General features: G+C 42.2%; 9 protein-coding genes and 4 long non-coding RNA genes across 32 annotated transcripts; 6 read left to right on the top strand and 7 right to left on the bottom strand.

Moving 5' to 3' along the window:
- The first annotated feature begins 20,217 nt into the window (after positions 1-20,217).
- LOC308636415 lies at positions 20,218-26,223 on the top strand. 3 transcript variants are annotated; one of them, XR_014019399.1, is made up of 5 exons: positions 20,218-20,351; positions 22,775-22,885; positions 23,200-23,395; positions 23,791-23,920; positions 25,735-26,223. It is a non-coding gene; the product is annotated as an uncharacterized lncRNA (long non-coding RNA). The 3 variants fall into 3 exon arrangements; XR_014019401.1 differs by having other exon boundaries at positions 22,775-23,395; XR_014019400.1 differs by lacking the exon at positions 23,791-23,920 and having other exon boundaries at positions 22,775-23,395.
- Positions 26,224-40,979: 14,756 nt separating this feature from the next.
- Positions 40,980-69,592, top strand: SP2 (Sp2 transcription factor). Of its 4 annotated transcripts, none has more exons than XM_081272327.1 (7): positions 40,980-41,079; positions 58,290-58,366; positions 59,072-60,046; positions 64,432-64,744; positions 66,715-66,889; positions 67,158-67,351; positions 68,648-69,592. In XM_081272327.1, the coding sequence occupies exons 1-7, from the start codon at positions 41,073-41,075 to the stop codon at positions 68,746-68,748; spliced, it is 1,842 nt and encodes a 613-aa protein (XP_081128453.1). In that variant the 5' UTR covers positions 40,980-41,072; the 3' UTR covers positions 68,749-69,592. The 4 variants fall into 4 exon arrangements, with proteins under 4 accessions (XP_081128453.1, XP_081128452.1, XP_081128454.1 ...); XM_081272326.1 differs by having other exon boundaries at positions 40,998-41,079; positions 58,287-58,366; XM_081272328.1 differs by lacking the exon at positions 40,980-41,079 and adding an exon at positions 50,989-51,092.
- Positions 44,912-62,395, bottom strand: LOC308636694. The gene is made up of 3 exons (XR_014019466.1): positions 62,307-62,395; positions 51,779-51,819; positions 44,912-45,317 (listed from the first exon to the last, which is right to left on the bottom strand). It is a non-coding gene; the product is annotated as an uncharacterized lncRNA (long non-coding RNA).
- Positions 69,593-70,659: 1,067 nt separating the features above from the next.
- Positions 70,660-79,485, bottom strand: LOC308636396. The gene is made up of 4 exons (XR_014019396.1): positions 79,439-79,485; positions 71,352-71,511; positions 71,059-71,106; positions 70,660-70,837 (listed from the first exon to the last, which is right to left on the bottom strand). It is a non-coding gene; the product is annotated as an uncharacterized lncRNA (long non-coding RNA).
- Positions 79,486-79,650: 165 nt separating this feature from the next.
- Positions 79,651-87,048, top strand: PNPO (pyridoxamine 5'-phosphate oxidase). 2 transcript variants are annotated; one of them, XM_081270307.1, is made up of 7 exons: positions 79,651-79,912; positions 80,966-81,090; positions 82,212-82,311; positions 83,584-83,637; positions 83,900-84,028; positions 84,305-84,375; positions 84,527-87,045. In XM_081270307.1, exons 1-7 carry the CDS (start codon positions 79,775-79,777, stop codon positions 84,693-84,695), a joined length of 786 nt encoding a protein of 261 aa, XP_081126433.1. In that variant the 5' UTR covers positions 79,651-79,774; the 3' UTR covers positions 84,696-87,045. The 2 variants fall into 2 exon arrangements, with proteins under 2 accessions (XP_081126433.1, XP_081126434.1); XM_081270308.1 differs by lacking the exon at positions 83,900-84,028 and having other exon boundaries at positions 84,527-87,048.
- Positions 87,049-87,987: 939 nt separating this feature from the next.
- On the bottom strand, positions 87,988-90,432 carry PRR15L (proline rich 15 like). Its single transcript, XM_081271961.1, has one exon. The coding sequence runs from the start codon at positions 90,068-90,070 to the stop codon at positions 89,768-89,770; it is 303 nt and encodes a 100-aa protein (XP_081128087.1). The 5' UTR covers positions 90,071-90,432; the 3' UTR covers positions 87,988-89,767.
- Positions 90,433-106,377: 15,945 nt separating this feature from the next.
- Positions 106,378-116,503, top strand: CDK5RAP3 (CDK5 regulatory subunit associated protein 3). 2 transcript variants are annotated; one of them, XM_081272090.1, is made up of 14 exons: positions 106,378-106,436; positions 106,636-106,681; positions 109,375-109,506; positions 109,673-109,773; positions 110,336-110,384; positions 111,042-111,220; positions 111,435-111,571; positions 111,792-111,936; positions 112,529-112,630; positions 113,041-113,119; positions 113,686-113,774; positions 115,326-115,531; positions 115,896-116,067; positions 116,179-116,503. In XM_081272090.1, exons 1-14 carry the CDS (start codon positions 106,431-106,433, stop codon positions 116,242-116,244), a joined length of 1,509 nt encoding a protein of 502 aa, XP_081128216.1. In that variant the 5' UTR covers positions 106,378-106,430; the 3' UTR covers positions 116,245-116,503. The 2 variants fall into 2 exon arrangements, with proteins under 2 accessions (XP_081128216.1, XP_081128217.1); XM_081272091.1 differs by lacking the exon at positions 106,636-106,681 and having other exon boundaries at positions 106,405-106,436.
- A 39,558-nt stretch (positions 116,504-156,061) lies between these two features.
- COPZ2 (COPI coat complex subunit zeta 2) lies at positions 156,062-168,042 on the bottom strand. Of its 3 annotated transcripts, XM_081271107.1 has the most exons (9): positions 167,885-168,042; positions 167,125-167,199; positions 164,194-164,275; positions 163,563-163,654; positions 163,081-163,136; positions 162,129-162,206; positions 159,800-159,851; positions 159,142-159,180; positions 156,062-156,397 (listed from the first exon to the last, which is right to left on the bottom strand). In XM_081271107.1, exons 1-9 carry the CDS (start codon positions 167,993-167,995, stop codon positions 156,350-156,352), a joined length of 633 nt encoding a protein of 210 aa, XP_081127233.1. In that variant the 5' UTR covers positions 167,996-168,042; the 3' UTR covers positions 156,062-156,349. The 3 variants fall into 3 exon arrangements, with proteins under 3 accessions (XP_081127233.1, XP_081127235.1, XP_081127234.1); XM_081271109.1 differs by lacking the exon at positions 159,142-159,180; XM_081271108.1 differs by lacking the exons at positions 156,062-156,397; positions 159,142-159,180; positions 159,800-159,851 and adding an exon at positions 160,780-160,919.
- Positions 168,043-179,689: 11,647 nt separating this feature from the next.
- Positions 179,690-192,785, top strand: NFE2L1 (NFE2 like bZIP transcription factor 1). 8 transcript variants are annotated; one of them, XM_081270474.1, is made up of 6 exons: positions 179,690-179,849; positions 181,901-182,915; positions 187,679-187,894; positions 188,317-188,406; positions 188,630-188,788; positions 189,664-192,785. In XM_081270474.1, exons 2-6 carry the CDS (start codon positions 182,406-182,408, stop codon positions 191,005-191,007), a joined length of 2,319 nt encoding a protein of 772 aa, XP_081126600.1. In that variant the 5' UTR covers positions 179,690-179,849; positions 181,901-182,405; the 3' UTR covers positions 191,008-192,785. The 8 variants fall into 8 exon arrangements, with proteins under 8 accessions (XP_081126600.1, XP_081126601.1, XP_081126599.1 ...); XM_081270475.1 differs by lacking the exon at positions 179,690-179,849 and adding an exon at positions 180,138-180,256 and having other exon boundaries at positions 187,712-187,894; XM_081270473.1 differs by lacking the exon at positions 179,690-179,849 and adding an exon at positions 180,138-180,256.
- Positions 192,786-198,219: 5,434 nt separating this feature from the next.
- Positions 198,220-218,633, bottom strand: CBX1 (chromobox 1). 2 transcript variants are annotated; one of them, XM_081270472.1, is made up of 5 exons: positions 218,504-218,627; positions 205,302-205,475; positions 204,549-204,726; positions 203,672-203,766; positions 198,220-199,740 (listed from the first exon to the last, which is right to left on the bottom strand). In XM_081270472.1, exons 2-5 carry the CDS (start codon positions 205,439-205,441, stop codon positions 199,596-199,598), a joined length of 558 nt encoding a protein of 185 aa, XP_081126598.1. In that variant the 5' UTR covers positions 205,442-205,475; positions 218,504-218,627; the 3' UTR covers positions 198,220-199,595. The 2 variants fall into 2 exon arrangements, with proteins under 2 accessions (XP_081126598.1, XP_081126597.1); XM_081270471.1 differs by having other exon boundaries at positions 198,221-199,740; positions 205,302-205,478; positions 218,504-218,633.
- Positions 218,634-230,132: 11,499 nt separating this feature from the next.
- Positions 230,133-242,415, top strand: SNX11 (sorting nexin 11). Of its 3 annotated transcripts, XM_081270654.1 has the most exons (8): positions 230,187-230,234; positions 232,745-232,804; positions 233,690-233,744; positions 234,201-234,287; positions 234,578-234,678; positions 238,751-238,846; positions 239,088-239,300; positions 240,583-242,415. In XM_081270654.1, exons 3-8 carry the CDS (start codon positions 233,703-233,705, stop codon positions 240,854-240,856), a joined length of 813 nt encoding a protein of 270 aa, XP_081126780.1. In that variant the 5' UTR covers positions 230,187-230,234; positions 232,745-232,804; positions 233,690-233,702; the 3' UTR covers positions 240,857-242,415. The 3 variants fall into 3 exon arrangements, with proteins under 3 accessions (XP_081126779.1, XP_081126780.1, XP_081126781.1); XM_081270653.1 differs by lacking the exon at positions 232,745-232,804 and having other exon boundaries at positions 230,133-230,234; positions 240,583-242,414; XM_081270655.1 differs by lacking the exons at positions 230,187-230,234; positions 232,745-232,804 and adding an exon at positions 233,120-233,249 and having other exon boundaries at positions 233,693-233,744.
- Positions 230,508-231,891, bottom strand: LOC308635854. Its single transcript, XR_014019284.1, has 2 exons — positions 230,914-231,891; positions 230,508-230,728 (listed from the first exon to the last, which is right to left on the bottom strand). It is a non-coding gene; the product is annotated as an uncharacterized lncRNA (long non-coding RNA).
- A 12,088-nt stretch (positions 242,416-254,503) lies between the features above and the next one.
- On the bottom strand, positions 254,504-537,865 carry SKAP1 (src kinase associated phosphoprotein 1). The gene is made up of 13 exons (XM_081272824.1): positions 537,736-537,865; positions 504,728-504,833; positions 470,747-470,772; positions 454,118-454,216; positions 304,357-304,434; positions 303,341-303,424; positions 300,401-300,525; positions 297,358-297,421; positions 295,024-295,218; positions 285,979-286,029; positions 277,348-277,448; positions 256,943-257,051; positions 254,504-254,811 (listed from the first exon to the last, which is right to left on the bottom strand). Exons 1-12 carry the CDS (start codon positions 537,779-537,781, stop codon positions 256,950-256,952), a joined length of 1,077 nt encoding a protein of 358 aa, XP_081128950.1. The 5' UTR covers positions 537,782-537,865; the 3' UTR covers positions 254,504-254,811; positions 256,943-256,949.
- Between the last annotated feature and the right edge of the window lie 25,337 nt (positions 537,866-563,202).

Below are 563,202 nucleotides of genomic sequence, written 5' to 3'. Positions count from 1 at the left end.
CCCGCCCGAACGAGTGGAAAATTGCCCTCGAGCAGGCTTGGTCTGAAGGAGGACGGCTCAGACCCTGCGGGAGTGGAGGGGAGCAGGTCCTGGGAGTTTTACAGAACTATCCTTAGGGCGCCGGTTGCTTTGGGTGCCCTTGACCCACTCGCTGGGGCCAGGCAGCGCTGTCCCATAACTGAGAAGAGAAGGAAACAGGATTGAGCGCCAAGTATGTGTCCGGTCCACAATCATGCCTAGGCCGTGGGAAATTTGTCTTGACTGCGCTTCTTCTCCACTTCCCCACATCCTCCCCGGTCCTTTTCCCTCTCGCTTTCTAGTTCTTCCTTTCAGGTCACTCATCTTTCTGGATGACCGCTTACCCCCACCACCACCTCCACCAACTTCTTCTTAGCTCCAAAGTTTCTACCTGCTCCCACTTGCCTCCCAGGCCCCCTCTGCGCTCACCCTCCACCTCCCTTAGGCGACAGCCCCAGAGCTTCCTAACCCCACTCCCTAACACGCCTCCCCCTCCTCTCCATCCGGGAGGTACTGTGCCTCCGCCCGTCACACTCGCGCTGAAGCACTGGGCTCTGAAGCCTGGATAGAGGCGTCTGAATGGCGCTGGGAAGGGCCATTTCTGGGAAGAATTGGGCGAGCCCATGTCATCCATCAGATCTTCCCGATTCAAACCTAGATGTTTAACTTTGGGGAAGGGTCTTGGATTCTTTTTGAGAAAAACAAAAGCACACACACAATACATTTTCGTAAAATATCAGGGCGTTCTCAGCATACACCTAAGAGATCCAGATCGGTCAAGATCCTGAGACCCATGAGGTGGGGTCCCCCCCATCACTCCCCGCCCTGCTTGTTTGTGCTGGGAGGTAGCTTGGTGCTCCTTGCCTGATTGCTCGGTGCTCTGTTGCCTCCCAAACCCAGTGGCATTGATCTTCTGAGGTGACCTTCCCCCCAGCAGGGGATATATGATCAATTTCCCTATTTCTTTCGTTGCTGGATTGACTTGCCCTATGCTCTTTGCCGTCACCTTTTCACATTTTCGTTTTTTTACAGCCAAATCCTCCTTTAGGCTGATTTAATCTCATCTCTGTCTCCTCCATTCCACGCTCATTGGTTTACCCTTCATCATTCTTGTTTAGAACACACTAAAGTGTGACCATAGTTTCATGTTTAAATCCACAAGCTATTTAAAAATCAATCAATCTGTGTGCCTATATGCGTGCATGGTTCTCCCCTAAACACGCACACGTTCTTATCTAGAGACATGTCTGATTCTTTTGTGCATCTCCTTCTTTTCTAAAGCTCAGTTCCCTTATCTGGACAACCTGGGTACAACAAGTTGGAAGGGTTTCCCCGGGGCTTAAAGGAATTGTACCTAAAAATACTAAGCCCAGGTGCCCCCTGACCAGCACCGGGAAAGGGAAAGATATCCTTGTTCTCATCATTAAATAAGTCTGTTCCCAGAAATGTTTGTTGATTTCATATATATTCATAAGGATCTTTGGATTAGAAGCTCATGAACCTAAATTCTACCCTCAGCTCTGCACTCCTGTACTTGCTAAACTGACCTTGGTGGATCAGGTTACTCTAAGCCTCAGCTTCCCCAGTTGCCCTGCTGTGTGAAGGAAAGGCATTTGGAAGCCAGCAAGCACTTCCTCGGCATCAGGAATTGAGATTTCTGATCAACCGGGATGTTCTTCTTCCCCGTACTTGGGACCTGCAATATAGATTCACAAGAATCTTGGTGGCTGTGGCTAAATTAACCCTTTTTCAAGACAGTTATATCTCCATCCACTCAGCCTGCAAATCCTGGCTGGTTGGGTTTGCATCCTATTTCAGAGCCACCTTTGAAGCACAGTTAGGGATTCATCATGTCCAGACCAGAGTCCCTGACCTGACTTCCGGTGACTCTGATTCCTAATTTAAGACTGATTAGACCCCTTGGAACTTCCGTTCTTCCCCTCCCAACTGCCTACTGTTGCCTCATTTACTGCTTTTTGTGGAGCTAAAGTTGGCCTTCGGGGTCTGATGTGGATGAAAGGACCGAATCTCTCCCATCTATAGGCACCAGATGTCTTCCCAGTGCTATCCACCTTTCCCGGAAAGCGACAGGGAAAAGGATGGCAGACACCCTACCCCACTTTCACCCTAGCCCCCCTTTAACTCTACTTCCCCACACCACAGCTCCTTGGGGTTCCCCAGAGCAATGACCTTGCATCTGCCTGTGACTCACATGAAATTCAACAGTAACAGTGTTGTCCCTGGAGACTTTCAGTCATTGTGATTTCCTACCCTGTTACCGCCTTTCTTCCAGATTCCCCTAGATCTCATTCCTTTGTTTCCAGCCCTTTTTTCCCCCACTTACTAGGTGTTTTCCTACCAAGAGATAGCCACGGTCTGGTATTGACATGACTACTAAGGTCACAGCCCATAGTTTTATTTTATTTTATTTATTTTTTGTATTGGAGATTGAACTCAGGGGTGCTTTACCACTGAGCTACATCCCCAGTCCCCCGCCCTTTTTAAATTTCTTTATTTTGAACAGGTTGCTTAGAGCCTCTGCTAAGCTTCTGAGGCTAGCCTTGAACTTGTAATTCTCCTGCCTCAGCTCCTGAGCCACTGGGATTGCAGATCTGTGCAACTACATCCAGCTACCACAGCCCATATTCTTTTGTTTTGTTTTGTTTTAATATTTTTATTTGTAGATGGACACATTACCTTTGCTTATTTATCTTTATGTGGTGCTGAGGATCAAACCCAGGTATCAAGCACTCCACCACTGAGCCACAACCCCAGTCCTGTGTTTTGTTTTGTTTTAATATTTTTTATTAAAAATTTTATTATAGTTGTCAAAGGACATTTTTAAAATTTATTTATATTCAGTGATGAGAATTGAACCCAGTGCCTCACACATACTAGGCAAGCCCTCTACTGCTGAGCAAAACCAAAGCCCCACAGCCCATATTCTTGAGTCAAAATTGAACAACACTGCCCACCACACAAACTGAGATCTGCCCAGGACTTCAACCATTTCTACTCCTCTCTCTTATCCCCTCAGAAGTCTAGTTAGATTTCCCCTCAAAAGTATTCATCTCCCATTCCTTCTACCCCATCCTTCTCAAGCTCTATTTATAGAAAGTGATCCATTTTGTATCTGGAACAGTCTCCTTAGTCTGTGTGTTCATCATAAGCATCATTTGTTTATTGAACACCTACTATGTGCACTCTAGGTGCTTTACAGAAATACCTCTAATTCTCATGAGCATGCAACAAAGTAATTATTATTATTAGTCCCATTGTACAGATGAGGAAGCCAAGGATCAAAGAAGCTAAATGACCTACCCAAGATTACAGAGCTGTTAAGAGACAGAGGAGGAAACCAAGTCAAGATCTGTCAGGCTGCAAAGCACACATTCTGCCTGGTATCCAAGCTGGCTTCACTATTGTAGAAATAATGGCTCTGGAAGTCCAGATCCTCTAAATCCTCAGGGTGGAGAGGACAGCATTCTTAAACTGATCCAAGCCATTCACCATCCTGCATCTAATAGGATAAACTGATCCCATCTTGAATTGCTGGAACAAGTCACACTTTATACCAGTGGTGCCTTCCAAACTTCAACTCTCTGGGAGACACTGCACTATGACAATATAAAAATGGGTCTACTTGTAAAATTTGTCTAATCCAATACATCATTTTACTGGTAGGGAAACTAAACCCCAGAACAGGGAGGCAAGTAGCTCAAAGTCACACAGCAAAAGCAGAAGAGGAACAAGAACTCCACTTTGCCAACTCCTGAATTCCTAGTTATTCACACTCCCACTTCAAGACTGTATTCCTCTCCCACCCCCGGAGCTCAAAGATGCATGCTTGTAATCCCAGCAATTTGGGAGACTGAGGCAGGAAGATTGCTAGTTCTAGGCCTGTCTCAAAATAAAAAATAAAAAGAACTAGGGATGTAAATCAGTAAAGTTCAATCCCCTAGTACAAAAAAAAAAAAAAAAAAGACTGATACTTCCAACACTGTCAGCTGATGACTGACCCTGGACACCAACATATTCCTACTTTCCCTCACTCTTCCATATTCCTGGAAAACCAGGCAGAGTCTAGAGTTGGGTCAAATAATTTTATTTTGTTCATCCTTTATTTATTCAACAAATAATTACTGAGGGTCTACACAGGGCCAAGCACTATGCTAGTTACTACTTTTTTTTTTTTCTCTTTCTCTTGCCTTTGTTGTTGTTTTGTTTTGTTTTTTGGTACTGGGGATTGAACCCAGGGGTTCTCTATCATGAGCTGCATCCCCAGCCCTTTTGATTTTTTTATTTTGAGACAGGGTCTTGCTAAATTGCCCAGGCTGGCCTCAAACTTAAGATCCTCCTGCCTCAGCCTCCTGAGTAGCTGAGATTACAGGTGTGCACCACTGTGCCTGGCTAACACTGATTATTTTATAAATCCAAGTATTACCAGCATCCAACATCCCTTTTAAGTCTGGAAGGTGAACCCCCCTAAAGGTAGTGCACACGTATGTCCGTGTGCATGTGTCCACAAACATGTATGTGCATCGTGCCTCTGCTCATCCTCTCCCTCCATTGTAAAGGGAGCCCCCCAGTGGTCCTCCCTCGCTCCTTCTGCAGGGGTTCCATCATTCATGAACGCCCACGTGGTGTGTGAGCTCCACATGTCCATTAATATTTACATTTCTTTCTCTCAGAATGAAGTCCCCAGTCATAAATCCTTACTCACTTCCCCCCCAGATCTCATCCAAAGACCTCCAAGGGCTTTTCTTTGGTTTTCTCTGCAAACCCCACCAAGACCTCCCTCTTATCCCCCTCTCTGATCCCTCCCAGTTGGGGAATTGAGAGAGAATCAAGCATTCCAGATTCTTCTCCATGACCCCCCACCATAGAGTGGAGTCCTGGTCCTCTTTGTGGAGGTCCCCCGCACTGAACAGGGAGCAGCCTCTCTTACCAGTCCATGGAGCCCAGAGCTGGCAGCGGCATCGAGGGGCAGGTGGGGGTGATAAGAGAGCCAGGCTTTATAAAGGAGACGACAGCCAGAGCCAAAGGGGGAGGTAAGAGACGCGGGCAGAGATGCTGCCAAGTCCTCACGGCCTCGGAAGCTTTTAGGATAATCCAGGAAACAGTGGCCCCAGCTCTCCTGGGGGAGTGTAGGGGGTGAGATCTGAGTCTCTGAGGCTGCCAGAAAAGGAGGGTTTCAGCTGGAAAAGGCAGCTGGGGGTGGGGACGGGCACTGGGAGAGAAGGACTTCCTTCCCTGGGGTTGGATGGGCAGTGGGAGAGGGACTAAGTGGTTCTTGTGGGATGGAAGAAATGAGAGCATTGCTGGGGGAGAGCACTGGGGAGGCTGGAACTCTCCAAATTCCATCCCCTCCTTTTGAGGTTTTTCTCCATGGACTTGGTGGGAAAGAAAAAGCTTCCACTTTTAAGACCCGAAACACACACAGGGTTGTGATTACTCCAAGGGTCTCTCCTGCCTCTGCCCAGGGATCTTTCACAGTCAAATGAGGAAAGAGGACCTTTTCTCCCTCACAGCCTGGGTTGGGCAGCTTGGAATGAAGAAGGGCTCACTTAAGACCAGTTGCAGAGCCCAGCCAAACAGTGTTATAGTCAGCGGGGTACCTGGAACTACAGGAAGATGAAGAGGTGGGGGGTGAGGGGGGCATAGGGGAGTAGGGGAAGGTGGCCTGGAAAGGGGGAAAAGGCTTGGAGGTGAATACAGGTGGAGCCCCCACATCCCCAATTATTTACACGACCTGAACTTTAGGGTGGCATTTGGCTGACGGGAACTTGTTCTGGAGCAGAAAGGGACCAAAAAACTTAGAAGGAGAAGAGTTGAAACAGAATAAGACCATTTCCCCCAAAGGTCTCTGAAGCTGAGGATTCAGATCCCCACAGGAGAATGGCCTGGGGACTTTCCGCAGGATGCATCCTTTCTCAGCCAAGGCCAGAAGCCTGTGGCCCTCAGTGCAGTGCAGGCACAGCTGTTCACTGCCCCACTCAGAACCCAGCACCCCAAGGCTGGTGTGCTACCTCCCTCCCACAGGGTGAGCCAGGGAACCTTCATCCCAAACTGTTCTCGGGCTCCTCCCCTCCCCCCAGCCACCTCTAGACTGGGGATTCCCAGTGTCTTCATTAGCTTTTCAGTAATTATCCTGTAAAGGCCCTGACAGGTTCTTCCTCTCCCCATTTCAGAGGTGAGAACATTGAGGCCGTAAGAGGCAAAAGCTCCACAGGAAGCCACCCATCAAGCAGGAGAGAGAGAGTACAGTGGTGGGGGCTTAACGGGTAGCACTTCATCTCCTCCTTGCATCCTAAGCAGAATTGGGAGGACAGAGCCAGCACAACCCCCTTGGGGAACCCAGGCGTCAGGACCAAGGCTGGCTCCAGGGAGGGGCTTCCCTGTATCTCCCCACCTTCCAGCTCAGAAAATCAGAGTGTGTGTGTAGGGGGGGGGGAAGCTAAGGAGACCACACAGGTGGAGTAAATAATGTTAATACGGGAGCATTATCACTAGGGCATTTCCTCATGGATAAATGTCTCAAATACCAAAGGATGCCTCCAAATTATAGTTAATTACAGAGTTGATTTGCATAAATTATAAGGTGAGCATACAAATTCTTTCAATCGGTTCCATATGCTTAGGTAGCAGGTCCAGTTGAGAAGATGGGGAGAATCTTGGGGTGGGGGGAGTTCAAGAGAGGAAAAAGACCCAGCCCTGGGCCTGGACCCGTGGGTCCACACAGTGACCCAGCCCCGGGCCTGGACCTGCGGGCCCACACACCTTCCCTGGCTTTGGATCAGTAAAGAGTGCGTGGAGACTCTGCCTGGGTTGTGGGGTGGAGAACAATGAACACAATCAGGACCCTGCTTGGCAGGAGAACCCCTTTCCTCCTTTATCTGCACCTCCCAACAATGTGATTCCCCATTACAAAGGCGGGCACGAGGTAGGAGAGCCAGAGGGTAGGCACCGAGGAGCCCAGAGCTGCAGAGTGCGGGTGGAACTCTGGAGTCTTGGTGCCGGTCTTCAGAAGAAGGGGTGGGGGCCAGAGGAGGGTGAAACCCCAGCAGGATTCATGGTAGATTCCAGGCCCTGTAGCTGGCTGGCCCTCAGCTCCTGGCTGGAGCCACCGCCCCCACCTCCCAACTCCAGTTCCCTCCCAGAGCCAACCCTGGGATCTCAAGTTTGATGTTGCCACTGCCTGTACCTTCCAGGTGGCTCCTCAGCGGCTCAGACTCCCAGACTCTGTCTCCAGTGCCTGGGCCCATTTCCTCTGCCCTCACCTCCCAGTCCCCCCCCTCCACCCCTAACTGCTAAGACTCTACTTCCTTCTCTCACTCTCTAATTTGTCCCTCCTTCCCTCCCTCCTTCGGCCCCCATCCTCAGCCCCAGAGGCCTCTCTCCCACCAGTCTTCCCTCATCTTTACCTTCCTTACCCAACCTCTCTCCCCCAAAGATTCCAGCGCCCCCCATCGAGCTGTCAACTTTCCTTTTCCACCTTCCAATTGCTTTCTGATACCCAAGTTTGACCCCCCAACATTCCTAGCATGTTATTCCCCAAATCTGTGCTGCTTGCAGATCTCTGATGTTTCTCCATATTCCTGCCCCAAAGGTAGAAGCTCCAGATTAGCTGGGGCATGGGGGGCGGGTGGACTGAGGTGCCCCAGGTATGTGGGGGGTGAGCATTCGCCTTTGTCTTCTCGTCAGTCCCAGAATCAGACAGGTGGGGATGAAGGAAGAGCAGAAACGATGCCTAGTACTTAGTATTTCCTAAATATTTGTTGAATGAATGAAGGAAGTGAAATGGGCAGCGATCTAGGACAGCTCTGGGGATGTGCCAACTTGCTGACAGGAGTCACTTCTTATATAGAGTAGTTTTCAGGCTTCCTTTGGGCTCTCTGTCAGCCTGTGCTCACCCACCTAAGCTGTCCCAGGTCACAGATGGATCATCCTACAATTGCCACTACAATGCGCTTCCCATCTCTAACGCTTCCTGTGGCTCTCTCAGACCTTCCATCTTCGCCTGGTCCTTAGCCTCACCGTGGCCCAGCCAGATGTGATGTTCACTCAGCTCAGCTGGCCTTCCCACTTTTGCTCAGACTAAGTCCACCCCTGCCACCCCATGCCTGCCTCGGGAAAGCAGATCCTTCCAGCTCCAGGCTCAAAGCTTCTTTCTCTAGGAATCTTCTCTTATCAGCACATCACGGGCTTGCTCCTAGGAATTTCCTTAGCAATTAGTGCCTCATGCTCTGTTTCCATGGGGCTGTTTTATCTTCTCTGCTGGTTGCAGCTCCTTGGGGGCAAGGACTGTCTCTTCTTCATCCCACACAGTCCTCATCCCAGCATCTTTGTGAAGGAGGTGGATAAGCCATGGCCAAGTGAATTAGAGGAATGTGTCCCTGGAATCCAGGTTTCTGGAAACTCCTCAATGAAAGGGGCAGCAGTGGAAAATGAAGCCTGGGGAGGGGGGACACAACAGGGGATTTGAAGCACAAAAATCTATGAAGAGATGTGTGTCCCTCAGCTGCCCTTTGGGATAGGGTATTCGGGACATGCAGGATTGGGTTGAGGTGAGAGGAAGGGTGAAGTTTCCCACCTCCTTAACCTGAAGGTTTGGGACAAAAGGAACAAGGGTAGTGAGTGGGAGCTAGGAAAAAGGGCTGGTTGGGTGGCAGCCATAGAGAAAGGCAGAGGCAGAAAAAGCAGAATCCCTTTAGCTCTTTGTGGGAAGTTAATTTTTTTCTTCTAGGGGTGGAAGGATCCTGATCATGCCGTGCCTCAGCTGAAAAACATTCAATAAAGCCAGATGCGGTGGCACATGCCTATAATTCCAGCTATTGGGAGGCTGAGGCATGAGGGTCATAAGTTTGAGCCCAACCTTGGCAACTTAGTAAGACCTTGTCTCAAAATAGAAAGGACTGCGAATATAGCTCAGTGGTAAAATGCAGTTTTTCAGTGTGGAGAAAAATCCACACTTTGGCTGGAAATCTAAGTCCCATTCCCCACTGGATCTCAGTCCACCTTTCCAGCCATGTCCCTCCCTGGGTTCATGGTAGATTCCAGGGACTTCTCCATCCTCTGATGCCTACCTATTTCCACGCCCTAGATTTTTTTTCCCTCCTGTCAAATACTCCTCTCTATTTCTCTGCCTGATGAGTTCTAATTGTTCCTTTGAAACCCAATTCATACGTCTCCCTCCTCTGTGATGCTTCTGTTCTCCAAGTAACCCTCTTCTGTGCTCCCAGGGTCCTAAAATATGGAAGAATTAATGTTGTTGTTGGGTGGTAGGATTTGCTATGTGTGTCTCAGATCCTGAACTCCTTGAACAACTGGGATTTTTTTTCTGCTCATCTTTTTTTTTTAATTTTTTTTTAATATTTATTTTTTAGTTCTCGGCGGACACAACATCTTTGTTTGTATGTGATGCTGAGGATCGAACCCGGGCCACACGCATGCCAGGTGAGCGCGCTACCACTTGAGCCACATCCCCAGCCCTCTGCTCATCTTTTAATGTCCCCAGCACCTCAGTGACTGGAGCAGAATGTGCAATAACTACCCATTGCACTGGATTGAATGAATGGTGCCCTTTGCAGAGGAGAAGGGACCACCAGTTCAGAGGTTGGTGAGTTCTCCATAAAACCCTTTGTCACAACTACCCAGAGTTTGCCTCATGGGCTTCAAGATGTTGCACCAAAAACATGCTCTGAGCCTTCCTCTTTCACCTTGACCTATGCCCAGTGCCCTGCAGGAATCCAATGTCAGGGTTGGAAGAAGAGGTTTGATAAGAGGCCCAGCATCCTATGCCCTGGCCAGCTGGGCACTGCCCCCCAACCTGCCAGCAGGGTCACCCCAAAAACCTCCAGCTGAATCCCACGAGAGGGGGATTAGAGAGGAAGGCTGGGTATCAGGACCTGGCAGGCAGACTTGACCGGGTAGGGGGAGGGCGGGCAGTGCCCTGAAAAGGGGGCCGGCTTCATTGTTGTGGTCTGTCTGGGAGATTCCTCCCCTTTTTAATTTGCTTCCTGATTGAGGGGTTGGCTCTGCCTGCCCTGCTCCCCCGTCATTATCTGTTGCCGGTGGCTCAGGTGCTGGCGAGCCTGGCGTGGCCCCTGGGTTATTACCTGGAGCTCTGGGGGTGGCAGAGGCTGCCCCTCTGGCCAGGGTGGGGGCCTGTCTGGAGTCTGCCCTGATCCTACCACCCACAGGGCAGCCATCTTGATGCCTAGCATGGTGGACACACTCACACAGTGGGTGGGTAACGTTTATGGGAGACCCTTGGTCCCAGGGAACTTCAAAGTCTAGAAGAAGCTTCATCTGTCAAGCACTTACAGAATTGGTTCAAGAATCTGAAACTGATAAGACTTGGGTGATAAAGACTGATAAGACTTGGCCCAGTTTTGTGGATTTACTAGCCAATCCACAAAAGCTAGTAAAATTACCCAAGGTTAGGCATCAAAAAGGACTTTCCAGCTAGGTTGGGGCTGAGAGAGAACAATGAGGCTTGAAGGTTTCCATCCTGAGTCCTCTCTATTATACAGTGTTCAGAAAACCAAGAGTCAGAAAAGAAGGGGTGACAATGGTCTGTGAACCTGGGATAACTAGAACCTAATGTGTAGGAACTCCCTGTAGTGCCCAGGGCAGGGGGTCCTTAGGGTGTCCTGGAGCATTAGGCTTGAGATCTGTTCCCAGTGCCCTTGGGCTCAGCTAGAAACCTATGGGGAGAATACCCTTGCTTTTCCCCTCTCTGAGTCCCCAAAGCTCCAGACCTTTGCCTCATCCCTGACTGGGCCCATGGGCTTCAAGGACAGGCGATAATATCAAGACAAACAGGAAGTGCCAAATTAGAGACACGAAGTTTGTTGTTTTAGAGGGTGCCCGGAGCCAAGCAGCGGTGCCAGGTTGGCAGCCCTGGAGCCCAGAGTCTGCCTGCTCTCCTGCATCCATCTGCCCCTTCCCACCCTCTCACAAGGCCATGGCTGGAGGGCTCACGGGAGAGGAAGGGGTCAACCAGTTGACTCCTGCAGTGTTACCTCTGACTTAGATCTCTCATTCCACAACTATTTCTAAGGGTTTCTTCTGTGGCGACACAGCCCCTTCCCCCTGTAGCCAACACTCTCCTCCCTGGATGGTAGGCTCCGTGGAGGTGGGGGTCGGTCGTTGCTCTTTTCCTAGTGCTTGGGATGGTGCCAGGCACTCTGTAGTTTGTTGAATGGTTGAATGGAAGGACGGACAGGTGGAATGAAAGAAAGAAGGAAGGCAGGAGGAGGGAGTGTGGGCAGGAAAGGGTCCCCTGATTTTCCTCCTGATTTTCTGGGCCACTGGGCTTCTTGTGGTTTTTTTTTTTTTAATATTTATTTTTTAGTTGTAGTTGGACACAATACCTTTATTTTACTTATTTATTTTTATGTGGTGTTGAGGATCGAACCCAGAGCCTCACCTGTGCTAGGCGAGGGCTCTACCGCTGAGCCACAACCCCAGCCCTTCTTATGGTGTGTTGTTGTTGTTCTTTGGTGCTGGGGATCAAACCTAGGGCCTTGCACATGCTGAGCAAACACTCTATCACTGAGTTGCCTCCCCAGCCTCCTTGGATTTCTTACTTTTTTTTTTTAATTACAATGCAATAAAGCTGGTTTTATTTTTTAAATATTTTTAGTTGTAGATGAACACAACACCTTTTTTTCTATTTATTTATTTTTATGTGGTGCTGAGGATCAAACCCAGTGCCTCACAAGCACTAGGCAAGCACTCTACCCCTGAGCCACAACCCCAGCCCAAGAGTTCTTAATGAGAACATGGGTGATCCGCAAATGCTCTCCTCTCCATCCGAACCACCTGGTAATGAATCTTTGAATTTTGACACCATGGTCCAGGCCCTTGCCCAGATGTCCCCAGGGACTTCAGCCTCCAGACTGCAATTGCAGAGGATGAGGAAGGAAGGCTGACCAGGAAGCATGGGCAGTCCACACAGGCAGCCCACCAGGCCACAGCGGGCCCCTCCCTGGCATCAAGGGGCTCGTGGTCTCCCAAGGCCCACAGCTGACTGCTCTCCTGGACCCAGTCCTCCTCCCCCCTACCTGAAGGTGCCAGGTAAGGCTTGGGGCATGGCAGAGGCTGAACCAACAGCCACCCCACCTTGTTCCTGTGGCTCTGTTCCCCCATCCACACCCAAGAGGTGAGATCCTGGGGCAGTTGGCATCTGACAGCCTGGCATCGACTCATGCCAACAGCTTGGAAGCTGCAGTAATTAGAAGGAGAGAGGGGGAGAGAAGGAGAGCGAAGGCAAGCTCCAGAGAGAAACCTTCTCCGGCCTGCCGCAGGGCAAACTACTTCAAACGAATTCGTTTCGCTCTTGTGAAACTGAAGACAATTTCCTTTTCTGTCATAAAACAAATTATTGCTCATCAGGAGTGCTGGGCTAGTCTCTCTCCCTCTGAGAGTTTGTGCCTACCACTGTGCTTGGCCTCCAATGGAGGCCACCAGGGCATGGGAGGGGATTCTCGGGGAGGCCCCCTGAGGAGGGGTAGGAAGAGGTGTGGGAGGTTATCATTCCTCTCAGGACAACCTCCCCACTGACCAGGGAAAGGGTGCAAGATGTACCAGCGGCCCTGACCACCAGTGCCAAAGGGGACTGCAGGGTCATCTCATCCATCTTCCTGCCTCAGAGCCATCCTGGAGGGGACTCCACCTCTGCCCTCGGGTACCTGTTCATGATGTGAAGAGGTAGGGACAGAAACAGAAGGTCCAGAGAAGTGGAGAGACATGCCAGAGATCACTCAGCAAATTAATTAATGGCGGGATTAGAGCCCAATGGTTCTCTCCCAGGCCAAGACTGGAAGATGCCTGGGGACTTCTGTTCACACTGTTATGACGCTGGCTTGCTTCCGTGAGCCCGCAGCATCTAAACGCTACTGCAGGCAAGTAGGGGTCCAGAAAGAGCAGCTGGGGAGAGGCTGCTTCCCTCCATCCCCAACCATCCAGCCCGCATCCTGGCCTCCAGCATGTCCTCATACAGGGGACTGACACCTCTACTGGCTTTGGCCTCCCCCGGGAATTGCCTTCATTCTCCACTCACATCTCCCAAGCCCGGTCCCATGGGCTTTTCTGGCCATTGGGGAAAATATAAAGGTTCTTGTCCTTGGGGAGTTTCTGATCATGGTTGGGGGGAGATTCAGGCCCTGTCCCTGGGAATCTCCTGGCTTCCAGAAGCAAGATCTGACACACACCCAGAAGTGCACAGCAGGCTCTGGCTGGGAGGAACTGAGGGCATCAGGACGAGGGAGCAGGAGCAGAAAGACGGGAGGAGGTATCGGAAGTACCCACGCCACAGAATTCGTTGAGGCAGGAGGAAAATGGGCCCTTATTGTGAAAGCTGGTCATGTGTGGGGAGACGCTGAGATCTGGGGTCCCAATCCCTGTCAGGTGGAAGGCAGGCAGCAAGGAGTCTTAAAAACAGCAGCCTATCAACCCAGTGATGTGGGAACCAGTTTCAAGCCAGGGTGAATGGAGAAATGTGTGGAGATAGGCTGCTGGACCAGAACAGCTAGCCACGTACCCTCACCAAAGGCTCAGGGATGGCATGGAGGGTGATTGGGAGGTGGGAGAAGTCACTTTGCCCATCCTTTGGTCCCCAGCATTCTGTCCCCTTTCCATCTCAATTTGAACTGGGAAGTGAGGCCAACTACCTGCCCAAGTTCCCTACTTGGCTACACCCCCAAAAGTCCTTCCTTGTGTTCAACCACAATTCCCTGGGTGGCCATCCGAGGCTCAGCAGGACTAGGGCAAGAGAAAGACTGAAAAGCGTTTGCCCCACTGAAAGTGTCTGGGAGAGAGTCAGGGAGGAGGAGGTGAGCAGAGGGCAGGGCCGGGAGATGATCGTGTCCGGGCGAAGACTCCTGCTCATCGGACACGCCACACTGGGAACCAGAGAATCCGCGGTGGGAATGGGCCAGGCTGTCAGGAACAAAGGATGAAAGGGAGGATGTGTGGCCGGCTGGGACAGACACACCTACCACTGACGTACTTCAGTGGCCGGTGACCTCAATCTGGGCCGTCAGACCCCGTCGCCCTGCACTGCCCCAGCGGAGTCCCTCCGCACCCTGTCTGAGAACATTCGAGAAGTCGGTTAGGCTCCCAGAAAGGCTTGCTTGTCAGGAAAAGCCTAGAGAATGACCTTTCCCAGAGATGGACAGGATCCAAGGAGTGGACCTTGGGAGGGAAGAGTGAAGAAAAGTGAGAAAACCATGGTATTTGTGATCCCTAACTTGATCAGGGGGACCCCAGATCCATTTTTTTGTTATTATTATATTTTAGTTGTCAATAGACCTTTATTTTATTTATTTTTATGTGGTGCTGAGGATGGAACCCAGTTCCTCACACATGCTAGGCAAGCACTCTACCACTGAGCTACAGCCCCAGCCCCCCAGATCCATCTTTAGTCTGTGTAAGGACCTGACCATGGAAAGGCAGGATCACAGTAGGCCTGGAACATAGGGGGTTGGGGTGGGACCCCCAAAAGAACTTTGTTTTTGTGTAGTCGGATTATAAATGAGCTAAATGAAGGACCCCACAACTAATCCAGAAGGCCTAGAATCCTTCCTCCTCTGCAAAGGGGGCTGCCACTTTGTGTCTACACAGCCAGTGGGGAGTTCTGATCCTCCTATCCCCAGCCCCCACAAAAAACACCCCTTATATATCTCCTACTCCCTTGGATCAGGAGGGGAGTGGAGGTTGGTGGTGTCAGAGAGACGGCTGCCTCCCACTTACTCTACTCTAGGGAACAAGGTGGGTTTTGGGGTTTTATTTTTATTTGTTTGCTACCAAGGATGGAACCCAGGGGTGCTTAACCATGGAGCCACATCTCCAGCCCTTTTTTGTGTTTTATTTAGAGACAGAGTATTACTGAATTGCTTAGGGCCTCACTAAGTTGCTGAGGCTGGCCTTGAACTGGCAATCCTCTGGAGCCGCTGGGAGGTGGGTTTTTACTGTATGGCCTTTCTCGGGCTCTCTGGGGAAGGGAGGATTCCCCATTTAGGGACCATATCTATATTTCTGATCTCCCTTCCACTGGAAGTCCTAGGCAGTTCCACAGGCACAGCCACAACTTGCCTGTGTCTCCCCAGCAGCCCCTCATATGCCAGAAGCAGATGATGGATGTGATTTGTCCCCAATAGAGCATCACACACCATCAGAGACACGGGTAGGTCCTTTGCCATCAGACACACGTGTGCACACATCACTCAGCCATGCATAAGTCATCACTCGCCAGATGGCCCATCCAGACCCCAATGCAGAAGGACACCATGAACACGCTGGGCTCCTCCCAGACTCCCAGAGACAGACACACACACCGTCCATTCCCACACAAGCAGGTGGTGTACGGAGCACACACAACGTCCTGGACACTGGACTCATCTTGACGCACAAAGACCAATCAATATGGAGCCGTGGCAAGGTGATGGGAGACTCGGCCCTACAAGCAGCTTGTTACAAAGCAGTGCATTAAGAGCTGGGAAAAGAGGAAGGCTGGGAGCTCCCAGGACTAACTCGGCCTAGGGGTTCCCAGGTATATCCATGGTAGCCCGCCTGAATCAGGGTCACCCCTAAGCTGCCTCTGTCATGGATTTGAACTTCCACACTCCGAGGCGCTCACCTCCTTGCTGGTGCATCTCAGCAGCCCTCCTGGTCTTATCAGGTCCCCCAGCCCTGACTCACATACACACAGGCCCACCTTCCAGCCCTCTGCTCTCCCTCACACACCCTCCTTCAGAGATGACGAGGAGGCCACTTGTCAGTAGAGGAGCCATAATTGGCAGGTGCTGAGGCTGCCGCCAGGGTTTTGGAACAGGCAGAGGGGAGGGAGGGGATGGGTTCCTGAGGCAGGGGGCTTGGGAGCTGGGACAGGGGAAGAGGGAGCCGGGAGGGAGGGGGCTGGCTCCAGTGCCCTCTCCTCCTCTCTGCAGGTGTAATTAGCCCTGGCAGATGAAAGGGCGTCTTTGAAAGCGGGCGAGATCCTTGTCTGTCAGCAGGGCGCTCTGGGTGGCATCGGCAGCTTATCCTGAAACCACACACGGCACCAGAGCCGGGCTGTCTGGGCGCTGCCCGGGAGACGGGGAGGCAGACCCCAAGGGCGTGAGTCTTTGACACCCAACTCCCCACTCCTCAATATCTCAGCCCTTGGCTCCCTGCGTCTTTGGGCAGGAGCTTCTCAGAACTGAGAATCCTCCAGAACCTGGCAGTGCCACTCCCAATAGGCTAATACCCCATGCCTGGGCCTGAAGGGACAGGGTACTCTCCCCCCTCCCCCGCAAAGCTGGACAGGAGGCCAAGGACAATGGCCCTAGGCAGGCCTTTCATCCTGAGATCTCAAAGCGCCATCTAATTAACCCCGCCCAGGTCGGGGACTTCCTCTGGAGTCCCTTTGGAGGGGTGTGGTCTGGGACCAACAGTTCCCAGATCCCAGCTTGGATAGGAGCCTCGGGAGGACAAGGTCTCCCAGTGTTCATCCTAACTGGGATATGGCGTCTAGAAGACTAGCAAAGTGGAGGGGCTGACACCAAACTCTAAAAGGAGAACCCCAGGGAAGCCGGAGTTTGAGGCCTGAAGAAGGGTTCCCCTGAGGCTCCCATCCCTCCAGTCACATCCCTCCAGAACATGGGTTCTGACTCAAGCACAGGGCGAACCTCACAGCGCGCAGAGTGCCGGTGGCCAGATAGGAGTGAGCACAGTGCAGAATTCCATTGATATAAAGATCAAAAATGGACAAAAAGCAAAAAAGCAAAGAAACATTCTATACTCGTTTAAGTGAGAAATAAATAAATAAATAATGGTATTGTGTTCATCTACAACTAATATATATATGTATATGTGTGGGTGTGGTATATGTGTGAGAAAGGAGAGTCATTAGCCTTCGAGAGTTTAGTAATCTGAGGGGGCACCATGGGTGCTTTGGGGAGGTGGGTGATGCTCAGTTCCTTGAGCTGAGTGGTGATTACTTGGGTGTGTTCATTTTGTGAAAATTCATCCAGGTTTTGTTTGTTTTGTTTTGGTGGTGAAGATCCAACCCAGGATCTTGTGCATACTAAGCATACACTCTACAGGAGCTACTTCTCTAGCCCCTCAGTTTTATATTCAACAACTTACTTATTTCATAGACTTTTTTTTGGTACTGGGGATATAATCCAGGGATACTTAACTACTGAGCTACATCTCCAGCCCTTTTTATTTTTTCATTTAGAGACAGGGTCTTGCTAAGCTGCTGAGGCTTTCTTTTTACACCCACCCCACACATATACATATATATAGTTGTAGATGAACACAATACCATTATTTTATTTATTTATTTTTTTTAAAAGAGAGAGTGAGAGAGGGGAGAGAGAGAGAGAATTTTTTTAAGAGAGAGTGAGAGAGGAGAGAGAGAGAATTTTTTTTAATATTTATTTTTTAGTTCTCGGTGGACACAACATCTTTGTTGGTATGTGGTTCTGAGGATCGAACCCGGGCCGCACGCATGCCAGGCGAGCGCGCTACCGCTTGAGCCACATCCCCAGCCCATTATTTATTTATTTTTATGTGGTGCTAAGGACCGAAACCAGTGCCTCACAAGCGCTAGGAAAGTATTCTACTACTGAGCTTTAACCCCAGCCCTGAGTTTGTCTTTGAACTTGCAATCCTCCTGCCTCAGCCTCCTGAGCTATTGGGATTAAAGGCATGCACCACCGCACCTGGCTTGCTTATTTCATATACTTATGACACTTTTCTGCACACATGTCATAGTCAATAAACATTTGCATTAATATTTTTTACAGGTAATGCTAAGACTTTGTTATGATTCCCTTAAGGAGTCTTGCGTTTGTCTCTTTCCTAAACTGGAGGATCACAAGCCTCACTGCAAAATAAAGACCTGGTGAGTCCAGAGGCTTGGAGACTGTGTGTGTGTGTGTGTGTGTGTGTGTGTGTGTGTGTTGCTAGGGATTGAACTCAGAGCCTTACAAACTCTACCCATGTACTGTTCATTAAACTACATCCTCAGCCTGAGAATTTCGTGACTGTACGTGTGTGGGGCCAGAAGGAGGGTATGAAGCTGGGCAGAGTCAACATTGTATAGGACCTTGAACCCTATCTACCTTCACCCCAATAGTCACACAGACACACTAATCTATCCTAGTTTACTAAAAGCCAGTGGATGCTTTGATACCAAGGGAACCAATGAGATCACCAGGGTCCCTGCTCTCCTCTGCCCCATTCCTACTATCTGGCCCCAAAATCCAAAAGTTGTGCCCAATTGGGGGCCCACCCTCTCCTCCTCCTTCCCCTATTAGCTCTGTCCCTTTCATCTCCCTTCTGTGCTCCAGGGCCTAAAAGAGGTAGATGGGGAGAGGTGGATAGAGTGTTTGTGAAGGAGCGAGCCACTGGTCCCCGCCTCATCTAATGACATCCCTGCTTCTTTGTCCTTCCTCCGCCCAGGAAAAGGACCAGGGCATTGCTTTCCTCTGCTGCCAGTGAAGGCCATGGCTTTGAGCTAGACTTCCTGGTAACTGGGGTGATGAGAAGTCCTTGGAAGGCTGAGGAAAAGTTCAGGATCCTCTGAAGATTTCTTGCCTGGAGACAGGGAAGATGAGATCACCACCTTCAGGGGTCCTAAACTTACTGGGTTTCCACTGCAGAGATTCCCACCTCCCAAGTATGAATGCAGTGAAGGTACTTCCTCCTGATATCCAATATATCCAACGTCCTAAAAGTCTGTTTTACTTTTCCCTCCCCCACTCCTCCCTCTCTCTCTCTCTCTCTCTCTCTCTCTCTCTCTCTCTCTCTCTCTCTTTCTTTCCGAGGACTGAACCCAGAGATGCTTCCCCACTGAGCCATATCTCCAGCCTTTTTATTTTTTATTTTGAGACAGGGCCCTAATTTGCTAAGGCTGGTCTTGAACTTGTGATCCTCTTGCCTCATCCTCTAGAGTTGCTAGGATTACAGGGATGCTAAATTGCTTTTCTTAGTTGCCATCTCAGAATATTGATGTTCTAATCTCCCTGTTACATAGACCTCAGGAAGGATCTGCCCCTCTTGCCTTGAGCTCAGTGGATGTTCCAATGATGACTTGGTCTCCATTGGTTTGATGGCCATCAGACCCTGGAATATAGAGCTCACCTTCTCTAGTTTCCTGGAACCCCTCCCCAACTTATAGCGCCCAGGTAGCTCCCCTAAAACACAAGAGAAGAGGAATTTGTTCTATTCTGACCTTCCTTCCAGAAGGGGGGTCTGCAACCCTCTAAGTATTCCCAGAGACCTTTGTTTTGTTCACTAATTGTATCTTTTGCACCAGAACAGTGTCTGACACATAGTAGGTGCTAATTGAATGAATGAATGGTTCTTACATTTCGAAGTCCCTCAAGAGGTCTATCCTACATTCCATCTTTACCACCATTTAACTTTTCAATTGTTCTGGTTCCAAAAGAAAAAAGCTATCAGCCCCCATCAATCAGTGTCATTGAGTACCTAATGTGTGCAATCCATTGTGATTTGGGATCATCTCTTCATAATTTAAGAATCTTGGCTTTGGGTTGGATCCCCACAATCAGAGAGGGGTGGCACAGGGGTCTCCATTTACCCCAGTGCCTCTAGTTGTCCCCTCGCCCCTCCAAATCCAGGTGTCGTTCAATTTTAATGGTCCAGTTCTGCAAGAGGCACCCAAGGTTTAATAAAATGTAACAAGAACAAAAAGTTTACTTTCTCTGATTAGAATTCCATTTGACAACTCTACTTCTTCTTTTGCTTCCATTTAAGAGAAGGGGAAAATCTCCCCATTTCTCTGTCCACTTGTCTCCGTGCCTCTGGCTCTACCTAGCCTGTGTCCCCTTCCGTGTCTTTGGCTTTACAGGAGGAGTCCCTGTCTTTTGGAAGCCCTCGTGTTTCTTCCCTGCGGGATGGGTGTGTCCCGGACACTATCTATCTCTCCCTCCCTCTCCTTCCTTTCCTTTCCAGCAAATAGACAAACTGGTGGTTGAGAAATAGGAAAAGGTGGAGAAAAAAAAGAGCCCGGAATTGGGTGTTTTCCCCCAACTCTCAGGGTCGCAGTAGCTCCAACTCTAACTGGGAACGAGTCCCGACAGGTGCAGCTGCTGTCCAGAAATTGCGCAAGGCGAGGCGCGTGCCCGGAGCCCAATCTGAACCCCGGCCGCGGGCGGAGGGCCGAGGAGGGGGTGCATCGAGACCATAGAAGCCGGCCTGCGCGGGGCGTGGGTGGAGGGAGGCAGAAAGGTTGTTTGCCGGGAAAGCGCGGCCTGGACCTGGGAGGGAGTTCCCTGCGTCTGGGCCGTGGGGGAGCTGCAGGCCGGGCGGGGGTGAGTAAGGCCCAGCGGACGCAGGAGGCTCAGTGGCGGCGGCGGCGGCGATGGGGAGGAGGGTAATTACGCAGGGAGGCTCTCGCCACAGCACGTCCCCACAAATGAGAGGCCCCGGGCCCCAGACACCACACAACAAAGCAGGAGGCAATTATTTGGCTCCAGTGGGAGGGGACAGCCCTTCGCCGGCCCACTGCAGCCAAACACCCCGGCCTCCATCAGGGCGCGGTGGGTGGGGTGCAGGACCACTCTCACCAGCCCCCGGGGCAGGAGCAAGGTCAGGGGCAGGGCCCAGGGACTCCCACCGGTTACCCTTAGAGGGGGGTCCGGTTTGGAGGGGAAAGCACTAGGAGGCCTCAGCATGATTAGAGCCACCCCCCAGCCAGCTCGGAGCCTTCCGCAGGGCCTTGGGGAGGCCTCCTGGGCTCCAGGCTGGGGAGGGCAGAAGGGCTTTGTTGGTCCTGGGGAAGGCAGTGGCTAACTTCTGAACCCCGCTTCTCCAGCTGTGGCCACACAACTGGCAACTAGGAGTCTTTCAGGCAGGTGGGGAAACCGCAGAGGAGAGAGCTGGAGCCAGGGAGATTCCAGAGCACGTGGCCTGGGCCTGGAATTCACTCACTTGATATGCAAAATGCATGCAAATTTACCCCCCCCCCCATCAAAAATCCTCAGATTCTGTTCTTTTGGAAGAAGCTTAGGTCTAATCATCTGAAGGCCCCCAGCCTCTGCTTGCCCTCTTCCCCTCCTCCATCCACCCATTCCTAAAGGAAAACTGAGCAAACACTGCCAATGCTTGGATTCACTTGGGACCTTCCTGAAAAGGACTTTCCCCTCTTTAGATGAAAGAGCCCAAAATACAGATGGGGAAAAAGAGGCCTTAAGAGATTAAGGTACTTTCCCCTGCTCTAACAGCCCACCTGGAGGATGACAGACTTCTGGGACCTTCTGACAATAGCCCTAGGTTATCAAAGCTTGCCAGCCCAGGGAGGGAAAAGAGTTCAGAAATAGGGGCTTTAAGTCTGGTTGCTGGTCTCAGCTTCCCTTTAACCTTCTAGGTGAACCTGAGCACGTCACTTTTTTTTCACCCCCTCTAGCCTCAGTTTCTCTGAATATCAAGTGACTATCTTTGGAAAAGGTTCTTCCAGGTATGGGTCATCTGGCATGGCTGCCAAGAAGCCTTTGAGCCAGCTGGCCTCTCTTGAACATCAGCAACTCTCACCCCTCCCTCCTGCTCCAGGCAACAGAGAATGAGCCCCTAACCCCTGGGTTCATCTTTCTTCATCTTCAAAATCTCACTCAAAATTCACTCCAGGAAGCCTCCTTTGACTATCCTTGCTGAACTCTGATTGCTCCTTGGTGTCAGGGTCCCCTCCATCTGGGAAAGGCCACTTGTCCTCTGCCTTTGTGGATATGCTGCTGGAAGAATTCCTGGATATTTCTGAGAATGTGCACAGCCATCCCTTTACACCCCCGCTCCTTGGGCTGGAGGCAGGATCCGTCTCCCTGTTAGACCAGGAGCTCCCAAAGACATGGACTATGTCCTTTCCAACATACTGGGGCTTTTTGAGGGCAGAGAGTTTCCATGAGGGTAGAACTGTATCTTCACTCTCAGATTAGGGCTTTTCCCTAGGGTTGAAGACTTTGCCTCCTCTACCTGTCCCAAGCCTGGGTTCTGCAGGGACCATCTCACAGAGGACAGGGACATGGATAGCCTGCCTCTCTCAGGTCTCCATTGATCTCTTTCTCAGCTTTCCCCTAAAGCCCCTTTTCTGGCCCTTTGCCACTGTCACAAGGACAGCTTTTGCCATCTCCCTCTCCTGCCCAGAGAGTTTCCTCTTCCTTACTCAGGAAACTCTGACCTGGCATCTGATTCTTCCTCCTCCTCCTCCTCCTCCTCCTCCTCCTCCTCCTCCTCCTCCTCCTTTCCCAGCCTCCTGCCTCCCTTATCCCTCTCTAGGGCCTCAGGGCAAGTATTTGCCATCTGCCCTGTCAGTGCATTCCTGGGGTTGGCTCCCAGGCTCCCTGCTGCCCCACAGGGCCTGAGAACCCTGTTCATCTGCCTGCAACACCCCCAGAATGCCTGGGTCCTTTGCTCCTGGGGAGTCCTCTCCCCCAGGCCTTCTGGGACCTGCATCATCAGGGCTCCTAAAGTCCTAGACACTCTTCACTCTGGAGCCTAGGGGCCCACTTCAACCTCAGGCATCTCCCAGTTTCCTCCTCCACATCTTCTCTGTCTTTGCCTCAGGGAGTCTCCCTACTCCAACCCTACTACTTTATGTTTATTTGCATACTACATTTGTTGGTTCAGCCCAAGCAAATTAATGTAAATGTAATGCAAACAAAATTCAAAGAGGCAGTGATACTTAATGGTCCTGACACTAGAAGACTTGCATTTCTGAAAAAGCCTTTTTTTATACCTCCAGAGATGTCTATCTGCGCAGTGCAAGGCATGGTGGCCCACACGCCTGTAATCCCAGTGACCCTGGAGGCTGAGGCAGGAGGATCACAAGTTCCAGGCCAGCTTCAGCAATTTTGTGAGACCCTCAGCAACTTAGGGAGGACCTGTGGAAAATAAAAAATAAAAAGGGCTGGGGATGTGGTTCAGTGAGAATGTTCCTCTGGGTTCAATTTCTAAAAATACCAAGAAAACAAAAAATGTATAACAGAAGTGTCCATCTGACATTTGGAGACCCTAGGCTTTGAGAGGAAAATGACTGGCTTCTGTTTTGCTCCCTGGGATACCTAGTCCATTGGAAAATTTCAGGGTCCACTAATCTGAGTTATGAAACAGTGCTGCATTCTCTTCTTGACCTACAATCTTGTCCAACCATGGCTCTTTTCATTGTAGATTTTTTCCTTTGTGATTTTTCCTTCCCTGGCTCCTGCCACTCCTTGGGCTCTGTACCCCACCATTGCTTCCTCAGGGTGATCAAAGAAGATGGCTCCTCATGGGATTCAAGAAAAGCTGAGGGAGCCTCACCTTGCATCAAAGAGCTCCCCAATAATGGCTGTAGTGCCTGAACTACCATCATTAGGCTGTTTCTGTAAGTACCAAAATCTGTTTAAAGATACTGGGGGGTCTGGCTGACATATTCTGGCATGAACACCCTAGCATGAAGCAAGAACTTGGGATCCTCCGATAGATTTGGGGTTGTTAGGGCTCAGAGGAAGGCCTGGACAAAAGGAAGAATAGACACTGAAATGCATTCAAATAATGGATGCGACTGTGTGCTTACTACATGCCAAGCCCTGAGCTGGGCTCTAGGCATGTGGTGAAGAACAAGACTGGCTGATTTCATGCAGCATAACTGAGATTCCTTACCAGCATCCACCTGGGATGCTCATGAAAATACAAATTCCCAAGCCCCTCCTGATTCAGTAAGTCTGTGGGGTTCCCCAGCATCGGCATTTAAATAAGCATTTCCCTTTCTTTTCCCAGGGGTATAGATGCAAGTAGTCTAGTGATCATACTTTGAAAAGCCCTGGTGGTATGTTCTGGGATCTAAGAAGAGTTGGAGTCGCAAGGCCCAGGGAGGCAAAAAGCAGCGGCGGGATGCTGGGAAGAGGGGGTAAGAAGCAGCAAGCAGGGTCTTCTCCCAGGTGCTGGTCTTTCACCATTGCTCAGGAGCTTCCTGGTTCCTCTCTCTTTGATCCTTGCAGAGGAGGATCTTGTACTCAGCCCTGTTGATTCCCACCCTTCATCTCCCTTAGAGATCCAGAGCATCTTCTAAGTCCAAGAAGACTGAGCCTCAGTGGGAAGAGAGGGCAGAGACCACACTCCCCACATTTGCCCTCCACCCCCAGGACTCAGAAGCCTCCTGAGCCTCTGTCTAGGTTAAAAGAAAGAGGGCCCAGAGGAAGGGATTTGAGGAAGCAGAAATGGAGGTGGGGAGCTGGAGGAGAAGGGAGGGAGGCTGGCCCTCCTCCCCTTCAGCGCCTGGCGTTTGATGCTGGGGCTGCTGAGACATCTCCTCTCCCGGAAGCTCAAGGCCAGACAGATAAACACAGATGGAGGAGAGTCTCTGCTGCTTTTATTTATGGGCCTGGTGACAGGCCCTCTCCTGTCTCAGAGTCACTAATCTACCAGGCGGAAGAGACATCCCACTCCCTCACCACCCTCTTCCCTCCCGCCTGAGACTGGGGCTCAGCCAGGCTCCAGGCCCCCCCCCCCCAAGCCAGTCGGGCACAGGCCTGTGGAGTCAGCTTCTGTGGACTGGGGGAGAGTGTCCAGGAACTCAGAAGACACCCTTTCCTCCAACAAGAGAGGGAGTTATGTCTACCCTGTCTTACATGGGCCATCAGGAGACTTTGGTTCTGCCAAAGAGACTCATCCCCATATTACATGTGCCTGGCGACAGGAGGATGGCTCGGGTGTCACCTCCAGGGGTCCTTAAACTGGACAGTTTTAAGTTTTTTGACTTGAGAAGCCCCTGAGCGGACCCTTTGAGCTGGCCTGACCTGGGTCTATCTGGGGCAGGGTCTGATGGGGACTCTGTGATATTCGGAGTTCATTTGCATAGTACATTTACACCCCACTTAGTGCCCAATGAGCTGGTCTCTGGGAAGCCATGTTAATTCCACATTCTCTTCACCTCCACCTTCTCTCCACATACTCAGCCTTTCACAAACCTGCCCCTGGCATACCTCTGACTATGGGCTGCAGGAGAGGTCTCAGGGGTAGCCAGGCCTCTGTCAGCTGGGATATGGATTTTTCCACTTCCCAGAGTTTTGTAGTCCGTTCTCTTCTACCCTGTACCCATCTATTGAGGCCCTCTGTTCTGCCATCTTTATCAAATTCTTACGCAAATCTTGGGGTGGGGGAATTAACTCAGCCTGACATAAAAAATGGGTCCCTGAGACTCCAGGGTTGGAGGTCAAAGGGCACTAAAAGGGCAGGAAGAGGAGGAGGTCAGGGAAGGAACAGATCAGTACCTGTCAGTAGCTTTGAGGCTGGACACTTGGAGCCTTTAAGAGATTCCCCAGAGATTCAGGGATTTGGCTCATGGGATCAGACGGCCTGGCTCCCTGACTCACTGTGGCCAGACCCAGACTGGGACCTGCTCAACTTGCCTTTCTCTCTTTTCCATTTAAGTGACTTTGGGTCATCCACAGGCCAGGGAGGAACTTCCCCTCCCTACCCCTTTGTCCCTCCCTGCCTCCTCTATTGTGGGCACCTCATCCTAGCTTAAACAGCCCAAGCCTGGGGAACGGGCTGATTTGGAATCTTGGTTCAGAAGTTCCAAGAAGTTTCTTCTTTAGGTAGTAGATATAGTTTCAGGATAAATGACATCCATGAGTCTCTTTCTAAATCTACTTCAGATCCTCCTCCTGGAGGCTCTTCTCCGGTAACTCATCCGTCCTCCTCCCTGTATTTTCTTCCCAGTCTTCCAGCGCGACCTCAAGCATGCCATTCATCTGCTGTCTGCCCCTGTTTCTGGTCTCTGCTGATGAATCAGGAATGTGTTCTGTCTTCCCCCCAGACGGAGAAATCCCTGTGGTCAAGAGCCACACCTCCCCTAGCCGACTAGCTGCTGGTGCAAGGGTCTCTGTGGGAAGCCATTCTGACACGTGATTGGGTGACTCCCGTTAAGGGTCTGAGGCGCTTTGGCTGTGTCGAAGCTTTCCCAGCCCTTTCCTGATGAGAGAGCCCATCCGTGTGGGGGTGTGCCTGACCACTGACCCCGGGGACCCAATCACTGACCCTGACCTTGGAGTGCGGTCCCCCCTCAACCTTCATTGGATGGAATTCTCCCCTGAATCTCTTGTTCCCCAATAAAAGGCTACTCCCCGGCGGCGTGTTCACTCTCTCTCTCCTGCTAGCCCTGAGTAATCCTTGCTGCCCTGCTGGGCGGTTAGAGGAGGGAACCAGAGAGGGGAGCCGTCTCGGACCTAGCAATAGAAATAAGGTAACTGAGTCTGTGTGTTTTATTTCCATCTCTTCTAACTAACTTTATGCCTAGAACCTCATTAATGAAACCACTGCGCAGGCCGCGTGGTAGAGGTCTCCTCTGGACCACTCCCAGTGCTGATTAGGGACTTTGTCCCCTGGCTGGCAGGAGCTAGCAGCAAGGGATGAGAGGAGGCTCAGAGGGGAGGTACATTCTTTTATCCAGCCAGGCAAGGTTTTTACAAGCAAATGTATCACTCTAAAGGTAAGGCTGGGAAGGGAACCTCCGGGAGCTTTGGTGAATCTTCTGGGTAGAAGTGATTTATTTTTTCAGTTATTTTTTTCTGGTACAGGGGGTGGGGGTTGGGGGTTGAACCCAGGGGTGCTCTACCACTGAGCTACATCCCCAGCTCACTTGCGCTCGCTCTCTCTCTCTCTCTCTCTCTCTCTCTCTCTCTCTCACTCTCTCTCTCTCTCTCTCTCAGACAGGGTCTTGCTAACTTGCTGAAGCTGACTTCAGTCTTGAGATCCTCCTGCCTCAGTCATCCGAGTTGTTGGGATTATAGGCATGTGCCACCATGTTTGTCTGTCTGGCTTTGTTTCTTTCTTTTGAAAGTGCCTTTTTAAAAAGTTATTTCAAGCTGGGTGCGGTGGCACACACCTGTAATCCCAGCAGCTCCAGAGGCTGAGGCAGGAGGATCGCTAGTTCAAAGCCAGCCTCAGCAACTTAAGAGAGGGCCTAAGTAACTCAGTGAGACCCTATCTCAAAATAAAAAAATAAAAAGTACTAGGGATGTAGCTCAGAGGTTCAGCACTCCTGAGTTCAATCCCTGGTACCAATTTTTTTAAAAAATATTTAATTGGCAAATTATTGTTGTATGTGTGTAGCAGTAGAGGTGACTTCTAAATTAAAGTTGGGAAGAAGAAAGGAGAGCAGTTTCCCCCTGCATTTTTGAGACCTTCAGGAGTCCTGGCTCCGGCCCCACCACCCCATTCTTCTCCCTTCCTATGGGGGTGTCTGTTCCATCTTTTAAAAGAATTCATGGCGCACCCTCCTCCTCTTACTTGTCTGCCCAGCCTGTCTGAGGTCCATGCCAAGTGTCAACCTGCTCAGCCCCACCCAGGGTCCTTACTCAGGGCAGAACCGGCTGGAGAGGCAGTGCCTCTTCTTCATGGCAGCCACCAATATCCATCACGTCCCCAACCCCCCATGGCCCTGAGGCAGTATCAATATTTGAAGCAACTTGTGGAGCACTGTGAACCTGGGGGTGTGTCTCCACCTGTGATAAGGAAAGTGGATGTATTTTCTACCCCCTCTGTCTCCTCTCCTCCTCCAGATGATTTGGGAATCCACCTTCTGGGAGAAGTCATGGTATCCATCTGCCTGCCCCGCCCCAACCCACCAACAAGTTGGAGGAGCACCTCTGTAGGTTTTGAGAACACCCCCGCCACCCTGGGGAAGGAACCACCAAACCCCTCCCTGGTCTTCGGAAGCAGTGAACCTTATTATCCTGTCTGTTCTTTTTGGCCTCAGCAATTGGGTCAGAACTTGAAATGAATCTTCACTGTAGAGTTCTGAGGTTGCCCAAGCTAATCACAGCTCTCCTTGACACTTCCTGGAGATAATGGACTTGACCTATCCACAGGGGTCTCAGCCAGAGACCTGCATAGAGCAACCAAGCTGGTGGACTTCTGCCCCTCCAGCTCTGAGGCTACTAAGGGTGCTGTTGGAGTCCTCCATCCTGTTCTCTCTCTCTTTCTCTCAGTGCTGGGGACAGAACCTAGGGCCTCATACGCCAGGTAAACACTCCACCACTGAGCCACATCCTCAGCCAGTCCATCCTGGTTCTCTGTTTTTTTTGTTTTTTGTTTTTAACCAGGGATTGAACCCAGGGTGCTTAACCACTATACCATATCCCCAGCCCTTTTTATTTTTTATTTTGAGACAGGGTCTCACTAAGTCTTAGGGTCTTGCTAACTTGCTGAGGTTGGTCTTGAACTTGTGATCCTCTTGCCTCAGCCTCCCAAATTGCTGGGATTACAGACATGCATCACGATGCCCAGCTCTCCATCCTGCTTTCTGAGGTGCAGAGAGTGGCTTTCTATGGTGGGGTCTCCTTCCTATGGCCAGCTGCTCCAAAAGGTAATCACAGCTCTCATTAACGGAGCCCTTCCTCTGCACCAGGCTTGCACATTTTCACATTCGATTTTCACAAGCCCTGAGGTAGGTCAGCATTTTACAGAGGATGGATGGAAACAGTTTCAGGCTAATGTTTCCAACCAGAATGCAACCTGTTGGGACCAGAGCCATAGCCATCATTCATGCACGGGAGGAATGACACATGTGGACAAAGCTCTGCCCTGGGCAGCTGAGGAGAGGGCAGGGGACAAATGAGGCATGGCCCTGTCTTAGGAATATATATTCCTTCTCAAGGAACTTTGGATCTGATAGAGATAAGACCACTGTCCTCTGGGAGTTGCTGGTCTGAGTGAGGATTTAAACTGCACTTGAAAATCCATCATTCCCTGATTCCTGATACCAACATCCTGGTGGCACCAGAGGTTTCCTTAATGGTATGATCCTAGCTGCTACAACCTGGTCCCGAATTATGGAGCAAAGGACAAGCAGAACACCCATGAAGCTAAAGGATTCTTTTTATTTATTTATTTTTTTGGTGATGCTGGGGATTCCACCCAGGGCCTGGCGCATGCTAGGCAAGTACCCTACCACTGAGCTACCTCCCCAGCCCTTTTTGTTTTTTTGTTTTGAGACAGGGTCCTGTGAAGTTACTGAGCTTATCTTTGAACTTCCAGACTTCCTGCCTCAGCCTCCTGAGTCTCTGGAACTCTAGGTGTGTGCCACGATGCCCAACAGAAGCAAAGACCTGTGGACTTCCAGGGCTGGGCTCCCGTGGAGGGCCATTCTCGTGGATGTTATCAGTGCTGTCTGGCCTGGCAGCAGGCTGGGGCGAACTCGGAAGGCATCCTGGAATTCCATTCTATCCCATTTCCTCTTCGTCCCAGCCAAGCTCTGAGGATTATGATAGCGTGGGCAATAAAAAGTGCCTAATTGGTTGTTGTCCAGCTGAGGCTGCTCCCCGTTTCCCTGGGCGGGGGTGGGAAACCGGCTAAGTCGGTTTCACTTTTGCTATTGCCTGAGTTCCCAGTGGTGGCTGGGTGCTAGCGGAAGCACAGCACCCCTGGGGAGAGAGTCAGGACCTAGCCCTTATGTGGCATGCCCTACGAGGCACAGGGCCCCAGAGAGGGCCAGGATGTGAGGCCCAACTTCCCCTTCCCTGAGGACAATGGGTAATTGGCAGGCTTCTCACCAAATGCCCAGGGCCACCCCTATTGGCATCTGCAAGAGGTGCAGAGGGTTCCCTTTCCCAAGTATCCATGGTGGAGCCTCTGTTTTTGCAGTAGAGAGAGGACAAGGGAAACGAAGGTAAGCTCTGGAGCCAGACTGCCTACTAGGAATCCTGACTCCTGCGCCATCACCCGGCTGTGTGATCTGAGCTGGTTAAGCTTGCCAGGCTTCAGACTTCTCTGTGAAGTGAGGCTGATTATAGGATCTACTTTGGAGGGCTAGTAGGATTAAATGAGTAAATACATGGGAAGTCCTTAGAGCAGTGCCTAGCATGCAGTAGGTGCTCAATAAATGGTAGTCACTGGCAGTGGGAGCAGGGTGATGAGATGTCGGTCTGCTGAATCAGTACGTGGCAGGTATGTGAGATGACTTCCGGCTCAGACACCCTGGGTTTCTCAGTGTCCTCTCTTCTGACAGGCTGATCCCAGGAAGCCAGGAGGGTCTGTGAGCCCTTGGCATGAAGTTCTCTGCCCCCAGAGTCTGCCTCCCTCTCAAACTCTCACCCGCACAGCCCTCCTTCCTGCTGCCTGCCTCACCCCTCCCAGCATTCAGCATGCAGCCTGCTCTTGCTTCCCACTTCTGGTTTCAGGAAGGGCAAAGCCAGGCACAGGCTCCTCGCCTCCCTCCTGCCTCCCCCACCCAGGCTCATCCTCTTCCTTTGAACACATTGTTCCCTGGACTGGAGGCACCCTCACCTCTTCCTCTGTCCCCAGCCCTCTTCTAGCAGCACATCCCCAGCATGATCCCAACTCTTCCATGCCTGCCCTGAGACCCACCTTGGCACCTGCCATCTGACCCCTTCTCAATCAATGCCCACATCCTGGGTGAATGTCCCGTCTTCTCCATCAACTGGGAAATTAAGAACTGGGTTTCATCACTGAATCTGCTGGACCACATCAGCCATCCCTGCATGACCTCGGTCTCAGCCACTGTTACCCCTTTTCTCAATCCTTGGGTTCCCCATTTGGATCCAGGAAAACAGCACAGTCACTGGGCTGCCTGCCACTTCTGCCTCCACCTGGGGGCTTGGCAGGCAGACAGCCACCTGTCTTGGGAGACTCAGGTGGCTGCTGGCAGGTCGTGGTCGACAAGGGCCTCCCCACCAGAAGCCCCTCCAGTGCTGGACCATTTAGTTTGAGGGTCCAGACCCAGCAAGACAATGAAAGATGCCAGAGGAGCCAGGCAGAAGCGGCCCCAGGAAGCCCCTGACCCCACTGCTGTCCTTCCCAGGAGGCCTTTGGCCTCTTTTCCCTGACATGGCTCTGCCATCTCTTGGGGAGAGATGCTTGTGGATGGGGGGTAGAGTGGGAGGAACTCTGCTTGGCCCCTAGGGGGGCAGCGCAGATTTATGGGGTTGGATTTTTACAGGCTGGGGAGAGGCCCCAGGTAGGAGCCATGGAGCCTGACTGAGGAGCAAACACGTAAAACCTCCCTGACATGAAAGTCGCAGCAGCAGGCCCCCCCAGACTGTGGGTGGTGAGAGATTTACTGCTCTTGCACAAGGCCTGGAGGGGCCCGGGAGCTGCACGGACACTTCAGAGCCAGAATTGCTCCCCACCAAGGCCTTCACCTTTCTCCTCTAGGAAAAAAATATTACTCACCAATAGAACAGGTTGGAGCTGCCAGGATGATGGTTATCGCAGCCCGGACCCCGCCCCACCTGGAGACTTCCTCTCCTCCTCTCCCTGAACTCTCCTTTCTGGCCCCAGGTCAAGGAGAGATCCCTGGGGCAAGGTGGGGGGTAACTTCCAAAGAGACTTCCCTCTACAGCCAGGGAGTGGGGCACAAGCCGCAGGAGCCTAGCCCTCCAAACCCAGGGGCCTGAAGCAAAGGAGGGTAGCGGGTGTGTGAGTGGGTCTGGCCAAGTATCCCAACATTTAGGACTTTCAGGGTGTGCGAGTGGGATAAGTGTTCTACCTGAAGGGAGACAGAGGTGGCAAACTAAGGACGCAGAAACCCAGAAAGTACCTTGTGCTTGGCTGCCTAGTCACAGCCCCTCATCCTCAGCTCTTGTCTAGTCAAACCCAGTTGCCACTTTTCTCCTAAGGTGGACCCCTGACTCTTTCCCCACCTGTTGATGGCCAGTGGCTCTTGTATCTATGGGGGCAGCTTGAAGAGTGGGGTTTTACTGTCTCCCAGATTTTGCACCCCATCCCACTGGTCCCTCACCTGCACCTCAGTGAGATGGGGGTGAGCTGCACTGCTAACCACTTACAAGGGCCAGGTAAGCATCCTGAGAACAGGTAAGGACCCACAGCCTTTGAAATGGAAGGGGTAGGTTGCCACCAGAAGATGGCCAGGATTTGCAGTGCCCCATGGGAAAGGGTTGAGGGAAGCACCATAAAAGGCTGACCCTTCCTCTCTCCAGCAGGCCTTCCCTCCCCACCCTTCAGCTCAGCCTACCAAGAGAGCCCTGCTGGCATGGAGACAGCCACCTGAGTCATCTCAGGTGCCTAGCCAGGTGGACAGACTTGCCCATCGTTAGGCCCCACCCTGAGTGGTGGTCAGTGATCACTCCCCAGGAACAGGCCAGGAGAAGAGTGAGGAGGTCAAAGGCACCCCTCTGTCACTGAGGAAGCGGAAGCCCAGCTGAAATCCAGGCTAGCATGACAGAGGCTGAGTGGGGAAACCCCAGCTTGGGGAGAAGGTGCCAGAAGCAACAGCATGGCCCTTTCTCCTGACTGTCAGGGAAGGAAGACTGAGGAGGTTCATGCTGTAGAAGGGAAGGGGAGGAAGTCAAGAGAATAGATGGCTTTGCTCCCTTGGCCCCCACTGGCTGCCACCAGCTTCTGACTGCAGGCTCAGAGTGGGCCGGGCTGGTCAGGACCTGCCTCTAGCCTGCCTTCCTCCCCAGCAGGTCAGGGGAAAATTACTCTCCTGCTACTGCTTTTTATTTTTTGAAGCCAGATCAAAGGTGGGACCCAGATGGGAGCCCTAGTAAACTCTCAGCAATGCAGAGCCTGGAGTTTCAGAGGTGAAACCAAGAGCTGGGGGAGGGCCCATCCTAGGCCCTGGCTCCAGGGGTCAGAGGCCAGAGGGAGAGTGGGAACCAAGAGGCAGGGGTGGAGCCAGTGGGCGGGGGCCTGGTGAGAATAACCAGAGGCCTGAAGACTCCAGACAAGCCTATGGCCAGCTTGGTTGGCACGGCTGTTCCAATGCAAGTTCCCTCTCGTGAAGAGCTCCCCCAACCCCAGTGTCCAAACCAACTGGAAACTTCTCTCTAGGCTGGTGTTATCAGCCAAATGCCATTCCACTTTTACTTCACTGCCCATTTTGGTCACCTCCTCTAGTTCTTAGTTGAGGTAACCTTGCCCCACCCCCCTCCAACTTCCATATCCTTAGAATGTCCTTGGATAGGCCAAATGGCAGCCATTCTCATCCAAGAAGCCTTCCCAGTACCCCTACCTTCTGCATCCCCCCTAGGGCCACCACATAGCTTCTCTTGCTAGGAACTGGCTTGCCACCTCCAGTACGGTGGCATGGAGGAGGGATTTTCAGGGGCACAGTATAGCCTGGCACCATAAGGGTACATCCTTCTGCTGAGGTAGGGCATGCTGAGTGGGCCCCTGAGTCTCCACCTTTCTTTCCTCAGGAGCCCTGAAGTCTGGATAAGCTCAGTCCTGACCAGACCTGAAGCGTGTCTATCAGAACTAAATCCCTAAAATCTTGGTTGGCTCCAGCCAAGACCCTGGGGAACCCTCCTTAAGGATAACTGGGACCTCCCTCCCTGTTGCTCCAGACAACCAACCACTCTTTGCCCCAGCTCTTCCCAGGTGATGAAGTCCTGGCAAGACAGCTGGGGCGGACTGCGCCGTGTGCCTGTGTGTGTGCCTGTAGGTACCTGAGCACACCTAAGTGGATCTAGATGTAAAGGAGGGAGAGAGTGCCACTCTACAAAATCTTGTCACTGATGCACTGTGTGACCTTAGCCACCTCCATTACCTTCTCAGAGCCTTGATTTCCTCTGGCCGTAAAATATGAGGCTAATTGGCCCTCCTAGGGAAGCTGGGAGGGTTAATTGGGCAATGGCTCTGAAGAGAAGGAGATCTATAAATACAAGGGATCATTTGAGGGTATTTCACAGCCGTTTTGTGGGCCCCAGTGTTATTATTAATATGATTATTGTTATTGTTATCGCCCACTTCCCGAGTCTCTGCCAGCTGGGTCCTGCTTCCAGGGACCGCATTGCATTCCTGAGCTGGCATCCCCAGGCAAGGGCCTCCAGGAACCCCACTCTCCACAGCCAGGGTCTCAAGAAAACAGTGATAGGACCAAGGTTTGCCTTTGGCAGAGGGAGTCAGGGGCCCAGAAGGAGAGGAATGGAAGGAGAGGGGACTGTGCCCGCCTGGGGAAGGCTGCAGTGTGCCTTTGTTCCTAGGGCGCTTCCAGTCTGCTGTGGCAATCCTGGACTCAGGGAAGCAGATTGGGCAGCTGTATGGATCTCTGGTCTGGGTCAGGAGAGGGGCCAGGGGCCGTGTGTAGGGGTCTGAGTTGGACAGAGGATACTGGCTGCTGCAAAGACACAAGGAGGGATCTGCCTCTTCCTTTAGATAGGACAACCGCTCTTTTCGTGGAGTCTCTGTAGAGGTTTAAACACATCCCAGTCTCCAGATGCAGTAGTGCCCTGGCCTGGCCAACAGCAGGCCCCAGATACCTTCCTGTTGAAGTAAATTTCCCTGCTTCCTCCCTGTTCCTATCGGGTTGAACTCTGGGCAACAGCTTTGGGTGCCCCCTGGTGGCAACATACAAAGACCAGGAGGACTCTGCCTTCTGTCCCTTATGAAGGGCTTGTTTTCCTTGGGGCCCTGGCCTTTCTTCCAGAGGCGCCCCAGACCCCACACCAGAAGGCTTGTGGATAGGAAGAACCAAGGAAGAAGGAAGAACCCTATGGAAAGGGATAGGTAGAATGTCCATGCTGGAAGATTCCATCGAAGTTGGTGGGCAGCCGTCGGCCCAGGCAGGGGAGCCAAGGGCAGAGAGAGCTGAGGAGTCAGGGACCCTCAAGGGAGTTGAGGAGTCAAGGGTCAGGAGCCACAGAGGAGTGGCTGGGTGTGTGCCCGTGGGGTGCAGAGTCAAGGCAACTGGCAGAGTGTAACTGAGAGAGATATTTTTACAGCCTCTGTCCATTTTTTATGCTGATAGAAGATGGAAGCAACCTGTATCACTGAAGTCATGGATGGACCCCGGGAGGGAAAGAATAGCTGTGACTCATTCAAACTGGGTATCCGTCCCATCAAATCCTTTTCAGAGCCTGCACATACGAGCATCAGGGATGGCTTAAAAAATTTTCCCCATCTATGGGAAAAGGAGAGGCTACTTGGAAATCCTTAATATAAAATCAGCAATTTTAAATTTTTATTACTTATTTTTTGTGTGTGTGTGCTGGGGATTGAACCCAGGGGTGCTTTACCAATGAACTATATTTCCAGCACTTTTTTTTTTTTTATGTTGAGACAGGGTCTCACTAGGTTACTGAGGCTGACCTTGAACTTGAGATCCTCCAGCAACACTAAACCTTGGGCCTCAGCTGTGGGTGCAGACCAGCAGGAGTGTGGGCCAGCGGACCATCAGAGGCTGTCCTGAGTTATAGTCTTTTAGTTTCTGGACTAACAGCCCCTACTATGCTGAGTGGATCCTTTCATAGAAGGCTCCAGAAGGAATCTGTGGCTTCTTAAGGACACAGACTGTGCGGTTCCATGCCCTCTCTCCAGGGCCTTTAGCCACCTGGGAGTGGGGGTGGAAACACTCACTCTCCCGACTTTGGATGAGATGGTGACTTCAGCCTGCAGAAGAGAAGGACAGGAAGTGTCAGGAAGCAGGAAAAGCAGAGGAGTGAAGAGGCAGGAGGCTTAAGAGGTAGACAGGGAAGGAGAAGTGAAGTGGAGATGAAAGAGACTGGGCTCAAAAAAGAAGAGCGCCACTGGCACAGTGGCGCATGCCTTTAATTCCAGCAGTTTGGGACAAGGAGGAGGAGGATCGCAAGTTCAAAGCCAGCCTCAGCAACTTAGGAAGGCCCTAAGAAACTCAGCAAGACTCTCTAAATAAAATACAAAAATGGCTGGGGATCTGGCTCAGTGGTTAAGCACCCCTGGGTTCAATCCTTGGTACCAAAAAGAGAGAGAGAAAAAAAAGAGGGTAAGTTGTGAAGGGGTTAAAAGGATAGTCATTCATTCAGTCAAAAACATTTACTGTGCACCTGCTACCATCAGTGTTCTGGGGGTTGAAGGTGGCCAGTAAGACAAACATGAAGGTTTCCATTGTGGAGAACAAGCGGCTTTGCAAATTAGAAATGGGGAAAATGTGACACCTTGGAGTAGGAAGAGGCTGAAAGTACATGGAAGCAAGAAGGGACAAAGCACTGAGAAAAAAACCTGCCTCCAGATCCCCCAGGGAAGAGACACCATCCCTGCTCAACCCCAGGAGATGCAGCTGGAACCACCGGAAGGCCCTGCATCTTCGAAGACCACAGCAGGTAGGTGGGGAAGAGGAGAAATTTAGGAAGAAGAGGGACAGGAGTGAGTGGGGTGGAGGTGCCAGACTTTTCCTAGTTTTCCATTTGGGCACCCCCGGTGGAAGATCTCATAGGGAGAACACACCTGAGAATGTTCTTAATACTGATACCTGGGTTCCATCCCCAGGCACTTACTTCCCTGAATGGGACCAGGACTTCAGAATTTGTTAAAAAGCTCTTTAGAGAGTCTAAAGTGTGGCCAGGGAGACAAAAGGCACTTAGAAGCCATCTGCCTGGCCTCCCTCTGTGTGGGGGACTAGGATGGGGGCTATCTTGAAGGAAGAGATCTGACAGAAGACAGTTCATATGGTGTTTGAGGGGTTGTGAACAAGGCTCAAAGACTCCAGTGGTAGGGGCTGGGGATGTGGCTCGGTGACAGAGTGCTTGCCTAGCATGCTTCAGGTTCTGGGCTTGATCCTTAGCACCACGAAAGGGGGAACAATGCTGTGCCTCTAGTAAGAGGCGAAAGATAGCCTAACAACAAGGAAAATGGCCGCCTTTAAAAGGCAAAACCATTCAAATAATTCAAAACTACTGGTGGATTATTCTATGTATTCACACCCTGTACCCAACCCACACGCGTCCTCCCCCCACCCACACACACTTCTACTGTCTTCTTGATGGGGCCTCTGGGGTAGGAGAAGCATAGCTTCCTCCAGCTTTTGTCCCAGAAGAGGTATGGCAGTGGCCCAGCAGGATATTCAACCCCACCTCCCCACCAAAACCCCTGCACCCTAATGTAGCTGAGTCATTGAACCCGGGTGGAGTACTTGGCTTGGCAGTGAAGCAATCAGCTTGAAAACTCCCCTGGGAACAGAATGTATGGTCTATATAAACAAGTCCTTTGTATATGTAACATATGCAAATATTCATTTTTTAAGTTGGCATACATATTCTGACCCTTCTGACGAATGGCCTCAATCCTACTGTAGCTCAGTCTCTCAGGGGAGTCAGAAGTGAGAAAAAAGTGTGTAAAATAGTCTGGTGTGGTGGCACACGCCTGTAATCCCATAATTTGGGAGGCTAAGGGAGGAGGATTTCAAGTTCCAGTCCAGCCTTTTCCACTTAAGAGGACTCTGTCTCAAAATTAAAAATAAAAAGGACTGGAGATGTGGCTCAATGGCTAAGCACCCCTGGATTCAATCCCAGGTACCAAAAAAAAAAAAAAAAAGCTGTATTAGACCATGAGAAGCAGGCCTTTTGCATGTGCTGAGTCCAGGGCAGCACAGAGGAGGACAAAGGTTTGGGCAGGAGGGAAATGTGTGGATTTCAAGCAGGGTTTTTGCTTTGTTTTAAATTTTATTTATTTAATTTTAATTTTTTTTTGTACCAGGGATTGAACCTAGGGAGGGGCATTTAACCACTGAGCCACATTCTGAGTCCCTTTTTTGGGGGGGGAGGGTGTACCAGTTATTGAACTCAGGGGCTCTCAACCACTGAGCCACATCCCCAGCCCTATTTTGTATTTTTTTTTTTTTTTTAAGAGACTGAATTGCTCTAGTGCCTTACCGTTGCTGAGGCTGGCTTTGAACTCACAATCCTCCTACCTCAGCCTCCCAAACTGATAGGATTACAGGCATGTGCCACCATGCCTGGCTCTGAGTCCTTTATTTTATTTTGATACAGGTTCTTGTTAAGTTGCTTAGGGCTTAACTAAATTGCAGATGCTGGCTTTGAACTTGAGATCCACCTGCCTTAGCCTCCCCTGCCACTGGTATTCCAGGCATATACCACTGTGCCAGGCTAAATGTTTATTTTATCTTTTTGTAGTTGTACATGGATAGAATGCTTTTACTTTCTATTTGTTTATTTATTTATTTATTTTTGTGCTGCTGGGGGTTGAACCCAGGGCCTTGTACATGCTAGGCAAGCACTCTACCAACTAAGCTATATCCCAACTAAGCTATATATTGTTTATTTTTATGTGGTGCCTCACATGTGCTAGGCAAGTGCTCTGCCACTGAGCTACAGCCCCAGTCCCTTAAGTTTTTTATTTGATTTTTTTGTAGTAATAGGGATCCACCCCCGACCTCTGCCAGGCCCTGTTCATTGTGTGTGTCTGTGTATATGAATATATACATACATATGTATGTATGTATATATAGACAAGAACTCTATTGATGAGCTGCAACCCCAGCTGAATAGGATCTTAAGGGACACATAGGTGTTTACCAGGAGAAAAAAAAGGGTAAGGTAGGAAGGGAACTAGTAGAAAGATTCATAGGTCTTTAGGGACTACAGAATCTTTCCTTGAGGAACAAAGCTACGATTTGTAGAGAAGAAATGGGTAGAGGAAGATAAAAGATGGAAAATATATACAAGTGGGAGTGTGGAGGACTTTATTTGCCTAGAAAGGAGTTTGGGTTATATCTAAAAGGGCATAGGAGACCCAGTGAAATTGTTGTTGTTGTTGGTACTAGGGGTTGGACTCAGGTGTGCTTATACCCACGGAGTTTCATCCTCAGCCCCCTCTTTTTTTTTTTTTTCCTTTTTTGAGACAGGGTCTTGCTAAATTGCTTAGGGCCTCGCTAAATCGCTGAGGCTGGCTTTGACCTTACAATCCTCCTGCCTCAGCTTCCCAAATTGCTGGGATTACAGGCCCAGTGAAGGATCTTAAGTAGGGAAGTGATGATACCATCTAATGTCTTACTTTTAAAATGTTAACATTGAGAGGAGTAGACTGGTAAATCAGAATTACTGTTTACTAAGCATTCTGTGATATAATTTTATCACATCAACCTTTCTGGCAATGTTTTTTTAAACTGCCAGTCATGACCAACAAGAAAGAAGATGGAAGGAAGTAAGGAAAGAGGACAGAAGAGAAAATTCTTGGGGATAGGGGTGCAGCTCAGTGGTTGAGTGCATACTTAGTATGCAGAAGGCTGGGGTTTAATCCCCAGCATTTAAAAAGTTCCTGGGTTCAATAGATCAATATATATATATATATATATATATATATATATATATATATATATATATATATAAACATACACACACACATACATACATATGTATGTATATATTCAGTGTACCATAAATTATGTATGTATGATATATATATATATATATATATATATATATTTTTTTTTTTTTCTCCCAGTGCATCATAAGTAGTAAGGGTATTGTTTTTGGAAACTTTGTTATACACTCTTATTCAACTTTAAGTGTGTTGGTTCACTTTAAATGTATCAGGTTAAGATGCAAAATTTATTCCTCTCTATGGTTTATGATTTTTTTTTTACCTTTATTTTATTCATATATTTTTATGTGGTGCTGAGGATTGAACCCAGGGTCTCGCATGTGCGAGGGGAGCGCTCTTCCACTGAGCCCCGACCCCAGCCCCCCTCCATGTGGCTTATGATTTTTAAAAAAATGTTTTTAGTTGTAGATTGGGCACAATAACTTCCGTTCACTTTTTTTTTTTTTTTAATGTTTGTTGAGGATCAAATCTAGTGCCTCACACGTGCTAGGCAAGCACTCTAATGCTGAACCACAACCCCAGCCCTGGCTTATGATTTTTTTTTTTAATAAATTTGGTTCATAGAACTACTGTTTTTCTTTTTCTTTTCTTTTTTTAAAGAGAGAGAGAGAGAATTTTTTAAATATTTATTTTTAGTTCTCGGCGGACACAACATCTTTGTTGGTATGTGGTGCTGAGGATCAAACGCGGGCCGCACGCATGCCAGGCGAGCGCGCTACCGCTTGAGCCATATCCCCAGCCCCTGGCTTATGATTTTTAAAAAAGGAAAGCTACTACTCTGAAGTGTAGGTGTGATCAGCCTGGCTTATACACACGAGGCCACAGGACTCAGGGAATTTTGTTTACCTGCCTAAGGTCTCTCTGTAAATGGAATACGTCGAGGTTACCAAACTGGGCTGGTCTGAAGCTGGAGTGGACGGATGCTAGGCAGCCTTCCTAAATTAATCGTGCACAGGAGAGAGGCTTGGAAAAGAAAAATAATCCTACCTAGATGATGCCTACCAAGTGCTTCACTTCATCCTCGAGGAAAGGGGGTTGAGACCAAGCAGGAGTTCTTAAACTTCTGTTTGCAACTGTGTCCACCTGAGGCGCTTCTAAACACGTCCCTAAAGTATCACATCTTATTAAGGGTGGCGTCTCAAGGAGTCTGCTTTAGGAAGAGCTTAGATGATTCTGACGCGCCCGTTTTGGGGGGCCATGGATTAGCGGGAGTCCCTGAGACAACCTGCTGAGGATTAAGAGGGACTTGTGATAAAATAAAAATCCCATCTCAGAAGTGTCACCCAAACTCCGGTCACGGTGTCAGGCTCCAGTGCTTCACTGTACAAAGTCGCCTCTTCCAAGGCGATAGCAAAGAAGGCACTTAGAAAGGTGGCTTTCCACTCACCAGGCAAGGGGTAGAGTGGTAGCCGACTCCAGCGGAAAGAAGAGGAGAAGGAAACCACTACCTTACCTGGGCCAGACAGCATGTAAGGCCCAATGTATACGCTTTTTATACAGGCATTTCTTGGCCTTACCCTAAGGACTTCTGATTGGCTTTAGGGCAGATCTATCACTCATCTTCTGGGTTAGAGGTGGGTGGAAAGTCAATCACGACCAATAACGAAACATTCCTCAGTTAAGCCCCTCCCCATCCAGCTTCCTGTTGCTGTCCATCAACCATCTAGTAGGCGGGACTTTGCCTCCAGCTAGTTGGCTGATGAATATGTCGTTCATTCTTCAGTAGGCTTCCGGTTGGTACTCTCTACCGTCCATCAGTGACACTTCGTAACCTTATTGGCCAAACCAACGTCGCTCTAGATGACGCTCACTTATTGGTTAGCAGTGCTGTCGGTCCCCAATGTGCCGAACGCTTATTGGTGAATGTTGCCGTCGCTCGGGTGGTGGCGGGCTCCGGGATTGGCGGGCGCTAGGCGGGCGGTGTCAGGCTCTCGGTGGCGGCGGAGGCGGCGGAGGCCAGGGAGGAAGATGTCGTAATGAGCGGTGGGTCCTGGCCTCTGCCGGCGGGGTCTTCCCGGCCCTCAAGGGTCGGAAAGACGGGCAGAGGCCGCGGGGAGGGGAAGCCGGGGCCGGGGGTTCCCCCCTGGGGCTGGGCCTGGCACCGGGGCCCGGCTACGGGAGGGGCGGGGGAGGGAGGATTCCCGCCCGGAGGAGGAGCGCGGCTGGCCAGCCGGGCGGAGGCACCCGGAAGGGGGCGTTCGACTCCCCGCCCCCTCGGAGCCCGCTGGGCGGGAGGGCGGCGCTTCCGGGGGCTGGCGAGAGAAGCTGGCACCCCGGGCATGCCTGGCTCGCCCTTAGCAGAGTCGCTGGCTGACCACTGCATCGCCTGCCTAATGGAAATGTCTGGGTCTGCTCCGAGAAGGCGCCTGGCTCGCCCTGGGTGGGGGAGATCTTCCACACTACAACTCTAAATGCCCGCAGGCGATTCAGGGCCTGCGGGACTGAGAGGAGTGGGAATGCTTGAAATTTAGACGGTGCCAACCAGATGGGCACTGCTGGGCATAGACTTCAGTCTGTTTACTGACGTATCCCAATCAGGAAATGGTGTCAGACCACAGGGCACTTCCTGGGCAGATGGCCGTGGGCCAGGGACTGAACAAAATCGTCTTTTAAATGCTTGCACTTGGATCCTTGAACTTCCACCTAAATATCTGCAAGCTCTTGGAATTATGAGAAGTTTGAGAACTTGTTGACACAGCTCCCAATCTGTTTGTTACACCCCCGTTGGGGAGACTACTGAAATCCCAAAGCCCAGATACAGTCAGTCTTGAGGGATGATTTAAAGAATAAAACAAAATAGATGCCAGCTTCCTTCCTTCACTGCACTCCATCCCCATTGCTGACTTAATGGTTCTCAGCTGCCTATCCTTGCTTCTTGGCTTATGTTTCTTTCCTAGTGGCTTTCTAATTTTAGTTCAAAAGGAAGTGTGTCTTCTCAGCAACTGAGAAACCTCTCCTCACTGCATTCCTTGGTTTTGATTCCAGTATCTTGTCATGTTTGTTAGTTAACTTGACCCATGGAGACTTAGTGTGGCTTTCCTTGTCCTTCTGAGGTTATTCACTCACTATTGCTTCCTGGAAAAAGGAATGGACCAGGACTCCACTGTGAGCAATGAATTGGCCCAAGGTCACACTTATACAGATCATTGCAGGTAGAAGGCTACTGACTGCTTAAGGATGCACAGGCATACACCGTCTAAAACTTGTTTTATGCTGTATCTTAGGAGGCAGTCAGTATCATAGAGGAGGGCTAAGTGTTGAGTTGGTATTTTGGAAAAGATTTTTAGGACTAGAAAGTTTATACAGTGTTGGCCAGCTCACAGAGGCCACAGAAAGAATCATGGTGGAACCCAGACCACAGCAGTAATTTAGATTACTAACACAAAGAAATCCATTGTTTGCAATAATGAATATAACTCAGTGTCTTACTTTATTTTAAATTCCTGTGTATGATGAAGAGGGCAAATCTGTCAGACAACCTATCTATTGGGCTGATGGTATCAGTGTTCAGTGGCTTTAATACCAGTTGGAAATGGATCCTCATTGGCTAGGGACATTGGTGAGTTTTCTAATTCTAGTGCCACTTGATTGTACAGAGGCTTAAACTCTTTGGTTAAAAGCATCCACAATAAGGAAAGAAAGCTGGTCCTAGATAATGATGAGCCTCCTGAACTAGGCTCCTAAAGACACAGACTCCGACAAGGAGACCCACAAAGAGTACATTGATAATTGGATATTCCCTGGCTGCCCAGCAGAGAACTGGCTCCTGGATGAAAAGTTTGGCATCTTTGTGGACAGCACATAGACTGGCCACTTTCCCTCTCAGAATTCACCCTCTGGAGGCCTGTCAAAGAGGAGGAAAGAAGCTATGAGCGTATTTTGGCAAATATCTGGGTAAAGGCATTCCAGTAGGTAGGCTTGTTCATTTCGATATCTTGACTTTAAATTTCTTAATTTTTCTGTTGTCTTTTGGAGAAGTTGCAGGGTTCCTTGAGCCAGGCAACGAACAGTCCTTTGTTAATGGTATGTGGCAATTCCCAAGCTTACTTTAAGCAATTATTGCCCAACTAGTGCCCTTATGATGACATGTTAAACTTATTGTAGTCAGCCAGTAGACCTTCATATTGGCTTTCGTTTGATAAGTAGTCCTTGCCCACTCCCATTTTTATGATTGAAGTGTGGCATGTACTGAGAGTTATTTTTTCCCTTCTCTTTTCTCTGTATACACACAAATTGGAAGCCCTGCTTGCAAACATTGAAAAATTAAGGAATTATTTTGGATCAAGTGAGCAGTAGCCACACATTGAAGGAGGCAGAGAGACATTGCTTTAAAGGTTGTGTGGAGGCCAGGCATGGTGGCATATGTGGATAATCCCAGCAAAGGAGGAGCGCAAAGTTCAAAGCCAGCCTCAGCAATTTAGCAAGGCCCTAAGGAACTTAGGGAGGCCCTGTGTCAAAATGAAAAATAGAAAGTGCTGGGGTTGTAGCTTATTGGTAAAGCACCCCTGGATTCAATCCCCAGTACCAATAAGTCAATAAAGATTGTGTGGAGTATTAGGAAGTTTAGGGATGAAGTAGTATGAACAGTTCTAGTTTATATGGGATTACATGGTCCAATTTTAAACCTTGTGGGTGGCAGAAGGTTAAATGCTTCTTGAGATTTGGGGTAGTATGTCTGGAGTATCCCTTTGGGCAGTTTAACAAATCTATGAATTTCTCCCCAGTATGTTCTAAACCAGGAATGCTTACCTTATGGGTCATTTCCAGTATTTTCCCTCCCTTTCTTTTCTCCTTCCTTCCTTCCCTCCTTCCTTTATTTCTCTCTCAGGTATTGGGGATTGAATCCAGTGGTGTTCCACTTAGCTAGATCTCCAGCCTTTTTTTTTTTTTTTTTTTTTTTTTTTTTTTGAGACAGGTTTCTCTTTGTTGCTGAGGCTGGCCTCGAACTTGTGATCCTTCCACCTCAGCTTTCCAAGTTGCTGAGATTACAGGCATGTGCATTGGTTCCAGACCAGTAATTTCTAGGCTGAGAAATGGACATCATTATGAAATGTACTTGTTTTACTTTGCCCCCTTTGAATGCTTAATCATGACCTGTGGTGGTGGTGGTGGTGGGGAGCTTTCTTTTTATTTCTCCTTCATAAATCCAGCACTTTAATTTTGTTTTTGAAATGTATTTGAAAGTCTGTCTCTTTGGATGCTCTTTCTCCATTGCCAGTAGATCTTTTTGGCGGGAAGCTTTCTTTTAGGACTTTAGGGTGGAAGGGGTCTCACTTTTCCATCAGTAATCTTTTGAACCAGGTGGAAAGAAGAGCAAAGAGGCAAAACCATGGGACATTTCTGACTCAAGGGCATTGTCAGATTAAATAGGAAAGGAATTGGAGATTGCTTAAGAGGAGATGCTCCCAGGTGTTGTGGGTGGATTTGTTCCAGTTGACAGACTCTGAAATGGAAAACTGAGTTTTCTACTGCCTCCTGGGACGAGGCTAAAAGAGCCCTGGAGCAAGCTCAGAGTCAGCACTAGCAGCTTGGGGGAAGTCTGGCTTCCACTACCTGTCTTCTGGATTCCCTGAGGCTGCCAATGGCATGGAGATCACTGTGCTTTTCATTAGAATGGACTTCTGGCAGGTGTGCTTTTGGGAGATGAGCTGTGTTCCAGAGCAAGGGGATATGAACAGGCAGAGCGCTTGGTTTGGGAGTTGCTCAGTGTGCCCGAGAGAGCTCCAAGCAGTGCTGGGATGTCAAGGCTGTGTGCATCACAGGACAAGCATGCTTGGAGGCCCAGCCACTGGAATCCTTCATTGGGTAACTCTTTCCCTTAGCTACATTTTGTTTCAGAATTGCTTGCTGTATCTAGCCAGAAGCTTCCACATTGCAATGCAGAGGTTTAGCTTGGGTGGCTGTTATTTGATGCTAAGTGCTCTGAGATGCTGATTTGCCCCTAGTTGGTAAATTAGACTGTTAGGTGGTCTTTCATTGTAGCCACAGGGTGAATGTTGCTCTGGAAGAGCCAGCAGTTACTGGTTTGCACATTTCCAAAAGTGATCTTTCTAGGGCCTTTTCTTTGGGCTTGTTACCTTTCCTGTGGGATTTGGTAGAATCACAAAGTGACCTCCGAGAGAGTGAATAAGGAATAAGAGACAGCAAGCAGGGCCATGTGATTGAAAGTGAAATATTTCTTTCTTCAGTCAATGTCTAACTGGAAATCTTCTCAGATGAACCTAGGAAAAAAAACAGACCAAGACATTTCCCAGCCTTCAAAAAAGAAAACGCTAAGCCCGCCCTCTCTTCTCAGGGGAAATGAAGTCACTACTCATTTCTGAAGCAGATTGTAGCCTGGGGTGAATGTAGGGAGTGACTCACAAATAATATATTTGCCAGAGTAGAGGAAGCAGTGTTTGTGCATAATGAGATTCTTCAAAGGGAAAAAAAAATGTATCTTGCTTTCTTTTTTCCTCCTGTTCTCTAAGACAAAATGCTTTTCTTTGACAGAAAAGCCCTGCACTATTTCTCGGTGCGGCTTTGGTCTGGGTGAGGAGTTTCCATCCGTTGCTGTCTGTGTCCCTCATTTCTCCCTAGTTTCTTCAAGCAGGGTGGGAATGCAAATAAGTCTCCTGTGGGGAAGAGGAATTTAGGGTGGACCTAGGTGAGGTATTCATATTTCAGATGCCCTCATTATCTTAACTACCCCTCCATTCCTTTAAACTTGTTAGTTGAAAGAAACCCTGAAATGTAGTACCTAGTATGTGATGAGGTGTGTTCATTGAAGCATTTGTTCAGGAACAAGACTGGACCACTGGCTCACATCAGGCTGGCACCCGCATGTGAAGAAACTGGTGGGCTTGAGAGTTGCATCTGGAGCTAGGGTGTTGGTACATGCCTAAAATACCTGCAGCTGGGGAGGCTAAACCAGGAGGATTGGAAGTTTGAGGCCAGCCTTATCAATTTAGCAAGACCCTATCTCAAAAGGGCATGAGGATTTGGCTCAGTAATTGAGCGCCCCTGGGTTCAATCCCCAACACCACAGAGTTCTATCTGGAACTGGATCAGCTGAGCAGACTTGGGAGTGGATCCTCACCTGCTACCAGGATATGCAGATCTGCAGGGTTTCTGCTTTGGTTCTTAAAGCTCCTACACTCTTATTTAGATTCTTCCTTCCACATCCCTCCAGAATTTATTGAACAAATATTTGGTAAGTACTGAAGGGCCAGGTACTAGGGGTGGTACATCAGTGAATAAGAGAATCTTTAGGAAACTTCCAATTCTTACTGGGAGACAATAAATAAGTAACTGACTTGTTTGAAAGTAAGAAGTGCTAGCCAGGCTGGGTGGTGTACACCTGTAATCCCAGCCATTCCTGAGGCTGAGACAGGAGGATCACAAGTACCTCAGCAATTTAGCAAGACCCTATCTCAAAATAAATAAAAAGGACTGGGGATGTAGCTCAATGATAAAGTGCCCCAGGGCTCAATCCCTAATACCAGAACCACTAATACCAGAAGAACGAGGGGAAAAAAAAGTAAGAACACCAGGCCTGGTGACTGACTCAGGCTAAGGCAGGAGGATCCAGAGTTTGAAGCCAGCCTCAGCAATTTAGCAAGGAACTAAGCAACTCGATGAGATCCTGACTCTAAATAAAAAAAATAAAATAGGGTTGGGGATGTGGTTCAGTGGTTGAGTGCCCCTGACTTTAATCCCCAGTACCCCACCCCAAACAAAAAGTAAGTGCTAAATATAGAAGAGAGGGTAGGAAAAATGTGTGTGGGGGTGGGGGGGATTTACATATGGTAATCAGGGATGATCTCAATGACATCTGAGTGGTTCCCTGAAAGAGGGGAGGAGAATGACCTATGCCCAATCTGGAGTGAGGGGAGAAGGTTGAGACTTCCAGCAACCATAAGAGCAAGTAAGAGGACCCTGACAAGGGACCACACCTGGTATGTTCTAAAGTAACAGGGAAGCCAGCAGCTGGAGCTGGAGGGAGGGAGAGTGACAGCAGGATAGGTCAGAGAGGGAGCCAGGTCACATAAGGACACAGTGGGAACTTTGGCTCTTTGGGAAATGGGACACTATTGGGGGAATCTGAACAAAAGAATAAAAAGATTTTTGTGTAAATTTGATGCTTGTTGAGAACAGATTGACAAGGTCAAGGTCAGAAGGCCAGCTATGAGCCTTTCGCAGTTATCCAGGTGAAAGACAATGTGGATCTAGGTGATAAATATTCAAATATATTCTGAAGGTAGAGCTGAAAGTGTCTGCTGTCAAATGTGGAGGGTGGGACAAATAAATCAAAGATAACACCCAAGGTTTTAGGGTTTAGCAGCTAAAATAATGGAGTTAGCATTCACCATATATTATTGTTTTTGTTTTGCTTTTTGGGGGCACTGGGAGTTTAACTCAGAGTCAATTTACCACTCAGCTACATTCCCCAGCCCTTTTTATTTTTTATTTTGAGACAGGGTCTCAAGTTGTATCAGGCTTCACTAAATTGACGAGGCTGGCCTCAAACTTGAGTTCCTTTTGTTTCAGCCTCCTGAGCCACTGGGATTACAGGTGTGCACCACCACTCATGGCTAGAATGGCAAGTTTTGAAGGAGGCTCAGAATTAGGGAGTTATCAGGAACATTGTTTAGGGCCAGGAATATTTGAGATACTTATTACTACATTCAAGTGAAGATGTCAGTAGACATTTTGATAACAAATCTGCAGATAGAATTTGGGAATCATCATTATATAGTAATATGTATATTACTGGTTTTTAAAGCAATAAGACTAGGTAAAATCACCCAGGAAACGGGTGTAGGCAGAAGAAAGATGGGTCCTGGGGCTGATCCCTGGGATAGCCCAACCACTTAATGAAAATCAGTGAAATTCGTCTTACTGTTACTGGGCTCTTAGAATTTTAGAGAAGAACTAGCAAAGGAGATTTAGAAGTAGCCCAAGTGGTAAAAGGGCAAATTGGTATGGATGTCCTGGTAGCCAAGTGAAGAGTGGGTCATGGAGGAAGAACAGCCAGCTGTCAGATCAACACAAAAGATGAAGTCTGAGGTCTAATAACAATTAGCCATTAGATTCAGCAGCATCGAGATTCTGGTGGTTTGAGCAGTTTGGGCAGCATGAATAGGGAGGGTACAGCCTGGTTGGAATAAGTTCAAGAAAGAGTGGCAGGAGACTAATTAGAAACAAAACAGCAAGTATAGATGTTCCTCTACTTGTGATGGAGTTATGTAAATCCACAGTAAGTTAAAATATTGTAAGTTGAAAATACATTTAATACCTAAAGAGCATCATGGCTTTGCCTCACCTGCTTTAAACTGGCTTATAACACTTACATTAGCCTGAAGTTGGACAAAAAATCATTTACTGCAAAGCCTACTTTATAATAAAGTGTTGAATGTCTCATGTGATTTATTGAATACTGTCCTGAAAGTGAGTCACTGATTGTTTGGGTGCACTTCATAGCATTATCAGGTCAAAAGATCATTAGCCAGGGCTGGGGTTGTGCTCAGCAGTAGAGCGCTCACCTAGGCACGTGTGAGGCCCTGGGTTTGATCGTCAGCGCCACATAAAAAAAAATAAATAAATAAAATAAAGAGATTGAGTCCAACTACAACTAAAAAATAAATATATTTAAAAAAAAATCATTAGCCAAACCATTGGAAGTCAGGAACTGCCCATTGTAGGTAACTAGCAAGGAATTTTGTTTGAAGAGGAGAGAATTAATGGCTATTAACTGAAGAAGGAAATTTTAACTTCTTGTTGAAATAAATCATGGATGCACCTACGGCCACAGACTGAGTTGTGGGGTCAGAGTTCAGGACGGGGAAGACGGGCATAATTAAGTATCTAGGCAGAAAAGAGATCTGTTCCCTACTCTCCTTCCTCTTTTGGTCAGTGGCACTAGTCAGCCAGTGCCCAGAGTTGTTCTCATTTAATTAAAATCAGTGAAATTTGTCTGTTACTGGGCTCTTTTATAATCGCTATTGTGAGGTTGGAGATTTGCTTTTCAAAAATGTTCAGTGTAGTTTGGAGTCTCTCATGACCTAGGTTGCTGCTCCCTCCATCCAAGCTAATTCTCTTGTCAGCTTCCCTTGAGGCCCAGCTTTGTTCTCTAAAACCAGCCATGGCTTGCTTTTCCCTCACCAGCTCTGAATTCTTCCAAGCAACAGGGAAAGCATGGGCTTAGAAACTGCTTTGTTGGCTCCCAGCCCAGCCAAGCTGACCAAAATAGCCAACAGAAGGACTGTTTGCGCAAAGTGAGATTCCTCCAGGGGAAATACCAGAGCGGAAGGCCAAGGAAGCCAGTGGTCAGGGTGGTAGGAGCCCAGAAGGCAAAAAGGCTGAGCATTCCTAAGGCCTAGGTGTGGAGTTGGGAGTTCTCTCCCAGAGGGAAGCTTCCTAAAGTCTGCTGTTGTGGAATTTTTATGGGCCTCTTTTCTCTTATCCTGTGTATTAAAGGACAGTGTTTTTGCTGGGGTGTAGTTCAGAGCTAGAGCATTTGCTTAGCATGGGCTAGGATTCGGACCACACGCACACATGCACAAAGACAGTTCTTGGTGAAAGGACCAGTAGGCCAGCCCGTTACACTGGGTTCCCCCTGCCCTCCAGTTAGCTGTAGAAAGACCCCATAGGTCAGAGACATACTCTGTGCCCTGTGGCTGTGGTGGGGTCAGTGCTATATAGGGTGTCCTGGGGAGTACATTCAGGCACATGGCAAGGTCACCTGTCTCAGACATGGGGAAGGTCAGGAAAGGCTTTTTTTTGGGGGGGGGTAATGGGGAGCTACTAGAGATCAAACCCAGGGGTACTTTTCCACTCCAGCCCATTTTATTTTTTATTTTGAGACAGGCCCTCACTAAATTTCCCAGGCTGACCTCAAATTTGCAATCCTCCTCCCTCAGCCTCCAGAGTTGCTGGGATTACAGGCTTTCTCAGAATGAGTTACAAAGGAACTCTGAAGAAATTAAAATGGCCAGACAAATGGGAGAGAGCCAGCTTTATGTTCCAAATCAGAGAGTGTGTGGTGTTTTTTAATTCTAGGAGTGAAAAATTCTCAAATATATGCTGGGAAAGATGGAAGGGCCAGAGATAAAGTGGGAGAGGGAGGAGGGGGAAGGGCCAAGAGGAGACACTATGGACTTTCTAAGCTTATCATAAGAGCATCTGGAATTTATTGAGGGGCTTGATAAGGGGAGTGGCAGGGTGGGATTTGCATTTTACAGATTTTTCTGACCAGATTGTGGAGGCTGGGTAAAAGGGATCTAGGCCAGGGGCTGGAAACCATTCTGGAGGCTGGGAATGGTATTTCAGTCTGAGCTGAGGATAGTTAATACTATGATCCATGGCCATGGCCATGGGAACAAGAGTGGTGAGAAGACTAGAGACAAATGTCTAATTTGGAGGTAGAATCATCAGAACTTGATGATCTACTATGAAGAGGATACTCAGATTTTGTTGTGATTGAAAATACCAGAAGAGAGGCTGGTTTAGCCAGAAGTACTTTTTCACCCTTCGGACATGGAATGTGTCCCTGTGCTGGGTACTGAGGGACTTGGTGTCACCAGTTCAGTGAAGACAACATGGCCACCTGGGGAACTCATCCATACTCCCATACATTAGGGCACATGATTATTTATTTAATGGGTGGCTAGCAAACTAAAGGAGTAAACCTGAAAGGCCTCTGAGGATCTGGCATACTTGTTTACAATGTCTGTTAATAAATCTTGCTGGGGAAAAAATAGCCTGAGACCTGAAAGATGAAGGCATTAGGCATTGAAAAGACAGAAGAGGCTGTAAGCAAGGGAAGGCAGCAACAAAAATATAGGCTCTTCAGGGGTCTAGAAAGAGGCCTGTGGGGACTGAGGGTGGGAAGGCCAGGAAGGATGCCCCATGCTGGCAGTATCTGTGGCCAGCTGAAGTAGAAGTCTACAAAGGACTGGCTGAACACACGGGACCTGGGAGTTGCCAGCCTGCACATGGAAGGTTCTGGAAGCCAAGTGAGTGGGCTTGGTTACTTGGGAAATGATATTGGGTGAGGAGAAGGATATATGTTGAGGTTTTTCAGTATTTAAAGGATGGTAAAGGAAGAGGTGCCCACAGGAGAAGAGGTGGGAGAAAATTCATGGGAATTTCAAGGAGGAGGGAATGATCAGAGAGTCTGTTGGATTTATTAGCAAGGACATCAGTGGTGACTTGGGCATGACCAGCAAGCAGAGTGCAGGGGCCAAAGTCCTGATGCCTCTGCTTACATAGGATGTGAGTGAGTCGAGGAGAGAGGGAACAGCAAAGCACTGACAGGTGTCCCACCAAGTCTGGACAAGGAGGAAGAAAGAAATGGCTGTGCTGGAAGGAATAGGAGATGGCAGTGGGTGATCCGTACAAGAGCCTGGAGATTTTGGATGTGTTTCTGTCAGTCTTTTTTGTCCACATGACACATTTTAAATATAAGGTTCCAAATTAATGAGGTTCCAAGGTACCATTGACCAAAGTGCTGCAGGTATGTGTGCTGCCTCTCTATTACCACTTTTCATTTCCAAACACCGGCAGGAAATGCTGCTTTTCCCTTTCATGGTGAATCCCAGGACATAATTTTGCAATAACAGAGATTCTTCATTTGTTTAGTGGCCCAGGTCTGCAGCCCAGGGGCCATAAAGCTCTGAGTGACATCAGGAGACATACTTACAGACATTGTTTTGAGATGTAGAAGAGTGTTTCAAGAGCCAGCTGGGGAGAAAAATGAAACCAAACTGAAATGGTGCAACGTGGAGCGCCAGCAGTCTGCAGCTTGCTTCTGTTTTAACTGAAGATGCCCTCAGAGCACAGCCAGGTCCCTAACCAGTTTGAGTTCAGGGTAATAATGACTGTGGTAGAGAGAGGGAAATGATTGGGAAGCACTAGGCCAATTTTTATTTTATTTCATTTGCACTCTCCTATTCCAGTGTCTTGTCTTTTCATAACAGAGTATCTGAGGGAGAGTCATTTACCAATTTTAGCCAAGTAAACTTGAGCCCCAGGAAGTCTCCTGGGAGATCCCCTGCCTGCCTTCCCAGCCTGCTAGGAACTAACTCATCTTGCATTTTTATCAGCAACATGATCTAAAAGGTATAAAAATCTTTTTTGGGGGGCAGTGCTTGGTATTGAACCCAGGGCCTTGCACATGGTAGGCAAGCATTCTTCCACTGAGCTGTACCCGCATCCCCCAAAAATCATTTGGTCCAACTCTCCTCCCTATCTCAAGAGCCCATCTCCAACAGAAGTACACATCCTGCCTCTTGTTAAACGATTCCAGAGAAAGGAGAACATTATCCCCAAGGGCAACTGGTTCCATCTTTGAAAGTTCTTATATTAAACTGAAATCTGCCTTCTTGAAATATCTACACCAAAGTCTTGGTTCTGCCCTTTGAACTCATATATGGAATGAGTACTCTGGTAAATGACATTTAGGATCAGGCACCCTGCCACAACCACTGCTACTTTCCTCTGAACAACCCCCAGTTGTAAATTCTCTTTTTGAAATGTCCCTCAGAATGGAACTTGACCAGGCACAGTGGCTCACACCTGTATTCCCAGTGGCTCAAGAGGCTGAGGCAGGAGGAGTCCAAGTTCAAAGCCAGACTCAATAAAAGGAAGGCGCTAAGTAACTCAGACCCTGTCTCTAAATAAAAATATACAATAGGGCTGAGGATGTGGCTCAGTGGTTGAGTGTTCATGAGTTCAATCCTCAGTACCCGCCACCCACCCCCCAAAAAAAAGAATGTAACATGACATTCCAGATGTCGTCCAAGTATGCAGAATACAGTAAGACTATTATTTTTCTTGCTCTATGGTTGAATTATTAGAAATGCAATCCAAAGCCAGGTGTAGTGATGCATGCCTGTAATCTCAGCAGTTCCAGAGTTGGAGGCAGAAGGATTACAATTTTGAGGCCAGCCTCAGCAATTTAGTAAGAACTTGACATAAAGTAAAAATGAGTAGGGATGTAGGTAAAGTGCTCCCGGGCTCAATCTCCAGTTACCCTCGCCCCTGCCCCCCAATAAGGAATGCAACCCAAGCCAAGCATGGTTGCAAACACCTGTACTCCCAGAAATTTGGGAGGCTGAGGCAGGAGGATGGCAAGTATGAGGATAGCCTAAGGACTGGGGGTATAGCTCAGTGGTAGAGTGCCCCTGGGTTCAATCCCTAGTATTGGGGCAGAGAAGGCAAAAGAAAGAAATGCAGTTGAAGACTGTAGTGATTGTCTTTTGTTTTATTTTTGCAATCATCAAGCTTTGTCTTCCTGACCTATATATATGTGATTTGTTTTTTAACTTAACAGTAGGATTTACTACATATCACCATGTGTGTGTACATTTTATTTTTTGGTACCGGGGTTGAACCCATGGACATTTAACCACTGAGCCACATCCCTATCCCTATTTACTTATTTTATTTTTTGTGGTGCTGGAGATTGAACGCAGCTCCTTGTGCATGCAAGACAAGCACTCTACCAACTGAGTTATTGCCCCAGGTTCCCTTTTTACTTTTTTTTTTTTTAATATTTTTTTTAGTTGTATATGGACACAATACTTTTATTTATTTAATTTGTTTATATGGTGCTGGGGATCAAACCCAGTGCCTCACACATGTTAAGCAAGTGCTCTACCACTGGACCACAACCCCAGCTGCCCCTTTTTACTTTTGAGCAAGAGTCTCACTAAGTTGCTGGGCCTGGAACTTGCAGTCTATTGTCTCAGCCTCCCTAGTCAGTGGGATTATAGGCATGTACCACTCTGGCTTCAGAAGACTTTTTATTCTTGTGTTTTCATTATGCTGATTGTCTTTAAAAATGAGCATCTACCACTCATCACGGGGGACTGTTGCTTAGCCACATCCTACACACTTCAGGGCCTGTGTGTTTACAAGTGCTCCACTATAACTGCGTGGCCTAGTTAGGACAGCTTCATTTTGCACGTTCAACTCGTGGTACATCTGTGCAAAGTGAAGGACAAGACTTTTTCATCCAGAAACAGTGGGAAGACTGTGTCACTTGGCACTGGCCAATGCAGGGTGGGTGAGCAGAGCTCAAGGGGCACAGAGGGTTGACTCTGCTATGCGTGGGCTGAAAGCGGTTATTAGGGTTCCATCAAACATCGTCCTCCCAGAATGATGGTGCTGATTTGAATTTTGCTGGCTTTTTTGTAGTTATTAACTTTATAGCAATTAAGCTGACTAACTGAGACACAGATTTATGTTCATATAAAATTAAGTCAAGTTTAACATTGTAATGAAAATAATCAAAGACAACACCCCAAAACATTTTTTTTCCCTTAGAGCAGTCGTGTTCAAACTATTAGACTATGAACCACAATTATAAAAACAATTTATTTTGGGGCTGGGGGTTTAGCTGGGGGTTTAGTTCCGTGATAAGACATTTGCCTAGCATGTATAAGGCCTTGGTTTCATACCCAGAACCACACACACACACACACACAAAAAAAAAAAAAAAAATTCAAGACTTAGTGCAAACATACTCATACATGAGTGACACATCCCTGTCCTAAACCATGCAGTAAAAAAAAAAAAAAAAATACATGAGTGACACATCCTTGTCCTAAACTCATGCGGTAACAACAACAACAACAACAACAACAAAACAGCTTTAGAGTAGTCTACCTGCCACCCAAGTTTGTGAACCAGTGCCAAGATCTAGAAAGCAAGTTAAACTTACAGGTGTCACAAAATTGAGAAGGGCTGTAAACACAATGAATGTTGGTTTTAAGGTTCAAAGAGATCTTTAAAAACTGGTAGATGCAATGCTTAAAAGCAGAAGGCTCTAAACCTAAATAAAAATTATGTGTGGTCCACTAATAGGGAATGGGATGGCTGAGCATTCTCTCTCAGGTTCACTGTATTGTCTATAAAACAGACAATGCCATCCTCATAGGATTTCTGTGATGCTCTGATAATTTACATGACAGCATTTGGCATAAGGCATGACATATAGTGGATCAATATACCAGGCATGGTTGTGGAAGCCACTTGGGAGGCTGAGGAAGGAGTATACAAGTTTAAGGCCAATCTCAGCAATTTATTTTTTTTTAAATTTATTTCTATTTATTTATTTATTTTAGTTTTGATAGACCTTTATTTTATTTATTTATATGTGGTGTTAAGAATTGAACCCAGTGCTTCATACATGCCAGGCAAGTGTGCTACTGCTGAGCCCCAGCCCCAGCCCCAGTCTCAGCAATTTAGCAAGGGCTTAGCAATTAAGTGAGACCCTGTCTCCAAATAAAATATAAAATGGGCTGAGGATGTGGTTCAGTGGTAAAGCACCTCTGAGTTCAATCCCCAGTACCAAAAAATAAAGAGAGTCCTTTGAGGAGAGGCCCATGGAGCCTGGTCCTGGGACCCACCCCAGTTTGAGATACCCCTAGCATGTATAAGGCCTTGGTTCCATACCCAGTCAACATGTAGCAGCAAACCTTCAGCACTTAGGTAGAAGCATGCTCATTTTAGCCCCCAGACTAGATTATCATCCTGCCTGAATTATTCCCCTGGTTGGTTTTTGTTTGTTTTTGTACTGGATGTTGAACCCAAGGGCACTTTACTACTTGAGCTACATCCCCAGCATTTAAAAAAAATTTTTTTTTTGTAGTTGTAGATGGACAGAATGCCTTTATTTTATTTGCTTATTTTTATGTGGTGCTGAGGATAAAACCCAGTGCCTCACACATGCTAGGCAAGCGCTCTGCTGCTGAGTTACAGCCCATCCCCAGCCCTTTTTAAAATTTTTTTGAGACAAGGTGTTGCTAAATTTCTGAGGCTGGCTTCAAACTTGGAATCCTCTTGCCTCAGCCTCTGGAGTAGCTGTGATTATAGGAGTAGGGCACTGTACCTAGTACATTTTTTCCCTGTTCTTTTTTAAGTTGCTTAGGGCCCTGCTAAGTTGCTGAGGCTGGCTTTTGAACTCATGATCCTCCTGCCTCTACCTCCCGAGCTGCTGGGATTAGAGGCATGTCAGTTTTCCCCTTCTTGATCACAAGAATATTATGAAGATTTCCGTTGATGCCTGTTGAATTCAGATGCGAGATGTTTGTGTTTTCCTGATGTGACTGTCCAAAACCCTATGAAAAGAAACTGAGATGTGTTCAGCATGTCTTGTTTTTTGCAACTCCATGCCTGTACCTGTGGTCATTCCTCCTTCCTTCAGTAACTACAGTGCTATTTAATCATTCAATAATTCAACTCTAGAATTCAGTAATTCTAGAAATATGTCAAGGATCTGTCTGGGATGTTTCAGGATCTACATGTGCATTCTTATGTACATTCTCACCAGGAGGGCTCCTGGTACAGTGAGCAGGACCTGCAGAACCACCCTGCCCTGCAGTGGCTTGGGACCTGGCGACCATTAAAGTCACTGGGGAGCCTCCTACCAGCCTATCACCCATCCTGGGCTCACCCTTCCTTTACCTTTCTCTAAGAATCCTTTCCCCATCGGGGAACGGTGGCATACACCTGTAATCCCAGTGGCTCAGGAGGCTGAGGCAGGAGGATCACTAGTTCAAAGCCATCCTCAGCAAAACCAAGGCATTAAGCAACTTAGTGAGACCCGTCTCTAAATAAAATACAAAAAAAGGGCTGGGGATGTAGCTCAGTGATCGAGTGCCCCTGAGTTCAATCCCTGGTATCAAAGAAAAGAAAAGAAAAGAAAAAGAATCCCCAAAGAGAGAAGCCAGAGAGGCCCGCCCAGAGGGAATGGCTCTGCTCTCTCCAGCCTTTGTCCTTTTATTGCTAGATGCCCACTACGGGCTCAAGCTCTGAGCCTTTTTGTCTTTTCAACTCTCCCAAGTAATATTCCTCGTCTGTTTTTCCTGGCATCAGCTTTCCAAAGTTCTAGGATAGAAGCCTGACTTCCTGCCCAGTGTTCTTTTCCTTAGTGATTTATGAACTCAAGATGAACTAGATTCTTTCCCCCAAACTCCTCATGTCTTAAATTTTTTTAATCTTGTTTTCCTTTTAAATTAGACTAAGTGCAGGGTAGAATCTCCTTTCATAATTTCCTCAACCTTCTTTATTTTCTTTTATTTTAAAAAAAGAACAATAGGGTATAGTTGTCCCTGAGTATCCACAGGGCATCTGGCTCCAGGACCTTCTGCAGATACCAAAATCCACAGATATTCGAGTCCCTTACATAAAATGGCAGAGTGTTTTCATGTAGCATACACACATCCTCCTGAATACTTTAAATCATCTCTTGATTACTTGTAATACCTAAAACCACATAATTGTTACACTGTATTATTTGGGGAATAATGACAAGAAAATGTCTACACATATTCAGTATAGATACAGTTTTTTTTCCCTAACATTTTGATCTGTGGTTGATTGAATCTGTGGATACAGAAGGCCAGTTGTCTAATCACTGTGAGAAATAGGGAAATACAGAACAAGGAGAAAAATTCTTTGTTAAGTAAAATTCTACCAAGCAATAACAACTTACAACATTTTATTTATATGCATATAAAAACACACATTTAGACAAAAATAGAATTTACTCTATTTACATTCTTCTCTGTATATTGTTATTAGCTTTACCTGTTCTTAGAGCCAATACCTACTGTCCAGTGTAAAAATATAAATTTATTTAAAGAAATTAACCATATGTGATATTCCTAGAACCCTCATGCCTTTGTGGTAAAGGCCGAGAATACAGCACCCATGAATTTGGAATGAAATAGGTGTGTCCTTCTTGTCAGGAACCCTGATCCAGCCTTGTACCCTGATCCATCCACCCGTGGGGCTGGTTTGGCATCTGCCTATAGCAGGAGTGAGAAGGAAGCCTGAGTTAGGGCCAGAAGATTGATTGGCTGGGGCTCCTCTGCCCACTATAGAGGGTTCCTGTGTAGCTTGGCAGAGCCAGTTGGGGATGGGGTGTGCCCAGACTAGTTACCATCTAGAGTCTTCATGTTAAGGGGCCAGTGCACTGGAGGCAGGCCTGGCTCCTCACAGGCTTGCATAGTTGAGCCTGAGCAGAGATCATCTGCTAAAAGGTGTGGGGCTGTCATCCTATGGCAGGGACATGTGGAGAGAGGCTGTTAACTCCTCTTGGAGAAGCAAGAATGAATAGAAGCAAAAAGAAAATCTGAGGCAGGCGGGCTTGGGTCCTTTTCCTAAGATGTCTTGTGTCTTACTTTGTCTCTTTCTTCCAGCAGATCCACAGATGAGCATGGCTGCCACTGCTGCCGTCAGTCCCAGTGACTACCTGCAGCCTGCTGCCGCCACCACCCAGGCAAGTGGGCTCTGAGGGCGGGGTTCTCAGCTGCTCGTGTGGGCTCATTGAAGCCAATGTTAACCACACTCAAAACCCTTTTCATTGTCACTTTCAACACTCTAATAAGACATGAGACCTAGGAAGGTTCACTTATCTACACTTTCTAAACTAAAAAGTCATGCCACTTACCTAAGGTGCCACAGTTGGATTAGGGGGAAAGGCCAGGATTAAACTCAGTATTCTTTCCCTAGACACCACTGCCATAGATGAAACAGAGGCCCTTTTATTGCAGTTTCAAGAGAGCAGCCTTCCCTAGTCCATGACGTTGCATGTAGGAAGACTAGAAAACACCAGTGGGTTTGTCCCTTTGCTGCCTGTCCTTTTCCCCTTCCTTCCTTTGTCAGTGGAACAGTCAGGGATTTCTCCTTCCCTATGATGGTGTGGTAGAACTCCTTCTGGGACTAAAGAGCATCATTATCCCTGGTAAATGTGAGGCCAGCCCACACTGCTAGTTCACCGAACCCAGGGGCTGCTTCTAGGGAATTCCTGAGAAAGGACTGTCCTGCTTTTCCTTATTTGGTTGGCAGAAAAACCAGAGGGATGCTGGTGACACAGGCGGGGAAGAGCACACAGAGGGCTGCCACCTAGGAGGATCATGAAGGGCTGATGGGCAGCCAGCCCCAGGTTTCTTGTCTCACTCCTTTCCTCTGCTGGTTTTTGCAGGACTCCCAGCCATCTCCTTTGGCCCTGCTTGCTGCAACATGTAGCAAAATTGGCCCTCCAGCTGTTGAAGCTGCTGTGACTCCTCCTGCTCCCCCCCAGCCAACGCCACGGAAACTGGTCCCTATCAAACCTGCCCCACTTCCTCTGAGTCCTGGCAAAAATAGCTTTGGCATCTTATCCTCCAAAGGAAATATACTTCAGATTCAGGGGTCACAACTGAGCACCTCCTATCCTGGAGGGCAGCTGGTATTCGCTATTCAGAACCCCACCATGATCAACAAAGGGAACCGGTCAAATGCCAATATCCAGTACCAGGCGGTCCCTCAGATTCAGGCAAGCAGTTCCCAGACCATCCAGGTGCAGCCCAATCTCACCAACCAGATCCAGATCATCCCAGGCACCAACCAGGCCATCATCACCCCTTCGCCGTCCAGTCACAAGCCTGTCCCCATCAAGCCAGCCCCTGTCCAGAAGTCAAGTGCAACCACCACCCCTGTGCAGAGCGGGGCCAATGTGGTAAAGCTGACAGGTGGAGGTGGCAACGTGACACTCACCCTGCCCGTCAACAACCTTATGAACGCCAGTGACACTGGGGCAGCCACTCAGCTCCTCACTGAAAGCCCTCCCACCCCTCTGTGTAAGACTAACAAGAAAGCCAGGAAGAAGAGCCTTCCTGCCTCCCAGCCATCTGTGGCTATGGCTGAGCAGGTGGAGACGGTACTGATTGAGACCACGGCAGACAACATCATCCAGGCAGGAAACAACCTGCTGATTGTTCAGAGCCCTGGGGGTGGCCAGCCAGCTGTGGTCCAGCAGGTCCAGGTGGTGCCCCCCAAGGCGGAGCAACAGCAGGTGGTGCAGATCCCCCAGCAGGCTCTGCGGGTAGTGCAGGCTGCATCTGCCACCCTCCCCACCGTCCCCCAGAAGCCCTCCCAGAACTTTCAGATCCAGACGGCTGAGTCAACACCTACTCAGGTACCATACACCCTCTGCCCTGCCTCCCTTTTCTGCTCTGGTTACCCCTCAGCTTGCTTTTGAAGGAGAGGTGGGTCATCTCCCGATTTGATCTGGGTGTTGGAGTCAATAGCATTTGGGGTGGGCAGGAAGTGGCCATTTCTGTCTGACAAACTTTTCTTCAGATCTCGGACCAAGTACTGCTTATCTGTAGAAAGTAGATGAAATGTAGTTTTATTTTGATCCTTTTTCTTTTTTCTAATATCTTTATTTTATTTGTTTGTGGTGCTGAGGATTGAACCCAGTGCCTCACAGGTGCTAGGCGAGCACTCTACCACTTGAGCCACAACCCCAGCCCCCTGATCCTTTTTCTTTATGGGGAATATTTTTGGGGATGGATAGGAGACAAATGTATATCTTTTAATAATAAAGCTGACTTCTTATTATAGAATTACATAGGACAGCAAAAATGAAAATTTCTAGTCAGAACCATAGAATTTGATATAAAGTAACAATGAGAAATGTGCTAATCACTGTTAATTATAAAAAATAATAAATAATAATAATAGGAGCAGTCTAGTTACAGCAGGAACATTTAGGTTAAATTCATCTAGGATTTTGAATTCAACAAGCATGTTTTCTTCTTTTGCATTTATTATGGTTGTCTAAGTTGGGCGTGGAGGCATACTCCTACAATTCTAGCTACTTGGGGGCTGAGGCAGGAGAATCCAAAGGTGGAGGCCAGCCTCAACAACTGAATGAGATTTTGTCTCAAAATAAAAAAGGGCTGGGCATATCAGTGCACATGCCAGCCTCAGCAACTTATTGAGGCCCTAAGCAACTTAGGCCCCAAAAAGCTTAGCAAGACCCTCTCTCAGTGGCTCAGTGGTCAAGGACCCCTGGGTTTAAACCCCAGGACTACCAAGAAAAAAAAAAAAAAAGTGCTCAATTATTCCAAATCTCTTTGGCTCTGTGAGGCAAATTTTACTCTTTGTGCATGCTTCCAAAGATTGTGCCCAGGTTGCAGATGGAGAACTGGGAACTCAGAGATGTTAGAAAGTACCCAAAATTTCTTGAGGTGTGACAAGCACCAGGATTCAATTCAGAGTTTTCTGATCTTTTCTGTTGTTCTTTCTCCTTTTCATTTTTGAAGTACTGGGGATTGAAAGTAGGAGTGCTCTATCACTGAGCTACATCCCTAGACCTTTTTTATATTTTATTTAGAAAAAGGGTCTCACTGAGTTGCTTAGGGCCTCACTAAGTTGCTGAAGTTGGCTTTGAACTTTCGATACTTCTGCCTCAGCCTCCTGAGGTGCTGGGATTACAGGCAAGCGCCACGCACCTGGGTCTAGATATTTTTATTTTTTATTTTGAGACAGGATCTCACTCAGTTGGTGAAGCTGACTTTGAACTTGGCAGTCTTCCTGTCTCAGCCTCCCAAATAGCTGAGTATGGGCGTGCATCACCATGCCTGTCCTCATCTCAGATTTCTAACTTTTAACCCCACAATTTTCCACTCTCCACCTTGACTCTGTGTGGTAGATGCTACCATTAAAATTGATGATGGATTGTTGTTGTTTTTTTTATAATAGAAAATTAGTTCCTGCCATTGAGGAATTTGTAATCCAGATACCTGTAGAGCTGGTCGCAGTGGCACACACCTGTAATCTCAGCAGCTTGGGAGGCTGAGACAGGAGGATTGCAAATTCAAAGCCAGCCTCAGCAACTTAATGAGGCTCTAAGTGACTTAGCGAGACCCTGTCTCAAAAAAAAGGGTGGTGGTGCTGAGGATATGACTCAGTAGTTAAGCACCCCTAGACTCAATCCCTGGTACCAGAAAAATAAAAAATAAAATAAAGATGGCTGTAGAGAGAGGACCACATTAGTGACAGTGTGATCTCCTGGGTAGAGAAGAAATGCCTTTGAATTTGAGCTGGGGACATGGAAGTCATACAAGAGGAAATCTGAGGCCTTCCTTAGAATTTCTATTTCCTTCTGGTGTATTATATATTGCCAGGTGATTTTTTAACACATTGTTTATTTCACAATATCTAAGATCCCATTATCAGAACTACTTTAAAGGTAAAGAACTGCTGGATGCACACCTGTAATCACAGATACTTGGGAGGCTGAGACAGGAGGATCATAAGTTTGAGGCCAGCGTAGGCAATCTCAAAAGATAAAAAGGACTCATGATATAGCTCAGTGACAGAGCACTCCTGGGTTTAATTCCTAATACTGCAAAAAATAAATAAATAAAAGCAAAAAGCTGAAGCAATACCTGCTCAGGTATGGTATGCACATCCTCGGCAGTCTCAGTCATCTTTTCTTCATCTTCAGACTGTTGGAGGCAGGACTTAAATCAGATTTCCTGAGGAAATAATCATACACATGGAGAAAGATTTAGCTATAACAACATCTTTGTCATCATTATTACTTTTGGCACGAGGTCCTGAACCCAGGGGCACTGTCTACTGAGCTACATCCCCAGCCCTTTATGTTATTTTCATTTTGAGACAGGGTCTCACCAAGTTTCCCAGGCTGGCCTCCAACGCCCCAGGCCCTCTGTCAGTGATTGTTTCTGTCTTTGTTTTTCATGATCTTGACAGGGGCACTGGCCAAGTACCCTGTAGAAAGTCCCCTGTCTAAATTTGTCTGATGTTTTTATGATTATTAGACTGAAGTTTTGGGGTTTTGTAATGAATACCAGAGGCAAAATACCCATTTTATCACATTACAACAGGGGTACAGGACACCCCCTGTGATGTTAGCCCTTGTCCCTTGGTGAAGCTGCCAAAGGTGGTGTTCGCCAGCTGTCTTTGCAAGTTGTTACTTTTCCCTTTGTTCTTTGGAAATCAGTTGCTAAGTCTGAATTTGTCTTTTTTCCCCATTTATTTACTTATTCAATCATTTATTTATATCAATATGGACTCATATATATTTTATACTTTGGGTTATAAGCCAATACTACTTTTTTTGCTTAAATTGTTCCAGTTTTGGTCATTGGGAACTCTTTCATGCTGAATCCTGTATCCTTTGGACATGTTCTCATCCTTTTTTTAAAATTCAGCTTTTTTTTAGGTATTCACACACCATAAAATCACCCTCTCAAAGTGTCCAGTTCCATGGTCTTTAGTATATTTACAGAGTTGTGCAGCCTTCATCACTAACTTCCCCATCACTTATCATTTCCCCTCCCCTCAGCCTCTGACATCCACTAGTCTATTTCCTGCCTGAGCATTGCCTATTCTGGACATTTCACATGAATGGACTCTACAACAGAAGGTCTTTTGTGACTGGTTTCTTTCACTTAACATAATCTCCAGGCTCATCCACACTGGAGCATCAGGACTTCATTCCTTGATCTTCCCAGCTCCAGCCTAAGAATCAACATTTCTCTTAGGAGTCCAGGTTCCTCTTCTGGAGGATGTGATAACAGTTTTTTAATTCTCTCATTCTCCATCCCATTTATATGTTTTTCAGTATGGACTCATGGATTCCTGTTTTATTCAATGGGTTATAATACATTAATATAACTATTTCAATGTTTAAATTGTCCCAGATTTGGTCAGTGGGGCCCCTCATGCTGGCTTTTCACCCATCCTCACCATGCTGTGGGCATTTCCCTAACTTCCCAGCACAAGTGTCCTGATTTCTTCTTGTACCTTCCCTGCCCCAACCTGGAATTAACTCTTTCTCTGGGGAGTTCTCATTCCCTTTATTTATTTATTAAATTTAAAAAAATTTTTTTTGGTTGTGGATGAACACAATACCTTTATTTTTTATGTGGTACTGAGGATCAAACCTAGTGCCTCACACATGCTAGGCAGGCGCTCTACCACTGAGCTACAATGGCAGCTTCTCCCATTCCCTTTAGTGGAGCATTGATTTAGAAGCTAGGGCTTGGGTGCTGGCATGAGCTTATTGCTACAAAGGTGTTGCTTAGTGGACACAACTAGGAAGTACACATCAATAGACATGTCTACAGACATAGATAATGTCTAAATATACACACACACACACACACTTTTTTAAATCTTTGCCAGTCTGGATTGGAGAAAGATTATTTCTTATTTTCATGTCTCTTAAAGACTAACATGAATCTGTTTTTCTTTGTCTGGTGGTCACTGTCTTCTAATTTCTCCAACTCTGAGATTTGGCATTGACATTTTTCTGTGTTAACACAGTAAATTAAAAGTTTGGTTTCAAATCATTAGCCAGCCTTGCTAGCTTAATACAAGGAGCCCCTTGTTGAACATCAACAGTGTATAAATGTAGATTTGGGCTGTTGGAAGAGAGACTTAGGCTGACAGAGAGGCACTGCCTGTTCTTACTTGGGCAAGGAGATATGAAGGTGCAGGAGCCCTCTCTCCCAGAGCACTTACTTTTTCTCTCTGGCCCCCCAGGTCTATATCCGCACACCTTCCGGTGAAGTACAGACAGTCCTTGTCCAGGACAGCCCCCCAGTTACAGCTGCAACCACCTCAACCACCACGTGTAGCAGCCCTGCACCCCGGGCTCCCCATCTGAGTGGGACCAGCAAAAAGCACTCAGCTGCAATTCTCCGAAAAGAGCGCCCTCTGCCAAAGATTGCACCTGCCGGGAGCATCATCAGCCTGAATGCTGCACAGCTGGCTGCGGCTGCCCAGGCCATGCAGACCATCAACATCAATGGAGTCCAGGTCCAGGGCGTACCTGTCACCATCACCAACACTGGCGGTGAGGAAACAGCCTGCAGCCAGGTGGTTGGCAACAAGGCCTGTGTGCTCAGCATGTGGGAAGGAGGCCAGCCAGGGATTCCCAGTAGCAGCAGTGGGATACTGCCCATTCTTTGCCTGGTCCTCTGCAGCCTAAGAGCACACCCATGTGTATCTTCCCAGTTGGTTCTTAGACTAGAGCTATGAGATAGAGTAAATCACAGAGTCTCCATCTGACAGCTGCAGACCTTGAATCTGATGAAAAATTTCCTAGGGTACCCAGATTAATTTGATACAAACTGAGGACATATGTTCAGGGGAGATTCTGAGTAAAGGAAGTCAAAGGCTTCTTAGAAAGGCTGGCATTGAAGTTGAGGGCGAGAAAGGAACCCTGGATGGTGAGAAAGCTTGTGCTATACTTTAGGTCACTGGTGGTATGCTGAGAAAGTGGCCTCAGAAATAATCACAGGAAGAATTGAAGCTACCTAGCAAAAGTGCTTCTTTGCATCCTATATCTGGTTGAAGGGAAAACTTGAAGGTGCAGGAGCTCTGAATCTCCTCTCTTCATCATCTTCTTGTGGGGGGTGCTAAGTATTGAACCCAGGGGCACTCTACCACTGAGCTACATTCCCAGCTTTTTATTATTCTTTTAAATGTTTGAGACAGGGTCTAAATTAAATTAGGCCAGCTGTCCTCAACCTTGTGATCCTCCTGCCTCAGCCTCCCAAATAGCTGGGATTACAGATGTGCACCACTATTCCTGGCTCACCTCTTCATCCTTATTGAATTTACAGCACTTTATGCATTTGGTTTTCCCATTTGAGGGAACCCCAAAAGAGAAGACAAGGCATCTTAGAGGACTTGATTTTTCCCAGAGCCCATAGAACTATCTTCTCTTACTAACAAAAGTCCCTAGAGACTTTTATCCTAAAAGTAGAGTGGATAATCAACAAGGGCCTAAGGTAGAGGAAATTCAGGAAGAATGCTCCAAGACAATGCCAGGTAAGACCCTTTGTAACTGGAATCATGTAGGTGATGTCTTTTAACTTTTTTTTTTTGGTTGCACATGGGATTGAACCCAGTGGAGCTTTATCACTTTATTTTAAATTTTGAGACAGGGTCTCACTAAGTTGCTGAGGCTGGCCTCAAACTTGGCAACCTCCTGCCTCAGTCTCCCAAGTAGCCGGGATTATGCACCTGCTCCACCCACCTGGTTCATGTAGGCAACATCTTAAAGTGCATTTGTACAGTGGCATATGCCTGCAGTTCTAGCTACTCTAAGGCTGAGGTAGAAAGATCTCAAGTTTGAGACCAGCCTGGGCAACTTAGATCTTGTCTCAAAATTTAAAAGGGCTGGAATGCTCGGTGTGGTGGCACAAACCAGTAATCCCAGCAGCTCAGGAGATTGAGGCAGGAGGATCACAAGTTCAAAAACAGCCTCAACAACTTAGTGAGGCACTGTCTCAAAAAAATAAATACACACACACACACACACACAAATAAAGGGCTTGGATGTGGCTAGTGGTTAAGCACCTCTGGGTTTAACCCTGGTACCAAAAAAACTTTTTAAATTTTTTTAGGCGGAGCTGGGGTGTAGCTCAGTGGTAAAACTCTTGCTCAGCATATGTGACATACAGGGTTTAATCCACAGTAATGCAAAAAATAAATACACATAAAAATAAAATAATAAGAATAAAAAGATGAGGGGAGATAAAATAAAATGAATGAAATATGATGGTTCAGGGCATTGACTCTGAACCTGGGTTCACATCCGGTTCTACCATCTATTAGCCATGTGACCTTGATATGTTATTTAATTTGGTCTCCTCTGAATTGAGGATAATAGTATCTGCTATAAGTTTATCTGAGGTCTCTAACAGGTTCTCAAAAATAGCAGCTGCAGTGATTATCCTTTTTGGGCAGAAAGGAAGAACTTTTGACTCAAGGTTTCAGGCTTCGTCTCTGTGAACTGTGGCCTTCTCTTTACCACAGGGCAGCAGCAGCTGACGGTGCAGAATGTTTCTGGAAACAACCTGACCATCAGTGGGCTAAGCCCCACCCAGATACAGCTGCAGATGGAGCAGGCCCTGGCCGGAGAGGCCCAGCCTGGGGAGAAGCGGCGCCGCATGGCCTGCACATGTCCCAACTGCAAGGATGGGGAGAAGAGGTAATCCAAGGGTTAGGCCACACCAGCATCCTGGCATGTGCCCTGTTCCCCAAGCCCCTCCAGGGGTGCCCAGGGCTTACACTTAGTTTGTCTTTTTTTTCCCCAGTACTGAGTATTGAACCAAGGGGATTTTACGACTGAGCTACACCTTTAGCATTATTTGTTTGTTTTTGTCTTTTCTGTGCCTACAACCTTGCTCTATCTTATTTCTGTCCACCTCCTTCCCTTCTTCCCATTCCCTCCACCCCACCCTTAATCCAATTCTCAGGTCTGGAGAGCAAGGCAAGAAGAAGCACGTGTGCCACATCCCAGACTGCGGCAAGACTTTCCGGAAGACGTCCTTGCTGCGGGCCCATGTGCGCCTGCACACCGGGGAGCGGCCGTTCGTCTGTAACTGGTTCTTCTGTGGAAAGAGGTTCACGAGGAGTGACGAGCTCCAGCGGCACGCTCGCACCCACACAGGTCAGCTCCCGCCTCCCTTTAGCCCTGCTCTGCTGCCCTCAGTGCACCAGCACCCTGGCCTGTCAGGAGCTGCCACATTGAACAAGAGCTACTCACTGTCCAGAGATTACCCCAGAAATTCTTTCCGGCCATTCCTTAATCGCAGTGTTCCTCCAGAGTGGTATCATTGCATTACATGACCCCAGTGACCTCTGCCACATCTGCATAAAAGCACTTAGTATGCCACACTCTCAGAAGACATTACAGATTACCTGAGTTAATCCCGGTAAGGACACTCTGGGAGGTATTTTGATAATGTCCATCTTACTGAGGCATGGAGAGGTGGCCAGGTCACCTAGCTAATGACAGGCAGAGCCAGGTTCAAACCCAGGCTCTCTGGCTCCTAAGTCCATTTCTTTCTCTCTTTCTTTCTTTTTTTTTTTTAATTTTTTTTTATAGTTGTAGATGGACAGAATGCCTTTATTTTATTTGTTTCTTTTTATGTGGTGCTGAGATTGAGCCCATGCCTGAAGATTGAAAAAATGCTAGGCAAGCTCTGCCTCTGAGCTACAGCCCCAGCCCCCAGGTCCATTTCTTAATCACTATTCCATGCTGTCCTTCTGTTGTTATTTACATAATGATTTTCCTTAAATTGTTTATCTGTTTTACTAATTTATTTCCCAAGCAATATTGTTTTTTCTATTGTAGGTTTGATATCACATATTTGAATGTACTGGCAAATAATGCAAAACTATTAGAAAAATGCTATAGTGAATGCCCCAGTGAGCAGACAGACCCCTTGTACTGGGACTGGGGTAGGGGACTTGTGACCCAAAGCTCCTGGCCAGGGTGGTGGGACAGACGCAGAAGAGTAAACACTTCACTGAACAGTGGCTGACCTGGCCGGGGTCAGTGTGCTTCAGGTCAGTAAGTGCTCAGGGCTGGTGAGGTCAGAGTGGAGTGGGGCCTTCCTGTGAGGGAAGGTGTTGGTGCCAGTGTAAAGCCCAAGGAACACAGATCAGAACAAAGCAGGCAGGCAGTCCCACAAGAGAAGACTGCAGGGGCTCAGGGTGAATGTCTTGAGCAAAGGAGGAGAACATAGCAGACTGGAGAGGTCAGACGGGGCAGGGAAATGAGGACGGATCAGAGTGTAGAGCAGCAGATGGCAGGGAGGAAATGTCTGAGCAAGAGGTGGACAGAACATGGCAAAGAGGCCATGACAGCTTTACCAGGGGCCCCTCACGTACTCCCTTCTTTTTGGGGCACCACAGTGTTTGCACATGGGCTCCACATGTGATGGACATCTCCTCTTCCCAGGGGACAAACGCTTCGAGTGTGCCCAGTGTCAGAAGCGCTTCATGAGAAGTGACCACCTCACCAAGCATTACAAGACCCACCTGGTCACGAAGAACTTATAAGGCCAACTGAGACAGGACCTGAAGACGCAACTCCCCCATCTGTCCTGCCTGGGCCCCTAGTGAACAGGTGCCCACAGCTGCCCTCAGCCCCGCTGCTGTTCTGTGGCTGTGTCCCCACAGGAAGGGGCTCTGCTCCCTGTGCTCTCCTTCTGAAGCCCCTTGGCTCCGCCCTGGCCCTTCCTTCCCACCACGAGCTCCCGTCCTGCCCAGACCATGGACACTGGCCATGCCCAATGAGACGTTCTAAACCAGGACGCGTGGGAACCTTTATTTCCAAAGGAAAAACGCATTTCACTCCTTCGAGGAGCAAAGTGAGCCCGCCCCTGCCCTGTTCCCTGCCTCCAACACTCCCAACACTGCCGGAGTCCCACCATGCCATGCCCCCCAATTTCTGTGCCTCCTTGCCCCACCCACCCACTAGGGATGCCCTGGTGCCTGGCACCCAGCCTCCCACTGGCACCCACCTCTGCAGAGGCTCAGGAGCCACCTCCACTCCACTGCCCAGCCCTGCCACAGCTCTCCTCCAGACATTCCAACTTCCCATTCAAACTTCAGACACCCGTGGACTCCTCCCTGCACCCCTTTTTCTATGGAGAACGTTGCCTTATATTCTCTACTTCAGATGATGAACACTGTGTATTGTGTGTGCTTTAAGGACGTTTTATTTAATTGCTCCCTTCTTCCTTTCCTTTGTAACCACCTCCCCCATGCCTGCTTTCAGTTTAGGGTTTTGGGGGGCAATGATGAGCATATGAATTTTTTTCTCACTCTAGCAATTCTGTTTTCTAAGTGACACAGCATTTCAACTCAAAAACACCTCCATCCTGAACCTCCTCCCTCCCCCTCATCTCACCTGCCCCACCCAAGCTCAACTGTGTACAGTGTATATTGTATAATAGACGATTGTGTCTACTACATGTTTTAAAAAACATATTGCTTGTTATTTTTGAGGCTTTTAAATTAAACAAAAATCCAACTTTATTTTTAGTTGTAACTGCTTGAGGTATGTTTTATGAATTAAGTGACAGATTTGTTATCCTTTATTAACAATGTACTTTGTTGGTCAGTGCTGGGCTGACTAAAATTTTTTCTTGCTAATAAATTTAGTTGCCTGAGGCAAAATCTGCACCTTGGCAGTTTGGCTTCCTTTCTGTTTTACCTTGGAGGGCTCAGAGAAGGACTCCAGAGGAGGGAGCCTTTGTCTCTCAGAGCGATCCACACCAGGACCAAGATAGGACCCTGCCCAGGGGCTGCAGCCATATGTGCTTCACAGTGAAGTCCCCAGAGCATCTCCAGGGACCTTCAGAGGCCAGGGCCCACCTAGTGTTTGTTTGTTTTTCCCACAGGCCAGTATTGCTTCTGCCACAGAGCAGGTGCCACAGGGACAAGTTACAGCAGGCACTCCCTCAGCCAGCAAGCTGACTCCCCCTCAACTCCCAGGTCCTGGAGGGGAGGGCTTTGGCCTCATAGCCCATAATAAGTTTAGGGAGAAGAGCCAAGGGACTTTGGCTCAGCCACTTCCAAAAGGCTCAGAGTCTGGAAAAAACAGTTTCCCAAGGACTCAGGGCCCTTCCTAAGGCACAGGACCAGACAGATTCCTCAGAGGGCCCAGCAGCTAGAGGCCTGTGAGCCCAGCTTTTCCTAAAAGGACCCTGGCTGGCCAGGTTCTGTTTTTCTTCTGTCCCCTTGTCCAGCATCCCAGGGAGGGCAGTCAGTTGATGGACACCTTTTGGTTTTAGCAAGGTTTTACAGATCTGAAATTTTGGTGGGGATTTTTTTTTTTTTTTTTTTTGAGGGGGAGGCAGGAAGTCCAGGGTTGTTGTATTATGCAGGTAAAGGTCAGAGCTGATATTTAAATCTCTTTGGGGCCTGAAGAGCAGAGCATCTGGGGCTGAAGGGAAAGGCGAATCATCTCAAGCACGCAGAGAACAGAATGTGCTTTTTACTCACCCTCAGGACAGCCAGGGTGGCGGTCCTGTTCAGGAGTGGTGAGGCTCATTCTCACTGCCCTGTCCTCTTGCCTTTGTTGCCAGCTACCTGCATTGCTACAAAACAGCTTTTCTTTTAGTGCCAGTTGACCTGCACAGGGCTAAAAAAATAAAAAGGACAAGGATCTTAGATGGATCCAGGTTCTCTGCCTTTGCTCACTTGTCAGCAGGCAGGGAGACCCTTCCCGTTACATTCAATTCTCTGGGCAAAATACTAGACCAGTAGCTGAATGGACCCTGGCAGAGAACATCTTCCTCAGCCCATCAGCCCTGCATCTCATTGCTGCTCTGACAGCTGGGGGAAGGCGTGAGGTACACTTACCTATTCCCTATGTGTGGGTGGCACAGCTGGAAAACTGCCTTGCATGCTCTGAATGAGGGGTTGGTGGAGAGAAGGGATGTATTAATCAACTGGCTCCTTTCTGCCACACGTTCTTGATTTCGCTCTTAGGCACAAAGAATTACTGTTCCTGGGAGTGGATTCCAAGGCTGGTGCCTTATGCTTTCAGGGAAGAAACTGACCTGACACCTTGGCATCCTTTAGAGATGAGCTGTGATCTAGGAGCTCTCCCCACCTCCCTCCCTCCCTTGAAGGCTGATTCCTTCCTACCCTACCTCATTCCAGTCTCTTCTAGTCAGACCTTCCTCCTGGGGCATTCTTCAGGCCCCCGAGGCCATTGGGGTGGGGGGCTTCTTCTCTAGCTGTCACGTGTTTCAATTAAACACTAGCCCATTGCACTCAGTGGCTTCGGGACCAAAAGGAAACCATTTTCAACTGTAAGGAAAACAGAGCAAGCACCATGGCAAATGAAATATTGGGGAGTACATGACTATGACACTGGGACACACAGGGCTGGGGATGTAGCTCAGTAGCAGAGTGCCTGCCTAGCACATCCAGGGCCCTGGGTTTGATTCCCAGCACTGAAACAAAAACCCAAAACTGGGACACACACTCCACCAACTGGGTGTCCCTACTTGGCTTTGGCCAGTTGGTGCTGTGCAAGAATGCCACGTCTGTTGACTTTTGTAAGAGAAGCTAGAAATGTGGAGTGCTATGGTTTGGATCCTGCACATCTCAAAAGGTCCATGTGTTTAAAGCCTGGTCCAAAAAAAAAAAAATAAAAAAATAAAGCCTGGTCCAGCCTGTGGTGCCATTGGGAGGTGTGGACCTGGAGGAGGTCAGCTCATTGGTGCATGGCCTTGAAGGGAATATTGGCACTCTAGCCCCTCCTCTTCCTGCCTTTCCTTCCTAGCCACATGAAGTAAGCAGCTTCATCATGCATTTCCACCATGATCTACTGCCTCCCCACAGGCCAAAAAGCCAACCAACCATGGACTGAAACCTCCAAAACTAAGCTGAAATATAAACCTCTCCTTTTTCTTTCTTTCTTCCCAACCCCCAGTACTGGGGACCGAACCCAAAGGCACTCTACACCACTGAGTTGAAATCCTAGCCCCCACACTTTTTTTTTTTTTTTTTTTGGGTGCTGGGGATTGAACTCAGGAGTGCTTTATCACTAAGTTACATTCCCAGTCCTTTTTATTTTATTTTATTTTTTTTTTTTGACACAGGGTCTTACTAAGTTGCTAAAGCTAGCCTCAAACCTGCAATCCTCCTGCCTCAGCCTCCCATCCGCAACAACCTTCCTCTTATCTCGGGCATTCTGTTAGGTGCAATATTGGAAAGCTGACTTAAAACACAGTGTTTTGTGTCAAGTCTCCAAATCTTTAAATGTTGGCTCAATTGTTTAAAAATACAGCAGGAGGGCTGGAGTTGTGGCTTGGTGGTAGAGAACTTGCCTAGCATGTGTGAGGTATGGGTTCAATCCTCAGCACCACATATAAATAAAGGTCCATCAAAGTCTTTAAAAAAATATTTAAAAAAGAATACGGCAGGAGCTAGGCACAGTAGTAATGCCTATAATCCCAGGACTCAGAAGGCTGAAACAGGAGGATGGCAAATTTGAGGCCAATCTTAGTAATATAGTAAGAAATACAATTAAAAGAACTCAAAATAAAAAGACTGAGTAGGGATGGAGCTCAGGAGTACAGTACTCCTGGGTTCAATCCCCAGTACGGCAAAAAAAAAAAAAAATCATGGACTGGTGAGGTCATAGCAAGGGGACACCCTGGCCTCCCCAGGGATGGACAAGATTTGAGTTCAGGAAACAGTCCTATTTCAGATCCTAATAGAAACACACACACACATACACACACAGAGTCAGGCTAGTAGCATCTTCCTTAACCACAGGCAAAAGGGAATATGGCAGAGGCTTTGCAGTCTACACAGTCCTGCAAACTACCCCCACCCAAGTCCAACCCGACCTTCAGTTCTGTCTCCAACCAGATTTGCTGTATCATTCCCAGAGTGATGTGGACCCCTCTCTCTCCACACTCCATACCCATTCTTTTTTCTTTTTGGTACCAGGAATTGAACGCAGGGCGCTCAGCCACTGAGCCACATCCCAAAAAGGGATTAGAAACAGGTCTCACTGAGTTGCTTAGGGCCTTGCTAAGTTGCTGAGGCTGAGCCTTGAACTCACGATCCTCCTACCTCAACCTCTGGGATTAGAGTTGTGAGCCACCTTGCCAGCTCCATACCCATTCTTAAGTGTGTGTGTCAGGGGATGTAGACAACAGAGCTCAAAGACTGACTGAGACCTAGAGACTAAGAGGACAAGACCACCAAATGCAATGTGAGGACAGACTGGATCTCAGAACAGGAAAAGGACTTTAGTTAGGGGTAGGGGCAAAATTCAAATAAAGCCTATGAATCACTGTTAATCTCTTGTTTTTGGTAACTGTGCTATGGTTAGTAAGCTCTTTACTTTAGAAGAAGCTGGGTGAAGGGTATATGGAAAATCTTTGTACTATATGTGTAACTTTTCAGTAAATCTAAAACTGCCTCAAACATTTTAAAAATTAAAAAAAAAAAATTTTTACTTAAGTCAAGAAATGGAGTACAGCCAGGTACAGTGGTGCGTCCTGTAATCTCAATGACTTGGAAAGCTGAGGCAAGAGGATTATGAGTTTGAGGCCTGCCTCAACAAGGCCCTAAGCAACTTAGAGAGACCCTATCTCAAAATAAAAAATAAAAAGGGCCAGGTGTGGTTCACCTAAAACTAAAATATGTTTAAAAAAAAAAAAAAAGGTCACACACCTGTAATCCCAGCAACTCAGGAGGCTGAGGCAGGAGGATCACAAGTTCAAAGCCAGCCTCAGCAACTTAGAGAGGCCCTAAGCGACTTAGTGAGCCTGACTCAATATAAAAAAAAAAAAAACTTTAAAAGGGCTGGAGATGTGGCTCAGTGGTTAGGTGCCCCTGGGTTAAATCCCTAGCACCAAAAGTAACTAAACAAATGAATAAATAAATAAATAAAAATAAAAAATAAAAAGGGCTGGGGATGCGGCCCAAGGGTTAAGTACCCTGAGTTCAATCCCTGACAGCACTACCCCCCCCCCCAAAAAAAAAAAAAAAAGAAAGAAAGAAATGGAATGCAACATACAAGTGAAAATCAAAGCAGATGGAACATGCAACCAGTTTCACAGTCAGAGTGGTCAACACTCCCTATGGAGAGTGGGCTAATGTAATGGGCGACTGGGATCCAGAGATTCTGGAAACTGAGGTATGGGCACCTGCTATGGGCAGCCCACCTTCATGCTGCCCCTTGCCCCAGCCCTCACGAGGAGCCACCAGTAGCATCTCAGGCCCCCCTGGATCCATCAGGGGGCTTATAACTAATGTAACATAGACTCTAGGGACCCTAATTTGGGGTGAGATCTTACTTAGTTCAGAGACAATATATGATTTGACCGAAGTCTTTGGGGCTGGGGTGAAGCCACACATGTCTGGCATGTGTGAAGCTCTGGGTTTGATCCTCAGCATCACATACAAATAAATAAAATAAAGGTATTGTATCCATCTGTCCATCTACGACTAAAAAAACTAAATTAATTAATTGAAAATAAAAAAGAAAGAGCCAGGTGCAGTGGCCCACATCTGTAATCCTAATGGCTCGGGAGGCTGAGGCAGGAGGATCACGAGTTCAAAGCCAGCCTCAGCAAAGGTGTGGTGCAAAAGCAACTCAGTGAGACCCTGTCTCTAAATAAAATACAAAATAGGGCTGGGGACGAGGCTCAGTGGTCAAGAACTCCTGAATTCAATCACTAGTATCTTCCTGCCCACCCCTCCCGGAAAATGCAAATCATAACAACTTGGAAAACCCTTTTAGTCCTGGATATGTCTACTGTGACAATTAAGACACTGTCTTGAATGCTCAAAAAAAAAAATACAGGATAAATATATGTGGTTTTCTAAGAAACAAATTAAAAAAGGAAGGAAGGAAGGAAGCAGAGTAATCTCAGGACAGGTGACAGTTGGGTTTCCTAGGTGAACAGGCACTCGGGAAGTAGAAGAGATAAGAGGTGCTGGGAAGAGGAATCAATGAATAGAGCCATGGATGAGAAAAAAGCAAACCACGGTGGGCTACCACAGGCACTCAGGGCTTGGAGAGGGGGATTAGAAACCTGCTCACAGAGATCTTGGGCCAAGAGGAAATGAGAACTGACACAGGGCAGGCCAAGTGCCAAGAGAGACCAGAATTTCCCAAAGGAAAAGCCGCCAGGTCCCATCTTCTGGGCCTGCCTGAAAACCCACCTCGTGGCCTCCATCTACTGCCTGTGGCCCCCACTAATTACCAAAGCAGCTGGTCCAGGGACTGAGACTGACATAATTCACTAGGCCTTTGAAAGCTTAACATCCCTCCCATCAACGAACACGTTCTCCTGTTTGTTGCTGCCTAGCCCCCAACTGTACAGAGAGGCTTAACAAGAGCAATTTATGCATAATCGTTACAGATCAGCATTTCCTGAGCACACCCTATTGGCTGGGATTTTGAGAAAGAGCCAGAGAAAGTAAGAGATGTGATCTCCCCCGTGAAGCAGCTCCCACTCTGATCCCTAGTATCAGTCACACAAATGAACACTACAGAATGGATGTGGGAGGCAATCTGGGAGCACGTGGAAGGTTAACCACCAAGTACCACAGGCAGGGCCTGGATAAGGCTCAGCCTCCTCTCATCCCACAGCGGGCTTCAGAGGACCCAGCCCCCTCTGAGCTCTTGATAACCTACCCAGAGCTCAGGCACCGGCTGGCAAGGAACCAAGCACCCACCATTCTGTGTGTCCTGGTGTCCCTACCTCGAGGCTCCAAGGTAAGTTCACCGCAAGGGTAAGAAATATCCTGAGCCCCGGGCCTCCAACCCTGTGCTGGTCATAGGGCTCCTGCTGGCAAGTTGAGTCTCTATTTCATCATTACAGTCTGGACCTCTCCCCTTCCCCACAGTGTTTAACATTCCCACGTCCTCTCCCTTCTTCTCAGACATTCTCATCTTCCCTATAGCTTCAAGTGTCACCTCAGAGGCTCATGATGCCTAAATCGGTCCAGTTTCATGAAGTGATGGCTTCTTCATGAACAAAAACTTTTGCTCTGTTAGACATGAAGTAGCTACTCATTTAAAGATTTACCTCTTGCCTCCTGGTTCCTGACTGTAACTTCTCACCTCTGCCCTTCACAAGGCTATATTTCTTCAGCAAACATCTCATTAGTCCCTGTACCTCCACTTGTGACATAGTGCCTGACATCTCCCCTAAGCTCCGGACTCTACTATCTAACCTAATCAAACATGGGTGACTCTCAACAGATATGATAAGGAATTCATCTTTCCCCACAAACTCCCTTCTCCAACATGCCCCAATGAATTAGCAGCACCACCCATGTTGCCAAAAACCAGTGAGTGATCTCTCCTCTCCGCACTCCCTCCCAACATTCATGCATCAGCCATGCCAGTCCCAGTGTCCACCTCAACAACACTGGGCAGCATCTCCCTGTCACCAGTCTTACCCTGCCTTGTCAATTATCCACTTGGTCACCAGAGGCAGGTTCCAAAACATAAATCCAATCAATAAAATAAAACAGAAACCCAGTAATCCCATCAGATAAGTAGAGAAAAACATGGTTTAAGAAAATAAATGCAAAAGCATTAGGAAAAAAACAGGCAAGGCATAGTTCCCAACACACAGACTTTTTTGTTTCATATTGAGAAACCAGTATTACTCTCTATATAATGAAATTTTATTTTCTATTCACTTCAGCCTTTCACAAGAAAAGATTAATAATACTACAAAGTGTGGGGATATGGCAAAGTGTTAAAGAAAATGCAGTACCAGCCTGGCATGTGTGCATGTCCATAACCCCAGCAACTCAAGGGGCTGAGAGGTAGGAGGATTAAAAGCTCAAGGCCAGCCTGGGCAATTTGATGAGACCCCAGCTCAAAATAAAAAGAGCTGGGGATGTAGCTCGGTGGTAGAACAAGTGCCCTTGGGTTCAATAACTAGTACCAAAAAAAAAAAAAAAAAAGAAGAGAAAAAGCAGCACCAATAAAAAATTCATTTCTCCCACTCAGAAAACCCTTGCCAGGGGTTGCATAAGTAGCAGTCACAGCCAGCAGCCAGGCTGCTGAGTGATCCAGACACCAAATCCAACTAAACAGAAAAGCACAACACAAGCCTACTTATTATCTTCAAGACAAAGGGGGAAAATTTTTAAAAAAAGGAATGAGCCGTGAATTTCCTCGATAACTGTCAAGGAAGAGAGAGGCTGTCAGAATCTAGCCCTTTTTTCTCTCCATCTGGTCTTAAATAATAAATAATCCGAATTAGACTCTAGTTCAATATAGAATCATTGTGTATTAAAAGCATGGCTCATGATGGGCGTGGTGGCACATGCCTATAATTCAAGGCCTGCTTCGGCAATTTAGCCAAACTTTTATCAAAAAATAAAAAGGGCTGGGAATGTACCTCAGTGGTAGAGCACCCCTAGGTTTCATTTCCAGTACAGGAAAAAAAAAAAGCCTGGCCCTCACCACTTTCGTGGGGAGTCTTCCAGCACCCAACACAGGGCTCTGCCGGCTCATTTGGCTTGTTTCTGACTGCCAGGCTCCAGCAACAGTCCTCCCTTTCCCCAGGTGTCATGCCTTTACTCACCATCTTCCCTCTTCCTGAATGCCTGTCTCATTGTCCATCTGGCAAACACTTGTTAAGACAAATCCAACATCTGCTCGCTTTATGAGGCTTCTGGACTGTCTGTCCCCTCGTTTTGCTTCCCTTTATCTTATGGAAACATCTGTTAAATACCTGCAACTATTCTGCTGTTCAGGGAATTAAACCCTGAGCTTCGTCTCCCGGCCCCTCCTATTTTTTATTTTGAGACAGGGTCTTGCTCAACTGCCCAGACTGGCCTTGAACTTGCAATCCTCCTGCTTCAACCTGCAGAGTAGCTGGAATTACAGGCATGTGCCACCATCCGTGCCCTGCAGTTCTTGACTTTTAAGCAAACTACACAAATGATCTTAATCTCGGTGCCCATTAGAATGCAGATCCAGGGTAGCAATAGCCCAGGAGTGCAAAAAGAGCATGGCCCCATGAAGGATACTAATTATTGCTTACACAGGTTCACATGCAGGGGCTTGGGGGTTGGGGAAGACATTTGGAAAGGCAACTTCAACAAGAAAGTAAGTCTAGTCAACAATCTAGCCATCTAGATTGATCAAAAATCAAAAATCAACAATCATGATGGAATCAAAAAATCTAACCAGTGGAGAATCCAAAGATTAAATCAAGTCTTGAGACGGTCTAATTTCTTTGCAGCAAATGTGTCTTCCAGATTCTATATGGCTCAAGCCATGAATACATAATAAAGGTTGACAGGTATCCAATGCAGACACCCAGGCAGACCGGGAGTCCCTCTTACCTGGCACAGTCCTAGGGGCCTGCCTAGATGGCTCTTGCAGCAACCTTCCAGATGATGGTGGCCTCAACCCCAGGCTGCCCCAGCCAGGTCAAAGCTGGGATGAGCATTGGCAGGTTTCCCATTTCTCAGTCTTATGTACGAGCCTGGAAGTGGCTTTGCACAGTCACCTGCTCCCCTATATCCTTGGATATTGCTGGCATTGACCTAAGGACTATCCTTACTACCTAGGAAAGGCAAAATGTGAAAAACGGGAAACAGCCAAGATGGGAGAGGCCTGAGAGAGGTGGGAAAGTGATAACCTCTCATCTAACAGAACTCTGGCTGGTATAAACTTTGGTGCAATTGGACAGGGTATCATGATACCATTGTTTATGGTATCATGGAAAAAAGACAGCAGAATTGAGATATGAGGCAGGAGGGAGGGAGATCAAATCTAGAAGAGGTAGAGGGGTCTGATCTTGGATGGTTTGACCCCAAATTTCCCTCTTTTTCTTTCCCATTAAGTGGTCTCCCTTCTCATCCCAGTCTCTTCCAGACCCCAGTGCACCTCCCCAGACCTCAGAGTTCCAGCCCCCATCCCCACTGCATAGCAAGTGTATGATCCAGAAAAGTTATTTCAACCTCTCCCACTCTCAAGCCACAATTTTCCTCCAATCAGACTGCCCCTTTCTCTGTGTGTCCCAATTCACCTTGCCTTGGAGTCAGACCCCCTAATTCCATTTTCCATTTTTTTCTTTGCCAGTCCACCAACCTCCCCTCCTAGGTGGAACTTCCTGCCCAAAACTGGCTTCCAGTTACCTACGATGGGGCTCCCACTTATTACTGGCCACTCTCCTCAAGCCCCCAGGGACTCCTCCCCGGATCCCCACCTGAGCTACTGCAGCACCTATACCTTTAACAAACCTCCACGTGCGTGTTAACGGCGGTGACAGCATTTCCTTGTCTCTCTGCTCCCGCCCCCGGAGGCGCTGCCCATTGGGCCCTGGGTTCCTCTCTTCGCTCTCTAATTGGCCATGCTCCTGGAAAACTCCAACCAATGACCTCTCCGTGTCTGTCTCCCTCCTCCGATCCTGGACACCCATTGGCTCCGAGGACTTAGTACCTGTTAGCTTATCTGGGTCGCTAGCAAATCCTTCCTTCCCGAGTTAGACGCCCAGGCTGAGAAATTGGTTCCGAACCCAACGGAACCAGGGTTAGGCGACGCCAGATCACATGACCAGCGGTCCCCATGACGTGCGGGCTGCGGGGCGTCACTGTGACGTTTGGACGACCTGCTAAGTGGCCGGGCTACCTCCGCCACCTGTGTAGCCGCGGCGCTGCCATGGACCTGGGACCAATGCGGAAGAGTTACCGCGGGGACCGAGAGGTGCCGCCGCTCGGGCAGGGCCTCCCGCAGGGGCGGGAGAAGGGGGCCGCAGAGTCATCCACGGAGGGGAGGGGTTTGCAGGGGCCACCTGATGGGAGAAGCGGGATTCAGAGACGACCATCGGGGAGGGACTTAGGGGAGACGTGAATGAAGGTGGGTCAAGAGGAAGCTCATCCTAGTTAAAGCTCAAACTCTGAAGCCCATCAGGGATGGAATTCATCCATCTACTGGATGTGCCTGTCACCTTGGGCAATGCACTTATCCTCTCTGGGACTCAATTTCCTCACCTATAAAGTACTTACTTAACAGTGATAAGTGTTATAACAGTGATAAAACAGCTTATAAGGAGGAGGGAGTTAAATAAGTGATCTTAGCACTTACCTTCAGCACCTCCTTTCTGCTTACCTCTTTCCCTTCTCAGGATTGGGAACAAGAGAATTATCTTGGAACCGGGAATCCAGACTTATGGTTACCACATCTGGTTGCATGCGAGCATTTCCAGATATGCTTGTTAAAAAATGTAGTATCTCATTAAACCTCAGACTTATTTGCATGAAAATTTATCACGTGTTTGTGGGGTGGATAACACAGGAATCCTTTTTTAGGCTCCCCAGGTGATTCCGATACACAGAGTTTTGACATCCTGAGACCCTGATTCATTCCTTTCTAGTTGTGGGATCCAGCAAGTCTTTTAGACTGTGTATGTGTTTCTTCACCTGTAAAATAGGGCATGGAACTTATTTCCTGGGTACTGTTTTTTTGTTGTGAAGTCATTGTTATGAGGACAGAAAGAGCTGCAAGTAGTGTCATTCTACAATCTTAGCAACTCAGGAGGCTAAGGCAAGAGAATTGCAAGTTTAAGGCCAGACTGGGCATCTTAGTGAGACCCTGTCTTAAAATAAGAAATAAAAACAAGAGGATTGGGGATGTGCCTCAGTGGTAGAGCACCACTGGGTTCAATCCCCAGTATTACAGAAAATGTTCTTTGATCAGTGCCAGGTAAATAATAAGCACTATATGTGTCTATTAAATGAAATAAAACTTCCTTCCCAGGCATTTGAAGAAACTCATCTGACCTCTCTGGACCCCATTAAGCAGTTTGCTTCCTGGTTTGAAGAGGCTGTTCAATGCCCTGACATCGGGGAAGCCAACGCCATGTGTCTGGCCACCTGCACCAGGTGGGCATATCTCTGAGCTTCATGTGGTTGGGTACAGATGAATTTGGAAAATTAGAAAGCCAAATGTATTGTTCCACCTCAGTTATTAAAATATTGTGTGACATAGACAAGTCACTTATCCTCTTTGGGCCTCTATAAACCGAACCTTACTGGTAAACCAAAAATGAGGCCACTAAATTCCCTTTCAGTGATTAAAGGGATCTCAGCCCTTGATGTACCCATACACAACCCCTTGCCTCTCTCCCCATCTGCCCAAGCCCCATCTGCCCTTCAAGATGGGGTCACCCCAGGAGCTCTGTCCCTGTCATGAATCCTAGCTCAGTGCTTGGCTCTTATCATTCACTTTTGACAATCAATCATATACCCTTTGGCACATCTCAAAACTTCTTATTTAATTCATCTTTTATCCCCTCACTAAAGTGCAGGGCTTAAAGGCAGGGCTCTTATACTATTCTGGGTATCCCTCAGAGCTCCATGCAGAGGACCTGATATTATAGCTCCTTCTATGACCCCTAGGCACAGGGTGGTGGCATTATTGTTGGTCCCTGTTCTTAGGGCCTTATTTTGCTAGGGCTGCCATAACGAAGTACTAGAACTATGTGGCTAAAGCAACAGAAGTTTTTTTTTCACAATTCTTGGTGCGAAAAGTCCAAAATCAAGGTGCTGTCAGGCTTGCTTTCTAGTAAGACCTGTCTGTGTCTCACCTGCTTATAGAGAGCTGCCTTTTCACTGTGTTCTTGCTTTCCTTTGTATATGCATGGGAGAGCGCTGTTGTCTTTCTCTCCTCTTGCAAGGATGCCAGTCCTATTGGATCAGGGCCCCTTCCCTACAACCTTATTTAACATTAATGACCTCCCTAAAGGCTTTGTTTCCAAATATAGTCACATTGGAAGTTAGAGCCTCAACATATGGATTTATAGACAGTCTATGACAGGGCACCAGGCAGTGGTGTCATATTTGTACCACCAGGACAAGTCCCTAGGGGCACATGGGAGTGGGTTGCCTGAGAGCCAAATAAGGGGGCATAACAGAGTGGATGCTCAGACATCTTATGGGAAGGAGGATCAAGGCAAGAACAGTGAACTGGGTTCTCACTACAGCGCTCTGCTGTGTGCCCCTAGAGACGGAAAACCCTCTGCCCGCATGTTGCTGCTGAAGGGCTTTGGCAAGGATGGCTTCCGCTTCTTCACTAACTACGAGAGTCGAAAAGGAAAAGAGCTGGTGAGGGTTCAGGGTCAATCCTCGAAGGACCTGTGGGCCCAGCCTCCACCCTTGCCTGCATGGCTTTCTCATGCCTTGCACCCCTGTCCACAGCTCCCGAGCTCAGGGTCCCTTCCACCTGAAGCCTTGCAATTGCAATTCTCTTTCTCCACCCCTACCTCTATCATCTGATAGACGCCTAATTAACTCCTGTTCCTTTAGGTCTCAGCCCAAGTGTTGCCTCCTCAGGAAAGTCAGCCGAGTCAGCTCTGAAGCTGTTGGCTGTCATTTTAACTTGCAACTTTCCTTTCTGCCAGTTTTTTCCAGTTTGACTATGTGCTTATTTATGTGATTGTTTGACTAATATGTGTCTCCTCTGCTAAACAGTAACTATGGGTATAGAGGCTGCATCCTTTTTAAAAAAAACTTTTTTAATAGATGCATTGTAGTTATACTTAATAATGAGGAAGCTGCATCTTTTTTATCTGTTTTACCTGCAGTCCCTCTCATGGTGTCGGACACAAAATTGGCATTCTGTATGCACTCAGTGAATAAGTCCAAAATGAGAAATCCTACCTAAGTCCATGCCAGCCAAACATGCATTTCTCACAAATCTATGACTGACAGAAATAGCCAAAACTCGTTTTTTGTTGTTATTTTGGTTTTTGTTTTGTTTTGACTTTGGTACGGGCGATTGAACCCAGGGGTGCTTAACCATTGAACTACAGTCCCCACCCTTTTAGAATTTTTTTTTAGACTTTTTTTTTTTAGTTGCCAGTGAACCTTTATTTTCTAATTTTATTATTTTTACATATGATACATGAGAATCGAACCTAGTGCCTCACATGTGCTAGGCAAGCACTTTACCACTGAGCCACAACCCCAGACCCCCTTTTAGAATTTTTTTTTTTTCTGAGACAGGGTCTCACTGAGTGGCTTAGGACCCTACTAAGCTGCTAAGGCTGGTCTTGAATTTTGCAATCTTCCTGTCTCAGCCTCCCCAAGTTCCTTAGATTACAGGCATGCACTACTGATGCCAGCCCAAATCTCATTCTGGAGTCAGACTGGCTTAAACCCAGCTGTTCCACTTAGTATGTGAACTCTGACACGCTCTCTGAGCCTGTCTCCACATCTGTGATGGGCGGTAGGCCTATCTTTGAGGGTTTAAATGATATAACCATGAATGCATCTGCTGGGGGCCTGCATGCTGCATATTTCCTGCCTTCACCCTGCATGTCAGAAGTATCTTCTCGCTGTCCTTATGGTTATCCATGAATTCTCTTTCATTTCCAGGACTCTAATCCCTTTGCTTCCCTTGTCTTCTACTGGGAGCCCCTTAACCGCCAGGTAAGTGAGTGTTCCCAGGACAGCCTGGGGTGAACTGAGTTCGTGTGAACACGTTTATGGATTAGCCTAAAGAAGGCTCCCCAACTGGACACATATCTTGCCTATGTTTGGGCACCCTGCCTCTCACACAACGCTGAGTCAGCTGGTCTATCTGGGGCAGGGGAGGAGAGGCAGCCAAGAGAACACATAGAATCAGGTCCTGTGCTGGTAGGAAGGGCCATCGGCATCGAAAGCCACCCAGCCAGGGTCCATTCCTGAGCAGGTGCGTGTGGAGGGTTCCGTGAAGAAGCTGCCTGAGGAGGAGGCTGAGTGCTACTTCCACTCCCGCCCCAAGAGCAGCCAGATTGGTGCTGTGGTTAGCCACCAGAGTTCTGTGATCCCTGATCGGGAGGTGAGTGGGGTTCCCCTGTAGTCCTCCAAGTGGTGAGGGTTTCCCCAGGGAATTCCAGAGCCCTCTGACTCTGGCAAAGAGAAAAGGATGATCTCCCTAGGGAAGAGAGGGGTGGCGGGAATGGACTGCCTTTGTTTGGCCTTTCTGTTGACTGTGCTCCAGTCTGCCTAGCTTACCTGGGTGTCCTCAGCCCCTAGCCCAAAGCACAAAATCAGTAAGTCCTTAAATGAATCATCGCTGGGCCTGGATCTTCCTCCATATTCTTCTCCTGAACAGTATTTGAGAAAGAAAAATGAGGAACTGGAGCAGCTTTATCAGGAACAAGAGGTGCCCAAGCCCAAATACTGGTGAGTGATGCCAGGTTGTCCTCCAGAAGTGGACATCAGAACCCCTGTGTGTGGAATTCTAGATCTGCTCCTCCCAGCTATGCTCATCTGATGCCAGAGAGCCTGGGGTGAGGGGTGAGAGTGGAGAGTGAACTTCTGCTTCTTCTCCTAGGGGCGGCTATGTCCTGTGCCCGCAGGTGATAGAGTTCTGGCAAGGCCAAACCAACCGGCTACATGACCGGATTGTCTTTCGTCGGGACCTCTCTATAGGAGACTCCCCTTTGGGGCCCATGACTCATCGCGGGGAGGAAGGCTGGCTCTATGAGAGACTTGCACCTTGACTGGAGGCTGGCTAGAGTGCAACAGGGATGAGGTGCTGAGAGGGTATGGGACTGGGAGCCTGGCCCTTTTTTAAAATTCGGTCCATTTCCCTTCCCACCCTTTATGTCTGTGGCTCTCCAGATCTCCTTCTATGAGTTCTGTGTACTCAGTTGGGCATCAGTTAGCTGCTGGAATGGATTGTACTGAATCTAGAGAACCACACATGCGGGAGAATCCTGTAATCATCCCTTTTTTTTTTTTTTAACTTTGCCTGTGATTTTTTAAATAGCTCCCCCTAGGGGTGGTGGCTGGTGTGACTCCCTTTCTGGCCCACTCCCAGTCTGTTATGTAAACCTTATTGCCCCAAACTGATTGGTCCCAGTGCAGGCACCTGAGCCAATCTAGTCAATCAGATATTCTTGTTAATAATTTGAAGTTTGAAACGGAGAGACCCAGAGCCTTGGAAGTCATTGTAGCTAAGAAGTCATTAATAGCAACCAAGAAACAGCCTCTGGCTGCTACTGTTGCAATTCCTGCAGTGCCCTGCACCCCTCCTTGTCTTGTCTCTGCTGTGTGGTTCCTCCTCCTGTCTCAGAACACCCTACTATCTATATAAATTCTCTTCCTCCTTCTCCTCCCTCTTCCTCTTCTTCTTCTTTTCTCAGATTAAACTAGAATTAATTTACAAATAAAAGAACATGAACTAATTTATGAAAGATTATTTTTGTAACATTCACCCCCACTGATTGCTGCCTTCTATTATTTGAAACATAGCAATATGCATAAGATTAAATTTATTCTTTATAGTTCCTAGGGACCCATAGGTAAAATTTATAGATAAGTAGGTTTCATCTCAATATGGAGAGAAATTGGAATGAGCCATCTATTGTGTGTGAGTGTTCTATCACTAGATGTATTGGATCCTAGCCCATCAGAAATTTTGTAGAAGGTTTCATGTGCTGTTACTTATAAGCCAGAAAGATTTTTATAAAACTTAACTGACCATGTTCATTTATGGAAATTTAGTGTACGCAGGCATGCACATGTGTAGGTACACATATACTTATTTTCCAAATATAAAACTATTATATAGAGAGATTTTCTGTTTGGACTATCCACGCACTCCCTTCCCCTACTCCTCACCTCTGCTGAAGATAATTCCTAGGTCACTGGTTTTCACCTACATTGAATTTACCCAGGGAAGTTTAAAACTCTAGATGCCCTAGATCCCATCCTTGGAGAGGATTTAACTGATCTCGGTGCAGCCGGGGCATTGGAGAACTTAAATGCCCCTCAGGGAAATCTGTGCAGCCAAAATTGAGACCTTATAGTCTGAAATTCTTGACACTTGCCATATGGTCTGTGGACCAGAAGCATTAGCATCACTTGGGAGTCCATTAGAGGTGCAGGCCGTCAGTTCCACCCAGACCTAATGAATCCAGTTCTGCATTTTTACAAGACTCCCAGTGACCAGATGCACTGGCCTCAACCTCTAAAGCAAGGTCTCCCACTCACAAAGTTGGTGAGCCTTTCATAGCCCTTGTCTGTCTTCTGTGCTACACTGCATTTGCTTCTCTTGAGCACAGGCCTGCTGACTAGGGACATGGCCAAATGGCCTATTGGCCATGGAGAGGAACCAGGCTGGTAAATATTTGCTGTGACAGAGCCAAAATTATTTGCACTGGTTGACCTTGAACTTGCTACTCTGTAAACTGTACTTCCTTTAACTATATGGGTGTGGGCTTCAGTCTGTTATTGGCCGGGGTCCTCCAAGGGCAGCCCTCTCCTGTGTTGATCCCTGCTTAAGCCTGAATGGAGGAAGGCACATTGACCCTGTGGTCACTTTACTGGGCAGCCTTACCTACTTGGTCCCTTTTGTTGTGCCATGGCTGCAACTTTTATGAGCACACATTTGTATGTGTGTGTGTGTGTGTATGTGTGAAAAGTACTACACCCCATCTGTGTTATTCGGGCTGTGTCACCTCTCAGCTTCGAGCCTGGTCTCAGCTGTTCCTTTTCAGTTCTCTATCAATTGCTGTGCCAAGTGTGTAATAAAAGCCTGTCAACCAAGTGTGGTATTAATGTTTAACCTGGCTTGATTTCCCCCACCTCCCAAGAAAGGAGGAGCTGGGAATTTACCAGCTTCTTGCCTTGCAGGTTGGACGTCCAGCAGGGGGAGCTCGACACCCAGAGTGGGCCCCTTTGGGGTAGTAGCGGGCAGTTCCAGCCAGCCTTGCCTGCTTACCTCTTCCTCCACTTGGGTGGTGTCCCAGTGAAACTGTGGTCGATAACCCATAGCCTCTCCCCGCTCCTGCACATATTTGCACTCTCAATTCCTCCTCCTCCTCCTCCTCCTCCTCCTCCTCCTCCTCCTCCTTCTCCTCTGCCTTCTCCTCCTCCTGTCTCCTGAAAACTTTCAGCTGCCTTGCTCAGACTCCTGGGTGGCCACATCTTATCCCAGCTAGCTCTGCAACTTCTTTGTATATGTGTGGAGTTTTCCTGGAAGATTCCTGTGACGATCACTTCAGGGTTGTGAGCAAGGTCAGCATGCAAGGGACAGGGAGCTCCAGACCCTTTTACTTAAGAGGGGTGATGGTGGGGCTGGGGATGTGGCTCAAGCGGTAGCGCGCTCGCCTGGCATGCGTGCGGCCCGGGTTCGATCCTCAGCACCACATACAAACAAAGATGTTGTGTCTGCCGAGAACTAAAAAAAAATATAAAAAAAAGAGGGGTGATGGTGATATTGGAGTGGGTGGCAATGCAGTCCCAGTGCCCATCCTCATCTCCCACTTCAGGGACCCCCAGTTGGGCTGTGATGGAGGTCCTACAATATGGGGTCTACAGTACAGCCAGCCTGGAGGTTGTTGGCTCTTTCCCTACTGTTCCAGGGTCTATCTGGAACCCTTAAGTGGCCCTCACCTCCCAGGATTCTAAGGCCCAGACATTGCCCTCTCTCTTCCCCCACTCCCCTTCTGAAGAAGGTGACTAACAATGCTTCTTTCTTTGTTCTGAACCTCATTTTCTAGTGGAAGGCGCCATAGAGGCAGTGGTTATAGGCACAGACCAAGTTGACTTTAACCCAGCTCTGCCTCTGAGCGCCTGAACCAGGGGCAAGTGATTTAACCCAAGCCTCAGTTAACTCATCTGGAAAATGGGGTTAATAGTACCCATTTCCTGCAATGAACTGATTAAATGAGGAAGCCTGTGGAATGCTTGTGTCCCTGCTACCTGTTATAAGTGCTCTGTAAATGGTAGTTATTAACAGTAGGCAGGACTACATGTTTAGGGAAGGTCTGAGCTCTTCCATAAGAGGCTGTATGGATTGAGAAATTGGTGAGAACATAGAAAGTTTAGTGGGGAGGTGGAGGAGAGGAGTCCTTGAGGAAGGCAGCACCCTTGAACCCACCTTCCATTCCTCCAACTCCTGGTCTCCCTCACTCATCCTCTGAGTTCCCCCTGTTCTGGGTTAGGCACCTAACAAAGGCCCCCTTGTATAGGTCTGTTTGTTTTGGCAATAAATTTCTCCAGGCAGTTCCCTGGGGTGGGGTGGCCCAGCAGCCTGCAAGAAGCTATCTGGAAGCTGCAGGGCCACATAGTTCAGTGGCCACCTTGGACTCTCCCTGTTCCCACCATAAGTTCCAGAGATTTGTCCAATATTTTCCAGTTCCCAGGTCTCCTGCCTTTAAAAAGAGCCTGCCCTAAACATTATAGGAAGACAGTTCTTGTTTCATTCTTAAACTGAAGCTGTGGGCATGATGTAATTTCTTTATTATTCTGTAATAAAGAAAAGAAGAGGGAAACCAACATTTAACTGAGCACCTAGTATGGGACCCCTTATGGGCCATTTCATACAGACCACTCCCTATGAATAGGTGCTACTACAACCCCTTTCACAGAAGAGGACACTGAAGCTCAGAGTAGTCTTTGAGAAAATGTTCCCAAGGTCACCCAACTACTAAGTAGGGGAGCCAGCATTTGAATCCTGATCCCAAACCACACAGAGACTTTAGGATCAGTCACGAAAGTACTGGCCCACTTTTATGGCCTCTCTGTTGCCCAGAAGGAACCAACCATTGAAGTGTGTATAACTAGCTCCTTCCTGTCTCCCTCCATACTAAGCCTAGTTTGATGGTGGAATTATCAACAAGGTCCCGTATGCTCACACACCTGAGGACACTTCCTGAAGCTCTAAGAAACAGTTTGAGCACATAAAAAACACACATCTCCATAAATGCAAGATAAGAGCATAAATAGACTCTCTGCTTTTACAGAATTGTTTATCACAAAGAGAAACCTTCAATTACTTTTTAAACAAAATTCAAAGCTCCATGATTCATGTCTTAAATACTATCGAAGGAGGAGAGGAGAAAACTGGCTGCTTTTAGTTCCTACCAGAGCTTTCCCACCCACACCACCAGTTTGGCTCCTTGGCTGGTGAGGCTTCCCTTTGAGGGTCTCTGCACAAGTGGCAACACAGAAACCTGGGGGGTCACTGGTCGGGCCTTCTGCAGCTCTCCCAGGGAGTGACTGGGTCCTCTGCTACTCCACACCTGGGGGCAAAGTTCCAGGAAGTTTACCACTTGTGTTAAGAGGTGAGCTCAAGTTCAACATCTCCGCCTCTGGCACCAAGGAAACCATCCCCTCCCCCAATCACGTGGCTGTGGCTTCTGGAAAATGTGCTCTCCTAGGATTGGTCCAGGGAACAGTTACAAGTAGAGAAAGTAGAGGGAGCAACAATTCAAACTCACCCTTGACCCTGTGTTCACAGGGGAGGTGGAGTCTGCCACTCCTCCTCTCTACTCCCCTCGCTCACCTCCAAGGAGGGCTGTGCTTCCAGGGTAGTAGTTTTCCTCCTCATTCAAGAGTGCCATTGTATGTGGTCAGGGGAGGAGGAGGGGAGCCTGGGGTCTCCCAGGCCTTACACAAAGCTGGAGCACAGAAACACAAACTTAAAACCCAGACGTTTCCTGCCAGCAGGCAACAACTGCCCCTAAGGCTTCAGCTATGACCAGAGGCCAGCGTGGCAAGCTCCTGTCTCAGATCCAGCTGATGGCAAGGAGCAGGGAGATGCTAGCATCCTCCTCGGCCCCTCTCACTGTCCTTTGTTCTCCTGGTCATCAAAGAGGCTGGGGTTCTCCGCCAGCATGGCCCGGACTTTTTTCTTCTCCTTGAAGCGACCCGAATTGGAGACTTTGACGTGCTTGCCCTTTGTGTTCTTATCCACAATCTTCTCCAGACGAGTGTTAAAGTCGCTGTTGGGGCCTCCAGTGTCGGGCCTCGGAGTCTCTGTGCCTTCCTCCATTTGGGCATAGGTGTCAGGGATCTCGTACAGCACCTTGGGACTGGATTTCTTTTTCCGGAGGAAGGTCAACTTCCACCAACCAACTTCAGTCATGACGCTCCCTGAGTCGAGGGGAGACTTTCTGCTGGAGCAGGGGAAGGGGACAAAGGTCAGTGGGCAAATCCTGTGGGCAACTTGGATCAGCCCTCTCCAGCCTCTTTAGTAATCACATTATTTTTCTGGAGGCGGGGTCCTGGGAATTGAACTCAGGGCACTGGACCACTGAGCCACATCCCCAGCCCTGTTTTGTATTTTATTTAGAGACAGGGTCTCACTGAGTTGCTTAGCGCCTCACTTTTGCTGAGGCTGGCTTTGAACTCGCAATCCTCCTGCCTCAGCCTCCTAAGCTACTGGAATTACAGGCATGAGGCACCGAGCCTGGCAATCACCAACTATTTGAAGAGTTGAAGGAAGAATTGAAGATAGGGCCAAAGAAACCCAGGGTTTGAATAGGTGGTGTGATGTAATGCTTTGGGAGAGTGTGAAAGAAAGAAGAGTCTAGGATAAGAGCCACCAAAGCAAACAAGAGGGACTCCCTGGGCCAGACAGAAGGACAATGGAACAACTACACCCTGTTGTCCCACAGAGACACTCTATAGGAAGCTTTGAGGTCATTCCTTCCAGGCCATCAGGACTGTGGGCCCTGGAACAACTTGCCTGGTCACAGGGCATGCAGGATCTGGACACCAGAACCAAGCCCTTCCCAATCCACCATTGGGCCCTGCTGCCCAGAGTGGGCAGACCATGACTGGTCACGCAGACAGAAACATCCTGTGCATTTTGCTTAGAATGCAGTGCTAAGAATCGAACCCAGTGTCTCACACATGTGAGACAAGTGCTCTACCACTGAGCCACGACCCCAGCCCCCACCACACACATTTTTGCCATGATGTTCAACTAGCCCCTATGACTAAAGCCACAGGGACTGAACCCCGTGAAACTATAAGCCAAATACATCTTTCCTGCTTTACAAAATAAAAGGATCATGGGAGAATGGGGAGCTTCCAGCTGGGAGTGGGAAGTCCTGGGCACTGTCTAGCTTTGTGACCTCTGGTAAATCACTTCTCTGGGCCTCAGTTTCCTTATCTGTCCTCACCAGCCCTAACATTTAGCTCTCCTGTTAATCCTGGCCCACAGAGGTAGACATGCTTTACAAAGTAAAAATTAGGATAAGGGTGGCAATTACTAAGGGATGGTTTCCTTTCCCCACCACCCCGCCGTAAGGACAGATCTTTGAGAGGTGTGAGGATAAAAAAAATGCAGGGTTCTCCACTCCAAAACCGTGTGCCCCGACATGGAGCTGCCAATCCAGAGACGCATCTTTGGCTAAGTTCCACCAAGGTGCTGCATGAGCTAGCAGAAGTTCTGAGTACCATCGATGTCTGGGGGACAGGTAAGGCAGGAGTGGGGGACGGCAGACCAGAGGAATGAAGGTAGAGGAGCAGAGTGAGGATAAATAAAGGCATCTCTGGGTCTGGGAGGGTTGTGATCTGGTTCTCAGGACACCTAGGAGTGGGCTGTGATGACAGCTCCCAGGAGGAGAGAACAGAAGCCAGGAGATACCAGAAATCTACATGGCCAGGTGGCCCGGGTTCAAGGAAATATATTACCTCCTTATAAAAGCTGACAGTCTTTACTATGGGGTGTGTGTGTTGGGGGGGGGGTACTGGGGATCAAACCCAGGGGTGCTCTACCATACTTCCCTAGGCCTTTTTATTTTTTCTTTTGAGACAGGGTTTTTCTAAGTTGTTCAGGATGGCCTGGAACTTGTGAACCTCCTGCAAAGCTGGGATTATAAGTTTTAAATATAGATTTTACAATGTTTTGTAAAAAGATCACAAAGAAATATGCCAAGGGCTGGGGTTGTGGCTCAGTGGTACAGTGCTTGCCTAGCATGCAGGAGGCACTGGGTTTAAACCACAGCACCACATAAAAATAAACGAATAAAAATAAAGATGTGTGTCCATCTACAACTAAAAAACAAAATTTTAAAAAAAGAAATATTACAAATGATTGTTAGTGGTTTTCTTTATATAAAAGGAATAGAGACTGCTTTCTCCCCTCTGGTTTTCTCATTTCCAGAATTTCCATGGAGTACAGATATTTTTAGAGGGAGAAACATATCAAATTTAGGAAAAATGAAAGCAGGACCTGGCCTGGGCATGAGCGGATTGCCCTTGTTTCTGCCACTCCTCCACAGCCATACTCCCTTCCCCTGGTACCTGCTGGTGGGAACTCCTTCCCAACTCTTTGTCCAAAAAGCACACCCCACTTCTCCCATTCTGCCCGTTCAGCTGGGCTCAAATAGCAAGAGACGCCAAGGAGAGACCTTGGGCAGCTCCTCTTAGGGCACAATACTTCCAGGGTGCCCTGGAGAGGTGAGTACACCAAGGGACGGCCTGAGAGGTTTGCTTTGGCAGCTTGCCCCGCCTGGGCTTAGCACAGCCTTGCACAGAACTTGGTGTTCCAGAATGGGCCTCTGGAAGGAGCTGTGGGGAGGGGAGGGAAGGAGGAACAGGGTGCTCGCTTGCTCTGTGGGTACCCCGGCCCCACCATCACTCATGTGGAGCTGCCAGAGAATTGAGAATGCAGGGAAAGGGGATCCAGTGCCCAAAACTCCTCTAACACCGATTTCCTAAACCTATGCAAGGGGCCTCTGCCTGTGCCAGCTAAAATATACCTATTTCAACAAATTTAAAAATACCTATTTAAATAGGGACCATATTTCAAGTTGGCATCCATAGAGCCTGACTCCTTGGAGTAAAGGATGCCACAATTCACAAAAAAAAAACGAATCAAAAAGCGATAGAAACAGGGATGGCCTATATCCTGCCTTAGGGCCTGCACCAAGACACCAAGTCATCGGTGCCCTTGTCTCCTGGACTTGTATCCTAGTCTTCCTAGGATGCTCTTTGCCAGGCCCTCCTGTCCCTCCTGTTCAGGAGGACATCTGAGCACAAGTAAACAGGTGTTTGTCCCTTTAGGCAAGCCTAACATACGGAAATCTGAATTTGCAAAACGAGAAATAAGAGAACTATTTGCTTTATACAATAACCCAGTGAGCTTTAAGTAGTGGCCCTTAAAAGACAGTAAAATCTGATGGTTTTCAAAGGTGGTATGATAGCCAAACTTCCCAAATACTCAAAATCGCAAAGAGCAAGATATCTCCAGCCATATGTCCATGCCCGATCTTGCTGGCCTTCTGGGTTTGGGAAGGTTGTGATCCGGTTCTCAGCACACCTAGGAGTGGGCTGTGACAGCTTCCAGGTGGAGGGTACAGAACCCAGGTGACACCAGAAGGCCAGCAGGAATTTTCTGAGGCTGAGGGACAGGGTACAGGAACTCCCATAAATGCAGCATTTGGTAACACGAGCCCTGCAGTCTGCTTGTTCAGGGCCCTGAGCTGGCCATGCTGAGGGCTGGGCCCTTGCCCTGGGGCACTGCAATCCGTGGATGATGGAAATCAGCCCCTGAGGATGCCAATTCCACCTCTGCTATTTGCACAACTTTGGGCCCACAAAACTCCTCATGGGTCAGTCTTCCTTTGGTGGCCAGCACCCTGCACATGGGTGCCACAGGACAGTCCCCACCACCCTAGGTATGCTCAATGAACTACTCAGAAGGGCTTTGCATGGCCTCTTCTGAGTTGAGACAAGTTAACCATTGACTGGGGAAAGGGCATGGGGGGGGGGGGGGGTCAGTCAAATTTCTGCATTGAGAAAACCCAGAACCTTTCCCCCACCCTCAGCAGGGTCCCTCATGGCCCTTGTCCACTCTGGATAATTAGAGTACCCTGGATAGGAAAAGTGAGGTGCTCCTACCAGACAACCAGACACGTCGTCCTGGCTGGGGGAGGAACAGGAGTGGGCTTGGGTTTAGAGTTAATAGAGAACTAACTGCTTGGGAGCAAGACTTTCTCAGCAGGACCTCTGTTGGAGGCCTGGATTGACTCCAAGGGGCCAGTGGGATGAGATTGGAAGGAGGCAGCCCCTGTTTTCCCCCTCCCTACTGGGCTTGTCAGCCATGGAGGCAGCACTGGGAGTCCCAAATAGGGACTGTGCCTTGATTTCCCCACCCACTGGCCCTCTGCTTGTACCTGTAATTCTGACTGCTCCGGAATGGAGGCGAGACCTTCCCTAGAGAAGGAGCTGAGTGGAGGAGCTGCCCTGGGAGGGTGAGGCTGGGGGAGGAGAGGATGCCTCCAGGGTGCCGCGCAGGCCAGGCTCAGCCAGGAGAGGTGGGTAGGAGCAGCTGCACGCAGGTGCAAAAGAAACAGGTGCAGGAGCGGGTACCTGCTCCGCTGCAGCTCCCAGAGTCAAGGTGAACCTGAAACCCGGCCCCTCCCAGCTAAGTAAACAGAAGCAGAGGCTGGCTCAGGCTGATGAATATTCATCACCTCCAGAAACCCAATCCCTGAGACCCTGCATCTACCCAGAAGCCAGGGTCCTCCTGGGACCGCCAGCCTGGAGGAGGGAATCCCAAGGGAAGTCCAGGGTAAGGAAGCATGGGAGTCTCTCTCCTCAGTTTCCCCATTCTCGGGTATCTGGTTGTACTGGCCAGCTGTGGCCAAGGTCACCCTCAACCATTTCATGGTCCAAAGAGACTCTGACCCCTCTTTAGCATGGACCACCACCTCTCCATTGCCCAGGGCACTACTGGGAAAGGGTTAAAGGCCGCTGCTCACTTTGAACTCCCCGAGTCGAAACCAGTCCCTGGTTAAACTGGTTGGCAGACCGGTTCTCAGGTTGTCTCTCCCCACCCAAAGCCAAAGCTCCTCGTGGGCGCTGGGTTGGGGGCTGTGCTTCCATATGACCTGAAGGGCCCCTTGTTAAGATCTCCCTAGGAGGGAAAAGAGGGCACAGGCCCCTGGGGCAAGGCTCTCCAGGATACCACAACCTCAAACATGGTCACCCCCCTCCTCTTGGGTTTCAGGCCCTTGGAATCATATGCAAAATTCCAGGTGTGGGCAGAGAGGCACCGGCTTTTCTGCATTGGATTATACTTTTCTCAGACTCTCAAGGAGAACTGTGGTGGCCTCCCACCCCAAACTCGGGTACTTGGCTCAACTCCCCCTAAGCTTCCTGCAGTCTGTTGGAAAGGCTTTCCCAGGGATTGTAAAGTTGGCAAACCCGAGGGCAATCTTTCAGGAAAGGGGAGAGATGAGGTCCTGGCGAGGCGGAGAAAGCTAAAGAAAGGAGACAGATGCCAGCACACAGTGGGGGCGAGGCAGAGTGTGCACACAGCGGTGCTCTTCTCACTGATTCGCTGCCCCACAGCATCCTACAAACCCGCCTCAGTCAGACAACTGGCCTTGGAAAATGTTTTGCACCCACCCTGTGATGGCCTGTTGGCATTCGCACTCTCTTTCTGCTGGGAAACATCTGGGGCATAGCCAACAACACTGCAGCTTCCTGTGCCCAGGGCTGCCCAGCTTAGCTGCCCAGTCTACCCCAAGTCTACTCCCTCTTGCACTGGCTGTGTGTTCCAGGCACAGAGTGAGGCACTGAGAAGATAAAAGACATAAAACTCCCCCTATCCCTGGCTCCCCCCCAAAGTACATTTTACATCTTAACTAGGCAAATCTCAAACCTGTCTCACTATCTCCAACTCTGCTTTTACTTGGTTCAACTTCTTATGACCTGGAGTTTCTATTCCTGTCCATCCCAAATAGTTCCCTGACCCTAGTCTTTGGATGGGCAGGGCTTCAGAGGCTCTCCGTGGCCCATAGCAGAACCCCCTTGACTTGACTTATTCTGATGGGGGCCTCAATAGCTTTCCAGCCCTCCTGCCCAATCCACCCTTCCTAAATCTCCCTCAACACTGGGTTAAGGAGTGTGAGATTAAGTTGCTTAGGAGGGTGAGATTAAGAGTACTTGCTGTGAGCTGGGTGCAGTGGCACATGCCTGTAATCCCAGCAGTTTGGGAGGCTGAGGTAGGAGGATCATGAGTTCAAAGCCAGCCTCAGCAATGGTGAGATGCTAAGCAACTCAGTGAGACCCTGTCTCTAAATAAAATACAAAAAAAGGCTGAGGATGTGGCTCAGTGGTCAAGTGCCCCTGAGTTCAATCCCTGGTACCCCCAGAAAAAAAGAGTGCTTGCTTTGTTTTGGGTTAGGAATTGCCTCCCCACTCACCTGTGCAACCCAAAACCTGAATTAATTATTACACCTCCTACACTACCAGGAATTTTCTAGTGCCCCCTAGAGCTTGTTCATATACTTTTGGGTTTTTGTTTTGTTTTGGGGGAGTACCAGGGATTGAACTCAGGGGCTCTCAACCACTGAGCCACATCCCTAGCCCTATTTTGTATTTTATTTAGAGACAGGGTCTCATTGAGTTGCTTAGCACCTCGCTTTTGCTGAGGCTGGCTTTGAACTTGCAAACCTCCTGCTTCAGCCTCATGGAGCCACTGGAATTACAGGCGTGCTCCACACGCCTGGCTTTGTTCATATACTTTTACTTGACATGTTATATACCATGATTGATTATACACACACAAAAAAAAAAAAAAAAAAAAAAAAACAATGATCTATTCATGTGTTGGCCTCACTTATAGAATTTTAGCTCCCAGGCCAAGTGTAGTAGCATACACTTGTAATCCCAGCAAACTGGGAGGCTGAGAGAGGAGGATCTCAAATCCAAGACTAGCCTCAGCAACTTAGCAAGAACCTAAAAACTTGTCTGGAAAAAGAAAAACAGAACTGAGGATGTGGTAAAGCTCCCCTTGGTTCAATCCCCAGTACAAAAAAAAAAAAAAAAAAAAAAAATAGCTCCTTAAGCCCAGAATGATCTATTACTGATACAGACCTGACATATAGTAGGTATTTAAGGCCAACTTTAAACACCAATGTAGCATTGTCTGTACCAAAAAACGAATGAACAAAACAAAACTCTTTATATAGCCACTTGCTTTATCTTATACTCCCTAGGAAAAATAAATGAGAGAGAAAGCCCATTTAAAGACTTCTTCTGGTTCCAGATACAGCTGGCTTCTCTTATGTTATAGTCTCCTGGAGGGGATGTAAATTAGGGGATATTATTTTCCAAGGTCCCCCTGCCTCTAGTGCAAAGAACACACAGTTGTCCAGGAACGTGCCCAAGACCCCTCATTCTCTAAAAGCCCAAAGAGAGTGGATGTCTGGTTTAAAAGACACTGGAAGAAGCCAAAAACTCATCCCAGCTCAGGTGTCTGGAGAGGCCAGGAGGAGGGTGGAATGCACTTCAATTTGGGGGCAGTAACGGGGGGGGGGGTATCCATTTCCTATTGATACAGAAAAGGGCTTGTCCTGGAGGTGCTTCTGAAATCTAGGCCTTTCTGGTGCCTGAGACCCAGGGGAACAAAACCTTGTTCTCTCATTCTACAGTGGAGAAGGATCCAAGTGAGAGCTGCGGTGTCAGGCCCATCATATGGCCTGCCCTCCTTGAGTGCCACAGGGACCAGGTGCAGACTGAGGAGCCTCCAGCCCATCCTCCTGGGAGGGACCAGCCTGGCCCAACCCCTGGTCTTCAGGGGGTTTATTCTAGGAGGAGCAGGGTAGAGAGAGGACTTTGAGATTAGGGCTTGGGCTCTATGAATCCAACTCCCTCTTTTCAGCCTACTTTACTGTTGTCTAAAGTACTGTACCTTTAAGCACACCTTCTAAAATTAAGTTCAAGGGTTACACAGCATATACAAATGTACAGTATACATGTTTCCACAAGTGTGTTCTTGCTGAATAAAGCAAGTTAAATTCACATAAGAGTACCAGGGACCTTTGTGCCCTGTTGAGCACACAGCTGCAGGGTCCCATCAGATCATATATATTCTTCCCATTTTACTGATTTTTGCAAAGGGAGTAGTTGTAGGTTCCAGGGATATTTCTTTCCCAAATCAGAGAGAAGGGGGGAGCTGTCATTGTGTTCCCCTTCTCTGGCCAATAGACTGGAGATCCTGCAGGGGCCAGCCTGGTCATGGTCAGGGTGACAAGTAGATCAAGGACAAAGATGAGTCTCGGGTGGGCTACCCCAAGAGCTTTGAGAGGTGGGGCAGGGCGGGGGTAGGCAGAGCTGCATTCTGTTCTGTTCTGGGAAGCAGGGTTGCCACTGGGGAAGGCCTTCTTGCTTTGGGGGAAGGAATGGGGGTCTAAGCAGCTAATGTGCCTGTGTGAGAAAACTGTGATCCTTGAAGCCGCCCCCAAAGTGAATCCTCTAACTAGGCACACTATTTGCCTATTACTCTGTATTAGTATCCTGTGGCTGCCATAACAGATCACCCCAAACTCAGTGGTGTAAAACCTCAGAAACTGATTTTTTAAAGGAAGTCAGAAGTCTAATATTAGTTTCCCTGGGCCAAGACCAATTTGTTCCCAGAGCCTTGGACCCTGTGGAGACTCCAAAGAGATCTGCTGGTTGTCTGCTCTAGCTGCTGGTGACAGTAGCAAGCTTGGCATATGTCCACACTGCTTGGGTCTTTGCCACCTCTGTTTTTCACATCACCTTGTCCACTTTCATTCCAGCACAACTCCCTCTGCTGCTCTCTTATGAGGATACTTGGGATGGCATTTAGGGCCCACCCAGAGGATCCAGGATCATCTCATTGCATGATTCTATTCTTCATATAATCACATCTGTTCCAGGGATTTGATGTGGATCTTTTTTTTTTTTTTTTTAAAGAGAGAGTGAGAGAGGAGAGAGAGGGGGAGAGAGAGAGAGAGAGAGAGAGAGAGAGAGAGAGAGGAGAGAGAGAGAATTTTTAATATTTATTTTTTAGTTCTCGGAGGACACAACATCTTTGTTGGTATGTGGTGCTGAGCATCGAACCCGGGCCGCACGCATGCAAGGCGAGCGCGCTACCGCTTGATCCACATCCCCAGCCCCTTGATGTGGATCTTTAGTGGGGCTTTTTTTTTTTTTTTTTTTTTTTGTATAAGGCTTAAACCACTGAGTCCTTTTTATTTTTTATTTTGAGACAGGGTCTCTCCAAGTTGCTTAGGGCCTCGCTACATTGCTGAGGCTGGTTTGAACTTAAGATCCTCCTGCTTTAGCCTCCCCAACCCCTGGAATTACAGGCATGTGCCACTTTACCCGGCCGGGGGGAGCATTTTCAGCCTGCCATACTCTTCGTTCTAATTCTCTGCATTGTCAGACTGTGGCAGATGAGGATGAACAGCAGTTAGCCACCAGCCAGGGGCTCCTTCAAGGTCTGCCTCAGCTATTGGAAGCACATCACCAGAAGGCATGTCCTTCTGGGGCAGCCCACTTCTAGAGAAATAGAAATCCAGCCATTTCAACCATGAAATTCACCCCAGAGCCCCACCCGATCCATCCAAGATTAGTCCGGCTTGCAGAGCCATTGGATTTCTTCCTCTGCCCAGTCCTACTTCCATTTGTTTCCTCTCACAGAAAAATGATCCCTAAAAATCATGTTGCCCCTAAGGCTGGGAACAGCTCAGTTGGTAAAGTGTTTACCTCGTATGCACAAGGCCCTGGGTTCAATCCCCATCACCACCACCACCCCCAAAAAAAAATCATGTTACCTCTTAAAATGCCACCTGGTTCTGGAGAACATGACCTGTGACACAGATATTTCCACTTTTGCCAGTACAATGGAAACGAAGGAGCAGCGTTGTGTCTTTTATATTTGTTTTTCTGGGCCTGATGCACTGGATTGAAAAGTGTCCCCCAAATTCATGTCCACTCAGAACCTCAGAACTTGACCCTATTTGGAAATGGGGTCTTTGCAGATGCACTTAGTTAAGTCATACTGGATTAGGGTGGGCCCTAAACCCAAGGACTAGTGTCCTTGTGTGAGAGGAGACATACAGGAAGAACACCATGTGGCAGTGGAGGCAGAGATTTAGGTGACCCAGCTACAAGCCCAGGGATACCAAGGACTTCCAATCACTTCCAGAAGCCAGGAGAGGCAGAGAATAGATTGTCCCTCAGAGCTTCTGGAAGCAACCAACCGTGCTGACACCTTGATTTCGGATTTCTGGTCTCTAGAACAGTGAGAGAATCAATTTCATTTGTTGTAAGCCACTCCGTTTGTGGTGATTTTTTTCCAGCAGCTCTTAAAAATTATATACCCAGTTTCAAGTAAAGTTGAACATTTTCTCATTTATCTATTGGCCTTTTGGATTTCACGTTCTCTGAAATGACCCCTTTTCTTCATATAGTGGTTGTCTTTCTAGTATCCACTGACTAAAAAAAAAAATGGAAACTACATATTTACAGGTTCCTAAACCTTTTTCACAGTCCACAGTCTTCCAGGAATCTGCTGCCCACTGGTTGGGAACCTTGTTCTACAGGACTAAATTTCAACACTTGTCCAGGGATTGGTGGTGCACATCTGTCATCCCAGTGACTTGGGAGGCTGAAGCAGGAAGATTTCAAGTTCAAGGCCAGCTTTGGAAACATAGTGACCCTGTCTAAAAAAAGGGAGGAGGAGGCTTTGAATGTAGCTCAGTAGAAGAGCACCCAGGGGTGCCCTTCCCTGAATACACCCATGGTTTCCCTCTTCCCTGAATACACCTATCACCTCCCCTCCTCCACCTTTATTCTCCCTTCCACCGCAATACGTATCCACCCTGCAAGGCTCAGTTTAAATGTGCTATTTCTAGAAAACTGTCTGATAGTTTTCTGTCCTCACCCCATACTTTAGCCCTAGGTTGAGCTGAATACTCCTTCCTGTTCCTTGGTTCTCTAAGCATACCTCTTTGTTCATAGGACCTTTTTTTTTTTTTTTTTTTTTTTTTTTTTGCCTACTGGGGATTGACCCTAGGAGCATTCTACCAATGAGCTACATACCTAGCCCTTTTTATTGTTTATTTTGAAACAAGGTCTCACTGAGTTACTAAAGCTGGCCTCAAACTTGTAGTCTTCCTGCCTCAGCTTCCCAAGTTGCCGGGATTCTAGGTGTGCATGCCTGGGTCATAGGGAGATATAATATATATATATATGGAGGTGTGCATGCCTATATATATAGGCATGCATGTGCGTGCGCGCACGCGCGCGCGCGCGCGCGCGCACACATATATATATATATATATATATATATATATATATATATATATATATATTTTTTTTTTTTTTAACAAATTAGCTTGGTTGGGCTGGGGATATAGTTCACTTAGTAGAATGCTTGCCTTGCATGCACAAGGCCCTGGGTTCAATCCCCAGCACACACACACAAAAAAAACAGCTTGGTCTTTCCCTCTCTCCCCTTTCTTTCTGTGGTACTCAAACCTAGGGCTTCTTGCATGTAACCACTGAGCTACATTCAGTGGTAAAGTCCTTTTTTTGGTAGCAGGAATTGAACCCAGGTGTGCTTAACTACTGAGCCACATCCTTAGCCCTTTCTATTTTTAATTTTTTTAAATATTTTTTTTAGTTGTAGATGGATACAACACCTTTATTTTATTTATTTATTTTTATGTGGTGCTGAGGATCAAACCCAGTGCCTCACACGTGCTAGGTGAGCCCTCTACCACTGAGCCACAACTCTGTTTTTTAATTTTGAGAAAGGGTCTTGCGAAGTTGTTTAGGGCTTCACTAAGTTGCTGAGGCTGGCCTTGAACTTGCCATCCTCCTGCCTCAGCCTCTGGAACCACTGGGATTACAGATGTGTACCATCACATCTGGATTTTTTTTTTTTTTTTTAAGTTTTGAGACAGGATCTTACTAAATGGTTGATGCTGGTTTCAAACTTGGGTTCCTCCTGCCGCAGCCTCCTGGAATGCACTACCATGCCCAGCTACACACGGATTTTTTTTAAGCACTTGCTCTTCATGAGCCAAGTGCTGGACTCTGGGAGGCTCCCATGGGATGCAGAATGCAGTGGGTCCTTCACACAGCATACTGCACCTTTCACGAAGTCTGTAATTGTGTCTTCATGTGAAGGTCCCCAGCACCTTGACAATAGTGTTGGGCCAACATGGGACTGCACAGCAAGGGAGGCTGATAGATGGTGGTTTGGCAATATACCTGCTTTTCCTTTTCTTGACAAATTAGATCTCCTCCCCCTGCTCTGATGGGGATACTGAAATAAAGAAACACAGTAGCCAGGTATGGAGGCACAGGCCTGTAAACCCAGCCACTTGGGAGGCTGAAACAGGAGGATCTCAAGTTTAAGGCCAACCTTGGCAACTTAGAGAGATCCTGTCTCAAAATAAAGTAAGACAGCTGGGGAATGTAGGTCAGTGGTAGAATATTTGGCTAGCTTGCAGGAGGCCCTAAGTTCAACCCCCAGCACTAGGAAGAAATAAAAAGGAAGAAAGAAAGAAACAAACAGTGGTATCCTTAGGAGATGACACACATCATGAGATCACCCAGTGAGTTTGTTTTTTCCTAAGTGACTAACAAAAGTGAAAGGATGGAAGGGTGTGGCTGGCCATGTTAAGGGTGCAATTAGTGGCCCCAGAGCATGAGCCAAGGGACACTGGCCCTACATGGGCTTGCAACGGATTGTACTTGTATGTGGTGCTGAGGATCGAACCCGGGCCGCACGCATGCCAGGCGAGCATGAGCCACATCCCCAGCCCCTGTCCTGAGATCTAAAGAGAAGGATAAGGAAGGGAACTGGGGACCTCATACCCCTTCCCCCAAGACCAAGCAATGATGGTCCCCACTCATCATGACCACTACCATCATTAAACACCTTCCTGCACATGGCTGTCCCTTCTATCATTTTTCTTTAAAAGAGAGTGAGAGAGGAGATAGAGAGAGAATTTTTAATATTTATTTTTTAGTTCTCGGAGGACACAACATCTTTGTTGGTATGTGGTGCTGAGGATCGAACCCGGGCCGCACGCATGCCAGGCGAGCGTGCTACCGCTTGAGCCACATCCCCAGCCCCATCCTTCTATCATTTCTTCCTAGTACAAGCATCCATTAAACATTTGACACCTGCCAGATGCTGGTTTACAGATATCAACTCCATACTCTTTGCCCACCACATACTTATAGACCGCTGGGGAGACAAACTGAAAAAAAAAATACAGAGATACACCCCAAACAGCAAAAGATCCAGAAAAAGGCTGCTACGTTTCCAGGGCTTCCAGCCTAACAAGCAGATACACAACACCACCCCACCTCCAAACACACAGTCACTGTGACTGGGAGCAAACATACAGACCATAAAGCAATACACATAGGGCGAATAAAAGAAACAGATTGTTTGGATGTCAAGGGTAAGTCTTCTTTTTATGGATATTGTGGAAGAATATGTCATGGGTACTCTTGCCCAGAACTGGGTGTGGTAAGAAAGAACTTTGGAAAAGGGCAGGGACAGCAGGAGTGAGAGACCTGTGTGTCTGGCAGAACAACTGGGAGAAAGTTGGCATTAGGCTGAAGATAAGATAGAAATAGATGGGGTGGGGTGGTGGGGGGTAAGGACTTGTCACTAAGCAAGTGAGGCAGGCTGGGGTATAAGAGACGCAGAAACACATCACTGAGAACAGGAATGCAGGCTGGGGTGCCTGATAGCCCTAGGTTTGAATCCCAGTCCCACCAACACCAGCTGTGTCTTCTTGGACAAGTTACTTCACCAAGTTTTTGCTAATAATAGTACCCACATCACAAGGTGTTAAAAGGATCAAATTAGATAAGGCTTGTAAAACATGTAGATCTCCACTGGCATGTGGCACATGGTTATCACTTAATAAGCAAGCTGACAATAACAGAAGACAGCAAAGCAGCTCTGTGTTTCCCTGTTGCAAAACTGGCCCAGCCTGGTTATGTCACCTCCCTGTGTGTGCTGTCCCTCCCTCAGTGTCTCACCTGCTCAATTAGCAGAGACTTGAGATATTCATGGTCAGAAGCCTCCTATATCCTCTCCCTGCTGGGGACAACAATGACCAAAGTCATCCCAAGTAGGCAGAGTCAATGTCCTGGAGGCCATATCACATATCTGCCCACAGTCCCTCAAGTCCCCTGAGGCCTTAGAGCAGTTCAGAAGGCTGTTGAAGGCCCAGGAACCTATGCTCTCTGGAGCAGTTCTCCTGAGTCAGCAGCTGAGAAGAACTGTTCTCAAACATCTTTCTGCTCCACGCCAGCCACCGCGGAAGCTGCAGGTGGGGACAAAGCGCAGGTGGTCTCTGCTTCCACCAACTCACCAAGCTGGGTCTTCTAGACCCACCCTCCCCTGCTCTTCCCCACTGGTTGGTTGAAGGAAGAGAGATGGCACCTTGAGGGTGAGGCAGTACCATGCTTCTGGGGTGTCCCAGAGAGCCTGAAGCACATAGTTGAAGCCCAGTGAGTGTTTGTTTAATCACAGGGGAGTGTGAGGAATTCCTACTGCCTGAGTCAGGACTCTGAGATAGGAGCCAAATTCCCATGACAGCCCTGAAGAGGCAGACCTTTAGTTCCTCCCTGTGAACTGTTCAGGGGAAGTCTTTCAACTTATTCTATACTAATAATGATTATATGTAATATCTGATATCGTTTATAAAGCATGCTAACACATATCTAAAGCTTATTATAAACTGTAAAGAGTTATGCACATCTAGTGTGTTTATTTAGTTAAGTCTCTAAACAGAAATATCCTGAGATAGGAGAGGTGTTATCTCCACGATGAGGCAACTGTGGTTATTGGAGAGGTGTGGAAATTGTCAAGATTTCACTGGGTAGGAATCAAGGTCTTCCCACTGATCTACTGAGTTCAGTCCAAAATCTACTGAGCCCCAGGTGCTGCGCAGCAATGGTCAGAGGGCAGGAGGAGGGCAGTATTCACAAATGGCACACCCAGTTCTATGAGATCTTGGGGAATCTGTCATTATCTCACCCTTTCCCCTCACTCTACCCATTTCTTGGAGGATCTTGAGCCCTCCCTTGGCTTTGGCCACCATATGACCAAAGATCAGTCAGCTTCTGACTCATCAAGCTGTCTCTCCAGCCTGACTGACTTCTCTGTACTTCAAAGTACAGGAGGTCCCCAGCAGTGCTAAGTCCACAAATTCAAAGCTAAAGGTCCCCTCTTACCTGCTCAGCATCCTGCATCCCTATCTCAGGTAGCAGAACTCCCACCCAACACCGATGTGTCATCCTGGTGTCCCATGCCCCCAAAACTCAGCCAACCTATTGCCAAGTCCTGTCCATTTTCCTCCTAAACATGTCTCAAATCCTGTACTTCTCCTCTTCCCTACATCTTCTGTCCCAGATCAGGCCCTAACCTCTGCAACCTCCTTTCAGTCTCTCTGTCTCCAGTTTTATTTCCCACTAATCCATCCTCCTTGCAACCAGTATGTGTATCCCCACCCCCAACCCTAAAACCCTTTAGTGGTTCCCCTCTGTCTGCAGGGGTGCAGTCTAAGTTCCTGAATGAGGCTCCCTTTGGTACAGCCCTTCCACTTTTATGGCCTCCTCTCTATCCATTCCCTGCCTCAAACCTTTTACTGCACAGAGATTGGCCTGAGACCAGCCTTCTCTGTGAGACCTATGCAGTGCCATCTTGAAATTCTTCATAAAATTTTAACAAGGGCCTCTACATTTCTACTTTGTGTTGGACCCCACAAATTATGTTGCCATTCTTGCTTCCAGGATATCCCTCTTGCAGTTTGTGGCCTGTGAAGCTTGTGAACACCCTTCCCCACATAACCCCTCGTTCTACAGTTCTTCCTTTAAGACTCAATGTAGGTGTTCTCCACCCCCCCCCTCGTACTGGCGATTGAACCAAGAGGCACTGAACCCAGAGGCACCCTACCACTGAGCTACATCCCCAGTCCTTTCTATATTTTATTTTGAGACTGGGTCTTATTAAATTGCCCAGGCTGGCCCCGAATGCGCCACCACTCCTACCCTAGGTGTTATCTTTAGGATGTCTCCCTGATCTTCCCTCTTCTCCTTTCCCTTCCTTAAAAGTCCAATAGAAGCAGGTGCTCAGCCCAAGTTTACTATCAGAAGGCAAAGAATGATAAGTGTCAGAAGAGATCTACAAATTGCTGTAAACGGTAAAGTGAGGCAAGGAGGCAAGAAGGCATTTTCAACTGTCTCGGAAAATGTCGTCAGGAGGGCGCAGGTACCCCTTCTGTACGTCCCTGTCTGAGGACGCGTAGGTCAGTACTGAAGGGGTATCTGCGCCCTCCTTGGGAGGAAGGAACGGGGAACAGCTCTTGGGCGCCACCTGCTGTGGCCGCGCCGCCACTGCAGCACTTTCCCTGCACCCCTTCCCTTGCGCTCTGCATCACTGAGCCCGCCTCACGCCTCCCATTGGCTGTCCCCTATTCTCCCGCCCTTTCTAGACTCAGCCATTCGGAGCCTCGGGGTGGACGGGGCTTGCCGCTGGGGATGACGCGTGCGCCCCGATTGGCTACGCGGAAGGCATCTACGTGGCCGAAGTAGGCCCGTTTGCGCCTAAACTGAGAATTAGTTACACCAGCACTGGATTGGTGGTGGGGCGGGGCGGGGCGGGGTCTCCGGCCGGAAGCGGAAGTGGAGGAAGGATGCAGGTGTGGAGAACAGGGTTGCGGTAACTGGGAACTGGCCTGGGACCCTTTTCCTGACTCTCTGATCTGTCTCCGGTGCTCAGCCTTTGCGGGCCCGTCGCTCTGGCCCTTCGGGGAGGCGGTTGGGACACTGAAATGAGTGCGCGCGGGGCGCGTCCCCTCCACGCGCTCAGGAGCCCCTCCCCGCCGTGTTTCCCACCAGGATCATCAGCACTTACCCATCGACATCCAGACCAGCAAACTGCTCGGTAGGAGGGGGCGACCCCGCGTAGTCGGCTGTCGGGGGAGGCCTGCTACTTGCCCCCTGCCGCCAACAGCCAAGAGCTCTGAAAGTGTGGGCTGAGGTGCTGACCGCCTACCTTATTCAATGACCAGACTAAGAGCAGCGGGGAAGAACCGCAGAGTGTCTGTACTTAACCAAGGTTTTCTTCTTAAACGTGTTATCAAATCATATTTTTGAGTGACAGATGATCAATTGTCAGTGGCAGATCTGAACTGAAACAAGTCTGTCTGGCTCAACAATGCCCTTTGCATTGTCGGGAAAAAACTTTACCATCTTTTAAAAACTTCCGTTTAGGTGTACACCACCAGCTACTCAGGAGGCCCGGGGAGGGGGGGGGGGAGAAGGATCACAAGTTAAAGGCCAGCCTGGGCAATTTAGCTATAACCTATTTCAAAATGAAAACTGAGAAGAGTCTAACTAGAGCACCCTAGGTTCAATTTTGGATTCCAATTAAAAAAAAAAAAAAAAAAAAAAAAAAAAGCTTTCCCCAGGCGCAGTGGTGCATGCTTATAATCCCAGCGGCTCCGGAGGCTGAAGCAGGAGGATCCTGAATTTAAAGCCAGCCTCAAGGGGCTAGGGTTGTGGCAGTAGGCGAGGCCCTGGGTTCAATCCTCAGCACCACATAAAAATAAATAACTAAAATCAAGGTATTGTGTCCAACTACAACTAAAAATGAATATTAAATAAAATTTTTTTTAAAAAGCCAGCCTCAGCAAAAGCAAGGCACTAAGTAACTCTGGGAGATCCTGTCTCTAAAATATAAAATAGGGCTGGGTATGTGGCTCAGTGGTTGAGCACCCCTGAGTTCAAACCATGATATTCTCCCCCCCCCCAAAAAAAAAAGCTTCCATCTCCCCTTGATTTTAGGGGGAAGAGGGACTTCAAATTCGGTTGGAAATAGAAATCTTATCTCCCCACCCTCCCCTTTTATGAGGATTGAACTTAGGGCCCAGCAGGTGTTAGGCAGGCACTGTACTACTGACCTACATCCCTAGTACTTTTTGTTTTGTTGTGAGACTGGGTCTCCCTAAGTTGCACAGGCTAGCCTCCAGCTTCTGCCTCAGCCTCCCAAGTAACTGGGATTACAGACACAGTACAACCAAGACCAGTGAAAGTAAATAGAGATCTTTTAGTGGCCAGACCACCTCTATCTGTTCAAAACCAAGGAAAGACCTCTTCATTCTGACCATCTCAGGGCATATGTACAGTCCTGGCATTTAAAAATGTTCATTGGACTCATCAATTTAATGCCAACTTGCCATGAAGATAATCAAACACAGCCCTTTGCTCCTCATTTTATGACATCTATGAATTTAATTTATGTTTTTTTTTTTTTTTTTTTTTAGAGACAGAGTCTTGCTGAGTTGCTCAGTGCCTCACTAAGTTGTTGAGGCTGACTTTGAACTTGAGATCCTCCTGCCCCAGCCTCCCAAGCCTCTGGGATTGCAGGCATGTGCCACCATGCCCAGTGATGAGATTTTTCTTTATAAAAATTTTAGAGGAACATAGGAGAGGGAATATTACTGATACTGGAATGGAATCATAGTTTTTGACCAGTTGACAGATTTGTTAGCAAAAGGCCATGGTTCTAAATTCGCCACTACGTGGAGCCATTTAGGGGGCTAGGAATGTAACTCAGTGGTAAAGCACTGTATGGAGCCATTTAGTCCTGTGTGATAGGCCACCAGTGGACCTTCTTTGGCCTTACTTCACACTTGTCCAGTTCTTCAGGCCCTGTGTGCTCAATGTGTGAATTTGTATTTGGAAATGAAAGAACCAGTAAATGAGCATTCACTGAGTTAGTTCTCTACCAGGTACTGTTTTATGTACTGGACATTAAAAAATGAAGGTCACATGGCTGGTTCTGGTGGTATGTAGTCCCAGCTACTTGGGAGGTTGAAGCAGGAGAATCACAAGTTAAGAGGCCAATCTGGGCAACTTATGAGACCCTGTCTCAAAAAGGACTGGAATGTAGGTCAGTGGTCAAGCACCCCTGAGTTCAACCTCCATCACCAAGAAAATAACCAGGACCATCTAATCACAAAACCTAGCTCTTAGAGTTCTCTTCTATTGAGGAAATGTGGAAATGTGCTTGGCTCTGAAACCACAAAACAGCCCAGACTCCTTGAGGTCAGTCACATTTGTAGTCACGTGTGCAGGGTGGCACTTCATTGTGAAGAATAGAATAGTGTTATCTAGTCCTTGGGGCGCTGAAGGTATTAGGAGCTTTGTAGTTCATTCATCCGGTATTTGGCATAACTGGCTGTGCTTTCCATTGTCATGGTTAATCCCAGCCCTGAGGACATGGAAGTTGAGCAGCATCCTCTGTCAACAAGAAAGATATAATTACCCTCAGAAGCAAAATATGGAGAATTTAGTGTGGTAAAAGTTGCACTTTCCTGTCAGGACCAATTTAAAGGTTTGCTTTATTTCTATGTTGAGGCAGTTGCTCTATAAAAATCACTGAGGATAAAGACAGGCCACCAGAGTCTGTCTAGCCCCAAACCTTTCTTTGGATCTTTCTTCTCTTCTCATCTTCCCATGCCTTAAACAATACAAAGACAACTTTTAGTTAGTTTCTCAGTGTGTTAAGCTTGAAATAGTGATGGCATTTAGGTGGTATGAAGGTATGCTGTGATTTGGGTGTTTCTCGTGCAGACTGGCTGGTGGACAGAAGGCACTGCAACCTGAAATGGCAGAGTCTGGTGTTGACGATTCGAGAGAAGATCAATGCTGCCATCCAGGACATGCCAGAGAGCGAAGAGATCGCCCAGCTGCTCTCTGGGTCCTGTGAGTGCGCTGCGGCTATGTTGCCTGAGTTCACCGAATGATGAAGGGGGAGAGCTACATGGTGAAATTATTGGCAGTGTAGGACCCATGGGTCAGCCACCTGCAAAGTCCAGAGGAGGTGGGAAGATGTTGTAATCCTGTGTCCTCACTCCTCCTTGTCTTCCAGACATTCACTATTTCCACTGCCTGAGAATTGTGGACCTTCTCAAAGGCACTGAAGCTTCCACAAAAAACATTTTTGGCCGGTACTCTTCACAGCGGATGAAGGCAAGTGTGGCCAAGGGCTGGTAATGTGTGGCCCCAGTCCATGGGGCTAGTGCCTCTCTGGTCTTTTTAAAGATTTATAGACATGTCTACATAGATTATGTCCTGAACTTTCCCTCTGTCCCTGTAGTTTATGCTAAAAGTATATCCTTCCCCTGGGCTTACATTTTCTGACCTTCCCCTTTGGGGATCACTTGTTAGCACCATTCTCTTAAAAGTATGTGGCTGGGTGTGGGGGCACACACCTATAATCCCAGCAAATCAGGAGGCTGAGGCAGGAGGATCATAAGTCCCAGGCCAGCCTTGGCAATTTAACAAGACTCCATCTCAAAATAAAAAGACCTGGTGATATAGCTCAGTAGTAGAGTTCCCTGGGTTCAATCCCCAGTACCCCCCCCCAACACACATACACACAAAACACCCATATCGTCTAGCCAGCATTAGTTTCTGAAGAAGGCAAGGATGTTGTGTCTAATGAAAAGGCTGGAAGAGCCTCCCCTGTCCAGGAAGTGAACTGTGAGGTGACTGCTGAGTCTGGCTGACTTACTCTTTCTGTTCTACTCAGGATTGGCAAGAAATCGTAGCCCTGTATGAGAAGGACAATACCTACTTAGGTAAAGTGGCCCTAAAGTAGCCCTGGCATCCACAGGGAGGCCCCCTCCCAGAGTTCTGAGGACACCAGGCTTACAGAAGACACAGTTTATGGCGGGGAGAGACTGGAGTGTAGATGTTGCCTATTTGTAGGTGGGAAAATCAATTCCACAAAGTGCTAGGTCAGGAGGAGGATTGGGCAAGTAATGGGCATTTGTAGCCTGACTGAGCAAGTGCCTGACCTGCTTTCCCTTCCTTGGTAAGATGGGGTGTGCTTCCCCCCACCCTCTTTGAACCCCTATTCAATGCTAGGCTGAAGAGGCATGGGTCATATTGGGTGCCTGAGAGAACAACTAAAGGGTCAGATGTACTTTAGGTTGTGTTTTTGAATAGTATAAATAATCATAACAGCTACTTTTTACTAAGTGTCTACTAAACGCAGGGAATTGTGCTTGGGGTTTCATATGGATTTGCATGGTAAATATTGTCCCTGTTTCACAATTGAGAGTTGGAGTAGAGAGGCTACTTAACTCATCTCAGGTTCCATAATAGGGAAGGGGGTGCTAGGGAGTCAATCCCTGCTCCTAACCCATCATGCTAGGGCATCTTTGTGTGCATCCTTGGGCATACTTGCCTTAGGGTGTGGGTGTCCTGGGGTGAATTTCCTGGATCCTCCTCAGTGGAACTTTCTAGCCTCCTGGTTCGGAATGTCAACTATGAGATCCCCTCGCTGAAGAAGCAGATTGCTAAGTGCCAGCAGTTGCAACAAGAATACAGCCGCAAAGAGGAGGAGGGCCAGGCGGGGGCTGCTGAGATGCGTGAGCAGTTCTATCATTCCTGCAAACAGTATGGCATCACGGTGAGCAAGCATTGTGGTTGAATGGGCATCTGGGTCCCTTGTCACAGTAGGAGGGTGCCTGAGCCCTGCTCCTCTGCTGCCAGTAAAGACTTCCTTCTTGGCTGGGTTGTGCCCCAGTGTCTTACCTGTCTCTAGTCTTTGGATATTTTCTTTAGCCTGTTAGACTCTCCCTTCTGCCACATCTGTCTTGGCTCCCCTTCTCTCCCCTCTCTAGGGAGACAATGTCCGAAGAGAATTGCTGGCCCTGGTGAAGGACCTGCCAAGTCAGCTGACTGAGATTGGGGCAGGGGCTCAGTCCCTGGGGGAAGCCATCGACCTGTACCAGGCCTGTGTAGAGTTTGTGTGTGAAAGGTAAAAAGGACTTCGAGCTTCTCTGTAGCAGGGATGGTTTGCCTGTTCTCCTGTCTCTTTTCCCTTCTCCATGCATGTTTTTCCCACATGATATGTAAGCAACATTGTACATACTTGAATCAGTGGGAGTCTTGCCCATTTGACCATGTGACCCAGGCTAGAGCCCAGTGTTGGCTTCCCAAGTGGTTAGTAGGAGGGTCAGTTGTGTGCTTTATTGAAGCCCCACAGAGCAGGTGTTGCCAATGCTACGGTACGTGCAGAAACGGGGAAACTCAACTGTGTATGAATGGAGGACGGGAACAGAGCCATCTGTGGTAGAGCGGCCACGCCTGGAGGAGCCTCCTGAGCAATTGGAAGAAGATGCGGTAAGATAGGCCTCATTAGGAGCTGAGTGAGTGCTCCTTGCCCCATCAGCACACACTCTAAACTCTGACCTGAATTCAGAGTTCTAAAGTGAATGGGGGTATTGTTTTGATGCTAGGGATTGAACCCAGACATCCCCAGCCCTTTTCAATTTTTTATTTTGAGACTGAGGCTCATGAGTTTCCTAGGATCTTGCTAAGTTGTAGAGGCTGACCTCAAACTTAAAATCCTCCTGCCTCAGCATCCTGAGTTGCTGGAATTACAGGTGTGCACCACCACACCTAGCATAAAGGAGGTTCTTGTGAGCAAAACTATTGGCAGGAAGATCTAGAAGACTCTGTTCCTTTACTTTTCTGGCCTTCTTACGACCAGAGTACAGAAAAGTGCTAAAGAACATCAGTAGGCTGGCTTTTGTTGAACGAGGAGCCCTTCAATCACTTGAGCTCTCTGAAGATGACTTTCTTCTGGGAACTTGGAGCCTATTGCATTTGAATGTGTCCTCCCTATAGAAGCAGCTAAGGCCCGTGGGAAAGCAAGCCCCCTTCCTTTTCGTTTTACACGTCTTATTTGAGCTAACACGTTTTTGTCTTCTAGATTGACTGGGGCGACTTTGGGATGGAGACAGTTTCCAATGCAGGCATCTCTGCTGAAGCCTCTGGAATTGACTGGGGCATCTCCCTGGAATCTGAGTCAAAGGTTAGGACATCCTCCCAGTCCTTCTCTTTGAGGACTTTATGTGGTCCGGCTTCGGCCATAGAAAAGTGTTGTCTTTGTCCGTAAAGGCTTCAATCCAAGTTCACAACCCCAAGGCCAGGTGCAGTCCAAGGAAGGTAGTTTCAGAAGTGACATGTCAGAGTTTGGACCTCCTTTCTCTTGTGGTTTGGAGCAAGAGGTGGGGGTAAAGGCAGGTGGGAACCTGAAAAATGGGGATAAGGGTGACAACATAACTGGACCCATACTTGCCATCTTTGTCACCTACCTCAGGGTTGTAGACTTTAATGCAATTGGAGTTTTCAGTCATTGAACTTTTCAAAGCCTTTTGTCTCTTCCGGCCCCTTGGGCTTGGGGAAATTCTCCCAACATTGGGTTCTTTGCTCTCCATCCAGGATGCTGGAGTTGAGGGGATAGACTGGGGAGACAATGCTACTGCTTTGCAGATCACAGTGCTTGAAGCAGGAACCCAGGGTAAGTGCTCCATCCCTGCAGCCCTGGCAAGAGTGGGGTGCTCAAGGACCCCCAAGTCTAGGCACAAAGAAAAATAATACTGTTGAAATTTGGCTTCTTGCACATTTAACTGTTTCTCAAAATCTTGAGGATGTCAGTGGAGGGAAACACAGGAAATTTGTTGAACTATTTAGAAACTCTCAAACTTTCTAGAGACTGAATGTGGGTCACCTGTACTGATAGCGGGGACTCAAGGGGACCAGCTTGGTCCTGAAGTATGATCACCAGCAGGGAGACTGTAGCAGTGACCAGAGCCACTAGAGGGCAGTGCAGGACGACACTTTACCTCCCACTGCCCGGCTTAGTGCTCCTTGAAATCCAGTTCTGTGGTTCTGCCGGCAGGATGAGGGTTAGCGCAGGAAGGCCTGAGACACCTGGGGAAAGTTAACCTTTCCCCTTGGGGAAGTGCCTTTAGTGCAGTGAGTCTGTCCATGGTAATCTGTCAGGGCTTCTCAAACTTTAAGGTGTATCTTTTTCTTCCCCAGTCCTGTGATCCTTCCTTACTTCTCTCCCTCTCTTCCTGGCAGCTCCAGAAGGTGTTGCTAGAGGCCCAGATGCTCTGACACTTCTTGAATACCCTGAGACCCGGAATCAGTTCATTGATGAGCTCATGGAGGTACTGTCACCTGGGGGATGTGGGGAGGCCTTGCTTCAGCACAGGTGGCATCATTCCTGACCCCTGGCCTGACCTGACCCTATTCACGTGAGGGATGCTGAGTGCCTTCCATGTCCTGGAATAGGAGCCTAACGTATTAGGATGCCCCCATTCATTCAGCTCCATGTTTCTCATAAACCTCCAGAGTGTCTGGCACTGTCTTAAACATCCAGAGCTTGAGCAATGAACAAGACAAAGTCCTTGCTCTCATGGAACTTATGTTCTAGCAGGAAAGCAGATAAGAAACAGATAAGTATGCAGTTTATGTTAGATACTACTAAGTAACACAAAGAAAGCAGGGGAGGGAGACAAACTCGTATTGTTGGGCAGGACTGTGGTTTATATCTGGGGATCAAGGAAGTGTCATTGAGAAGGTGACTATAAGTCAAGACTGTAGGCAATTTTGACATGCAGGTATCTGACAGAAGGGCTTTCTAGGCAGAGAGAACCACTATAAAGGCCCAGAAGTGGAAGCGTGCTTTGTACATTTGAGCAACAACAGGGAGGCCATGTGGCTGAGCAGAGGGCCCTGGGTTCGGGGAATGAAAGAACAGCTCAGAGATGTAGAGTCAGAACTGTGGTTTGACTTCATGAGCTGGGAAGCTGTCAGAGGTTTTGAGCAGGTTGGGAACCACATAATATCTTGTGCTGGGTGGTGGCTCACAACCATAATCCCAATAGCTTGGGAGACTGAGACAGGGGGATCTCAAATTCAAGGCCAGCCTGGGCAACTTAGCAAGATCCTGTCTCAAAATAAAAGAAAATAAGAAAGGACTGGGGATGTAGAGCTCAGTGGCAGAGTGCTCCTGGGTGCAATCCTGAGTACCACAAAAACAACTCCATCTCATTTAAGTTGAAATACAATTCCTGTGGCTGAGGTTTTGGCAGCCCCAATAAGAAGCTGGTGTTCTCGGCTGCCCTTTTGTTATAGGATTGGAAAGATGGGGTCTATCCTTCTGAGTGGACTGCAGGTTGGGGAGACCCTCCTGAAAGATCTCAGCCCTCACTGGGTTCTGTCTTTCTCCCCAGAGAGGCTTTTCTTAGCCTCAAGGGATAAGCAGGACAAAAGGTATCAAGATTTTATGGCAGAATAAGACTGACTAGATATGGCCCTCATATTCTTTCTGGCCTTGTGTTAATCCAGGGTTTCTCAAACATGGATTCCTATTCCCTGAATCTCATTCCCCTCATGAAGAGAAAATAAATACCTTCCCTAGGGTGGAGAAAACCTTTGAATCTCTTCATTCTCATTATCTGAGCCATAGGCTAGGGAGAAAAGATGGAGGTCTAGAGCTGGACTGGCCTGAGGTCAGAATGGGGGACCACAGAATGACGGTGGAGGCTGCTGCACACTCTAACATTGCAGTTGTTGAGTTTCTAGCCATGAACATGTTCAGTGATAACTGCCTCACCCAAAGTCCAGCCCTCACTGCTCCTTCTCCCAGGATGAGCAGCCTGAGGACTTAGCTTCTGAGTTCTTTTCTTAGTTTGAATCAACTCTTCTGTCCTCAGCTCGAGATCTTCTTGTCCCAGAGAGCAGTGGAGATGAGTGAGGAGGCTGACATCCTTTCCGTGAGCCAGTTTCAGTTGGCTCCCGCCATTCTACAGGGCCAGACCAAAGAAAAGATGGTCACCATGGTGTCCACACTGCAGGATCTGATTGGTCGGCTCACCAGTCTTCAAATGCAACATCTGTTTATGATTCTGGCCTCACCAAGGTCTGGCTAACCTGATGCTAGGCTCCATTATCTTGAGCTCTTCCCCTTGTATTCCTCCTCTTCTTCCATGACCCCTTAAATCTAATCCCTGCATCCCATGACATCACCTCCTGAGGATAGAGGGGTTTGCGGGGGGGGGGGGGGGGGGGCAAGATAGGAGTGGTTTGTGTATACAGGCAGGAAGGATCTACTTTCCAAGTAGGAAGGGGGACCTAGAATGGGTATTCCTTACAAAACAAGGACTTAAGTATATGAGGGTGAGAGGCAATTAGGGAATTGGTTTGTGAGCCTCACCTGTCCAGCAGTTGGATGGAGATGCTCAAGGTGCACAGCTCTACCAATCCTTACTGAGTGCTCTGCACAGGTATGTGGACCGAGTGACAGAATTCCTCCAGCAAAAACTAAAACAGTCCCAGCTGCTGGCTTTGAAGAAAGAGCTGATGGTGCAGAAGCAGCAGGAGGCACTTCAGGAGCAGGCAGCGCTGGAGCCCAAGCTGGACCTGCTGTTGGAGAAGACCAAGGAGCTGCAGAAGCTGGTAAGACAGGATAGGCAGACCCCTCACATGGGAACCCCCCACCCTGTTTCTACAGAAGGAGGCATTGCACCTGCCTCTGCTTCCTGCCCACTTGGTACTGCTATCTTTTAGATTGAAGCTGACATCTCCAAGAGGTACAGCGGGCGCCCTGTGAACCTGATGGGAACCTCTGTCTGACGTTCTCCCTCTGTGTTCTTGCCTGTCCATCTCCCCAGCCTCAGGTGGAGGTAGGACTGCCAGGGCTGATGTTGTGAAGCCCTTCCCCTCAAGAAGCCAGGCAGGCTGGAGGACAGAGAGCCAGAGGAAGGAACCATCCCCTGGATGGGGACCTGGCACTCTGCAAGAAACTGTTTGGCTTGGCCCTGTGGCCTATCAGCCTGAACCACAGCTGCTGATTGTAGTTAGTTGAATTGGACTTAATAAAAGAGCAAAAGACTCTTGGTTTACTGCTGACGGTTACTTATGTGTTCGTGATCCAGGTGGCCTCCCTGGGCCATCAGCTATCACTATCGAGCCCCAGGCTAAGGGTTTTTCTCTTTTGCTTCTGGTAATAAAGGGGACCCCATTAATACTACAGATGGTTCAGCAAGGGGTTCTGAGAAGGCTTGGGCAGCTGGATTTCTGTCTCCATAACAGTGGGCCTGGGCTGTCCCACTCCGGCCAGCAGCCCGAAGGGAGCACTCAAGTGGCAGCCCTGTTGGAGCCAGAAAAGCTGTATTTTCCTCTTAATCACAGCTTACCTCCAGGCAGAGGGGAAATGCGGTTGGGGAGGAAAGGTCTGGTAAACAAGGTGGAGACAGAAGTTGTCACCTTCACTAGCTGCCTGTTCACTTCCTGCCCATAACTGCCATCTCTGGGATTGGATAGAGCCCACCCCAGGATAGCACCCTTCTCCCAAGCCACCTACCCATCCCCATTTCCCAGGAAGGGTAGGGGCTGGGGGTGGCCAGCAATTCGATTTTAATTTCATAGCAGAGCAGTTGATTCATGACTCTTTGTCGCTGGCGTTGACTCCCGTAATGACTTTCCATCAAAATGAAAAGTGGAGTGACACCACTCATTATTCCTGCTGCTTGTTATCTCAGTTCTGGGGAGGGCCGCCCCCTCCCTGCTGCCTTTCAGCCGTCCGGGACAGTGAGTGATGGCCCCTATTAATCACCGACCCCGCGGACTCTGGCGGACACACGCTATCCAAAGGAGAGAGAGATAAGGCCGCATGAACTGCTCGAAGCCGCTCCTATCGATTAATGTCAGCCCACTGCTTCCCCCCAATCTTTGCCTGGTCACCTCCTTTTGGGGGAATTGGGGGTTGAAATAAGAAATCAGGAATTGAGAAAGGGAAGATACTAGTGTTGGAAAACTGTCCAGAATAGAAGGACATAAAGGAGCATGAGTGGTCTGTGTTTTGCTTGTGGCCATTCTGGAGACTCAACCTGGGGCACAGTCTGCTGTCCATGGTGGTCCCTTTCCCTCTGAGAGCATGCCCGCCACCTCCAGGCCTACCTGGTCAGCTGCCCACTCTCAGCCTCTCACAGCCATCAGCTCACTGAGGCATGCTACCCTTGCCAGCTCTAATGTCCCTGCCCAGTCACCAACTGTCACACAGACTCCATTGCTTACAGGGCCAGACGGAGCTGTAGGGAGAAACCCTAAGGATCATGTGACCCTGGAAGGCCAGGTTCAGACCTCAAAGCTCTTGCTTCTTCCCCACAGATGAGCACAGGGCCTGCCTTCCCTGCCCCACATCCGGCTAGCAGGGAATTGTACTGAGGTTCGGCCACATCTGCAGGAGGGGAAATGGGATTAGATAGAAGGGTTTCTCAGATTTTGGGCACTTTGGTAAGCAGTGTAGTTAGTGGACTGTTCTCAGAAGGGTTAGGCCCTTTTTTTTTTTTTTTTTTTTTTTTTTTGCTTATCTATTGAAATGAAGCCTCCCCCACTCCTAGGCTGAGGTAAGTTGTTTCCTTAAATCCTTTAACCTGATAATGCTGGGTTTATTCTCCAGAACCTTTAGTCCTCTTTGCCTTCTGGATCCCCACAACCCCCTGGCCAGGCCAGAAACACAGAAGTGGCCCACCTGGCTGGCTCACCCCATGTAAAGGCAGTTAACATGACTTTGGGAATAAATCCAAATCCCCTCAGCTTTACTCTGGTGCATTTAGGTTCCTACTCATTTTTTTCTCAGAATTGCCACAGGATCACCGTAAGGGTTAATAAGCTGAGCTTTGACAGTTCTTGGAAGAGTGCCTGCTCGGGGGTACCCTCACAACGTGAACACTTTGTTTTGGATGATGGGACAAGCTGGGCATGGTAGCATACACCTGTAATCCCAGTGGCTTGGGAGGCTGAGGCAGGAGTATTGCAAGTTCAAAGCCAGCTTCAGCAACTGAAACTTGGCTGGTGGGACAGTGACAAGGCCTATCCTTCCTGGCATGATTTGCCCCCTTAGAAGGAAGAAGTGAGGCACTCTTGGATGAGCTTGAAGACCAGCTTCCTGGCAGTCAAGTTTCCAGTTGTAAGAAAAAATTTGGAGAAAGAGGTAGTTCACAAGCCAAGATTATACCTTCCAGATTCTTAGTTTGAGGTGAATTCATTGCCAAGAGAACCCTATAGTTTCATGTTGACTCTTTCCCTACCTCTTTTTAGGGAGGATTTAGGGCAACGCCTCTCATGGCTTAGCTAGGATTCATCTCCCTACTCAGGCAAGAAGCAGAGCCAACCTTTCCAAAATCCTCTCACCCTGCTAACTCCAGCCCACTAACTGCCTCTGCCCAAAGGAAACCTTTCTTCCTGTATAGTGTACCCTGTCCTCTCAGAGTGTGGTTCTCTGTACAGACAACGAAAAGGATCCCTTTGCACTGCACCCTGCAGTGGATGATCATGAAAATGGATTGGTGTAGTGCTAAAGATTGTGCTGGGTTCTGGCCCGCTGAAGACTTGCCAAGAACACACAGACCCTGACACATCTAGAACTTGCGGCTGTGGCCAGTGCAGGGCCAGGGAATGATCTGCTCATTCAGACCAAACATCACCCATCCAAAGAATCCCCTGCTCCAGAGAACTGACCTGGAACCAAGGACAAAAGAAAAGCACGCCCAGGCCTTCAGGAGCAGGCACTAGCCGCCTGGGCTGTGGTCCTGCTCCCTCATGTGCATCCCCCATTACAGCGACTCCCCCCATGTTGCTTATGTTTCTCCCCTAGAAACCCAGATCCTATGGCTCTTCTCTGCCATTTTCTACACTCCTATCTGTCCTTCTACTAATGTGTATTTCATCTTTTAATTGCCACTTGCATATTCTTCTCCTCTCTCCTCTGCCTTACTTGCATGTACAAAAGCTAATAAAATAGGGAGCCCGGTTGTAGCTCAGTGGCAGAGCACTTGCCAAGTACCAGTGAGGTACTGGGTTCAATCCTCAGCACTGCATGAAAATAAATAAAGTGAAGGTATTGTGTCCATCTACAACTAACAAAACATTTTTTTTTAAGTAATAGGAAGACAGGCAGTGCAAAATAGTGGTTATTAGCATATTCTAAGATCTGAGCTGCCTGGGTCAAATTCTGGCTCTTCTTTCTCCCTGTGTGGTCTGGCATTAGTCACTGGACCTCTCTGTGCCTCATGTCCTTCACCTATAAAGTAAGGACAAAGATACTACAGACTTCAGAGTGGGCAGCTATGGCGAGTGTGTGCAGGGGCTTCCTGGAAGGGCTGGGGTATGGTTTAGTGGTAGAGCGCTTGGCTGGCAATTGTGAGGCCCTGGGTTCCATCCCCAATACTGAAGGGGTGGGGGACACAGGGGTAGTGCTGGCATAGTAAGACACAAATAGTTATTGTGAGAGGGTGGCAGATTGGAAAGATCCTGAACTTCGGCTGTCCCCCGTATCCCAACATCTCCCAAATAAAACCATTATGATCCCCATGTACACTGTAGTTCTGGCATTTCCTATCTCCACCGGTTCCGTTAATAGCTTTCCGGTTTCTTTTGGCTCCCCTCCAACCCACCCTTCCCATTTGCTATGGGCCCTTTTGCCCTACTCATTTCCCTGCTTAGAAACTAATGCCCTCTTTGCTCCCCTAATTCCTTGTGTAGCAGGTCAACACTTGATACTGGATTTCTCTCTCTTCTCTGTAGCTTCCTTCCCACCCAAGAGACCAGTCGCTCATGCAGCCCACGTCCCCAACCCTTTTCCTGGCTCCCTGGAAGCCTTTCCCACTCAGCTCAGATGAGGCCCAAATAGTTAGTGGACATTTCCAGAATTAATCCCTCTATCGTCATCAGCATTCCCAGACCCCCCAAGGGTGGGATACATGTCCTTAGGAGAGCTTTGTTGGTTGCATGATAAGAGCTATTGTATCCCCTTTGCAATCTCAAAGTTGACTTCTCTGAATTTCAGTTGTCTTAATGATCTCTCTTCAAGTGACTGTGACCCCTGAAATATTATATCAGGTGATTCACAGATTAGCAAAAAGGAAGAGTCCCACAAAATGCTAGAAGTTTTGGGAGAACATTGGGGTTAAGTAGGCTTTTAAAATGGACTGATGGACCAAAATCCCTCCACCCTTCACCGACATCCAGGGAGAGCACCTTGCCTGAGGATCTTCTGGGCCCATCTCTCCTCTTTCCCTGTTTGTGGAGAACATTTCTAGGAAGGAAGGCAGAGGCCTAGGGTCACATCCTCTTGGCAAAGCAATGACGTCATTGCCTCACAGACACAGGGTTGCTACCAAAGCAGGGCCGGAGCCCTGGTGTACCAAAAGCTGCTCACGCTCACTCGCTGGGCTTTGAACAAGTTGCTGTGGCCCAGAAGTCTGGCCTGAGAGCTGCCTCCAGGCTGCCATCCTGCATGGCAAGCTGGGCCCAGCAAGAGGGTGTCAAGGCTGCTGCAGGGCTGTGGCACCCCGGGGCACCAGCTGACCTGGATCCCCCTGTGTCCTCCAGATGCCCTTCCTCTCCAATGACTGGGACAATCGGGGCCTCTGAGTAAATTGGCCCTGAGTAAACTCTCCTTAGCCAGCCTGCTACCCTCCTCTCATTCCCCAGGCTTCAAAGAAAACCAGTTTGAATATTTAAACTTCTCCTGTGTGTCTAATAAAAAGTTCTGCACTATTTAACGCCCCAGCTATCCATTACTGTCGGGAGCTGCCCTCTCCCTCCCAGTGTCCCCCTCCCTCCCTGTCGCCCAAACCGTGGCGCAAGGCAAAGCCATTTGTCAAACTGCTCCTGCCACCGGCTGCGCTTGGCTGTGTCTGAAAGGACAAGCCGCCCCACAGGGGAAGGTGGGAATGAATAAAGGGGCTATGCAAATTGCTGCTTAATCTGCAGAGAAACACCCACGCTTTGGGGAGACGCTCATTACTTCTTTTAACTGTGATTAACGGGCAAATTAAACCCAAGCCCTTAACTCTCTCCTGGCATAGGACTTGAACGCAGAGCCCTGGGCTGGGGGGAGATGGAGGGGCGCCTCATCTGTAGTGGAATCTAAGCCCCTGGGACTATGGCCCTGGAAGTATCAGGGTTGTCTTGTCGGCAGGGTAGGGAAGGAGGAATAGGAGCCACAGGAGGGAGAGCTGACCCATCACAATCCACCTTAATCCACAGGGAGGAGGAATTTAACTAGTTCTTTCTCTGGGGTTTCTTTCAGCCACTCAAGAATCAAGGTGGGTAGTCCCCCCTCCCTGGGTTTATTGCTCTCCTTCCTCCTCCAAAAAAAGAAAAAGAAAAGAAAAGGAAAGAAAGAAAAGAAAAGAAAGAAAGAAAGGCCAGGAACATGCCTGTAATCCCAGCTGTTCAGGAGGCTGAGGCAGGAAGATGGCAAATTCCATCCAGCTTGGGTAACTAAGCAAGACCTCTCTCAAAATGCAAAATAAAAAATGTTGGGGATGTAACTCAGTGGTAGAGCACGTACCTAGCACATATGAGGTCCTGGGTTCAATCTCTAGTACCATAAAAGAAAAAAAGAGAGAGAGAGAGAAACAGAAAGAGAGACACAGAGAGAGAATCCTTTATACCTCACCTTCCTGAACATTCCCTAGATGGGGCCAAAGTGGCTTTAGCCGCACAGAGTTGATGGTCAGACCAGCCCTAAACTTGTGACTGGAAAAGTGTGTAGAAGGTGCCTCCAGATGTTGACTCCAATAGTGACCATAAGGCCTACCAACTAGGGTATTTTTATGGAAGCAGAGGCAGGGGGTACATAGGCTGTGGACACACGTGGCCGAACTGAGAAGATGAAAAGGGATCAAAGGCCCAAAGTACCTCTCTTTGCTACTTACTCCATTGGTGGGGTTTGGGTTTGGTGATAAGTTATAGATAACATAAAATTTATCCCTTTAACCCTTTGGGACGTACAGTTAGTTCAGTGGCATTCACACTCTTGTGCAACCGAACACCGAGTTGTCCTGTGTGACCTATAACCACCCTCCCACAAATAGCGGCAACTGAGGCAGTCCTCTGCAGATAGACGTGTCCTGTTTGAAATGCAGGAAATCAGAGCCTGTCGACTGGAGCCCAGGAGGTTGACAGGGAGGCTTGATGCTCAGAAGGCAGGTTTGGGTGGAAATCCTGTAGGGACTCCCTGTTAAACACAGGTTTCCCCTAAGCCTGAGTGATTAGGAGGTGAAACATGACATGCAATGGTGACAGACTGTCTGTCAACCTGATGGGGCCGAGGAGAGACACAGGCCCGTATTTTATTTTGTCGTGGAGTCGATCAGTAGGTCTGTCATAGAAACCAGGCCTGACAGCTCCCTCAGCCACTCTGCTCTCTTTTCTTAACTCCCGAAGCCCAGCTCCACCATCTATTAAAACATCCTAGGCTGTCAGGGATATTAAAAGGCTCTGTCACTCCTTCTTAAAACAGTCATAAATACAATCTGGACGCTAGCATTTGGGCAGGAGCCCCGGTGTTGAATGGGAAGAGGCAATAGCAGATCTGCCTGCCTCTCTTGACAGCTCGGGCTTTGGCACTGTTCAAATAGGGAGCCTTGGTCTTGCCTCCTTTTCTTCTCCAGCTTCAAGAAGCAGGGCCCTCTCCGACATCTGCTGATGCCTGTGTTTTTTAAGCAACTGTCCTGAGCATACTGAGTAGCCTTTGTTAGTGCAGCCACAACAAGAAGCTCATCTTGGTGCCTCTATCACCTATACCATACCTACCCTGAATGTCTGCACAAGGAATCTGCTTCCCAGGCCTCTCCAGGTGGTGAGAGTTGGGGAGATGGTGATGAGGGCCCCAATTTTTTTTCCTCCACAATGAAATTTGCCTCTTTTCTCTTTTCTACACTCCCTGCTTCATGTGGCCTCACCCATCTTGCTACAAAGAGTCTTATGGGGGGGCCAGAGACTGACCTGAGGCTGCCCAGGTGGGCTCCCAAGAGTGAAGGTTGGACTCATAAATCTTACCAGTGGGAGACCCCAATCAACCCAAATCTTTATATGCCTTCAGGCTACAGCATCACAAATCTGTCAGTGGGACCCTGGTAGCTCCCAGGAAGAGGTTTCTTCCTTGTAAAATCTCTGGTAAGAAAGGCCCCTGGCTTCTTGCCAGGGTCTGGCTCCTCTTCCCAAAAGCATCCTAGTTAGGATGGAGGGTGCTTCTCCAGCTTGCAGCAGGGACAGAGAGACATGAAACGACAGATCAGCCACAATTCCCTGGCAAATTCTAATTCTGGGTTCCCTCGCTGTTCCTTAGGCAGGGTACTTACCTAATATCTAGTTTGCTGAAACAAACACCAAATGCCCTGCCCATGACCTTCTGAGTTGACATCAGGGTAGCACTCAGGATCCTGGCATCATGAGATATCCTATCCAGCGTTTATGCCCAGAATCACTTCCCATTTGAGAACTTTCACTTTACCTTTGATTATATTTGAACTATGGACTATATTTGTTTTCCAACAAACTTATCTTTTCAGTTGGTTTTTCAAATTTTTCACGTCAAGAAGTGTCAGACTGGGGCTGGGGTTTTAGCTCAGGGGTAGAGCACTTGCCTAGTCTGTGTGAGGCACTGGGTTCCATCCTCAGCACCACATAAAAATAAATAAATAAAATAAAGATATTGTGTACATCTACAACTAAAAAAAATTAAGTGTCAGACTTTTATCTTTCTATCTATAATATTAAATGAATAACTTATTCCCCTGTGTGCAATCCCAGTGGGTAGGACGAGGGCCTATGTGTGGATGTACACAGGAAATCTGTCAGAGGGAAGCAGATTTCCACCTAACTTAGGATGCCCTTTCTGACAACCAAAGGGACCCCCACAAGGGCACAGGTAAGAAGTCACATCACTGACTGTATCAATATGTGATGGGGACACAGAAGAGGATGGAGGGCTGGGTCAGATAGATGTCTCTGAGAGTCAATGATTTGGTGTGTTCAGAAGCAGGACAAGGCCTAGCAGCTGTTCACCAGCTGCCTTCCATGTGGCCATCTTGCAATTTAATCCCAGATGGTTGGACCCCTCACCCTCAAAGGTCACCAGGCCAGCTGCAGGGTAGTGGGCAAACCCTTCTTCCCGCCAGTAGCCCCTAGGCAGTGTCTGACCTGGCAGGCAGGATGTGGAGGGGAAATGAGAGGAGAAACAGCTGGGAAATCCCACCCGTCACCGGGTGGAGAAAGGCAGGCCTGTCTCCCTCTTCCTCTCTCCCCTCTTCTCTCTCCCTTCCTCTTTCCTCCTCTTGGCTTGCACTGCCCCCTCCCCTGCTTCACCTGCCTTTCCTTCTCCCCCTTCTGCCCTCTGCAGCCCGCCCAGAGCCCTCTCCTCATCTCCATGGCAATAAAAGGGGGAGTGGGGGTGGGCTGTGCCCTGTATTTTTAGCTGCTCCATAATAGCCCCTTTCTCTGGGGATACAGGGGCTGCCTGTGGAACTAATCTTTCCCTGCCCATCAGCTCACAAAGGGCCAAGGAAGCCCCTCCCTCCGCCTGGGCCGCCCTCTGTGACCCCGGCCCTGCTTCCGGGTGTGCTTCCAGCCCTCCAGGGCCTGCAGCTGGGCCTCTCTCACGGGATCCTGAACACAGGCAGGGTCACCCCGGCTGACCTCCCCCAAGGACAGAGGTCAAGCCCCCTCTGGGGTCTCTGATGTGATTGGAAGGGAGCTGGGGTGGGAGGGCTGTGGGGGAGGGGTCCTTCTCTTTTAATGTACAATTAAATGACTCCCTGTGTGTCCCTGTCTCTGCCTCTCTCAGGCTGGGTCACCTGGTCTAGGACCCCACCCTTTGGCATCCCAGCTCAATTCTGGTACTTTGGGGCTTGGTCAAGCCTGAGTCTGAAGTATCAGAATCATAAAATCCTAGCAGGACAAGTGGGGGACATGGTAGAGGGGCAGCGGGGCCTGCAGAGTGGAGTCCCTCTGCCTTTAAAGCTGGGACTTGCTTGCTCCAACCTGGCAGCCGTGGAGCAGGAAGGAGTCTCGGGCTCCAGGTATCATCACTCAGCTCAGGCCAGGGCACCCTCTTGTCAGTCAGTTAAAGAGAGAGACGGGCCCATCCCCAGAGAAGTATCTTGCAGGCCATGGGAGAGTGGCACCTCTGGCTGGGAAGCCAGACAGCTGAGCCCAGAACCAGCTACACCACCTCTAGTCACAGTGCTGCTCTCCTCAGGTGTAGACCAGGAGTAGCAAAAACAGTACCGACCCCCTATGGTTACTGTGAGAAAGAATCTGTGCGTTAGCCCAGGAAGAGCGCTCACAGGAGAACTGGCCACTGTCCATGCCACGTAAGTGTTAGCTATTATTAATATTGATTTGTTATCATTGGGTCTCAGCGGACCTGATTTTCCAGAATAGCACTCATTTCAAATATTCATAGCTATTGTCCCTAAACGTTCCCTCTCTTTTCCATGTCACATGTGTGTTCTGATTTCTGATGAGAAATAATTTATGATCATTCTTACTTACTTGGCTGATGAAAAAATGCACATTTTGCCCATGTGAACAGAGGTTTCAAAAAAGGAACACAGCCAAACCAAAAGGGAGCCATCGGCCCTTATAAAATAAAGCCAAGCCGAAGACAGGAGTTGAGAAAGGTGGAAGGAGGTTTGGTGGGAGCTGCCGACAGTTAACCTGCCCAACTTATCACCATCATCATTTCAAGAGAGAATTTAATGTTCTCCCTCTGTGGCCCCGTTTGCTCCTGAAGAGAAAAAAAGCTATCTCAACCCATACATGCTTTATGAGAACATCACTTGCTTATTTTTAATATGACTGTCCTGGCACCTCCGCTACAGCTGACCACCAGTGAACTGTGGGCCTTGAATTCTGATCACTGTCCCCATTTCTGCAAATGTTTCCACACCGTCCTACAGGAGGTAAGAATCAGCCTTTGGCCTACAGTGAAGAGGCACGGGCTGCAGCAGGAACCTGCTTCCCCATCTGGGCATGCAGAATTTGCGGGGCAAGGCTGAGGCAGAGAGCAGCAGAGGAAAAAGGGATCCATGTGGTGTGGCCACAGGAAGCACCTTAGACTGTGCATCTGGAAACTTCCCTTGGGCAGTCTCCAGCTCCAGGATCTAGCCTGGACTTTTGTCTTCACCTATAGAATAGGAAAAAGGCATTTATGTATGTATGTATGTATGTATGTATGTATGCATGTATGTACCGGGGATTGAATCCAGGGATGCTTTACCACTGAGCCACATCCCTAGTCCGTTTTGTTTTTTATTTTAAGACAGGGTCTCACTAAATTGCTTTGGGCCTTGCTAATTTCTAAGGCTAACCTCGAACTTGCCCTCGCCTCCCAAGTAACTAGAATTACAGGTATGCGCCATCATGCCTGGCTAATATAAGATTTTTTAAAACTTCTTTTTCTCTTGACTATTTTTAATCACTTATTATGTGTCAGGCTCTGCATTACCCCTAAGCTACATCCCCAGCATTTTTTTGTTTTTTATTTTGAGATGATGTTGATAAGTGGCCAAGGCTGGCCTGCAACTTGTGATTCTCTTGCCTCAGCCTTCCAAGTAGCTAGGATTACAGGGTGCACCACCAAGCCTAACCTCATTTAACAAATTCTTGTGCTATTGTATATGATGCTAATTTAATTCCTTTTTAGGAAATTTAGGCCCCAAGAAATTAAGAAACTTGCCCAAGATCACACAGCTGATAAGAAGGGAAACTGGTTTACAACATGGATGTGACTGACTCTGGGGTCCAGTTCCCTAACTATTAGGCTACACTGCCTTCCAGGGAAATAACCACTGTCCTACTACCTGGCAGGATGGAGTTGGATGAGCCTGCAGGAGTGAGAGGGCTCTGTCAACTGCATAGCAGCATAACATCAGGTGGTGTAAAAAGCTCTCCCAAGGCACAGGCGCCTGGGGTCTGATGTCTGCCATCAGTCGAGACCACTGACCTGAGTAAGCTAGCAAAGGACAGCAATGCCCAGAAAAGGACTGAATTTGAATTTAGCAATGAATAGACCATACCATTGCAATACTCACTAAATTGAAGACTTGGTGAGTATTTAGCTCTACTGGGGATTGAATTCAGAGCCTTGTTCTAAATACCAGGTAGGTGCTCTACCACTGAGCTACGTCCCCAGCCCTCTTTATTTTATTTTGCTGAAGGGTCTCACTAAGTTGCCCAGGATGACCATGGATTTATGATCCTCCTGCCTCAGCTTCCCAAGCCACTGGGATTACAGGTGTGTCCCACCATGCCCAGCTGGCAACACTCACTTTGTTTGGAAGGATGTTTTATTTATTTGGCAACTGTGACTAGACAATCCTGGGTTAGCTGTGTCTCGTGTTCGGTGTCTTCCCACCGCCAATAAGGGTGTTGTTCTTTCTGATCTCCCTGGATCACCCTCCAAGGCTCTAAGACAAATGGGGTTATGGTGCAGTTGAGGGGGGCCACTGCTTCTCAAGCTCCCCAGATCCCTGGCACCACACAGAGCTGATGGCATTGGGAAGGTGAGACCAGAGAGAAGCCGCCTGAGGCTCTGAAGGTCAGGAATTGGCGGGGCTGACATGAGGGCACAGAAGTGGCCGGGGATGGGTGGGTGGAAGGCAGGAACAGATGCCCCTGCATGTGTCTCCCAGCCCAGTCCAGGCTGAGGGTGACCAGCAGGCTGCTTGGTATTCTGCTCAGGAGCTGCTGCCTGTCCTGCCTCCTGGCTTCTCTGCCAGCAGGGCCTCCTCCCCCAGCCCAGCCTGGGCCATGCATTATCCTCGCAAGATTGAGGACCTAATGGAGGTGATCAGCACCCTGGGGGGGAGCTACTCCACCCAAGCTCAAGAAGGAGGGCAGAGTAGTGCTAGTTGGTTCCTCTGCCCACCCTGAAATCAGGATGTGCTTGAGGGGGTCCCTGGAACTAAGGAGGGGCTCCTGGCACCCCCTCTGGGAGGACTCTATACAACTTCAGTTCAGGAGGCCTCATTGCAACCTTCTTTCTCCTCCTCTCCACGGGATACCCGCGACGTTCAGGGTCCTTCTAGGGAGACCCCAGCCATGGCCGGTTCCCTTGGAGGAGCTTTCTGCTTGCTTGGGAAGGGGTGTTCCTGCCCCTCCCCACCCCCTTGCCTGCCTGCCAGCTGGCCAGCACTGGAGCCGGCCCTCTGCTGCCCATTGTTCCTGAGCCCTCCTCCCATGGCTGGTGGGGGAGTCTCACCCCCCCAGGTCAGGAGCACAGGGCAGCCCCTCCCCTCCCCTCCCTGGGCTTCAAAGGCCCAGAGGGAATAACCCTTGCCATGGTGGGCCTCCCCTCTGAGAACTGTGAGGGGGCAGCCACCCCCAAAGCAGCATTCAGTGGCTCCCTGGGAGTGAGTGGAGCAGGCCAGGAGGTGATCCTGGGAATGCAGGAGGTCAAAGAAGGGGAGCCCCGAAGCAGAAAGCCTGGGAAAGACTTGGGGCCAGGAGAGAGGCGGCAAAGGTGATAGTGACAATGGAAAAATAATATTGCAACTCCCAACAGCAGCTCCAACTTAATACAGCACTCACTGCATCTCATCCCAGTGAGCCATATCATTTTGTTTGCCCTGGAACTGGGAACTACCAGATCAACATTGCACAGATGGAGAAAATCTGGCTCAGAGGGATTAAATAACTTACCTGGTGTCACACAGGATCTGAACTAGATTTGGACCCACACTGTTGGCTCTGGAAACTTTTCCTGACCACAGTGTGGGGCAGTAGGCACCTGGGAGGGAAAACAGAGGGGGTCAAGAGCACCCAGCTCCAAAACACTCAGCTGACTTCATAGGTATCTTCAAAATGTCTCCTGCCAAAGAACATTCAGGGGTTCAAGAGGCAGTTTTCTAACTGAGCCCACAAATCTAGGAATTCTCCTCTTCTTTCTAGCCCCTCTTCTTTTCTAAGCTCCTTCACGCCTCTTCTTCCCAAGCTAACACACTCCCCTCCCACCATCTGCTGCCAAGATGGCCGACACTGCCCACCTTGCTTCCCTGGGGATGGAGGGTCCAGGACTCAGCCCTCCCCCAGGTGCTGTAATTTGAGGGGCTGCCCAACTGGAATGGTCCCAGGCCCTCCCCAGATTGCCCTCCCACCACTGTGAGTTGGCTGGCCTCTGGCCTCTGGCCTCTTCTGCCATTAACCCTGTCACCTGCCGGACATCAGCCCCCGGGTCCAGGCTGTCATCCGTGGCCAAAGATGGATGGGGGGCGACTGGGAGGCATAAGCAGCGACCCTTTAATGAGATCTGGCGGGGGAGGGCTGGGCTCTATCAGGCTGTAGCAGGGCCAGGTTGGTGATAACAGGCCCTTGTTGAGCGTGACCCCGTTTCCTTGGGTGGAGGGGAAGATGGTGGAGTGAGACGCTAGAGAACAGGCTTAAGAGGCACGGGATTCTTTTGCCACCCACCCCCACCCTCCCTTCCCTCTATCAGCAAACCAAACTCCAGGGGAGATGGGCAGAGGCTGGGGATGATCCCTCCCCACCTCTCATTCCTTCTCCTTGGCACTGTGACCCCAGCTGCTAGGGAAGAATTGCAGGCACAAAGAATCACTAGGAAACAGAGACCAGCTGCCTGGCTGGGGCAGCCACAAGTCAGTCCTATGAGATGTCCTGTCTCCTGACCACACAGAGAGACATTGGTGGGAGGGAGCCCCTGTGGGGTACTGTCTGTAGAGAGGGGGGTGGAAGGTTGGGGGCTGTCTTTAGAGGTACAAGGAAGAGGTCCTTGTTGAAGCAGATTAAAGTATGGGAGAAAGGGGGAGAAAAGTTATTGGATGTCTCCCCACCCTTTTTTCCAAGACGATTCCTGAATTTTATTCATTCATTCATTCATTCATTCATTCATTCATTTATATTTTTGGCACTGGGGGTTGAACCCATGGGTTGCTCTACTACTGAGCTTCCTCTCCAGCCCCTTTTGTTTTCTTTTAAGACAGGGTCTTGTTAAGTTGCCCAGGCTGGCCTTGAGCTTGTGATGCCCCTTCCTCAGCCTCCCCAGTAGCTGGGAATACAGGCACGAGCCATTGCACCCAACTTGGGCAATTTTAAAATAAGGAGATGTCAGAAAGCATGGGTTTTAGCCTTTCTTTGTGCAGATGGGGAAACAGATGCCCAGGAGAGGGGAAGAGATCCACCCAGGTAAGTAGCAGGACCAGCACCAGAATCCAGGGCTCTAGAAGACCCAGGCCTGCCCTTTATTGCTATGCTGCCATTTTTTCTTACCCAGGAAGAAAACGTTATCAGGAAGAAAACATTATAGCTGCTAGGATAACCACTCCTGAATTGTCTAAAAGGGTTTGCTGTTTCCCAACCTCTCCCTTCCCCACCTCAACACACATAGTGCGTTACCCAAGGACCTCAGTCTTGGGGGGAGAGAGGTGAGGCTGCTTGTTTCAGCCCAGCTTGGAATGGGGAATAATTCATTCCCTGAGTACATGAATGAGGCTGTTTGAAAATAGGGCTTTTAAAGTATATATTTTAGTTGTGGATGAACCTTTACTTTTATTTAATTTTTTTTTATGGAGTGCTGAGAATCAAACCCAGGGCCTCACACAAGCTAGGCAAGCACTCTACCACTGAGCCCCAGCCCCAGCCCAGGCTTTTTAAGTTTGAGGAGCTTCCCCCACCCCCTATGAAGAGTAAGAAAACACATCCACTGGGTATCCAGCAAAGATTGGCTAGGAGACCCTTAAGCCACTTTCTTCATTTTGTGTGTGTGTGTGTGTGTGTGTGCGTGGTTTTTTTTGGTACTGGGGATTGACCCAGGGGCACTTTACCTTTGAACCATATCCCCAGCACTTTTTATTTTCATACAGGGCCTTACCAAGTTGCTAAGGCTGGCTTTGAACTCGCAATCCTCCTGCCTCAGCCTCCAGAGCCACTGCGATTACAGGTATGCACCAGCATACCTGATTAGCCTGCTTACTTTGGCATTAATCACTGCCTGGCCATTCCTAGAGCTTTGCTTTGGTGTCACCTGCAATGATGTCTCTCTTCCCTCCATATGACAGTGGAGTATGTGTGGCATTGGGAAATTGGGGAGTCAGGAGCCTTGGGATTTGGTCCGACTGATTTATTATCATTATTTTTAAAAAAAATATTTAGAGGCAGGGTCTAGCTAAGTTGCTTAACAGTTCACCAAGTTACTGAGGCTGGTTTTGAACTTTTTATCCTCCTGTCTCAACCTCCTGCTGGGATTAGAGGTGTGCACCACCACACCAGGTTTGAACTGAGTTTTTTGTTTTGTTTTGTTTTTTGGTGCTAGTCAAACCCAGAGCCTCGCACATGCTAGGCAAGCATTCTACCACTTAGCTATATCCTCAGCCCTGGTCCTGGTGAGATACACAGTCCTTGATAACCTTTCCCATCTTCCTGGACCTCAGCTGCTTCTCCTTTAAAAGGTAGTTTTAGGCCATAGTCTTCTCTTAAAAGGACTAGAACCAAGCTGGACACGATGGTGCATACCTTTAATCCCAGAGACTCGGGAGGCGAGGCAGGAGGTTTACAAGTTCAAAGACAGCCTCAGCAACTTAGCAAGGCCCTAAGCAACTCAGTGAGACCCTGTCTCTAAATAAAATATAAAAAGGGCTTGGGGCACTGGGGTTGTGGCTCAGTGGTAGAGCACTTGCCTAGCATGAGTGAAGCCCTGGGTTTGACCCTCAGCATCACATAAAGATAAATGAAGATATTGTGTCCATCTACAAATTAAAAAAAAATCAAGAAAAAGAAAGAAGAAGAAAAAAAAAAAAAGGACTGGGGATGGCCCCGTGGTTAAGAACCCCTGAGTTCAATCCTTGGTACCAAAAAAAAAAAAAAAGATCAGAAGTAGTGCTGCACTATGACTGATTTATATGGGCTCCCAGAGAGCCTTCAAAGATTAATTATGTGAACTTTCCAATTAAAATTTTTTTTTTGTAGTTGTAGATGGACACCATGCCTTATTATTTTTATTTATTTATTTATTTTGTTTATTTTTATGTGGTGCTAAGGATCAAACCCAGTGCCTCACATGTGCTGGGCAAGCGCTTTGCCACTGAGCCACAACCCCAGCCCCTGAAGTTTCCAATTTTGCATTGGCACTTCTGGCTGAAACGGGCCAATGCTACAAACTGAGTCTTCTCACTGTTTGACTTTTGTCAGCACACCACGACCAGAAGTCTTAATATGTAAAAACAGAGAGAGGCAGGACTGCTTGGGCTGAAGTCAGGGTGACCTTGCTTCTACACCAAGCTTTGCCCAAATCCAGGACTTGAAAACGGTTAATAGCTGAAGCTTCAAATCCATCCTAGCTCTGAATTCTGTGTGTCTAAGTAACAGGCCACAGAGACAGTGCAGGAGGGTGAAGGAAGAACAACAAAGAGGCTTAGTTTCCACAACTGTATTTGGCTAATCAAGCCCTGGCCCTGCAGGCAAGTTGGCAATGAGCCCGGAAGCAGTTCAGGCAGAGGGGCCACAGGGGCTGTCCTGCCCCAGATCTCTCAGTGGGAGGCAGATGGATGGTTTCAGGGGAGGGAATGTCACCCATCTACTCTTCCCAGCCTCACTTCCCCAGCAACTGTTTCCTTGCCTCCTTGGTGATGCGACACTTCAGGTACAGGGAGAGCTGGAGCCATAGAGGACACCCTGAATGGGCTTCTCGGTGTTATGTGACAGGGACAAGGCTAACCACAAGTGGAGGCTGAGATTCCAATGCAGGGCTCAACCTGCAGCTCCCATAATTCCCGACCTTGACAACTTTTGTTTTCCCATACCAGTTTGTGGGATGGGGCTGCTAAACCAAGGTTAAAATCTATTTTAAATTTATTCTCTTTGATCAGGAAGGCAGAGACTACAACCTCATTCATCATGTAAAGGGGCCCACCCAACAAGCATGTTTCGCCCCTACATTTGCCAAGGTTCTGTGAAGAATTCCATATTTCCAAGCTTGCCTGCTTTCCGGCCTATTAGAATTAGCCTGGCTGATTTGTTTTAGCTGGGGGTAAATACCAGCAAATAAAACTAGCAGTCTTCATTCTGCCTTAGCAAATACAGAAAAATTAAATAAGTTCTTCCCTACGGCTAACCTCAATCTCTGCGGCATACAGTCCCCCCTATGTATGATAACTGCTGATGACTACAAAATTTACTTTTACTTTCTTTCTTGAAATGCTGGGTATCAAACCCAGGGCCACATGGTACATGCTAGGCAATCGCTCTACCAGTGAGCTACCGTCCCAGCCCCTAGAATTTATCTTCTCTACTCTGAATGTTCTGGGTTTTATTTCTTCATTCAACAAAAATTGATGCAGCATCTACTACTAATTGCGGAATCCTTTTCTAGGCTTGGAGAGACAGCAGTATACAAATGGACATGAGCCTTGGCCTTTTGAGCTTAGAGAACTGTCGGGAAATCAGACAGTTCAACTAGCCACAGGGAGATGTGGGATCTGGGGTAAGGGTAGCATCCTGAAGAAGTGGAGCCTTGACCATGGCCTTGGGATAAGTAGCAGGGAGTCCAGGGAAGGACCTGGAGGGTGGGGAACATAGCTGCTGGCAGAGATACCAGCCTGCGTGGGGCTAAAGGTGAAGGAGCCTGGCAAGTTCAACAAACCCAGTGCAACTCCCTATAGCTGGGCACTGTGCCCCAGGAACCTTTCTGGCATTTTTAGTGTCTTTTCCAGAAACCCTTAAAACCCCCCTCCTGGCTCCACAGAGCCCAGAGCAAGACAAAGAACTTCTGTCTGATCAGCTGAGCTGGCGTGAGAATGGCCTTATTTATGCATCTAACACGGAGCTGGGTTGTGCGGGACCAGCTCCGCCGCTGACTCACAGTCGGCTGTGTGCTTTCCACTGATGCCACAATGTCTATCCGGGATTTTATTGCTGTCTAATTTCCCTTTCGGCTTCTTCTTAAAAGCCTTGTCTCTCTGCTCTCTTTTTCTTATCTCTTTCTTTGAAGGGGAATATGTCGAGAATATGTGGGTTTCAGGGAAACCTGCACCCCAAGGGTGATTCTCCAGCAAAAGGCAGGTCCAGCTGAGATTTGCAGGAGAAAGCTAATTAGTTGAGGCGAGTGATCTATCTGCCCATCAAGGAAACCGGCCCCATCCCTGTCTTATTTGTGCTATAGGGGGGGCGGGGGGAAGGGTGGAAGCAGAGTCAGCCCCACAGTGACAGGGCCAGGCACAATGGAATCTCTGCGCAGAGTCTCCTGGAGGGGAGGGCGAGGGAGGGGGCGGATGCTGGGTGGCTTGGGAGCCATGCCAACAGATGGGTCTGCCTGGGTCCCTGACTAAACCAACCAACCCTTCCCAAGCCCAGCAGCCAGTGCCCCAATATTTCCCCCTGGGATCCCAGTGAAACAATAGGGGCCTTGTAGGAATTCACTGGTCAGTGATAGTTGGGTGGGTGGGATTGGGGAGGTTGGGCAGGGCAGGCATGTGGCGGGTATGCCTGGGGTACCCCATGGGAGCTGAGCCAGCCCCGGCAAGGAAGATGGGTTGTTTTGGTATTCATCCTCCTGCAGTTACCAGGCCTCCACGCCTGCCAGGCTGCTGGTGTGGGAGCCCAGCCCCCTCCCCAAAGGGCCCCTGAGAGGGGCTGGGAGTGGGGGAAGGCCACCCGTGGCCTTGTGAGGCTGAAGCACAAGCTCCTTCCTCAGCTGCCAGGGAAGAATTTAATTACCAATTAAAGCCCCCTCCATCTGTTTCGGGCCTGCCAGAGAGCTCTCTCTACCCTTTAATTACATCTCTGACAACAATTTAACTCAATTAGCTGGTAAACACAGCAGAATGCAGGCAACCCAGGGCACCCTCTTGTCCCTGCCATCTGTCTGTCCGTCTTTTGCCTTCCCTCTGCCTCTCAGTCTGTCTGTCCTGCCCCTGCCTCCCCATCTTGACGGCTCCCCGAAAGACCAAGTTTTCTCTTCTCCTCCATCACCTCTTGTCTGCCCTGCACCAGCTGGACTTTCCCCCTGGCTTTTGTCACTCTGTCTTCCTCTCCCATCTGCTGTCTGTCCATCCCTTTGCTCGGCTGTCTTGGTTTGTTCATACCAACTTCTTCACTTTCCCCGGCCAGGCCAGGACTGTCTCCAGGTATCCCTTCTTTCCTTTTCTCTTTTCCTCTCCTTATCAGTCTTCTTTCTTCTTCTCTGCCTCCCATCCTGCATTTAACCAAACCACCCCCTTTTCATGGTTTTCCCAAGTCTCTTTCTGGGTTCTCTCCCTGCCCCTTGATGGCTCCCTTCACTTTTCCACTCCACACGGACAAATGTGAGTCCTACCTTCTGAGCTCTCTTTGTCAATCACTGGCTAATAGCTTTGTGTATACTGCTGCCTTGAATTTTTACAGAAATACCTTGACATAGGCGTCATGATTCCCATTTTACAAGTGTAATAACTGATGCTCAAGATATTTTGCAATGCCCCAAGGTCCGGGAGTTTGCATCTGATAGAAGTATGATTCCCACCTAGTTCTGTTGACTCCAGTACTGAACAGAGATGTCATACTTGTGAAGGGGAGCAACTCTGTAGTTGCAGGAAGGCCCCAACATTTGAGGGGAAGGTTCTGTCCTGCTAAATGGAAGGCGAAACGACAGGTCCTGTGAACTTCGGAGGGAGGTGGGTAGAGAGGGGCATAAAGGAGGGATGATTTCTGAGAATTTAACCGTACTATTTCTCCTGGAGGGAACCTTCCAGATTCTAGTTCCCTACGGGTTGATGAAGTTTCTCACTCCCTTGAGAAAGGAAAAAAATTCTAGAACTCAAAGGAGTAGGGGAGAGAGAGAGAGAGAGAGAGAGAGAGAGAGAGAGAGAGAGAGGAACAAGTAGGCTGTAATTATCCTAGCAACCCTCCCTGGAATGAAGAGGGGGAGGGCTGGAGAGAAGGGCAGCCTGATCTGTCTTGTGGACAGGCAGGGACATGATGGAGACCCCAGGTCAGCCAGGTAGTCACATGGCTGCAGCTCAGGCAGACCCCAGTCAGATAAAAACTCATCTGCTTTCTCCAATGTCCTTCCTCCGCTCTCTAATCATTCTTCCTGTGGTTAAAACAGGAAAGAATTGGGGGAAGACTGCAGGAGAGAAGGGAGCCTGTTTCTTATCTCTTGTTTCCTACTTTCCTTGGCTTTGGAAATTGGTAGTTCATCAGTAGGTGCTGGCTTCACTTGGGATTTGTCTTCACTATCCTGCTAACACACATCATTCTGCTTTTTGCCATCCTAAGTGTCCTGGGATCCCAGCTAAACTCCACAAAGGCAGGAATTGTGCTCTGCAAGCAAATGCCAAATGTGGTTACAGTCAGCCTTGAGAGGGAGACTGGTGGGTTGCCTAGAATTTTCCACATTACAAATGTCCAGGAAAGTCACATCCTGCAATCAGACCTTGAAAGTTTGGGGAAGAGGCAACCAAAGGGCAGATGAGAGTCTGAAAAAGAAACTGGGTAGGACAGGAGGAACTCCAAAATGAGGAGGCTCCCTGATCGGCTTCCCCAGCTCCATACAATCAGTGGGTTTGTGGGCAGTTTTTGTAAACGTTACATAATATAGCCTCAGGATAACCAGGCTGGTGGGTGTTTTTTGTTTTTTCTAAACAGACACATGATTACATAGAATTTCAGAGTTCAAAAGATCAGAGGTCTATCTAACCTAGGATCTTTCTTGCTGTAAGAATTCTTATTATAGTAGCCCTGATAATATCCTTTGAATACTTTGATTGACATGGTACTTACTACCTGAATAGAGAATCCCTTTCCATCTTCAGACTGATTTAATGTTTAGAAATTCATTCTTATATTGAACCAGAGATTATCTCCCTGCAATTCTTATTCTTTCCTATTTTCACCTTGTGAATCGATGGGAAATATATAAACCTCCCGCCCCAGCTCAGACAGACACCAATCAAATGTCTAGAAGATAGCCAGCAGGAACCCCTGCAAGTTTAAACATCTCTAATTTTCCTCAGCTATTCAAACCCTTCCTATTCTCTTCCTCCATACCTTTTTATCAGTAGCAATGCCTTTCTTTGTAAGTACTGTCCCAGACCTAAACTGCATGCTCTATATTCAGTCCAGAGGGCACAAGATAAACACTATCACTTTCTTTGTTCTGGAGGCTGTATTTTTATTAATGCTGCTCAGTATTTGCAATTGTGTATGGCAGCCACAGAGCATAGCAGCTTCTGCATCATATTGGCATATGGAGGTAGAAGTCAAACAACTAAACTTAGTATTTTGGTAGAAGTCAGCCATGAGTTGTGTCTTCCTTATCTATATTAATTCTTTTGCTTAAAAGTGTATATCTTAACCTTTTTGTTTTGGGTGCTGGGGATTGAACCCAGGGGTACTTTATGACTTAGCTACATTCCCTGTCCTTTTTATTTTGAGACAAGATCTTACTTGGTTGCTCAGGCTGGCCTTGAAATGAAATCCTCCTGCTTCAGCATATGCCACCAGGTCCAGCTACATCTTAACATTTAATTCGTTTAAGTTTCATATCACTCAATTAAATTTAACTAATGCTGATGGAGCAGCAGCCTGTTCCACTGTGTTTGATTTGGGCCAGTGTTCCCATCCTGCTGAGATCTTCCTGAAACTGTCACCCAAAATGTTAACTCTCTCTTCCAGCTCTTAGTCATCCACAGGTGGGATGAGCTTCTTCTCTTCCATGTCTTCAATCCTGATGAATGTTGAAGAGAATAGATGCTCCTAAGAACTTTGTTTAGAAGAATCAACATCTAAATGTCTCTCTTTCAAATGGAAGTTATATTTGTTTTTTTAGTTGTGGCTAAAAAGTTTGTTAGCTTGGTAACTTTTTATTTTGATATTTTCAGACTTATACAAAAAAACAAAAAACTTATACAATAACCAGCCAGAATCCACTTTTAAAGATTGTACTAAGTCAGGCCCAGTGGCACATGCCTATAATCCTAGTGACTCCAGAGGCTGAGGCAGAAGGATCACAAGTTTAAGGCCAGCTTCAGCAATTTAGCAAGACCCTGCCTCAAAGTAAAAAAAAATAAAAATAAAAATGGGTTGGGATGTAACTCAATGATAGAGGACCCCTGGGTTTAATCCCAAGAGACTGTGTGTGTGTGTGTGTGTGTGTGTGTGTGTGTGTGTGTGTGAGAGAGAGAGAGAGAGAGAGAGAGAGAGAGACAAAGAACTCCCATATACTGCCCATATACTGTTTATCCAAGTTCATCTATCTTCAGTTCCATTTACTTTTTCCCTCTCTGTCTACATTTCATATCACTCACTTTTTTTTTAGTTGTAGGTAAACACAATATCTTTATTTCATTTTTATGCTGAGGTTCGAACCCAGTGCCTCATATGTGCTAGGTGAGCACTCTACCACTGAGCCCCAGCCCCAGCCCCTTTTCTGAATTTTTTGAGAGTAAGTTGGAGACATCCTGTCCCCCTAAATACTTTAGTACACATTTTTTTCCAAAAAAGGCATCTCTTACATAATAACCAAAAATCAAGAAATTTGACATTGCTACAAAACTGTTACCTAATTTACAGTCCATGTTCAAATTCCATCCATTTTCCTAGTAGTGCCTTTTATGGCTATTCCCACTCTTGGACTCCCTCTGTCTTACCCAGCCAGAATCCATAGTAGGATCATGGAATTCAGTCAGCATGGCTCTTTAGAGAAGACTATGATATATATATATATATATATATATTTTTTTTTTTTCAATACTGAGCCACATCTCCAGTCCTTTTTATTTTCATTTTGAGACAGGGTCTTGCTAGGTTGATGAGGCTGGCCTCAAACTTTCAATTTTCCTGCCTCAGTCTCCTCAGTTGCTGGGATTACAGGTGTGAGCCACCATGCCTGATTCTTTTTTCTTTCTCTCTCTGTTAGCAAGGTTTGCCACATTGCCCCAGCTCTAACTCCTGGGCTCAAATGGTCCTCCTGCCTCGGCCTCCCGAGAAGCTGAGATTACAAGTACACAGCCCTGCACTGCACTCAGCTGAAGGCTATCCTTCTATTTCAACACTAATTGCTAAAAGCAGTTTAAAAACTTTTTTGAAAAATGTCAATAGTTAAATCATCCCACCTTCCTAAGGATAAAGTTCTGGGACCTCTGAAGAATGCAGACTTCAGTGCATTCCCACAGAATCTTCCCAAATGTTTTAAGCAATGAAACCATTTGGAACAAATGCAGCCTCCTGGTGAGATGCTTTGAAGGGAATATCCTCAAAGAGAAGAATGACTCCTAGGGCATTTGCCTATAAATTTGCCTCATTACTTGATAGTTGAACTGCATATCATCTTAGAGTTTCAGGTCCCAGAGGATGGGGCCTAAGTGATGGGCACATTCTTTTTGGCTCATTTATTAAAGTGTTGGGTGAGTGAAGCTGAGCCCCAAGTCCCCCAAAAGGGCTATTTATACTCACCATGTGATGAACCCTTAACCTCTAAGATCAGTTATGGAGGAGGTAGGAGGACAAACAAAGATGCACAGGGTTCTCAATTCCCAACAACTCTAAATACAGACGGGCTGATAGAGAATGAATACCATTGACTTTCTACTACACCCACTCCATAATGGACGCCCAGAAATATGAAACCACAACAAACTGTTGGCATAGGTTTTATCATGATCCACTAAACTAAGGCAACTTGGGCTCCAGCCACAGCTCAGAGTCATGTTGGCCAAACAATGTTGCCATGTGTTTCCTCTCCAACATCCAGGTTCAAGTCTTAGAGCTTAGTGCTTCTCCTCCTACCATCCACTCTGTCACCAAACTTTTGTGTGTTTCTCACATTATCCTTTGAGGAATATCCTCTCCATTCTGGTCTAGTTCTTTGCTGATTCCCTCAGTAGATCAACCTTCTCAAAAAAAAAAAAAAAAAGAATAGACATGACAGTATATACCACAGTTCCATCTAATCCCAGCTTTTTGGGAGGTTTAAGGTAGGAGAATTGCAAGTTCAAGATCAGCCTCTGTAATTTAGTGAGATGCTGTCTCAAGATAAATAATAAAATCGGTCTGGGGATATAGCTCAGCATCCGTGGGTCAATTACTAATACTGAAAACAAAACAAAACAAAAAAACACAAGAGTTCAAGCCAGGTGTGGTGGACACACACTTGTAATCCCAGTGGCTTGGGGAACTGAGGCAGGAGGATCACAAGTTCAAAGCCAGCCTCAGTCATTTAGCGAAGCCCTAAGCAACTTAACAAGAACCTGTCACAAAATAAAAAACAGGGCTGGATTGTGGCTCAGTGGTAGAGTACTTGCCTGATGCATGTGAGGCACTGGATTTGAACCTTAGCACCACATAAAAATAAATAAATAAAATAAAGGTATTGTGTCCATCTACAACTAAAATTTAAAAAAAAAAATAAAAACTGGCTGGAGATGTGACTTAGTGGTTCAGCACCTCCAAAAAAGAGCCCAGTATGGTAGCCTGGACAACATAGTAGAAAAAAATATATATACATGCATACATATATGTATATACATAAAATTACCTTAAATATAAGTATATATATTTATATATGCTTATTTATATATACACATATATAAACACATAAGTATATATACTTTCTTTAAGTATGGTTTCATATATATATAGTTACATGTAATATATAAGTATCTATCTATATTATTTATATAATGTACTCTTCTATGAGGAGCCATTGTCTTGGTCTTCCACTCATGTCACAGGATGCCCTTCTTCACCCTGTTCCATCTCTCACTTTCTTAAAGACCTGGCTCTGTGGCTCCTTTTAGAGGGGGTCCCAACTCCAAGTCCTGTAATCCTTCCCTTGAGCTGAGTATTGAGCATGTGGCATCTATACCACCTAATTGGTACTTGGCACATGACTCCTTAGACACTTTGTAATTCTTAGTGCATCTCCTTTTTCTCATCAGACACAGTATAAACCCTTCAAGAGCAGAGGTTATGTTTATGTCTTTTTCCATCTTATATTTAAGGTAATGCCATGTATATAGTTGGAGCACGATGCATGTTCAGTGTGTTGATCATAGAACTTATTCAAAAACAGTCTACAACTAAATATTAATAATAACAGCCAATTGAGCTGATAATGGAGCTGATAATAACCATTGAACACACTGCAATATACTTAATCTAGACTATTTCATTTACCACTTCCACTGTCCAGTGATCTAGTGGTAATTTTAGTCTCCATTTTACTGGTGAGGAAACAGAGGCTTAGAGTGGCTAAATAATTTACCTGTGGTCATCCAGCCAAGTGAGAGGAGAGGCCAGGGTTCAACACAGATGATCTGATTGCAAAGTCACTGCTCTTATACACACTGATTTGGCCACATTTGGGCCAGGGTAATCCATTCACCCCAAGACTTTAAATAATAATAATAATAATAATAATAATAATAATAATGTGATGCTGATGATAATAAATTAACATCTTCCAAAGGTGTGGGCCAATGATCTCCTTACACTGGTTTTTTAGTGTTTAATAACTCTTGCAAAACTCTTCTTATATATGAGTTCAATCTTTTCATGAACAAGCAGATAAAATGAACTGCAGAGTCACCTTAGCATTCTACTTGAGCTTTAAAGGCTAATTCCTTCTTTTTATTTATTTTTTTTGGACAAAGGATAGCAAAGCAGAAGACTCTAACCTCAGAGCAGCCAGACCCAGACAGAAATCTGTAATTTTCAGCTTCATCCCATATGCCTCGTGGGGCTGGGGCTGAGAAGGATTTGGTGGGAACAGCCGAAAAGAGCAGAGTTGTGTTTTCTCACAAGCTGGGTGAGTGGCCAGTGGAGAACCTCAGTTTCCCCATGACTCCAGAAAGGTGGCAGAAAATGGGAATCATTGTATGTGTTCAGACTGTTCACAGAGGGACATCTCAGCAAGGCAGTTCCTATCGCAGCCAGCTGATGTCACCAAGGTGGGGGAGGAGGGGAGATGAAGGAAAGAAACAATAGAAGAAGAAACAAAGAAAAAGGAGGAAAGGTGGAGCAAAAAGTGAAGATGGGAAGTGTGGCAGAGGAGCTAAGTAGGGGAGAAAACAGAAAGAAGGTAGAGGAAAGAGAGAGGAAGGGAGGTGGTCTTTTGGTCTCCTCCCTTCTTCCATTCCTAACCCAAGGTGAAAGGTTCTCGCCCCTGCCTGTAATCCAAAGGTACATACATGTACCCACACCCTCGACCTCCGGCGCATCTGGGGAGGGGAGCAAACGGAGGTGAGGGGAGAGCTGGAAGCAGTGCCGTTTTCCTCTGGTTTCCCCAGGATTTGCCCATTTCCTGGGGGCCATTCCTCCCCTCGAAGCCCTCCGGGAGTTCCCTCCCCACAGATCCCAGCCGGGCCCTGGCAGCCCCCTCTCCTCTATTCCCGCATCGCTCCGAAGGGGCTCGCGTCTCCCTGATGCGCTCCGGTGTCTGTCTGAGCCATCCATCAAGGGTGGCAGGCTGAGGGAAACATGAAAAAGAGCCTATTTGGCTATTAACATCCCCTCCCGCTTTGTTGTCTCTCTCCTCCCCACTCCCCTACCAGCCCCCCCACCCGGCCCCTCCCTTCCCCTCCCTTCCCCCCTTTTGCAGGAGACAAAACCAGACTGACAAGCTGAAGACTCAAACATTAATCAAACTGCGCTCCGGAACAACCTTTCCCTCGCATTAATAAATACATTTGCGGCCCCTCATTGGACAGTTGGCCTAATTTGTTTCTTTTTCGCGAGGTGGGGAGAGCCACCGCGCCCGCGCCCCCCAGCTCCCAGCAGCCCCGCGCAAAGCAGATGTTCCGCCGCGGACGCGGAGCTGTGCCGAGACGCGCGCCCCGGAGGCCGCGGTTGCCATGGCGACGGCCGGGCCGCCTGCTGTCGCCGAGTAAGCTGTCTCGCCCGCTCAGTGATTACCTCCATCTCCGCAGCATTCGCCATACGGCCGGGATTCTAATCAGATCCCCTCCCCCCTCCGCCCAGCCCGCTACCCCTTCAGCCCCCACATCCTTGGGACTTATTAAGAATTGCCCATGCATCCTTGGAGGTGCCAAGGCGAGCAGAGTGCGAGAGATGCCCTGCACTCACTCCCCTGTTTAGGAATGATGGGTCCCGGTGTGGAAGAGGTTCCGTGCCCCCACAGTCTGTCTTTGGTGGCACTGGATCCCTAGGGCCCAGTTTCCAGCATTGTTCCTTGAGGACTCCTCCTCCTCCCCCTTTTCTTGTTTACATTGAGGCAGGTCACTTGAACCCCTGGGAGCTGGGAGCTGTAAGGCAGGCAAACAGAGTTCCCCTTCCCTTGGAGCAGGACTTTGCCATTCTTTTTTTTATTTTATTTTATTTTATTTTTTTTTTTATTGTTGGTCTTTGCCATTCTTATTCTGAAAGTGCTGGGAACGAGGTGGGCAGGGTTTCTGGACCCATCAGAACATCAGCCCCAACTCTGCCCTGTGGTTTCTCAGACTAAGGGAAAGAATGGAGAAGGAAGCACAGTTTGGGCACTTAACACATTCAGGCCTGGCCTGAGTCATGCCAGTGGTTACTGGGATCTCCTTCCAGGGGCTCCACACACACTATGTCCATGCTTCTAGGCTGAGCATAGTTTGTTTATAGGTGGCCTCAGATGCACCCCCTTGCAGCCATGCAACTGATGCCCTGCTAACCCACTCTGGCTTGGTAGTGGGCAGGGAGTAGTGATAACTCCAGGACTTGGGGTGCAAGTCCCAGAAGCATCACAGGGGAGGACAGTATTTTCCCTGAGACTCTGAGGCTTCCTTACAACATTCCAAGCATAAGCCCCATTTCCAGACATCCCTGGGCTCCAGAAGAAACAGTAATAATAAAGGTTGCAAGCAAGACAGCAAAGAGAGGATTGGTAGGTGAGGCCAGCCTGGGAGCAATGCAGAACATGCAGGGAGATGAGATTCTGGGTGCAGATTCCACATCCCAGCCTAACTCATAAACTAGGAAGCCCAAGGTGGTTGAAGTACAAATAATTTTGCTTAGAGGGAGGGACTCCTTGAAGTGATGAAAAGTAGAAGCACATATGTTCCAGAAGAGTTATTGATGCAGGGAAAGCTTGCTTAACTACTCCCACAATATCCCAAATGCCTCCCGACTGTTTGCCTTCAGTTCTGAGGAGCATCAGCGAATGAGAAGAAATACTGCCCTGAGTTCTCTCTCCCAAGTCTATGAGGAATCCTCATGTCAGAGTTACAAGGGCCTGCCAGGAATGGTGGCGCATGCCTGTAATCTCAGCGGCTCCAGAGGCTGAGGCAGGAGGATTGTGAGTTCAAAGCCAGTTTCAGCAATTTAGTAAGGCCCTAAGCAACTCAGCTTCTAAATAAAATTTTAAAGGGGGGGGGGCGGCTGGGGATGCCGCTCAGTGGTTAAGCACCCCTGGATTCAATCCCCAGTACCAAAAAAAAGTTACAAGGGCCTTTTGAGACCTAGACCATTCCTTCATTTTATGGATGAAAAAAAAAAATGCCACCCAGTGAGGGATCTTAGCTGGCCCCAAACCACATGGTTAGCAAACAGTAGGACCCCTCTGGCTTTCTGCTGTACTGGGCCCTGGGGCTTCTCCCTTTCCTCTCTTAGAGGCAACCAGCTGGGAAACTCTGGTTTCCAAGAGGCACAAACAGAATCCCAAAAATCTCAGGCCTTTCCAAGCCCCTAGTCACTCTGTCCCCTGGGGGCCTGTCACCTGAAGGCAGTGCCACTGGAGTGACAGCTCCCTTTGGCCCCGGCTGGCCCAGGGCCTCTCCCAGGGGTGGTGGGTGGGGAGGGAGCTTTTGTGGGGCTTCCTTCAGTCGATTGTCTGCAGCTCTGTCTTTGTCTGTTTGTCACTCAGAAGGGAACCGCTGAGGGGAGAGGTCAGGCTGGTCAGTGGAAAGGAGAAAGAAGCTGTCCCTGTTGAGAAGGGACTGGGAAGAAGACTCCTTCCAACTCCTCATCCCTGCCCCCCCCCCTCCAGCTCCTCAGCTGGTTCCCCTAGGGAATTCCAGGCTCTGCTCATTTCACAATCAAAGTGGCAACTGCCCACAAAGGCTCCTGGCTTTTTGCCAAGCAAAATGTTGGGTCTTCATTGGAGAGCTACTCCCTTCCCCTGCCTTGTCTGCAAGAAGAGGCTGGGAAACCTGCTGGGGTTTGAGTGTGGATTGTGCTCCCCACTTCCTGACTCTGCTCCTGCACCTTCCTGTCTCCCCAGCCCCACCTGCGTCATCAGATTCCCCAGGCTCCCCAGCTGCTCCCCACTGTGATTCTACCCAGTACCATCCCTGGAGAGCCCCCCGTTTTCAGGTGTCCCCAGCTTCTGCTGTACACTGATGTATCTCCCCAGATCATGCTGTTTCCAGTCTCCCCTTGTTCTCCCTGCACACGAATCTACCTCCCCAGATCCAACTGTTTTCAGGCTTCTCACTCTCTCTGCCCCCCTGTACACGAACTGTCTCCCCAGATCCTGCTGTTTCCAGGTTCCCCCATATTTCCCCAGTACACAAATTGGCCTCCCTGGGTTCGGCAGTTTCCAGACCCCCCCCCTTGCTCTCTCACTAGGCAGTTCCATCTCCCCAGATTCAGCTGTTTTCAGGCTCCCCTCATTTGCCCTGTACACGGGTACCTCTCCCAGGTTCTGCTGTTTCCAGGCTCCCCTATTTCCCTTGTACACGCATCAGTCTCCAGCTTATGTTGATCCCAGCTGCCTGAGGGATTCAATAGGTTTATGGAGAGTGGAAGAAAGAAGAGAGTCAGAAAGAGAAGGAGAAGAAAGATCCTCATTTAGGAGACTTCTTGTTTCTCGTGGGACCCCGAGTACTAAGCAGTTTGTACAAGGGCAGCCTCTGGGCCTCTGCTTCTACAAATAGGTCCCTTAAGTCTCTGCCCTGGGACATCCCAATTCCCTCTACCCTGCTGCTGCCTGAGATCTGAGCTTCCAGAAGCAACCTCTGGAGGCCTTGTCCTGGGGCTGGTGCTTATATCTTGCGGGTGTAGCCTGCAAGAGCTGAGCTGCAGGCTCTCTGTCTCTGCTCTCACTAATCCCTCCTCATCTTCTCAGCTCCTCTTTCTCTTTCCCACCTGCTGCACCTGAGCTTCCCTCCATTCATTTACATAAAACTTAAGGAAGACCCCAAATGCACCCCCAGAAAAATGGGGAGCAGAGTCAGAGATTTGTATTTTTGCTGTTGTTTTGTTTTTGCTTTCAGGATAGTGCAGCGTCATTCTCAGGCCCTGAAACTGTCATCCTGGACTGTGGCCCTGGCAGGCTCTCCAGCCCGTGTTAACAGTTGTTCCATTTTTGCTGCATCAAAGCAGATGCCCTGCATACTGATCCTTCTAGAGGTGAGACGGGGATGTTTTGCGAGGCTTTCTAAGATTTCTACTTTCTCTGATTCACTTTAGCACATGCCCCAAAGTTTCTGCTGGAATCTGGGAAAGTTGCATCTGATCCCCCCCCCCACTCCTCTCCACTCACCCACCCATTCATCTGCCTAATTCCCGCCGTTTTGGTAGTCTAATGCTCCATCTGTCTGGCACTAGCAAACATTCTGGGTTCACCAGGAAACAAATAGGAAAGGCAAACCACTGAGACCAGACAGTGTCCCAACAGAAGGCAGAGCAGCCTCAGTTTCCCCATCAGTCAAGCAGGGATGACAACACCCCCCTACCTCACTGACGTAGAACATGCAAATAAAATTACATATGTGGAGAAAACAGAATACTTTTACAGACTTTGACAAGTGTGAGTTGACATAAATCCTGTTAAAAGAAACTTGTGTGAGAATCTGTTTGTTTTTTGTTTTTTATTATTTTGTATACAAATTCTCCTTCCATTGTTTGAAAAGAAAGGCAGATTAGGCTTGGTGGCACACACCTATAATCCCAGGGATTCAGGAGGCTGAGGCAGGAGGATCACAAGTTCAAGACCAGTCTCAGTAACTTGGAAGCCCTGTCTCAAAATTAAAAAAAAAAAAAAAAAGAAAGAAAGAAAGAAAGAAAGAAAAAGCTGGAGACCTGGCTCAGTGGTTAAGCACCCCTGTGTTCAAACCCTGGTACGAGAGAGAGAGAGAGAGAGAGAGAGAGAGAGAGAGAGAAATTTTAAAAAGGCAGCTGAAGGCATTTGTTTATTAATTTCATAATTTAAAAATTCTATTAAGGGTTAAGGTATAGCTCAGTGGTAGAGCACTTGCCTAGCATGTCAGAAGCCCTGAGTCCAATCCCCAGCACTGCAAATAAAATAAAATAAAATACTATCGAAATTGATGTGCCTAGAAACTGTACAAAATATCAATACAGAATAGCCAATAGCCATTGAGGATTAGATGTGAGAAATTTAATGTATGTAAATTATACCTCAATAAAGCTGAAGATATGCAAAGAAAAATGTGATTTTTTTGTGTGTGTGTGTGTGGTATTAGGTATTAGGTTTTGAAACCAGTGCCCTCATACATGCTAGGCAAATGCTCTGCCACTGACCTACATCCCCAAACCTTTTTTTTTTTTTAATGTATATGGCCACAATACCTTTATTTTATTTAGTTTCTTTTTCTTTTCTTTTTTTTTTTTTTTAATGTGGTTCTGGGAATCGAACCCAGTGCCTTATGCACACCAGGCAAGCACTCTACCACTGAGCCACAACCCCAGCTCCTACTTTTTGAGACAGGGTCTTAGTAAATTGCCTAGGCTGACCTGGAACCTTCCATCCTCTTGCCTTAGCTTCCCGAGGAGCTGGGATTACAGGCAAGTGCCACCACATCCAGCTGAATTGGGGTTTTGAGTTGAGTCACACTATTTTTTTTTTGATTGCCCAGGAAATCACTCCTTGTCAAGGGAATTCCATTTATAAATGTTAGATTCTGATGCTCTGCAGAAAACCTGGGGCAGAGAGAGGTGAGAAGGGTACCAATTCTCCCATTGCTGTCCCAGTTCTGTCACTGGTTAGCTGTGTGACATGGGGTGACTCACCCTTTGAGCTTCACTGGTCTCATCTAAGGGTCTCTTGCTTGCTCTCCTAGAACCACCCAGCTTCTACCCCCCACCCACCCCCCTGCCCAGAATATAAGCTTCATTCAGTGCCTTCCCCAACCTCTCACTGCGGTGGGGAATGGGCTCAAGCCTCCAGAGCTGGAAGGGAAAGTCTGGTTTTCTTAATAGACTTTCTTCATCCTGGACCACATTTTCTCTGGACAATTGCTGTCCCAGATTCCTGGTTTATTGCCTTCTCCTCCTGGCCAGGGTGGTCATATCTATGATGTGGGACACTCCCAAAGCTCTTCCCTGTTGTCTAGGGGGCCTCTAAGAATGAGTTCCAGTGCTTGGCACTATGGGATACTCCTGCCCGATAGGTAGTAGAGATGCCCTTTAGATCTGATTAGGCTTTTCTCCAACTCCAATTTGATCCTGGCTGAAAAGGATGCAAGCGGCGCTTGTCTTACAGCGCCATCTTCTGGACAAACCTGTGAGAGCACATTCTTCTTGCGGCCAGCCCAAGAAAATTAGGTTTCTTTCTTAGAAGTTTTTTGTTTTGTTTTTTGTTTGTTTTGGTTCCAGGGATTGAACTCATGGGCACTCAACCACTGAGCCACATCCCCAGCCCCCTGTTTTGTATTTTATTTAGAGACAGGGTCTCACTGAGTTGCTTAGTGCCACGTTGTTGCTTAGCCTGACTCTGACCTTGCCATCCTCCTGCCTCAGCCTCCTGAGGTGCTGGGATTACAGGAGTGTGCACACGCGCAACAGAAGTTTTGATCTAATCTGCTTCCTCATAATAAAGTTCTGAATTCTGAACTTCCCCAGCCGTCTCTCAGGAGGGGATGTTCCAGGAACGTTCCAATCTGAATATGGGGCTGATCCCCTGGACTGGTAGGGATGGGTGGTCCTTAACTCTCTGAGTCACAAAAGCAACTAAGAAGAATCTCACTCCTTCCATCTAGAAACCTGAGTCTTCACATGTTTACTGCATGTGACCCCCACATACCCACCCCAGGTATCACTCACTAAGAAGACTTTTGTCTGGAAGCTGGGACATAGCCTTTGTGACTTTCAAATTTTTCTGCTATCTTCAAAAGTGTTTTGTTTTTTAACCTGAGGGCTCATTGGCAGCCATGAGAAAAAGATACACATTATCAACATCTTCACAATCAGGTGTTGCTCAGTGACAGAATGCTTGCCTAGCATGCACCAGGCTGTGGGTTCAATCCCCAGCACCAAAGCCAAAATAAAACCCAGATGTTGCTGGGTGTGTTGGTGCACACCTGTAATCCCAGCAATTCAGCCGAGGCAGGAGGATTGCAAGTTCAAGGTCAGCCTCAACAACTTGGTGAGGCATTCAGCAAGTTAGCAAGACCCTGTCTCAAAATAAAAACTAAAAAGGCTGGGGATGTGGCTCAGTGTTTAAGCAACCCCGGGTTAAATATAAGTTGTTTTTTTTTTCTTAAGGACCAAGGGTGTAGCTCTGAGATAGAGGTTTGTCTAGCATGTTTTAGGTCTTGGGTTCAATCCTTAGCACTGGAAAAAAAAATCAAGGGAAATCTTGGGGAGCTGAGAGAGTAGCTCAGTGGTAGAGCATTTGTCCAGCAAACTTAAGAGCCAGAGTTTGATCCTAGGCATAGGAAAAGAAAGAGAGTCAGGGGAGAAATAATGGGTCTGGTCAAACAGAATAAGATCTCTCTTCCTATTTCTTTCATTGTGTGTGTGTGTGTGTGTGTGTGTGTGTGTGTGTGTGTGTGTTTTCAGAGAGGGGGGTATTTGAGAATAAGAGGATACCCAATATACAAGATATGAGGTATATTCTTTTTTTATATTTTTTAGCTGTGGTGGGGGTCAAATCCAAGACCTTGAGATGCTAGGCAAGTGCTCTACTGGTAAACTATATCCCGAGCCCCCAAAGTGGATTTATTATTATTATTTTCAGTACTAAACCCAGAGGTCCTCTACCACTGAGCTACATCCCTTTTTATTTTTAATTTTGAGACAGGGTCTTACTAAGTTGCTCAGGCCCTCACTAAGGTGCTAGGAGCCACAAGCATATATACGATGTATGGCACCTTTGGTTGTAAAGTGACGCCAGCTAGCCACTGAGATGATTATGTTAAAATTTACATTCATATGCAAACTGGACTCCCGCTGTTCACCTTGGCCTGCTACCGGACTCAAGTTACGGGACTTTACGGGACTGCTGGAGAGTTCCCATTGGTTGGGGAAGGATAGTAGGAGGGAATTCCGGAGGAGGTGGGAGGAGACGGGGGGGTTCCGGTCGGCGCGCGGTTCCGGTCGGACACCCTCGTGGGAGGACCGGTTTTTGACTTGCTGGCGCTGAGAGTGTTAGCGGCTTTTTCAAAATAAAGTTTTGTTCCTGCTTGATTGACTCGTGATTCTGTGCCCAGCCAAGACTGCGGCACTAAGGTACTGAGGCTAGTCTCAAACTTGCAATCCTTCTGCCTCCGCCTGCCTCCTGAGCATGTGCCCAACTTGGCTATTCTTTTTAAATATGCTTTCCAGAACCTAAAATGTCCAAATCATTGTCCCTGACAAAGTTATCCCTTTGGAAGTTCTTTTATAGTGATTGCCTATAATTATCTGAATTAATTAAATGACACCAACTCTTCAAATTCTGAGAGTAGACTTGAGTTTCGCAAATTGCTTGGTGGCAAAAGTCATCAATCAGGCTGGAGGATGTTGTTTTTGATAAAAAATGAGAAGTAGGCTGGGCACAGTGGCCCACACCTATAACCCCAGTGACTCAGGAGGCTGATACAGGAGTTCAAAGCCAGCCTCAGCAATTAGAGGCGCTAAGCAACTCAGTGAGACTCTGTCTCTAAATAAAATACAAAATAGGGCTGGGGGTGTGGCTCAGTGGTCGAGTGCCCCTGAATTTAATCCACAGTAACCCCCCCCCCAAAAAAAGAATGAGAAGTAGCAATAAAAAGATTTTCTTCTGTGGGTCATAAACTGACCCCAAATTCCTGTTCAATCCATGTTCCATGTCGCTGGCAGAGTTCCTTCTTCAAAACAGATTTTATATTACTTAACAGTTTGAAAATATTCGGTGGCTTCCTATTACCTTCAGAATACAAGCCAAGATCCTTAATCTGGGATTGGGGCGAAGAGCTATGGGCAACATGGTAGGTAGGACCCACGTAGGTTTCAATCTCACCTTTGTGCCCTGAGACAGATTATCCAAACTCTCAGACCTCTGTTCCTTCATTGGTAAAAAGAAGACTAACAATGTCTACTTCATTTGGTTGTTTTGAGGACAGTAGCATTGTTAGGCTGTGAACAGTAGTCAACTCAGTAAGTAGCATTGTTCTGTGTTCATTGACCACTGTGATCCATTTACAGCCTGTCTAGGGAGAATCCTCCTGTTAAGTCCGACCTGGTGGACACACATTCTCCAAGCAGACATACATCATTGAAGTACATTCTCCAACCTGCAATGCCCTAAACAAAATTGGGATCCCACACTTCTTTGTTTTGCATATGCTGTGCTCCTTTTCTAGTGGCTCCATTGCTTTCTGTTAGTACTCTGTAATACTCCATCTCCTCTGTGAATGTTTATATTTTTCCTTATATACATACACAACTCTTTTTCCAGAATTTGCACTCCCTTTGGGCTGGGGATGTGGCTCAAGCGGTAGCGCGCTCGCCTGGCATGCATGCGGCCCGGGGTTCGATCCTCAGCACCACATACAAACAAAGATGTTGTGTCTGCCGAAAACCAAAAAATAAATAAATATTAAAAATTCTCTCTCTCTCTTAAAAAAAAAAGAAAAAAGAAATTGCACTCCCAATTAATCTCAGAAGCTTCCAACAACCCTCAGTAAGGTTCCTGGCTCAGATCAGCCAGTTAGTTAGTGAATGTCTGTTAAAAGGTTTCATTCCAAGAGAGAAGTTGATTTTATTATTATCATCAATATTGCTTTTCTTACCAAAGAGTCCCTTCAGAGGGATGGCATTTGTCCATGTGTACAGACACATTCTACATGTGTTTCATAATGACTCTCATTTCTTTGGATCCTCACATTAGTTGAGGAAGAGATTCAGAAACAGACTCAGCAGGATGGTGCACCCCTGTAATCCCAGAAGGAGGAATCCAGGGCCTTGGGGACCTTATAGTGGCACACACTCTATCATTTTTTTAAAAAGAAAAATATTTTCCTACAGGAAACAGCACACATCCTGCATAAGCTCTGTGCATTAAAGATATAGAACACTTTTTTTTTTGAAGCAGGAATTGAATCCAGGAGCACTTAACCACCAAAGTACATTCACAGCCCCCTTTTATATTTTATTAGAGACAGGGTCTTCGCTGAGTTGCTTAGGGCCTAGCTAAATTGCTGAAACTGGGTTTGAACTCTCCATCCTTCTGCCTCAGCCTCCTGAGCCGCTGGGATTACAGGCATGTGCCACTGAGCCTGGCAGAACACTTTTATTTTTAAAGATTTCTACATTGAGGGACTGGAAGTGTAGGTCTGTGGTACAGCACCTGCCCAGCATGTGTGAGGCCCTAGATCTGATCCCTAGCACTGTGAGTGGGGGACACATTTGTCTTGAAACCTCTCTCAAATGCCATTCCTCCTTTCAATTTCCCACCCCCATCCCACTGTGATACCTAATCAGTCTCTCACTTTCCCCCCAGTACCTGCAACAATATTTGTTGTTGATTCGTGAGACCCAGATTGGAAGGAAAAGGAAGAGTTGTGCCCAATCTGCTTTGGGTAAACTATCCCCCCATTGTCTACATCAGGTTCCAGAGTTAAAGGGTATCTACTAGGAATTTAGAGATGAGTACTTTTGTTTTTCGTTCTTCTTTTCCCATACATAGTAGTATTTCAAAGAGGCTTCCAGACTTTAAGAAAGTCGGAGCCTCAGGTGTGCTCCTCTGAACCCCCACGCTACAGGCCTCACCTCCACCAATCCCAGCTGCGCTTTCCTGCAATGACCCCATCGCACCCTTGGTCCAGTCGTCAGGGAGCCATCCATCACTGTCTGGACGCAAGCCAATCGGACAAGCCCTGCCTTCCTGCCAGCCAATTGGCGGAAGGCAGTGGGCCCCACAAGTCGCTTTGGAGTGTGTGTGTGTGTGTGTGTGTGTGTGTGTGTGTGTGTGTGTGTGTGTTGGCAGGCGGTCAGCCGTCTCCGGGTAGTATAAAAAGGGTTCGAGGGGCAGGCTGCCCCTGGTGTGTCCACAGCTGGGTCTGAGTGTGGCTAGCAACATGTCCAGCGCCAGATCTCTGGGCCAGTGTTTCTGGGAGCCTAACCCCCTGGGGTCTCAGTTCCTACTGTGTCCTGGTGCCAGTTCAGCTGGAGAAAGGGGAGGCTCCCATCCCCGCAAACACTCGGGACCCATTGGGAGTCTACGAGGGCACAGAGGGAAAAAAAGAATGGGGCCAGGGGAAGGGGTGGAGACGGTAAGGCGGGCCCGGGAGGCCGCCCCCGCCCGGAACCGCCGATCGCCCTTCCCGAAACCGGGTCTTCGGCGCTCGCCTCCGCGCCCGCCGGCTCCGGCCTGTGGCAGCACTAATGAGGCTTTCTGTGGGAAGCTGGTGCCAGCGGGCAGAGCTCTGGGCGACTGGCCAGGCGCGCCGTCCTGGCGGCCCGGTTGCGGGAGCTAAGAAGGGGCCAGGGACGCAACCGCCCACGACCCCCACCCGCCCCAACTGGGTCTCGGTCTCCGCCCTCTGAAGGCCAGGATTGCAAACTTGGGATCCTCCCACCCTCCTGTTCTTCCAGTTCCTCCGACCGCTCTATGCAGTCCTCTCTGCGCTGACCCCTCCCCTCCATCGCCTTGCACCACCACGCCCTTTAGCCGTAGCAAGCGAGGACAACTTTCTGTTCGCCTTTCCATCCTACCATGCCCCCTCGGCTCCCTCCTCTTAACCCAGAGCAGTCCCTGGATGGGCAAGGGGTTCCCATAGCCCGAAGGCAAGGCGCGCGGGAAAACCACCTGTCCCTAGCAGTGCCCCACCGGCCTGGTTCTGCAGAATCTGCCACAAACCCTTGAGGTTTTCAGAACCTCAATGGCCCCCTGAGTAAAACGGTGAAGACACTGTGTTGTTCACAGGATTCGGCTAGACAGTTTGCGTGAAGTGCCAGTCTTTTGACTGTCCTTTTCCATTCCCGTTTCTGTACAATTGAAATTGCAGGGCCCGGGACGGGTTGCCAGGAAGCGACTTGCCCTTCCCGTCTTTGTGGTCGCTTAGGGGTGGTGGATGGAGCCAAACACTGGGTGTGGCCTCATATTTGCCAAAGTATTTCTGGAGAATTTCTTCTTTCCTGTCGCCGCTCTGGTCCCTGAGCTCCAGTTTAATTGCATACTCCTCCAGTCCCCGCCTTTAGAGTTGACTTTTTACATTATTTACTGGAAAGGGTTGGTGCACAGTTTTACAATGCATATGTTTGCACTGCTGTATCTTTGCCATTTTTCTCAAATTACAGAAATCATCGAATCCAATATAAATAGTGTAGGACGTGACAACCACAGGGACCGCTTCTATCGACACCCGAGTCTAGTCTCTTTCTTTAGCAGCTGGCGGAAATTCTTGTACCCACGCTGGTGCAAAACTCACAGGGTGGGTCACGCGTGCTGGTTGCTAGGGCAACGCCCTGTTGCTTGTGTTTGAGACCAACCCAGAGCAAGGGTCTGTCAAGACCTAGGGGAGGAGTTAGGGCAAAAGACCAGCAGGAGCACGTTTCGCGTTTTTCCCTCTAGGTGCCGCTGTAGGATTGCGGATGCTGTCCTGGGGCGGGGCTTCCCACCAAGCCAGGCTCCTCCAAGGGCGGGGCGTGGGACTAAACCGCTGCAGCCTGCAAAGGCTGGAGGGAAACTAGCTGCCTTGGGATACAGCCGGAGGCGGCCTCGGTATGATAGTACAGGAACGCAGGAAGTGCACGCATCGAAGAAAGACCAGGAGAAACCACAGGTTCTGGGACCGGGACAGAGAAGGAAAGTTGCCCAGAAAGGTTGTCCATCACCATCCTTCCAGTTTGGCCCTGGAAATCCCTTTTCGTCCTCTCCCCTCTGGATCCCCAATTCTTCACAGGCTTAGAGAGCACCAGGTGCTCTGGACACGGAAAACACACACACACACACACACACACACACACACACACCGGGTTCTTGCCGATGCGTCCTCGCCCCCGGCATTCGGTCGGAGCCAGCAAGCTTGCCCGGCTCTAGTGCCCAGGCTGTTTGCCACAGTAGGAATTCCGCGGTCCCCGGCATGCCAAGAAAAACAGCCATGCTGTTTCTCAGTTTGTCAGAGGAAGCCCTATTCCCTTTTTGGAAGCCAGGAATGGAAAAAATGACTTGGAATCTCCAGCGGAGCTGCGCGGTGTGCACCGCACACAAAAAGTGGGGGTACCATCTTTTGCTCTTTCTCAGAGTATGCGTCATTCCTGCCGCTGTCACTCTCACCGTGTTACACAGTCAGACCCAGCCCCGCCCGCTGCGTATGATACCCCGGGGTATCAGTGATGCATCCCCTTACTATACTAAATAGTCCCTTTCCGGTGACCCGTTCTCTTCCCAAACAAGCAAGTACAGGATACATCCGCCCCGGGTCTGGATATCTTGAAGATGTGCCTCATGTACCCAAGAGGAGCCGCAGAAAGCCCAGAAGCGCTTGTCTGAACACACACACCCCTCCCAGGCCAAGAAAGGAGGAGACCCTTGGCAGGAGACAAAGCAGATTTATTAGGGCCCTGACTCCAAAAGTCTAGGAGAAGTTCTGAGCAAAGCAGCTCAGCTGGTTCCCATGGCCCAGGGCAGGCCAGGGCGCTGAGAAGGGGTAACCGAGCAGGGGCCAACCCTTTGCTTCTCAGAATCCCTCGCCCAATTCCTCAAGGGTCAGTTCTGAGGGAGGCCTGGGAAGGCAGAAGGGTTTCTTCTGCCCCTTGGGCTTTTGCTAGGAATGGGGAAATGGTTCTCTTGGGGAAGGAAGCCTTGAATCCAGAGCCTTCATTTCAGTAACGACCATTTAATTTGTTCCTTGGCAGACTGGAGAACCTGGGATGGGGTGTAGGAGGTTGAGAGAAAGAAGTGGGGAGAATGTCAAATACCTTTAAACTGGCAGTGAAAAGTTCTACAGGGTCCCCAGCCGCCCCCTGCAACCTTGGTCACTAGGTGGCAGCAGCTCTTCTCTGTCTGGGGCCAGACATCAAGGCAGAAAGGATAGGGCAGGTCCAACTGGCAGCAGTCAGCTCCCACCTCAGGCCCAACCCTGCCCAGCTCTCTGGTTCCTGCATCTGTAACCCTGAATGTGGCAGTGGCCCCTACCTCCCCCATGCCATGCCATGAGAATTCCTGTCCCCAGATACTGGGCTTAGTCACCTGACACCTCAGCAACCCACTAGCTCTGGTCTGGGCTAGCAGTGTGTTCTCAACTCCACCCAGTCCACGGCTGATGTGGCACAGCTGGAAAAGGGTGGGCCAGACCCTGCCTTGGCCACCTTCTGAGGAAGCATTCTGGGTCCAGTATGTACACAAATCTGTAGCACTGTGAATACCCAATGCCAATACAGCAGGGTCCCCAGGTGTCCTTCAGATTGTCTCTCAAGTCATTAAGCCTCTTTTCCTTAAAAGAAGGTAGATTCTACTCTGTGTATCTCTCTTCCTCCTGCAACTCTCTGGGGCATGTTGGGGTTCCTCTTATTCTCCTAGGGGAATCTAAATTTCTCTTCATTTGTATTCCCTATTTCACTACCTGCACTTTCCTTTTCACTCAAGAATTTCATTAAAAGTGCTTTGTCTTTGGGCTGGGGTTGTGGCTCAATGATAGAGCACTTGCCTAGCATGTGTGAGGCACTGGGTTTGATTCTCTTTTTTTTAATATTTTTATTTTTTAGTTATTGGCAGACACAACATCTTTGTATGTGATGCTGAGGATCGAACCCGGGCCACATGCATGCCAGGCGAGCGCGCTACTGCTTGAGCTACATCCCCAGCCCCTGGGTTTGATTCTTAGCACTACATATAAATAAAGGAATAAAATAAAGGCCCATCAACATCTAAAAAAAAGTGCTTTGTCTTCATTCTTTGGCCCTCTGGAAAAGTGGTAATGGTTATTTGCTGAGCATGTATGGCTCACTAGAAGCTATGGGAGCTTTCCTTGTAGTACCCTGTTTGATTAACTCTCTGAATAACTCTCTGAAGAGGTCCTTTTATTATGTTATACAGAGAGGTTGAGTAACTTGCCCTAGGTCACCCAACATTAGGTGTTAAGGTAGGACAACCTGAGATGCCTCATAGGAGCACTTATTTTCTCATCTGCTCTGCTTATTGCCTCCAACCTCTTCTGCCCAGAAAATTGCCATGCAACTGCATTAATTCCAGCAGGCCATGAGGATACATGGGGAACCAGAGGGCAGAGGAAGTGCTGAGAGTAGTGCAGAAAAATGGGCACCACACCTGGGGCTCCCCATTGGTGGGCACAGGCCTTTCTCAGTAGGGCCACCAGAGTAGGAGTGGTTAGTGCCAGGGCATGAAGCTCCACAGAAGCAGGATTAGTCTGAGCAGAGGGACCTGTGAGCAGACAGAACAGAGGTCAAGGAAGTCAGCCAGTAGGATCATGTAGGTGTATGGTGGGAGTGGGCTTTTCCCTAGCCAGGTCCTTCAGAGGCAAGGTGACAAGTGATGAGCGGGGAGAGTTAGATCTTATGAGTTTAAGAGTCCTTTAACAAACAACTAATTAAAAAAAAAAAAGAGTCCTTTAACAGCTAGGTATGGTGGTGCATGCCTATAATCCCAGCAATTTGGGAAGCTAAGACAAGAGGATCATAGGTTCAAGGCTAGCCTCAGCCACTTATCGAGGCGAGGCCCTAAGCAGCTTAGCACTTATTCTCAAAATAAAAAAAGAGCTGGGATGTGACTCAGTGATTAAGCATCCTTGGGTTTAATCCCTGCTACCAAAAAAAAAAAAAAAGAGTCCTTCAACAAAGCTGGGTGCAGTAGCACATGACTATAGCCCATGTGCTCCAGGAGACTGAGGAAGAAGAATTGCTTGAACCCAAGAGTTTAAGACCAGCCTGTGACAACATAGGGAGAGCCCATCTCAAAAAAAGAAAAAAAGAAAAAAAAAAGGAGCTGGACAGATATAGTGGTCCACTCCTGTAATCCCAGCTACTCAGAAGGCTGAGGCAAGAGGATCAAAAGTTCAAGGACAGCCTTAATAATATAGCAAAATCCTGTCCAAAACAAATAAAATTTTAAAAAGAACTGGGAGGGGTGGGAAGGGTGGCGATGTAACTGAGTGTTAGAGCACTTACCTAGCATGTGCAAGACCCTGGGTTCAGTTCTCAACATGACAAATAAAAAACAAAACCCCCAAACAAATAAATGGCCCTTAACAATCCCAGTGAGGAGCCTAAATGGTGAGGGTGGGGTTTAGAGGCAAACTCCTAGTTGGTATCCTTTCCAAGTTGGGGGAGCATTGGGGTTTGAGCTCTCACATTGCTCTGAGGGACAAGTGACCCAGCCATCACCAAGGTAGGCAGTTCATTTCAAGTTTGATCCAATTGAACCAGGCCAACAGACAAGTGAGCAGATGACAAAGTGTCCCTTCATCCCTTTTATGCAACTCTCCTACCCCAGAGACCTGGCAGCCTCCACTGACTCTAAGAGATGGCCCATCATGGCTTAATCCCTTCCTTTCTGCACCCCTGGTCTCTTGGCCTTGATAGCATCCCCTGGGTTCCTCAGTTCTCCTTCTCTTTTTTAGCACATTTCTATTAAAGGCAGATGCAGGGGCCTACCTGGGTCACACTCTGTTCAGTTAGGCTGCTGTCTTCTGCCTGCAGGGAAGCAGAATCAAAGGGAGGGGTTAGGCCATGGTGAGGTTGTTGGGACAGAGAGGTGAAGGAGAGGGACTTGGGGGTTGAGAGAGCAGTGGTGAGTGTGGTCCAGAACTGCACCTGTATCTCTAGTTAGCAGAAGTCCTGCAGCCTGTCATTTGGAAGTCAAGACCCCTGGGATCTTTCTATGGTACATGGAAGGTGAGGGAGTGAAGGGGAATGAAGATGGAAGGCAAGGTTTCTTCAAGATACAAGAAAGTCAGAATAGGCAAGGAGATTCTGTCCACTTTGCCAAGTCAATCTCAAGGCCAAGGTAGCCACCAGGTATCCTTTTGAGGATTCACATATTTCCCTGCCTATACTTCCCAGGAGAGAGGGTGGGGAGGTGATTGTGATCCTGTTTAGGAGAGGACAAGAAGATCTGTCTTAGCAACAAGCTGCCACCCACCCACCCTGACCCTAGCAAATGCAATGGCTCAGGGGATGGCCTCTGCCAGAGGAACTCTGGCTTCCACTACCTGGGGCCTGGCAGACCCATGCCCAGGGAAGATGGGAAGTGGGCGGACAGGAAGGGCAACCTGGAAGAGATGGTAGTGAGGAGGGGTGAGGGAAGACTTACCCTAAAATTCACTTTCTGGATCACTTGCTGAGGGTCACTTTCCAGAATCACACTGCAAGATGAGAGAAAAACCGGGGGTGCGGGGGATTGGAGATGTGATTCTTTCCTCTGCCTCCTCTCCCAGACAAGCAGCTTCCCTCTCTTCCACCTGTAGAATCTCCCCTCCAGGGCTCCTTCCCATGGATGACCCTCAAGTCACACCTCTCCCTCGACACAGAAGACCCTCAGCTCTGCCTCAACTACTGTGGTTCATACCCTTGGTCATCACTGGGCAATAACTGTGAAGTGGGGCATACCAATTTAGAATGATCAGGTGTTATCAGGCATGGTGGCACACACTTGTCATCCCAGCTGCTTTGGAGGATGAGGCAGGAGGAAATTGCAAGTTCTAAGCCAGTCTCAGCAACTTAGCCAGGCCCTAAGCAACTTAGCAATACTTTGTCTCTAAATAAAAAACAAAAAGGGCTGGAGATGTGGTGGCTCATTGGTAAAGTGCTCCTGGGTTCAATCGCTAGTACAAAAAAAAAAAAAAAAAAAAAGGCAAGGACTCACAAACTCAGAGCTCTTCAGAGTTCACTTCACTACCTGGGTCTAGGGATGAATTCCCTGTAGAAAGACTAAGCTACAGTGAAAAAAAGGGAGGCCCTTGGGGGAGATTCCTCTCTTATCTCACTATTATTTCATGCCATGGGTCATGCTGAACATGAGAGAAATGGAATCTAAAAATCAGAATCTACCATTTCTTCTGATAGACCTAAATATTAAGGCTTTTCTCAGCCAAGGGACGGACACTCATGAGGCACTGGAGGTGCTAAGGAACTGTTTGTGGTAGTGTGCAGGGTGCATGGGGTAGGAGGGCTCGCCACTGTGGTGGTACAGAGATGCAGCCACTGAGTGTTCCTTCTTACCTGGTAAAGCTCCTCCAGGGCAGAAGTTTGGTTTTCTTTTTTACCAAACCAATGGAAATAAACATTTCCCAGAAGCTTCTTCCCAGGATCTCTAGCCAGAGGTGTTGGAATCCATAAAGGCAGAGCATTCGCTCAGGGGCCACCTCCCTGGTAGGTGCTTCCTGGTTTTCCCTGACAGGAAGGTGAGCTCGGCAGTGGCAGATCCTGGGGAACTTAAGGAGCTTATACTCAGGCCACAATCTATACACTTTCAGCTCCACAAAACCTAGTCTACCTCCAGTCACATTTAGGTCCCAGCAATCAGCACAAGGTGGAGCAGTATAGCAGGCAGGCAATAGTCACAGGGGGAGGGAGGCATTTCCAGGAACTATAGCCCCGACCCCCAGGAAGGGTGGGACTGTGCCTTGGGAAGAACATAATCTCTGGGACTGTTTGTTTTAAGAATTTTCTGTTATCCTTTGCCCTAGAGTCAGAACTTCTTTTTCTCCCTGATTATGGTCCCCTCTTCCCATTAGGGGAAAGCCACTAACTAACTCTTCTCATAAGGGTTCCTGGGCTCATTGGCACAGCAACAGGAGACAACACTCACCAAATGAGCTTCATGTGCATCATCTTCTTTGGTCCCTATAAACCTATGACCTTAGTTTCCTCACCATCCCATTTTAAAGACAGGGAAAGTAAGGCTCAGTAGAATGAGTAACTGGCCCAGGTCATGCGTCTAGCTGTGTCGAATGGAGCTCTGAAAGGGGAATGGATGGGGTCTAGTAGACCATCTGAAATCCTTCCAGAGAAACAAATGTCTATGCTTCTTCTGGACCCTGGAGATCAAAATGGATTTCCCTAAACCCTGCCTATTAACCATCTGCCATAGGTTGATATCAGGATACTCTCTCTCTCTCTCTCTTTTTTTAGTTAGACCCCCAGACCTTTTTATTTATTTTGAGATAGGGCCTTAGTAAGTTGCCTAGGACCTCACTAATTTGCTGAGGCTGGTCTTGAACCTGTGACCCTCCTGCCTCAACCTCCCAAATTCCTGGGATTTCTGGCAAGCATCACCTTTTTTTTTTTTTTTTTTTTTTTTTTTTTTTTTTTTTTGGTGTTCAGTGCTGGGGATGGAATCCAGAGCCATGCACATGCTAGGCGGCAAGTACTCTACCATTGAGCTACAGCCTCAGCTAGGTAACTTTCTTATTTGGCTTGACTTTGGCTAACACTGACATCAACCTCCATCCTTAGGAGTGAGGTGGGATTAAGGGGAAAGGTTGGGTGCGTGGGATCACTGGGCATATGTTGGGGGAAGCGAGTGAGAGTTGGCCAGAGAGCCTGACAATGTACTGGGAGCAATCTTGATGATGGCCCACAAAGACCCTCTTGCTGTGAGTATCCCCAGCCCTTCCCTCTTCTCTCCAGCCTTTCCTCACCCGCCATCCACAATCTCATCCAGCACCAAGAAGGCTCCATCCATGTTCTCCAGCAACCAGCGCTTCTCCACATTCTTCCTGAGGGTAGACACAAGCTCTTGAGCTTCCCCAAGGCCAGCAGAAACCAAACTGAGTCTCTATCTAGGCGAGGCAGACCCTCTCTCTCTAAAGACTGCCTCGATGACCACCCCTCTCCCCAATAAGGACAAGAAGGAGAATGTTAAGGGCTCTGAGGGCAGAGCCTGTGCAAAGGATTCTTTTTTTTTTTTTTAATATACTTTTTAGTTGTAGATAGACACAATACCTTTATTTATTTAATTTATGTGGTGCTGAGGATTGAACCTAGGGCCTCACACATGCCAGTCAAGTGCTCTCTCTATTACTGGGCCACAACCCCAGCCCCTGTGTGAAGGACTCTTGAGCACAGAGTAGGTCTGCTTCCCGAAGCCCCACCTTGCCCAGCCTCCCTCACTTTGGGCACTGAAATCCACATGCCCACCATGGGAGCTCCAGTGCACTTCATAGCTGGTTTAGGTGCTCCCACACTGCTGTGGTTAATTTGTGTCACCTGTGCCTGTTTATTTTTCAATTATCCTAGTTTGGTTTACCCAGGTCACAGAGATCAGATAACAGAATAGAGGTGCTGGGAAAACCACCTGGAGCTTCAAGACAAAAACCCTGAGTTTGGATCTCTGTTATGATATTAACACTCATGACCTCAGGCACTCACATAGCATGTGGAGACTCAATTGTGGACTATACCCTGCATGTGGCTCTGCTCTGGGTGGCACCACAGTGGTCAGGTAAAAGTCAGGGGCCTTGGTGAAAGATGCTCTGGTTCTAGTCCTGGGCTTGCAGGGATTTCAGGAGGAAAGCAGAGAGGAAGGACCCTGCCTCTGGGACAACCAAGGCCTAGGGGCTGGGGTCCTGGAGGGCAGAGAATCTCACTCACCTTAACATGTGGCTCAGAGACTCAAACAGGCAGGTGAGAACAGACATGAGCATCAGCTGAGGGAAGGCAGATGTGGGAGGAGGAAAAGAAGACAGCTGAGCCCAGAGTCTCAAAGGAGACCTCCGAGCCCACCATGTAGGCCGCAGTGGGCAGCCCTCCCTTGTCTGCCAGTACTCGGCTAGAGGCTGACTGTAGTTTGACCTAACAGGCAACTTCCCTGGGTCTGAACTGGGGGACACTGAATGTCTGCTTCTCTAGTTAAGAAAGAATCAATGGCTCCCTGCAGAGGGTTTGATGACTTCATTTCTGGTTCCAAAGGAACTCAAGGGGCATTATAGATACATATCATCTCAGAAAGAACCATTTTGGCTGCCCCTCCCTACCTCAAGACCTAGAGGAGGGATACCAAGGGTGAGCCTCCAGAACCCACCTCCACCCAAGACTCCAAGCCAGACCTTGTCACCCCAACTTCCTGAACTCACCTCGTTCTCATGGGATGAGCCCACCACATACAGGAAGAGGTCAATGCTGCTCTTGTAGACGATGGTCATGCCCCCGAAAAATGCGATCTCACCTAGAGGTGGAAGGGCTTTTAGCTCTGGTCACCTTGGCCTGGTAACAACGTGGCCCCTCCTCCCAGTTCCTACTCTGTGTCTCTTCCTCTATTTTCCTCTTCCCCTCCCAAAGAGCCCATGAAAGACCAGAATCAGTGACACTACCCTTAGGCTGCTCTGTGTCCTTGGTCCCACCAATGCTATATTTCTAGGGACAGCCTCATGCTAAGGAGTCAGCAAACTCTGTTCAAGGTTGACTTCCCATCCACCCTCTACCATATGCCATTCCCTGAGAACAGGTCCAAGTTCGGGGTGCCACAACACAGTTGGCCTCCTCAGTGGAGAGATCTGGCTGTGCTGGGAGGTGGGTGTGGAGAGTGAGGGTTCCTGGATGAAGGGAGTGAGAACAGCGGACAAGGGGACAATGGACAGCTTTAGGAGAGAAGGTAATGGCCTGTGGGTACGGAAGGCTGGGACAGGGACAGATGTGTGTGGAGACGCAGAAGGCGATGAACAGCAGTGTTCTTGAGTTCTGGAGAAGGAAGAGGTGGACACTTACTCTCAGTCCTACTGGTCTTGTTGAAGACATTTTTCTCAAAAACCATCTGCTCCTTCATGGATGGGAATGTGTCATCATAATACTGTGAGAACAAGAACAAGGGGCAAAAAAACATTCCACAAAGCCTCGTTCCTTCCTGGGTGGGGAGCAGGAGATGTGGACAGACCCTGTGGGACCCTGCTGCCATGCCATGTTTCCCTTTCATGATCCTCCATGCCTGAATGCACCCTAGTTCCCATAAGCAAATTCTAAATAAAGAAAGACAAAATAGCAGGGCACAGTGGTGCACACCTGTCATCCCAGCAGCTTGGGAGGCTGAGGCAGGAGGATCATGAGTTCAAAGCCAGCCTCAGAAACAGCAAGGCGCTAAGCAACTCAGTGAGACCCTGTCTCTAAATAAAATACAAAATAGGGCTGGGGATGCAGCTCAGTGGTCAAGTACCCCTGAATTCAATTCCTGGTAACCCCTCCCCCCCCAAAAAAAAGAAAAAATAGAGACTATTGAGGGTTCTTTGGACTCCCCTTCCTGGTTTCTTTCTTTCTTTTCTTTTTTTTTTTTTTTAAAGAGAGAGTGAGAGAGGGGAGAGAGAGAGAGAGAGAGAGAGAGAGAGAGAGAGAGAGAGAGAGAGAGAGAGAGGAGAGAGAATTTTTAATATTTATTTTCTAGTTCTCGGCGGACACAACATCTTTGTTTGTATGTGGTGCTGAGGGTCGAACCTGGGCCGCACGCATGCCAAGCAAGCGCACTACCGCTTGAGCCACATCCCCAGCCCCCTGGTTTCTTTCTTTCTTTGCTGTGCTGGGGATTGAAGCCAGGGCTTTATACATGCTAGGCAAGTGCTTTACCTACTACATCCCCAGCCTAAATATTGTCACTAAAGTCACACTGTTTTGACACTAACCTGAGCCTACAGAAGTAGGCAAAGTCAGGAGTCTTCCCTAAACAATAACCAGCATAGATACAGCTAAGTTATAGATAAGGAAACTGGGGCATGAGAAAGTCAGAAACCAGGCGCAGTGGTACAAGCCCATCATCTCAGCTACTGGGGAGGCTGAGGCAGGAGAATTGCAAGTTTGAGGTCAGCCTGGGCAACTTAGGGAGATCCTGTCTCAAAATAAAAAAGTATTGGAGGGCTGTGGTTGTAGCTCAGTGGTAGAGCACTTGCCTGGCATAGGTAAGGCACTGGGTTCCATTCTCAGTTCCATATATAAATATAATATATATAAATAAATCATAAGGCCCATCAACAACTAAAAAATATATTTTAAAAATGTACTAAAATGTAGTTCAGTGGTAAAATCACCCCTGGGTTCAATCCCCAGTACCACCATAAAGGGGGGGGGGGCTTTCCAATATCTCAAGGTGGTAAGGGTTATAGCTGATATTCAATACCAATGATCATCTGGCTTCAGACAAGATTCAATACCTAGTGAGAAGTTCCTAGCACATGTTCCATAACTAAATCAATGTGTTTTTTTTTTTAATTTTGTTTTGTTTAAGTTTGGTAAGCCTCTCCCCCTGACTCAATTTCTTAGTCTGTAACATGGATGGGTCTACTGGGCAGGCAGCCCTGGAGGCTTTAGCATTGCTGATCCACTTTGGCCATCTGCCAGGGCAAGGTGTGGTTAGCTCAGCTTTCAATTTTCTGGATGTAAATTTTGCCACTTTGTACTCTGCAGGCAAGTTAGCAGTCTCCCTGCTGGCTCCTGCTATCATGAACAAATTCATTTGAATGCTATGAAAACAAAAAAAATTCAGCCTCAAACAAATGAAAAATTTGTAATGCATTTCATAGCTAATTTAGATGCTATAGTTCTATTCCAGCTAATTGTGTCAATAGTAGAAATTTCTTTTTGGATTATCCTAGTTTGATTTACCCAGGCCATGTTCATAGGATGAATACCAAATAACTGAATAGGTGTCCAGAGAAAAGCCACCCTGAGCTTTAAATCAACATTGAGTCTGAGGTGGGAACAGTGGTGAATGTCTATAATCCCAGTGCCTCAGGAGGCTAAGGCAGGAAGATCAAGAGTTCAAAGCCAGCCTCAGCAATGGCAAGGTGCTAAGCAACTCAGTGAGACCCTGTCTCTAAATAAAATACAGAATAAGGCTAGAGATGAGGCTCAGTGGTCAAGTGCCCCTGAGTTCAATCCCTAGTAAAAATAAATAAATAAATAAATAAAACAAAAATCAAGTTTGAACTTGGGAGGATGAGGAAGGAGGATCATAAGTTCAAAGCCTCCCTCAACTCAGCAACTTGGCTAGGCTAGGCCCTAGGCAACTTAGTGAGATCCTGTCTCAAAATAAAAAATAAAAAAGACTGGGGAAAAATAAAAACTCAATGGTAAAGTGCTCTTAGGTAGGTTCAATTCCCAATACTGGGAAAAAAAAAAAAACCTGAGTTTGGATCTCTGTTACAATATTAATAATAAGACCTCAGGCAACTCATTTAGCATCTGTACATCTCATTTTCCGCATCTGTGAAATTAAAAGATTTGGATTATATGATTTCTAAAATCCCACCTGGTTCTAAATCCTTATACTAATTCCTTCATACTTGCAGAACAAAAGTGGAAGTCCCTTATTTAGTTTAGGGACTAGGACTCCTTGGCCCCAGGCTGAATACTCCACTGACCTCTTGGGAGGAAACTTCCCATGCCCAGGGTCCAGCTGGTCAGTGGAAGGATGATAAGACAAGGCAGGCAGCATAAGTAGAAACAGAGATGCCCCCTATAGTCAAGGTCAGCAGCTTGACAAGGCAGGAGGGTGGACAGAATGACCTCTGGAAGGGTCTAAACGAAGCTGCTGTGCACCACAGGGACCACAGTAGAGTCTCTCCAGATATAGGGAGTCAACTGGGTGTTGGGTGGAGACCTCTGTTCTCGGGGCTGTATTACTGTGTGTTCAGAGTCCCAACGAGTGAGGGTTACCTTGGCCAGCAGCCGTCGCCCATCATTATCTAGGATGAAAACAGCCTTGATGGTGTAGAGGGAAGGTTCCTGTAACTGACACCGGGGAGGAAAGCTCCGTTTGTCCCCTGTCTCAAGGTGGACACCCGGGTATGGGCTATAGGATTTGCGGGCCCTAGGAATACATCCTCAGGCTCCAGCGACCCCAGCCTCCAGTCCATAGCTGGTTCCAGCCCAACCCTGTGCCACATGGGCCCACTCCACTCCCAGACAGATGTTCCACTACAGGCCCTGGGTGGGCGCTGTGCCTGCTGGGTGCAGAAAGTCCTACCTGGCCCAAGTTCTGTCATGCACTGACTGCTCCAGAGCCCGAGTCGGAGTGTATCACAGAACCTAGGCCAGGGGGACAGCGGCGCCGAGCCTCCTCCGTCCAGCTGGCCCAAGCTCCAGAAGCACAGCCATCACCCACGGGCGACGGAAACTCAGTCCCGGCCCACTCGTCCCCCACCCCTCACCCCTCCCAACGGAATCCCTACACCGTCCCCGCCCCCAGTCAATCCCCATCACTGCTCCGAGTTCCCCTACAACTTCCACTCCGCGCCGGCCGGCCGACTGGGGACAGGCCTCCGGGCCAGAACGAAAATTTCCTCCCCTCCCTGGGCCCGGGTCCCTTCCCCAGGGCTGGTCATTGGTGGCACAAAGTTCCCGCCGCCAGTCGTGAGTTGGCTGTCTCCCTCCTCGCTCCCCCGCCGCCCGCGCCCCGCGCCCGCCTGCTCCGTACCCGCAGCCCCGAGGGCTCCCCGGCTCCAGCGGGCGACGTCGGGCCCCCGGCCTGGGCAGCCGCGGCCCCCTCCCCCGGGTGCGGACGTGGCCAGGCCTCGGGCCGCTGCATTCCTCTCGCCGCCTCGCACTGACAGCGCCGCCCGCCGCCCCGCCCCGCGCCCGCCCGCGGGCCGCCCCCCGGGGCGCCGCCTGCGCCTCCCCTCCGCCAGCTCTAGTGCGTGGCGCTGCCTCCCTCGCTGCCCCTTCCTCCTCTTACCCTCCTTGCCCTCCCTTCGAGCCCTCGCAGCCTTGCGCCCACAACCCAGTCTCTACTGAGCTGCGGTCCACCAACTTTTCTCTCTCCGGCTCTCCTGTTTTCTGCTCCTTGAAGCCCCCAGACAGAGCTCGGCGCCCTCAGGTGGGCCAGGGACCAGTCTCTCTTCCTGCTTCCTGCCTCCTGCACGGGTACCGCAGACTGTCCTGGGGCCAGCAGTAAGCAGGTGGATCCCACTTTGGTCTCTAGACCCCTGGTTGGTATCATCGGGACAACGATGCAGGTCTCCCTTTGGATCTCAGGACAGGTTCAGTGAGAGCTGATGGCAACAGCTCAGTAGAGACTCATCTACTGAAAAGAGGCTTTCCCTTTCTCCTCACACTATTTGGGGATCCATGGTCCCAGGCACCTTCCCAGAAATCTCTCAAGACACAAATGAAGCACAGATGAGACCCTAGCAGGACAGATGCAGAAATGCTCCTTCTGCTGTGGCACCAGGCTTTGCAATATGTTTGGTTTTCTGGAAGTCTACCAGAGGACAAATGCTTATTTCATGATACTCTGGCCAGTGGGCGGTTCACACCCAGTGAAGCAAAATGAATTGTACTTAGGCACTCACCTGGAGCAACACCAGGAGTGCCTTTTACACCAACCGCTTTCAAAACTTATCTAACACAAGCAATGTTGAGGAAAGAGGGACCCAGGCTGTGTGACTTTTTTTTGGGTGGGGAGGGAACCCACACTTTAGACTAAAAGTTTCTTCCTGTTCTTTCCTTCAAGGACTCTTTTTTTTTTTTTAAGAGAGAGTGAGAGAGGGAAAGAGAATTTTAATATTTATTTTTTAGTTCTCGGTGGACACAACATCTTTGTTGGTATGTGGTGCTGAGAATTGAACCTGGGCCGCACGCATGCCAGGCGAGCGCGCTACAGCTTGAGCCACATCCCCAGCCCCCCTTCAAGGACTCTTATATTAGGTATCACATTCACTCATCCCAAAGAGCTGTTCAATGGGGTTTTCTCTTCTTTAAATTTGGGCTTAAGGGCTGGGGATGTGGCTCAAGCGGTAGCACGCTCGCCTGGCAGGCGTGCGGCCCGGGTTCGATCCTCAGCACCACATACAAAGATGTTATGTCCACCAATAACTAAAAAATAAATATTTTAAAATTCTCTCTCTCTCTCTCTCTCTCTCTCTCTCTCTCTCTCTCTCTCTCTCTCTCTCCCCCCCCTCCGGGTTTAATTTCCAGTGCCACCAAAAAAAAAAAAAAAAAAAAAAAAAGTCACAGAAAGGACCCCTTTGACAGTGACTGTATCTAACTTGATAGTCCATCCTGTCTCATTCTCTCAGTACCCTACATTTTTCTTTCATGTACTTCTCTCAATCTCAATATAATCTTTTTCTTTTTTTGGTACCAAGAATTAAATTCAGGGGCATTCAACCACAGAGTCACATCTCCAGCCCTATTTTGTATTTTATATTTAGAGACAGGTCTCACTGAGTTGCTTAGTACCTCACTAAATTGCTGAGGCTGGCTTTGAACTCGTGATCCTCCTGTCTCGGCCTCCCAATCCACTGAGATTACAGGTGTGTGCCACTGTGCATGGTTCCATATAAGTTTTCCTAATTTCTTTATAAGTACATATGTCCTTCTCCCCTCCAGACTTTGAGGCCTGGGAGCACAAAGATAATGTGCCTGTCTTTTTCTCTACGGAATCCCTGGTGCCTCTCACAGGCTTGGCATTAACAGGTCCTTTTTTTTTTTTTTTTTTTTTTTTTTTTTTTTTGTACTGGGGATTGAATTTAGGATGTTCTACTACTGAGTTACATTCCCAACCCTTTTTATTTTTAAATTTAGAGACAGAGTCTTGCTAAGTTACCAAGGCTGACCTTGAACTTATGATCCTCCTGACTCAGCTTCCAGAGTTTCTGGGATTACCAGTGTGCAAGAACTGTGGATGTAGCTCAGTGGTACAATGCTTGTAGACTTAGACCCCAGAAAATCAAGGCTGTATAAGGCTGTAGGTTTGATTCCCTAGAACTGCAATCAATCAATAGATATTTTTTAAAAGGAAAATAGAGCAAGAATGGGAATCAGGAATGTGAGTGGATGAGAAGAGAGGCAGAATGCCATTTTTATTATGCATCTGAGAGAGCCTTCAAGAAAGATACTTGATATCACCAGGCATGGTGGCACACACCTGTATTCCCCGGGGACTTGGGAGGCTGAGGCAGAAGGATTGTAAGTTTGAGGCCAGCCTCAGCAACTGTGATACCCTAAGCAACTTAGTGAGACCCTGATCCCTCACCCCTGCAAAAGAAAGAAAGATACTTGAATAAAGGATGGAAGCAGGCAAGGGAGTGAGCCATGCTGACATCTGAGGAGATCTGAGGAGACAGCTACTGAACCTCTTTCTATAAGGATATAGAAGTTGCATCTGAACCTTTCTTGCAGGCTATCAGAGTTGAATTGTAATAGTGAAGACAGTCAACACTATTTGGAACAGTGGGTGGGGGCAGTATCTTTCTTTCCTTTCTCTCTCTCTCTCTCTCTCTCTTTCTCTGTCTCTCTCTCTTTCTTGTTTTTTTTTTTTTGGGGGGGGCAGTACTGGAGATTGAACCCAGTGGCTCACACATGTTAGGCAAACACTCTACTAATCTATGTCCCCAGCATATCTGGGCATTTTGTTTGGCCTCTAGATCATTGGAAGTATGTCAGTGGTCAAGCTGGCTGGGTATGTTATAGAAAATATTGATTTGATTATTTGGATGCTTTAATACCCTCTGTGAGCTAGTCCTTATTTAGCTCATATACAAAGACAGCACCAAAAAGCCCCCTGGGGCATTTATCAGCCTCTGTTGGGCTCATGGTGCCCACCAGGGGAAAACGTCAGCCTCTGGAAGAAGGGAGAGGGGAAGACATGGAAAGATAGGGACCTGAGGAGGTGGGGGTAGAACCATGGGGATGGCAAGGGAGAAATTAATTGCAGGGATAGATGAAAAGGCACTGGAGGGGGCCTATGGCTTGGGCTAAGAGAAGTCTAGCTGGGAAGGAAGCTTAGGAACCGCGAAACCCTCATCACCTCGACCTGTTCCACCACTGTTGTTACTATTCTTATAATCACCAAGATCTCTTTACATCTTAAGTACAGAGATGAATAAATAAATTCAGAGTCTTCACATTGAACCTTTCAAGGAGATGTTTCCCAATGATGGCCCTTCCCAGACTCCCTCAGTGGAGTCCTAGGGAACTCCCCTGTTACTTCCCCAGCCTAAGCTACACCTCTGATGGGGTTCTATGTACAGAGGCAGACAAAGAGTGTACTTGAGACAGTGTCATCCTCTGTGTTGCCCCACGAGGACTCCAGTTCATGGCCTGCAGCACTGAAAAGGTGTGCAGATTCAACAAGAGAGAGTCAACTCAACAGTCTGCCTGGGGCGGGGAAGCCATGGCTGTGGAAGCATGCAGCCTTCATGTTTCTTTGCTTTCTGCTCCCAGGTGGTGTGGTTGCCTGGGAATGAGGGCAGGGGCAGTGCATATTTCTAACTGCTAGAGATTCTACAGTCACTGCACTCAGGATTTGTCCCTGTCCTTTGGAGCCCTAGAAAACAGGCGATTCAAATGAGTGTGGATCATGGTATATTTTGGAGTGGAGACCATTCCATTTCCTTTGATTCATTCTTCTACTGCTGCATGTCTGTGCTGTATGCCCTGGGATTTTTAGCATCTATTCCTGTGTGACAAGAAGAAACAGCTCCCTTGGGTACCAGCCCCTAGATCCTTCCTGCTATAATGTCAAGTTGGGGAGGTGTGGGAATAAGAGGTGTGGATGTATGTTGTGCTTGAAAGAAAACTAAAGCTTCAATGCTCCATCTGCAGAATGGGCTTTCAGTAGACCATTCTAAAGACAGCTCTCATTTCTTCAACATCTTTGGCTTTCTCTGGCACAAAGTTTCAGGGTGGATAGAGAGACAATTGACCAACAAAGGGCCTCACACTCAACTCTACCCCCATGTGCAAGTGTCTTTACACACATGATCTGATTTTTCTTTTTCTTTCTTTCTTTTCTTTTCCTTCCTTCCTTTCTTCCTTCCTCTCTCTCTCTCTCTCTCTCTCTCTCTCTCTCTCTCTCTCTCTTTCTTGGGATTGAACCCAAGGGTGCTTAACCACTGAGCCATATCTCCAAGTCTTTTTTTTAAAATATTTTTTATATTGTTGATGGACTTTCATTTTCACTTATTTGTATGTGGTGCTGAGAATTGAACCCAGTGCCTCAGGCATGCTAGGCAAGCACGCTACCACTGAGCCACAACCCCAGCCCCCCCCCCAAATCTTTTTATTTTTTATTTTGAGACAAGATCTCACTAAGTTGCTGAGGCTGGCCTTGAACTTGTGATCCTCCTGCCTTAGCCCCCCAAGCTGCTGGGATAACAGGTGTTTGCTACTGAGCCTGGCACATGATCTGATTTTTTTTTTTTTAGAATTTTTTTTTTATATTTATTTTTTAGTTCTCGGCGGACACAACATCTTTGTTGGTATGTGGTGCTGAGGATCGAACCCGGGCCGCACGCATGCCAGGCGAGCACGCTACCGCTTGAGCCACATCCCCAGCCCCATGATCTGATTTTTAAGACTTGTGAATATCTATATTGTCTTCATTTAGCTTAGGCTAGTCTAGCTAGTAACAGCCAGATATGTGAAGCCATCTATGAGTACCTTCCCACTTCACAAGGGCACCTGCCTAATCATAACATATTGCACTGAGAGCTATGCAAAGAAAATTTGTTTGGGGCAACTCAGACATATTAGGAGAGTTGAACTAAGTTTCAAAAATTTACACCAAGGTATGAATGAACAATAAGGCATTTTCATTGTATTGGTCAAGGAAGAGAATGTTTTAGGACTAAGAAAGAGAACATCCTAAAACTAGATGATGATTCTAGTCTGCGTTAGCACTGCAATTCTTTTTTCACCCAATTTGGATTTTTGCTCCAAGCTAGTGATTCTCTGCTCCAACTGCACATAAGAATCACCTAAGGAACTTCTGCAAAATATTGATGCCCAATTCTTCTCTAAGAGGCTCTGATTTAATTAGTTTAGGATGGGACCTAAGCGTTGATATTTTTTTGCAATTTCCCCAGGTTATTCTCACGTGCAGCCAGGGTTGAGAAGCAATCTTCTAAGATAGTGTGGTGGTGTGTATAGGGAAGAGGTGGGCTGGCAAAAGAGCTTTACCTCTGTTGATAGTTTAATGGTAACAATTTTGCTAATAATGTTTACCATGTAAGAAAGGGAGCCAGATGTCTGGATTAGCCGAGAAACATTCTTGATTTCATTGCAAGACACACTAATAGTATTGATAGGATGTAATCCTAGAATCTCTCAGAAGGGATGTAAGAAGGAAACCTCAGACAGCCAGCTAATTCATTCTCCTGGATTAGATGGGGTTGGAAAATGAGAAATGCTTATACAGATTAGCAACATTTATTTATTTATTTATTTTTTGTACCAGGGATTGAACTCAGGGGTACTCAACCACTGAGCCACATTCCCAGCCCTATTTTGTATTTTATTTAGAGACAAGGTCTCACTGAGTTGCTTGGCACCTCGCCGTTGCTGAGACTAGCTTTGAACTTGTGATTCTCCTGTCTCAGCCTCACAAGTCTCTGGGGTTTCAGGCATGTGCCACCACGCCCAGCCTAAAAACATTTTTAAAGAAGGAAAAATAATGGGAAATCAGAATGGCTGAGAGACTGGGTTTCCCTTAGAGGAAAAAACAATTCCCACTGTTCCTGGAGAAATTCACGCTCCAGCCAGTCTACTCTCCCACAGATCCTTTCTTTTTTTTTTTTCCCCCTTAGGGTTTCCTGGCAGGTGTCACCCTCCAGGGATAACTGGAGGATGGATGTGCCTGCTGGTAGCAGCAGTAGCAGCAGCAGGGGCAGCTTTTCCTACAGAGAAGCCTGGATCAATACATACTCTCTGGAGGAGGAGTGGGAATTTCATTGTATGCTTTATAGTTCGCTGGCTCTTTTATTACCCTAAATCCCTGTGCATTAAAGCCAACCCCCTTCCTGGCTTCCCACTGCCTTTTCCTGTTCTGTGCAGCCTGGATTCAAAAGGGCAAGTCTGGTTTTACTGATGGCTGTCAACCTCTCCCTTAGGGAGCAAGCGCATGCGCTCCCTTTTTCCAGCGGTCTTCTCAGTCTGATTTAATGGATATACTGGGACTGATGACACATCAGCATGGGATCTTTCTTTTGCTTCTTGGGTAATTGTCCTATTAACAGTTGTCCCAGGCAAAGGGAAGGGGGAGGGTGGCTTGCTGGGTAAAAAAGGACACACCCTGGATTTTACAAGGTTAATCAGCAGGTTCTGGGAAGGAGGTTTGCACCTGCTCAGACTTGATCTGGAACTCTAGACAAAGTGCAAGGCAGTCTTTCTGTCTGTACTCCCTACCATGGAGTATCAAATATCCCTGGCGCACATCTTGCGCCAGGCTTAACCGACTGCTGTTACAACTGAGATTTTCTATACCTACAGTCTCCTCAGCCCTTGCGATTCTTGGCAGTTTCCCTTTACTTTCCATCTTTCTGAAACTGCTGAGCAGGAAACTTTCTCTTATTACTCCCCATTCTTCATCTTCCTCTTCCTCCTCCTCTTCCTTCTCTCTCTCTTCCTCCTTCTTCTTCATTATTTTTATTTCTTTATTTACTTATTGTGGTGCTGGAAATTGAATCCAGAGAATACACTTTACCACTAAATTCTGCATCCCCAGCCTGCCCCCCCCCCAATTCTTTAACCCAATAATACTGTTCCTGATCCATCTCTTTGTAAATTATTTTACACTCAAATAATTATTATGCACATTTATATAGGGTACTTGAAGTTAGGAAGCAAAAGAAATGAACCACATAATGTGGGCAAAAACAAAATGTCTTTCCATTGCTCTCTTAGCCCTTTTCTAACATGGGCTTCTCTTCTCAGTGCCTGCCATCCCTTCCACACCCAAGACCCAGAGGGGTCTTGTAACTGCTATTCAAATATACATATGAGGGACTGGAGCAGTGGCTCAGTGGCAGAGTGCCTGCCTATCATGTGCTAGGCACTCGGTTCGATTCTCAGCCCCATATATAAATAAATAAAATAAAAGTCCATTGACAACTAAAAATTACTTAAAAAAAGATACATATGAGTTATTAAAAAGAGACCATATAGAACCAAGTGTGATGGCCCACTTCTGTAATCCCAGCTACTTAAGTAGCTGAGGCAGGAGGATTCCCTGAGCCCAAGAGCTCCATCCCAGTAACACAGTAAAACCGGTGTCTTTTTTGTGTGTATGGTACTGGGGATAGAACTCAGGGGTGCTCTAATACTTGGCTACTCCCCCAGTCCTATTATTATTATTATTATATTTTATTATTTTGAGACAGGAACTTGCTATGCTGCCCAGGCTGGTCTCTAACTTGCATTAAAGCCAACCCCCTTCCTGGCTTCCCACTGCCTTTTCCTGCCTCAACCTCTTGCATCTGTTTTGTTTTTAATAATAAAATAGGCCTTTTAATTCAGTACTCAGGGACTGAATCCAGGGCCTCACATGTTAGTACTCTACCACTGAGCTACATCCCCAGTCTATTTTCATTTTGTGACAGGGTCTCACTAAATTGCCTAGGCTGGTCTCGAACTTGTGGTCCTCAGCTTCCCTACTAGCTGGGATTACAGGGTACCCTGATTTAGATAGCCTTTCTTTTTTTCATTTTTTTTTTAGTTGTCGATAGACCTTTATTTATTTATACGTGGTGCTGAGAATTGAACCCAGTGCCTCACACATGCCAGGCAAGTGCATTACCGCTGAGCCCCAGCCCCAGCCCCCAGATAGCCTTTCTTTTTTTTTTTTTTAAAGAGAGAGAGAATTTTTAATATTTTTATTTTTTAGTTCTCAGTGGACACAACATCTTTGTTGGTATGTGGTGCTGAGGATCGAACCTAGGCCGCACGCATGCCAGGCGAGCGCGCTACCGCTTGAGCCACATCCCCAGCCCTAGATAGCCTTTCTTAAAAAAAAAAAAAAAAATTATCCCATTATCTCTCCAGTGTGGCTTCCCTTCACTATTTTGTCTTGGTGAATACTTATCTTACCAAATTTCATGTTATTTTTTTTTAATGTGTGTGATTTTATTTCTTTTCTTAGGCACCTGATATCCAGTTAGGCAGCTCAAAAGACATTTGGAGGCTTTGGGTTCTGTCCTTAGTACTTGGAAAACACAAATGGAGGGCTAGGATTGTAGCTCAGTGGTAGAGCACTTGCCTAGCACATGTGAGTTTGACCCTCAGCACCACATAAAAATAAATCAATCAAATAAAGGTATCCATCTACAACTTAAAATTTTTTAAAATACACAAATGGATTTGTCTAAAATAGTTTTGCTGGCATTAAGATTTCCTTACTTGCTAGGTGTGGTGGCGCACACCTGTAATCCCAGCAGCTTGGGAGGCTGAGACAGGAGGATCATGGGTTCAAAGCCAGCCTCAGCAATGGTGAGGCTCTAAGCAACTCAGTGAGACCTGTCTCTTAATAAAATACAAAATAGGGCTGGGGATGTGGCTCAGTGGTTAAGTGCCCCTGAGTTCAATACCTAGTACCAAAAAAAAAAAAAAAATCCCTTACTCCCCAAATTGTCCATTTTTTGTTTAACTGTGTCAAGATTTTAAATTGTCAAAAACAATCACTTGGGCTGGGGTTGTGGCTCAGTGGCAGAGTGCTTGCCTCGCACATGTGAGGCACTGGGTTCAATCCTCAGCACCACATTAAATAAAATAAAGGTATTGTGTCCATCTACAACTAAAAAATTTTTTTTTTTTAAAAATCAATCACTTGGGGCTGGGGCTACAGCTCAGCGGTAGAGCACTTGCCTCACACAAGAGAGGCACCAGGTTCGATCCTCAGTACCACATAAAAATAAATAAAAATATATGTCCATCTACAACTAAAAAATAAATTTAAAAAAATCATTTGCTGGCACATGCCTGTAATCCTAGCAACTGAGGAAGAATTGCAAGTTTGAGGTTAGCCTGTCTCAAAATTAAAAAAAAAAGAAAGAAAGAAAGAAAGAAAGAAAGAAAGAAAGAAAAGTTGGGCACCATGGTGCATGTTCATGATCCTAGTGACGCCAGAGGCTGAAGGAAGAGGATCAGAAGTTTGAGGCTAGGGGGCTGGGGATGTGGCTCAAGCGGTAGCACGCTCGCCTGGCATGCGTGCGGCCCGGGTTCGATCCTCAGCACCACATACAAACAAAGACGTTGTGTCCGCAGCAAATTAAAAATAAAATTCATTCTCTCTCTCTCTCTCTCTCTCTCTCTCTTTAAAAAAAAAAAAAGAAAAAAAAGGACTGGGAATATACCTCCATGATACAGTGCCCCAGGTTTCAATCCCCAGTACCAAAAAATAAAAATATATATGCATGCATGTATATATCTATCTCTATTTATATACATACATATAGATAGATATAGATATATAAAATAAAAAATAAATAAAAAGGGCTGGAGACGAATGTAGCTCAGTGGTAGACCACCCAGGTTTCTAGTACCACACACACAAAAAAAAAAAAAAAAAAAAAGAAAAAAAGAAAACTACTAGTCAATATACTCTCCTTTAAAACTATTGCTTTTGTTCCTTCTTTATTAAACCAAAACTCTTGAGACCAATGGATCTCTGAAATAAAAGTGTTTTTAAGCTGTTACAAATGGTGGTCAGATAAAGCACCATCCTAAGACAAGTTTTTGAAAACTACCTGCAGCAAGGCTAAGTAGTAGTTGGAAAAATGTGTGCCTAAGCAGAGCTATGAGATGATGATGATGATGATGATGATGATTAGTGCTGGGGATTGAATCTAAGGGTTCAGTAGAGCTAGATTCCCAGCCTTATTTGTTTATTTAGAGACAAGATCTTGCTAAATTGCTCAGGTTGGCCTGGAACTAGTGATCCTCCTGCCTCAGCCTCCCAGGTAACTAGGGTTACAGAAGTGATTTGCCACTGCTCAGCTTAAAAACACTTTTAAATTTTAAAGAAGGTAAGTGTTTGTAACCTGTACACTGGCTATAGATAAGAGGGTAGGATAAGGAGAAGCAGGGAAAATTTTAGAGTAGGAGGGCAGTCCATAAGGAGAAGTAATTGTTGCTTCTGAATTCAGTGGGGTTAACAGTCCTGAACATTTTATAAATAAGCAAGGAGTGAGAGGAGGGAAATGGTCCTAGTGATTGTCTCAGATGGGATTTAAGTCAAGGTTTCTACATAAATAACATTTTTGGTTGTTTCACCAGCACCTGTTAATTTATTAACCTTCCTTATCTCTTTCTTCATTCACCTTTCAGCCTTTATAATTAAATTTAGAACATACCAGAATTTTTATGATCTCTTTTCATCTTCTCAAAATAGTCTTATTTAATCCTGTAACTTTAGTTGGGTCTTGATATCTTCTAGTTCTATGGTTTTAAACATTTCTTTCCCAACAGTCTTGACTATTTTTATTATATTTTTGGTACTGGGGATTGAACACAGGGGAGCTTAACGAGTAAGCCACATCCTAGCCCTTTATTATTATTGCTCCTCATTTTGAGACAGGGTCTCACCAAGTTGCTGAGGCTGTCCTTGAACTTGGGAGGGGGAGGGGGAGGGGGAGGGGAGGGGGAAGGGGGAAGGGGGAGGGGGAAGGGGGAAGGGGGAAGGGGGAGGGGGAAGGGGGAGGGGGGAGAGAGGTGTGTGTATGTCGGGATATGGTTCAGCGGTTACGCGCTCTGGGTTCAAACCCTGGTCCCCCCCAAAAAAAAAAAAAAAAAAGCCAAGTCTAAGTTCTGTGGGGGGAAGTTAGGACTCTTTGTGTGTTCCATTGATGGCAAAATAATTGCTATTATTCCCAATCTCTCACATCGCTAACATTCAGATTGTTGTAACAAACTGCCTGCAGGACTGTTCCCATAAACTGACCCTTGCCTGGGCCACGAGGCCCTACCGTCCTTGCCTACAAGTGCAGCGCGCGGCGTGGGGGAAGGAAGCCAGGACATGAGTTTCCGTTGCCAGCAACCAAGATGGCGGCAAGAGCGTCGCCACCACAAAAACCACATGCCCTGAGCCCCGCCTCAACTCCCCCACCCCGTTCTCACCTGACTTTTGCAAGTCATTATGGGAACCATCAGAGGTGCAATTCCGCGCTCCTGGGCGATACCCCTCCTATCCTCTGTCCTGAGCCCTTTTCCCTAGCTACAAAATGTGCTAAAAAGGATCAACCTGTAACACCGCCCGCCTCAAACGCACGATGCCAGACCCTGGGGCCTTCTCCCCACTCATTGGTGGGCCCACGCCATGGGGCGGGCATGGACATCCATTGGACTGTGGGTCATGTCAGTTTTGGGGATACGGGCCAGGGGAGACGGAGGTATATTCAACTATTGGGCTTTCTTTGCTGTCAATCAGAGCAACATCCGGCAAAGGCCGTAGTTTCGGCTCACTGATTGGAGGAAGAGTTGTGGTGCCGCGGCGGGCGGGTTTCCGAGTGCAGTGGAAGGAGGGGGCGGGGAGGGAAGCGGAGGCAGGGAGCGCTAGGCCGGCGGTGGCGGCGGCGGCGACGGCGGCGGCGGCGACGGCGGCGACGAGGCCGGGACTTGGGCTGAAAGCCTGCTGTGGCAGTAGAGGTGGACGCCAAGCTCAGCAGCGGGTACCGGCACTTTTCTTTTCCTGAGGGGCGGGGCGCGCGCTGCGGGGTTGTGAGGCTTATAGGGTGAGGGGCGGCGGGATGTGGTTGAGGGGCTGGAGACCGGAGCCCGGCGACCAAGCGGATTTCAATCCGGGTCGGACCCTGGGCCTGGTAGGGAAGAGCCGCGGGGCCGAGGAGAAAGCTAGCTCCTGGGTGGGATGGACTGGGGAGGGCTGAGGGCAAGAGAAGGCGTGGTGTGAGGCCGGCTTGCGAGTGGGGTGGGGCCACGGGATCGGAGGGCGGGGTGAGGTTTGCCTTTAAGGGTGAGTCAAGGCCAGGAAGGTAGCACTTGTTCGCTTGCTGCCCCAGAAGGCTAGAAGCCGAGGCGCCAAGAGTAGGCATGGCGACTTGGTCCCAGCCGGACTCGGGTATTCGGGGCAGGGTGGGACCGGACTCAAGCCACGGCCTTTTGGCCTTAACTTGGTCTTTAAGGAGAGAACTTTGTCTGGTTTCTCGAACTTAATTAGTTCTTTAGGTTTTGTAACAAGTTGCATGGGAACGGGAGGGTAGCGTAAGCAGGAATTCAGGGTTGCATTTGTGTTTACTCGGACCAAATGAGGGTGTGTGATTGCGTGGGCGTATGTGTATGTGTAGATCTTGTTTCCAGTTTAGAATGAGGTTGGTGGAGGAGAGGAGAAGGATATGTCTTGGTTTATGTGATTAATGGAAGCTCAAAAGTAGAAGCCAGAAACTGAAAGGCACATTTGCCCTCTCACAGTTGGCAGTGTGGCTTGAGAACTTGGCCTTATCCTTCTGCTTTGGCTCAGAAGGTCATATGAATGAAGATAAGACCTGCCTTTTCAAATTGTAGATGGAACAATCCTATGAATGCCCCCATCGTCGTCGTTCCCCCACACACACTTTGTGTCTCTCTCTCTCTCTTTTATTTTATTTTTATTATTTATTTTTATTTGTAGATGGACACAATGCTTTATTTTGTTTATTCAGTTTTATGTGGTGCTGGGAACCCAGGGCCTCACACATTCTAGGCAAGTGCTCTACCACTGAGCTACAACTCCAGCCCTCGCCCTCTCCTTCCTCTCCTTCCTCTCCTTCCTCTCCTTCCTCTCTTCCTCTCCTTCCTCTCCTTCCTCTCCTTCCTCTCCTTCCTCTCCTTCCTCTCCTTCCTCTCCTTCCTCTCCTTCCTCTCCTTCCTCTCCTTCCTCTCCTTCCTCTCCTTCCTCTCCTTCCTCTCCTTCCTCTCCTTCCTCTCCTTCCTCTCCTTCCTCTCCTTCCTCTCCTTCCTCTCCTTCCTCTCCTTCCTCTCCTTCCTCTCCCCCTCTCTCCCTCTCTCCCTCTCTCCCTCTTCTTCTCCTTCTTCTCCTTCTTCTCCTTCTCCTTCTTCTCCTTCTCCTCCTCCTCCTCCTCCTCCTCCTCCTCCTCCTCCTCCTCCTCCTTCTTCTCTCTCTCTCTCTCTCTCTCAATGTGAAGATGCTAGGAAATAGAAATCATATTTCAAAGTTGGGAAAACAAAAGGCATTATTCTATTGTGTGGAATGGTGAACTGAACATTGTCCTCGTGTTTTTACACACTCTCACCCATTAATAATCTCTCCCTCCCCTTCAGAACTGGAAGGGAGGATCCTAAGCAGTTTTCTCCTGAGAGATGGGAAACCAACTTTCCTTTAAGATAGGAAATGGTCTTCACATGCTAAAAATAGAAGCCGGGTAATGTTGTGCCTGTATGAGGGGGGAAGGGTTGGTAAATCAGACAAAGTTTAAGGTAGTTTGGATGCTCTGGGCATTGTCTGCTTATCCAAAGCAAGCTACTTTTAAATTATAAATTTAATGTGCAGTAAGAGATCTTTTCTCATCAGGACTTTCCTCTTAAAATTATTCTGTCTATAACAGGTTGCTTTGTTTTTTTCCCTGAGAGTTTAAGTGGTTGGGTGTTTTGTGTTTTTTTTTAACCCTGTAAAATTGGCCTTTTAATATGTTTCCTGTCTTCTGTCATGAACATCATGTGAGAAGTATGGAATCTTATCTTGTTGCTCTTGTGATTCCTATTTCAGGTTTCTCTGGAAACCCCCCTGGTAAGTGTGGAGGAGGCGGGACACTCTGACCCAAGACAAAAGGCCTCTAGCTCCAGCCAAAGAAAATAAACCTTAGGAGGGAGAAGGAAAAAAAAAATCCATCAGCTGTTCCTGAGAACAGCCTGCAGTGGAATCTACAGAGAGGACAACTAATGTGAGTGAGGAAGTGACTGTATGTGGACTGTGGAGACAGTAAGTCACGTGGGCCCTCAGGGCCTGGACTGGGTTAGGAACAGTTGTACTTTCAGAGGTGAGGTGTCAAGAAGGGAAAAGTGAATGTGGTCTGGAGTGTGGCCTTGGCTCCACAGGGTGTGCTTTCCTCTGGGGCCATCAGGGAGCTCAACCCCTGTGTTCTGCCAGGGTGGGGTACAGGGTTTGGCACTGAGGAGGGTAACCTGCTGGCTGGAGCGGCAGAGCAGTGGCCTTGATTTGTCTTTTGGAAGATTTAAAAACCAAAAAGCATAAACATTCTGGTCCTTCAGCAATGCTTTCTCTGAAGAAATACTTAACGGAAGGACTTCTCCAGTTCACCATTCTTCTGAGTCTGATTGGGGTGCGGGTGGACGTGGATACTTACCTGACCTCACAGCTCCCCCCGCTCCGGGAGATCATCCTGGGGCCCAGTTCTGCCTATACTCAGACCCAGTTCCACAACCTGAGGAATACCTTGGATGGCTATGGTATCCACCCCAAGAGCATAGACCTGGACAATTACTTCACTGCCCGGCGGCTCCTCAGTCAGGTGAGGGCCCTGGACAGGTTCCAGGTGCCAACCACTGAGGTAAATGCCTGGCTGGTTCACCGGGACCCGGAGGGGTCTGTCTCTGGCACCCAGCCCAGCTCAGGCCTCGCCCTCGAGAGTTCCAGTGGCCTCCAAGATGTGACAGGCCCAGACAACGGGGTGCGAGAAAGCGAAACGGAGCAGGGATTCAGTGAAGATTTGGAGGATTTGGGGGCTGTAGCCCCTCCAGTCAGTGGAGACTTAACCAAAGAGGTTAGTGGCCCTGTGGTGGGTGGGTGGGACCTGGGGGTTTGGGAGGAGTGGGTTGGTCCTGAAGGACTGTGGTCACAGCATTAAGACCTATAAAGAACCAGACAGATTCTAGGGGGTCTCAGGCACTGTACTTGGCTAGAAATGGGATGAATTGTCTGACTTTAGGATTAGGGGCTGGGAGCATTTCCCTGTGTGGAACCATTGACCCACCTCTAAATGTACTGTCAGGTCAGTGGGAGGTTCCTAGAACATGCCAGTGTGTTTACTGCTTGGATTTCAACATGACTACTGAAAGTACGAGGTGGGGGAGGGTCATGTTGTGATGGGCTGTGATGAAGTGTGTATCTGTTGCTAAGACACATATTGTGGCCTCTTGCCTTGTACCTCCCCCAACATCAAAATACATGTACCCTAAAGTTTTCCTTTGTGGTCAGGCCTCTTGTTGTACAGTCCTGATAACTCAGCTCTCTTGGGCCTGAGCCAAAGGGTAGGCTTGGTAGTTATTCTTGGCCAGGAAAGGCCAAGGCTCCAATTCTTTGCTAAAAACCCATTGCAGGGAGTAGAGCAGAAAAGGCTGGAACCTAGAAGAGAAACTATTCTGCCCAAGTCAACTGTCTCCAGCTGTTAGAGGCGAGAGGCGATCTTCAGCTCCTGTCACATGTCTAACACACTGTTCTGAACAGAAAGGGATGCATTTCTGGGCCTTTAATGATGCAGGTGGCTACTGTTGCCACTGCCTTACCTAAATGATAAAAATGAATTGACTTGCCCCTCGACCTTAAGGAGCTTGAGAAAAGGCCCACTGCATTTTCCATTAGGCTCTTCCCCCCCCCCCCTGGGGTGGGACATGGAAGGATGTGAAAAGGTGTACAGGTGCTGCAGAGCTGGACTCCTTCTGCTTACCAGGTCAGGCCATGTTTTGCCTCCCTCGCATTGGAGCCTGTTCCTGACCTCAGTTCTCTGTTAGTGACTGGCAAAAAATGTGACTTGTTTTAGGCCTATGATCTTCATCTGGGGGTGATTTTTGCCTCTCTTCCTGCCCTTAGGGGACAGATGACAATATCTGGAGACAGTTTCAGTCCTTACAGCTTGGGATGGGTGCTACTGGCCTCTAGTGGGTAGAGGTCAAGGATGTTGCCGAACATCCTGAACAGTACAGACCAGCCCCTAAACCACAGTTTTATCTACCTTCCAACTATTATTGGTGCTGACTGGGAAGCTTTGCCTTTTGCTCATCTGGCTTTTATTGGATCTGCTGTGAGACAGGCAAGGATTACCCATCTGATCATAGGAGCTAGGAGCATTTCTTGTCTTTCTGGACCTCTTGATTTTAGATCCTTGCGGTGACGGTTGGAACCTTACCTCTTTTCTGCTTCCCTTTCACTGTCCTTCAAGTGGACTCTAGTCTTGGCCCAGTGTTCTGAGGAAGCATATTCCCAGCTTCTGATCTGTGGAATGGGCTGCTTTTGGGAATCGTACAGGAGTAGTTCCATTCTGGTTGTGGGGAGCTCTTCTGGAATGAGATGTGGGATATCTGGGATGTCATTGGGCTGTTCAGTACTGGAGGGAATGGGATGGAACTTTGATTCCCCCCTTTCTTGTTTTCTTGGCCCTCAGTAAAGGTCATGCTTTCCCTGACCCTAGGCCTTCACCCTTCCTTTCTGGAGGAGGAGTGGGTCAGCCTTAGGAGCCCAATCTGGGAGGGGGGGAGGGAGGATTATGATGTGTCTAGAACAATATTTCCTCAGCAACTCAGGGATAAAAATACCCAGGTCCTGAGCATGTGACAGGCACTGCTGGAGCCAGTATTATCCCTGGGGTGGTAGCGCTCCCCTGCTGCCAGGTCTATTCGATGGACAGCTATAGCCTAGGCCCTTGTCAGGGATAGGATTCCCCTTAAGGTTGGCACTCTGCCCAGAGCAGGGGGTGGCCTGTTTACGGCTCTTTCCAGGCTAGGAGCAGGCTGTGACCAGGGAGAACACAGTGTCTCTCCGATATGACCTTAGCCTCCAGGGGAGCAGCAGCAGTGAGGAGGAAGCTAAATTTCTCCCTGAGAAACCAATCCATGGAATCTAAGTGTGATCCTGATTTAGCCAGGGGCCTTTCCCCCTCCTTGTTTGGAGAGACAAGGTCAGGGTACAGGCAGAAAATGCAGTTTTTAAAAGTTAGGATGAAAGGGGGGGTGGGAGGCATATTTGTGGCTGGGGCATTGCCCAGCACCTGTCTCCCTAAGTGATGTGTTTTCAGGGTTGTGTCTCCCCTCCTCCTGCTTAGGGCTAGGCCCATCCAGCACTGTGACATCGTTGCACGTGTGTGAAAATGGCTTTCCCTTTCCTCCAGTCTGGCCTGTTTTAGGGTGACAAAGCTGCTGGCCTTTTTTTTTTTTTTTTTAATTGGCTTGGGTGTCCTGGGTTCCTGCCCAGCTTAGTTTGTGATCCCTGGCCTTAAGGGCCGGCCCCAGCCTTCCTAAGAAAGGGAAAAACTCTTGACTTCCCAGCAAAGAATTTAGATTCCCGGCGAAGCTGCAGGAGGAGTGTCTGCCCAGTCCACAGTGGGCTGGAGGAGCAAAATGCGACAGGAGGGAGGAGAGTGGCACCCCTTCCCCCAGGGCGCTCTCACTGCGCCACCCCAGCTGACTGACTGGGTTGGGTGGGGCTGCCCGCCCCTGGGTGCATCTCCTCAAGGAGACGGAGGCGGCCCAGGGATGGGCTGGTTCCTTGCGGCAGCTTCTCCAGCTGCCCTGGTGCAGAGATTGGCTCCCGTCTGCAGCTAGGTAACAGGCGGTGGGAGGGGATTGGCTCCTTCTGCATCTCCAGCGGAGACTTGGGGGAGGAGATTGGCTCCTGGCGCAGCCTAGGTAACGACAGTGGGAGGGGATTGGCTCTTTCCGCAGCCCAGCTGCTGACCTGGGGGAGGGGATTGGTTCTCTGCAGCCTCAGCAGTGACCTGCGGGGTGGGAGGGGGAGGGGATTGGTTCCTTGCTGCAGCCTAGGTAACAAGTTTGGGGGGCGTGGGAGGGGGAGAGAGGGAGGAGCGGGAGGTTAGGCCCAGGAGGGAGCTCGCTTTCCTCTGCAGCGTGAGCACGGAGCATGGGGTGGGAGTCCCGACTCACTGCAGCCTCTGCGGTGAGCTCAGGGTGGGGGCTGCCGGGCTCCTGAGTGGAACTGGGGTTGTGAGGTGGGAGGGGGCTGCTCCAGGATGGAGGAAGGGGGCTGGGCTGGGCCGCCCAGGCAGCAGCACGGGCGGGGCGCCCTCCTCAGGCCCCTCGGAGCTAGCAAGGGGCCACCCTTCCAGCCTGGTGTGCTCCCTGCAAGCCAAGAGCTCCTTGCAGCCCCCTGTCCGGCTTCCCGGCACCGGCTGCCCTGGGGCTCCTCTCGCAGACCATGACCCGCCTGGACCGCAGCTCTCACGGTGGTGGGGGCCATGCCAAAGGCAGCCAGCCCCTTAACTCTTTGCTGGCTGGTCACCGGGTGGCCCAGCCCCCCTCTGCTCCTGGGTCCAGGGCTTCTGTTCAGGTTGGTGTATGGTGGGAGACTGAAGGGGAGAGGTCCACGTGGGAGGTCTTAGGATCGGGAAGATTGTGGTGGGAAAGGGTACTGTGCCCTGCTTAGGGCTAGGGAGGTGTCTACTCTAAGGATATTGTTCTCTGGAAAGTGTGCTTTTTAATCCTGAATGGAAGGCAGCACTTGAGGGTTTCTTCCCTTGTGGGGAAGACTTTTGCCAGAGGGAGCAGCATGTATAGGAAGTGCAAATAGCTCTACTTATCAGGGTTCTGTGTTGGTAGCAGTGCGGATGGCAGTTGATGCAGGAACTCTTCAGGAGCCACAGGGCAGAGGGGAAGGGAGGCATTTTGATGCCCAAGGTGGCAATGGGAACTGAGCAGTGATGGGAATTATGTCCTTGAATGGGTTGACTGATGGGGAGCCAGTGAGACCTAGGGTGTGGTATGAAAGGGAATCAGTGAGAGCACTGGTGTGAGGGGACACCACGCTGGCCTAGGCCGGGGTGGAGTGCCCAGTAGGAATCATCTGACTGCCTGGGGCTCCCCTGGGATGGAGGCAGTTTGCTTGGATCAGCTGAGATGGGGATTCTGGCAGGGATGGATCCTGAGGTGAGCCTGGGCTTTTAAGAGTTGTGGGTGTTCAAGCTTTACTCCTGCTGTCAGCCAGGGAAGGGGGAGAGACTGGAGGAAGGGCTGGAGACAGCTTGTCGTTGTCATTGGTTGCATCAGGTGGTTGGAAATGCAGGGATTTTCCTCTCTAAGCCACCCCACCCCTTTATGCAAATGCAGTGGCACCACAGGCTGATGCAAGCCTGGCCCCTGCTAAGCAATTCTGCACAAGTATGCCCTTGCTTGCCATGGCCAGCCTTCTACAAGCCATGTTTTCAGGGTTCCCATTCTCAAAAGGAGAGGTGTTTCCTGATTCCTCCTTCTTTTAAAGTCGGGGTGAGGTAGCCTTGCCCTTCAGCCTGGGTGTGTCTCTGATCCATATCTTTAAGCCTGCAGACCTGTGATGGTCATACTAGCACTAGCGGCTTTTGCTTTGACTCTTTTTTGGGGTGGGTGGGTGCCCTAGTGCCTGGAGTAGATGAATGAAGTCTTGTTGGTGCAGAGGAACCAGGGGGTAAAGACAGCAGGCATAGGGCTAGGAGGGCCCTCACCCAGGACTAACTAGAGTGATGCTAGGAGGGACCTCTGAGGGACAGGACAGGGAGGGGCCCCTGGAATGTGAGAGCTAAAGTCATGGTGGTCTGTCTTTCAGGACATAGATCTGATTGACATCCTTTGGCGGCAGGATATTGATCTGGGGGCTGGGCGTGAGGTTTTTGACTACAGTCATCGCCAGAAGGAGCAGGATGTGGATAAGGAGCTGCGAGATGGAGGCGAGCAGGCGGACACCTGGGCAGGCGAGGGTGCGGAAGCTCTGGCCCGAGACCTGCTAGTGGATGGAGAGACGGGGGAGAGCTTCCCTGCACAGGTACCACTGCCTCGGCTCACTGGCCTCACTTCTCCCTACATTCCCAAGATTCACCAGGCTGAAGTTCTTCCAGAAACTTCCCCTTAAAGAAGGCAGGTTGTGCCTTGGGGTGGACGTGAATGTCTATTTTGGGTTGTGGTCTATAAGTCACAGTGGCTGGGCTGCAGAAGGGGGCGGGGATGGCAGCAGAGCCAGAGTACCAGGCTGTGGCAGCAGTGCAAAGGAGCCAGAGCATCATGAACCTTTCTGCTTGTACCAGGACTTTTCCACCCTACTGTTGTCCCTAGGAGTTTGGGACTTGGGGCGTGCCATTAACTGGAAATGGGAAGGAGACTACAGGCCTGCAGCTGTGCTGGGGAACAGTGTCAGGCCCAGGCAGCCAGGGCCCAGGTCAGCCAGACTTACAGTTGCTGTTGCCACAGGTGCCTGGTGGGGAGGACCAGACGGCCCTGTCCCTGGAAGAGTGCCTTAGGCTGCTGGAGGCCACCTGCCCCTTTGGGGAGAATGCTGAGGTGAGCAGGACCAGGGAAAGCCCACCGAGTAAGCAGGGCAGGCTGCACATGGCATGTTGCTCCATGGCTGGCTGCAGTGCCAGCTCTCGGTTCTGGCCTTGTCCTGGCTGCTGTGGGTGAATTCAAAGGAAGGAAGAAAACAGGAAGCCAGGTTGTAGTGGCTGGGAGGAAAGCAGAAGGTGGTCTTTCCTTCTCCAGTTGAAGCCTCTGTGTTCTGCCCTAGTTCCCAGCAAACGTCGCCAGCATAACAGAAGCAGTGCCTAGTGAGAGCGAGCCCCCCGCTCTTCAAAACAGCCTCTTGTCTCCTCTCCTGACGGGGACAGAGTCACCATTTGATTTGGAACAGCAGTGGCAAGATCTCATGTCCATCATGGAAATGCAGGTAGGGCTGTCCGAACAGCACAGACCTACAGGGTTTTGTGTAGGGTGTCCTAGTACGCAGTCACCTGCATCTCTCGGGAGAGAGGAACAATTTTTCTGGCTGATACTTAAGAGAGTGGGGACACTGAGAGGAAACCTGTCTAGGTGTGTCCTTGGGACTGTGAGGGATAAAGTCAAGGTGGGTTTTAGATTAAAACCCAGGACTGGGCCTTCCAAAGCAGATCCTGCCTCCTAGGTGTACCTTCTTTCTTTTTCTTCAGGCAGACAGTCCCTTGACTCTGTGCTTCTATAGTTAAGCATTAAGGATGACTGATGTTTGAAATGGAGCCTATTATAAGCATTTATGAATATGTCAAAATTAGCCCCAACTATCACATATAACTATAATGCATTGATAAGAAAAATTTAAAAAAGTAATAGCTGACGTTCACATAGTGCTTTACATCCATCATCATCTCACTTGCTCTTAAAATCATCCAGTCAGCCTTTTTTTATTTTAAATGTGAGGAAATTAAAGCTCAGAGAGGTTAGGTGATAAGCCCGTGGTCATACAGCACCATGGTGTGGCTAGGCTTTCTGATTCCTGTCTGGGTGTTCTTTTCAATGTGCTAGTGTTATTCTTTGTCTCCAAGGTGGGGGGGGTCTGGTTACACATGACCGGGAACAGGTCAGTCCTGCACTGGGGTGGAGTCCACACAGAGGAACCCACTCCTGCCAGGCCTAGTGGTCCAAGTATGTCCAGGAGCGGATACTGGGCTTTGGTTTCCAGCCTCTTGTCCTTGCGCCTAGGTAGCTCTGCTTCTGGTGGGTCCTGCAGGGTGTGGACCTCAGGGAGGAGTCTGCTCCTAGTGAACAGTATGTTCTTCTCCCTCCCAGGCCATGGAAGTGAACACATCAGCAAGTGAAATCCTGTACAATGCCCCTCCTGGGGACCCACTGAGCACCAACTACAGCCTTGCCCCCAACACTCCCATCAATCAGAATGTCAGCCTGCATCAGGCGTCCCTGGGGGGCTGCAGCCAGGACTTCTCCCTCTTCAGCCCTGAGGTGGAGAACCTGCCTGTAGCCAACAGCTCCACACTGCTCCCGCTGGTCCCCAGCAACTCCACCAGCCTCAACTCCACTTTCAGCTCCACCAACCTGGCAGGGCTCTTCTTTCCACCCCAGCTCAATGGCACAGCCAATGACACAGCAGGCCCAGAACTGCCTGACCCACTGGGGGGTCTGTTAGACGAAGCCATGCTGGATGAGATCAGCCTGATGGACTTAGCCATCGAGGAGGGCTTCAATCCTGTGCAGGCCTCCCAGCTTGAAGAGGAGTTTGATTCTGACTCAGGCCTTTCCTTGGATTCCAGCCACAGCCCTTCCTCCCTGAGCAGCTCTGAAGGCAGCTCTTCTTCCTCCTCTTCCTCCTCTTCCTCTTCTTCTGCCTCTTCCTCTGCCTCTTCTTCCTTTTCTGAGGAAGGTGCTGTTGGCTACAGCTCTGACTCTGAGACCTTGGATCTGGAAGAGGCTGAGGGCGCGGTTGGCTACCAGCCTGAGTATTCCAAGTTCTGCCGCATGAGCTACCAGGATCCGTCCCAGCTCTCCTGCCTGCCCTACTTGGAGCATGTGGGCCATAACCACACTTACAACATGGCTCCCAGTGCCCTTGACTCTGCTGACCTGCCACCACCCAGCACCCTAAAGAAAGGCAGCAAGGAGAAGCAGGCCGATTTCCTGGACAAACAGATGAGCCGGGACGAGCACAGAGCCCATGCCATGAAGATTCCTTTTACCAACGACAAGATAATCAACCTTCCTGTAGAGGAGTTCAATGAGCTACTGTCCAAGTACCAGCTGAGTGAGGCCCAGCTGAGCCTCATCCGGGACATCCGTCGTCGGGGCAAGAACAAGATGGCAGCGCAGAACTGCCGCAAGCGCAAGCTGGATACCATCCTGAACCTGGAACGGGACGTGGAGGACCTGCAGCGTGATAAGGCCCGACTGCTGCGGGAGAAGGTGGAGTTCCTCCGGTCGCTGCGGCAGATGAAGCAGAAGGTTCAGAGCTTATACCAGGAAGTGTTTGGGCGGCTGCGGGATGAGAACGGGCGGCCCTATTCGCCCAGTCAGTATGCCCTGCAGTATGCCGGGGATGGCAGTGTTCTCCTCATTCCCCGCACAATGGCTGACCAGCAGGCCCGGCGGCAGGAGAGGAAGCCAAAGGACCGGAGAAAGTGAGCCTGGGGAGGCAGGGGGTGATGCTCACCAAGACTGAAATTTGAGAAGGGCTGGGCCTGGACCTGGACCTAGACCTACTGCGGGGACTTCAATGCCTTCTTATCCAATATATCTTCTCAGATGGGATGACTGCGGGTCAGTGTACAGGAAGAGGCGGGCGCAGGCGCTGTCTGGCTCTGCTTCCCCTCAGTGGGGTGGGTGAAAGTGGCCAAACCACCTGGGTGGTCGAGGTCCACCCTTACCCCTTTGTGGTGAGGAATGTGTGGTGCCAGCATTGCTGGAGGTAGAGGAGCAGCTAGTGTGAAGGCCAACAAAGGGAAGGGACTAGTGACAGGAGAGGAAAGGAGTAGAAAGTTTTATTCCTAGAATGGAAGGAAGGAAACCCAAAAAATCAAAGTGGTCAGAAAAATCACAGGGAAAGTTAAGGTGGGCTTTGGCCAGGATTCCAGGCAACAGGTTTGAGCAACTCTGGTGGGCCTAGGTTACTGGTGTGATAAACCCTATTTCACCCCAGAGGGGTACACAGACACAGGGTGGGATCGGGGAGGGGCTCTGTTAAACTCTTTCTGTTCCTTGTTCTTTGGTATCCCTGAAGGGGGACTCTTGGTCTGTAATGTTTTGGTCAAATGGGAGCCTTGGGGAACCAACACTGGCTTGTTGGTTTAGGGCCAGAGGGCAGAGGGAACAGAAGAGGGTCATGTGTTGCAGTAGCCCCAACACCAAGCATGTCACCCACTGCCCTGCCACTGCCATCTCCCTCTGTGCTCCAGTTGCCCTGAGCTGAGGCTCCTAGTGTCTCCATCAGAGCCTGCATGGAAACGCTGTACTCTACCCACTGCTGCCCTGCTGCCGCCTATGTGTTCCTGCCCCTCACTGGCTCCCTGCAGGGCACTGTGCTGGCTGGCAGTGCTTGGGACTGGGCCTACAGCTTCCTCTCTTGGGAGCTGCTCTGGAGGCAGGGGGATGATGTGGAGGGAGAAGCCAGCACTTCAGGCAGTGTTCAGCACAACTGGGGAGTGATTCTTCCCTCAGGCCTTGGCCTATCAACAACTGGTCTTGTCACTGGGGAAAAACAAAACCCAGCAACAAGAAACTAGTCCTCTTAGAATTTCTTGCGCTTTGTTTTTTAGGGCTTGTGCCCTGTTCCACTTATAGGGTCTAGGATGCTTGTGTTGAGTAAGAAGGAGATGACCCACTATTCAAAGCTGCTAAATGTTCTCTTTGCCATAAAAACTCCGTGTAACTGTGTGAATACTTGGGATTTTTTTTTCTCCTCTGTCCCGAGGTCTTGTCTGCTTTCTTTTTTGGGTTTCTTTCTAGGAGAATGAGAAGTGCATGTAATGGGGGGCTGAGAGCACCTTCCCCCAGGCTCTCGGCCACAGGCAGCTTCTCCATAGCTCCAGCTTAGCCTGGGCTCCTGGAACACTGCCTGGGGGAGGCAGCAAGGGGAGCACCAAGTGGCCAGATGGTTCCAGGACCACAATGTCTATTTGTAACTGTTTGCCACTGCTGCCCCCACCCCTGCTTGGCTCTGGAGTTCTGTCTGCCCCAGATTAGCAGGAGTGAGTTCTGGGGGAAAGCACTGATTCCTCTCCCTGTGGGGAGGGGGGGTAGTTTCTAACTGAGCAGTAGGGATAGAAGGCGAGAGCCTGGGAGTGCTTTTTATAAATTATTTTCCTTGTAGATTTTATTTTTAATTTATCTCTGTGACCTGCCAGGGAGAGGAGAGAAAAAGAGATGCTGTGAGCACATGACAAAATAAAATAAAATAAAATGGATGATTCATTCTCAAGTGCAGTTTCTCCCCACTTGGAATTCAAACAGAGTAAAGGAAATGGGCCCCATGGGGGGAGGATTGGTCATTATGTGGCTAAGGCAGAACTCCAGTGGGAAGTGGGTGGAGAGCTGTGGAGGCTTGACAGATATTTTAAAAGGAAAAAAGGAAGTGTCACCTGGCCTAGTTCCTTACCTGTCCACAAGTTAGTGACTGCTTTCCCTACCCACCCCCCTGTACTGGGGATTGAACCCAGGGGTGCTTTACACTGAATTACATCGCAAGCCCTTATCATCTTTTGAGACATGGTCTTGCTAAGTTGCACCGGCTGATCTTGAACTTCTGATCCTCTTCCCTCAAGTCTATATAGTTGCTGGGATTATAGGCATGTGCCAGCCTACAATAAGGTGACTAGAATCTGTTATCCCTCCAAAACACCTACTCTAGTCAGGCATGGTGGCACACACCTATAATGCAGCAATTCAGGCTGAGGCAAGAGGATCGCAGGTGTGAGGACAACCTGAACAACTTTGCAAGACCCCATCTCAGAAAAAAAAAAAATAAGGTAAAGCCTATGATCTTGAACTCCCTTGTATGATGTATGACCTGGCTCAGCTCACTCCTTTAATAATGCTACTAGAACAGAATTCTAAAACTTAAAATGGGCAAGGGAACTAAAAAAATTTGAAATAAAACCTCAATTCATGGTGATAGTTTAAAAAAATACAAATCATAACCTAGAAGGGTAAACAGAATGCAGTTGTTTTGTATCCTTTTTACCTTTGCCCCTTTGTCTTGTCCTTACATGAGTGTATTTTTGTTGTAACAGATGGACAGTTTTGTGCAGGATCATGCTCACCTCTTTTTGCTGCTGGCAGTGGGTATTAGAACCTCCAGACTTTCTCTGGTAGAAGACAGGACTTAGGTTAGGGGAAGTAAGAGGTCCTGGTGTGAGGCAGGGAGATAAGCTGTTCTTGGGCTGACTTCAGTCAGCAAAATGATTTTTCCATGTCTTACTCTACAAGAAATGGATGTGGACCCACTGTTTCAAACTACTCCTTCCTAGATCTCACCATTGAAGCTGGGGCTACTTAGTATCTATGAAAACAATTATAGAACTGAGGGGCAAAGTAGTGACCTAGGGTTATGCCTCCATGGCAGACTCACCCATTCTTCCTGGGAAAAACTGAACAGTAATAGTAAGACACCTTGGTTACATTTAAGCTCTGCTTTCCTCAGGCTGATCTTGTCCATGATTTTATTATCCTCAGGTAAACCAGACCTTGCTTGCTGTGTTCAGGCTTGTGGTAAACTGCTGAAATAAGTGCCCTACCAAAAAAAAAAAAGTACCACCTTCAAGACTCCTATCTTATCCTATGGGCTTTGACCAAGGACAACCTTAGACTGAATAAGAATTTAGGCACTAACTAGTGAACAGATGAAGAGCAAGAATTCTATTCCCATTATTGATGCTACCTATACACAAATACAAGTACTGCCTGCCTTTCCAGAACCCACTTTCCCAGTCAGGTAGAAACAATGTGGCAGAACCCATGTACATGATTAAATCATCAGGAGTGGATGAGCCTTGTTTTCCTATCACTAATCCATCTGGTAATGAATTGAAAACTATGACTTGTCATTTGCCAGTGTACCGAAAATCACTACCTTTTCACCTTTTCTTCTTATTCAGAAGTCAGTCATCCTTGCCTCTGATTCCAACTTTGTAGTAGAGGACGAACATTGTAAAGAGGATTATTTTCAAAGTCAGCTGGATAGAAGCCCTCATTTTCCTTGCTGAGTACACAAAAATACCAACACAGGTCTTTTTTTTTTTTTTAAAGAGAGAGGAGAGAGAGAGAATTTTTAATATTTATTTTTTAGTTCTCGGCGGACACAACATCTTCCTTGGTATGTGGTGCTGAGGATCAAACCCGGGCCGCACGCATGCCAGGCGAGCGCGCTACCGCTTGAGCCACATCCCCAGCCCCAACACAGGTCTTAAAGCTGCTTCTTTTTCAACCTAACTTAAATTGCAAAATTGAGACAGGCTGCACATCACTCTTTACTCAATCCCTTTTTAATATTTCAACTAAGAAAGGAGTTAAACATTCTGACTTTTGTTTTAAACACAAGTTTGAACAGTTGATTAAATCTCCCAATCCTCATTAGGGGCTGAAGCAGTAACTGAAAAAAAAAGGGGGGGCTAATGTCCCAGAGCCAGGCCTCCTGAGTTGCTCAGCTTGACCTTAGGCTATGTAAACAGCAAACAGGGCAGGTTTGGTCAAAGTCAACTAAGATTTAAAAATGTATCTGGGGGCCAAGCATGGTGGTACACACCTGTAATCCCAGAGACTTAGGAGGCTGAGGCTGCAGGATTGTACGTTTGAGGCCAGCCTCAGCAATTTAGTGAGACCCTCAGCAACTTGGACCTTGTCTCAACAATTAAGGAGGACTGGGAATGCAGCTCAATGGTCAAGTGCCTCTAGGATCAATCTCCAGCACAAAAAAAGAAAAAAAAATACTGCCTTAATTACCACTCTGCTTGCCCCCACAGTGTAGGGCCTACAGTGCTTTTCATCCCAGCAAGATAGTTATCAGATTTTACTTGCTTTTAACAGTTACCAGTTTATTCAGTGGGAAGCTTACAAGACCAAGACCAATTAAGTTATCCATGAAAGAGATGATAGGTAAACAGGAACTTCTGGAGAAAACTTTCATGTTGCACAGAGCCAATCCAAGGTAATCCAGAGAGACTGGTAGCTGTCAATCTTGACATAATTGCCAAATCTCTTTAATCCCACACCAAAACACTAGAATGCCTGTTTGATTATTGCTTCCTATGCCAAAAGCCAAGACTCTTGTACCAGATTGAATACTGGCTCAATAGTGATACTTGTACAGCCATGCATCACATAGATGACAGCCTGCATATCTAACAGTCTATACCACATAGACTACATCTAGGTTGGGTAAGTATGCTCTACGATGTCCACACAACTATGAAATCACCTAATGATATATTTTTCAGCACACAGCCCATTATTAAGTGAGGAAAACCCTGAGCCTACCCTTTGTTTAGTCCCATCAGTTGTTAAGTTTCAAGTGAGAGTATCCTCATAAGATCCTATTTGCATATCAGATTAATCCTACTCCCTAGTTCAGGATCTGGAACTACCACAGAAAGAGCTAGATGTGGATTTCAGAGTTCCAGTTTTGAAATATTCTGGAGTAGCAAATTAATCTTATTTCCCATTTTACTATAAGAGAAATAACTGCTTTATAATACAGATTCCCAATGCCATAGACCATAAAGACGTACAGAGCTCAAAATTAAGTTCTGGAATATAAGATATTTTCTAAAAATAAAAATTCAGCTACTTCTAAAATTGGTGATCAAAACTTTCAAACTGGGTGTGGTAATGCATGCCCATAGTAACTCCAGCAATTTGGGAGGCTGAGGTAAATTCAAGACCTGTCTGGGTTAGACCCTGCCTCAAAGGGTTAGGGATGTGGGTCAATGGTAGTACACCCGAGTTCAGTCCCCTATGTCACAAAAGCAAACAAACAAAACCTTTCAAACGACATTAAATGAAGAAACTGAAACCATCATTTCTCAGTCCTGTAAGTTTTAAAAAGGTGTTTCTGTGGTTGTATTGTCCACTTAAAATACTAAATAGAAGCTCAATTGAAGACACTACAGGAGCAAGATTTTTACTAGTAAGCTTTTGTAGTAGCAACTAAGGTAATAATATACCTCCTCAACACCTGGACAAGAGTGGTCTATGATGGTGCAATATCATGAAAGCCAGCCAATGCACATTTCTACACTGCCCCAAGAAATGTTTTCTGGTGAACATTTCCTAGAGCAGACAAGATCTCTTGTAGCTGAGCAAGGTGATACACCACCTGTGATCCCAGCTACTCAGTAGGCTGAGGCAGGAGTATTGTAAATTCAAGCCCAGCCTTAGCAATTTAGCTAGGCCCCGTTTCAAAATAAAATTCTTTTAAATTGTCTTTTTATATTGATTTCTAACATTTCTGCGTTTTGGCCACAACTATCACTTAATAAGAATTATTCATCTTTACCTCAGCATTCACTGCATGCACATCAATTTTAATGTTTTTCCTGAAGAATGATATGGTTTTAAAAACAAGTCAGAAATGCCAGAAATGATGGTGAAGTTGAGTCCAAATGGCTAAAATTGAATAGCAGTCCATTGGATATATATCAAGGCTGCAGTCTCTCTTCAGTACATCTGATGGTACAGAACAGATCCAGAGGCTGGGAGTGGTGGCACTATAATCACAACTACCAAGGAGGCAAAGGCTGGAGGATCATAAGTTTGAAGGACAACTCAGTGCAACCTTGTCTCAAAAAAGTGATGGGATATAGCTCAGTGGCAGAATACCCCTGGGTTCAGTTGCCTAGCACAGCAAAACACTCATACATCCATACCCAGAATGCCTCTACCCATCTTACCAAAACTCTCAGCAGCCACTGATTACTGTGCTGTCACCTACAAGGACACACTCAGGCCTCTAACAGAAAGGCTCTCCAGTTTCAAAAACTTAACTTACATCTCCCCCAAAACTTCCCTTAGGAGGCCATTTGAAAAAAAAGTACCTACACATCAGTTTATTTGAAACCAATGCTTAGTACCGGTGAGCAAAGCTCAACTGTTGCATTGATCTGATCTCAATGAAAACCCTACTCTCCCCAACCCAGTGCTGGGGATCCAACCCAGGACCTCACACATGCTAGGTATGGTATTCTACCACTGAGAAATTTCCTTTTTTAAAAATGACAAGAGTCCACTCCCTTTTTGGCTGTAAAATTATAGGCAGAAAATAACAGTAAGAAACAAATGATAGGGCTGGGGATGTGGCTCAAGCGGTAGCGCGCTCGCCTGGCATGCGTGCGGCCCGGGTTCGATCCTCAGCACCACATACCAACAAAGATGTTGTGTCCGCCGAGAACTAAAAAATAAATATTAAAAATTCTCTCTCTCTTCTCTCTCTCACTCTCTCTTTAAAAAAAAAAAAAAAGCGAAAAAAAAAAAAAAAAAGAAACAAATGATAATTCAATTCAATGCTCAAACACAGTGCTGGTTCCTGAAAATTTTGGAGGTGATTTTTAGAAAACGTCACATAATCTATTACATACCAGAGCCAGACCTAAACCTACCTCATAAAATCTATGTTTCCAAATATATCATAGTTTTTAAATGTTATCTGGTCAGAATGCTTAATAAATAAACTTTCAATAATGATAAAAAATGACAATTTTTACAATCTCTGCAGCTCAATAAGTAGTTACTAAATTAAAGCCCAGACATCAGATTTTCAGTATAGTGTTCAAGAAATAAAACCATCCAAGTGTGGAAGCCATCTCCAACAGGTTGATAAAAAGGCAAGAAAGGGTTGTGGTAAGACTTAATCAAGACAGAAATCAGGGATTATAAATCTATAGTTTTATTAAGACAAAAACTGACAGTGTGTATGAAGTTTACATTTAAAGAAAAATCTCACATAAACCTAATACATGCCCAAAAAGATTTTACAATGTAGCTCTAAATGCAGGTCTAGATGATATCAAGAACTTTGATTTCATGATTCAAGACAGCATTTTGGGTATCAGTTAATTCATAATATTTTTTTTCTTCAAAAAAAAAATTTAAAAAATGTGTTTAAAGTGAACCACTGCCCCAATATGAAAGCTAATCTCCTGAGACCAGGGCTTTTGAAACCACTCAACCTTTGAATTGACTAATGAAACTTGTGCTGTCAGTGACTGAACTCTGCCACTTATGGTTTCAGAGTTCAAAGTTTAAAAAGCAGAGGCTCCAACAGTTACCAACCCAAGTGTGGGCCCTCCTCTTTCCCTACTCTTCCATTTCCTGTACCCCTTTGGCCCCTCCCCTAGTACTTTAGCCAGTGGCTTAGATGGACAAGCTAATTTTATTTATAAGTTCATAATTGGAAAAGAAAGGGTCTTTTTGTCTGATTGCAAGAATTAGCACCTCTAAGACAGAATAATCTGCCTGTGTATACTCTCCAATAAAAGACCTTCCCACTTCAGTTTCTATCTCCAGAATGGCAGCTTTGGTAACTTAGGAACTGGCTTAGTCCTTTGTGGGGACAACATTAACTCAGGCAGGGAACACCTTGGCTTATAGGTTTCAGGCTTTCACAGCTTTTAAACAGTCTCTCACAGTCCTCATTTATGGTGCCAATGAATTTTTTTTTTTTTTTGAATAAGGTAAAATATTCTGGACATAGAACCAAATCATTAGTTACTTATTCTTTCCATTGTTTCACCCAGTCAGGCCCCAAATTTTAAAGAAAATGATCCTATGCATCTCCCTTCTTCCCTGCCCAATCCCTCCCACCCCAAATAATACACCAGTAACTACACACATGCTACGCTGTAAAAATGCAGAATTAACACTATTGGGAAGAAAGGCTGTGGGTTGTGGAGATGCTCTTTGAAGATCAACAGTATTTTTTGCCTTCCCACACACCCAATTCTGCAAATTTTGTCCTTCATAGAAGGCCCTTTGCTTTTCTCAATAAAGTGCAGAATGGGTTGCCTTGAAACACTTACCCCTTTCCCCTCCACTGGGATGGGTGTGCAAACTATACAGCTTAGAACGGCTTTAAAGCACTTGGGCTGCTGCAGGGCACAGAAACTAGACTGTTTCTTCAAAGGACATCTTCTCAAGCCACCTTTATGGTGTCAAGACAAGTAGAACTCCTTCCCTCCCCACTTAAACCCACAGTCACAGGCGACAGGGGCTGGTACTCAGAAGAGTTAATTCTTGTCATCTTTTTTATCATCATCCTCCGAGGGGTAGGAATGCCACGTCAGCCTTTCCTCATAGAAGGATATGACAACCTGTGGGCACTTGACATTGGCTTCCTTGGCAGGGACCAGGTCAGCCTCATCAGAGTTTTTCCTGCAGAACAAAGCACAGAGAGACTATGAGACCAACTGCTGGTAGCCACTTAACTTGGAGATAGGGCTTTAAAAACATAAATTCCAGAAACAGGTTAAAGAAGGGTGAAAATGTGGTTCAAGCAGCATTTATTGGCAGCTGTCAGTCAAGTGACATCAGAAATCCTCCCTTATTGAAAACCCTCCCTGGGGATTTGTCAAAAGCAAGGTCAACTGACTGAATCCATCACACTGAACTTCTATGAAAGGCCAAAAAAGGTATGACTCTAGAATTTCTAAAGAAAGATGCTACTAAATGTTCCAAAAGTCACATCTCATCAAATATGAGGCCACAGAGAGATCTTGGCTTTGAAACAGGATTTAATACCAATCTGGCATTTTCTTGCTTACTCATAATTATACTGTTTGACATTACCAAATGCCATCCATATACAACCTGCATGTGTTTTTGTTTTTGTTTTGTTTTTTAATTTTTTACTTGTAAATACCTTTATATTTATTTATTTATATATGTGCTGGGGATCGAACCCAGTGTGTTGCACGGGCCAGGCAAGCGCTCTACCACTGAGCCACAACCCCAGCCCTGCAGGTGTCTTTAAACAGTGCTTCAACATGGGAGTTTAAAGAGGGGGCTGTTGTGTAATTTTCTAATTTTTCCAAATTTTAGAGTGTTTTAAAATTTGAAAATCACAAACATTATATGGGAATTAGAAGTAAACTCTTATATATATTTAAGTCACTAGAAATATCCCAGGTAAGGAAGTAGCACAGGGCATGCAGCATATATATGATGGCATCTCTGACAAAGTACTACCCCAAACCTCCAGAAACCTGACAGGAAACTGGAGCCCACAGTCCCATGGAACCAGAGAAGAATAAGCTGATAAGGTAGTTTTTTTGAGCAACAGAACCAAAAGAATGGGAGGGGAATGGACTGTTACAGTATGGGTAATATGAAGCAAGCCCTCTGCTGACAATGCCTTCTAAGGTAAAGTAAGTCACTTCACAGGCATATACATATTTGCAATTTTCATAGCTGGGCATGGTGGTGTACACCTGTAATCTCAACAACTAGGGACCTTGAGGCAGGAGGATCACAAGTTCGAGGCCAGCCTGGGCAAATTAGCAAGACTGTTTCTCAAAAATAAAAAGGTGCTAGGGATGTACCTCAGTGGTAGAATTCCCTTGGATTAAATCCCCAGCAGCATCCCTGCCATTTTCTGTTTTCAGAAATGAACAACTATCTCCACTGTCCAGGAAAATCATATATACATATATATATATATATAATTTTTTTTTTTTTTTTAGTACTAGGGATTGATCTTAGGGGCATTCAACCACTGAGCCACATTGCATGTACCAACTGTTACTGGCATGAAAATCACTTTTTATGCCCCCCCCCCCCCTTTGGGAACCAAGGGTTGAACCCAGAGGTGATTCATCAGAGTTACAACCTTTTTTATTTTGTTTTCTGCAATTTTGCTAAATTGCTTAGGGCCTTGTTAAATTTCTGAGGCTAGTCTTGAATTTGTGATCCTCCCGCCTCAGACTCCCCAATTGCTGGAATTACCACTGTTCCCAGATTGGAAAATCACTTTTTAAATATCAGCTCCCCCTTTTGTGGTGTTGGGGATAAAACCCAGGGCCTTTCCCATGCTAGGTAAGCAATTTCTCACTAAGTTATACCTCCAGTCCCAGAAAAATCACTTTTTAAATTAAATTTGGTTTTATAATCATCATCCAATTTTAACTGATGGACACAGTAGTATATCAACCAAAGAAAAAAATTCAGTCTTAAGCAATATAGTGATACTACCAAAACTCATGTAGAGAAAGTATATTCTAGCTGGACTTAACTCCTAATATCAAGTCTTTTTCCCCATAAACAACACCTGAGAACTGAACTTTTCCATTCCAGGTATGGTGTTGCACACCTGTAATCCCAGGAGCTTGGGGGACTGAGGCCTGACTTGGAAGAATAGACAGTTCAAAGCCAGCCTCAGCGATTCAGCAGGCCCTAAGCAACTTAGCAAACCCTATCTCAAAAGAAAAAAAAAATAAAAAGGGCTGGGAATATAGCTCAGTGGTAGAGCACCCCTGGGGGTTCAATCCCTAGTACCAACAGGCTAGCAATAAAATCAGATAAAAACAGGGTCAGATTAATAAGCAACTAGGGGATGCACAAAAAGAAAATAGAGGATTAGTTAGTTGTGACATAGGCCTTTCTTTGGTGGTGTTAAAGGTAGGCCTCTCTAACCATCTTCTAAGGGAGAAGAACTGGTATAGATTGAATTTCAGAGGTGATAGGCACAAGGACAAAACCCTGAGAATGCTGCTTTTATTGACAAGGGTTTAGAATTATTCCCCAACAATTTTTTTCCCCTTTGGTGGTAAAGAATGAACCCAGAGTCTTACCAAGTCATACTTTCAGCCCTAACTTTTGTTTATTTATACACATACACACCCGTTGAAACTTCCACTGTAAACCTACATTGCTGAAATTACAGGCATGTGCCACTGCACCCAGACTATTTTTGTATTTTAATGACAATGAATGAGATCCACTCTGGAGAAAAAAGTAGACATAAGCATTTTCAACCAGCAAGAAAAAGAAAGGTTTCCCTTTGGGCAGAAAGTAGGAAAACTGTAGAGAATTTTGGGATTAATTATAATTCTTAAGATTCTGAGTAGGGCTGGGGATGTGGCTCAAGCGGTAGCGCGCTCGCCTGGCATGCGTGCGGCCTGGGTTTGATCCTCAGCACCACATACAAACAAAGATGTTGTGTCCGCCGAGAACTAAAAAATAAATATTAAAAAAAATTCTCTCTCTCTCTCTCTCTCCCCTCTCTCACTCTCTCTTAAAAAAAAAAAAAAAAGATTCTGAGTAACTTCATTAGTTGTTTCATGGAGTACAGTCATATACTGCATGATGATGTTTCAATCAATGACAGACCACATATATAAAGTTGCCTCATAAAATCATAGTGGTACATGGAAAAATTCTTATCATCTAGCGACATAGTAGTGCATAACCCACTAGCCATGTATTTGTGGTGATACTGGTGTAAACAAACCCACGGTGCTACCAGTCATGTAATATTTGATAATAAATGACTGTGTTACATGTACTCCTACTTATAAAAAAAAGTTCCCTGTAGAACAGTATGCCATGTCACATAGCTTTGTCTCTGGACTGCCTCAACAGGACACATCATGTAACTAACCTGTTCCATCTAGGTTTGTGTAAGTATGCTCTATGATGGTTGCACAATAATGAAATTATCTAATGATCGAGTTCTTAGAACGTGTCCCTGTCATTAAGTGACACATATCTGTATTACTACGACTAGTATTTACATTTACAATTAAAAATAGCAGGTTACAGTACTCCCGGTAATAGTAAAGGGGACTTGCTGACCCCTGCTGGCTAATTCTGGAATTTCAGAATCTACAAAGAAGCTACTCACATTGTCTGCCAACCTTAAAAAGTTTGACACTGTGGTCCTATGGCCAGCCTGATCCTTATTAAGGAAGTGGCAGAGGGGGAGGATGGTCCTATCACATTTCATAATTCTTTCCTTTTAATTTTCAGAACTGATGTAATTCCTACCCAAAAGCTCTCTAGATTTTCTCCTATCTCCAAAAAACAAAACCAAAAACAAGCCAAAAAACCAAAAACAAACCAAAAAATGAAACAACAACAAAAAACCAAAAACCCCCGCAAAGATCTGAGAATCCTAAGGGTCCCTACCTGTAACTCATGAGTGTCCAGGGTTGGCAGTCAGGCCGAGGGTCACTATCGAAGGACTATGCCATCTTAAAGATTTCACAACTGGGCGACTGGAATTTCGAAGGTCCAACTCTTTTCCTCTGGCATGGAACAGATGGGGAAAAGGAAAAAAACAACCACATAGAGCCACTGGCAGACTCACCATTTCATCAGGAACATGAGCTCTCCACTGGAGTCTGTAGCTCCAATAATCCGCTCCGGCTCCAAACCCCGGGCAAAGCCCCGTGGCTTTTCAGACTGTAAAAACCAGAAGAACAATTTTATCTATATGGAACTGTTATCCCGAATAAAGTCACTCCAGTATCTGTAAGTAATGTAATCACAGACTAACCCTGCACCCTTTCTTCTTTGTAGTACTGGGGGTTAAACCCAGGGGAATTCTACAACTGAGTTTGAGACAGGGTTTTGCTAAACTGCCCAGGCTAGCCTTGAACTTGCCATTCATCTGCCTTGGGCTCCTGAATCTCTAGGATTAAGGGTGTGCACTTGCATGCTCAGCTTATAAACTCCTCTGTCAATATTTCACTAATACTTTGATTCCAAGCAACAACCTTTAAGAATCCTTTTTATTGAGGTCTGAAGTGCTTGCGGTCCGACTTCCATATGTGAAAAGGGATACACATAGTTGTAAAATAAATATTTACAACTATCTCCTCATCTTCAAAGGCATTTACTTTAAGGTGTTGAATAAGTCAAAATAACTACTTCAATCTTTAATGATCAAATACTGAAAAGCTATTCACAGGAACGAATTCACTTGCCTTTCTATTTGCCCCCAATAAATGCTACGAATATTATTCCTGAATCATGGAGAAAAAGTTAAGAATAGATCATGGGGGTTCACAAGAGTAAACCCAAACACTTTGCAAGCATTAACGTGTCTAAGATTTCAGAAGGACTGAGAAGAGATGTCTGCTAAAATTCAAGAGGGACAAGAAAAGTTAAAATTATCTATCTAGACTTTGGCTTGATAGAAGTATAAATTCTGGGATAGTGAAAATTTTTATTTCTAGCCTTACCTCTTCTTTTTTCTTCTTTGGTTTGCTCTCTTCTCCCTTATCTTCAGAATCCGAATCAGCTTTACGCTTGCCGCCCTCTGATTTATCTGTCTCATGTGCTGTTTTCTGTGACTGTAGAAACTCAGCAATGAGGTCGGGACAATCCAGGTTCTCTTCTGGCTCCCATGTATTGTCCTCACTGAAACCAGAAGGCAAAGAGAGTCTTATTTTCTACTCAGAGTAACCAAAATCATATAAGGACAAGCACAAGAGGATGACAGCAGGTGTCCTTGGAAAAGAATTTTCCTGGAGTGTGGGAGACTTTTCAGTATACTGAAAGCTTAAGAAACTTGACCTCTTCAAAGATTATTTTTCTTTGCAAATGTGGACTGGCCTATAGCCACACACAGAACTGCCCCTCAGAAATCAATTTTTACGCTGGGTGCAGTGGTGCACATTGTAATCCCAGCAACTCATGAGGTTGAGGCAGGAGGATCCCAAGTTTGAGGCCAGTCTCAGCAACTTATTAGCAAGGCCTTATGTAACTTAGTGAGACCCTGTCTCAAAAAAAAAAAAAAAAAAAGGAGAAAAAGGAGAAAAAAAGAAACCTCAATCTAGGATCACTTTGTGCAGCCCATAGGTTTTTTGGGTTTATTCCTCATCAGACTATAAGCCACTGAGTCAAAGCTTATCCATCACAGAATTAGTGGCAACAAATCACAAAACTCCTGATAAATAGCTGGTGACAAATTTACCTGTGTTAATGAAACTTACTCGGAGAAACCTTTCCACTTTAGGAGGTACTCCACTTTGCCCTTTACAACCCGACGATCGAGAACTTTTTCCACCACATATTCCTCTTCTTCTTCTTCTAGTACCTCCTCTACTTTCTTCTTGTTTTGTTTTTTCCCCATAGCGCCCGCCAGCTTTCTGGTGTAAAGGGTGACGCTGCTAAAATGATAAAGGAAATAAAAAGGAAATCAGGACACTCGACTGAAGTTTTCTGATGTTTAGCTAGAATGTTAGCCCCATCTAATCTCATAGCAAAACTTCTTTACTCTTGCACATCCATTTAAAACTTTTATACCCATTCTTTCTAATTTAGAACTCCTGATACCACTTTACCATAAAGCATGATGTCTAAAACACTGTATTACATTGAAAGTAAAGCAATCCTAAAAATAATATACATAACCAGGTGTGGTGGTGCATGCCTGTAATCCCAGCAACCAGGAAGGCTAAGGCAGGAGGATCCCAAGCTCAAGGTCAGTCATGGAAACTTAATGAGAACTCTCTCAAAATGAAAAATACAAAAGGCTTAGAATGTAGCTCTGTGATAAAGGAACCCTGAGTTCAGTCCCCAGAACCAGGGTGTGGTGAGGAATTCATCGAGAGAATAGGAAAAAGTATGGGTGAGAAAATTATATAAGTTTGATGTATGTGTATTTTCCCCCCCTGGTACTGGGGATTGAACCCAGGGTGCCCTACCACTAATCTACATCCCCAGCCCATTTTAGTTTTTGTTTTGAGGCAGTGTCTCATTAAGTTGCTGAGGCTGGCTTCAAATTCGTAGTCTACCTGCCTCAGCCTTCTGAGTTGCTGGGATTACAAGATGTTCCATCATACCTGACTGGCTGAATTCCTGTCATTATGATGCCAAATCTGAATTTTTTACTGTGGGAAACAGCTTGTCCTATTGAATATCTATTTTATTTTTTCTTTTTGTACATATAAATCAAACCCATTCTGTACTGTTAAAATACTCCTTTGAAAAGTGCCCTTATTCTTCATATTGTCTTTCAATTTATCTCATCATATATTTCTAAAACTGAGGAACACAAAAATACCAGAATGACCATGAAATTCTTTAAGCTGGAGCAATGCAACAAATACACATGAGTGGCAAAAAAAGGTAACTATCACAAATATAATCTGAATTTATTCTTTTTTGAATACAAGTTGGATAACATCTAAGATTTTTTTTTTTAGTGTTATAATTCTAGTTTCCTATAAATCTATTTTCTGGTGGGCTTAAAGCCTTTAACTACCAATTTGTATCAGCAGATGGCGCTGTAAGATATCAATAAGATAAAAGTGGTCAAAAGTGGTCAAAATCTAGAACTGTATGGAAGTTGCCCAGAATCAAATATAAGAATTAAGAAGATGGTGGATAATCCAAGACAAGAAGAGGGATTATTACTCTGAATGAGTTGAAGATAATACCAAACTCCCCAATTAGAAAGGTGGGAGGAGGGAGGGAAAGAAATGAACTCCTAAAAACTTTTTAAAAAACTGGCATACACACACACACACACACACACACACACACACACACACCATCTACACACAATAACACTTTTCATAAATATCAGGATCTTTATTATGAATCAGTTATACCATTTACTGATGTTCAAGTTTACATTCTTATGAGTTATTCCCATGTCAGCACCTTAGAACAATGCTTGACTTAAACAACAAACATTTGTTTGGCTACTAGAAAACTCCAGGCATTGTGCTGAATACTAGAGATTCAAGAGAGTAAGAAATGGTTCCTGCCTACCTAAAACTTAATATCTGGTAAGAAAAAAAAAAATCAAATACTTTTTCAGAATAAACATATTCTGAATTCTTGTAGAGTGGCACAAAATAATGTTTCTGGAGCGAGGGGAAATGGCCCATGCCTATAATTCCAGTGACTTGAGAGGCTAAAGCAAGAAAATCCTAAGTCTAAGGCCAGTCTTGGCAATGTAGAAAGACTCTGTCTCAAAATAAAAGGGCTGGGGAGCTAGCTCAGCAGCACAACACCAATAGACTGAATCCCCAGTGGGTAGGTGGTGGTCAATATTCTCTGAATGCTAGTTTGGTCTAAAGTAATATCTCAAGACCCTGTCCACACTGTTCAAATTATCTGCCTGAACACATCTCTGCTAAGATCAAATGGGATCTTAAGATCAGAGGGATCTTTCCCCTTTCTTTCCATTTACATACTATTGCAGACTCTGCCTCCTCTATCTTTTAGAGAAAGTTAGATGACTTCCTTTATTTGTTACTGAAGAGACTAATCAATAAATTGAATGTATCTTTGACTAATTCTTGGCTAACATCATTGTGCTTCTGATTTAAAGACTATGCTTCTTGGAGGAAGTTATTTTTTTTAAAGGAGGGGGGAGTGTGATATTTCTTTTTTATTTTATTTTATTTTTTAAAGAGAGAGTGAGAGAGGAGAGTGAGAGAGAGAGAGAGAGAGAGAGAGAGAGAGAGAGAGAGAGATTTTAATATTTATTTTTTAGTTCTCGGCGGACACAACATCTTTGTTGGTATGTGGTGCTGAGGATGGAACCCGGGCCGCACGCATGCCAGGTGAGCGCGCTACCGCTTGAGCCACATCCCCAGCCCAGAGGAAGTTATTTACACAGCAGTGTTTTCTCCCCCAAAACAAGCACCACTCCTTGTTTGCTTCTGTTCAGTCAGGTGAAGGGGAGTCTTTGGTTATAGTGCGAAGAAAAATAAACTGACAATCATCTTTAGATAACAAGACCTACTAAAATTCTCTATATTAGTTGCACTTGGAAACAGACAATTTTTTTTTTTTTTTTATTAGATGGAGGGAAACATGGGTTATGGAACATTCATAACCTCTTCCAAGGAGTTCAAGGCCAGCCTGGGCAACATAGTTGTTGTCTTAAAAAGACAACAACAACACTCTTGACTTTGTTTTTTTCTTAAGCTGTGGACACTCTGCCACACCCTACCATGGAGCTACATCCCCAGATCTTTTTATTTTTTATTTTGAGAAAGAGTCTCACTAAGTGGCTTAGGGCCTCACTAAGTTGCTGGGGCTGACCCCAAACTTGTGATCCTCCTGCTTCAGCCTCCTCAGTCACTGATATTACAGGTATGCACCACGGTGCCCAGCTCTCTTGAATTTCACCTTTACTCACTTATTTGCTCATTGTCCTAAGAGGAACTCAAGAAGAGAAAAATGAAGAAAACAGACTCCCACTTCATTCCAAGATTTCTTAACCAGCTCACTCCAGCACCTACCTCCAAAGTATATTGAGAACTCAATGAGAAAAGAACATTTTTGTCCTGTGCATATGCTGAAATTTATAAGAATGTTTCTCCAAACAACAGAGTGGTTCTATAATACACTCAAGAAGGACCAAGGTATGGCCAGCCAGTATAACTAAATCAGTAATTACAAAACTGAAAACTAAGATGCCCCAAACGGAGAAATCACTGTTTGTTTGTTTTTGGTTCCAGGGATTGAACTCAGAGGCACTTGACCACTGAGCCACATCCCCATCCCTGTTTTGTATTTTATTTAGAGAAGGGTCTGATTTGCTTAGTGCCTCGCCATTGCTGAGGCTGCCTTTGTTTTTTTTTTTTTTGTTTTGTTTTTTTTTTTAAGAGAGAGAGAGAGAGAGAGAGAGAGAGAGAGAGAGAGGAGAGAGAATTTTAATCTTTTATTCTTTTAGTTTTTCGGCAGGCACAACATCTTTGTTTGTATGTGGTGCTGAGGATCGAACCCAGGCCGCACACATGCCAGGGGAGCACGCCACCGCTTGAGCCACATCTCCAGCCCCCTGAGGCTGGCTTTGAACCTGCAATTCTCCTGACCCAGCCTCCCCAGCTACTGGGATTGTGGGCATGCGCAACTGCGCCCAGCTAGAAATCACATTTTATAAACCTGGAGTATAAGAATTTCTTATATTCTTCCTTTTATCTGACCCAGGAAGGAAAATAAAGTAACAAAGCTGATGTAGTAAATGGTATAAGGAATTTATCATTTACCTTCCGGTGAAGATAGATAAAAGAGGTGAGAAAAAGGAAGTAAATACTGGATACAGTGGAAACGAGATTTTTTTGTAGAGGAATTGAACCTTGGTACTCACTGTGCTCTACCACTGAGCCATATATCCCCAGCCTTTTTATAGGAGACAGGGTATCACTAAGTGGCCGAGGCTGGCCTCCATCTTGCAATCCTCCTGCCTTAGCCTCCCAAGTCACTGAGATTAAAGGTGTGTGCCAGGCCAGCTGGAAACTTTCAACAATATAATTAATTTACAAAGAAATTTTAAGATTTTTGAAGACCTATGTAAATGCAAAAACCAATTCTGGTGTTCCATACAGTAGGGTTTATAATAAATTTCAGAGGTTGTGATTTCTTTTTTTTTTTTTTTGAGAGAGGGAGAGAGAGAGAAAGAATTTTAATATTTATTTTTTGGTTATCGGCGGACACAACATCTTTGTATGTGGTGCTGAGGATCGAACCCGGGCCGCACACAAGCCAGGCAAGCGCGCTACCGCTTGAGCCACATCCCAGACCTAGAGGTTGTGATTTCAAGCTCGGCTTTTAATATATTTTCTCAGTCAATCACCAATTAAATGAATAGTGGTCTTTTTACTTTTATGTTTTATTTTTGGGATACTGGGGATTGAACCCAGGGATTGAACCCACTGAGCTGTGTCCCTGGCCCTTTTTATTTTACTATGAGACAGGATCTCCTCAAATTGCTGAGGCTGGCTTTTTTTTTTTTTTTTTAAAGAGAGAGTGAGAGAGGAGAGAGAGTGAGAGAGAGAGAGAGAATTTTTAATATTTATTTTTTGGGCTGGGGATGTGGCTCAAGCGGTAGCGCGCTCGCCTGGCATGCGTGCGGCCCGGGTTCGATCCTCAGCACCACATACCAACAAAGATGTTGTGTCCGCCGAGAACTAAAAAATAAATATTAAAAAAAAAATTCTCTCTCTCTCTCTCTCTCTCTCTCCCCCCTCTCTCACTCTCTCTTTAAAAAAAAAAATTTATTTTTTAGTTCTCGGTGGACACAACATCTTTGTTGGTATGTGGTGCTGAGGATCGAACCCGGGCCGCACGCATGCCAGGCGAGCGCACTACCGCTTGAGCCACATCCCCAGCCCCCAGAGGCTGGCTTTAAACTTACAATTCTCTTGCCCCAGCCTCTGAATAGGTGGGATTATAAGCATGCACTAACTAGCCCAATGAACAATGGTTATTCTTAGAATTTATATAGTTTTTACTGTATTCAAGACAAAAGCATGGGAGTCATCCTTGTTTCCACAACCTCCATATCCAGTTCTTTACTAAACTTGTTGATTTTATATCTTACTTCTCTTCTCTCTCTCTCTGGTGATTCTGGGGACAGAACCAGGGCCTTACACATGCTAGGCAAGTGTTCTACTAATAATCTACATACGCTCAGCCCCAACTCATACTAGTTTCTTGCTTACTATTATCACTCTATTCTCATCTCTTGCCTAGACAACTAACTCCCAATCCAATTCAGTCTCAACACCAGCCAGTCATTTCAAAATTAGATTTCTTCATACCATTATGTGTGAAGGCATTTGAGTTGAATACCCCTGAACCCAACCTTTCAAACACAAGGTTAAGCCCTTTACCCCATTTTCCTCTTAACAAATTTCCTTAGGTTAAATGTCACTCCTTAGAAGGCATTCCCTGAAGCCCCAGAATAAGTAATTCTTCAAATGAACATGCTTCTATAGTATTCATTCATTTAATAATTATCCACTGGGCACCTATCATACGTAAAGTGCTGGAAAAGTGGGGTGAATGAGAGAGAAAAAAATCCCTTTTGTCACAGACCTTATATTCTAGTGCGTGAACAAGTGAACTCTACTGGGTATGTGTATAAACATGTGAGTGCAGAGCACGGCATACATAACCAATAAAACATTAATGACAAATGATATATAGAAAATATCTTGGGCTGGGGTTGTGGCTCAGCGGTAGAGCACTGGCCTCGAACATCAAGGTCCTGGGTTCGATCCTTAGCACCACATAGAAATGAATAAGTAAAATAAAGGTACTGTGTCCAACAAACACTAAAAAATAAGTTAAAAAAAAGAGGGCTGGGGGGCTGGGGATGTGGCTCAAGCGGTAGCACGCTCACCTGGTATGCGTGCTTGCCTGGTATGCATGCGGCCCGGGTTCGATCCTCAGCACCACATACCAACAAAAAAGATGTTGTGTCCGCTGAGAACTAAAAAATAAATATTAAAAATTCTCTCTCTCTCTCTCTCTCTCTTTAAAAAAAAAAAAAAAAAAGAAGGCTGGGGATGTGGCTCAAGCAGTAACGTGCTCGCCTGGCATGCGCGGGGCGCTGGGTTTGATCCTCAGCACCACATAAAAAAAAAATAAAGATGCTGTGTCCACTGAAAACTGAAAAATAAATACTAAAAAAAATTATCTCTCTTTAAAAAAGAAAGGAAAGAAAGAAAAGAAAAGAAAAGAAAAGAAAAGAAAAGAAAGAAAATCTCTTTGGATCAACATTTAAAGAGACTGAAGCTGGGCATGGTGGCACACATCTGTAGTCCCAGCAACTCTGGAGGCTGAAGCAGGAAGATGACAAGTTTGAGACCAGCATCAACAACTCAGCAAGATCCTGTCTCAAAATAAAAAATAAAAAAGGACTGGGGATATAGCTATGGTAAAGTACTGGGTTCAATCCCTATTATTAAAAACCTGATACGCATTTACTAAGAGCCTGATGGAATACAGGGTAATCAACTTACCCCCGCTTAAGTTCTATCACTTTACAGAATTCCCTCTAACCCAGGGAAATGGTAGAATATGTAGACACACAAGGAAATACAGGCTTTTGAGAAGCCCTTAAGGGAAATAATAACATAATAACAACTAATAAGTATTCTCCCAATACTCTATTAAGCCCATTTCACAAATGAGTAAAGTAAGGCTTACTGGAAAAAAAAAATTCCCAAGATTCTCTAACATTGTAAGACGCAGAGCCAGCCAGGATTGCAAGAAAACACAAACAAGCCAAAAAAGGTAAAAAAATGCATGTTAAAGTGAGAGTTAGAAATGACAAGAATAGCCAGGTGCTGTGACATATACTTATGATCCCAGTTGCTTGGGAGGCTGAGGCAGGAAGATTGCAAGTTCAAAGTAACTTAGAAAGACCCTGTCTCAAAATTCAAAATAAAAAGGGCTGGGGATGTGGCTCAGTGGTTAAGTGCCTTTGAGTTCAATCTCCAGTACCAAAAAAAAAAAGAGAAAGAAACAACAAGAAAAAGTACCATGTATTAATTAGCCAAAGAAATATAATCAATAATATGTAGACACAAAAGCAAGCATCACAAGAGGTTGTAGGAAGAACTGAGTAAGGTAACTAAGGAAGGTTTAAAAAGCAGGAACTGAAGCTTGGCTCTACCAGCATCTGAAAAGGTAAACTGAAGGAGGGAAATTTGGCCTAACAATCTGCTGTAAACAAAAGCAATGGGATGTTATAAACCAGTTTGGGCTAAAGTAGGCTTCATGGGAAGGGGGTAGGCTAAAATCTTTCTGTGAGATGTCCCCTTAAAACAAAGGTCCAGGGCTGGGGATGTGGCTCAAGCGGTAGCGCCCCGGTTCAATCCTCAGCACCACATACCAACAAAGATGTTGTGTCCGCCGAGAACTAAAAAATAAATATTAAAAATTCTCTCTCGGGCTGGGGATGTGGCTCAAGCGGTAGCGCGCTCGCCTGGCATGTGTGCGGCCCGGGTTCGATCCTCAGCACCACATACAAACAAAGATGTTGTGTCCGCCGATAACTAAAAAATAAATATTTTTTTAAAAGGGCTTTTTTCTTTTTTTAAAGATAGAGAGAGAGGAGAGAGAGAGAGAGAGATTTTTTTAAATATTTATTTATTTTTTTAAGTTCTTGGCGGACACAACATCTTTGTTGGTATGTGGTGCTGAGGATCGAACCCGGGCCGCATGCATTCCAGGCGAGCGCGCTACCACTTGAGCCACATCCCCAGCCCTAAAAAATAAATATTAAAAAAATTCTCTCTCTCTCTCTCCCCCTCTCTCACTCTCTCTTAAAAAAAAAAAAAAAAAAGGTCCAACTCCTCAGGTAACATCCAAATCCAATACCCTTTGGGTCCAGCTGTTCCAGATTAACTACACTTTCTTCACAAGATTTAACTCCTGTCAAAACAGAAGACTACTTATCATAACCTGAACACATACTACATGTTTTGTCCATGCATGGCTTTGTACTGCCTATTAAGAAGTGGTGTGCTCCGGGCTGGGGATGTGGCTCAAGCGGTAGCACACTCGCCTGGCACGCTCAGGGTGCTGGGTTCAATCCTCAGCACCACATAAAAATTAAATAAAGATATTGTGTCCACTAAAAACTAAAATAAATAAATAAATATTTTAAAATTCCCCCTCTCTTAAAAAAAAAAAAAAAAGTGGTGTGCCCTTACCCAGGTGCAGTGATACATGCCTGTAATTCCAGATCCTCAGGAGATGGAGGCAGAAGGATTACAGAAGGCCAGTCTGGGAAACATAGTGAGACCCTGTTAACAACCCCACCCCCACCCCAGAACAACAACAAAAAGCCCACCAAAACCCAAAACTAAAACCAAAGCAGGGTAGTGACAGCTAGGAATGCAGTTAAGTAGGCAGCGTGCATGGGTTCTATTCCCATTAACTCACATTCTAATATACACAATCACACACACATATACAAAGTATACCTCTGTTCAGGACCAACAGTCAAAATTCTACCCTTTCTTCAAGACCCAGCTTAAATGTTACATCTTCCCCTGGGTTTAGTCTATAATAATTCAAAAGCAAAACCACAAAAACATACGCGCGCACACACACTGTATCCCATAAATATATACAATTATTTGTCACTTAAAAGTAAAATTACCAAATAGTACAAGATCCCAGACTAGTTCTTGAACAGACAAAAGGACATAAAAGATGGAACTTTCAGTCAGGCTCTGGCCAATGGTCTTGATAACAAGCTCCATGATGACCTGAAGTGACTGAAGATTAGGACTGTAAGGGACTGCGCCACTTCTGGGGCTTTTGTATCCAAGGTCAACACACCAAGACCACTGGGTACCATGGCCATACTGCGGGTATGTCTAAGAAGAAATGAATCTGTAGGCCTTTTGTTTTAATAAATAGTTCACAATCCCTCACAAAAAGGGGGGGAATTAGGGCTGTGGTAAAACACTCGCCTAGTCTGCACCACAAAGATACAACAACAACAGTGACACAGGAGGCTAAGGTAGGATTGCTAGTTCAAGGCCAGCCTGAGCATAAATCCTGCTCAAAATAAAAATATAGGGCTGGGGATGTGGCTCAAGTGGTAGCGTGCTCGCCTGGCATGCGTGCGGCCCGGGTTCGATCCTCAGCACCACATACCAACAAAGATGTTGTGTCCGCCGAAAACTAAAAAATAAATATTAAAAAATTCTCTCTCTCTCTCTCTCTCTCTCTCTCTCTTAAAAAGAGCTGAGGACATAACTCTGCGGTAAAGGTTCAATGTCGGCACCGCTAAATAAATAAATAAAATAAAAACAAATATATGACTACGTTGAACTAAAAGTAGAGAGCAAAGCATTCACAGGTAACAAAATCCAACTCCCAACCAAAACCTCTCAAATAGTTCTATTAGGCCCTCCAGGTGTTATTAGAGAGAAAGGCACTACTTCACAGACGTATTAGGTTGCCCTCTTCTGGTGGTAAAATCAAACACTAAAAACCAGAAAGACTTAAAGTGTTAGGCAATTCAAACAACAACAGGATCTGAATTCTGTCCATATATGACTAATTTCTCCACTTAACCTTGGAAGGGCAATTCAATTTTTCAATAGACGCTGCTCTTGGGAAATCCTTACTATTCACTTTATGTAAAGAATGATAAATATTTTTCAAAGAAACTGGGGGTGTAGCTCAGTGGTAGAGGACATAGGCTCTGAATTCAATTCCAAACACCACCATCAAGGGAGAAGATGGGGGGAAAAAAAAAAAACAGACTTTCCAAAATTGAGAAACCATTTGGGCTGTAGGTAGAGTTAAATGCTAGAGAGCATGGCTAGCATGCATGATAGCCAGGAAGGACTACAAAAAGATTTTAAGATAACAATTTTTGTTTTTTTGGAGTGATGTGGAATGAAACTCAGAGCCTTGTAAACACTAGGCAAGGGATTGACCACTGAGTTAACATCTCCAGCTCAAGACACTTTTTTTTTTTTTTAAAGAGAGAGAGGTAGAGAGAGAGAGAGAGAGAATTTTAATATTTATTTATTTTTTTTTTAGTTATTGGCAGGCACAACATCTTTGTTTGTATGTGGTGCTGAGGATCGAACCCGGGACACACGCATTCCAGGCGAGCGCGCTACCGCTTGAGCCACATCCCCAGCCCTCAAGACACTTTTAAAACAAAATATTCAAGCTATACAGCTTACTATTAGAAGCCCAGAACTTGGGATCTAAATTAAAATGGTCAATTGCAGTTTGCATATCTTCTTTGTATTTAATACCAGGGCAAAAACATTAAAAGCCAGACTGCTAGGGATGGGCACATGCCTGTAATCCCAGTGACTTGAGAGGTTGAGGCAGGAGGATCACAACTTTGAGGTCAGCCTCAGTAATTTAGCAAGACCTAAGCAACTTAGTGAGACCCTGTTACAAAATAAAAAAGATTGGGGATGTAGCTCAGGATAAAAAGCTCTTGGGTTCAAACCCCAGTATGGGGGGGAGGGGGCACAGGGTTGTTTGCTAGAAACACTAGACTACACATTATTTACATGTTCGATGAAAACCAATTTAGGCTACTACAGCTAGGAAGAAAAATGTCACCCCAGGGAAAACCTGAAATGACTTAAGATCTTCTGCTGCCCTGAAGCTTTGTTAAGGTGAAACTTGTAAATACAGGTGTTTTTCAAGTTTTTCAATTATATCACTTTCCATATAAATGTCTAGAAGGCACCTAGGGAGGAACAAAGCAACTAATTTCTCCACTGTATTCACATATCTATTTCAAAACCCTTTACCTTTTAGAATTATTCCAAACTGCTGACATGATTCTTTAACATACTCGAGGATATTTTTTAAGTACCAGGGATTGAACCCAGGGATGCTTAACCACTGAGTCACATCTCTAGCCCATGTTTTTTTTGAGACAGGGTCTCACTAAGTTACTAAGGCTGGCTTTGAACTTGTGATTCTTCTGCCTTAGTTTCCCACTTGCTGGGGTTTATGCATGTGCCCAACGCACTTGAGGATGTCTTTCGGCTGGGTAGAGAGAGGTGTAGAGGTTCATTTTTTAGGGTAAATTCCACCAACTGAGTTAAACCAATACATGTTTAAATACAACACCGAACACTGTAAAAAATCTTCATGTGAAGCTCTGGAAAACAGGTAAAATAATGCTCCTCCCTCCATATTCAAAAAATTTCTAACAATCAGGTTGAGAAGGAAGGAAGGGAGGGAGGGAGGGAGGGAGGGGGGAAGGAAAACAGTGGATGTGGTGGTGTGCCTGTAATCCCAGTGGCTCAGAAGGCTGAGGTAGGAGGATGGCAAGTTCAAAGGCAGCCTTAGTAATTTAGTGAGGCCCTAAGCAACTCAGGGAGACCCTGTCTCAAAATAAAATACAGACAGGGCATGGGATATAGCTCAGTTGGTAGAGTGTTTGCCTCGAATGCACAAGCACCACACACACACACACCAAAAAAAAAAAAAAAAAAAAAAAACAGGGATAGGGATGTAACTCAGTGGTTAAGTGCCCCTGTGTAAAACTGACAAACTTACATTCCCCTTTTTGCCTACCAAATTCACAATCTCCATGTGTTCCTTAACTATTAATTCATCTATGCATTTTATAATTTCACTACTTTTTGTGAGACCAGTATCAATTCCAGCTAAAAATGTATGGAACTAATTGTGAATTAACTCAAGAGCTGCACCTTGGACTTTTTTTTTTTTTTTTTTTTTTTTGAGAGAGAGAGAGAGAGAGAGAGAGAGAGAGGGAGAATTTTTAATATTTATTTTTTAGTTTTCGGCGGACACAACATCTTTGTATGTGTTGCTGAGGATCGAACCCCGGCCGCACACACGCCAGGCGAGCACTACCACTTGAGCCACATCCCCAGCCCAGGACTTTTTATTTTTAAAACCCCAAAGGAGTCATGGAGTAAAGGTTGTTTAAAAAGAAAAAAAAATCTGGGAGCTGGGGCGGTGGCACACAGCTTTAGTTCCAGGAGTCGGGAGGCCGAGGCAGGAGGATCTCAAGTTTAAAGCCAGCCTCAGCGGTGGCGAGGTGCTAAGCAATTCTAAATAAAATACAAAATAGGGCTGGGGATGTGGCTCAGTGCCCCTGAGTTCAATCCCCGGTACCAAAACAAAGAAAAAACTGGGAAAATAAAGAAAGTGGGTTCCACCGTTTCTCCACAGACTATTCTTACAGCCTCCCTACTGTAAAAACCCATAAGAAAAAAAAAAAAAAAAAAAAGCTAGGGCGGATCATTTTCTCCCGTTTTCTACCACACCTTACTGGCTTACTTACCTAAGGGCTTCCCTCCCACTAAAGAGAGGACAAATATCTGACCCTCGCCCTCAGCAATTTATTCAACAGATCCCCTCCCCCATTAGTACATCTTGGGCTGCCCAGCCCCCTCGCCCAATGTACTCGAAGTTACTTCTTAGTAGCCCAGCAAGCAAAATTTCTCGGGCAGTCTTTACCCGATCCGATACCCTCAGGTTATATTTCTAACCGTCGGTCAGGAAGCCCCAGCCACGCACTCCAAAGCATCAAGCCTGTCTCCTTCCCAGTTTCCTGAAGTGTTTCCACTCTAGCCCAACCCCGGGGTCGCCCACCCAACTCAAGAAGCATTGTCTCGGTCTACCCGGACCCCAAAGAGCGACCGTCCCCTACAAGCCCCAATGCTCGGCCCACCCGGGACCGCTTCAATCTCTCGCTCAGGATTCATCACCCCACCGTCTCCATCCATCACGCAGTTGGCACCAGACCCCTCAGCGCCAGGCGGAGAGCCCCGCGCGCGGGAAGGACCACAGGGCACTGGGTTCCGACGCGCTCCGAGCTCCTATACTTCGCAGCCCGAACGCGGCCCCACATACAGGGCTCCGCCACTGCCGCGCCCCCTCCCCCCTCCTCCGGAGGGCCCTTTACCTCAGAGCAGCGCCCAAGAGTGCAGGAGGAATCGGTGTCGCGCTACTGGCGCGCCGCGTCGGGCCAGCCGGGGGAGTGGCGCCCAGGAAAGCAACAAGAGGGGTGGCCACAGTCGAGCCCCTAGCTGTAGCAGTGTACAGCAGGCCCCAGCCAACAGCCCTCCCCTCAGCCGAACAAAAGAGCCTCGCACTCTTCGCTGCCCGCCGCCCGCAACGCGCAGGCGCGACGACCCGCCGCAAGGCACCATGGGACTTAGAGTCTGTCCTAGACTACAAGGACCGTGGTGCCGTGCGCGCCGCGTGCGAAGCTGGTAGGGAGTTTGAGTTTTTAAACTGCAAACGCGAGTGATTTGTTTAGAACGTTGCTGCCCAGAAAACTAGAACATGTGACGTTACAAGCGAGTACCTGATGCTTGGTCCGAAAAGCAATCCCCTTCTGAACAGTTCTGTAGTTCACATCTTCGACATTTTTACAGTTTTGGATTTTAAAAGGTTCCGCACCAGAGTTTTATCAACTCACCGCCTCTCTGAAACTCCAGTAATCTCTGTAATCCTCAATCTCTGCCTCATTAAAACATCCAAAACTCCTACTCCTCAACATCGAGAATACTTACACTCCTAGGTATCCCAAGACAAAGAATGGGGGGGGGGAGCCTGTGGTGGCGCACCCCTGTAATCCCAGCGACTAAGAAGTTTGAGACTAGAGGATCTCAAAATTCCAGGCCAGCCTCAGCAATTTAGCCAGGTCCTAAGCAATTTAGACCCTGTCTCAAAATAAAAAATAAAAAGAACTGGGATGTAGCTCAGTAGTTAAGCGCCCTGGGTTCAATCTCTGGTGCAAAAACAAACAACAAAAAGCAATATCCATGTTGAATATTGTTTGAGATTAAATGGGTTTAGTTCTTTTCCCATCAGAATAGTGATATCTTAAATTATTCTGACTCGCAGAGTTTATTTTCTTTTTAAGGGTAACTGCAACTCAGTCATAATAATCTTGTTCAATAATATGTAAAGTAACATTGCTCATGCCCACAGGAAATGCATTTGTTACATCAATTTCTAAAGTCATAAGTAAGGTAGGGAAGGGGAAAAGGATGATGTTGCAAAAAGAACAGGACTTAAGAATTAGGCTGAACTAGATTCAACTATCTCTACTATTTGCCTTGGACAAGTTGCTTAAATTTTCTGAAGCTCAGTCTCCATAAAAATCTGAAAAACATGATTTTTATTTATTTATTTATTGGCTCCAGGGATTGAACCATGGGGTGCTTAATCACTGAGCCACATCCCCAATTCTTTTTATTTTGAGACAGAGTCTTGCTAAATTGCTGAAGCTGACTTTGAAACTGCCATACTCCATACCTCAGCCTCCCAAGCGTCTGGGATTACAGAAATGTGCCACCCGCACTCAGCAGCTCCTTTTAGTTTGAGATGGAGTCTAAATTGCTTAAAGTCTCTCCAATTTGCTGAGACTGTCCTGGAATTTGCAGTACATCTGTCTCAGCTTCCCCAATCGCTGGGATTACAGGTACAGCTACCAAGCACAAAACCAGTTCCTTTCTTTTCCTCTCCCCTCCCTCCCTCCCTCCCTCCCTCCCTCCCTTTCTTCCTTCCTTCCATCCATCCATCCTTTTTTGGTGGTACTGGGGATTAAACCCAGGGGTGCTTTACTACTAAACTACATCCCCAGTCCTTTTTTTTTTTCTTAATTATTTTGAGACAGGGTGGTCTCAGTTGCTGAAGCTGGCTTCAAACTTGTGATTCTCCTGCCTCAGTCTCCCAAGTTGCTGAAATCACAGTCATGCGCCCTCATGACTGGCTCTTTAAACATTTCTGTGAAATTAACAGCAATGTTGGATAAAGAGAATGGCATATCAGTTGACACTCAGGAAAGGGAATGGCACAACAGTTGACACTCAGGAAATGGTAATTATTTTAAGTACCAAAGACTGCTACTTCTGAGATGTTGCTTTAAGCACAGGAAAAGTACTGAACTTAAAACACTTTCCCAGCAATGTTTGAAATTCTTTGTTTCATTTTGACTACTACTTTAAATTCTATTGTTAAAGAATTATTCCTTTGATGTTAACAAGTACCATCTTTTCAAAGGCAAATACAGTCAAGAGGAGTCTCTTCCCTCTCTTTCTTCTGGTCTTTTCTGATTCTCAAGGTTATGTCCTAGTACTATCTGGACTCTAATTAAAATGTGCATTTATCAAATAATGCACCCATATCCCTGACTGATTTTGTTTTCTTGTGTGAAGAGATCAGTGCTGGAAAGGTACAATTTGAATATCCCTTAACAGAAATTTTTGACAAAGCACGTGCCTGTAATACCAGTGACTCAGGAGGCTGAGACAGAAGGAACACAAGCCGAGGATGTAGTTCACTGGTAGAGTGCCTTGGGATCAGTCTTCAGTAACAGACAGACACACACACACAGACACACACACACACACCAAAAATACTTGGGATGAGAAGTATTTTGAAGTTTGAAATATTTGTATATACATAATATCTTGAGGATGGGACCCAAATAATAATAATAATAATAATAATTATAATAATTATTATTATTGTTATTATTATTTTAGTACTGGGATTGAACTCACAGTCACTGAACCACTGAGTCGTATCCCCAGCCCTATTTTGTATTTTTCTTTTTTTTTTTTTTTTTAATTTAGAGATAGGGACTTACTGAGTTGGGTCTCAGTGAGTTGCTTAGTACTTCAAATTTGCTGAGTTGGCTTTGAACTCACAATCCTCAGACTCAGCCTCCCCAGCTGCTGGGATTACAGGCAAGCACCACCGCACTGGGCAATACCATGAAATTATGTTAATATATATCTTGGACACATAGCCTGAAGGTATTTTATACAATATTTTTAATGTGTCTGCATTTTGCCTGCAACCTTGCAATCTGTCTCATGAGTTCGGGTATGGAATTTTCTTTTCTTTTTTCTTCTTTTGGTATGGGGATTAAACCCAGGGGGACTTTACTCCTCAGCTACTTCTCCAGTCCTTTTTGTTTTTTATTTGGAGACAGGGTCTCACTAAATTGCTGAGGTTGGCCTCAAACCTGTGATCCTCCTGCTTCCGCCTCCTGAGTCACTGGAATTATACACATTCACCACTGTGCCTGGACTCAGGTATGGAATTTTCTATCTATGGCATCACATTGCCCCCCACCCCCCATCACCTTGCACCTCACGACTTTGGATTTGGAACATTTCAGAGTTTAGAATTTTGGATTAGAGATGTTCAATTTGTAACTGTGTCATTTGCTAGCATTTCAAGTGTGCCAAGGATTAGCTCCATTGTCAAAAGTTAGAATTTACTGTTTGAAAAATAAGCTAGGGGGCTGGGGATTTAAGTCAGTTGTTAGAGTGTTTGCCTTGCATGCACAATACCCCAGGTTCAATCCCCAGCACCACCACCCCCCAAAAACAAAAACAAAAACAAAAACAAAACCAACAACAAAAAAGCTAATATGCAAGGTATGGTGGTGTGCCCCTATAGCCCCAGCTGCTCAGGAGGCCAGGAGGCCTAAGCAAGAAGACTTCAGGAATTTGAGACCAATCTAGGCAACATAGTGTGACTCCATCTCAAAAAAAATAAGCTAGAGATAGAATACCACCCTGTTTTTGAAACCTATTTTATATTCAAATTATTTAGTGAATTTATTTTAGAACTTTTTTTTTAATATTTATTTTTTAGTTTTTTGGCAGACACAACATCTTTGTTTGTATATGGTGCTGAGGATCGAACCGCGGCCAGACGCATGCCAGGCAAGCGCGCTACAGCTTGAGCCACATCCCCAGCCCTTATTTTAAAACCTTTAAAAAAATTTTTGGACCAGTTTAAAAAAAAATTGTTTTGAGGTACTGGGGATTTAACCCAGGGGCAATTTACCACTGAGCTACATCCCCAGCCCACATTAAGTACAGAATTTGCAATCCTTCTGACTCAGCCTCTGGAACCACTGAGATTATAGGCCTGAGCCACTATGCCCTCCTATTTTAAAACATTTATTTAACAATGGAAGAGGCAATAATGCCAAGCCCTTACATTCATTATATGTAAACTTCAGGCAGTCAGGGTATTTTCTTGTTTGCTTCATTACTTCAATCATTTTAATGCCTAAAATGGAGTCCACCCTACAGGAAAGACTTAATATTTTCTGAATTAATGGATACACTCTGTAGCTATCCTCTGTGAAGGTGATTCTTAAAGTGTAGTCCACAGACTCTAAGAGTGCCTGAGGTTTCAAGGGATCTGTATGGTCAAAACTATTTTCATCATATTAAGACATTATTTGCTCTTTTTAACTGTGTTGACATTTCCATTGGTGACCCAAAAGCAACAGTGGATGGAACTGCCAGCACCTTTGCCTGAATAGAGGTCCAATTTGTACTAGAAATCTCTGTACCACCACACCCATGCAATAAAAGAATTAAAGACTACTTTTGGGCTGGGGCTGTAGCTCACTGGTAGAGGGTTTGCCTGGAATGTGCCAGGTCCTGCATTCAATCCTTGGTACTGACTCCCCCCCCTCAAAAAAATAAATTAAAATAAAAAGCCTAATTTCATTTACTATCCACAAGGAAGCAGCAATAAATAATAACTAATTTGGGCTGGGGATGTGGCTCAAGCGGTAGCGCGCTCGCCTGGTATGCGTGCGACCCGGGTTCGATCCTCAGCACCACGTACCAACAAAGATGTTGTGTCCGCCGAGAACTAAAAAATAAATATTAAAAATTCTCTCTCTCTCTCTCCCCTCTCTCACTCTCTCTTTAAAAATAATAATAATAATAATAATAACTAATTTAATGAAATTTAATCAACTGTTGTACCTTACTTTTTTTTTTTTCCCTTTTGTGATACCAGAGATTAAATCCAGGATCCAGGGGTGGGTGCTTAATCACTGAGCTACATTACCAGCCCTAAATAAACTTTTTTTTTTTTTTTTAAATTTTGAGACAGGGTCTTGCATCCAGAGCTGTTGGTATTCATACCTATGCCCCCCCCCATGCCTGGCTTGTTGAATTTTGGTTACATCAAAAAACAGTATTTGCAGTTGTTGGAGAAGGCTAAAAATAGTCCTTCATTTTTAAACTATGTTTGTGTTAGGTTAGGTATTCTTCATGTACCCAAAGGACAGTACAACAGAGAGAATGTGAGAATTGTCTTCAATCCAAAGTTTAATACAATGCTATTCTTTTTTAAAAAACTATTTTTTAGTGTGTAGTTGGACATAATACCTTTATTTTATTTATTTTTATATGGTGCTGAGGACAGAACCCAGGGCCTCACACATGCTAGGCGAATGCTCTTCTGCTGAACCACAACCTCAGGCCTTAACACAAAGCTATTCTACTTGCGATTTTTTTTTTTTTTTTAAATAAAGAGAGGGGGAGAGAGAGAGAGAGAGAGAGAGAGAGAGAGAGAGAATTTATTTATTTATTTATTTATTTATTTATTTATTTTAGTTCTCGGCGGACACAACATCTTTGTTGGTATGTGGTGCTGAGGATCAAACGGGCCGCACGCATGCCAGGCGAGCACGCTACCGCTTGAGCCACATCCCCAGCCCCTTTTTTTCTTGTTTTTGAAAATAATTTAGTTCAGGGGCTGCGTGTGACCCGGGTTCGATCCTCAGCACCACATACCAACAAAGATGTTGTGTCCGCCGAGAACTAAAAAATAAAAAAATTCTCTCTCTCTCTCTCCCCTCTCTCACTCTCTCTTTAAAAAAAAACAAAGAAAAGAAAATAATTTAGTTCATAAAACATCAACATATAATGACTTTTTTTTTTTTTTTTTTTGGTTCTGGAGGTTGAACCCAGGGGCGCTTAACCACTGAGCCACATCCCCAGCCCTTTTATATATTTTATTTAAAGACAGGGTCTTACGGCCTTGTTAAATTGCTGAGGCTGGCTTTGAATTTATGATCTTCCTGCCACAGCCTCTGGAATTGCTGGGATTACAAGCGTGCACCACTGTACCCAGCTGGCTTATCTATCTATCTATCTATCTATCTGTTTATTCATTTATTCATTCATTCATTCATTCATTTATGGGTACTGGAGATTGAAATCAGGGACTCTCTAATACTGAGCTACATACCCAGCCCTTTTTATTTTTAATTTTGAGACAGGATCTTGCTCAATTGCCGAGACTTGTGATGCTTATGAATTAGTTTCCTGAGCTGCTGAGATTACAGGCATGCGCCACAGCACCCAGCTTCTTTCAATTTTATTTTATTTATTTTTTTTTAAAGAGAGAGAGAGAGAGAGAGAATATTTTTAATATTTATTTTTTAGTTTTCGGCAGACACAACATCTTTGTTTGTATGTGGTGCTGAGGATCAAAGCCAGGCCACATGCATGCCAGGTGAGAGCGCTACCGCTTGAGCCACATCCCCAGCCCGGTTCTTTCAATTTTAATTTCTTTAAAAATATTTTTTAGTTGTAGTTGGACACAATACCTTTATTTATTTATTTATTTTTATGTGGTGCTGAGGATTGAACCCATTGCCTTGTACGTGCTAGGTGAGCGCTTTATCACTGAGCCACAACCGCAGCCCCTCAATTTTAATTTCTAACCCAGTTAATATACTACATGGACAAAAGTTCCCTGAGGGGCTTAATAAAATTTTTGAGTAACTGGATTACAGGTATGTGCCACCGTGCCCATCTTTATCTTTACTAATATTTAAGAGTTTATGTAACGGGATCCTGAGACCAAAAAGTTTGAGAAACAATGCTTTATTTGTCATGAACTCCACTACACAGTGAAGAAACCTTTGTGCTTTGCACTGGCTCTTCCAAGATTTAGAAGTACCAGGCGACTTTCAAAAGCTAATTTTTGCTCTTAGCCAAGGGCCCTAGTTCTTCTCTTGACCTGGTTACACCCACTTTATTTTAGTTTTTTATTTTTATTTTTTTGTGGTGCTGGGGAATTGAACCCAGGGCCTTGTGCATGCGAGGCAAGCACTCTACCAACTGGGATATACCCCCAGCCCTACACCCACTTTACAAAACTGTCTTCCTCCTTTGATGGTTATTCTGGGAATCAGCCGCCATCTTGTCTCTTTATACAAAATGGAGTCAGGTTTGCTATCATCACATTCCCCACTGCTTTTTTTAAAAAAATATTTTTTAGTTATACACGGACACAATATCTTTATTTTGTTTATTAATTTTTATGTGGTGCTGAGGATCGAACCCAGTGCCTCACTGTGTGAGGCAAGAGCTCTGCCACTGAGCCACAACCCTAGCCCCTCCCTACTCCTTTTTTTTTTTTTTTAAAGAGAGAGTGAGAGGAGAGAGAGTGAGAGAGAGAGAATTTTTAATATTTATTTTTTAGTTCTCTGAGGATCGAACCTGGCCCGCACGCATGCCAGGCGAGCGCGCTACCGCTTGAGCCACATCCCCAGCCCCCTACTGCTTTTGATCCTTGGGGTGACAAATCCTTGTAACAGGTCCTCAAGTTCACCAGTAGGGAGTTGTTGGTAATGGCTATGTAATACTAATAGCTTAGCTGGTCTGATTTGTTGTTGAATGTACGGGAGTGGGGGTGGAGTGGGGGTGGGGTGGGGTGGGGTGGGGTGGGGGTGGGGGTGGGGGTGGGGGTGGCGTGGGTGGGTAACACAGTTAAAAACACAGGGCGGGCTGAGGATGTGGCTCAAGTGGTAGCTAGCATGCACGCGATCCTCAGCACCACATACAAAGATGTTGTGTCCGCCGAAAACTAAAAAATAAATATTAAGAAATTAAAAATAAAAAAAAAATACAGGGGGCTATGGTTATCAAGGCAATTATGACAATTAAGGGGGACAGGAAAAAGGCCACCTGGACCCTTGAGACTCAAGTTGTTCTTTGTGTCTCGGATGTTTTCCAGAAGGGCCTTTATCTCATCTCTAACAACAACTGATTGATTTACATAAAAACAGCACTCCTCTGGGAGAAATATACATAATCCACCCTGTTCTGCCTTGAGTAACTCTAGTCCTCCTCTGTTTTGGAGAACCACTCCTGCTAAAGAATCTAACTGGGTTTGGAGAGTGAGAATGGATTCAGTCACTTGTTCCATGTCACTTACAAGCTGTCGAGAAAGACTTTTAAATGACACTAGAGAGGTGGTGACTCCTGTAGTGCCCATAGCTAGACCAGCAGATATGCCTAGAGTGGCTATGTGGGGGATAATCTGGACAGCCCTTTTTGTTCTGGCCCTTGTCTTTCCAATTAGGGGTATCTCTATTTCTTCATCTCCAGGGATGAGATCTATGGCTGGGAATAAGAGAACTGGGATACATGTCCCTTTCCACTTGGGGGTAAACAATTATACATAGTAGTGCCGCAAAGGAGGGAGACATTTTGGGTTTTTAAGTAGCATATGTTGTTAGTAGGCTGGATCCATCCATAGTAAGGACTGGTTGTAGCCCAACCCAGGGATTTTTCCTACCTCTGTAGTGCCATTTGATATCAGACAAATTGATGTTGGCTGAAACAGTTCTACTTGTTGGGTGCAGAGCAGGCTGAACTGTGTTGTCTGCAGGGCAGGCTGAACAGATGTTGGCTGCAAGATAGCCCACACACTCAAACCCCCCTCTATCTGGTCCTTTATCACCTGTTTGTGTCAAGTCCCGCTCAAGGCTGAGCACTCAACCCCACTTGGGCCAACAAGGCAGCTTGCAGACCCAGAGGCCCCATTAGATTTGGGCTATAAAAACTCCCTCCTGCCAGGCCCCTCTCTCTCTCTCTCTCTTGCTCTCTTTATCTTTCTTGTGCGAGCTCTCTGTCTCTCTCTTGCTCTTGCTCTCTCCCTGTTCATCTCTTCTCTTCTCTCTCTTTCCTTCCTTCCTTTTCTCTTTGTTGCACTGCTGCAATAAAGATCTTTTGGTCACTCTGAGTGTTGTGGTCACTTTCCTTTCACTACTCCTGAAATTTTCAGCCCAGTGTTCTTTACTTAGCTAGAGCAGTTGAGAGGATTATCTGTGAAATTTACAGGGACTGCTAGGGTAGTGGAAAATCCAGGTTTTAGGCACATCCAACAACCTAATGCTAAGGGGCTGCTGGTGCGATTTAATACAAGGTGAGCTGAGGTGACTACCCCTTCAGGAAGGGGTTCTCAAGAATATTGACAAGTTTGGCTTTCGGGATTTTGACATGTAGCCACTGAGTGATCCGGGTAGCTAGTTGAGTGTTTTTGGCTTGGTCCTGGACTCCTCCCCCGTCAGATATCAACCCAGTAGAATAATAATTCCAACAGAACTGAATGGGTTGATAACTCTTGAATCTTTCCAATAATTTCCCCAAGGGCAGGTCACCCCGGTGGTGGGTTGTTTAGCCTTTCCAGTCCAGTAAAAACTTCCCCCATAAGAACACTTAGAAACTGACTGATAGCACGAGGAATGGACAGTTCCATAACTAACAAAACTTTTAGGTGTTTTAGTTTTCCCGATAGTCCCGCAGTCATTAGGGCAAGCAGGTGTAGCAGCTATTGTAAGGGGAACTAAGGCAGCTAGGGAAAATATTATGAATCCTGAATAAATCTTAGCTTTAAAGGGTTGTTGGTCTGATGAATGGTCCATTTGTCTGCACTTTCCTCGGTGGGATCGGGAGCAGGTGCTGGCTTGAGATGTGTCCAGTGGATCCAGGCTGTTTTCCCAGCTACTTTTACTGCTGTGGGAGTTGTCAGGATCATGGTCCATGGTCCTGTCCACCTTAGCTCCAGAGAGGTGGTAGGCAGCCTTTTAATGTATATACACCAGATGTTCGGAAGGGGTGTAGGTCCTTTGTGCTGTTGGAAACATGGACTTTAGCATTCGTAAGGGGAGCAAGGGCATCCGGGCAGGACCAGTGTAAGTAAGGGGTTCTGGTTCAGGTGTGAGAAGGGTCCAATGGCCCCCTTGTCATTTTGGGGAGTCTGGTCTGGGTAGGGCGGAGGAGGGGCAGTTGGATGAGGTTCTTCTTCATCTGCTGCTGGGAGGACAGGAGGGGAGTCTGATTTACCCTCAGCAAGTTTAGGCTTAGTGACTAATATAATTCTGCACCTTCTGGGGTGGGCTCTGTCATCAGGAAAACACCTTTTTAGCCATCGGGGTATCTCAGAATATCAATCCAGACTTGAATGTATGGAATTTGGTCGGGGTGGCCGGGTTTTCGAGATATGACCCCTGGAACCCCCATGGCTAAGGTTAGGTTTATGGAACTTTCCGAAGGCCCATCCCACATCAAAGAAGGGCCAGTCAATCTCACAGAACTTTCTCAAGTTGAAACCATCTACTGAGGTTCCATAGTCAGTTGTCCTCCTTTGGAAATCCTGAAAATTATTTAAGAAACAGGTTAAACGGGTACATGTGTTGTTTCCTGTAGAGTTTCCTTGTCCCATGATGTCCGGTACAGGAAAAAGGCCTGAGAGAGAACCCCGGTTAGGAGACCAAAAAGAGCCCAGACGCACACACAACAGATGACCAGATAGACACAGAACAGATTAGGCCACACTGGGAGGCCCCCAGTGGGACAGGAGCGACGTCTGTCCTGTCCGGGGACTTGTCCCCAACCGAGTTAACTCACCGGACAGAGAAACAGACGGTCGAAGTTCGGGGGTCCGGGGGTGGTTAGGGACTTTTTCAAAACGGAGCGAGACTAAGGCACATCTCTTAGGCAATCTGGGCTGCGAACCGTGGGAGTAATGGGATCTTGCTGGGCCTCCAGAATGTTATATCCCGCCAGCCGAGTAAATCCCCTTAATAATAAAATAGTCTACACACGGTCAGCAGTATTCCAATGGGAAGTCTTTATTACCGGCCGGGGCTCGCTCCACAGCAAAGGAGAGCGGCCCCCAATCAACGTCAGGGCTGGGGTTAAAAAGGGAAAAACCGCAAAGCTCGGTGTAGGTGGCATCTCTCTCTTGTCTTAGCAGCTTACTGCCAAGCAAGCAAGCGACTTACAAAAGCAAATTTTTGCGGTCAGCCAGGGGTCCTAGTTCCTCCCTTGACCTGATTACACCCACTTTACATAATAACTGTCTTCCTTCTTTGGTGGTTATTCCGGGAATCAGTCGCCATCTTGGGGTCAGGTTTGCTATCACAGTTTTCTGCGAGTCACTGAGAGGTGCTGGGCCCTTTCAACTTCAGTTTTCGGGTTAATCTGTGGCTTTCGGAATCTGAGTGGGAATTCCCTTGATAGCTCCACTGGGGAACTGCAGGTTATGGGGTCCAAGCTGGGCTCTCTCGGAATTTAGTGAGGCTACAGAAATTTGGGTGTTTTCTCCCCTGAACCTCCCATACCACAAACTGCCCTTTACACAACTGGAACCACAGTGACACCGGCGAGAATGTCTCAGCTCCCGGGGACCCGGGATGTTTCTTGAACGTTGATTGGCTGTACTTGACGGCGGTGGGCGGGACGAGGCTCCGGATTGGTTGTCAGAACCCATTCGTTACCACTCACCCTGTGCCCGCGCTCGCCCTGCAGCTGAGTTGAGAGGCCGCCAACTCCAGTCCCGGGACTAGGCAGGGCGTAACTGCGTCCTGGGAGCAGGTAGCCACTGAGAGTCCGGGCCTGCAGGGGCGGGGCGTCCTGGGTACCCGTGATTGGCGCGTCGAGAGTCGTCTCCCGTCGTGCACCGCGGCACCGGCGACTCACCCGGAAGGAGAAGCGATGACTCGGGCTATATGGTGGGGTGCTCGCGGTGTCGCTGTGGGGAGCTGGTGCTGCTCTCAGGTGAGGGGGCGTGGGCAGGGTCCCGGGGAGTTGGTGCAGCTTTCAGGTGCGGGGGAGTGGGCTGGAGTGTCGATAGTGGCACTTGGGTGTCAGCCTTGCTTGACAACTTCGCCACTCAAATGAAGGCGAGGACTTGTTGGAGATCCAAGAAAGGAAATCTGGCTTTTCAGTTTACTTTGCAAGTATAGGGTATCTTCCTTCCCACTCCCCAAGCTTAATCCGGAAAGGAAAAGGACCATGTAACTCTTTTGCTCCTAGTTAAGAATGGTAGAGGAGTTGCTATAGTAAAAGAGTTTGGGGACATTTACCGAGGCGGCTAGGACTGGGGTGGGGCAATGTGATAGCAGGTAGTTTACTCCAACACAAAGAACTTGACCTAGATTGTGTTGGTCTTGGTCACTTACAAGTGGAAGGAGGAACCGGTGACAGGTGAACAAAAAGATGCTCGGTTGAAGTCACACAGAGTTTGGTCAGACAGGAACTTGCTCTAACACCTGTTGGTATTTTTTTTTTTTTTAAAGAGAGAGTGAGAGAGGAGAGAGAGAGAGAATTCTTAATATTTATTTTTTAGTTCTCGGCGGACACCACATCCCTGCTGGCATGTGGTGCTGAGGATCGAACCTGGCCCGCACGCATGCCAGGCGAGCGCGCTACCGCTTGAGCCACATCCCCAGCCCACCTGTTGGTATTTAGGAAGAACTTTTTGAGTTTCCATTTGCCATGTGGCACCAAGGGTTCAAGAATAACTAAGAAAGGATGAGAATCTCTTGGCTCACTCTACTTTTATAGCCTAATTTGGTTTTAACTTTTCTTTTAAAGTAGTTTAAATGGGAGATAGAATGGTGAGGCAGAGGCCTCAAATTACTACCTTGAATTGTTAAATTTGGAATGCTTTAAAAGGAATCTAGTTTGTGAACAATTAGGTTCTCACCAAGAGTAAAGGACACTTTGAAAGTGATTGAAAGAGCCCGGAAAAAGCCCCTGAAATTAGCATTAAGTTCTGTAACTGGGAGGGTCACTGAGTCTATCCTTTGAATCATGCACAGATCAATCTCCTATTTATAGAGCTAAGTGTGAGAGAACTTCCTGCTTCTCCTTGAAGGGCAGAACTGAGCTTCATTTCTTTTGAGGAGTGGCATCCATAGGAAGGAGCTGATGGATAAAGTAGTTGCTAGGAATTGTCACTTGGGGTCTATGTTTTTGTATTTGTTCATATTTTTAAGGAAAGTTACAACCAAAACTTTGTCAGTGCCCTTTAAACCTAGATTTAAGTATACAGCATCTCAGGGGTCCTGGGATTTTTTTTTTTTTAAGGCAGTATATAACTACTTGTTTTTAAGTGATGTTGGCCCCAAAGGAAAAGAACTTCCACATGGAGGTGTTGCAGGTCCCTACCAAAATACTCCTTAAGTCCAAAGGTGTGATGACCTTTCAGTTACTAAATTATGCTTCTGAATTTGGTGTACCTTTCAAGGTACAGGAGATATGTGAGCTCCATTGAGTGTGTGGATGACTATGGCTTCCTTGTCATTATTTTTCCTATCTTTACTTTCATGAAAAGACACTTTAGAATATTTGATTCCTTGTTCCTGTGCTGGCAATTTACCAAATGCTTGAAAAGAGAAGAGCAAATGAATTTTTTGAAAACGAGGTTAAGGGCTGGGGATGTGGCTCAAGCGGTAGCGGGCTCGCCTGGCATGCGTGCGGCCGGGTTCGATCCTCAGCACCACATACCAACAAAGATGTTGTGTCCGCCGAGAACTAAAAAATAAATATTAAAAAAAATTCTCTCTCTCTCTCTCTCTCTCTCCTCTCTCACTCTCTCTTAAAAAAAAAAAAGAAAAGAAAACGAGGTTAATTGTTCACAGAAAGTATGTCTGCTCTTCTTGGTCACAGCCATTTGATTCCTTACATGTGGAAAGTTATACATGGGTTGTTAGGGAATTGGAATTTCTTTTTTTTGTTTGTTTGTTTCATAATAATAATTTAATAATAAAAAAGGAAATCATATAATTGTCACAGAGATACACAAAAGGCATTTGAAGGATTTGGAATTTTTTACCTTTCAGTTCAAGACCCCTTGGAGGTAGTGACTGTATTAGATGAAAAATCAGATTGTCAGCAAGAATACTGTTTAATATGGTATTAAAATTGCAAAACCTTGGGTTTACTCCACAGTGTAGCTCAATTTTGTCATCTACCGTGTAGCTTTGTCTCTGCATGCAATGCCTGTCTGTAGAGAGACCTTCTGGTATATTGGAAAGAATTGCAAAAGCTGTTTGCTCTGCTAATTTCTTGCTGTAAATGAGTTCTCCTTCTTTTGAAACGTTAGCCTTGTGTTAGCAAAACATAAAATAGAAGGAAACTCATTACACACTCTTCTAATGGTAAGGCAGAACTAATAAGAGAATGTGTTTAAAATTAATTGTGGGACTGTAAAAATGAGTGGGTGTGTGAATGGGCATAGGGGGGAGGAAAGGGAGAGCTTCGAGATAGTCTTGTTTTCCCAGGAGTCAGCCTGGATCATTTGTTGGCAGTACATATTGGCTGAAGTCAGTTTTCATTTCAAGGTAAATTGGAAAGGGAAATTAAACCTTATTGTTCCGCTCTTAAGAGAGAGGAAGGGGGTGGAGGCAGCAGCCAGGGAGGATGCTGTTGGAGTGGTTCTAGGAGTAACAAGATTAGTGCTGTATTTTAACAGAAGGTGACATCATGGGCCCCTTTGGACTTGAGTAACCCTGTGCTGCAGCCTTCATGGTCCCCTTGTCGGAGTGGGCGATGTCGCTATACATGTAAACTACCACACTGGGGGAAATCATGGGCTTAGGCTTTAATGAATCTTTACAAAGGAGCAGAATGCATCCTGACTCAACCTGCGCAGCTGTGGGGTGCTTGGGCAGAGGTACAAACCGGATGGCATGTCGAGAGAGAGAGGAAATGATTAGAACTATTGGCTCCAGTTCCAGATAACAGATTCCATAAAGGAAGGTTGCAACTGGGCAGCCCACTCAGATGCTCCCTTGAGCATTCCAACTCCATGATTCACCTGTTGGGAGGTGACTGTGGTTAGCAAGACAAAGAGAGATTCAGGATCATTGGTATTTGTGGGAATGTGGTTGTCTCTAAGTAGCCAGGAGGGGGCACTGTTAGGCTCATTTTCAAAGCTGTACTCCCAGCGCCCACTAGACCTGCTGCACCCACAGTCCTCAAAGCAAGAGTTTCTGTTTTCAACTGAACCTGCCTTTCTGGTTGTCTGAGACAAACTCAGCAGATCCCAGTGTACTTTATGTAGAGATGGCTTTGTAGAGGAGGGTCCCAGTAGGGGTCTAAGAAGGGAAGCAAATCCCTCAGGGGGGCTCTCTTAAAAGTTTTTGCGTTTTGCCCTGGCAAAGAGCAATAAGAATAGAGGCATATTAACTAACCATGATTATTCCTATATCCTCTGTCCCTCTTAGATGTTTTCTTCCAATGGGTGTTTGGTGTAGGATGTCAGAGAACCAAGAGCAGGAGGTAAGAATGGTCTCCAGGAATGGGTGGGTAGCAGGTAGAGGGGGTGTGAGGGGGAGTGAAGACACAGAGGTGCAAATCATTACTCAGTGGTGTTCTTTCCACTATAATACCTTGGTGGTTCTTATGAGCTCAAAATAAAGCTAGGAGAAGGAAATCAATAGCAGCAGCACTGCTGAAAAGTGAGGCTCCATTTTGACAAACTTTTCCACTAGTTGGAAAGTATTGGAATGTAAGTTTCTTGAGGACAGAGATTTTTGTTTCTTGTTCACACTCTGTTCCCAATATCTAGAATTGTGTTGGACACATAGTGGGTACTTAGTAAATATTTGTGGAATTGAGTGAATGAAGAAATGATTGAAAATTGGTGTTGAAAGGGAAAATCTGGCAACCTGTGTTCCTAAAGCTATCTTGCTGTGTGGCTAAGCTGAAGCTGAGGGAGCACTTTTTTATCTACAGGAAGTGATCACTGTGCGTGTTCAGGACCCCCGCGTGCAGAATGAGGGCTCCTGGAATTCTTATGTGGATTATAAGATATTCCTCCACGTGAGTGCGTCAAACTTCTGTATTGGGGTCAACATTTTCTAGGGCTGAGGGCTTGTGCTGAGGTGGAACCAGTTTGTGGGTGTTTCCAGTGACCCAAGACAGAAAACTTGGAAGAAAAGAACGGAGGGAGAAGAGGGAGGAGCTTGAGGTATTGCTTTCAGGCTGCCTGCTGGGGACCCCAATCATGACTGTGACTGGATAGCTTGGTTCCTCATCGAAAGTGCTGATGGGGAGCTTATGTGAACTTAGTCTTTTTCCACTTAACTCCTTTCACATACTTCCTCCTGCAGACCAACAGCAAGGCTTTTACTGCAAAAACTTCCTGTGTGCGACGCCGCTACCGAGAGTTTGTGTGGCTGAGAAAACAGCTCCAGAGGAATGCTGGTTTGGTGTGAGTTTGCTCTTGCTTCCTTCTTGGGTCTGAGTCAGGCTTTTTAGGTGCTTACTTGGGAATTTGGAGTTGACAGTGAAGAGAACTTGAAACATGCTGGGAACTAAAGAGACTATGAAATGTCTCTTTTTTTGGTACTGGGGATTGAACTCAGGGGCACTCAACCACTGAGCTATATCTCCAGCCCTATTTTGTATTTCATTTAGAGACAGGGTCTCATTGAGTTGCTTAGCACTCTGCCATTGCTGAGATTGGCTTTGACCTCGCAATCCTCCCGTCTCAGCCTCCTGAGCTGCTGGGATTATAGGCGTGTGCTACTGTACCTGGCTCTTTTAATAATTTTTTTTAGTTGTCAGTGGACCCTTATTTATTTATTTATTTATTTATTTTTTTAAATTTTCACAAAGATAAATCTTTTATTTATTTATTTATTTATTTATTTATTTAGTTTTTTGGCGGAAACAACATCTTTGGTTGTATGTGGTGCTGAGGATCGAACCCGGGCCGCATGCATTCCAGGCGAGCGCGCTACCGCTTGAGCCACATCCCCAGCCCGGACCCTTATTTATTTATATGTGGTGCTGAGACTTGAACCCAGGGTCTCACATGTGCTAGGCAAGTGTTCCACTACTGAGCCATAACCCCAGCACCCAGCCTTTTTTATTTTGAGACAAGGCCTCGATAAATTGCTGAGGCTGGCCTTGAACTTTTGATCCTCCTTCCTCAGCCTCCAGAGTTTCTGAGATAACAGGCATGTGCCACTATGCCTGGGGATTGAACCCAGGCGCGCTTAACCACTGAGCCATATCCCCAACCTTTTTTTTTTTTTTTAAGAGAATTTTAACATTTATTTTTTAGTTTTTGGTGGACACAACATCTTTGTTTCTATGTGGTGCTGAGGATCGAACCTGGGCTGCACGCATGCCAGGCGAGCGCGCTACCGCTTGAGCCACATCCCTAGCCCCTCCCCAACCTTTTTTATTTTTTTATTTTGACATGGGGTCTCATGGCTTAGGGCCTTGCTAAATTGCTGAGGCTGGCTTTAAACTTTCAATCCTTCTGTCTCAACCTCCTGAGCTGCTGGGTTACAGGCGTGTGCCACTGCACTCAGCTTATATCGTTTTAATGTGGTTCTTAGTCTAAGGTTTAACAGATGTACTGCTAGAATTTTATATGTGCTTATCACTAGTTATCAGGAAATTTTAAACACCTGGGCTCATTTGACAAGTAATGTTCTTATTCATTTGATATGTAAAAATGTCATTTTTTTTTCCTTTTTAGTATAGCACTCCTTTTCCAGAGATACACCAGAACTTTAGGAAAGACAGTTATTATTCACTTCTCACTCACTTCCTTAGTTACATTCTAAAAGTAGAGAGAATGAGAATAGTGATTTCCATTCACCACAGAATGGACACCCAAATGCTAGGTGGTAATGGATGGATGGCCTGTTGAATGACCTACTCCAGGAGGCCTGTTTTTTGTTTTATTTTGTGGTATTAGGAATTGAACCCAGAGATCCATGCATGCTAGACAAGTGCTCTGCTATTCAACTATATCCCCAACCCTTTTATTTTGAGGTAGATTCTTACTAAATTGCCCATAGTGGTCTCAAATTTGTGACTCCTGCTTCAGACTCCCAAGTAGCTGACCTTATAGTATGTGCCACCACAACTGAGCCTGACTGGCCTGTTGTTTTTTTAAAAGTATGTGTTATATAACCAGGTGTGGTGGTGCTACTTGGGAGACTGAGGCAGGATGATCACAAGTTCACTGCCAGCCTGAGCAACTAGTGAGACACTGTTTCAAAATAAAAACTAAAAAGGGCTGGGGATTCAGCTAAGTGGTAGAGTGTACCTGGGTTCAATCCCTCATACTCTAAAAAAAAGTATATCTGGGCATGGTGGTGCATGCCTATAATCCCAGCGGTTCAGGAGGCTGAGACAGGAGGATTGCAAGTTCAAAGCCAGCCTTAGCAACTTATGAAATAAGTTGAAATAACTTGGGGCTGGGGTTGTGGCTCAGTGGTAGAGTGCTCACCTAGCAAGCACAAGGCACCGGGTTCGATCCTCAGCACCACATAAATGTAAAATAAAGATATTGTATCCACCTAAAAGCTTGAGAATAAATATTTAAAAAAAAAAAAAAAGAAATAACTTGGTCCAAAAAAAAAAAAAAAACCTATTGTATTTCCTAAGAGAGGCTAGAAGCTAGGAAAGTTTAAAGAGTTGGTGGATGACTTACTTCAACTCAGCCACTTTTAGAAAATTTTAGGCATGTGACTTTGTACAACTTTGTGTGGGTGGGTGGTTGGGGTTCCTGGAGATGGAACCCGGGTTTATTGTAATGTAACACCAAGTTACATCACCATTCCTTTTTTTTTTTTTTTTTTTTTTTAATTTTTATATGAGAGAGAGAGAGAGAATTTTTAATATTTATTTTTTAGTTTTCGGCGGACACAACATCTTTCTTTGTATGTGGTGCTGAGGATCGAACCCGGGCCGCATGCATGCCAGGCCAGCGCGCTACCGCTTGAGCCACATCCCCAGCCCTTTTTTCAAAAAATATTTATTTATTTATTTATTTATTTTTAAGAGAGAGTGAGAGAGGGGAGAGAGAGAGAGAGAATTTTTTTTTTAAATATTTATTTTTAGGGGCTGGGGATGTGTCTCAAGCGGTAGCGCGCTCGCCTGGTGTGTGTGCGGCCCTGGTTTGATCCTCAGCACCACATACCAACAAAGATGTTGTGTCCCCCCAGAACTAAAAAGAAATAAATATTAAAAAAAAATTCTCTCTCTCTCTCTCTCTCTCTCTCTCTCTCTCTCTCTCTCCTCTCTCACTCTCTCTTTAAAAAAAAAAATATATATTTATTTTTAGTTCTCGGCGGACACAACATCTTTGTTGGTATGTGGTGCTGAGGATCGAACCCGGCCCGCATGCATGCGAGGCGAGCGCGCTACCGCTTGAGCCACATCCCCAGCCCTTTTAATATTTATTTTTTAGTCGTTGTTGGACACAATACCCTTATTTTTATGTGGTGCTGAGGATCGAACCCAGGGCCCCGCACTTGCTAGACGAGTGCGCTACTACTGAGCCACAACGTCAGCCCACCAGTCCTTTTTTTTTAATTGGTACTTGGGTTGAACCTACAGGTACTTAACCACTGAGCCATTTTTATTTTTTTAATTTTGAGATAGGGTTTCCCTAAGTTACTTAGGGCCTTGCTAAGTTGCTGAGGTTGGCTTTGAACTTCTTTTTTTTTTTTTTTTTAAAGAGAGAGAGAGGAGAGAGAGAGAGAGAATTTTTAATATTTATTTTTTAGTTCTCAGCGGACACAACATCTTTGTTGGTATGTGGTGCTGAGGATCGAACCCGGGCCGCACGCATGCGAGGCGAGCGCGCTACCGCTTGAGCCACATCCCCAGCCCCGGCTTTGAACTTCTGATCCTCCTGTCTCCTGCCTTAGCCTTCTGAGTTGTTGGGATTATGGATGTGTGCTATCATGTTTAGTTATCCCTAGTCCATTTTATTTATTTATTTTTTATTTTAAGACAGGGTCTTATTAAGTTGCTGAGGCTGGCCTCAAACTAATAATCTTCCTGCCTCAGCCTCACAAGTTGCTGAAATTAGAGGTGTGTACTATTGCACCTGTGTGGTTTTTCGAGTATTAAATGTTTGTTAATGATGAGCATAGTGCCTGACATATGGCACTTATAAGTATAAGTTAATTGTATTGATTTGGCATCTTTTCAGGGAATACTTGTTTTTGGGGGGGGTACCAGGCATTGAACCCTGGGGATGCTTAACTACTGAGCCACACCCCCAACTCTTTTTATCGTTTGCTATACGGTCTCGCTAAATTGCTGAGGCGTCTTTGAACTTGCAAGACAGGGTCTTGCTAAGTTTCTAAGGCTGGTTTTGAATTTGTGCTCCTTCTGCCTCAGCCTCCTGAGCCACTGAGATTACAGGCATGTACCACTGCTCCCGGCTTCAGGGAGTCCTTGATAAGAAACTGGAGTGACTCTCTTGGATATTACCTTTATCTTGGATGTTACAATCTATGATTCCACAGGCCTGTACCTGAACTTCCTGGCAAGTCAGCCTTTTTTGGCAGCTCGGATGAGTTCATTGAGAAGCGACGACAAGGTCTGCAGCACTTCCTGGAAAAGTGAGTGGATATGCAGAGCTACCCCTGGCTGCCAGGGTAGTGGTGGGATGGGGGTGGGGGCAGCAAAAGGCGCCAGAGGGGATGTAAACCCTGCCCTGTTTATGGAGGCACATTTGTGCTGGGCACTTTTTCTTGTGCCCTCATATCCACAGTGCTCACTGGCTAGAAGATCATCAGAGAAAGAGATGGTGAGCAGTTCCTCAGGGTGATGCTCTGTGTTGTGCTCCCTGTGTCACTTCAGGGTCCTGCAGAGTGTAGTCCTCCTATCAGACAGTCAGTTGCACCTCTTCCTGCAAAGCCAGCTCTCAGTACCTGAGATAGAAGCCTGTGTTCAGGGCCGAAGCCCTATGACTGTTTCTGATGCCATTCTTCACTATGCTATGTCAAACTGTGGCTGGGCCCAGGAAGAGAGGTCGAGCGCCTCTCACTTGGCTAAAGGAGACCAGCCTAACAGGTAATTGGAGTGTTTCTTTGAGATATCTGGGGTTGGGGTTACTGCCTTGGCCAGTAGGGTGTCTGTTAGGGAAAGAAATGTTACAGTGGCCTTTCAAAAGACCTTATTTTCTGAGTGCATGATTCTCTCATCCTGAATAGGTAGCAGGGTCTCTTATTGAAACCCAGGGAGAAAAAGGGGGAAGGCTTTCTTATTTATAATATTTTTTTACCTGCCTCCTCTTTCAGTAAGAACTTTATTGATACAAAATTCACCTTTTGTTTTGTTTTGTTTTGTTCTTTTGTTTTGGTGGTTTTAGGCATTGAACCAGGACCTTGTACATGCTATCATGCTCTAGCACTGAGCCATATCCCCAGCCCTTTTTATTTTTATTTTGAGACAGTCTCATCAAGTTGCCTAGGCTGGCCTTGAACTTGTTATTCTCTTGCCTCTGCCTCTTGAGTAGCTGGGATTATAGATGTATGCCACCACACCTGACTAAAATTTACCTTTTTAGTAGTTTTTAGTAAATTCACAGAGTCACTATGGTTGATTTGAGAATATTTTCATGTTCTGAAAAAAGAAACCCTGCACCCATGAGAGTGACTCTGACTCTCCATTCCTCCACTGGCAACCATGAGTCTACTTTCTGTGAATTTTCCTACTAGGACAGTTCACACATGAGGAGTCATATTATACATGGTTTTGCATAACTGTTTTTTTTTTCACTTAGTGTAATATTTTCCCAAGTTCATCCATATTGTAGCATGGTAGCAGTACTTTATTCTCTTTTATGACTGAAAAATATTTCATTGCATGAATATACCACCTTTGGTTTATTTATTCCCTAGGCCCACCCATTCTTTTTTTTTTTTTTTTTCTTGGTCACAGGGGTACTTAACCACTGAGCACATCCCAAGTCGTTTTTATTTTTTATCTTGAGACAGGGTCTTACTAAGTTGCTGAGGCTGATTTTGAATTTGTGCTCCTCCTGCCTTAGCCTCCCAAGCTACTGGATTACAGGTGTGTAACCACCACACCTGGGTGCATTCATTTTTTTTTTTTTTTTTTAAGAAAGAAAGGAAGGAAGGGGAAGGAAAGAGTTATTATTTTTTTAAATTTTAATATTTATTTTTTAGTTCTCGGCGGACACAACATCTTTGTATGTGGTGCTGAGGATCGAACCCGGGCCGCACGCATGCCAGGCGAGCGCGCTCCCGCTTGAGCCACATCCCCAGCCCCGGGTGCATTCATTTTTGCTTCTCTGTTCATAAGTTTCTATTCCTTTTTCCCTCTTTTCCAGTTGCTGCTTTCTTCCAAGATCAGGGAAGAGGAACTCTCCCTCACCACCTCCCAGTGAAGAGAAGGACCCTTTAGAAGTGTGGGTTCCTGTGGTTGACTCTGAGGCTCCTTCCTTGGAAAGTCCCACCCTGCCACCTCAGTCTTCATTGTCATGCTGTGATTTTTCAAGATCTGATGAGGAAACCTCTGCTCTCCAGCCTGTGAGGAAGGCTATGGGAAGGGACCATGCTGTGCCTTTGGACCTGGATCAGTTAGACTCAGTTTGGGAAAAGTGAGCTCTGTTCTGTTCTGCTCTGCTCTGCTCTGCTTCGAGGCAGATGAAGGAGATGGCAGGCCATGAGTTTTGTTCAGGTGGGACTGGGCACAGGGCAGGTGTGGGGGAAGACAGGCTGCTTAGCATCTGACAGTTGCCTCTGCTCTGGTTGGCTGCACAGAGGTTGGTTGTGACTGTCCTTCATGCCTCTTCCATAGGAACAGACACCACACACTTGTTTGTAAGTTAGGCCAGAGGTTGTTGGTTTTGAATGGAACCCTGTTTTTAACTGTTGCAGGAGTTGAGTTTCTTCAGGTGTTTGTTTATAGGCTCAGGAGCACTGCCTCTAGTGACTGGTTTTTGGGACCTATGTGTGGTATATTCTAAGCTGCCAGATTGAATATTGTCCCAACAGGGATGCTTATATAGTTATATTTCCATCTTGGCTGGCATCAGTTTTTGCTGCAGCCCCTGGAGCACTTTGTTTTAGGGAGGCTGGCCTCTCTCATTTACCTCTTAGAATGACTTCCACCACTAATACCACTGAATGGAACTGGTGCTGTGACTCTTGTTGCTGGCATTTCCAGTGGATCCCAAGACCTCAGTTGGGCTAAGTGGAGCCTAAGAGCCACGCGTAGCTTATGGCTCATGAGAGAGAAGGGGTTGGCCAGAGGAAAAGGCAGCATATCAGGGGCTTTGTTTTGGAAAAGGCTGTCCTGGGCTGTCACTGCCTTCTGCTTATAAAGCAGAACCTTGGTTATCTTTTCTGCAAGATCAGAGTGGATTCTTTTCTTTTTTGAATTCTTCTCCTTTAGTAATAGCTCCCTACCCCCAGGGCTTCAGCCGCCACTGAGTCCCTCTGCTGTGTTGCAGGGAGGCTGTATATTAGTATCTTCAGTCCATTGGGGCATCCGGGCTTTGTTTCTGCCTGGAAAAGAGGGCTCTGGGGATGGAGATGAGAAACAACACGCCTTCCTTCAGACAATGAGGCATTCTGCCCTCCTGCTGCCATAATTCCTCTCCACTGAGAGCCAGAGCTGGTAGGAGCAGTGCTGCTGGCTTCCTGCATTGCTCTGCTCTTGGATTCATGTGTTTGGTTTTTACCCCTCTAGCCCACTCCTCCCCCCTATAGCGAACCTGCCTGTCGATGGTTTCTTTTACTACCAGCCTCTGTTGTGGGACTGTCGTGGCATTTAGTTCAGAGTTGAGGGGCTTTGGCCTGAAATAAAATGCAAGTATTTAAGACTGTTGTTGCAATTTGTGTCTAACAAGCTGTAGCAGAGAAGGAGGGAGTGAGGGCTGGCAATAGTTACTTTCATAAATCATGAATTTATCAGCGTGGAAATAATGGCTCAGGACTGTGCACTGTAGCTCTTCTGCATTGTGTGTGAGCTCAAGTTCACCACTGGAGGAAGGATTGTCTTCCAAATACTCAGGATCCAGCTCTTCTCACAGTTCTGGGCATGAACCTTGTTAGGTATAATTTACCTGATGCTGCTTCCATCCTCAAAGCCTGTCTGAGGTGCCAGGTGCTAAAAGAGAAATAAAGTTTGTCAACAGGCAGATGCAAAGCCCTGGCTGGTATTCATCCTTCTTTCCTGCCCGCCTCCCCTGGGTCTCTTCTTTATATGATGCAGCAGAGCAAGGCGAGAATAGAGAACCTACAGAGGCAAATCTAAAATGTCAAAAGAAGTTCATTTAAAAGGGGAAAAAAACTCCATACACAACCCTCACAAAAACCCGACAGATGCTAAGCTAATGGCATCCGCTCTGCCGATTGGTGGGGATGGCTCATGAATATTAATGAGTCCAATGCTCCAAATGGTGCAGCTGTGAACCCAGCTGTGCCTGAAGCTCTCTGATCTCGAAACTTCCAGACAGGAGCTGGAGGTGGTCTATGTCAATTCCCTACTCAGCCAAAAAACAGCAAGCTGGGTTGGCCTTCTTCTGTTCGCCCTTCTCTTCCTGAAGTTGGTACTCAGCAGCTAGTTGTGCCAGCAGGCTGGGCTGCTAGGACAGCAGGCACTGTTCAAAGACGTGGATGTGATTTTTCTGACTCCCAGCTTTTTTAACGGTCCATTAGCAGCAGAGCATACAACACCTCAGTTAAATCTGCGGCCAGCGCTGGCCCCTCTTGGTCTTGTGATGAGTTGAGTATGGGCTGTGGAAGGAGATGAACTAAGGAGAGAGCTTTCCTAATAACATGGGCCTGTGTACCAGAAAAACAGCAAAGCTTGACTTTCCTCTTCATCCAGACAAGCGCCATATGCCCCCCTTGTGTATTTCTCGCCCTGTGTGTGCTCAGGTCTGTGCAGCACAGCTGGATGACTTCTATGAAATGGGAGTTGCTAGCTGGGGTGAGGGGATGGCCCATTGAGCTGTTTTGTAGAATGAAATTATTTTTTGTTTAGATTTGCGGCATAAGGCAGGGTCAAAGCCTGCTTTAGTCATATTTTCTCTGCTAGCTACTTCCCTAGTCCAAGTCTAGTCATCTATTACCTAGGAAAAGTGATCTAAGCTCAGAGGTAGGGATTATTTGGTGGAAGTTTGTATGTTGGGGTTGGGGGAAGGGGTTAGGTTTTCTTAAAAAGAGTAAGTTTTATATGAATCACTTTATTTGACCTTCTTAATGCCCAATGAGGAAGGTAGGGACTTTTTACACTCAATTTCTGACTGAGCAAGCTGAGCTGAATGTGACTATTAAGTATGTTTGGCTGGACATTGTGGTTCCTGCTTTGGGAGGTTGAGGCAGGAAGATAGCATGGGTGAGGCCAGCCTTGGCAATTTAGCAAGACCCCGTGTCGAAATTAAAAAAAAAAAAAATAAAAATTTAAAAGGGCTGGGGTCGTGGCTCAGTGATAGAGAACTTGCCTAGCATGTGTGAGGCCCTGAGTTCAATCCCTAGTAACACTGAGACACACACACACACACACACGCACACGCCTAGGCCCTACTCCAGACCAGTTCAGTCAGTACTTCTCAGTCTCCCAAATAGCTGGGATTACAGGTGTGTGCAAATTTGCCAGGCCAAAGACTTGTTTTTTTTTTTTTTTTAATTTGCAGTGCTGGGGATCAAGCCCAGGGTCTCTCACATGCTAGGTGAGCACTCTACTATTGAACTACGTACATTCACAGCCCCTCAAATCTCTTTAAAAACATGTTAAATCCACTACTATACTCAAGGGGGGAAAATCTCCCTATAGAGCTTTTCTGAGTACTCAGAAATCAGGTCATTCATAGTCCTTAGCTTCTGATTGCTGAGGCCTTAAATCCATACTACCAAGTCCTAGGTACCTCCCATCCTATCTGATTTACTTCACAGGCTTTTAACATTTAGATTGGGCATAGTTAGCACCATGTTTGTGAGTTTGTTTATACCCCTCAGCTCTTGCTGAATATTAACACCCTGGGGTGGAGGGTGGATAGTGAGCCTGAAGGATGTGAGGAGGCCTTGGTAGAAAGGGGACTAGGCCAGCCTCTGGCCTGCCTCAGCCTGCCTCAGCCTGCAGGAGTGTTACATTTGTGGCCTCTGGATTTATGTACTAGCAGCCAGCTGAGACATGGCTAGACCCAACCAGATGAGCACCATAGTGTAAGACGGCACTTCCTTCTTTAAGCACTGGGCAGTGATCCTGAGTGAGGGGTGGTGTGTGCAAATTTGCCAGCCAAAGACTTGTTTTTGCCAGGCCAAAGACTCCTTTGCCAGCAGGAGTCAGTTCTGGAGAAGCCGCACAGCCAGGCTCAAGGTAACCTTTGGACTGTGGATAAGGGTCCCCTTCCTCATCTCCTTACCTAATACTGTGCCTTCTTTCTAGAGGGTTTCCTCAACCCACTTTGGAAGCCCCCCACCCACCTTATTTCTCATCAACTTTTGCTATAGCTCTTCTCTCTAAGGAACTGTTTCAGGAAATGCTGCAAAGACCCAGTGTGCTTTTGGTTTACCAGCAGGGCAGTAGGGGCCAGGCCTAACATCTTGAGAGAGGGACAGTTGTGGTTCAGTGATGACTGCATTTGGAGCTAGAAAGCTGGAGACCTCTGATTTCAAGGAACAGTAATATAACTTGTGCTCAAAGTGATAGCAAGAGCCACATTCCGTAGGACTCACTGCTCCTAAGTCAATCAATGAGCAAAGCAAACATTTTACTTTTGGTTCAGGGGCGATCTGGTCTACTTCCGTCTATAAGCAAAGAAGAAACACAAAGGGCACTTGACTTAAAGGGGCATGGATAATAAGTAGAGGATGGTAAGGCAAGGGTGAGGTAGTTAAGAGGCGACTGGAGAGTCCTTAAGGTTTTCCCCTTGGAATGGCAGGAACACAAGCTGCTTCTGTAATCTTTGGATTACGGGAAGCCACCAGTCAAAGTTTCTATGTGGTAGTCAAGTCCCTTCTTCTTGTCCTTCACCCAAGCTATTTCTTTTCATACCATCAGTTTTGAAGGGGCCTTTTATTTCATAAGTGCGTTAGCACTGTGTGTTCCTTCCCAGAGTGGCTCTGTTGGTGTGGGAAGCCTGGCCCACCAGCAGCCTGACCCGGTCCCTCTGGCAGAAGGCCCAGAATAGTGAGAGCCTGAGGCAGTCTGTTGGAGGCTATGCAACCTGCCTGCTGTAAGCTACAAGACTTAGATATATTCTACCAATTAGGACACATCTGTTCGAAATGCTGAAAGGCGGGCACTGTCTCTTTAAGAGCCATCCCACTCCTCTCCTTGAGTGATGAGGGCTGGGAGCACAGGGGAGTCGGATGCTGATTAAACAGTCCTACTGCCGAGCTCTGTTAGAAAATTACTGTAATTATGATCTAGTCCCAGCAGAGGGATGAGTTCCAATCCTGCTAATAACCCTTCCAGGTGCCTCAGATTCTGGGCCCAGGGGAGGCAGCGTTGACAGGGCTGTGGCTGGCACCAGGGCCAGCGCTGGCCGTCCTGTCTGGCCTGCACAGGCAGACACAATAAAGGCACCAGACCCTTCATCCTGTCTGGGCCTCTTGAGAGGGCAGTGGGTTCGCGTTGTTTTGTTGTTTTTATTTAGTTTCTGGTTCTTGACAGAGCTCCTGGGAGTCATCTTGTATGAGAAAACTTTCTCCTAAACTAACACAGAGGACCGAGAAAATCACAGCCTGGAGATAGCAATCTGTTTTGAATCTCCCCACTTCTGCCTGGGGACTGCAGTCAACACACCCCAAGTGTGGTGCACAGTGCCAGCCTGACCCAGTGTGATGTCAGGGAGCCTGGGCGCTGCACATACCCTACCAGCTGCCATGGAAGGACTGCCTCTGCGTTATTTCTGGGACCCTGTGTTTCGTGTTCTGAAGTCATACACAGAATTTTACTCATTCCCAATCAAGAGTTTTGGTGCTACCCTTTTCCAAGTTCTACCATGGGAAAGGGAAATAAGGGATGGTAACTACAGAGCTCTACACATGACAGACTCACTACCTCTCCAAACTGGTGAGGGTGGTCATATTCAAGCCTCATTTTCCCAGTGCAAATCTGTAGCAGCATGGGCTCACAGATCTCAAAAGAACAAAGGTCCTGGCTTCCTGGTTTTTAAGCCCTGAAGCATTCCTGGAATTTATGTGTCTTATCTTTCCACCCCTGCTATAAACCAAGGTCATTGTCATTATCTAGTGGTCAAAGTACAAACTTCTAGAAGCCAGGGCACTTTGTCTATGCTTAGCTTCCAGCAGGCCCCAAATGCCCTGAGACAGTGATTCTCACCACAGGGGATTTTTCCCCAAGGGGATGTTTGCCACTGCCTGGAAACATTTTTGTCATAACTGAGGTTGGGAGTGGAGTAGGTGGGGGAGAAGTACTGTTGGCATTCAGTGGGAAGAAGTTGAGAGATGCTTCTAGACCTCCTACGATGCCCTCAACAATATATATATATATATATATATATATATATATATATATATATATATTTGGTACCAGGCATTGAACCCAGGAGCACTTAACCTCTGAGCTACATCCCCAGCCCTTTTTATTTTTTATTTTGAGACAGGATCTCACTAAGTTGCTCAGGGCCTGGTTAAGTTGCTGAGGATGGCTTTAAGCCTGCCACCACACCCGCTACAAAATAGAATTTTCTGGCTCAGGGCTGCGGTCATGGTTCAGTTGTACAGCGCTGGCCTCACATGTGTGAGGCACTAAGTTTGAGTCTCAGCACCACATATAAATAAATAAAATAAAGGTCCTTCAGCAACTAGAAAAAGAAAAAGAATTTTCTGGCTCAGAATATCAATAAAAGTGAGGTTGAGAAACCCTGTACTAACAGCATGAAGGCGTTAGCTCCACATTCTGGCCCACTAAACTTGGAGATGTTGAAGAGATGATTTCAAATCTCCAGATGCCAGATGCTTTCCCAGAGGTGGAACATTGATGACTGGTCCTGCAGAGTGCGGGCTCCCAGGAGTGGTGGCATGCAAGTGCCACCTTGGTGATAGCACAGTAAGGCCAGTGTGTCCCACTGCAGATAAAAGGGAAATGTTTGTGCTGGACACAGTGGCCCACACCTGTGATCCCAGCAGCTTGGGAGGCTGAGGCAGGAGGATGGCAGGTTCAAAGCCAGCCTTAGCAACTTAGCAAGGCCCGGTCTCAAAAAGGGGCTGTGACTGTAGCTCAGTGGCAAAGCACTTGCCTAGCATGCGTGAGGTGCTGGGTTTGTTCCTCTGCACCTCATAAAAATAAACAAAATGGCATTCTGTTCATCTACAAGTACAAAAAATAAATAAAGGGGGCTGGGGATGTGGCTCAAGCGGTAGCGGCCCGGGTTCGATACTCAGCACCACAAACAAACAAAAGATGTTGTGTCTGCCGGGGGTGGGGTGGGGGGATAAATAAATAAATAAATTCTCTCTTAAATAAATAAATAAATAAATAAATAAAAATAAAGAGATGGGGGTGCGGCTCAGTGTTTAAATGCCTCTGGATTCAATCCCTGGTTAAAAAAAAAGGGGGTTAGGGGGTGGGGGGATGTTTTCTGTTCCATCATGGGATAAGAGGTGGCCAGATGTTCACCATCAGGTTGAGAGCAGCTACAGTGGAACCAGATGCCCTCTTTGAGGACCAGCACTAGAAACATCTTGGAACTTACTCCCATCACAGGAGGCAAAGAAGTGGCACACTATTGCCTAGTGCCACAGAAATGTTTCCTTCGGTGGCATTCTGCCATGTGGAGATGTGGAGGACTGTGATGGGACCCCATGAGGGAACTGAACACACACAGTTGCTGACAGCGGGCCAGCCCCCAAACGGCCTGATGCCAGATACACCAGGCCTCTCAAAAAACAGCCTGGGCATTGGGAAAATAAGGCCTCCTTGGCATGTTTGCCTAGAAACCAGAGGGAGGACTGCAGGGGGGAGGACTTCATTAGAAGGGACGTTGCCAGGCTTGGTAGCAGAAGAGCCAGGTCATCTCTCTATCCCTTCCTTCCCAGGTGACTGGGGAACACATTTTGCCTTATTTGTAGCATGACCACACATCCCAGTTTGCACCTGTGGAATAGACATCATTAACAATGCCCACCCCACTCTCAAAAGTGTCCCGGTTCAGAAAATATGTGATCCCCATTGTGCCTTAGTTTCCTCTAAAGGTTGTGTGTGTGTGTGTGTGTGTGTGTGTGTGTGTGTATTTTTTTGGCATTTATAAAAGGTTTTTGTACAAAAAGGGCTACATGCAAAGAATGATCGTTGATCAGTTCATACTTTGGAGAAAACAGCATGTTTCCGAATTTCTTTCTCTCTCTCTCTCTCTCTTTTCTCTCTCTTTCTCTCTCCCTCCCTTCCTTCCTTCCTTCCTTTCTTCCGTCCTTCCTTCCTTCCTGGAAATTTAACCCAGGGGCGCTTAATCACTGAGCTATATATACACCCCCAACTCTTTTTTATTTTGAGATGGGGGTCTCACTAAGTTGCTGAAGCTGACCTTGAACTTGCGATCCTTCTGTTTCCACCTTCTGAGCCACTGGGGTTATAGGTGTGAGCCACCACACCCAGCTTAAACAGTTAATTTTTCTGACTTTTTTTTTTCTTTAGGGGGGTCAGTGCTGGAGGACTTTGTGCTTGCCAGGCAAGAATTCTACTACTGCTACATCCCCAACCTGAACGGTTAAGTTTTTTTTTTTTTTTTTTTTTTTTTTAAGAGAGAGTGAGGGGGGGGGGAGAGAGAATTTTTAATATTTATTTTTTAGTTCTCGGCGGACACAACATCTTTGTTGGTATGTGGTGCTGAGGATCGAACCCGGGCCGCACGCATGCCAGGCGAGCGCGCTACCGCTTGAGCCACATCCCCAGCCCTGAACAGTTAAGTTTTTGATAGGGAAATTAAGAGAATTCAGATTCCTTGAAAAAAGAATTTTTTTTTTTTTTTTTTTTTTTTTTTTTGGTTGTGAGTTTCAAACTCCCTGTCTAATCTCTCTCAATTCCAATGGGAAATGAAATAGCTGGGCAGGAGGGGAGAGGGAGGAGCAAAGGATATGGTAATCCACAAAGTGGAAAATGAGTTTGAGTCACTGGGCTGTGCAGCAGGGATAATCCTCTGCGTGGAGGGCTGCTTTTTCTAGTCAGCCCTGCAAAATTTCCTGGCACTCTGGGAATTAACAAATCAGCGCCACTCAAGATTTATCCTTCCAGAGCTGCTCCTGGTGTAAGACCTTTAGGGAGGGCTTTTTCCCTTCCTCCTCCCTCCCTCCCAGGCTCCCTTCCTCCTTTCCTTCCTTCCTCTTTTGTTTTTATTTTTAACCAAAGATGAAAACACTGCCGTCTCTGTCATCTGAGTTTTGTTCTTAGGATGCAAAAAATAACTTTTGTTTTTCTTTATTTTCTTATTATCAACACCATCTTTCTCAGACTTTTCTTTTTCCATATTTATTTATTTATTTGTGGGGGGGTACTGGGGATTGAATTTAGGGCCACTTGACCACTAGCCACATCCCCAGCCCTATTTTGTATTTTATTTTTAGAGACCGGATTTCACTGAGTTACTTAACACCTTGTTTTTGCTGAGGCTGGCTTTGAACTCTTGATCTTCCTACCTCAGCCTCTGGAGCCGGGATTACAGGTGTGCGCCACTGTGCCCAACTTTTTAAAAAAATTTCTTTTAGCTGTAGATGGACACAATAACTTTGTTTTATTTTATTTATTTATTTTTCTATGGTGCTAAGGATCCAACCCAGGGCCACACATGCTAGGCAAGTGCTCTACCACTGAGCTACAGCCCCAGTCCTCTCAGAATGTTTTTTTAAGGCAGGGGGTCTTCCCCATGTCCCCCTATACAGGTGTTATCTTGTGTTCCACATTGACACCACTACTTTATTGTGATGCTGATACCACCAGTGCCGGTTACCTTGGTGAGTCCTGCTTCCCCAAATGCTGAAATATAGCATCAGAGAAGCACGCGACAAGTAGAGAGCAGAAAGTAAGAAGCTTCATTTCAAGGACAGTAGAACAGATCTCTCCTGGGTGGAGAGGAAATTCCATCCCTTTTGTACATCTAAAGTTTTCTTTATCCTTTTATATTCCTCTCCTTTATCTTGTTCATTTCCCCTCATCCAGTGTATGTAACCAGGGGGTCTGGTGGGAAGGCCAAAAGTGGGAAACAGGTGGGCTGGAGGGGCCAGGGAGGAGTCATGAAATGTGGGTTTTGCATATGTCTCACTGGAGTGGCCTCACTGCAGAGAGTCAACAAGCAAAGCATCTGACAGAATTTCAAGGGTCTTTTAATTTCTTCCATAGAATGTGTTCCCTTTTAGATCCTCAGTTTTGCCTTTTTCAAAAACTAACTGGTTATCAATTAGACGGTGCCACTTGAGATCGAGGCTGTCCCTTACACTCAATGTAAAGGGAATATCTGTCTCAAACAGGAGAGGGGGCATCTAGTCGGCCCCACTGTTGGTGCTGCTCGTTAAAAATAGAATCATCCTGGGTTTTAGGGAATGACACTTACTGGGAATTCTCTTCCTCATTTTTATTCACTAGGGAAAGATAGTTGGTTTTGAATTAAATACAGATTTCTAGGAGATTTATCAGGCCATTGTATGGGGAAAATGTAATGTTAAGGTAATTGCAAAACAATGTCTATGCCATTTTCCTCTATGGATGACAGAAAGCATACTAGAAAAAAAATGTGTTTTTAATGAAATGTAGCTGAAACTTTCTAGTATTTCAGAGCATTTGGTATTCTCAGATATCAGCTTAGACAATGCAGACCGAACTGTAGTAGGCCTAGGCTAGATTCTCCAGTGAGTGTAAATTCCGTGTAAGTGATTATTTATCTGTAAAAAGGCAGGTATGCATTTGCTTCTTAAATTTAGGATCTTTTAAAAAATATATTTTTATTAATTATTGATGGACCTTTATTTATTTATATGTGGTGCTGAGAATCGAACCCAGTGCCTCTCACATGCTAGGCAAGTGCTCTGCCACTGAGCCACACCCCAGCCCTTAAATTTAGGATCTTGACTTTCATTTTTTTTCCTTCTTTACATCAAATCAAGGAAGGAAAAAAGCCTTTTTACCTCTACCCCTCTCCTGTTCCACTCACCGGAATAACCAGTGGCGATTAAGAAGCCATCCCACACATAATGCGGTTAGTTAAGTGGTCTAATGTCCCAGTTATCCAGTTAGTGGCAGGCAGTGAGGTGGGGATTTGGTTAGTGGAGTCAAACAGAGAAGGAGTAATCTGATTAGTCAGTTGCCATCTGAGGCTGTTGAATTGAGTGGAGAGCAGTTTTGCTGCCTGAGGTTTAATTTCCAACAGACTGTAGGAATCTGCTGCTTCTAAAAGGTCTACTTTAGAATGCTCAACTAAATACTAGTACTACTAATAATTCAATAATAAAAAAGAAGAAAAAAGGAGTTTTCCCGAATAGATTATACCCTTCCGTTTTTAGACAGTCTCATCGACCCACCCAACTCACTCTCCTTTTTCTTGGCAAATAATAACATCAGAGACAGAAGAGCTATAGATCAGATTTCAAATCATTCCATTTGTTACATCCTTTAGGGCCAATCTAATTCCTTTTCTTTTTTTTCTTTTTTTTTTTTTTGTATTGGGGAGTTGAACCCAGGGACCCAGGGGTGCTTTACCACTGAGCCACATCCCCAGCCCATTTTTATTTTTATTTTTATTTATTTTTTTTTAAAGAGAGAGTGAGAGAGGGGGAGAGAGAGAGAATTTTTAATATTTATTTTTTAGTTCTCGGCGGACACAACATCTTTGTTGGTATGTGGTGCTGAGGATCGAACCCGGGCCGCACGCATGCCAGGCGAGTTCGATACCGCTTGAGCCACATCCCCAGCCCCCATTTTTTATTTTTTGAGACAAGGTCTTACAAAGTTGCTTAGGGCCTCACTAAGTTGCTGACAAACTTGCGATCCTCCATCCTCAGCCTCCTGAGTCTCTGGGTTCCAGACGTGTTGTGTCACTGCGACCGGCTCCCATTCTGATTTTTTTTTAATATTTATTATTTTTTTTTTAGTTTTTTTCCGCATACACAACATCTTTGTTTTGTATGTGGTGCTGAGGATCGAACCTGGGCCGCACGCATGCCAGGCGAGCGCGCTACCACTTGAGCCACCTCCCCAGCCCCCATTCTGATTTCTTTTTGTGCTTATTTTTATAGCTAGAGGGGCCAGAGGTCTGGGTATGTTCCCTACCCTAGGATTGGAGAAGTGGCCAAGTTCAGCAAATGATTGTTTCCTCTGGTCTACACAGGTAGAGAAGGGACAGTGCACTAAGGGATTTTTTTTTTTTTTTAATACTGGAAACCAGTGGCCATGATGTTGAGTGTGGAACTGTGCAGGGAGTGAAGAAGTCACCTTGACCTTGTTCCTATTTCAGTTCCCTTCTCAATATGCCCCAGGTACCTGCTCTTCCTCTTCTGGCATCCCTTTTTCTTGTATGTCTCAAGTCAGAGTATTGGCACCATGATGCTCGCTCTCCCAGACATTCCAGACTTGGGTCCCTGAGGGTTCTCTAGGGAAGGATGAAGAAGGAGAGAAGGGTTTGTGTTTGTCCCCGCTCTTAACCACTTCAGAACAATGCCCATTGTCCTTACCTGTGGGCTGGGATTGGTGCAGATGTTCCCAAAGCAGTAGGCAATTGGTTCTCTTTTGTTCACCTGCTCATATGCTGCCACCTAGTGGTCCCTCCTCCTTTAACACCCTGCATAAAGAGGGGATCTTATGTTCACTTTAATAGCCCCCCCACCACCGGCCCCATCCTCAAGGACCTGAATTGTCCCCTTTTCTTACCTTTTTCCTTTTGTGGTACTGGGATTGAACCTAGGGCCTTGTGCATGCTAGGCAAGTGCTCTACCACTGAGCCACATCCCTAGTCCTCCCTTTTCTTACTTTTTAAAAATCTATCATACACGAAATTATTTTCATTTCTTATTCCTGGGTCAGAAAAATCTGGAAATGAATAGTTGACATACAATATATTTATATTTTTTCCTGAGAAACTTGGATCCATTATCTGCTGCCTGGTTTTTCTCCCACAGTGATGTGCAATTGGAGTCTTGCTCCAGAGCTACAATATGGCCCTTACAGAGGTGAAGAAGGCTTCTGCCAATCCAGGGTTGTTTTGAACAGGCAGTTTCAATGATAAAATTCCTATAGTTTCTCAGGTGTGTCTTTCAAAATTTCTCATGTAGAGAGACAGGCAACCATATAGCTCACTCTTACTGAGTAGATATTCATGTCAGGCTTTGTTCCAAGCACATTACACATGTTAAATTCTTTCATCTTACTAATTACTGAATGCCCCAATGAGACAGAGCACACCCTTTCTAAGGAGAGGAAATGGGGGCATTAAAGGTCAGGCAACTTACTTGAGAAAGTGTACTAAACAGGGAAGTGGGATTTATTCCCAGCCTGTTTACTCTGGGGTTTATGTTCTTTTTTTTTTTTTTTTTTTTTTTAAAGAAAGAGTGGGAGAGAGAGAGAGAGAGAGAGAGAGAGAGAGAGAGAGAGAGAGAGAGAGAATTTTTTAATATTTATTTTTTAGTTCTCTGTGGACACAACATCTTTGTATGTGGTGCTGAGGATCGAACCCCGGCCGCACGCACGCCAGGCGAGCGAGCTACCGCTTGAGCCACATCCCCAGCCCCTGGTTTATGTTCTTAGCCACTGTTTTTCTGCCTCTTTGGTGTGCAGATAACCTGAGGGCTAGAAAAGGGAAACAGAGGCCTGTATTTGCCCTCCTCAAAGCACCTCCTCAGCCCCTATCTGGGAGTTGCTTGATGCTTGCTAACTAACCCAAGGCCTGAAGAAGAGCTCTTCAATGTTCTGACTCCCAGGCCTCGCTTCCAGGTTCTGTTTCAGAGATTCAGAACATAAAAAATAAACCAAAATGAAGCAAACAACAACAACAACAAAACCACCACCACCACAAAAACCCGAGGAGCCAACCAAAGCAAGTCTGAGACATGACCAGAAACCCAGCAGCCCTGGGTTCCTGAGATGATTCTGCCCTGAAACACAGTTGCAATTACAAGTCTTTTTTTCTGTCTGGGCCTTTGTTTTCTCTCTGGCTGTCCTTTCCCACTTTGTTGGGAGATGACAAGAATGGCCAGAGGTGGCATTTTGATACTATTTCAGAAAGAAACTCAACACCATCACCCTTGGCAAAGAACCAAATCTGAAGTTTATTTGTGGTTTTCAGGCCAGCCAAAACAACTAGCAACTTCCTCCTCCCAAGGGGTTTATCTCTAGGGTCCTCTTTGTGTCAATCCTGTGGCAAAGGTAGAAGTAGGTGTGTGGGCGTGTTTAGAGATGGGAAGAGCCATGAGCAGGCGGGCTTAGTAACAGTGTTGATGAACGTGCCTCTTCCCAGTTGTCTTACTGGTGGCTCACAGTCACTTCGAGGTGATGGAGAGACTTGGGTTTCTTCAGTGGAGAGAGGAATCCAGTGAGAGTAGGGAGTGGGAGCACTGGATGGATCTGTTTCTTCATAAAGGCAGGACAGAGAGAAGAATATTTCCTAAAGGGGAGAAATACACAAATTTGCTTTTATGCTTCAAAATATAAAAGTATGAATGGGAGTGAAAAGTCTTCCTTCCTTCTCTGTCTCACAGATATGCAGTTTCTTTATCCTTGGAGGCAACTCATGTTATAGTTTCTTTCTCCTTCCAGAAATATTTCATACATATATGAGCAAATAGGCATATATAATTTCTACTCCCTTTTTATATAATGGGGCAAATTTGGCCTGTCCTGTATTGCAGCATTTTTTTACTTTACCAACATGTATTCCAGAACAGTTTCCTTTTCTTTTTCACTGTTGCATAGTATTCAATTCTCTGACTAGTTACTCTATTGAGCATTTAGGTCACGTCCAATCAATTGCTGTTACAAACAAGTAAGCTCCTATGTGTCATTTGGCATGTATGCAAGGACAGCTGAAGGATAAATTCCTAGAGGCGGAATTGCTGGGGCAAAGAGAATGCAAAGATAAACAACTTTAAATGACAAAGTGAAATAGGGTGAATTTGCTTAGATTTGACAGGAAAATTCCAACCATTCTGCATTCTCAGCCAGGAAATAGGGTCCTCATCAGGAAAGTCGTAAAATCAAACCTTGAACAACAGGCCTGAGCTGGTGCTTTATGGTCATACAAGGGCATCGGAGAGAGATCTATCCTCATGTATTTTCCTAAATGAATTCACTCAACTGCTGCTGCACACTAGAGCCGGCCCTGGTCTGGAAGACTCCAAGGACAGTTTGTATCACTCACTCTGATGTCATCCTTCACCCCTAGCAATGAAGTCGGCTCCCAAATGAAGCCGGAAGATGGAGCTAGTGACATTAAACTGGTCTTGGGTGCCCTCTATCACTCAATTCTTAACACAACCCACTGTGCACCAAAGTGGCTCCCAAATGTGCCCCCACCCAAATCAAGCTTAACTTCCACTGTCTTAAAGCCCTGTGGGGGGTTGGGGGTGTGGCTCAGTGGCAGAGTACTTACCTAGCTGTGTGAGGTCCTGGATTTGGTCCCCAGCACAGCAAAACCAAACCAAAACAAGCTGGGTTTCTTGCTCATAAAACACAAATCTTATTCTTTGTTATATAAACGTTAACTTGACTATTTTTCATACTAGATTTCTAATCTTGGTTACTCCTATCACTGTGTGTACACATTTGTGGAAAATGGTGCCCTGGATTTGAGAGCTGGGGATAAAGAAACCTAGATCCATCCTGGTGGCAAGTACTGATTGTCTCCCAATATCTAGTTTCCTCTTTAGTGATGAACTCTCTATTTTGTTTTCTTTCTTTCCATTTTATTTTTTTTTGGGTGGGGAGGGCACCTTGTGGAGGGTACCCAGGAGTGCTTTAACATTGAGCTACATTCTCCAACCATTTTCAGTTTTTATTTTGAGGCAGGAGGATCTTTCCAAGTTGCTTAAGGCCTTGCTGAGTTGCTGAGGCTGGCTTTGAACTTGTAATCCTCCTGCCTCAGCCTCCTGAGTTGCTGGGATTACAGCATGCATCACCATACCAAGTTCAACCCTCTATTTTTAAGCTGGACCCAGGGCTACTTAGAGTAAATTTTTCTTTGTATTGTGATCTATCTATGTATCTGTCCACCTATCTACACAATTTCTGGTTAATGGAATGTAAGCAGAAATAGCATGTAACATCTCTGTAGTGTTCTCAAAGGAAGAGGATATGCTTTTATTTCACTTTTATCTTTCCTACTGAGTAGAAGGCAGACATGATTGCCGGAGCAGAAGCATCTTTCTTGTCTGTGAAGTAACCTTGGTAATATGACCACAAACAGTGGAGCAAAAAGAGAAGTTACCTAGACCTGGATGCTTTGGATCACTTACCTCCAGGTTTTTACAGAAGAGCAAAATTAATTCCTCTTAATGAAGTTACTGTTATTTTAAAATTTTCACTTGTAGTGGAATCTAAATCCTAAGTGACATACTCCCCAAACTTTGGAAAAAACAATTCCAGACTCATTGTCTTTCACTTGTGACTCAGTAGCATTACTTTGGCAATGAAGAAAAGCACAACACTGACAACTCTCATCTATACAGAGAAACAAAGTCATGACCCACAAACTCTTCTCAACTCAGGGGCAGGCAGTTCACTGGCAATGATTCTGATACCTGGGATTCATCTTTCTTCCATTTCAAAGGCAGAGGTGAGATACTCCTTTGGGACAATTCCAATGAGGCTGTTCAGTTCTCCTACCCACCAGCCGTACATGTTATACTCCTGAAAAATGAAAAGAGGATGGTTACAAGTGAAATTTGGTCATGCCTCTATAAAACTTCTTACAGTGACAGCGTGGGAGACTCCGTTGATGGTTTCTCCGTTGGCATCATCTGTGGGAACAGTTAACATCTTTGAAGGGCAGCCATTTTGTCTACATTGTAAACTTTGCATCTTTGATGCTATTGCCGAACCTAAAGAGTCCTCCCTTCCCCTTCCCCCAGCAAGCTGAATGGTATGGCTTCTTCAGAGAAAACTGGGCACACACTAAATGCCAGTACACTAAAGATGTTCAGGGAGTCAGGTCACAGTTCAAATCAATACTATTTATCAAGTACTTTCTATGTGCAAAGTGCTATTTGAGTTCCCCTGAGATACTGAATGATGAATCAGAACATTGCTTGCCCCTCAGTGCTCGCAGCATAGAGTAATGGGCTTTGGAGTCAGACAGACTGAGAGCTAATCTCCTCTTGGTCATTTAGTAGCCATGTGACCTTAGATCCTCCTAGCTTTAACTTCTTCATCTGTAAGAGAAGGAATAGTATCTCCATCTCTATATGTGATACCAAAAGTGTCTGATATCATAGTAGGTGTTCTAAACATTAGATCCCTTCATTGAAGAGGTAAGAGGTTGACAGTGACATCAGTAATGATGTGCAGGACATGTAAGTGTCACAGGAAGGGGCAAATAAAAAACGGGCTGAGAACAGGTATTTCAACTTAGCTGGGTTTGGGGAACCATGCCCTGTCTGGTTTTGTATATCTAGCTGCTGAGTTTCAGGGGGAAAAAAGAAGAAGAAAGAAAAGAAAGAAAACCAGGTTGGTGACATAAAAACTCAGGGCCCCTAGCATTAACTGGTGATCTTTTCTGTCTCCAAGTAGTTATCTTTCCTTCTCCAACTATGCTAATTCCCCTCCCTCTCAGCAGATAACCTCTTTTCCACCTTCAAAGACAAAGGAGTCTTGGGGCTGGGGCTGGGGCTGGGCTCAGCAGTAGAGCCTTGCCTAGCATGTGCAAGGTGCTGGGTTCGATCCTCAGCACCATATAAAAATAAATAAAATAAAAGCATGTGTCCAACAACAACTAAAAATATATATGTAAAAAAAGAGAATGTAGTCTTAATTTTTTTTTTTTTTTTTTTTTTTTTTGTACTGGGGATTGAACCCAAGGGTGCTTAACCACTGAGCCATATCCATAGCCCTTTTTATATTTTATTTAGAGACAGGGTCTTGCTAAGTTGCTTAGGTCCTCTCTAAATTGCTGAGGCTGGCCTTGAACTTACAATCCTCCTGCCTCAGCTTCCCTGGCTGCTGGGATTACAGGCATGCACCACTGCACCTGGCTAAAAGTTTCAAATTTGTCAGCCTCCAGCCATGAAAGCAGCAGTGTAACCATATTGACAACCATTCTTTCCCATTTAATGAGGGACGCATCCCCTGGTTTAAGATCATACTTCACCATGTGCACTTGTAACTATTTCCTCCTCTTTCCTTCTTTCCTCCCTCCCTCCCTTTTGTCTTAGATCTATGGAATCTGACCTCTGCCTCTAATGTAAATGACTCTTTCCACCAGCAGTGAACTGTGTTCCCTGCGTGTCTACTAGTCTATGCCGACTTCCACTTCACAGACCTCCTGGAAGAGTTTACTCCACTCACCGCTCAACTTCTTCCTTCCCAGTCACCCAAGTCACTCTAGTTGGACTCCTGCTTCTGTCACTCCATTTATGCCTTCCCTGTGTCCCCACTGCCTCCTCCTGGTGCAGATTCTCTGGGTACTTCTCAGTCCCTAACACTTGTTCTCAGCCATGCTGGCACCCACTGTTGACCCTCCTTGAGACAACTTCTCTTGGTTTCTGCGATCATTCTCCCAGTTTCCCTCCCTCTTCTCTGTCTGCTTCTGCTCATTCTCATTTTTCTTACTCTCTCTCCTTTTAATGTGGTTGTTTCCCAGGGTTTTCTTTTTTTTTTTTTTATTTATTTTTTATTTCTCGGCGGACACAACATCTTTGTTTGCATGAACATCTTTGTTTGTATGTGGTGCTGAGGATCGAACCTGGGCCGCACACATGTCAGGCGAGCACGCTACCGCTTGAGCCACATCCCCAGCCCCTCCCAGGGTTTTCTCCTGGCCCTCTTCTCTTCTGACTTGATCTCCTTGAGCGATCTCAAATACCCCTGGAGTTTAACATCTCTGACTGTGTTGATGGCTAAAGACTGGTTAAAAACTCTAGCCCGCATCTAAGTATTGGACTCCAGTATCCAAGTGCATGTCCGCCAAACTGCTCAAACTTAACCCATCAGCCTGCCTCTATCCCCATTCACATTCCCCAAATCTCTCCGCCTCCTATGCTCTCTCCTTCAATAAGTGGTGCCTCCATGAACTCAGTTACCCAGGCCAGAAACCTCAGAATCCTCCCTGACTTCATCTTCCTCTTCCAACCAATCCTTAAGTCCCTTTAATTCTCTCTCCAAATTATTACTGGAATTCTCTCCATTCCCATTGCCAATACCCCAGATATCACTGTCATCTATCATGAGGATCACAGAAACAACCTCCAAATTGCTTTCTGTCTCTCTCTGTTCTTTTTTTTTTTTTTAAAGAGAGAGAGAGAGAGAGAGAGAGAGAGAGAGAGAGAGAGAGAGAATTTTAATATTTATTTTTTTTTTTTTAGTTTTCGGTGGACACATCTTTGTTTGTATGTGGTGCTGAGGATCAAACCCTGGCCACACGCATGCCAGGCGAGCGTGCTACCGCTTGAGCCACATCCCTAGCCCTCTTTTTTTTTTTTTTTTTTTAAAGAGAGAGTGAGAGAGGGGAGAGAGAGAGAGAGAGAGAATTTTTAATATTTATTTTTTAGTTCTCGGCGGACACAACATCTTTGTTTGTATGTGGTGCTGAGGATCGAACCCGGGCCGCACGCATGCCAGGCGAGCGCGCTACCGCTTGAGCCACATCCCCAGCCCCCAGCCCTCTCTGTGTTCTTATTTTCTTCCACTCTGTTCTTTATTCTGGAGCCAGAATGCTTCTGAGATGCACACTGATACTGTCATTGCTCTGGAACCTTTCAGTGGGTGTCCACTGCCCCTTGTCAACTTCTATATATAATATTTGGTGTATTATATTTGTGCTCCAAGTTACTCTCACCTTGGAGGCTATCCTCTGCATTTTTAGCCTCTACTTCCCTCCTCCATTTTGAAAGGCTCACTCCTAAGCAGGCTTCAGATTTCAATTGCTGAGTCACTCACTCTCTAGAAGCCTCTCTTGGGCACGCTCTGGCTGTCCCCACCTCCCCACATGGTCCATAGTGCTTCCCAGACATGAGTTCACCACGCTGCCTTGTTTCTTCTGGCCTTTGTGTCAGTGTCAGACAACAGACGGGAAACTGAGGGCTGGACCTTGTTTTTGTTTGCTGTGTATTGTCAGCACTCAGCCCAGTACCCAGCACAGAGAGGGGTCAAATAAATACCCCCCCCCCCAAATAAACACTTTTTAAATGAGGTTATGACAAAGTAAAAGGAGCAATGGGAATTTACACTCTTTTTTTTTTTTTTTTAAGACAGAGTGAGAGAGGAGAGAGAGAGAGAGAATTTTTAATATTTCTTTTTTTTTAATTCTCGGTGGACACAACATCTTTGTTGATATGTGGTGCTGAGGATCGAACCCGGGCTGCACGCATGCCAGGCAAGCGCGCTACTGCTTGAGCCACATCCCCAGCCCGGAATTTACACTCTTGATTGACCAGGTTTAGTTACAACCAACTCCAAGATATTCCCCTGGCGATGGAACTGGTTGTGGCAGAAAGAGACCAACTACCTTTGGAGACAGTCTACCCCAATGGCTCCCTAAATACCAAGAAGAGTCTCAAAGGCCACAGGAAGTGATTCTACTGCATTGATCCTTATAGGACCAGGGAATTGCCTCTTAAAAACCAGTCTTAAAAGACTGAATGTCCACCACCTCTTCCTACACCTACTCCTTCTCATGTCCTCCCTCTTCCAGGCCAACTTCCCCATAGAGTGCACCGTCTTTGGGCAATTACCCAGAATTCCTCAGCCTATGCCTGTCATGAGCTTTTGAGCTCATGTTGGTACAAATTCTGTTACTGTCCATTTTCTAACACTGAAGTTAGGGCAGTTTCTGCCTAAAGTTTTCTTGTAGAGTTGCCCTGTGTTGACCACATTACTGGAATGTCTGTGTCTACAGGGCCTTGCTGTGAAAGGAAAATATAGGCTCTGTCTTCCTTTCTCACTGTAACTTCCTTTCTCTTAGAAACTAGTTTTAGTTCTTCTGCTATCATAGACAGGTGGGGACAATGCTATCTGACAGTTCCCCACCCCCTCCCCCCAGGTACTGGTGATTGAATACAGGAGTGTTTTACCACTGAGTCATATCCCCGCCTCTTTTGATTTTATTTTTTAAAAATTTGAGACAGGGTCTTGCTAAGTTGCTAAGTTGCTGAGGCTGTCTTCAAACTTGTGATCCTCTTGCCTCAGCCTCCCAAGCTATTGGGATTACAAGTATGTATCACTGTACCTGGCTCTGTCAGTCTTTTGATCAAAGTCAACTTGCATAACCATGTTTGAAGTGTGGCCTTCTACCTGCAAGGTGCTGTCATCTTTATCATCTGCAGAGGCTCAAATAAGGCACCCGGGGGAGGGAGACTATTCAAGACCCCTGACTTTGACTCACACTTCACAGTTCCCCTTTAACTGTAATGTTCCGGGTAGGGACCAAGCCTGAGGAAGGCTTTCTCTGCCAACTTGAAGAGGGTGCAAAGAAGAAGCAGATGAGGCTCAGCAGGGCACCTGCCAAGGCCAGGCTCCCAGTCAGTTTGCTCTTGCTCGAGGGGAACACTGACCTGCTGACTGCAGATGTAGTAGCCTCGCCACAGTGGTGAGAATTGAAATGAGTGAAATCAACTCTTTGCCCTTCAAAACAAAAGAGCAGGCAGAAGCGTAAGGAGGATGGCACAGTCTCAGAGACCATATCTATCCTGCTGTGGAGGCCTGGGAGCTTAATCAAAGCACCTACAGGTCCTGGGATCTGACTGTCTTTTCCAGATTTCTTCCCTTGGCTGGATACTCGAAAAGGGCTGCAGGGCTGAAATGTTTAAAGCATGAATGGAAAATTTTTAGCCTTCTCTCCCACTACCACCCCCCCATGCATTGCTCCAACCCAGTCTGAACACCACGAGGTATTTTAAAATAATTTCTACTTTGATGAATTGCTGGGGAGTCCACAATTGCTCATAATCAAAGGGAGAAAAATGCAAATGAGATCCGGCCGAGAACTATCACCACCAAACGTTTATTTCACTGCACAGTGCCAAAAAGAATTAAAACAACATTAAACTCACAGCAATCATGTTTAAGCCCTCGTTTCCAAGTGCCAAATTGCACCACTCTGGATCATACAGATGTTCGTTAATTATGCTAATTTTTATTAAACTATTAAAATGGAGAGAGTACTGGCTCAGCCAGGCAGACCCCAGCTCTGAATGAACTCTGCTCCTGTCTAGAGGTGCTAATTTACTGCATTTTTATTAAGTTGCTGATTCTTGGATTTGAATTTTAGGATGGCAGGGAGAACTGAATTTCTGGGATCAATGTTTTCCATAAAGTCTGACTTCTCTTTGCCCACAAGTTTGGAAAGCCTGGAAAAATACTGAGAAGCTCCCAGGAGACCTCTAATCCTCTATGCAGGAGGGTTCTGCCTTTAAGTGGGGACACATGCCTACAGGTGACAACACTGTAGGGACATCAGTATCATACACGCTCCCCACTCTGTAACTTGATGTGTACAATGTGTGGTAGAGCTTAGATTCTGATGATACAGGATTGTTACCTGAAGATGCTTTAGAGAAGAATATAAAAAGTTATTAAAAAAATCCTTCACATCAGTGTTTGCTTCTGCCACTAAGTCTTTAGAAGTACAGTGTGGCTGGGGATGTGGCTCAAGCGGTAGCGCGCTCGCCTGGCATGCGTGTGGCCCGGGTTCAATCCTCAGCACCACATACCAACAAAGATGTTGTGTCCGCCAAGAACTAAAAATAAATATTAAAAATTCTCTCTCTCTCTCTCTCTCTCTCTCTCTCTCTCTTTCTCTCCTCTCTCACTCTCTCTTTAAAAAAAAAAAAGAAGTACAGTGTGTATGGTTTGTTTTCATCATAAATATATCTAGGCTTGATTAAAAATCTACTTCTCTCAATACAACCTTGCCCTACCTCCTTGAACCCCCCAAACAAAGAAGTCTCACAAATGAAAGTTGGCTATTTGAACTCCATTATCTGGATGGAGGAGCTACTGGCCTGGATGAGCGAAGCGTTGAGTGAACCTGAAATAGACGCAGCGCTCACCATCAGCAACAATCAAAAGTGTTTATGGGGGACTGCACACTGCCATAAAAGGATTTATGCTGCTAATCTCCATCAACAAGGAAAAAAAAACCCTACCAAACCTGCCATAAAAAGAACAGCAAATTCTATAAACAAAAAGCAGTATGGCCACCAACAACGGGCATGTTGCACAGCTTGACTCTGCCTCCAGTGGTTTCCTATTGCTGTTTACGGTTTCAAGACTATCATGGACCTCCTCGGTGCTCCTCCTGTCACAGGGCCCTGAGTCCCTGTGTGGTGCTGCAAATACCCTGTCAGTAGGTGTCAGGGGATATGGGGAGGGGGGACCAGCAGGCGCCTATCATAAGCCTTAAAAGAGATTAAATACCCCTACTCCATGATTGCTACATTTTAATTTCTCTCCTCCCTGCTGGTTCCTATTTGTATAAGCTCTTCCATGCACACACATGACCTGGAATGACCATCCTGTCTTGGGATGAGAATTCAATTTCTAGGCTCAGTGAATCCTAGGCTGTTCCAACAAAAGGAACTCACCATTCTCTAGGGCAGAACTCTTAAACTGGAGTCTGTGACCCTGTGGAGCTTGTCTGTGGATGGGGTGTGAAGGAATCTTCAAGCTTCCTGAAACTGGTGTAAAATTTTGTGTACATGTGTACGTGGGTCTCCTCCATCAGATTCTCAGAGGATATGTGCACCCTTCATAGTTTTCCAAGCAGTACTCTACGGGAAAATTCCATGGTCTTGATGTCCTTGATTTGTATTTGGCTCAGTGTGGCCACAACCCTTACCCCTTAATTAAAAAAAAAAAAAAAAAAAAAAAGAGATAAGAATGTTTGTCCCTTCCATGCTGAGTTTCCCAGGCCTGAGCCCTCCAATAGCAGAGTCTGTTCCCCCTTCAAAAGCTAACTGAGCTTGCTTGTCCTTTCTAAGGCACTGTCTTGCTAACTGACTTAAAAGTTGTGGTATCTTCTCACAGCTTCCATTCAAAGCCACATGATGGCTTTTGGAGCAAGTTGCATAACATGCTCAGTTCCCCTGAGAAGGTTTCTAATAGAAACATTCTTTTTTTTCACATTGAACTGGGCTCTGAGCCTCTGTGGAACAAGATTCCCAGAAAATGTCTCATATTTTGGTTCTCTTAACCATCAAAGTTTACTGTATGAGTGTTATAAACAAGAGAATTCTTCTTCGAGAGAACAATCAATCAGTCCCTAACATGAAGGATCAATAAAGTCTTGATATATGTATGGGAAAAGCCAATCAATCATGGAAACATTGGTTTATGATTGCTTATTTCTCTTATTAGTGTTTGTGCATCATATATTATCATTAGTAAGGATGGGAAATTTGAATTCCTGAGCAGGGTAGACTTTGATTTGCCAGGGTCAGCCCCAAAACATTATGCATTTACTCTGGATTGGCCCACAGATTCTTTGCTCCTAAAAATCCAGCTTTGGAAATTTAATGCTTTCTTCGGATATCATAAATTATTAAGCAAATTGAGGATTCCAACTCAGCACAATTCCAAGTGCTAGGAAAATAAGGCTGGAAACAGGAATTGTTCACCAAAGACAAACAAGTGCTCATTTTTCAGTACAAATAATTTTGTGTGGAGATTTTCCTAAAGGAGAAAGGGAATGGTCAGCTCGGTGGCCAGTGGATTAGTGGCCTTGGAAAGGATCGGAGCTCAGTGCTTGGCTATGACCTTGGGTAGCTTGTCGGCCTCTCCAATCTCTTTTAGGCTGTAAGTTCTTGGCAATCATTTTCTCTTTTTCTATTATTCAGAGTTTTGGTCTATAAATCATAATAAAAATGAATCATTAAATTTGCCTCAATTGAGCTGGTTTTATTTATTGTCACATCTCAGGGAATTTGCTAACCTGAGGATTGATGGGCCTGGATACAGGCAAAGATATGTGGATAGAAGAAAGAAGACACCAGAAATGCCAGGTGGGGCTGGGGATGTGGCTCAAGCGGTAGCACGCTCGCCTGGCATGCGTGCGGCCCGGGTTCGATCCTCAGCACCACATACCAACAAAGATGTTGTGTCCGCCGAGAACTAAAAAAAATAAATATTAAAAATTCTCTCTCTCTCTCTCTCTCTAAAAAATAAATAAATAAATAAATAAAAAATTCTGATGACTTTTATTTAAAAAAAAAAAAAAAAAAAAAAAGAAATGCCAGGTGGTCAGTAAAAGCAGTTGGGGGGCTCCTGGGGACAACTCTATGAAGCACACCCCCTAAGAGCCAAGTATCCTGAGAAGAGGAATGTGTCATCTGGATGGAGGGTTCAAGAGCACTGGAGTTTGAGGGGATGTTCAGCCTCAAGTGTGAGGCTCATGGTCTCAATCCTGTGCAGGACAAGCATATATTTAGGGTGTGAGTGCATAATGATCAAGACCAGAGAGGTGTGCTGGACCTTGTTGGTGATGGAAGTGTGTGCAAAAAACAGGGTGGGCATGCGAGTGAATGTGACAGAAAAATCATAAGCTGCAAAGGTGAGAAGGAATGTGAAACAGGGTGGTAAGGAGAGAGGCGAGAAAGCACAGAACTTGAACTTTACCTAAAAAAGAGAGAAAGGATAAAGGGAAGGTAAACACTGTGCAGATGGGAGAAAACAAGGTGCCAAGTGCAGAATTCAGGAACAATGGAGACGGCACCATTTCAGAGCTGATAGAATTGTGATACCATGTGAGACGGGCGTATTAATATGTATTCCATAAACTGCGCAGCTCGCAGCTCTGCACCGCTCTGTTTTGCTCTGACCGCAGTACCAGCCTCAGGCACCACAACACAATTTGGAAACAATGTGACGGAAATGTTTAATCTGCTCGGCCCATCTGTGCTGCGTATTTCTCCAGATCTCCCTGAGAGAGGCGCCTTGAATCTCCACATTGCCTTTAATATTCTCCTAAATCACCTCCCCACTGCACTTCAAGGGCCATTGCTACAATATCACAGGTTCATCTAAAGTGCAATGGGGAGGGGGGGTGTTGGGTGAGGCACAGGCAGGGAGATTTTTTATTTTAAAATAATTTCCAGAGATTGTCTTTTCTGCTTCCTTAAAAAAAAAAAAAAGAAGAAGAAGAAAAGTTATTCTACTGTTGCCGTAAGGTTATTAAGGTTGTTTGGTGCAAAACAGGGTAGGATAGAGTGGAATCATTCTCAAAAGAATTATTTTTATTAATCTAAATTCTGCTCTTTCTCTATCTCCTCTTCTTGCACCTTGCTAGAGTGAGTTGCTCATTTGGGACTGGGACTCTCCCCTTTATGCTCAGGGCATCGGGTCTCAGCTTGGTAGTTCCCAGGGCCAACCTTGACCCTGCACTGCTCTAAACAAAGCCATCCTGTTCTAGACAAAGTATACATTTAGTTCCTGGCCATCATGTCCTCATCAGGAGAAGACACTGAATATATTTTTAAATTTTAGCTTAACACCTTATATTTTCTCTCTTTCAGCACAGATGTTGGGTGTCAGGTTTCCACTGCCTTCCCCTGCTCAGTTTTGCTAGATTCAGCTATTTGGGGCCAGAATGTAGGAAGCTGGAGTGGGTTTCGGAGAAACAGGGGATGACAAGTCACCATGTTTCAGAACCTAGACAAATGGAAGAGAGTTGCACATCACTAAGAAAATTAGGATTCCTTTTGCTTTGTGAATTAAAGAAATGAATAATTTAATCCTCAAGATTGTTCCATCGAGGGAAAGGCAACCTCCCAGTTGCGGAGCCCTACAGCCTGTCGGTGTGTTACATCATCTGCACACATAGGCGTTTCCATGACAACAGCTTATAGCTTCATTTCCTGGATCCCTCTAGGGGGTGTCACAGCCAGATCCACCTGCTTTTCACCCTACCCTCGGTGGGGTCATGGTAAGGTCGCCAGAATAAATGAACGCGGGTACTAATGATCTGTTTACTGCTGTTTATGCTCTGTGTGTGTCAGGGGCATGCACATTTAGAGAGCTCATTATGGTTGCAATTAGAATGCACCATCGCTAGATATTTAACTCCTTTTTCTTTTAAATTAGCATTTTAATAACATTCTTTGAGCAGAGAAACAAAATGACCATTTTTCATGGACAAACTTCTAGCTGTAGGTGCAACTTTAATGGCAAAGTTGTGAAGGGGAAAGAAGGGAGAAAAAAGGGCCATTTTTACTACTTTCACCCTCCTCCTTACCAAAAGGATATTTTTATTTGCTTTCTAACACACTCAATTTCCTAAATTTGTTTTGAATCCAATTATTTTGGGTGGTTTAAAGCGCTGCACTCTTGTTGGACGGAAATTAGCAGCGATTGAAATTAACTTTTTATGTGACCTGTGAAAGGGGCTAAAATAATTACAAGTGTGTAGAAGAAATCCTGTCTCCAAAAGACCCTTGCTGTAGGACTGGGCTGTGATCTGATGATGGCATGATCAGAATATCTCTATATTGTAACTACAAGTTTTTTTTTTCCTTAAAAAGGTGATTGCAATTATTGTTTCTGTTTTATAATTCTTAGGATTATTTTATAGAAGGTAAATGATGACAAAAATTTAGCACTATAGGCAGAATAAGTAAGAGACAGAAAGAATAAAAACAATAACAGCATCATTTACCATTTAAAAATGGTCAGACCTGAGAGCATCCAAAAGCAGGAGAGTTGAAACAGGAAAGATGCGCTGCAGAGACCCACTTGGGCAGAATGTTCCTAAGGCACTGCTTTTCGGGAACCAGTCAACACCTTTTCTGGGTGTTTACAGATGCTCTGTTTGTGTAAAGTACGGTGAAAAATAACAATTTGAATGTTTCGATTATCTTTCCCAGTCCGTTCCATTTTCATTATTTATTTCCTACAAATCGGGACCTTGCTGAACATAATTCTGCAGACAAGGAGGTGGATGGGACAGCCAATGTGAACGAGGAGATGGATGGTGGGTGCGTGTAAGATAGATGCTATGCGTTTATGGAAAGGAGCCGTACAGTATGTCTACGTGTGAACATCCGCAAAGTAGAGCCAGGGAGCGTGTAAACTATAACGGGTATTTATAGATGGGGGAGGATAAAAAAAGGGTGCAAGGAAAACTGTGTGGGAACAGGCACAGAGATCCTGAAAAGACGTGATTTTTCCTACCCTCCTGGAATCCACGTCCAAGTTCTGCCTAAGATGTCCCATGCTCGCTGTGGCTCCTGTGAAACTCACAAGCCTTACCATGACAACAGACGGGGATTTCACAGCCAGAAGACTTGGGAGGTCAATAGTTGAAAAGCAAGAGTTATAAAGAGAGATCTTTATCCACAGCAAAACAATTCCACTAACACCCCCACCCCACAATGATAGAAGGAAGAAAAAAAAATTTAAAGACACAGCAGGAGAAAAAAAAAACCTTTCTAAAAATGCAAGTTTAAAATGTTTATGCTTTGCATCAGCCTTGTTGCACCTTAGAATCTGCCATTTCATAAATAAAATACGGATGGCATAGACTATAATTTGGTGATAGCTACCCCAGGACATATCTAGATGCACTTCTGTTATTTTAATTAAATACTGCATTATGGTTTGTGACAACTACATAGCTACAGCGTAAATGAATTCAGATTAAAGTGTTACTTAGGCATCCAGTAATTTTTGTTTCATTCCTCAGTTTTACAAAGCAAATAGCTATAAAATCAAGATGTTTGTTCATTTACAGATGGAGTAGGATTGTTGTCGCTGTTTTTTTCCCCCCCCTCCTTAATCCTCACGCACGAAAAGAAGACAGCGCTCAGAAGCTGGCTCCCAATACTCTTAGCTTATGAGCCACATCACAAAGAAAAACACATCCTCTTGACTATAATGTGAGATGCTGAATATTAATTGCTGGTATTATGCTTATCTTTCTAGCCGGATTCTGTCTTTTACCAATTACTCTGATGGGCTGCAATCTTGCTTTGCCAGGGGATTTTTCTCCTTTGTTTAACAGTTAGAAACCTATTTTATTTTATTTTATTAAAAAAGAATCATAAAGTTCATAATGCTCTGTGGAAGTTTTTAGTATTTGGAACTCTTCCCAAATACAGAATAGGAGTAGGAACACAGAAACTGCCGGATCTCTTTGCTAAAAAGATGATGCACATTTCTGCATTTAAAAGAAAAATATTTTTTCATTTTAGCCATATTAATGTTTGCTTAATGAAACTGGAGATACAATTTGATATAATCAATTGGTTAGTTTAAATGTCACTTCACTAACAAATCATGAGAAAAGTTCAGAATATTCTTATCTATCAGGTGCAGATTTTCACTCAATAGGATAGAGTAAAAGGATTTTTGTTCAAATCTGAGGATTTAATTGCATCTTAAATGTGTCATATGTCAAGATGAAAATTTTTAAATAGCAGGTTTTCTGAAACCTTTGTCTATTATTTCTGGTCTGAGAAGCAATATGATCTTTTTATTAGCCTTAAATACCATACGTCTGTGAATGTCTGCAAATTCTAGCTTTCTCTATTCTAATTGATTACCCTAAATCCCCCATAACGAATCCTATAACCTGCAAAGAAATTACTGTTCTGTATTTTTGCAATGAGGTTATAATTTGCTTCAATATTTTGTGAGTTTGGTTAGAGAACTGGACCCATCCAATACTAAGAAACCCTGGCAGAAGAGGTTTGAGGAGGCTGAACTCCTTTCAAGAAAATAATTACCCAGAAACAAAGCTTTTGCGACTCCATTTAAATAGGGCATCTCACCGAAATGTCATCCAGCCACTTTGGCAGATTAGTGAGGAGTTTATTACTAAATCTCTGTCTAATAAACGTGCAGTTGACTCTGGAGGAGCTGCTTGTTATAATACTGGCGGCGGGAAATGGAGGGAATGTCACAGTTAAAGACACAAATTTTCCCTGTAATATATTCGAATGGAAACCTCTGAATCCAATACTACATGGGCATATCTAATAAATTCACAATATTTCAGTCTCAACAGCCTTCACCGGTTAGTTTTAAAGATTTATGTGGTAAAAAATTACTCAGTGATGAATATGGTTTATTCTGTGCAGTATTGGAGGTATAAGGAATTAAACTACCGTCTTTAACAGTGAATTTATTATTACCTCTGTCAAAAGACGAAGCCTTTAACAGCATTTGTTATAAATTCACTGCAAAATAAATGGCTGGAATTTTTTACACAGGAGTTTGTAAAGCATCGGGCGATTCTGAGCATTAACCTAACACTGCCATGGCTTATGTGGTTCTAGGTAAACATTTCTGTCTGGGCCTTGTAGTTAATTATCTTGTGTGGGACTTTCCACCTGACTGAAGTGTGTGTGTGTGTGTGTGTGTGTGTGTGTGTGTGTGTGTGTGTTTGTTTTGAAAGTGAAGGGTCCTGCCCGGGACAACAGTTTAGCAATGAGATTAAGGAGGAAAATTCTAATCGTATTCTCTTTTTTAAAAACGAGTTAGGATTTGCAGGACAGGGTTGATGTGCAATAAGGCCCCTTGTTAGCAGGTTTACATGCATGCATATGCACACACGCATAAACACCCTCTCCCTTTTGTCCTCTCTTGGAATGGGTGTCCCCTCATTTATAAAAATTACCTGGAAGGAATGAGGCTGCCAGGGTTTGTTCTAGACGATTGGTTCCTGTCTGGGGGAAAGGAATGGCCTCTACTGAATTTGACCGGTGTATGACCGTTGCCTTCCAGCTGACCCCAAATCCCATTCCCATCCTCCTAACTCTATAGCCTCCCATAGGGGTTATTAATGAGAGAAAACACCATCATCATCATCATCTTCTTCATCACAACACAGTGTTGACCTGCTTGTTAACATGAAATGGGGTGGTGGGGACAGCTTCTGCTTCTCTCCTGTACCATCATAAATAAGAAAAGATATTTTCTGATGGTACCCCCTGCCTGCCCTCTTCGGTTAGGTCAGAGGTGAATAATAGCTCTTTGACAGGCATTGATCAGTTTGATCACACTGTTTGGGCAGTCTGTGCCCCAGGCCTATATCCTCCCTACTTACTACCCCCAAATTACCTCCCAAATAACCCCACCCATCCCCCACTCAGCTAAGCAGAGGGTATGATGCCTGAGGAAGTCCTAAATGGACACTAGATGTCACCAAACACCTCCTTTCCCTCAGAGTCCTGAAATTAAAAAAAAAAAAAAAAAAAAGAAAGAAAAGAAATCTTTCATTTAAAGCAATTGAAGGAATTAACTTAGCTGTTTTTATGAGGGTTGTTGTCACATTCAACTAAGCACACTTAAAGGAGAAAGTATTGCTGCATTTAGACAAATTTTTTAACAAAATCTCTTTTGGAGAGGATGGGGTCCAGGCAGAGGAAAGGTCTACATTCTTAAGTGGTCCTTTGAGGGAGTACATGGAAAACATTGGGTTTTAAAAATGTTAACATGGTCCAGGTGAGCTGCGACAGCCCTGCTTCGTTCAGATGACTAGATGCTGGGTTTGGAGCCATGATCCAGCCTGAGTTTAAGGAGCTCCATCCCAGATCACAAAGTGTGTGCATCCTTGTCCATATAAGGCCCATGGCCATCTGACCCCTTCATGTGGGCCCTGTTAAACTTGACCTTGTCTATAAAATTCCCTGTTTCTATTAGCAGAGAAAGCTTGGCGTGTTTGGACCATGTGAATACCTTTCTTCTCCAGCTAAGCCAGAATGTAAGTATCAGTTTTACGTAGTGCCCAACTTGTTGCTCCAAGGCTGATTTCCATGGAAATAAGACCCTGGATAAGGCCTTAGAGGAGCTTTCAAGACCAACTCATGAAGCACACCAGCCAAGCCCAAGAGGTATCCCATCCTGGCTCAGTTTATTTTAAACTCATGTAGGGACCTCTTTTCCTTTCTAGTAATTGAGAGTTTCTCTCTTTAATTTGCCTTTATCTATTGGACAGCTCATGTTACCATCACAAATTACTTTTGGAACATGAACCTTATTTTTCAAATGGGCATTCACATACGAGTGATCTCAAATAATGGAAGAAGCACTTTTATTATTTAGAAGGAATGGTTCCCCAGTAAAAGACCTTGGAACTAAGTCAGGGTCACTACCCTGAAAGCTGGGTCTCTTTATCCAAATAGAGGCTTCTTACCTTTCTTTCTCCTCCTTATATAACAAGTGACCATAGTGGTGCTGATCCAGGTCCACAGAAGGGCCTTATGATCCTCAGATGAAAAGAACTAAGCCAGGGCACGGTGTTATCGCACGGAGGGTGATTCAGCACCTGCCCTGTCATGCCTGGTGCCCAGGCTGAATGGATTTTTGGAGTACACCTGTTGTTGAACCCCTGCCAAGTACTGATGGCCACTAACCCCCAAATCACTTTTCCCCGCTGTTGATGTTTGGAATGTCAGACAGGACCGAGCAGCAGCCGGCGTGTATTTCAAACACAGCAGATGGATTTTTATATTAGCTCCTATTTCATGTTCAGGCAGAGCGACCGCCTCACTAAAACCACAGCCTCGGTGCTGCCGAGTTTGCTTCTGTGAGATTAATTCTGTGAAATTAATTGGGACAAGATTGAAAAGGAAATTAAAATGCAGCTGAGTGAACAGGCCTTTCAAACACCTTTTTCCTGCTCTATTCGAACTTGAATTCTGCGGTGGTCGCTGGCATCGTGGGAAGTAATTTACGAGAGGCAGGCTCTCAGGAGCCATCGGTTACGTATGAAGAGACCGGCACCAGCGCCACAATCTGGAGCCACTGAAGAGCGCTAAACACCCCGCTGTGGCCTGAGCTGTGTCCTGGCTCCAGGGAGGAAGGGAAGTTCAGTCCCTTCCCAGAGAAGGCTGTTCAGAAAGAAATATCTGGGCCCAAAAGGAATGCAGGAACATTCACTGGAGGCTCAGATCTGCTTCATTATTAAAATTTCCCATTAATATATTTTAAGACCTCAATTGGAAATCAGTGAATTAAGTGGGCATGAAGCTGTGTGGGGCCTGAGGATTGCTTGGCCAGGTTGTAGGGAGGTCAGCAGGAGTCTTCCTGCTGACTGCTTGTTAGTTCCTATTCTGGAGCTTAGGTACACAGCTTTGGCATCTCCTGGAAGAGAACTTTGGAGACTATCAGATGTCAGTGATGAAATCTGTTGGACCAGTAAAAGCACAGTGACTTTCCACACAGTCTTCTTCAATGGGTAGTTTTCTACATGAAGTGAGAGCCTACTGTGTCTCAGAACATCTCTATGAAGAGTTCTTGGCATGTGGACCATATTATTTTCTCTATGAATTCACCAATAATTTAGTAAACTCCTAGTATGTGCCCAACATGGGTCTAAAAGGTTTATTATTAGTAGAAGTTAGCAGAATATAATGCTAGTTTCCATTTCCTGGGTGCTGGGCTCTTCTTTACCCATATCTCTAGTGGAAGCCTCACTATGACCCTGTGAATAAAAATTATCCCACTTTTTACAGATGAGGAAATTGAGGATTAGCAAGGTTAAGTGACTTTCTCCAGGGTCACATAAATAAGGCATCTGTTGTTACTTGTTTCTCTGAGAACAGGACAGGCAATGGGCATTTGGTTAATTATGGGGTGCATCTTTCTTCAGGCAATCATCTCTGGAGAAGTTTTTTTCTCTGTCTCTCATTTCTCTCTCTCTCTCTCTCTCTCTCTCTCTCTCTCTCTCTCTTCTTTCCTTCTTTCCTCCTTCCTTCCTTTCTTTCATACCAGGGATTGAACCCTGGGGTGCTTCACCACTGATCCATAACCCCAGGCCTCTTTTTAGTTTTTATTTTGAGGCAGGCTCTTGTTAAGTTGCTTAGGGCTTCACTTCATTGCTGAGGCTGGATTTGAACTTGCAATGCTCCTGCCTCAGTCTCCCTAGTCACTAGGATTACAGGCATGCTGTGCCACTGTGCCTGACTTCTTTTTCTTTTTTGGGATAAATTCTTCTCTTTCTGGGATCACTCCTGCCCAAAGGCAAGACTCAAAAATTCACCTGAGGTTGGGCCTAGGATTCTAGGATTCAAGGCTGGATCTTACTTGGGTGTCTATTGAGAAACAGCAAACAGGGGTGGGGATATAGCTTAACGGTAGAGGACTTATCTAACATGCATGAGGGCTTCCCCACCCCCAGAAAAAAGGAAAAAACAAATAAAGAAGCAGCAGGAAGCAAGTAGGAGTCCTGGACTAAAATCTGCCATCCTCCCTTCCTCACTTCCTTGTCCACTTCCCTACCCAGGAGACTTTCTTCTTCCCGTCCAATCTTCTCTTCACAATATTCCTTTTATCAGACAAAGAGAGAGAGGAAATCAGATGCATCTATGAGATCTGAAGACAAAAGAGCTAGTAGCTGTAACTTTTGTTGTGGTTTAATCTGAGTGAGTAATTGAAGCTAAGGCACATTTTTGTGTGGGGCTCCTGTAAGCGGTTTTACAGGGTCAGGCCCACTGTGTCCGAAGGGGAAATGTCTGAGGTACAGAAAACCTTCCATGTTGTCCAACACGATTTTCTCATTTTACAGATGAAGAAATGAATCCAGGTAAGCTGAGCCACATGGTTGCATCTTGTGCTTTCTTGGGGAAAAGGCTTCCCCAGGTTTCTAGACAGTGGGGCTTTGATGCTCAACAAAGGTGCTACTGGCTAAAGTGGGATGAATTTATGATCCATAGGAGAGACGATCCTAGAGTATTAACAACTGAACTTCTGAATAGAAAAATGGCTAGGGATGGTAGCAGAATGTTCTGTCTGAATTGGTTCATTTGTGCTTCTTAGAAGCAAAGAAATGGACTGGGTCGTCTTTTAAGGTTCCTTCTTGCCCAAGAACTCTGAGTTAGGTAGTAGAATCAAGGCAAATCCTATTTGAGATGCTCCCCAAACCAACATTAACTGGAAGGAACCTCTATGAGAGAAATTTTGTTGTGTTCCTACCTTCTGGTTTCCTTTTCAGATAAGCAGAGATTAGCAACATGAGGAAGGGATGGTACACCCTTGGGGTGGTGGTGGTGAGAAATATTAGGATGATTAGGGATCCAAATGGACTCAGAACCTTCCAGAAGAGAGGAGAAAGAAGCTGATAGAACCAGAGCAGTAAGGTATTTTCACTGAATTAAACTCTGACTTATTAGCTTTTAGTAATGGAGGAGGGGAAGAGAAGTTGGTTTAAAAAAAAAAACATGTGGAGTTTGTTTCCCCCATGTTTCTCGGGAATTTCTTAAAAATACCATAGCCATGGTAACCTTGGACAGCTCTATATTGCAGGACAGGTCACTGCACAGCCCCTTCTAACTGGAGGAAAGGGACCCCCAGTGAGAAGCCATTAACAAAGGCAAAAGACATGCAAAACAAACAAAATAATCATGACTGAGAGAGAGGGCCAGCAGACAGTCTGGCTCTGTTCTCCCCCCCTCCTGCTGCAGGCACCTCCAGACAATGTAAACAGTTAATTTGTTCACCTGCAGGCTCTGGGCAAACAGAGGCCTGGTCACACCTGAGTGGATAACTCGATTACCCCCGTAATGCCAGCGTGGTAATGTACACAAATTCTATTACATGGTAAACCTTGCTTTCGGGCATTTGAAATACCAATCAGGCCAATGTCCACTCCCTTCTTTGCTTCCAATTTATTCTTGGTGTATTGGAGCTGCACCGAAATGGCACTAGGGTGGTGTTGAGTTAGGGATCCAGGAGAAATCACTAGAAGATTATATTCTCACTCATCAGGGCCTGTAGGCCTCCTACTCTCCTGCAAAGGGTTAGCTTGAATTTAGTCCTTGTTTAAGGGGCCTGATTCACTGGAACCACTGAAGGATACCTTAGGTACAGATCTGGTCTGTTTCTCAAGGAGCTTATTGTATATTTCAAACCCCAGACAAGCCCTTGGCCTAGGTAGTAACATTCACAGAATAAAGATAAATGGTAAATGATGAGTTAACAACACAATGGGCTTTCAATTTTCCTTTACGAAATCCACATACTCAGCAATTAAAGAGCAAAATTATACCTATTTCAAAAGTATGTTTGTAGATATCGATTGGCTGCATAGAAAGAGAGACCTTTTTAATACTATCTTTAGGGACAGAACTTATTATCTTAGCCTGCTTATAGACCATGGGTGGTCTTTTACAAGGATGGATCCTCAAACTGTAACCCATGAATTTGGAATCTTTACATTCGTAAAGGATTGGCAATAATCCATCTTTTTTTTTTTTTTTTTTAACCCTATTCCTTTCTGATCAACAATACCATTTGTGAGATGGTCAGCTGGGTCTATGGGTTAACTCTTTTTTTTTTTTTTTTTTTTTTTTTTTTTAGAGAGAGTGAAAGAGGAGAGAGAGGAGAGAGAGGAGAGAGAGAGAGAATTTTTAATATTTATTTTTTAGTTCTCGGCGGACACAACATCTTTGTTGGTATGTGGTGCTGAGGATCGAACCCGGGCCGCACGCATGCCAGGCGAGCGCGCTACCGCTTGAGCCACATCCCCAGCCCTATGGGTTAACTCTTGATTGAGGAAGAGAAGGGAGTTAGCTGGCCTTTGCAGGATTGGATTCACTATCTTGGCCTTATCAGCACTTGGTCAAACCAATTGAGCTAACTAGTTCTGACTCCTCCCCCCATAGGTAATTATATTACAGTCTCATTTATCTACAAATGAAATAAGAAGGCAGCTTACTTAGCCAGAATGTTTTCAATAGTATTATATAGTAATAAATTATGTACACAGCAATGACCTTTAAGTATCCTAGTCCTTGAAAAAGATCAGATTTCAATTGGCATAACTTTAAGGTTATGTTTACTTTATTGTATTTTGAAATTTGAAAATTGATCTCTAAATCTGAATTTTCAATTAAAATGTCCCCTGGCAATTATAAATAAATGGAAATTTATTCTGTGTGTGAGGGAGCCATGGAACTTATCCTGAAAAGTGTTATAACAGAATAATTCTGGTTGTGGTGACTACACCTTCAAGAGTGAAAAAATCAACTTTGGATCCAAGTTCCATACTCTATGTCCTTACCTTGCTCAGAATGCGAATGAGGTCACCCCGTTGGAAGGACAGTTCGTCTGGCTGTTCACCATAACAATCCCATAGTCCTTGGTAATAACTGGCATAGTCCACTGATTAAAGAGAAGAGAAATCAAAGTGAAAAGGACTCTGTCTTTTTCATGGAGCCACATTTTTGTTGCAAATGGAAACTAGGGTTCTGCTAGGGTCCCTAGGAAACCTAATATTCAGGGGGGTCTAGATGAAATACAGCCAAGCACTCAGCATGAGCAAAGGATTATGGGAGAAGGAGATCATTAACTAACATTAAATATTTACAGATCACCCCTAGTAGGATGCTGTTCAACAATATGATAATATATTTATTTATTAATAAAAAAAAGTCAGGTAGGTAATTTTTCAGTTGGTTTGTAAATAAGCAGCATGAAGAAGTTTCCCTCCAGACTTTCTTGATCCAGGACATCTAAACAACCTAGCTCATCTCTTCATTATGCATTTGAAGGTACAAGTCTCTGACTCCTGCTATTCACAAGAGGCTGAATCAGCCAGCTGCTTCTGTATCACAGCTCACATTTTGGCCTCCTCTGTTACATGGGAGCTTCATCCTGGGCACTTTCCACCCAGGTACTATATGAGGTAATCACCAATAAATACTAAAACAAATAGCCCAGTCCTTAAGTGGAACCATGGGGGTGTCTCATCTATTACAACTAAATTCTGGGTGGGCTGGCCCTTTTCCAGCATCTCATTTGTAGATCCTGAACATGTCTGCCAAGATTTATCTGCAAGCCCCCAGGGGAACAGAAACCAAAGTGATCTGCATTAAAAATGAAAGCAACTGAAGATGACAAACCAAGCTTTAGAAGCACTGGAGAGATTTACTGGGCTTCTCAGCAAGACTCATTGGCAATGATGCCACAGGACAGCCATCGATTCTTAACAATGAAGAATTTGTATTGATCCTCTTCTACCCGGAAAGGTTAAACACTAGAGTACAAAGTGGGAGAGGATCTGGGGATTTGAATGGCAGGAGAGCTAATGCCCACTAGACCAAGGATGCTCCCTGTTCCTGAGGACTCTCTGTATGAGATCTGTGAGCCAAGCACCTCCCAAAGGTGAAATCTGATTGATGGGATTCAGGAGTCCTGTGTTCTAGTTAAATTGTATGTGTTTTTTTGGGATTCTATTCTACCAATTTCCACCTTTCCTTTCATTTGTTTGGACCCTTCTATGAGCAGTAATGGTATTGGTTGCTGAGAATGGGAATAGATGAGGGCAAGTAGGTGGATGGGGGCACAGGAGCCCAGCTATATTTGCTTTTTTCTGCTTGTTCCTAACTTATGAGCAATTCAAACATTGCATAGGGAAACAAAATCCCTACATGTCTCTGGGTAAGAACTTTAGTAGGAATCTTAAAGTGCACAAAAACAGAGGAGGGATAGAGCTATTAGTTAAGACTCAGATATTTCTTTCTTTCTTTTTTTTTTTAAAGAGAGAGGAGAGGGAGGGAGGGAGGGAGGGAGAGAGAGAGGGAGGGAGGGAGAGAGAGAGAGAGAGAGAGAGAGAGAGAGAGAGAGAGAGAATTTATTTATTTATTTATTTATTTATTAGTTTTTCGGCAGACACAACATCTTTGTTTGTATGTGGTGCTGAGGATGGAACCCAGGCCGCACGCATGCCAGGCGAGCGCGCTACCGCTTGAGCCACATCCCCAGCCCAAGACTCAGATATTTCAAACAGAAGTAAAAATGTCAATCATAGAGGAACTTAGGCATTTTTTTTTTTTTTTGTTTTACACAGAAAATTGTTTGTATATGCAGTAGACAATAGAGGGCAGCAAACAAAATAACTACAGTGAAAACATTCTGCCATGGAGTTAAGAATATATTTTAAAGAAAAATAAGTTGGGAGAAAAAAGCTAACTATTGAAAAGACAAAGCATATATTTTTAGGGATATCAGTGCATGAAATAGTAGAGAAATATCACTAGCTGAAAAGTGTTTTCCTAGAGGATATATTATGCCTTTGCAGTTGTTACAGAGCTGATAAATCATCCCAAGATTTTGACTAAATTTAGGAATGAGAATTATATTAACATCAATATTCTTCATGGATTTATATATGGTAGAGAAAATCCTTCTTTTTGTTTTGTTTTGTTTTTGTTTTTGGTACCAGGGATTTAACCCAGGGGCACTTCACTATTGAGCTACATCCCAAGACCTTTTTTATATTTCATTTAGAGTCAGGATCTTTCTAAGTTGCTTAGGGCCTCACTAATTTGCTGAGGCTGGCTTTGAACTTGTGATCCTCCTGCCTCAGCCTCCTAAACCTGGTGAGAAAAATCATCTTTATAAAAATAGATTTTCAAAACCTAACTTGATATTTCTGAATGGTATGAAGACTGACAAAGTTAATAAGGGTTTTTCTGGCCTACCAGAGGGTCCCTTTGAGGTACTTGTTCCCCATAATGTGCCTGGATGTGGGACAGCTTCTAAAATGATGGATACCATCGTTTTGTTTTTGGTTTTGGTACTGGGAATTGAACTCAGAGGCACTCAACCACTGAGCCACATCCCCAGCTCTATTCAGAGACAGGGTCTCACTGAGTTGCTCAGCACCTCACTTTTGCTGAGGCTGATTTTGAACTTTCGATCCTCCTGCCTCAGCCTCCCAAGTCCTGGAATTATAGGCATGCACCACCGCACCCGCCACCTTTGGTTTTTATATATAAAAGTGACTTGACATTGGGCATATGGGGACCTGAGAAAAATACCCGAAAAAAGACTTATGCTGAAAGCATAAATCACAGGGAAAGCAGGAAGCTAGGAGGAAAACAGAAGCCTTCCAGGAAAAACTAAAGATAAAAAAGGACTTTGGAGTTCCAGAATCCAGAGATAGTATAGACTAGTCCAAGAATAATCAGAACTAGACCCATTTTATGATAGCTCTGAAAAACAGGCAGAATGAAGGGCTAAAGGGAGAAAATATTGAACCTACTGGCTAGTAGTATTCTGGATTTAGAAGTTAAGTAAGGAATGATTCTTTATCTGGGCAAGACTGGACTCTGTATTGCAGACTCCCTATTTAACACGATTTTTTTTTTGGTACTAGGGATTGAACCCAGGGGACTTAACCATTGAGCCACATCCTCAGCCCTATTTATTTATTATTATTTTTTAAAAAAATATTTATTTTTTAGTTGTAGGTGGATACAATAACCTTTATTTTATTTATATGCGGTGTTGAGGCTTGAACCCAGTGCCTCATGTGTGCTAGGCAAGCAGTTCAGCCACTGAGCCACAACCCCAGCCCTATTTATTTATTATTTTGAGACAGGGTCTCACTAAGTTGCTCAGGACCTCACTAAGTTGCTGAGGCTGGCTCTGAACTCATGATCCTCCCGCCTCAAAGTCCTGTGTTTCTGGGATTACAGGCCACCCCTCCCGGCAACACATATAGGGATTTACATTTATGTGTATATGCGTGCAACTTCATAATTCATTCCTCAGCATCCAACAATCATGCGCACGACACCTGCAAAATGCCAGGGACTGTGCTGGACACCAGGAATTCCATACTGACCATACATGGTTCTTGCTTCCAAGGCTGCCATCTAGTAGGGGAGGCACCATGGGACAAATAGTGTAAATATTTATTTATTTATGATTGCAATGTATCTGTGAAAAAGTTGAGAATACTATGTATAATAGGGAATTTGCCATAGTCTTAGGGGGTCAAGGAAGGCTTCTCTGAGGCTTCAGCTGCATTCGAAAACCCAACCTAGGGGGTGTTACTTTCTGACCTTGAAAGGGGAAGAGGTGAGGTCGAGGGGGGATTCATTCCTGAAGCCTGCCCTCAAAAAGGGCTTGAAGGTCCAAAAGCCTGCTGGGTTAGTTCAGGTTTGCCCTAACCTTGTCCAGATTATCCTACAAACAGGTGAATGCACGCGGACACTTTGACTTCTTCAGAGCAGTGAAAGGAATTGAGAGCTCAGGAGCTTGGCTCCCCTCTGTGGGTTGTGTTTAGGTTTCTTTAGGTTTATACTACTCTGGCAGCAGCCTGAGATCAGAAATGGTGCAGTATTCTGACCATTTAATTAATTCAAAACATCCTCATTCTCATTTTGAGGACATTATTCCATCTAATTATTTTTTTTTCCAGTCTGTCCATTTGGAATGAAAAACAAAAGAATAAAGCTTAATGCCAGCATTTCTCAATGTCTCTCCAAAAAACGTAACTCTGCACTAAATAAAGCCTGGTAATTCAAAAGCAAAGCACTAATATATTCAGCATAAAACAGACAGAGGACTTAGAGCAATAATGACACCACTAATAACTAAAACAGTTATAACAATTAACAACAATTACAATGATAGAGAAGCTAATGGGTATGATCACTGCATTTAAATTGCCAGCAAAGCTGAGAAGGACTATCTCTAGAGGAAAAAAAAAGTGTGCGTGTCTGTTGGGGGGAGCATCTTGTTTTCTTTATCTCATGTAAGGGAAGCTGAGTTCCAAGCAGACAAATTGTCATTGGAAGATCAGAAGAAGACCAGGTTAAAAAAGAAATAGTATTGTAGCTGGGCTTGGTGGTGCACACCTGTAATCCCAGTAGCTTGGGAGACTGAGGCAGAAGGAATGCAAGTTCAAGGTCAGTCTCAGCAATTTAGCAAGATCCTAAGCAATTTAGTGAGGCCTTGACTCATAATTTAAACAAACAAACAAACAAACAAATAAATAAAAAGGGCTGGGGATATGACCCTGAGTTCAATCCCTAGTACTCCCCCCCCCCAAAAAAAAAGAAAAAGAATTGTTTTCCTCTTTTTCAGGTATTTATTGCATGGCATTTGTCACTACAGGCCAAGTTCTTTGTAACCAGTAATAGTCATTTCTTCAGTTACTGAGTCCAAATTGGTGCTATTGTTAACAGAGTCCATGAAAATTAAACGTCAGAATGTTCAAAGTTCTAGGGTCAAAGGGCCTGGACACCTCTCTGACTTTCCCCTTCTTTAGGGATAGCAGAACCGGGCAGTGTTCCTTCAAGGGTTCAGCTTTTGTTTAGGAAACGTTTTGGGTAGCTCCAGAATTCAAGCTGTGACTGGGCAAAAGAGACTGAAGTCAGGTCAGCACGTTGTATACATTTTCTTAAGGGGTAAAAGACTGTGTCAATGAGACCTGGCACTGGGTACACCATTTAAATTATGGAAAAGAGAGGGAAAACTGAGAGGAAGATGAAAGCTAATCCTATCAGAGCATGGCACAATGAGGCTTGGACAAAAAAAGCCAAAGCAGAGATTCACTGAAGCTATTGGAAATGTTCTCCAGCCCAGGCCAGAAAGACCATTTTGTTCTGTTCATTCCCATAGACTCTGATATTTTATTAACTATTTTAGAAGGAAGGTATGAAATCTCCATTGACTGTGGCACCAGAGCAGGAAGTTTCTCTTTGGAAGTGAGGAACGCTCACAGATCCTTGATTTTTCACCTCATATGCTCCTTTTATGGGGTCAAAATTTTAGCTGGTTGAAGCTCAATTCATGGTTGGTATTAAAAAATGGATTTCAGGCTAGGTGCAGTGGCGCACACTTGTCATCCAAGTGGCTCAGGAGGCTGAGGCAGGAGGATCGCAAGTTCAAAGTCAGCCTCAGCAACTTAGTGAGGCCTTAAGCAACTCAGTGAGACTCTGTCTCTAAATAAAATACAAAAAAGGGCTGGAGATGTGGCTCAGTGATTAAGTGCCCCTGAGTTCAACTCAATTACCAAAAAAAAAAAAAAAAAAAAAAAAATCATCAACAACAACAAAATGATCTTAAAGGTAAGACCTGCAAGGGCCTGTATCTTTGTTTCTTTGGGCAGCAATTCTCCACAGGTGAATGTGTAAGTGGGTCCTCAGAGGGCCTCCCAGATAAAATTCTTATAGGCAACCATTTTCTGCCTTCCTGAAATTACTGAATGCTTAAAAGACCATAATAGTGGTCTTCAGATTGTCCATAATTTCAGAGGAAAAATGATACCTTGGTCAGGGATTTGAGGTATCTAAGGATGATTTCCATAGCTGCTTTTTAGTTGACATGGTACAAACAGCATGGAGTGAGTTTTATTTCTGGTTACCTTGATATAACCTCTTCATGATAAGGAAGGGAGATAAGCTCTCATCACCCAGATCCTTTGTGTTACACTGTTTGGCTGATGGGCTGGAATTTACTGAAAATCTGAGGTGTTGAAGAGTCACTCATTAAAATAACCCTGTTACTAACAGTCATGCTGTAAACCGAGCTCTTTATAGATTGAACAATCAATACTACAAGGCTGTGATAGATTTTCTAGGTAACAGAATAAAATAAAAGAAATTGCATCTTACAGGGTCATTAACACTCAATAAGGATAAACTGAATTCCTTCCCTCCTCCCCACTCTGATAAGATCTAGGCCTTGAAATGTTAGCAGTTCCATCAGCAAAAAGCATAGCATCCTAGGAACAGGATCCGTGGGATGGCAGAGAAAAGTACTTGGATTTTAAAGATAATCCTGCTAGTCATAGTTTCTTTTAGGTGAAAAGGAAGAAGGGGCAGGCCAATTTGCTTAAAATGTTTTTATCCCTCTCCAAAAGGTAAATAACACCTGAGAAAAACTAAATGAAGAAAACTTACGTAGCATGTGTACGACCTAAGAATTCAGACTGGCCCAGAGCTCTCTCTGCCTTTTAAATGCCTTGGTGGAGGCTGCCTGCCTTTCCCCCAGACCTCTCTGTCTTATTGTTATAAAACTCAGGGATGACATCTGGATGTTACATATTTGTTACTCTGTTTCTATAGCTCCTTTGGAGAAAAGGCACTCTATAAATTCAATAAATAAATAAGTAAACACAAATAATAAAAATTCCTGCCTCAGATTCTGCAGAGAGAGCGAAAAGTCCTCCTGTTTTTTAATCACTAAGTCACTAATCATTATAACTGGTGGGAAGCGTAAACCATAGAAACATATTTAGAGCTTGCTATACTTTAACAACACCTATTGGAGGCAGAAAGCATGAGGAACAAAAGGGTCTTCTTCTTCTTCTTCTTTTTTAAATCTACTTGAATTATACCTGTTGGAACAATTAAGAAATAAATCTTCCTTTCACCTTCCAGATAGAGCCTTAGAGAGAGCCAGGTGTAAGAAGGAAATGAGGGCTGGAATTGTGGCTCAGTGGCAGAGCACTTGCCTCACATGTATGAGGCACTGGGTTCGATCCTCAGCACCATATAAAAATAAAATAAATAAAATAAAGGTATTGTGTCCGTCTCCAACTTAAAAAAAATATTTAAAAAAAAGAAGAAGGAGGAAATGAGATGGTGGAGGAGTCTGAAATTGAATTTTAGATTTTCCCCGAAGACTGTTGGTTCCTGATGGAGTTTAATATAATGCTGATCATAGGAAGCTTACAATTATTCTGCCCAAGTGGTCCATACTGAGTGTTTCTTTTCCACTTTTGGTGATGGAAGTTGGTTGAGAAAAGACTTATATGGGACATGGGTTGGTCAGAACAGATTTTCTGTTGGAATTCTGTACAGCAAGTAGAAAACAGTGAACAGATTTAATTTCATGTGTCAATTATCACAAGCTACATCTCCTGCCCCTTTTTTAAATTTTGAGACAGGGTCTTACTAACTTGCTAAGTCTGGGCTTGAACTTGAGATCCTCCTGTCTCAGCCTCCAGAGTAGCTGCGATTGCAGATAGGTGCCAGCTTCACACACATCCTTTTAAAGATTCACTTCCTATAGAAAATTAAAAAGGGGGCTTTCCTGATGGATAAGAAAGGGAAGAAGAGGCAGAAGGGAAGGAGAAAAGAGGAGAATTGGAAAAAGGTAAGATCAGAGAAATGGAGAGGGAGCAGGGAGGGAAAAAGAAAGAACTCTGAAGCTTAAAATTTTCCTAGACTCTAAGAAAAAAATCAGCTAGTATATAAATCAGTCCCGATTCGGGCTCTGCTGATGGAACGAATGTCCTTGAGGTGGCCCTGGCAACATGTAGCATTCCTTTACTGACAATGAAGGAATAGGTCCTTGGTCCACTTAGAGAGGCTTCCAGGGGCACCTGACCTTAGGAGGGATGGGCTCACTAACAGACTGAAGCATGGTTAACAGTCTGGGATGAATAAAATATAATTTTGTATTCAACAAACCTGTTACATATTCATTTCCAAAAGTGCCTGGAATCAAACCAGGCCATCAGAAGTCAGCCTCACCAGGCAATTCTATCCTTCACCCCATGTTCACTTTTCAGATCTGACACATTTCCATTCCCCTCTGAACTTGCAATCTCTGGGCCTCTCAGAGAAGAGACATTTCCATTCTTTCCATTCTCAATCCCGTGATCTCTTAGAGATGAGGCAATTCTATTTTCACTGTACTGATTTAAGAAATACTGATAGGAAAAAATAAATATCTGGTTTGGCTTCCCACCCTGTCTCGGATAAATCTTAGTGGTTCTGGGAACATTAATTAAAGTGAATGGGTGGCTGTTTTTCAAGTTAAGGTATATCCCTGTCTGATCATTTTATTTGGGGCTTCTGGGGTCATATACTCTATTCAGTATCCTATTAATTAGTGAGTCCAGGCTGGAACATCCCTCCCCACGCTGTGCATCTATGAGCCCTTATACCTCCTTTTTGCCGAGTGCCATGTTCATCCTCTTCCATATCGTGCTCTTCATCTGAGGGGACAAACGATCAGCATTAGTGGTCAGTAGGGCACAGTCTCATGCTCTTTATACTGAGGGGGTTGCATTTCTCTGAGTCCATCATGCTTTCTTGTTTAAGGAAAGTTTAATTACTATGTTCTCTTTTTCTTTTGTAAAAGCTCTCTCACCTTCAAACAGGCTCTGTCCTCTTTCCCTATCCTTCCATCTCTTCACAAACATTTTGAAGTGCTTACTATGTGCAAGGTGCTGGATTAGGAACTGGGGGCAAGCAACAGATGAGACTGTTGGGGTCCCTCCCCTTGTGCTGTCTATAATCCTGGGGGTTATTGACTGCTACTACTAGAATCTAATCCTTTCCCCTCAAACTCCATTTCTCCTTTCTTTCTGGAATTCTCTTCCATATTTATTATCTCCATGCAAGCATCTGGCTTGGTTTTAGGCCCTCCAGAGTTAGGAAGTGGGGTGTGTGTATGTCTCTCTGTGTGTGCATCTCTATGTGTGTTTGTGTGTGTGTGTGTGTGTGAGAGAGAGAGAGAGAGAGAGAGAGAGAGAGAGAGAGAGAAAGAGAGAGAGTTTGGAAGTGGGTGTTTAAACCCTTTGTGATTAATTAGTTCTTAATGTATCTATGTTTGTTCAGCTGTAGTGGAGGCTGGTCATGTACATAATTTTATGTTTCTAGTACTTGAGGCTTGTAGTTATTTTTTACAGTTTTTATTCAGCTTGCCTTATTCATTAGAGTATAAGCTCCTGAGGGCAGTTGGAATGGTCTTTTAATTAGTTTCTGTAGATTCCCAATGGATTCTAAGTCAATAATAGTGTCTAACTCCAGTCAAGTGTTTATATGGCCAAAGTCACAACATGATTGGCCTGAGTTTTTAACCCTCATTAACCTGTTTCGTCTCAGGCTTCATACTACTTGATAAAACAGGAACTGGGCCTTTATAAAGAAAGTATACATGCCAGAATTACATTTAGTTATTTTATAGGTGGTGCAAAATAAACAAAAATGCACTTGCTGTTCTTTTATCCCCCAATCCCCCACTCCCGGTCCTTGTGGGTGCGCATGCGTGTACATAATGATAGCAAGGGCATGGTAAGCTGAATATTCGGTTTCTCCTGGCTGCCTCCCGCTTCCTTTCTCTTTCTAGGTCTTCTGGCACTTGCTTCTCTTGCTTCTCCACAGTTATGCCACTAAATGGAAACTTTGAGGGGACGACCTGAGGACATTCCCTTTTATTTATTTTTTAAATGTGAGGTTTAGAGTTCTGGTATGTCAGACTGGTTGGGGAGAGATTATAAGTTCAAAGGTGAGAAGAAACAGCCTAAAAATATATTAGAATATTAAAAAGTAACTGACTTAATGTGAAAAATGATATTGTGACTCACAAAAATAAAGAGATTGATACTCTGGGGAAGTAAGTCACCTGGTACCAAGATTTACACACACACACACACACACACACACACACTTGCCCTGGCCCTGAAGGATGCTATGGGGAAAGGAGCACTTTGATTAAAAAAATTCTTTTGGGTCCAGCACCATGGATTTCCTCCTTTCCACCTGTAGTACTCCCCAGCCCTGCCTGGAGGAACAAAGATGTGAGATAATGGAAGAGCAAAATCAAATACAGGAAACAGATCACGCTGAAATAAATCACATTAAACATCATTCTTTGCACATTGTCTTCTCATTACTTTGTCCACTTCCTTCCTTCCTCTGGTACGATGCTTTCCCTTTTTGACACGGGGCTAATTTTACCGGATTAAGGACATTAGAGCAAGAGTTAGTACCTCCTATTTTAGAGACACCCAATAATTTGGACAGAGAGCAGCTCTTTTGCTGATATCAAACAACTCAATCACAAAGACCAATAATTTGCTGTGCTTAGGCACTTTTGCAGAGAGGGTTTATTCTACCTCTGCTGTCTGCACGCAGCTGTCTCTTCCTCCCAATTCTAATCAATGTAAATTGGGTCAGATCTCCGCTGTGAATTACAAATTGGATCCGAAGTTGGAGGGTCACCATGCCTGCTACTCCACCTCCTTCCCACCACCATTAGATGGGAAGCTACACCAAAGATCTTTTCTAAATAAATCAGACTTTATTGTAAAACTTGGCCACTGACGAGACATAACCTCATTAGCATTGATTTTAAAATAAATTATTGAAAGTGGCTTGCCTGCTCTTTGCATTTGTAAAAAAGGAGAATGTAAATGTATTTGCAATGATAAAAATGAAATGTAAAACTCAATTCCTTTATCCTTTCAGGCAACAGCACTTAATCTAGTCATGATACAAAAAAAATGGGAAAAAATAGAATCTGTTCTGTGAAGTTCAATTCCAGACCAGATACTCTGGTTTCCCCTGCACCTTTGGAGTCACCTAGAAAGAAAGCTGGCCAGGAGCTTATATATCATTCACCACCATTACTAGGCTCCACAGTGATGGATGTGCAGGGGGAAGCTCCAGTCCCCACATCTGTTCTATGTAGCATTGTCCTTCCTGGGTGGCTGAAAGTGGGCCCAAGTCAAGAAACCTTGCAGTTGATGGAACAGCAGCTGTACCTCTGGGGTCTTTGGAAGACTGAGGATGGGGCACTGTGGTGTAGTGAAGAAAGCACCTTCCACAGCTGGTTGTGGAAAGCACACCCCTCAACACCTTCTTGGCTTCAGAGGACACCGTACAGAGAGGGGTTCCATTTATCTAGGACCCTTCTGTGAACCCAAACTGGTATCTCGCAAGCTCCAAAGTCGAGACAACGGATTATATGGCAATAGGAAAAAACAAAACAAAACAAAACAAAAAAAACCCCAAGTATTTCTGCTTGAAAATGGGGGTGAATTAGGTGGCTAAATTTCTCACTTTTGTTCATCTGTCAAGTGAGGCTTTATTTTAAAAGACTATTTTTAAAAATATTTTTTAGGCTAAAGAGCTCATTGAACTTCTTGATAAGAATATTATTAGGCATTTTAGCCTAATATATCTTCATTTAAGAGAGAATTAAAATTTATGTGCTAGCTCAACTTTAAACAGTAATAGATTATAATGGTCCTTGCTTCTAACAGGGCATATGGGACCCCAACCTTACATAGGTTTTAAACAAATTAACCTCTGAAGATTACTGCCCACTTATTACATTAAATGCTCTACTTGATTCCCAAATATCTCATCTCAATTGGGAAAACAGTTGAAGAAGATTCTGTTAACTGTGCGAACATGTAAGAGAACCATGGGGCATCGCAAATGAGCATCAGTATCCGGAGAGTCGATTTCAATCAACATTCTTGGCACTATGTCAGGGACACTAATGAAAGGCTGAGAAGAACAGGACACGGAATCCACCTAGGAGGGACAGAGAGGAGCCAGCTTCTCACGACACCTGGCTCCTTTCTGAAGTGCTCCTCTGATACCCCTCTGACATCGGCTAACACAATATCAGAAAGAATAACATTTAAAAAAGGACTAGCTCAGAAAGAGGGGAAATCATCTCTCCCCAACCAAGCAAAGTGACAAAAGCTCAAAAAATGGCAATTGTACCAATGTGCAACCAGATGTCAAGGTGCTCTGGTGACAGATGCAACAGAAATACAGAGAGACTGCAAGTGCAAAGGGGAAAAGCAGAAAAGTGGTTACAAATCACTTCATGATGTGCACAAGACATTGTTACTCATGGGCGCTGTTGCATCTCTTCAGATAATGTAGGAAAAACAAGAAAACTGGGGGAGGTGTTGTATGCCTCTAATTCCAGCGACTCAGGAGTCAAGGCAGGAGGGTTGTGAGGTGCGAGACTTGCTTGAGCTACTTTTCTTTTTTAATATTTATTTTTTTGTTCTAGGTGGACACAATATCTTTATTGATTTTTATGTGGTGCTGAGGATCGAACCCAGCGCCTTGCTCATGCCAGGCCAGCATGCTACCACTTGAGCCAAATCCCCAGCCCCCAGCTTGAGCTACTTAATGAGACCCTGTCTCAAAATAAAAAAAATAAAAAGGATTGGGGATGTAGCTCAGTAGTAGAGTGCTCCTGGGTTCAATCCCCAGTTCTTCAAAACAAAGCAAAACACAAAACAACTCTTTGCCACTACTGCCTCCCCACTGGAAAAAAAAAAAAATCAAGAGGCTAATAACACATGTGATTCTCTATGGTGTATTAGGTTATCTGAACTGTTATCTCAAAATACTTGCATCCTATCTCTGTGGAATGGTTGTGTGTGTGTGTGTGTGTGTGTGTGTGTGCGCGCGCACATGTGGTTTGGGTGCTGGGGATTGAACTCAGGGCCTTATGCCTGCTTGGCTCTACCACTGAGCCACATCCCCAGCCCAGTGTGGTCCTGATGTATAAGATATTAAACTCAATCTATGCTCACGGCAACACTTGGAATGGACTGAATTTAATTTCACAAATAATAACTGAGCACCTATTAACTGGGGATAAAGACATGAATACAAATCACTGTAATAAGAACTAAAAGCTTAATGTCAGTTGAGTATCTGGGAGGGTATCACCGAGCAGGATCCATTTGAGCAGAACGTGTAGGGTTTTATAGGTTGAAATGGGCCCCGGGCAGTCTAGGTAAAAGGAACAGCATGGTTCCAGCTGACCCTGGCCTATCAGCCCTTGTGGTGTGCAGGGCATTGAGATAAACAGCCAGAAGTCTTGAAGGAGGCTGGTGACAGTGTCCACTCTTCATGAACTTTTGTCTTTTTTTTTTCTTGGGCTCTCTATCACCATTCCTCCTTCCTATGGGTCTGGACAACTGTACAAGGGGAAAAATAATTCCACAGAATGTTTGTTTCCATTTGACTCTAATTAAAAAAAAACAGTTATATGCTTTATTATAACGCACTCTGGTTTCTGGGTCTATAATAACCCCCTGGGGCGCTGTGGTCAGCTTCAGAATGTGCATAGAAATTCTCAGGGAGGGCTCTTCGTTTTCCTTTCTGTTTGCTCTTATCTCTCTAGAGAACACAGCTTGATTCAGTTGCTTTTGTAGCCATGACAAGGCCCCAGTTACAGCTCTTCCTTCAGGTACCTTCTTGGCTTCCAGTCTTGAGACCCCAGAAAAGAAACCTGATAAAAGCTGTCCTTTGATGGAATCTGGAATCAGGGAAATGGGCCTGTATTGGCCTGAAAATAACTTCAGGGGATATAAGAAAGGGTTCAGAAAGTTTCCCATTTTCTATGTATGGCTTTAGCATTTCTTTGAGGTAGCTCCCTGAAGTTTAATCTACTACAAATGAGATCCTAAAAATGAAAGGCCCCCATATGCTCAACATGGATGTTCAGCAATCCCAGTGGATACCAACCTTGAAACAGTATTTTCCAGGATTGACATTTTTGTGGTCTGGCTGAAAACCTTGAGTGCTCTGGTTTTCCCTCTTGGGGAAAAGATGCTAGCCATGTAGCAAATGCTAATTATTTCATGATTAATGTGATATAGTTCATTTAATTTGATGACCCATACATTATTTTGACCAGGAAAAAAATTTTATTTTTATTGACTTGATATATATTCTGTACTCTTTTCTCTCTACTAGGAAGACCATATCAATGACAATCTGGAAGGATCTCACTTACATGGCTTTCCCCGTAGACACAGTGAAGGCTCAAGGGGCTGGGGATGTGGTTCAGTGGGAAAGCACTTGCCTGGCATATATGAGGCCCTGAGTTCATTCCCAAGCACCACAAAGGAAAAAAAAAAAAAAAAAAAAAGGACAGGGAGGGCTTATGTAGGTCCCATTCCAAAGAAGAGAATTAGCAGAATCACCAATGCTAAATATCCTTCACAAAGCACATTTACCTGTTATAATGAACTGAATGAGAGGCCCAAGTCATTTGACTATTGATAGGTATGCAATGTTAGCACAATCCGACGTTACCGTCCGCTGTCCCTCCACCCAGCACCTGGCCTCGCAGTAAAAATGGGCCTGAGCAGAAGGTGCGCTCCACATTCCATCTGCTCGGGATTTTCAATTTCACCTGCTTCATACACATAGCTGCAAATGCCCAACTGGACTGTCTCAGGTCTGCTTGGTGAGGGCGGGGACCTAGCCATCCCCCAGCTTTTCAAGCCATAAAGCCTCTTTAAATACCACCAGATCGCTTTTTGGCCTTTTGGCCAAGATCAAGTGTAGTATCTGTTCTTATCAGTTTTAAATGCCACCAGGTTAATAGTAACCAGCATTTACTGAGGACTCCCACATGCCAGGACTCTATGCTGAGGGCTTTACATATGTCAGTTCTAGACTTTTTCACCATATCCCTCTAGGACAGCACCTATTATTTTCCCCATTTTACAAGGGTGACAATTAGTGAGGGCAGGTAACTTGCCTGAGGCCTCACAGAGAACAGGCAGCAGCACAGATCCATCGTGACAGACAGCCAGCTTTGCACCTGTAGTGCCGTGCTGTCTCTCATATGCCTCTGCTCTGTAGGTGGTCTTATGAGATGGTGGCAGAGGGAGACACTGCTAGGCCCCTCACCTTCCCTCTCAATTCCTCCAGGACTAGTGATGTGGCACATGCAAAACTCAAATCCATTTCCGAAGCAACAAGAGTGGAGTGGAAAGGAAGCTGGGTGATGGGATTGTGTGGCTGCAATATGCATATGATAATTTTTTTTTTAAAGTTTTCCATGTGCCCTTCTGAGATCAATCTTTTTTATTTTTTATAACTTTTTTTTTAATATTTACTTTTTAGTTCTCGGGAGACACAACATCTTTGTTGGTATGTGGTGCTGAGGATCGAACCCGGGCCGCACGCACGCCAGGTGAGCGCACTACCGCTTGAGCCACATCCCCAGCCCTACATATGATAATTAAATGTCCACATATCCCATCTTCAATGCTGTCTTTCAGGACTCTGATGGATAGAGGCTTTTTGGAAAGAAGCCGTTGGCTGTACACATTGTCCTTTGGAAACATACGCAAGTTAATTGCTGTTTCGCTAACCTACAGAAAGAGACCCAGGCTAAAGCTTTGTGGCTTTCCTCACTCCTAATGGACAGCAGTTGTGGACTCAGGGTTAGTGGTTAAGAGATGTAGACTAGTCTCCATGCCCTTGGGTCCACTCCAATACTCAATTGGTGAGAATTTTGGAGTAATGCCCCATAACTTGGCAGTGCCACAGTGACTGAGGGTAAGAGTTTAGGAGGCAGGAGAATCATGGCTGCTAAGAAGACATTGCCCCCACCTGGGGTAAGTGGAGGATGAGCCCAAATTCATCTTATTTTCTGAGGCCCCTTTCCCTTTGCTCTCTTAGTTCTGCATCTCTGAGCCTCTCCCCTGGCTCCTTCGAGAACTATCCATGGTGCATAAAAGGCCCTTCCATTGTACCCCAGAAGGCTGAGTGGTTCAGGGAGGTTTTCCCAGAGCACTCTTCCACAGCTGTAACCCAAAGTGGAGTGTCACCTGGCCTTTTCCTGAGCCTGGGCAGGAGTGAGCAGAATGTGAGCTCACTAGGAAGATTCTGGCCAAGTTGGGGAGTGCATCTCCTTTTAGGGAGTGTTGTGAATTAGATCCATTTCTGCACCCTGCTGTTGCAATGGAGCAGGCTGTGAAAGGGAAGATTCTCAGAGGAGCTGTGTTTTAATGTAGCAATTTGATTCAATTTTCCACTCTATAAAATTACCCATCACTGCTCGTTGCTTTCTAACAGACACCTTCACTCTTAATTTAACAATCCTATCGAATTCTGCCAGGGAAATTGGAAAAATTTATCACCTGTGAAATTTTATTTTCCTTTGGTTGTATCTGTTTTTGTAAAACTTCATTAACGACGATGACTTGCTGAGGAAATTATCATTTTTTTTTAACTTCAGACACAAGAAATGGCTCGACCTCAACCAAGATATCATTTGCATAATAAAACACAACAAAAAAAAGGCTGGGGAAGTGGGGACTGGCAGAGGTTGGAAGTAGTAGGAGAAGAAGCAGGCTCTCCTTGGTGGGGACGTGTAGCCACAGCCCTGCTCCTTGATGCAGGGGACAATGACATGGCTTCTCTCCTAGGGAAGAGATGAAGGCAGAATGCAGAGTTAAGGGGGTTGTACCCTCTTCTGAGGAAGCCTTGAAATGTGTTGCCTACTGATGATGCTTTTAACAACTAGCCCTGTCTTCAGGGGCCTGAGTGTTAGATTCACCTTAGTTCCTAGGTTCATTTGAGATGGAGGTTTAAATTGCTATAAATTTAGGCTTAACTTGAATTTCTTAGCAGAGCACTGAACTCCTGGCAAATTTCCACAGGCATGCTCTTTCTGAATGGACTTGAAGATTCAGCGTTCCTGTGGTCTAAGTACCTCACAATTAAAAGGCTCAGGCTTTGGTTTTTCCACAGTCTGACCCCCACTGTGCTCTGCACTGTTCGCCAGCTGCCGATCCCGACCGGAAGTGGCTCTGTGGAAGCAATGATGACTCTACATTTTCTGAGGTGCCACTTATCCTGCCTTTGGACAGAAAGTGATCGTCAGCTTAGAGCTGCTGCACGGTGGGCAGAGGAGATACATGTCAGGCTTATTCTTGAGAGTTGTGATTTGTTTCTAGGTAATAATGAGTTGTGCTGGTGGGGTTTTACTGGATCACACAAAAGGGTGGTTAGCATTTATATATTTCAGATTTCAAAATCCTTCATACTTTGGAGGCAACTTTCTGTCACCCTCATAGTTCCACAGAAAAGATGTTGAAACTAGAGGATTTTTGATGACTGACCCCCAAACTCATGGTAAGCAATGAACACCAATATGGGTATTCTTGAACCCTTAAACTTTGTTGACATAAATGATAGAGGACTTCATGTGGCACAGATGAGACAATCCTTGATCAAACTCATCTTGCTCCCAGAGTAGGGCAGAGGCTCTATAAGAGCTTGAGAATCATGTTTCCCTACATTCTCTCCTTCAGAGGATGAAGTTTAGATCTGGCTTCCTTAGGAGTTTCCAAAGTTACGTTCTTCCACCAGGTCGAATTTCTGAAACGAGGGGGATATAATTAGGAGATGAAATTTCTCACCTGGTAAGACTTCATAAATATCCTCTTCTTTCTCCTCTGTAGGATCTTTTATCCCCACACTCCCAGGCAAGAGAATGGGTCTGCACTGGGAACCAGAATTTGGAGAGTCAAAACCATCAATATCATCATACATCTCCTCCTCCTCTTCTCCTTCCTCTTCCTCCTCTTCACATGGGATGGTTAAAGAGCTCAGATCTGCCAGGGCAAAGATGGGAATGAATCAAGGTAGGGAGCAAAAGAAAGGAGTGAGAAGGCAGGGAAGGAAAGAGGAAGGAGGAGGGGGGAAAGAGAATAAAACATGTCAAAAGAAAATGAAACACTAGGTTAAGTGCTGTTATTTCTAATGTGGGCCTTGGTGGCAGGAAATCTACAGAAAAGGCCAGACCAGCACTGCATCAGGTTTAAACCATCAACATAAATCCTTCCTTGCAATAAAACTTGATCAGGATGAAGCAGCCCTGAATAGTATGGGTGTGTGAATGGGAACACGAGGTGAAGGGAAGGAAATAGGACATAAGAGGAAATGCCAGCATGCCATGCACTGGAAGGGTGAGTGATGGCCTGCAGTTCTCCAGGGCACACAGAGCCAGGGCCTCCATGGTGGCTTCTTCTGTAGGGTGTCCGAGCTGTCAGAAGCCCATCTCCCCAATGATCTCATCGCAGAATTTCAGACAAGTTTGTTTGCAGAGAGTGAGAGAGAAAAAAAAAATGGGCAAAAGTGGAAGAGGAAACCAAATGGGGTATGGTGAAAAATAACAGTAATCCGAGACCAAATGGAATGGCTGCACAGTGCAGTTACCACGTCCTCTGGCAACTGTACAGTCTGGCTGACCTTAAGTGGGTCACTGCGCAGAGGATGTTGGACCATTACAGCACTGGGGAGCACCAGGGCAGGGGAGGGAGATTGGTTTTTATTTTGATGGGGCACTGGGAAGGCTCATTCTCTGAGTAGCACAGAGTGCTCTCTGAAACCCTGCTGAGGGGCCCCGACAGAATGGGCGAGTACAGTCAGCAGACCCTGGGGAAGGGAAGGATGGAGAAACATCCGATGTTCATTTCAAAACACAATAAAACTGTTTGGCTTGATTAGGCTTTTAATAAAGGTTTTGCAACAATTTTCATCTGAATTCTGGTGCCACTTCATATGAGAAAAAGGATCAAAGACACATTTGTGGCTTAAACCATATGTTATTATTTTGTTTGTTTTAAAATAAAATGGAATGAATAATTTCTTCAATGTGGGATTTTGAAAGTACCACAGGGTACAGCTCAATAAAGCTGCTTTGAGTTTTATTGAGGTTTACACACTTAGGGGTATATTACACGCATAAATCCAAGGCACCTAGATGAGAGTGTACCCTGTAGTCTCGCCATCAATGTTCATGTTTGCCTAGTTCCAGTCTATTATACATGACGCTGCTGGTGGATGCAATACTTTGTTTTTGTGATAGCAAAGGCATAACTGAGTAAAACAGGCAATTCTTGTAATTAAAGTTCGGGTGCTTGCTCCTTCTTATCCACAATAAAATCTTGCACTAGAATAAAATCTGTGAAGAGAAAGTTTGGAGTTTTCAGGTTGACATGCTTCTCCCTGTGTCTTGGGCCAAGTATGAAGTTGGTGTTCCTGTCTTTCTGTAAGATAGGGTCCTGCCATGAGGGTACCTGAGGGTTACCTGATGCCAAGTGATTCACTCAAGGTGAACTGCTTCTATCTGCCACATTGCCACTCCCAGGAAAGGCTTCTTGGGCCACTGTTACTGCTGTGCCTGCAGGCTGGCCAGCAGAGGGTACTCTAAGAGCAGTCATTTAATATCTTCAGGCAGGACTTGTCCCATCTCAAAGCAAGGAACATTTTATTGTGGCTTGGGAAATAGCAATTTGTTTGTAATGTCCAAAGTCTCTGATGACCATCTATATTAATTTAGATTTCTACTTCCTAGTAAGACTGAAAAAGAAGAAGATTTTGGACCTTGTTTGCAATTAAAATGGCTCTAAGTTGGATATTATGAATTTTCTTTCCAGAATGAAAGGGGTTTTAGGAGGCAGTGAATTGGGCTGAGCTGGTTTTCAGGATCCCATTTTCAGTGATTATGAGTAGTAAAGTCTTGCCTGTATATCAGGTGATGAGCTATGATATTAGAGGTCATCTCCAGGTTGATGATTTCCTTACTTTCTGAACCATACACAGTAGTTTTTGTTAAAATGTGGGCATATGGTGGGGAGGGTAGAGACGAGAAAGCAGGAAAAAATACACATGGAAACTAGCTGATACTTATGGAACAGTACTTCAACTGCAGATCCAAATATTATGTATTTCAAAACAGTAACACTTACCCTTTAATAAGAAACTTATTTGATCCACCCAGTCTCTGGCTTCAGCTGGACTAGTAGCTGTAAACTACAGAAAAAAAATTGCAAATTAATTTATCACCTTCACTAAAATTTCCATGCATCTTGATAAGGAAGCCCAGGGGAAGTTATCTGTGAGTTTTCGTCAACTTTAAAGCTCAGGATTCTCTGCTTTAGCTTAATATTTAGAAAGAAGACCACATATTAAATTCAAACCATTTTTTTCCATCAGCAATTTTGCATACCCAGATATTAGAGCTCTTTAAGTCCAGATATTTATGTCTATGTCTATTATCTATTCCTTCATGTGGCATTTATTTGAGAAAAATTTACCAGGGGCGGGGGAAAGCAAAGCAATATGTACATGAGATGAAAACATCACAAAGCAGATACATTTGATAATAATGGAACTTCCCCCCCCCCCTTTTCAGTGCTGGGGACAGAACCCAGTCCTTGAGCGAGCTAGGCAAGTGCTCTACCACTGAGCTACACCTGCAGCCCACAACTGGTTGTTGTGAGTAGACAGGGAGCATTTATTGTTGCCAGGAGCAGATTAGGGAGGCTTGCTGAAGCAAAACTGTTTTGACTGGATTTTAAAAAAAATATTTATTTATATATATTTTTATGACACTGGAAATTTAACCCAGGGGCACTCTATCACTGAACTACATCCATAGGTCTTTTTAATTTTTTATTTTGAGACAGGGTCTCACTAAGTTCGATAAGTTGCTGAAGCTGGCCTCAAACTTGTGATCTTCTCACTCAGTCTCTGGAATTTCTGAGATTACAGGTGTGCACCACCACCAGGCTGGTTGGATTTTTAAAAAGCATTGGTGGAAACTGGTGGAGGGAGCTTTCATTTCAGGTAGGGATAACTATGGGCAAGATTACAAGAATGAGAACATCATGTGTGGGGAAGACAGGAAGATGACCAGCTTGCCTGGAGAATAATAACAGATGGAAGTTGAGGGTCAGAGAAGAGTTGGTAGAAGGGCTCTGAGTGACAGAAATTCAGAAATGTAGGCAATAGGAAGCTACTACCAATTCTAGCAGAGAGAGAGGGTGACTCTTTCAATAGTTTGGGTAGGAGGGATTAGAATAGACAACTCTGGAGACAGAAGATCAACTAGAAGGCTGTTGAATTGGTCCTAGGTGAAACAAGAGGGACTTAACTATCGTGAGGGCTGTGAGAATAAGAAAGGTAAAGATTTAAAGGCCACTGTAGAGGAAGAATCCACACACCACAGTAATGATCTGGATTCAATGGACCAAAGAAGTAAACAAACTACATTTTGATTAATAATACAGGTCGGTCAAGCATCAACCCTTCATGATTAAAAAAAAAAAAAAGAAGAATCAACTTGAAATAACTGTTTCTGAAAAACATTTTAATTATCTGGTCATTAGGATAACATAAAGATATATGTTGTATAAGAAACCTAGGTTCCTGTATGATGCTTATGTTAATAGACCCTATCATTCTTAGTTCCTTAAAAGCACATTTACTTTTTGTTTTTTCAAAAAATTTTTTAGTTGTCAATGGGCTTTTATTTTATTTTTATTTATTTGTGGTGCTGTGAATTGAATCCAGTGCCTCACACATGCTAGGCAAGTGCTCTACCACTGAGCCACAACCTTGGCCCCAAAGCACACTTCAATAAAAAACTTTCTAGGAATATTGGCTTAGAATTTTCATATCAACTTTTATCAGATGCAGTATCATCAGAATTTAATAATAAAAACAACTCAGAAACATATGCAATGCATACGTCTGTGTTATATAATGTTTATAAAGAACTCCATAGAGGGCTGGGGATGTGGCTCAAGCGGTAGCGCGCTAGTCTGGCATGCGTGCGGCCCGGGTTCGATCCTCAGCACCACATACAAACAACGATGTTGTGTCCGCTGATAACTAAAAAATAAATATTAAAAATTCTCTCTCCCTCTCTCTCCCTCTATCACTCTCTCTTAAAAAAAAAAAAGATGTTGTGTCCGCTGAGAACTAAAAAATAAATATTAAAAATTCTCTCACTCTCTCTCCTCTCTCACTCTCTCTTTAAAAAAAAGAACTCCATAGAAAAGCTTTAGTTTAAGTTTTTAAAAAATTCTAGAAATTACATAATGCAGACCTAGGTCACATAATAAAATAAGGGTTAATATACTGTAGAAATATAAAAACGTTAAAAGCTGAGAAAAATCTGAGGAGTCAAAGGGTTACTTAAATTGGTAATTTACTTTTAGCATGCTTTTTCTTTTTCATAAGTTAGCTAGAGCTTTGCTAACATTGCTTTAACAGAACTGTGGTAAAATAAAATTATCAAGTGGGAAACAATATACACACATATAAAAAATATTTTTAGTGAAAAAAATCCATATATCTCTACAGTCTTACATTTTTATTATTTCAATTTATTTTATAATGGGTAATAAATGCACGAGGTAAAGATTCAAAATATATACAAATGAACACAGCAAGGAATGAGTTCTTGCTCTGACAAGGTCCTCTAGCCTCTCAGTTATCATTATTACTACTAAGTGACCACTGTCACCAGTGTCTTAAAACTCCTTTCAGAGATATGCAATGCATCCAAATATAGGAAGGCTGTTTTGGATAGCAAGATGAATATGATACAACAAATAACTTCTTAGGATAGAGTTAGATTTTCCTTTTTCCTACTTTCATGGAAGAAAGCAGGGATAATCAGTTGAAAAATAAGCATGGGAATTACAGCCGTGAAACTAGAGACGGTGAGTAAGGGTTTTGATGGTGCGCTGCTGCGGTGAACAGGAATCTCACCTTTAGGGTGACACAGGGAAGGGGAGGGATGAAGAGAGAGAAGCCAAGTGAAGTCATTGTCTAGGATGAGTGTGGCAACAGAAGGGAAGGGAGGCTGTGACATAGCAAAGGTGAAGACAGGGCAAGAAAGAGGGTCTTAGCTGCTGAAAAGAGAGAATAGAACCCAGCATAGCAAACAGGGAAGGAAACCGCAGCTCTAAGGAGGAGCACCGGCTCCTCGGATCATCCTACCTCATAGCTGCGCCTATCCTGGGAGGTCAGTTCAAAGCAGGCTTCTTTCTTGGAGTCTCTTCGTAGGTGGGGGGCCATCCGGACACTGTAGCCCTTAATGAGGAAGGTCCCTTTGGGCTGCTTGCCTGCAAGACAGGAAAGCTCCCTGTATCCCTAGAGAGATGCAACCGCCAGGGGAAGGCATCTTCTCTGGTACGTGAAATAAAAGCACAGAAACAGCTGTTACATCCCCGAGGAACCACAACAGTCAAGGAAAGGTTATTAGGGAAGCTTAGGAAGAGGCTACTGCGACAGCCAGGCAGATATCACTGCCAAGCTAGGGAAATGCAACACGAAAGGTTATTTTACCAAAAGAGTCCAACAGAGACAGTGAATTTATTAGAATGTTAAGAGATCTATAATAACAGAAAGAAGGAATTATTACAGTAGGGAGAGTGTGGTTGTAAATGTGAGGCTCTTGAAGGCTATTACAGAGCTGAAACATTATTATCAGGGCCAGCAGAGCTCACATTGAGGGGAGGGACAGCAGCACAGGGGCATTATAAGGTCCTGGGATCTCCTCCCATGCTTTATGTGGCATTTGGGCTAAACTATTCTTCCCCCTCCCCTGCTTCTCAGGTGGGAATTTATGCTAGAGGGAGAATAATTAAAACTCAGTATTTCATTCTCCTTTCAAGAGGTCAAATTGGGAAAGAAGCAGAGGACTATTGAGTGTCACTAGATGATAAGGAAGGAGATAAAAGGAAAAGGACCCTGAGTGACAGAAAGGAGACACTACTCTACTTATCACTTTTTCTTCTTTTTTACTTTTTGAAAATAAAATATTAGAAACAGGCAAAGAAGAGGTGGCTCAGAAAGATTTTATGTCAGGCAGGACACATGAAGGACAGCATCCTCAGTGTGAGGGATGCTTGTGTCCCCTGTCAGGTGAAATTAATTGAGTTTTTTTTTTTAATGATGACGTAAAGAATAAAGTGGGATGACAAAATTAAAAAAGAAAAGAAAAGAAGAAAAAAAGACTGTCCTCACCTGGTTGAGCTAAAAGAAACATACGAACACTATACTTACTAAGAAATTGTCCTGGGCGCAATAAGAAGTAACTGTCGAGAAGGGAACCGCGCAACAGTGCTTTTTGACACCAGAATCTTTTTTGTTAAAGTATCTCTCCTTGTTCTAACTGGCCACTAAAATGTTTTGTTGTTTCTTTGGTCACCAGATTTTATTTCACTCTGACGGCCAAATGGTCAATAAAAGTCTCCGAGCCTCTTGCTCTTATTCTCCCCCCACCCCCCAGCCCCCGCCTCTTTCCCAGTGAGTGTAAAGGATTCTGAATGAACAGAGAGGATACCTGGCTTTCTGTCCAGATATGCCAACCATCTATTTAAATGCAGGAGAAATAATGGGCATTTTTTGCAATGGCCCAAATGTCCTAATAGGTTGAAGAAAAGAACACCTGTCTAGCTCATGTGCCTAGAGTTCAGAGGGGAAACTGTGGTTGCTGGATTTGAGAGTGGGCTGGGTGGGGATGGGTAGAAGGACAAGGGGGATTTGTTCCTCAGTTTTCAAGGTGTGCTGCTATCAATTCCAAGCAGGGCTTCACACTTTACCCTTGGATGGGAGGGTTCTGAGGAATCCAGGATGGTGACTGGAAGACAAAGGTCAGGGACACCTGCTGCAGGCAGGGAGGCTGAGAAAGGCAACTGCCACGAAGTCAAGGGCAGATCTTAAGGATTCCAGGTCACTGAGCAACAGCTCTTTCTGCTACTTTAGTACCTATCAAAGGTGGCAGAAAGTCCAAAGGCAATTGGGCAGGTATTTGATTGTTCTCTAGACCAAATATCCAGGAGAGGAATAGGGTTTAAAAAGGAGAAACAGAGGCAAAATGGAAAATAATTGGAAGGAAAAAGAAAGTTCTATTTTGTAACTTTATCACTGGCCCCTGTATGAAGGTGGTAGAGCACAGGAAGCCCCTGCAAGAGTGGATGCTTGATTTACTCTCTCTTTTTCTCTTGCTTCCTAAATTACTTCTGGGACTGCCCAACTCTACCAAGCAGTATCCCTTACTTGAAAGTTTGCATTAGTGTACAAAAATAATTTTTAGCTTGTGTTTATTTGTAGCTGCCTCAACTTGTGCTTATATCCTTTCCTCTCTCGTGAACTAAGCAACTATGTTAAACATGGATGAGAGGTCTTCTAGGGATAGCTCATGAGTGTTGTGCTTGATTGAGTCAGTGGTGGCTCATTAAAAAACTGCCTCTGGCCTGAGTCAACACTTTGCTGCTGCTGCCATCTGGCTGAAGGGTGTCTCTTGGGCACAGCAACCATTTGGGTCTCAACACTCTATGGCTCTAGGGATGTCCACTGGATTACTTCCCAATAGTCAGGCTCAAAGTTTGGAGCAGGCTTTAAGAGAGTCTGAACCCTAGGATTATTTTTCTGGGCCACTGGTAAGCTGTTTAAATATTTCTCTGAATTATTATTATTGTTATTGTTATTGTTATTATTATTATACTGGAGATCAAATCCAAGGTCCTGTGCATGCTAGGCAAGCACTTTATCACCAAGCCACACCCCCCACTCCACCTATTCCCCCAATATTTTATATTTTAGCTATCTAATTAATGCCTACAAAGAATTTGAGGTTTCTTTTTTTTTAAGTATACCAACACATTCAATTCGGAAAATATTGTGTTATTGGTCTTAATAAAAGATAACCATTTGATATATCAACCATACTATCCTAATGTTTTTGGAACTCTAAATTGACATCTGTTTTTGGTGACTGGAAAGGTATTATTTGCCCAAGCCTCTTTCTTTCTTAAGCGTGTCCCTTTCTGGGTGTTAGTTAAGGACTGCTATCTGGAGACCTAAGTGCTTGAGAATTTACGAAGTGCTTGCATCCAGGAGTGAGATGCTGCTGTGCAAATGAAGAACACTTACTTTTCTCATTAGCATAGTAGTAGAAGAAGCCTCTGCTGACAACACACCATCGCTTCTGCCACTCAGAGCCGAAGAAACTATGATCTACACAGAACAGCAGTAGGAGACATAAATTCAGGTAACTACAATCACTGAAGAGTCCGTAAAATCCAACTATACACAGTCCAGCGTGTTATTGTTTTATTTCCCAGGTTAATGGACTGTAAAACCCTCCCTCTTACTCCCACAGGTTATCCCATATTGACTCAGAGTCCAGAGGACAAGCTCTGTTTAAGGTCCAAGTTCTAAACAGGGTTGCCTGCTCTGTGCCCTCCCAGCTGTCTTTTTATCTAGCTTCCTTGATATCTTTCAGGTTCTAATCTCATCCTGTCCTTTTCAAATTCTCCACAACATCTTTACGTGTTGCCTTTGACAAACCAGAATGATACTCCAGGCCATGGCCATGAGAAAGGTTTCTTTTTTGTGTGTGTGAGGGGTGTGCTAAACCAATTTGTCAGTTGAGTGGCAATCTTGGGACTTCAGTCCTAGTAGTTCCTATTCTATATTCTAATGGAATGAGTTTAAATAAAGATCAAGAGTTGGGCTTGTTGGAAATTTGAGTGTGCTGCTTTATGCATGATATAAAAGCTACGCTCTTAGTAAAACAGTTTCTCTACTATAGGAGCACACTGAGAGATGAGAACAAAAATATCATTCATTCAACAAGCTTTATTAAGCACCTGTTTGTAACAGGCACTGCAAGTACAGGTATGAGCAGAATCTAATCAATCCCCATCCTGAGGGAGTTCCCAGTCAGCTAAAGATTCTGGCCATCTCTCTGCAGTCTACACACAGTAACACCAGACTTCTTGTCTTTCCTCTCCTCGCATTAAGTTTATCATTTAATGAGTGACAGAGTCCCGTAGACGTCTGTCAAGCACAGTGTTGGGCACAGAGAGGGTACCTGATCAGTTAACTTTTTTTTTTTCTCATTTCCCTTCCGGGAATGTTCTGCTGTCTCTGGGTTGGATCAATACCTTTGCTTTTCTTCTCTAAGTATCCTTGCTTGATGATGTTATCAAGTTCTTGAGCTCCTCTTATGACGTCTTCCATTCCTAAAAGGAACAACAGCAGAATGCTTTGTTGAAACCTGACAAAATTTCACTTAGTCTACTTTAGATAATTCACATTAATGATGGAGTATAAAGGGCAATTGCCTAAACACAGCACAAAATAAAACATTTTCTCTATGATTGGGGAAAAAGTTAATTTTCTCTCTTCCTAATTATATCGAATGCTAATATCACTTAAAATGATCTAAGCATACATTAATTTGTGACAAGGGGAGGTAGCATAACTATGTACTGATTGGCAGGAAAAGGACTCCAGGGAATTAAGAATTTGCTGTGGATATAAGCTACAAATTGGATAATCCACACTGAGATAATCAAAAGTCAAATGGATAGTTATCAGCTCAGAGAAGACTTAATAACTGATAGATTCCACTAAAAATGTGGTCACCTCAGAGGGGAAAATGAATATATTCATCTTTTTTCTTCTTTCTTCCTTTTTAAATAAAAAAAACCCCAGAAAGCCATTCTGTGAACATAAATTTTATTAAGTTCACACAAAGAAGAGCTATGCAAGGTGAACTTGGCAATAACTGCCAAATCTTGGTTTCTTTAAAGAATGGGAAGGAGTCTAAGGGTCCTTAAAGCCTTAACAAAAGAGAAGACCCTGGGCTGGGGATGTGGCTCAGTGGTAGAGCACTTGCCTGGCATGTGTGAGGCACTGGGTTCGATTCTCAGCACCACATATAAATAAATAAAATAAGGGTCCATTGACAACTAAAAAAATTAAAAAAAATTAAATAAAAAGAAGACCCTGGAACTGACATCAGCCTTGAGTTGTATGCTGCTGACATTCTTTGCTTTCAACAGCCTCCTTAGATACAAATTTATTGAAAAATCAAGATGCTAATCCATCTTCCTCCACAGGGTTTATCCTTATCCTATGGGGCAATAGACTGAGGGAGGAGTTTATTCCTCAAAAATAAAATAAAACAAGACCCCCCAAATTCTTTAAAGAATATAACCAACCTTCTGTCCCTTTTTTCCTCCCTCTTTTCCTTCCCTTTCTGTTTTGTAGCTCAGGATCAAAGCACAGGCTCTACCACTGAGCACATCCCCCCAGCCCAATTCCACATAAGAAAAATGAAAGGGAGTGGACTAGCAGAATCTAAATATTTACTTGTTTTTTAGTTTTCTAATTCAAATATCTTCTTTAAAAAAAGTTATAAAGCAAACCAAATACAAAAGAAAGTAAGTCACAATCACCATATGAATCAATCAGGCCATCTATATGCTATCTTGAGACTTTGGGGTGAAATGCTTTTTTCAATAAAACAATTGGCTTTTAAACATCTCCTACAGTGATCAACATTCACTCAGTGGTGGCTATGGGGTGGCACTTGGTTCAGTGCTTTACCCACTTTTTGTTTAAAGACTATTTATTTATTTTTGGTACTGGGGCTTGAACCCCAGGGCAGTTAACCACAGCCACAGCCCTAATTCTTTTATTTTTGTTTTGAGACAGAGTCTGGCTAAATTGCTTATAGTCTGAGGCTGGCCTAAAACTTGCATCCTTCTGCCTCAGCCTCCTGATTTGCTGGAATTACAGGCACGTGCCCCACTGCACCTGGCCATTTTAAGACAATTTAAAATGCAGTTAGGATTACCTTTTGCTTCTAGGCTGTTTCAAGAACAGTTTTAAAGATATAGATCAGAGGAGCCTTTTTCTTTACCAGTATGCTTATGTGTCTCTTTATTCAATGGGTCCTTATTGTTAACTTCCTTGATCATAGACTATTTTCACTTTTATGTTATATAGTTTGCAAAGGCTGTGGCTGCCGTAAATCCTTCTAGACGGGTCTCAGGGTGTGTGGATGAGATGAACCATAGCAAAGGAAAGTTCATTTTTCTAGGATTCTTTCATTTCTCCTACACCACTGAAAATTCTAATGTCCCTCTGAAAACATGCTCCAAGAATAGCAGATTCTACTGGGGGTGGGACAACAGGTGAGGTGAGGACAGGATGGCCGAGTAGGCCCTTGAAGAAAAGCTAATTTCTGAAGTACTGTCGAAAAATTGCTCCTGGAGACCTAAAATTTAAATGAAAGACACAGGGGATAGGATAAACAGGATCCCTTGAGCTTGGAGTTTCCATCTCTTCTCCCACAAGTTTTTCCTTCCTTTTTTTTTTTTTCTTTTTAAAGGTCTTGTTAAACTTAGAGACACAGCTTCTTGTTGAAGATGCCAAGAATCTGAATTATAAAAGACATGTTAAATGTTCTATTAGAATTCAAACCTCCTTTTTTAATGCAAATCTAAATGCCATTTTATGGAACATCTATAATTATGAAAATGGGAAGACATTGCCTCGTGTGCGGGAGAGTCTGTGAGTATGAATATTACATTAATGTGCCACACCAGCTCACTGATCCTGCTGGCAGGAGCATAAAAAATGCTTGAGTGAAACTTTTATTTAGATGTTAAGACTCCAGGCCCCAGCGGGGTGACAGAGACAGCCCCTGTGAGTTGCCATCAGAGAGAGAGCTTGAATTGAATTACCCAGGGGGGAGGAAGTAGTGATGAGCACTGCTTCGCTTATTTAATTTCATTTACTTTCAGTACATTATCAGCATGAGGCTTTTCTCTCCCCACCAACTGAAACCCAAGAATGTCACCACCAAGAAAACAAAGGCATAATACAGCAGAGATGCTTGAACTCCAAGTCACTAATTCTAGGACAGGAGGGATAGCACCATCCCCACCTTCTCTCCCCTATAGTCAATCTCAGTTTGCTAAAATTGGGCACTGAATGAATTGCTGAATTTTCTCAGTTGGTGGTTTACGAACAAGATTCTGAAGAGTAATAGAGTTGGAAATATTTTAAAAAAATATGATGTGTTTTTGTACGTAGTAAGATGTGTTATATTGTTCTCATCCTCATTAGAGGGAATTTGTATCAATGAACTCTGTTGCTTGGTTTCCCTGATGGGCTGTGGGAAAAAATGGGATTATAGGCAATGTTTAGAATGGCTATGAAATAAAAAATAGGCAATCGAATGAAATCAGTCTCTATTCTATTGACTGTGTAGGCATCGTGGTGAGTACAATGATAGAGTTGTTCTCCATGTCAAGTTGACTCAGCTCAATCTCATTAGCTTTCTGATCTATCAGACAAATCCACACATGATGATGAGTAGCCATTGTGACCCTGAAGTCATCTCCTATTTCACTGTTAGTTCAGAGTCCTACTGATCAAGAACTGGTGGATCCACAAGTCCGGCCAGGCCATGGGGAGATGAGGCAAGAGGAGTCTTATGTGCCTGGATCCACACCTACTGGCAAACAGACAGATCTGCCCAGAGCTACTTAATGTGTAGTAGAGAGTATGTAAATGCTTTGCAGGATGATATTAAAAATAAGAACCCACAAACAATTTTAGAAGTTGCTATTTTAAGGCAAAAAATTATATTTAAGTATATAATTGAAAAAGAGCTTTTTGTTTATTTCCTGCAAAACAATATTATCACCATAATAAAAAACTAGAAATGATTTCAATTTACTGGGAATAAATGACCCTCTTGGATAAACCTAAGGGTGTATCACATTATATCAGCACAAACCAGAATTGTGTTAGTGTCATAATCTTTCTCTACCACTGTGCTTAACTAAATCTCTCAGAATAACCCATATAAAGAAAAGATTCACTTAGCTGAAGGATGTGGGCCATAAAGATAAGATCAACAGAGAAGTGTGTTACCCAGAAGTGATGGCCACCCAACTTCCATGGCAGATGAAGATAAAAGAAATTCTCAGACATCCTTCTCTCTTCATTCAGATTCCTTTAAACCCTTGAGTCCCACCCACACCCAACTCTGCAATAAAGAAAGACAGGATAGGATTACATCTCTCAGCACTAAACATGACTCTTCAGTCAGCTATGCACGGCAACAACAATAGGGACCCTTTGGAGTGTGATACATTTCCATAAAGCAGTCAATAAAAAAAGACACGGGAGCTTATGTGAGTCACGGCCTATTTAACCAGCTGCGTTCTAGCCCACTGAGAAAAGAGAATTGGAGAAATCAGTTGGCAACGCCACAGCAAAAGGCTAATAGCATGGGAGGCCACACAATTTCCACTGCAAAAAGGCTGCAGCTCCTGCAGAACAAACCAGGTATCTACTACCTTCCTTATAGGCAGCTGATAAATCAATCTGAAGAGAAAAATCAACGATTTTTAAAAACATCTTTTGTTCAATTCTTCCCCTGTTAAAATTGTGGACTTTTCCCATCATCTCCTTCCTTCCAATTCAAGTTCTTTTCAACTGTTTAAAAAAAGGAACAAACCAAACCAAGCCTGGAGACCAATAGCTATCAGAGCTAAATTTCAGGCAGGTTGAAGTTAGTAGGTTCCTTCATTAAAGTACCCATGTATAGAACCTGGGGATTTGGGTAGATGAGGTTGGAGAAAATATCATATTAGAAGGCTAAGAATAGTCAAGTTCCATTCTGCGATTCGAGTCACAGCAGCTATGTGCCCTTCTGCAGACTTGTGTGAAGACAGACACCTGCAAGATCTCAAATGTGTACAGGTGAAGAGGGTATTGCAGGTAGGGTGGGGTCAAGATAAGTTTCTCTTGTCTGATGGCTGTCTATCCCAAATTACTTCATTAAACTTTCTCTCCTTTGCTTTGGGTCTCCGTGACCTTCTTTAATACATTCATTACTGTTTTTCCTTAGCTTCTTATTTTTTCCTTGGTTACTTTTTTGCCTTTTTCTCAATTTTCAGGAAGCAGTCAATAAATGATAACCTGTTTGTGGTGTCTGGCAAGAATTGTGCATCCCTGTTACTAACAGGGGAGTTGGTTCAATGACTTCCTCTGTTAGTCCATTGGTGCAGGCTTGTATAATTCCTTAACATGGTTCTGCTTGATATTCACTTGGGTTGACACTTATTCAGCGTATTTTTCTGTCATTGTGCTTCATGTATGAAGGAATTTAGATAAATGCATATAAGGTGAAAAATTCTAAATCATTACTAATAGACTTAGGATTTAAAAGACTCAAAGACTCAGAAGCCACTCAGATGACTTTAAACTCACTGAATAGAACTGTTCATGGAGAAAAAAGTCCAACAGCAGATGAAAGGAAAGGAGTGAACATCACATACTTAATCAAGTCCTTGAGCAAGCTGTGATGTAAGGAGCTAGGAAACAAGACAAGTGTAATTGGAACTAGACTGAAGGATGTCACAAAATGGTAGAAACAACACAATCTTAATTAGCAAACCAACTCTGAAGATCACATTTAGGAGATCGTGACGGATCAAGTTGCTCCTAAAATTTTTTTCAAGGTCTTTAAAAACATCAGTTAATCCAGGTAACAGACCAAATAGTATATTTTAAAAAATTGTGGAAGAAATCTTGTTATACTGAGGATAAAGAAAAATCATCATAGTTTTTAGCCGGGGTGGGGGTGGGGGACAGGTTAATTGAGGAAAAGAGTAATTGAAAACTAACATAATTTTAAAAAATTTTGTAGTTGTAGATGGACAGAGTGCCTTTATTTTATTTGTTTATTTTATGTGGTGCTGAGGATCGAACCCAGTATCCCACATATGCTAGGCAAGTGCTCTGCCACTAAGCCACAGCCACAGCCCTAAAAACTAACATATTTTATTTTATTTATTATTTATTAAAATATTTAGTTTTTTAGAAGTAGTTGGACACAATACCTTTATTTTTTTAAATTTATTTTTATGTGGTGCTGAGGCTCGAACCCAGGGCCTCGAACGTGCTAGACGAGCGCTCTACTGCTGAGCCACAACCTCAGCCCCCAAACTAAAATATTTTAATTAAAAGATTTAAAAAAACCCTAATAGGTTTTAACTAGAATTTTACTAAGCATTCTAACATCTTGTTGGTGTTCCACAATAGCCCTATGAAGCATATATCATCATTAACTTCATCTAATGGACAAGCAGTAATGAAATTCCATGACTTGCTCAGCAGGAAAAGTTCACACTCTTTCCCACACCCTGAGCTAAGCTAGGTTGCCAGCTTGGGCAACTTAGAGGCCACCCAGAAATAGACGAGAAAAGAGAGTTTCCCCACCTCCCTCCCTCCCAAAAGAAACCCTATGTTTGGAAGAAGAAACAGACACAATGCATGGTTATTCTAATACTCAATGTCCAAAAAATACTTTAAGGTCCTATATTTCTTATTTACTTTATTAATAAATCTACTTACTGACTCATCCATGGGATTGCTTTCTAGGATAGGTCTATGTGAAATCCAAGAGGTCAAGATATACAGAGTAAAATAAAAGAAAGTCTCAGCATGCAATAAGAGGGTGCACAGTTAGGAAAATCTAAGAGGAGCAACTTGGAGCTCTCAAAAATTGCTGGACTCCTAGGTCTTATATAAGATCTCTTCTTATGAAGAGTGATATCTAGGAAACAGAAACCCTGTTCCAGTATAGACTCATGCAGGAATCTTAGACATGATTTGTTTACTCCTGAAGAAAGAGATCTTGGTTTAAAAAGAAAGATCATTAAACCAAATATGCAAATTGTTGTTTTTCAAAGAATGGTCTATCAATAATAACAAGACACTAAGCAATATACAGAAATGGTGCCTATTCATGGAGGATGAAGAACCTCATTCTTAAAAAGGGGCAGCATAGAAGAGACTTATGCTCCTGGGGGATTCCCCTCACATCTTCTTTTTCAGTAGAGTTTTACTGACGAGAAGTAGAAACATTAGAACAAGGACTTTCTAACTCCTGCTAGGATAACTTCAACACACTAATGCCAGCATCTAAATAGATGGTAATGATCAACAGCATCTGGCAGGTGTATGTAGTTCATCTTGAGGAATGACTAACTCAACAAGATAATCAATTGCTTCTTAATCATGGTATCATGACACATTCTGATTAGTTGAAGGGCAGAGATTTTGAATAATTTACTTCTAGAGTAAGATTGGATTTAAAGTTTTTCTATAATAATGCCATTCATTTGCATTAGGATATGCTTTCTTAAGGGGAAAAGTCCATTAAAAATAACTTATAACTTACTTTACTTATGCTGCAGTCTATAGTGACTAAACAAATCTGATGTGCTATCTTAATTGTGGCAATCACAAATTTCTACAGCGCTGTTTTTCCTTGAAAACACTGTGCTTCTTCAAAATTGTGGATGTTTCATGGAAGTGAATGAGGCATATAAATATCAGTTGGACATATACTATGGTAGGAAAAAAGCTGAGAATTCCTATTGTCTGAATATGCTGTTAAACACAGGAATCCTTTGGTGTCTTCTGTCCTGTGACCCAATACCCTTAGCTTTATTTTTATCCTAGGAATCCATCCTTAATATGGAACCACAATGACCTCAAGGCTCTTTATTTGCTAAACCACAGTAAGTGGCAACACATTGGGAGCGCAGGCAGCAATCCTTCAAATGGCCTGTGATTCTAGAAAGGAGGAGGAAAGGACTCAAAACCACCAAATTATCTTAATACAAACTTACAGGATCAACGTGTTTCCCCCACCCGCCGCACTCTGCAGCAGATCATCATTATGCATGTGCCACTAGAAAATATATTTTTAAAAACAAATGATGAGCCTATTATGGTAGTGCACGCCTATAATCACTGTGACTCAGGAGGCAGATGCAGGAGAATCACAAGTTTGAGGCCAGCCTGGGCAACTTAGACTTGTTGAAAAAAAAAAAAGAAGAATGATGAAATATTGTTTTCAAATCCATTCATTATGCCACTGAACTGTGAGAACATGGAGAGCATGGGAGTGTAGCTCTATGATACAGCATTTGCCTAGAATGTGCAATGCCCTGGGTTCAATCCCCAGCACTACCAAGAAAGCACAAACAATCAAAATAAACAAAAACCACATAAAAAAGGAAGGAAAAACAGCTTTGCCTGGGTTTGGCATCACTGTGTGTGTGTGTGTGGGTGGGTGGGTGGTGGTACTCAGGATTCAATCCCCAGCGGTGCTCTACCTCTGAGTTACATCCCCAGTCCTTTTAATTTTTTTTTTTTTAATTTTGAGACAGGATCTCATTAGGTTGCTTAGGGCCTCACTGAATTGCTGAGACTGGTCTTGAGCTTGTGATCCTCCTGTCGCAGCCTCCTGAATCACTGGGATTTCGGGCGTGAGCCACTGCACGGGGCTTGGCATCACTTTTTTAAACATGTTGAATTTACTTATTTATTCTAGTTAGGTATACATTACAGCAGAATGCATTTTGATTCATTGTACACAAATGTAGCACAACTTTTTCATTTCTCTGATTGTACGTGATGTAGCGTCCCACCATACATGCAGTCAAATGAGTGCCTAGGATAATTAATGATGTCCATCTCATTCCACCATCTTTCCTGCCCTCATGCTCCCTCCCTGCCTCTCCCTCCTTGGCATCACTTTTTAATTGGCTCTTCTTCTACTTGTCCAATAAAATGGAGCCAGAAGCCATCTTTCTCAAACATAAATCTGGTCATGTCACATTTCTGCTTAAAGTCTTTGCTGATTCTCCACTACCAATAGGATGAAACTTTCCAGCATACAAACACTTTAAAATACTCAATCCACTCTACTTTCCAGTTTAATTTCCCAACCTCCTCACCTCCCAGTCCACCAGCAACAGCAAGTAACAGTCTTTGCTTTCTGGAGCGTGCCATGCACTTGACATCACTGGGGCTTTGCTCATGCTTGTTCCTGTTTGAAATTTTTTTCTCTACTCCCATTTTCTGAGTAGGGAGACTCAGTCCAATGTCTCATCCTCTCTCAATCTTCCTCTGGTTTCTCCATATAGAATTATATGCTCCTTCTTCTGTATTCTAATAACACTTTCTACAGAACATTTTTATAGGTCAGTGAAGGCTCTCAGGGACCTAATCCTTCTCCCCAAACACTCTCCATTCTTGCTTCCTTGCTGGGGTTTAGTATGACCTTAGTGACCATGGAAGGCTGTCAGATGTCTCAAACAATGAAACAGAAAAGGGGCTGTTCCTGGGAAAGGGGATGTAGCTGTGGGCTGGGGTACAACAGGACAGAAGGGAGGAGGGTGAACATGTTGAATCTTCTGTTGAATCTTGAATTCACAGGAAAAGAGATGACACTATGAAAGAAATTAAGTGGTGTCTGGATAGGAATGGGGGGTAGGGAACACACACAAAAATCTATGCCTATGGGAATGTGCCAGAATTTGTATGACAACTGTTTAAGTAAAAAGAGTAAAAATTAGATGGAGCAGGGGACTGGACCATGTGAATAGCACAGACATCACAAGACAGGGCTGTTATTTAATTAGTTGTTGAACCAGCATGGGATTAAGAGGGATCCTTTTCTAAAATACACACAGGAAACCGTAAGGAGTTTGGTGCTTATTATTTAATTTCTTGGAGCCTAAAGAAAAACAGCCAGTGGGAAATCTGGTCCCTTTCATAGAGGGCAGTACAATTCATTATTCGCATACCTGTTTTTCTCTATCCCCAGGGGCCTGGTACACACAGTAGGTGCCTGACAAATATTTGTTAAAAGGAACTGAAACCACTTCCAGCCTAATGGGACTTGTGGTCTAAGGCGGCAATATGGGGTGAATATTTGCTAGATAAATCATTTTCACCCGAGTCACAGGTAGTAATTTTTGTTCTGTTGTATATTTACTACTTTAATTTAGGGCTGGTAATGTGAAATAAAAAAAAGTTTTAAAAAAAAGGTGGGGGGAAGGATTTAGCCAAGAGAAGAAGAAGAAGGAAGAGGGAGTATTGATGTTGGGAGGAAGAGACGCACTGAGAATCACAGGAAGGGGGCAAGGGGTATTTGGGGGAAAAAACAAAAACAAAAACCCACAAACCTTAACTAGAGAGAACTCTGTCTCTGAATCCTATTTCATAGCCTGATTGGGACACCAGTTCTCATTACCTTGGATATTATCTATCTTCAGGAAAGTGTTACAGGATGGTGTAGAGGGCAGAGAGGACTGAGTCAAATTTGAACAAACAAATAACCAACTACTCTTCAGGAAAAGGCTATTGATAGCAATTTCTGAGTCATCAGCTTTAAGTGGTGGAGAACTTGGCCTCTTGTAGTGTTGCCCTGTCTTATTCTTTGATTTCCCTTCCTGAGAACTGGCACTTTCTTGTTGAACCTCCAGAGGCACATGAGTTTGTATGCTGTATGTGAATACCCTGTGTGTCTGCGCATGTATGCCACAGACGGTGACCCCATGGGGATCCATCTCACGATGATCTCCTTCTCTGTCTTCCTTACTCTCCAAAGCAGAAGATTTCAAGAAGGAATGTAGTGATCATAATTTTGCCGTCTCCACCCTTCTCCATGGCTCTCCACTAAGACATTTAGATATCATCAGAGCACTGCATGGAGAAAACTTTTAAAGCAAACAAAGCAGAAAATAAAAAAGAAGACTCAGGAACTAATTATTGTGATTCTCTGGGGGTATTTCAGGGTGGGTGATCTAATGAGAACTCTCACACCCCATCAGGAAGACTTGATGGGAAAGCAATGATCTTAGCAGTGTGGCTTTGACCTGGTATGTATCATCTACTGGACAAAGGGCCACTCTCCTGCCAAACCTCACTCCCAGACAGCTCTCTGGGTGTTTCTGTATGGCAGTATGGGCTCCAGGACAGAAAAAAAAAATGGTGTCAGCTATGATAAGGTGCCTTTGGGGCAAAAACCACCATCCCCTTTGTGAAGTTACAAATGTGAGATTTAAAAAAATCTTTCTGGATTATTCTGTTTGATCTGACAAAACTCAAGCAAGTTTGAATTAAGTTGAACTTTGCAAGGAAAAAAAATAGAAGGGGAAAATGAGGGTGATGTTTCTAGACCCAAAAGTTTCCAACCAAATCACCACGTCTGTAATTGCAAAATAAAAACACTAAATCTCAATATCTATTTGCACAGCTCATTAACTAAGGGCTCACACTCAGCAAATGGTGGGGGGGTAGAAAAGAAGAAGAAGGAGAAAAAACTTCAACGCTAAATATGTTTCAAAAGTTACTAAAGGAGACCCATCCTTCCCCAGGATCTAAACTAGGTCCTGCCACAGTCTGCTACGCTGTGGTTGGACGCATCTGTCTGTCTGTCTGCCTTTATTTCTTATTTAGAAGCAGCACATCCAGATGAGGCAAAGCATCTTTTGTCAGACCACGCGGGGAGAAAGAGAACATTTCTTTTCCCACTGAACATTATGAACGTTATGGCAGGCACTCGACCTGTTCTGCTACTGGGACAACATGATTTACAATGTGAAAAGGGAAAACCTAAATCACCAAGTAATGAAAACATTAAAGTTAATGCATCACAAGTGAGGAATTTATTACCATTAACTCCAATAAACAGTTATAAAACACTCGTCCTTTCCTGTCCATGCACAGGGACACAGACCCTGGACTTCATTAAGCTCAACTTTCTTTTCTTCTTCACTAGACCAGTCATGTGTGTTTGAACCAACCACCATTTATTGTTAAGTGGACTGGTTCATTTTCCAGAACTGTAGAAAGCTGAAGGCACATCCATTTTGCTTCACGGCACTTGGTATAGATGGATGAAATAGCAAAGTTTAGAAGACATGCAGCTCGGAATTGCTATATAAGTTTATTTAAAGTCCCTAAAATGTATGTCTGACAAAAGCAGAGTAGCTCTTCCGAGCAGCCCTTCTCGGAAGAGGGCATATAAGTAATAACGCCTGGTGGAGAGGGTGGCATATTAGATGCCAACGCACGTCAGGTGCATTTAGTTGGATAATTTTTCCCTTGTTATTGTTTGGAATAGCACCTTAGAAGCCTGAGATGGAAACCATTTCCTTCTAACATTTTTCTCTGTCACAGGGGCATACCAGTTTATGACCTTAAGGTTGTTCATGAACAAAAGAAGCTGCACACACATATTGGATGGCTAAGGTAGATTGGTTCTGGATTCATTTGTTTTTTGAGGAAAAAAAAAAGAACTAAGGTGTCTTTTGGAAAGCCAACTGTAATTGTGGAATTGCTTGGATGTTATAAAGCAGAGAGGCGAGCCAACATGAAATTCAGGCTTTCCTGACCAGAGTTACAACAGTCACATGTTACAGTGATACTTTATGTTGGGGGAGCACTTCAGTGCCTCTAACATGCCCTCATGTATGACACCTCCTGGTTTCTGACATGGTTAGAAAGGCCTCACCAGTTCAGCCTGCAGCAGCTGGAGCCAAGGCTCACACAATAATATGGAGGAAGAACTAAGGTGTAAACTCATGTTTTTTTTTTTTTTCCCTGAAACTCCAAATCCAGTATTGTTTTTTGCTATACCACACTACATCAACATATCACTTAAAAAGACTGCTGCAGTCAAAACTATAAAATCAAGATGAGGAATGTTTTCATTCTTTATTTCTCAATCCAAATTTCATGGTTTTTAGGAACTCTACTCTGCTAAGAATGGTTACAGGAAAAAATGAGAGTCATTATGCCTGGAAGGCAGCCAGGATGTTCAGCTCTGAAATGGGACCTGACTTTTGACAAGACCAGAGAAGAGGTTATCCTCCTGCATGAGACTTGAAGGGATATTTAGCTCTAGCCACTGAGTGGAGTTGCTGGGCCGATCACGGGCCAAACTGTAAAGCACATGAAAGGAGGGGCTGGAGAGGCTCTGATGCAGGATCATATCTCACAAAACCAAAGCCAAGGTTTCCATAAGACCAACTGCTAAAATGTAGCATGATGCAATAAGGTAATAATACTTATCAAGGAGATTCTCCCAAGTGTTATGTCATCATTTATTTTAGTGTCCCCATAAGTACGCTACCTAGGGGAGAACTCTAAATATTTTTTTAGATGTTGATGGATCTTTATTTTATTCATTTATTTAAATGCGGTGCTGAGAATCGAACCCAGGGCCTCACATATGCTAGGCAAGTGCTCTACCACTGAGCCACAACCCCAGCCCCCCTAGGGGAGAACTCTAGATGGAACAGTTAAAGGACTCTCAGCAGTGACAGAGCAAATAAGCCAGCCAATCATTTCACTGATGGGGAACCTAACACCCAGCCAGCTAGGTCCAGTTAGCCAGCTGGACTTATCTGAGGTAAGATGACCAATTTGTTGTAGAGTGGAGAAGAGAATCAGGTTTTCTGACTCCAGCATGTCAGTCTTTTACTCCCATCATATGGCAATGATCCTTCTCCAATCCTGGGATGGAGGATTAATTTCTATAGGCGAATTAAACCAGGAAGGTATGAAATCTTGGGACACAAAGTTCAGTGGAGAGTAAGAAGCCATACCGAGAGGAGGTGAACTAAGTTAAAGTCCATGTACTGAATACGGGGACTTCTGTTCTTCTTTTGCTGCAAGGCTCCAAGAACGCTGCTAGTCATATATGATGACACCATTAGGGGTTAGATACATGGATCCTTCTGTGGAAATAATGAATGGCTTGAGAGAAAAGATCTACAGATATGATGTTTAGGAGACCCCAAGCAAAATGATTGGGTGCCCCCATCACTCTAGACTTTAGACTGTAAGTAAAGCCTATCTGTTGATAAATCCAATCTTGATGCAGAAGCAATCTGCTTTTGAGTGGCTTACTTCCCCCACCCATCCCAGTTCTGGGGATTCTGCCATTGAGCTACATCCTCAGACTTTTCTATTTTATTTATTTTTAAATTTTGAAACAGGGCTTCAGTAAGTTGACAAGGCCAGTCTAGAACTTGCAGTCCTTCTGCCTCAGCCTCCCTAGTCACTGGGATTACAGGCTTGCACCAATGCACCCAGCGAGTGCTTTGATTTTTAAATATAAGCAGGCATCTAAGGATCACCAGACATTTGCAGAAAGTCCAACGTAAAAGATAAAGACCAAAGTATACAGCAGAACCAAAAGAACTTGGGGAAATAGAGTCAATTTAGGGAGCAGAAAAGAGAATTTATATATATAAAGAGCAAACAAACAAAAGATCATTAACATTCCTAGAGGGATGAAGAGACATTGTAGCCATGAAAAAGAAGGCTTAGACAGGGACAATCAGAGAACAAAAACAGATAACTGGAAATTAAATATATGGCAGCCAAAATTTAAAACTAAATCAACAAGTGAATTGGAAGATAAAATTGAGTCTATCTTTAATAGGGCAAAAAAGAGCAAGAAAAGGAACTCCCCCAAAGACAAAAAATATTAGATCATAGAAAACAGAACCAAGGAAATGATCAAACAAACAATAAAAAATTTCAAATGAAGGCTATGTCTTCTAATTGAAAGGGTCCTCCAGAAACCCAGCCGGTGGAGAAAGAGACTCACACCTTAGATGTCACTGTGAAATTTTAGAACACAATGGATAAGGAGAAGATCATAAAAGTTTCTGAATCATGGGGAAAAATAGGCTATATCCAAAGAATCAAGAACCAGAATGGCATTGAACTTCTCTATAGCAGTGCTAGAAACCAATGAAGCCAAACTTTCCAAAGTCTAGGGCAAAATGATTTCCACCAGCATTCTTACACACAAACGACCAGTCAAGGGTAATGGTAGAATAAAGAGGTTGTCAAGAAATTGAACTCCCAGGCAGCCTTTCTCAGGATGCCACCAAAATTTCTGCTCCATTAAAATGAGGGAGTCCACTAAGAAGGAAGGTGATACTGGATCCCAAAGGTGGGGTTCTGACAAAAGAAAGTGATAAAGAGAGATGCTTCAAGAACATAATGGAACTGATGAATCATCTGATATGTTTGGCCATGAGGAAAACAGTCATCAGAGGAATCTTACAATTCTGCCACAAAGTTTGGGAGGATTTAGGAATGGTGATTAAGAAAACTAATGACATGGAAAAGCCAGGGCATTTGCCAACTCCAGGAAAAGCAAGAAATGAAGTGTAATTATACAACTTCATGAGAGTTGACAGTAAATAATATTTACATAGTTAAAATAATGTGTGTCTTGGGGCTGGGCTTGTGGCTCAAGGGTAGAGCGCTTGCCTTGCACATGTGAGACACTGGGTTTGATCCTCAGTACCACATAAAAAAATAAATAAACAAAATAAAGTTATGTGTTCATCTACAACTAAAAATATTTTAAAAAATAATGTCTGTGTTGAATACTGATCAACTAAAAATCATTATATAATTCCATGGGGAAGATGAAGTAAAGAGAAGTGAGGGTAAGGTTGGGACTGAGGTGATAATTCCTTCTCTGAATAATGTGAAATAAATAACGTCTGAAATTGATACATTAAAAACAGCTGTTGGGACTGGAATTGTGGCTCAGCGGTAGAGCGCTCTCTTAGGATGGGCGGGACCCGGGTTCGATTCTCAGCACCATATAAAAAATAAAGGCATTGTGTTGTGTCCATCTACAAAAAGATTAATTCTCTCTCTCTCTCTCTCTCTCTCTCTCTCTCTCTCTCTCTCAAATAAAACAGCTGAATAGTCATATTATTTAGAAATCTGAAAGGCACCTACCAGAATAGATAAAAGAATTGAAGCAAGAATGGAAAGAGATCACCTTTGAAGATCAGAACTCCAAGTTTGGGAAGAAGTGGCTCCTTGTGTTACTATTTGATTTTTTTATACCTTTATTTATTTATTTATTTATATGTGGTGCTGAACTCAGGGCCTTGCACGTGCTAGGTAAGCGATCTACTGCTGAGCCACAACCCCAGCCCTGATTTTTTTAAATATTGTTTTTAGACATTGATCGGCCTTTATTTTGTTCATTTATTTATGTGCAGTTCTGAGAATCCAACCCAGAGCCTCACACTTGCTAGGCAAGCGCCGTACCACTGAGCCACAACCCCAGCTCCACTATTTGATTTTTTTTTTTAAAAACTGTGCATCTACATTGTTTTAATAAAAGTAAAAATAATTAGAATATGTAAAAGTAGATTTACAACTATTTTATAGCAAAGCTACATGTCTCCATATTTACATGATGATGTCCATTCTGAATGGCAGATTATAGAAAACTCCTAAGCTTAGTCTGTAACCAAGAAATCTAGAAAAGAAAGAAGAAATCAATGTAGAATAAAGATAAACAATTTCGTTTAATACACACAAAGTTCTATTTGAATTAGATATCATTTTAGGAATACTATAATAATCTATAGTCTTTATGCAATTTTAAGACTCATTTTACAGTTCTAAGATCATACTTTGTACCATAGGTCTAAATCGCGTAAGCTTTTTATACATTGCAAGGGACCCACAAAAATAGGTCTCTTTCCACTGGAGATCTACTTTACTTCACAAGTAATAAAAGGTGTGGAATCCCATTACAAAATTTGAGGTCAGATGCTTAGGGCATACAGAATATTATGGTGTCACTGGGCATGGCCAGAATTGGATAAAGTATCTGTGGATCAAGTAAAATCAAAGAAAATTTATTGGGAACATCCCACGTGGGAGGTGTTGTGCCAGAGCACAGAGATTCTAGATGTCCTAGAAAAAGACAACTTGGGACCAGTGCAGAAAGAACACAGAAATGACCTTAATTTATAGAGATGGAAAGGCACAGGGCTGTCAAACAGTACACCTGTTGTCCTGCATTTATGTTAAAGGTTTCACCTTTTTAAAAATAATCAGAAACACATAATCATTATTCTTGACATAAATTACACTTTAGATTGGGGGTGGAAATCATGTTTTAAGAATAGGAAGGGAAGGAAAAATAAAACCAACTGCATGTAATTTTTCAAGTGGAAACAAGAGCAATATGAAGATATATGGGTGTCAGACCCACTGGTAGAGGAAGGAGGCTGTGCTCTCTTACTTCTTACAGTGTCACTCCTGTGACCTCTACCATTTGAAATGCTTTGATTCCACCTTGCCCAAGGGACCTGTGAGCACCAGGGAAAGGGATGAAGAATGCCTATGCCTGACCTCACCTTTACATTGTCTAACGACTGAAGGTATAAATCAGCTTTCCCCTTGAAGACCCAAGTGTCAGGAGCTCATGTGAAATGCTGGAAATATTAAATGATGTCCCTGAGGGTTTTATTGTTACTCAGTTTTCTCCTGTAACTGGGAGAGCTGTTCACATGAAGGATACTTTCCCCCAGGATCTCAATTTGTATATAAAATGAAGTATGAAACTCCAACAACTTCTTGCCACTTTGGAAAGAAAATAAACAATTAGTGGAGACTGTGCTTTGTGCCCACTGTCCTGTTTATATTTCATTTATCTCTCTGCCTGGAGAATGGTTCACACCAACAAAGATTTGAGGATGCTGTCATTACAAATCCTTATTTCCAGGGCAATAAATCTGTGATGGTTAAAATGGAATGAAACAAAAAAATCAAGCAAAAAAAATTCCTTAGATAATTCAATGTGTTTTTGCAATGGGTATAAGCAAAAGCTGCTCCTTTTATCCTTTTGAGCAGAGGAAGTGTGCTAATAATTACAGTTGAGGGGCAAGTGCCCGTCTAGCTCATCACTGTGATCTTGGGCTCACCTTGTCATCTCCCTTCCAGATTCTTTCAGCAGAATTGTAAAAATCTTAAATATCCTAATACTCGTTGATTTGATAATCCTCGCCACTACCCCTATACTAAGAATAGTTTTCTATAATAAGAAAAAGGATCATTTTCCTCTTGATGAATAAATTAAAGTGCCTTGCGCAAGTCTCCCTGTTAGTAAGTGGACGAGTCAGGAATTCTCATGCCAATTCTTAGCATTAATATCTCCACATTTCTCAATCTTTCTCCCTCCTCTTTCCATCAGATTTGAAGTACTGCTACACAAAGAATATAGTGTCTATTATAGAAAATTACCACACATTGATATAGACCTTTAAGAGTTTTAGAGCAATTTCAAACCTCTTATTTAATTTGATTTTTATAATAGCTCTATGAGGCAGGTATTTACAGAATCTGGAAGGAGAGACTAGAAGTAAAAAGAAGCAGCTTACACAGTTAAAAAGAAAAGGCAGTGAAATATTAAGGATTACCTAAGATATTATGGAATCTTAATTACCCCAGGTTTGTAAAAGATGGCCAGATGTATGAAAATATTGATTAGCTTGCACTGTCCTGTGCTGTAATAGGGGACTGATTACTAAATGACCCTCTGCTCTGTGTTCTAAGATCACATGCCAGGTATGAAAAGATAGAATGGTGTGATGTTCTCTCTTGACGTGTGCCATCTTGGCATTCAACTGTGCCTGAAATAGCGATGAAGGGCACCACTTCACTCAGGCAAGAGAATATGTGGGCGTTCAGGGCGATTACAAACAGCAGAAGTGCTGAGGGCCATTGCCAAGTAGGAATGACGCATCGAAATTTCCTTGCCAGCGTACCCCATGTTAAATGGACTTGCCTTGGAAATTCGCTGTGACATTGCATGTGTGTTTGAGAAAGGTGACCCTGCTCAAGGATGAGGGTGGATCCAGGTTTAGGGTGTATCCTGCAGGTTTTAGGAAGTATCCCGGTTTAGGATAATTTGGGTTTAAGGCGTTCCCGGTTTAAGACAATCTGGGTTTAGGGAAGTTCCAGGTTTAAGGTTATTGCTGCTGGGAATAGGGCGTATCCTGCTGCCTGAGTTCCCGTTGAGTTCTCGTGGAATTGAAAAAGTATTCTGGGATGTGAATTGTGCGGCAGAACTTGGATTTCCCCAGAACGTGTGTAGAGGCCGGTGTGAGTTCGGGAATAAAGAATTGCTGTTTGAATCTACAAGGTGTGTGGTGGCTCGTGATTCTGTGCCCAGCCAAGACTGGAAAGTGAAGAAATAAGATTCTTTTTTCTTTTCTTTTCTTTCTAGAAGCAAAACCCTTCTGAAACAGGCCCAGTAGTTTTGCGGCTGTTGTTTTTGGTGCTGCTTAAATGGTCTGCATCTAAGGTAAATGGAAAAGGGTCTCTCATCCCAAATACCTTCTCAACTGACTTCCTTAATTTCTGAAATTCTACCACTAGGAGCCCATTGCCTTAGATGAAAGCATGATTTCCTCTTGACCACGAATGCTCTGGGGAAGGCAGAACACTAGCAGGACATTTGCATCCACAGTGTGGCAACAAACGGGCACATCACTGATCACTGGGAGAGGGAGGTACAAACTCTGGCTGTCTAGGGACAAGCACAGCCACTTGTGACTGTGCAGTAGACCACCAAGCAGAGGTAACTGGTGGAAGCATCTCGCAGTGACTGTCATCCATGAGGTGTGAATGGTGTTAGTACCAAACTGAGCCATTATCAGCCATCAACACCTTAGAGCAGCGGTTCTTGTTCTTTTTAAAATAAGAATGGTAATCAGAGTGGTAGTGGTGCTGAGGATCAAACTCAGGCCTGTACCTGGCAGACAAGCACTCTACCACAGAGACACACTCCAGCTAGGAGCAGTGGTTCTTCACTGCCCATCAGAATTGCCTGTCAACCTTTTAAAAATGTGGACACCTGAATCAGAATCATCTAGGGATGGGGTTGAGGCATGCTTATTCTTTCAAAGCTCTGGAGATGGTTCTGACGCTTATCTAGGGCTAAGAGCCAGTGCCCCAGAGTGAATTTGCATGTTTGGTCCTTGTCAACCTGATGGCTTGCTGGTGGGCCTTGGTGAGGTGGGACCAGGGGAGCCCCAAGTGAGGGAACTTTACACATCACAACTTTGACAAACTACTCAGAACTACTATTTCCAAGACTTGAAGAAACACAATTCATCTATCAAAGTGAGGACTTCTGCATAACACCATTTTAGACATTCCAGGGAAATCATTATCTATGTTCACGTATCTCGGGCTTATCCATACGGCTAAAGAAACCACCTGCTGCTGTTTCATTACTATAGCACCCTCCCCATCCCAGTCTGGACGACTCTCTGTCTGTCTTACTCAGCAGCTTCACCTTGGTTATTCCCAAGGTATGTATGTTAGTATTAGACCCGTGTGATAGAAAACTCCAAATAACAGAAGCCTTAACAAAACAGATGATAATTTCCCTCTCAAGTACAAAGAGACTAGAGAAGGCAGCTGGGGAGGGAGGGCATTTAGGGCTCATTCTGTCTCATTTCATCTCCACCATCTTTTTTTTTTTTTTTTCCTGTACCAGGGATTGAACTCAGGGGCACTTGACCACTGAGCCCCATTTTGTATTTTATTTAGAGACAGGGTCTCACTGAGTTGCTTAGAGCCTCGCTTTTGCTGAGGCTGGCTTTGAACTCACAATCCTCCTGCCTCAGACTCCTGAGCTGCTAGGATTATAGGTATGTGTCTCTGCATCCGGCTTCATCTCCACCATCTCTGTAAAGCACATGATTTCTTCTTCATGTTGAGGCTGGCTCCAGCTCCAGCCAGCAGGAAGAAGGAAAGGGGTAATATGGAAAGCATCAGACACCCTCTACCTGCTTAAGGATACTTGTGTGTGACCCTAGAAGTTGACATATTGCTTCTATAATCCACTGGCTAGAACTTAAGTCACATGGTTGAATCTAGTTGCCCCTAGGAAGGTAGGGAGTAGGGCCACCACGAGTTCACCTAAAAGTGAGAAAGAAGGGGAGGATGGATATAGGGGGGCCAGTTAGCAGTTTCACCCACACCAAGACACAGCTAAATGTGTATAGGCAGTCACCTTATGAACTTAGAATATCCCACTGGAAAGGAAGCAAATGAGTGTGCGAAGAGAAGCCTGGTTAATTCCAGGTGCTGGGTAATTCATGGTGATTAGAGGAAAGTGTTTCCCACTAATGAAGAGTGAGAATAGGTTGAAAGTAGTTATCTGTGGCCCGAGAGTCATAACAAAGGCCTCAAATAAATGAAGTGTTGGTTTTGCTTTTGAAAGGTTATGTTTCCTCCTGGAATTATGTGATTCAAAAGTCCATCTCTTGGCTAAGGAAGGGCTAGAATGCAAGCCTTCTTGCCTGAGTCCCTGGAGTCAACTTCTGTAATACTGTCAGGAGTAGAACATTGTATGAGACCATGGGATTGTACCTGGCTGCTAGTGCCAACTAGCAGCAATGCTGTCACCAACTTTACATACAAATTCTGCTTCGACTGGCATACTCATCAACGGGAAGTTGTACTTTCCCCTAACTCTAGGACTCCAAGTGATATTCTAGATAATGTCAGTACTAGTGACAGATCTGAGGGTACAACCTGAACAATACTGTTCTATAAACATGGGATCTTAAATACAAGAAATCTATTCAGCTCTGTGGCTGTGTTTGGATCGCTTCATGGACTAGGATGGTTTTTAAAGTAAAGCACTGTTTCATTTCCCCTCCGATCTCCCTAAATCATGCGATAAACTTGCTTCCTCTCTTTGTGTCTCTCATTTGTCCAGTTGATTATTAATGAGTCCAAGGTCACAGGTTTCATCTTTAGAAAGGCTGGTTAGTATGCAGGGTACAGTTCTATTCTGTGTCCAGTTGACTATTTCTCTACCCCTGACTAGCTATTCCAAATGTTTGTCAAGAACGGAGGCTGAGTAGGAAGGAGTGGGTATCTCAGGAGAATTAAGGTGTACTGTTAGAAAAACCTTGCAAATGTCCTTATAGAGAGTTGTTGGGCAGAAGTATCTCTGTATAAAGAACCCTAAGCAGTTTGGATATGAGAATATCTCTCCAACCATAAGCCATCCTACTTCCAGGAGATTATGATCTAGCATCTCGGAGATCAAACTGCCACACCAGGAATGGAAAAGAAAGTCGGAGTGGCAAAAACAATGGTCATACTCACAGGATGAGGTTCAAAGCTTCATGCTTGATCTGAGTCACCACTTTCTGTCTCCTCCTTCCAAGCCCACCTCAGTGTTTTCCACCCCCAGGTGACCTGTCATGATGTTGTTGTGGGGAAATCATTTCCAAACCAGAAATGAAATCTGCCACCGTGTTTACTTGTTTTAGACTAGAAATGTCATTTCTCACCATGGAGGAAGACTTTTTTTTCCCCCTCTTATAAAAAATCTGTCAATCTGTCCACACAACCTGGAGAACATATGTGTTTTTGATCCCTCTGAACAAACGTGGCCCGGCACCTGCACAGCACTCAAGGGTGGCCAGCCCTCATCCTCGCTCAGAGCCGGCTGCTGCTCTTGGAGAGAGAAAGTAAAAATGATTGATTCAACATCTTAATTAAGATAAACAAACAAAGAGGAACATCAAATAATGGTCCTGACAGTTTGAAACAAGCTGAAAGTACAGCTTAGCATTTCATAAAAGAAAAAAAAAAGTGTTTGATGTGAGGATGGCAGTTTAATAATTTGTAAATATCACTGGCTTGGTATTATAGCTAATCCAAATATTTTCATTTCTCATCATAAGTCACCCTCTGCTGATGGCTTGTCCTCTTCAACTTACAGCTTTTGCCCTGAAGCTTTGACAGAGGTGGAGAAGGGAGGAAGAAAAGGCTCACAGGTTCTCTTTGTGGAATGTGAATTACACTGGTAACTTCCTGTATACGTTCTGATTCCAAATATTCACCAGAAAATACTACTGACCAGCTCGAAGGATTTATGGCCCGTTACTTCACCCACTAAAATCGATAAAACTTTAATTATTATAGCTTTCCATTAGCTTGTTTTCTTAATTAAGAGAATCTGAGCTTTTTCTTGGTTCCTAAATTGTCGAGAAATGAGGAAATGGAACACTTACACCATCATGTCCCTACAATAATGTTTTTATATCTTGATAGTCAGTTATAGATCTGTATCTAGAATGTGCTTTATTGCCTTCATGCCCCACAAAGAAGAACAGCGGGAGCAAGGGTATCCTTGTTAATGCCTGTGTCTAAACTACCCTCCCGTGGATGTAGAGGATAAGCAGAAAGTTGTGATGGCAATTATAAAGTCAAATGTGGGAACCTCTATATTGGCCAGGACATGGTGTTTTAGCTTTTATGACATATATTCAGGGAAATAATAGGAAATTTTACTAATTTATTTGGGATTCTTCAGGGTGCAAGCTGGAAAGTTGCATTGTGAAACCAGAGCTGAAGGAACACAATTGGGCAGACAGAGGCTTTGGGCTTTTTTAAAAGGTATGTGAAAGGGGAAGGAGGAGGATTCAGGCTATCAGATCATCCTGCAGTTGGATATGCCTCTGGATTCAGTACATGTCCATTCTCTCCTGGCCATTCCATTCTTAACATCAGACATGTTTTTATTGCTCTTGGATGATACCAAGCCCAGGCCAGAGACCATGCTGGACGGGCATGACAGGCAGGGGCCGAGAGAAGCTGCAGTTCTGAGAATTCTCCACAGGGAAGCAGTATGAGATCAGGGTTTAGACAGAGGCAGCCCCAGCTCCACCCGCTTTCCCTGGTCAGATTTGAGACAGTTCTTCCCTTCCACAGCATAGAAAGAGACCTGTAAGGCAAGATCACCTCTCCTAAGTAGTCATATACTTCTAGGTCTGTCCCTCCTCACTTGAGCCTGTGGCTTTGTCTATTCCATCTCTGACCTGTGCATTTCTGAATGATGCCATGGGACTCAGGACCCACTGTGTGACATCACCTCACCTTGAACTGGGGGGCTTTGTACACTACCACAGCAGAAACCTGAAGAGGGGAGCTTAGCAACCTGTCAGCTGTTGTGCTATTCTTGGCAGTATGAGTTCTGACAATCTCTCAGTGGCTGGGTGACCTGTGATATTTCCATCTTAGGTACTCTGAAGGAAACGGTGCCAGCAACAACTTGATTTTGTTTGAGTTATAGAAAGCAATACAACTGATAGCCAAAACTTCACATAGCGGCCTAGACATAATCTTGACAACAACCCATTGATATAGTGTGTGATAACAGTAAAGCCACACCACTAATCATCCTTACTTATAAAACAGAAATAACACATGACACTTTCTGATAATTCTTAAGAATTGTGGATTCTATGTGGATTTTGTACAAAAGACCCAATACTGCAAATGTTCTTTTTAAAAAAGACAAACAAAAGTAAATATATTTATCATGTAAAATTTCATGTTTTAGAATATATGAATTAAAAATTTGTTTTTTTTTCTGTGCTGGTCACCAAACTCAGGCCTCATGCATACTAGCTAAATGAATATTTTTAGTATAGAAATATTTTACCTTTCTTCTGTTGGACATTCTCTAAAATACATTCTATATAGTTGACAGGCAAATATTACATGTATTGGATTAAAAACTTTCTAAGACATTCAAGTTGTAAAATTGTAATACATTAAACAGAAAATCTATTTTTAGCATGTCAAGTTTTGAAAGTGGAAAGAGTAGGAATAAGAAAGAACTGAGGTCTGTGTTTCCTAAAATATATCTCAGGTAACCTCATCCCATATTTTATTCTTTTTTTTAAATAAATATTTCAGAACTGAAATATTTTGGTTTCTTCATATTGTTCTCATTTTTATCCCTTAATAGCCTCTACAAACTACTTCCAGATCCTCTGCTTCAGTTTCATTTCATTCTAGGAGTTCATTTCCATTTCATTCATTCTAAGAATACTCAGTGGAAAAGTAAACAAAAAGAAGCCAGGTGTGGGAGTATATGCCTGTAATCCCAGATACTCAGGAGGTTGAGGCAGGAGGATTGCAAGTTTGAGGCCAGCCTCAGCAACTTAGTGAGGCCCTAAGCAACTTAGCAAGACCCTGCTTCAAACTAAAAAATAAAAAAGGCTTCAGGGTGTAGCTCAGGTTCAAGGTCCTGGGTCTATCCCCAGAGCTGAAGCAAAAAAAAAAAAAAAAAAAAGGACAGAGTGAGATCTGCCCTATCAAGGGTCTCTCGGGCGACTGCCTCCGACAGGATGACGCAGAGATGTGTGGAAAAGGAGTTTCCCCATAGATTTCTAGTAGGGCTGCTCTCAGATGGGATCAGCGGCAATGGTGTTAGGTGAAGTCAGTCAACACCAGCTTCATCCGTCTGGGGCAAAAACTGGGCTAGAGAACTGGGGCACACAGAACCAAAATGGAGAACACAAATAAAATATTAATCATTTTCCCTATATTCCATCTCCAAAAGATAAGTAAACCTATGAGCAGTAGGAAGAATGCTACCCTTGTAATACCAGGCTATTTTAACCTTTCATAAAATACAACAGTGGGCAGTCTGTGATATGACTCCAGGAGTCCTCTTCTGACCTAATTCAACTAGGAATTTCCAGTAGTTTTAAGTGATGCTATGTCCAAGTGAGCTTTAATGCCAACATTAGATGATGTTGGTAGAATCTGTCTCACTCATGATTTTGTGTCTGTTTAGAAAAGGTTAGGTAAAGGTAAGAAGGAGACAGAATCCATCGAAACATCTCTTATTAAAGGGAAACTTGTTAAAGAAAAGATTTTAACAGCTCAAAGTACCTTTGAGGCCAATAAGGGCACCAAAACGGATTATTAGACCGTGATCTGAGGTTAGAAAAAGGACGCCGGCGCTGACTGATTGGAAAGCTATTGGAAATAAATAAAAAGGGTACATTATGTGAAACAGAGGGTCACAGCGCTGGAGCATCTTGAAAAGCCATAGGTGTGCTGGTTACATTTATCACAACATTCATGAATGCTTTGTGTAGGGCCTGGGTTTGTAGGTCTTTTGTATGAGATATTTTTAGATAAACTGATTTCACAGGAGGAGGAAGGTGATAAGTGTCACATGGTGTTAATGCTCCAGCTTGACACCTTTGGGATCAAATTTGGTGCAGGGCACAAGTGAAATGAGTTTGGTGGCCTCAAGCTAGGCTAACACCGATATGTATCCTTAAACAAAATTACAAATCATCGGCTGGCAGCTGGGATCAGAGACCTGGAGCTGAGACAGCAGGAGTGTCACAGGCCAGAAGCAAGGCTAGCTGGCGGAGCTTTGTTGGGGAACCAGCCATTATCTCTGGGTCTCCTGCCTGGCTTCAGTTTGTGCCACCAACAGCCCTTCTCATCCATAAACACAAATATTCACACTGGTTTTACAACTGCTCTTTGCCTGCCAAATCCAACATCAATATTCCCAACAGTATTTTATGAAAACTTTAGTTATCAAAGTCCACATCATTCAGTCAATTCTAATGATAGTAATTTCATAGACACTATGGAAAAGGAGTCCTATTTTTAGACTGTAAATGGATTTAGCAAAATAATGGAATTTGTTCCAGTGAATTTTAAATCTAAACACTGCTTGCTTTCTCTCCAATTCAGTGAAGGGTTTCTGTGCTTGTTGGATGAAAACATGGAGAATTAGAAAACAATGACTGTGTGAATGACATTTACAGAGATCTCACACTGGAAAGGGCACATTTTATTGTGACTCTGTGTCAAAGTGTAGTTTCATCAGAGGACAGGAGGCAAAAGAAGCAGGCAATCAATACTTGGGCCTCTGATATCTGAACTGAGAAAGAAAATCATTATCCTGTTACTTTTATTGTGGCACAATGCTTGAAATACTGCACCTTTTTTCCATAATAATCCAATATTTGGGGGGGGGGCTGCAAGTTAAAAAACCCCTTATAGGGGGTGAAATCAGAACATAAAGCAGAAAGGAATGCACACACAACATTTTATAGTGAGAACAGGAAGAAAGGCAGATTGGGAAAGAGAAAAGTTAATCTTTTGAAAAATATATAATAATCCAATTTCTTATTGGTATTTCTCTAATAGCACATGTTTAATTTCTGGGTTTCTAAAATCACCAGTCAAGAATTCCTTGTTTTCACTTTTTAAGCAGAACACAGATTTCTAAGAGAAAAGGGTTTCCTCAATTAGAAATGAGGTTACTTGGGCAACATATGCACCCCTGTCTTTATTGAAAAAAAAAGTTCCATTGTTAAGGCACTAAACCAGATATTTAATTTTAAAAGTCAGTTGTACTATTCACTTTTCACTGGCAAACAAATAAACAAACCCTGGTCATTGAACTTAGATTTCTTGCTGATTAGAGGAGAAGAATTATCATTCATAAATCCCTTCGAAACTTTCATTCCCAGCTTCAAGTATAGTACCAGTTCAGTCTGCTTCTAATTGAAGTGTTGTTGGTTAGGATTTTCAAAACACTTCAAGGCCATTAACCCTCCCCCTCTAGATTTCCGCTTCCAGTTGAAAACTATCTGAATATATGTTATGGAGAATGGGATCCTGCCAGTCACATGTGCTTTGCAAAAACAAGTAAGACTATCTTCAACCTGACTTTCGTACTTTCAGGGGTTGGTACCATGATCCAGTTATTTAAATTCTCCTCCCCCACCTTTAGAGTTATTATTGATGAGATTAGCATTATATAGTCATAAAGTCATGACCTGCTTTTCTAGGCTGTCTGCTCCAGCCCCACGGAGAGCTAAGTGGGTCCTTAATGAACAAGGAAAGGTTATCTGGCTGCACGAGGTGTCTCAAGTCTGCTCTGGCTAGAATCTACAGCAGCCACAGATAACAGTTCAAAGTCATGCAAATGAGGGCTGTGGCTACCACTCTGCTCCTCACAGAGCGGATGTTCCTGTGATCTACTGGCACAATAGCAGTAGGAAAAAAAAAAAGGTGTTCTGAGAGACCTAATCCATCTGGGCAGCTGGTTTATTTCAATTGAAGAAACCACTAAGGCAAACCTGGAGAATTGCTAACATTAAGGAAAACTGACAATATCAAGTATTGGTGAGGATGGGGAGCAAATAGGGTTTTTATACACATTGTTGTTGGGGAGTGTAAATTGGTAGAAACCTCATGGAAAACTGCTTGGTAGAATCTACCGAAGCTGCCCATGCACAAACCCTCTGATCTAAGGATCCCTTTCCTGGGTAAATAATCAACAGTAAGGCCAGCATACTGTAAACCAAAAGACAGGGTAGGAGTGTTCACAGCAACATTGTATCTCCAAAGTAGAAACAACCCAAATGTTTGCCTAGGTTGGAGTGAAATAAAATGAAAAAATGTAATACTAGGTAGTCATGAGAACAAAGGAAATGCTTCTACATGCAGAAACATGGATAAGTCTTATAAATATATAATGCTGAATGAAAGAATCCAGACCAATGTGGTTCTTCTTAGATGAAGTTCACATATAAGCAAAATTAATCTGGTTATAGAAATAGAAGTCAGAACAGTAGTTACTTGTGGAGACAGAATAATTGGGAAGAAGCACCCAGAGAAGCTTCTGGGGTGCTGGAAATATACTACATCTTGGTTTGGGAAGAGATTATGTATGTTCACTTTGTTAAAAAAATCATTGAGCTCTGTTATAATATGTGCATTTTTCCTGTATATGTGACATCCTGCAATAAAAAAGAATTATAGAAATATAATTTGTTACTAATTAGTGCCTTTGTCAACTTCTGAAATACTAGGAAATAAAGGAAGAACAACTAAGGCAGTTTCTCCTTGAGTGAATTTTATTACAAAATCATATTTAAAAAATCCCAACCAGGGTGGTGGTGTATGTCTATAATCCCAGCAACTCAGGAGCCTGAGGCAGGAGGATTGCAAGTTTGAGGCCAGCCTCAGCAACTTGGTGAGGCCCTGAGCAACTTAGCAATACCCTGTCTCAAAAAAATAAAGGGCTGGGGATGTGGCTCAGTGATAAAGCAGTCCTGGGTTCAATCCCCAGTACAATAAAATAAAATAAAATAAAATTCCAGAGAAACGACACAGGTGTGAGTCAAAGGATTTGTTTCTTAGCCTGGAGCTCAAAAGACAAAATGATAATTTGGTTTAAACCTTCAAGTATGGTACAGTACATTATATCAAAGATCTTATAGACTGCTAACCAGCTATTATGTGGGTACAAGAGGAAACTAGCTTAAATTAAAACAGGAACTATTTTAGCTTAATAGTAGGAGGAATTCTGGAGCAGAAAGTTAGATAACTATGGAATTGGAATAATATCTTTAAGGGAAAAAAAAAAAAAAAACAACCAGCTGGCGGGTGGACAGATCCACAAGATACCTTGAGTTCTCTTTCAGAGCTATTCTTTAGGTCAATACTGGGATGAGGAATAGTTTTTAAATCTGTCCTTTGCAGAGAGCACTGGAAACTTAGGTCTCTTGCCCTAAGCTCAGTGATCTACATTGAAACATCCCTAACTCAGTTTCTCTTTCTGGAAGTTTCTGTTGCTTTCCTGCTCCTCCTGGTGATAAAGGAAAGAGAAAGTCCAATTGGTTAATGCTCCAAATTGTACTGATTCTATGATCACATCTAGTATGTAAATATAAAGAATTTTAAAAAATTGACACTGGGTATTGAACCCAGGGTTTCTCTGCCACTGAGCTACACCTCCAGTCCTTTTTATTTTTTATTTTAAGAAAGGGTCTCACTAAATTGCTTAGGTTGTCCTGGAACCTGGGTTCTTCTGTCTCAGCCTCCTGAGCAGCTGGGATTACAGGTGTGTGCCACCATGCTCAGCTAAGGATTTTTATTATAATAAATCGAATTGCAACATGGATGATGCCAGAAATGTCTATTTAAATGGTAACTTGGAACACTTAACACTGACTCAGAAATTAAGTTGCTGCCATCACCCACAGGCTTTTAGAAGTAAAGGGAATAACAAAAGAGCCCTTGGGGAGCTAAACTGAACTAAAAGGAGCTGGGACTGCAGGAAACCCTTTGCAAATAGGAGAAATAGAATTTCTTAAAAATACAAATGATAGACAAGAGACGATAGAAAACTATAGAAGTTTTCTTCCTATCAATCACTCTTCTTCTGTACTCTTAAACTCTTTCTGTCTCTAAGAAAAAATCATATTTAAGAGATGTTATTGAATTGCTTTGGGTTTTGTTTTCTGCTTTTGTAGCTGAGATATGTACTTAGCTGAAATAGGAGACACCTATAGAAGAATACTTAATTTTTTTTTTTTAGTTATAGATGGACACAATGCCTTTATTTGTTTTTATTATTATTATTATTTTTTAATGTGGTGCCGGGAATGGAACCCAGGCTAGGCAAGTGCTCTACCACTGAGCCATATCCTCAGCCCCTAGAAGAATACTTTTAATGCTTCCTAAAATACCCGCTTGAAAGGTGCAATGATTTGAAGTTAAGCCCTTCTGTGTTAAAGTGCTACTAGATTTTTAGCCCAGTTCCCATGGGGTTTTCGAGATATTGGCATTCTAAAAAGTGCTGATTCTTGCTTGGTAAATGGAAACTGAGTTATAGCATCTAAGGTCTGAGGACTCAGAAGTAGATTTATGCTACATAAAGACCGATGTAAGAAAAAAAATTATTACATGGAAATTTAAAGCTCTTCCAATTGCAGGTTTCTAACTTCTCTGGAGTGGCTTTCTGAAATAACCGAGGCCCCAGTGCTTAGTTACAGGTAACACAGCAGTTTTCTGAATTGTGTGACCAATTCCTTGGATTCTATCCTAGTTACTGCTAAATTCTTACAGTACATGCTACAATTATATGCTGCAATTATACATATGGTATTGTCTTCTTTTGTACTGGGGATTGAACCCAGGGCTACTTAATCACTGAGCCAATTCTCCAGCCCTTTTTATTTTTATTTTTTAATTTTGAGACAGGGTCTCTCTAAGTTGAATAGGGCCTTGCTAAATTGCTGAGGCTGGTTTTGAACTTGCGATCTTCCTGCCTCAGCCTCCTGAGCCACTGGGATTATAGGCGTGCGCCACCATGCCCCACTGGCATTGTCTTTTTGACTCTAATGAGCTGCTGAAAACTGGAGCATGGAACCAATGTCCTGTGTGCCTATATATCTTGACAGACCAGGTCCCAGAACGACTAAATCAGTCTCAGTCCAGAAATTCCTGTGAATTTCCACCAAATATAGAAGTATGACATATATTAAAAAAAATAATTAATTGTTGAAATTAAGGCAATTTAACCAGTTTCTGTGAGCTCTTTGTGACTCACAGTCAACAGTCTGCATTTGGTCATTCTCATTTACTTGGAACTTCACTGCCGGCTCTGTGAGTGCTACAACTGTGCTAGGTACAAAGAGCAAAAGTAGATGGCCTCTAGCTGAATATCCGAAACTGTAAATCAACTATATAAAAAGAATATGATAAGGAGCCAGAATAAACACCTGGAGTTCACAGAAGGTGGTGTTCACAGAGAAAAGTACCAGAAGGTGGTCCAGTCACAGAGAAAAGTACCATGACTGGACCCTGAGAGATGGCAGAGAGGGAACAGGGACTGGGGGAATGAGCTTTTCAGAGAGGCAACAGTATAAGCAAGACTTCAATGTCCACCCTGAATATGTGTGTTTCTGGACAATGGTTACTTACAGAAGCCCAGAGCTTTTGCTGGATGGGCAGGTGTGGTTCTGTTCTAGGAAATAAGCTTGACATTCCCAAAGAACTCAGAGGCCAAACTAAGACGGTCCAATGACCTAGTTTTCCTCTGTGTTATCCAGAGTCATTGGAAGTTTTCAGTCAGAAAATAATGGGATAAAACCAGCACTTTTCTAGTGATGGAGATGATATAAATATAGTTGTTCTGTAACTATTCTCCTATTGACTAAGCTATTCCCTTTTCCAAATAAAACAATAATTCTTAACAAGTAAACTAGTTCTTGCCTTAGATTCTTTCTGGAATAAGGCAACATATCTGGACTTAATTAATGAATAAAATGTTATTACATTTTAAAAATTTTCTCATAAACCTTGATTTATTTTCTTATTGTTTCTTGCATCTTTAATTTAATTTATTTATTTTGTGCTGTGTTGAGCACCAAACTCAGGGCCTCACACATGCCAGGCAAGTGCTCTGCCACTGAGCTACAACCCCAGCTCCAAACCTTGGGTTATTTTTTACCACTTTTCTGTAGGTAGCAAAATGGACAGACAATGAAAAAATATATATAACATACATACATTTTAATTTAATCTTTAAATTTTTTTTTTGTACTGGGGATTGAATTCAGGGGCCCTTGACCATTGAGCCATATCCCCAGCCCTATTTTGTATTGTATTTAGAGACAGGGTCTCACTGAGTAGCTTAGTGCCTCGCTTTTGCTGAGGCTGGCTTTGATCCTCTTGCCTCGGCCTCCCAAGTTGCTAGGATTACAGGTGTGTGCCACCACACCTGGCTTGATTTAAAAATTTTAAAGAGAAAGAGTCTTACTCTGTTGCCTAGGCTAGTGTCAAACTCCTGAGTTCAAGTGATACTCTTTTTTTTTCTTTTTCTTTTTTTTTAAAGAGAGAGTGAGAGAGGAGAGAGAGAGAATTTTTAATATTTATTTATTTTTTTAGTTCTCGGCGGACACAATATCTTTGTTGGTATGTGGTGCTGAGGATCGAACCCGGGCCGCACGCATGCCATGCGAGCGCGCTACCGCTTGAGCCACATCCCCAGCCCTCAAGTGATACTCTTGATCCAGCTTTCCAAGTGGCTGGGACTGCAGACATGTGCAGCTGTGCCCAGTTTGAACAAGTACATTAATGGGAATTTTTGCAGATCACTCATCATCATTAGTTCAGAGGCCCTTTTTTTGTGGGGGGGGCTGAGGGTATCATCTCCTAGTTGAAAGTATATATTATATACATGTGATATGATCATATTTTATTTTAGTAGAGTTATTTATATAATGGAATTAAACATATATTTAATGAGTTTTGCCAAGTGTACTAGAATACATTTGAGAACGATTGCTTTTATATAACCCTATTTGAATCCACTCAATCTCAACAGATTTGGAAAGAATTATAACTGTAGGGAAGAGGAATTTATAGTTTAGTAGGGAAGAACAGTTCACTATGGCCTCTGGCTAATTCATGGTCAAGTGGAATAGTGCTCATGTCCCTAATATATACATGTAAACTCTTCATAATAAAAAAAACAGTGTATTTTAATATGCTTCCCCCCTCAGTAATACTGAGTTAGAGATACATGGGACTGAATGAGTTAATGACCCCACACATTATACTTGCAGAGGCTCTCTGTATTCCTGGCTCTTGGCACATACAGTAGGTGCTTAATAAACATTTTATAAATTGATGAATTGAAGACTGAATATACCAGGGAGCTAGAGATTTTAGGTCCCATTATTGATTTGGCTGCACATTTATTTATCAAGTAGATTTGGGTATATGGCCCCTCTGTGCTCATTTTTTCCCCTCGGTGAAATCAAGATGATAAAGCCTCTTTTACAGAAATATGGTGATGCTTGAGATACTGTATGTGAAATGATTTGTACTCCTTGGAAGAGAGGAAACTTATAAATAGAAGGCATTGTTCAGGTTACCCACAGCATTCAAATTTAATTTGTACCACATGGAATATGTGGAAGGCCCATGACCTCAGTAATGAAAGCTGTGAGCCCTGGATGCCCACGGAAAAAAGCTTTTTTTCTCTCCTTGCTTTTCTGGCTGCAAGAGAATGACTGCTGTTTCCCTTGCCTGCCTGTTCTCACTATGACGCACTTATTTCCTCAGCCTCATCCCAGTCGCTCATTATGGACAACTGAAATGAGCAGGTTCTTTAAATTGCAGAGGGTAGAAGGTGCATACATCTGAAAGAGCAGTAATAAGGGCCCTGGACTTAAGGATGAAGAGTTCAGAGAGAGATGGGTAAAGAGGACGTGCGAGAAAAGACAGATCAATCCCAACGATTCATCATGCCAGGAGCTGTCCAAATAATCAAAGGTATCAGCCAGGGTGATGTATAGCTGATGTCACTTGGCGAGACCCTTAACAAGGCAGCTAGTACAACAGCTGCTGCTGGTCAGTGAGTATCACAGCACATGCCAGGCCAGGGCAGGGGGACACAGACCATCCATCACTGACCCAACCTAATGACTAGGCTTATTAGTAAACATTCTCTGTGGCTGACAGCCTGTAATGGTACAGGATGTTCCCCTACTGTCCCCCAAATAAACTGACCCACCTGACAGATGTGTGAAATCTGTGTTTTCTCTTCAGATTCTCTGAGTGAGTATAATTTATTCTATTTTATTGATAGAGGCAAGAGTGGGTCTCTAGGAAGAGTAAGAGAGAGGGGTTATGTATGAAGCCCCATTTAGCAAATGCATTTGTAATCTACTTTTCCCCCAAGATGGTTTTTCTCTTCTTAACCATAAATCAAAAAAGGGATGACGTACATCGACATACATGCATTATTCTATAGGCACTACTGTAGGTGAGTTTCATCTATATCTCTCCCTACTATGGATCAGAAATTCCCAAAGTGGAAATAAAACCCACTCTCTGTACTAAAGATATCTAAGTCTACTTTAACTACATTATGTTCTTGGAGGGGATATCTTAATGGACTAAGCATGAGGTTTGAAATATCTAGACTTCCTGGAACCACAGGTTCAATTCCCAGCTGAATTGTCTCAGTCCTCCAGTCTTCACTGGCAGATAAATTAAGATACGAAGAAGCTTACTGTGCACAGACCTCTGAGATGACTTGCAGTAACTCATAATCTCACCTATGTTTCTGAAGTGGACATTAAACTCGATTTTGGCATTTTTGGCCTCCTTGAAAAATTCTGCATAATTTTCGTGGTAAACCTCATGTTTATAATTCAAAAGGGAATGAATAGCAGTTAGCGGGAGAGTGTACCCTCCACCAACTTTGTGACATTCTTAAACACCTGGGGTTTGACATGGCAGGTTGTTGCAATTCCAGTTACTCCCTCTGGTTCCCTTTGGTCTGACTGGACTTGAGCTACCTGGACTTGAGGTACCTAATCAGAGGCTGCCAGGTGGTTTCCCCAGTGCTAGCACAATATCTTGTTCAAGGATTCAATGATGCCTATCTTTACTGTGTGTTGGGTACAATCTGAGAATCTAACACAACGCTGCAGGAGTCTCTGAATGATATGCTCCAAAAGCAGCAATCACCCTATAGAAGCATCTATGATTAGCTCTGGCCAGATGTCAGGAAACTCATGCTACCTTGCCTTGCCCTTTAATGCATCTTCCTCTTATTTTGACTTTGGCTTGCCTCTCTAGTTTTGGCTATTGACCTTGTTTTGGATTCCAGCACAGATTAAACCTTGAAGCCCTGCCTAATTTGAATTCTGGATTTTCCCCTACTCTGACTTCCAGGATTGGCCTGATCCTTCAACTCTTTCCTCGGTTTCTCTGGTGGAGAGAGAATGTGGTGTAATGGAAGGAACTCTGGTTTGGGAGAAGTTAAGACAGTTACTAGCAACACTGTTTCCTCAACTGCCCTTATTAAGTCTTGCCTGTACCCGGGTCCCCACACTGCCACAGTGGTTGTGTAACAGTGAGAAAGTCCTTTGATTTATCTGCATTTGTTTTGTTGAATGAGTGGGCTGGGGCCCTTGAGTAGATAGCTCCTTTCTGGGCTTTAGAGTCCCGGATCCTCTTTGATTTCTACCTGGGGTCCCAGTTACCAGGGTTCAATAGAGAAAGGGAATGGAAGATGTTTTAAAATCTAACTTTTATACCTCATCATAGCCACTAATCAATGTCAAGTGAACATTAACACTGTGTTGAGACAGTTAGAATTTTACGGAATGCAGAGTATTAGCACTTTGGAAATTTATATTGAGAGGAAATTCAAGAACATAGCCTCAAAGAGCAGCTTATTTTAATTTTAATTGGGGCATCTGGAAGAGATGTTTACTAGTCAGTAGAGAGTGCTGGTGATTCTGCAGCTTGATGGCCTGCTCTAAACCCAGTTTCCACCACTTACGAACTGTGAGGCTTGAGCCATGACTCAACTTCTCTGTGTCTCAGTTTTCTCATCTGCAAGATGGGGGTATGATAACATCTATCTTATATGGTGTTATGAAGATAAAATGAGTGATTGCTTGAATAGTGCTTAGAATTGTGCCTGGCACACAGTAAGCTCTACATAAATGCTGGTTAAACTAAGACAAAATACGGGAGCTATAAATTCCCTCATGCATTTGAAAATGTTTCCAGGGGCTGGGGATGTGGCTCAAGCGGTAGCGTGCTCTCCTGGCATGCGTGCGGCCCGGGTTTGATCCTCAGCACCACATACAAACAAAGATATTGTGTCCGCCGAAAACTAAAAAATAAATATTAAAATTCTCTCTCTCTTCTCTCTCTCTCTCTCTCTCTCTCTTTAAAAAAAATAAAATGTTTCCATACTACATATCTTGATCACTAATGAGTAGTAGAGATATTATAACCCATATTTAATGCCTAGATTGTATTATAGGTTTATGCACAGAGAAATACTGTGCTATTCATTGATGTGATTCAATACTGTTAAGATTGCAGGAAATATCATCAGCTATGTATGTATGTGGTGAGGGACGTGAGAGAGCTTTCTAACCCACCACAGAAGTCCAACCATCTTTATACCTACTTAATTTTTTTTTACTGTGTCTTTTGCTTAACTCAAGGATATGATGTAGCACATCTGTGTTGTAATAAGCCTCCCATTGAGAGCACTGACACTTGAATAGCCCTAAATATTTCCTGACATCTGGCCAAAGCTAATCATACATGCTTCTATAGGGTGGTTTCTGTTTTTGGAGCATATCATTCAGATACTCCTGCAAGGTTGTGTTAGATTCTCAGATTGTACCCAACACACAGTGAAGGTAGGCATCACTGAATCCTTGAACAAGGTATTGTGCTAGCACTGGGGAAATGTCCTGGCAGGCTCAGATTAGGCTCCACTTAGGTGCTAGTGACCCTTCCAGGTGCTTCACATGCATCAACTCATTCAGGTCTCAAAAAACTCTGTGAGTCCAGGTGCGGTAGCACACATCTGTAATCCTAGCAGCTGGGGAGGCTGAGGCAGGAGGACTGCAACTTCAAAGCCAGCTTTAGCAATTTAGCAAGGTCCTAAGCAACTTAGTGAGACCTTGCCTGTAAATAAAATATGAACAAGAGCTGGGGATATGTGGCTCAGTGGTTAAGCGCCCCTGGGTTAAATTCCTGGTAACAACCACCGAAACCAAAACCAAACAAACAAAACCCCCCTGTGAGATAGGCACACTCTCATTTTACAGATGAAGAAACTGAGGCATAGAGAGATTAAGCATCTTGCCCAGTGAGTGACAGAACTCAGTCATGCCTTTCAGCTGATGGGCTTGGGTTTAAGGCCAGGCCCCAGGGATTTTAGAAGGCTGGTAGGAGCACTAGGTACCATAAATTTGGTTGAAGGAGAGACTAGAGTGGCGGGACTCCTAATAAACTGCTGTGATCAGTTGGCCCAGGACCCTCTACAGCAGGCAGGGTAAATGTGGGGGCAGGTAAGGAGGATCCTGCTGCTTAGCTTAACGGGGAGGCTGGCATGCTTCACTGGACACTGCCTTTACTCCCAGCCTCTGCATCCTGGAGCTGCGTTCGCATCCAGGTATTCCCGTGGGCAAGGGCTGGATCCTTTTTTTCCCGCCCAACACCTAGCCACAGTGTCTGGTACCTTGCTGGCACCCAGAAAACAAGCAGTTTAATCCTCTTTTCAGCTTAGGGTTCTGAAGTTTTCATATGAAAAATGTATTTTTGTTTTTATTACATAAACTTGGAAATGAAGCGAGAGAATGATGATCATCAGCTGTCTAGAAGGATCAATTAAGTTTTGTCATCATACAAACTTTTACAGTTTTTTTAACTCAGGTTCAATTCATCACAATTTCCCCCCTTCATCTTGAGTTTATGTATTTGCCTGGTGTTGAACACCAAAATTACCCTCCCAAATTAAAAACGCCAGGAAGATGTTTTAACCTAAAGACTTTTCTTCAGATTAATGAAATCCAATAGCAACTCTTTCACCTCCGGGCTATTCCCAACTAAGCGCTAATGACCAAAGATCATTCCTCATCTTGCGCTTGGATAGGGAGTGCTGAGAAATGAGTCTTGGGCTTGGTCCAGTTTTTAGTGGAAAGTACACACGTCACAAAACTCAGTTTTAAAATTTGCCTTTTTGCTGACCGTCTCTGTGGGAAGGGCAGAACATCCAGGCTCAGACCCTGAATGAAAAAATCCTTCTCACTTTTCAACAATACCTCTTTGGGTCAGAAGGCAGGTCAGGCATATGTGCCTACCCATGGCCACTACTGTCTGCTCTAGGGCTAAAAAAGGATGTGGATTTCCTGGAATATCTACCCTGCATTTTTTACAGGAACAAGATTCATTAACTTAAAAATAATAAACCAGGCAATTTTCTTGTTGCAACCTGTTTCTTAGAACTTGCTGTTTGCAGAGGGGCCTTCCAGGATGTCTGCTCATGTCTAAGTCAAGTTAGGGCATCAACAAAGCTTTGTTTTGGGTTAAATTTGTGTCTTCTCCTGCAGATTCTTCTAGAACTGTGGATGAGAAAAGGGAAGATCATGCCCACTAAAAATAATGTGCTGATTGACTACTCAAAACAAACAAAAGCATATACACAAATAAGATAATCATCTCTTAAAATTTGTTTTATGAATGAGGAAAGCACATGTGACTATGGTAAGATTCAAAGACTTTATTAGATAAATATATCAAATGGAATAGAACAGACATAATAAAATATTAACCTGACTGGTCCTCACATAAAAATATACTTATATAAAAAAAGACACTGCGTAGTCTTTTATGATAATGAAGTGTCTTACATATTTCATCTCATGTAATCCTCATGATGTAGGAGGTAGATGTGATATAGATGATGAGAAAAGAATGCTCTGGGCATTAAAGTAACTTGCACAGGGCTAGATGTAGGCAGGGTTTAGGTCTCTTTGTCCTACTCTCTTTAAACTATAGTGTTCTCAAGTTTATGTGCACAGTGATTTTCAGACTTGGCTGCGTTCATATCGCCTGGGTGCCTTAAAGACACCTCCATTCTATTGGATCTCAAAATGAATTTCTGTTTGAAGTCATTGAAAATTTACACTTTTTACAAACTCCCTTAAGTGATTCTGTCATAATGAGAGACATTTTTGTACTAGGTGTTCTCTCAGTCCAGCAACTACACTTTTATTTCATAAACAATGAATAATGTAGTGGGGCTTACTGCAATAGCTGTTGCATAAACATACACTGCAGAAAATTAAAAATAAACATGATGAAGAAAGAAGGCTGAGCAAAGAATAAGAAAAACAGGAGCAGAAAGTAAAAGCAAATTAAACACTGGCATAGTTTGAGGAAGGCTACCACAAAAATATTTTACATAGGTGAAAAGGTTTCAGAAACCGAGTTAATCAAAGAACAGGTTAAGAGAGCCAGGCTGAGTGTAGTGGCACTTGCCTGTAATCCCAGTGGCTGGGGAGGCTGAGGCAGGAGGATCCCAAGTTCAAAGCCAGATTTACCAATTTGGTGAGGCCCTAAGCAACTTAGCAAGACCCTGTCTCAAAATACAAAAAGAAAAGAAAAAGAAATCCAGGAATTTTAGCCTGATGTGAAAAACTGTCCCTAGATACTTGAAGGGCTGTCTCATAGAAGCATGGAGTAATGGGAGTAATGGGTCCAGAAGCTAATGAAAAGGAGGTTTAAGTTCAGCACCAGAAGATCCTTCTGTGCCTGGAGAGCCCCCTGCTCTAGTTCTAGGGAGCAATGGTGGTCATATGGTAAGAAGCCCTGCCCCTCTGTAGGATTAGGTTCATTTCCAGCAGGGACTCTATGACCTCAGCAGGGACTACAGAGATTTCTACACTGACTGGAAAGCTGGCTTTATTCCTTGTAATTTCTTATTCTTCTATATTCTCCTATTCATTCTTTTCAAAACATCTATGTTAAAGAAATAACAGCATATGCTACTGATGCAGATTTTATAGTCAGAGAAACTAAGCCATAAAGCTGAGTTGCCGAAAGTGATTGCTAGCAAAGCTGAAACACATCCCTCTTTCTTGGCCTTCTTTCCTCTTGTCTCTTTTTGCACCACCTATGAACCACTTAGGTGCCCCTTGGGAAGCCCTAAAGCACTTTGGAATAAAGCTTGAAAATGGCTTCTCTTGGCCCGTCCCCTTGGAATTTAAAAATGCATATTCCTGGGCATTGTTTCAAAATAACTGAGGCACAATCTGTGGAGATGGGACCCAGGCATCTGTGCACACAGCCAGGTTGGGGCACCACCTTTTAGACTCCCTTTCATCTGACACAAGGGACAGGAAATCTGATAGTCTTATGTTCTAAATACTATTCTTTGTAATTGCTGATTGATTTTTGTGAGTCCAAAAACATAAGCAGGTGGGTAACTTCCTGTGTAGAGGGTTTCAATGTTCTTGCTTTACAATGACATAGGCACAAATATTTATCTAAAGATCAAAAAGTTTTTATATTTACAGAAGTGGCAGATGGTTGTGAGAGTGCTATGAATGTATTTGAGTGTCATTGGTAAGGGTTCCATTGTGTATCTTACAGGTCTGGGTAAATGTCAACTTTTATCCATATCATGGCAGCATAAAAATGTATAAATATAGGAATGGTATGGAGTTAGAAAAAAATTCCCTGCCCTTCCCATAGGCTCTGAGTAAGTATCCCATTGGATTAACTGGAGTCCACTTGATTGTTACAGTTTCAATAGCTTGTTCAGACATCGATCGCTGTCATGTCACCAGGAGAAAAGGATTAATAATAGGGTGCTCAGGTTGGCTCAATACTGCTGATAGTGCCTGACAAAAGACCGTTAGTAGGACTCCCATGGGGACGCTGCCTGTGTAGGAAGCTATAAGCAACAGCATTCAGGATTTCACAGAATAATGATTAACTCCAGAACTTCAGTCTACAAAACCCAACCAACAGTTTCTGATATTTCCAAATAAATTCACTTCCAGATCTTCCTTTTCTTATGTTCACAGATGATCCAAAGTCAGGATATCTAGTGGACACCCATAACTGTGATTATGTAAGTCATCGTGTCTGTGGTTTCCGTGAGATGCATTTTTTTTCCTAATTATGGTCCTTTGAAATACTAAGAGACCAACAAGTTTGGTTTGGTAAGGGCTTATTGAGTAAATTTATACAAGAAATGCTCCACCTCCACAGGGAACTCTGCAGCAGTCATGGTTAACGGGTGCCTGGGTCTGGGGAGGTCACTGGTTCTGGGCAGCCTGTTTAAAAGAAACTCCATTTCAGGTATGGAAAAATTAAGTGGAACTACTTTGCAATAGGTTTGATGTTCAATTGGGATTAAGATGAAGGAGGATTTTAAGAGGAAACGGTGATGATTCTGCACATCAGAAGAAAAGCAGAAGAGGGCGATGCTGGATGGGCATCTTTGTTGGACTGTCTTCCCTGTTTGGCCAAGGTTTGGACACATGGACCAGAAAGAAGTGGACCAATTCACACTTCTTGGGAAAATAAGAACATTTTGTAATCTAAACAGATCAAATACAATATTTCAAAATTTTATTCTACAACTGTATAAAAATATGGGCGAAATAGTGGCAAAAATGTGAGCCCAACAGCTTGTCTCTCGGGTTCATTTGCCCTTATATGACAAGAATTCCAAGTTGTTGGGTTGTTTTTTCAGCAAAGATGTTAAGGGTATTTATCTCCTCAGTTAGCAATTTGGTTATGATATGACTTCGTACTCAAGTACACCAAGATAATTTTCCAAGTTTTCATAACAGCTTTATTTATTTATGCTTTAATGCCTTTCCTCTTAAGAGCTCAAGGTGCTGGTTATTTAACAGTCTATATTCAGATATGAGGTTTAAAAAAGGCATTGGGTGCCATGCTGTTGTCTCCAATGATAGCTCCACTAAAAATAACACAATTAACTTGATGTCAGCACTCAGCTTGTTCTTATATATAGGTTTCTTTAAAATATCCAGACTACTTTAATTAGAGCCACAGACTATTTTAATTATTCCTAAAAGACTGAGTATACTCCACTGACTACAATAAATATATGAGATAGAAGACAGTTTCTAGGAACTTATATATGCTAATGACTATGTCACATGCATGCCAAGACAGGCAGTTGCTTAGGGTGAAGTTGGTACATGGATACCTGGGAAGACAATGGAGGCCAAATGTCACCTGGCATGAAGGAAATGGCATACAGAGCCCTAAACATCAATTATAAGATTCAAAGAATATCTCGTTCAGCTCAACTCAATTTTAATCTGATCCAGTCCCATCCTGTAAACCTTTTATTCAGTGTCTATTATGTGTCATGTAATGTTCTGAGAGCCCAGAGAATACCAAGTTAAGTAAGAAATAACTTCTGTTTGCAAGGAGCTGTATTTTCTGGTAAGGAAGATAGTTCAAATGGAATCTGATGAGTGAAGAAGCAAATTTATAAAAGTATACAGTAATAAAAGTCAGATGAAGGAGACAAGTGGTGGCATGAGATGGCAAAACAAGTACCAGTTTCGAAGTCCTGTGGACTCTGGTTAAATCCTAGATCTGTGCTTGCCATGAAACTTTAGGAAAAAACATTTGGACTGTTTTTTAGCTTTGATTTAATGTTTTGAGGATAGGGGTAATACCTACTTTGAAATGCTTTATGAGAGTTAAGCAAGGTAAGATTTATAAAAGTTATCAGATAGTTCCTAGCAGCAGCACAAGAAATAATAGTTTTATTCCTTGTGTATATGTGTGATGGCTTCACAGAGGAGACAAAAGGCAGAGTTGTGTATTGGAGGATGAATAGGAGTTCTCTAAGAATAAGGGAGCAATATATGAGAAAAAGATGTTTAGAAGTGAGGGGAATATCTGATATTATTGATATATAAAAATAATGAACAGCAAAGGGAGATGTGGATACGGAGGTGGCACTGATCTATAAAGAAAGTGAGAAATGAACAAAAATGAATGTACTTAGGGAACATCACATAATGTGTAACCATGGAGCATTGAGCATCATGATAGTTGAAGGTCCATAAGTAATAAACTTCACTAACTTGCCATACAACTATGAAGTTTGAACAGTCTCAAGCGTTAACCTTCATTCTTCCAGCGGGTCCATCAGTGCTCCATTTAAGTAGCAATCCACAGAATAAGATCACCTCTCATCAAAGTCTGGAATGCAGAATGTTGTCCTTCCATCCTGTGCTAAGGTGACTGTGATAACTGGACAACAGCAGATAGTCCAAGATGCTACTGCACAATGTGTTTAATGTGAGGCAAACGTTATCAGAGAAAAATGCTTTGATTCCTCATGAAACAGCCTTCAGGAGTGCAGCAAAACTGAGGACGTCAAGGGATGCTGGTGTTCACCTCCCAAGTCCACTTCCTGATGCTGAGGACATATTCTTTGCAAGTGTAAGATGGTATTTTACTCCTTGAATACCACCACCCAGAGGCAAGTCTTGTGTGCAGTTGGACCACAAAGCTCTTGTTCCTGCTTTTCTTATTATAAACCTATAATTAAATACACCCCAAAATACTAGAGCTGCCTTTTGTATAACAATCTGGCATGCAGCTTAAGGGAGCACAGTTGCCTTTGTTGAGAAATGGCTTAGGAGGATCCATCGATTTAAGATAGAAACCATCTCAAGTTTGGATGAAGCTTCAGACACAGTTTAAAGGATAAAGGTCCTGGTAGACCAACCAGAAAAGATGTTGGGACTATTTAAAAAATTTTTATAGTTGCAGATGGACAGCATGCCTTTATTTTTGTTTGTTTATTTTTATATGGTGCTAATGATTGAACCCAGTGCCTCATACATGATAGGCAAGCGATCTGCCACAACCCTAACCCCTGGGGCTATTTTTTAATAGTTACATAGGCATGGGATGGTGGTATCCCTTCAGAGTCATGGAACAGCCATACTCTCATTCATAAAGCTAATAAATTTAAGTAAAGATTTTTGGAGTTGCATATGCTTTCTGATATTTCTTCATATTTCACTAAACAAACACTGAGCACAAAGTTTTGGGTACCAGAGATACAAAAATGAATAAGATAACTGCCCTCAAGAAATCAGTCTAGAGGGGAAAGAGATAGAATGTAGACCAATAATTATAATATAAAATGTCATTCAAATTAGGCATTGATCAAATTCTTTAGGAGCACAGAGGAAAGTAATTGTTTCCAGATCTTGAGTACTATTACTGTTATTGGAATACACACTATGCAGAGGCTTATGCACCACAGTAGGTTCTCAATAAGTACTTATTGCATTAATGGATAAAAAGGGATCAACCTCCCAATATCCATTTTTCTATAATATTAAGTTACTTAATCACTTAATGAAATTAAATGAAATTTAAAATTACCTGGTGTGAGTTTGGCAATCTACAAAGTGCTATGAGACCATGGAAGATCATTTGCCAGCGGAGGAGGAGGGATAAATAGGAAGGTAAACTGAAACATGAAGTTTGCACTTCATCTTGAGGGAAGAGTAGGAATTCACCAGAATTCTGGTCAAAGAGAAGAGCATCTGCTAAGGCACACAAGAGTATGTTTTGTACTTGGTAGGTCATTTAATGCACTTACATGGGAACAATTCAGATGAAGTTAAGGGTCATAATAACAATACCTAATATTGGGAAGCACTCACCATGTGCCAGGCACTGGGCCAGCACATTATGTGCATTATATCACATAATATTCAACATTAAAAGGTACGTGCTGTGGTTGGGGTTGTGGCTCAGTGGTAGAGTGCTCACCTAGTGTGGGTGAGGCACTGGATTCAATCCTCAGCACCACATAAAAATAAATAAACAAAAATAAAGGCATTGGTCCACCTACAACTAAAATATATATATATATATTTTAAAAAGGTATGTGCTAATCCTCACCTCTATTTTATAGGCAAGGGAACTTGAATTCAGTGAGGACAAGCAACTCACCCATGATCATACAACTACTAAGTCATGAGGGTAGGCTTGAAATCCAGTTCTTTGACTCCAGATATTTAACCAGCATTAGTTCAACACAGTAAGAAAACATTTCCAGATCTACATTAAAATGAGGAAAATAAGGACTGTATACAGATTTTCCCCATAACATTTTATAGTTATTCAATATAAAAGACTTTATTCTGAATTTATGTTCTTCCTACTTTCTTTTTTTTTAATATATATCTTTATTTTATTTATTTATTTTTATGTGGTGCTGAGGATCGAACCCAGGGCCTCGCACTTGCTAGGTAAGTGCTCTACTGCTGAACCACAATCCCAGCCCCATCTTCCTACTTTCTGACATTAAAATATCACTTGGTGTGGAATTATATTGATAGAAGGTGATAGTGATTTTAAAAATGTTATTATCAAAATCGAAAACTGGCAAAATCATGATGCGTCTCCAGGCCTGGGGATCACTGTTCATATGCTGCGATGGCTCAAAAGCTGCGGAAGCATAGGGAAGCTCTGCTGCCATACTAAGGGCTGTGTAAACTATGCTATTGCATAAGTTTATGTTGTTCGTAATGGAAGGTAATTTAAGTATTTTTAGCAGTAAAATTACAAAAATTGCATTTTAGGGGGATTCATTTATTAGCACTGAGGATGGGTTGAAGGAGATCAGCTGAAAGATGATCATAAGGGTTCAGAGGAGAGGATGAGAGAATTGAGCTAAGATGTGAGACTGGGGACATTGAAGAGGTAAATTCAGTGGGTTTGGCGACCAACAAGACATTGGGTATATATGAGAGAGCAACTCCAGGACCATTCCCAAGTTTCCAACCCACAACACTTTGAAGGAATATATGAAGAAGCCAGGAGTGGTGAAGGGAGATGTAGATGATGTCTGATTCAGACAGGATTTGAAGGACAAGCTGAAGAACGTGATTTAAAAATATTGATTTTATCTCACCACACTTCTGGGGGGAGAAAAGAGATTATCCAATGTCATCATGGAATCGAACATGGGTTTAAATACCCAGGGCCTAAAAAATAAAATTTGCTGCATGAAGTAAAAATTTAAATAAGCACACAAATTTGATCTTAGACCTGGTTGTGGTGGTTCACCACATGACTACGGTGTTGTGTTCACTGCCACACTTTATTGTTAAGATGAATCAGAGGACAGGGAACTGGCAAAATGTTTTGAAGACTATTAGTTTATTTTGGACCCATCAGAAAGACTAAAATAAAGCTTAAAAAGTGCTTCAAGAACCTCAAATGAAAGATGCCCAGGAGAAATTATTGATGTTGACTATGAAGATGTAGAGAGAGATATCTTTAGTTATCCAGAAAAGCTTGTAGATAAAGACAATGACTTAGTGACTCAGAATCAGACACATCTGGCCTTCCTTCTGAATTTCTATGCTGGTGAATAGTGACAAATCAAATGCACTCTTTAAAAATATGAACAATTGGGGTGACAGCAGCTACCTGAAGACAGAAATGAATTTAACACAATATCCATCTCTGGACAATGAAATTCACGTTCCCTCCCCCCAGTACCCCAATTAAGGGGAAAAAATCTCGACCTGACAATCTGCCCTTCAGTATCTCAGACCCAGGCCGAGGGCAGATCTAGTGACCTCCTCCTGAATAAAAAGGGGAAGGGGATTGGGCAGTAAATTCTGTCCTGGCGAACATCAGCCCGGCAGTAAATCGGAATCCTCTCCATGCCCTCTTTATTATCACATTCACAGCATGAAGTTATGAGCTTCCTCACAGCTCCTGCTATAAAAATGTGATGGATGGTAGGGAAACCTCAGGGAGTTAATCTATTCTTCCATTAAATTTTACTTTAATTGGTCTGTGAGTCAATCAGAAACTCACTAGACAGTGAATTAAGAAAGAAAAGAATGAAATAGGAAAAGGGCTTTCTTTTGCAGTTACTATATTATAATGCAGGATTATTCTTCCATTGAAAGAAAAGGGAGACCATTGGTCCATACAAATAATCCCTGGCTCTGTAAAGAAAATGAGAGAAAAACAGGCAACCATGAATCCTACTCACTGGTGACATTAATACATGTGACATTTACACACACACACATACCCCACCAAGGAAAAGCAGGCTTCTTAGACTCCCTCCATCCCCACCAACAGTAATTAGAATGAGGGTGGGCAGAGGAAGAGAGAATTTGAATCACTGCCTCTAGGAAAATTAATACAAAGAAAAATAACCTATTGAGAACCTCTATCATCAGTACTGTAACTCCATAGGTGCAGAGGAAGGTAGATGTTCAAGACCAAGGATGGATCAGCTGAAATGTGCCTGGGTTCAGTTAGTAAAATGTTTGTGCAGTATTTAAGGCCATAATGGGCTCTGATAAAGATTCTCAAAATCTAATAATGGCCTCTCTGGACTTCTTGTCTAATTAGTGGAATAAGGATCGAGCCAGCTTGGAACTGAGCATAGCTTGAGATGAGGGAGAGGGGGGAAAAAAGGCCAAAGCTGGAAGAAAAATAAACCAGAGAGAAGCAGAAGGAAAACAAGAGCAGCCAGGGCTTTCAAAACTGCGCTCCTGATCTGACAACTGAAGTTTATGCCTTGAAATATATGATAATAAGGTTTTATGGGAGTGAGCCCCAGGGACCCGAGTGTCTCTCTGTAAACAACGGACTTCAGGGAAAAGCCAAGGTTTGAGTAATGTACTCAGTCTCCACTCTGGATTAAAAAAGAAAGAAAGAAAGAAAGAAAGAAAGGCAAAAAGCAGTAAAGACAGGAAACAACTCCCTTTATTCTAACGGTAGAACCCTGAGTTGCGGGAAATGCCCTCTGAGAGCAAAGACAATTGACAACCAGTGTTGAAATACAGTCATCCCATGTAAAGACAAGGAATTTCAGCCTCAGCAGCTGTGCAAACCCGAGGTTGTCTGAGAGGAACCTGGTAAAGTGCTGCCTGTCCACTCTTAACACATGGGCAATATATGTCCAGAAACCACATGGTTTATTGTGCAGTGTAGTTCCAGTGGAATTACTGGAGGGACACCAGAATGACCTAATCCTTGAAGCGTGTACTATTTATCCCCAGTGCTGCAAAGGGTTAAACCGGAAAGTGCTGCCTGTTTCCATGGGTCCACATTTCAGGCCAGGTTACCTAGAGGGATATTACCAGCTGAACTCCATACATAGGATGATGATTTGCTTTGGAGACCAGGGTCAGGTAGAGCTCAAAGGTAGCCTTAAGCAACTACTAAATGATCAAAGTCCCTAGTGTACTCTGAGACTAAATCAGGTTGCCTTGAAAATTCCTCATCCTCAAAGACAACAGCTCTATCCTCTTTTTATAAATGTAAGGCCATGAGACAGTAAAGTGCTATTTCTATTGGCATTAGTTCCACCTTATATATTAAAAAGGTATTTGTTGTGCCCCAATCACTCCAGGTCCAGGATCATAAGGGACCTTGTTTCTTGGTGGGAGGCTGGAGTGTGAAAAGGTTACTTAGTCATCACTAGCCTCTAGCGATGCTGGAACACCACACATGGGGCTCCTCAAACAGGAAGTCAAAGCCAGGCCTGACCCCTGGATGAACTCGGTGCATTTTCGGGCAAGGGGCCTGATGAATCTCCAGGGACAGTACTCTTCTGTGCCTGTGTCCGTATGTATGTGTTTACTCCTCCGGGTGCATGTGTGGAGGTGGGTAATACTGAAAGGGAAGGAGAGTGTGAAGGTTCTGGATAATTATGAAAATTAGATCTTTTACAGCAGGCTTCAAGCTCAATTTGGGCTGACAGCTCATGAACAGATCATCTGAAGTCTTAATAGGCCAACGCTGGTTCAATAGTTGTATGGTTAAATCATGCACATTTGTGCCACAGCTGACACAGGCAGCAGACCCAGATGCCTCAGATGGATCACGCAAATGAGTCTATATTTAACACTCTTCCTCTCTGGGGAAGCCCCACAAAGCACACGAATCTAAAACCATGCTTAAAACTTTTGCCAGCCAAAGAAACATTCCAGCATTCTTTTCATGCTAAAACATCCAGTGGCAGAAATAATACATGGTTAATAAGGCAGTTTTAAATATATTCAATACTGATGTCTTTCCAAAATATTTTTGAATCCAGCAGTAAAAGATATTATCTTTCAAACTGTTCCTATTCAAAACCAACTGGCTAGCTGGAAAAAAAAACTGGGATTTTTTTTCTTTCTATTTTAAGTTACCTGTCTCCAAAGCGCGAGTCTCCTGACTTCCACATTTTGGTGATACTTTTGTAAAATGATGTCAAGATATCAAGGCCCCAGTCACATCCTGAATTCAGAAAGAAGTTTCTTCCTGGATATTCCTGATAATGAGCTTAGTACCCAAGGGGTTAGAGGGTTTGAAGAGAGCAGCATTCCCTATTTGAAGGAGAACTGAGTCCAACAACCTAAGAAGCATTTTCTTATTATTTTTCTCTGGCTTTGCAGTAACTGCTTCTCCTTGAAGCTTCATATGGGGAAAAGAATGAAGCAGTAGAGTTAACCTGCCTAGCATGTGGCTTCCAGCAGAGAGAGACTCATCCACCTCACCCCTCGGGCTTCTTTAACTGAATTAGCCGTATTAAGTGCCTTGGTAGCCCAGGGAATGAACGTCGTCGATCAGTGCCTGGGAAGGCATGTTTGCAGGGTATAATTCTGCCGGAGGAGAATGGACTCCCCAGCACATGGGCCTAAACTGCAGAGTAACAGAGCCCTAAATCTCCAGTTGCAGATTTACAGCCTCCATTCTCCTTCTTTACTGCAAATACAATCCGGCAGTAATGGTCTAACACAGCAACACCATCACCAACTGGCTGATGGCTCGCATAAAAGCAATGTCAACCAAAAACTATGAGTTTATAAAAGGGAACAAACCCTCAACAGTGACAAGAACATGAAACCCATTAACAATTTAAACACTCTCCATTTTTTATTTCCCACCTTGAAGCTATTATTGCTGATAGAAAGCTTCTCACTGGAGTTAACCACTGCCAGGCAGGGTTAGGAAGCTAGCTTAACTCTTAAGACAAGAGGTTAGGTGGAGTGAACCATTGGATGGTGTGGTTTGGACCTTTGTTAGTAGGAATGTCACCTGATAACCTGTAGCTCAAAAGAAGGTCTCACAAAATTGCAGGTATGACAGACAGTTCCCTAGTAGGCCTACAAATTATTCTCAGGAAGCACACAGAATAAATGTGACTGGGAAGGGTCTTGCTGACTTATTGAACATGTCACGATTTGGGCCTGTGTGGTGGAAGGAAAGGAAGAATATGTTTTAGAGGAACTTCTGAAAAAAAATTCATGATCAGTTCTGGGCATTTTGATAATCATTTTGATGTTTGTTTATATGAGTTTTTTTTCTCCCTGTAATAGCACTAATCCCTCGATGGGACATTGCCAGCAGCATATTTCTACTTTGTGAACTCATTCTACCTGAGCTATCATGTAAACTGGAACTCATCACCCATAACCTTCCAGGCCTTATGTAATCAGATACAAAGATTGTAACTACTTTGCCCAACTTAACCATAGGACTCTCCCACTTAAAAAAGAATACTCTTGTGGAATTCTCTGGAGAAAAATACTGGAGCGGGTCATCTTTTCCCTCACTCTCTTCTTTGAAAACAGGACCTTAATGAGATATATAAGCCCATTATTGGGTGATTTAACCCTTCTGTTCTGTGTATCAGACAAACTCATGGCAATAGAGAAGTTGTTCTCTTTGTAATTTTGAGCTTTCTTGTAAATGTAATTTGGTAAGCAGTTCATTTTTTAGAGATAGGTTCTCACTAAAAAGGAAAGAAATTCTGTTTTTGCAAAGGGGGAGAAAAAGACCATATTGAACATGGTCACGTATATCTGTACCAATTCTGCTACTGAAGTTAAAGTCCCTGATTTACATATATTGTGCTGATTATTTGAGCAATTTGATATAAAATTTAATTTGTACTAATGGGCCTGGGGGAAGCACAAATAAAACCGAGAAATAAATACTTGCTTTGCAGTAAAATGAATACCATTAGTATATATAAAACACAGGTTTAAGTGATGCATGAGCTATTGTATTGTAAGAATATGCCTATATTTTTGGCACTTTAAAAAAATGCATTACTCCAACAGAGGACTCTCAACCTATCTGGAGATGCTCTTAACCTGGGCTGATATTAAGAAAGGGATTATCTCACCCTACTTTTGTTACAGGCACATAGCTTTTGAACAGAGCAGACATTGCACCTGTTGGTTTTGAGTGTCTCTTCCTCTAAAAAAGAAAAAAAAAGTTGAGGAGAAGGAAAATAAAAGAAGTGAAATAAAAGACAAGAAACAAGGAACTAACAAAATAAAGGCCGTTTTTCTCTGCTGTGGGCAAGGAAATCAAGCTACCATCACTTCAGTTATAATAATGTTAGACAATGGTTAGCCTAGTGTCTGATAATGACCAGAGCACACACAGTTCTGCTTTCAGTGCGGATGACATTTAAAGAAGAAGCAGGAAGCACAGCCGCTTTCCTGGACCTATACAATCAACTCCAATGAAGCCTTTGCTCTGGCTTGAGTCATAACCATAAATACTGCCCCATCCCCACATTCCAGTAACAAAGTCCTTCCTTCCTCCCTCGCCCCTAAACAAAGGGGACAACAGTGTGTTCGGTGGGAACATCTTGAAATAAGATATCGCTCCCCAAATGGAAGGAAGTCACAGGGGAGATTGACGCTGTAAAGGCAGTTCTATCCTATTGAAACGCCAGCAGATGGGGTCATAAACATTTCCTTCTCCCCTTGCTAACAGCCACCAAGTCAGCTTCATCTTTATCTTTATCTTTATCTTCCTGTCAGGTCATAAATACCTCTCACTCAAGCCTCACTCACAGCTGGGCCATGCCAGGCAAGTTTATTTCCTGTTAAGGGTTCATTTCAGCAAACAGGAGTAAGTGGAGGAGGAAGAAAATGGAAAACTCTGCTGAGGACACACACACACACTTGGATGCCATCAAGGAAGCTTGGAGACCTCGGAGAAGGGGGTTGGCCAGACCGAGAAGTGACCAACCTGCTTATCAAAAAGTAAGAAAATCCACTTAGAAGACACTTTCACAGGGAAAATGGATCAAGGAATTACATAAAAAGTCTAATTACGAACAAACTGAGCAACAGAGCTGAATAGTGACACGGGCTTTGGCCTTTTCTTCTAGAACCTCCAACATGAGGCAAGAGTTCTTCCCAGGGCCTGGATCCTGGACCATAATCATACATTATGGAAACAGAAGAATTTGGGGGGTGGTAACTTGATACCGAGTCCTTGCTTGGGCCAGAGGATGGAGAAAGAATGCACCCCTTCACTTTCAGAATTTGGGCACAGGAGGAAGGCGTGACCTTCTGACTCAGCTTCCTTCCTGGAGAGCAGTTTTCCACTTGCAAAACCATCTGTCTGAGGGATTGTTGGCAATTCCAAAATTGTGGGTTCTAAAGGTCGGAATCAAGAAATTAGTGGGTGTCTTCCTCCTGAACTTGGCTAGAGAAACTGCCTGTCGCAAGTTTCTGGGATATTTGCGTTTTTCAAAAAATGGCTGTAGTTTTTATGAAACATAACCTGCAGTCTGATTTTTAAAAAGCTGCATTTTAATGAACACATCCTGAAAAACACAGTTAAGACTTCTTAAGTAATGAGAGAGACAGGTTGCTGTTGATTGGAAGTCAAAGGTTATTGTTGGTCAAATAAGGGTTGGGTAAAAAGTGCCTTATTGTTCTTTGAGAATGGCTGATCTGTACTGGTTTATTTTAGTCTTTTTATATCTTTACATGTGCTTTTAGACACTGTGTGACTTTAAAGAGGAAAACGAAGAGAGCACTAATATGTTTACTATGGTAATTGTAACAAATGGGTTTGAGTCCCAGACCTGTTACTTGATAGCAGTGTAATTTTGGGAAAGTTACTTAACCTCTCTGAGCCTCAATTGCCTTAACCATAAAATGGCTACAATAATATAGTCCCTTTCTCATTGGGTTGTTATCAATTAACATGTAAATCACTTAGAACAGAGATTGGCACATTGTAAGGGCTGTGCACATTTTAACTTACGTACAGAATGGAAGGCTTGGGTAATTTAGTCATCTGGATGGTATCTAAAGTGAAGGATATTGATTATATTCTTAAGCTTCAATTAAGCTGAATATTAGACTTCAGACTGGCATTCAAAGGCTTCCATAAATTAGGTTGATTGACCTTCACAGTTCCCTCTCTCATCACCCTCCTGCAAGTCAGTCACCACTGTTGCGCTGAACTGCTCGGTGTTTCTTGAGCACACCCGCATTTCCCCACACCCACACCTCTGTAGCTGTAGCCCCTTTGCTCTGGATCTTGCCGTTGGAATTTCCACCCCCCCATTGCCCCCCCCCCCATTGAAATCCTAGCCCATCAGAGATTCTCTCATTCAAGCAACAAGGCTTTATTTTATGTTATCCTTCAAGGAAGTCCTGATTCAAAGTTTCTTCATGCACCATGGAGTTCTGGAGATGGAAGTACTTGAAAGACCAAATGGTCTAATTTCTCCTTCTCCCAAGGCCTATAGAGGTGAAGTGACTTGTCCAAAGCCACCAAGCTACTGCCACACCAAGCTACTGCCACACCAAGCTACCCAACTACAATTCAGTTCTCTTACTAGTGCAAATCTCTCAGTCCTCCTTGTCCTCCTCATCACTTGACCTTGGGCCTCCCTGGAGCCACTACAGTCCCTACAGCACTTACCACACAGCCTCCTGAAGTGCAGTTATCCAAGTACCTTCCTAGCTCCTCTGCCATGTCTCTTCTATGTCTCTTGCTCCTTTGCCACCTAACCCCAGAGTGCATAGAACACAGCCTTTTACAGCCAGGTAGCACTTAGTAAATATTTTTTGAATAAATGTGTGAATGAATGTTAAAAAGAGGAAATTAAATCACTTTTCCCATGCCATTGACTTATATTTCAGCCTCAGAATTCTTCTAACTCAACTATCTGAACTGAACTATCAAGGCCAATGTATAGTAAGCAAACACTCCATGTCTGCAGAAAAATTAGAGCAAATGATATATTTTGCATATGCAATAAATCTCTTTCTTTCTTTCTTGGTAACAAGGATTGAACTCAGGGCACTCAACCACTGAGCCACATCCCCAGCCCTATTTTATATTTTATTTAGAGACAGAGTCTCACTGAGTTTCTTAGCTCCTCACCATTGCTGAGGCTGGCTTTGAACTTGCAATTCCCCTGTCTCAGTTTCCCAAGCCTCTGGGATTACATGCATGCGCCACTGCGCCCAGCCTAATTTTCTTTCTTTGCAAAAAGCTTCTGAGTGCTCACAGTGCGCATTTTACTATTAGGTATGCACAGGAGATCCTGGACCCATATTTTGCCAAAGAAGTGGGAGAGTAAACCTTGTCTTAAGATTAGTCACATTATTTTGGGAAGAACTATGCACAACACAACTAGAGATCTATTAACTATGTACCACGGAAGTACATAGATGACAATGATGGCAAATGGTATACCAAAGAGATTCAGGGAGATGGAGGGAGTAGCAAAAATCAGGGAAAGTTGCCAATACTACATAGAATGTCTTATGATGTCTCTTTTATGGGCCTCTACCTTGCAAACTGAAGCCCAATACTTCTGATGTGTTTCTCTTTATCATTCATTTTCTGTGCTCAATGATTTAAGGGTAACCTTTTCCTACCTCATGAAAGTTTTAGTTGCTGATCAAGTTTTGACCAAATACTATTATATGTGTTCTTTTCCAGTTGGAGGCAGCAATCGTAACAATATATGAAACATTTTAAATTTTTCATAAAGTGCTTTTATATGTTTTTTCCAACTTTTCCTGGTAAGAAACCCAGGAGGAAAGTGTCAAGTGCAAACTGTATACTATAGTTGCATACATGATACATAACAGTTATACTTCAAGTTTGCAATGTTGTTGTACTTTATTCCTGGAATCTCTCTTCATGAATTTTCCTGATGGAGGGAATCAAAAGAAAGCTACAACTCTATTACAATACCCTGCTTGTTTCTTTATCAAACCAATCACAATCTGTAATTGCTTTATTTATTGGTTTAATTCTTTATACCAGTCTCCACAAAAGAATAAAGCCCCATGAGGACAAGAACCTCTCATCTACCTTGTTCTTTCATGGTAGGTATTCAATGAGAAATTGTTGAGGGAATGAATGAATGAGCCACAATACTATTTATATTAAGGTAAAAGGTTATAACAATAAAAAAGGCCACTGAATAGACCTCACGACGTGGGACTGATTGGTTGTATTTTTACCCATTTATTCTTCCAAGGATGGCCTACATAGGAACAAGTAGTCCTCTTAATTTTTACGTTTTTAAATTTTTACTGAATGTTTTCTCTGTATAGGTAACTGCATTAAGTTGGGGATGAGCAGTTTGAACCATAAACCTTATTCCCAAGAAACCTACACGATACAGCAATTCAATAGTAATATCAGACAGTAAATTAGAAGTCCCCCCAAAAGTGAAGCAGACAACTTGTGCTTTCCATCAGAGAACAGAGACCCTGCCTTAGCTTGGAGTAATCAAGAAAGGCTGCCTGGGGATGGTGGCGTCTTGAGGTGAAGATAAACTGAATTTCTACCAATGAAAAGGGTTCAATAGGGGGCCTTTTGCAAAATCATGTAACTGAAATATGCCTCAATATTCCCCAAGTTTAGATAAGAAAATCTAATTAAAGAATATAAATGCTTTGATATCTTCCAATAGATAGTAGCTTGCCCATGCAAAATAGTCTAATTAGACTACCGGGCTGAACCCCAGAGCAGGTTTTTAATGGCTTTATGTATGTTTAATCACACTTAGTTGGTCTAGCTCTCTCAGCTTCAGTCCCATTAGAATCTAAAAGGTCAAGTTTCAAAAGCCTAAAAAAGTGATTTAGAATAGAAATGCCAACTTAACCTTAACCACAGCTAAACTCATGCTATCATAGTATTGAAAATTGTACCTCACATAAAATAAATGGATGAAACAAGAATATTAAAACTTGATCCGTCTTTCCTGAGGTTATGTAAAAGAAAAGAAATTTTCGTAAAATTCAAAATCACAATTTGAATTTGACTAAAAATTATGGCTTGCTGATAGCTGTTGACACATATGGCTTATCTGGGAGGGCACAGAGGCCTCATAAGTGAGGGAGGAAGGAGTCTAGGAAGACCTAACGACACCGAAAGGGAGCGATCTATTGACAATGACACAGATTTGTTACAGCTCTGAAGGACAGGAGAGCACTTTAGGGGCATTCTCTAAAACCCCCTGGTTGGAGCTCTTGCCTTTTACCTGAAGCATCCTGTCCAGGGTCTCTCACTTCCACTAAAGCTGCCACGTAAATATCTCTTGCCTTTCCTTGATTTCTTTCCCTGATATTTATATCTGGCTTCATTTACTATGGTTTTATATTTTATATTAAAATGATTCCAAACTGTTATCATCTATCATGCTTTGAGGGATGATTTTTTTCCCAGTGCTGGGTACTGAACCCTTTCCACATGCCAGGCAAATGGTCTACCACAGAGTCAACCACCCCCCCTTGCTAATAGAAAGGTCAGACATGAGCTTAAATAGGCAATTCTCTTCTTTTTTTAGAAAAAGTGGAGGGTTTTTTTGTATTGTTTATTTAAAATCATCATTCTTTATTTTTGTAATTATCTCTGTTATATAAGTCCATCTATCAGGAATTATAGTTCCACACCTGCACACATACAGGGGATTAAAATGTGGATTAAGAAGTGTCATCGTAAAGCCAGCAAGGTCCTGGGGGAGAGGGCCTGGGAGACAAGTAACAGTATAAACGGAAGGTGCCAAACGGTAATAAAATCAAAATGGGAAATCATGAAAATAAAATAACTGTGCATTAAAAATATATTTGGGCTAGTTCCTCTGTGCTCATGTTTTGTAATATTAACTGTTTCAGCCTGCTTAAAATGAGAGCTTTGAGTTCTCAAAATCCTTTAATTCGGTTAAACATCCGCTACCCTGAAAGGACTCCACAGCACCCCATAAAACATTATTTATCTGTGTGTGTTAACTGCACGATACTGTAATTTCCAGAATAAATGCTGGGTGTAAATTGTTGTTTATGTTGGATCCTGACTGTCTTTACGAGAAACAAAGTGAAAACGGAATCTTCACAGCTTTATTTCTTCCGTTAAAGTCTATTCTGCAGCAGGAAACATGCCTGGTGGAGTTTCTTAATGAACACTTATAAAGACTGTTGGTTAAAACCAAGGATAGAGAATCACCTCCAAATGCATACCCTCTTTGAGTCGACATTCTTTTCATTTAAATCAAGCCAAATTAAAGTGAAAGTAGCACCATTCACATTGCTATAGTTAAGGGTCTGTCAGCATTTTTATATAGAGCCTTGTGGTAAGTTTACAACTTGAAGGGGACAAGAAAAAATGTAAACAAAGGGGGTTGGTTAACCCCCTTTAATACAGAAGAGCTTGACTGGAAATGAATTGTTGTTTTTATTTATCTTTAATGACTTTAAAAATCTATCTTGGGGCAAAAGATATAGACATCCTAGTGATTTAACACCCTTGGTTGGTTGGATTTTCTTGATTTTTCCAAAATGAGAGCTTTCAAAAATGTTTCAGCTATAAAATTGATTACAACATGAAAGTTGGATTTTCTGAAGAGCATTAAATATTAGCAATTTCATCATTTCACCTCTTCGCCTCCTGCCACACACCCAAAACACACAACAAAAATAATTTCCTCTTCTCACAAATGGAAATTCAAGGTGTGAAGAAGTTACAAGGATTTCAAAGTCAGATGTGGGCAGTCAAATGTCCCATTTTAAAATTCTCTTCTTGATCCTTTCTCTGAACACTCAGTAATTTCTAACTATGAAACACCATTGCTAAATTCTAAAGAGTGGACAATGTTTTGATGTGTGCATAAAGCATTCATTGAACATTTCTTCTGGAAAAAAAATAACTGCATAGGTTTCAAGTCTTAAGAATTTACTGTGCCTCTGCTGTGGCTGTTCTTACCTGATAAAACTGTGATGACTCTTCCTGAGCGATTATGACTTATCAGGTCAGTGACCAACAAACGATAAAATAGATTCTAACAGCCCCCAAAGGGTTGGTACAGACTCTTGAGTAAATAATATATGTAAGAGAGAAGGGGAGAGAGAGAGAGAGAGAGAGAGAGAGAGAGAGAGAGAGAGAGAGAGAGAGAGAGAGAGAGACTGACTCACATGAGTGATGAGTGACCTGGTTTATCTGGTTGCTTAGGTCAGGGTGACAGGGTCTTTGATTTTAATCCCAGTTTTCTCAGCAGCAGTTCTTGAGACCAAAAGTCCCATAAGGAAATGATACCATTTTTTTTTTTTTTTTGGCAAGAGAGAGGTTCCATAACACCTCTAGAAAATTTTCTGGTATATATTGTTTTGTTTTGGATTTGAACTAGTTGTTGCTTTGCCTGTATTTGCAGATGTATCCAACAAGGCAGCCCATGACTTCTGGGAAAATCTACCAATCCCTATCATCGCCTGTAAGGGAAGGACCACCAGGATAATACATTACTACTTGAGACATTCATGAATAGAACTGCCATTCAAATAAGTTATATTGGACATAAAAGAATTCAAGGAAACATTAACAAAGGAGTTATGGTATCATGATACAAATGACCAAAGCTCTTAAGAGTGCATGCGTGTGCACACATGTTTGTATGTACGTGTGTGTGTGTGTGTGTGTGTGTGTGTGTACAGTTCTAGCTGCTCATAACCACAGCCAATATGAGGGAGGAACTTTGATGGACATATTTTACTTAAGTCAGGTTTTCCTAACTACATCAACTTCCCTAGAGGTCTCTGCTGCTTTATTGCTGGAGTAGATGCTGTAGAACTTCTCTTAGGTTTAACGGTGCAGTAAGGGTTGTATTTGCTTTCAGATCTTGAAAACTGGGTATGAACTGTTGCTTAGGTTTTAAGACCACGGAGGAGTGGCATGATCCTGGTCTTAGTGGGAACTTAGGTCCTCTGGTCACTGCTCCTGTAGAAAACTGCAACATGAAGTAAAGCATGCCAGGTTTCAGGTTGTGAGATGCCCTAACTTTTACTAAAGTGTACATTGGATCTTTCTCTTTCTGGAGATTTGTAAGATCAGAGTAGAAAGAAAGGGGCCTGAGGCTGATTCAGATGGATAAAATGGTTCCTGCGAATCTTCTTGACCCCTGGAGTCCAAAGGGACACTTATGAGTGTAACCCTTAAAACTTTGAGTGGACTGTATTTTTTGGGCCAGAGCTTGGGTCTTCAAAAATATGGCAAGGCCAGTCATGAACTAGCCAAGGGAGGGAGGGGGAGTAAGGAAAGATAAATGTAGAATTGAGATGGTTTTCCAGAGATGAGTGCGGGATGTTTGCCAAACAACCCACGCTACTCCTTGACTCAAGACAGTGCTAGCAGTTTTATGAGCAATGGCTTCATTTCCCTCTAAAATTACACATGTGGCATTTCTTGGTGTGATTTTATAGAGATATTATGGTTGCTGTTTTCTCCAAGGGGACTCAAATTAGGTATGGGTTAGGATGGCTGTAAGAGACTTCTCCTAGGCCTAGGTGTTGGACCCATCTCTCCCCACCTAACCTGGACCCTGCTGTGTTCTGTAATGAGTCCTCTTCTACATGCCTATGGAAGGGACCAGGGCCAGTGCCACCTCACATCTTTCCTATCTCCCTCTGAGAGATCAAGAGATGCGGTGGCTGCCACCAAGGGAAGGCAAAGGAGTAGAGTTCAGATAAACTTTTGATAAAGTGTCATAGCAAGCCCCTCATCAGAAGGTAGGAAAGGTCACACAGTAAAAAAAAAATAATAATAAGAAAATATAACTGCTTTCTTATGAGGAAAATATTATGAGTTCTTCCCCTTTTTCAGCTTTTATGGAAGGAGATTCTGCCAGTTCCTTCAGAAAAAAATAAGAAAAAGTAGTTTTAAAATGAGATTATGCACCTTCAGGGTGCCATTAGGAAGTTTTACTGTACTGAGATGACATGAAAGCTCTGGAATTAATATCCCTGAGATGCTTCAAACCTGCAATAGCAATTATTGTACTACGTGTCCCTGGATAAATAATAGGGCCATTCAACTAATTAGCTTCAATGATTTCAGCTCCCTGTAAATTCTCTCTCACTCGGCTATAAAAATAACACTAGGAAAACTTTTGGTAAGAGAAACTTCTTTCAGGAGATGTTTTCTTTTCTTTTTTTCCCCTTTCAGTTCATAATGCACAGTGATTAAAGTAACTTCCATTCCTAATCGCAAAGGTAGAATGAAATATGCCACTTTGGCACATTATTAATTGCCATTTACTGCTGCGAAACATATTGACTTAAGTCTCTAATTCTTGTCTTCCACATAAGATATAAATATTTTGTACAGTATTATAAAATTATATCTGCATGGGTGGTAGAATATAAACCCCGACTGCATATATACATGTATGTATGATTAAAGATAAACACAAGACTTATTATACACTTCAATACATTATAGCCATGTTATTTTACAGAATTTTGAAAACACATTAACTTCCTGATGGTGCACATGGAACATTAATTCATTCTTTCCTATTGACGGAGGGCCAAATAGAAACAAGATATAATGTTTCTTCTGTACATTTTCTTGGAAGAAAAGGTTTACTCAAACACCGTATTGTTTTCCCTTAAAATAACAAGGATTCCTCTACACTACCATCACCTAGAAATACCTTTCAACTCTGTAAATTCAAAGTAATAAGAATGTGAATTTCAATAATGCAAGCAAAGACAATTCTAACATCATGAGCAATGACCTGAGAACCAATGCTATGATCCAAAGAGACCTGAACTTTCTTAAAGCTTGGGGCTTTGTTTTTCCTTTGGGTAAGCTACTGTGGTTTCTTCTTTTCCTTTCATTGAAATTTCTCTACACATTGAAATGAATCAGAAGCTCCTCCCATGCATGGGCTAATACTCCTCCTTCAAATGTTCCACGTCATCACGGGGGCTGAGGGAGGGAGATGGTGATATGCCTCATCCTTGGTGAAGAAATGAAGAGGAAAAGAGTCTGAAACCTCTTTCTGGGATTATCTTGTTTTTTAATTAACAGAATATAATTAAAATTAAAGCCAGGCAGAATGACTGGATCTTAAATCAGAATTATGTCTAACAATGGAGGCTGTGGTTATCTGTTTGACCTGCACTACTTTCTGGGTCTCCCATTTTGCTCTGCTCCTTATAGGCAAGTTTTTTTTTTTAATTTCTTAGCCACATAAAAAAGGATTTTCCCCTTTATGCACCAATACTTATTAAATATATGCATAAGGACAAGTGTGTGGCACATTAGGATGAAGAATACAGAATAATAGAACAAAGTATATAATAGATAAAAAATCATGACCTTCCCCCCAAAGCATGATACAATTATTAAATTCAAAATGATTCCCCTAAAATGGATAATCATGTAATCTGGCAAAGAGACTCTCTAATAAAAATTTTAAATGTTAAAATTTTCCCTAACTTAGGCAAAATATGGCTAAAGATCATAGTTTTGTTACACAACTAAGTATTCCATGTGGTTTAAACATTTTGTTCTTCTTCCCACCTCAAAATCTACACCCTAATCTCACCTAGGAGATTTGTAGTATCAACCCCCATCATTTTTCCTTCGAAGAGATCTGCAGCCTCAGCTTATGAGAAATGCAGTCTGTTCACCCTGGGAGAATATAAGTCATAACGTTTGTTTTGGAAATCTATTTTACCCAATATTTCTCAATGAAATAAATTGTATAAATGAAATAAAACTGACATTGCAATATTTACTAAATCGCTACCGTCTGTGTACTGCTTAACACTTTGACTATCATTGGTTTCTCTCCTTGTTCAGTGCACTGGGCAAAAAAGCAAGAAAAAAAAAGGCTTCCAGAAAAATGCATTTTTAAATCAATATAAATAAGGTTATAAAATAGCCAAACTTAGCATCGTTTCCTCTTTATTTGCTACTCCTAAGCATTTGTCACTTTCTCACTGATGCCTCTTCTTAAAAATGCATATTTTTTAGCTTACTTTGTGTGTGTGTGTGTGTGTGTGTGTGTGTGTGAGTGTGTTAGGAGTTCACACATGGCAAGAATGTCCAGAGAATAGAGAAATAAAAATTCAAGTAAATCAATCTCATTTAAATATCTTAATGGTCTGATATTACACACATAAAATATGCTGCATGATTAAAAGACCTATGAAAATAATTGACATTCATAGGTAGAAATGACTATCAAAGAAACTGGACTATTTAAAGATGAAAACACTTTTGCAGAAAAAGATAAATTTTGAATCTCAAGTGTAGACACAAAAGGAAACAAAAAATATTTTCAGGGTTCTGTAACCATGTCTGTTCTGTTCAATCTGTGGCATCACACGGTCATACTTTTGCATTGATAATGAAGGACACTAGGCCTCCACCAGCATCCCTGGTTCTACATCTCAGGATAGCTGTCAAGCAGTGCTCTCAAAGCTTCATGCAGAGAAATGCCCCTGTATTCTGTGGAGATCCTTTGATTCACAGAGGGGCAAGAAGAACCTGTTCATTGGCGCTCAGAAAGTCTAGTAAAGGATTATGCCTATAATATGAAGGAAGAAGGGTAAAAGTGGGACAGGAGGCTCTGAGGGCTCCTTTGTCAATTGGAGGTAGGAGAGGAAGGAGCCAAGCTATAAATAAAAAATATTTCTAGAAATGGTATGTGGATGATGCATTATTAATGATTGTGAAATATATCTCAATATGGAGGGGAAAGTGGCCACATCTCAAGATGGAATAGAGCCAATATCACAAGTCACTTGGTCCAAACACTGCTGATGCTCTTATGATTTTGGAAGAATGCAAAATACCTCCTGAAGTCAAAGAGGGTTTTAAATGCTCATAAGTCTTCTTGGTTAAACACAGGTATAATACTGAAGAATTGATATGTAATAAAGAGATGAAAAAATACAGCATGTTATTTGGACACTCTCTAATTTTTAAACCTAACAACTCAATGGGAACCTAGTGTAAAAAACTATTTAAATTAAAACTATTTCATTCTACCTTAAATATTTATATTAAAACATTTAAAAACAAGTCTAATTATATACTGAGTTTGAAAAGTAATGTAGCTTGCTTCAGAATGAGTCAATTTAAGGATTCCTGATTCAGTATTCCCTGTTTTAACCACTAGATGTTATCAAATTCTGGAGCTCAGAAATGTTTGTCTCTTCATATTTACCTGTATCCCCAAATATGTATCCAAACAGTACTTAGCCATTTTTATCACAAAGAACTTTATATATCGAGTTTTGTATGAAGTTATAATTATAGTATTATTGCAGATATGGTTAAAGATGACCCAAACCACTGACAGATGGTCACAGATTCAAGATTTATAACTTAAAAATGTAGTTTCACTGTGAAGGGTGTGTTTGTGGCACATCAATGGACACTCAAAAATTTTGCTGGGAAGTCATGAAAAGGGAAGAGGAGTATAGGTTAATAAAATACTCTCCCTCCTTCCTTTTCTTTCTTCTGATTTTTTTTTTTTTGTATCTAGATAGGAGATTTAGTTCTGCTGCCTGGATTTGAGGGTCCCTCACACTGCTCATCTCAACAATCAATTTTTATTGCTGTAGAAGATAATAATGGTAATAACACTATGGAAAAAAACTACCATGACCTATAACCATAACTTATTATAGTCCTTTAAAAAATAACTGTAGTATGTGGAGCTTCCTCATTTCTTGAAGCAGAACAGAACTGACAATTGGAGACTCTGAGGCTGTCCCTACATCTCCTGAATGCATGCAAGAGGCTGATCTGCTCACAAAGAGCTGCTTTGGGTATGGATCTTGAGGATGAGAAAAGTGACCCCACATGAGTAATCTGCTGAGGACAGTCACCTTCTGGCCCACCTGCCTTCTTGCACTGAGAGAAAACACATTGTAAAAGCACAATGTGCTAGGTAACAGCTTTCCCCAGCATATCATGCTCCACCAAAGTAAGTCAGAATTCTTGGTCAGTTAAAGTGAATCTCTTATGTAGTAAATCATCAGTGTTCCCAACAGGACTGTGCTCTGGTAGTGCTTTTGATAATGAAATTTCAAAGATCTTTGTTCACCTGAATAACAAGTATAAACTGTCTCCCACAAAGCCCAGTATGTTTTTCTATCGCTTTTGACAGAGAGGATGCAAAATATAAAGCTCTATTTCATCCTGGTGCACACTTCCATGTGCCTATCAAGAACTCACCTGGCTTCTATATCATGTGGAAGGGTTGCCCTTATAAGACAAATTATATTCCAGACACTTTCAAATGAAGTGGATTCACTGAGCACACAGTTTATCATTGGATCTGGAAGCCTTCCTTAAAGCATGACTGTGCAACAAAGGAGTTTTAATGCCACTCCACTCTGTAATGCACTGCATACTAACAAGATTTATATACATTACTGGTGCTGTTAAGGAAACTCAAATGACTTGCAGTTTCTCTAGATGAGATTTTAAAAAATCTTAAAAAGGGTGTTCAGCATACAAATGAAATCAGATTACATTAGAAGTTGTTTAAAAGTACAAACATAATATTGCTTGTATACCAGCCATGGAACACACAGCAAAGATTTGTTTTTCTTCTCTTAGACAACCATTCCACAAGCACTAAACATAAACAACCATAAAGTTACAGCTGCTTTAAAAATGTCACTTAGGGACAAACTGTATAGATGGGAAATTAGATAGTACTGAATGGTTTTGGAAAAGGACCAGTCCTGTACTCTGATCTCTCCTAGTTTTGCATTCATGAGAAAGAATAAAGTGGTTCTCATTACTAATCATATGTGTTCATATGGAGACATATACACCTACAATGTGATCCAAATGATTGATCAGATTTGGAATAATTAGCTAAGACTTTCCAAAATGTTAAAAAATTGAGTCTAGTGACATTGTAGGAAAATTGAGAAAAATGAAGTAGATAAGATTTGGAGAATAATTAAAAATTTAGGTAGAGGTTTGGAAGTCCATAATTTTTTTTTTTTAAATTGGGGACTCTAGAGAGTACTGCAAAAATGACTCAAGCTAGAATTTCTAGTTAAATACGCTAAGAAAGGACAATATACTTTTAGTAGGTTGAATGAAATGTAGAACAACCTATATTAAAAAGCACATAACAATGTCAAACCTTTAAGCTTCCAACCAGAGGATTTGCAATAAAATGAAATCATTAGGCAAAGAGTGGCCACTGTGATGATGGGAAGAAAAAAATAACTCAAAATTCTCATATCTATTATTATATTAGAATAGTTCACTTTTTTCTCTACATAATAACATTGGACATTAAAGAGCCATTTACACCCACCTTATTATTATTTATGAAATTACAAGTATACACAGTGTCTGATAACTCATCTCTCTGTGTTAAATAGGAACATACATTGTTTTTTAAAATGTCTGCCTTTTACAATGTGCTAGGTAACAGCTTTCCCCAGCATAATCATGAATGCATTATATAATGTGCTTTATAAGAAGTTATTAAGGATTATGACTATAGCAACGTAATCCTAATATAAATATGAATAAAGCATTTAGGAATGGTATTTTCACTTAGACTATTACCTATATAATTTGTAGCAATACAATTATCATAGGAGACATACCACATTTACCGAAAAAGCTGTTTCCATGAATGTTAGTAAAAATCCTATAACATAGGTGTTTTTTCTAGCAATTTTGCAAAATCCATGCCTTTAAAAACATGAGAAGAATCCACAATGCCACCTACAGTATTCTCGACAGTAGTTTTGCCTTGGTAGGGAAAACATATCAGCTTTATTTGAAACACCAGGTGCATGTAAATTTCCAAACTGCAAGTAGGTGGCAGTGGAGACATTTCTAGATGATTTTTCTCAGTTGAAAATGTAAAAGGAAAAAAAAAAAAACCTCCTTAAAAACAAGTTACAGACATACTAAAATAAATAATGTCCTGAAATGTAACCTTCCATAGCGGATCACCATTAAGAGCTAATAAAATACTTGTCTTTAGGGACCAAAATCCCACCAATCCCTTAATGAAGACAGTCAGCATGGAGAGTGAGCTGCATGGATGCCAAAATTAGAAAAAAATGGAAAGAGACAAGGGTTGGACAATTGTTTCTCACAAAACTAAAAGTAAGGTTTAAGAATTTGATGTGGGGCTGGGGTTGTAGCTCAGTGGTAGAGCTCTTGCCTAGCACATGTGAGAGGCACTGGGTTCTACCCTCAGCACCACATAAAAATAAATAAACAAAATGAAGGTATTGTGTCCATCTACAGCTTAAAAGAAAAAAAATTTATTGTGAATAAGAAACTCCAAAGCTGACAGCATGAAATGCTTAAATTTAAAACTAGTAAGTTAGCATTTCAAGGAGCTATTAGGAAATCTTCTGTTTGAATGTAAATTCAAGAGGTGCAAATGAATTCATTAGGATCTGGATTTTAATGAAGAATATCAATCGAGTCCATAAAAAATAAACTGGGTACAAGAGGCTATTGGACAACAGAGATATATTTAAAATGGGCTCAATTCTAAATAAACACTAAGAACATTAGAATAAAAGCATCTGAGTTGTCTTTCAAGGTTAATGAATTGGCAGTTAGATTCATTCCATCCTCAAGTTTACCTGTAAAGGCAAGCAGGGTCATTAAGTAGTTTTATCAGTTCAATCTAATTGATTTGACTTGTGGACATCATATGAGGAGTTGGAAAATGCCCAAGAATAAACAATACATTCTGGAGGTGTGTGTGTGTGTGTGTGTGTGTGTGTGTGGTGGGGGTGTGTGTCTGTGTGTATCAATATAGATGGGAAAAAACATGTACACGGATGGTAAGAGGAAAAAAAGAAACAGTAATGCCATTATTTATACAAAAATCACCATGTGAGAAGAAAGCAAAAAGGTAAGCCTCCTGATCAAAGCTTTTTCACACCATGGATGTCTCAAATCAGCCTTTCCTCTTGACTTGATTGGTTAACCATGCAGTTAGCAACAAAGGCAACCAGGTGGTCAGAGGATGTAAGAAACCTAGTGAAAACAAATGCCACACCCTCAGTATTACTGCTCTCCCTGCTAGGAACATTCTTCTTCTATTCATCTTTTTTTTTATATTGAATTCAAACTTCAGATACTCCAAAATGCTTTCAGAATGTGGAATTAATCTCCCCCTCTCCTACAGTATTTAAAAAAAACTATTATAGTAATAGTCATATTTTAGTATTAGAATTATTGTCTGGACCACCCCAAGTCTGCAAGTCCCAGGAGGTCAGGTGTCATCCCTTGACAATTTTTGGTGCCGTGCTCTCCAAAGAGAGAATGTGATGTTTATCTGAATTAGCTGAAAGGATATTTAAAGCTATTTCTCAAAATATGACGTTTCAATGCTGCAGACAATAAGAACTCTGTATTTCGCTGACCAAGAGAAGAGTGGCACACAGGCATGCCTTATAGAGCCTTAAGAAGAAATGTAGTTTCAAGCTTTACTCTGCCCTTACATACTCAGGAGTCCTTGAGAGCTACAGGGTAGGTTTGGTTGCCAGGAACGCAGGTCTGAAAAATCACGAGTGAACTGGCCTCCTACCAACAGTAGGGGGCGTTTTTACAGCTGAGGATCCTGGTAGAGGATGTGTTTACAGACTTAGGATGGGCGGAGCCTGCAGGAAACTAGTCATTGTCCTGGTGACCCTTTAAATGTAAGCACTAGGGAGCGAAAGCCAGACCTGGTAGCGGTGATCAGAGAAGCATGAGGGGAAAAAAACTCCCCAAACAAGGCCCGTCCTGAACCCAAACTTCTGAATTGAAAGGATGAATTTCTTACACTGAATTAGTATAGTGTGTTTCTTAGGTTTCCCTCACTAAAAAAGATTTGGTGTGGTTCTTCTCCACCTGTTTGGTTCTTCCTTTCCACATAGGGCATAAAACTCAGCGCCAGACGATGTTAATACAACCAGGTTTCGGTGAGAGATCTGTTCTTGCTGCCAAAGACCTGCAACTTCTAATTGCCTGAAATACTGAACACTTTGAAACATGAATGCTGTAAACATCTAAAAATATTAGAAGTGTCGCTGCCTAGTGGAGGTATCAAGCCTCTCACAGTGGAGGGTCCCAGAGAACCATTCACCTGCCGGCTGGCTCCAATCTGGAGAGCATCCTTGAGAAGGAATGGTCCAAGCTTAGTCCCAAACCAGTGTATTTTGAGTGTTACTAGATAACAAGCCGGGCGTGGTGGCACATGCCTGTAATCCCAGCAACTTGGGAGGCTGAGGCAGGAGGATTGAGAGTTCAAAGCCAGCCTCAGCAAAAGTGAGGTGCTAAGCAATTCAGTGAGACCCTGTCTCTAAATAAAATACAAAATAGGGCTCGGAATGTGGCTCAGTGATCAAGTGCTCCTGAGTTCAATCAAAAAAAAAAAAAAAAAAAAAAAAAAAGAGTGTTACTAGATAACAAAGAGAACATAAAAGTGACCTAGCTAGAGGTATATATTAAAATTGGATCAGGAAGCATTTTTAAAAACTCAAAGAGCACAGCTTCAGAATAAAACTAGCATTTTTTTTGTTATTGTTGGAAAACTGTAGTTTTGGATTAATCAATAAAATTCTGCCACTGTATCAGGCAATAGTGACACTATATTTCAGTTTATTTTATTATAGAGTATTATAGTATATTTCTGCTTGATGAGTAAAAACTTGAACAATTAAAAGAAACAATGTGTATTGTAATCTCATTGCATGATGATTTGATTTTCCTTTTCTATTGAACACTTAAAATTTCTTACCCTGTTAAAAAGCCCATAAAACAGATTTTGTGAACATATGTTTTATGAGTCACTGTCAAAATAAGAGTGGTAAATCCCTCAATCACAGATAATCTTTAGAAGTCATCACTTAATTATTCAGCCTGTGGATCTTTCCTGTGCTTTTCTGCCCTTCCTCTGTTTTCCATATTTAGATATTTCATTGCACACATACTTCTTTTAGAAAGTGGGAAGACAAAAGAATGAGAAGAAATGAACTCAAACTTGAGGATTTGGATAATTAAGAGTTGGTACTGCTTAAGAACAGCTTTCTTTTCGAAACAATATTCCATGTGCAACTTTTTCTAGTGCCTTTAAAAAAGTTTTGGTAAATTAATTGTGGCTAGGATGTTTCAACCTAATGCAGTGAATAGATTTTTATTTCTGAAGATCTACCTACTTAAAAATATTTAAATTTTATTTAATACTGACTTTTAGATTGATTCCTCAGCAAATCGAGAGCTTGTCATTAACTACCAGCAGGTGGTGGTATTCACAAATAGGGTACAAGAAATACTGAAAGGGCTGTGAATATAACCAATATGTGGTTCAGATTTATGGATTATGGATTTTAAAACATTTTTAATGGAGTTGTCAGCACTCTGAAACCACTTCCATTTCCATCTGTTCCATATGAATGTGGAAACTTGGAAGTCACCTTAAAACATGGGCCTGAAGGAAGTTTTGCAATTAAGAATATTAGGCCTCTTTGTAAAAGCAGAGGAAATACTTTTTATTTTTAAATATTTAAATGTTTATATAACAACGAGTTTCAAGCAAGCACAAATATTCAGACTCTTCCAATATTTTGGGAGCACATAGGTTTGGAAGCTGGTCTATTGTCTATTCTGGGCAGACATGAATCCAGGAGCACTGACTGTATACTTCAGCTGAGCTAACCTGAGCAAACGTTGAATGGTAGGCACTGTGCACACACAGTTGCTAAGGAGAAAATATGTCCGTTTTTGCCTCCGAAAATAAAACTCCTAGGTTTCAGAGGATACAGAAGCAACAAGAGGCGGTGAACTCCAGCCATCCAGTCAACAGCTTCAGGGGCTTTAGGAACAGGCTGAAATTATTTGGTTTTGACCGCCAGATGACCTCCATTGCTGCCCAGTCTGATGGACAGTCGGACCATTAGTTCTTTTAACACACATTCTTTCCCTGAAACACAGACACCACTCTGCGTTCGTACAGAGCAAGAGAAGAGAGCAAAAGGAGTGTCTGAAAGGGAGAGACAGAGACATACATCTGCAAAGAACCTTCTAAACCAGCTGCAAACCTTCTACTGGTCTAGGGCCTGGGGCTAGAGAAATTCATTACAAGCAAAGAGGCAAAAAAAAATTCAATTTAAAATTGAGTTCTAGGCTACAATTAGGCAAGATTACACTTACTATATGCCCAAAACAAAACATGGGCATGATTAAAGTTGATTTTTTTTTGTATTTTCTAAAGCATTTGATCTGTAGTTTAAAAATCAGCAATACCATCTTTTAAAAATTAACAGATCAGGGGCAAGGGTTGTAGCTCAGTGGCACAGTGCTTGCCTAGCATGTGTGAGGCACTGGGTTCGATTCTCAGCACCACATATAAATAAATAAAGATCCATTGACAACTAAACAGTATTTTAAATAAAATAAACAGATCAGAAATTTTTAAAAAGTCTTATTATATCTCACCTAAAGCTAGTTCAGGCTTAATGCAAAATTGTTTCCCACTCTATGCTACCTGTTCTTTATAATCCATTTAATGAGTATAATTCCCAAGTCACATTACTATGGTGAATGAAGTTCAAAATACATTTTATTTGCTATTTTTTTGTATCTATGTGTTTTGGTGTGTGACTAAAAAAAATAACTTTTGGTCTTATTATTCTTGCAAAAACAAATCAGGAGCTAAGCTTGCTTTCAGCCTATTCATCCACAGCAAAAATGGAAAGCACAAAGGTAGTACTCTAAAGAGACCCAGAGACCCATTGAAGACACCGAACTTGGTTAGAAAAGGCAAAAAGAAAAGAGTAAGAAAGGAAATTTAGGTGGAGGATAATTTTTTTTTTCTATAGATGAATCATTCTATCTTCAAGTAAAGAAAGAATCAATCTTAAATTTAATCCAATCTACAACACACACACACACACACACACACACACACACCCTCCATCTCCATTTTCTTGTGGTTGTGGCTGACAGAATTGTGTGTGTCCCCAGCCTCTTCTGATTTTCCTCTTGGGATAAGTGATGAGCTATGCTGTGGTAAATGAGGAAACATCTGTTTGACTTTCTGAAGCTGGCATGGGGAGCCGAAGTCTGAATCACAAATGCCACTTTCACAAACAGGTCTCCCACAGGAATCTTGCTAAAAACATGACTCTACTGGGGGGAACCGCAGCTCTGGTGACTGATGGGAAAAGCTGCTCTCCTCTGCAACTATTCGAAACAATACATACTTTTTTTTTTTTTTTTTTTTTTTTTTGGATTTGTCTGTGGTGGGATTTAATGGATCCCAGTCTGTTAAAGAGAAAAAGTACCTGGATCGAGTTTTAATTTGAAAAGTTCATACTGAAGCCCTAAAGACTCTAAAATGAAGTTTACCTCTAACAAATGGGGAGACTTTTATTGTAAGAAAAGCTATGAAACAGTGGTATGTGGTAACTGTGTATTCAGAAAAGACACACAAAACCTCAAAATGTTTTTAACAGTGCACTGTTTTCACATTTTATTTTATTCTAGTGTTGTTGCCACCAACAGTGTGAATCACTCAGGGACACTACATTGGCTAGAGGTATGTCCAACAGACCCAGGGCTATAATATTTTTTCACTTGTTTTCTCAGACTAGGGAGAAAACTACTTGGGGAGTTGCATCTGCCCAAAGGCAAACTTTGGAGGCAGGTGGGACGTGAAGCTGGCCCTGCTCCCAAATGCCTCTTCTATTAGAATCTTCCCATCTGCACATCTTTTTAAATTGTCCAATTTTTTTAGTTAAACTTATTTCTTTTTCAACCTCTTTTCTTTAGAGTTTTTTTCTTTATGAGAAATGAGTGCTTGCTGTTTGATTCCTCTCTTGGGATATTTACTCATCTCCCTCCTAAACAGGGCTCCCATTTCCTGGTCAGCACTTAGTTTGGCTTACATCATTGTATGATTATGAATCTGTGAGTGAGCTGGAAATATTTGAGGGAAAATCTGAGAGAGACAGAGACAGAGATAGAGACAAGCACAGAGAGACAAAGACCTAGTTTATTTGATTCAAGTATTTATATAAAAAAGATTTTATAAGCTATAATCAGGTGAGTCTTAATGTAAATGATAAACTGATACAAACATCATGCTGTATATTTCTACTTAGCTTCTAAAGCAGAGAACATTTGTGTCAGGAAAGAGTTCTTTTATTATTTAAAGTAGTTTTCACCTGTCAGAACAGGTGGATGGTTGTTATCTGTAAGATACTAATTATGTACTATGTATATATCAATAAATACAGTATTGAAACTGTTAGTGCAAGAAATTTGTTATGGGGTTGTGACTCAGTGGTAGAGTGCTCACCTAGCACGTGCAAGACCCTGGTTCAATCCCCAGCAGCACATAAAAATAAATAAATAAGGGCTGGGGTTGTGGCTCAGTGGTAGAGCGCTTGCCTAGCATGTGTGAGGCACTAGGTTCGATTCTCAGCACCACATATGAATAAATAAAAAATAAAGGTCTATTGACAACTAAAAAAAAATTAAAAATAAATAAATAAAATAAAGGTATTGTGTCCAATCACAACTAAAAAATAAATAAATAAAAAAGGAAATCTTGTCTGTGACTGGAAATCAACCTGATTATTTAAATTGCTCTTCTTTTCTTACCTCTCTTCTCTTTCTCTTTTTTAAAATTCAAAAATATTATTTCTACCTTATTACTAGAGAGAATCCTAGCTGAAGGAAGTGGAAATGTTCAAATACACATGAAATTGTCTTTCCGTGAATAGACTAACACTAAACACATGGTGCTTTCACGGCTCTGAGGAGAGCCCTTATAGCAGATGACAGAATTAGCACATAGAATATCATTTTGTTATGAAAAAAAGAATGTGATGCAGAGCCAAGGATTATTTTTCTCAAATTTATTTTTCACATCTCCCCTCATACCCAGGGCTCTGAATGCTCCTATGACATTTAGGATCTTCAGATAAATTTCCAACTTCTGAATATGAACACTGGCAAGCCTTTCCTAGGATAAAATCAAACTGAGACATAAAAAAAGTACATACATAAGTTATCAGGCCTTAGAAAGAAAAAATAAAGCTACATACTTCACTTATGATTTAACCTAAACAATACCTCAATTTTACTTCGTTTTCACAGTCAAAAAATAATGTTGGGCAGAGGAACAGTAGTTGGAGAATTCTTCCAAAATCAATTTTAATTAAGCACACACACACACTTTAGTGTTGAACATGTCTGTTTAATCAATGATTTTGGCTCTAAGGTGACACGATCAGCATTTATACTTAGAATTACCACTTGGTACTAATAGATACCCTCTACATAAGTCTTTAAGGTCAACACTCAAATTATTACCCTATACTAATCATTAATAACTTAGAAAATGATACTTTTCTAAACTCTATTTATTTTTCTAAAGGAAGGGTATGGATACCTGCTTAGCTTCACTTGCTTCTTTAAAATGATTTGTGATTAATTTAAATAATTTAATACTCGATTGCTTACAAAATTTAACTACATTCTTTCACCATTTGGTTGAAATGTATCAAGCCAGAGAGTTTAGAAACTCCCTTAGAAGGGAAAATTATGGAATTAAAAAAGCAGAGGACTGACAAAATAGATATCCACAGATAAGTGAAGGGAAGGAAGAGATGGAAAGGCATGCGATTTCTTACACAGAAGCTGTTAATATATAACTTCACATCACTGCAGCATAAATGTGTTATTACACCCATTTTACAGATGAGAAAGCCTAAAATCAGAAAATTTAAGTGACTTCCTTGAGATCATATAGTTAATGTAATGATTCATTTTAAGTTTGGAGTGCTTTATGAAATAAATTTTATAAAACCCTCAAAAGACAGACATTAATCTCCACATTTTCAAAAAAGAAAACCTGAAAGAAGTCTCCAATCTAATACAATAAGTCGATTATAGAAAAGGAGAAGAAGTGACTGGGGTTGTGGCTCAGTGGTAGTGCGCTTGCCTAATATGTGTGAGGCCCTGGGTTTGATCCTCAGCACCACATAAAAATAAATAAACAAAATAAAGATATTGTGTCCATGTATAACTAAAAAGATATTTAAAAATAAAAGTGAAACTTGTATTACATAGTATGCCTAATAGTTGAAAGCCTTAAACAAGGGGCTGGAGTTGTGGCTCAGTGGTAGAGCACTTGCCTGGCATGTGTGAGGCCCTGGGTTTGATCCTCAGCACCGCATATGAATAAATAAATGAAATAAAAGATCCATTTACAACTAAAAATATTTTTTTAAAAAACCTTAAATGACAGTTTTCCAATATTTGAATGCAGACTACCCTTGACTTACAACCCCCTGAGTTACCACATGGATTTCTATCATTGCTGCTACTGTCAACAAAGAGTCCTTGTGGAAAATACTCCGAGGATGGGAAAGAATTTGTTGGAACCAAGTGGAGAGATTCAAGTTAATTTTTAAGTTTTATGCTACACAAACTAAGACCACAATAAGGTTTTTAAGGTACTTGATAAAATACTTCTATGATTTATAGGAAAAACAAAAAAGGAAAAATGGGATTTTAGAATTTTTGAAAAAGACATATAACATCTGACATTAACAGTATTAAAACATAGAGCTACATGAAGTTCCAGCACTGGAGCCAAATACTTAGGTCAAGGTGACAGAATAAAGAACCCATTCTAGATGTATCAAATGAATATATAATAAATAAGGAACCACACACAGAAAGGGTGGTTGAATAAATGATTTTGAGAAAAGCAATAATTTGTAATAAAATCAACTTAGATTTTCATCTTAACGCTGGATGTAAAAATAAATTCCACTTGAATTGAAAATAAACATATATTAAATTATAAAAACACTAGAAGAGAACTGGATGTCTAACAAACCTCTAGAGAAAAAAAAAGAACATTCTAAGTTAGATGCATAAATAAATCAGTAATAAGACTTTAAAACAAACAAACAAAAAAACCAACTTCTGTGTGTAACAAACATCAATCTATACCAAGACTAGAGAATGTGGCATAAATGGTAAGACTTTCAGGAGACTGATATTGAGGGACATGTATTCCCAAGCAATGTTAACATGTCACAGGGTCACATTCTTGTCCAAAATTACCTTACCTCACATTTGTCCAAATTATTTCACTTCATCATTTTTTTTACCTTGAGAATCATCATTTAGAGATCCATTAGTGTTTGGAGAACACAAATATGTTTTGAAAATGAATTACAGTAGATGGGGTAGATAGAGAAGATGGGAGGGGAAGGGAGGGGGGATAGTATAGGATAGGAAAGGTAGCAGAATACAACAGTTACTAGTATGGCATTATGTAAAAATGTGGATGTGTAACTGATATGATTTTGCAATCTGTGTTTGGGGTAAAAATGGGAGTTCATAACTCACTTGAAGCTTATGTATGAAATATGATATGTCAAGAGCTTTGTAATGTTTTGAGCAACCAATAAAAAAAATGAAAAAAAAATAAAAAAAAAACAAATATGTTTTGAAGGTTAGCAGAGATACCAATCACTCACAAATTGGCATAAATTAATTTAATCAGCTTGGCTTCCTTCAACTTCTGGCAGAGATAAGCTACATTAAGATAACATTTTTTTTAATCTGGTGTGAGGGAAAGGAAATAATTATGGGAGTTTGGAGCACCTTTTATTATTATCAAAAAAAGGGAAAACAACTTTATCATACTTTCTGAGTCTTAAAATAATAGAAGCCTATAGTAAAATTCAAACTATGGGAAACATAATAAAAACCACTGGGGAAAAAACTCAACATTTGTAACTTTTTTTTCAGGTATCACATATGCTTAGGTGCATGTGCTTACACATATGCACCTAATTTTTAGCAAAATCAAATCAGTCTTTAATTTTTTTTTTTTTTAGTGCTAGGAATCGAACCCAGAGGTACTTAATCACTGAGCCACATCCCCACCCTTTTTAAATATTTTATTTAGAGGCAGGGTCTCCATGAGTTGCTGAGGGACCTTGCTAAGTCACTAAGGCTGGCTTTGAACTCGTGATCAGCCTGCCTCAGCCTCCCAAGCTGCTGGGATTACAGGCATGCGCCACTGAGCCCGGTCAAATCAATCTTTAATGTCATTTCATAACATGCTTTTTCACCTTCTAAAATGGCAAGGCTGTTTTTGAAAAAAAACAAAAAAGTAAATTGTCATCATTGTGTTTATGACATTCTATCTGTGATTTGAATATGTCATAATTTATTTAACAAATCTCCCATTGATGGACACTTAGCTTGTTTCCAATTGTTCACTGTAATAATTGATGCTGGAATCCAATTTTTGTACAAATCAATTTGGAAGTTCTTTTAAAGGCAATGCAGGTTTGAGGAGAGTGCATGGACCTAAGCAGAAGAGCAGGAAAAGAGTTACCAAAATGAGAGAGTGTAGTGCCGGAGGAAATTTTTGCTATATATATATATTTTTAAATACATTCCCTAAGGCTGGTTTTGTGCCTGGAAATAGGAAGAAACTTCTATTACACATCTCTATTCTTTTAAAACCCAGAAAATAGGTTAGTGACTTATAATTATCCACATCAGCAATTACACCTTTTTGGGCTAGCCTGAGAACCTAAACACTATATTTCTATTGAAAACATTATGTGGGCTGAGGATGTAGCTCAATAGTAGAGCACTTTCCGAGCATGTGTGAGTCACTGGGCTCGATTCTCAGCACTGCATATAAATAAATAAAAATAAAGATCCATCAAATATCAAAATTTTGCAAATTGGAAACTATTTATATATTTTAAAAAATTAAAAATAGTAATATTCACTCAAAAATCTGACAGTGCTGTCAATATTCCTATTGCTTAGTCTTATTCTCTAGTTAAATTATTTTATTTTATTTGAGATGGGTTATTGCTAGGTTGCCTAGCCTGATCTCGAACTCTAGGTCTCAAGTGATCCTCCTGCTTCAGCTTCTCAAGTAGCTGGGACTACGGGTGCATACCACCATGCCTGGCTATTTTAATAACTTTTTTTTTTTATAATAGACACAATTATTTTTTTTTAAAGAGAGAGTGAGAGAGGAGAGAGAGAGAGAGAGAGAATTTCTTTTTTAATATTTATTTTTTTTAGTTTTCGGCGGACACAACATCCCCGTTGGTATGCGGTGCTGAGGATCGAACCCGGGCCGAACGCATGCCAGGCGAGCGCGCTACCGCTTGAGCCACATCCCCAGCCCCTTTAATAACTTTTAAGAGTTTGTAGAAACTGTATTGAAATAATTTTAGAGTTTTACAAACCACACATACTTTCTCTAATATTCTGATTTGACCTGGGTGAGGACATTTATATTCTGAAAAATCTCATTCTGATACATGCCTCCCAATTCACCTCTCCTCCAGTTCTTGGGTGAGAACTAATTTGTCAATTTACATTTTGTCTTCCTAAGTGAATTGACATCTCCTTAAAAAGCAGAAAGAAAGAAATATATGCTTCCTTTGACTCTCAAATTTTATTATAGTGTTTGAGCATGTCAGATATATAACAAAAGTTTATTAGATAAATGAATAATAATAACTATGTTTTTTAGGTAGTTAATATAGAAAATTTAATGATTATGAGAGCTGCAATGATTTTTGAGTTAAAAAAATAAATACCGTCCCTTTTTAATCTTGGGAACCAAGACTTAAGAATCGTTGATATTGTCATTATACAATTTTCTTTTCAGTCCCAGATTCTAGGGACAAGGTAATATCTGTTAAGCAAAGAGGATTTGTTCCATTTTGTCCATGTTAGTCTCTTAATGGGAGTGGGCAAGTCTTTGGGACATTGGGAATGAACTTAGCCGTGTTACAACATGTTCAGAGCCAGCAGTGGGGCATACCTGGAATCCCAACTACTGGGGAGGCTGAGGAAGCAGGATCATGAGTTCAAACCCAGCCTCAACAACTTAGTGAGCCCTTTATTGAAAATAAAATAAAAAGGGCTGGGGATGTAGCTCAGTGGTAGAGCACTCGCCTAGCATGCATGTGGCCCTGGTTTTAATCCCCAATAACACAAAACAAAACAAACAAAAACATGTTCAGCTATAGGAGAAGCAAGGATAAAGTACAGCAAATTTTTTTTTAGTGTTGGTTGCTGCCTACTATTAACGAGCATCTCAGTTTGACAGTATCAACCACATTCCTTCAATCCAACCAACCTTGGAATGGAGCTTCTCTATGTAAAGTTTTCTTTTTATCTCCTTTAGAAGCATTTCCCTTTCCTGCCTAATCAGTATGGACTCCAGGGTCAACCACCCTCAATTTCTTTCCCTCTTGAGATCTATCACACTCCTGCTGCCATTGCCAACAGCTTGGGTCAACATTTGCTTTTCTACTCCTCCTGGGCCACCAAGCACACCAGAAGGAAACAATATTTAAGTGACTGACATCTTTATTTATGATTTTCAACCTCAGTTGGGTTCTTAGTATTCTTTAGGGATCCTTTAATTTATTTTTATTATTCCTTTCTTGTTTCCCACAGGAGCTATATCAACTTTTATCACTCTTTAGCTCCCCTTTTCTATTACCTCTTATTAGAGATTCTCAAATTTTAGTCTGCATAACTGTCACCTGGCTTGTTAATAATGCACATTGAGGGGCTCTGTGCACTAGTCTTCTGATTTTCTAAGTCTAGGGAAAGCCTGAGGCATTTCTATGTTGAATGAGAACTCAGGTGATTTTAATCTTCATCTTTTCTTCCTCCTTCAATTCTGTTTCCAAAGAGGAAGAGGCTCTTCTCCCTTCTCAGGTCAACCATTTGACCCTGTTGTGATTCCCATCACTTCCTTCTTCTCCTAGATCACGATCCATCATCTCACTCTCCTGTCTTAACATTTCCAATCTCTCTTCCTCTACCAAACTCTTCTGCTAGAGAAGGTTCAGTTTCCCACTAGTGAAAAAGCTTTCTTTGAACCCCCAGATCTCCCTGCAGTCATCTCATGGTCTCTTACTTCCCTAGACTTTTAAATCAATCTGCATTACTGCTTCTGCTTGTCACCTCCCATTATCTCCTTAACCAGAGGATTTCAGTTCCCATCTGCAAAGCCTAATTTGTTCTTCTGATGCACCAAATTATCCCAGTGACCTCATCTCAGTCCTTATTCTCTCTGCTCTCCCTGCAGTATTTGATATTGCTCTTTCCTTAAAATTATTTCCTTCCTGGGTTTTCCTCCGAACCCTCTGATATCCTTTTAGCTCCTCCACATGCTTCTTCATATACTGGCACCTTCCAGAGGATTCTCTCTGGTCCCCTAGTTTTCTTTCTCTGTAGTGTCTCCCTGAGTGATCTTTCTCTCAGGTTTTCTCAACTTGAATATAAGGGAACTTAAATCTATCCATCTCTATAAAACCTTTCATCTGAAGTTCTGAACTTGTAGTTCCAGGTTCCCAAGTTCTAACTCCTTGAACTTGAATGGCAAGTTGGTTTTGGACATTGTTGGGTGAGGGTTCTTAGTTGCAAGGTGGAAACTGGCTCATGGTTATTCAAAATGCCAAAGGTCAAGGAGAACCACAGGAAAAATAATCCCACAGTGCACAAACTGTTGCTGATGCTTCCATGAATATGATTGCCAAGTGTCCTCACATCTGTCTACCACTTGATTAGGATTCAGTCTTGAAAGGAGAGTGTCTATTTAGCTAAGCCCAAGCCATGTGTTTGGACCCTAGGAACACCAGAGTTGGCTGAAAAAGGAGTTGGTAGTAGAAAGGGACTTCTATCTTTATTAATGTCACTGCAATATCAGAACCAGTTGCTCTTTACAACTGAGGTGTCATCAGTACTTTCAAAGGTCTTACCAGCAATTCCATTTTGCTTAATTGATAAATGTTTCTTTCAGAAGCACCAATAGAGCTAGTTGCCTGCCCTTCTCTGTGTCTTAGATACTGGGATTAAAAAAAAAAGTACATTGAGATCTTACATACAGGCTTTAGATAGGATATTATCTCTAACAACGGAACTTGTATCTGTGGTTATGAATCAGTTTCCTTATGGTAAAAATACTTCCATGAAACATATGCAAAAGAATATGGTCAATAAACATCATAGGCATAAAGGGAAAATAAAGTTTCTGTTTTGAGAATCATTTTATTTTATACGATGGAAATCTCTCAATTATGTATTTTTCAAAAATTAACAGCGTTTTTGATTTTCCAGAAGTTTGAAGAATAAGATGTAATCAGAAGATTAGATTTTTAAAGGAAATTTTATTTAGTTATATTAATTAAGGGGACATTCAGTAAAAGCTGAATATGAAAATTATATTTCTAGAAGACTAACTGTTTCATCCTAATCTCTACTTTAGGTAGTCCATAAAAACCTCAAAGTGATAGACAAGCTGTCATTCATGGATTCTCTAATTTTTCTGTACTGAAGTTTAATATTAAAGAAGTCTGATTACACAATAAGTATATGCAGTTTTCTTGCATAGAAACCACTTTAGAAGTTTCAAATTCTGAAGATACTGATTTGATTTCTCTTTTAGTTCTTCACAAGTTATTGTAACTTACCTCCCCTGCCACTTGCCCTACGTATTCTCTAGCATGCCATGTGTTTTCATAAACTTGCCTTTGTTTCCTGCTCTTTTCTCTTTCTAGGGCATCCCGAATTTCCTTCATCATTTGGTTAAATCTTACTCTTTTGGTTTATTTTGACCATATTCTGCAAATTAACAGCCCTTTCTGAAATTTATGTTTCAAAACAATGGAAATTTGGGGATACTGGATTGGCCACTCAAAACAAGCAGAGGTGGGTGCAGTGGCACATGCCTGCAATTCTAACAGCCAGGGAGACAGAGGTAGGAGGATCACTAGTTCATAGCCAGCCTCAGCAACTTAGTGAGGCATTAAGCAATTTAGCAAGACCCTGTCTCAAAATAAAAAATAAAAAGAACTGGGGATGTGGCTCAGTGGTTAAGCACTCCTGGGTTCAATTCGTAGTACCAAAGCAAAACAAAACAAAACAACAACAACTAAAAAAGTGGGAAGATTTTTTTTTAAACAAAGATGATAGAAAAGTTCTCAATAAAAAAGGGCTGTTACATTAGCTTTATATAAGAGAAATTATCAATAGTTAGTAGTTATTATATAAGTAACCTCAATGAAGTGGAAAACTATTAAGCATCCTATACATACTCCAAAGTCAAATTATGTTTGCCTTTTTACGATATGCAAAACACATTTTCTAGCATAAAAAATCTAATTTAAAAGTAGATATAAATATGCATGTGAATGTGCACGTGCGAGCGTGCACACACACGCAACCTTCCTATTAATCCTTCTAGACCTGATATAGTCACTGTCATAGCAAAACCTTCTCTGATGTGCCAAACACAAAACTAATCCCTCACTATTCTCTGCTCCCATGTTACATTTTCCCCATAATCATTTTCTTATTTCTCTCTCTCACATTAGGCATTAAGGTCATCGTGGCAGGAAACAGACCCTCTTCACTTTTATATTCTCAGCACCTACCCTATGCTTGATATGCACAGTTCTCAGAGCTCATTAGGTGAAAGAGTGACTAAATGAGAACTACATAAATGTATATAGTTGCGTATAATCCTAGGACAACAATAGCTCAAGGGGAATGACATTAGGGTGGGAAAGAGAAAAGGATGAAACCATGCAAAGACTTTTGGATGTGTTAACAATCTTGATGCTAAGGACAACAGAACTCTTTAAAGAATGACAATATGGTGACTGTATTAAAAGAGGCCAAGAGTGAATTTGGAGAGTCCAGTGGATGATTAGTAGTCCAGACAAGAAATGTAATGGCTTGGACTTGAATGGAGATGGCGGGGAAGAACAGTTAATGGATGTATCAGAGAAACATTGAGGGAGCAGAATGGATGGGATTTAATGAGTGACTGGATATTTGGTTTGGGGTGAGTGACAGAGGAGTTAAAAGTTAATAGCACCTATTTACCAAGAGGGAGTAGATAGAAAGGGTACAGATTTTAGGGGACAGAAAACAAAAGTTTTATACATGTTGAATCCCACACTGGAGAGACATCCATACACCACAAAGAAGGAGCTATTCCTCCCCTTCGTCTAGGACTGAGAGGGTTCACAGCACTGGCCAACTACCTCCCAGTCCATGCTGTTAACCCCCGATCCCGGCCATACAGTGATATAATCCTTTGTTTAAAGAAAGCACCAATACATAGATACTGATCCATGGGAGTTACACTCCTGATTTTCTTACACTCCTGAAGACGAAGTGAATCTTAAGTCTAAAGCAACTATCCTGGAGGGTGAGGCCATTGAACAGCTTCCAAAGCAATGCAGAGGTATTCTTAAAGCCCTCCTTCCGGTACACATCTCTGCCTAAACAGATGGCAGCTAAGCCACAGGACACTGGAGAAAGACATGGAGCAGGGGAGAAAAAAAATGGAGGATCCTCAGGGCACTGGTAGAAGTGCAAAGGTCTTGTTCAGGTGAACGAAAATGTGTAATAAAATTCACCGGTTCAGCTGAACAGGTAATTACAGAGTTAATAAAACAAGGATTCCTGACACAATAGATTCTAACACTGCCATGGGTGTCATAGGCACTAAGTGACTTTTTAGTTTGCTGATCATTGATCCACTGGACACTAACAGCTCCAATCGGATCAATGCAGGATAACATATGAGGAGGACTTTGCATGTTGAAAATCTACTGGAAATTTTACATGAAAGAGTTCATTATCTGGGTAATGTGACCTGTGTCCAAATGATACATGTGGGCCATTTGTCAGATTTTTTTAATGGCAAAAAAATGAATTTTTTTCCCTAAGAGCTTAATTACATGAGAAATTCCACTGCCGAGAAATTGAAGTCACTTGGGTGTCATGAATGGGTAAACATGTTAATTTGAGGGCTGTGATACCTAAAGAGGTATATTTTATCTCCTTCTTTCACCTCCCTTTTCCTCAGCAGGTCACCTCATTCCTCCTCCTGTCCTGAGGCCAGCCTGCACACTGTTCTTCTGGCTTCTTCTCCCTGTAGCCTGAGCCAGCTCCACTGTCCCTGAATCCTCTGCTATGCTCAAGGTTCCTTCTCAGAGTTTGTCTCTTAAGGTCAGTATTTAACCCAGCATGCCCTTTCCTGTCTTTATCCTCCTGGGGCTCTGCTGTCATACAGTTTATCAGAGGAGAACAGACAGATAAGAGAATGTCCGTGTGACAAAGAACTCACATATCATTTGGTTCAAGGAAGACATATGACCTAGAGGAATAACAATTAGCTTGTTCATAGAAACCAGACAAATCAAAAAGTGTTCTGGAAAATGTATTTTGCATGTTTTGATTTTGAGTATTTTGTTAAGATATGATTTATATAAAATACAGTTTTTTCGTGTACAGTTTAATTTTGACAAAATGTACTTACATATTATACACGATACATAGAGTAACTGTATAGCCACCAATGAATCAATATATAATATCTCTCTATCATTCCAGAAATTTCCTTTGTACCCCTTCATAGTTAATCCACTCGCTCCACAACTGGGTCTGGCAATCATTGATCTATTTTTCTGTCTCTAGCTTTGACTTTTTTAAGGGTGTTATATAATTGAGGTCATATGGTATCAAATCCTTGATGTCTGTCTTTCTTCAATTAGCATAAAATCTTTTACGATTCGTCCATCTTGTTGCCTGTATCAGTAGTTTATTCATTTTTATTGCTGAATAGTATTCCATTGTACAGCTGTTTCATAGTTTGCTTATCCACTCACCTGTTGGTAGATACTTGGGCTGTTTTCAGTTTGGGGCTATTGTGAATAAAGCTGCTATAAACACTCAAGGCAGAACCTGTGTTCAGACCTATACAGTTTAGAACCAAACTCAAGTTTCAAAGCCTCCAGTCCACTGGTACCCAATCAGGAACCATGGTGCCTTTTCCCAGGTTCTTCTACCAGCTCCTAGTGCCTGTGCAATTCTCCATGAAGGGACTGCCTGACTGTACATTAAGAACCAAACATGCATTCAGGCTGCGGGGCTGCATGCCTTTAACTTGTACTTAAAGAAAGACCTTTGTATTCCTAAATCAATGAAGGAATTTACTTGTAAGAAAGTCCTCAGATTTAGGTATTGTTAAAGAGAGGGCTTAGAAAATAAGAATATTGTGGCCACCATCTAGTGGTCCATGGCTTAAGTCCTTTTTTTTGGAGGGCGGGTACCAGGGATTGAACTCAGGGGCCCTCGACCACTGAGCCACATCCCCAGCCCTATTTTATTTTTTTATTTAGAGATAGGAGTTCACTGAGTTGCTTAGCACCTCGCTTTTTGAGGCTGGCTTTGAACTCCCTATCCTCCTGCTTTAGCCTCCTGAGCCGCTGAGATTACAGGTATGCACCACCGTGCCCAGCCTCCATGGCTTAAGTTCTAACATGGTGCCTACAACTTCTCTTACCCATAAGTGTTGATTTAATTTATTATCTTCAGAACAGCATAAATTTATTATAAAACAATGGGAAAATATCTGCCAGTAGGTGGGACTTCACACTGATATTGTCTAGAAAAAACACAACAAAATAAACCAGACATAAAGATAAATGGTTATTAGTTTATGGATAGGTAAGAAAACTTTCAAAGAATTATAGTTTACCTTACACATTTATTTTTAGCACTGTAGCAATAAATAAAGCCTAAAGAACAATATCTAAATAAAACTAGGGATATATATTCTAGCATTTAAAATATCATAGAAGCATGTACTTGATTCTTCATGCTCCAACAATACAAATGTCAAAGGAAATGGGAAACTGAAAATAATACAAGCTTGTCTCAGCAACAACATCACTTGGAAAATGCATTGAAGAGTGTTTCTTTTACTCCTAAACCAGATCTTAGGGGTCTTTTAAGGGCAGGCAGGGTTGGTTGGTATGGCGACCTGTGAGTGTTTGTACCTTCAGCAGATAAATGAACAATGGCAAGAAACAGAATCACAGCCCAGCCTATTTCAGAGCTCTCAACTTTTCCAAGGAAATCAAAGCAATCACATATTTTAAGCAACTCAAGAAGATCTCCTTTTTAAAAAAGCATTAACCATTAACACCAAAAAAACAACAACAACAACAACAACAATCAATAAATGGGCTAAGGGGCTGAACAGACATTTCTCAGAAGAAGATATACATTTGATCAACAAATATATAAAGAAATGTTCAACATCTCTAGTAATTAGAGAAATGCAAATCAAAACTACTCTAAGATTTCATCTCATGCCAGTAAGAATGGTAGTTATCAAGAATACAGACAACAATAAATGTTGGCAAAGATGTGGGGGAAAAGGCACACTCATAAATTGCTGGTGGGACTGCAAATTGGTGCAACCAATCTAGAAAGCAGTATGGAGATTTCGTAGAAAACTTGAAATGGAACCATCATTTGATCCAGCTATACCACTCCTTGGTCTAGACCTAAAGGACTTAAAGTCAGCATACTATAGTAACACAGCCACATCAATATTTATAGCAGCTCCATTCACAAGAGCTAAACTGTAGAACCAAGCTAGATGTCCTTCAAAAGATGAATGGATAAACAAACTGTGGCATATATACACAATGGAATATTACTCAGCATTAAAAGAAAATAAAATTATGGCATTTGCAGGTAAATGGATGGAGTTGGAGAATATCATGCTAAGCGAGATAAGCCAATCCCAAAAAACCAAAGGCTGAATGTTCTAATAAGTGGATGCTGATCCATAACGGGGATGAAGGAGGCATGGGAAAAATGGAGGAACTTTGATTGGGCAAAGGGGAGGGAGGGTAGAGAGGGTGCATGGGGGCAGGAAAGATGGTGGAATGAAATGGACATCATTACCCTAGGAACATGTATGACTGCACATATGGTGTAATGCTACAGTGTGTACAACCAGAGAAATTAAAAGTTGTGCTGCAATTGTGTACAGTGAATCAAAATGCATTCTGCTGTCATATATACCTAATTAAAATAAATAAATGAATTAAAAAAGCATTAGCCACAGTGAAAATTAAGAGTGTAGAGTCTTTAGATAAAATACATAACTGACAAAGAGAATGCAGAGAAGAGTTGTGATTATGGTGAATTGTGTTAGAGAACTGGAGAAAGTTTCCTGAGGGAAGAAGTGAGATCTCCCCTGAGTTTAATTGTGTCTAAAATTTAGATGCCTATGACTAAGACAGCATAACACAGTGGAGAAATGCCTGGGTGCACCCTAGAATCAGACTGTTTGGTTTCAAATCATGTTCAACTCTCAGTCTATGACCTGGGTCAGTTATTTAACCCTTTCAGACTCTGCTTAGCTCCTGGTGCTTATGAAAATCTCTGCCATCCATGGATGCATCAGGCTTGACCCAATAAGAACACACAATAATATCAAGTATTTGTTGACTTGGCTCTCTGGCTGTTTTCCATTCTAACTAATCTGGGGACAGGGAGAGAGTGGAGTCTCTTGGTTCTGGAACATCCTAGTGGTGACAGGTGGATCCCCCATTTTACTCAGCTTGTTTTCTGCTGCTGTGACCAAAAGATCTGATGAGAACAATTTTAAGGAGGAAGAGTTTATTTGGGGGCTTACAGTTCCAGTTCATGGACAGTTGGCTCCATATCTTGGGGCTCAAGGTGAGGCTGAACATAATGGCAGAAGAGTATGGTGGAGGAAAGTAGCTCCAAACATCACAAGGAAGTAGAGAAGGAGACTCCACTCACCAGATATAAAATATATACCACAAAGGCAAAACCCCCAATGACCCACCTCTTCCAGCCATACCCTACCTGCCCTTAGTTTCTATTCAGTTAATCCCTATCAGGGGACTAATTCACTAATTGGGTTAAGGCTCTCATAACCCAATCATTTCATCTCTAAGACTTCTTGCACTATCTCACACACGAGCTTTTGGGGAACACCTTACATCCAAACCACAGCACCCCCCACCTCAGAAGCAACTTAGGGCTGGATACAAGTTGCTGTTCCCTGTTTCCCTCAGTGTGGGGAAATAACTTAAGAAAAAGGAGGATAATGTGCTCGCACAGTCTGCCTAACTGGCCCTTCTGTCTGGGGACCTTGTGTGTAGCCACTTCCTCAGGACATTGGGGTGACCTCAGCCAGCCTCTTCCCCTGAGATTAGACTTAACTTCCCTCCTGTCCTACATGGACCTCCCTGATGAATGCCCCAGACTCTCACCTGCAGTTCTTTGAACACCATGATTACTTGGTCTATTCTGATGCCATTCCCTGCCTTGTCCTCTGAGACCAAATTACTTCAATGTGACTTGGAAATGGTTAACCCAGCCTAAACGCATCTAGCAAGAAAACCAGCTGCTCTTTCCCCTTCAAATTCCTAAATCTTCCTTTACCTCTCCCCTGCTTCTGGCTCCTCCTTGCTAATTCCCATATGGTCCCTTCTCCTCATGAGATGAACCAACCCAACACCACTTATGGCAAACATCTGTAATTGTTCTGACTTTAGTATCCCATATGATAATGTTTCCACAAAGTAGGTCACAAACAGAACTAATAAAGATAAAAAATAAGTTGTGAGGGGGCCAGTTTCTTTTAAGCCATTTTATATCAAACAGAAACTTCACAGTGAGTTTGAAACATTAAAAGATCTCTCATGGGTTATTATCAGAACACGGAGGAAAACGTGTTTGCACATCTTAGCATAGATTGTTTAAACAATGGCCTTTCTTTCACTATGGAGGGTTCTGCCAATTTCGAAAGTAGTGATCTGAGAAGGAGGCTTGGATGTGAGTACATAGGTGACTTCGATGTTCAGATCAACTCTGTCATCAGTTCAGAGGGAGCTCTAAAAAGCACAACTGGCACAATATGGGAAAAAATACACCTATATTCACTGCCCCTTTTCTCTAAGTAACCCAGGAATCCAGAGAATCCATGACAATTTCCCTCTCACCTTACACTAGAGGACATGATGTCTGTTATCTACTATTTTAGCAGCCCCAGGAAGATGAAAATCTTAAAGAAAACTGGACTTTGGGCAAGTCTCAGAGGACCTGGCTTTCATGGGCTGCCAAAAGATCTGGTGCAGACACATGTGATAGGCCTGAAAACATTTGGCTTTTGTTCACAACTCGACAAAATTCTCCCACAGTAGTGGTTAACTTCCAATCCAGTTGCCAGATTGGTAGCTTTCAGCATCAGATGCCACTCTGTATACAGTGAAATTCTTAGAGATTTATGGAAGTCATATTGGAAGACATCAAGGTATGGATTAGCCTACAAAGCAATTATATGGAGTATTCTCCCGCAGTAAGCCGGAGGCCTCTTCTGACACACACAGAGCGATTTTTTATGCTTTTGGTATATTCACTCTCTAGGCTTTCCAAACCTTCACAGCCATCTCTACATGTTCTTTTGGGGTGTTTGCTCAATGGTTAGGATTTCATTAGGGAGAAAGAAAAAAGTATTTATCAAGATATCTGAGCCATTTCTGACAGAGCAATGAATAAGATGGGAGAGGCAATTCTAGGAAAGGAGTAAAAGTTTATTTCCACTTCCTCTCCTTTACGTGGCATCTACTCTTCTCTCTGGTCCCACTGGATCTAGAGAGCAAAAGGGAGTCTGTAGGTCACTATTTCCCATGAGCCCCTTTTGATCCTTTGGTTCTAAACGACTGTAGCACTTTTGTCATTCATCTTTTCCTCCACCAGAAATCCTAAGATTCATTACGTGCAATTTTGTAGTGAGAACAGGAGACAGGCATTCTGAGCATTGGTGCTTCATCTGTTCATTTTCTCAGACATCTCCTTTTGGAATCCAGTGTCATTAACATTCCTGTTTCACCACAGCTGAGCTAACTCTAACCTCTGAGTTGTAGTTTCCTCATCTGTGAGAGTTCAAGTGAGATATTATATGGAAAGCAGTGAGCATAGTATCTAGTACACAAAGGACTCTTAATAAGCAGTTGCAATTTTAGGTTTTGATAGTTAATAGTGACTCAGCTTGGGCCAAAGTCCTAAAATAGAGGAGGCTACTTCAAATGTTTGGTGAAAGGAGGAAATAAATAAACCAATAATTAACTAAGAAGAAAGACAAATGAGGTGTCATTTACTTTTCCTTACAGGGAAGATTTTCTGCACGACATCACAGTTTTGGTGTTTTTTTTTTTTTTTTTTAAGAGAGAGTGAGAGAGGAGAGAGAGAGAGAGAGAGAGAGAGAGAGAGAGAGAGAGAGAGAGAGAGAGAGAATTTTTTTTAATATTTATTTTTTAGTTCTCGGCGGATACAACATCTTTGTTTGTATGTGGTGCTGAGGATCGAACCCGGGCTGCACGCATGCCAGGTGAGCGCGCCACCGCTTGAGCCACATCCCCAGCCCCAGTTTAGGTGTTTTTGAGCGTGGGATTTTTTTGTCAGAATATAGTAGAGAAGCTGTTCTAATTATATAGGGAGGCATGTAAGAAATGTGACGCTTGCAGTACACACAAGAGTTATTTTCATAACCTTCAATGAAAGGCATTATGCAAGTATAAATTATACATTTTCACTTTTGTAATTATACCTAAACCACATACTCCCAGAAGATTTCGTTATGTAATTCCTCAGACTTAACTTCAAATCTCCTTTATAAAGCAATATGCCATTAAAAAAAACCTTCTGTAAAAGAAAACATTACTAATCACATATTTACTATATAAAGAAAAAATACCCCTAAATATTCATATTTATATTGCTACATTAGCTACTCTGAAATTATTATTGGATAAAACTAACCATCCATTCAAGGCAGGTAAAATATTTATAAACGTAATTCAAATTACCTATATTCAGAGACTTCATAAAATCTCTTCAAATAAATTTTCTTCTAAAAATTCAGAAATGTGCTAATAGCCATTAAATTGTCATGCATGTTGTGGGTCATTTGCCTTGAATTCTGGCTCAGATGGAGCTTACATACTATCTCTAGTTCATATCCCTGATTGTCCCCATGTCTTGCTAAATGTTTACAAGAAATTTCTCTACAGTGTTGCCATTGCCATAGCATAAATATAGCTCTTCAAATGGCACATGTAGGAGGATCTCTAAGTATTTGAACTAGAAAGGCAGAGATGGAGTCTATGAATTCAGACCCAGAGGCCAACCGCTGATCAGGAGTTATATTCAATGGGCACAGAACACCTGTAAACTTGTAGCACATATGCACTTGGCTTCTTCCTCAAAGGCAAGCAAGAGTTCTTTTGGGCTTTAAATCCACTTAGTAGTTGCTTCCTTGCTTTCTCATGCTTCCTTTTTATCTCTGCCACCTAGGTAATTTTAATTACTTCATCAAAGTCATTTGACAATTCATCCTAGTGCCACGATTAGAACATAAGGGTGACTCTTACCAACTGGTTGCCTGTTTTTAACTACCTATGGTCAGTATCCCCCACAACCTGCATAAAAAACAGAAAATCTATCAGTAAACAACTTACACTTTAAGAGAACGGCAGGGGGCTGGGCAGCTCAGTATTAGAGCACTTGCATAGTATGCATGAGGCCCTGGGTTCAATTCACAGCAGCACAGTGGGGTGTGTGTGTGTGTGTGTGTGTGTGTGTGTGTGTGTGAGTGTGTGTGTGTGTGTGTGAGAGAGAGAGAGAGAGAGAGAGAGAGAGAGAGAGAGAGAGAGAGAGAGAGAGAATGGCAGGGTAATTACATTTGTTGAGTGGAACCAAAAGTAAGACTATTATATATCATTCCAAGAGATTTAACAAAAACACTGTACACAAAATATTAAACTTGAAAGTATGAAAAAAGTGATGTATGATTGCTAATAACATAGCATAATGGTTTAATTTAAAGCAAAGATAGTTTCTACTTCTAGTCACAGAAATTTTTGGTAAGAAAGAAATTTTTCTTAGTAGTTTCTAAGAAAACAAAATACCAATATAAAATATACTTTTAAGAAACAGTACTTGTTTTTATGATCTTTCTGATTATGAACTTCTAAAACAGGGTTAAATTGATTTGTCTATTTGTTATCAGTTAAATGCTCCTCAAGATTATAGGAATCATTAACTTATCAATAAAACACCAGCCAGCTGCACCCAAGGTCTCAGACAGGAGCCTAGATTGCTTGCCCTGTCTCTCTATCTACACTCACACACAAACTCAAGTGGAAAAGAAAGTCTCTTTTTAAGTGTATAGGTTGAATTGTCCACAATAAATATTTGACACAGTTAACTAAACTGTTTTTATGTACTCTTACACCTTAAGTGGTATCATGAGGAAAGCATGTAATAGGACAACTTACAGTAGATTAAACACAAACTTAAAGCTAAGCCATAAACTCATATTTTTAAATGAATTGAAAGTCAAAACATGGATTGACTCAAGAGGAACGTGGCCTATCTTTAATTACTGTGGATTTAGCAATAGTGGTATTTAATTGGACAAATATTCAATTCTCTTACAGATTGTTAGTCTGATTTCTGTGAATTCCTGGGAGAGTTTAAGCAAGTGGTAACATTTAATGGAGACATATTCTGATAATTATCTCTGAGTGATGTGTCTGACATCGTTATGAAAGTCAACAATGATTTCCTCTTATTTTTAAATAGCAACGACTCTATATTATATTTTAATGGGTTGATCAAGGATCAAGTAGTAACTCATCAAAAACAATGAAGATTATATCAAAATAGTGACTGGCTCCCAGAATGAAAATAAATTTGAACATTTTTGTACTTGAAGTAGACAGCTAGTTGTCGTAGCCAACTTGTTATCATAACAGTACTACCTAAAGGCAATCGACAAGAATGCTGGGGAAAAACACAAAACAATGATTTTAAGAAAATACAAAAATGATATACACATATAAAATAAAAGTATATAAACTTGTGCAGTGTATAGCAATATAGCTACTTGTAATATAACGTGAATAGTGTGGCTTCAGGCAATTGAATGGAGAAGTGAAGCTGAACGCTGCTATACCAACCAAATGGCAAATGTGACACCTGATAATGTAAAACAGAGGCATCCCCAGGGCACCATGTAAAATTATTATAAAGCAGTGAAATAACAATATAAAGTTAATTTTATTAAAATTAACAATACTTCCCATCAGCACGATAGAATCTATATTCAAAATTAAAACAGTAGGAATGTTTATCCATTCAAGCATTCTGATAGGCTAAATATTGTTGACTGCTGAAAGAAACAAAGTTTCCAGGCCTATCTTTTTCCTGTACATTCATAAATACTTATCCTTATGAGTAACACCATATTGAAATTAAAAACATATTTCCTTATGAAATTTGATATTCCTGGTATATTGCTTGTAGAAATATCCCTACTACAACTTTAAAAAAGATATTTTATGTCCTGGAAATAGAAGGAATAAATTAGTCAAATATGCACTGTATTTTCAAATACAATGAGTAGAAATAAGTAAAATTAGTAATTTCATGGAATTATTTAAAGCACGATGCTTATAGAACTGATCTGCATCTGTTTGCCAGCTGTGAGCTTTTGTGTTAAGTAAAAAACATCAATTTGTAGGCTCTGTTAGCTTTTAAAGTATAATATTGAGAGTTTTTTAATCTTGATTCACAAAAAATACAACTTCACTATAGAAAAAAAGTTATAATATGGGAATGTATAAAGGAAAGAATAAATGTTATCCCTTATGTTATAGTATAATGGAGTCAATCTTAACACTTTGTAACATATCTTTTTAGTATTTTTTTTATCTGTACAGCAAGAAGCATACATGTTTTTTTGTTAATATTTAACTAGGTAGACCTGAATGGAAACTATGTATTACAAACTGAATTTTACTTTTTTACCTAAATTAAATGAGTATTTCATGGCATGTATTATTTCACTTAAAGAGTAACTGCAGTAATATTGTGAACTATATCTGGTGAAGAATTGAACATTAGTTTAGAATTCAGGAGTTAGTCAGTAGTGCTTCCTGGAATAGGGTGGTGGGTATATTTTCAGTATTAGAGTGAATTTTGCCATTAGGGGACAGAATAATTTGACTTGTGAGATTGCAAAATTTTGAGGTGCCTCCTCTATTTTGGACACTAGGGAAACCTATTTTACATATTTGGAAATATAAATGCACTAAATCTACTCTGATAAAGATTCCTCAATGAGAGCAGTTTTATGTCCTTAATAATCAGAAAACCAGAAAACATGGTTTATAAAGTAGAGCAAAGAGCAATTTAAAAATTATTCATAACTAAAGAGGATAAGATTTTTAATGTTATTATCAAAAGAAAGAAACCAAACCATAAAAATTAGGTAACTTAATTAAATTTAATTCAAGTCAAAAAAATCCAAACTTATATTGAACCCTTATTTTAATGATTTAACCCTGATCACTGAGCTGAGGATATAGTAGCAGGTGTGTTATCTGACACTCCCCAGAAATTTCACAAGATCAAAGAATTTGGAGGATAAATAAGTACTCTCCCTGTCTCTCTTATTTTTCTTAGATAAACTTTTACGTTTTTAAGGGGAAAGGCAAATATCAAGCCTTTAGCATATTATCTCTTCCCTTTTCATTCCACCTATATTTTATATCACATATATCATATATCATATCATTTATCATCCTCCTGAGGAATGTAGGTCTTACCTGACTAAAGTTGTTTTTCACTGACGTATCCTCAGTGCCTGGAACAGTGCTAGCATATAGTAAGTTTTCAATAAACATTTGTTGAATAAATGAAAGAGTTTTCTTTCATTGGGTAATTAAGGTTAGCAAAAGTCAATTTTAAATATCCAAAACAAAGAAAGACATTTTATAAGAAATTAAAGATATTTCTGCTTAGAACTTGAATTTCTCTAGCTTTGGAACACCAGATGTTTTATACTTCTTAGCTTCTTTCATAGGGTTATTTGTGGGCTCGTTGCTTTAAAAGTTTCTAAAAAGACTTTTTTTTTTTTTTAATTTTGCAACTGGAGTTGAAGAAAAAAATGACTCCATTCTCTCTTGTAAAATATACAGTAGAAAAGCACACGAATCCAGGTAGTTGCCTCATCTATTCTGTCTCATCTACTTTGCTAAGGACATCCTATATTCCTTATTCCTATTAAACAATAGGACCATTCTGAGAAAATTTGCAAAGAGTGACGCAGATTCTGATGATAAGATGAGTGAGCGGGATGCAGGAACATCTTAAAGATCACCTGCTACACTTGTGTTTGAGGTGCTCAATGGCTGTTTACACCAAGTGCCATCTGGCTCTATAGATATAATAACAATTATTCCATCGAGGTGTGTAGTTCCCTAAATCATATTAATATACAATGATTCCACTAGTCTTATAGGAGTTGATGTCTTTGTGTGCTCCCATTTAACCTGGGTAATGCGCTAAAACAAGTCTGCCTCATCATTAAGAATTGATTTTTTATTTATGTGAATGTCACTGGCAATCCCATGATATCCCTTTGTAATTCAGCTGAACAGGACTGCATACTAGCGTTAATCTATTTTTATGGCATATCTTTAAAAAATTTGCAACATCTTGCTACATTTGGATATTTATATAGAGATTTGTGTTCCCGCAGAAAGCTGCTGTTAGCTTTGGAGATCCATTTCGCACGGCAATAGGGCAAGTATCTAATATACTTCATTAGCTATCTTACATCAGATAAGGGTTTATTTCTTTAAATTATTTAACCTTGGTAGAACTGGCTAAAATCACATAAATTACAAAAACACTAATGAAAATCATTAGTTAGCTTATTAAAAAAACTACACCAGGATAAAATTAAAACATTTTAAAATCAGCCCTCTGGAAGCATTTTATGAAAATAATTTGGTGAGTTTACCATGATCACCCATTTCTTAATGTTGTTATTGGTCACTCATTTAATTATTGACATTAACAACAGTTCTGATGGCCTAACATTTGTTAAAAAAAAAGCCACATTGCTTTTTTTTCTGGCTAATTTAAAATGTGATTTTAAAAGTCATAATTACAATTACTTATACATTTGCCCTAATAACTTTGGCTGATTTTTTTTAATTGAGCTTAAAAATAATAAGCAATATTTAAGAGAAAAAAATAAATGTTTAAAAATTCTGTGAAAAAATGTTATATTACAAAAATTGCATGTTATGTCTAGTTTTCCTGAGAATACTTACAGGATCACTAAATAATTACCTGACAGGGAAAGTTCTATCAGAACTTCTGTGAGGTTGGTGTTTAGATGATGATCCTCTTTGGAAACCAATAGCAAGCATCTTCCAAAAGTTACAGAATTTTTGGTATCGGGATATTATAGAATGTTATGCTTCCAGGTCCCTGTTCATTTTATGCTACTGTTTGCAACGCAAAATTGCCCTTATGTTGTCAAGAGTTTACCCTCCGTGGTTAGTCACATAGCAATTCATAGGGAAGTTAAGCAAAGTTTTAGGACATTCAAAGAAATGAGGCAACAATTCTTCAAATTTAAAGGATTTTGTAGATGAGTGTCACTGCAAACTATAAACTACTTTAAGATTATTGGTCCAGAAAGGTCTCAAATGTATTGCATGGATTATCTAGATAAAAGAAAAAAAAAGAGCACTGAGCAAGTTTGTTATTCTGATTTGAAGATATATGCCCTAAAACTTAATAAAAGGCTCAAACTTAAGAAAGAGACATTTGTAAAAATTCACATGTGAGTTAGAAGTCTGAAATCAGTGTAGTTTTCAGTGTAATACCCTAAGACCTGTATTCTTTAATTGGTCAGTTTTCATTTCTAAGAGCTGTGTAAATTATCTTCTTTATATATTGTATATGTTATAAATAACAGAGAAGGAACTATGTGCTTTTGTATCCAATAAATAAATAAATGCATTTAATGCCCAGATATTTTTACTAGAGATAGGTCTACAAAGAAGCTAGGGACAGTTCTGTGTTCTTTCAGAACTTGGTGTGATGAGCAGTTATCAGTGTTTTAGTACAATTTCACTTCTAAGCAAACGCTACACGTGTCATTGTTTTACTACAATTTCACTTCTAAGCATGTTTAAAAAACTACTCCACACAGGTGATAAAAGGTGAATTAATCACCTAAATGCCTATAAATTGAGAGTTAAGATCAGAGCTATTCCCTCCGCTTACCCTGTTGTCTCACGCGGGGTTAGTTGGACACAGATCATATCCTGGTGCATACAAGGTAGGCACTCTGGCTCAGAGTTAATGCTGGATTTGGTTTATGTGGCTTAAAAGTTGGATTTTAAAATAGTAATAACTGTCTCTGATACTAGTTTCATGATCCTAAGGCTTTCTTTTTGTTAAAAACAATCCTTTATTTTAGGAATGAGCCTAGTGAAGAGGGAACATGGAGTCAGTTTGAAATCTACTTCAGGCTCACCTCAATCGGGTGAACAGTGAATGCTCTGACAATGACATTCACAATAGCATCGCTGCTGGGTATTGCTATAATTTGCTCTCTATGATTGTCTCTTTAAACAAAAAGCTCTGCACTCAGCATGCAAAGAAGTTAGAAGTGGAGGAAGGAGGGGGAAGCACACATATAATAGGAGAGAGGGGAAAAACTGCAGATCAATCATTTATAATTAACAAAAATCCGATTGGTGCTTTAAATAGAGATCAATGTGTTCCAGGCTGCCTGGATTGTGGGGATGTATTCACCTTCTCGTAACTCTCCAAGCAAGCTGTCACACCTACAGAATCACCATTTGTTTTCTTAACAAAGCTTCAGGGGGCGCCAGGCTCTCATTGAAATTTCATTAATCTAATGGAGTAAAGTCCTATAGAAAAAAATCAAATTCTCGTTGGACGAGATGCTACCTGGGAAAGATAACCTCTGTTTGAACTCTCAGACTCGGATCGCTCTGCTATTAGTCTGAGGAAACAGACAGCAACAACGCTGATTACAGCCACCGGCCTCAACAATTTTTTTTTCTAACTAGCAATTTCGAGTGCAAGTGCCACAGTGTCAGCTAAAGAAACACAACTGCGGGTTTTCTGCAGAGCGAAATGGTTCTGAAATGTCACTGAATAGCTCACAAAGGACGCCAATCTACGACAACAGAGACATAAGCATATAGGAGAAAGGGCCCACACATCCGCCTTTCAAAGGTATGTTGTTTACATGCATGCAATTTGTGAAACCCACAGCTATTGAATTCAGGGTTTTCACAGAAGTCTCAACCAAAATTTGTTTAGAAAGCAATAGCCAGATTCTTCCAAAAGAATTTTAGGTGTGGGGAGATGATGATATATTATTCACACAAATAGACACCCTACAGAGCATATAACCTACATAGCACAGTCTCCAAGTTTCCAAGACATTCATAATAATGTTTACTGGGAGATCAGTTTTTAGCATCACCTCCCTGTGATCTGATTCACAAGTTTTCAGAAGTGGCCCAAATGTATACATGTCAATATGCAGTAGCTACAATATCTTTGAGAGGAAAATATGAAAAGGTGATTCTTTAAAATTCTTTCTAGGAAAGTCCCCATAGCTCATTTGACACTCAGAAGGCAAGGGTATATAATGGTACATGTACATGACAGAAAGAGTCAGGCTGATAAAGGCTATGCCTGTATCAAACTAAAATAGCTTTCTATGCTTCTTACATTTTTTCCAACTTAAACATCTATTTTTTTTTAAAAAAATGACGGCCATAGACCAGTGGTTTTAGGCATCCTGTGCAAGAGCCCCAAGAGAGAACGAAACAACCTGTAGAAAACCCCCTCTGAAGCTCCTCTATGATTACTATAATTTTCAAGAAGTTACCCGGCAAAGGGAAGTTGACTTCGGTCAGGCAAGATCACAGTCAAGTTTAGCATGCTTTCTGATTCTATAAAGCCTAAATTTGGAGGTAACTGTGAAATCTTATTTGTGTTAAAGGAGAAAACTAACCTTACTTTAAAGCAAAATAAGAGAAACTAGCCCTTTGAATGAAAAGCATCTAAGAATTATAAAAAATGATAAGGAGAAAAAAGTAATACTTGGAAAAAACGAAAGAAAGATAATGACATCGTAGGTAAGTGACTGAAATAATTGGGAAAATTCTGAGTACATCTTTGAAGTAAATAGTTTTCTTTTCCGATAAGCTTGCTGTTTTCACCTAAGTCTTATAAAGCTGGCTGCAGATCACGAAATGTCTTCTATTTTAAAAGCATCTCACAAGAGTGAGTCATTTCCTATTATTTTTTTCCATATTTGTCTGTTTATGGGTAAATATTTCTCTGTTTGGATATATTTAATATTTTTCTTCTGGTCAAATTTATCTATAAAGACTTAGCTCATTTTCATACATAATTTCGTTAGTTTCCTGTCTGAGACCCACCTGTAGAATTATACTTCCTGCTATCCATCTATATCCTGTTTAAAGATGCCCCTGAAAGTATGTCATTTTAAAAATTCTAAGCAATAAAAAATGCATAAATAACACATTTATGTGTCTATTTATATACCGTTTATGTAAGCCTAAATAATATATGTAAATCTATATACATAAAAAGTTAGATCATTCAATGAGTTAAGATTATTAAAACCGATCTTGGGAACAAAGTAACACACCTTTCCTAGGCATTCATCCCTACTACAGAGACGGAGAAAGAAAGATTGTGAGAGGGAGACACACACATTCAGATGAGCCTTCGGGGAATTGTATGAACTTTTGAACCAGAGACAGAGAGCCAGGGCCCAGCCTGTTCCCACTTTAATAAACATTTTTTTCTTCAATTAATTAAGGTTTGGAAAGAAAAAAAAAACCACAGAAGAGAAGTAATTTAGCATGCAACACATACTTTACAGATGGATCCTACCTTCAGATGCTTATTAAATCTATGCATGATTGCGCTGGAGAAAATTAATTGCATTGTTTCTCACTATTCAAAAAGGGATTGCAAACAGCTCAAAATAAAAAGGAAAACGAAGCAAGGTTGTTGTTGTTTAAAAAACAGCTACAGTATCAAAGGAATACTTTCAAAGTCCTAAAATAATACCCATAACCGACATGAGAATACAAGAATCCTTTAAATTTTTTTTTGATATTTCAAAATATCGTATACACTGCCAGAATATATGTATGTACTTTAAGTTTACAAATATTCTGGTCTAACTAGAATTTCTTACTCAGTGGCATTTGAACTATTCAATTAAGTGGTGAGTTTTGTTCAAATCCTGCTGTCAGGGAAGATTTACGTGAGCAGCTGGGAGTATACACTGGCGCCCACTGTATCATGGTTAGATGGTATTCTCTCCATTCCAGTCTTGGGAAAAGGTGATAATTTCCTATTTTTTTGGAGAAATATAAAATATTATTATAAAATATTCAAAATACAGATACTCATTTGCATTTTATCAGCTTTAATTGGGGGGGGGCGGTGGAAGAAAGCATAGCGGCTTAAGACCTCAAGCCATTTTTCCTTTCTGAAGGCCTGCTGGTGGAAATTGAACTGTAACCTCTCCTAGACTGTCCTGAAAATGACCTTCACCAGACTTAAAAGAACAACTCTTTATCTAAGGAGTTAGAAGAGCCATTAATTCTCCCAACTCACACATTTCTAGATTATAAAATAATCTTTATGTTATTTCATTATAGGTTCTCCTTTGGACCTACCTTATTGTTGACTAAAAATATCACTTAAGAGTGTTAGTGGGCTGAGGGTATGGCTCAGTGGTATAGTGCTTGCCTAGCATATGTGAGTTCCTGAGTTCAATACACAAGACCACACACACAAAAAAAATCTAAACTTCCTTGATTCTATGACCCAAATAGATGGTGGGTTTATGTTACTTTTTCTCCCACCCCAAGTCTATAAATCAGCTTCTCTAATCCTTTGTTAACATGTAAAATTATTTTAAAGTATTTATCATGACACAAATTTTGCTAAGAGTAACAAACTAAGTATATGTAAGTAAATAAATCTGTCATATATACAACAGATTTCATAAGATATGGGCAAAAATATAGATATATTAACATTAGAATTTATTTGTGTAGTGCCTTTCACTAACAGATCTCAGAGAATAATATTAATGAATTTATAAATAGTTACAGACATCATTATTTCTACTTAGGAATGGGGCAAAATTAGATCCTGTGGTAAGTAAGACAGGTAGTACAAAACATGTGACACCAGTATTTGACTTTTATTCCCTTGCTTTATCTTTTAAAATCAGACCTACCATCCTATTAGGACATTAACCAATGCAAAGTAGGGTCTCATCAATGATCAAAAACCCATATGGTTTGGTCTGGCATCCCTCAAAAGAGAAAAAAAAAATCCATGTGGCCATGAGAAACTCAAGTCAAAACCAAGCCAATGCTTTGTGCTGCTAGAGTTTCTGCAAATGTGACATAAAAATGTACAGTCCCTGTCTTATTGGATATTAAAGAGAACAAACAGGACTATTTGGGATTGGACCTATATAACTTTACCATTACAAAGGACAGTTTATCTCAGGTATTAGAAGAGAGCTAGCTTCAGAAATTTGGCAATCCTACTTCACACAAACCATACTGACAGGTATGAAATGCCTAAGTGATATAGGTGTGAAAAGGTCCAAGGAGGCAGATTTCTTAGTTTAAAGTTTGTACCTATTTCCCTACTAGAGAAAGATTTCTTCTCTTTGCTGCACTCAAATCTGTAGTAGGCATCCCCACAGGGTTGACGGCAGCCTCTATTTGTACATTTGACTTATTTCTTCCAGATTTTTTTTTTGTGTGTGTGTGATGTTGGGGGGTCAAACCCAAGGCTTCGTGCATGCCAGGCAAACATTTTACCACTGAGCTGTACTTCCAGTCCTTTTTCATTCCAGATTCTTTCAAGATGTCCCAATGTTTACTTTTTCTTCTTCTCCTTCTCCTTCTCCTTCTCCTTCTTCTTCTTCTTCTTTTTTAACCAGGGATTGAACCCAGGGGCTCTTAATCACTAAGCCACATACTCAGCCCTTTATATATATATATATTTTGAGAGAGGGTCTCACTCAGTTGCTTAGGGCCTTGCTAAATTGCTGAGGCTGGGTTTGAACTTGTGCTCCCCCTGCCTCAGCCTCCCAAACCCCTGGGATTACAGGTGTGCATCACCACGCCCTGACCCAATATTTACTTTTTAAGTTTCCCTTGAAGTTGACACCATCCTTCCTACTTCAATTATGTATTGGAAATGACAGTCCTGTATGCCATCCCTAGCTATTGGTCATCAAAATTCTAGGACTTCTTTTATAAAGAACCTGTCACATTATGGTACTTTTTCATCTTTCTGCCTAAATCAGAATGAGCACCAACAAGCAACCAGTCAGAAGCTATAGGCAAAGCAGTTTTGGTAGCATGGATAACTCAGTCTTGGCTTGGATCAATTCTATTGAATATGTGGAAAGGGTTACCAAAATCAAGGTTTCCAAAAGAATTCTAGGAAAGTAGCTGATTCAATTCATTTTCAGGAATCCAAGAGTTTAGAATAAATTTCAGATTTTGAAATTACTTACTACAAAATAAGAATTGTTGAAAAATAAAATTTTAAGGCCCTTAATTGTTTTAGTCTTGATTTTATGTTTCTGATACATCTTACAAGGAGTACATTATTCTCTCTAAGCAATAAGTTGGGGAATTAACTAGGGAATTAGCTTTAAGACACTATACTTTGATTTAGCAAATCCCTGTATTCATTTATTATATAGGATCCTGTTTTCATGAAAGAGTTAAACTCCTTCTATAAGGTAAAGAGCTTAATCACTCTGGGATGAGATATTTTTTCTATTTTCTAATGCAATTACTCTTTGTCTTAAATCTAATTGAATTCACTTTCCATGATAGTGGGGGAAGGGCTCTGGGCAGGAGGGATGCAGCATATGTTAGAAGACAAATAGTGTAAATTGTAGATCTTTCAATATAGTGAGTTTTTGCAAAGACAGAAAACTGTGATCTGACAAAAATATTTAATAGTCAGTAATGTGGAAGGGGAGGATTTTGGCCACCAGGAACTGGATTTTGTGGATGGAGAACATCAGGGACCTTACACAAGGAACATTATATATGTATAATTTATAAAGCACCTTAGGATTCTCTGGATGAAAAGTACCATATAAATATGAGTGTTTTCATTTCATGGAGGGGATCACAGGTTGTTGACATTTCAGCATGAGCCATATTTCAGTAGTCAAAGGGACATAAACTCTTAGGTTTCTCTTCCCTGAGTTGTAACATACACAGTGGAGCATGCTCTTGCTAACCGCCTCCTTTCCCTACACACCCCCCTTTTTTTTCAAATTTTTTTAGTTGTAGATGGACACAGTATCTTTATTTATTTATTCTTATGTAGTCCTGAGGATCAACCCCAGTGCCTTGAATGTACGAGGCAAGTGCTCTACCACTGAGCTACAGTCCCAGCCCCCATCTTCTTTCCCTTTTCTAAAGTTCCCATCTCTTAAATTTGTCTTTGTGGTTTCAGTGTAAAGTCCAGCATCTGCCATTGAATTCACAAGCCACACTATCAAAGGAAGTAAACATTTATCTTGAATTTCTCTGGTGTAGGGTTTTCTACCCTGTGTTTCTAGTGTCTAAGGAAGGGGGACAGAGGGAATTGTCACTAGGGCACGTTAAGACACACTGTGGAACAAGAGGCTGCTATTAGCTCCAGGTTCTTTGAAGATTCTTTAGGATATGACAGATAAATATTTATAATTTGAAATTCTGAACATACAACCACACTTTTGGTTAGTTTGATGACTTTATTAAATGTCTAACATGTGCTGAAACCTGTAAGGGACATAAAAATAACTAAGACATAATCTGGCCCTCTGGGAGCCACCAGTCCATTGGGAAAGGCAGTATTCATAAGTAATATAATGCAAGAAAATGGTGGGAACAGCTGTGACACAGGGATTGCTTGGGTAAAATGCAAGACGAAGTGGGAGTGAGTCCAACCAGGGGCAACTAGATGGGGTTGAGGGCAGTCAGGGCTGAGAAGATGCAGTTTGAGCAGGGCCTTGAAGGATGAGTGGGCAGCTGGAGAGGATAGGAAAAGTACTCCAAGTGAAAGGCACAGGGCTGAGTCTGAAGAGTGACGAATAACCCCATGAAACTGGGGTTTAGGGCAGGTCCTTCAAATGTAGGAGGTAACATGAAAAGTAGATTCAGACATACAACTACAGTGACACAGCCACTTCAATGTTTATAGCAGCTCAGTTCACAATAGCTAAGCTCTGGAACCATGGTAGGTGTTCTTCAACAGATGAATGGATAAAGGAAATGTGTTATGTATACCCAGTGGAATATTATTCATCCATAAAGAAGGATGAAATTATGGTGTTTTCTCATAAGTGGATAAAACTGGAGACTATCATGCTAAATGAAATACACCAGTCCCCAAAACCCAAAGGCTGAATATACTGATATGTGGATGCTAACTCATAACAAAGGGGGGTGTGGGGAGGGGAAAATAGAAGTCCATTAGTTTAGACAAAGAGAAGGGAGGGGGAGGGGAATAGGAGAGACAGAATTAATCAGACATAACTTTCCTAGCCCTGTATTTGGATACTTGACCAGGGTAATACTGCATTATGTACAACCACAAGAATAGGATCCTAATCAGAACATAGAACAAGTTATACTCCATGTGTGTATAATACACCGATATACATACTACTGTCATGTATAACTAAAAAGAACAAATAAAAAAAAACCCTAAAAATTGGGGCTGGGGTTGTGGCTCAGTAGTAGAGTGCTCACCTAGCACGTGCGAGGTGCTGGTTTCGATCCTCAGCACTATATAAAAATAAATAAAATAAAGGTATTGCATCCAACTACAAGTAAGAACAAAACCAAAAAAAAAATGTATACAACTTGTATTTTGGATCATGGTTTCAAATCTTGTTCAAAATAAGCTGAGATCATGAAGCTGCAGTACAGTGAGAAAATGATTCCTAACTACAAGGGTTCCTGGACTAGTATCTCCCCTGTAGGCGCCAGAGGTTCTGGCTTCATCAGTTCTTCATCAGTTCTCACTCTGCCATTCTCAGACGAGTATCTTGGTCTTTTGCAATGCAGAATGGGGACAACGGGGAGAACAAGATGGGAGTTTGAAAGGATAAAGACGGCTCAGATAAAAAGTAGAGAACAGAGAGCAGAGAAGCACTGTCCACCCTGAAACTTCAAAGACTGAGAGAGAGCGGACAGAATGGTGTGTGTGTGTTTGGCAGAGCTCTGGGGCAGGAGGGCAAGAGGCTCCAGGGAGTTGTGGGGATTTTGAAAACAGGAGGGAAAAGTTGCCTTATGGATTGTGCTTTAGGGATTTTCGTTTTAGGACAGATATATACTCCTGTGAATGTGATACCTCTTCAAGGCTGGGTCCTGAGGTCAACAGGGAAAGGAAGCCAAGATCCAGGACCATTCAGCATGCAATTGTGTGTGCTTCTGCATGGATTCATGGCTACGTCTCACATTATACCAAGAGTGATGAGGATTGAATCTAAAAATGAAATGGCTCAGAATCTTTTTTCGCATTTTGTTCCTCCATGAATTCTCCATTTAATGTTCAATGTTTGTTGAACAGACTGAGATGGTTCTCAATGGTGCTGAGCAGTAATTCCTTTCTTAACCCTGTCACATTTGCTTAGCGGCTGCACTAAACTTCCACCTTCCGTTCTCCCTAATCCCGGGCTGGTCCCTACTCTGTGCTCTTTACTCTCAGCAAATGACTTTGCCTTTCCCTCTCTGCAAGTAAAAGTATCTCAGTATCTTTCCTCCCTTCCACCCTTTAATTCCTTTCCCTAAGGAGTGAGTGTCTTGCCTGTTAGCCAGAACCTATCCCTGAATAGTACTAACTGACCCATTTCCACCTTTTCCAGGACCTGATGCTATCTATTATCTTCTCTTTTTAGACTGGTTCTTTCTCAACTGCTAAGAAAATCAGCTCATATATACCATTTCCTAAGATAACAACAACAACAAAACTAACCAAAAAAGTTCCTCTTCCCTCCTGCTACTCATCCCTCCCCTTCTTTTCACCAATCAACTTTTTTTGTTTCCTTCACATACACATAGCCTATAGTTCCTCACAAATCACTAACTTCTGGATCCCTAAGATCAGGCTTCTATTTTTACTAACCTTCTTCTCAAAATGTTAGCAAAAAAAATTTTCCTCCTTGATTCCCATCAGCCCTGTGTCCAAAAACTTGCAAACGTGGTGGAAGGCCTGCCATCTCCTCTACACTAGCATTATGCCAGCCCATTAAGGACCTGGCAGTGGTCTCAGATGCTACGAGTGGCATTGGGTCATGTCGATTACTCTGAGGGGTTTATAGATTTAGGAAACATCTTGTCCTCAGTTGCAAACAACAAAATTATTTTAAAAGTCCCATTTAACAGGCAAAGACTATTTTAATTTTGTGCTAAAATTATAGGAAACCAATAACAAATAGCCAATTTGAAATGCATAATAATTAATGGTAGTTTTCAACAATTCCAAAATGAAGAATCCAGAATTATCAAGTGAGCCTCTCACTGATTCAAACATATACCGTAATATCTTGCATTTTTTAATAAACTGTATTACTTGAGCCCTTTCCCAGAAAGTTCTACAGGTGACCAAGATACGATATATACTAAACAATATCCAGGAATTGAGTCATTACTAATAAACTGATACGACAACTTTAATAAATAGGCTTCTTTTCTGCAGAGGATAGAAGAACACATATTCTTACTTCAAATCCAAATGCTTAAGGATAATCAATGGGACATAGGGACACTTTTTTACTACTATGTTGCCCTTGGGTGTCTTATATTGCTATGGAATCTCACTAACAGGAAGTGGAGGGCCCTTGTCCCATCTCTCACAAACTCCTTCATTTCTCCGAGAACCCTTAGGAGCAGTGAGGGGGAGCTCCAGGGTTGCTCAAGTTTTTTCATACGTGCGTACTCTGAAGTTACCCTGCCAGTTCTCTACCCTTATGCACTGCCCATTTTATTGCAAGCAACATGAAATGCCTAAGGAAACCAGGAACAGTGGCTTGTACAGTTGTTTACTTGCATCATTCCTTTTTAATGGGCCTAACTACCCCAAATGCAAAGAATCCATAAGTTTCTTCGTTCTCAGGCTCAGTTAAAATCCATCCTTTCTGTCACTATTTGGTTCAAAAGCTCAGGTAAACAAACATTCTGAGAACAGACATCGTGTGACAGATTTTGCATTAGACCTTTGAGGTGCCATAGTCCAATAGGGAATACAGATTTTGTAAACACAGAATTCCAATATCAGGTTGACAGTGATTTAAGAATTCAGATCACAGGGATTTTTCTCTTTTTTTTAAAGAGTGAATAACATTTTTGGAAATTATATATTTTAAACTTTATAATAAAATTGCCCCAATTTAAAATTCATTCTAAGTTTTCCAAGATCACTTTGGTGCTAAAATAAACAAAACAAATACAAAGTTAAAGGAAAAAACCAAAAACATATTGACTAGCTCAGTCACTGAGTTGAGGTTGTTCCCAAAGGTGGCAAACTTTTTAATGCAGTAGCAATAGGGGCAAGTGGGTATTAGAGTCTCACTTCATCAGCAACTTTAAGTTTGTCTCTTGGTTGGACTAAGAAGCCAGCAGTGGTGGGCAGCCTGGTGCCCCTCTCCTGTGATGCTGTTGTAGGGAAGGGGGCCTCTCCATGATGGTATTGCTTCTCCTTTCTAAAGTATTCTCTTCCTGGATGTTCTTGATTAAATCACAGCTTACCTCGACCCCTTCCAGTCACAAGTAGTAGTTTACCTAACACCTGTGTAATTCGTTAAGCAATGACCTGGAGTCTTGGAAATATAAAGAGATGAAAGTTTTATTCTCAAAGAGCACTTTTACTCAACTGGTCTCACTACAGCTGCAAGGCCAAAGTTGTTGAGTGAATACTCAAGACCGTACTGAACACACGTAAAGGAGACAGACTTTAGGTGACTGCATTCTTTCATGCTCCTCTAATAGAAGCATCCTATGTAGAGAAACTCTATCTATGCTAATATTAGTTTTCTGGGGGGAAAATGCCTGTAAAAGCCACAGGCTTGGGGTGAAAAACTTTCAAAATTTATCTGAATTTATCATATCATGTGGCCATACAGAAGGTTGTTAGATAATAAGGGGATATTTTCTTGCTATGAAACAACTTGTCAATGTTTGGGAAGCCATAAGGCATACAGCTCAGTAGACTATTCAGGAGTTTGAATGTTAAGGTTGTAACTGGGGGAATATGTCTGAATATTGTGATATATGGGAGATTTTATATTGTGTTTTTATCACTTCCCCTTGACAGACCTGAAGGAAACAGAAGTGAACCCCAGAATGGCTGTAAGCTTTAAAGCTAGAAGAAAAAATAAAAGTGTCACATTCACAATCACTTGGATTTTAAGGGAAGAGATAATTTGCTACATCTACATAACTTAAAGTATCATACAATGAAAGCAGTTAGGAGTTCAACATATGGACCCTGAAAAACACATATTTTAGGCAACAATTTATAGACAATTTTTTGCATACAAATTTTTGGAAAATCAAACTTTAAAATACAGATAAAGAAAAGAGGTCTCTAACCTGTCCAGTTCTTGGTTCTGTTTTATACGAGGAATAAAGACATTTTGGAAAGGGTTTCTTGGAAAGTTAAAACTATCTAGGTGAGAAGAAAACTATCTAGGTGAGTATAGAATAAAGGCCTGGGAGGATTGGAAGTTTTTATCTTTTGCAGCGGAAGGTGATATAGGAGGTACAGGAGGGATCGTAGAACTGGGTAGAAGACACAGACAAACTCATCTCTATTTCTAGGAAGGGAAACAAATGGGCTTCTGCTGTGTCGTGAGGGATTCAGGTTTGATATTAGGACTGCAGTCCTGACAGGAACAGTCATTAATGCAAAATGGCTTGTTAAAGAAGGTAATGAAATATCTTTCTCTAAACATCAATTAAACAAAGGCAATTCTTCATCCTTCTGAGCTAATTTGAATATCTCAGAAGACAAGGGGTGGGCAGTCTTGTTTCCCAAGGCAGCTTTTTTTTAACTTAAATAATATTGAACCCAAATTGGGTACCTACTTTTGGAGCTAAAAGATCACTGAATTGAAAAAAAAAAATAACAGTCATTTTAGAGAACATTTGGTTCAACTCCTTATTCTGTACACTGAGAAGCCATGTAGTGTAGTATAAAGGTTGGCAAATTATGACCCATAGACTACATCTACTCCACAATCTTAAGTTGTAGATCTTGTAACTTAACAATATATTTAATTATTTCATTACTGATATTAGGGATTAAACCCAGGGCACTTAACCACTGAGCCATATCCCCAGTCCTTTTTCTATTTTATTTAGAGACAGGGTCTCCCTAAGTTTCTTAAGGCTTTGCTAAGATGCTGAGGCTGGCTTTGAACTCGAGATACTCCTGCCTCAGCCTCCTAAACATCCGGGATTACAGGTGTGTGCCACTACGCCCAGCCATTTTTTAATATTTTTAAATGGCTGGGAGAAATAAACATAATATCTCATGGCATGTGGAAATTATATAGAAATCAACTTTCAGTGTTTATAAAAAGTTTAAACTGGGGGCTGGGGTTGTGGCTCAGCGGTAGAGCACTCACCTAGCATGTGTGAGCCGCTGGGTTCGATCCTCAGCACCCCATAAAAATAAATAAATAAAATAAAAGCATTATGTCCAACTACAATTAAAAAATTAAAAAAAGTTTAAATTGAACACAGCCATGATTTTTCATCTGCTTATTGTCTAAGTCTTCTTTCACACTGTGATTAGTGGCCTAATCACACAGTTGCCACTATAGGGAACTATATGAACCACAAAGCCCAAAACACTATCTGGTCCTTTATTAAAAAGTTTTCCAGGTGTTGTGGCACATGCCTATAATCCCAATGGCTTGGGAGGCTGAGGCAGGAGGATCGGAAGTTCAAAGCCAGCCTCAGCAATGTCGAGGCACTAAGCAACTCAGTGAGACCCTGTCTCTAAATAAAATACAAAATAGGGCTGGAGATGTGGCTAAGTGGTGTACACCTGAGTGCAATGTCTGGTACCCACCCCACCACCACCAAAAAAAGTTTGCTGTCCCTTGGTATAATGAGTGGATGAAGCACATAAAGTCTAAAGCTGGACTTGATCCTAGAAAACAGTACCTCACTTTCCTGCTCTGTAAACTCAAGACAGTAGTGGTGCTTACCTGATAGATAAGAATTAAATGAAAGTGTTTTAAACTGGTATAAAGTAAGAATCCAGGAAATGTCAAATATTTTTTATTATTACACAAAGAAGTTCTGGCCTGAAGAGATAAAATGACTTTACAAGGTCATAGGATATGCTAGAGGTAGACTGGGGGAGAATTTTTGGATTCTCCTTGCCCACACAATGTTATCATTTTTTATTTTCGATATTGCCTGACAAAGATAAACACTCTCATGGTATTTTTATTGCTGTTTTTAGACTACCTCACAGCCACTACATGAGACCTGTTTCACCAAGCTGTTCTCCCATCAATCCTGTTACCTATAGTTAGTTGCCCAAAGCCAATTTGGGAAACATCAGAGATTTTCAAGTGTCTACCTCAAACTTCCAGAAATTAAATTTTTAAAATTTTAAAAATTTGTTCTAATTAGTTATACATGACAGTAGAATGCATTTTGACACATTGTAAACAAATGGAGCACAACTTCTCATTCCTCTGGCTATACATGGTATAAAGTCACACCGGTAGTGTAATCATACATGTATATAGGGTAATAATGCCTGTCTCGTTCTACCATCCTCCACATCCCCACGGCCCCACCCCTCCCCTCACTCCCCTCTGTACAATCCCAAGTTCCTTCATCCTTCCCTACCCACCCACTACTATGGATCAGCATCTGCTTATCGAGAAAACATTCAGGCTTTGGTTTTTGGGGATTGGATTTTTTCACTTAACATGATGTTCTGTAGTTCCATCCATTTACCTGAAAATGCCATAACTTCATTCTTCTTTAGGCTGAGTAATATTCCATTGTGCATATGTACTACATTTTTTTAATCTATTCATCTGTTGAAGGGCTTCTAGGTTGGTTCCACAGTTTAGCTATTGCAAATTGAGCTGCTTTAAACATTGATGTGGCTGCATCACTGTACTATGCTGATTTTAAGTCCTTTGGGTATAAACCAAGGAGTGAGATATCTGGGTCAAATAGTAGTTAGAAATTAAAATTATTCTTTATTCTTTCTAAAAAAAAAGGGTAATAATAGTGTCTAAAGCTCAAACCCACAAGCCTTTTTGTTTGTTTAGTGTACTGCAAGAACTTCAGAAACAAATAACAGGCATGCATATAGGATCTAAAAACATAGCAGATCAGTCCATGAGCATTCAAAGATACTTGTTATTCCCAGTCTAACATGGTCTATTGTCTCTAGTCATTTTCTTTCCTATCAGCCTCTGCACATGACCAATGCCATTCCAGTTTTTGCTCATTTTACGAAACCTCTTCAACTTAAAAAGTCTGCTTGCCAGTCCTGGACAACTACCTTTTCCAAGGCTTTGTCCATAAGAGGTCTTTCTTCATTCAATCCACTCTCAACTGACCAGTTGAAACTCTATTATGCCACGTTTCCTTATCAGTTGGTATACAACTTTAAACAATTATACATTTGTCACTGCTGTCTAATTGTTCTCTAGTTTTTCTCTTTCCAAGTAATAGTCCTGCCTTGCTATAAAGCTGTAATTCCTTAAGACCAGCTACATACCTTTTGCTTTGTGGTTTCACCCCCAGAACTTAGTTGAAAGTTTACATAACAGGCCTTTAACAAACACTTCTTGAATTAATTCACGAATAGCCACAAACACATCCTATCAGCAGAACTTTAACTTTAGAAGTGAACAAATGACACCTTTGGACTACCGCCAACATTATGAAAATGATAACTGATTAGTACATGGGTTTAAAGATCAATTATCTAAATTAAAAAAATTAGAATAATAAAAGTACCATAATTAAAAAGGAGATTACAACCTATAATAGAGAAATGAACTCTAGGTCCCCAATGCTTATCCTTTAGGATACATTAGATCTTTGACGCTAGAAAGCATTAGCTCTGATATGGATATTGTGGGCAGTGGTAAAATCTTACTAAGTATTTTTTGAAAATCTATCTATAAAGCATATGTCAAAATCCTCCACAAGTAGGATTTTCATCTGCATGTACAACATACCTATAGTAATGTTACTTAATATATGAGTATGGGAAGTATATTTTATTATAATGGTAGACAAGCAAACTAAATGTGTCTCAGTAAGGGGTCTTTTCCATTAACTTTTATAAAGGCTTTCATTTCAAACTTTCATTAACATCTGACAAGCCAGCTGAAAAAGCTTTGCTTAGAGCTTGGGTTGGGGCAAAATGCATTTTGGCAAAAACTATTCCAAGATTACACTGACTGACTGTGCGAGAATATACTAATTTGTTTTGTTTTGTTTTGTTTTGTTTGGAGTGTGGAGAAAAGAGAGAGAAAGGGAGAGAGGAGTCATGGACCCTACTTTCTGGTTGCCATGGATGCAAGGTCAGCCTTCCACACTTGGATCTACCAGCAGAGTTCAGACAGGTCAACGTGTGACCGGCCCAGGCCCTGGGGTTAAAAGTTCAAGCAGCGATGGAAAAACCAATATGTCCACGCAGAGTATGCTGTACAATTTATTTCAATTTACATCAAGCCATGCATATAAAATTTAGATAAATTCCATTCAAATCTGATGTTGCCTGACACACAATGTATGCAAACAGATGTCTGTGGGGCTTTTTCTGTGCTTTAGAAAACAACATTAAATTTAAAAATATGTCTCTGGGATTTCTTTATTGAATTACAAAATGAACATAATTTTAACTTAAATGTTTTCATTCTTTCTTCCAATTTTTTTATGTGGGGGTCTTAATAATTTCTCAGTTCTCAATCTACTCTATGTCATATTAAAGAGGATAATGTATATTTACAACTACAGCTTCAGTGTTATTGTAGTTATAGATTCTATTTATACCCCTTACCACTTTCCACAAATATTTAGTGATTGATATTTCTGATTTATCTCTGCCCTCTACGCTCATCTCTTTTCTTCCCACTGAGAACAAGCAAGGACCCTGGAGGCTGCTGGGCCATTTTCTAGCCACAAGGTGGCTCCCCCCACCCCTTCTTCTAGAGCCAATGGGGTACACACCTTTGCTGAGTGCTCCGGGCAACCTAGGATTCAGAGGTTAATTATGACCTATGGATGCCATTATTTTCATTGTGAATTGAATGGATCACAACCCAGTCCCTGGTACACTAGGATATGATACAAAATTGCTATTTAAAAAGAGAAGAAAGAATAGACCTTTATGTTCTGCCTAATTTCTCTTCATCCACCCTTCCAAAGGTATAATTGAGCTAAGTTAGAGCAAAATAAGGAAAATAATGAAACGCTCCTGAGGAAACAAATTTTGTTGCCAATGATTAGAGTCATAGACTGGATATGTCAAATTTAAGAAAAGCATACAACTTTTTCTCTCACTCGGACTGGACCTTGCGCTGTGATTCTGACACCTCCCCTATGAGGGAGTTTTCATGACTTCCCAGCACTTTCTTAGAAATTTCACACCATGTCGTGGGTGAAAAACAGCGATCTCTAAATTGGTAAAGCTTTAAAAGGAACAGAAATGGTACTTGTTTCCTTCTTACAGCTAATCAAATAGGTTGCATATTTCACAAATGTGATTTTTACTGAATATATCATAATTTTCTACTGATAAACTAGGCATATAGGGGGGAAAATCATTGGTCCCATTACATGGAAGATCTTTCCAAAAGTCTGAGTCCTAATTTCTCACATTTTCCATTTTCTTTTTCAGGGAGAAGCTATTTGGGCAAGTTTCATTTTCCTCATCTGTAAAATGGAGATAAAAATAAGACATGTTCCTCAGGGGATCTTTGTCAGGATTAAATGAGTTAATATATGTAATGCACTTACAGGAGTTCTTGGCATATAATAAGAGCCGTATGAATGTTTGCTATTACGATTATTACTTATTTGAGCGAGTACCTCCTTGTTTGTAAGTACTTTGTGGCACAACCGCTTGAGCAAAATGAACTTTCACAGGTTTCATGAAGACATGAAGAGTATCATTTTCTAAAAAATGGAGAGCTCTCATCAGGGGTAACTGATGGTGTTTGGGCTGTTTCTTCGTCAAGAACTTAAAAAAATAGAAGCATTTTCTTCCCAATTCATGACATTGCTTTCAGTAGAACATTTAAAAAAGAAACTGCTGACTTCCAAATTGCAAGCTTGTTTTATGTAACACTTTGGACAGCGTATCATCTTACTAAGGCAAACAGCTGTAAGGAGTGGTCCCAATCACTCGGCTACAATATTCATATTACAAATATTGTCATTTTCCTTTTTCACTATATTTAAAAAAAAACTTCAGGATCTTACTCATGCCAGAAAATAACTTTGTTAGAACCTCTTGTTAAACTTAGAACATATGAGTTTCCTGCTGCTAACGTAAATAAACATTTTGAATTCCCTGGTAAGCACTGCCTTGACAATTCTCAAGTAAATTTTCTAAGGGTATAAATGATATTCTTAACTTAAGGTGGCCTCTAATAACTCAACCACCAGCTAAAGTTTATGTGGACTCAAAATCCTGCATTCACATAAATCCTTGTTTGTATAAGGAAGGATCTATGTACATCGATCGAAATACATACATATGTGTCAGGATGTATATATACATATATGTCCACGTATATAGTCTCTTAAAACTGCCCATCTACTAGTAAATACATATTCAGAGACCAGGCAAGATAATCAAATCAATTTTCAATAGCCAAGGAGAGAAGTATGACATTTTTTAATACTTGCTATAGTGTCATGCAACTCTTTATTCTTTATTATCTCTGTCAGCTACTTCTAGGTGCCTAGTAGACAAATGCTAGTCCTAGTCCTGACCATTTATTTCCATTTGGAATTATTTCAAGCCTAACTCTCTAGAACTGCTTGGAAATACTGTCCTGATATGTTGGCCTTGCACCTTTAAGTGAGACTGAAATCAGGGGAGGTGGAGAGGAATCCTTAGGCAGAGACAATTTGGCACCATTTTTTGAGGGAAGCCTGTCTTGTTTTGCCTGCACTTGCACAAATACAAGTTCAAAAGACCCTCTTTCCATTCTGAGCAATATGTGTGTGTTGCCAGAAGCAGTGTCTTTTGTTGCCAGAAGCAGTTTTTGCTGCATGCATCAACTTTCACTATATTTTTAGCAACTCTTTCTTTTATGCCAGTTCCAGACATCAGTTAACAGAACCCCCTTAAAGAACAGATGTACTGAAGAAATGCATCAATTCGTTATTTGTTATAGTTTGGGGGTGTCTGTCCTATGGGTTTTCTAGCCAAAGGCTTATATGTTTCCCAAGAGAAATTTAACTTTCATGAGAGAAGAAAATTGAGGCAAATCACTGCTGTTAGACCCCGAAGTCAGAGACACTGGTTTGTTGTCCTTCTGTACATGTGAAGAAAAAGCCCACAGTTACAGAAACACCCATGGTTCCAATCCATCTCTCATTCTTTCTCAATGTGAAAAATTACAAATGAAACCAAATTTTTCTCTGTCAATAGAATGTGTATGATTACAGCTGTTCATATTTTCGCTCTAATGAAGGGCTGCACATTTAATTGTAAGATTTATTAGAGACTGTACATTGCTGTGTACATGCACAACAGTTAATCGGCATCTAAAATGCTGGTTGTTTATTTTGACATTAGTGATCATATTTCTTAATTTGAAACAAAAAGCATTTGGGGAAAAATATATTTTGTTTCCTCCAAATAAGAAATTAATAAATTCAATGTAAGAAATAAAAAGGGCTGGAGAGAAATATTGATTTATGTATGTAAGGCAAGGGGGGAGGGGAAGAAAGATGCTTTATTTATTTATTTATTTATTTATTTAGAGTCCATAATCCTCCATTCTGCTGGAAACAAGAGAGTTGATTGCCAGCTTTGTTTGATTTCGCAGAGATCTCATACGAGGCTGGGTTCATAAACAGGTGAAATGATGGAGTTTATTGCAACGCACATCAACACTGAAACTAAATAACTGTGTTGCCATCTCAGTCCCGCTGAAAGACGGATGGTAAACTTGACCTGCCGCTGGTACTATCCGATTGCCATTTTTTATTCCCCCTTCGCTGCCCCCCCAGGCTGAGCCACGTTGAGTAAATGCATGTGCACGGTCAGGTCAGACCCCGGGATCGGGTGAAACTCCGTTCACATTTGCATACAGGCGGAGTCTCACAATGAAAGCCCATCTGTTCCCGTCTCACAGTACAAATCGAGTGTCACCGAACTCACTGCGAACGACAGCAGCATGGCCATTAGATGGAGGAACACTCAGCTCAGGTTACGGATATGGAACTGCTGATTTGGGTTTAAATACCTGATAACTGAAGACTTTTCATTATATGTGAACAAAGAATGAACTTTGAACTGCTCAGGGGATACCCTCTCCCCACCCTGGGCACCCCCAGTTCTATCCATTACTAATACTTAACTGCGATATTTTCCACTGTCTCTATTTTTGTATAAAAATTAGCCAGGCTGAATGTCACAATGTCCTAAATAATTGCTTTTTTTCCCCCCAAGGGGGAAGGGTAAGAGGTGGAGCAGCAAGGGATGTTGTAAATAGAAAATGAACTCTGAACTCCATATGCCCTCAAAGGTCATTAATATCATGGCAATGTTGTTCCTTGAACTTCTAAATTTTACCAGAGTGGAAATTTTAGTTGCTAGAGTTTAACCAAAGAGTGAACTGCCCCAGCCCTTTATTCCTCCCACCCAAATCCATTCAGTTAAGTGAGGCACCTGCCTCCTAGAATCTTCTGCATTCACAGGCCTGTTTATTCCAAAATAGTTTATCAATCACAATCTGTGTCAGAGAGGGTTTTTTCTTTTTTTTTGTTGTTGTTGTTAAAATTCAGCAAGTATCTTAGAGTTTACAGACAGAAATTACATACATTCTGACACAAAAAGATAAAGTTGTTCAAAAAGAAACCCCAGGATAATAAGCCCATCCAAGCTCCAGACATGATAAATACCATAAAATTCATGAGCAAAAATATGGGGTAGGCTTTCACCAAATGCCTTCTTGTGCTGTTTCATGGCAAGTCTATTTCTATGAAAATTTTCCAAAGGCAACTGGGGTTTGGTTGCTTGTGTTTATATTTGAAATATTTCTATATTATGTTACATGAATCACATTTAACATTAAAGCACTGTTTTAGCCATTAGCCCTGTTTGGTTGGGCCCTAATGCATGTGTGGTTGTGTGTCCACACCCACAAGCCCTGCTCTGAAGTAGTGGAAACAGACTGCCCAGTTGATATCTTTTACTAGATATGCCTCTTACTGGCTTACAATCAGTAATACTATCACTGTATGAATTGCAAATGTAATACCTGATTGGGTGAAAAAAAATTTTAAATATTTGCAAGAACTTTGGTTTTAAGCAATTAGGTAATTTCTTTCTAATATGTATTTCCTCTTTCCTAAACATTTACTAGAATAATTTTATAGATGAATTGGGATGACACATGGAATCCAGAATATTTAAAGGCCATAGGGCCTTAAAGGCTATGTCTCCTCTGTCAGGGTTTCTTTGCCACTATGTGAAACTATGTTCTTATTGTTTGTCCTTTAAAAATTATACCAGGGTAAAGAAAAGATTTGAGGGCTTTTTCTTTTTTCATCCATTGCAAGAGCTTATGGTCAACCTTAATGGAAGTTCTACAAGCATTAAAAGGAAGAATAGACCCTTTGTTTCAGAAGAATGACCAAGACAAGGGTGAATTTTGGTTCCACTTTGTCAAGTTTAAGGGGAAATAGAATTCAGGAAAGAAAGAGAGAAAATCCCCAAACAACTTTCTTAGCTATCTCCCCATTGCTTCCAACTTTAAATTTGTAATATTTTATTGTTATCCTGTAAACAAGTCAGGAATTTGCAGTAGGGAAAACGTGGCCATGTGATACCTTGGAGATGGGCTGTTTATTTGCATTCCATGCAGCAGGGTGTCTTGTGCATGATTAGTAACAAAGCAGAAGAAGCCAACAATCAGGAAATATAATCCTAGAGGTTTTCTCTTCTTCCACATCAGGAGAAGACACCCCAGTAAGGCTGTGTAACTATTTTAATTCTGTATCCCTGAAAGGATACAAGTGAGAGATTCTTGTTGCTCCCCCCAAAAGATAAAATAACTAGTTTATAGAAACGCTGGTTGTTTTGTCTCTTGTTATATGCTATTAGTAGGGGTGTGTGAACAGGAACCGAACCTTGAACTTAATTTCCCCTTTGAACTCATGACCTTTGACAAGATTCCCCATGCGTTCCCCTTCAGACAAATTTCATCACAATTACAGTCCCTTCCACTTGAGTTAAAGATATATAATCATTGATTTGACCTAATTACCTGATACATCCCTTTCTTTGCAAGGTGAAAGCCAAATGTGTGAACAGAAGGTGACCCGTGAAGTTCTGATATCCAATTTTTATTCTAATTATCATGAAACACTTTCAGTCTTACTCTATTTTTCTCAAGTTTTCTTTTGGCCCCTTCCCTGAACCCACTATTCCTTCAAATTCAACAATGCCCCCTAGGTCTCAAGCTGCTTGGCAACAGACCTTCAAATGCATAATGCTCTACATGTTCAAAGTGTCATTTTTAAACAAAAAACTAAAGACTAACTCTGCATTAGAAAGTCGCCACTAAGCCCTGTCTTTCATGAAAAAGTCTTCTGAGGAGATAAAAGAGTGGAAACCAGAAAGTTCCCACAAGGTTCTGAAATTATCTGACTTCTTAGCATCAATCTACTATGATTCAGACTCTTTCCCAATAATTTACAAACTTCAGGTTATAAAGCAGACACAGGCAATATCAATAGAGATCATATAATCAATTCTCACTACAGGGGATTGTCTTTTTTATATGCAGTGTGTGTGGAGAGACGGGTGGAGGGGGGTGTTGCTAAGTTTAGTACAACAAATCTCAAGCAAAGAATTTAGTAAGAAAGCTTAAATGATGTCATACATTTTAAAAAAATAAAATAAGGGATTTTAAGGCAAAACTGGGGTTGATTAAAAAACTATATAAATTGATTTTAAATATAAATTTACAAATTTTTCTATCTCAAGATAATTTTTTAAAGGAGTAAACTGAAACCACAGAGGGTTTTCATTAGGTTGTCTTAGATTATTGAAAAATAAAGATGACTCACAAAAAGTTGAACAGCCAAGTGACAAAGAAGAGATTGTTTTTACTTCTTTATATCATAGTTTATATATATCTACAGGGGCATCAAGTTCTCTCAGAAACAAAATGACAGTTGATTTTCCTTTATATCATACTGTTGCTTCCAAATGTTGACAGACATTAGAGATAAAAGGAGGATGGGGAAAGACTTGGGAAGAACACACCTGTGAAGTCAAATCACTTGCTAGAGCTATTTCTGTCTTCTCTTAGCAAAAGTAAAACAATATAGAAAAAAAAAAAAGGAATGCTTCATCTGACCATCACGGTGGACCAGAATCCTGAATTTTATTTTTGGTAATTAGTTTTAATTATACCTTGAAACTAAAGTCCTAAGCAAACAGGAAAGAAAAAAAAATGTGCATGGCCAAATCTCTTAAGTAGGAAATTATCACAGTGTGCACTGAAGCAAATCTTTAAAAGATTAACGTTTTATGATGTTAGCTGAAACTAGGGTTGGCCAGACATCACAAAATAGGCTGGAAGGTTCCCACGATGAAGAATCATTAAGTAGTTTCTAAGGAGGGCAGGTCAAACCTGCTCTGCTTTTTCACTTAGAAAAGTACAAAAATTAGAACTCTGAGGAATAGTTGAAAAAATGCCTGATCCCTCTATTCCCATTTTACCCAGGGGCCAGAGCTGTAATCAAGGAAGTACAGAGGAGCTTCCTTGATGAAGGCCACCCATAACCAGATGGCTAAGATCCCTGCTAAAACCCCATCACCGGTTATAAAAACATTGCTTCTCATTCTTGTTTGGCTACCATAGGACTTTTATCAACATATATTAATATTGGTAAAATAGGTACCACTTCCATAAACGGAGAGAAATGGGGTAACACTCCCCATTCTGTGAGAGAAATACTGGATTTTGAATAGTTTGTTCTGAGCCTCAAAGTAAGTTTAATGACAAATAGGTAGACTAGCAAAATAAAACTAGAAGAAACTTCTTTCACTTGCAGGTCAGAATTCTAAACTTGAGGAGTAAATTGAAAAAAAAATCGTACTCATATAATAACTTTCGGATTGACACAAACAAGGATAGAAATGCTGGAACAAAGTATTCAGAAGAAAAAAAAAGGGGAACAAATGCTATATCCCTGGGGTGGGGGGTGCAGTAAAATGATTCTCTACAGTCAAGATTCTTAATGGGGTATTTGTGAACACCCTGAAATTATATGCAAATGTGCATGTGGGCTTCCCTGTGCATGCTCATTTTTATGGCAAGAAGAACCACTGCTACATAGTGATAAGAAAAGGAATAAAAGCACAAAAAATAATTATTGCAATTTCCAAAGAAAAGATGTTAGAAGCCAACTAACAGTCACCATCATCTCTCATACAGAACAGTGGTTTAAAAACTTTTAAAATATGAGTTCCCCAATTGTAATTTTTTTAGACAATCCTGCATGTGCATGTATGTGTATATATACCTAAATTTATATTTTATACATATTTTTTTCCTATGGATCATCTAGGATACCTCACCTCTATTCTGTCCCCTTTTCCATTTCTAATCCTCCTTGAAGTCAGTTCTTTTAGAAATGTAATCATATCATTCCAGTCTCTTGCCCAAAACTCATTAGTTTCTTCTTATGATATTCAAAATAAAGTCCAAATACCTTAAGGCCCTCCATGACTTAGTACTTTTTGTCTGTCTTCGGAAACTCATTTCCTAACAATCTCTCTTACTTATTCAGTTCTAGCCATCCAGGTCCCCACCTCCAGACCCACTTTTTTTTTTTTAACCAGGGATTGAACTCAGGGGCTTTTAATCACTAAGCAACATCCCCAGTCCTTTTTATATTTTATTTTATTTTGAGAGAGGGTCTCCCTGAGTTGCTTAGGGCCTCGCTAAGTTGCTGAGGCTGTCTTTTGAACTTGCAATCCTCCTGCCTCAGCCTCCTGAACCACTGGGATTACAGGTGTGCACCACTGCGCCCAGCAGGTTTCTTGATTATTCCATGAATGCCCCAACATGGGCTCTACCTCAGAGCCTTTGCAACTTCTCTTCCCTCTGCCTGAAATCCTCCTCCCTGAGATCTATGCATGGCTTGATCTCAGCTCATTCAGAGCTTTGGTCTCCACTCAGTACTGTGTCTTGAAGAGTCCCACTGTCATTCTTTTTAGTCATTCTCCATCTCCCTGCCCTCCAATTTTTTAAAATTTTATTTCATTTCAGAGTATTTACCTGATGTTATGCTAATATATCTCCCCCCAATAAAATGTAAGCTCTCTGTTGGCTAGGGATTTTGTCAGTTTTCATCTCTGTGTTCTGGCACATAGTAGGTTCTCAAATAAAAGAATAAATAGAGAACGGTCAAAGCAACTGAAATGTATTCCGCTTGCTGTTTGTTTGAAAATGAACCTCAAAAGAACGTTCACCTAATAGGAGCCACCACTCTAAGATGGACAATAGATTAAAAACAGCTAAAAATCAGGTCTTTTCTTAACTCTTTTAACAGTTGAAACCACATCATCCTTATGGTACCTACCAATGTTTCCTTTGTACCATGCTTATTTGCATATAGGTCTTATCTCTCCTACTAGTCTTGGTGGGAAAATAAATTCCAATCTGATCCTTCATCTTCTTCATCCCATCCAGTAGAAGATGCCCAGTCCCCTGGATTATAGGTACAGTTGAATAGTCACCTCCTAACCATGAAAAACTGAGGCCAGGTCACTCATGCAGGAGTGAGGAGTTCCAGCCTCTTGGAGCCACAATGAAGGATGATCCTCGATTCGATATTCAGATGGATGTTTGAGAGCATTCATGTGTTAAAAAGGCTGAATGAAGAAAAATGATTCCTACTGGAAACAAATCTATGAAAAATCACCAATTCCTTCTATGATCATGGAGGCAAAGTCTATCTCAATGTTGATATGATAAAAGAATAAAGAACACAAATAAGACTGAATTATCAATGACTTCCTTTCTTTTTTTAGAGGCCAATTCCCAAATAGAAGTTGAAATATAGCATTGAAATAACAATTTTTTTTTGTGGGGGGAGGTACCAGAGATTGAACTCAGGGGCACTTGACCATTGAGTCATATCCCCAGCCCTATTTTGTATTTTATTTAGAGACAGGGTCTCATTGAGTTGCTTAACGTCTCACTTTTGTTTAGGCTGGTTTAGAACTTGCTATCCTCCTGCCTCAGCTTCTAGAGCAGCTGGGATTACAAGCATGTGCCACAGCACCTGGCTTAAAATAATAATTTTTAATACATATTCCATATTGAGTTAAATTAAGAAGTCAAGTTAAGCAATCAGAATAATTTTAAGGATGAGGAAATGAAACTGCTCACAGGTTTGGATGAGCAAAGGATAATTGTATATTTCAGACTAGTAGGTTGGTCATGTAAACTGTCTACAAAAAATTGTTTTGAAAGAAACTCAAACACACTTAGACATTAATAATTTTCATGTACCAAAAATCAAATAAAACTTGAAAACAAATGATAACAGGCAACTCTTTTAGCATTTCTGCATCTTAGTATCCTTATCTGTAAACCAGAAACAAACTTCTTCAGATCTCTTCAAGGTCTGAATACTTCAAACAAGAATCTAGTTGATTTTTTTTCATGATGCTTATGTGTCTTATGCTTATTTATTTTTATTTTTTAGTTGCAGTTGGATACAATGCCTTTATTTTACTTATTTATTATTACATGGTGCTGAGGATCGAACCCAAGGCCCCGCACATGCTAGGCAAGCGCTCTACCTCTGAGCCACAACCTCAGCTCCATTATGCTTATTAATAACTGAGATCAGAACAAATATTAAACCCTCATGACACATTAACCCAGAAAGTGTTCTAGAAGTCAGAGAGAGATAGAGATAGATAGATAGATAGATAGAGAGAGAGAGAGAGAGAGAGAGGAGTAGAGGCAGAAACTGAAATACTTCAAGAATAAAATAAAATGGGAGGCAATCAACAGGTCTGGGAGAAAAATAATCTAAAATACAAGTATCAATAAAGTGTAAAGGTTTAGAAAGCATTATACTGTAAAAGAGATCTTGTCAACAGAGAAGGGCAAATGAGCTTGCAATATGACACACAGGCAGAAGTCATGATTTTAAGATTTTATATACAGCACTGTAATTTGAAAGGGCCTGGGAAAGGAGACTAGTTTCTATACTCTTTATGGAGGAATTGCCATATTGAAACAGATCACTGGTCCGTCCCTTCTGCCATGCTGCTCTGACAGCAAACAGATGTTTCAGAGGAAAGCTCTACTCTCACCAACCCAAATTCAATAATATACCTAATGGTGCAATATTATATCAAGAATATCATTTCTTTTTAACCTCAGATGGCAATTATCTTCTACCCAAAGCAGAAGGCTGGCTCACTTTGATATCATGCCGTGTGGCCGATTTAAGAGGTCCCACTTAAAATTACATTAAGCTGCTACTTCATTCATGGGGCTTTTCTGACACACTAAACTACTTACACAATTTTTTGTCATCACTATCAATATTAGGCCATCTTGGGTTTGGAATAATGTAGGTATAATATAAACGGTTATATTTTACTAGCAAACTGTCTTTATAAAAATCTTTACTTTCTTAAAAGAAAAAGCTAAGATTTTCTACTACTGGTTTTAATGTGTTTAAAGTCTTAAGAATTCTCAGTAATATAAATGTTCATCTTGAAGTGGAAACAAAAAGGAGAAATAAACCCTTAAAATTTGAATGAGACTGCAAGTACACATAGTGGTAAGAATAACCTTCTGATAGAAATTCTCTAGAATAAACAAGGTCTTGAGCTTTGCTGTTGATGATTCTCTGACAGAGTGAACCAGATAAAAAGAACAGATTGGAATGGCAAGAGGAGCCAATCTGAAGTATAAAATTCAGCTGTGTCTCAGCACTTTCCAGTCCCTATAGTTTAAATGTCCATTGCAGAAGCACTTCAGCTACATATCCTAAAGTCTTCTCACCTCCAAAGGAATCCCCTTTGAGAAAGATCTTCACCTGCCATACCCCTTCCGTGGGCCCAGAGCAGACAATTTAAGAATGACATTTAATCTAGTATGAAAGAATAGGAGAGCTTTTTCCCTACTGGGAAAATGATGACAAACTTGAAGAAGTCAATCATTTTCTCCATCTGTATATTCTGGACATAAAAAACAGTCATAGATTGTGGTGGTCAATGATGCTCCTCCCTAGCTTGATTGAAATAGTAATTTTAAAATTAGTAATATTAATTTTGAGAAGACTTCTCTTTTTTAATAAAAAAACTGAAGCTGTGATAAGAAAGCTTATGATCAACTTTTCATATAGTCCTTATATGAAAACCATCTATCTACCAAATGAACAAATAACCCCATGGTTCTTATGTTAGTTTTCTATTACTAGGTACCTGAGATAATCAGCTTATAAAGAGGAAAACTTAATTTTGGCTCACAGTTTTAGAGGTTTCAGTTTTCAGTCCATGATTGTTGGCTCCATTGCTTTAGGCCTGTGGTGAGGCAGTGCACCATGGCAGGAGCAGGTAGCAGAGTAAAACCTCTCAGCTCACGGCCAGGAATTTAAAGAGAAGAAGAGACAAAGGTCCCCAAAATCCTCTTCAAGGGTATGACTCCCATGACCCCACTACTTCCCACTAAGCTTCACCTCTTAAATGTCCACAACCTCCCAGTAGCTCCAATGATGCTACTGGGAAGACCAAGCCTTTACCACCTGGACATTCATGGGGCATTAGCAGTGCTTTTAGAAATCAACAATTGGGAAAAAAAAAACAGGGACAAAATTACTGGGGTATTTCATGAGGTAGGAGTTATAAAAGCTTTTGGGATAACACAGGAACAAAAATAAAGCCAAAAGAAAAAAATACATGAGTTGTCTATCAGGACTATTTTTTTTTTTTAGTATTTATTTTTCAGTTTTCGGCAGACACAACATCTTTATTATTTTTTATGTGGTGCTGAGGATTGAACCCAGCGCCCTGCGCATGCCAGGCAAGCGCGTTACCGCTTGAGCCACATCCTCAGCCCTATCAGGACTATTATACCAAGAAATGGTGTCTCATGAACCACAAATAATCAAGTAATAATTCAAGAATGTCATCAGGTAAAATTGAGCATCATGGATGAATAAATGATCTTATTGGTTCTTTGAAGACCTTATAAGGCCTCTAAGTCAAGTCTAGAAGCTATAATAAATTCACAATATTATCTTAAGATTAAACTGACACTTTAAGACAAGGATGTCTTTCAAAAATAAAATTTTTCTTTACTATTCTGGAAATAAGGTGGTTATTAAAAAAAAACAACTGTAGCATTATAGAAAATCATAGTGCCCAGAATTTAAAATGTTATATAAAAATAAATGATTGGGGCTGAATTTTATAACTCCTAAAAGTAGTAATGGTTACTGTAGAATAGAAAATGGATTAAGTTTCTCTTTAAAATCTTACTAAGGCAGGCTGGGGATGTGGCTCAAGTGGTAGCGTGCTCGCCTGGCATGCGTGAGGCACTGGGTTCGATCCTCAACATCACATAAAAATAAAATAAACATAAAAAAATCTAAGTAAGGCAAAGAATATACACAGATAAAAAATAGTGTAAACTTCAATCAAAAGAAAAACACTGACAGGTGCTGAGGTGCATGCCACTTGGGAGGGTGAGGCAGGCAGCTCAAAAGCCAGCCTCAGCAACTTAGGCCCTAAACAACTTAGCAAGACCCTTTCTCAAAATTTAACAAAAAATATTGGGGGTTAGCTGGGGGATGTGATTCAGTGTTAAGTGCCTCTGGGTTCAATCCATAGTACCAAAAATAAGTAAATAATAAAATAAAAAATTTTTTTCTTTTCTTTTTTTTTAGTAATAATAGTAACTAAAGGAACAATGATAAACACAATTTGTAAATACTTCAAAACTCTCCTTAACTGTTCATTCTAGCCAGGGAGGAATAAAAGGCAGTGATTATAGAATTTGTTACAGATCTAATTTTTTTTTTTTTTGTGGAAATCTCTGTATCCAGATATAGGCCACCCAAGCCAATGTCAGACATCCACACAAGGAGAATGTAGACAGGTAAAGTCTTAGAATTTCTTCATTTTTTCCTTTTGAGTATGTAATACTAACAGGTAACACAACAGAATGGAGAGAAAAAGAGCAAGGAACTTAGATAATCAATAATCCAACTGAAGTGTAGAAGGTGCTACTCATTTATACATTTTCTACTTATCAAAAAGCAGAGAATGGTCCCTCAGGAAATCATTTGGTCTGATTCATTCTCTCCCTATATATAAAATATGTAACTTTTTCAAAAAACGAAGATGGTTAGGCCCCCTATTTTTAAGGAACAGTATTCCATAATGATATTTGGTATCTAGCTCTTCTGGATACCATCTGGTTCAATATTTTTAAAGGCAAATGCTCTCTCCAGTCCATCCCTCTCACTAATGACATGGAAAGGTCCCTGTCATTGCTCACCAATATCATGGCAAGAACCTCCCAGCCTCATCTATAATCCCTTCTTACTCCCCAAACATGGACCTATCCATGTCAATGCATAATTTTTTTCACAGCTGTCCACAATCTACAAAATAAAGGATATATATGCTTCAGCCATACTCAACCAATTCTAGCCAAGAAAACCCTGTAAATATCTCCTTTAATATTTTCTCATGCTCTATTATCTGCCTAGCATTACCTTTCCTTCATTTTTAACTGCTGACTATGACTATATTTCAAGGCCTACTACCTTCTTGATATTTCTACAGAATTTCCCACTCAAGATAGATCTTACATGCTTTTGTTCTCGTACCACATTATGCAATTATCACTTTTGCATATAAATGTATATTGTCAGCCATGTCAAGACAAGGATGGTTTTGCTCAAGTTGCAGGATACAAAATTAACATGCAAAAATCAATAACTTTCCTATATACTAATAATGAATTCACTGAAGAAGAACTCAGGAAAATAATCTAATTCACAATTGCCTCAGTCTCAAAAAAAAAAAAAGTACTTGGTAATAAATCTAGTCAACAATGTGAAAGGTGAAAGAATTGCCCAATGATAATCAGAGAACACTGAATAAATAAATTGAAGAAAAGGAGAGGATGGAAAGATCTTCCATGTTCATGGATAGGCAGAATTAGTATTGTTAAAATGGTCATATTGTCCAAAGCAATATATAGATTCAATGAAATCTCTATCAAAATACTAATGACATTCTCCACAGAACTGTATTTCATGGCCATCCTTGTGCAAGTTTGTTTAAGAAGGCACATATTTTCAGCTGGATGTAAGATTAGGATTATATAAATAAGAAACAGGGTGGAATAAATGCTGGTAGACAATTTGAAGAGCCTGTCACAACTTAGAGGAGGAATGATAGTCAAATTGCCAAGTTTTCGGGCAACAGTAAAACAAAGCTAGAGGAAAAGTAGTTAAATGGATGTGGGCAAATTGCAGAAAAGCTTCAGAAATAATCTGCATTGATTATTGCATTTCCATTTATTCTATATTTTAGTAATTTGCTCCACAAAATAAATCACATATCAAATGAATGGGTCTAAATAAATATGTGTGCACATAAATGCATAATACAATTCAGCAAATATTCAAGTTCCTTTCTCCGCAAGCTCTGCGTTAAGAAGCAGAGAGAAGAGCAAATGCCATGGCAGGTGAATGCCAGTGTAGTGTTTCTGTTTTTAGAACTGGAAAAATACACAAGAAATTTTATTCACAGAATCCAAACTATACTTAATGGATTATGGATACTCTACAAGGAAGACAAAAGAAAAGTTTTTCACTAAGATTGTTAGAAAGTGATCCTTAAAGATAGTAGTTAAATGGACTGCTCTGAACAAATCAGGAACAAACTCAAGGCAGTATGATAAGGAAAGCACTGTGACCTTTACCTTTAAATCCATTTATTTTAAAATTTATTTAATAAGCATTTACTACTATTAATATGCACTTGGAGTAATAATAGATTCCTTTAATGAGCATACCTATGTGAAAAGTATCATGCCAGATGCTGAGGGCTGATGGAGAATACAAAGTTGAATAAGACATCATTACCTTCAAAAGGGGTCATAATGGCAGGGGTGTAGACCAGTTGTAAAGCACTTGCACTTACCCAGAATGCACAAAGCCCTGGGTTTGATCCCCATCAATAAATATATAAACACTAAGACCATAATGAAGAGCGAGATGCATACAAAAGAGTGGGTCAAAAAAAAAAAAAAAAAAAGAGGAATGAGAGATATGATGTTGAGTGAGGGCAGATTTCAAATGGGTTCATGGTCCTGGGGGGTCTGCTATTCCAACACTTCTTCTAGGGCAGGATGGGGGAGACAACCCTGGTCTGGCTGGCATATTTTAAGGGTGTCCATGTCTTTGCCAACAGTTGCTGCACCTGTTGTTTGTTCCTTATATGTTTTCATGTCATTGTAGGCTCTCACATCTCCTCAGATATTAGTCAACACTTATTTAATGTCACAACTCCAAGTACACTAATTTTAAAACAATAAAAAGTAGGCGCACACCCACAATCCAGCAACTTGGGAGGCTGAGACAGGAAGACAAGAAGTTGGGGGCCAGTCGCAGCAATTTAGCAAGGCCCTAAGCAATTTAGCAAGATCCCATATCAAAATTTTAAAATTAAATAAATAAAAAGGGCTGGGGATGTAGCTCTGGCATAGAATGTCCTTCGGTTCAATTTCCAGTATATCCCCCACAAAAGTTAAAAACAACCAAATACAACCAATGACCTTTCTTTTTAAAAGGTAACATACTCAAAATAGTGAGCTTAGGAAATATAGAAAAACAAAGGGGGGAGAAACTTCACCACCCTAATCCTATAATTCACAAAACCCACCCATTAACATTTTGGCATATTCTCTTTTCTTAGTGTTTTGTATCCTGACTTTTCCCTTTAATATATCATGAAGATTTCCCTGTGACAATAATGACTCCTCTACTGACAACGTGATTTTTAATGGTTGCACTGCATTCCATCATATGGATGTCGTATAATTTATTAAACCAATCCCATGTAATTAGACAGTTATGTTGTTTCCAATTACTTGATGTTCTGAAGCTTTTTCAGCTTATGTCCTTAGAATAAATTCCTAGAAGTAAAACTTCCATGTCTAAGTCTTATGCATATTTTTCAAGATTTTGAAAAATATCTTTAATTGGTTTTTAATTATAAAAATAATACATGTTCACTACAGATAAAACAGAAATAAAATCATGCCACAAATATTTTGGTGAAGAACATTAGTCTTTTTTTCTATGCACATATATTTCAAAAAGTGATGTTTATTGTGTATGCTGTCATAATATTACATTCTTTTTTGTATTGAGGATTTAACCCAAAAGGGTTTAACCATTGAGCCACGTCCCTACCCCTTTTTATTTTTAATTTTGAGACAGGGTCTCATTAGGTTGTTTAGGCTAAATAGCTGAGGCTGGCTTTGAACTCATAATCCTCGGGCCTCAGCCTCCCAAGCTTCTGGGATTACAGGTGTGTGCCATTGCACCTGGCTATAATATTATATTTTCACTCAATAAGAACATCTTTACATATCACTAAATAAATTTTCTTCTATAAATTCCACTTTTAGTGGTTGCATATATAGGAGTAGCTTAGGTATTTGTTTCTAAATTTTGTAAACAAGTCTGCAATGATCATCCTTAAACATCATATGTATAGTTTTTTTTTCTTAGAGTGCAGTCCTAAAAGTTGACTTGCTAAGTCTAAAGAGCATTAACAATGAAGGTTTTTATGATAATTCCAGTCTTGCTCTAGAAAGACTACCAAGCTATACACCCACATGAGCTGTGTGGCCTCTTCTACACTTTTGCCCAACACTGAGCATTTTCACTTATTGCCACTCAACCCTCATCAGCCTGATACATTCCTATTGCTCTTTTAAGACATAGTTCAAATGTCACTTCCTGATAGTATCCTTCCCCAATCTCCCATATCCTTCCAGGTATAGCTATTGCTCCTGCACTGTGCTCTCATAGCACCATTTATGTTCCTCATTTTTTAGTGCTTACAACTCAGAGGTCAAGTCCTCATTCACATATTGTCTTTCCAACTACACAGTGTGCTTTATGGAGGTGAGGGTCCTATCTTGTTCCCTTCTGAAGACCCAGTGTCTGGATATATCTGACACACAGTAGATATCGACAAATGTTTGCTGGATGAATGTTCAGATTGTGTCAGAACTGCCAATGTTTCCCCACATAAAATGCTTTAAGTTTGATTTTGGATTTCAATTCCTGGTATAATGGGCACCTAACTCATTGGTATGAATAGAAATAGGAAGTGTACGGGATTGTTTAAGTATATAGATGGTCCCTGACTTATGATGGTTTGTTCAACTTGTGACTTTCCCATTTTACAATGGTGTGAAAGTGCTGCACGCAGAAATCATACTTTGAATTTTTACCCTTTCCTGGGCTGGTGTTATGCACTAGGATGCTCTTTTGTGATGCTAGATACAACAGTGAGCTTCAACCCCCAGTCTGCCAAGCAATTGTGAGGGTGAAAACCCATAGTCTACAACACATGGTGTTGCCATCCTGCAAAATTTGCTATGTTGAGCATACTGATTAGAATTTTGATTTATGATATTTTAACTGAAAAGGGGTGTATTGTGACATAAACCTGTTTGAATTCAAGGAGCATCTGTAATCATGGAAATGGAGGGAGACCCTCATTGTAATACAAAATTATATATAAGAGTTTACGAGGGGAATGGGATAACAAACATGGAGGGAAATGAATTTCAATAGATGGGGTAGAGAGAGAAGATGGGAGGGAAGGGGAGGGGGATTTTAGAGGATAGTAAAGGTAGCAGAATACAACAGTCACTAATATGGCAGTATGTAAAAATGTGATGTGTAGCCGATGTGATTCTGCAATCTGTATTTGGGGTAAAAATGGGAGTTCATAACCCAATTGATTCTAATCTATGAAATATGATTTGTCATGAGTTTTGTAATGTTGTGAACATCCAATAAAAAAAAAAGAAAAAAAAAAGAAGGAAATATTCATTAGTCATCTTTATGGAATGTAAAACAAGTTAATCTTCCCAAATTTTGACCTGCTTCTATTTTAGAATCCTTGGCAAAACAAACTTTTTCTTGTATTTATAAGTTAAAAAATACTATAAGTTGCTTTTGTTTTAAAAGGGAGATTTTTCATTAATTCACAAAACTCATTTCACACTGTCAAAAATATATATCCACACATCATTTTTTTTCCTGTAAATCACAAAAAGCTACTAGTTACAAAAAGTAGAATGTGGAGACACTTAAAGATATTTATGTGAGGGCTGGGGTTGTGGCTCAGCAGTAGAGTGCTTGCCTAGCATGTGTGAGGCACTGGTTTGATTCTCAACAATGCATATAAACAAATAAAATAAAAGTCTATCAACAACTAATTTTTTTTTAAAAAGTAGTTATGTCATATTAACATTATAACACTTCGTAATCCTTCCGAGGGTACAAAACATCAACGACTTCGACTGCTATTATAAACAACTCAGTGATGAACATCCTTTTACATACATCTTGCTCTTTGCTAGAACTGTCCTGATAATGGAGGGAAACGCATTTGTTTGTTTTAATATAGGCCAAACTAATTAAAATGCCTGTCAAAATCTTCCTGTCCCTTATTATTCTTGAAACCTTGAAGAGTTCATTTGTTTCAAAGCTAGGGAAATAGAGATGATTAAAAACAAAGGGAAATATCTAGCCTGTGGGAAACTCTATAGGTCAAATGGCTCAGGCTCTTCCATCTTCTGGAGCTTTAGAATTGATGGGAAATAGCATCTGCAAGGTTGTCTCTCATTGGAATATTTTTTCCCCTGCAAACTCCGCATCCCTGTTAAGTGAAGAACTGATTTTGTTTTAAATGGTTTATCTAGAATAAATTTAAAAGCTTGGACTTTACACCTCACAGTACAAGTGCACTCCTTCCATGTTTAAATCCTAATTACTTTTTAAATGTCTGTTTTCATTCTTATGTTGATTATAGATCAGAATTCAGAGGACATTGGTAACGTTTCTAGTAATTTCCCCCTACTGCTTTTTCTTTTTTTCTCCTTCTTTTTCCTTTCATCTCCTCTCTTCTCCTCTCCTCTTCTTTCCTTTCCTTCCTTCTTTTGTACCAGGGATTGAACCCAGGGTCGCTAACCACATAATATCCTCAGACCTTTTTTATATTTTATTTAGAGACAGGGTCTTGCTGAGTTGCTTAGGGGCTTACTAAGTTGCTGAGGCTGGCTTTGAACTTGCAATCCTCCTGCTTCAGCCTCCTGAGCCACTGGGATTACTTACAGGTGTGCACCACTACACCTGGCTCCCTACTGTGTTTTCTAGGTTATTCTTTTTTGATGACAATAGAGTTTTAAACTTGAGGATTATCAAGCTTCACAAAATGTATGAACTTATTATAAATGTTTCCAAATCCAAAATGCTTTATTTTCTTTTTTTTTAAGAGAGAGAGAGAGAGAGAGAGAGAGAGAGAGAGAGAGAGAGAGAATTTTTAAAATATTTAGTTTTCGGCGGACACAACATCTTTGTTTGTATGTGGTGTTGAGGATCGAACCCGGGCTGCACGCATGCCAGGCAAGCGCGCTACTGCTTGAGCCACATCCCCAGCCCTTTATTTTCAAAGATGCATTTTAAGTGACGACTACAAGGTGTATAATAAGAAAATGGGCAAAGGGTTTATGGTCATTCAGAAGGGACCATTAGGGTCAACATATTGAAGAACAACTACTGTTTTTTTTTAATGTTTACTATATATTTTCCAAAGTGATTACTAACATTAAGCTGATGGAACACTCTTTTTTTGTCAATTTCAGCATAGAAGGTCATAAAGATCAAGAGTCTAAGTAAGAGAACAGAAAACAAATGACAATTTTTAGATTGGGATTCTGGTATATCTGCACCTTAATTTCTCTCTCAATATTCAGCTTGCCCATGTATGAAATTTTGTTTTAAAGGTCTCTTTTAATCTACACGTTACCGTTTATACCCTTTTCTTCCTTATAATTTACCTGTTGACCATCTGGGATGTCTGCTTGGTAGCATTTTCCACTGTCTGCATTTCACAACCTGAATATTCACAGAGCAGATGAGCTTGTCTTCTTTACTGTTTGTCCTGGTTTCAACTACTTTGTAGTTGAAACCAGAAGCTCACAAGTCATGTTCAACCCTTTTTGTGCTTCAGTTTCTTAATCTGAAAATGGGTACCCACGAATGAAAGTATTATAGCTCACTGTGATGTCTACACTTAATCACCACAGACGAAGAAGAAGGTGAAGAAACAGCTATGGTCAGAATGTGATCAAGAACCCAGACCCTGCAACTGGCTTTTGTGTGGGTTCTGGCTCTGTTGCATGTGGGGTGCATAATCCCAGATGGATCTCAAGCTTCGTGCCCCCATCTATGAAGCAAAAATGCCACTTATGAGATTGTGGTGAGTGTTAAACGGGGTGATGCATTCCAACAAGATTTTTAAACTGTGAAGTGCTGTAAAGTGTACAAATTAGTGACAGCATTACTCATTAGCAGGGGCTTAAATACCTCTATAATGAAAAAATATTTTAATGTGTTGGAGAATCTATCTCTTGAGAAAGATTAGATGTGGCACTGACTAGAAGCAAAGAGATTATCTGTATGACTTAATACTTGTGAAGGAATAAATGACACCCTCGTCCCTGGAAGCTTACAGCCTCATGGCTTGAGTTTTGTGAGCTCTGTAGGTACAAGGATGAGAGAGGGCTTCTACTCTACACAAACACTGCAGTACCATTTAAACAACTTACCCCAAAGACACTCATCAAAATGTCAAGTAATGATTTACAGCAGGTGGATTTTTAAAATGCTGATTTTTATTTACCTTTCAACCTGTGCAAATCCATTAACTATGGATTCTAATGCTCTTCTTCAAAGTACTTTGCCAGGTCACTTCTCTTCTCCCACTCCACATCCTGTTTTCTCTGGGCGTCTCACATAAATTTACTTGAGGGCTCTCCTGCCTACTCACCTACCCTGCACCTCTGACCTTCTCCTCAGCCTCACCCTATGCCCGAGTCTTCCTTTCCTCTCTCCCTTGCCACCAAACTTTCATCCTGTCTTTCAAAGAGTTTCTGAAATATTATTTCAGGTATTCTTGACTATCTAGTTAAGAAGTAGTCTCCCTTCCTCCCTCCCTCTGTCCCTCTCTCTCTTCCTTCCTTTTTTTTTTTTTTTTTTTTTTTTTTTTTTTTGGTACTGTACTTGGCATTGAATTCAGGGCACTTGACCACTGAGCCACATCCCCAGCCCTATTTTGTATTTTATTTAGAGACAGGGTCTCGCTGAGTTGCTTAGTGTCTTGCCATTGCTGAGGCTGGCTTTGAACTCACGATCCTCCTGCCTCAGCCTCAAGAGCCGCTTGGGTTTATAGGTGTGTACCACTGTGCCCAGCAAGAAGTAGTCATTTTTCTAGAGCTGTGTCCTCCATGTGGTAGCCACTAGCTACTTGTGCATATTTCAATTAGCTAAAAAAACTAAATATTAGACTTTTAATTTCTCAGTCTCATTGCAAAATTTCAAGTGCTTGGTACCTACAAATGGCTATTCCATTGACAGTGCAAATAGTATAAAAGATTTCCATCATCACAGCAAGTTCTCTTGGGCAGTGCCATTCTAGAAACTCCTTTCCTCCCTGTCTTCTCTACAGTCTCAGATGACAGTGTGCTGTAGTAGAAGAGAAAAGAGCTGTGAAATTAGGTGTCCTTCAGATTTGGAACGTTGGACTTAAATAGTGATGATAAGAAACGGTCTCTACCCAGTACAATGCCTTCCAAGGAGCAGGTGCTCAATTAATGGTAGCCCTATTAACATACTACCAATTTTTCAAGTAACTCCAGAGTCTCCACGGTTTCCTTTTAGCAGTGGGCACAAGTATCTGGAGGGAGCAAATGGAACTCCTTTTTCTATGAGGCAGTGTAGCATATTAAAAAGATTATGGGCTTTGCAGCTATGGAGACACATTCAAACCCTGCCTCTGCCAACTTATTATGTGAGGACCTTCAGCAAGTTAATCTTTCTGATGCTCAGTTTCTCCATCTGTAATATGGGAAGAAAAATACCTGCAGTGCACAGTAGTAGAGATGACTAGAAGTAATGTATTTAAAATACTATGTTTGGCACATGGTAGGCATTCCATAAATCTATGATACAAAGCAAGTACTATTAATTCAACTTATAGAATGCCATGAATTCAGCAGTTATATGCTAAGAAAGTGATTGCTGTTATTTGTAATGAAGGTCAGGCTAATAAATCTTTAGTAGAATGGTGTTTATGCATTTGTTTAAATGCTTCTTTCTAAATAGGGCTTTCCCTGGCATTCCTAGGATGCAGCTAAACTAAAGTTTTTCTGTGTGGTATTATATCAATTCCACTTATAATAGTTCTCTTAAATTTATATGATATGGAGGAGAAAAAAATTGAGTGTTCACAATTCATCAGACAGGCTTTAATTTACCATTACTCAGTAGTTTTTACTACTATGGAGGCATTTATAGAGTAGTATGTTGGATTGGAACTGCAACGATTCTTATAAAGAACTGTCACCATCACTGTCACCCACAAAGGCTGCAGTTTAAAATTTTGCCTGGACAGCAAGTCTGAAATTTCTACCATCAGAACATAATTCAAAAATCACAACTCAGAGGGGAAAAAAAAAAGGCCCAAACCTACCAGAGAATGAAAGTATGCATGAGACACTGAAGGGCTGGGGGACGAGAGGGGACACATTTTGCAAACTCAGACCCTTTAACATTTATGCTACCAGGGAAAAGGCAAAGAAGAGAACTGAGTCCCCTTTGCTTTTAGTGCTTGGCGCATGCCAAGTGATAACACATTCCAAGGGGTTGTACTATTTGCTTGAATTATCTTATTCCTTCAATTGCTAGAACACTGTGGGTGTTTCTAAACTATCTCTGGGGGAAAGGGTGGATAGTGGTGAATCACCGACTTAGTAGACTGTCATTCCTCAGGAAACAACAACTACAACAATACAATCAACAATAAGCAAAAGAAAAAACAGAGAACGACCAAATAAAGAGAGCTTTGAGTTCAATAACCAGGATGATCCCATGGCAAGGATTCTGTTATCATTGAACACAATTCCTTTATCTCTCAGAGACAATCAACCTTCAGCTAGAGGAGTGTAACCTTAAAACCTCATAACTCAACTTAACATAGTGTTAAAGTTTGGGGGGATATTTGTCAGTGCTGAGGCTGATTTAATCAGTCTGAGGGACCCTAGAACAAAGAGCAGTGGGTGAAGAACATGTCACCTCTGTGAACATTCGTTTCCTTGATGAACAAGGGGCTATTAGCTGCAGAGAAGGCATTATCTAGGTGAAGAATGATGCCGATTGTTTTAGCTGCTTCTTCTGAAATTGTGGAGAACACAGGAGTCCCAGTGAGTTAAGAAGCAGTTTTTGTTACTGTCGTATTGAGATTTCTTAAAAATTAAGTTTAATTTGGTAGAGTGTATAGACACATAGCACATAGCTATTCTTCAACAGCAACCAGAAATCAATTTGAGACATAGATTTAACCTCTGCTCTTACCTCATTCAATAAAAAAGTTGAAAATACTCGTATAGGACTTGAGAAAATCTAGTTGGAGTAAGCTCTAGATTTTATATAAAATTCAAGAAGGATAGACAGATATGGCCTTTTCCTAATAAACTTCTTGAATCATTTGTGGAACAGATAATAGATTCACTGAGTATGTGGCTGTTTGAAGGAACCCGTGTCATCTTTAAAATTTCTCAATAAATTATAAACCTTTTTTGGCAGTGTGGTGCTGGGATTGAACTCAGGGACTTGCACGTGGTAGGCATGTGCTCTGCCACTGAGTTGAATTATAAGCTTTAATTGTAAACCTTTATGTAAAATGATATTTCTAAACTCATCTTCCAAATAAAATTTTGTTTACTATTTAACCTTGTCTTGTCACATTTATGTTCAAAATTAATCACGGTTGTTACTGACTCTTAGTAGAAACGTAACGAATAATGCATTTTCAAAACCTACCTCATTATTTTACTTTGTTTCTTTAAAGGTATATTTTTTTTTAAAAAATATCTTATTTAAAAACATTCTTTTTATTTTACCATTAATTACAGTTTATTATATTAGTACAGCTTTAAAACATTTACAAAAGTGTAACAACATTAACTCTTCTCTGAATACACGCTTTCTGGTTTCAGATGTAAGATTTTATTTTTATTTTTGCTGAACAGGCTTACTTTAATCATTTCTTTTATGCTCTCTAGACATGCTCCATTATGAACAGGTAATTTAAGTGAGCATCTTAGAAATCCAGAAACTTTCATATAATAAACTTATTAAAATATATTTCAGAACCTGAGATTCAGACAATAACATAAAATACCTGCTTTTATCATTTAAAAAATGACCAGCATATTTCATTTTAAAAGGATAGTAAAAGTTTCTTAATCAAAAACTTCTCAGGTATTTTTTACCACATGAATTTATTGCAAACCTGCTGCATCTGCCAGACCAGTAAACCTGCCAGCCCACCTCAGTCAATATCTCACATCAAGATGCCACGTTTTAAAAATCTTTCTGATCACGTAAATATTATAGGATATATTCTTTTCTAACTCTACAGATATAACTTTTGTGAAGACATTTATGAGAGCTGAGAAGATTGAGGAAAAAATAAAAGCCATGCTGCTTTTTAGTTTTTTTTTTAATTCTTTATTGGAATTTCAATAATTCATTTAGCAGAGTGTGCAAAAAATTTCATAGAAATCTTTTCTTAATTTTACACTTTTGCCATATATTGAAAATCATACTCAGCATGCTCTTATATCATTTAGACTGAAAACATAATATGTTAGAATTATTATGAATGATAACTTGGGTAAGAGTTTAAAGAGCATTATAACTAAATCAGACAGAAGTCAATTTTTGCCTATCCTATGTAAGAAAAGTAAACTTGAAGTTGTGAAACCTAGGTTGTAACTTCTGTAGCGCTAGATCAGGATCTCTACAATATCTATACAGCGATTTATACTATCACAGTCATAATTTCAATGTACAGTATGTCACACTGTAACAATCATAAGTGAGCTACAAAATGTACTATTAATTACTTACCCAACTGCCAGAAGCTACTAAGTCACCACTTGTACAACTCCAGCTATTTCTCTTAACTTCTTAAAAACATAAAAAGTAACCACAAAAAGTGAAAATTTAAGAAGAAATGTAATAAGCCACAAAAATTCTGAAGGCCAGCTTTAGATACAAAATATAAACCCATAAAAGTTTATAATTATGTGCCTTTACAAGTTAGCCCCTGCATATTTTTGCTAGACCTGTTTAGTGGAGAAACCTCACCTGCCTAACTGAACTGGAATTAATAACCACTCTTCTAGCGTTTGTTCTAAATTTCTTTGCATCTGACAAAAGTCATTATTCTTGCATATATATTTCTCTCTCAATCAGACTAAATTGGAATTTCTTCTATAGCCAGAAGTGTTTTCATAAGTGACTTTCTGTATTTCCTCTTAACACCGAATAAAATATCTCTAAACAAATTAATATATTTAGAGTTAAGAAATTATGTTACAATTTGAAATGTTATCCATGGAATAAATACAAAGAAAGTTTTCCCTGTCTGGTTCCCTTTGTGTTTCACCCTAAACAAATAGGGAATTTTAATGAATCCAAATTTAAGAGAAAACACTTAAAATATAATACTATCTAATCTAAATAAATTTGTTACTTTTTTTTTAAATTTTTTATTGGTTGTTCACAACATTACAAAGCTCTTGACATATCATATTTCATATATTAGATTGAAGTGGGTTATGAACCCCCAATTTTACCCCCAATGCAGATTGCAGAATCACGTCGGTTACACATCCACAATTTTACATAAATTTGTTACTTTTGAAGAAGCAAATCTGCAAGATTCTACATGAAGAACTCCTTGAACGGTCTTGGTATTCCTTAGGAAAATTCAGAAAGATGCTTGGCTTTATAAATGAAAGTATTCATACATACAAAACAAGAAAATAGAGAAGGTAGAAGTAAACTACCTTAGTTTCAGCTTCAATGATAAAATAAAGAAAATAATTATTATTTATAATAAGATACTTAACAAGTAATCAGATGTAGTTCCTAGAATAATATCTTCAGTCCTTACACTTTGAGGACCACCATTACATCCCAGCAGACCCTTATTCTTCCTTATAGCTACAAAAGTCAAACTTTTGCAAACAATTTCTTTATTAAACTTTTATTAGTTGTAATTATTCAAGAAACTGGTCATTATAATTTTTCCTAATTTTAATGCTAAAAGAAAGCACACAAAATCGTAAGCTGATTAGTAAATTTTATTTTTAAAATAAGTATTCTAAAATGAATCTTTTCCCAGTAGCCAAGTATAGACAGATTTGTAAGGAATAAAGCTATGGTTCTGAGAGCTTTGTGAAAATACTTATAAGTAATTTAAAATCAATAATCAAAGAATGTATTTTTTGGTGACCCAAACCAATTGAAACATACACAGTAGTAATTAGCACAGGTGTAATTAAAGGCCATTTTCTGCTTCTCTACTCAGACAAGAATGTTCTGGAATTTTATGGGAATCCACAATTTCATCTATCTCATAAATGAGTACTGCCTTTATGTGTGTGTGTGTGTGTGTGTGTGTGTGTGTGTGTGTGTGTATAAACAAACTGGCTCAGGAAGTATCTGAGAAATCTGGCATAGAAATCAGAATAAAATAGTCTAACCTAATACATTAATCTCAAAAGTGTTACATCAAATTATTGTTTTTTTAAAAAGTATAAACTAGATTATTTCTATAAAGATTATTCCTATAAAGATAAAGGAATATATATTTTGTTATTAAGAGGTTTCATTAGTAGGTTTGTTAACTTGATCATCACATGCTCCTAAGAATGTCAATACTAAAAATAATGTAGCTGAAATTGAAATTTTATTCACATATCTTCAGGAAGAAGCACATCATTCAATAAGAGTAAATTAATTTCCACATTTAAAAATTAGTTATCAAAAAGAAGAAAAGAAAAAGAAAAATTAGTCAAAATTACCAGTTTCCTACTTAATAATTATTGTACATTCTCACTCATTTCACTTCTGATTGAACTCTTTTTTATTTTGTAATGCTATAGACACCCATGTCATTATTCTCTAGCAATACTTCAATTAGCATAATAAATATTCTCTTTTAGAAAAAAGCAATATTTAATTTTATGGTCTCAGATTTATTCTAAAGTTTCCCAAATTGCTAAAACAGGACCCCACATTTTCTTTAGAATGTGATTTGAGCTTAAAGGCAATCTATCTTAATCATTATGCAAGTTTCAGCATCTCCTAAAAAAAAATAGGGATTATTGTCTAGTGTAACCTCTTTAGTTTTTTGATTCTTGTCTAGAGATTAACTTTTAGTGGTCTCCTAAAAGCAAATATAATTGCTACCTGTAGAAATTCATTCCACAGACAATATATGTGAACTCATTTGTACATTTGTACATCAGTTCAGGCCCCCTTTTCAGCTATTTGCCATTTACTAGAACTTTGCAAATGTCTAAAACTTGTCTACTATAGAAGGAATACTACAATAATAAATTATAAAAGTGGTAAAATTAATATATTATAGGAGATATAGTAGATCTGATTAAATCTTAGAAATGCTATTCACATCCTTGTGTAATTGACAAAGAAAAAAGTATCTATAAGTTTGGTTTAGAATTATACCTGGGCCCCTTTATTTATCTATTTGGGAAAAAAAGAATCCTCAAGATTATGGTTCTGTTTTATTTTTCCTCACTAATTTGTGTAGTAAGAACATACTAAAATGATGGTTATAATAAAGTAGTATCATCGAAGTTTTTAAGGCATTACTAAAAGAACAAGAATTTCTTAAATCTGAGAATATATGTACATATGAACATGTACATGTAAATATATATGTACAAGTTTTAATCACTGAATCAATTCCCTATGCACATGTTGAGAATTTATACATATAAATATATATGTGTGTATATTACAGTCTCTTCACTAAAATAAGAAAACAAATTCAGAAGAGCCCAAAAGTAGTATTGCGTTTTACCACAAGAGGGGGCTAGAGAATTCTGATCTCTTCCAAGGTCTATAAAACCCTTTTAACTGCTACTTTATAGACATTCAATTACAACAGGCCATAATACGTTAAGGCATTAAAATACACATATATCCCAACATATGCCAAAGCAAGTGCTGCACTAGCGTGTTTGCCAGATGATCACCAGCGCCAACGTCAAGTAAACGGCATCTTCTGATGAAATGTATAAGATCTTACACTTCAGCACTCCTCTCCCCAAAAGATAGCTCACTTGGTTAGGTGATCCCCTTGAAATGGAAAATATCAAGGAATGTGATAAAATACCCAAGAACTGGAGAGTATGACAGGGGCAGGGTAAAGCAAGGATTAAGAGAACTGAAATTTATGTAGTTTGGAAAAGTGAAGACTCTGGGGATAAATGCTCACAGTCTTTAATACCTTCTAAAGGTAACAATATAAATGAATTAGGGGAATTATTCAGTCTCAGAAGATGGTATAGAAAAGAGCAATGGCCTGAAACTAAGGAAGGAAAAGTTTAGGTTGGACATGAAGAATAAATTAGTAATAATAGTTGGGCGGGAAAGATGTCCTGCAAAGGAAGAATCCAAAGTATAATCACTATACTCGATAATTAATTAAATGAGATATTAGTAAGAATGATGTGAATTCATTAGAAGAGCTAGATTAGATAACTCAAGTAATTTTTTTCCAAAGCTCTGACAATCTCTAGGTCTCACTATGTTCTTGGGCATTCACAAATGTCTTTTGATGATGATAATGATCATTTATAGAGAGGAGAGTTCATGATCCCAGTTAACCCTATGTTTTATTAATAAAATGAAATCTAAGGTATTATTATGAAGTAACATAATTATAAAATTATGCCTACTTTTCACAGCATTCTATGAGAATATATACTATACCATATAAGCTATATTTTAACAGTTTATAAAAATGTATCTGCAAATTGAATAAAATGCTTCTATAAGTGAAGGAACAATTTCTCTATAAATCCCAATCTTTTACAAGTCAGAGAACCCGTTCTGCATGATATTTCTTTCCTGATAGACTAGTGTGTCTGGGTTTAAGCTACTTAGTGTCCAACATAAAAAGGCTGTTCTTAGAGTCAGAAAGGCAGTCTAGAGCAGAGTGTAATACAATCCGTGAATTCAACGATCTTTCCCCAGTAGACCATAATATTCTAGTTTACTAGACACTTCAGCTTTATTTTAAATAGCATTTTTACTTGAAAAATCAGAATTCTGTGTTAGGTCAAAAAAATTTATGGCTAGTAGAAAAACAAAGTCTACCAAAGCATGAAGAATTGATTATGTGCATTAAGCATATATATATATATATATATATATAATTGGCCCAAAAGAGTTATTTTATGCTTAAACAAAATCTTTCAAATTTAAGTGAATATTAGACTTTGAGGTAAAAATGGTCAATGACTTTGGAACTTCTGGAAGGGCAGTCTAGTAGTTAAAAATCACACAGAGAATACAGAACACTAGAACTTTAGACACAACTGCCCTAGGTAAAATACCCAGCCTTAGGGAGATTGAATATTCAAAGCAAATGCCATATTTATTATAATGAATTTATAGAATCTAAGAACAGGTTAATTAAGCATGCTGTATAAGACTTGCCCACCAACAGCATGCAAAGACATATTATTCCTCCCCCTTCAGACTGACATATATCAATCGGTGTATATATTACATTAATAACTGAAACACTGCATATCATTTTGCCACCAATGAAATGATCACACTGACATTTTCAGTAATCATATACTAGAACACATTACCATTAAACTGTTGACTAGTTTAGAATTTGGAGAGAAACGAAGAATAAGAATACCTAGGCCATTATGTAAAAGCTTAATCTCATCTGCCAAGTCACTCGTTTAAAATCAACTATTTGTACTTAAAAGCTGCCACTGTTATTCACCACTAATTATAGTGGAAGCTCAATAAATGTTTGACCTTTGAAAAAATGGACCTTTACTCATACTCCCAGTCTGGAAAAAACTTCCAAAAACACTTTGGCCAGGAGCCAGGTCAAATATGACTTTAACTTTCTTCAAAAACTACTGCAAGTCCAACCAATTGGTCTTTTCTGCAAACTATCCCCAAACATCAGCTTTTGATTATGCACCATATACTTTTTTATGGGAGTGTCTAAATCTTCTCTCTTCGACTAAATTATTTGCTAAGGAAAGGAGTCACATCTTCCCTTTTGTAGCCTCCACACAGCAGCTAAACTTGTGATTGAATAAGGTCATTCATTATAGATAGTCAATAACTAACTCTTCATCAGCAGTGTATTAAAATCTATAACATGGACAAAAAGTCCAAAAAAGATAATTAATTTGTTCTATGTTAAATCAATTCATGGACTTATTATATATTATTCATAATTACAATTGTTAGGCTTTTTATATTCTTTTTAAATATGCTGTTCCCAAGTCATCCTGGGAAAAGGATGAGAACATAGATCGGCAAGACAGACACATGTGTCTGAAGAACTTGGCTGAAACTTGCAAGAAATAGCATAAGAGTCAGAATCAGGTCTCTTGCAAAGCTATTTGGGTGTCACACTGGAAAGCATGCTGAGATGATGCAGGTGAGGAAACAGATGTGGCATGAGATGGGAGAGGCCATTCCCACAGAGGTGGTATTGGGTGCAGTATTGGATCTGTCACTCGCTAGCTATAGAACTAAAACACTTCCCATATTTAAAATTAGGTTTCCTTTTGGTAAAACAAGAGACAAGATTAAATGATTGAAAAGTCTCTTCCAGCTCTAAAATTTATGATTCTTGTGCAGAAATTTGGGTTAAACACACAAGAAGTTCGTTTTAGTGAAAGAGGCATCGTGGAAGATGGCCAGTAATCAACACATGTGAGAGCACTTTACTGGGCACTGGACAGAAGGTTAGAATTTAAACATGTACCCACAGCTGAAAATGCTGGGCTAAAGAATGAAAAATGGATCATTCATAGACAGATAATTGTTATTGTTTTTTAATTCTTCACAAAACATGTATAATCCTTGGCAATCATTTGTTTAAGTTATATAAATTACTGTCAACTTTGAAACCCAGTTTGTCATCTTCATCTGTGATTTATACCAGACTATATAAACGACATGATGTCTTAGATCTAATAAGACATTTATCTTCATGAAGGAGGCCACTGCAAGCCTGAGTGACAGTTTACTTACCCTTATCACAGTTAACTCAACACTGAGTCCTTAATTTCTCCCAGTGATCTGAAATCTGATGGACTCACCTGAGAAGCCAACAAAGCTTGTTCAGAAATCCACCGTGCTCATTCAAAGGGGTCTTTTATAGTAGAATTTGCTCTTGGGCCCCCAAAACACAGACATGGAAATAAGTTTTATGCTCCTCCACAATGTAAGCCTCTAAACACACATATATAACTTCCATTAGTGTTGACAGGAGTCATGTGCCTTATTAAAGAGAATATATATCTTTTGGCTAACAACAAAGATGAAAACAATTGTCTGAAGAATAAAAGTAAAATGAGATAAATGCTTGTTTGAATGTATAAATGTGTACATGTATATTTACAGAGTTATACACAGAGAAAGACTATCTTAAGTCATTTTCATTTTCTTCATATTATAGAAAAAAGGAGCTTAAAAACTCTGAATATGTTCATATACTTTATATAAATTTTTAAATCCACATAAAGAAAGTATTATTGATCCTATCCATGAGAAAGAAGAAAATGGCTTGTTGTTTTTAGGACATTCATTCTATTTATCTACTAAAGTTCTATTGGTACTTGGGTACTAGGTATTATTGGTACTAAGTACTAGTGACTGAACCTGCAATATCTTTCTAACATGCCAAGTAAAATAGCTCTAAAACATACACTTTTTCTTCCAAAGTTGTCAGCAGGATTTTTCCTAAGATTTATCCTGATCAATGAGGTCATTTACCTCTAATCCCTGCATCATTAATTCACATACCTCAGTAAACATTGTAAAGTGCAGTTTATTAACTCCTTGAAACAATGTACACTAAAATTTATACACTAAAATCAGGCCTTATTTGCTGACAATTTGGGGATTTCAAACTGCCTTATAAATAAACATTTTTTTATATTCACTGAGTATAAATTCTATCAGGGGTGCTATCACAGATTTAGATCACAAAATCAGCTTAATAAAATGAAGTTCTAAGGACAGAATTTCAATTCATTAAAAGGAAACCTTTTTGAATAATAGAGTTTTTTTGTAAATACCTAATAATATGACCTTGAAAAAGCACAAAAATGAATAAATCTATAACTGTAATTGTAGATTTTAGCATAATCTTCTTAGCAGATAAAAGAAAATCTGAAAGAGCCAAAGAATACTATTTATAAATGTAAAAATATTAAAGAATCTGTTGGGTAACTACTTCAGGAGAACACATAGCACTTGAACATAAAATGATCACTAGGCCACAAAGAAAATCTGAACAAAGTCCAGAGAATCAAAACAACATAGGCTGCAATCTTAGATTATAATGTAGTAAAATTAGAAGCCAGTAATAAAAAAGCAGGTTTAAGAATTCCTAGAAACTACAACAAAACAAATCAAAATAAAAACCAGAACAAAAACACCCAAAATACTTCTAAATAACACATAGTTTAAAAAGGATTTCACAAAGGAAATTACAAAACACTTAGAATAAAATTGTGAATTATAATAACAGCAGGACATATAAAATTTCATGGGATGCTGGTATAGTGGTAATTAGAGGATAATTTTTAGCTCTGGATACATGTATTTTAAAAATCAACCATATATTCAGAGGAGAAAAGCAATGAGAGTTGGAGAGCTCAGAAGAGTGGGAGCTGCAGAACACAAACATCAGCTAAGTAGTATTCCAAGGGCAGCGCTTTGGAATCTGTTGGGACCCCAGTCCCTCATGTGGATTAGATGTGTTGTTTGTGGCCAAGTCACTTAATTTCTCTAAGTCTTATTTATTTAACTGTAAAATGGGGGTAACAATTATCTTCCTCTCTGAGTAGGTTTGAGAATTAGCTGAGATAGTGCACAAAAAGCACCTTTATCATCCCTTCCAACTCCCAGATTCCATGATTCTGACTTTGGGGGCACAATGAAATACACACTTGATTTCCTGCCACAAAAATCTAACCAATAAATTAAACCTTCATTTTCATTTCACCATACTAAGAAAGCTTTGCTTAAAATGCATTTGGAGCTAATGTTTTCTTCCCATTATTAAAAAATAAAAACTTACAATGATCAACAAAAGCAGACATATTGTTATTCATAATCTTTTCATTTTTCTTTTTTGCAGTGCTAGGGATCAAACCCAGAGAACCAGGCATGTTAGGCAAATGGTCTACCATGGAGGCACATCCCCAGCCTTGAATTCATAATTTGACTTGTATTTTAAAACTAAGATGAAAGAGGAAAAAGACTGACAACAGTAACACTGTAAAAAAACCCAATTATTTCCAGAATATTCTATATACTATATTCTATACACTATATATATTCTATATTCTATATACTGTACCTTTCTATATTATCTATAATATTAATATATATTATACGTTTATACAGTGCACCTTTCAGATAAGACAGGAAGTTGATAATGACCACTATTGGTACTTTAACAAATTTGCAATTTCTGACAGATTTATCAACAAGTTCTCTTATCCAAACATAGTTATAGATAGATCTTTACTTTTCTAATTTTTTTCATTTTTCTAGAGAATAAGAATCTTTTTCATATTACACAAATATAGCACAATTTTTCATGTCTCTGGTTGAACAAAAAGTAGAGTCACACCATTTGTGTTTTCATACATGTACTTAGGGTAATGATGTCTGTCTTATTTCACCATCTTTCCTACCCTCATGCTCCCTCCCTTCCCCTCCTTCCCTTTGCCCTATCTGAAGTTCATCTATTCCTCCCATGCTCCCCCCATCCCCATTATGAATCAGCATCCTTATATCAGAGAAGACAATAAAAATCTTTTAACCTTCAACATCCTAATGCAAAAATAAGCTCTAAATACATTTTTATTTCCTTCTAGATAGATCTGTTATTCAATATACCTTCACTCCCCTCTCTTTAAGTAGAATACAATATACATAATAAATAATACATGATTACAGATGAGAGGTTTCTTATAATATAAATTTTAGAAGAATTTTTCTTCTAAAAATTTTTATTTTTTCTCTTTCTTCCAGAAGGAGTCACTATACTCTGTTTATAGAACAATCACTTTCCCCAACCCATCTTTATTAAAGAAGAATTTATACATAGGGATTCTTCATTATGCTAATAAAATAACTCTATTGACACATTAAGATCCATTGTAAATTTTGGACACCGAAAGCAATCAGATCTTGATCTGCTGAGTCCTCTGGCTTTTGTATAGTTATTGTATTCAGTGCTGCCTACTAAAATTTTTCCTTCAATATGGCAGAAACTTTGCTTTTAATCTGAGGATCCATATGTTGCTATTTGTTAGCAAGTTTCCACTCCTGACCATGGTGCTATGCCCTCTTGTGTGTCTCTTGGACTGTGGGCATTTGCAAAGGAAAAGGAGATGGAATTGAGATTAGGTAGCAACATGCCCTCATTTTTATGCATGGCTTAGCCTGTAACTTTGATTTTCATTTTTTGCTGTGCACCTGGCCAGGATTCTGTATTCTTCTAGATCTCTTTGTAGTTTTCACAAAGGCGTGACTCAAAACACGACATGCTCTGTGGTTATTGCTTCTCATTATTTAAGTTATGGGCAGATGGGTCAGACTGTGTGTCCTTCTATAATTGTGATTTTAGGAAACTGTTCTGACTGGAGGTGGAAGACAAAAAAACTGAAAACATTTTAACATTTTCTAATAAAGGTAAAATTCCAGAAACCTGAAATAACTGTCACTACAGAGCAAATTAAGGGAAAATATATTTTCTTCTTGAAGAACTGCCTTAGCTATCTTCCCAGCAAATGGAGAGAATGACTTTATATTTGTTCAATTGCCTACTCTCTACAATGAGACTGTGAGGTCCATAAGGACAGGAACCATGCCCACTTTCTTCAGTGCATAATTCACTTATAACTAATACAGTTCCTTGGCATTACCTTGAATCTCTAAAAAAAAAAAGTATTGCTAAAATAATGAATACATAGCATATCAAGTGCTACAATTTTCTGTAATGATAAATCCAAATAAATAGGATATAAAGTTTACTCAGTTTTAACATCTTTATAGCCCTCTCTTTAATTTCACAGGAAATGTACATATCTTCAATTTTCAGGGAGAGAAAAACAAACATTTCTCATGCCTGTTATACATCAAGCACCCAGGCACCGTATTAGGTTCAAGGCTGTGAAGAAACTCAAACATCATCCCACAATCAAATTTTTAACATGTAAATAGATTTATTCCTGTCTCTACTGATTTTTCTAAAGATCAAAATTGATTCAGTAAGAATTTAATTTTACTTATACAATTAGCCCTCTCTTATGAGAAACCTTTATGGAATAAAGTTTTCTACTTTGGAATTTTCCAGATACTAGGTTTACCACTTTCAATACCATTTTGTTTTGTAGTTTTTTTTTCCCTTTCCCTGGCAATGGAACCCAGGGCCTCACGCATGCTAGGCAAGTGCTCTACCATCAACACAAACTTTTTTAAAAATTTCAATCCTTTTTAATAAAAATATTTTAAACATAGTATCTGTATCTTAGCCCAAATATCTAGAACACAAATCTATCTTTTTGGATAATATTGATAAGGACAACAGAGTTGTTAAGAATGGAGCTTCCAGAACTAAACCACCTAAGTATAAATCCTGGCACTACTACTTACCAGTTGTGTGATCTTAGTTAACTTTCCTAAGTCTCAGTTTCCTTATCTGGAAAATGAGGATAATCCTAATATCTAGCTCTTGGGGCTGTTCTAAGAATGAACATTTGTATGAAATGAACAGGTGCAAGACACATAGTAAGTACTCAGTAAATGCTAGCTTTAAAAGTTTTAATTTATTCAGGTCCTGAGCTCTTAGCAGGGAGTTCTGGCCACCGCTCTCTATAATATAAAGTAGCCCCAGACTGTTATATTTTTTAAAATGCCTGTATAAGTTTTACTTAAAGATTTTTTTCTATGTAACTTTTAAATTATTTTCCTGATTTTTACCTTATGTCCTTTGTTAATTGGTGCCTTTACATTACTCCCTCTTCTAATTTGAAGCTTTATTCTATTGTGTGCTGAGAAACCAAACCACTGTGGTGGTTAGAAATTTGTAAGAGGATTCCTCCAGTGAAGGCCTCAGGGACTCTCCCAAGAATAAAATGCATAAATGTTAAATGAAACTCAGTGGCATTTATTTCCACTTAGATGTCTTTCTGGCTTACTTATTGTGTTCTCACCTGTGTTTGGGAAAGTTAGAAATACCAAATAAGTGACCTATGGATTAATGAAGCACTATTGTTCTAATTCTGCCAAGCATTAGATTAATCAAAACCAAAGAAGGGTTGGTTTCTTCATGTTTTGCACTGTTAATTTTCTACAATTATTAATCAGCTACCTAGATAATTATTAAGCTTTCAATTCAAACAATGTTTTTTAGTGTAATTCCTGGACCAATATTGATCTACTATTAAGAAAGTATGGCTCTTCAAAAGGGCTAAATGCAATAGCAATTAATGGATAAAGTAAAAAGAGAGAGGAAATGGGAATTATAAACTCATGAAATTTAAAAGAAAAAGAAATGGATAGATCACAGATTAATAAAGAGAATAATAATAAGGAATAGTTTGCCAACTTTATTTCTCATCTCTAAAAGAATCAGTTTCTAATTTAATATTCAGTTTAGTAGCAACTTTACCTTTTCCCCCACTGGAAAAGTACAAGTAGAATTCAAATAAGAAAACCACGCACAGCCATGATGATCAAACCTTCTGCTCAAGTGGCCAAATGCCAGAAGAGGCACAGCAATCTCCCACCCTTGGGAAATCTGAGCCTGAGCCAGAAACTGGCAACCACCAGGCCAAAATCTGTATATTTGTATATCTTTTTAAAAATGCATGTCTATTTTGCATTTCACCTTTATATACTGTTGTATTTTTAAATTTTAAAAAATGTTTATAACAGTTGAATACCTCCCATTCCCAAAAATTCAAGTAAAATTGATGCTTCAGGAAGATTTGCATTATAGCTCTTGTGGCTTTCCCTTCCCCTTGATACTACGATGGTCAGGGGCATGGGAACACCAGTGAGATGATACCTTATACTATAATGGACTCAAGATTCTCAAATGATACACAATAAATTAATAATCAAATTATCATTAAATGAAAGCTCCATTCTCATGCACCTCAATGAAGCTAAGAAATCCAAAAGAATAGTAAGCTGGGCCCTGCAATCTTAAAATGCCCTCGTAGCTTTTGAGCTACCATTATTATAAAAAGATCAATAATGATGTCTTCCTGCTCCAATATGGAATTAGTGTTTCCCTAAATACATTAACTTCAGGAGTATTGAATTACCCAGGAGGATCAGCCCCACAATGAAACAAATAGTTGTTCTTTGCAAATCGGTGATTACCAATACAGAGAGCCCACTGAAGGATGCTGGATAGAAAATGACATAAAGCAAAGACCGCAGGACAAAAGGTAACCAAGTCTGGTCACCCCAAATTCAGAAAGATGAAACTCACCCTCATCTTGATAATCTGAAGAAAAGGGTGCATCTGATGTGAGAGACAGGCCATGAGTCCCACTGTGATTATCATCAGAGCTGTCCTGTCCAAGGTCTCCTGAGGGACAAAAAAGAAAACAAGGTCATCCTTTGGACATATTTATAAAGGTGTTTGTAGATCTCTCTTCTGGTACTTATAAAAATGATGCATCTTTTACTTGATGAACATGGCCACTCTCCCCTAACATATGAGAAATAGATAAATAATTTCAAGAACCAACTTACCTGGATGGGAAATTTTCCATTCAAGTAATTCCCTCAATAGAACTAAGGAACTATTAGCTTAGAGTGGGAAGACTTCTTGCCATTAGAGAGAATTTCTCCATCACACTTAAAATGAAAACAGAGCTGTATAAATTAGTATATTTATATACTCTGCCTCTGTTAATCAGAACCTTTATCTGATGGCCTTTTTCTCTATTTCCAAATGAAATAGAAGTAATGACACAAAGGGTTAACCTCCTATATAATGTAGCAAGGTTAATATTCTTTTCTTCTCTGAAAAATAAGAGACCTAAGTAAGCTCAGAGAGAGCCTAGACTTTGCTGGATTCTATTCCTATTTAAATCACTACTTGTTTTGCAACCTTAATAAAGTTCTCTCTATGTAATTCTAGTTTACAGCCTATGCAACCAACCTCTTAGGAATTCTAAAAGCCCTAAGAAGGTAATATTTGTTCTGCAAAATGACTTTGATAAAAGGTAATGTATATACAATACTGAATTATGCAATTAAAACAATGCTAATCCCTTTTGGGTGTTTTCAACCTACATTGAATTGTATTTTGTAGAAGTGGCCAATGCCATTATGATACTTTAAAAGGTTCAGACGGAAGATGTTAGCTCATTCAGAAACCGGAAGAAAAGGAAAGCATTGCAAATGGCTTTCCTTAAAATCCCCCAAACAGAGGTACAGTCTGCTGATAAAAGGACACCGACAGCTGCTTAGTTCATTTCACAAGCATGAAAAAAGGATTTTAAACCGAATTTAATATTATCTCAAATACTAATTTCCAAAGGAAATCACCAATGCTAATCTCAGTAAACACTGTAGAGTTCTGGCCCTGGATTTCAACTAGGGAGCAGTGAAACCAAACAACCTACATAGAATCTGTATTGCCTCGCTTTAAAGGTTTATTTCCTACAATTAAACTAGAAGGATAGGGAGGACATAAAATGATAAAAAAAAAAAAGAAAAAAAAAGAAAGCTGAAGCTTCCTCCTTCCTTAAATTAGATGATTATACCTACACTTTTCCTCGAATGCTCAGTGGTAGGTAGATGTCCATAACTGAGTTGAACACCTGCAGATAGAGGACTTTAAAAATAAACTGTAGAGTCTATTGTAAAAAAAAAAAAAATTAATCCCACACTACAGTCATTAGCTGAAGTCAGAAGAGATGCTCACTTTTATTTGTTCACTGACCAGAACATAAAACATACAGTTAGGCTTAAAGCATCACTGTAAGCTTGCTATAATAACTGAGAAAAATCCCAAATGCCAGACAGAGGGTAAAATGCTCAAATTTTATATCACTGCAAATCCACTGAAATCTAATTATCAGTATGACTCTCTGACTGGAAACCTGAAGGTGAGATGCAAAGCTAGAAAGAATTTTTGTTTTGAACCTAATCAAAATCCTTAAAAAAAAAGTAGTTTAGATTGCCAAGAAAAATTTGACATTTGTAATATATATGAAACATTATTTATTAACTATCATTCTTGACTCAGTTTTTTTTCCAGGAACCTGACAAATCTACCAACAAAGAGAAAGAACCTATGCTTACACATTCTGGCATTTATTCTAAGTTTTTTTTTTTTTTTTTTTTTTAAATGAAGACCAGGAAGGGCTTTTGTTGTTCCATTGTGTTATGTTTTCTAATGAAGTTTTTATTTTGGAATAAATTTTGATTTATGTAAGTGTTGCAAAGATAGTACAAAGAGTTCCCATATACTCTTCAACTTGTTCCCCATAAACTCATTTCCTTCCACAACTAAAGTATATCTATCAAAACCAAGAAGTTAACATAGCTACATTGCTGTTAACTAAATTACAGGCTTTGTTTTCATTTTGTAAGTTCTTCCATTCATGTCCTTTTTCTATATCAGATCATTTATAGCTCACTTTAAAAAAAAGAAAAGTTTCACCCAAAACCTGCCTGGATTTGGCACTTGATTTATTAACTTCAGATGGAAAAGTCACTGCCACGTGATTCCTATGGTTTTTGAGTACAGTTATCCAAGACGGACCTGTGTGCCAAATGCCAGACTGTGCCCCTATAAAGTATGCGACGAGGAAGGAATACAACTCCAGGTATCGAAACAGAGCCTAGGTCAGTACTACAGATGGTTGTGGTGGGAGAAACATTTTAAAATATGCCTTACACCCAAGCACAATTAGTTCCTGATGATGAAGATGTTGTTATAAGTGCTTTTAGTGTCATATCAAGTGGCCCAACTCCCTTGGGCTCACACAGCAACTAGTCTATAACACGGTATAAATAAACACTCCCATGTAATTAAAATGATTACAACTACTCAAGATGCATGGGTGAAAAGTTTTATAGAAGAACTGGCAATTACTGTGGTCATTTTGGATTTGCTTAAGTTTAGAGCATCATTTTTCCTTAAAATATAACCATGCATGTTCTCTGAATTCATCTGTACCTCTGACAATCACAGTTCCAAGTGGCCACGACTGTAGTCCAGTGGGATCAGACATAAATGATCACAAACTATAGTGACAGACATTTCCACTCAGCAGCTCTACAATTAGGGCTTCGAACTCCATCTGCTTAGAGTGCCTCTCTCACAAGCAAGACCCTCTGCCACTGGAGACACACTTCCACGGCAACTCGCTCAGAATCAATATATTTCTATACAGATATATATTCTAACACACCGTATCTCCATTAATCACATCCACTACCTTCAGTCTTTCTCTTTGTATTTCTAAACAAGATCCGAGGAAACTATATCAAGGGTTCACCTGCTATTAGCTGGTAATTTGTTCCTCTATCCAAAGTGTCATAAGAATTGGGCGCTAGATACACTCCTTAGTAGATTCAATGGCAGGTTCTCCACTGAGTAGTGCTGAGGGGCCCATAAGGGGGATGATTTCTCTATTGTTCTTTTCTGGGAGTCAAACTCAATTTCATTCATGCTCCGTAGAGTGATAAGTTGGGAATTTCTGAGGGTTGGAGCAGAAAGATAAAACAGCTTTGTGTCAGGTGTAAGGTAATTATTTGCCAGGGTTTCTGTGCTATTTGTTTTTATTCCCTGTGTTTTCATTAAGAGTTAATGAGTTTTCCCCCTTAATTCTGAAACAATAGCGTGGCCACTAGAATTTGGCTTTTTCTGCCATGGATTCAACCAGCTGTTGCTGCTCCATAAACTTTATGGAGAAGTGAATTAAACTGCTAAAAACTTTCATTTACTAATTCAATTCCAAATAAAACAAGGGAAAAATGAACCATAATGTGAGTATTCTGACTCAAAGCAAACCCATCTACTCCTGAACTTGCAGGTACTACTTAGGGACAGAAACAGGGCATAATGACAAGTGTACCAAAGAAATGGAAAAAAAAAAAAGAAGTTTAAGCATTTAAAAACTACAACAGAATATAAGAACAAAAATAACAGATAAGACATACAAATATGCTTGCTTATTCAATATGTAAAGCAATTTTTTAATGTTGGTATAAGCCATCACTTTTGTCTTCTAATTAATTGTTAGCTATGTTATAAAGACTCTATTCATACCTGCAACTATTTATATGGTATGGTTAGAAACTTTCCAGGGTTTGCTATTACTTCACCACATCTCATTAGATAATATAAGGAAAATGAAATTAATATAATTAGTTAATTTGTAATCTTACAATTAATATAAAATTGTCTGAACATTTTTCTATTTTTATTTTATTTTTTATTATTGTTACTGCAGTTGGAAGGGAACATGAGACTTTCTACTCTAATATTTAAGAATCCATGAGACACTGAGCTTCCTCTTTAAACTAATAAATCCTCACTAAATTCCTATAAATAAAACTCCCTGATCCAAATCCAGTTAGTTTTCATGCTTGATAGCATTAATATTGCCAGATTTTCATGGACCAATTTAATAGTAATGCAGTTCTCAAAGCTGAACTGTAGTAAGATTAGCAAAATGACAGCGTATTATTCTTTATTATAACCATTTGTCTAAGTTTTTGAATCTAATCCCAACTAAAGAAACATGTAGGTACACACGTGGCCATATATGTGAAATGTTACTTACATGTAAATACATCATAGAGCACATTTGCAACACCAAAGCTAAAGCTCTGTCAATACTTCCTTTATAAATTACACACCATTTTTGCACATACTCATGCACTAGAAAATGTATGGTGTTTCTCACAGAACATCTCAGAGGCTTCAATGATTTCTAAATATCCACTTGGATGTGCGTGGTTAGTTCTTGTGATTAATCCATGTATAGTGAAGGTCTCAAATTTTTCTCTGTTCTATGCAGTCTTTCTGCCCATATTCCCCTCCTTCTAAAGCTATCCATAACTCAATGTTTAAATATTCTCTTTTTTCCCCTCAAGGCCCTAGCAGCTAAGTGTAATAGTGCTGAATGTCATTAACCCTACAGAACAAATGATAGGCCAGGTAAAGAAAGTTTTCATTTATCATTTTTTAAAAAGTTGCTCCAACTAGATCTTGAATGTACAAGACGTAAATTGTGCCTAAGATTAACTATGCTAGCTTATGACACTGTTTACTGATTATACAATTATACTAAGGACAACAGACTTCTTAAGAACCTTCAGAGATAACATTTTCAGAGAATGGTACAGTCTAAACGATCAGAAACTGAACCAAACTGACAGACACTCAAAGTACAATCACTACAACAGAACCTGTGATTCTAACAACCAAAAGCTATGTAGCCATAGCTTAATAATATTCTCATATGGACTACATCTGTCAGTGTTGGATTGGAGAGGAAATCACCCGCGGGAGTCCATTGAAAAGCACCCCCCTTCCAAGAAAATGGTCTTTCATGATGCAGTTTTTCATTTTGACCAGTAGGGTGAGCTGCAGTGTGTAGCATCATCCTAGCTCTGGGAAAGAGAGAGAGAGAGAGAAAAAGAGAGAGAGAGAAGAAAAAGTAACCACTGTGGGTACTCTTTTGCTCCTTCTCTTCTGCCTTCAGAAAATGCAGAGATTTTTAACCCTTCTTAGGTTTCACATAGAGGCTCAACTCCTGGATATTAACACACTGGAGGGCTGGCAGCAACAAATATAAACCAGATAATTGTATATGTGACAATGCACACTTCATAAAGCAAATTACAGCCTGTCAGCAATCATTCCGGCTTTACACTAACACATTCCATCTACCACCATTATTGTTCAAGTGGTACTAAAATAGAACCTGCTGAGTTGGAATATTTTCAATAGTAATAAGATTTCTGACAGAATTCAAAACATGTAAACCTAGGCATTTAGTAGTATATGGATAACTATGTTATAAAATGAATGAATTCATCATTGGGCAACCAGGCAACCATAAGCTGGAATTATTGTTTGTAGTTCTGTTTTCTTTGGATCACTGTATTTTCATGCCTTAATTCTTATTACAAAGTTATTCAACTGAATTGAATTTTCAACATACTTGCAGGAGAAAGTCAGCTATAATAATAAAACATGATAACTAGCTGAACTCTTAGAGGGTACAGGCTCTGGGCCAGGGCTCTTCATGTATTATCTAATTCAATCCTGGAAACAATCCTAGGTTATATTATTATTCCAAAGATGCAGATGAAGATATTGAGACACAAAGAATAAGTAGTTTACTCCAAGTCCCTGAAGTGACTCATAAGTGTTACATCCAGGCTTTGACCTCACCTTGTCTGATTACTAAATTCTTGTCCTAACACATTGACCTGCTTGGGAGCCAAATCTGCAGGCTTTATAAATCATGATCATTATTCAAAGAGAAAACATAGTGAATGACAGCCAACATCTTGAATTTATGGAATTAACTAGTATTATTATTTTACTTCAACAAAGTAAATCTACAATCAAAATATAAATTCTTCTTAGTAGTAATAATAGCAGAGTCACATTAGGTATAGAGACTGGAACTGACAAAGCTGAATGTGGCCAAGGAGGAAGTGGTCAAACCCACAGTTTAAATTTATTATAGTAGTATTGGTGTAGCGATTTTTAAAATATCACTTTTGGCATGAATTTCCTGCTTGCAAACTTTAATACAGCTACTTGGGGCTTAGTCACATCAATATATTGAATTTTTCTATTCTTTTTTTGTTTGATTCTGTGGGATTCTGGGTATTTTGACCTGGCTTAACAGAAAATGAACCAATGTGTTCCATACCTAAATATAGCTTGGGCCTAGCTTAGTTAAAGAATATTTCCTTTTTGGCAAAATCATGCTTTAAGTCTCAGAGTAGAAAAATCCTTTGAAAAATATAATACCACATGAATGCAGCAATTTTATTATTATTCGTTCACTTTGCTGTCTCTTCCCAACTTCCCCTTTCCTTTCTCCCTAACAATAAATTGCAGAGAACCTTAGCACCCTTTTATAATCCTGTTGCATTCTGGGGTCTACAATGCTCCAATTGGGGAGCCAACATAACTTAGGAAACTTCTTGAGAGAACTGTACAGCTAGATGGATTTAAAAAAAAATTCACTTAAAAAAACATGAGAATCTATGTTCTACAGTCTATTGGTAGATAAAAGAAAAATTTTACATAAGCCCAAGAAAATAAAACAAAACATAATAAATAATGGATTGTAGGTCATATTAGCAGACCTGAAAATGTGAACCAACTTTCAACACACTGTAGAAAGGATGAGGCTATTTTGTGAGTAACATAGACCTCTAATACCATGAAGGCTATAATGGCAAAGGGTGACAAGATTCTTCCTCCCCATGCCACATCTCATCCCAAGTAGGGATTCCTGTTCCTGAACATCACTTGTATGCAATGCCGTTAATGAAAGCCAAAACCTCTCACTGTCAACATTGTCAGTTCCATGTTTGATACCCTGAAACAGAAGTTCACATGGAGAAGTATCTCCTTATTTTTAAATTTTATTTTTCCTATTTTATTGAGGCGGTATTAATACAAGTAAAATGCACAGATCTTAAAGGTGAGAGGTATTCCTTTTAAGTTTAGGAAAATAACTCTTAGAGATGAATTGTGATCAATAACTTTAAGGCTGGCAAGTATGTGTGTTAATTTACATCCTCTGACAAGGGCAGTTAGGGTCACAAGATTGGTTCCTCCACTATTTGCCTCACTAAAGTCAGCAGAAACTGGAAGCTTTATTCTATATGTAACATAAATCCCCTTGCCCATGACTAAGAAGTCCTTCTCCCGTGTTAGTGGTAATTCAGCCATCCTGGCAAACACGTTTCTGAGAGAAGTATGTGTTGGTAAGAAGCTAAATGAAAAGTTAATGCTTCCTAATAGAACTGGACCCACTATCACATTATTTAACTTTCAAATATCATGCAAATGCTTTGGGCTTTAAGTCCAGAGGCTTAGCCTATTTCCTCATTAAATAAAATTTTATTTTATTTTATTTTATTTTTTTAAAGAGAGAGTGAGAGAGGGGAGAGAGAGAAAGAGAGAATTTTTTTAATATTTATTTTTCAGCTCTCGGCGGACACAACATCTTTGTTGGTATGTGGTGCTGAGGATCGAACCCGGGCCGCACGCATGCCAGGCGAGCGCACTACCGCTTGAGCCACATCCCCAGCCCTAAATAAAATTTTAAAAAATAAAATATTTTTTAAAGCAGAAGAACCAGAAAAGTTTGCATTCAAATTGACTGTACTTTTCTCTCATAATTTGTGATCAGAACATTAAAAAATTGTTAGAGGCAGAATTCCTGATGAATATCAATTCTTAAGTTAAAATCCTGTGTTCACAAACTACATCCCTAATTTTCTATGTTGGCCTAGGATTACTTCTACCTAGGATACATAGTTTATAAGGTTTCTTTTTTTCTCAGCAAGTCTCCCTGGTTAAGTAAATAAACTTAACACAAGAACCAGAAGTTCTATGAACTTTTATGGATGAAAAAAAGATTGGACTGAGATGGACTCAGAGAAGGTACTCATCCGTTAATATGGATATCATACAATACTACAGTATTTCATAATTTATTTTAAAACTCATTTTAAGTGATGTCAACTCAGCATGCCTATACATACTGCTGGTTCTCAAATATTAAACAACAGAGAACACTGTTATTCTATCCCATCACCAGAGCCTTGCTCATCAATTCATATCTTAAGATAAATAAGGAAAAAATTTAAATGGATAAAAAAAACCTACCAAATCATAATTCTGCTGAAAAAGAGCTCACTACCATGTTAAGTTTTTAATTTTTTGTAAGCATCTTTATTAAATAAAGCATGCCCACAGCAAAGATTTCAAACATTACAAGAAGGCACATAATGAAAGTCCATCTTCTTTCTCTGGTCTTGATCCTTTCTCTCCAGAGACGTCTACTGTGAGGCTTCTTGGATAGCTTATGAACTTCCAATCCAAATATAACAAGTGCCTCTGCATGTAGCACATCTTTTTTTCTTTTTAACAAATGATAGTATTTGTTCTGTTCTGTTCCTTGCATTTCTTCCAAATCATTCATTTTGGTGATTGCTCCAGATCAGCACATAACACACTGATTTATTATTTTAACTTTTTAAAAAATTAAAACAATGCAATCACATGGTGAAAATTAAAATAGTACCAAATGATGTATATAGTGAAGAGCTCCTCTACCACTGACACCTGTGTCCCCTCAACAGAGGTGACCACTGTTAATAGGTTCGTACATATCCTTCCCAAATTATTGTATACATAAAATCATGTATGTATGTATATGTATGTGTGCATACTCATGTGTGTATAAGAGACACAAAAACAAACTACACATTGCTTGCCCAAATTGACTTTTCACCTAATAGTCCCTGGAGAATATTATATGTCATATATATTTTTTTCTTTAAATTATATTAAATGAATGAGGCATAATTTATTTAACAAGTTTCCTGTTGTTGGATAATTAGACCGTTTGGAGTCTTTGCTATTACAAACAATGCTACAATGAAAATTCTTATACAAGTATATTGTGCAAGGAATACAGATACTGATTCTAGAGAATTCTATTACCTAAATGAAAGTCAAGTTTCTTTTTTTCCTTATGTCTCAATATTACCTACTCCAGACTAGATAATTTACATTTTATAAATGATATAAAAATCTTACAGGATCTGGGGATGTGGCTCATTAGTAGAGTGCTTGCCTAGCATGCATGAGGCCCTGGGTTCATTCCCCAGCACCACAAAATGGTTTTCTGAATAAATGTATTGCAGAAGTACCTTTTTAAAAATCTTAGAAAATTTCAGCTTCAGGAAGGAAAAAAGTGAGTCCTTTTGTTAAAAATTGTTTACTGCTTTTGACAGTAGTTGCAAAATAATTAGTGCATTAATTTAAAAACCCATTCACTCTTAAAAACCTGACCAATAGATGTATAGGAAGTAAAATATTTGAAAAGGTATCAAAGTCAGTAATTAACTTCAAAAACAGTTTGTGTGTGTATCCACTTTCTACAGATTAATTTGTATAAAATGTAGCAAATAAGGAAAGGGGAAATGCCTAAAGGAAGTCAAGCCACAAAAGCAGCTGTCAGATTGTTGATGTTAAAAGGTTGGGTCAAAGCCAAAGGCAGGAGTATTTGTCCTGTGTACATATTCCCCTTATAAATTCCCCATAAGACATGGAAAAGATGCTGGAATATTTCTTTTTAAAAAGTAGTATAGGTTATGATATTCTAGGTTCATAACCAACACTTGTGTTTATAAAATATTAGCATTCCAGGAATAGTGATAGAAAGATATTTAACAATAAATTACAAATATTGTAAATTCAGAATTTTTCTTCCATTTGCAAACACGTCATAAATTTGGGCTGTGTTTCTTTGTATAAATCCTACTTACAACTGTGCTAAAACCTTTTGGCATGAATGCAAAGAGTATTTTCATAAATAAAACCTAGTAAAATCACTGTACACTCCATTAATTCAAAAACACTTCTCTTCAACTTCAAAGGAAATACCCCTCTTTTTTTTTTCAGTGTAAAGATGGTGTTTCTTTGCTGCTTTAATGTTTTGCTTCTTGTAGTTGTCATAACTACATGCCCCAAGTATGTGATCGTAAGGGTTGAAAAGTTAAGTGACATTCATGCTTCCATTCAACATGCCTCAGACATTATAGAGCAACAAGCTCATAAATCTAACCTCTGAAGTGCCTACAAATAAAAATCCTGTGCATGCACCCTATAAAAGTAAACCCTACAGATGCATACATGTGAGTTACATGGCCCTACACCATGGGTAGAATGGATAATTTTATGGAAAGATTTGTGAAACATACATTATCACAACTCCATATGTGTATTCGCCTGCCTATCCCTACTTTGAGACATAAAAATAATACTTGTTACCTAATGAATATTAGGTAGTGTCACTTGCTACCAAGTGGCAAGCACTCTTCATGAGTTACCAGGTTTTTATAACTCATTACAACTCATAACTGTGCAGGAGATATTAGGAGGATTTTGTACATGAGAAAACTGACACTTTTAGAAGTTCTATCACTTAGCAAAGTTCACAAGGCTTGTAAGAAGGGGAACTGGAATCCCATTCAAGTCTTATTTCAAAGCTCGTGCTCTTTTCATCATAAACACAGACATGAAATAGCAATTTAAAGGAAGAGTTCACTATGTATTTTTGCATCCAGATACATAAAGTATCTTATGCTTTAGTGTACTACGTTTCATGATGGGAATAAAAGAATATTCTCACATTTGTAATCTCACATAAATTCAACCTGAATTTATTTCTCCTTTATTTTGCATTATGAGAATTTTAAACATGTACAATAGTAGACAATACAGTGTAATAAACCCCATGTATACGTCATTTTGCTTCAATAAGTGTCAATTTATGACCAATCTTGTTTCATCAGTACCCAATCCTGCTTCTTTCTCCTCTCCCATATTATTTACCAGATTTTATCTTTAAATATCACAGCAAACCTCCCTCTAAACACTCTTTTTTTTTTTAAAGAGAGAGTGAGAGAGGAGAGAGAGTGAGAGAGAGAGAGAGAGAATTTTTAATATTTATTTTTTAGTTCTCGGCGGACACAACATCTTTGTTGGTATGTGGTGCTGAGGATCGAACCCGGGCTGCACGCATGCGAGGCGAGCACGCTACCGCTTGAGCCACATCCCCAGCCCTAAACACTCTTTAAAAAAAAAAAAAAAAAAACCTTAGCCATAATTCCATTGTCACACCTAAAACAATTAAAAGCAGTTTCACACACACACACACACACACACACACATATATATATATATATATAGTTGTAGATGAACACACAGTATCTTTATTTTTATGTGGTGTTGAGGATCAAACCCAGTGCCTCACACATGCAAGGCAAGCATTTTACCACTGAACTACAGCCCCAGCCCTAACAGCAGATTCTTAATAGCATAAAATAACCAGTCTTTAAATTCCTAATTCTCTCATAGATGTCATTTCTAATAGTTTGTTTGACTTAGATGCACATAAAAGCCATGCACTTTTTGATAAACTTCTTAAATCTCCTCTAATCTATAGTCAATGTGGCTTTTAAATAACATTTTCTTTATTCACTTTGCACTATTTGTTTTTGTCAAGCTATATTTTTAGGCATTAATTTAATTTGACATGGATATAAGCTTGCCTTTACAAAATTAGATTTTTAAGCTACACAAAGAAAATTTTTTGGTCTTAAAATATACTGGATAATTTTTTTAAACCTTTTACATCATGTGGATACTCAAAGAATCCTTAAATCAGCAAGAAACTGGATTGGCCCATGTTTACCACTATCACAAATGTGACATGAATCACCTTTGGACAAAGATCAAACCTTGTTATATATATTCATAATATTCCTACAGTCTCTCCTAAATTTTTATTCAAATATCATATCATTTATTTTAGATTCTGGATCAATGCTGGGAAATTCTACCTAATATTCATGAATATATTTTTATAACAATAAATTTTGAATTATAAACATCATACCTTATAAGTGAAATTTTGACTTATTAAACAAAAATGCCAATAATTAACTCATTTTATTAAAAAGGAGAAATTGAAGCAAAATGAAAGAAACCATTTTGCTCCATAATTTTAAAGTGCTCTGTCATCAAATTTAAAGGGCAAAACTGATACTGTTATTTAGACAGAGACCAATATCATCTTTCAAATATCTAATTACTGTAATGATAATAACTCCATGGCAAAGATTCCATTGGCTTTTCTTTGTAACTTTAAGTGAAAAACTGAGTAAAAAAAAAAGTGTTTTGTTTTTTTGGGGGGTTTTTAAAACAATTTTATTTGTTTTTTTTTTTTTTGTACCAGGGATTGAATCTGGGGGCACTTAACCACCGAGCCACATCCACAGCCCTTTTATATTTTATTTTAAGACAGGGTCTTGCTTGCTGAGTTGCTCAGGGCCTCGGTAAGTTGCTGAGGCTGACCTTGAACTTGTGATCCTCCTGCCTCAGCCTCCCAAACCTCTGGGATTACAGACACGTGCCATTGCACCTAGCAGAAAAAAAGTTTTTAAAGTAAATACGACTTGAATTATCAAAGCAATCCCACATCTTAATGTAAAATAAAAAATGTTTTCATGTTCTCCAATTATATTTAAGCTTATTAAAAGAACTCTTCCATTTGTTTTCTCTACATCAATGTAATATATTCTTGGGATTATGTTTTATTTTTCCTATGTTTTCTCATCTTTAACTGAACAGCATTTAGGAAGTTGACAGTGAGCTAATAAAAAAACTTAGGTGGAAATGTGAGGGAAAGGTATATCATTATCATATCATGATTATAGATCCAAATTACATTTCTCACTGATCACTATGTCCAAGAACTGTGCTAGATGCTGACACACTAATCCCCAACACTCTTGCAGTGAGAGAGTGAAACAGCAGTGAAGGGTATGGGCTTTGAGATGGGTGTGGGTTTCTTATTAGAAGGTAAAAATGTTCTGAAATTAGGTAGTGAAAGTGGTTGCCCAACTCAGTGACTATGCCAAAACCCACTTGAACACTTTGAAGATATGAACTTGTATACTTGGCATGCCTTGTACACTCTAAAGGTATGAACTTTATGATATATGAATTATATCCTTCTGAAAAATGTGTGTAGGTCCTTACTAAAAGCACCTACAAATAATGGATCTTATGTTTAAAAACTGTTTTCCTTCCTTGCATCAGAACTTATTTAGTCCAAACACCTGAAGAACCTAAGTGTTTATTTAGGCAAATTCACAAAGTTAATAAAATAAAATTCATCACATTGTCTTTCTATACAGAGGGTCCTGTTACAGTAAAAAATGCTAGCAAAGTTTGAGCCATCACTTCTGTCTTTTCTCACTCCAATTCCAACATTACCTAATTTTCCAGGGCTTTCTAAGTTCTTCTTCCAGTGGTTCTCTCTTTTTTTTTTTACATATTCCTATTCTTTTCATAATCCTAAAATGTCCTATTGTATCTTATATACTTAAATAGACAAGTTTTTTCTCCCACTCAGCCTACCAGTTTCTGAAACACATTATCAGCTAAGAGGTGATCAAAACAGGGAAATTCAAGTCAAAGCTATACTGATTTCATCTCACTCCAGTTAAATTTAGGAAATACAAGTAATAAAAAATGCTGATGAGGATGTGGGGGAAAAGGTACACTCACACATTGTTGATATGACTGCAAAATAATACAACCACTTTGGAAAGCAATAATGGAGATTCCTTAAAAGACTGGAAAGGACCCACCATATCCCACTCCTTGGTATTTGTCCAAAAGAACTAAAATCAGCATATTATAGTGATACATGCATACCAATGTATATAGCAGCACAATTCATAATAGCCAAGTTACTGATCCAGCCTATCTCTCAATGGATAACTGGATAAAGAAAATGTGGTATATACACACAATGGAGTTTTACTTAGAATGAAATCATGGTTTTTGCTGGTAAATGGATGCTAAGTGAAATAAGCCAGACATAGAGAGTCAAGGGTTGAATGTTTTCTCCCCTATGTGGAACTAGAGAGAAGTAAGGAGTTTAAAAAGGTGGGAGAGGAGGCACAGATATTTTGAAAACAGAAGAGAGAAGAACAGTGGAGTAAAGGAAGGGAACAAGGGAGAGGGAGGAAGGAGGGGAAAGGAGAGGAACAGCAGAATGACAGTAACTGAACCATGTCAGATGCATGTCTGAACATGTTGCAAAAAATTCCACTTTTTGGTGTAAGTATGATATGCCAACTAAAAAAAAATAAATATTTTTAAATGGCAAGGTAGGAGATACTCCTTTCTCTTAGCACCACCCTCCGCCCGCCCGCCCACCAAAAAAAAAAAAAAAAAAAAAAAAAAGTCCATTGAAGGAGGAAAGCTAGGGTCAAGAATATGGGATTTTCTTTCTTCCTTCCTTCCTTCCTTCCTTCCTTCCTTCCTTCCTTCCTTCCTTCCTTTCTTTTTTTACCATACAAATTGTTTTTATTTTTTTTAGTCATACATGACAGCAGAATGTATTTTGACATATAATACATATATGAAATGTACATACATCAATCATATTGTCTATTCTATTATGCTGCCCTTCCTATCCTCCCTACTCCTCCTCTCCTCTCCCATCCTTTCTCTATCCAATCTAATGTGACACACTTTTTTTCTTTTTCTCATCACAACATCATATATGTAAGAATATGGGATTTTGTACTTGATCTTTCTTTATATTGACTTCTGGATGAACAAAGATTTTGTTCCATATATTCAATCAGTGTCAAGGAACAAATAGCTTTCTGTCCTAAATAAACTATTTTCGAGTGTCTCCTGGCTGCTCTACCATACCCTCTTTTTAAGAGAGAAAGAGTGTGTAGAAGTGGCCCTGTGTTGGAAGATGACTGCAGTGCCACCATGACAAGAGCCTGGTAAGATGGTGCCCTTTGTCTTTTTAGTCCCATAGACTCTCTTATGTCGAGCTCCAAAATTATTTTCTCTTCTCAACACATTACTATACCACATCTCTGACACTGATTCTTTATTTCTCCTTTGGTAATTAATTTTATCCTCACAGTTCCATTCATTTCTGCCAGTTCACAATCATGTTCTGCCCCCTGTGGATTTTGGTTAACATCTGTTAAACCCTGAACTATAGGACTATTCTCTGAATAGTGCATTTCACATTTTGCCATGCAAACTGCTGCATTATTACATATAATTCTCTATTGCTGGATCTATGTTCTCAGCTATAAATGCTTTAGAATACTGAGGTATATAATAACACCACATCACATTATTACAAATAGTATGAAGAAGGCTTTAAACATACATGATTTTTATTTCTTAAAATTGGTTTTTAAAGAAACCCTTATGTAGACTTGAACAAAATATGAGCTAGAAAATAAAAAGTTTAATAAAACTAGTATCCTCACTTACCATTTTAATTTCTTTAATGTATTACTACTCACCAAGATTGGATTCATTTGAAAACATTAAGAAAATAAAAAGTACAAAACAGTTTACAATTGGTTTTAAAAAGTTATAGAGCAAAACAGTTCGTGAAACAATTTTCATGTTTGGTCTAAAACTCTTGTGATTCTCTGAGGGGGGTAAAACCCTCCATTTATAATAATTTTAGATAATTAATATTCACGATAATGTTTCTGACATTTTCAACCAGATTACTACAAAGAAGGAATGGTTACAGTACTTTAGAAATGTCTTCAAACTGTTTGGGTTAAAAATATATATATTCTAATTGTAAACCTTTCAAAAATGTGTTTTAATCCTGGCCTTTTTTTTTTTTTCAAATTTTGCACACAGCTGTCTGTTGTACTTTTTAGAATCATGCCAGATGCTGGGTTCATCAAGCAAAAGCAGGAAAACAATGGTTTGAAAGCAATTAGAAGCACCAAGGCTGCAGTGAGACTCATATTAAAATGTGATAACACTGTTCTAGTGGGAATTTCAACACTGCTCCATTCCTGACATTTCTCTGCTGCCAGACAGACTATGTGGAAGGGCACTGTGATCAAGGATGAAACATGGTGGAATTTATTTCTGGAGCAAATGAAGGATTAGCCGAGTTGGAACCCACCCAAGGTTTTTATTATGGACTCGGCTACCATTTTACTTGAATGCTACTGGATCCTGTTGGTATCTAACAAAGCTTAAGGGAAAAAAACATATTATAGCTTCAGTTCTATAAAATAATCTAGCAACCATCCACTCAGAAGGCGGAAGCCCAGAGCCTCTTGTTGCTAAAAAGCAGGGCAGGGGGGCCCAGCAGGATGAAGGTTAATTAAACACTCCACTAACTTTCCTCAGAAATGGCTAGTACCACTCCATGAAGAAGCATAGACAGAAGAGATAGAAATAAACAATACCACCTACACATTTTTAGTATAAAATCATTCATGGTCATAGAGTACTCACCTTGGGGCTGAAAATCCCAACAGTACCTGAAATATAAAAGGAAAAAATGGAGATAAGTTAAACTTATATTTCTCAATTTTGGTCAACATACAGTAGCAATAATTTGTAATCCAAAAACCTTGCTAGATACTTGGTTACTATTTGCAGGAAAATGGGTGAAAATAGATGGGCATTCATGTTAAACAAAATAAGCCAGAGTAAGAAAGATAAGTATTGGATATTTTCTTTCATATGTGAAAGCTAGTAGAGAAAAGATGGGGGGAAGGGATGTATATGTATATATAAAATAAAAGGATGTCACAAAAGTGAAAGAAAGACCAACAGGGTACAAGAAAAAGATCAGGGGAGAGAGGAGGGGAGAGTAAGAGGAGGAATTGGGGAGTGAAATTGATGAAATGATGTTATACGCATGTATCAATTTGCCATAAGCCACAATGAAACTCACCATTCTGTATAATTAACATGCACCAATGAAAATAAAGAATTGATGGCTAGCCAAAGCCTAGTTTTGTCGGAGAAAAACAGAAAAGTCGTCCCTGAGATTTGAAAGATTTTAAGGGCTTAAACGCTGCATTAATGCCATGCAACTCCTCGACTGTTAGGATTTTAGAGCTAGAAAGATTCTAGGAGGGAAGCTAACAGTGGCTCACAGTTTCTCATAGGATACCATGAGCCTTGAGCAGGAAGGTTCTTTGCTGAGATATCCTGAACAATAGCATCACTGGTCCTGGACAGCAAATAACAGGTGCCACTTCCAGTTGTTACGACAACCAAACCCACCCCAACCACCACCACATCCTTAAATGCCTCTTACACCTAAATTCTTCACTTTACAGATGGAACATGAACAGTTGACCCAGAGTTATCTAATATTTTAGTGTATGAGCCAAGAATGGTGCCCTTGGAGTCCATTCTCTCTCCTCTGTTATGTTTTGTGAAACGACTGGCAATATTGAAAATCCTTGAAGTCTCCCACTAACAAAACAGGAGCAGTAGAAAGGATCATTTGTAAGTTCCATTTTTTGGAACCTGACTTGCATTTTTTTTCCTCACCAAAACAATGCTGTGTGTGATGGTAACCCCCAAAAGTCCATTGTACTTTGGATCCCATTTTCTCCCACCTTCACAAGAACCTTACATTATTCTGTATTGGTTTTTCTTTTGTGCATATTCAACCTCTTCCTCTCAACTTGGTCCTTTCCATCAGCAATTTATGCCCATATCCAAATAAAACAAGCCCTCCCTCATCCTCTTCTCATTCCTCCAACTGCCACCCCATCTTCCTTCATGACACAGTGAACATTCAAAAGCATCCTCTCTACTGGCTTGTCTTTATTCCTTCACCTCCCACTCACTCCTGAACTTACTCTAACGAGGCTCACAGTCATTGCAACTTAATTCTTGCTATGTACATAAGACCTCTGTGCTACTAAATAGAATGGATATTTTTCTATCTTCATCTTGGCCTCTCAGAATGCATATATGAGCTTTTTTGTTTCCCTGAGGATGAATTCCACAGTTTTAAGAATTTTATCAAATTTTTAAAAGGGTCCATAACCCACAGGAGGTTCAGAAAAAGGCCATACTCAGGTCATAATGGTGTGTCTTCCGGTACCTACATGGCTGAAATTAGATTTGGCCACATTAGACCACATTAGAGAGGAGCATCAGTCCAGTGAGTATTTAGGTTATTTCTTTACTGTGTAAAATAAAACTTTAGAAAATAGAGAGGAAAGAGGTCACTGCAGAGGCTGTAGCTAGAATCCAGAGGTTAATTTGGTGGAAATTAATAGAGATGCGGTAGAGACAGTGGAAAAGAAACCTGATGGTTTTCTTTCTTTGATCCTCTCCTTTCCCAGAACATTTCTGGGCTGACAATCAGGTGAAGGGAAATGCAAGATGACCTGGATTAGAGGGCAGAGAAAGGCCAGCACAGTTTTGTAGTGGAACTAGGGGATGGAAGGAGTGGAGATAGAGCTAGGAAATGGAAAGCTTCCACAGCTAAGAAGAAGGGGTTTACCTATCAATGTTAGAGCATATGTAAATTAGAACTGGCCAAAATGTAAGTAAGTTATGTATAGTAGTAAGAGGGGTCTATCTCCACCTCGCAGACAGTGTAGATTCCCACTATACAAAACTCCTTTCTGTCAAACACAACCACTGCAGCAAGTCATTAGACAGTAAACAATTTTCCATCTTCTACTATTTTCCTTCTTCCCTTAAGGCATTGTCCTGGCCCTCATTTCTGATCATTAGCCAACTTCTAATTCAATGTAAATAAAATTGAGGGTTTGAGCGCGCACACACACACACACACACACACACTCCTCTTTCCAAAACATTAATGATGGCAACAGCAGGAACTTTTCTAACCACTATTATTCTCACTTATGAACCTGGGGGATGGGGGAACTTACCTTGAAGTGGCAGCTAACATGCCAACTGTAGGCAAATTGTCAAATAATCAAAATATGTTATTGATGATTTCAGCCTTTTTTTTTTTGTGCTTCTCCTGCCTACCAAAATCACCACTTCAACTAAAACAGATTTTCGGTTCCCTTCTGTACAATGCCTTCATTTCTTGGTTCCTTTTGTTAGCCCAGAAGAAAGATGACACTATAGATTCCCATATACCAAGAGTACTGCTTCTGCCAATGAGCTTTATCTTAAGGAGGTTGGTTACAAAGAAAGAACTCAATTTAACAGTATTAAAAAAAAAGGTAGCAGGTCTATATAATTGATATTAAATAGCAGAATCTGCTTTATTTCTGATAATGTTGTAATTAAATATTTCTTCCAAACTTTCAGCTGAAAGATGAAAAAGTTCTGAATGTCTAACATATGACATGCTATCACTAATAATACTGTATTGTGTACTTGAAATTTGCAAAGAGTTGATCTTAAGCATTCTCACACCAAAAAAAGTAACTCTGTGAGGTGATGGATATATTCATTAATTTTTGGTCATCATTTCTCAATGCATATGTATATCAAAACATCACACTGTACATTTAAATGTATATAAATGTTGGGAGTCGCCCCAGCTCCAAAGACTAACTTCCCCATCCCCCAAGAAGAACAGTCCAATGGTGAGCCCGGCTGGCTCACATGATCCTTACCCACCATTTAGAGCCCTGCTGGCTCACATGATCTTTACCCACCAATCAGAGCCCTGCTGGCTCACATGATCCTTACCCACCAATCAGACTAGCCCTGCTGGCGCACCTGATCCTACCCACCAACCAGACTAGCCCTGCTGGCTCACCTGATCCTTACCCTCCAATCAAAAAGCACTCCATGCCAACTGTCAAACCACCCCTGGCTCTATAAATATGCAGAGCCATTCCTCAATAATCTGGCATTTGCTCCAATGACAAGCTTTGTTCGTTCTTTCACTTTTACTGATAATAAAAAATAAAATAATAAAAGTAACATGTTGAACTTGATGTGACTTGAGGTGGAGAGGCATAAAGTAGAATGTTAGCTACTTTGGGTTATTTATTTGTTTTTGGTACAGGGGAACAACCTAGAAGCACTTGACCACTCAGCCACAACCCCAGTTCTTTTAATTATTATTTTTAAAATTTTGAGACATCATCTCACTAAGTTGCTTGAGATCTTGCTAAGTTGCTGAGACTGGCCTCAAACTTACAATCCTTCTGCCTCAGCTTCCTCACTGGATTCCAGGTGTGCACCACCACACCCAGAAATACCTTCTTTTTCAGACGATATAAATCTATTTTCTTATCCTACTTCTTCTCCCTCTTTTATTACTCTAAATATTAATTAATACTATGTCCCTAAAGGAAGTTTGCATGCAAAAATAATAACAACAATAGCAAAACCACACTTCTATCCCACAGCTCATAGAGGACACTTCTGAAACGAAAGTACTGAAGGTGAGCAATTTAATCTCTCAATAAAGGGAACCACAGATTATTCTCTGCTAGACACCTTCAAGAACTTGATCTCGTCTTGTTAAACATATCCCGTGGCTGGTCTTCATCACATTCTCTGTAAAGATGATGCCACACCAGAGAGTTCTATGTGCTTCAGGAAGCATTTAGTTAAATTCTGCCAACATCTTCCAATTCTTACCTTTCACTCTGAAAATAATTCTCCTCTAGTCAGAGAGTTCAACAAGTCTGAAGTAAAAAATTCAAACCAAAATGCAAAGACCACAAAAGAAAAAGCATATAAATGCACACATACAGAGTTGTGTTTATTCTAAATGCCTCTGAGAATTTCATATCAGGCCTGTGCAGATAGATAACAAACACTTCTTTAATCTTCTCTTTGAAGCTTCAGCTTCAATAGGAAAGGGAAGTTATCACTCCTCTGCAATATCCATACTCAACATCATCAGGTCCATGCAAATGGTATTTGGAACTGAAAAGAGATGATTACAGAATGAGTGGAGAGAAAATGCTGCACCATATTGATGATGATTACTTTGCATTCAGTCCAAATAAACCCATCTTCACTGGTGCCTCCAAAAATGAAAATGGAAGAATAAAAATGCATTATGTTTAGTCTACCTATAGAATAGTCTTGAAGTTTTAGAATTAAATTACATGCAAGACAAAGTTTGCTACTTGTGTTTTTAAATTAAAGATGTTACTAATTGAACTTCAGTTTCAGGAAAGTCCACAATATGGAGAGAATCCTGATGTATAGCAGCAATTTTAGTGGAAGGAACAATCACAATAATGCTAAGATCTGTTGAACATGTTCCAAGTCCCATATGCTAACCTACTTACTCCAAAATTTAACTCTATTATTAAGCCCATTGTCTAAATAAGGAAACTGAGGTATCAAGGATTAAATGACTTGTCCATGGTTACATAGTTACTAAGGCAGACAAGTTTCCAACAGGCACTTTAATGAGAAATGAAGGACAGTCTTGAAAATATAATCTCACATCAAAATTTCTCTTTCTCTAAAAATATTTTACTCTTTCTAAAGTAATTGAGTTATTCAGATAATAAATATATATTGACTGGCTTCTATGGTGTGCTCTTTGTTCAATGCCAAGGATGAAATGGTGACTAAAATAAACATGGTCCATCCACAGATATATTTCATTATCATATATTTTATACTACAAACATTCTCTTCTAGATTGATACCCAAAATTCATAGTAGATTTATGCTGAAAATGGTGCCATTGACTCTACATCATTAGACTTTGGAAGGGGGTTAACCAGAATCTTGACCATGGAGCTAATGAATAAACATGGTGATTGAGATTAAAGTACTCAGACATTTAGTCCCTCAGCCAGCTAATTAGATAGATCCTGAAGAAATAAGTAAGACAAACAACTATCTTAATATTGTTGGAACTACCTAGGAAGGACAAATAATTCCATTTTCCTAATTGTAAAATAATTAACATACTCAGCACTGAATCTGTGCTATGTATATGTTTCACATATATTATTTAGTATGTATAACAACCCTAAGAGGTCAGTACTATTATTATCCCCATTTTATAGATTCAGGAAGGTCAAACAACTTGACCAAGCTCACATATTTAATATGTGGCAGAACCAAGATTTGTACCCAGTTCTGCTTAGTTACAGAGCCTAAGCTCTTGAATTTCACATTATCTCTTTCCCAATTGACTGAACTATAGAAAACAAATCTAGATATTAAGGGAAGGTACAATTGCTTTGCTAGCTTGTAAATACCAGGGAGTGGTTAGATCAGAGGTCTTCAACTTGGAGTCCAGAGCTGGGCCTTCAGGGGATTCATAAACTCCCTGAAATTGATGAAAAGTAATAATTGTTTTCTGTTCTCTTGGAGGAAAGTCCATACATTTCATTAGTGTCAATAACTTCCCCTTTTTCCTGCACCACCAAAAATGATAAGACCCACTGGGTTAGGTGAATAGGACTATAATGATATTGTAAAACTAGCAATCCAGAAAGGCCAACATCTGTGATGTTATAAATCTAGAACATTCAAATGAACTTTTTTGACAACTGAAGTATTGAAAATGTTATTTTCCCCATGACTCACAGAAATTTAAAACATCATACATTCTCTGCCTTGGCAAACAAAATCAATCTCTTCTTGATGACTTAAGGAAGTTCAAATTTGAACTTCACTTTTATATAAAAATGGCAGTACCTTCCAAATGCCTAGGTTGTCTGCAATACTCAATGTTCATAGCTTCTTCTATCTCCCTCTCGGCCATCCCTGTTCTCTGGTAATGGCTTTCTCCAAACAGATTATGAAGACTAACACTGAGGTGTTGTTCTGGCATTTGAACTGTAACCTTAAGATTCAAATGCATGCCTATTTGAGCAGGGCTTCAATGTTAAGTTGACAACTAGGAAAACCCCTTTTACAGTTGACCTTGAGCAGTGAGCCACATAGTACAGGTTGATTTATGCCCAAGGAAATGGCCTTGCTGAGTGATGCTAAGTCTGCATACCATAGATATTTCTTATTACCTATTTTCTCACTTGTAAAGATTCACACTGATTTCAAATTCTCTTTCTACCACCAGTGTCCTATCTACTACCTTGCATTAGGAAATGGGCAAGTGGGAAAGGTAAAATGGTCAGCGACACCCACGAACAGAAATGGGAAAAGAGCACCATCTGGTGGAAGTCTCTGGTGGAGGCGTCAGAGGTCTGGGACCCAGGGGTCCGGGTACCAGCTTCAGAAACAGCAAAAGGAAGTCCCTTGGTGGGAAACTGGTGCCCTCTCTAGCCCCAATTCCTTCAATTCCACCAAAAGTACATGAGTTAGAGCCCTACCTACAAGGAGCTTACAATCTAGTCCAAAATATGAGATATTTATGTACAGAGAAATGACCATCTAAGACAGCAAAAATAACAAATGGGATAATAACAATAGATAATATGCATGCAGCTCAAGTAATACGAGGACCTGTCATAAGAAGATCCTGAGTTCTTCTTTGGGATGTAATATTTCTGGGGTCTTGAGTCTATAAGCATAAATTTTAGCAATCTGCCCAGGGAAACAACAAAATGTTTTCCTACTTACAAAATATAATGGTTACATTAAATATTTATTAAATAATAAACAAGCAACATTATCTGAGACTGACAGTGTCACTCACGAACCCTCTCTCAAGTTTTTAAAAGTCCACTCTCAGATAATATAGAGAAAAAAAAGTTTTAAAAGAAATTAAATAAAATGCTCTTCACCACTGAGTCTTCTAAAATACTTTAGCTATAGGGAGTCCTTGCCATGGTTGACAGAACATCCTCCCTGCCTATGAACAGCAAGACACCCAGGAGTTATTCTTTGTCAGCCAATGATTCATCTTTCTCATTGCAACACTGGAAACTTACATTCTAATATGCCCTCCCCTACTTTCTCACATAAGGACAGTTTCTTCACAAGTAAATCTCACTAGTATGTATATACAGTCCTCAATTGCCCCGCATATATAACTCAGTGAACTAATAAAAGAAAAATGGTGGTCAGGTGTCTTGTGGCCTACATGTCAGGTGAGGGTTTAGATTTTTTTTTTTCCTGAAGATAAAAGGCATTCACTGAGAGTTCTGTTTGTTGGCTTATCTTTAAGGATAGAGAAATTATGTCCACTGTGATCAATTTTATTATTTTTATTTTTTATTTTTTGGTACCAATGATTGAATTCATGGGCATTCAACCACTGAGCCACATCCTCAATTCCTTTTGGTGTTTTATTCAGAGACAGGGTTTCACTGAGTTTCTTAGGGTCCTGTTAAACTGCTGAGGTTGGCTTTGAATTCATGATCTTCTTGCCTCAGCCTTCCAGGCCACACCACCACACCTGGCCTTTGTGATCAAATTTGGCACCAATGTGCAGTGTGTTTGGGAGGGAGAGAAGCTGGGAGACTATTTAAGAAGTTACTTAAGAGCAAATGGTGCATGTTTATAATCCCAGCAGCTCCAGAGGCTGAGGTTCAAAGCCAGTCTCAGCAACTTAGTGAGACTCCATCTCAAAATAAAAAAATTAAAAGGACTGGGGATGTGGCTCAGTGTTTAAGCACCCCTGGGTTCAATCTCCAGGATGTATGTGTGGCGGGGGAGTGTGGAGCAAGAGAAGGGATTGGATCATGGACTTGGAGACAGATTGAGGACAGACTGTCAAAGAGGAAAGTCAGACAACTTTTAGTCCCAATTTTGTATAATGGAGAAAAAAAGTGCCACTTGTGTACAGAGAACTCCAGCAGGTTACCATACTTTAAAACCGCTGTCTCTGACATCTGTCCTGCCAGTTTTGTCACTGTTGGTGGTCGGGGCCTAATTTTGTTTAATTTTATTTTTTATTTTTTTTTTTGCTGGCTTCAGGTTAATAGCTACTCCTTAACCACTGAGACTCCTTGTTGTCTGATTGGTGAATAACTAATGGCCCTGACTTTGTGACTGTGGCCCATATACTCATTGAAGTTTACAGCTGAGAGGACATTTGAGATCATTTAATCTAGTCTTCACTTTACAGATGAGAAAAAGGAAGAAAGAGAGGTTAGGTGGCTGCACCTAGGAGTTTAGAAGTCCACATTGTGGAGCCACCAGTTAATCTCATGCAGAATCAGGAACAGGCTTGAAATTGTGTTATTATTTTGAAAATGAAACTGTTTCTATGAAAACACTTAAAATTTCCTTGGACAAACTTTTCTCAACTATCATGCCTTTGATATTTTCTTTGTTCTGAACATAGTCATATTATTCACTTGAGAGTAAATGTTACAGTTTAAAAAATTTTTTAAGCTGGACTAAGTCTCAGGATTCATCTAAGCAAAGTGAATTTCTCAACATCGACAAGGGAACACACTATCAGTTTTTCAAATTATGAATACTGCGTCCATTCTCTCAATTACATTGATTTTAGTAAATCTATCTCCACTATTTTTCAGATACGCTGTGAGGGATTAAGAGCACAGGAAACTCTAGCTAGTTTCCTAGTTAGGCTGAAAACATTCAATTGTATAGAAATGGTGTGGGCTCAGAACACACATGTGGTAAACACTGGCACCAGAAGAACCGAGGTCTGAATGATGCCAGAACCTGTCTTATTGCTTGCAGATAAGGCTTGCTGAGGGAGCATTCAGGACCAGACGGAAGAAGAAGTCTGGCAGGGCAGGGAAGGGGAGGATCACAGAGAGGCCAGACCCAGGATGCAGAGGGAATCCAGGCATGAGGCCAGGCCCATCAGTAGAGCAGATGGCAGAGGCCCAGTTTAGCACCCCAATGAAGATATGTTTGAGGAGGGGGCAGGACAGGATACTGAGTGGGTTCCAACCTAAAAGGCTCTGTTTTTTTCTTTGATGTTGTGTAAAGAGTTACAGGCCATATGATGAGGTAAAAACTGATAGGGACTTGTGCAGGGGACAGCAAGGAAAACTGAAAAGGCTGTGGATATGCAGCATTATTATTAATTGCCAGGCATCATTAAGGGCTCAGTTGATATTAGAGACTAAGATTTTTTAAAAAAAAAATATTTATTTATTCTAATTAGGTATACATGACAGCAGAATGTATTTTGATTCTGTGAATTTCTCTGGTTGCACACAATCTAGCATCACACCATATGTGCAGTCATACATGTACCTAGGGTAATGATATACATCTCATTCCGCTGCAGTCTGGCTGGGCAAAATGACGGAGAGGTGACAAGAAACTTGAAGGCTGAAGTGGGAACTACTTTATTGCGAGTGAACTCAGGGGGAACTGAGTGAGAACTCAAAGTAGCTGGCACCCAAGGTAGCAGGAGCCACTTTATTGCAGGACAGCAGAGGTATATACCCAACTGATTACACACAGCTTGACTCAATTAACATCATCTAGATACAGCAGTCAACCAATAAGGAATCCTCACCATCTTAATGGCTCGCTGGCGTTGCTTCACAAACCACTCCTCCTGGCAAACTGCCAGGCGCCATCTTGACTTGATTTGCATCCTCAACCATTTTTCCTGCTTCCAAGCCTCCTCCCCCACTCCCCTTTGCTCAAAATTCCTCCATCTTTCCCATGCCCTGCCCCATTATGGATCAGCATCCACTTAACAGAGAGAACATTTGGCCTTTGGTTTTTTGGGATTGGCTTACTTCACTTAGCATGATATTCTCCAACTTCATCCATTTACCTGCAAATGCCATAATTTTATTTTTTTAAATGCTGAGTAATATTCCATTGTGTATATATACACCACATTTTCTTTATCTAATCATCTATTGAAGGGCATCTAGGTTGGGCCTACAGTTTAGCTATTGTAAATTGAGCTGCTATAAATTGATGTAGCTGTGTCACTATAGTATGCTAATTTAAGTCCTTTGGGTATAGACCTAGGAGTGGGATAGCTGGGTCAAATGGTGGTTCCATTCCAAGTTTTCTAAGGAATCTCCACACTGCTTTCCAGAGTGGTTGCATCACTTTGCAGTCCCACCAGCAATGTGTAATTGTGCATTTTCACCCACATCCTCACCAACACTTATTGTTGTTTGGATTCTTGATGACTACCTTCTGACTGACATAAGATGAAATCTTACAGTAGTTTTGATATGCATTTCTCTAGTTACTAGAAATGTTGAACAAAATTTTTTCATGTATTTGTTGATTGATTGTGTATCTTCTTCTGAGAAGTGTCTGTTCAGCTCCTTAGCCCATTTATTGATTGGGTTGTTTATTTTTCTGGTGTTAAGTTTTTTGAGTTCTTTATATATCCTGGAAATCAGTGCTCTATCTGCTGTGCATGTTGCAAAAATTTGCTCCCAAAATGTAGGCTCTCTCTTCACCTTTTTGATTGTTTCTTTTGCTGAGAAGAAGCTTTTTAATTTGTATCCATCCCATTTATTGATTCTTGATTTTATTTCCTGTGCTTTAGGAGTCTTGTTAAGGACGTCAGGGCCTAACCCGACATGATGAAGATTTGGACCTACTTTTTCCTCTATTAGGCACAGGGTCTCTGGGCTAATTCCTAGGTCCTTGATCCACTTTGAGATTTGTGCATGGTGAAAGATAGAGTGTTTAGTTTCATTTTGCTACATATGGATTTCCAGTTTTCCCAGCACCATTTGTTGAAGAGGCTATCTTTTCTTCAATGTATGTTTTTGGCACCTTTGTCTAGGATTTATGTGGGTTTGTCTCTGTGTCTTCTCTTCTGTACCATTGGTCTACATGCCCATTTTGGTGCCAATACCATGCCATTTTTGTTACTATAGCTTTGTAGTATAGCTTAAGGTCTGGTATGGTGATGCTTCCTGCTTCTCTCTTCCTGCTAAGGATTGCTTTGGCTTTTTTGGGTCTCTTATTTTTCTAAATGAATTTCATGATTGCCTTTTCTATTTCTATAAGGAATGACATTGGGATTTTAATTGGAATCACATTGAATCTGTATAGAGCTTTGGGCAGTATGGCCACTTTGACAATATTAATTTTGCTTGTCCAAGAGCATGGGAGATCTTTCCATCTTCTAAAGTCTTCTTCAATTTCTTTCTTTAGTATTCTTTAGTTTTCATTGTAAAGGTCTTTCACCTCTTTTGTTAAATTTATACCCAAGATTTTTTGTTTGTTTGTTTATTTGTTTTTTGAGGCTATTGTGAATGGGGTAGTTTTCCTAATTTCTCTTTCAGAGGATTCATCACTGATATATAGAAATGCATTTGATTTATGGGTGTTGATTTTATATCCTGCTACTTTGCTGAATTCATTTATTAATTCTAGAAATTTTCTGGTGGAATTTTTTGGATCCTCTAAGTATACAATCATGTCATTGGCAAATGATGATAGTTTGAGTTCTTCTTTTCCTATTTGTATCCCTTCAATCTCTTTCATCTATCTAATTGCTCTGGCTAGAGTTCCAAGGACTATGTTGAATAAAAGTGGTGAAAGAGGGCATCCCTGTCTTGTTTAAGTTTTTAGAGGGAATGCTTCCAATTTTTCTCCACTTAGAATAATGTTGGCCTTGGGCTTAGCACAGATAGCTTTTACAATGTTGTGATTCTATTGTTGTGATGATGAATTATATTTATTGATTTCTGTATGTTGAATCAATCTTGCATCCCCACTTGATCATGGTGCACTATTTTTTAAATATGTTTTTGTATACAATTTGACAGAATTTTAGCACCTATATTCATCAGGGATATTGGTCTGAAATTTTCTTTCCTTGATGTGTCTCTGCCTGGTTTTGGTATCAGGATGATACCAGCCTCATAGAATGAGTTTGAAATGGTTCCCTCCTTTTCTATTTTATGGAATAATTTGAGGAATATTGGTATTAATTCATCTTTGTAGGTCTAGTAGAACTTGGCTGTGAATCTGTCTGGTCCTGGGTTTTTCTTGGTTGATAGGCTTTTTAAAATATTTTTTTAGTTGTAAGTGGACACAATGCTTTTATTTTTATGTGGTGTTGAGGATTGAACTCAGCGCCTCACCCAAGCTAGATGAGCACTCTACCATTGAGCCACAACCACAACCCTGATTGGTAGGCTTTTGATGGCATCTTTTATTTCCTTGCTTGAGATTCATCTATTTAAATTGTGTATGTTCTCTTGACTCAGCTTGGGTTGATCATATGCCTCTAGAAATTTGTCGGTGTGGTGACTAAGATTTACTGTAGTGGAAATTCAGTTGTATAATTTTCCTCCAGCACTGATTAGCTGTCCAGGTATAAAAACAGAGAAGTTGGACAGTTGAATCCATACAAGGTTGGGACATTCCCAGGTTTGTGAGATAAAAGGAAAAGAGAGTAAGAGAAGATTGGAGGGACAGGTCATAGAAATCAGGCTGACCAGGAAAGAAACCAATGGCTACTTACTAAATACTTTTAAGAATGAATTAAAGGGCTGGGATTGTGGCTCAGCGGTAGCGCACTTGCCTAGCATGTGTGAGGCACTGGGTTCGATTCTCAGTACCACATACAAATAAATAAAAATAAAGGTCCATCAACAAATAAAAAAAATATATATTAAAAAAATGAATTAAAATGTTCAGAAGCTTCGGATATCATTATTTCTCAGCAAATAATGATATTCTTCTCTCTCAGAAAGAAAACTTCTGAGTAAAACTGCCCTTGGTTCCTCAAGTCCCAAACCTCTCCTATTCCTGTGTTTTCTCTTTCAATGTATGACATCCACCCAAGTGAAGCTTAGGAATCATCCCTTTACCTCTTTCTCTGTTACTATGTATACCCATCAGTCGCCAAGACCTATTTCCTTAATATCCTTTTAATCTATCTCCTCCCTATCTATGCAGACACTGAAATTCCTTCAAGCCTTCATGGAGATCAGGGTGACCATGTCCTAACTGGCCCACTTGCCATCATCCTGCCCCCTCTGACCAGTCTCTTCAATGTGGATGGAAAAGATAATGCAGTGACCATGAAGAACAAAGGCTTTGTAGACAGGCCTTGGATGTAATCCAAGCTCCAACTTCTAGTATAAGACTTTTGCTGCAGACATGTTTTCCTCATCTTTCAATCAGAAATAGTAAGCACACCTGCTTTGTATGGTTCTTGGGAGAATGAACAAAGAAGTGAATAGTAAGCCTGGTACCTGGTAAGCCCCTAATAAATGTCAGTTTTTTATGTCCTTAGCACCAACATTATTTTGATGACCTAAAGGGCAAACCCTGTCTTAATCATCTGCTTAAAATCCTTCAGTGACTCACCCCAGCTCCCACTCACATGTTGCTGCTCCCTCTGCCGGCACACCTTTCCTTTCATGCCTCCTTCTTCACCTAAACTCTTGAAGGTACCTTGAGGCTCAGCCCAGTCTCCTGGTTTAGCTGCTTCCACAGCACACCTGTGAACACCTATATTAGTGCATTAAAATCTCACCTTTCTATGTCACTGAGCCATCAAGGAGAAGGAGCATAAAGCTTGTGCTCAATAAATTCTTGTTAGATCAGAAACAGCACAGGGTATCATTGCTCAGAATGAGTAGAGAGCAGTGTTTCTCAGGGAAGGGAGAAGACAATACTGGGGAGGCAGGCAGAGGGCAAGGCACTGAAGCAGTAGTGTGGAGTGTGGATTTATTCCAATATTATGGGTGTGGGGTGCCTTTATTCTCTAAGTAACACAAAGGCAAGGGGGAAAAAGAGGAAGGGGAGAAAAGAGAAGAAATATTAAAAATAAGAGTGCTTTGTTAAATTAAAAACTGCATCCAAACAAAGAGTTTCTTTCTGTCTCTCTCTGTGTGTGTGTGTGTGTGTGTGTGTGAAAGCTTCAAAGACTAACCACGAGATGACCAGCAAAAATATACTTCAAAAGACACGACCGAATACACATCACAGTGGCAAGAATCCAATACATAAATACAATCAATTTGTTTCCTCATTAAAAGCTTTCATGAAGAAAATGATTTAATACAAATGCTAAAACTACTGACACAGATTAATTGAAAAATAACAACAGAATCCTAATTAAAGACAGTATTATTTCACTCATTCACATTGCACCAAAATCTGAATAAATAAATAAAAACAGAATCTAGAATACAGGCCTCTATTAAAACCACCCAGAATTATAATGAATTACTGAAATTTTTATAAAACCCCTATTCTTATGTATACACTTTCTTCCAGTTAAGAACTGAAATGTAAATGTACACAGAAGTTCAGAAATCACTTGAAAATTATTTCACAATTTTTTTCTAAGCTCATATGAACCTACTTATTTTAAACTATTGCTTTTGCCTTAATCTCATTTTGATCTTTATTGGGCAGGATTCTTAAGTATCATTCTTTTCCATTGAGTCCTCTGTACAGAACCTATAGCAGTTATAGTTAAACCTTTGCATAAAGTATCAATTATCTAAATCATAAAGAATGGAATGAACTTTGATCTTAAGGCTAATGACAATGTGGCCCATTCTGAGGCTCTATCAATATAGATCAGAGGTCCCATCAGTTCAACCACAATCAACTGGCCAACCCCAGGACTTCCAGTTCTGCCCCACTCTGAGGGATTCTTCACTATCAGAAATGTCTTGAGATTTTGCCAGGCCACAGTGAAGCATGGCAATCAGTATATGAGAATATCCCCATCTGCTCATCCTGGAAGCAAATTGAGATACTGTCAGCTACTGGCAGGTCTAAGCCAGCAGGCCTGCTCATAAAATTTTTCCTATCAATTATCCCCAATCATGTTGGGAAACCCTCCTTACCATCGTAATCGCCATCCTCTGTTCACACCTTCCAATAAAATCCTTCTTATTTTCTTCCCTTTCACTGTTAAAATTCAGTTGAAAAACATAATAGCCTCTTACCCTCCTACCCACCCCTCCAAAAAAACCTGGAGTCTCCTGATAAAGATGCTTACATATTTGCCTGGTCTTTAGAATTCCTTGGAACCCTGTGGAAACACGAATTTTTGAGGACTACCCCAGACCTAGTGAATCAACATCTCTAGGGGCTTAGAATCTGTATTTCTAAATAAGATCTCCTGATAATTCATGTAATGGGGCCAGTTTGGGGAGGGGGAACCACTACAAAGGAAAGAGATATAGAAAGGTTGTCTGCTAAGGACATTTTTAAAAGGCAGTCCCCAGTTCAAGAATAGACTGTATTCCAAAAGTTCATTTCCAAGTATTTGGGCCTTGGCATTCATTTTCCTAATGAAACAAAGGAATGGATGGTGGCAAGTTTTACAGTTTACCAGATTAAAAAAAAAACTAGTAAATATTGTTAACAGATATGAATGGTAGAATATAGTTTTTAATGTAAAAGTTAATCATATTTCAAAAGTTGAAGCACAAAGCCAGCTGTTTAGAATGGTTTTTCCTATGGACGTAAGGTTCTGGAAAGTGGCTAGACCACCAAATTGTATATATTATGTATGTGCAGTGCTTCACATGCCAGTCATTCCACAATAAAACTGAAAAATAGGCCAGGCGTGATGGCACACACCTGTAATCCCAGTAGCTCTGGAGGCTGAAGCAGGAGGATCTTGAGTTCAAAGCCAGCCTCAGCAATTTAGCAAGTCCCTAAGCAATTTAGTGAGACTCTGTCTCCAAATAAAATATAAAAAGGGCTGGGGATGTGGCTCAGTGGTTAAGCACCCCTAGGTTCAATTCCCAATATCCTTCCTAGAGAGTGGCAGAGGAGATTTGTCTTATTTCTCTGGGCAAAAGGGACATAGACAATCTTTGATGTTTTCCTCTTCCTTTACAACAATCTCTCACCTCCCAGTAGATTCAATTTTAGTACAAAAGATCCAAATGTTGTGCACAGCTTCCTACTAAAGCACCCTTTCTCAGTTTAACTATCCCTGTCTCATGTTTTACTTACCCTCCTCTCCAAACCCAGTCAAAACTCTCCTTTCCAGGATTTAGTTTCATCCTATCTCTTCAGCCATCTCTCCCATTACTCTCTTTTGCTTGAAAACAGAATCACCCTTTGCTTCTTCCTCTGCATCTTTTGCACATGGTATTTTTGTGTTTGATTTATCTCACCAAAAATCCATTTCTTTCAACTTTGGCCAACCCATCATGCCGACTCATCCATGAAGACTTCCCACAGCCCACCAACCAGAAGTGCATTCCTTCTCTGGGCTTTCCCGGATTTATCTCTATGCACCTCTTCTAAAGATTTTGCTACATGTATCTTTTACTTTAGGTATTTTGTGCACGCTTTTTATCTTTCCCACCCAGTTGTCAGTTTCTTGAGAATATTTGTTGAATATCCATTATGTGATACATATTGTATTAGGCACTTTCATGTGCAAAATGACAACCCTACAAAGTAGTGTACTGTATAATCCTTTGGTTTATCATCCCTAAAAATAAGTTGCAGAAGGACTGGGATTTGTGTCACTACAAAAAATGCTTTACACATAGTATATGCTCAATAAACATTTGTTTACCCCACAAATGAATGAACAAATTGACATTCTTCACTAATTATGAAGAAATTGAGCCTCAATACGAGTGTTTACCCCAAAATCACACTGCCTGGATTCAAATCCCAATTCCAGAACCTAATTTCTACATAGGCTTGAGCAAACTGCTTGCCTCTCTGAACCTCAGTTTTCTTGTCTGCTAAAAGGAGATTACAACAGTGTTTACTTTGCACACATTTTGAGAGGGTTAAATGAGAGAATTTGTATAAAATCCTTGACACAGGACCTGGCACATGATAGGTATATGATTAATTTAAGTTATGACTGTTAGCTTTTTTTTTTTTTTTTGTACGGGAGATTGAACTCAGGGGTATTTGACCACTGAGCCACATCCCCAGCTCTACTTTGTATTTTTTTTCTTAGAGACAGGGTCTCACTGAGTTGCTAAGCACCTCGATGAGGCTGAGGCTGGCTTTGAACTTGAGATCCTTCTGACTCAGCCTCCGGAACCTCTGAAATTACAGATGTGCACCACTGCACTCAGCTCATGACTGTTAATCTTAAATTGCAGAATTAACAGTCTCTGAAGTGTGAGGGAAAGGATAATTTTTTACTCTCATAACCCTCAGAGTACTTAGCACTGAGCATTTGCCTATCACAGCCATTTAACAAACTTACTGGCCATTGAATTTCCTTAGTACAGTCACCTAAACCAAGAGTTAGAAGAAAATCATTGAATAGGACCAATGCACATAAATGGATCACTGAAAGTTTCTTCACCCTCTAAGTAAATTTGTATTTTTAAAAAATTATATTTTAAAACCCACATGAATCTCTAAATTGTGGGACTCCAGGCATGTAACAAATCGAAACAAAACATTTCAGACTCTATAGAAAAGGGATCTGTGAGCTCCATGCAGACTCTGGCCACTCATTAGCCCAAGAACTCCTTGGAAAACAAGGATATGTCTTATGTGACACAGTCTGGATCACCTGGCATCATGTCCAACATAAACAACTTGCGGATATATATATATTTGTTAAGTAAATTAACTGCTTTAGTCTGTAATCCTCACCCTGCTTTCAGTTGATTCCATTTCTCTTTATGACCCACATAAAAATCAATCATGGTGACTGATGTTTTGAGAAAGAGGAAGTGAATGGTTTACTCAAGCACCGTGACTTTGGAAAAGGAATCCAACAAAAACGAATGCTTTACTAAGTAGTCGAACAGAGTGTAGATAATCCTTTTGTAATGAAAGATTCATCCTGTGTCAGTCAGTGCAGCTCAAAGGGATAACATCTAAGAAATGGAAGTTGTTCTCAGTCAGTGATACCTCATCTAATGAAGACCTTGAGAATGAACTTCCTTGATTTAAAAAGAAAAATCCAAAACATATTTTAGAAAAATCATCATAAAGCACTTAAAGGACTGTTGCATTTCATATGGCTCAAAAATTATTTCCCTTTTGCATGTGTCTGTTTAAGCACAGCATAAAACTCCCCCAAATACAGATGTTTGTTTTCACAGAAGTCACCCCAGACCAAGCTGCACAATTAAAGCCTAATCTCCTATTTCCACATCTCTTTCCCCCTCAGTACCAACTCCTTTCCCACTTTGAAACCAAATATTCTGGCTCTTAAATCCCTGCCCCTTTCTAAAACAGGCAAGACTTTGGTATTGGTAACTTGTGATTAGATATATATTCACTATAGAGAGAAAATACAAATAAACAAAAAGAAGAAATTAAAACTCACTCAAATTCCACTTGCCAGAGATCATTATCACTAATGTTTTGGTATATATTTTTTTCAGGTATTTTTCTCTGTGAGATTTTATATACTTTTCAACCTTCTTATAGTACGTCTTATCATTTTATGTCAGTAAATCTCTTATAGCATGAATGATTAAATGACCATTGGATATAAATTCTCTCTTTCAACAAAATGGAGGAGCAGAAGAAACTGGAACAGGGATAGGCAGGAGGCAAAGACTAGAAAAGAGCATTCTGCAAATCTCAGGTCACACTTTATGAAAGCCGATGATTAGCCAGTGAGAGGGGACACAAGAAGACAGATTTAGCATCATACTATAGTGAGGCAGACACTTCCATGTTTGCAGCAGCATAATTCACAACAGCCAAGTTCTGGATCTAGCCCAGGTGCCTGTCAACAGATGAATGAATAAAGAAAATGTGGTATATAAACACACTAGAGTTTTACTCGGTGTGAAGAATGAAATTATGCTTTTTTTGCTGGTAAATGGATGGAACTACAGAACATCATGCTAAGTGAAATAGGCAGGCTCAGAAAGTCAAAGGTGAATTTTTCTCTCACATGTGGAAGCTAGGGCAAAGTAGGGAAAAAAGAGTATGGGGGGAGGAGTTCCACAAAATTAGAGGGGAGATCAGTGGAAGGGAATTGAAGGATATGGAGGAGGGAATGAGAAAAGGAAGAAAATTGGGAGTGAAATGACAAAATTATGCTTTGTATATACAGAAATATACCACAGTGAATCCCACCTTTATGTACATATGAAAAGCACCAACTTAAAAAACAACAAGAAAAAATAAATAGAAGAAAGACCAGTAGAGAAGAGAAGGAGAAGCAAAAGAAAAAGCACTGGGGACTGAAATGGAGCAAATTATATCCTATGCATGTATGATTATGTCAAAATGAGCCCCACTATTATGTAACATTATAACACACTAATAAAAAAACATTAAAAGAAAAAGAAGACAGATTTAGGATAAAGAATCAGGAGGCCTTATTGATGACTGGGGAAAAGAAGAGAGAAGTCAAGAATGACTCCCAGATGCTACCTTGGCAACCTGGGCCTAGAGAAAGCAGAGGAAGACTAGAATGTAAGAGCAGAAGAAGCAGAATATCAGATAACAAGGTCAGACCTAGACCCCCGAGCATTCAAGATTCTTCTGACTACAAGTAACAGAATACCTGACTAACAGGGTTTGGATGAGTAGAGGTTTATTTTTCCCACAAAACAAAAGGTCTGGAGGCAGGTGATTCCAGAGTTGGTGCAGGCCAGAACGGCGGCATGAAGTCTCTTCCCATCTTTCAGCTCTAACACTTCGGTGCAGATGAATGTCTTCAGGTAATTAGTACATTTCAAAGTAGTGCTATGTCCCAAACATCAGTGTCAGGTGAACGACTTTCAGAAATCTTACATTTCTGTAGCCCGAACTGTATTTTATATAAATCTTAAACCAACCACTAGCAAAGCAGAATGGCTTGCAGATGATGATTCATCCCTGGGATAGTAGCATTCTGCTGTCAAGGAAGAATGGAAGATGGCTGTTGAGGAGGCATCCAGCAGGGTCTCTCCCTGTGTTGGGCAGTCAGAAGTATCACATGGGACACTGGGGAGGAGCTATCCAATGTGCTTTCTGGTGCCTTGGACGCAAAACTGCAGCTGTAGAACTGGGAGTCATCCATGCACAGGGGAAACTGTAGCTATAGACATGCAGGTAACTGCCTAGAAGAATGTGGCAATGAAAGACACAAGATGAGGAGCAGCAGGAGGGCAGGGTAACAAAATTAGCTCAAGTAAGAGGAGAGAGAGAGAGAAAGAGAGAGAGAGAAAGAGAGAGAGAGAGAGACTATACACAAGGAAGAAATGAAACCAGGAGAGACTATCATCATGGGAGTCCATAGCAGGCGAGTTTTTTAAATTTCTAAGAAAAATGAAGTGATAAATTATGTCAAATGCTACAGAAAGACCAAATCAGACAAACATGAAGTATCAACTCTATGTGGCAATCCAAAAGGGACTGGTACTTTGGTAAGAGTAACATGATGCAGCAGAAGCTAGATTAAAGGGGACTAAAGAATGAACAAGGGTTGACCAGAGAACAGGAAACCAGAAATGGCGAGTCTGGGTTTCTATTTCATGATGTTTCCCTGTACAGGAAGGGATAGAAGTCAGCAGTCAGAGAGGGAATTGCTCTGTAGGACATCTATTTTTTTTCTAATCTTAGGAAAGATTTGAGCATTTTTATGTGATGATTAGAGAGATGTAATGGAGAAAGAAATGCTAAACTGAAGAAAGAGGAAGTCTCTGGGGAACAGCAGCAGAAGTGGAGCAAAAATAACAACTGTGAATTGACAACTTTAGTCCTTAAGCAATGTGAGGAGAGACTGAATTCAGAGGATGATGAGGGACAGAGTATTTCAAAGTTATGGAGACAAACTTCAAACGGGTAAAGACTTTGCACAGAATCAAAGAGCAAAAATTCTAGAAGTGGCAGCGAGGAGCTTGAAGATTGCCAACAGCACTTCCAGAAAATGAGCAAATTCTCTTTAAGATGGTTGCAAGCTAAACAATATCTGGTAGGAAAGTCATGTTTTAGCTAGGCACAGATGGAGGAAGAGCCTGAGGATCCACTTGGGGTTCAATTTATAACAGGACATTGACTCGACGGAAAATAGGCAAAGGTAGAAGAGAATCATCAGGAAAAGAAAGAGAGAGAGAAAGGGAGGGGGAAAAGAAAGAAAGAGAGATTGTAAAGACAAGTCTGTACAATGCTGAATAGGGAGGAGGATGGCCAAAGATGAAGGGCTGGTGATGTGTAAAAAAGATGGCTGGAATGATTGACATCTATGCTCCCAGGGAACTCAGACACACGGTGAGCAGCAGTCTTGTAATCTTTTATCACAATTCCAATTAGAATGTCAGAGAAATGTTACTTTCTTTCTTTTTCTCATTTGATCGTTTTAGATATACATGACAGTTGAGTATATTTTGAGGTTATTATAGGAGATATTTGAAGAGATGGATACCATCTTTTCAACATGGCTCTGTATTCTCTCAATTCAGTAAAAAGAAAGCATCCTTAATTCTGGGAAATATTATGTAGGAATATAAATTTTCAAATAAAGAGGGTCTCTTGTTATTGTAAGGTCTAGTAAGGGACCTAAAAGCATATTTATAGCACATTTTTACCATTCATTCTCCACACATCATTGAACTCCTGCCACATGCCAGCACCATGCTAGAATTTTATAAGAAAAAATTAAATGTAAGACCATGCATTGCCTTTAAGAAGCTTATCTCCAGAAATATGTATTCTGAGTTCTGATAAACAAATTTAAAATGAACTTTGTGCATGTATGTATGTGTTTGGGGTGCACACTGGGGTTATGGCTCAGTGGCAAAGCACTTACCTAGCACATGTGAGGTACCAGGTTCGATCCTCAGCACCACATAGCAAATAAAATAAAGGCATTCTGTCCATTTACAGCTACAAAAAAAATTTTTTTTAAATGAACCTTGTGTGTCTTCATCAGCTGGCAGTGTTATCTGCTGTGTTACAGCAATGCTTCTCAGATGTTGATGTACATACAAATAACCTTGGTTTTATTAAAATGCAGATTCTGATTCCGTAGGTCTGCTTCAATGGTTACCTGGGAGTCTGCGTTACCAACAATTTCCAGGTGATGCTGTTTATCGTGGCTGGTCTATGTTGAGAGATTCCTTGCTCTGTCTTTTCTATTTATACTGCACAGTAAAGTCCTGGGAATCTTTCATTTCTTTCTTGCTAACCCTTCTATCTATTGATCCTTTTTTAATTTAAAAAAAAAAAAGCAAAGCAAGGAGTAGGGAGACAGTGGAGGGAAGTTAGAAAAACTCTTAAGAGGCTTATTCTTCTAAGCAACTATTAGCTACACACACTGCCTTCATGAACATGCCAAACATGGATCTCATATGATTTAATACTTTTGGGGAACCTCTAGTATTTCAAACAGGGCACCTAAGTATTCAGTAAAAGAATAAGAGACTGGGAACAGCAATTAATTCTAGTTATGCCATATGGCAGTATGGAACACTGGCTGGGGCCTGAAAACTCAATTTCACAAGAGTCTTACTTATTCTGAATTTTAATCATTTTAGAATCAGCAAACATATGCCTACCAACCTGCTTCATTTACACAAAATTCTGAAGCATAATCACACTGCACACTCAAAAATGATTGGTTTTTCCCAAATGGACTTAAAATTTCTCTCCTACAGGATTCCTGAAATAAAGTAGCTGCTGACAGCTCCAGTTTAATCTCCTTGTTAAATAAAATCTTCAAACAGTTCTTTTAATGAAGAACATCATTTGCTTCCTCGCCATTTGCATTGTCAGCTCACAGTACTGAAGGGGCATGGTTTTCTCTGGTCCTGGATTCCTCAGGCCCGTGGGCTGGTTCGGGTGCTGACACCCCTGCCCCTGTGAATTCCCTCCCCTCCACCATGCCTGTCAATGCGGAGCCACCCATGCTACCACATACTCTCCATTCCGGCTTCAGAAAGGAGACATTATCATTTTTCAACATGTACTCCATCCCCTGTCCTCTTAGAAGCTAAGATACTTTCATCTCCTGTACATCTAATAATTTCAAGATAAGGACAGGAAAATCAGTTCTTATTCTGTGAACTTTTGTGTCCAGTGCTTGAGAGACTGTCCTAATATCCCCCGAACATGTTTTAGTGATAACATTTACTGCAGTCGGGCCAAAATGATTTTCTGCCACTTTCAATTCTAGTTCAATAAAAGAATAAGAGCTTTGTTTCTAACCTCTGTCATTTTTAATACCATAAAATGATTTAAAAAATGTAAAATTGAGTTCCATTTCCTACTGGACTACCAATCTCCTATTAGCTTTCCTTTTATCAAATTTATGAGAAAAGTCAGAAATTGCCTTTCTTTAAAAAAAAATCAAAATTTTAGGATCTCCTGGGCAGAATGTTTGAATTGAAATTCAGTCTTCAATAATTGCTGGTCTAGAAGTTTTAAAGAAGTATAAAAGTTTGCTACTTCCCATTAGTTATGTCAGAAGTAACAAACTGGAAGATTATCCTTTAGTTTAGTATCATCCCTGAATAATAAAGTTATTTCTAGATAACTATCATTCTAAAAACCACGTGTGTGTGTGTGTGTGTGTGTGTGTGTTTATTACATTTCCAAATTGAGGAAGTATATGGTTTTCTGAAACCACAGTGAATGAAGTCCATAGTTTCTAAATTGCTAAATAAAACCAATCATATATTTCTAGCAAAACTTTATGAAAAATTTCAAGTATGTATAAAATTGGAAGAACCTCCATATCTATATACAATGTAGATCTACAATTCATATATTATTACATTTGCTTTGTCATGCATCTATCCACCATCTATCCATTCACTCATACATCATATTTTTTGATGCCTTCCAAAACAAACTGTAAGCATTAGTGCACTTCATCCCCAAACACTCTGGCATTCATATTCATATAATTAACTAGACTTCAATAATTATTTACAGTTTTTTTTTCAGTTTTGGGGGTAACACAGGGATACTTGCCTCTGAGATACATTCCCAGTCCTCCAGTCCTTTCTATTTTTTATTTTGAGGCAGGATCTTGCTAAGTTGCCAAGGCTGACCTTGAACTTGTGATTCTCCTGCCTCAGCCTCCCAAGCCATTGGGATTACAGTCATGCATCACTGTGCCTGGTTACAGTTCTGTTAAGCCATTAATCTTTTGAAATATGCCACTTCATTATTTTTAATGGCCTGGCTAAGTAAACTAAGTAACCAATTAGGAATTCTAAATTCTAATCTTTTATTAATTCTGTTACTTTCAGTAATATTTTAAAAATCAGTTCTCTCTCTCTCTCTCTCTCTCTCACACACACACACACACACACACACACACACACACAAGGATACAAAATAAATGTACAAAAATCAACAGCTTTCCTATATACCAATAATGAATTTTCTGAAAAAGAAATCAGGAAAACAGTCCCACCCAAAATAGCCTTAAAAAAAAAAACTAGGACTATATCTAACCAAGGAGGTAAAAAAAAAAACCCTCTACAATGAAAATTATAGGACATAGAAGAAAGAAATTGAAGAAGACAGAAGAAAATGGAAAGACCACCCATGTTCATGGATAGGCAGAATTGATATTGTTAAAATGGCCATATTACCAAAAATGATCTACAGATTCAATATAATCTCCATCAAAATACCAATGATAGGGCTGGGGATGTGGCTCAAGCGGTAGCGCGCTCGCCTGGCATGCGTGCGGCCCGGGTTCGATCCTCAGCACCACATACCAACAAAGATGTTGTGTCCGCCGAGAACTAAAAAAAAATAAATATTAAAAGTTCTCTCTCTCTCTCTCTCTCTCTCTCTCTCTCTCTCTCTCTCACTCTCTCTCCTCTCTCACTATCTCTTTAAAAAAAAAAATACCAATGACATTCTTCACAGAACTAGAAAAAAATAGTCTCAAAATTCATTTGGAATAATAAAAGACCTGGAACAGCCAAGGTATTTCTAAGAGGAGAGAGAGGGGAAGCAATGCTGGAGGCATCACAATACCCAACTTCAAATCCTACTACAGAGCTATAGTCACAAAAACTATTCTTTTGTGCATGGTACTGATAAAAAAAAAAAAAAAAAAAAACAGTCACAGAGACCAATGAAAAAGAATAGAAGACAAGTCCACACAGATAACTGTCATTTGATCCTTGACAAAGGTGCCAAAAACATATGTTGGGGGGGGGGAACAGCTTTTTAAACAAATGGTGATGGGAAAAAATGGTTATTTATATGTAGAAGAAGGAGGAGACTAGATCTCTATTTCTTACTTTGCACAAAAGTCAACTCAAAGTGGATTAAAGACCTAGGAATTAGACCAAAAATGTTGCAACTTCTAGAAGAAAATGTAATGTCAACACTCCAACAAATAGGTGCAGGCAATGACTTCCTCAATAGGACTCCTGAAGCTCAGGAAATATACCAAGAACTAATAATTGGGATGGCATCAAATTAAGGAGTTTCTGCATATGAAGGAAACAATTATGAGTGTGAAGAGAGAACCTATAGAATGGGAGAAAATCTTTGCTAGCCAGTCTTCTGACAGAATACATAAAAAACTCAAAAACCTTACTGCCAAAAAATAAATAACCCCATCAATAAATGAATAAATGAACTGAAAAGATACTTCTCAAAAGAAGAAATATAAATGGCCAAAAAATATATAAAAAAGATTCAACGCTTCTAGCAATTAGGGAAATGCAATCAAAACTACACTGAGATTTCACCTTATTCCAGTTAAAGTGGGAGCCATCAAGAATACAATCAATGATAAATGCTAGACAGTATGGGAGGAAAGTAACACTTTTACACTGTCATGGGGGCAGTAATTTAGTATAACCACTACAGAAAACAGTATAGAGATTCCTCAAAAGACTATGAATGGAAACACATACGACCCAGTTACACAACTCCTTGGTATTTATCCTAAAGAATTAAAGTCATCAGCCTATAGTGATCCATGCATACCTATGTTTGTAACAGCACAATTCACAATAGCCAAATTATGAAACCAGCCTAGGGTCCATTAATGGGTGAATGTACAATGAAAATGTGGCATATATACACCAAAAGAGTTTTATTAAGTCATAAGAAGAATAAAATTGTGTAATTTTCAGGAAAATGGACAGAACTTGAGAGTATGATGTTAAGTGAACTAAGCCAAGTCCAGAAAGTTAAAGGCTGTAATGTTTTCTCTCATACCTGAAAACTAGAGCAGAAAAAGGAACAAAAAAATGTATGGAGAGGAATCTCATGAAAACAAAAGGAAGATCAGTAGAGTAGAAGAAAGGGATCTGGGGATGGAGGAGGAGAGAGGAAAGGGGAAATACTGGGGAACAATACTGATCAAATTATATTGTTATGTGCATGTATAAATACCACTATTACATATAAGTATAATGCACCAATAAAAAATGGAAAAAAATAACATTAATTGTTTTGGGGGGAAAAAAGCACTTGGTAGACATAGTAGAAGGTTTCAATTTGGAAACCATAAAATGGACCTTGTGGTTATGGCAGAATTCACAAATGAGAATCATCCATTAATAAAGTTTAGAGAAATAGCTAATTGGAGATTATAAAGTTTTCTGTAAATTAAAATGAGAACCTCCACAAGGCTCACAAACTCAAGAGGGTACTAGAGGTTGAGCATTTATAATACATCTAAAATTAGCCAAATGTATCTACAACAAAACCATTCAAAGCTGGACTATTTAAGACTGAGTCACTTCCATTCTGCAGCAACAAAGCACTAGCATCATACTGGAGTTTTTTTTTTTTTTTTTTTTTGTTGTTGTTGTTGTTGTTGTTTTTACTTTGAAACAATAGGGTATTACTGGTTTGTAAATTCCCCATTAATTGTCTAAGTACAGTAAGAACTGCCACAGGGATAGCAGCTCTTTCCTTTATGTGATATTTGTTCCCCTACATTGATTTTTTTTCTTCAGAAGTTTGGCTCTGGAAGGGGCATCCTTTGAAGACTGAAGAATCAAAGCTACTGCAAAGCACTGCTGAGAGTCTTGAAAGAAATATGAAAGAAATGGCATCAGACCTGGGGCCATAGGCTTAGATCTTTCCAAACAGGTCAGCAGTTGGTCTGCAAAATATTCCCATTGCCAAGGCGGCAGTGACATCTTATGTAAATCAAAAACTAAAACCATAAGATAGCTCATTTCCGTTTTAAATGCAGGGGGATAAATATGGATATCTAGCATTGGAGAAGTTCCCGAGGGATTGATTCTCGCCCCTACCCCCACCCCAGTCTTTTCTGAGCCCTTCGCTGAGCGTGATAAGCAGTACCACATTTCATTATCAACCCTGCTAGCACTGCACTTCAGGGAGACTCAATGAGGCTACACAGTAGGAGAGCAGATCTGGCATCCAAAGAAGAAATGATTCACATGGTGTGATGATAAAAACCCACATTAGACTCAACTCATTTTCGACAAAATCACAAAATAAAATAAAAATCTAAGGAAATGAAATTTCCTGCATCATTTTCCAAATTAAAAAAAAATCATAGTGACACCATAAAAGAAATCAGATGGAGGTTTTAAAGTCTGGGTGGTAAAGTTTACTGTATATGTATATATATGTATGTGTGTGTGTGTGTGTGTGTGTGTGTGTGTGTGTGTATATATATATATATATATATACAAAAAATTTATTTTTCCTGTAATAATGTTTGCATTTTTGTAACTTTTTTTAAAATTCCTAACAACATTTTGGAGAAGCAATCTAAAAAGAAAACATAAGATCATCATTTAGGGAATCTTCAGGACATTCAGTCAAGGTCACAGAAATAACATCAGAACAAAAAGCCTGGCTCCTGACAGCTGACCCCTTGATCTTGCACTTCCCTCCCCTCTGTTCCAGTTTCACTGTAATACAGAGAGTAGACTAGGGATGAGTCTCTGCCAGAACAAGGGAAACATGCAAATCAGAGAAAACCACAATGAGGAAGGCCCACGCCACAGGCTCCTGGAAATCCACAAACAGATAAATACAGACACAGAGACATTTTTTCCCACTGGTCTTCTATAAGCAGGAAAAACAAAACAAAACAAAACAAAAACACAATACAACTCTGGGACAAAAGACTAGCTCCAGATCAAATAAGGCTTAAATCAAGGGCAAAGCAAATGGCAGTAAATGAAGTCAGGAATTTCATACAAATGATCTTTTCAAGCAATGTATGGATTAAGAGTTTCCATCTACAAACACAAAAGCTTCATATATTGAAAATTAACACTGAGGATTTCTTTGAGACCAAAGCAAATCCATATTGAGTAGATAATAGGAGTGTGCCCACATGGTGAAAACGATCAAAATACTATAAGGAATAAAGCACATTTCAGTGACCTAACTATATGGCTAAAGGGTAGTTCTCAGCTTATTAAAGATTAATTCTAGTGGGTTAGCTCACAAAATGAGGTTGAGCATTTATAATACATCTAATAGTAGCCACATGTATCTACAAGAAAACCATTCAAAGCTGGTCTATTTAAGACTGAGTCACTTCAATTTTGCAGCAACAAAGGATGCAAGACAGTTACCTGCATGCCTCTTGTATCACATTTCAAAATTCCTTTTTACTCTTGATGGAACATGTTATTCTATTTAAGAAGCTCAGTACTGGGAAGAATTATATATAACCTTATTTTACAAGTGATCTCAAAAACTCCCTTAAAATGTATTTTTCTGAACTTCAATCTAAAATCTCAAAGATATAAAATTAAAATATCATAAATATGGTTTTATTATTAGGCATTTATTCTGAGCCACCAAGGACTATGCTTTTTAATACATAGAAAAATCATTATCTGAGAATTTTTTTCTTGCTTTTTCAATAAAAAGTTTTGAAAGGAATAAATTCTTTCATCCAAACTTTTTAAAAAATCCACCTGTTACTTAGCATGAAAAATATGAAATATTATTACATGTCAGAGTTACTTACACAAAATATTTATTTTATAGGATGCCAGAGGGAGAAGTTTCCACCTACTAATACCACCACATAGCCCAATGTAAAAAAAATGGAACAATTTAATCTTGGTACCAAACCCAAAATACCCCCACAAGTGAAAAAAAAATCATCACCATCATAAAATGAAAGGGAGAATTGCACATTTCAAGGCTGCTTTGAAAGGACAGAAACTTAGAAAAACACATAATCAGATAATCTTTCTTCTCAGATCCTAAAGTGAAGCCAAAAAACCAGCAACAGGTAATATTGTATAAGTCTCACCGGTAGAATATTTTAGACTATAAGAGCAATAAAATGTAACCCTCATTCCTAAAGAAGTAGAGTCCAAAAACCTTTAACACAATTGTGAAATCTCTACATACACTCACTGAATAACAGAAAACTAGTACAGAGATTTGGCATTTAACTCACAGACTCATACATTTGAGGCAAGCACTCTACCACTGAGTTATGTCCCCAGTCCTTCTTTAATTTTGTTTTAAGGGTAAGAGGGAGGAATAAAGCGAAAAAAAGAAAAAAAATGAATATTAACCTTCAAGAAGTACTACAATTATTGCTATGACTTTTAAGTCTTCCAGAGCTATTTAAACTTAGATGAATCATCATGCAAGTATCTCCTACTCTTTTTTTTTTCTGCATTGGCACTGAAACTCCAGGATAAATAACAAAATTAAAGAACAGAAAGAGATGTTATGAGCGAATCTTTAAACTTATGAGTAACACAAATGTACCAATAGCACATTAGCACATAAAATATTCGTTCTCTTAATGAGCATGCTTCATTTGAATATGTTTTGTTCTGGGAGTTTTTAAGCTCAATAACCAGCAGTTATGAAAAGTAAAATTCTATGTAATTAACAATATGAGATTTACAGTATGCTACTTTAAAACTCTTCCTCCCAAGTTTTACCAGACTAAATGCGAAGATATCAGAGTTTATATATCCATTATTAAGGTTAAATCTAATTTTAAAAACTAACTCCATGTTAAGCAGAAAAGAAAACCAAAATCCCCAAAGTCAGCATTCTTTTCATGAGATTTGAACTAGCATATCGTGTTTCATGCAGAGCAACAGCCAAGTCACCTACGACGAAACACGTTCAAGATATCCTTTCTGCTTGTACTTTAAATATCCTGGGGTTTGTGCCATAATCCCTGCTACACAAAGTTATTTCTTTTTTTCCATTTCAGTATCCTATAAATCTACTTGTCTCTTTTTGGAACTCCTTAGCATTATTAAGTTTCACAGAAGGAAACAATACACAAGTTTGTTTCCATTGGCTTAGGCCTTGACTTCCAACAGGGAGTATAAATGACTCCTTGTGCCAAAAAGGGCCATCAAGAGAAAATTTATCCCTACCTCCATAATAAAAATATTCTATATTCTTCATCCCTTCCCCCATTCTCAATGCATTATTGCTGTCAGGCAGCCTCCACAGGATCAAACATTTAAGAAACACTCTACTGTTTCTCCAAGCAAGTGAGAACATCGTCAGGTTTCTGGGTATAGCTTATGCCTGTTCTGTGCCAGGTGTCTCACATCTGGAGCTGATCCTGCAGTGACCACCATCATAAAGCAGGAGGAGTCTTTGTCTGCTTTCATCCCAAGCATTTTCTAAAGAGCTTAATGAAAACCTGGACTCGGAATGTGAAAGTTGTTAGTTTTTTGTTTGTTTGTTTGTTTGTTTGTTTTTGTTTTTTAATATTTTTTAGTTGTAAATGGATCTTTTATTTTATTTACTTATTTATATGTGGTGCTGAGGATTGAACCCAGGGCCTCACACATGCCAGGCAAATGCTCTACCACTGAGCCACAACTCCATCCCTGTTAGTTTTTTTGTTTTGTTTTATTTAGGGAGAAGGTTTAAGTGAGAAAACAATTTGAAGACTAGCAACGAAAATCACAGCTCAGGACATCAAATACCACAACGGGGTTTCACTTTCTTGGAATCACAGAAATTGCCATTCATTCTTGTTTTGTCTTATATTGAAAACATTATCCTTCCTTGGAAATACTTTCAAATTAGGGGTGGGGGAGGGAGGATGTAGCTCTAGACACAGATTCCATATTATTTTATTTTTTGTCATTAAGCCTAGGAAGAAAGAATGGGTAAGCTACTTGTACTGAAAAAACAAATGAGAATTTGGAGAACACCTGTGACTCTTGACACAATCATTATTTCCTCCTGTCAGTCACCCTAGACAACAGAAAGGTGGCAAATGGCATATTATAATAGCAGCGATGACATCAGACACTTCAATTTACAGCAGGTCCACAACCATGGCAAACACCACTGAATTCTGAGCCAGCCATAAAAAATAGGGCCAAGCCCCCAAATTTACTAAGAATCAGAGGCAGTGCTATTTTTACTTCTCTTCACCATTTTCCACTCCCCAGCAATACAGTGTTGAAGAAAGAATTAAAGGACTAAAGTAAGAAAACAAAGTTGTAAATATATGCAGTATTTATATTTATCTAGTAGCTTTCCAAGATTATTGTGCTAGGAATTTTCTACCAACCTTCCAAATAAACACTGGAGTAACAAATTATAGTGTTAGATAGCTTCTTACCCTCAAAATTTACCAACCCCCTAACATACTGTTGTTTTAATATGATTAAAAATGAAACTTTTTAAATGACTTTGAAATTTTTTTCCATGTTACTCACCATTTATCATAGATAATTAGTTCTCAAATTTGATGGCTTCCAAATTTCTCTCACACCCAGCTTTTGGGGAGATATATATAATTGCCACATAAAATAATATGACCAATATTTTGCAAGATTTCAATATTTTTCAAAACAACTGGAATTAATACATGAAAGTGCATCATGTTAACCAGCCATAAATAAAGAAGAGGATTTGGTTAAACAAGGGTTACACTAATGATGATAATAACGAAAGGGTAGAGGTAAGGCAATTTCAAATAGCTTGCCAAAGGAAAGCCACCTCTTTCCATTTTCTTGCACAGTTTAATTTCTGGCTCCTCATTTCCTCAGTGATCTGATAATTGTGAAATTCTAAATAAAGTGTCATCCTTCTTGCAACAAATCAATGAACAGAAAGCTCTCATCAACAATGCAGATGTTTCCTAAAGCTCCTGCTGATTATTTTCTGAGTGTCTACCCCACAAACCACGCCGGACACTGTTTAAGCATAAGGAAGCTTCCCTACTCCATGAGAAATAAGGTTTCTATGTGTCTGTGCATATGCACATGTGCGTATGCATTTCAAAAGAGGATAAGAAGTAATATACAGAGCTGGGATCATAGCTCCGTGGTAGAGCACTTGCCTAGCATGCATAAGGCCCAGTGTTCAACCACCACTGCTGCACACACACATCAAGGAGTAATATGCAACCAACAGTAATGAATGATAACAAATTTTCCTTTTATTACACAGTTAAGGTTTAAATTTAGACTCTTCCCAATATGGGAAAGAAGAATTCCTCCTCACTGTTCATTTGTCCTTATAGCTGCAGCAAAATTGTTTTTACATCCCTTATCCTTAAATATATTTAGGTGGATATGGGGGGGGGTTCTAGTAGTATAAATCCCCCTCCATGTAATACAATTTAAAATAATTCTTTTACTCCTCATACTGTACTTACAGTAATCCTATATAATACAAACACAAATTTGTGAAAATAAAAAATTCTGTGGGTTACTAACTAAGCCTCCATGTGGGTTACTAACTAAGCCTAAACTGTCTACTAGTGAAGTAACATTGTACAAAAGTTTGTTTTCAATGCCCTTTCAGTCTACCAAGAAATTATAGACATTTCCCACTTTTGCAAAAAACTCCCATCTTCTGCATTCTGTTTGTTTCAATTATTCAGGGCAACCCAGGCTGATAATTACACAGTCCCCAGTTGCTGAGTAAAAGTGATGCTTAATTAGCCAGCAGGAAAGATCGATTAAGATCCAGCAGGGCATCTCGTGAGGTTCTCTCACATTCCTGGAGGGAATAGACTCTGGCTGTGCCCTTCCAAAGGATAAAATTCCCTGCTTCTAAGGAGTTGCAATGAGGTTTTAAAAGTAGAAACTACGAACGGGTGGCCGCGCAAATTAAATCCCAGCCATAACCCTGCAGATGCTCTCAAAGAGTTCCCAGTTTGAACATTCTGAATCATACCACCTCGGGTTGGAAAAAGCCAAAGTAACACTCATCCCCAACTCTTGTTCAGTGGCCACAGTTCAAGCAAAAGGTGGTTGGAAAATATTTTGTAAAAGAAAATTTTTATTTCCCCTCTAGCAAGTGCATACACCTTCAGGTGCTCACATTATAAGGTGCACAAATTAGATCAAGATCTCTTATTTTAAAAACTTAATAAGTATGATATTTCAACCCAGTCTGGAACGGAAACATTCCAACATGGTCAAAGAATCAACCGAACAAATCTGCCTTAAGTTTTCATTAGAGAAGAAGATGTCAAAGTAAAATCGGTAACAAAAATACACTGAAAATTACCCCACATTGCCTAACACCTTCCCTTTAGTAATTTGGACCAGCATAAATGCTTAGCTTTCCCTGTCTTTCTTTCCTGTTAAGCATAGAGTGTTCAATAAAAGCCATCATAAAATTCCAAAGCTAAAAGCAGAGTAATCATCTTAAATACATAATTATTAAAATATTTTTATTTGGTAAAGTACCATATGCTTGTCTGTCTCAAATTCAATTTAAGTAAATATTAAGCTTCTGCCAGATAAAGGACTATCACCAGTGTATTTCACTTTGTTAATTTACACACTATTAGAGTTTATTAGTAATAAATTGTTTCAAAGCTTTCAAGGAAGCATAATGGAACTGATTTTTACAAACCTAGCTTTGATTTGCTGAAAGCCCCGTAGAATATGGTCTCTGCACTCCCTTGCACCAACACTGAGGTTCTCATTTCTCAAGCCTTCTGCCAGGAAATCTTCAGCATCTAAAAGAAAAGGAAAGGCAGTCAACAGAAAAAAAGAGGCAATAAGGGGGAAATCAAAAGAAATGAATTTTTTCACTTTAAAAATTTCATAGTTGCAGAACAATGTGAATGTACTTAATACCACAGAACTACACACTTAGCAACAGTTGTGTATGGTGAATTTTATATTATGTATATTTTGCCATAATAAAGACTAAAATTTTATGTTTGCCTATAAGTGACATGTTCTAGGAATCCAAGACCTTACTATGAATTTAGAAAGGTGATGCATATACTAACCACAAAAATAGCTACTTTTTCTAAACTATTTTAAAGATACATTTATGTGTTAATTGTCACTGATGGCAGAGGATGGGCTGTCAATTTCATAAAAATATAAATATTATAAATAAGTCACAGAAGGTCACAGAGCAATAGAAGCCAGAAAAGAAATATCACAATTAGAGCTAAAATTAAAAAAAAATAGAGCTGAACTGCAAAATCAAGAACAAAAGGGCAGGCATTCAAAGAAGAAATATTAATTAACAGATGCATCATCAATGAAAATGACAGTGCAACTGAGGGAAGGAACCCACATGGAAAAGAAAAATGTGTTCAAGAGAAAGAAACTGCAATTAATGTGAACATACATTATAAAATAGGGACATGATGAAAATACAAACTGTGAAACAAATCATGGTATGTTGAAGAAAGAAAGTGGGGGACATACACATTTTCAAAGGCAAAATACATTGATAATAATTGCAATTGCCATAAATAGCAGCTAAACACTTCATCCTGCACACAATGTTCATTATTTCTAAAAAGAATATAAATAATATAGTTAAATTGGGGCCTCCAAAATTTGTGCCTATGATACGAAACTGTACCATATATACTGTCAAAATAGCGTCATGAACTTATAAGGTTGAGTTACATAAGAACACCCAAAAATTTGTTTTACATTTATACCATTCAATAATACCAAACCAAAAAAAAAAAAATCCTAAATAAGCATCGCTAGGACTTTTGATGAGGTACAAAGTCCTGAAATTGAAATTTTTGCACAGAACCAACCAACATCAACATCTAAGCCCTGTATTGCATCCATTTCAGAGGTCACTTCGTGCATTCCTCCAGGGTCTTCTGATTGCTAAAGAACAAGGAAGGGGAAGTCGAATTAAAAGGTAAAAACAAATTACAGTCAAGATTCATCTAATGCAATATATCCTATTAACAGGACAAAAACCACATGATCATCTCAATAGACACAGAAAAAAAACATTTGACAAAATTCAACAGCCTTCATGATAAAAACACTTGAAAAACCAGGAAGAGAAGGAAGCTTCCTTAGCCTGATATAGGATATGTACAAAAACCCCACAACTAGGGGATAGGGTACAGTTCTGTGGTAGAGTGTAGGATTAGCATGCAAAGCCCTGTGTTCAATCCCCAGCACCAAAACCAAAAACAAACAAAAGCCTACAGCTAACATTGTACTTAATGGTGAAACACTGACTGCTCTCCTCCTATTCCTAAGATCAGGAACAAGACAAGGATTCTTCTCTCACCACTTATACTCAACATTGTACCAGTGATGTTAATCAGGGCAATTAGACAAGAAAATGAAATTTAAGATTTCCAGATTGGAAAAAAAGATGTAAAACTATCTCTATTTGCAGGTGACATGTTCTGGTATATAGAAAACCCTAAGGAATTCACTGAAAATCTGCGAGAACTAATGAAAGAGTTCAGTAAGTTTGTAAGGCCAAGATCGATGTATAACAATCAGTTGTATTTGTACACAGTAGCAATAGACAAACCAAAAAAAAAAAAAATTAAGAGAATTCCATTTAAGATTTTATTAAAAATAATCAAATACTTAAGAATAAATTTTTCAAAAGAAGTGTAAAACTTACACTCTGACAACTACACAACATTGTTAAAAAATTAAAGAAGACAGGATGGAAAGACAGCCCATGTTAATGAATTGGAAGATTAAATATGATTAAGATGGCAGTTATCCTCAAATTGCTCTAAAGATTCAATGCAGTCCCTATCAAAATCCCATTTGGCTTTTCTGAAGAAATTTGCAAGCTGATCCTAAAATTACTCTGGAAATTCAAGGGACTCAAAGTAGCCAAATCAATTTTTTGGTACCAGGGAATAAACACAGAGGTGCTTAACCTCGGAGCCACATCCCCAGGCCTTTCTTCTTTTTTTTCTTTTTATCAGTTATTTTATTTTTATTTATTTATTTTTTGTATTTGTAAATGGACAGAATGTCTTTATTTTATTTGTTAATTTTTAAGAAAAAAATATTTATTTTTTAGTTGTAGTTGAACACAATACCTTTATATTGTTTACTTATTTTTATGTGATGCTGAGAATTGAACCCAGGGCCTTGCACGTGCTAGGCAAGTGCTCTACCACTGAGCCAAAACCCCAGCCCTTATTTGTTAATTTTTATGTGGTGCTGAGGATCAAACCCAGAGCCTCACACATGCTAGGTAAGCACTTTGCCACTGAGCCACAACCCCAGCCCTTATCAGTTCTTTTTTGTTATGCATAATATTAGGATTCATTTTGACAAAATTATAAAAGTATGGAATATAATTTGTTATAATTCAGTCCCCAGTATTTCTCATTTCATCCCCCAGCATTCCCTTCTAATTTACTGATCTTTCTGCTATTTACTTATATATTTTTTTTTTAAATTAATGTCTTGTGGATATACATGATGCTGAGATTCACTGTGGTTTACTCATATATGTACATAGGAAAATAGGTCAGAGTCATTCCACTGTTCTTTCCTTATCCCATTCCTCTTCCCTCCCCATTCATCCACTCCACTGATCTATTTTTTTACACCCCCTCCCAATTTTGGTTTAGCTTCTGCATTATCAGAAAAAAACATTTAACATTTGACTTTTGGGGACTGCCCAGATCTTTTTATTATAATAATTATTTTTTATTTTGAGACAGGATCACTCTAAGTTGCTTAGAGCCTCACTAAGTTGCTGAGGCTGGCTTCAAACTTGCAAGCCTCCTGTCCAAGGCTCCCAGGTACTGGGATTATAAGCATGCGCCACCTGCCCAGCTAGCCAAAACAATTTTGAGACAGAAAAACAGATTTAGAGAACTCACACTTTTTGATTTTAAAATTTGCCATAAAACTATATCACTCAATGCAATATGTTACTAACATAAGTATAGATGTACAGATAAAAGAAAAAATGGAAAATTCAGAAATAAACCATTAAACTAGTCTCAATTATAGGCCAGAATGCTAAGACAATTCAATGGAGAACGAATAGTTTTTTCAATAAATTGTTCTGGGACAACTGAATATCCACATGCAAAAAGAATGAAGTTGGACCTCTAACTCTTACATTATACAAAAATTAACTAAGCTAGTCACAGTGGTGCGTGCCTATAGTCCCAGACTCAGGAGTCTGAGGTAAGAGGATCATTTGAGCCCAGGAGTTCAAGATCAGCCAAAGCAACAGAGCCAACCCCCCCGCCCAAAAAAAATTAACTCAACCTGAGTCAAAGATTCAAATAAAAGAGCTCAAACTACAAAACTATCAGGGGAAAAAAGATATAAATCTTGGGCGAAGCAATGGTTTCTTAGATATACCTAAAGAACATATAATAAAAAAGTTGGGTAGGTTGGCACATGCCTGTTTAGGAGGCTGAGATGGGATGATCCCAAGTTCAAAGCCAGCCTCTGCAAAAGTCAGTTGCTAAGCAACTCTGTGAGACCCTGTCTTTAAATAAAAAATACAAAATAGGGCTGGGGGTGTGGCTCAGTAGTTGAGTGTCCCTTTCAATTCCCAGTACCTCTCCCTCCCAAAAAGAACATACAACAAAAGAAAAAAGTGGACATCATCAAAATTAAAATAAATTAAAATCTATTGTGCTTCAAAGGAGGCTATTAAGAAAGTGAAACGACTACCTAGAGAATAGAAGATTTTGCAAATAATACAGCTGAGAAGAGATTTCTAAGTAGATATATAAAGAACTCTTACTGTTCAATAACAATTAGGCAATAACTCAATTTAAAAATAATTAAAGGAACTGACCAGGTATTTCTCCAAAGAAGATACACAAATAAGCCAACAATCACATGAAAATATGCTCAACTTCACCAGCCCTTAAGAAAATGCAAATCAAAACACAATAATATACAATTTCACACCCACTAGGATGACTGCAGTCCAAAAGACAGACAATAATAAGCATTGTTGAGGTTATAGAGGAATTAGCACTCTCTCATACATTGCTGGTGGGAATGTTTAGCCATCTAAAAAGGCTAAACAGAAAGTAATCATATGAATCAGCAAATCTATTACTAGATACATACCCAAAAGAAATGATAGCAGGTGTTCAAACAAAAACTTGTACACAAATACGCATTAGCAGCAACATTCATAATAGTAAATTTAAAAAAGTGGAAACAAATGTCAATCAATTGGATAAATGTGGTACATCCATATGATAGAATGTTCAGAACTTAAAATCAACATACTACAGTGATGCAGCCACAACAACTCACAATAGCTAAACTATAAAACCAACCTAAGTGTCCTTCAACAGATAAATGGATAAAGAATATTACTCAGTCTTAAAGAAGGATGAAATTATGGCATTTGCCAGTGAATGGATAGAGATAGAGAATATCATGTGAAATAAGCTAATCCCAAAAAACCAAAGGCTGAATGTTCTTTCTGATACATGGAGGCTAATTCACAATAAGTGGGGTGGCTAAGGAAGAATAGAGTTACTTTGGATTAGATGGAGGGGAGTGAAGGGAGGAGAGAGGAATGGGGTAGGAAGAATAGTAGAATGAATCAGACATTATTACCCTATGTGCATATGTGAGTGCGTGACAGTCATGATTCTACATCATGTATAACCAGAAGAATGAGAAACTATACTCCATTTATATATGATGTATCAAAGCACATTCAATTGTCATGTATAACTAATTAGAACAAATAAAAAATTTACAAAAAGAAATGAAGGGCTGGGGTTGTAGCTCAGTGGTAAAGCACTTGCCTGGCACATGTGAGGCAGCGGGTTTGATCCTCAGTACCACATAAAAATAAATAAAAATATAAGTATCATGTTCATCTACAACTAAAAATATTTTTAAAAAAAGAAATGAAATACTGATACATATTTCAACATGGATGAGTCTGTGAAATCATTAGGCTTAGTGAAAGAAGCTAGTCATCAAAGACCACATATTGTATGATTCCATTTACTTGAAATATACAGAATAGGCAGATATACAGAAACAGAAGACTAGTAGGAACTGGGTTGTTTTCAGTGATATAGCACATGCTTAGCTTGCATGAGACAAGCTAAAAAAAATTTTAAAAAAAGAAAAAATAGCAAAGTAGTTTAGTATATTAGATTACTAGATGGTTGCGTAAGACTATGAGAATTGGGAAGAGGTATTGGGGGTATAAAAGTTAAGAGGTTTAGGGTTTTTTTGAGGGGGTATAAATGTTATAAAATTTATTGTTGGTAATGGTTACACAACTCTGTGAAAAAACTAAAAGCCATTGAATTGTACACTTTACACAACTGAGTTGTATGATGTGTGAATTACGTCTCAATGAAGCTGTTAAAAATATAAATACAGGGCTGGGGTTGTGGCTCAGTGGTAGAGCACTTGCCTAGCACACGTGAGTCACTGGGTTTGATCTCTAGCACCACATTAAAAAAAAACCTAAATAAACAAAAATATAAATACATACATACATATAATACTGCATCTATCCTTCTGAACTTTCAAAATTTAAGGAAAATGAAAACATCTCTCAAACAGCCAGACAACAAAGAATAAGTCACTCACAAAAGAACAACAAAATCAAAAGTTCCTCAACACAAAGTAAGCATCATTAGATGAAATTTTTACAAAGTTTTAAAGGAAAACAGGATGTTGGTTATATAGGAGACCAGAAAAATATTTTTCAATAGTCGAGGCTCTGAATGTCTGCCACCTACATTATTTCCTGGAGAAGATGTTTCTCAGGACACTCTGACCCACGGACAGAAAAAGGTGGTGATGAATGCCAGGTGTGGTGGCACACACCTGTAATCCCAGCAATTCTGCCTTAGGAGGCCTATGCAGGAGGATTACAAATTCAAGGCCAACCTCAGCAACTCAGGGGAACCCTGTCTCATAATAAAAAATAAAAAGGGGGCTGGGGATGTGGCTCAAGCAGTAGCGTGCTCGCCTGGCATGCGTGCAGCCCAGGTTCGATCCTCAGCACCACATACAAACAAAGATGTTGTGTCCACCAAAAACTAAAAGGAAATAAATATTAAAATTCTCTCTCTCTCTCTTTAAAAAAAATTTTTAAAAATGGGCTAGGGATGTAACTCAGTGGTAGAGCACCCCTGGGTTCAATCCCTAGTATCAAGAAAAAAGAAAAGGTGATGATTAAAACCTGAAATACAAGTTCCTGGTTAAGAAAAGAATAGAGAAAGAAAAAAAATGCTAAATTACTCACTTACATAAAGTCAATGGGTTCTATTCCACCCTTGACAGTGATAATTAAAGAAAATAAACTTAACTATGATTTTTCAAAACATGAACTTAATAAAAGAAGAACTGAAGATTTTAAAAAACATTTAATAGAATAAAATACAGGAAAAAGGCAAACAAAATAGCATTAAAATAGAATTAGTAAAATAAACTGAGGGGTATAGCTCAGTCTAACACGTACAAGGCCCTGGGTTTGATCTCCAGCACCACACACACACACACACACACACACACACACACACACACACACACATCAATGGTGATGATTTTGTAAAAAGTTCAACTTTGATACCCAAGTGTCTTCTATATTTCTATAACAAAGATTTTCATACTATTTTAAAAAATAAAGTGAGTTTAATTACTATTTAAAAGATACTTAAAAATGAAACTGAAATTAAAAGAAGAGAGGTTTGTAAAAATATCTCAGGCAAATTCTTTTAAAAGCAAGAATGGAAATAATTCATATCAAAGTAGAATTCAAGGAGCAATTTAAACTAGGGCAGAGTCATTTTTTAATACCAAGTATAATGTACAACAAAAATAACCTTCTAACCCTATGTGCTAAGTAGCATAGTACCAAAATAGGTCAGTGAAAATTGTGAAATAAATAAATATATATATATGTAGGCAAATTACTGGAAAAACTATTCAAATGCCACCATCAATCCTGGAAAAATCAAGTAGACAAAAATAGATAATATAATGATAGGGTCTATCGGGTAGAAACAATGCAAGCTATACATGTAAATTTTCATTAAAAATTAAAAATTTTTAAATATCTAAAAAGAGATAAAAATCAATTTTAATGGTATTTATTTCTTTATTTAATCCCATAGGTCCCAAATATGGTCATTTTAATATGCAATCAGTTTATAAGTTATTGGGATAGTTTGATTTTTTGTATTAAATTTTCAAGTCATTGTACATTTTACTCTTACAACACATCTCAGTTCAGACTAATCACATTTCAAGCTCATAGTCTCACGTAGAGAGCAGCTACTACATTCGACAGTGCAGATATACAGTATTCAAATAAATATAAAGAAGACAGTAGTGGTAAACCAGACTTTGTAACCTAAAATCAAAATACAGACTTTACAAACTGCCATGGAAAATTTATAAAGGTTGATGAAACACAGGATCACAAAGAGACCTCAATAATTTCTTTTAAGAAGTTCCTTACTCAAAAATTAGTAAAATTTTATTTTATGACCATAATGAAATAAAACCAGAACTTACTTATTAAGGAATAGACAAATCCCTCCATATTTTAGACACAGACAACATCAACTCGTACATATATATTTAGGTCAAAGAAAAACTAAAAAATTATAATTACCATGAAAGGAAAAAATAGCCTGTATAAAAATTATAAGATATAACCAGCATTGTACAGTGATCAATTCGTAGGCTTAAATACTTTCAGTGTTAAATAAGAAAGAATGAAAATAACTGCATTTAGCACCAAACTCAAGAAATCAGAAAAGAGCAATAAAATAAGCCTATAGAAAATAGGAGGAAGGAAACAATAAAGATAAAAGCAGAAATTAATGACTCAGAACAGCAGTTTTCTAATGGCGCTCTCTGGAGTTCATAAGCCTCTGATAAGGAAGCTGAGGGTGGGCAAGGGAGGAGGGCTGGAAACTCCCCCGCTGCCCTTCACTCCTCTTTGCTTTAATCACAAGGGCTCCGCTTTTATCTATTTTCAATATGGGCATTTCATATGATTTTTTTTAAAGGGGTTTCATTTAAAAGCCACTAACCTTAAAAATAGAGGAAAAAATGTCTAAAAGCTAACCAAGAATTAAGAGCAGGGATTTTTCAGTGGTTGTGGGGAAATCCAACAAATTAATAGACCATTAGCAGATGTAATCAAGAAAAAAAAAGGAGGGGAAAGCACAAATATTCAAAAAGTAGGTAAAATAAAGGGGAACAGCAACAAATAGAATTTTTAATAAGACAATGAAATATTTTATGAAAATGATCTCAAGTTTTTCTAAAATTTTTTCTTTTCTGTTCTTTTATGTACAATTTAAGTTTTTCGAGGGTGGGTATTATTTTACCCTTTTACAAGGCTATTTTCAAATGGAAAGTACAATGTGAACAAAATAAAATGTCATTCAAATAAATCTGAAAATCTCAATGAAGCAGTTACTGAAAAATACATAAATTTCTAGGTACAGGTTAACACCCTGGGTTCAATCCCAGTACCAACAAAAAAATATGTATACATCACAGTGAAATTCAAATAGAAAAATGTAAAGAAAACTAACACAGGCATATTACAGTCAAAATACTGAAAGTCAAAGATAAAGAGAAAAAAAAAATCAAAGCAGCCAGAGGAAAAAACCCATTACATACAGGAGAACAATGACAAGAATGAGAGTTGAGTTTTCATCAAAAATATTGAAGGCAGTTGGGCACCATGGCGCACACCTGTAGTCCCAGCAGCTCAGAGTCTGAGGCAGGAAGATCTCAAGTTCAAAGCCAGCCTCAGCAAAAGCAGGTGCTAAGCAACTCAGTGAGACCCTGTCTCTAAATAAAATACAAAATAGGGCTGGGGATATTGCTCAGTGGTCGGGTGCCCCTGAGTTCAATTCCCAGTACCACCCCCCAAAAAATCAAAGGCCAAAACACATTGGAATGACATTGAAAATATTGAAAGGAAAGAGAAAAAAACAAAACCCACACTTGTCAACTCCAAAGTCTATATCCAATGACAACAGTCATCAAAATATGGACATAATAAAGACATTTTTCAGATTCAAAAAAATGTTTTTGTTTTGTTGTTGTTGGGTGGTTTTTGTTTGTTTTGGTGGGTTTTTTGTTGTTGTTTTGGCGGTGGGGGCCTGGAAACCTTCACAAAAAGAAGCCACCTAGCTGAAGGAACTGACAGTGGAAGGAAGTGTCTACAGGAGGACAAGCATGCCAAGTACATGGGTCAATCTGTAAACATTAAAGCTCTTAAATTCTTCAAAAAACAATAGACAGGTGGCTGAGATGTGGCTCAGTGGTAAAGCACTTGCCTCCCACGTGTAAGGCACTGGGTATTTGATCCTCAACACCACATAAAAGTAAATAAAAAAAAATAAAGAGGTATGATTTTAAAAAACAATATTAAAATGGATTACAAAAGTCATAAAGATATGACAACAGGAGAACAAATAGTAAAATAGTAGACCCTAAATCTATCCATAACAATAGAGATGTAAATAAACTACATAGTCCAATTAATAGCAGAGAATGTCTGAATAAAAACTCAAGACTCACTCACATGCTGTCTATAAGAGACATACTTTAAATATAAAGGCAAAGGCTAAAAGTAAAAGAATGGAAGACAATACAGTATGCAACAGTAAGAACAAGGAACATTGAATGGCTATATTAATATCAAACAAAGTAGACTTCAAGAAACCGAGCAATGTCATGCATGCCTGTAATCCCAGCAGTTTGGGAGGCTGAGGCAAGAGATCGCAAGTTCAAAGCCAACCTCAGCAGATTAGAGAGGCCCTAACCAACTCAGTGTGACCCTATCTCAAGTAAATATAAAAACGAGTCTGGGGATGTGGTTCAGTGGTTAAGCATGCCTGAGTTCAATCCCAATACCAAAATAGAAGAAGAAAGGAAGTATTGCTGAGCACAGTGGTACATACCTAATCCCAGCAACAGGAGGATTTGAAATTCAAGGCCAGCCTCAGCAATTTAGCAAGATCCTGTCTCAAAATTAATTTTTAAAAACGGACTGAAAATGCAACTCAGTGGTAAAGAGTCTCTGGATTCCATCCTTGGTACCAAAAAAAAAAAAAAAAAAAAAAAAAAAAAAAAGTGGGAGGAGGAGTATTACCAGAGATGTAAAGAGGTTCTGAGCTTCAAAATACTTGAAGCAAACTCCAGAAAGAGACAAAGACATATACACAAAAAGTTGGGAACTTTCTTATCATAATCTCTGAGAATAAAATTCAATGATTTTATTCTCATTGAATAAGAAAAAGAAGGACAAATTAAATTTCAAGTAAGGACCCCAAAATGTTATCAACTTTTTTAAAAAAATCTAATCAACTTGCATAGGACATACCCAACCACATGTAGAATATTGAACCAGAGATACCATATTCTAAGCCGTATCAAAAGTCTGGGGGTTTTGTTTGTTTGGTTGGTTGGTTGGTTTTGTTTTGTTTTGATTTGTTTTTTTTTGCAAGGCGGGGAATTGAACCCATTCAGTTTCTTTGCTCATGCTAGCAAAATGCTCTACCACTAAGCTTAATATCCCCAGCCATATTAAGTCTTAATAAATGTAAAAAAAATCATAGAATACACTATATTTTTTGAATCAAATAACAGTAAGATATATAAAAGGCCTTAACAATTTGAAATAATGTACATCAAGGAAGAAATATTTTTCTCTGAACCTGAAGAATATTTCAAAATTAGTTTTTATAGAATACATCAAAATTCATAGGTTGCAACCAAATCCATGCTTGAGGGAAATATAAAGCTTAAAATATTTAGATAAGAAACGTTTAAAGCCTGACAGTCTAAGTTTGCAGTTTAAGAAACTAGAAAAAAGAAGAACAAATTAAGTTTCAAGTAAGAAAAATAAAGTAATAAGAGCAAAAATCAAATAAAGGAAACATCATATTTGGTTTTTGTTTTGTTTTGGTACTGAGGGTTGAACTCAGGTGCACTTAACCACTGAACCACATCCTCTGTCCTTTTTATGTTTTATTTTGAGACAGGGTCTCACTAAGTTGCTTATGGCCTCATTATTTTGCTAAGGCTGTCCTCAATCTTGTGATTCTCCTGTCTCAGCTTCCCAAATTGCCGGGATTACAGGCATGAGCAAATGTGGCCAGTGGTTATTTTTAAAGAGGAATAAATTTGATAAACTCCTAACAAGAATTACCAAAGAAAAAACCCCACAAATTTCCAATATCAGGAATAAAGAAGAGATATTATGAAAAAAGTCTCACAGAATTAAAAAGAATAAATATTATTGACATCTCTTTGCTAATAAACTTGACAGATGAAACAAAAACTTTCTTTTCTCCCAGTTTATACAACTAGCAAGTGTTCCAGCCAAGATATGAACTCCAAGTCTGAACTTCTAATGTCTTTCTGTACTGCTTTTCTCCACATACTGATATGGCGATATAATTATTGGTAACTAAATTATGGTACATTCATATTTGAATACTATGCAACCGTTAGAGTATTTAAAGAGATTGAGAGGGGAAAAGGAAGAGAATACATTTCTTAGACTCTAGAAAACAAACACAAACAAGTTTTTGCTTCCCTCTAATTAAAAAAAAAAGATAGCTACTCATTGTAGAAAATTTGGAAAACAAAGAAATTAATATAAGAAAGAAAATTAAAATAATTTGCAATCCCACCCCTCCTTTAATTTTTATTCTATGCTAACAGGACCTTTTAATTTTTCATTTATGAAACTAGGATATCTATTCTCAAGTTTTCCCTTCTAATACCGGTTACTGGTTTTTTACAGATTCATATAATAAAACCCTACATAGCCACTTAAAATAATATCCATGAAGAAACCTTAAAGAGTTAAAAAAAATCACACAGCATATTTTTATTGAAGAAAAAGGAGGAAGAGGAAGAAGAAAATTGGAGTTCTGACATTACTTGACTTTAAGACTTAACTCTCAGGCTACAGAGATCAAGATAGAGTGGAACTGTTTTAAGAACAGACACATACATCAATGACACAGAGCAGAGAGCCCAGAAATAGACCCACACAAACACAGCCAAGTGATCTTTAACAATGGAGCAAAGGCAATTCAGTGGAGAGAGGCTACTCTTGTTCAACAGTTTGTTCTGAAACAACTGGATGTTCATACATAAATAGTAATAATACCATCAACAACAATATAATAATAATAGTTAAGAACCTAGACCTAGCTCTTATGCTTTTTACAAAAATTAATTCAAAGTGTACAAGACCTAAGTGTAAAACAGAAAACTACAAAACCTTAGGAAAAAAAATACAGGAGGAAAACCAAATGACCTTGAGTTTGGTAATGAGTTTTTAGAAGCCACACCAAAAAAGCATGATGATGATGATGATGATGATGATGATGATGATAAGGTAGTTTCATTAAATTGGAAAATTTCTGCTCTATAAAAAAATTTGTGAAGAGACTGGGATAAAATATGCAAAACACATACCTGATACAAGTTTTTAATCCAAAACATAGAAAGAAGGCTTAAAATCAATAAGAAAATAAACAACCTAATTAAAAAGTGGGCAACAGACACCTCACAAAAGATATACAAATGAAATTTGTATATTTGTATTGCAGATGAAAGGGTGTTCATTATGCCATTAGGGAATTGCAAATTAAAACAATAATGAGATATTATAACATATCCATTTTAATAGTTAATTCCAAAAACACTGACAATACCAAGGGCTGATGAAAATACAGAGCCATAAGACCTCTCATTCATTGTTGATGGGACTACAAAGTGGGACAGACACTTCAGAAGACAATTTGGCAGTTTCTTACAAATCTAAATGTAATTTTACCATAAGATCCAGCAGTTATGCTCCTAAGTATTTTTCACAATTGAGCGGAAAAATTTATGTCCATACAAGAACCTGTACATGAATGTTTACAGCAGCTTTATTCATCATTGCCAAAAGCTGAAGCAACCAAGATGTCCCTTAAGAAGTGACTGGATACTCAAATTATGACACATTCAAAATAGAATATGATTCAGTATTCTAAAGAAGTGATCTATTGACACACACACACACACACACACACAAACACACACAAGACATGGAGGGAATGTAAATGCATGTGATTCCTATGACATGACATCCTGGACAAGGCAGCACTACAGAGAGACAGTTAAAAGATCAGTGGCTGGCAAGAGTTCACAAGAATGAAGGAGGGATGAACAGATGAAGCACAGGGATTTTTAGGGCAGTGAAACTATAGTTTATGATATTGTACTGGAGGACACATGATATTATGCAGTTGTCAAAACCTATAGAACTTTGCAACACAAAAATTGAGTCCTTAACGTCTGCAAATTTGAAAAATCCAGGTTGGTAGATGAAGACTGTAGCAACATAACCTAAATGTATTACAATGTATGAAATAACCTCACTGAAGGGGTTGGGGAAAGATGCTACACAGCTCTGCAAATGAATAGAGTTCATGAAACTAAAGGCACAAAAAACTGCACATAAATACTGAACTCTAGTCAATTATGTTGTCTGCCACGGGTGTGGGATTAACAACTCCTACAAATATTACATGTTTATTCTGATAGAAGGATTGAGTAAATGGATGATGAATGGCAGGTGCCAGATTTCTCACCACTGGAGTGGAAAGGAAGGGATCAAGCAGAAAGAAGAGCAAAGAGAAGAATCTAGAACTTGTGGTAATGAATTTGAGTTGAAGACATTGGCAAGAATTCATGTATAACTTTGTAGAGATACAGACAGTTAAATATAGAAAGGTTTGTAGATATGTTAATATAGATTGGGTTACTATGCACAAATATATTTCTTTGTGAGAGAGCCTAAAAGAAGTGACTTCCCATGAAGCACACCTAGCCCCTACATCTTGAATTCTTTATTTGTGTGTGTGTGTGTGTGTGTGTGTGTGTGTTGAGGATTGAATCCAGTGTTTCATGCATGCTAAGCATGTGTTATTCTACAGAGTGATACTCTTCAACCCCATCTTGATTTCTTCTTCAATGCAAGAAACAAATGCTCCCTGAGATATTGCTGACCTAGGGACAGGTGTGGGAAATATACAAGAGTATCTTATAATCCAAAAAGTAAAGAAATGCTGAATACACACATGTACACACACTTATGGGACATGCCAAATGGGGCACAGTTTCCAACTGAAAGAGCTCCCAATAGTCAAAGCTGAAACAATTTGAGCAAGAAAATAAATATTGGATGATAACCTGAAGCATAAAATAAGTATCCATGAGTTCATACTGATATAAATACATAATGGGATAAATTAACAAACAGAAGACAGGAGGCACATCTCCAGTGCAGAAGAATTCCAAATCATTTATATAAATAAATGAGTGGGGGAAGCATTACTTCCACTCCTTAAGTGTAGGCTGCACACAGTGACTTCCTTCCAAGGAGTGTGGTATGGCACGGGAGAGTAAAGAGTAACTTCACAGTGGAGAATCCTGACAGACACTACCTCAGCCAGGTGTTCAAGGTCAACATCAAGTCATAAATCATGTTGATAGTGTGCATCCTTGAATGATGTGATAAAAATGGCACATTTTCTCTGTGATCTTCCTCCCCACAACTCTAGCCAAATCATGAGAAAAACACTAGACAAACTCTAATAGAGAGGCATTCTACAATACGCCTGATCAGTACTCCTCAAAAATGTCAAGGTCATCAAAAACAAGGAAAGTCTGGGAAGTAGTCATAGCCAAAATGAGCCCAAAGAGACTAAATTAAATGAAGTATCCTGGCTAGAATCCAGGAGCAGAAAAAGGACAATAGTCAAAAGCGGGAAAACTGAATCAACCCTGGATTTTAGTGTCAGTATTGGTTCATTAATTATAACAAAAGTGCCCTACTAAGGTAAAATGTTAATAATAAGGGAAACTGAAGAGAAGGAATAGGGAGATTCTATACTATCTGCTAAATTTTTTCTGTAAATCTGGAATTACTGAAATTGTTCTTTCCTTTTTTGGACATTGTTGTTTTTTTGTTTTGTATTGTTTTGGTGCTGGGGATTGAGCACAGAGACAATTTACCACTGAGCTATATCCCCAGTCCTTTTTACTTCTAATTTTGAGACAAGTTCTCTGTAAGTTGCTGAGGCTGTCCTCAAACTTGAGATCCCCTTCCTCAGCCTCCCAAGTATGTGTATGTGTGTGTGTATAGTATGTAAATGTGTGTGCATGTGTAGAATATATATTTATATACATATACACACTGGCACACTATTCCTATAGATGATACACATACACCCACACACACATAATTATTTTGAACTTAACAATCTCTACTAAATTCTTCCCTCAAACCAGTTTTACTGAGATATAATTAACAAACATCCTAAGTTCTCATAAATAGAATGTCTGTAAATTTGTTTAAAAGGAATTAATAGGACATAACTACTCTCCAATGATGTCACTAAGGACAAATTGATATTTTAATTATGACTTTACCTTTTAGGTTTCACTTCAAATTAATTTTTTTAAAAAACCTTCCTTTCAAAATGCTTCATGAGTTCATGTGTTTAAAAAATTTTAGTACTTGTTCTTTCACTGCAAGTGGCATACTCAGGAAAATAAAAGGACAAAAAGATAATTTCTTTCATGTGTCTTATCAGATTTTTAAAAATCTGCTCTAAAAATATGTCCATGAGCTTACTAGATAAAGAAGCATATAATCAAGAAAACATAAATAAGTCAAAAGGGGGACTGGGGATGTGGCTCAAGCGGTAGCGCGCTCACCTGGCATGCGTGCGGCCCGGGTTCGATCCTCAGCACCACATACCAACAAAGATGTTGTGTCCCCGAGAACTAAGAAATAAATATTAAAAATTCTCTCTCTCTCTCCTCTCTCACTCTCTCTTTAAAAAAAAAAGTCAAAAGGAAGGGCCATATGAGGGACTGTATCTCTAGTATTATACACACTTTTATGAAGCCAGCATACCTGGATACCAAAACTTGATAAAGACATTAAGGAAAAGAAAATTACAGCTCAATATATTTTCTCTCCAATTTAGAAGATGATGCGTCTCACAGTGATTTTAACCCAAAAGTGCCTGAGGAAGCCTGCTTGGAATACACTGCTCACCAATGAACAGGGAAGAGATTTTAAAAGGTCCCTCGATATATCTCCTCCATGGTCAACATTCTATCTGATGGGTTTTTCCATTAAGTGATCAACATTTTACCAACAAGAACTCCTCTAACATAAATATCACATCCTGACACATAGGATGCCTTGGGCTGGCTCCCTGCAATTGCAACACCCAGCATGAAAAGCACCACTTAACTGCAAAAACCACCCAAGGCCCTTCTGACATCAAAGCACTCGCTCCCTGGAGGACTGGTGCTTATGTGGTCTGCTCACAGTTACCTTCAACTAGGGAGGGAGCAAGATCACGTGGTACAAATGACCTTGTCCCAAAGAAAAAAGACAACATCAAAAACATGCTATAATTGGGTGCAGTGGCAATGCCTATAATCTCAGCAGCTGTAGAGGCTGAGACCCAAGGATCAGAAGTTCAAAGCCAGCCTCAGCAACGGTGAGGCACTAAACGACTCAGTGAGACCCTGTCTCTAAATAAAATACAAAAGAGGGCTGGGGATGTGGCTCAGTGGTTGAGTGCCCTTGAGTTCAATCCCTGGTACCCCCCAAACAAACAAACAAACAAAACACCATGCCATAAACAATGCCACATTATCTAAGTGCATTTATTCTTCAACAAATATTTATTGAGTACTTTTTATATGCTAAGCACCGAAAGAGTGACCAAGATAGATCTAATTTCTATCCTAAAAGTTTACAATCTAGCAAAAAATGTAGCTTAAATAGAAAATTAGATTAAATTGTGATATGAAATATTAAAAATGGGAAATGATTAGTGTATAGGCTTGTGATAGAAGCACCTAGTCTAGCAGAGAAGGTAGGTCAGGGGAGACCTATCAGAGAATTGATCTTTCATCTGAAACCTCCAAATTAGCAGGCCAAGTATGTGCATTGTTGGAGTCAGATTGGGGTGGAGAGTTGGTAGGATGAAAAAAAAATGGCCCAGGCACAAAGAACATCATGTGCAAAGGTCTAGAGATGAGCAATCACAGTTGAGTTAGAGAGAATGAAAAAACTTTCACTTGGAAAGCAGAACACAAAGGTCAAAAACAAGGTGAAAGGTTAATCTAGAAGGCAAGCTTATGGCAATATATAGTATTTTGTACTAAAGGTAATATATGATCATTTTGAATCCCATATTCAAAAGAAACACAGCTCTGACAAGGATGTGTCTTCCCATTATAATTCACAGCTGCCCTAAAGCAAAAACTCCTTCAGCTTCCAGGCAGCTTAGAGACCTCTGTGCAAACAAGTCAGAGTTGGACAGGAAGACGGAAGGACAAGAGAACAGAGAGCATGTGCAACTCTGGAGGTATGATACGATCAAAATATTCCTGCAAAGAACTGCCATCTAAAAGGATTTGAAGGCCAGCTAAAAAGTTTTCTGACCTGGCAGGGTGCACCAAAATCTCTAGGTTTCATGGACACCTTGTCCATTCACAAGGCTACTATTTTTGTCTATCTGCAGAAAAATGACCTTTTTTTTAAACTACTCAAAGATCAATTTGGCCTCTTTTTGTTTTGTAAGTAATGCTCCTAATTCACTGAAAGAAAGAAAAAAAAATATATATATATATATATCAATGTTCCCTAACAGTTACAAATGTTATTTGTTGATATTTGTTTCTAAAACTCCAAAGTTTGCTTCAATCAACCTTTTATTTGGAGGCAAGATGAATGGCCAAATGCTGTTGAAAACAATTCCACCAACCAAACACCAATCAAAGTGTTCCTACAGGGGATATTTTTGTGAAAGTATTCGAACTACTAAAGCAGAACTCACATTTCTGAGAAGAATAGCACAAATTGCTGCCTTTATTTGGCAATACACCCAAGAAAATATGTGAGATTTTTGTCTATGGGTGCAAACAGGTTAAAATGACCCACAGAATGGATTTTACAGAGTTTAATGCTGGGCAGTATCTCAGGTCCTGTCTTTCATAAAAAGAAGTCTCCAAGTACTTGTGAATATTACTTAAGTGTGAATGATTCTTCTGGCTGGGCAAGACCACAGAAATGTGCGTTCTCTCTCATTGCTGCTGATTTGATTTTCATTCCACTTCCACAACCCTCTGCTGACTGATGCCATCATTCCTCACCCAATCCCCTAGACCTTCTCTTCTTATCACAGCACCTCCTTGCCCATTGGTAGCCACACTCTCAAGAGGAAGATGGAATTGGAGGTGACAGGGCAGAAGAGGAAAAGAGGAGAGGGACAAGAGGAGTGGCAATTCTGTCCTCCCTTCCTTTGGGCTCCCTCCATCGGTTCTCATCTCCCCCCAGGACCATCCTCCCATCTGTTGCCTTAAATTATCTCTTCCCTAATCCTCAGAACCTCAACCTGGTTTTCTGTAGCTCCTCACCCCTTCCCAGCACTGCCCATCGGGATCATTCCCCAGTCACAAGTCCCACCCTGAGAACCTGGAGTTAGGAGGAGAGAGATGAAGAGTGTGCCTCCGACTAGGAAGAAGGAAGCACATGGGAGAAGAGGGAGACACCTAGGCTGAGGCAGAGTTTTGGAGGCCCAAGTTGGCAGATCAGACCCCATCAAAATGTTACAGGTGTAGTCATCCTCTCCTCCAGCTATAACACTCAAAAAGTAGTTTTTTAAAAGAAGAGGGCTGGGGGTGTAGCTCAGTGGTAGAGTGTTTGCCTGACATGTGCAAAGCCCTGGGTTTGATCCCCAGCACCACAAAAAAGAAAACGGAAAAGAATAGGACTAGTCTTGGAATCTGCCTAAAAAACACAGCCTAAAAAATATTGTTTCTAAAAAAGCCATACATGATTGCATACATTATTAGTACCAGCTCCTCTGGAAACTGAGGCAGAAGGATCACTTGAGCCCAGGAGTACAAGGTCAACCTGGGAAACACAATGAAACTCCATATCAATAATAATAATAATAATAATAACAACAAAATATTAAAACATTGTTTCCATTAGAAAATACTTAAATGAACACTGGAAAAAGAATCTATTTATTTATTTAAAAATAATATTAGGAACCAGGTACAGTGGCACAGGCCTGTAATCCTAATGGCTTGGGAGGCTGAGGCAGGAGAATCACAAGTTCAAAGGCAGCCTCAGAAACTTAGTGAGGCCCTAAGCAAGTTACTCAGTAAGACCCTATTTCTAAGTAAGATATAAACAGGGACTGAGGAGGGCCAGGGTTGTGGCTCAGCAGTAGAGCGCTCACCTAGCATACGTGAGGCCCTGGGTTTGATCCTCAGCACCACATATAAATGAATAAAATAAAGGTATTGTGTCCACCTTTAACTAAAAAATAAATACTAAAAATAAAAAGGCTGAGGATGTGACTCAGTGGTTAAGCACTCCTGGGTTCAATACCCAGTACCATTGAATAATAATAATAGGAGTAGAATGCTATTTCAGCCTCATCTTCTCTTAAATTTTCAGCGATAGCTAAAATTTTCTTCTAATTAAAAGGAAAATGTTTAATTCATGTTGTAGATGTTTCACTTGAAGTAGTTAAAGCCTTAGATACAGACAATAACCCTCCAGGATGGAAATGGGACACTAAAGGAAGAGGAGGCCTAAGAAAGATTTGTTGGGAGAAGACCAAGGGGAGGATGGGCTCTCGCGGCCAACCAGGGTCCTCTGTGCTGAGGATGCTGGGCGTGGTGACAGGGTCTGTTTGCCTCATCCTCAGGACTTTCACTAGTGAACTGCTGACAGCAAGATCCTTCCTAGTAACTGGCATGCCTTCCCATCTTACCATGCTGAGCAAACCACACCTGCAAACCAAAACAATCTTCACCTTGAAAATAGTAGAAATTTTCATTCCAGGGTGACTGGTGTTCTATATGTTTAATTGTCACAACTACCCCTTTAAGTTACATATTGCTCTTTTACAGAGAACAGGCTAATTAATAATTCAACTTTTATCAATCTCACTGGCAGCTTCTGGTGGAAACAAAAACTATATAGTTTCTGTTTTCTTGTCAGAGGTTCCCTGAAGTTATCAGACCATTAAGATTTCTGCAGCCACTCTTACCTATCCCACTAAAATCCAACTTCTAAAACCTTAGTGTTTAATTTTTCTGCCTCCTTAATGGAAGCATTCATGGAAACCTTGTCTTGTCCATTAAATAAAATGTACTATAGTAGGGGATAACGACTTTCACTTTAGTTAGAATTTGTTTTAAAAGTTTACATTAAATTTTTTATTTGAAAACTGATTGTCATTCTCTAGGCATATATTTTGGCCTTTTGTTGAGATAAAACAAAGTTGTCAAGGCTAAAATCATACACACCAGCTTTGTTTTAACTTGCAGGAAGTTGTCAGCATACAATGGAGTGTCAGCATGTTCTGGCTGTGGTTGGCTTCTACCTACTGACTGTTTGTGCCCTGTGACCCAAGAACCATGTGGTGTTTATATTTTTAATTCTCCTTCCAACTCCTGTAGAGGAAATAATGAAAATACCTATGTACTCACAACACAGAGAAAACAAAACACAGAAACAAAACAGAGAGAGTTCTGAGATGAAGTTTTAACTAGCAGCCAGCTTAGAAATCCAGCATTAGAACTTCAGCAACCTTCATTTGAAAGTCTAGAAATCTAGAAATATTTGCATGTGTACACAAAGATACACTGATGGAGATGTTATCTACAGCACTGTGGAAATGAGAAAATTTGGAAACAATATAAACATCTATTAATAGAAGAATAGCTAAGCACATTGAGAAATACTGCGCTGTGCTTGAATATGTACACACACACACACACACACACAGAGGAGATTGGAAGTAGATAGATTGATTCACATGGAGAAGTCTCTAAAACAACTATGTTAAAAAATGCTCTATATATTGCTGTTATATAAATATGGCACAATAAAAGTATACCTGAGTTATTTTTGTAAAAAGACTATAATACCAAATGTTGGTAAAGATATGGAGCAACTGGAACACTCAGATACCACTTTAGTGGGGGTGTAAAATAGGTACACTTTGGAAAATTATTTAGGGCTTACCACACACTTGCCCTATAACCCAGTAATTCCACTCCTAGATATTTATCCAAGAGAAATTAGTGTTTATGTTCACAACATGAGGTATATAAGAATGCTCATAGCAGCTATATTCATAACAACCAAAACCTGAAAACAACTCAATGACCATCATCAGAACAGGTAAATAAACTGTGGAATATTCACACAGTGGGATACTACTTTGCAAAAAAGTATAAACCCATGCACACATGAATAAATCTCAGAAACATTCTGTTGAAGAGAGACCAAGAGTCCATATCGATTGTACGAAGTTCCATAACTGCAAAACTAATCTATTATGACAGCAGTCAGAATAACGATGAGCTCCAGGGAGAAGTTCTGACAGTAAAGAAAACTTTCTAGAACAATGGAAACATTTATATCTCTATCTGGGTGGTGGTCACACAGACACACAGGTACATTAAAGCCCCCCAGTTGTCACATTTAAGATGAGTGCATTTTATGTATGTAAATCATAAATTGATAAAGTACTGAGAAGGAAAGAAGAAAAATGAAAGGGGGAGGGAGGAAAGAAGGAAGCTAGGCAATGAATAAAGGGGCTCACACAAAAAATTATCAGGAAGGAAAAATTATTTTAAAGAGGGTATGATTTTAAAGAGGTTTATTAAAATGAAGTTAGGAGGCAGGGGATGTAGTTAGGTGGTAGAGTGCTTGCCTGGCATATGCAAGGCATTACATTCAATCCTCAGCATCAAAATTAATTTTAAAAAATTTTAATGTGAAGCAATAAAATAAAATGTAGTTAAATATTTTCTATAATTATTTAAGTACCCCAGCATACTTATCATATTTGATTGATAATATACAGTCCCTTAATTCCAGCCCTACTATAGTGTTGGTTTAAGTAAGTATAAATATGTGCTACTGGATACATTTTAGTAAAGCTCCTATTGTGTGAAGAAAAACTTTATTTTCCCATAACACATTAACATCGTAATGTCAACAATGTAAGGAGGAGACCCCAGATGAGAATTTTGGTAATGCATAAATTACACAAAGCCATTTGTCTCCAATGAGACTTACTCTCTGGATGTTAAGACCACTCTCTTCCTGTCCTCTCTCTCACATAAAAACTGGATAATAAAATTAAATGGTGGAACTCAAAGACTCCAAACCTGAGAAGCCATCTGTTATAATCACCTAACCTATAATGTACCACTGACAAGCCAGAAAAGCAAGCAATGAACTTGGAAACACAGGGGAAATAAATATGAATAAATGTAGCAGAAATTATAGGATTTCTGTAGGGTGTAATGGTTTATAACGTGAAAAAATTAGATCTACAATAGCTATGCCAATATGTTAAGGTTCTCGGGTGATGGTAAAACTTGAAATTTATCTTATTTTTCCTATATTTAAAATGATTAAAAATTGTTTAGGTATTACATTTATGAAATCAAGTAAAAATGTTATCTTAATAGCTTGCTTTGGAATTTCTCTTGGGGAAAGAATTGTCATTGTTTGGGAAAATAACTTGTTTTGCTGTGTGTGGGTATTGGTGAAAATCTAAATGACTAAACTGTTAACTAAACTGCTTTTTCTTGTGTCAAGGAGTGTTATGCTCTACAGAGGACAAAGGGGAAAGTGGCAAGGAGAAAGCATAAGCCTAGGAATTAGAGCCAGTGGAGCCTGAGGATACACTCCAATAATGGGGGTAGTTGAGGGTGCTTAGGAACAGGAATGCCTAATGCTCAAGTTGAAATCATTTGCACAACTGCAATATAAAATCCCTCCTCCTTCTCTCCGTGCCTCCTAAGTCTCCATGATGTCTTCTATACTCGGAGACTTCATGTTGAGTAGTTTTTTGTAAAAACTGAGGAAGATGATATAGGTAGGCCAGGGTTTCTCAATCTCAGCATGATTGACAATTTGGACTGAGTAATTTTTTGCTGGGGAGTAGGGCCTGTCCTCTGTATTGTGGGAGATTTAGCAGCATCCTTAGCCTCTACCCACTAGATGCCAGTAGAACCCTCCCCAGTGTTAACAACCAAATCATCTCCAGATGTTGCCAAAATTTGCTGGAGGAGTAAAATCACCCCATTTGGCAGCCACTGGTTTAGTCCTACCCAACCCAAGACAGAGAGCATACACAGAAGCTGGGAGCTGGAAGGAAAGGTGACCTTGAGAAGCGTACTCCTTGAGAATTACCTGGATCTTGAGAAAAACTATGGGCTTCCACAGGAAGATCTCATCTAGAGATCAAAAGGCCTGGACAGCCCACCTAACATCTCAGTTGTACCCAGGATAAACTTCAAATATTTCCACCATTTTTCTTTTAAATTTTAGAAAACAAAAGAGAAGGGTGAAGAATTAACTTTTACTTTTTTCCAATTTATAATTAATGCAAAAATAATATTCTTACACACATACAGAAAACCAAGTGTTCTATAAGAAGAAAAGAAGCACATCTCTCTCCTGACATATGCTCAGTACTATAAGAACAGACTAAGAAGAATTTCAAGTGCCACCTCAAAGAAGAATTCAATTACAAAACAATTTCAATTGAAATATTAGAATAGAAAAAGTATATGTTTGGGACTCTTTAAGAGCAAAGGAAATTCAGTTAATTGCAGGCAAGGTAACAAGAAAAGCAATGAAGCTATCTTTGTCTTTCCTTCCTTCATAAAGTTTCTCATAGAAATGATCACTAGACTCTAAAGGAAAGAAATGGAGGAGACCTTAAAAGAGTCTTTACAACTCTCCCCTAATGTACAAATGCAAGGATGGACCAACAATGTAAGAAAATGCCGTGTCAAGGTTACCAGTGGCAGGCATCAAGAGGACTTCCAGATTTAAAGACATTTTAAATTTTTATTTATCATACACTTATATGGTATTTAATATGTGCCAAATATTGTTCTAAGTCCTTTTCAAATATTCATTGCTTTATTTTTCATATGAATTTTATGAGACGGGTACTAATATTAGTCCCCTTTTAATAAATGAAGAAACTGAAGCCCAAGATCAAACAGGCAGTAAGAAAATGGCAGTCAGGATTTGAATGAAGGCAAATTGCACACAGAGAAAATACATAGGACCATTAGAAAACAAGAAAATTCAAAAAGAAGACCTGGAGATGTAGCTCCGTGGTAGAGCACTGGTCTAGCATATGCAAGGCCCTGGGTTCACTACACACACACACACACACACTCACACACACACACACACATACACACACACACACAGCCACTTGAAGAACTAGAGAAAATGTCTCTGCCTGTAGCCGATTTACTATTAAATAACAAAATGTGAAGAAAATTTCTCAACAACATTCAAAAAGTTATTACATGTATGAACCAAAGTTTATAGGTATAATGAAAAGGACACAAAAAATGATGAGGAAAAAATACATGTAAACTTTAAAAAAAAGAAATAGTGAATGTAAAACCACAATGAGCAGATCAGGGGTCTGACATAGGTATGATATAAACCCCAGACGAAGGGGAAGCATAATAATAGAAGAAAACCTCCCCAAGTCAAAGGAAGACCTGAGTCCACAGATTAAGAGGGTTCAGTTATTATTTTCCAGATAATTATTACCAGAACTTCATATGCTGTCCAATACAGTAATCACTGTGTTGTAGTTGAAAATGTAGCTAGTGAGTGAGCAGCTGAAAATATAACTAGTGCAACTGTTATATACAGGCAAAATTATTTGAATCTAAGATTTTGGAATAATCTAGGGACTTTTTTTGGGTCAGGGGGGCACCAGGGATTGAACTCAGGGGTGCTCGACACTGAGCCACATCCCCAGCCCTGTTTTGTATTTTATTTAGAGACAGGGTCTCACTGAGTTGCTTAGTGGCTCACCATTTCTGAGGCTGGCTTTGAACTCGAGATCCTCCCTAGGTGGGCGCCACTGCACCTGACTAATCTAGGAACTTTTTTTTTTTTTTTTGAGAGAGAGAGAGAGAGAGAATTTTTTAATACTTATTTTTTAGTTTTTGGTGAACACAACATCTTTATTTTATTTTTATGTGGTGCTGAGGATCGAACCCAGCGCCCTGCACATGCCAGGCAAGCGTGCTACCGCTTGAGCCACATCCCCAGCCCAAATCTAGGGGCATTTTTGAGAACAAAGAAAAATATCCCATAAATGACTGGAAAAGGGATGAGAAAAATGGATTATCAAAGAAATATATCAGGCTGTCATGAGACTTCTCCGCAAAACTGAAGATGAGAAGTTAGTGGGACAACTTCTAGAGGTCAAGTTGGGGGAAAAAAGAGAAGGAAGAGAAAGTGTGACCCTAGAATTTCATGTTCACAGATAAGTTTATGTGAAACAAGCGAGATACACTCTCAGACACACAGAGGCTTAGAAAGTATATTAGCAAAGTACTCTTTCTGAAGCTGGGCATGGTAGGGCACACATGTAATTCCAGTGACTCCTGGAGTCAGAGGCAGGAAAATCACAAATATGGAGGCCAGCCTCAGCAACTTAGTGGGAACCTCAGCAATTTAGCAGGACCCTGTCTGAAAATAAAAAAATAAAAAGGACTGGGGATGGGACTTGGTGGTTAAGCATCCCTTAAAAAAAAATTATCCCTTCCTGAGAAATTTACCCAGCATTATTTTCCAGATAATTATTACCAGAACTTCATATGCTGTCCAATACAATAATCACTGTGTTGTAGCTGAAAATGTAGCTAGTGAGCAACTTAAAATGTAATAGTACAACTGAGGAATTAAATTTTTGTGTTTTATTTCACTTTGGTTTATTTAAATCTAAATAGCCATATGAACTAGTGGCTCTTATATTATACAGCACAGTCTAAACATTTGAAACAAAATAAAGAGTTCAAGAATGAAAAGGCCGCAGTACAAAAAGTAAGCAATTAACAAGTTAGAAAGGAAAATATTATTATAACTATGGTTTTAAAATATGTGAATGTGCAAACATCAAAAATATTCTTGCAATATAATATGCATAATAAAACACTAATAATTCTCTGGGTCTAAAATCTCATATCAGAAAGTTTACATTTTACATTCAGAGAAAGAAAAAGATGGTGCTTCATTATTAATTGTTCAATTATTTTTTAAGCCATTAAGGGTAAAACTACCATTGGAATAAAAATAGAATTTGACTTCTAAATCACTCAAAGGTTGGGGGGCGCATTTAATGATTGTTTAGTCCATTCAGGGTGCTATAACACTACAAACTGGGTAGTTTATAAGCAAATTTATTTTTCATAATTTTAGAGAGTGGGAAGTCCAAAGCTCAAGGTGCTTGCAGATTTGACGTCTGGTAAAGGCCTACTTATAGATTCACAGGTGGCACTTCTGGCTGAGTTCTCTGATGGTGGAAGGCACGGGGCAGTTCTTGGGGGCTCTTTTATAAAGCCACTCATCCTATTCATGAGAGTTCATTACCTCTCAAAGGCCCCACCTTCTAATACCAGCAAATCGGTGATCAACATTCAGACCATCCATAGCAATGACCTAAGAAAATGCTCAAGAGATAATAGTGAAAAATTGTAAGTGGAAAAATCAGTATATAAAGCTATACACACTGTATGTCCCAATTTTTTCCAGGCATGGTTGTGAAATCCCAGCAACACATGGGAAGCTGAGGCAGGAGGACAGAAAATTCAAGGCCAGCTGGAGTAATTTAGCAGACCTCGTCTCCAAATAAAAATTAAGGGATGGGGACCACTGGGTTCAATCCTGGCACCACATAAAAATAAACAAAATAAAGGTATTGTGTCCATCTACAACTAAATAAACAAATAAGGGATGGGAATATAGCTTAGTGGTAGAGCACCCTGGGTTCAATCCCCAGCTCAATGCAAAACAACAACAACAACAACATCTAAGTCCCAAGTTTTAAAGTATGTACATAATAAAAATTGAAAGAAATGCATGGAAATTTAGAAATTGCTAACTATTGGTGACTGTATGTACTATTGTGTTTTCTAGATTTTCTATAATGAACATTACCTCTTTTATAAAGAAAAATTAACATTAAAAAAGAAGAAAACTATAGGCATATCTCGACTTTCAGAATTCAACCAACCAATAATCTCAAATATCTGGAAGATAACTCAGTATTAAAAATTGAGCAAAAAAGATGAAATGTCCAAAATGCATGTCACAAAGCCCAGCCCTGAAGGTTTGCTTACTTTGTCCATCAAGAATGCCATTTATACCTTCTTTTACACATAACTTACTTCCAACAAACTTGGTTATCTGAGGTTGCAGAAACACTGGGGTTGCAGATAAGATAACAGGGGAAAGTGATAGGTCTCCACCTAACAGCAGGGAATAAAGGACAAAAAACAAAAACATAAAACATGTTGGGATACATCTCTGTGGTAGAGCACATGTATAGTATCCAGGAGGCCCTGTCTTCAATCCCCAGCACTAAGAAAATAAATAAATAAAGCAGACATAGTCACAAAGCTGTCCAGAGTCAACTGGACAGCATTCCTGAACAACTCCACACTTCTCTCTAAAATCGGAGAAAACAAACTACTCTGAATTAAAAAGTGTTCAGACAAATTCCATTTTAATAATAGACTGGTTGGGGGGCTGGGGATGTGGCTTAAGCGGTAGCCCGCTCACCTGGCATGCACGCGGCGCTGGGTTCGGTCCTCAGCACCACATACAAATAAAGATGTTGTGTCTGCCGAAAACTAAAAAAAAAAATAAATATTAAAAAAATAGACTGGTTGGTTGAAGAAGTAAGAAAAGTTCCTAATGCATTTTAGAGAATTAGTCACAAATATTTCCAAGAAAAAGTTAAGGTGCTTAAAGAGAATCTTAGCTACCCAGAGTGACTCACTCCTGCAGGTTCCTCGTAGTTGGAGTTTTATTATATTGAAAAGGATTTTATGGTTGACTGTGTCGACCAGTGCAAATCTGGAGAACAATCTGGAAGGAAATGATTAATGACTGCTTCTTTCCAAGGAAGTTTAAAAATAAGTAACCATAGGCATATCAGAATCAGTATTAGCACAGCACTTGCTACTATATGCAGCCAAGTTATTGATATTATTTTGGCTCAAATCCATATTTCAAGTAGGATGTAGGTATTAGGTAGGCAGTTGGGATCTATCAGTTATCAAGGTAAAGTCAGCAGGAATATCTATTCCACTTCCTTCATACTTTCCTTCTTTGCTTCTGACTTCAAAACATAGGACTAGAAAGACCAGGAAGAAGAAACTGATTATGTTTATATCCATGGAACAAAGATTAGCAAGTTGGCAGTGTTCCACTGTTTTTGTTTGCAGGGTGGCTATCACAAAACAAAAACAAAAAGATAACTTCTACATCTGTAGCCTGATTATTTGAAAACAGACCTCAATATTTCCTCCTCTTTCAATAAAGCAAAAGATATCTTTTATTTTGCTTATCTATAAGGTGCTTGTTTGCTGATATGGGACTAGTTCCTATTTCTATATGAGAGCTTGACAAAGTCTATTTGAAGATGCTGTTTCCTGAGTTGCTCTAGAAGTGCTCACTGCTTTGAAATTTGCCAAAAATCCAAGAGAGAATTCCCAGGGTTAAACAGAAAGACACAATTGCAAAGTGGCTAATCATTTTTAGCATTCTCACATCTCTGAATTCCTAGATGTTTTTTGTTTGTTCCTTTTTTTAAAATTACCTTACTGGCTAAATACCTTACTGGTTGCTTTTCCATGGATTACAAAATTAATACATGGTCATTGTCACAATTCAAACAACATGAATATGTATGAAATAAAAATTAATAAAAACCCACCCCCAAAACTCTCACTCTCCTCCTAAAGAAAACAATGTTAACAGCTTGAGATATATGTGTGTGTGTGTACACATACACATGCATATATACATATATATAGACGTATACATATGTATACATGTGTGTGTATGTATATATCTTTATATATACATAGATAGATAGATAGATAGATAGATACTTCTTCCTAGGCATATACAAGCATACTATATGGGGCTTCGGGGTTTTTTCCTAATATTTTTAAACATTTATTTATTTATTTATTATGTGGTGCTGAAGATCGATCCCAGTGCCTCACATGTGCTAGGCAAGTGCTCTACTACTGAGCTACAACCCCAGCCCCTTTTTTTCTAATTTATATATAAAAACTTTGTTTGTTTGATACTGGGATGGAACCCAGGAGCACTGTACAAATGAGCTACATCCCCAGTCCTTTTTATTTTTTATTTTGAGATAAGGTCTTACTAAATTACTGAGAGTCTCACTAAATTACTGAGGCTGGCCTTGAATTTGCAATCCTTCTGCCTCAAACCTTAGAGCTGCTGGGATTTTAGGCCTGCACTATCACACCCAACTTCTTTGGTTTTTGCCTTTTGTTTTCAAACAAAAAATGGAATACTATATATACTACATGCGTCTTGCTTTTTAGTCTTTAAAACATGCCATGGACATTATCTATAAACAAATAGGTAAATCAATCCATTGCATTATTTTTTTTTTTAAAGAGAGAGTGAGAGAGGGAGAGAGAGAGAAGAGAGAGAGAATTTTAATATTTATTTATTTTTTTATTTTATCGGCGGACACAACATCTTTGTTTGTATGTGGTGCTGAGGATCGAACCCGGGCCGCACGCACGCCAGGCGAGCACGCTACCGCTTGAGCCACATCCCCAGCCCCATTGCATTATTTTTAATGGCTGTAAAGTATTCCAAAAGATTCATGTCTCATAATTCATTCAACCATCACCCTGCCTTTACCAACTCATGGACACTTGGGATAGACCCTTGAGCATATACTTTGTATCATCTAATTTCAGTAAGAGAATTCCTAGAAGTGTGGTTTCTAGGTCAAATGAGACATTGTCACATGTTAAAAAAAAATTTAAACAAAATTAATGTTAGACCTTCAGAATTTCTGTTCCCTTCTTAATTATACAAAATTTCGGTGTAAACCTTTTACAGGGCTTTACATATTTTATTTTTAAAAGCACACACATTATGTCAAAAAACGCCCCTGTCATTTATGCTTGTGTAGTTATAAATAAATAAATGCTTAATTTATGGCTATGATGGCCAGTGTTAAATCATTGTGCAAATGCTTATGCCTTGGTTTATGAAAGTAGTAATTCATTGCGGAAACTCCACCCCCACAGCCATGTGCCCACAGCAGAGCTGCAGCTCTCACATCCTGTGACTTCCGGCCACTGAGTGACTATATAACAATCAAGACCTACATATTTTCTAATCATCAATAGTTAACCTTAAAATGTGTATGGTGGGGGAAACAAGTAAACAACAATAGATATCAAATTAATGTCCATTTGGGGTTTCTAATATCCACAAATTATTTGTAATATAATGAATAATTCTGCTGGCCTGCACCACAGACTGTGTCCCACAAAACAACAACAACAACAACAAAAAAAAAAAACCACACACACACACACAAAAAAACCCTGTAACCAATATGTTGCTATTATTACACAAACCTTTCAAAAACATGTTCTTCTAACATTTTTCAACAGAATCATTGATTGAATCTCATTGTATGTTTTGCTCTTCTTCAGATTCAAGACTATAATTGAGAGCTTAAAAAAAACAGTCTTAAAGAAATACATGAACCAATGAAGTTCCTTAAAATTTAATTTCAGACTCCTCCATATAATCTAAAGACCTGAGCACCAACAGAGATTGTTAAGACACAGCAAGTTTGATACAGAAGTATGTGACATGCAATTAATCTCCATTCATACCCTGCTCTACTTGTCAGCAAACAAAGGTTCTGCTTTAGAAGGAGATCTGAAGACTTCAATTAAAAACAGTCAGCTAACAAGAAAATAATCTAAACTAAAGGAAGGTGGCAGGTGCAGAAATGAGTTGTTTACCAAAGTGTCAGTTTTGAACAATAAGGAACTTCACATCAAAAATGTTGAAGGAGTGGCTATCATTGCAAGCCTCTGAAAACATAAAGAAATTTTCTACCAAAGCTGCAAGTATTTTTCATGCCTTTATTTTATTTATTTTTAATGTGGTGCTGAGGATCGAACTCAGGGCCTTGCACATGCCAGGCGAGCACTCTACCGCTGAGCCATAACCCCAGCCCCTGAAGTATTATTTAACAAGTTTGTAAAATAGGTTTCTTCTCACTGAATGACAGATACCAATAAAAAGGATCACTTTATATCTTTAAAATGCAAGGGCAGAATTGAACTTCTTGCCACCGTTCTTTCTCTCCTGAAAACCAAAAACAATTACAGCCTTCCTTTACAAGTCTAATACTGAACTAACAGCAGAGGGAACAGCTGGATTTCTTCTTCTCAGATACCCAGATGATGTTATTTTACCCTACAAATAGTTTTCTACTCCTGAAGTTTAGAATTTACCCCAGTTACAAGCAAAATGGATGTTAGAAACCTCCCGTCAAAAGAAATACCTAGTTGGCAGCTCTTACAGAGAAGCAATCCAGAATAGAAACAGTGCTTCAAACAGAAACCAAAAGGACTTGCCAAATATTTGATTAGGAAGCATTTATACTAAGATAACAAGATAATGGAGATATAAAACCAATTAAATTGAGAGAAACTGAAAAAAAAAAAAAAAGTACAGTTTGCCAAAAGTATGACCTGCCCAAAGCAGGCCATCTGTTAAATATGTGTCAAGTGTATCACTGAGATGCCAAAAGGCTTAATTCTGAACAGTTTCCTCCTGGGACCCTTATGCAATTGCAGATTCCAGGCCTCTGTCCTCCCTAAAAGGTCAGTTACAGGATAGCAAGAAAAAAAATTACTTTCATTGTGTGAACCAAACAGATGATACTGCCCATCAGGGTGCATCTCTTTGGAGTATTAGAAGTATGTGCTTAGAGTATGCCTTTAACTCTTTAAAGGACTGCTTAGACATTATGGCTGAAGGTAACCCCATCACAGACACTTCTAGAAAAGAAAGGAATGTAACACTGAGTATGAGTCTGTCTTGGGTAGGACAATGACACCCCTATAAGTGGCAGGCTGGCAAAGGGAAGCCCTAGGTTTTGCACTGACAAACACCCACGTAACACCAGGCTTGGTCCACAGGTCGCATGAGCCCTTCACAGCCCCCTTGAAAGCCTCAGGGACCTCCATGCAAGAAGGTGCAGTTCTGTGACAAGCAATGAGGTAAGGGCTGGGAAGGAAGGAGGAGGGCCAAACCCTACAAATGTTGGGGGAGTCCTGAGGAGAACGGGATAAAGTGAAAACCAGGCAAGGTGACAGGGGAGACCACGGACCTGGCCTTCAGGAGCTTAGAGGCCTGGGAGGCCGAGTGGAGGGGTGGAGACCTCCTGAGGAAAAAGAAAGTGTGGAACTCAAGGGAGCGACAGGGCTCCCCAGAAGTGGGCCAATGGAAAACAGACTTTGGGGGGTTAAGAAGGTTCTAGAAGGTGATGGAGTTGATAAGAAAGCCTGGCACTGGGCGGCACTGGTGTCTCCTTCCCTGTCTTCAGCCCATCACTGGAAGGACCTCCAGAGGGGTCAATTAGGGGACCTGGGGCTGGGCCAGGGCGTTACCTTCCAGGAGCCAACGGATCTCCTCAGGGAGGGCGGCGGCCTGCATTTGGCGGGGCGGGAAGGAGGCCGCTGCGGGAGGCGGGAGAGGGGCGTGGGGCCTGCTCGGACAGCGCTGGCTGGAGGGCGGCGGGCTGCGCTCTGAGGCACCTGTACTTCTGCCGCAGCTGCAGCTGCCGCGGGGCCCAGCCGCAGGGCGGGGCCGCGGGCCGGGCGCGCTCAGGAAGTGGCGCGCGCAGCGGGCCGGGGGCGCGGGGGCCAAGGCGCGGGTGCACGTGGCGCTCACACCGGGAACCCTAGATGGGAAGACCCGAGCGCCCGGAGCTCCGCACCACTTAGGGCCAAAGGTGTGCCGCTCCCGGTCCCCGCCAAAACAGAAGACTTTGACTCCAAGGAGCCGTGACTCTTGGAAACGCCAACCTAAGTACTGAGCAGTTGGTCTCCAGGTGGCAGGTTTAAAAGGCCACCGTAGTGCCTGAAATGGGGAAGGAGAATCCAAGAATGAGATTCATCCCCACCAAGCATAGCGCCCCTCCGTTGCTGATCCCGTTCTCGTGGTCATGCCCAGAAAAGAGCGCAGGACGTTCTCTGTCTCAAGGAAACCACGATGTTTAAAGGGAATGATCCGAAGTCCCCAAAAATAATACAGGACACCAGCAGTTGGGAGAATAGGAGCGGCAAGGCAGCAATGGACACAGCCCGAGTGTCCTTTTCTCCCTGAAGCTGAAAGGCATTGAGGAAAGGAAGGGGCAACCTGAGGAGCCACTGAGGGAGAGGAAACAGAGCCCTTTCCCTCTGAGAGCTGACCAAGGGAGAAAGTGAAGGACAAGGTCACAGAGAGGTGCCCTTTCCCTCTCAAAATGCAATCAAAGTCCATGTCCCTGTTGTGGTAGATACTGAAGATACTATCACTGTGGGAACTTGGGTACAGGTACACAGGATTCCTCAGGGTTACTTCTTACCATTGTCTGTGAAGCTACAATTATCTCAAAATAGTTATTTAAAAAGAAAGTACCATAGACCAAAAGAGTGACATGAGTGATTAAAGAAAACAAATAACTACATGGAAAAGATGGAGGTGGCAGTCTCACCGTGTGTGTGCTTACAGTTTGGATAGCATTTGAGATGGGCTCTGAACACCACACCAAGACTTTGAAGAGTTGGGAGGACTTTCCAGATGGAAGAACCAAAGTAAACGAAGATGGAAAAGTACTCTCGGGCTGGGGATGTGGCTCAAGCGGTAGCGCGCTCGCCTGGCATGCGTGCGGCCCGGGTTCGATCCTCAGCACCACATACAAACAAAGATGTTGTGTCCGCCGAGAACTAAAAAATAAATATTAAAAAATTCTCTCTCTCTCTCCCTCTCTCTTTCTCTCTCACTCTCTCTTTAAAAAAGAAAAAAGAAAAAAGAAAAGTACTCTCCTGTAGAGGAACAGTGAGTAGACCTTCTTTACTGAATGGTGTAGAGAAATTACAGTTGTCAAGATTTACTTAATCTATTATAAAGAGACTTGGGCCCCATGCAGTGACACCCACCTGTAATCCCAGCTACTTGGAAGGCTGAGGCAGGAGGGAAACTGAGGCAGTATCATCACAGATTTCAGGCAAGAGCCTGTCTCAGAATTTTAAAAGAAATTAAAAAGGAGGACTGGGGATGCAGTTCAGTTGTAGAGCACCCCTGTGTTCAATCCCAGGACCAAAATAAATAAATGAAGGAACTTGGATGTCTGAATGGGGGGTTTTAAACTGAATGGATATGGGGAGTCATTGACGATTTTTAAGCTAGAGAGACCTAACATGGGATCTCTTCACCTCTACCACCCCACCTCCCCACCCCACCCCCACCATCAAGGTGTTTCTATTCTCCAACTTGACCTACAGAATATGTAGGAAGAATTGGAAGCAGTAAAAGGGGACACAAGAGAAATGTGTGAAGTAATTTTTAATTTTTACAACAGCCTCTGTGGAAATAATGACAGGCTGAACCTGGAAGATGGGGAGAGAGCGGAAAGAAGAAACTGTCCAGAGGATGCATGGTAGAAGCACCTGCCTCTTGGAATAGATTCCCTCTCCAGAGATACAGACCCAAGGTCGAGGGTTTCACCTTTTAATGGGAACAGTGACTTTGATCACATCCTGCCATCTGAAAAAGAATGATGCCTTGGTTTGGGGATTTCATGACCCTCCTACAAGTTGCAACAAATTGAGCTGAAGGGTCAGAGCAGCCATAAGTTTCCGGGAATCTGGCTCCTTCTGGCTCATCCTCCTTGTCCTGAGAAAGCAAAGCATTGGGTAGGTTATCTCCTCCAGGCTCAAAGCAAGTACCGGGTACCCCATGGGGCATTTTATCAACCTCACAACTCCCTTATAAAATCGTAGCTGCCCTGGTATCATTTTGGAGTACTTATGATATATGTTTAAAAGTAAAGGAGTGTAGATCAAAACTCTCTGTACTATTGTTGCAATTTTTGTGGATCTAAAACTGTTAAAAAGAAAAAGCAGCAAGGGAAACAAAGTCTCCCCTATATATCATCCAAACTGCTTTGCTTTCCCTTTCAGCAATGAGAAAAAAAAAATGACAACCTCCTCCTTTTCTTCAAGGACATTGTGTCATATACTCATTTAGGCTTGAAGCTAATGAGTTATTTGATAAAGGACAAAACTCCAGACCTCACAGAGATTACTCATACCTTGGGACATGGCAGAAACTCATGGGGTAGGTATTCCACAGCCATGCTTCCCCACAGGAATCTCTGGGGTTTAGAGGGATTAGGGTAGAGGGAGGTGCAAGTTGGGTAGTGTGTGCTAGTGACTGGCAGATTCCAATAACGTATTGTCATGTTGCATCAAGGTTCCTTACTGCAGACAGAAACCTGCCTCCACACATGAGTGCAGCCCCTCCTTAATCATCTGAGGACCCTGGTTCAGCAGTCAGCCTCACTCCTAATGACATTCTGTTAAATGGACAAATTCCTTTGAAGCCTTGTCCTTCTTTGAAATCCAATTTCGCAGGAAGCCAAATATGATTGGGGGTAGCCATGGAAACCACACTGAGGAGTCTTAGAGGAGGTGGAGAGAGGCAAGACAAAACGTGATAGTCAAGAGTCCTTTACTGCTCTGTCGGAAATATCAAAGAGATCTGGAGAGGTTGGCAGCAGACGAGTCCCTGCCTGGGTCCTGTTCTGTGTGGCTGGATACCATGTGGCTGTCATGGAAGAAAGCAGCCAGCTGTCAGCACACAGGCAGGGGGATGGAGCAGAATACACAAATCCCAGGTCTGTCTGCCTCCTTCCTCTCCCCCTCCCCCAACCCCAATTCCAGCAAGATCTTAGCATCCCTTCTTAGCTGCCCACCCCTTAAAGGCAAACAACAGAAGAATGACAAGGTTAAAATACAAGGCCCTCACAGATAAGAGGTCCTTGGGAGCAGAGGCCATGAAATTAATCTGAAATTCCTTGTAATTAGATAAGATAAGAGTATCTAAAGAGAGCCAGGAATGGAGTCCAACAGCACAACATGCAGAAAATGTACCACCTTGTCCACTGGGACACCTCACACACTGTCAGCAAACAGGAGATGCAGAAAATAAGGCCCATGTTGGTCTCTGGGCTGCTTGGAGATGCTTTCTACATGTTCTGATGCCAGGTGGGCACTCACTAAATATGCATTCAAGGGGTGTCCAGAGGGCTCAATCAAGAAGAAACAGAAGCATCTGGCACCCAGAATGGCATGGGGTGGGAACAACTGCAAGCAAAGCAGGAGCCGGCTGGCACTGTTCCACCCTGGGTGCAGTGGGTCTGGAGAGGAGGCTGAGGAGGGCAGGCTCTGAGGCTTTATCCTGAGCAGGTTATTGATCCCTGGATGCTGGGTCACGACATGTGGCAGAGCTCATGTCTGCCCTATGGATGTGTGGCTGCTGCATCTCAGCCTCTCGGTCCCAACCCCATCAACCGGGTTTATTGACTCTTTTATTGACAATGCTGGAGCCTAATGAGGACAAGAACTGCACACTTCATTAAGGGATGTGGAAGGAGAGATGATGCATCCAGTCAATGCCAAGAAATGGGCTCACTGTGTCCTTTGTGAGGCCCCAGAAACTAGGCTTCATCCCACCACAGAGGCAGAGAAAATGGACATAAGATGCTAACTTAGGTGCATCACTTTGGTGGTCTTAAAATGCAGGATTTCCATGGCCTGCCAGAAGACTTGCTCTCACTAATTAGCCAACCCTTTGACTTAGCAGGGTCCTATTCTGTGTGCACTCCCATAAATGTACCTTTAATGATCTCCCCTTCTGGTTCACACTCCTAGATTCTTTGCCATAATAAACACAACAAGATAAGCAGGTTCTCACATCATATAAGACAACATAAGCAGTTTCTCCATGAAGCATAGGCTGGAAACACATGAGGAATAATTAAAACTCAAAAGAATCTTCAAAGAGGTCAAATTCAAGATGAGGAACAGACTCTTGTGCTCTGCCCGGGGTCCTCAGCCAGGAGCTTTGTTGGCATTAGAATCCTGGTGCTGGTTTAAAACTCTTGTAGAGTTGAACAATACCCAAAATAGTTAGTTATAGTTAGGGATCACTGAACCGTTCTGTAAAGTAGTCACTGTTCCCTCTAAATAGTAACCTTCCTTTCTTTGTTCTTTATCTTATCTTTCTATCATTCCCTTTATTATTTTCCCCCTCTCCCCCAGCCCTCCTCCTTTTGGTATCATCTTTACCTATCCCTGAGACCACATTAGACATCCCCCCCGCTTGGGTACTGCTGAGCCCAGCAGAGGCCCTGAAGACCAAAGAGGTTGCTGACTCTGACATTTTCTGTCTTTGATTGGTTCTCTTGGGAATCTGAAGGGGGTGGGGGGACTCAGAATGTGTCAGCTGTAGCCAGATGAGGCTGTGCACTCTCTGAGTGAGATGTGGAGGCAGTCTATGTGCTTAATCTGCACAAGAGGCAGATGGGGCCAAGGCCAATTTTGTAGGCTGGATATTTGCAAGCATGGTAACTTTGAAAAACTAGATGAAGCTGTATCTATTGGGGGGGTTAAGGAGACAGAAAGTAATAATAGAGGAACAACAATTTTCTGAAGTTGAATTGAGTTTCTTTGGTTTTCTTTTATCCGTTATTTTAAAAGATTTTTTTTTAAGTTAAAGCTTCCCTAAACTGCCTTCCTTTTTTTCCCGCCACACTTCTTTCTCCATCACTTTATCACAGGTCTTTGAATTCAAGATTGGAATGGCAGAATTCAAGATGAGAGAAGGGGCAGTTATTTAGAATCTGGTAGAAAGCTCTGACCTGCACTGGGAACTTAGACATGTACTCACACAAAGAGAAACTGATATTATCTGACCAGAATCATGATATTCACAAATACAAACAGAAGCCCCATGTGGAGTCAGAGATGAAATAAGAAAAGACTGATTATTTCCATGCCAGAAAGTGGGTAAAAATACCATTGACCCAGTGAACATCTGCAGAACAACCTTGAAGTCTTCAAAAGTATTCTTTCCTTGACTTCAGAATTGTGTCGGTGTCCCTTTTATTTTGTTTTGTTTTCTTTCTAAATGTCTATTCTTACAAGTCCTGGGATTTCCTGGAACTATTTTCTGCCAGTGTAAACTGCCCTCTCTTTCTTATACAAGACAGCACTCCTAGTGTGTGTTGTCTTGCTTTTCAGATTCACCCTTACTTCTTCTACATAAAGAGTTGTCCCTCCTTCTCTCATTCTTCCGCCAGCACTCATGATCCCACCCTCTTCCACTACCTTCCAGATCTTCAATCTCATGTTCTCTCTCATCTTCAGTCCTCTGCTAACATTCCTAGTCTCTTTTATCCTAAAAGAACAAAATGAAAACTTCTCATCTATCCCATGACCTTCTCCAGCTCTCATCTTCTCTTTCCAGTCCCCATCAACTTCCTCCACCAAAGCTCGAGTCCCTCCTTCTCAGTCCAATACCCTGCCTACCAGCCATCATGCCACTAAAGTCACTCTCCCAAGAGCATCTGCAACCTTCTCATCTCTCTTCTCAGTCTTCATCAAGCCCCATTCTGCAGCATTAGATGCTACTGGCCCCTGCTCCTGCTGTAAGCATCCAGCCTCCTGAGCCCCACCCTATCCTGGTCTTCTTCACAATCTTCTTATTTCCTTGCCTCTTTCTTTGATTCTTTTCCTTTCAACTTTTAGTCATGGATATTTGACAGAGTTTTATATTTTTCTTCCTCCTCTCCGTCTCCTTTCATTTCTGTCTTTGTCTCTGTGTTCCTCCTCCAGCACTATAACTGCCTTTTCTAATTTGTTCCTCTGCCCCACAATCCTACCTGGACATCTGAGCTATTTTGTTGCTATCTCTACTTTTAATTCTTGAAATGGCAACAAAGATCCAGATTTTCTCCCTGCCCTATCTATTCTAGAACATGTGTAGTATTCTCCAACCACCTGGGGAAAACACTGAACCAGAAGACATATAATATTAACTCCTTGTTTCACTCATTGTGGCAGAAACCAAGTTTCCACTGTTAATATAGAACCTGAAAAGAACCCATCAGAAAACAGATTATGCCCAGGAGTCAGTAGCCTCCTTAGTCTGGAGGGCTGCCTGCAGTGTTAAGCACTACAAAAAGGTAGAGGGGGTAGGGGAAGAGTGACAAGGAAGGATGGTAGCTCAAGGATAAGGCTCATGAGAAAGGAAAAGAATAAAGAAAGTGAGAAGTCAGAAATAGACAAAAGAAAGAAAACATAAACCAGGCACGGTGGTGCACACATGTAATCCCAGTGGTTTAAGAGGTTGAGGCAGGAGGATCATGAGTTCAAACCCAGCCTCAGCAACTTAGTGAGGTTCTAAGCAACTTAGGGAGAGCCTGTCTCTGAATAAAATATAAAAGAACTAGGGATGTTGCTCAGTGGTTAAGCACCCCTGAGTTCAATCCCCAGTACCCCCCCCAAAAAAAAAGAAAGAAAGAAAAAAACAAGAGCTCCTCATATTTTAGAGAATTAGAAATGAAATCAAATAGATCCACTTTATTTCCTAAGTTGTAATTTCAGGATATACCATGTTGCATCCCCAAGGACACTGAGAAGCTTCAGGGAGTGACTGTAAATTCCTAAAGAAAAGTGCCTTGTGAGGATTAAAGCCATTCCCATCTGCTGCTGTACTTTTTAGCATACACACTATCAACACAATGACATGTCTTATTGAGTAATATGTGATATTCCGCATCATGAGACTATTGATGCAGAATTTCCTTTTTCAGAGCTCAATATTCCAATCAAAGCCTGTTGCATCACATCATTGAGGCCATCCACTTAATGACAAGTTGTAAGATGCATATTGCAGAATGTTCGTGTTCATTTTATGCTCACAGTGCTTAAAATCTCCTCTAAACAGCTTCTGCTTCCGGCCTATTAAGGTGCCTGTGTTATCTACACTCCATTCAGTGGTGTGGAAATAATTGTCTTGAGACTAAAGAAAAAAATTGATGGTCACAAGCCGAGTCAGCACTTGTGTTCTTTTCTTACTCTCTTGAATCAGGTGTTCTTTACCTCTTCCAACACCTGGGACTCCTGATAAGTCACTCCCCTGGTAGCTTTTTCCAGGACAGTGCTATGGGGTCTTTGGAAGAAGTAGGAATCCTTCATAAACCATATTGTTATCAGCACAATTCACACTGCTACCAGATGTGCAAAAATGAAACCACCAAGGGCATTCAGGCAAAGGGGGCTTCCCTGGCTCCATCTGGCCCTCTGACAAGTGCTTATAAATTGGAGAAGGTAACAGAGAGAAAAAGAGCTCCACTTAACACAGGGACCCTGTGACTGAGAGAAGATGCCTATATTCCAACAAAGTTGGGGTCCTTTTCAGGTTCCCCTCACCTGCTACCCAATATCTCAGTCACTGGACCTCCTCCCTACAAACCTGGTTCTACTAAAAAGGCCCATTTGTCAGACACAAGTGGCCCCTTTTCTTCATCTCTTCCTTCTTCCTCTTATCTCTGGGATGAAGCACCAGGGCACAGGCTGGTGGAGGAAAGCAATTGCCCGAATTTGCCTTTAAATATCAACCACACACACAGACAACACCCTGGCAGCCTGAGAGGTTTCCATGGTGACAGAATGCAGGCCATGACCTCTGTAAATGTAATCAGAGCACTGGGATTGGTGTGTGAGACAGGTTTAATTTCTCCTCCGGTGGAAGCTCTGTGGTCCAGGCCATATATAGGCTTCATACGTTGACAGACAACCTGTTATCTTCGCCAGGGCAGCTCTGCATATGGCAATTTCCTCTGCCCCAGAGATGCTTCCTCCATCGTCTGAGCAGGCTACAGGGTGTAAAAGGTTGCTAGGGACTGAAACAGTACTCACATCAATGCCTGGCATCCCAGAGGTGATGCCAGCATCCTCCAGAGGTGAGACTGTCCCTTAAGTGAGAAGCAATCCGTCATGGCAGGAGAGACACACCAAAGACTTAAAATATTGGCCAAGGTTTTCATCTCTGCTACTAATGGTATGACCTTGGGCAGGTCAATTAACTTTCAACTTTCAAGTGCCAGGGAAGGGAAAGCTGCAGCCTTCCAAAGACCCAGGAGAATATGAGACCCAAGTATGCTTAATGGGGGGATTCTGCTGCCTCTGGTGGAGTCCTTTGTCAGCTTCATGCAGTACTACTGCCAACAGAGTGTGGGCATGGCCATTGGAGGACCTCAGCAGGGTTTCCTTACTTCTATCCTGATTTTGAAATAAAACCCAGATACAATTTACTCTACACTGGCCCAAAGTAGGAGACCACAGTTCTGCCCTAAACTGATGGGAAACAGAGGCTCAGACACCAATGCTGCAGCATCAGAGGAGAACCCCATGGCCTGTTTCCTTAAACTCCACTCAGCCTTAGTGAAGAGCTCCTCTGTCTACTTAGGTGCTGGCATCTTCCAATTCCATTTCTGCTTCACATAAGGGGCTGGCAAACTTCAGTTAACAGACATCCTGTTTCTCTGAGTCTTTCACTGTTCTTGTAAAGCACTCTGACAAAAAGAAAGTCTGGACTAAGAAGAGATTCACAGGGCTGGATGACAAATTTTTCTTTCCAGAGGGAGCTGGTCCATAATAGAAATCCCATGACCTGCCTGGCATGGTGGTGCACACTTGTAATCCTAGTGACACTGGAGGCTGAGGCAGGAGGATCACAAGTTCAAGGCCAGTCTCAGCAACTTAGCAAGGTCCTAAACAACTCAGAGAGTTGCTGGGGATGTGGCTTAGTGATTAAGCACCTCTGGGTTCAACCCACAGTACCGAAAACAGAAAGAAAAAAAGAAATCCCATCACCTATAGGGAAAATCCCAAGGCCCAACCTAGAGAAGTGATGTGCCTGGGTTGTACAGCAAATTAACAACAGAACCAGAAGGGTGTCAAAGCCCCACTCAACTCAGCTGAGTACTAATTTGCCTCCTGAGTTCTTTGAACTTCAAAATGAAATAGGAGAGAAGGGGGCAGGAGGGGGGAAGAATTCAAAAGTGGTTGTTGAACATTAGAATCAGGAAACGGTGTTTTGATTGAATCTACAGATAACAGCTTTACCACTTTCTGTTGCAGTTGATGTCAAAGGAGAGAAGATTTGGAAGAGAAAATAGTTAACTCCCAGGACTTTAAGCTCCCCAACGATTGTCCCAACACAATTCACACTCTTTTGGGCCACTGAGGAGAGGGAAAACCTGATTGTTCAAAGGTTTTATTGGCTGATGTCCAACACAGAATCATGAAATAAAAGAATAATGGAATTTATAGGAACCCCAAAGGATCATCTGGTCTAGCATCACATTTTCCACTTGCTGTGGAACGAAAGCATGTAGGACAGGTGATTTGATTCTTTCCTTTTTATTGAAGGACTCAGTTCCTTGACTATAAATGAAGAATAGGGTTCCCTCCAGCTCTAACATGCTAGAATTCCATGATCTGTAAAAGTGGGGACACTTCAGCCTTTTCCAGTATCCCTTTACAGTATTTAGCTATACAAAGGGGTAATGAATGATCATTTAGCATCATGAGTGTGTCAAACAGTAAGGGTATGCCCAACTCTCAGGGATTAGCATGGACTCCAGGCCAAAAACAGTGGAGTTCTCGCTGATGTTTTAAGAAGAAGGAGGCATCCAGTTACATTTCACTCGTATTGGTCCAGGATGTTAATACTTTAGCCAAAAGGATAGCTTCAGGCAGGCCAATCCTATTGTTTGCAGTCAAGATTATAGGTTTGGTCCTCAGTGCACCCATCAGCTTTATTCCAGAAAAGAGAAAAAAAGGAAACAGAACAAAACAAAGCATTTGTGTTCCTTGGAACTTTTGTTAACCTAACTCTCAAAAGGCCTTGAGTACTCCTGTAGTCACAAAAGGAAGCAAGAACACTAGTGCAGATTCCTTCCTTCCTTACCACAAGAGCCCTAACTAATTTCCTTCCTTCCTTCCTTCCTTCTGTCCTTGCTTCAACTCTTATTGAGCCATTACTATGCACAGAGCACAAGGACTCAAACACACAGAGACAATATGATGCCCTCAAGAAATGCACAACTTGACAATTGTTGGATATTCCCATTCCTTCGACTGGACCCAACCACAAAACCTAAAAATGCTGTTAATAGTATCTTTGTGTCAGATGGGAAGACAACATTCTTTAGAGATAAAAATCTTTACCTGTTTTACCTGTTTTATGCCTCAGTATTAACTGAGTGCCCAGAGATGTTTAGTGCCAAAAGAGTGGTTCCCAAAGTGATTCAATTAGTGATTCTTGTGGACTGAGACTCAGGCCACCATCCATCCATTATATAGCCATTGCCCTCTATGAGAAGTGACAGAAGGTTATCTGCACCCAAATATCTCCCCACTTCTAGTCCACTACAATGCTTGAAATTCTTACCACAAGGGCTCTAACTTCAATTATCTCCAAAAGTCTGAGTACAAGGGAGAAAAACTCCACTTATCCCATTCAGTCAACATTAACTGAGTATATGGAAAGTGCCAGAAACTGTGTCAGGTAGTAGGAATTCATAATAAATAAGATATTAATTACCTGGAGTTCTAACGTTGCTATCTTCATGCTCCTTATCCCACTAGTACTGAAGCCAGATTTAAAGTTAGGTAGTCAGTGTAGTTAGGTAAATCGGGTCTAATACCGAGTGAAATCTAAAATGGAGGCCATGCTGGGAATGACTCAGGAAAAACACAGGACAATGGAATGTTAATGGAGCCCAGGAAACAGCCCCCAACAGATTTGAAGATAGCCCTTCACAAAGAAGTGTTAATAAACAGCCCCCAGCAAACTTAAAGATACCCCATCCCAAAGAAGTGATAAAGAAGTCCTTCCTGCCTGGCCCACCGGTGTCCCAACCCCTCCCACCTACATTCCATCACCAAAACTATAAGAAGGGGAAACAACCGCACTTCCGCGGATTCCACCTATTGGGTCCCCTTCTTCCTCCGGGAGAAGTCTTTTCTGCTGTCCTTTAATAAACTTCTACTTTCTACTCTGACCTTGCCTCGGCGTGCTTCTTTGATGTTATTCTTCAACATCGGGGGAAGCAAGGACTCGTCACCGGTCAACAGCGGTATCATATTGGAGGTCCCACCGAGATCTACACCGGGGTAAGTGCATGCACCCCATGTCTGTTTGAGGTGCATCTTTTTCTCTCTTTCTTTCTGGAGGATAAGGTGGGCACCCGACGGCTACTTAAACGCAATTAGTGCAGCCGCCACTCTACAAGACTCGGGTGAGAGGTTTCCCGGCCTAAGCAGCTCTCAATCACCTGTTCAATACAGAGCAGGCATATTGGGTTCTGCCAAAGCCGATTCCAACTTTTCTGTCTGGGCCCGGAGAGCAATTGGTGTGAGTACACAGTGTCCCTAATCCCGATCTGCCTCGGATGCGTGGAGGTGGAGGAAGGAGTTTGGAACAACTGCGGAATTCCGGTCTGGGCTACTCTCAGAGGATTCTTAAGGTTCCTTTCTCTTGAGCCCCCTTCCGACAGCCCTCAGGGGTATCTAGGGTGATCGGTAGATGAATGGCACTGAGGGAAAGCCCCAATCACATTTGCCTCCGTATGGGCTACGTGCAACACTCCCAACTCCGCATCCATTCCTCCTGGATGCTTCCCTTCCTTCGCAAGTCAGAAATGTTAGCAATTCAGGTTGCAGGACTGAGAAAGGCATGAGATAATTAGTAAAATCTGCCCAGGTTCCCTAAGATGCATAGGTAACTTTCAATAGTCTGTTTTACCGCCCCAATGTTTAAAATGTTCTGTGTTCCTTAAGCTACTAGAGAGGCATTTTTTGAATCAACTCCTTAATCTTATCAACTCTAAGGTAATCTGCTACCTTACAACCAGTAGATATCCCTTAACACTCAGGCGGCTCCTTTAGTCTACAGAGCAAAGACAACAAAAGAGCACAGGATTCTCTTTTGCAATGTGTTTTTAGTGGTCGGGAGGAAAGCAGTAAGGCCCTTAAGTCTGAATCCTCCCAGGGTCTCTGGCACAGGGCAAACTGAGACCCTAGCAATTTGCTAAAGGGGACCAGAAACCCCTTGGCAAAGCAAGGTGAGAGACGGGTTTTCTGGACCGTTTAGGAAGCTCAAACTTAGGGAGACGTCCCTAATGAGAACAGTTTTCTCCGGTGCAGCGTGGGCGCCTGAGTCCTGTTTTCTTCTCACTCAGAGGGGAGCTTCTCTCTCTCCAATACGCCAGGTGGACCACTAGCCTTCGTATTGAAAAATTGGGATAAATTTGAACCTCAGACACTCAAGAAAAGCGCCTCATTTTCTTGGCCTGGCCTCAAATACGAGAAACCTGGCCACCAGAGGGAAATATCAATTTTAATACAATTTTACAGTTTGATAAAATTTACAAAAAAAAGGAAATGGTGTGAGGTGCCGTATGTTCTTTGCTCTAACGGAAAATCCTAAATTATGTCAACAATGTGAAGTAGACTTAACTATGATATCTGCCATGTGAAGGAAAAATCCTGGACTCACTGAGGAAAAGAATCAAGAGAAAAATTTGGGCCGATCAAAGTACATACCCCCTTCCCCCTTCAAGACCTAAGGCAGATAAAAACTGACTCTACTGGAAAGTCAGGAGATATGCCAGATTGCCTAGGATTGGATCTATCCAAAGGAGCTAATCTTGCAAGTGAAAGGGAAACTGAGGAATTCCCAGCAGCTGCCAGAGCCATTTTCGCTTTGGGGAAATTTCCTCATAATTTCCTTCACTGTAAGGATTACTCCACCTAAATGCAGTAAAGTCAGTCGCACTGAGACCCTTAATTTTACACCTATAGTTGCCCTTATGTGAGAACATCTGGTCCACTCATGGGGAAATCTAAGGTGCCACTGATAGGAGTCATAATTAAATGGAAGTTCAAAACCTGGAGAGATTTTTTTCTTATCTGGTCTGTTTTAAAGGTTATTATAGATTGTTTCTTGAGGATAATCTAGGCTAAATGTGTGTCTAAAAGATGTTTCATTGTAACATCTGGTATCTAAATGAGTTTGAAACATTGCGTAATCTTGCAGTTAAAAGTTAGGGTTAGGTAATTGATTAGTTTGATTTCAGATAATTCATGCAGGAGAAATTAAATACTTCCAAGTTGGCAAGTAACTCCCAATCATTCAGTTTTATTTTTTCATCAATTTTTGAACTGGGTAGCCTAAGGAGATTTCACTAAGTATACAGTACATTGATTTGGACAAGGATAATAAATTATGATTTGGTATCTGTTTCTCTCAGTGTGTAAGATTTAGGAAAAAGTGTTGAATTAAAACGTTGGTCTGGCTTATTGAAATGACATTAATTAGCAACAGTCTTGGGAATTTTCAAAGCTTAATTTTAGATACACATGGTAGTGTGTGGATTTTTTCCAGGTGATTTAATGTAACTTAATACTACTTTAGGAACTTCAGAACAAAGAAAGTAGCTTAATGATCCTGAAGGAATTTCTTCTGTGGTAGCTTTTATATTATCAAGAAAGATCCTATTTTCAGTTTTGTGTGAGCAAGTTTTTCTAGTGTAGGAAGATATAAAGATGAAATTTTGTAAATTGTACCATATTTTCAACTTCCAAACCTGAAAATTGTGACTTATGGTTAAAATGCCTTAGACGTGAAGTTTCTGCTCAAAATTCCAGTTTTCCCAGTTCCTTCCAGACCTCAGCCAGGACTTAAATTGATATGCAAATAGAAGAAGCCTGGAGCACTCAGTAGGAGACAGATCTGAGGCCCAAGGAAAAAAAAAGTAAAGGTGTCTTTTACCTGAACTCAAACTAGATTAAACCAAAGAGTAAATTGTATGGCATTTACTAATTACTGGCCAGTCAATTTTTCTAGGACTTTTGCCTTTTCTTAGATTCTATGTTTTTTTTTGAGCTCATGATTTTTATTCTACAGACAAGCTAATGTTTTTCTGATAAGTTCTATTTTTGATCAACTGGAGTTTTTTAAACATTGCAATGAGATTTCACCTGAGAAAGCTGCAAAGGCCTTTTGTGTTATGTGTTACACTTGTGTTACGTGTTGTATGTACGTATGTCTGTGTGTATGTCCATATGTCATGCAGTGATATGACAATTGACAGATGAGGAGCGCTCATGAAAAATTAAAAATGGATCCAAATATCTTTGATTCACGTGATTCAAATGGCTCAATTTAAATTGGATAAACAGATAAAAGTAAAGAGGTCTTGAATTAAGCTTATAAGTTTTTCTAGGTGTTCAAAAAGGCCCTAATAAAATGTTGATGTCTATGAAATAATCTGCTTAAATTCAAAAATTTACAAGTATTGTTACAAAATGTGAACAAAAAGAGGTTAACAGATAAAAAGAAACTAAAAGGTTCTAGATTTCTGGATAAGAGTCTATATGATTAAGTAATTAAGAGAGTTTAAGTAAATGATATAAAGAAGGTCTGTGTAAGTTTTTGAGCAAGTAATCTTAAAGACATTAAACAGCTGATTAAACAAGTGTTGTCGTTTTAGAGAATTGTGCTGTTATTTCTTTAAAAGCTAAACTTGGTTAATATAAAAACATCAATGTAATTGGTGCCATTAATGTATTCATATCTTCCAGGTATACAAGTCTGTAAGGTAGAAGCTTTAGAAAGAGCATTATATCAAGCTGGTATTCTAAAAGTGTATGGTAATTTTAGGCTTAAAAGAAAAACATGTTGGAAATTTATTTATATCACTTGTGTTCTATAACTGTACTTATTATCAATAAGTTATGTAAAGTTCCATGTTACTTTTTACACTGAAATACAATTTAAATGTATTTTTAAGTCAATGAGAGCCTAATCTGGGTGAAGGTTTTATTGTGAGACACAGAAATACTTTGCTAATTTCCAACAAGAGGTTAGAAGCTTCCAGCCTTCCTTTAATTCATGTTTTAGATGTGATATTATGTTATGTTAGCTAATATTCATGTGAACTTAAGCAACAATTTATGTAGGCTTTGTAAAATGATGTTTAAAAAAAGCAAAGATCAGCTTCAGAACTATAGTATTTAAGATTTATGAAGAGCCCCACCTTACTTGAGATAAGGCTCTATGTCCCATCTCATGTGAAAGTGACTATGAAAGAAGTAGGCTAGATTTCAGTACACTTAAAGTTGTGTCCAAAAGTTGGTTTTTGTCACGATTGCCAGGATCTCAAACAGGGGATATACTCCACCAAAATTCAAGGTAGCTATTATATGAACTAAATGTTTTTACTCTTGATAATTTTATCTTGTAGTTTTCTTATAAATGATTTAAGATTGCCTGTTAATGTTTTGCAGAGGTACTAATTTAAGAGCTCACTACCTGGGTTAATTTAAGACAAGAAGTTATCACCTACAGGATAGAGAGATAGACATTAAAGTCCAGTACTCTTAGTATAAGGCTGTTAACTTATTTTGCTGGATGTTTAAGATTAAGTTTTAAAATTAAAAATTTGGCTCTTGCCCTCTGAGTCAGTCTGAATCAGGGAATAGGGACTTCTTCAAAGGGCTCTGCAACTCTAGGCCACATAACCTCCTGATCAGGGAGATTAATGAGACCAGTGGAGGACAGGAAGCCAGTCAGTGCATTTGCTGTGAAGAGGAGGGTCATCAACAAGGGAGACATCCCTGATGCTTCTGAGGGAAGCCACATGGTCAAGCAAGGCCTGGACCCATCCTAGCGCAAATGGCACTAGCAGAACTGAGAAGCTGCTGTGAAGTTCCCGAGGACTCCCACCCAGAGTAACTCAGCTGACTGTTAACAATAGATTGAAACAAAAATCAGTTTGACTTGCTTCATCTTAAACACTTAGCAAAGACAGTCAAAGCCAAACACAGCTATTCCTGGACATTTTAATAATAATGATAGTTAAATGTAACTTCCATAAATAAGTAAACTAGAGGCTACAAAGGAGATTCTCAGACAGGAATGCCTGATAACTATCAAAAGGAACTACCAGAGTAGTTTTTAGTTTAAGGCCCACAGATATTCCTAACCTACACAGGTAGGCTTGATGTTTGCTAGTATGAGTATCCAGCCCTAGGTAACAGAATTAAAGATTTCTATTAGACACAGGTCATACTAGTAAAAGGATTTTGCAAGATCAGATGATATTAAATTATTAAACTATATCTTAAGGGAAGGACAACTGTAACCCTAAAAGTTAAATGTTGTGTTTACATCCCTGACATTTCTGGCAATGTGACAAATATCCTTAAAGATTTACATGCTCAGATAGAAGCCATGTCCTCAGCAACCTTGTCATGGAGACAATATCTTAGCTCCTGGTTCTTGGTACTTCCTGGTGGAAAACATTGTTAGTCTTTGTCTTTGCCATCATACTCGTTGGCATATTCCTGTGCTATGGGATTTATTGCTACATCAATATGGTTCCAGTACTAATGAATTCTTGTTTCTCTTATAGACCACCCATCACTCAGATGGCCCTCCAGCCTATTACTTCTCAATTGGACTTCTATCATGGACCACTCAATAGACCCGATTTTTAAAAGGGGACTCCAAAACTGCTTGCCCCAACATCGCCCCTTTTGTCAGCCTGAAGAAGCCAGAAAGATCTTCTTCGCCCCCTTTCCTTACAGCAGTAAGGAGTTCCCAAATTAGAGGGGGGAATGAAGCCAGATTTAAAGTTAGGTAGTCAGTGTAGTTAGGTAAATCGGGTCTAATACCGAGTGAAATCTAAAATGGAGGCCATGCTGGGAATGACTCAGGAAAAACACAGGACAATGGAATGTTAATGGAGCCCAGGAAACAGCCCCCAACAGATTTGAAGATAGCCCTTCACAAAGAAGTGTTAATAAACAGCCCCCAGCAAACTTAAAGATACCCCATCCCAAAGAAGTGATAAAGAAGTCCTTCCTGCCTGGCCCACCGGTGTCCCAACCCCTCCCACCTACATTCCATCACCAAAACTATAAGAAGGGGAAACAACCGCACTTCCGCGGATTCCACCTATTGGGTCCCCTTCTTCCTCCGGGAGAAGTCTTTTCTGCTGTCCTTTAATAAACTTCTACTTTCTACTCTGACCTTGCCTCGGCGTGCTTCTTTGATGTTATTCTTCAACATCGGGGGAAGCAAGGACTCGTCACCGGTCAACAGCGGTATCAGTACTCATCAATTTATCAGATTAGTAACTGTCCTGAGGAGCATATATAGGACACAGGCAGGTACATTTTGATAGGACATGGAAGCAAGCAATGTTTGGGACACTGAGCATTACCCAGGAGGATTCAGGACTACATGAATATTAAAATTAACTTGAAGGAGGCAGGGGCTGTAACTCAGTGGCAGAGCACTTGCCTACCACATGTGAGGCACTGGGTTCGATCCTTAGCACCACATAAAGATAAACAAATAAAATAAAGACATGCTGTCCATCTACAACCACACACAAAAAAATTTAAATTAATTTGGAGGACTGGATATCAACAAAGGATGGAGAACAAAAGGGGTTCAGAAGACCAGCAAAGTTTATTTCCCTAGGAGTTCTGATCATTGTCTCTAGAATCTTACCATCTTTAGCTGACCTTATTAAATTCCTGGCTCGGATCTGAGCTTCCTCAGTGGCTTTTCTTTGTACTAATAAAAGTTTTAGCGTGGTCTACATTGTCTCCCAGGTACTATTAGGCAAGATCACTTTAACAATTTGCCCCTAAGTCTACTGGATCAATAGCTTTCATCTGTCAAATGAAATTATTTTAGTCTTTCTCCTTTTGTATCTTCCTGAGATTTCCAGGGTTATTTCAGATTTGCATCACTTCTTCTACCTCTGTCAACCCATTTGGCTCTTCTTTATTCTCTTGGCTCATTTTAAAAGTGCCTGCTCTTACTATGCTGTGGATGAGATGGGATTGCTTCCTCTTTACATGACAAAGAGAGCCCAGTACCCCAGGGGCTGGTCAGGAAGGCTTAGGAAGAGCTACATACTGCCCTCCACTCATTTTTTGTCTTGAGTCTGGCCCATTAACAAACTCCAGCTTTGCTTATGTAATTTTCTTTTTCTCGATGGTCTCATTGCCTTTCCAGCAACCTAGCTTCTTTAGGGCTCCTGCAGTAATTAAGTCTTGCTCATAAGAGACGGAAACTCAAATCCAATAGCCTTGGGCAAGAAGGGAAACTCTCACCAAGATTTTAAGGGGTTGAATGATTGAACATGAAAGGCAGAAATATAACCAGGACTTAAATGTAACTGATCCGAATTCAATAGTCTCCTAGGCCATAGGGCAGGCCCTCATTGGCCCAATGTGGATCAGTTATGGCCGTAAGAATATTGCAGCTCCTATGGAAGCCAAATGAGTGAAATGGGGGAAGAGAAGAAATGCCTATATAATACACATTGCTATTTCTAGAAAAAGTGGGTAGGTTTGCTAAACAGAAAATACAGTCTACTCATCACATCCCCCATTCTTCTGATCTGCTTGAATATGCCAGAATTACTATAGGCAAGTTTCAAATTCTCTCACACAGGACACAGGGGCCCTTGGAAATCAGAGATGTGGTTAGATAAGAGGTTTAGAACCTTATTCCACTCAGGGGAGCCTTAGCTCCAGCTGACTGGAACTCTGCTGAACTCTGTGTGACGTTGTTGGTTGTGAAGTAGGCAAGATGAATCCAGATTCCACAGAAATAACAACTCATCTCAATTTGACCAAGCCTTTCCCTCTTTCCCTCTTCCTGGGGCCAGTAATGGTACCATGGATAGTCCAACTGCCCAATCTGGGCAGCTGGGGGTCATTCTTCATTCCTCTTTCTCCCCCTCCCTGCTAATTTTCTTCCAAACTGCCTGCACTTTCCAGCACTGCTCCCACAATCCTGGTCTAAGCCACCATCACCTCTCACCTCAGAACTATCTAGTCTAATGCCCCACCAAACCATCTTTTATCCTAGAGCCAGGGATCGATCTCTCTCTCTCTCTCTCTCTCTCTCTCTCTCTCTCTCCCTCTCTCTCTCTCTTTCTCTCTCTCTCTTTAATCTGCTCTTGTCTGTCCCCTTTTTAAAACTTTAGTCACATTCTAATATTGTGCTTTTTAACTCCTTAGTACGGCTAACAAGCCTCCATACCACTACCACCATATCTGACCTCCTGCTTCTCTCCTATGTCCCCCTCTTCACGTATCCCTTTACTCTCCAGTGTCTTCAGGAACAAACTTCTTTCATTTTCTCGCATGTGCTGATTCCTCTGTCTACAACACTCCTCCCCCTACCCTTCACTTAGCTAACCCCCTACGCATGCTTCAAGTCACAACTTACACATCATTTCCTCTGGTAACCAACCTTGGGTCCCCTAGGCTGGCTTACGTTTCCCTCTCATATATTCCTGTTGCATTTAGTGTCTCCCATTCCAAACTCACAGCCCATCCATAATTACTGTGTACCTATCTCCTATCTTCCCTTCCCAATTGTAAGCTCCCTGGGTGTCCAGATATTTCCTATTTTATTTGCCATTATATCTCCTAGCACCTATGCCTGATGCATAGCCGGCCCTCAATAAATGCTTATCGAGTAAGTGCTGCAAGGTAAGCCCATTGTGGTTTTTTAAAATACTTTCTATTTTGAAATAATTTCAAACTTACAGAAACATTAATGTAGTACCTAGAGCTCCTGGACACCACTCCCATTCAACTGTTAACTTTTGCCACATTTATTCTTTTCTGTTTATATAAAGTTACACATTTTTTCCTGTACCCATATGAGAGTAAATGGCAGACATCTTGTTCCTTTTCCCCTAAAACTTCAGTGTATATCCTAGGAACCAGTACAGTCCCTTCAAAATCACACACAATACAGTGCTCAACATGAGGAAAGTTAACAATGACAAGTGAGTTCTCATTTAAATGTGGGTTGTTCGTTTTTAGAGAAGTAGAAAGTGGGGAAAGGTGTTAGTTGGGGATTAAGTACATGTATTCATAAGGTCACCTCCATTTCTTCTTCCTCTCTCTCTGCCCTTGTTCAGGGTTTCTTCAAAAACGGAAGCTGTATAGGAAAGACAGTAGAATAAATCTAACAATTTTCCTGTGTACACATATCAAATTACCTATCATGAGCCCCACCATCCTGGATGGGGGGGTTCCTAATTAGAATAAGATATAACCTAGGTTTGAATAATTTTTATCAAAATGGATTCTATTATCATGTATAACTAAGAAGAACCAATAAAATAAAATTTAAAATAACAACACTGAAGCTGTGGGGTAGGGCTGTGGCTCAGGGGTGCACCTCTTGCTGAGCATGCCCAAGGCCCTGGGTTCCATCCCCAGCACCGCAGCTTGCACAGTAACTTCTCTGAACCCACCATCCTTACTGGCCCTGCCCGTAGCCCTCTGCTGGGGGCTAGTCCATCCGGAGCAGAATGTCTTTGTTTCAGAAGGTTCCAGGGAAGGGAAGAAGCTTAGTCTACCGGAAGTAAAAGTTGGAGGGAAAGGTGAGGGACAGGAAGTGGGAAGGTGTCTCCTGAGAGCCACAGTCATGCATGAGCAGTTCAGAGCTTCGGAGCCGGGAGGAAGACAAGCTGTGGGGCAGTAGGATTTGCACACCTCGGGTCCTGGGACCATCCTGCTCAGCTGAGTGGAATACCAAACAAGGGTGTCTCGGAGCTGTGCTTCACCTCCGCCAGGCAATCGACAGGAGAAGCAGCGAGCGAGACCGACAGACTGTCACTGGCAAAATGAACTGTCACCTCCCATTTTTCAGAGGCACGGCGGGATGAATTGCAGCCTTGAACCGTGCGGCCCGCTGCTGATTGAGTTCCGCTGTCTTAGAACCCCGTCGAACAAGGCGAGTTCATTTCAGACTGACGTCCCACCGCTTATCAATTTAGGAGCCAGTAAAATTAACCGCTTCGGAGCTGATTTTCGCCCTCCCCCTGCTTGGATTCTGCATCCGGAAAGGTCATGAAAATAAATCTCTCTGGGTCCAGCTAGCATAACACACAGCTTAGAGATGAGGTCTCAGAAGAGAAGAGAAGCCAAACATAACCCAGGCCCAAGGCTTTCTAAGGCCCCTTTACAAAATCACCAGCCCGTAGCAGTGGTGTAACCAGTCAGGCTTTTCCAACTCTTTGCTAGCCTCTGCTCCCGAGAGACTATGGTTGGGAAGGGTGGCATGACCGAGAAGGGCCCCCCATGTCTTTCTACAGAGAACTCTGGTTATTAATTAGCTTTGTAGCCTCGGGGCCTTCCTGACACATAGTAGGTGCCCAGTAAATGTCGACTAAACAGAGATTACATTTCATTATTTGCTTTAGCATCAGTGGTAAGTTTGAAAAGTTTAAACAAGTTAGCATGGACAGGGCCTTGGTGAGGGAAGAGAGGAAGGATGTTTATCCAGGGATATCTTTACTGTCAGCAGCCATTCTCGGGCTGATTGGTGCTAGAAACAGCTCTTTGGAACAAAGCTGGACACACACCAGAACAGAGACCTCTGTCTCCAGAAGAAAAAGTGCTTTGTGCTACACCACTCCTCTGCTCATAATGGCCTGTTCAGTGGGTCTAATGAGCAAACCTTAGAGCTTCTCCTCTCCTCTGCATCTTGGCTATGGATGGTTTTCTCAATACCCTTTTGTACCCAGGGCAAACTGTGCTGGTATTCGTTTCTGGAGATAAAACTGAACCGTTCTCAGGCTTGGACTTCCATATACTCTCTACCTCTATCTGGAAGCATCCCTATCTCACAAAAGTTGTCTCACCTCAGAGGGACAGGGGACATCTGGTTCTCTTGGGAAACAATATAGAAAAGAAGTGTGTCATCCCCTCTAAGTTTAGCACTCTGTCCTAAACCTTTGACTTGTGAAAAGTGATTTCAGAGAGGGAAGCTGGTGCTCTTTCCAACAAGGAGAAGGTAAAGGCCAGATGGTGTCTGTGCTCCAGCTAATATCTACCAGTTGCACAAAGCAGCTGCCTCTCCTACCTGAAGAGAAAGCATCCACATTCTTATTCTTATCCTAAGAAATTTTAACCCTATATCGAAATGAGAAAACCTAAAAAGTTAAGCAGATAGATAGCATGCAGATAGATAGATAGCATGATTTTAGCCCTAACCCAAAAAGGAGCTATAGCTCAGTGGCAGAGCACTTGCCTAGCATGGGTGAAGCACTGGGTTTGAGCCTCAGCACCACATAAAAAAATAAATAAAATGAAGTCATGCTGTACATCTAGAACTATAAAGAAAATTAAATGTATATCCCACATATACAAAAGGAAGTATGTATAAGGAATTTTATTGCAGCTTTTTGAAAACCTGATAACTTCAATGTTGTCAATAAGGGATTAAAAATTAAATAAATTTATGATTCATATATACTATGAAATACTTGCAGTAGTCAGAATAAGATAAAATAAATTAAAAACTCTTATGGTTAATTCACCTTCTATGAATTAACACATGCGGATATCACATCATTAAAGACTTGAGTGTTTATTAGATAAATTAAGGCAAGAGTGATCATGGAAAAATACATCCAGCTGAACCTCAGGGAAATATCCAAAGCTTTAAACAAAATGAGACCATCCTCCAAATATTAGTTGCATTTCCATTTAGTGTGTCATGAAGAGCTTTTCATGTCAGTACTTTTTAATTTGCATAATTAAAGAAATGTACATGTACACACAATAAAACAAAGACCTTGGATCATAAAGACACTTCTCTGGGTTAACTATTCAGAAAGTGTGTTCTCAGGAACACAAATCTATCATATGCTAGCCGTGTAAGAACAGTCTCCTGTTGTAAGTTGAAACAGCCCCTAAACCAGGAATCAGGTGTCCAGCACTCCTTCCCAGCTCTACCATTAACTCACTACATGACATCAACCAAATGACTTATCTGGGCCCCAGTTTCCACATCCAGAAAATGAGAGTGTTAAAGTACATGTTCTCTAAGGCCCCTTCAAGCTGAAAATTCTATGGTTCTATGAAATCACTTTTCAAAGATTCAATAAAGGATGTTTATATATAATTATAGTCTCTGGTCCTCTCTGGCACTAACAGGAAGATTTTAACAAGGCCTTAAATACTCACATGCAGAGAAAGTACACCAAGAATTTTTTTTAAACAAAAACGTTCCTGCCCTCCAGAAACCTATCATTTAAAGAAAATAAGACAGCTGAATCAATAGAAATACAGGAGTGCCAGTTTTACAAAAGGAATGTACAAAATCAGATTGTTGAGGAGAATCAATGGAACTCAAAACTTATGTTTCTAGATGCCTAGGATTCCTCAGAGGGGGTCAGAAGCTACTTCAGGGACAGGACAAGAGGACCAAAGGGCAAGGGCACCACCCCTTCATCCCTGGTTTAATCATAATAGGTCTGTTTTTATCTGCATCATGCACCTTAAAATCTAAGACTTTTAAAGAAGTAGAACTGCTACAATAAAAATTTGAAAACCACTGTCCTAGATGATTCCTTTTTCTTTCTTTCTCTATTTTTTAAACATACTAAGGATTGAACCCAAAGGACTTAACCACTGAGCCACATCCCCAGTCCTTTGTATTCATTATTTCTCTCTAAATCGCTTAGGGTCTTACTAAGTTGCTGAGGCTGACCTCGAACTTGAAATTCTCCTTCTTCAGCCTTCCGAGTCATTGGGAATACAAATGTGCACCACTGCACCTGGCCTGGCCTAGATTATTCCTAAGGCTAGTTCCATTTTTAAGGTTTCATAACTCTACGAATACAGATGTATGTATTCTGCATTTAGTTTGCATGTACATAGGAAATTAATTCCATAAAGGTTACTTCTCCTTTAAAACAAATAATTATTTGTTCATTGAACAAATATAGAACCCTAGATGCATCTCTTTAACACAGTCAACTTTTCCCATCCTGAATTTTGTGAACGTGAGGTATGGTTGTAATTACAAACAAATTGGGAACGTGAGGCAGGCAAAGGGTTATTAAAAAGATTTGCAGGGTCCCTGGAACACCCTAGAGTAGCTGTTGGTTTTCATCAGTGAGGTAAAAGATACTGAACTAGAGTTAGAATTACTCTGCCCTTGAATTGGGCAATTTCTGTTTCACAGAACTCCTCTCAGAAAATACATGGTCATTGCCACAATTACTAAGCCCTTCCCAGACATTATTTCATTTTGCCCTCTCAACTTCATGAGTCAGGTATTATTTTCTCCTCATTTTACAAATAAGAAAACTAGAAACAGAGATGATATGTATTTTACCCAACATGACAGCCAGGGTTTAAACTCAGGGAGTGTGACAGCAGAGCCCAGGCTCTCAGCCACCACAGGCGATTTTCCATGTTGCTACTGTGACCATATTGCTGGGTAGGTACCTCACCTTCCAAGGATTCCAATGCAACTTCACCTCTGGTTTATCTATAAACTTATTTTGCTTCATTATCTGATTACAGTAAAATGTTTTTCACCTTCTTATCAAGAAATAGGGCTTTTTTTCCAACCCCCACCCACCAAGGTTGGCCCTATGTAAAAACCACCATGTAGCTGCAGTTTGTTTCAATCCACACTCTGACATACTCATCTACTAGCAGCATCTCTCTTTTTAACAGATACAACATTTTTTATGCCTTTATTTTATCTATTCATTCTTATGTGTGGTGCTGAGGATCGAACCTAGTGCCTTACACATGCTAGGCAAGTGCTCTACCACTGAGCCACAACCCCAGCCCCTTAGCAGCATCTTTTAAAGAAAATGATACTGCCTCCTTGGATTTGTTCTCCAAGAATAATTGACTGCTTCTTCTTTGGTTCATGCACTGGAGGTGTGTGTATGAGTGTGTGTGTGTGTATGTGTGGTGTGTGTGTGTGTGTAGCACTTTCTTGTCCGTTTTACATGTGGGTCCCTGCTCACCCATCCCCCACCAACTAGATTGTATCTGCCTTAGGAACCAGGACTAATTTTTATTCATTTCTGTATCCACAACACCTAATACAGTGCCCAGCGTTTAAAGGAGGTTTAATAAATGTTTGAGTGAATGAAT

This window comes from Spermophilus citellus (genome assembly GCF_964194105.1).
Source record: "Spermophilus citellus genome assembly, chromosome: 17".
Lineage (NCBI taxonomy): Eukaryota > Metazoa > Chordata > Mammalia > Rodentia > Sciuridae > Spermophilus > Spermophilus citellus.
This window is presented reverse-complemented; position numbering and strand designations above follow the sequence as displayed.

Coding starts and splice junctions, on each gene's coding strand:
- SP2 (XM_081272326.1), top strand. Junction 58,367..59,071: donor CTGCTGCCGCCACCACCCAG/GCAAGTGGGCTC, acceptor TGGTTTTTGCAG/GACTCCCAGCCATCTCCTTT. Junction 64,745..66,714: donor CACCATCACCAACACTGGCG/GTGAGGAAACAG, acceptor TCTTTACCACAG/GGCAGCAGCAGCTGACGGTG.
- PNPO (XM_081270307.1), top strand. CDS start 79,775: ATGACGTGCGGGCTGCGGGGCGTCACTGTGACGTTTGGACGACCTGCT. Junction 79,913..80,965: donor GTTACCGCGGGGACCGAGAG/GTGCCGCCGCTC, acceptor CTTCCTTCCCAG/GCATTTGAAGAAACTCATCT. Junction 84,029..84,304: donor CTGTGATCCCTGATCGGGAG/GTGAGTGGGGTT, acceptor TCTCCTGAACAG/TATTTGAGAAAGAAAAATGA.
- PRR15L (XM_081271961.1), bottom strand. CDS start 90,070: ATGACTGAAGTTGGTTGGTGGAAGTTGACCTTCCTCCGGAAAAAGAAA.
- CDK5RAP3 (XM_081272090.1), top strand. Junction 111,937..112,528: donor AGCAATTGGAAGAAGATGCG/GTAAGATAGGCC, acceptor TTTGTCTTCTAG/ATTGACTGGGGCGACTTTGG. Junction 113,775..115,325: donor TCATTGATGAGCTCATGGAG/GTACTGTCACCT, acceptor TTCTGTCCTCAG/CTCGAGATCTTCTTGTCCCA.
- COPZ2 (XM_081271107.1), bottom strand. CDS start 167,995: ATGCAGCGGCCCGAGGCCTGGCCACGTCCGCACCCGGGGGAGGGGGCC. Junction 167,200..167,884: donor GGGAGCCCTCGGGGCTGCGG/GTACGGAGCAGG, acceptor CCCCGGTGTCAG/TTACAGGAACCTTCCCTCTA. Junction 163,655..164,193: donor CAAGACCAGTAGGACTGAGA/GTAAGTGTCCAC, acceptor TTCCACCTCTAG/GTGAGATCGCATTTTTCGGG.
- NFE2L1 (XM_081270474.1), top strand. CDS start 182,406: ATGCTTTCTCTGAAGAAATACTTAACGGAAGGACTTCTCCAGTTCACC. Junction 182,916..187,678: donor GTGGAGACTTAACCAAAGAG/GTTAGTGGCCCT, acceptor TCTGTCTTTCAG/GACATAGATCTGATTGACAT. Junction 187,895..188,316: donor GGGAGAGCTTCCCTGCACAG/GTACCACTGCCT, acceptor CTGTTGCCACAG/GTGCCTGGTGGGGAGGACCA.
- CBX1 (XM_081270471.1), bottom strand. CDS start 205,441: ATGGGGAAAAAACAAAACAAGAAGAAAGTAGAGGAGGTACTAGAAGAA. Junction 204,727..205,301: donor AAGTGGAAAGGTTTCTCCGA/GTAAGTTTCATT, acceptor TTCTGGTTTCAG/TGAGGACAATACATGGGAGC. Junction 203,767..204,548: donor CAAAGAAGAAAAAAGAAGAG/GTAAGGCTAGAA, acceptor TGGTTTTTACAG/TCTGAAAAGCCACGGGGCTT.
- SNX11 (XM_081270654.1), top strand. CDS start 233,703: ATGGGTGTTTGGTGTAGGATGTCAGAGAACCAAGAGCAGGAG. Junction 234,679..238,750: donor CAGAGGAATGCTGGTTTGGT/GTGAGTTTGCTC, acceptor ATGATTCCACAG/GCCTGTACCTGAACTTCCTG. Junction 239,301..240,582: donor AAAGGAGACCAGCCTAACAG/GTAATTGGAGTG, acceptor CCTCTTTTCCAG/TTGCTGCTTTCTTCCAAGAT.
- SKAP1 (XM_081272824.1), bottom strand. CDS start 537,781: ATGCAGGCCGCCGCCCTCCCTGAGGAGATCCGTTGGCTCCTGGAAG. Junction 303,425..304,356: donor CTTAGAGAAGAAAAGCAAAG/GTATTGATCCAA, acceptor TGTTCTGTGTAG/ATCATAGTTTCTTCGGCTCT. Junction 277,449..285,978: donor TGGCACTCGGCAAAAAGGAG/GTATAAGGGCTC, acceptor CTCTTTAATCAG/TGGACTATGCCAGTTATTAC.